A 460,877-nucleotide genomic window follows, 5' to 3' on the forward strand; every position below is an offset into this window, starting at 1 on the left:
AACTGCCTAGAGACAGGAAGGTTAAGTGCTATTTGGACAGAAATTCACACAAAAAGGTCTGAAGGTTTTATTAAATGCAAGGTCAATATAACTTAACAGTATGATATGGCTGCTAAAAAACAAAAACAGTGTAGTCTTAGAATGTATTAAAATAAGTAAAATGTCTAGATCTTTGGTGGTGTTGGCCCCTTGCACCTTTTGCCTGGTCAGACTAAATAGAGTTTGGGGTTTAATTTTGACTGGTTACACTTTAGAAGAGATATTAACAAATTGGAGTGCAAAGAAGGCATCTGGAAGGTATAATGATAACTTACTGAGTGCTTACTATGTACCAGGCACCATACTGAAAACATTTAGAGAGCTAGGAAGTAGGTACAACTTTATACCTATTTTACAGATGGGAAGATTGAGCCATGGGAAATTAGATAACTTGCTCAAGTTTACCCAGCTAGAAAGTGGGACTGAAACCCAGTAGTCCAAGCCCAGAGATAGCTGTCAACCACCCCACTCACTGCTTCTCTATTTTAAAGCAAAACATATGACTCCACCATACATGTGTGATTTGAGGAACTCTGAGCAGATCCTCTGCAGAGAAATATCTCACTGGTTAGCTGGCCTGTACAAACAGACCAGTTATGCACTTGACTTTTATAGTTCTTTTATATCTAAATCTAAATATCTAAATATTTTACAAATTGAAAGTCAGCTGAGAAAAGATTTTGATAAAAGGGAGAATTGCCCACAGGTGCTATACAGTAGAATTGATTCATTCAACTATTTATTGAGTGCTACAGTGTACTTGACAATGTGGTAGGCCCTGATAACAGAATGATGAAAAAGGCTATCATGGGAATTCCCTGGCGGTCCAGTGGTTAGGACTTGGTGCTTTCACTGCTGGGGCCTGGGTTCAATCCCTGGTCAGGGAACTAAGATCCTGCAAGCCATGGTGTGGCAAAAAAGAAAAAAAAAAAAAAACCAGAAAAAAAAAGAAAAGAAAAAGGCTATCGTTTCTTTACCCTGGCAGAATTTACCTCCAATGAAGGGCTGAATAACAGTATAAGTGATAGTAGCAAATATAGTTGGTGAATAAAAGAAGAGGGGGAACTATGGAATCATATGATAGGGAAATCTTCCCCAGTCTAGTGGGGTAGCAGGTGGGGGTGGGGGTGAATTTCCTCGGGAAGTGAAGGCCACGTTGAAACTTGAAGAGTCGGTTAACACTTTCCCCAGAGAAAGGGATGTAGATAGAAAGAGTTTACCAGGAAAGGGGAGCTGTTCATTTAATCCCAGTAAGAAATGATGATGGTTAAGTCATGGGCTGTGCGGTGAATAGAGAATGGATTTTCCAAAGAATGGTGTGCATACCATCAATCAATACTTATTACTTCAGGTGCTTCACAGATATATACATCCCTTTACTAATTGTGTGTTTTTTTAATATGTATTAGAAAAATATATAACTAGCATATCAAACCTGTGATTTCCCAGACAGGATTGTTTAATATGAAACTAGATGCTTGAGTTTTAAAAAGAAAGTCAATTTAAAATATTAAACAGATAATGATACTGGTGGCACTGTATTTAGAGAGCTCTTGGCGGGGAGCTAGGCTGCAGAATGGCTGGGTGCACCTCTTTGTCTAGGGTCAGTCCTGCCAGTAACAGCCATGTCCTGCCCGCCCCCTTTACCCACCCTCCTGAACTCTTTCTCTACACAGTGTTTGACCCAAGTCTTGTCCTTCTGTGTCTTGTTCTTGAAATTTCTCGCTCTGCTTATGTGTGAACAGCTTTCTCTCACCATCTCCTCAACACTGGTTTTTGCACCCCTCTAATTCAGACTGGTAATATGAGTTTCAGAGCTCTTAGCATTTTCCTTTTTATTTATTTATTTTTTTGCGGTACGCGGGCCTCTCACTGTTGTGGCCTCTCGTTGCGGAGCACAGGCTCTGGACGCACAGGCTCAGCGGCCATGGCCCACGGGCCCAGCCGCTCCGCGGCATGTGGGATCTTCCCGGACCGGGGCACGAACCCGTGTCCCCTGCATTGGCAGGCGGACTGTCAACCACTGCGCCACCAGGGAAGCCCAGCATTTTCCTTTTTAGTTTTTTAAAAAACACTTATTCTTTTATCTTAAAGCTTTAGAGTATCCCTTTTTTGAAACGCAGTAATTCCCATACTCTTCCCCCCTTCCCTCCCATTCTCGAGCCCACCTGTACCTCCCAGCCTTTTCAGCATCATAACGAGTTCTCATCCCAGGTCGTGTTATTGACACCTCAGCAGAATTAGAGCTCAGTTCCACTAGCGATAACCTACTTCGTTCATACTGAGCAGAGCTGAGCAGGATGACTGGGTCTGTGAATGAGGTTCAGCATTTGAACACCCTCCCTCCCCACTGCTGCTGGGACAAAGCATTTCTCCAAACACCATTACTCCATATTCCAACAAGGACTGTGTACAAGGGGCTGCTACACAAGCACAACACACAACAGAGAATACAGGGAGACAGGCAACACACACACACACACACACACACACACACACACACACACTCAAATGACCATAAAGATAACCTTCTGTTTGGAGCCAGGATCTGTCTCACACCTCTACGCTGAAGCCAGGGAAATGCATGACGCCTGGTTTAGGCTCAGGATATGGGAAAGGAGACAAATGTGTCATCGCTGTGGCCAGGAGCAAGCATGCCTGAGTCACGGAAACACGCTGTCCTTGCTCCTTTCTCCATGTGACCCACCGGCAGCTCTGGGAATAACCAGTGCTGGTCCCTAGCCACATGGTTTAAGGGACAGCCAGAGACTTAGTTCTGAGACATCACGATGACTATTTTGGAACAAAGAGAGAAGTGGGAAAGCAGAGTGCTAGTAGCAATAACACTGGAGACTGACAGTCCAGCTCTTAGCCACGTTCCCCATGGAGGAGGCCATGTTTCTGGGATGTCCCAGGGCCCACTTCAACCTTGACCCAATGCTTTTTTGCTAATATCAGAGGATTCAGTTGTTAGGACTTGCCAGGGTGATATGGAGGTTTCCAAGGGCAATAGAAATCATTGGGAAAGAGTCGGTGAGTAAATTCTTCTACAATCCCTTCTTAACATCTAAAAATACATCATATGAAATAATGTAACTGAACAAAGTTTAAAAAAGGAAGACCACGGAATGTGAAAATGATTCATGACAAATATAGTTCGTAGAAGTTTACATTCCTAAAAAATCTGGATCTAATAAAAATGTATATGGCTAATCATTAGCTTCTATCTGGCAATTGACCAGAGTAGGAAAGGATAAGAATAGAGTTATACACAGGAAAATAGATAGAAACCATCGATAGAAATTAAACTATCTAATTCTAAATTATTGATAGAAATTAGGTAAATATCAATCAAACAACTTAGAGATTCTATTATATGTTTATAGTATAGCAAAAGTGAAATAATAAAAGCCAGCATCAGATTCAAGTAAAGAATCCCAAAGGAAAAAATATTTGCACGGTGATGCATTCACTGTATTACTTATGATGCTCAAAATAATTTAGAAACAGCTCCTAAATCTCTCACAATAAAGATATGGTTGAATAAACGATGGCATGTCAATAAATGGAATATTATATAGTCATTAAAAATAGTAAGTGTGATGGTCATCAACATATGTATATTTGGAAAAAATGCAGGAAGACAAGGAGTATGTAGGCAACAATTCCAAGTGAATGTGCACCTTCTAATGAGGGTTAGAAGTGGTTTCAGAGAGGTGTACTTGGCTTATGGGGTTTCCTTTTCTACAAAGATAAGTGCATAACAGAAAGTGTATATAGACGTATATAAAAGAGGGGGTGGAGAGTAATTTCTTTTTTCTCCTTGATTCCCAGGGAGACCATAAGGATGAATTAAGTGGTTTGAACTTCTTGGATGAAAATATTAGATGCTTGAATTGGTGAATGGTTCGGGTACTTCCTTGGAGACATTGAAGAATATCCATGTGTCAACTGTTAGGATGTTTTAATTTAATTAACTTATGACGTTAGGAAATGCTTGTGATTCATTCTGTTGGTTTTTTTTTTAAGATTCTAGAATGCATCCCTCCTCACGTCTCCCCCACCCCCGCTGTCATATACACACATACACACATGTACACAGTACATTAAAATTAGACCTTATTATTTGGCATTAGTAAGAAAGGAAGAGATGGAATCTCCATAGTTACCGTGTGTGCCTCCACACCTATCATATTTAATTCATTGCCTTACTCCTCCCACTTGGCTCTCTCCTGCTACCCACTCACCAAACACACACACACACACACACACACACACACACACACACACCCTACAAATTGCACCAATACCACCCAGAACTGGTTCTATGGATCTGTTACCGACCAGGGTTCTTGGACTCCTTAATCAATAGAATTTGATAAGAGGCCAGATGAGAAATTCAGGCAAGGCTTTACTGGGACTTGTGCTGCAGCAGGAGGGAACGAAAACAAGTAACAGGTGCCCTTGCTCGCTCTCTGGGCGGGGATGGGGGGGATGGGGGGGGTGAGCTGATCCTTTAAATTGACTAAGGGCAGGGGCGGATCCATGGGTCGGGCCAGAGGAGTGGCTTAGGTGGTCTGCCCACCCCCTCGGCGGTGCTGTGTGCAGGGATCTTGCGCGGTACCCTGCTTTTGCTCCCGATACCTCAGAAGTGGCAGTTGGGTTTTTGGTCTTTGTGTATCTTGGTATCCATAATTTGCCCCAAGTGTGTATGTACACAGTTATTTTTAGTCCCTTATAGTTTCTTTGTATTCTGTTGCTTGAGATGTTTGTCCAGGTGCAAGCACTGCAGCAAAGGGTCCCAGGTTCCAGGTCCCAGCCTGTCTCAGATCTGCCATTAATGATATGGTACCATAAACTGAGAAATTCTAAATCTATTTCTTTCTCTTGTCCTTTCCCTAGCTTGGTGTTTCCCCAGTACCAGTGATGATGTAACAGGTCAGGCTTACATCAGAACCAGAAGAAATGGGCAGAGTTGCCAAATCATTTGGAAAACACTTTATATGAAAACAGTGAATCTTTTAATTATATAAGGAGATAATTATATCATTATCATATAATGATAAAGAAATATATTTAAACATTAAATTTTAACATTACATTTCTCAAAACATAATGTTTCATTATTTTGAGAGGTATGAAAAATGAGCTTCCTAAATGACATCTGATGCTTGTGAAACTGCAAAAGAATTACAGAATGGCGATCTGTCCCACTCCTCCGTGAGAGTGCTCAAGGTATGTTATTAAGTTAAGAAATCAGAATACAAAACTATGTAGATGATAAGAGATCAGCTATGTAACACACATACACACTCATGCATTCGGAAAAAATTTTAATAGTGGCTATCTGGGAAATGGTGGAATTGTGAGTAATTTAAATTTTCTTCTATATAATTTCCCAAAGTTTCCACTTTTCTATCATAAGTGTGTGCTAGCTTTAGCACAGAGAGAAAGTCAGAAGAGTTGTTAATAGAAAACAATATCCAAGAGTCTGGGAAGAAGCCCTGCCATGAGGTCAAGGGGTGGCCGGGTCAGGGGTCGGCAGCTATCAGAGCTCCACTTACCGAGCGGAGTTCAATGAGGATTGCGTCTTGTCAGGGACAGGCTCTCAAAAGAGGATGGCCAGAAAGGGCTGGAGAAATAAATCAGGACTGAGAGAGTGACATGGCACATGTGACAAAACCTTTAATGCTTAGGTCAGATGGCTCCGAGGAGCGTCAGTAAGGAAGCGTAACCGTGACTATGCATTTGGAGAAGGTTAAACAGGACCTCGGAGGACATCTGCTCCAATCTCCTCATTGTCAGAAAAGAGCCTCAGAAGAGCTAAACTCATTCCCTCAAAGCCACTCCATGGCTCTCTGCTTCCCAGGGTGGTGAGTTGAAGTGCTGTCGTTGTGATTGTTGCCGCTGTTCGCATGATGAAAGGACATCATGTAATCTTTGACCAGGAGTGGAAATCCTGACGGGCCTGCTTCCCTAACGTCGCTCCAGGTGACTGGGACAGATTCCCAATATTTCTGTAATTCTCATGGCTCCAACCTTCCTCCCCAAACCTACTGCTTGGGTCTTGGGTCAAGCTCTCATTAGTTTGTCTCCTTTTCCTGTTTCTCCTCCTTCTTTTCATTCTCATAGTGTTTAAGTCTCCAAATAAATGTGAAAGAATAGTGCAAGAACTCTCATGTATCCTTCTCCTAAACAGAAAATTGGTAACATTTTGGCACATCCCTCTCTTTCCTTTCTCTCTCTCTCACAACACGCACACACACTATACACAACAAATACCCTCAAAGGTCTTATTTTCTCCCTGAATCATCTCATTTACTTTCACTGGCTCAGAAAATATCAATAGGCATTCATGCCACCAGTTGATGTATATCCGATGCTGTATATCTTAATTATATCTCACTACCTGCTGGACAATTCTATCTGGATGTCCCACAGGTACTGTGCAGTCAAAACTAAACTCATCTTCCCCCAACTCCGATTCTTTACTGTAGCTGGTGGCACCATGATTCCGCTCTGTCACCAAGATACAAACTTGGAAGTCAAACTGACCTTCCACCTGACCACGCATCCCATCAACCCCCAACTTCTGCCAAGGTTCCCTCAGAAACAAGTCTTAACTCAGTTTCATGACTTTTTCTCCACTTGGCTTCATATCAGAATCACCTGAGGAGCTCTTAAAAATCCCCACACCCAGGCCCCACCACAGGCCATTTAAATCGAGACTCAGGCATCAATAGCTTGTTAAAGGTCCCCAGGTGATTCCAATGAGCAGCCAAGCTAGGAATCTCTGGTTTAGCCCTCCGTCTGCTCTCAAGCGTCAGCATTCAGTGTCCCTGGCTTTCCACTTCCACTCCAGCAATAATGAACTTCTTATAAACGCACCTCTCCTCCTCCGCCTGGCTGCTGCTTGTCTCCATCACACTCCCCACCATCCCACCCTCCAATCTGGCTTACTCCTACTTATCTTATGACTCTGGCATTTGCCTCCTCCAGGAAGTCCTCTCTAATTCACCAATCTACGGTTGAGTTAGGTATTCCTCCTCTGTACTCTCTTGGTACCCAGTAATATCTAACATCAGTGTGCTTAGCAAGCTGTTTTTGTTTGTTTGTTTGTTTGTCTTTTACATCTTTATTGGAGTATAATTGCTTTACAATGGTGTGTTAGTTTCTGCTTTATAACAAAGTGAATCAGTTATACATATACATATGTTCCCATATCTCTTCCCTCCTGCGTCTCCCTCCCTCCCACCCTCCCTATCCCACCCCTCCAGCGGGTCACAAAGCACCGAGCTGATCTCCCTGTGCTATGTGGCTGCTTCCCACTAGCTATCTACCTTACTTTGGTAGTGTATATATGTCCATGCCACTCTCTCACTTTGTCACAGCTTACCTTTCCCCCTCCGCATATCCTCAAGTCCATTCTCTAGTAGGTCTGTGTCTTTATTCCCGTCTTACCCCTAGGTTCTTCATGACATTTTTTTTCTTAGATTCCATATATATGTGTTAGCATAGGGTATTTGTCTTTCTCTTTCTGACTTACTTCACTCTGTATGACAGACTCTAGGTCTATCCACCTCATTGTCACAGCTTACCCTTCCCCCTCCCCGTATCCTCAAGTGATGGGTTGGATTTTGATCAGTATTTTTTCACTCCATACATGCCATATATATATATATTATATATGTAAAAGCATCCATGTATATCATATATGTACACATATGTATATTACATATTTTCTGGAACCATTTGAAAGTAGGTTGAAGACAGCAAAACACTTCACTCCTCAATTTTCCAGCATCACTTAAGAATAAGACATTCTCTGACATAGCTATGATATCATTATCACAACTAAAAAAACTAATATCTAGGGCTTCCCTGGTGGCGCAGTGGTTGAGAGTCCGCCTGCCGATGCAGGGGACACGGGTTCGTGCCCCGATCCGGGAAGATCCCACATGCCGCAGAGTGGCTGGGCCCATGAGCCATGGCCGCTGAGCCTGCGCATCCGGAGCCTGTGCTCCGCAACGGGAGAGGCCACAACAGTGAGAGGCCCGCGAACCGCAAAAAAAAACCCAAAAACTAATATTTAGTTCATACTCAAATTTCTCCAGTTGTCCCCCAAATATCTTTTATAGCTGTTTCAAATTTTTGGTCATTAATCTCATCAAGTGTTACATATACATGAGGCTGTTGAGTCTCTTTAATCTCTTTTGATTTAGACCAGTCCCCTCACATTTTATTTTTATTTATGTTTTTCATGACACTGAATTTTTGAAGAGTTCCAGCCGGTTTTCTTAGCTAATTTCCCACATTCTGGATTTGCATGATTGTTTCCTTATGATTAGATTCGGGTTAAACATCTTTTTTTTTTTGGCTGCACCACGCAGCTTGTGAAATCTTAGTTCCCCGACCAGGGATCAAACCTGGGCCCTCGGCAGTGAAAGTGCAGAGTCCTAACCACTGGACCACCAGGGAATTCCCTAAACATCTTTAAAAAGAATACTATATAGGAGGTGTTATGTGTTTCTTAATGCATCACATCAGAAGGCACATACCATCAGATTGTCCCACTGTGTTAAATTTGACCTCCAGGTTAAGGCGACGGCCACCAGGTCTTTCTACTGCAATGGTACAGTTTCCTCTTTGTAGTTAATAATCAGTGGAGAGATTCTCTGAGACCATATGAATATCTTAGCATCTGTTGATAATCAGAATCCTTGCCTGAACTGGGGTTGCAAAATGGTGCTTTTGTTAATTGTCCTTTTTTATTAGCTGGCATTCTCTGTCAAGCAGAAGTCTTCACTGCGTCTCATGTGCTCTCCCACGGCCGTCTTCTGACTACTTTTCCTGCCTCCAGTCTGGCTCGCTCTACTCCGTCTGCTGCCAGAAGCAGCATACTTAATTGCAAATCTGGACACATCCATGCCCTGTTTAAAATCCTTCAGGGATCAGCTCAAATCTGTGATCTGGCTCCTGCCTACCTCTTTGGGTTCACCTGCCTCTGCACTCCCTCATGTACTCCACTCACTTCTCCAACCATAGCACCCTACTTCACACCCCTGGACCTCTGCACCCCCTAGTCCCTCAGCCTGCGAGACCCTTCCCCACCCTCCAACCTCATCAGACCTCCCCGCCCCCCACTTGTTTTTCCGGCTCTGGCTCATGCCTCAGCCCCTCTGAGCCTAAAGTTGAACAGGTGCCATTGGCGGGGGTGCTCTCGTGACACTTGTGCACGCGTCTATCATCACATGTGTGGCCCCGCATTGAAAATGTTTGCTTGTTTGCTTGTCTTTCCCACCTGATTGAAGCTCTTTGTGGGAAGAGGTTTGCCTTTCATCTCTGGATGACAAGAATCTATCATGATGTCTGGTGTTAAGTAAGCACTCAGAAAATATTTTCCAATGAAGTAACTCATGTTGCCTCAGATTCTTAGAGAATGTGACCAGCTTCCAGAACAACTAGATTATATGCTCTTTTAAGGACAAAAAGCATGTCTTATAAATCTTTGTTTTGCTCACATCTTTCACCCTATTGCTTGTTAATTTGAATTAGCTTTCAAGCAGGTATGGCTGTATTACTTTTTATCTGCCCATTTTATGTTTTCCTTTGGAGAATTGCTCCTTCTCTATCTAACAGGAGGGCCAATTCCTTGCCTGGTCTTCCCACACATAGTGGGCTCATAATGTGAGCTAGACATTAGAGGACTTACTTCATCCTCCTGGCTGCAATGGTTGGTTCAAGTAAGGATGCTTGGCCCAAGCCAGGCCTATTAGAGTCATCCTGGGACTTCTGAAGGAGCTAGTGGGAAAGACAAGCAAGGAAAACCATATAGTAGCCATTGCTGTCAAGGTCCACCTTTGTCACAAGGTGAAGAGGCTACATGAGAATGAAGCCGCCACAAGGGCAAACAAGCCAACAATAGGGAGTTAGAACTAGTGACATTATTTAAACTCCTAAACCCAGTCACATCTGAAGAGTCATGTCTTATGTATTTTTTAATCCATATTGTTGCACATAGTGATTTTTCATTTTCATTGCTGTATAGTATTCCATTGGACAGTATTTCTATCGCTATTTTTACCCAACATACCTTTTTAAATTTATTTATTTTATTTATTTTTGGCTGTGTTGGGTCTTCATTGCTGTGTGCAGGCTTTCTCTAGCTGCGGCGAGCGGGGGCTACTCTTGGTTGCAGTGTGTGGGCTTCTCATTGCAGTGGCTTCTCTTGCTGCAGAGCATGGGCTCTAGGCACGTGGGCTTCAGTAGTTGTGGCACATGGGCTCAGTAGTTGTGGCTCGTGGGCTCTAGAGCACAGGCTCAGTAGTTGTGGTGCACAGGCTTAGTTGCTCCACAACACATGGGATCTTCCCGGACCAGGGATCAAACCCGTGTCCCCTGCATTGGCAGGTGGGTTCTTAAACACTGTGCCACCAGGGAAGCCCCATACCTTTTTTAAAATTCAAATTTGGCAATTTTCAACTCTGCCCTAGCTGTTACTTTTTTTAAATTTATTTTTATTAAAGTATATTTGATTTACAATCTTATGTTAGTTTCAGGTGTATAGCAGCAAAGTGATTCAGTTATATATAGATATATATATATATTTTTTCAGATTCTTTTCCCATATAGGTTATTACAAAATATTGAGTAAATAGTTCCTGTGCTATACAGTAGGTCCTTGTTGGTTATCTATTTTATATATAGTAGTGTGTGTATGTTAATTCCAAACTCCTAATTTATCCCTTTCCCTCCCTTTCCCCTTTGGTAACCATAAGTTTGTTTTCTATGTTTGTGGATCTGTTTCTCTTTTGTATATAAGTTCATTTGTATCATTTTTTTAGATTCCACATATAAGTGATATCATATGATATTTGTCTTTCTCTGTTTGGCTTACTTCACTTAGTATGCTAATCTCTAGATCCATCCATGTTGCTGCAAATGGCATTATTTCATTGTTTTTTATGGCTGAGTAATATTCCATTGTATAAATATACCACATCTTCTTTATCCATTCATCTGTCAATGGACGTTTAAGTGGCTTCCATGTCATGGCTATTGTTAATAGTGCTGCAATGAACATTGGGGTGCATGTATCTTTTCGAAGTATGGTTCTCTCCAGATATATTACCAGGAGTGGGATTGCTGGATCATATGACAGTGAAGAGTCATGTTCTAGACTTCCTGGCACATGAATAAACACTTCCCTTCCCTCTTGCTCTTTAAGTTGACAAAATCCTGACATATATGCAAGATCTGACGCCATGACATTCCATATTTGGTTAGCAGGTAAACTGAGATGGAGAATATGAATTTCACCCCCATTTAGTTCTTTATTGATGTTTGAGAAATTATGTAGAGATGAAACCTTAAGTAGCTTGGAAACGTGGACTTTCATTTTTCTGACCCATGCTACCAAATTCCCTCCCTAAGGAAGAGGCAGAAACCTGGCTCAGAACAATGAAGAGATATGGGGAAGAGCAGAATTTCTCTCTTCTAACCTGTTTCCATAGTTCCCCTGGTGCCCCAGGAGGTACATCTCTGTCAGGCAGGAAGCCACACCCTTCCAGACATTCTCAGCATTTGTGTCCCCCTTCATGCAACCAAAGCAGGGGTCCCAGTTCTGCCCTGAACTCTAAGTTGAAGAAGACACGCAAGGGTGCTAACCATAAGTTTCAAAAGTGCAGCTTGGTGAACTTAGGGAAAGGAAGGAAAAAAGACTAAGCTTCCTAGTTGCCTACAGGACTGGATACTGAGAGCACGTTTCCTTCCTCTGAGTCCCCTAATTTATGTAATTCAGGTACCTGGGGATTCCAGAGTGTTACCTCATAGCAACTATTATCAAGTACCAGGAGCACTGATCCCCAGAGGGTGTAGGAGGAGGGGTGAGAACTGAGGCATTGAGCAGAGAGAGGGAAGGTTAAAGGCCCAGGCACAGCTGGGGGTGGCCTTTCCCTCCTCCTGGCGCTTGGCGTGGGGCTTGGTGATATCACAGGCCTAATAATTAGTTTAATATCTGGGCTGTGGGTCACTTTCAGAGGTTTCTCCGGGCTGGCAGGTTGGAGTCTCCAGGCAGCCCAGCCCCTCCTGCATCCCCTGCACAGCCGCTGTCCGCTTCCAGCACCAGTTCTCCTGTTGCCACAACTCCGGGAGGAACTGGGCTGTGCAGAGCCGGCCCTGCAGTCTCCGCAGATGCCCACAGAGAGCCAGCGCTGCCTGCACACAGCTCTCCGCCGCCAGGGAAAACCATGGAAGGCTGGGCCTGCATCCCTGACTAATGATCACGCCTTCAAGATGGGATGCAGCCTGTGACTCAAAGGGTGGAGGGACAGCACATCGAAGAAAGAGTGGGAGGGAGGAGAGGGACACAGAGGAAAACACAGACAGAGGGCGGGGGGGGGGGGAGGAGAAAAAAGCAAAGGAACAAAGGCCTCTGAACTTTGAAGCTATAAAGGTGCTCTCCCCCCATGGCTTCTGCAGTTGTTGAAGTACAACATGATGACGTGAAATACCTTCACACAACGGCCTAGTAGTCCAGTTTGATGTCACTTTGGAGGGAAGAGGAAAGTAAAGTTATTAAAGGGTGTTACTGTATTTGTAACTACTGTAACTTGCAATACAATATAATGTATACTGCTTATGCAAATTCGGTGTTAGGTAGACTGTGAAATCTTAAGGACAAGAATCATGCTTCTTCTTCTTTTTTTTTTTTTTTTTGCGGTACGCGGGCCTCCCACTGTTGTGGCCTCTCCCGTTGCGGAGCACAGGCTCCAGACGTACAGGCTTAGCGGTCATGGCTCACGGGCCCAGCTGCTCTGCGGCATGTGGGATCTTCCCAGACCGGGGCACGAACCCGCATCCCCTGCATCGGTAGGCAGATTCTCAACCACTGTGCCACCAGGGAAGCCCCATGCTTCTTTTTAAGTTAGAAAAGTAATAATATACATCAAAACGGTTTTAGTTTGGTTCCATTCCAAGAATATACATCAAAACGGTTTTAGTTTGGTTCCATTCCAAGAATAGAAGTCTGGCCAGGAAGGATATTTAGAGACAAGTTAGGTTCAGTTTTTCCACAGGAAGTTGTTATGTCCTGGGTTATATCATTTGACGTATATCTGATTGCTTATAACAACAAGCTATAAGAGGGGATTTTCTTTGTATGTGCAGTATATATGGACATATTGATGTCTGTGTGTGTGTGTGTGTGTAGACTATAGTTCTACAGCTATATTTAAAAGTTCATTTAATATTCTAAGGCAGTTGTTTCAATCCTGTAAGACCTAACATTAGCTTTTTATTACAAATATCTGAAACATATCGAAATGAAATTCATAAACAACATAATCTACATAATCACCTAATTTCCTAAAATTGACGTATACCTGTGATTTTAAAAAGCAATAAAGAAAAGTAATGTATAATAAAACAAACTGTATTTTAATACATAAATACTCCGGCACAGCTAAACTAGAAGATATAGTAAAGCAGGCAGATGCTTGTGCCTACTTGTAATGAATAAGTTTGCATTTAAGAAAAGTAAGATGATATTCATCTGAATACTGTTGACCTTTCATCTTTGTATTTAATATTTAGAAAGAAAGATTAAACAAATATATTTCTACATATCCATAAAATTACCACAAATCAGACAGACACAAACACAGGCTGATGCAGGTGTGTTGACTCAAATATCACAAGCAACGTTGCCATCAATGATATGATTTTCTGAAACTTTGAGCAACTCTTGGTAAAGTTCCCAACGAAACAAAATGCAATCTTCTCTCAATCTAACTAGCAGTTGCATTTGTGGAAAACTCGGTATATGGTAAAACCACATAAATGTTTTGTGAGTGTTTATGTGTAAAATGGAGTTCACAGCTGTGCTTCGATAAGTATAGAAGGGTTTTTTTCCTGTGTGAATTTCTGGCAGGCATTGGAGAATTGTGTGGGAGACGGGACAGCCCTCCATGTGTGGACTGTCCACACACTGTGGGATGTCCAGCATCTCTGGCCATCCAAGCCACTGGGGCTCCTCAATCATCATGGCAACCAAAATGCACCCACAGGTTTCCAAACACCTCCCAGGGAGACTGTTCTTTTTCAAGGTTGTTTTGGCTGTTCAGGGTTCCTTGAGATTCCATATGAATTTTAGTATAGATTTTCCTACTCCTGTAAAGAATGTCATATGGATTGCATTGAATCTGTAGTTTGGGTAGTATTGACATCTTAACATTAAGTCTTCCAATCCATGAGCACAGATGTCCTTCCACTTATTTTCCCTGAGCGCTTTTTGAATTTTTAACTATTGGATCAGATTTTCTTTTCTTTGTATCTGGTTTTCTAAAATCTAGGACACTGGTCTATTCCCCCGATCCCCACCATTTCCCTCTATTTTCTCACCACGTCTATATTAGGAATCAGTTCTCTCTCAGTATTTCTTGATAAACTGTTGGCAAGGCAAGTCAAGCGTTAATCAGATGTCCTTTCAGCTGAGTAAAACTTCCAGCAGGGATGCTAATAAAGAGATTCCAGAATTAAATGAGATATTAATTTGCTGACATACACTCCAACTCTAAGACTCTAAGATGTCTTTTATTTTTCCCTTAGACCATGAGTCACAAACTTTTTGATAGTATTTAATAAACATTAGTAAATATTTTAGACTTTGCTGGTCATATAGACTCTGTTGCAACTATGTAACTCAGCCAATGTGGCATAAAAGCTGCCGTAGAGCTATGTAAAGAAGTATAAATATATGCTAAGTGAAGAAAAAGCCAGGCAAAAAAGCCTGTACAATGTATGATTTCATTTGAAATGTGCAGAATGGGCAAATCAAATAGAGGCAGAAAGTAGATTAGTGGTTTCTAGGCTCAGGGTGAGAGGGGAGAATGGGGAGTGATAATGAGTATGGGGTTTCTTTTGAGTGTAATGAAAATGTTTTAAAATTAGATAATGGTGCTGCTTGCACAACTCTGAATATAAAAACCACTGAATTATAAACTTTAAAGTGGTGAATCTTATATGAATTATATCTCAATAAAACTATTTAAAAAAAAAGCCGTAGACAATATGTAGACAAATGGGTGTGGCTGTGTTCCTAGGAAACTTCGTTTACAAAAACAGGCCGGATTTGGCCCTTGGGCTATAGTTTGCTGAACCCTGCGTTAGAATGTAAGATTCAGAGAGTCAGGGCTGTGCCTTGTTTATAATTAATGTCCAGGACCTAGGACAATTCCTGTCAAATAAGTATCTAATAAATGTTTGCTGACTGAATGAATTAAAGGCTCTGTTTGTCCAACGTGGAACTATGCCTTCAGCAAGAATCTTGGTAATATTCTCTCTGGCCGCTGAATAAAGCCATGTCCGGTTCCTTACTTCTGGACTTAGCTTTTCTAAGCCACACAACTGCTTCTATTTTCTATTTCAATCCTCTTCTAGTTTCTCATCCTCCAAGAATAATGACCCCCATTTGCTCATTTATTGCTCTACTGCCATGTAATAACCTCACCTCTCCTTCAGTTCACTGCCTGTTCCTCTTAGATTGCATCTCTCCTCTTTGCTATCTGCAATTTTTCATTCATTCATTCATTCATTCCACAATAAATATTTGTAAAGGATAAAATACTGTCTGTTACCTATACTCCCCACTGCTTCTAAGAAGGGTGGAGCCTGGTGTCACCCAGAGGTCAGCCTGAGCTCATGCTCCTCCATCTCTGCAGGTGTCACAGTCAAATCAAGAGTCCAGCAACAAAAAGTATTTAAAAGAAATCGCAATCTCTTTTTGCATCCTTCAAAGACTATTAATAAAGACCTATCCATAACTTATCAGATGTCATATAAATCTCCTTCTCCTTCATTCCTTTTGATCTTCACGTCTCTCTTTCCCCACTCTCCTTTTCTCTCTCCCTAATTAAACATTTGTGACTCTCCAAAAAGAGTGATACACATCAACTTAGACCATCCTTCCTTCTTTTATATTTACACTCCTATCCCCTGTTGGGGGAGTGCAGTTCTTAATGAAGGCCTCTAGAGCTGCTGTCAGATTCTTAATTATTCACAGTTTCTGCTTGAAATCCTTAGGCTTGAGGAATGGGGAATTTCTCTAGGAGAAGTTGCACTGTAATATGCAAGAGAAAATATATTCACTGGGTAAAAATTGCAAGACTGCAGGTTCCCACTAGCTGTTCCTCTTTGCCAAAACTCAAACAAATATGGGACCATCCTCCATCTACCCAAGTCCCAAACATGGGCAATAAATTAGGGTCTAAAAATGCCAAGGGATGGGTGACCAAGTATTCACAGTGATACAGCTTGTGACACATTGTACCACACTGCAAGCAAATCAGGCTGTGAAGTCTTCAATCTGAGCCCAGACGGCTTGCAGAGCACCTTGACTGGGGTTGGAGGACCACTGACCTCCATGCACTGAGACTCACTGGCCAGAGATCTGGCTCAAGGGGCAGAGGCCCAGCTATACCACTTCCTTTGCTGCTCCAGACCGTAACTCCTCCATCTGTTCTCATTTTCTAAGAGCCATCCTGGTTTCTTCTTCTCTTATCCAGCCATGAATAATTCACCAGTTATGAGAATTCAATAGGACCCTTGCGGTTGTGATATGTTTTTACTACGTAGTTTTAGTTCACAATCATTCTTACATCATCTTGATTCAAGTGCCCCTGATACTTCAGACCTTGTTCAGTTGACCCCTGTGAATAGTCCACTTTAGCATGAACACATCAGTAGACCTATTTCCTTCTCTTGCTGGTTATGAATTTGACATTTAAAAAAAAAAGTTGTCTTCCATGCATTCTTCTTTTTTTAAAAATTTATTTTGTTTATTTATTTCCCTGCACCGTGCGGCATGTGGGATCTTAGTTCCCCAACAAGGGATCAAACCCACGCCCCCAGCTTGGAAGCAGGGAGTTTTAACCACTGGACCGCCAGGGAAGTCCCCATGCATTCTTTCTTTTCTTTTTTTTTTTTTTTTGCGGTACGCGGGCCTCCCACTGTCGTGGCCTCTCCCGTTGCAGAGCACAGGCTCCGGACGCACAGGCTCAGCGGCCATGGCTCATGGGCCCAGCCGCTCCGTGGCATGCGGGGTCCTCCCGGACCGGGGCACGAACCCACGTCCCCTGCGTCGGCAGGCGGACTCTCAACCACTGTGCCACCAGGGAAGCCCCCCCCCATGCATTCTTTTATTTCATATTTCTCACTTAAAGTTTGCAGATTTGGATTTTATTTTTTTCCAACTTTTTATAATAAAAAGTTTCAAGTATACAAAAAAAGTTGAAAGAACTTTATAACGAGCACTTATATAGACTCTACCATTAACACTTTTCTTTTCTTATCACATACCTGTTCATCTATCCATCCATCAATCCACCTAGATTGTTCTGATGCACTTCAAATTAAATTGCCTACATCAGTACACATCCCCTTAAGTATTTCAGAATTCATATCATTAACTAAAGTTCAATATTTGTTCACAGGTTTTCTTTTCTTATGAGGTAAAATTTACATACAGTGAAAGGCACAGATCTTAACTGTACCTTTGCTCAGTTTTGACAAACACAGACATCTATGTATTAAAACTTCTTTCAAAATATTAACGTTACATCATCCCAGAAAATTCCCTCATGCCCCTTCCCTGTCAATGTCCATCCCTTCCCCACAGAGTCAATCACTATTCTAATTTTTTTCCACCATAAATTAGTTTTCTCCTTTTTAGTATGACATACAAATGAAATCATACAGTATTTACTTGTATGTATGGCTTCTTTCACAGGACAAAATATTTTGATTCATCCACCCTGTTGCATGTATGAGTAATTTGTGCCTTTTTATTGTTGAGTAGTATTCAGTTAACTGAATATATCATAATTTGTTCATCTATTCTCCTACTGATGGAACCTGGGCTGTTTCCAATTTTTGACTATTTTTAATGATGTTGCTAGGGACATTCTTGTACAAACTTTTTGTGGACACATAATCTCAGTTTCCTTGGACAATTTCCTGGGAGTAGAATTGCTGGGTCCCAGGGTATATGTGTATTTAGATTTATGAAAAACTGTAAGATTTTCCCAAACTCCCACCAACAACGTATGAGAATTCCAGTTGCTCCATGGTGAATTTGACATTTTAATCCCCCGAATTATCCATCCCTTCTGCTGTACTTTCTTTAGAGAGTAAAGAAGCTTCACACCAAAGTAACAGTGTTTTTCTTTTTTACAAATTTATTTATTTTTGGCTGCGCTGGGTCTGTGTTGCTGTGCGCGGGGCTTTCTCTAGTTGCGGCGAGCAGGGGCTACTCTTCCTTGAGGTGTGTGGGCTTCGCATTGTGGTGGCTTCTCTTGTTGCAGAGCATGGGCTCTAGGCGCGTGGGCTTCAGTAGTTGTGGCGCACAGGCTTAGTTGCTCCGTGGCATGTGAGATCATCCCGGACCAGGGCTCGAACCCGTGTCCCCTGCATTGGCAGGAGGATTCTTAACCACTGAGCCACCAGGGAAGTCCCCAACACTGTTTCTTTTTTGATCTCCATGAACACCTTCTCAGGAGGGGACTCTGGAAGTTGTCACTTGGTTGGTGGCATTTCTCTGCCTCCAAGGCTTTTCACTCCTTTTCAGTGAGTCGGCATGTGTTGACCATGACTCAAGTACTTTTCTCAGATCCTTGACCTTTGCCCTTTCTATAAATTTCTTGGATTTCTGGCAGCCATTCATCTGAAGCAGCATTTCCAAAGCCTGCTTGATAGCAAGTACCACAGCAGGTGTGGATCCCTGGATCTGGTCTCCACAGTGGAGCTTGGCAGAAGCTTTCAACTGTCACAGACCTCCTCTCCCCTTCCAGCAGAAAGCAGGTTAAAAATTAGTGCCTGGTTTGCAATTACACAGAGTGGGAAGGGGGTGTTTGGCTTCCTCAGTTTAGTGTGATTATTAATTTTGTTCTCTTTCTGGAACCAAACAGCCAGTGCTAAGCAATCCATTCTCTTCCTTTTGTAATTCTGATGCCAGGATCTTTTCAGAGGTATTTAATTTTGCAGCTGTATAGCTTGGCTCTGTGCTTCCTCTGCTTCACATTTAGTTGAAAATCTTTTTGGTTGGGTTAGAAGGTCTGCCCTGAAACACATTCATTTTCATCTTAATGAGGAGTGTGCTGTCCCTTGCTAGCATTCCTTTTGGCCTCATAAGATGCAGCAAAAAAATAAAATAAAATAAAAATCCACATTCTGTTCTTTGGCACTCTTTAATTTGCTGTTTGTTCCTAATATTGATGCTCCTTATTATTTTCTCTTAAACACTTACTTTTTGAATAGTTAATAGCTATGCATGGTACAAAATACAAAAGGTACAAAAAGTACTCAGTGAAAGGTATTCAGTGGAAAGTCCCCCACTCTTATCTCCCAACCCTCATCCCTCTCCTCAGGGACCCACAATTACCAGTCTCTCTGCATGTTCAAAACCACAAGAATGCACATTCTTTTTTTTTTTTTTTAACATCTTTATTGGAGTATAATTGCTTTACAATGGTGTGTTAGTTTCTGCTTTATAACAAAGTGAATCAGCTATACATATACATATGTCCCCATATCTCTTAAACCAAACAAATAAGAAACCCACTCACTGTGGGTGGTGACATTGGTCTGCACCTTGCTTTTTCCTTATCTTTCTCTTTTCCTATTTATCACTGATACAGAGCTGCCTCATTCTTTTCACTAGCTGCCTGTGGTTGTACCATAGTAGAACCCAAACCCTCCCCGATGGACAAATAGGTTGTTATTGATCTTCTAGTTTTTGTTTTCATGATCAAACCTGTAACCAGATGAAGAGAGGTGAAAACAGCTCTGGTGTACCAGCAACAGCGTCAGGGTTGCCAGTTCATCCTGTAAGGTTTTATCAGGCTGTACGACATTTCCCACACAAATCAGCTGGTGAGAGTTTAATGACGCTTGGCAGGCTTTCTGTCAGATCTTGGATACATGCTCAAGGAGACTGGCTACCTCCTGATGAGGTATTGCAGGCCGACATATGGCCAATTCTGAATACCCATTTCGAGCTTCCCTTCTCCCTTCCCTCCTCTCTTTTTCAATGCTATGTATGATAAAATAGAGAAGTAAATGACAGAAACAATAAAGAACATGAGCGTTTAGAAGAAAGAAATTTATATGGGCTGGATAAGAGCAAAAAAGAAGATTTTGGAGGTACTATTTGAGGATGGCTGGCCAGGGTTGGTAGAAAGGTGGAATTTGTGAATTAAAAGCAAGAAAAACAGAAAGAGCAAAGAGAGGGGAGGCAATAGCCTAAATTTAGAAGATGAGGAGAAGATCAAACAGACTGGAACAAACACTTCATGCTGAGGAGCAGGGGCCAATGAAATAGGACAGACAAGGTAGAGAATGATTACGGACGATCTGAATATGTAGATGATAAGTTTATATTTCATCTTTTAAAAAAATTTATTTATTTTTTTGGCTGCATTTGGGTCTTCATTGCTTCACGCAGGCTTTCTCTACTTGTGGCGAGCGGGGGCTACTCTTCATTGCGGTGCGTGGGCTTCTCATTGTGTTGGCTTCTCTTGTTGCAGAGCACAGGCTCTAGGTTTACGGGCTTCAGTAGCTGTGGTGCGTGGGCTCAGTAGTTGTGGTGCGTAGGTTCAGTAGTTGTGGCTCACAGGCTTTAAAGCTCAGTAGTTGTGGTGCATGGGCTTAGTTGCTCTGCGGCATATAGGATCTTCCCGGACCAGGGATTGAACCCCTGTCCCCTACATTGGCAGGCGGATTCTTAACCACTGTGCCACCAGGGAAGTCCCCCATATTTCATCTTAGAGGGTCTAATATAATTCTTGCCGTTTGATAGGGCAGGTCTCCCCAGCTTTGTTCAGCCACATAAAATTTAGAATCACCTTGTCAGGTTCCTTTTGGGATTGTATTTGTAATGGCATTGATTCTATAGATTAATCTAAGGAGAACTGACATGTTTAAACTTTAATTTTAAAAAAATACTCAGGAAATTTCCTTTTAACAAAATCCTACAAATAATTTTTCAACCCAAAGTCAAAGATACCAAGCATGGAAGGAAACAAGACATGAGCAAGGTTCAGCAGAAACAACAGGCGGTAGAAACAGACCAGCAAAGACTTCAGATACAGAACTCTTCGATACAGATTATAATTAAGCTTAGTATATTTAAATAAGTAAAAGAATAGCTTCCAATACCTGCAGGCAGAATTCTCAAAGTTGGTAGAAATTTGGTTTTACTCACTGCTCTGTGCCCAGGGCCTGGACCACTGACTGGCACATAGTTAAGTACTGAGTGAATATGTGTTGAGGGACTGACTGAATAGCTACCCCCTGGGCCTCCTGCCTGGCCTCTTGTCACATATTTAACTGCCTGTTGGTCTTTACTAGAATGTTCTTTTGTCACCCTCAATTTATATCCAACAAATCCAAAATTTTCAGCATGTTCAAAACAGAGCTCACCAATGCTTACACTGTTTACCCTTAGGCCTCCTTATTTCTATCAGTGACTCAGGCTCTAAAACTTGAGGTCACCCCTTCCTGCTCTTTCTCTGTTTCCCTCACACCTAGCAATAGCCGAGAGTCTTCTTCTGGCCTTCTTTCATCTCTCCCTTACTGTCCATTCCCATCAACGCTATAGTTTAGGTTTTTTTTTATTACACCTGGGTGACTACTGGGCTTCTGATTGCTCACCACAGCTACTTTTATTTTTTATACTATTCCTAAATTAATATTTCTTCTTTTTTCTTTTTTTTTTTTTTGCAGTACACGGGCCTCTCACTGTTGTGGCCTCTCTCGTTGCGGACCACAGGCTCCGGATGCGCAGGCTCAGCGGCCATGGCTCACGGGCCCAGCCGCTCTGGGGCATATGGGATCTTCCCAGACCAGGGCATGAACCTGTGTCCCCTGCATCGGCAGGCGGACTCTCAACCACTGCGCCACCAGGGAAGCCCCCTAAATTAATATTTCTAAAATGGTATTCTGTGCATGTTAATCCCTTCTCCAAAATGTCTATCAGCTGCACAGAACAAAAGTTACACGTGCACAGCTTTATCAGAGTCTCTATCTTGCTTTTAGTCATCCAATTCTTCAACAAATACTAATTGAATTTCCATTCTATACCAAGCTTTAGAGCTAGGAAATAAGTGAACTACAGAGACACAGTTCTTGCCTTCCGCAAACTTGCTGTCTAGTGGGGAAGAGAGCCACTTAAAACAACAATTACAGTTCAGCGTGACAAACGTTATCATAGAGGAAGTCCACAGGTAGTGTAGAAACCTATGGCAGAGGCAAACTTGGGGTGCGTGGGTAAAAAACAGGTGGTGGAGGAGGCTTCCCAGAGTAAAGGACTTTGTGTCATTTCTCATTATTCCCCTATTGCAACGTTCTGTTGCGTTAGGCATCATTCCTTCTATATCTTATCCTTCCTTCAAGATCTGTGTTAAATTTCTTCCCAGTTCTCACACCCATGATGTCATTTCCTTCTTGGCTCTGATAATAATACTAACGTGGTACAGAGGGTATGCTAGGTTGAATTTATGTATGTACACATACACATGTACATGCATACACACATTAGGTTCAATCATACAAAAATCACTGAATATTTAACCATTTTTAATCCACAAAAATGGCAATTCCATATGGTCCAAACATATGACTTGAAAACTTTGCCTAGGACCATCCCTGCATAAATCCATTATACAAATTTACAGTTTAGATCAAAGATAAAAACTTTTATGCAGCCCCACAAATGTTCTCTTATACAGATTCCCATAGGTGTAAATTCTCATTTACATAGTTTACATCTGATCACATGTACGCATATAAACACACGCAATGACAAACTCATGCATGAATGTCCTCACATATCATACACCTGAAACACACACACCAACTGACAGATGCACAGGATGCAAATCTACATACGCTCTCTCACGCACATTCACAGAAACAACACATTGGTATACACATAGATTTCCACACATGCACTTGCACGCACACATTTGTATCTAGATGTATCCATAATTAGTCTCAAACTTAGCAAAGCCAGACATATGTGCACCCTTAGGGGCAAATTTCACCCATCCACTTTTTCACCCATCCCGCGGCATGCGGGATCTTAGTTCCCCAACCAGGGATCTAACCTGTGCCCCCTGCAGTGGAAGTGCAGAGTCTTGACCACTAGACCAACAGGGAAGACCTGCCCAACCACTTTTAATCTATCTTTTTGTAGACCTGGAAAATCAGATAATAAGGTGATATGATGATGCTTAAAACAAGAATTTATAAGTTCTGAGCAAGGATCTGAAGAACTCTGCTCTAGGTAAAGTGCTTTTGCATTAGTGCACAGACTCTGGAACATTCACTCTCACTACTCGAAGGCCTTTTTAGGCTGTGCCCTCAGTAAGGTTCCACTTTAGAGCTGAGGTTACCACATAAAGCTTAAAGCTAGTGAGGTGTTATGTGCCCATCCAGAGAAGGCCTTTTCTATTTCAATTCCCTGTTAGCCCAACTTTCCTTCTGGGTTGAGTAGAACAGAAACTAGTCATGGGGAGGGTGAGCTGGACCTAGTTATGTGATGGATTCCCAGGAAGTTATGACAAGCAGTGGTCACAGTTGTCACAAGCAGACAGTGGCCTTAGCAGGGAACGGCTGTGGCTTGAGTGGGATCTGAAAATACAGGGGGGAGAAGACGCCTGCCGAGTGTCTGTTCCTTTGTCTCATGTGCTGCTTCCCCACCACACGGTCTCTGTCTGGTTTCCATAGACACCAAGATCCATCACAGGAACAGCACGAGAAACTCTGAGCAGAGAAAAACATCAGGCCATGGCTGCTTGCTTAGCTCTTAAGCCCTTGTGAAAATTAGGTAGGAATTGTTTTTGTGAACTTTTTGTACTGAGGTGTAACATACTACTGAAAAGTGCACAAATCATTAGTGTGCTGCTCAGTGAATTTTCACAACATGAACACAGTTTTGTAACCATACCCAGATCAAGATATAGAACGTGACCAGCACCCAGATACCCTCTTTACACCCCTTTTCACTCACTAAGCCCAAAGGTAACAGAATCCTGACTCTTAACACCACTGATTAATTTTATCTGTTTTTGAACTTTGTGTAATTGGAATCATCCAGTGCATACTCTTCTGTGTCTCGCTTCTTTAATTCAACATTATATTTAAGAAAGTCATAGCAATTGTGTAGTATTGTATAGCAAAATATAGTATTCCATCGTAAGAATATACCACAATTTATTTATCCATTCTTCCACTGCGGGACAAAAGCGTTGTTTCCAGTTTTTGACTAATAGTACTGCTATAAATATTCCTATGCAAAGAATATATACCCGATAAAAGATATATATCTAGAACATATAAAGAATTCTTACAAATCAATAAGAAAAAATAAACAACTCAATAAAACATTGTATGAGATAATTGAACAAGTACTTCATGTAAGAGGAAGTAAACAGGGCTTCCCTGGTGGCGCAGTGGTTGAGAGTCCGCCTGCCGATGCAGGGGACACGGGTTCGTGCCCCGGTCCGGGAAGATCCCACATGCCGCAGAGTGGCTGGGCCCGTGAGCCATGGCCACTGAGCCTGCGCGTCTGGAGCCTGTGCTCTGCAACGGGAGAGGCCACAACAGTGAGAGGCCCGTGTACCGCAAAAAAAAAAAAAAAGAGGAAGTAAACATATGAAACATATAAACATATGAAAAGGCACCGAACCTCATCAGTCATCAGGCACAGGCAAATTAAAACGACCATTAGATACCACTACAGGCCTATAAAAGGAGGCTAGAATGAAAAAGACTGACCAAGTTGAGGGCCAACGAGAATTTGGAACAACGGAAATGCTCATCTCCTGCTGATGGGAGTGTAAATCGATAAAGCCACTTTGGAAAACTGTTTGGTAGCACCTACCAAAGCTGAACACATACGTACCCTTTGACAAAGTGATTCAACCCCATAGAAATGTGAACATAAGTAATTTTGATGGACTTTAACTGCAAAATGTTAAAGTTGCATTAAGCTGCTAATAGGCATGACTAGTCGGTAGCAGACTGATCACTTCACACCTTCTCTCTGTCCTCCATCTTCATCAGCATAGTTCCTACATTTTAACGGTTCTCCACAACTTTTTCCAACATCCCTGGTATCTTTACCTGAACTGTTAAAGACAGCTGGGTAAAAAGCAGAATCGTGTGGCATAGCACTAGGGATTTCCTTCTTTCTTTCGTCCTATTTCTTGTCATTCCCTTCCCTTTTCCTTCTTCCCTTCCCTTTTTTCTTTCTTAAACTTGTTATCAGGCTATTGGATGCCATTCACTGCAACAGGCTATGCAAATGGAAACACTTGTTTGTGCCAAAATCTCTACTCCCTGGTAACCAGACCAGTATGGCTGGAGCACCTGGAGATCCGGGGAAGAGCATGCTAGGCAGAGGGAAACTAAGTACAAAGTCCATGAGCTTCAAATGAACTTGGCATTCAAAGAATGGGAGGACGATGGCATTGGAGCTCTTTCACTCTAGTAATTCACCTGGATGTCTTCCAAGGAATCTGCACTTTGCTTTGAGTTCAGATTCCTTGGGAGGGTAAATGGCAGTTTTCTAGCTGTATCTGTATCACTGATTATCACTTGCCACAAACTCCTTGTTGCCACATTCCGCTTCTTGTTGGCATCCCTGTTTCGTTGGTTTGGCACTTTCAGGACGGCTCAATCCCACGGCTGGCAAATTGGTGTCAGGTGTCATATGGGAGCTCAGCTGTGGCTGTAGAAGGGGGTCGGGGGCCTCAGTTCCTCTTTGTGTGGGCCTCTCCACGAACTGCTGGGACTTCTGCATAGTTAGAATTTCAAAAGTGAGCGTTCCAAGAGAACTAGAAGGAAATCACACTTTTTATTATCTAGCTTTGAAAGTGTCATAACATCACTTACACACAGTCATAAGGCCACCCAGATTCAAGTGAGAGAAGACATAGACCTGTCCCGGACAACACCTCTCAAGGAGAGGAATGGCGGTCCCATTATAAGAATATCATATGGGAACCTTGAAGACACTATGCTAAGTGAAATAAGTCAGTCACAAAAGGACAAATACTGTGTGATTCCACTCATATTAGGTGCTGAGAGTAGTCAAATTCATAGAGACAGAAGTAGAATAGTGGTTGCCAGGAGCTAGGGGGAGGGAAGAGGGGAAATCAATGTTTAATGGGTACAGAATTTCAGTTTGGGAAGATGAAAAGATCTGGAGATGGATGGCAGTAATGGCTGCACAACAATGTGAATGTACTGAACAGTACACTTAAAAATGATTAAAATGGTAAATTTTATAAAAATGGTAAATTTTATAAAGAAAAAAACCATATCAGATGGAAGATATTGTTTCACCCATTCAGTCCTTGGGATGATAATAGGATGAGTGTGTAGATGGCTATATGGCAGCATAATATTCACGTCCTTTGATAGGCTGTAGTGCTTGCTCAGAACTAAAATCCTGTACACTAATATGTAAGACAGAAAGGGCTAATCAGAGTCAGTATCTTCCAAGGTCCTTGTATTGCTCAGGAGAAACTCATCCTACGCCAGTTGCTTCTCCAAGCTTTTTACTCCCCTCCATCATCTGCCTGATTATTATTACTCTTCAGAATTCCCAGGTAGTTGTTCTGCATTTTTTTTTTCAGTTTATAGTTAGCAGTGGAAGACTTCATCTGCAGGGACTTTCACTGCCAAACTGGAAAGAGAGCTTCTCAAGAAACTGAATCTGTAGATAAAAACTATTCAGTGTGTATATTAGTTTTCTGTTGCAGTATAACAACAGCTTCAAACAACAGACATTTAATATCTCACAGTTCTGTAGGTCAGAAGTCCCGGCACAGGGTAGATGGTTCTCTGGATCAGAAATCTCACAAGGCTGCAATCAAGGTATCAGTTAGCTGTGTTCTCATCTGCAGCTCAGGAGTTCCTGCCAGTCTTATGCAGGCTTTTGGCAGAATTCATTTTCTTGAGGTTGTAGGATTGAGGTGTCCATTGTCTTGTTAGCTGTTGGCTGGGAGTTGCTCTCAGCTCTGAGAGTCCACCAAGGTCCTTGCTATGTGGCCCCTTCCATCTTCAAAGCCAGCAATGGAGAACCTCCCTCACGTTGAATCTCTCTCACACTCTGAATATCTCTTGCCAGAAAAAGTCCTGTCCCATTTAAGAACTTACCTTAGGAATCCTAGGTCTGGCCCAGGGAGGATAATCTCCCTATCTTAAAAACAATTGATTTGGGACCTTGATTATATCTGCAAAATCCCTTTATGGCAACATTCAGATTAGTGTTTAATTAATGAACTGGGAGAAGACATATGGACACTAGTAGCCATGAATCTTGGAGGCCATCCCGGAATTCTGCTTTTCATGGTGTGCCCTGGTATTGTGGGCATGTTTGTAATTAAGAGCTTTGCTGTCTAAAGATACATACAAAGATAAGTATTGCTATACATGTTTGCCTCAAAATACTCTGGGGAAGGAGGTGGGTATAGATGAAATAGGATTGGCCACATGTTGCTGTTGCTGAAGCTGGGAAATGAGTACATAGAGCACTGATTGCATTATTCTCTCTACTATTGCAAAGGCATACATTTGTCACAAATTATTCCAGAGAATAGAAAATGAAACAAAACTTCCAAATTTTTTTTATGAAGAAAGTATAACATTAATATTTAAACCAGGTAAAGTTCTCACAAAACTACTTAATTTATTGTTGTATTAACAAATATTACTTAATTCCGATATTACTTAAGAACACTGATACAAAAATTCTCAAAATTTTACCTTACAGAATTTGGCAATGTATAACAAAAGTAAACATGCATTTACCTTTGACCCAGTAATTCCACTTTTTAAGAAATTTACCCTGAAGACACACTGACAACAATATGAAAATACATAAATGCTCATAAATATATTTGATTGAAAAAACCATGGCATATCCACACAACGGAGTACTGTACTATGTAGCTGTAAAAAACAAATGAGTATGACTTTTGTGAGCTAATCTGGAGTGCTTTCCAGGATATATTGTTAAGTGAAAAAAGCAAAGTTCAAAGGAACACACACATACGCACACAGAGTTACCTTTTGTGCAATAAATAAGGAGAAATAAGAAAATATATATTTAACTGCTTATTTTCTATAAAAAGAAACACAAGAAGGAATAAACTAGAGTCTAATATGATTGGTTGCCCACAGGAGGTAGGTGAGAAGCAGTGAAGAGAATTGGGGTAAAGGGTGAAAGTGATACTTATGCAAGTATACCAATTTGTATCATTCTACTTTTGAAACTATGTTAATGTTTTACATACTCAAAAAACTTAATAAAGTCAAAAGTAATGAAGGGGAAAAAACTAAAATAAAGTACAAACATTAACAAATGAACTTAATTGTAATTTTTTTTTTTTTTGGCCATACTGCACAGCATGAGGGATCTTAGTTCCCCCACTAGGGATCAAACCTGTGCCCCCTGCAGTGGAAGCTGGGAGTCTTAACCACTGGACCACCAGGTAAGTCCCTTAATTGTATTTCAAATGAAAATCATAATGACACCAAAGAGGAGAACAAAGGATTAACCCAAGTAACTTTTGAACATAATACTTAGACTATATGAAAGTATATGACAAACTATATTTGTCAGTTTAAGACAAAAGTAGCAATAAGCAAATATTGAACTGTTTCTCAAAGTGTTTCTGGTTTTTGACATGGTATGGGTTAGCAATTCTGAAACTACTTCCTCTGCATTGTAGGATTGAGAAAATGAGTAAATATATTGAAGATGAGAGCCAGGTTTCCTATTGTTGAAGAAGGGAGTAATAAATATTGAAAGGGGGAAGACTAGAACAAATCCTGCTGTGCTAAAATGGATTGGGGATATCAGTATGAACTATAACTTAGTATATGGATTTATTACCCACATATTATGCATAGATGCATGTATGTATGTATATGTATTTTTTTTTTTTTGGTTCAGTCAACCGAAAGGGCCCAAAGCAAAGACACCCTAGTATCAATAAGCACGTGTAGCACCCAGATCTTGGTTTCTAAATACCATTCTCCACTAAAAGAACCTAGGGAACCAGAGCTCATTATTGTGCCAGAAAGCAAGGAAGTGCTAAAAAAATGGTGGCAACATATCAAAAAAATATAAGAGCCAACTTGAGCATTAAAATAAATAATAATAATAGCAGAATATTCATGAAGTAAAATAAGAATAAATGAGTCCATCCTGATAAACATTAATAAATGAATGAATGAGAAAGGAAAGCTCTCCCTTATGGTAGACTACCAACTAATAAATATAAGCCAAAAGGTGGAGTTAGAAAATTATCATTTTGCACCCATCATAGTAATATCTCTTCAGCCATGAATCATCACAAAAATCTGTGGGTGAAAGTTCAATGAAGAAAGGATAGTTATATAATCTCAAAGTATCCCCTTACAAATTACTTACTGCAAAGGAAAAAAGTCACTTTACTGTGAATTACCTAGTGAACACTACCTTACACCTTAACCAACTAACTAAAGTTTATATCATTAATAAGTGGAATATATTGACATTACCAATCTTCTGATATGATGTCCTTAAGAGGACACAATGTCGTTCCTGTGGTATTTCCACTAAACATAACTGAATCTAATCAGTAATGTTAGATTACATACAAATTGAGGGGTATCCTAAAAATAACTTCAGATAAAAAAGGACATAAGATGTTTATGACAACTAAATGATACTGGACTAGGCTCCAGACCAGGGGTAAAGAACATAGCTACAGAGAATACTATTAGAATAAATGGTGAAATTTGAATAAGGATTGTGAGTTAGATCAGATTCCCAAATGTTCTTGGTTCAAGGTGCCCTTAGTGTCTCGATAATTTTTTCATGGGGTTCCTCAGCCAAAAAAAAAAATCTAGTTCCAAACAACTTATTAAATATTTATGCCCTAAAAATTTAGTTGCCATTTGCAAAACTAATACAGATAAATTGAAAGAAAAATATTTTTATTTCATTCTTAAATAACCACAATTACTTACTAATGGGATTTATGCAGCTACTGTGCACTGCACAACTTCTCAAACCTTGGAATCAGATTGGCCACGACCACACTTATTTCCTGCTCTACATTGATTTTTGCGCTGTACTTTTTATCACAAACACCAGAAAACCCAGCTTCCCAAATATACGACATATCCAGGGAATATGGCGCCATCTATTGTTAAAATTGTACATAACCTCGAGTGAGTAGTTTTGCATAGTTTTTCTTGCCTTGAGAATTTAGAATTAAGATATCGCAGATATCCCCTATGAATTCACTGTGGTGCTGTGGGGCACCCAGTGCACAGTTTGAGAACCACAGGATTAGATAATAGTGTTGTATCAATGTTACATTCCTCATTTTGATAAATATACTGTTGCTATGTAAGAGAATGTCCTTGTTCTTAGGAAATGAACATTGGAGTATTTATGAATAAAAACAGATGTCTGCAAATTACTCTCAAATGACTTAGAAAAAAATGTGTGTATATTTGTATATACATAGATAGTGAGCACAACTGATATAGTAAATGAGCAAAATATTAACAATGAATCTGGATAAGTGGTATACAAGGTTTTATTTCCCCCTACTATTCTTGAAATTTTTGAAATTATTTCAAAATAAAGATTTCTAAAAGATGAAATACTATATTTCGAGGTGTATATACGTATGTAGTAAAACAACTTTTAAATGGGTGGAAATTAAAAGCACCAACTCAAATAGTTGTGATGCTTTGTAGAGGGGGAAGAGGGATGTACATTTGGGGAAGAATACACACAATATTGCTGATGTTTTATTTGTTAAGGTTAAGTGGTGGATACACAGATATTCATCACATTATTCTTAATATCTTTAAGTATGTCCAACATATTTCATAATTTATTTTAAATAATACATATGTAGAATCTTTCTTAATACATAAAATTAAAAAACACGAGCAAATGAAAGCACATGGCTGTTGTTTATTGGGGATTACCATGTATTTCATGTACATTATCTCCTGTAACCCTTTCCACCATTCCATGCCCATGTCATGCCAACTTAATGTATGATAGGGCTGACTCCAGAGCTCACATTCCTAACCCCCATACCATATCTTCCAGCTCCAAACACAGCTAATTCATGCTTCTCTTTCTTCTTTTTACCTTTGGCTGGGAGAGAAAGCTAACTAACTTTCTAGCTTTTTCAATTTCAAACTAACTTAACACACCTAGTAAACAATATGGCTGTACATATTCAAACCTTGAAAACATCAGTATGAAAAAACGGTAATAAATTTTAATTTTCAGCACATTTTACTGCTCTTATGCTCAATAGTATTATACCTACCCAGTCTTTAATAGTTGAAGATCTGACATTTTGCAATTACTCTTCTACAGTACCAGTTCTATTACCGGGTCAGAGCTGAACTATCAAAGAAACAGACGTTTATTGATTTATCAAATCATACTGAGAGATTAACATCTGGAAAATCAGTATAAATCCAATTCTTTTAAGCTTTAAACTATCAAAATGCTAACTAGGACTTATATTTCATATTTGTAAAGAATTTTAGAAGCTTCATTGAACTAAGTTATATTGTTGATTATGAAAACAATCCGAAATAAGCTATTTTCTTACAAAGCATTTACTGTTTTAAAATTAAATTAAAATGCTTGAAAATCTAATTTAAAATAACTGTTACAAAATTTGGAACCTCTAGTCACTATCTTCCTGCAATGTATTAATGATGCTTAAAGCTATGTGAGAACAGAAGCAATGTTGCCTTTGCCCTCGTAATTTACCGGGAAATTGGCAGCCATTCTTTTTCAGGGTACTAAATAATCATTTGTCAAGTTCTATTTATCTTCTGTAACTACAGATATTGACTCAAAAAACTACAGTTCCTCTCAGACTGATTTCTATTCTAGCAGATGCTTTTCTTCTCATCGCTTGCAATCAGAATAGAGTGGTTATCTTAGAATTCATTATTATTCTACTGTTATATTATCAGCTAAAGGAAAGGTGAGAACAGAAGATGGGGTTAAATTTACATGAGTAGCAGGGAAAGGAGGTAAACAGAGCACACAGCTACAACCACACACACCTTGATAGAACTAAAAGAGTGTAAGAAACGTCTAGTCTGAGCTTTCCGCCTGCAGATGAGAACTACGTAATATAAGATCAAGGACTAAACTAAAACCTGTCTTGACTCCAAATGGACCACCTTTTTTTTTTAATGATAGGTACAAGATTCAGATCTTGCCTTATGGCCCTCTTCCAGAACCAAAGCCCGACTTCCCCACTTCCCTGGTTCCAGTTCTCAGGAGAAAGTCCTCTCAGGAAGCCCGAAGGGAAACATCATATTGGAAGAGGGGTCAGTGGATCGGCCCATGGGTACTGAAGCATACACAAAAAGTACCCCAAAACGGACCGTGGTCTACTTCGAATATTTAGCGCCACTGGCCCTTGAACTAACCCATAATTCCAGCTACTTCCAGTCCGAGGATCTGCCCTGAATAGCCAATAAATTTCTACCACTCTGCTGCGAACCTAACAAATGTCTATGTCCTGTCGCCCCCTGAACACAAGGGAGTGCCCTCCCGGCACAGTAATCTCAGCAACCTGCCGAAGCCACCTTCCTGCCGAGGGACGCAGCCCGGACTAAATCCCGCGACCCCAGAGAACAGCCTCCGGAGCCTGGCGATGACGTCACGCTGCCCCTTTCTAGCATCGCGAGACTCTCTCCTCCCTCACCCTGTTCCCTAAACCACCAGCTGCCCGCGCCCGCTGCCAGACAGAGGCAGGGATGGCAAGCCGCGGAGCCGGGGTGGTGACGAGAGTAGCAGTTCCGCCATTGGTCGAGGAAGCCTGAGGGACGGGCCAGCGTGGGGAGCAAGGAGAGACCAAGGCGGTGGCCCCGAGAGAGCCAGAGCAATGGAGGCCAACATACCGAAGCGGAAGGAGTCTGGCAAATCCCTGCGTATCAAAGTCATCTCCATGGGCAACGCTGAAGTGGGAAAAGTGAGTACCGCGCTGGGAGGGGCGGGACCACAGCGCGGCGGAGCGACGTGGCGATTGGCTGGGAAGGCGGCCACTCAACAGCTTGGGACCCAGCCTCCTCCCCGCCCCTGAGCAGGCCTGGGTGTCCTGGGGGATGCGGCTCGGCGGGGAAAACTCTCCTATCCTTTTTGACCTTTGGGTTGCCCACTTCCAACACCTAAGAAGGTTTTCTAGTGGCTTCTAACCCTTGAATGTATCCCAAAGAGAGTAAGGAGGCCTGGGTCCTTATGTCAGATCGTTTTGCCTGGATACCATATTTGCGTTCTAGGTGACCCGTCCAGGACTCAGAGGTGGAGAAAAAAAGTTTAGTTACCCCCAGCAGAGCTGGGGAGCCGAAGGGAACTTACTGGGCCGTGTGTGAGGATGGGGATTTGTAAAATTTACTCCGCAGACGTGGAGACCAGAATCTACATTTCATTTGTAAGAGAGCATAACTGATGTTGAAGGTGTTTCACAGGGTACGTGCAATGGATGTCAAGTAACCTGCATTATTTTGTTTTGTTCGTTTGTTTTGTTTTTATTTCTGGTAGTGTCACCACATCCATTATCTCAAAGAAGTCTTAGTTCCACTGCCTTTTTCTGTGCTGCTTCTACTGGCTGTCAGCTCTAAGCTCTCCCATAGTATGGGGGGAGGGAGGGCGAGAGGTGAATGGAGGTCTTTCCCCACATGAATTCTAAGACTGCCTCTTCTTCACCCAAATTGTCTCTCCTTCAGGGTAAATGGAAGCTGTTGGTTAAGAACCTTCCGAGGTCATCAAATCAGTGACTGAGACAGGATTAGAACCTGGGTGCTCACATTCATTGCAGTGCTCTCTTTCCATCATTATTTGCTGTCAAAATCAACTCCCAGTAGGATCTACATGCCAAAAAAGCTGTTAATGGGAGTGTTTATGCCAGTGTCCTGCACATAGTTGATGCTCAGTAAATGTTTATTAGTGTCTTCTCTTTTCATTTAGTATTATGTTGTACTGTTTATGTATCTATGTGTATGTGGGTATTAAGATAGCTGAAAGTCTACAATTATTGAATGTCAATTATGTGCCAGGCATTGAAAAGAAAAGAATAAAACCTCTAGAAGGTTATGTACTAAGCTGGCTAAGTGAGTATGCTCACTTTTAAAATTTTACTATGCTTAATGGTGCAATGTTAGAAATGCCCAGTGTGTCACCACATTTATGTAATATGGTTCTAGATTTATTAGCCCATGCAATTAGACAAGGGAAAGAACATACAAAATGCTGGAAAGGAGAAAGCAAAATTATCAGTATTTGTTAATGATATGATTGTTTATCTGGAAACCCAAAGAGAATTAACTGAAACGCTATTAGAAAAGACAAAATTAATATACAAAACTTTACAGCTTTACTATATCAAACTATAATTGTTTGGACTATATAATTGAAAAACTTTTTTTTTTTTGCGGTATGTGGGTCTCACTGTTGTGGCCTCTCGTTGTGTAGCTGGTATGTGGCAGAGCTGGGATTTGAATCCAGGCATTCTAGCCCTAGAGTCTGTGCTTCTCTGTTTGTTTGTTTGTTTGTTTTTGCGGTACGCAGGCCTCTCACTGCTGTGGCCTCTCCCGTTGCGGAGCACAGGCTGCGGACGCGCAGGCCCAGCGGCCATGGCTCATGGGCCCAGCCACTCTGTGGCACGTGGGATCTTCCTGGACCGGGGCACGAACCCGTGTCCCCTGCATCGGCAGGCAGACTCCCAACCACTGCGCCACCAGGGAAGCCCTGAAAAACTATTTTAATTTACAATAACAACCAAAATAAAGGGCCTAGGTTTAAACTTATGAAGGGAGCACCTAGGACCTATATGAAAAACATTTCTACAAAGGGACACAAAATTACTTAGATAGATGGAAAGATATACTTTCTTCTTAATTAGGATCACTCAATATTTTAGAGATGCCAGTTCTTTAAAATAATCTACAAATGTGATTCAGTTCCAGTTAAAACAGCAATACTTTTTTTTCCTTCAGAACATAGTAAAAGGTACTAAAGTCCTTATGAAAAATTAAATGTGAGAATCAGCAAGAAAATTATGGAAAAGAAATGAGAGGAGACTAACACTACCAGATATTAAAACATATTTTAAAGTTACAGTCTTTTCCTATTGATACTGGAGAGGAAATATAGGGACATCAGTGGAACAGAATGGAGTCCAGAAATGAACCCAAACATATAAGGAAATTCAGTTTACAACAAATATAGTTAAACTGGGAAAGTAGGGACCATTTAATAAGCACTTTTACAACAACTTTCTACTATTTGGGGGTGGAGTGGATTCCTATTGAATGCCTTTCTCAAAGATAAATTTTTCACAGATAAAAGATTTAAATGTAATTTAAGAATTTTGCCTTAGTTATAAAAGTAATACATACTCATTTTAAAGAATTTGGAAAATATAGGAAGATATACAGATAAATAATTTCAAGTTAAAAATTAAGGCATGCCCTAGTAAATAATCCTTGCATCAAAGGGCAAATCAAAGCAAATGACAAAATAACTAGAAAGCAATGAAAGGAGAGAATGCATGCCAAAATCTTCAGGGCAAATTTAAAGCTGTAGTGAAGGGAAAATGCATTATCTTACTCATTTCTAAAAAAGGGAGATTAAAAACTAAAGGAACATAATAGTTGTACAACTTTGTGAATATGCCTAGAAAGGAACATAATAGTTGTACAACTTTGTGAATATGCCTAGAACCGCCGAATTGTACGCCTTAAAAGTATGAATATTATGGTATATTATGGTGTGGAATTTTAAAAAAGGAACTTAAGACAGAAGAAAAAGGACACAAAATTCACCAAGAGAAAGAGAGAATTCCCTGGAAAGATTAATGAAAAAGAAAAATGCCTAAAATTTTATTTAAGAAAAATAGAGAAAGCAAAAAATTACAAGATTAATACTGAAAAGGAGACATAATCACATACTGGCAGAAACTGAAAGAAAGACTAGAGACTACTACATTCAGTTCTGTGGGAGCACATTTCAAAATGTAGAGGAAATGGAGGATTTCTTAGCTAAATATAATTACCAAAATTGACTCAAAAAGTAGAAAACACAAATGACCAGTCACTTAAGGAGAAGTTGGAAAAGCAATTAAAAGACTTACTATCCAAAAAGGTATCAGGATCAGATGGCTTCATGAACACGCTTTATTTAAGCTCTAAATAACGCATAATTTCAGTTAAGTTATTCCAAGGCAAAGAAAAAGATGAACAGCACTCCAATTTATTTATGTAAAGTCATGATAACTTAAATAGCAAAACTTGATATAGTATCAAAAAAGAAAAGTATATACCATTTTCACATATACATACAGATGCATAATTCCTAAATATCCACAAATAGAATTCAGCAACATATCAAAACAATTTCACTATTAGCAAGTAGGGTTTATCCCACAGAGTGCAAACTTGGTTAAACATCAAGAAGTTAATCAACATAATTTGTTATATGAACTGATTACTAGAGAAAGTATTTTCTGTACTGTAAAAAAAAAATGATATAATCAACCTAATAAACACTTTAAGCAAAATCAGAATAAAATGAAGCTACTTAAATATGAAAAACAATATTTTTTATTATTATTATTAAAACTATAGTTATTGTTAACCAACAGCAAACATACCAAATGATAAGTCCATTTCCTTTAAAATTAGATGCAGAAAAGGATACATACTATTTTCTTTTATTATTCAGCATTGTTTTAGAGGTTCTGGAGATGCAATAAGAAAAAGGAGTTTCCCAAGGGCTTAACTCCCTCAATGGGGGAATTTCTCTGTGGTCTTTGTTTATATCCAATTCAGCTTTCTGCATTGGCATCAATTTACCCCAGAATCCCAGCCCAGTTCTCAGTGTCCTCTAGGATCTGATCCTGATGTTCTTACCATTGACTCTTCATATCAACCAACTCTGAAGACTGCCCTAATTCTAGATTTCCAGTTATAGTAAATATTTTCCTCTTAAGTCAGTTGAATTGGTTTCCCTTACTTGCAGTCAAAAGTACCCACATCGTACAGTATTATATATACTTCTCTGGAGTTTGCTTTTTCTCTCTCTCTCTTTTTTTTTAAATGACATCCAGGATTTATTTATTTATTTATTTATTTTATTTTTTGGCTGTGTTGGGTCTTCATTGCTGCGCACAGGCTGTCTCTAGTTGCAGCGAGCGGGGGCTACTCTTCGTTGCAGTGCGCGGGCTTCTCATTGTGGTGGCTTCTCTTATTGTGGAGTGCAGGCTCTAGGCACATGGGCTTCAGTAGTTGTGGCATGTGGGCTCAGTAGTTGTGGCTCACGGGCTCTAGAGCACAGGCTCAGTAGTTGTGGTGCACAGGCTTAGGTGCTCCGCGGCATGTGAGATCTTCCCAGACCAGGGATCAAACCTATGTCCCCTGCATTGGCAGGGGGATTCTCAACCACTGCACCACCAAGAAAGCCCTGCTTTTTCTCTCTTAACAGTAGATTGTGGTGATTCCTCCAATTATCTGACATAGCTCCAATCACTCTTTTTCATGGTTGCATAATAGTCCGTGACATGCGAGTATCCCCTCTACTGATGAGAATTCACTTGTTTCCCTTTTTCTCTACTACAAACAATCTTGCTATAATACACTTCTATAGGTATATATATCCTTAAATACCTGGACTAGATTCCCAGGGGTAGAACTGCTGAGTTGAATAGCACATTTTAAAATTTTAGTAGCAATTGCCAATTGCTCTTCAAAAAGGGTGTGTTTCTACCAGTGATATGCTGGTACATTTCCGCCTAACTCCCTGCCAACACAGTATTGTCATTCTTTTGATTGCTACTGATCTGGTTAGTGAGAAGTAATTTCATTGTTACTTTAATTTGCATTTCACTGACCACAGATGAAGCTGAGCATCTTTTCAAATGCTTATTGAACATTTGGATTTGCTTTTCTGTGGATTGCTCAATTTATAGTCCCTGCCTATTTTTCTGTTGGATAATGTGTCTTTCTTACCAGTTTTTCTGGTTGGGGGACGTTAGAGTTGTTAACTTTTTGCCAGTCATATGAGTTACAGATATTTGCCCCAGTATGTTGTCTTTTAATACTTTTATATTTTACCATACAATTGATTTTATTATTATTTGTATATACTCAATTATGCCTATCTTTTTAAAATTGAAATATAGTTGACGTATAATATTATGTTAGCTCCAGGTGTACTACATAGTGATTTGACATTTGCATACGTTATGAAATGATCACCACAAGTCTAGTAACCAGCTGTCCCCATACAAAGTTATTACAATATTATTGACTATATTCCTTATGCTGTATAACACATCCTAGTAGCTTACGTTTTGTAAGTGGAGGTTTGTACCTGATAATCCCATTCATCTATTTCACTTCCCCATCCCCCGTACCCTCTGGCAACCACCCATTTGTTCTCTGTATCTGAGTCTGTTTCTGTTTTGTTTCCTTTGTTTCTTAGATTCTACATATAAGTGAGATCATATGCTAGTTGTCTTTCTTTGACTTATTTCACTTAGCATAATTCCCTCTAGAATTCATTCATGTTTTCACAAGTGGTAAGATTTCATTTTTTTAAAATAGCTGAGTAATATTCCATTTTTATATGTCACATCTTCTTTATCCATTCGTCTACGGATGGACACTTAGGTTGCTTCCATATCTTGACTATTGTAAATAATGCTGCAGTGAACATTGGGGTGCATATATTTTTTCGAATTGGTGTTTTTGTTTTCTTCAGGTATATACCCACAAGTGAAATTGCTGGATCATATGGTAGTTCTATTTTATTTTTTTTAGGAACCACCGTACTGTTTTCCATGTGGCTGCACCAATTTACAATCCCACCAGCATTGCACGAGGGTTCCTTTTCTTTTCACATCTTCTCTAACACTTGTCATTTATTGTCTTTTTGATGATAGACATTCTGACAGGTATAAAAGGTGATATCTCATTGTGGTTTTGATTTGCATTTCCCTCATGATTAGTGGTACTGAGCATCTTTTTCATGTGCCTGTTGACCATCTGTATGTCTTCTTTGGAAAAATGTCTATTCAGATCCTTTGCCCATTTTTTAATTGGGCTATTTCGTTTTTTTGATGTTGAGTTGTCTGAGTTCTTTCTATATTTTGAATATTAACCCCTTATCAGATATATCGTTTGCAAGAATATTCTCTCAGTCAGTAGGCTACCTTTTCATTTTGTTGATAGTTTCCTTTGCTGTGCAAAAGCTTTTTAGTTTGATGTAGTCCCATTTGTTTATTTTTACTTTTGTCTCTCTTGCCTGAGGAGACAGATCCAAAAAAAATTTTGCTAAGACTGATGTCTAAGAGTGTACTACCTATGTTTTCTTCTAGGAGTTTTATGGTTTCAGGACTTAGATTTAAGTCTTTAATCCATTTGACTTTATTTTTGTATATGGTGTGAGAAAGTAGTCCAGTTGATTCTTTTACATATAGCTGTCCAGTCTTCCCAACACCATTTATTGAAGGGGGTGTCTTTTACCATTATATATTCTGCCCTCTTTGTCATTGATTAATTGACCATGTAAGTGTGGGTTTGTTTCTGGGCTCTCTATTCTGTTCCATTGATCTATGTGTCTGTTTTTGTGTCAATAACCTACTGTTTTGATTACTGTCATTTTGTAGTATAGCTTGAAATCAAGGGGTATGATACCTCCAGCTTTGTTCTTTTTTCAAGATTGCTTTGGCTATGCCTGTCTTTTTTTTTTTTTTTTCTTTATTGGAGTATGGTTGCTTCACAATGTTGTGTTAGCCTCCACTGCACAACAAAATGAATCAGCCATACACATACAGATTATGCCTGTCTTTTATGGTTTCTGGGTTTTCTTTCTTGGTTGAAAAGGTTTCCCTAAGGTTGTACATATATTGCACATTTTCTTCTGAAATTTTTATTGTTTTATTTTTAAATGCTTAAATCATAAATTTATCTGTAATTTATTTTTGTATATAGGGAAGTTCAGGGCCCAACTTAAATTTTTTCCTGATGGATATGCAATTGTGCCAGTAACATTTTACTAAATAGATTTTTTTTTCCCATTGACTTTAAATATCACCTTTGTCACTTTTTAAATTTTTATATATAATGGGATCTATTTCTGAGCTCTCTGTTCTGTTCTACTGACCTACTTGCCTATTCTTATGCCAGTATAATACTCTCTCAGTTTCAGACTATATTTTAATATTTGTCAATACAAATTCCCACCTCTTTCTACTGCCCTGCCCCTTTCCTGTTTTTCATACTTGGATTAGTTCTTCTCGGATAACTGTTCTTTCATATGAATTTTAGGGTAATTCTATTAGGCAAAAAAAGATTCAAACCTTAAGATTTTTTTTCAAAACTTAAGATTTTAATTGGTTAAGATTTTAATTGGAACTGCATTAAAAAAGTACCTAAAAATCTATTTAAGAAAATAGAGAAAGCAAAAAAGTCTCTCTATATTTATGTTATTTAACTTAGTTTATAAGATCCTAAGGTCCAGGAACCCTGTCTCTTTGGTTATAGGGAGTGGTTATTCATACCATTAATTAAATGTGTATCTCTTTAAATACTTAGGGCTAGTGTTTAAATAGTGTACTGGAATTAAAGGACTTCCAGATCCCTTAATCTCATGAATAATTTAGAAAAAGGCTGTATTTATTTTTCTAGGATATTGTGAGAGAAAACATTTGAGAAGTGCTTTCAACCTATAAAGTGTTTTTTAAAAGTATAGCCTCTTAGCAGTACTCACTCCAAAGAAGTTTTTCCTTCAGTTCACAATGAGCTTATTAAGTACTTTTTAAAGCAACTGTCCTATTTAATATAGATTGAGGTTCATCAGGAAAGTGTTTGAGCAGAATAAGCTTCATGACCAGCACTTCAAGTAAATTATGTTTCATGAGTGCTAAGGATTGCCATTAACGTACAAGTCATTTTAATTCAGTTTTTCATTGGCACTGAGCTAATTGCTCAGATATAAAGTTATAAGATATAAAGAAGTAAAATACTGGTGTTTGCCCTCAAGCAGTTTACTGTCTAGCTGAAGAAGTAAGATAAATATGCACATGTGAAAAGATAACAAGGCAGTGAATAACTGATAACTAATACATTATATATGTATATATACATTTATATTCATATACAGTATATGTACTATATACACATATAGTATATAAAAAGTGTTAGAGAAGTTCAGATGTAGGCAAGATCTCTTATAACCTGGAAGCTCAGAGTTTGCACTGGACCTTAAAGGATAAGTAAGATTTGGAAAGAAGGGAGAAAGCTCTTTCCAAGTAGAGAGAAAAGTAATGACAGAAGTCAGGCCTGGGAGTTTTGCAGAAATGGAGGGTTTATATTCGAAGGGTTTAGACAGAAAAGACAGATTAGGGCCAGATTATGGAGGATCTTGAATAACGGACAAAGGAATTTGGATGCTGAACTCTTGGCAGTGAGAAGCCACTGAAGATTTTTGAGTTAGGGAAGTGAAATAACATTAGTGGTATGCATTGCTGATTGAAGTTGGGAGGGAAAGGGGACATAAAGACCAATAAAGAATTTCCTGTAGTTGTAGTTGTACAGAAGTAGATGATGAAGACTTAAACCAGAATGGTACCAGTGGGAATTGGAGTGAGGAGAAAGATGGAAGAAACATTCAAAAGAAGATTTAGAAAGACTCAGAATCAAACGTGACTTTAATAATTTAATACCCTGTAATTGGGAAAATGGTGGTATTATGAACAGAACTAGGATGTGAACAGGATTCGCTGTTTTTATGTATAAGATTAGTTCATTTTGGGGCATTTTGAGTTTGTGGAACAGTGAGTGGGGCATCTAAGTAGAAATTAGTCTGGTAGATATTTGGAGATGTGGATCTGGTCTGGGGAGGGAGGTCAAGGTAGACACATATTTTGGTATTATTATTAAAAATATACGAGCAGAAGAGGTCTTTAGAAGAAAAGAGAAGGACTTCTCTGGTGGCTCAGTGATTAAGAATCCGCCTGCCAATGCAGGGGACATGGATTCAATCCCTGGTCCGGGAAGATCCCACATGCCGTGGAGCAGCTAAGCCCGTGCGCCACAACTGCTGAGCCTGCGCTCTAGAGCTGGGGAGCCACAACTACTGAGCCCATGTGCCACAACTACTGAAGCCCACGTGCCTAGAGCCCATGCTCCACAACAAGAGAAGCCACTGCAAGGAGAAAACCGCGCACCACAAGAAGAGTAGCCCCTACTCGCTGCGACTAGAGAAAGCCCACGCACAGCAACGAAGATCCAACGCAGCCCAAAATAGATAAATAAATAATAATAATTTATTAAAAAAAAAAAGAAAAAAGAACAAGGATTGAACACTAAACTGAAAGCATACCCATATTTGGTATTAAGGGAAGAATTTTAAAATAATTTTTCTTTAAAATCTTCACCTTTAGTATTTGTTTCAGTTATTTTATAGTTTTGGCTTTTGAAAAAGCTTTGTGTCTCGTGGTGAATGAAGAAACCATAATGAAGAAATGTGCTTATTTTGTATACGTTCCCAGAGTGTCTTTACTAAAAGCATGTATTTTTACCTTTTTAGAGCTGTATTATAAAGCGATACTGTGAGAAAAGATTTGTGTCTAAATACCTTGCAACAATTGGAATTGACTATGGAGTCACAAAGTGAGTACATATATTCTTTCCTTGGGCTTGCAAATTACATAGAAATTCAGAACCCTTCTAAACTGATCTGTCTTGAAATGGAGAGTCTGAAGATAAACTGGGACACATAAGAATGAGACCTTTACAGATAGTAGTAATCACATCATTTGTTCATCATGGAGTACCTTCTGTTTGCCAGGCTTCGTGTGGGGTGTAGGGTCTGGTGATGAGCAAGTCTGCACGAAGCCTGCCTGGCAGATGTAGCTTTTCAGGAAGCATGTTTCTATATAAGCAGGTCTCGTTAGCAGGTATATTTTTAGAGAATTTTGAAATATTCTCTCCCAGAAGCCTAAATATTATGTGGAAAATTTTCTATCAGAGAACTTCCTTTTATGATCTTTACATCCTATTAGAATCCAGCAAAAATGATCTGGGAAGAGTAAAATTAGGTATAAATGGGGATTTATTTGGAGATGAATCAAGGGTGGGTTGAGCTTGGGGAGATAGGGTCACATTAACAGGAAATTACACTGGGGGAAAGTAGAATTGGGGTAGACAGCACATCCACAAAGGTGGAATTTCAGGTGCTCGCTGTTCAGACCCCAACCTGCCCCTTCCCTTCTCTCTTATCTCATTCTTTTACACACTTTACTCTCCACCCATGCTGAATTTGTGCCATCATACTTTCCTATCTCAGTGCCATCATTCATTCTGTCCACCTGAAATGTCCTTTCCCCTCATCTCTCTGCCTGTCAATCTCCTCAAGGTATAAAGTGTGACTGTTCCCATATGGCTTTCTGAACAGCTCCTTTATCAGTCAGGACTCATTTTAGTTGAAAATGACAGAAATATTAAAATTCTCTGCTATTCATGGGTCTTAGCATAAATTGTCTTGTGTTATTGTTTGTATATGTTTAATGTCTCCTGCTAGATTTAAAGCTCCATTAAGAAGGGGCTATTAGTATAAATTATCTCCAGGGGCCTGGTACAGTGCTTATACATAGTCGATACTCAATAAATAATTATTGTTCGGTAAGATAGATACATCTGAAGAGGAAGTTTGCAACGTTAGAATATGAGGGCAACATTCAAGAAGGTAGACTAAAGTGGTAGGGTGTATCTATACTTCAGGGCACAGGATTTCATCAGTTATATGGTAGGATATCCTATTCAAGGCAGTTTTGTTTTGAATCCATGTTAAGTAGCTAATTTATTCATTTAAGAAATAAGAGTTCTCATGTTATGCCCTAGAACTGTGGTTTATTCAACAGACTACAGTCATCTCTCAATATCCAAGGGATGTTGGTTCCAGGATCCCCTGTGGATACCAAAATTTGCAGATGTTCAAGTCCCTTATATAAAATAGTGTAGTATTTGCATGTAACCTATGCACGTCCTCTCAATACTTTAAATCATCTCTATAATACCTAATACAATATATCAATAAATAGTTTTAAATACAGTGTTAATGCTATGTAAATATATAGTTGCTACCTTGTGGCAAATTCAAGTTTTGCTTTTTAGAACTTTCTGGAATTTTTTTCTGAATATTTTTGATCCAAGTTTCGTCGAATCCATGGATACAGAGCATTCTGTAAGGCTGACTGTATTGTTTCTGGTTGATTTTTTATTTTTATTTTTTGTCTTATGGTGAGGAGGAGAATATGATTGACAGAAACCCAACTCAAGCCAAAAAAAAAAAATCAATTCACATAATCCAATTATAAGGATGTAGCTGGGTCTCAGAGATCGCTGGAACCAGGGAGAGAATATAACCTGGTCCTTTCATGATGTGTCTCTCTCTACCTTTTGGCTCCTTCTCCACAGCTGCTGGTAGCTCTCAAGTTTACCAAAACTAATCACAAATTTAAAAAATACCAGGTAAGGTTTTGATTGTCCAGGTGGAGATAGGTGCCTTTCCCCAGCTCAGTTAGCTGTGGCCAGCAGAGTGGCATCAAAAAAGAAGATGGAAGAACCCATTTAAACCACAGTTGGGAGAAGGAGGGTACTCTTTTGGGCAGTCAGAACAATAGATTCGTATATGTATAGCTGATTTACTTTGTTATAAATCAGAAACTAACACACCATTGTAAAGCAATTATATTCCAATAAAAATGTTAAAAAACAAAACAAAACAAAAATAGATTCCCACTCCATCCTTCAGATTTCAGTATACTTGAGAATTAGTTGTAGAGTTTGTGAAAATGAATATTCCTAAGACCCACCCACTAAGATTCTGATTCATGGGATCTGAGGTGGGGCACAGGACTACATTTTAAACACCCTCCCCATATTTCCATATAATGATGCAGGTGGTCTTCAGGCCACAATTTAGGAAAGCAAGCACTGGCTTGAGGTAATGAATTACCATTTTTCTTAAGGTAATTTCCTCTGTCAGACTTCTGAATTAAATTGACCTCTTTTGAGTTGCAATTTGTGAACACATTTGTGTTACTTCCTGATTTTATAAGCTTCAGTTCCATCCCTTCTCAGCTGCTATCTGGCAAAACTTTCTAATATAAACTGTTACACGAGATCTAATGCAGATGCTCTCAAACTCTGTTGTTGTTTTGTTTTGCTGTTCTCACACTGTCTTTTGTAAGATGGATCCTGATTTCACAGATGTTAAAATGAAAACAAATTTGTATCTTAGAATTGATGAAATATGGCAGAGAATTCAGGAATGAAGAAATCATGATGATTAGTAGTTTGATTGAAATATACAAGTAATATAAAACAACTGTAGGAATTATGGTTTCAGAAAAGAAAGTGGAAAAAAAAGTGAAAAAAAAGTAATAGAGGATATTATAAACTTGGACAGGGAACAATAATCATAAATAAGCCAGGAGGTAGTATAGAAACAATGGGAGCAGGTGCTGCTGTCCTTGTAGTCCATGGGAGGAACTCTTATCAATGCTGTCTAAACTGAAACATGCTACTTAAAAAAACATAACTTTAATCTGTTAATTTATTGCTAATAATCTCCATTTTTAACCTTACAGGAATGTTTTTAGGAAATACTGTTTCTGTAGTAAAGAGCATTTATATTTAAAGCTCAATAATTCCTCCCAGTTTACATCAGTTTCTTTTTTTTTCTTTTGTTAAATTCAGTGAAATGTAAATTTTATGCTTTTAAATTAATATCCCAATTTTATAAAAATATTTATGTCTATGTTTATCAGTCTTATCTATGTACACAAAGAAGTCTACAGTAATGTTCATCTATATTAATGAAGGTTTTTCTTCTGGGTGGTAGGATTTGGGATAACTTTTAAACTTTCATCTTTCTACTTTTCTTTAGTGTTTGAATTATTTATGAAGTTTCATTCATTCATTTTCCAATAGTGATTTTAATTTTTTTTTGTATGCGAACATTCATAGAAGCTATATTTCTAGTAGCGCCAAGTTAGAAACAACTCAACTGTCCATCAACAGATTAATGGATAAACGAACTGTGGCATGTTCATATGATGGAATACTACTCAGCAACAAAAGGAGCAAACTATTCATATATGCAGCAACATAGATAAACCCTAAAATAATAATGCTGAGTAAAAGAAGGTAGACAAAAAAGTGAACACACGGTATGATTCCACATATATCCAATTCTAGAAAAAGTAAACTGACCTAATAGTGACTGATAGCAGATCAGTGGTTGGCTAAGTAGGGCAGGAAGGGCAGGAAGGAGGGGTTTCAAAGGGGCCCAAGGAAATGAGTGATATGTTCATTGTCTTGACTGTGGTGATGGCTTCACAGGCGTAGACATATGTCAAACTCATCAAATTATATACTTTAAACATGCGCAGCTTACTGTACATCAATTATATTAAAGTAAAGCTGTCCTAAAGAAGGAGGAGGAGGGAAGGTGGCAGCCCTTGGCCCCATGGTGGAGACCAGTCACTCCTCTGCTCTCCTGGTTGGGTGCAGATGTGAGTGTGGGGTTTATCTACAGAATCTTGTCTCCTCTGCCATCCAGGTATTCTTTACCTACACAGCTGTGTCTCCCCCAGTTGTTTCAGGTTTCTCAAAGGCAGGGCAGTGCCTTCTGTGTCCAGCCTCTCCTGGGGTTGACCATTCTAGTCTGGTCACATATTTGCAGAGATGGGCAGCCAAGATAGGGAGGTTCTGTAACATCTGGTGCGTGGGCTCTGCTGCTCCAGAGGGCAGAAATGGGGCCACACAGGAGCCACAGGGACCGCATGCCAGGTCAGCACCTTTGCTGGGCAGCTTGCCCTCGGTTTGCCCTAACACCACTGAGTGTGGGCTGGGAGACGACTCCACACCCTTCTTTCCAGATAAGAAAACGAGGCCCAGAGTCCTGGGGTGGGGACCGAGGTGAAAAAAGAATGGAAACGGCCTCCCAAAGGAGGCTGCCTGCAGTCACGCACAATCCTTCGAGGGTCCCGCGGCCTGCCCCGTTACTCTGTCAGCCATCCCCAACCAGCTGCCTTTGCTATAGAAACAGTAATAGTGATTTTTCTTTAAAAAAATAAAAGGACTGGAAGCAAGTATACTGTGATGTTAACAGTAGTTAATTCTAACATGAATGGTTGTTACTTCCCTTTTTGTTCTCTTCTGTATTTCCAAATTTCTGAAAACAAATTGACTATTGTTCTTGCTCAGATGAAGGGCATAGGAAAATTAAACAATCAACATTAATAATATACATCTTTATACTCTTTATTTTATACTATTTATTGTACTGCATGGTAACCAAGCATAACCATTAGTAATTACGATGTCTTACTAAGTGAAGTAAAACATTTTGTTTTCCTTCATCTTGCTCCTACTGTCCCTAATCCATTTTTTTTTTTAGCACCACAGTAGTAGCTACTATTTGTTTGTTACGGGGTGTGGACTGAAGTGTCGAGGTAAGGTGAGGCTAAATGAGGGTGTTTATTCCAAGTGAGTTCAGGGTTCTTAAAACAGGAGCCACCTGCCAGATTGTGGCTCCTGTTGTAAAGATTATCTGGAATCAAGAAGAGGCACTAAGAAAGTACCTCTTTTAAATTTCATACACATAACCTTTTGAAATTCATAAGCGACATAAATGATATTAACATGAATACAGAAGCCACGACCTTCTTTGGGATTGTTTGCATTTGAACATTTCAGGGTACAAGTCAGAGACAGAGAAATCAAAGTTAACATCTTCGATATGGCTGGACATCCCTTCTTCTACGAGGTAAGAAAGACTTTTTGAGAAAACCTATATCCAGTATTGTCAGTGGGTTGAAGGAAAGATCCCGAATTACCGAACAACCAGTATTCAAGTCATGTGTAAAAATAGGTAAATTTAGCTGGTGTTTGTGGCTTCCCTTCGGAGCTTTACCTTAATGGATATCTGTTGGTCTTCTGTGCTGTCCCCTTAAATAGTGGTAGGAAATTTTGTTGCTAATGTTTCAAACACTTAGATAAGATATTTTAACCTTCAAAGGACTGTTGCTTTTTACTTTGTGCCTTAGCCCAGAATGTGAAAAGATAATTACATAGGTACAGGAACTTAGGAATTCAGAAATGAACCCTTTGTAGCAGTGTTCTAGAGCGATTTTCCAGTGCACTCCTCAGTCATGTGTGCTCTCTCCCCAGAAGAAGCGAAAGCAGCCTCACTTGGTTTACTTTCATCTGCTTATCAGTCCTAAGTAGTCTCAAAATCAATCTCATGGCCTTTATCTTTTGTTTTTCCTTCCTTGGGTTTTTCATTTATTTCCTCCCTTCTGCTTGCTTTGGGTTTATTCTACTCTTCTTGTTCTAGGTTCTTGAGGTGGGAGCTTAGATTATGGATTTGAGACTTTCTTTTCTAATGTATGCATTTAGTATTATAAATTCCCCTCTCAGTACTACGTAGCTGTATCCCACAAATTTTGATATGTTGTATTTTCATTTTCATCTCATTCATTCAGCTTTTTTAAAAAATTTCCCTTGAGATTTTCTGTTTGGCCTGTGGATTATTTAGAAGTGTGTTGCTTAGTTTCCAAGTGTTAGAAATTTTCCTGTTATCTTTCTGTTATTGATTTCTAGTTTGATTTCATTGTGATCAGAGAACACACTATATGATTTCAGTTTTTTAAAATTTGTTGAGGTTTCTTTTTCATGGCCCAGGACGTGGTCTATCTTGGTATATGTTACATGGGTGCTTGAAAAGAATGTATATTCTGCTACTGTTGGATAAAGTGTTCTATAAATATTTATTAGAGCCTGTTGGTCAGTGGTGTTGTTGAGTTCTTTTCTATCCTTGCTGATTTTCTGTTTAGTTCTGTCAGTTGCTAAAAGAGGGGTTTTGAAGTTTCCAACATTAATTGTGGATTTGTCTGTTTCTCCTTTTAGTTCTATTGATTTTTGCTTCACATATTTTGCAGCTCTCTTGTTTGGTGCATATACATTTAGGATTGCTATGCCTTCATTATATAATTTTATTATTATATCCTGTCCCCCCTGTGTCTCTGGTAATTTTCTTTCTAATGTCTGTTTTATCTGATATTAATATAGACATTTCTGCTTTCCTTTGATTAATATTTGCATGATACATCTTTTTCTATCCTTGCACTTTCAGCCTGCTTATATCATTATATTTGAAGTGATAAGACAATACATAGTTCAATCATGTTTTTTAATGTATTATGCCAATTTCTGTCCTTAGATCACCTACTCTTATGTAGTTATTGATATGTGAGCGTTTAAGTTTATTATTTTTGTTTGTTTGTTTTCCATTTTTTTAAAAAATGAATTTATTTATTTATTTTTGGCTGCTTTGGGTCTTTGTTGCTGCCCGCGGGCTTTCTCTAGTTGTGATGAGCGGGGGCTACTCTTCGTTGCGGTGCATGGGCTTCTCATTGTGGTGGCTTCTCCTGTTGTGGAACACGGGCTCTAGACACGCGGGCTTCAGTTGTTGTGGCACGTGGGCTCAGTAGTTGTGGCTTGTGAGCTCTAGAGCGCAGGCTCAGTAGTTGTGGTGCACAGGCTTAGTTGCTCTGTGGCATGTGGGATCTTCCCGGACCAGGGCTCAAACCTGTCCCCTGCATTGGCAGGTGGATTCTTAACCACTGTGCCACCAGGGAAGCCCTTGTTTTCCATTTTTCATTTCTGTTTTCTTTTTCCTGCCTTCCTGTGGGTTACTTGAACATTTTTTGAATTCCATTTTGATTTGTCAAGTGTTTTTTAAATAAATTTATTTATTTTATTTTATTTTTGGCTGCATTGGGTCTTTGTTGCCGCGCGCAGGCTTTCTCTAGTTGTGGCGAGTGGGGGCTACTCTTCGTTGCGGTGTGTGGACTTCTCATTGCGGTGGCTTCTCTTGTTGTGGAGCACGGGCTCTAGGCACATGGGCTTCAGTAGTTGCGGCTCGTGGCTTAGCTGCTCCACGGCATGTGGGATCTTCCTGGACCAGGCATTGAACCCATGTTCCCTGCATTGGCAGGTGGATTCTTAACCACTGTGCTACCAGGGAAGCCCCTCTATAGTGTTTTTGAGTAAATCTTTCTGCATAGCTTTATTAGTGGATACTCTAGTTATTATATAAGTTATCACAGGCTACTGGTGGTGTTACTTTAACAGTTTGAGTGGAGTGTAGAAACTTTTCCTTCTTTTACGCCCCTTTATCCTCTCCCATTTATAATATAATTGTCTTAAATATTTTCTCTAAGTATATTAGAAGCACAACAGTGTTTAATTTTTGCTTAACTGTCAAACATAATTTAGAGAACTTAAGAGAGAAGGAAAGCATATTGAATTCACCTGTATTTTTACTTACTCCGTTCTTTCATCCTTTGTTATGTTCCAGGGTTCCTTCTTTTATCATTTCCTTTCTGTGTGGAGGACTCCTTTAGCCATTCTTTTAGTGTAGGTCTGCTGGCAACAGATTCTCTTAGTTTTCCTTGATTAAGAATGTTTTGATTTATCCTTTGGCCCTGGAGAATTTTTTTTTTGCAGGTTATGGGATTCTGGTTTGATATTGTTACCAAACCAAACTTGGGTCCACTCGCCTGTGCGCAGTAAATCCAATTCTACTGACAATAGGTTGTGGTGAAGGAAAGTACAGCAGTTATTGCAGGGTGCCAAGCAGGTAGTCCCGGACAGCTAATGCTGGAAAAAAAACACCCCGAACTCCCCGAAGGATTTCAGCAAAGCATTTTTAAAAGCAAGGGCGCCCCCCTCCAACCCCCCCGCACAGGGTATGTGATCAGCTTGTGCACAATTCTCTGATTGGTTGATGGTGGGATAACAGGGCAGAATAATAGGAATTAACATTATCAATCCTTCGGCACCAGTAGGTCTGGGGGCCTTTGTGCTCATGATCATCAAGTAATTAATTTCTTCCATTGGTGGTTTTAGCATCTGTAAAACAACTCAGGAAGTGTGCATCAGATACTATTATCTAGGTACTTCAGAGAGGAGGTACAGCAGAGGATATGGGGGAGGGGTCTGTCCTGAAAAGTCCCCATAGTGTCTTGCTCTGTTACAATTTTCTCGGCTACAATTTTTCTTTTTTTTCAACACTTGAAAAATAGTGTGCTTCTTTCCTCTGGCCTCATGGTTTCTGATGAAAAATCTGCTGTCATTTGAAATGGTTTTTTCCCCCATTTTTTTTTTTAACATTGTCAATACTTTTTTATATGAGATCAGGTCCATTTCATCTTAAACTTAGAAATTCCTGCCGTAAAATTGTTTCAACTCTGCATTTAAGAAAGAGCAGTTTTTTAAACATTGTATCTCATGGGAAAATAGTACATATCACAGAAAACTTCCTACTTTGCTGTTTTCTCTAATTTCTCTTGAGCACCATGCAAAGTTATTTCATGTTATATGAGAATCATTTCTCCTCTTATGATAATATTCCTCTTCTCTACTTAGATTTCCTTATCATTTGCGGTTTTGAGGCCCCCTCTTGTACTCACTGAGCCTCTTAATCCCCTGTAATTTCACCACTCTCAGGGAAGAAGTGGGGTTTCTGAGGAATGGGATATTTATTGGGAAGGTTAACTTATTTAGGTTCAGAGAGGTGTCATTTTTTTCTCTGACCGCTTTCATGATATTTTTCCTTTGTCTTTAATTTTTACAGGTTTAATTATGTCTTTTGGCATAATTTGAGTTTTTCCTGTTTGGGGTTTTCCTGTTTGGGGTTTTCCTGTTTGGGGTTTTCTCAGCTTGAATCTGTAGGTTTATGCCTCCTGCCAAATTTGGGAAGTTTTCATCCATTATTTCTCTAAGTACTTTTCAGCCCCACCATGTTTCTCCTCTCCTTCCAGGACTCTGATCTTATTATAGTCTCACAGGTCCCTGAGGCTCTGTTTTTTTTCTTTCTTTCTTTTTCTTTTCTTTCCTTATTTTAGTTTATTTTCTCTCCGTTGTTCAGATTAGGTCATTATTGTTTTGCCTTCCATTTCACTGATTCTTTCCACTGTCTCCTCCATTCTGCTCTTGAGCCCAACTATAATATTAGGCTTTTTATTTCATTCATTCTATTTTTCAGTAATTTATTTTTCTAAAATTTCCACTCAGCCTTTGCTTGAGTGGGTGGGAGTGGTGAAACAGAGCTTTTCTGAGGTGTCAGGCTGAAGTAGAGTGGTTATCATCTTTCCTGATCCTTCACTGAAGAGAGCAGGCTTTTGTTAGGCTTTTTATTAGTCTGTACCCATTGGCGTTTCCAGGTTGTACTTCTGCTCTAAGGTTTGGATACATGAGGCAAAAGAAAACCCAGGGAACTCACTGCTGTGGTATTCCTCAGGTCCTGAGGTACCTAGCTTGTCTGCCTTTTTCCTCCCACCTTCCAGAATCTTCTTTTTGTTTGTTTGCTTTGGGTGTTTTTGGTTTTTTCTTTGGTTTCTTTTGGCCGTGCCATGTGGCATGCGGGATCTTAGTTCCCCGAGCAGGGATTGAACCTGTGCTCCCTGCAGTGGAAGCGTGGAGTCTTAACCACTGGACCGCCAGGGAAGTCTCTGTATGTTTTATATATAGCATCCTGGATTTTTACTTGTACTTAGCGGAAGGCATAGGGAAAAGCACATGTACTCCATCTTCCCACAGGAAACGTAACTTTTAGTGGCTATATAATCTTCCATCTTATGAATATACCCAAATATTTAGGTTAAATGAATTCCTTTCAAATGTGAAGCCTTACAGTGGATTAAATCAATTTTACAAGTGTAGAATATTGTCAGTGAAAAAGGAATGGAGGCTCTAGGTGACCAAAGTTTGACGTAGATTCTAACTACCAGAAATGCTAACATAAATCTTAGATTACACCAAAGTCATGTAAGTGGAAAGTTAGAAGACGCCTGAGAATTATGTGGTCCAGACTTCTGTCATTGTAGGATTTCTTTCTGTAGCATCCCTGATTGATGGCCATCATTCATTCACCAGGTAACAGTATGCCAGTTTCTATGCTGCACACTGAAAATACACAGCCCCAGTTTTCATGACGCATAATTATGTCAGAGAAGACGCATAGTAAACAAAGGACAGAATGCTTGGGAGCATTTAATACCCACACCTAGCTTATCTGGAAGGTCAGGAAATCCTGTTGAAGGAAGCAACATTTAAACTGAGTCTTGATGGAGAAGTAAGAGTTATGTAGGTTGGTGGGAATCCAGGGACCGTATAATACACAGGACAGTTTTGAGTGGTGCAGACTGTTAAGTTTGGAGAATGAGTATGTCTAATGATAGGGTCTCACTACTTCACGAGTTAATCTTTTACAGAGTTAAAAACTCTACATTAACAACTTCTCTGTTATGAAGGCTGCCTTCCTTTGAATTTGCTACTGATTCTGGCCTTGTTTTTGAGGCAACATAGCCTGAGTCTGTGCTTCTACAAGAGAACCTTCCTAATATTTGTTAATCTGCACCTTTCCAGGTAAAACATTTTTTATTCCTGCCACAGCTAGACCAATCAGCATCCTGTGTGGATAACCTCTAGGTAGCTGATAGGGAGCTGAGAACTAAACACAACATTCCAGATATTGTCTAGTGAAAAAGACTGAGCGTTCTGTTACTTCTATCATTAGACACTAGACTCTTATTAATGCAGCCCCAAATTGCAATAGCTATTTTTTAGCAGCTCACAAAAATAGAAGTATAATTAATAGAAGCACCTTGAAATCACCACTTCTGAAGTACCTTTTCTCCAAAATAGCCTTGATCTCTCCTTTTTGGTCAAGTATTTGCTCTCTGTAGCTCAAACCCTCCTATTTGACGAGACCAAAGCCATCATCTTCTTTCTAAGCCCTGAACTGACCAAAGTACACCTGTGCCCAGCACACACCTAGTGAAGCATCCACAGTGATTCTCAAGGTCCCTGGCTTCCTCACATCCTTAGCGTCTGTCCTCCATTGAAGCTTCCATTGTCACCAGTCCGTTTGACAGTTTTACCCAAAGGGCCTGCTGAGAAAAGACAGTCTGCTTAGTGTGTCAGATAGCAATCTCGGAGGAAAGTGTCAGAGAGGGGACTCCCAAGAGAACGATGGCCTGTATTTTACCACGAGTCTTGCTTCCACTGGTGCACACAGCTGAATTCTGGGGTTTATTGGGATGAGTTAGTGCGTCTATTAAAACTTTCTGAGGCCTGAGTGATATTAAACTAACAGCTCTCTCTAACCTACAAGCTAGAAAGTTTGCCATCTCTGCTTTAAAATTAAATAATTCCAGGTCCCTTAGCATCCTATTTAATTAAACTTTGGATGCGGCAAGTCTGCCAGGACTACAGTAGAAAGCTGTTTGGGGAGGTAAGAATAATGGAACTCTAGGGACCACTGAGGCATCAACTTTGACCTTGCCATTTTACAGAAACTAAGGCTTGAGGTAATAAAGTCACTTACTCAAGATGACAGCTAGTTGCTGAACCCAGACTTGAACTTGAGTCCCTTGAAAGAGAAATCCATTGAGCTCATTTAATTCTCTTTTTACACACAAATCTCCCTCTGAACAGCGTGATCTGATTTTGGAATTCTTTTCCCTTTTGGCCTCTACTTTTGTTCTCTACTATAGCACATTCAGCCATTTGATTATACAAATACTTATACCTGCTAGGCCCAGGGGGTGACACAAAGATATGTTCCTTCATGTCGCTTACAGTCTAGTGGGGAAGACAGCTGGATATGCTACTAACTATGAAACTAGACAGGAAGTGACATGAGTGCTATTAGAAGTACAGAATGCTGTGGTATTCCAGGGGACGTAGAGATTGCATTCTGTTTTGCAGGTGGAGGGGATTAGATGGTGAGAAAGGGGGAAGAAGAAGCTACATGAAAGATACAGCATTATAGCTAGATCTTAGAAAATGAAAGATGAAGAGGTATCCATTTCCAGGTGGAGTTAGGAAGGCGTAGGACAGGTTTGGGGAATGAGAGATTATCCAGTTTGAAGTACAGGGAACAGGAGGGGGATCAAGCTGGGAAGTTGGTGGAGGACTGATCAGACACTGTTAATATCAATTAAAAGAGTTTGAACTTTGGAGGGTGGGCAGTAGGGAAACAATAAAGAATTTTTGAGCCGGGGCTTTAAAAATATACATATGCACAATATATAACGTTGCTAGGGAGATTGCTTAGAAGACTCTTGCAGTTGTGCAGTCAAGAGATAATGTTGGCAATGAAAATGGAAAGGAAGTGACAGTGCAAGAAGCATGGCAGAGGCGGCTTCTACAGAACTGTTTGAATCTGCTGGGCAAGGGAACAGAAGAGCAGCAGAGGCTAACACCAGGCTTTCAACCTGAGTGGTTCAGCAAGGGGTGTGCTGCTTTCATTAGACGTTCAAGAGAAGGAAAAGTTTAGGAAGGAATGAATTGGAGGGTTACCTGTTGTGCAGATGGAATCTGAGTTTCCAACAGGACATTCAGCTGGAAGTCTAGAGCTCATTGGAAATGTGGGTCTAGAAGCTGATGAAAGGACTCAGCTTGGAGGTTCTCACAGTCGAAACCGCGCAAGTGGTTGATTTTGCTGAGCTGGGAGGAAGGATAACAAAGAAAGGATGAGGGCCCAGGACAGGGTTTGGAATTGTGGCGGCAGACTGGAGTGGGAGCAATGGAGAGAAGAGGAGTCGGTGGAAGAGAGATCAGTTAAGAACCGGGAGAATGTGGTGTGTGGGAGCCCAGGCAGCAGGAGTTTCTAGACAGAAGGGAAAACTCTATTGTAACTCCTGCAGGAGGGCTAAGGGCCATGAGTACTGAGGGTAGAAGACACCTTCCTGGTCTTCATCACATTAAATTCGTTCTGATTTTGTTGGTTTTGATTTTAGGGGATAGCTTTCTATGTTTATATAAATTAAGAGGCACTTACATTCTTGGTCCAGGTGTCTCTCTATGCTCAGAAACCTATAGACACTTCATGCCAGATGTGTGAGAGATGTCTTCATTCTTACTACATATCCAGCGTGAGTCTGAGTACTTACTGGAATTTTCTGAAAAGAACATATAATACATGGCCTCTGTCAGGATTCTTACTGGAATTTTGGCCTGAAAACCCCAGTCTGTCAGTGTTGTTCCTTATCCGCCTAACCTGTCACGTTAGCGCCTCTACCACTTTATTGCGCCCTGTACTTCATGTTGCCTCTTCCCAGAATTGAAGATATGCCCCAGAGGTCAGTTGCCTTTTTTTTTTTAAAGGAACATTTATTTATTTATTTGTTTATTTATTTTTGGCTGCGTTGGGTCTTTGTTGCTGTGCGCGGGCTTTCTCTAGTTGCGGCGAGCGGGGGCTACTCTTCGTTGCAGTGCACGGGCTTCTCATTGTGGTGGCTTCTCTTGTTGTGGAGTACAGGCTCTGGGCACGCGCGCTTCAGTTGTGGCATGTGGGCTGTAGAAACACAGGCTCAGTAGTTGTGGCACACGGGCTTAGTTGCTCCACGGCATGTGGGATCTTCCCGGACCAGGGCTCGAACCCATGTCCCCTGCATTGGCAGGCGGACTCTCAACCACTGCACCACCAGGGAAGTCCTCAGTTGCCATTTTTAATAAGAACATCAAAGGAGGACAGAATGAATGCAAGGAAGGAAGGGAGAAGGTACTGATACACATTGTTTTCCAGGCACTATTTAGGTGCTCTGCCTTCATTATCTCATTTAATCCTCATAATAACCCTGTGAAGTAAGTAGTGTTATCCCCATTTTACAGATGAGGAAACTGAGATGCAGAGAGGTTATGTGACTTGCCCAAGATCACACAACTAGTAAGTAAGTGTGAACCCAGATCTGACTCCAGAGCCCATGCTCTTTTCCACTGCATCACACAGACACTCAGAGTTTGGAGTTCTAGAGTTGCTATAGAGACCCAAGAGTCATAGGGAGGTTCTGCCTAGCATCCTGGGGGAAGCCAGCTTTGGGATGTGATATATAAATGGCTGTACCTACTGCTGATACTTGTGTCATTTTTTGCCTTAAGTCCTTTTTAATTATTCATTCACCTTCCTAGTTCTCCTTAAGAAGAATGCTATATAATTTGCGTTCTTCTAAAGGCCTACTAACAACAATGAAAGATTGATCGCCTCTGGGGAGTGGAACTGGAGGTGAGGAGGGGTGGGGCAGGAGGCCGTCAGTTCCATCACAAGTCCTTCTATACTAAGAGACTTTTAAAATTATTATTATGTTACTTTGATTTTATAAAAAGCCCTCCAAAGGCCAGTAGTAACAATTAGAAAACACTATGAATACACAAAAGAACACACTTTGCTAAGTCAATGACTGTGAGATATACTTTTATAAAATCATAATACCTACATTTTGTGCACCTGTTCTTTTATGTAAAGGTTCGTAATGAGTTTTACAAGGACACACAGGGTGTGATACTGGTCTATGATGTTGGGCAGAAAGATTCCTTTGATGCCCTTGATGCATGGCTGGCAGAAATGAAGCAAGATCTTGGACCTCATGGAAACATGGAAAATATTGTATTTGCAGTGTGTGCCAACAAGGTAACTGCTTTGGAAATGGTGTGCTTAACTTTCTAGGTTCATTATGGGAAGAGTGTGGCTGAGTTTTGGGGAATAAATAAAAAGAAAAAAATTCTGCAATCTGTAATACAGGAATCAACAGCTTTTCAAAACAAAGGTCCCTAAAACAAAAACAGTTAAAAAATAAAGCCTGGCATATCAGGATTTTTATCCATTTTTTTTCACTGGTGCCATACTTGGGGAGGATAATGGTGACTGAGCAGGAGAGGTGGAGCCTAATAATAACACTCTGACCTGACTGGAGGAGGGGAAGCAATTAGGTGAAATGTGGACTGTGGAAAGGTGTGAAGGGCAGACCATGGCCCTCAGGCGTGGCAGATGTGATGAAGCCAGCTTTCACAGAGGTGAGCAGCAGCAGTGTTCTCAAAGGAGAATGCTGGTATCAGGCACTTGTGGTTTTGCCACAGAAAATCAGTCCACATTCAATATAAGTAATTTTTTAATCTTTTTTGTTCCTGATAATTTTATATGCTAGTGCTGGGGTTCACTTAAGAAGAGTTTTTGCCTCAGCAAAGGATTGACAGAGACCTACTGGGCCTATGCTAGTGGGACAAGGTTGGAATCTTCTCTCCCCCTGCCCCCAACTTTTAATTTCAGATCGACTGTGCTAAGCACCGCTGTGTTGATGAAAGTGAAGGACGTCTTTGGGCTGAAAGCAAAGGGTTCCTGTACTTCGAAACTTCGGCTCAAACTGGAGAAGGAATCAGTGAGATGTTCCAGGTAACCTGGCATTTTATTGTTTTAGAGTTTGTGTCAAGGCTGACCATACCAAATTTTAGTGTAAATTATGAGAAGCAAAATAGTAATAGGAATTTCTCATTAGAATAAGCTTTCTTTTCCGAAGCTAGTAAGAAAGAAAGAATGGGAGAGAGAGGGAGAGAATGAGTGTGTGTGTATGTGTGATATTTGTCTGCTGTCTGTTTTAGACCAGATCTGGCTGCTCATCAGAATTACCTGGGGAAATTCTTCAAAATACAAATTGCTGGGCTCCAGACCTACCGGAAGCTTAATGTTTTGATGGAGCTGAGGAACCTGTATTTTGAAAAATCTCTATAGGTGATCCTGATGATCATCAAGTTTAACAACACTTATTATATACTTACTTAAATGGGACAAAGATTTTCTTTAAAACCACCTTTGGTTACATTTGTATGCATAATCAAACGAAGGCATTACTTTGGCAAAATTGCCTTGCCATAGCTAATATAATCCTATATCGTAGCCCATGGGGGTACAGTTAGAGACCAGGAGACTATCATTGCAGAATCCAGCCAGTCATACGTAAAAGTTCGGTCTCACCGATCACGTAGGCAATAGAAGGATGGACTAACATGGCAACCTGAATAGATGGTCATTTTTTAGAATTTAATAATCTAGAATAATTTTAAGGGGGGGAGACTACCTAAACAACAAATTATAGTCAACTCCTTTTTTAAAAAAGATTTTTTTTCTTTTTAAAAAAAGGAATTAATTTTTGGCTGCTTTGGCCCGCTACGTGCGGGCTTTCTGTAGTTGTGGTGAGCGGGGACTACTCTTTGAAGTGCTTGGGCTTCTTATTGCGGTAGCTTCTCTTGTGGAGCACGGGCTCTAGGCATGCGGGCTTCAGTAGTTGTGGCTTGTGGGCTCTAGAGCGCAGACTCAGTAGTGGCACACGGGCTTAGTTGCTTCATGGCATGTGGGATCTTCCCAGACCAGGGCTCAAAGCCATGTCCCCTGCATTGGCAGGCAGATTCTTTTTTTTTTTAGGTAAGAAGTGGATTTTATTTATTTATTTATTTATTTATTTATTTTTGGACTGCGTTGGGCCTTCATTGCTGTGCGCAGGCTTTCTCTAGTTGTAGCAAGTGGGGGTTACTCTTCGTTGCGGTGCGCAGGCTTCTCATTGTGGTGGCTTCTCTTGTTGCAGAGCATGGGCTCTAGGTGTGCAGGCTTCAGTAGTTGCAGCACACAGGTTCAATAGTTGTGGCACGCGGGCCCTAGAGCACATGGGCTTCAGTAGTTGCTGCACATGGGCTCAGTAGTTGCGGCTCGTGGGCTCTAGGGCGTGCGGGCTTCAGTAGTTGTGGCTCACAGGCTTAGTTGCTCCACAGCATGTGGGATATTCCCGCACTAGGGATCGAACCCATGTCCCCTGCATTGGCAAGCATATTCTTAACCACTGTGCTACCAGGGAAGTCCTAAAGTAGATTTATTTAGAGAGAAGCACTCTCCACAGACAGAGTGTGGGCCATCTCAGAAGGTGAGAGTGGCCTTGGGAGAAACACACTTCACAGATAGAGTGTGGGCCATCTCAGAAGGTGAGAAAGGCTGGCAGGCAGATTCCTAACCACTATGCCACCAGGGAAGTTCAGTCAACTCTTAATTATAGATACATTCGAAAGTAAGTGGTGGCATGAATAATGCATTTTTTCTTATGAATATATCTGATATTTTGGGAATTTTTAGCATTTCAAATAATGTAGCTATACTATAAAGAGTTGTTCTTAATTATCAAGTGGGATTTTATTTAATCTTTTGTGCTGAATTTCCTTCTAACAAGATGTCACCCCTTCTACTAGAAGACAGGTTTTATCCTTGGCTGACAGGCTGAATTGGGCATCAGTAGCGTCTATTTCAAGACCAAATAAGGTTGATATTGGTTTGCCACTTCTCTATTCTTTTGAATACATAGACTATATAGGTACATAGTTTGTACCTATATGTATGCAATCATGATACTTAACCATTTAAATTAAATTAATCAATTAAACTTCTGGAGAAGTTTACATGCTTCACTCATATGAGACTCTTAATGTGTGGCTGGTATCATTCTCATTTCAGATATGAGGACATCAAAGAGTAGTAGTGATTTGTCCAAGAGGTGTAAATAACTGTTAGAGATTAACTTTCTTTCAGCACATTGAAGACACTGGTTCATTCTCTTCTGGCCTCTGTTGTGTCCCATGAGATGTTAGCACCTGTTCTTACTCTTATTCCTTTATATATAATGTGTCCTTTTTTTCCTCCAGCTACTTTCAAGAGTTTATCTTTGATTTTCAGCAGTTGTGCTATGTGCCTAGGTGTGGTTCTCTATATTTACCTTACTTGGGGTTTGTTGATTTTCTTGGATTGGTAAGCAGGTGTTTTTCATCAAATATGGGAAGTTTTTTTTTTTAAACTATTTTATTTCTTCCAAATTTTTTTGGCCCTATTTTCACTCTCTTTTCCTTCTGGGACTCCAATTACATATATATTAGACCATTTTGTTTTTTCCCATAGTCCTTGAGACTTTATTTTTCTTCCATTTTCCTCTGTTTTTCAGATTGCGTAGTCTCTATTGATCTGATTTCAATCTGCTGTTAAATCTACCAAGTGAAGTTTTCAATTCACTACTTTTCAGTTGTAGAATTTGCATTTGGTTCTTTTGTGTAGTTCCAGTTCTTTGCTGAGATTCTCTATTTACTCATTTTGAACATATTTTTCTTTATCTCTTTGAAATAGTGATAATAGCAGCTTTACAGTCTTTGTCCAATATCTGAGCCATCTTGGGTTCAGTTTCTATGGACTGCTTTTTTCTTGACTATGGATCACATTGTTGTTTCTTTGTATGAGTAGTGATTTTTGATTTAACACCAGACATTGTAGACAATACATTATAGAGACTCTAGATTTGTTTATTTGCCTCAGAAGAATGTTGGTTTTGTTTCAGCAGGCAGTTCAGTTATTGGCAGATTACATTGAACTTGTGTAGGCTTGACTTTTTGCTTTAATAGCAAGGATCTGAAGGAAACCCAAAGTGTTTCCCAAGCCCTTCTAATTTGGCAGGACTCAGCCTGCAAATTCTGTCCCCCTTGCAGATCTTGTCGTTCTTGGTTTTAGGTTTTGTTAGAATGAATCTAACTCCCAAGGCAAAGCCTTTCTGTGGTGTCTCAGCTAGATGCTAGGGGTATTAATGAGATGTTAAGGCAGTCTCTCTCCTCTGACAAGGCCAAATTCTGGTGTCCCCAGGATGGCTCTTCCCCTTAGTAGTCAGTTCCCACCACTAGCCAGTTCTGTTCTCAACCCCTTAGTAGCTATTATCTGATAAGCCTCAGGTGATCTCATCCTATGTATTAATAGCCTAGCCCTCAGCTACAAACTGGTAGGGAGCCCTCACATGGACTTCTGGGGCCCAGCTCTGCACAATCCCCTCCTATCCAAGGCCCTGCTCCACAGATTCTAGCCACTTCGCATCCTCAAGCTCTCACCTCTGCCTCCTTAGCTCAGTGGGACTTTGTGTCTGCTCAGACTCTGGCTTTCTGTGACAGGGTCAGGAAATGGACTCCAGGTAGAAGACCAAGGAGCAGCCTTGCACTTGCTGTTGTCCACTACCTGAAAAGAGTTACCTCATATATTTGTTCACTTTTATAGTAGTTTATGGCAGGAGGTTTGGTCCAGTACCCAGTACTCCAACGTGGCTGGCACTCAGACAAGGAATTTGAACAGACTTTTGACTTCAGTTCTAGCATTCTCTGTATCACCACAGCTAGCCTTCTATAACATTATGTGTTATGAGTAAATGCTTGTGCCCTCAGAAATCTGTGAGTGTTTATATTTTAGGTTAACTTACAGACTAGAAGAAAACCTTATTCATACGTAACACAAGCAAACATTTGTGAACTATGATCCCTTTTAGGTTGCTTTTATTTTTTTAGATTAATCTTGGGTAGAACTAATGGATAGTCTTTAAAAAAAAAGGGTAACAGAGTATAATAAACTATTCTGTAAGTACTTAGAAGTAGTGTATTCCTGCTGGTTCAATTTAATCAATACTTTCTTTGTTTCCTATATATTTAATAGACACTTTATGTCAGGAAGGAACTTGGTTTTATCTTACACTGTTAACACAGAGCAGTATTAAGATAGACTAAAACTAAGTTAACACTTCTCTTGTCTTGGTATCTAACGGCTTTTCCTTTGACACCCCTTTTCACATGTCAAGGCTTCTTGTTTAGGTTGCCAACTTGATTAGCTAATACTGGAGATAAGAAAGAGGAGTCAAAGAGAAGGATAAAAGTTTTAGATGATAATAGGCACTATAGAAATATCTGGAAAAAAAAGAGGAAGAGGTTAAAAAAGAAATGGAGGGATGAGGAGATAAGTCAATTTAAAAGCAGCCATAGTGTATTAAATTAGTCTTTTGAGTGAAGTTATTTAACAACAATAATAGTGCATAGAGCATGAAATATGAGCAGGATCAAAAATAGTTTTCACTTTGAAAAACATTATAAAAATAGGAAAAGAATATGAACAGTTTACAGAACAAGAAAAGACTGATAAGCAAATGAAAAGATACTCAATTTCGCTTATAATTAAAGAAATGAAATAAAAACTGTGAGATACACATCAGCTTGGCAAAAGTGAAGATGTATGATAATGCCCAATGTTGACAAGGGTGTGGGGAAATAGGCACTCCCATACACAGTGATGGGAGTATAAACTGGTATAGCCTTTTTGTATGAAAGTTGTCAAAATCAAAAAGTAAAATGCACGCACACTTATATTCAGTAGTTATTCTTTTAGGAATTTATCCAAAAGCAGTATTCCCACAAGTGTGCAGAGATATATACACATAAAAAAATATTCACTAAAGCACTGTTTGTGAAAAAACCTAGAAACAATTGACCTGTCCGAGAATAGGGAGTTGGTTAAATAAATTATGGTGAGTCACACAGTAGAATACTGAACTGTCATCTAAAAGGAGGAATTGGGGAGGGGAGGGTAAGCTGGGACGAGGTGAGAGAGTGGCGTGGACACATATACACTACCAAATGTAAAATAGACAGCTAGTGGGAGGCAGCCGCATAGCACAGGGAGATCAGCTCGGTGCTTGGTGACCACCTAGAGGGGTGGGACAGGGAGAGTGGGAGGGAGACGCAAGAGGGAGGGGATATGGGGATATATGTATACATATAGCTGATTCACTTTATTATACAGCAGAGACTAACACAACATTGTAAAGCAATTATACTCCAATAAAGATGTAAAAGAAAAAGCTAGACGAAAGAAGGAAGAAAGTGTCTATATGCAGCTAGAGAAAGGTTCCAAGATTTATTATTATGTGTAAAAAAAGTGCAAGGTGCTAAGCAGTGTGTTTAATCTGCTCTCTTTTATGTAAATGCTTAGGGTTTGGGTGTGTGTATGGACTGGGTACTGATAGAAAATTATTCTGGAAGGATACTGAAATAATATGTTAACAATGGTTACCTCAAGGAGAGGAACTTGAGGGGTAGGGAGACAGTTTTCATTTTACACTTTTTCCTACTATTTGAATTTTTCTAACAATATTCATGTACTAGTTTTTAATTTCAAGTGTGGTTATCTGAGAGTAGGATTATAAGCCATTGAAATTTTATTCCTTATCCTTACTGTGTGCTTAAATATACATATATATATACACATATATGTATGTATAGTATGAAAGAAAAAAATCTTCCAAAGTACGTTTGCTTTATTGTGAATTTTAAGTTACTGGAATATATTAAAATTCTTTAAGTTGATGGTTAGAAGGAATTCCTATTTTCTCAAAATCAGTTCTCCTCTGGGATGTGTTTTCTTTTTGCAGACCTTTTATGTATCCATAGTTGATTTATGTGAAAACGGCGGGAAACGTCCTATCACAAATAGCAGTGCTAGTTTCACCAAAGAACAAGCAGACAGCATTCGCAGAATTCGAAATAGTAAAGATAGTTGGGACATGTTGGGAGTCAAACCTGGGGCCTCAAGGTAAGCAGTGCTCTCAGATATTAGTGCTGCCTTCTGTTATAGAAAAAGACTCAATCATCGGAATTATAGTGTGATATCTTCTTGTAATTGGCTAGAAATATGAAGATGTGTGGAAATATCTTAGATTACTTAATAATGCTCCTTCACTGAATTAAGTGAATACCAAAGGGAGAAAACAGAGGGCACAACTGCTTAATGTGGGAACTATGTGGTTTGTATATTATATAAGTACCTTCTGAAATTATATGCTCTGCTTTTGTTGACTAAGAGCCTTGAAGCTAATGTAACCTCAAAAGAAAAAAAAAAGAGAATTCTTAAATCATAGAATTTTAGAGAAGGAAAGAGTGTTAGCAATCAACCTGTCCAAACATTTCATTTCATAGGTGGGAAAACTGGGACTCAGTGAGACTAAAAACAGAGTCAAGGACCTCAGGAGTTAGTGGTAGAATTGGTTCTTGACCCTGAGCACTGTGTGTCTGCCTGTCTCTGTTTCTTTCTGTCTCTGTCAAAAATCCTGCTAGTTCCTCGTCTGTGTGTGTTGATATTAAATTATTTTATTTTATCCAAAATAATTATTTGGGGGCTTCCCTGGTGGCGCAGTGGTTGAGAGTCCGCCTGCCGATGCAGGGGACACGGGTTCGTGCCCCGGTCCGGGAAGATCCCATATGCTGCGGAGCGGCTAGGCCCGTGAGCCATGGCCGCTGAGCCTGCACGTCCGGAGCCTGTGCTCCGCAACGGGAGAGGCCACAACAGTGAGAGGGCTGCGTAAAAAAACAAAAAACAAAATAATTATTTGGGAGAAAAGGAAATACAATCACTACTCTTTGTGAAAGAATAAATCATTATCCAGCATGATTATATAACTTTTCCCCCCAGTTTTATTGAAATATAAATGATATACAGTACTGTATGAGTTTAAGGTGTACAGCATAATGATTTGACTTACATATATTGTGAAATGATGACCACAGTAAGTTTAATTAACATCTGCCATCTCATATCGATACCAAAAAAAATGTTTTTTCCTTGTGATTAGAACTCTTGGAATCTACTCTCTTAACAACTTTCAATTGTTATATAACTTTTAATGCTATAATAATACTGTCACTATACGTATTATTAGAGTTCTCAGACGTTTTTATTTTGCACTATAGCTTTCCTCCCCTTTCTACTTTTTCACCTTGATTCCCACAAAAGAAAAAGTAGCTCTTGAGATCGCCTTGTCAGCGTCAACAGCATTAAGTATCTCCTCCATTTTGGTCTCATAGCATATCTTTGAGTCCAGAAGGAAAGAGGGGAGGGGAAAAGGGAGACAGTTATTGGTCTCCCTGGACTTGCCAGGCATTACTGAGGAGCTGTTAAACACCTGAAGGAATTCAGATGACCTCATAGCACAAAATTAATTGGTGGCTTTTAAATGTCTTTTTAGACTTCCATAGTCACATCCTAAATTCTTCCATTTCATCTCCAAGGGATATTGGCTCTATAACTAAGAAACTATTACTTACTAATTAACTTAGAACAATAATCATTAGGGAAAAAGAAACTTTTGGTTTCTTACTTATTCATTGTGGTTAACTGGAATCTCCCAAAATTTACAGGACCTCCATAATTTCCATATCCTTAACCAATATAACATGTTCTTTTCTTATCTTTGTTCCTCTGGGTCTATCAAACTAATTTGTATGGCATGAGCACGTTTGGGCAAAACCTAAAAACATTTATTTTATTTTATCTTTTAAATACACCTTTATTTTATTTTTTGGCCGTGCCGTGCGGCATGCGGGATCTTAGTTCCCCGACCAGGGATCGAACCCATGCCCCCTGCAATGGAAGCATGGAGTCTTAACCACTAGACTGCCAGGGGATTCCCTAAAAACATTTTTTTTAAGTTATAGAGAGTTTTAATGTTTGTTCAGTGCTATGTTTACTATTCTTGAATTTTAAGAAAAATCTTCAGTAGAATTAATATATTTTTTACACACCTGACTCAGTCTTGTTTCTCTAAAATTTTCCTTGAAAGTTTCTCCTGCTATCCAGAATTCTTGAAAGGTATCAGGCCTAACCACTAACCCCATATGGACATGTTTCCTCGGGCAGCAGAGTGGCTAGAGGGGCCCAATCCAAGACTCACTCATGGGAAAGAGAGAGGATGCTGTTACTGCCTCAAGGACAGAGAGTCTTTTAGGAAGAATGTGATTCTTATTAGCTAATATCGAAATTATCTATGTAGAAAAGCTACATGCAAGGTAAAACAAGAAAATTCAGGACTCCTCTAAGATCAGAAAGCAGAAAAAGCCTTAGAACGTATGCCTACGACATGGACAGCTGTTAACATAGCCCTGTGACCTCAGTCTCCCCAAGCTGACACGTAAGATATCACATATAATATGTAACATTCAAGTAGAAAAATATACAATGCAAAGTGAGTATACAAACAAACATGATCAGATATCACATCCAAGATATCAAAGACCATCTCCCTGACTTGAAGAGCCAGACTAGAAGTCTTGCTGATAAAGAATAAAGGAGATTTGGGGAAGCACCAAATCCAGGCTTATAAGTTAACAAGAACCTTGAATTACAAAAGGAATTCAAAAGGGAAGTGGGAAATAAAACCATCTGGTAGAGACAGAGCCAGACTCTGACCAGGGGAGTGGCTGGGCACTTGAAAGCCTCTCAGAGGCCTGACACCTGAGGATATGAAGAGCGGGGAGAACTGCAGGGCCCGGTGGTCTCCAGCCCCCACCCCAGCAGTCCCTGCTCCTTAGCGGTCTCTCCTGGGGCTTCCTGGTTTTTGGTGAAACACTGATCGTACTGCTCCTTTCCTCTCTAGATAACGTTACATTCTCCCTTGTTTCTTCTTTGGTCTCAGGGAGCTCACACTCTCAGGTACCCCTTTCCGGAGGCTCTTTCTTGGTCAGCGGTGCCACCATCCTCCCCGAGGCCATAGAGTCCCCATGACCCTGGAACTCATTTCAGCCCTTTTTCTCATGTCTTCTCCACCCCTATACCCAGCTCATCATCTGCTTCTGCCAGGACTTTGTTTCTGTTATCTCTTTTGCCTTCCCTTGTTGGCTTCCACAAACACCTTAATCTAAACACTTGTATTCATGCTTGGGTTATTGTAACAACCTCCTACCTGTCTCCTAACTTCCAAAAACAGCTTTCCCAGCACCGTTTTGTCATGAAACACCTACTGTTAAAAATCCAACTTTTTTGTTGTTTTGCCTTCGAGGCCCTTCACTTACTGACCCCTGCTCCCTGGCCAACTTTGTTTCTTGTTACTTCCCAGTGCAGTTTCCTCCTGGAACTGCATGCGGGCTCCGGCTCCCTTCCTGGCCTCTGCCGGTTCTCTCCCTGCTGCTCTGTATTCCCCACCACTGTGTCAATCCCTGAACCCAACCTTCTTCCAGAACCCTCCTCCAGGGGGCCTGCCCTGATGGCCCCTGTCCTCATTGCTTCCGTCGGCAAATGCCGAGTGCCTGTGAAGTGCCGAGTACTGTTTTCATCTGATCATGTTTGTTCGTATACTCACTTTGCATTGTATATTTTTCTACTTGAATGTTACATGTTATTTGTGCATTGTTTGTTTCCTAGTCCTTTAGTCCCGCCTTTGAGAAAGGGTAACATTTATTTGGGATATGCTTACTGTAAGAGATGTTATGATATCCAAACAGCTAAAATGCAGTGGGTGGAGGGTGGGGGCTGACCTCGATACTGACATAGAGCTTTGCTTTTCCTCGTAGAGATGAAGTCAATAAAGCATATCGGAAACTTGCTGTGCTGCTTCACCCTGACAAGTGTGTAGCACCTGGTAGTGAAGATGCCTTCAAAGCCGTTGTGAATGCCCGAACAGCCCTCCTGAAAAACATCAAATAGAAAGTAGAAAAAAAAAGACAAGTGTGGGCCTCGAGTCCAAACAGACTTTCCCTAGAGGTAAAGTAGCCAGCATGGGTTTTTCCTCCACAAAATCTTACAGCTCTTTTCACTCATGTGCTGTCATTTGTAAATCAGTAATTCGGGTGCCTGTTACCATGCCATAGACATTTTGCAGAGACGAAGTGAAGAGAACCAAGCGCCACTTACACACTACCATTCATTTCCTACTTCTGAATGATGTAAGAGTTTTTTCTCATGAGTTTGTTAGCTCTGTCAGTGTAGCATCCCTTAGGCAGTTTGCTCAGGAAAGTCCATGAGGTTTCTGGAAGGAGGATAGGAGGATCCTTTCACCTTTTCTTTTTAAAAACATTCATCAGAGAAGAAAACAAAAATGGAAGCAGACATAGCAGAATCCCTGAAAGTGTGGTGACCTCACAAGCAAGTTGCCCCTTTTACAGTGAGTTTCTTAGTAGTATTTTAAGCATCAATCTATAGTTAATGAACTCTTGGCAGCCCTTTGGAAGTGAAACGAGGTGATACAATTCTGAACTGAGCAGCCCTTTTGTGACGTTCACTCTGTTCCCCTTCTCCAGCCACCAGGGGGAGAGACCAGCCAGTCCTAAGAGAGCAAAGACAGTGACGGCGGCCGCAAGTTCTGGTACACTGGCTGCTGCTAGTCCTGCCCCTGAATCTGAGGCCTCTCCCTGGCGTGGAGGTGGGTGCTGGTAGCTCTAGGGAGCATCATCGCCTAGGAATCAGGAGTCAGACTCCAAGACAGTAGTGCCTGCAGGTCACAGTAGATTGAGCACACATGCCTAGAGGGCACGGCTGGCCTGGCTCGGGCATGTTTGATGCCCTAGGAGAGCCTCCATATGAGGCTTGTGCCTTCTTTGTTTCTACATTACGTTCTGCATCACAGCAGGTGGGAAAGGCAGGGGTGCCGGGCCTCCTCTTCACTTCCTCATCAGTGTTAGTTCCCTCTCTCTTCCCTCTTCTCTTCCTGTCCACATCTGCCGCCATTTCTCTTTTCTTGAATCCGTGCCTTCCGGCTCTTGACTCCTCCATCCTCCTGTGCAGCCTTCACCTGGGCCTGGCTGACCAGAGACAAGTATGGATCCTTCGGGTGGCGGACAGAGAGATCTTAAGGCCTGTGTGAGAAGAACCTCTGTTACTTTTGCTTGGGTTACAAATTTCTGATTAGTAATATTTTTAAGCTACAGATTATGAGAATTAATTTCACATAGAGAAATACATTCTCCTCCTGTAGTATCTTCCTCAGTATCCAAGGGATGGATGAAGGTCAAGTGTGAGGACCAGCCTTTCTTCCAGAGCTTACAGAGCCAGTGCCACTGCTTGGCTCGTCACACCATCACTCTCATGTTACTCAGATTTTTAGCTGTGACCAGGCTGCACTAATAGGGGCTTTAAAGTATATAAAACACTACTGTCTGTGAATTTTAAACAGCTATTCCTATTGGTCGCCAAGGAGCATTCACCTTACCCCGGAGAAGAAAAGCCGCTCCCGTTTAATTCAAGCCCACTGCAGCCTTCTGGGCTCTTCCCTGCTCCAGAGCAGCTTTGCTTCGTGTGGCTGCCCTTGCGCTGCACTGAGCTGGTCGTCAGGAAACCAGAGCATTGTTTTCTAGTATGAATTTTCATCTCGGTGATATTGAATGCTTTTTTTTTTCTATAAGTTGAGATACGAGTATGATTTCTTGTGGGGTTTAGCTCTGGGCCTGTAGAACTCCAGCCCAAAGTTCTTCGGGGCCTAAATCTTGCTTAAGGCCTTCATCATGCCTAAAGTAATTAAACATAGATCTGTTCTTACAGCAGGACTTAGGAGGGCCATGTTTATGAGGGACTGTGCATGGTGGTGTCAGCCCAAATTGACATGACAGGTCACTGAGTATGTGGCCCTGGGTAAAACCTGGTGCCAGTTTTCATCACTGTTATTAAACACTAGATTGGTCGCCTTATTCAACTACATGGTGCAGATGAGCAATTACAGCAGAGAGAGTTCTTTAGTGCTTCCATTCATATCCTTATATAATGAGTGACTTGTTGAAATTTAGCCTGATCTTGATTCGTAGGTCTTGAGACTCAGTTCCCAGCACCTTGATTATTAATGTTAAGGATGGCCATGTACTACTTCATTTATGTAAAAGAAAGTTAAGCTTCAGGGTCCTAGAATTTTTCTGATTTCCATAATCCTTGAGTAGAATATCAAGAAGTAATGAAGCCTGATCTGCAATGAAAAGTAACTTCATACAAAATTTTACAGACCTCTGTGCATTAATTTAAATTCTTGGTGCAAATATGTACTTTGTAGTTCAACCTTATTAAAATTCTTCAGCCAGTTAGGATTGCACAATAATACATCAGTGAGAGTAATAACTAGCAGAATAATTTCAATGGCTAGAAAAATTTTTATAGAAAGTCATGTTTTTCGAAAAAGAATAAAAAGTTCGAACAGCTATTATTCAAGAAAAGCCATTTCTTCTGCATCTGAGTCACCAAAAATGAACACTTATAAAACTTGTTAGAAATACCTGCAGGCTTTTGAAATTAATTGTCCAACCTACCTAAGAACTTTAAAATATACCCTCCTTTTGTTCCTCTGTTCCTCTTTCCTGCCTCCTTTTGAATTGATATTCTCAACTGTCAACATTTCTTTTACTTCAGCATTGTCATTTTATTTCTTCACATAAATGTGTGCCCAGTAAAGTCCAGACTTGGGGGTATTGTGGTGCTACCCAAGACAAATTGCTATAACTCTGTAGATTGCACTCTCATCTTTAAGGCTCACATTTACCTCAGGAAACTCACTCTAGTATAGTTTTTTTTTGCAATGAATTCTCAACTGTTAAATATTTCTTTATACAGATAAACTAGTACATAATTCACTGTTCGCTAAATGAGCCACAGATAAGGCAGCTAAATTTCTGAAAGAAAGCCAGAGTAAGTGGGCAGCCCCTGTAAGCTCTGAATCAGTAATGAGGTAGCTGTTCCTCATAGAACAATGACAGAATCTCGAGGGGGAGGGAGGTATTTCGGTCTCAAGTTCGAAAGGGTAGGGCCGTGCGCACATTGACTTTGACAGGAACAGTGCCTGTCCTATAAGCAATTTCAGTGGGCCCTGGGATGTCACTCCCTCTCCACCACACTCCATGTAGCTCACTCTGAGTCTGCCAGCGTTTTTGTAAAACTTTTGCAGAGGAATTTAGCCATGAAATACAGCTAACCACCTTCCATTGCAAGTTTTGCAAAGTGAAGAGGGGTTCATATTTCTCATGATTGGTACTTAGCACAATTGTAAGAGACAGTTAATACTGTTTATACGTTGGTTTTTCCATTAAGCATTTCCAGAGAAGACGAAAGCTTAAACTTGTGGTGTGGGTAAGTTAGATTATGTCTGACAAGCAGTGCAATAGGAAGCCGTGCAATAAAGGCCATGTTGGTGAAATGACTCGCTGGAAAGTTGTACAGTTTGGGTGAGCTTCCTGCATCAGTGGCCCGCAGGGTGGTCTGCCCTTGGGCCGGGAATGCACAGTCTCTAAAGAAACCCTTTGCTCTTACGAAGTAATTGACATACTTGCTTTCTGTTGAACTAACGGAAAATGTTAAATCTAACAGCTGTTTATGTCTTGTATAGAGAGTGTCATATGTATTTAAGTTGTGTATTTTTATAAAGTAAAGGCAAATGCCAAACACCGGTCTGTGGGCTGCACTTATTTGTTGAGATACTGGTCCTTAATGTAGAACATGCTAGTCTAGAAGCCAATCCAGTTCCTTACCAACTGAGATCATAGATAAGACAACTTGCTTTAGTTGACAGTGGGTAAAGTGGAGGAAATTTTATTCACTGGTCCCTCAGGCTAACCTTAATTAAATTGTGATGAAAGTGTTTTGATCTCTTAAAGAAAGATACTAATATTATGTGTGCCTTTTTAATTCAAATGAAACTATTGTTATCTCATTTTAATAATGCAGATCTTGGCTGAATAACTTAATAATTCAGCTAACTAGTCCCTGGACAACAAGAATCCTTAAGTAACAGACTATTGTGAACCCAAATTTGAAAGTGAAAGCCTTGTAGGGCCAACCCACAGAAGGCGGTCTATCTCTGAAAACTTCAAACAAGAGCTTTAATTTTCATTATGAATGACATTCGTTATCACCTGAGAATGCCCACCACTCTTTTGGGGAACTGCTCTACCCTCTCCATACTGCTAACGTGTTCTAAAGGGGAGCTGCCACATCCTCCTATGACCCGCCCTCCTCCCTGGTCACAGAGATTGGCCCAAGAGATGGGAATGTCACCCAAGCTGAACCAATTGGCATCCCTCCCTGGGATCTTTCTAATTGGATCTAGGAAAACAAACTTCTTCTCAGGAGAGGAAGATAAGAGGAGTCCTGCTGATGCTGGCAACCTTGATTCCAACCTCATAGAAAAAATTTGAGAGAATGAAACAGACATTCAGAAAGAGTCAGAGTCCTGATCGCTAAGACTTTCCTTCTAGTCCCCTGAGATCCCCTGAACTGGTTGTTCTTCAAGCCCATCAGCCACTCCAGAATCCTTCTAATAAATCTCCACTCCTCTCTTTTCTGCTTAAGTTTCCTGGAGTTTGTTTTCTGTTACTTGCAACTAAAAGAATATTAGAAAATAATAGACATTAAGGATCATGAGCAGGGATGAGAAAGCTATGGTCTGTAGACTGGTACAGTACTTGATAAGTATATTATGACATGTTATATATTAAAATATATCCAAGTACTTGGTGTTTTCAACTAAAGTCTTGGGCTATGTTTTTTTTTTTTTTAATTTATTTATTTTTGGCTGTGTTGGGTCTTCGTTGCTGCGCGTGGGCTTTCTCTAGTTGCGGTGAGCGGGGGCTACTCTTCGTTACGGTGCGCGGGCTTCTCATTGAGGTGGCTTCTCTCGTGGTGGAGCACGGGCTTCAGTAGTTGTGGCACATGGGCTCAGTAGTTGTGGCTCACGGGCTCTAGAGCACAGGCTCAGTAGTTGTGGCACACGGGCTTAGTTGCTCCGCAGCATGTGGGATCTTCCCAGACCAGGGATTGAACCCGTGTCCCCTGCGTTGGCAGGCGGATTCTCAACCACTGTGCCACCAGGGAGGCCCTTGGACTATGTTTTAAACCAATAATAACCAATTGTAAACTGAGAAGAAAAATTAGGTTTATTCATTTTGTTTCAGAATCAATTTAAGATGCACAATTTTATCTAGCTTTTTTGTTTCCATTTGACCCATTGTCTATCAGGGGCACTTCTAATATCTTAAATTTCTTTTTTTAAAAAAAATTAGTTAATTAATTAATTAATTTATTTTTGACTACGTTGGGTCTTCATTGCTGCACGTGGGCTTTCTCTAGTTGCGGCGAGCGGGGGCTACTCTTCATTGCAGTGGCTTCTTTTGTTGCGGAGCATGCGCTCTAGGCACGCGGGCTTCAGTAGTTGTGGCATGTGGGCTTGGTAGTTGAGGCATGAGGGCTCAGTAGTTGTGGCTCGCGGGCTGTAGAGTGCAGGCTTAGTAGTTGTGGTGCACGGGCTTAGCTGCTCCACGGCATGTGGGATCTTCCTGGACCAGGGCTCAAACCCGTGTCCCCTGCATTGGCAGGTGGATTCCTAACCCCTGCACCAGCAGGTAAGTCCCATAATATCTTAAATTTCTAATCAAACTTCGTTGTTAAAATATTCATTCACCATGCATTTATTGAGTACCTACTATGTGCCAGGCTCTGTTCTAGGCACTGGGGATGTAACAGAGCACAGAACCAACAAAAGTCCCTGCCCTGTGGAGCTTACATTCTTGTCATTGTTGTTTTTCATTTGTGAAGTTTTGAAGAAGTTTATTTTTTCCTGTAGGTTTATTTCTGAAGAGGCAGATTTGCATTTTTTGACTGCTCTTCAAGATACGCAGTTTTGCAATTAATACTCTGATTGCTACTACATACTAAAGATCATGTAGGTTGTTAAAATGCTATATTAATTTTTTTCTTGAGAACTTAACCATTATCATTATACAAAGTTGTTTTTCCTGTTGGCCTGGAGGAAATAGTACTAGACTTAAGGACTTTCTTTATATACGTTTTATATTAATAATTAAAATAGTAATATATCCTTCCACAGCAGTTCAAAAGGTTGTGTTCATTTGGAGGGGAAAGTATCTAGAATCTCAGTTGTTGTCTTAATTAAGTAAATAGTGTATACCTCTGATATCACCCGGTTAAAATTGCGATCAGTTGACTTTAGGAAAATTATTTCTCCGTGCATCCAGAACAGTTAGTTGTTAGTGATAATTATAAAATCAGCAGATGCAGTCCATGAGAGCATTTGTTCTAGGGAAGAGAAATTAAGAGTCTGCTATGACTGAGAGAAATTGAGGTGCCACATGCCTCAGATATCAGGATGTGAACATTCTGCTGGTTTCAGAACATGAGAGAAAACAAAAAGGTTAATAAAATAAATACTAAAGAGAGGAAAGACATCAAGTTGTTCAAAAGGAAAGGTAAAGAAAACAAAAGAAACTATCTCGGATCTGACTAGCAGGGAGAAAATAGAAAAGCCCCAAGTCAGTTGTTGTCAAGTGCTTTTTATCGACAGAACCCTATATTTCTAGTGAACTCCGATATGAGACTTTTATTTAAGAGCAACATTTTATTAGGATAAATTTATAAAAGTTCAAGCTTTTAACATCACGCCATATAAAAGCAACCTACCAGGCAGTTCTGTCTCCTAGGGGAGACGTCAGCATTTATATCAGAAGGTGGTAAATCCCCACACTATTCCCTCCTGCTCACAGATGCTGGTGAGGAGAGTGCCTTGCCCAAGAAAGTAATCAGGTTCAAGGAAAGTTAAGAGCTTCTGCCAGGCCCTCTGTACTGCTGGCAGTGATGGACAGGAACTCTGTTTAATGAAGCATCCTAGTGAAATTTTAGGTATAAGGGAAAGTACTATGGCTTTGCGTGGTGAGGCACGGAGCCGAGCTGCTCTTCATAAGAAATGAACAAGACTTCTAGGGGTTGGGGCTGCCTAAAAGAAAAGGAAGAAAGACTTGATGAGATGGGACAGGAAGCTGGGGTCCAAAAAAGGATTATTAGAAAGATATTAGATATTAAAAATTATTAGATAATTTTAGAAAGATAGCCAAAGAGAGTTCCCAGTGACAGAAACATTCAAAGGACTTTTAAGAACATGAATGTCTTTAATAACATCATCCCCATTTTACAGATGAGAAAACTGAGGGTCAGAGAGGTTAAGTGACCTGCTCAAGGCCAAATAAAAAGCTATTCAAACCCAAGCTTGCCCAACTTCAGAACCCAGTCTCTCAGTGTACACTGTCAGCCTAAAGTTCCAAATTTTTAAATACTTTGCTTCACACTCATAAATAGTGTTGTTCCTGCTTGTACCATGTTACTTACATGGATATAAGTAGGGTTGCTTTTGGGGGGGGTGGGGGTTAACTTTTTTTTTTTGGCTTTACAAAAGTGGGATCATATTATGTACACTTTTCTGCATCTTTCTCTTCTCATTCAACTGTACCTCATAAAAATCTTAAGTCAATTGGTTTAGATTTAATTCAGTCTCTTTAGTGGCTGAATAATAGTAATAGTAATGGTGTTGTTTTGCCATAACTTATTCAGACACGGGCTTTGTTTCCAGCTTTTTGTCACTACAAAAAATGCTGCAATATTATCTATGTGTGTTGTTTTTATGAACTAGCAGGGTTTTTTAATTAACTTTTTTAAATATTGAAAATATTAAAATTTTAATATTCAATTTATTAAATATTTAATAATAGCAATCATTTAATATTTAATAAATTATTAATTATTAAATTAATGGTTAATTTATTAAATTTAAAAATTAAAATATTGAATATCAAAAATTTAAATATTAAACATTAGTATTAAATATTTTAATTAAATATTAAATATTGAAAATATAGTTAATTTACAATGTTGTGTTAGTTTCAGGTATACAGCAAAGTGATTCAGTTATATATGTGTGTGTGTGTGTGTGTGTGTGTGTATATATATATATATGTTCTTTTTCAGATTCTTTTCCATTATAGGTTACTATAAGATACTGAACATAATTCCCTGTGAATAGGCCTGCATTTTTTTTTTGAGGGGGGAGATTGCCTACATTCAGACAGTTAGTGAGCAGTGGAGCTTGGATTTTTTTTTTTTTTTTTTTGTAACATCTTTATTGGAGTATAATTGCTTTACAATGGTGTGTTAGTTTCTGCTTTATAACAAAGTGAATTAGTTATACGTATACATATGTCCCCATATCTCTTCCCTCTTGCGTCTCCCTCCCTCCCACCCTCCGTATCCCACCCCTCTAGGTGGTCACAAAGCACCCAGCTGATCTCCCTGTGCTACGCGGCTGCTTCCCACTAGCTATCTATTTTACGTTTGGTAGTGTATATATGTCCATGCCACTCTCTCACTTTGTCGCAGCTCACCCTTCCCCCTCCCCATATCCTCAAGTCCATTCTCTAGTAGGTCTGTGTCTTTATTCCCGTCTTGCCCCTAGGTTCTTCAGAACTTTTTTTTTCATTCCACATACGTGTGTTAGCATAACAATATTTATTTTTCTCTTTCTGACTTACTTCACTGTGTATGACAGACTCTAGGTCCATCCACCTCACTACAAATAACTCAATTTCGTTTCCTTTTATGGCTGAGTAATATTCCATTGTAAATATGTGCCACATCTTCTTTATCCATTCATCTGTCAGTGGACACTTAGGTTGCTTCCATGTCCTGGCTATTGTAAATTGAGCTGCAGTGAACATTGTGGTACATGACTCTTTTTGAATTATTATATACTCTCAGGGTATATGCCCAGTAGTGGGATTGCTAGGTTGTACGGTAGTTCTGTTTTTAGTTTTTTAAGGAACCTCCATACAGTTCTCCATAGTGGCTGTATCAATTCACATTCCCACCAACAGTGCAAGAGGGTTCCCTTTTCTCCACACCCTCTCCAGCATTTATTGTTTGTAGATTTTTTGATGATAAGCCTGCATTTTTAAAAAGACCACAAAGGTACAATTTTCCTCATTCATGGCCCAAGTTCAAATCCTATATATGTGCTTAGGAATGAAAGAAACTTCTTTCTGAGGTGTGCCCAAGCCAAGAGGGAGTTAACGTGACAACTTAACAGTGAATTAAAATATGGAATATAATACATCTGGATATCTTTATTAAGAGGGTTTTTTAAGTGAAATTTTGCACTGACTCTTGCAGAACCCGATGATGCCTCCAGAACCACTTGAAAATTGTGTCTTAAGGGACATCCACCCTGAGAGTCTAAGATATAACTGGTGGGCAGGAACGGAAGGATCCCTTTACAGCATTTGTCAGCCTAAGGATTTTGTTTCTGGGTGATTTTCACATCCCTAACTTATTCTTTTGTCATAGTTAGAACTGAAGAAGCTAGTAGAGGGCTGTCTCCCTCCCTCCCTCCGCCCCAAAGCTCAGTGTGGCATTTTGTATTAGCATCGCCAGCACTGCAGGAAGAAAAGTTGCTTTATATTTACCAAACTGTAAAGAGTGATTGTCTGGGGAGTGGGTTTTAGGGGATGGGGTCAGGATGGTTTGACTTTCTGCCTTATGCTTGTCTGTATTATTTGAGTTTTCCCGGTGAATGTCAACTACTTTAATCATGTAAAATGTTATGTGAAACCAAAAACTAAATATAGCACCAGATTAAAAAAGAGAGGGAGACTCACTCTGAAGCTTGTGTGGGGACTCTATAGTAGGGGCGCTCTGGGCTATAATTAAATCTTACTTCTTTACATTAGTAGAAACTTGAGACTAAAATGGAAAAAAAACTTTTAGTCACTCAAAAGTTTTTTGAAAAGCTAACATAGCAATCAGCGCTCTCTGGCTGGAATTTCAGATTCACTTAATGTAGGTACATATCCGCAAACACACTCTCTCAGATAACATAGAAGCAGTAGAATTGAAATGAGAAGTCCTGAGACAGAGGCTTATCTATTAATTAATAGAGTAGCCTTGGGCCAGGGGCCCCTTCTGAGGTTTGGTTCCTCCATTATTAGATGAGGCTGTTGGTTAGATAACACCTATGGTCCTTTCTAAAGATCATTATTTTATGGAATTTTACAAAGGCAATAAATACTAGACCCCAGACCTCTCGCATATAATTCTAGTGCAACTCATACCCCCAAAAAAAGAAGAGAAAGAAAAAGAAAAATTAATTTAGAAAAAAGTTAGTGAATTAAGTTTTTCCTAAAGTTAGCAATAATAGGCATTGTTGAACCCTCTCATTTCTTTTAATAAAGAAAACCTTAAATTCTTACTACTTGAAATTGTGATATAGCATCTCATTTTACAAAGGCAAATGATGTCACAGGTCTGAAATTTTTAGTAATAAGTCAACAAGACTCAGATGTTCAAAGATCATCTTTATTCTTGTAAAATGGAAGCTATCTTGGCTCCCAAGCTCACATTTTTCACCAAGGACAGGAAAACTTAAAATTTGCCTCTTAAGGTAGGTTAGTCACTTCTGGTTTTAAACATGATCAGTTCAAGATTAAAACGCGGTAAATGCAAGGTCCCCACCTCCCCCTCATACTTCCACTACCCTCCTGTTCCTAGGGGAGATCCAGAGTTGGGGCGAGGGTACCTTACCTCTCATATTTTTGGTACTCTTGCCATCTTTCACCCCAGTGGCCTCACTGGCTCCAGTTGGTCTGCCATCTGCTGCTGTTGTCATGTCCCGCCATGGCTTCCAGACACAAGGTCCAAGCACTCATCCTCCTAGTTGTCCAGGCCCTCAGCCTCTTCTACTCCCTGGTCCTCTTAGCACCTCTACGCCCTGCCCACCTGGGCAGTCTGTAACACAGGCCACTTTCCCTCAGCCCAGCAGTAAGGCCCAAGGGCCCCTCTTTCAGCCATCGCCACTCTATGCCAAGCTTCCCTGGTAAATTGCAGCCTCCCAGATTGCACCTTGGAAGCCACCTTGAACTTCTTTATCATGCCCTAGGAGTTCCTGGTGTGCTGGTAAACTGGCCCTCCAGGAGGGGGGCGAGGAAGCCCTGATTTGTGGCTTTTGCCCAATTTTCATGGTATAAATACTCTTCATGGTTGATTCCAAGTTGGGAAGAGATGCACCAATAAGCTTTCATGAGCCGTGATACAGCGAACTCCAGCTTGGCTCTGGGTTTACCCCAGGAAAGCATGGGAGTGGGCAGGGCTTTTATGCATCCTCCAATATATACGCTCTCCTCACGCCCCTCAAGATCCTTTCCTTTTATCTCATCCCCTCAACCAGACGGTTAACCCTTTGGGGCAGGGCTTAGGTCTCAGCCTCATCTCTCATAGCACTTGTCGCAGTGACTTGCAGGAGACACTCATTAATTCTGTTGACTGATTACAATCTTTAACAATATCACCATTAAAGATTTTCTTTTATCCTGTTTCATTTTTATTTACTTTTTTTATATACAGCAGGTTCTTATTAGTTATCTATTTTATCCATATTAGTGTATCTATGTCAATCCCAATTTCCCAATTCATCCCACCACCATCCCCCACCCCCTGCTTTCCCCCCTTCGTGTCCATACGTTTATTCTCTACATCTGTGTGTCTATTTCTGCCTTGCAGACTGGTTCATCTGTACCATTTTTCTAGATTCCACATAAATGCGTTAATATACGATATTTGTTTTTCTCTTTCTGACTTACTTCACTCTGTATGATAGTCTCCAGATCCATCCATGTCTCTACAAATGACCCAATTTCATTCCTTTTTATGGCTGAGTAATATTCCATTGTATATATATATACCATAGCTTCTTTATCCATTCATCTGTTGGTGAATGGAAGTTAGGTTGCTTCTTGACCTGGCTATTGTAAATAGTACTGCAATGAACATTGGGGTGCAGGTGTCTTTTTGAATTACGGTTTTCTCTGGGTATATGCCCAGTAGTGGGATTGCTGAGTCATATGGTAATTCTATTTTTAGTTTTTTAAGGAATCTCCATACTGTTCTCCATAGTGACTGTATCAATTTACATTCCCACCAACAGTGAAAGAGGGTTCCCTTTTCTCCACACCCTCTCCAGCATTTGTTGTTTGTAGGTTTTCTGATGCCGTCCATTCTAACTGGTGTGAGGTGATACCTCATTGTAGTTTTGATTTACATTTCTCTAATAATTAGTGATGTTGAGCAGCTTTTCATGTGCCTCTTGGCCATCTGTATGTCTTCTTTGGAGAAGTGTCTGTTTAGGTCTTCTGCCAATTTTTTTTTTTTTTTGTGGTACGCGGGCCTCTCACTGTTGTGGCCTCTCCCGTTGTGGAGCACAGGCTCCAGACGCGCAGGCTCAGTGGCCATGGCTCACAGGCCCAGCCGCTCCGCGGCATGTGGGATCTTCCCGGACCGGGGCACGAACCTGTGTCCCCTGCATTGGCAGGCGGACTCTTAACCACTGTGCCACCAGGGAAGCCCCTGCCCATTTTTTGATTGGGTTGTTTGTTTTATTAATATTGAGCTGCATGAGCTGTTTGTATATTTTGGAGATTAATCCTTTGTCTGTTGATTCGTTTGCAAATATTTTCTCTCATTCTGAGGGTTGTCTTTTCGTCTTGTTTATAATTTGTTGTGCAAAAGCTTTTAAGTTTCATTAAGTCCCATTTGTTTATTTTTTTAATTTCCATTACTCTAAGAGGTGGGTTAAAAAAGATCTTGCTGTGATTTATGTCAAAGAGTGTTCTTCCTGTGTTTTCCTCTAAGAGTTTTATAGTGTCTGGTTTTATATTTAGGTCTTTAATCCATTTTGAGTTTATTTTTGTATATGGTGTTAGGGAATCTTCTAATTTCATTCTTTTACATGTAGCTGTCCAGTTTTCCCAGCAGCACTTATTGAAGAGACTGTCTTTTCTCCATTGTATACCCTTGCCTCCTTTGTCATAGATTAGTTGACCATAGGTACATGGGTTTATCTCTGGGCTTTCTATCCCGTTCCATTGATCTATATTTCTGGTTTTTTGCCAGTACCATACTGTCTTGATTACTGTAGCTTTGTAGTATAGTTTGAAGTCAGGGAGTCTGATTCCTCCAGCTCCATTTTTTCCCCTCAAGATTGCATTGTCTATTCAGGGTCTTTTTTGTCTCCATACAAATTTTAAGATTTTTTGTTCTATTTCTGTAAAAAATGCCATTGGTAATTTGATAGGGATTGCATTGAATCTGTAGATTGCTTTGGGCAGTATAGTCATTTTCACAATATTGGTTCTTCCAATCCAAGAACATTATATATCTCTCCATCTCTTTGTGTCATCTTTGATTTCTTTCATCAATGTCTTTTAGTTTACTGAGTACAGGTCTTTTACCTACTTGGGTAGGTTTATTCCTAGGTATTTTATTCTTTTTGTTGCAATGGTGAATGGGATTGTTTCCTTAATTTCTCTTTCTGATCTTTCGTTGTTAGGGTTTAGGAATGCAAGAGATTTCTGTGCATTAATTTGGTATCCTGCAACTTTACCAAATTCACTGATTAGCTCTAGTAGTTTTCTGGTGGCATCTTTAGGATTATCTGTGTATAGTATCATGTCATCTGCAAACAGTGACAGTTTTATTTCTTCCTTTCCAATTTGTATTCCTTTTATTTCTTTTTCTTCTCTGATTGCTGTATCACTGTTAAAGACTTTTAAAACCTCTCTCCATTAGAGGCATAAAGGTGACTCATTTCCTGTGATTTTCCCTATAGACCAGATGAAATTAATCCAATGCCCCAAAGCTTTTTACTCCTTTCCTAGAGTGCATACCCACCATATTGCCAGGGAATTTTAATACAGCAGGGCTTGGGGTTCTGTGAAATGTATTTAGTGGGATGGGTTTGGTTGAAATCAAATTCATTTATATCATGATGTAAATTACTAGGTAGGAGGACCTGATGTAACTCACTAGCAGCTTCCAGTCAGCATCATCAGTGGGTATTAAGTCTTTGATAGTATTTTAAATCCAAAGCATGCGATTCCTTGAAGCAAGGACGAATTGAGCACTTGATATTTGCAAAGCATAATGGGTGCTTCAGGAACTGAGGAAACGTGTAGGACAGTGGTTCTTAAAGTGGGATCTGGGACCAGCAGTGTGGGCATCACCTGGGAGCTTGTCAGAAATGCCGGTAATTCTCGAGCCCCATCCCAGACTTACGTACCAGATTCTTGGGGGCACAGAAGTCTGTATTGGGACAAGCCCACAGGAGGATTCTGATGCACTGTGATGTTTGAGAACCACTCATACAGGACAGGCTGCTCTAAAAGAACATAGAGTTTATTGTCCCCTGACATCCTTCCACTAAATCTTTCCTGCTTAAGTTGACCAGAGTGGTAGGAAAGAACACGTCACGTAGTGAGAACATTGTGGGTTCAAAGTCTGGGTCTGTCAATCAAAGCTCAGTGACCCTGGGCAACCATCTGACTTCTCCAGGCTTCTGTTGCCTTATCAATGAGTCTCTTAAAGGTCCCTCTGCTCCCATCTCTAGCATTTCTGCAAGTCTACAGGCTTCTCTCATTTCACTCATTTCCCTTACTTCTCCCAGCCCTTGGCTGTGCCTCTACTGCTGGGGCAGCCTTAGTATCTCCAGGACGACAGAGAGGGACTCTGTTTAAGTAACTCTGGGTTTTCAGGTAGATGTACAGCTCACACAGGCTCGGCGGCACTGGGCAGCTTCCACCCCCTACCATCTTCATGTGTCCATTTCACCCTGAAACTCTCACTGTCTCCACCACTGCCTTTCTGGGACAGATGTAACTCTGCAGTGTTCTTGCCTTGGAAGCCTCTGACTGAGTCCAACATTATAGGGGGCCCAGCCCCGTTCCCCTGTGCCTTTGAAAAGAGGAAAAATTTGGGAAGTAACACCCTTTCCCCCACCCTGCTCAGACACTGACTTTTCAAGCCTTCTGTCGCCTATAGGATAAAATCCAAGTTCCTGGCACTTCTCGAGCACTTACTATAGACCAAGTACTTCCTCAGCAACTTAAAAGCATTTTATTTGACTCTAAAATGATCCCTCAGGATAAATATTCTATCCCCATAGTATGGATAAGGAAATGTGCTCAAGGAGGTTAAGTAAACTGTTTAATATTACAACACTGTAGTGTTGCCTTATGGTCCCCAAAAGATATGTCCACCCAGAACCTCAGAATGTGACCTTATTTGGAATAGAGTCTTTGCAGATATAATTAGGGTAAGGATCTTGGGATGAGCTCATCCTAGGTGAGGATGGACCCTAAACCCAATGACAAGCCCTTAGAAAAGAAGGGGGAAAAAAATGAGACACCAGAGAAAAGGAGGCTATGTGAAGACAGAGGCAGAGATTGGAGTTATAAAGACCCAAGCCAAGGAATGCCAATAGTTGCTGGCAGCTACCAGAAGCTAGGAGAGGGGCAGAGAATGGATTCTCCCTCAGAGCCTCCAGCCTTGACAACACCTTCATTTGGACTTGTGGCCTTCAGAACTGTGAAAACATGTATTTCTGCTGTTTTAAACCACCCAGTTTAAAGAAATGTGTTGTGGCAGCCCCAGGAAACCAGAACAAACATTGATCTATTATAAGAGTGGAACCCGGGTTCAGACTGGGGCCTGATTTCAGTACCTCTGCTCTTTGCTGTAGCACCACACTGCCTTGGCCTGGCATAACCCAGCCTCCTCCCGTACTCTGTCTCGACGCTTCCATCTCCTTGCCGCCCCTGCCCTCCCTGCTCTAGGCTCAGTGAACTTCTTGGTGTTCTGTGAACACAGTCTGCTGTTCATAGCCTTGTGCTTTTGTACTTGCTGCCCCCCTCGACCAGACACGCTGTTATAGACTGAATGTTTGTGTCCCCTCCAAATGCATTAAAGCCTTAACCCCCAGTGTGATAGTATTTGGATTTGGGGGTATTTGGAGGTAATTAGGTTTACATGAAGTCATGAGGGTGGAGGCCCCATGATGGGATTAGTGTCCTTATAAGGAGAGGAAGAGACACCAGAGCTTCTTCTCCACCATGTGAAGTCACAGCAAGAAGGTGGCTGTCTGCAAGCCAGGAAGAGAGCCCTCACCAAGAAATGGATCTGCCAGTACCTTGATCTTGGACGTCTAGCCTCCAGAACTGTGAGAAATAAATGTCTGTTGTTTAAGCCCCCCAGGCTGTGGTATTTTGTCATAGCAGTCTGACTAAGGCACATGCCCTCGCTCCTCTCTCCTCTTTGCCTGGCAAACTCTTACTGAACTTTTATATCCAACTCAAATGCCTCTTCCTCTGAAATTTCTCTAGACTCACCTCTGCTGCCCAGGCACATTTCATAGATTTTCTCCTCAGCAGGACAGGGGGCTCTCCAATGTGTTACTTCTTGGCGGACAAAGACCTTATCTTTTCTACCTTTGTGTCCTTGGTGCCTAATAAAAGCATAGTAAATGTTTGATAAATTAATGAATTGCTAAACTGAAACCACATGTTTCCCAACTGATTATGAAAAAAGTCACAGAACACAACTGAATGTTGATTAAAAGGGGTCTAGTGGAGAGTAAGAAAATAGGAAAAGCGTGGATGCCCTTCGCGCCAAAATATGTTGCTCATTAACCAATCAAAGCTTGGCATAATTTCTTCGGTGAAATTTAAGTATTTCCCAGGTTTATAGAAGTTCCTTGGAAAAATGATAAGAGAGTTGGCTTTGCCGGGAATCAGGTCTGGCCCTTGAGGCCCACCAGAGTCAGTACTGGCCATTCCCCCCTTCTTCCATGTTGGCAGAGTCCTAATGTTGTCCAGGTGTCTATCCCTCCACTGTGTGGCTCAGGGTAAATAATGAGTGATTGAAGCCGTTTATGGTGGTACCAGTTCTATTGCTAGTGACTGGTTTGGCAGTGGGCACGTGATCCTGCTCTAGCCAAAAAGACATCATGGACATTCTTCTAGGGAGCTTCCAGGAAACACTTTCATACTCCCAAAAAGAGAAGCGTGGGAGGAAACTGTTTCTCTTCTTCTGTGGATTAATGTATCTGCATATGATGTTAGATTGTGGTGCCATCTTGCAAACATGGGAAGAGTTAGGCTGTGATGGCAAAACTGATACCCTAAGGATGGCAGGGCAGAAGACGGGAAGCGACATGCACCTTAAAGATGGTTTTGAGCCACCGAATAACTAACCTTAGACCTCTTCTATCCAAAGACTTGTTATAGAAGTGATACATTTTCTCTACTGTTAAGCCATTGTGAGTTAAGTTTGAGGTTACTTAGGACAGAAATCATCCCAACAATTATAATACAACCCAACTGCCCAAAAACATCTCTGACCACACCCCAGGAGAGATACCTGAGAACTCCACCATTTGCAATTTATTAAAAGTTCTGTGTGTTAAATTATAAGTTTTACCCTTGAGAGGGATTAAGTACTGAGCTTGTAACACCTTAGAATTTATCCATTTATTCCTAAGCATTCCTTCCTCCATCAAGCGCTTATTAAGTGCCTTTTCAACGCCAGGCACTCTGCTAGACTCTGGGATTAAAAAAAACAACAACAATGAACAATGAGTATCAATTTATAGCTAACAGTTAAACCCTCCTTTATATTATTCTCTCTAAAGCTATTTAAATGTAATTTTTGTTTGTTTAAAGGCATATTTGAACTTAGACTTGACTTAAAAAGAATTCCCACTTAGCTACATTAATGCAAAATTGTGAACAAGATGGAAAGTCTCCAGCTCCATCCAGATTAATGTAAATGACTTGTGGGGTGGCTTTTATTAAGAGAAGCACAGAAATACAGACCCCTAAAAATCTGCCCTGCCCTAAGCAAGTGATAAAGAGAGGGGTGCGGGCAAGGGACATGGGAGCTCACTGCCCGGAGATGTGAGCAAGTGTCTGACAGCACGAGAAAGAGCAGAGGGCTGCAAGCCAGCAGAAAGACTGACTCAACGCTAGCAGCTGCTAAAAATAGCAGAGCACAGTTATACGTTTTCCTGTCCAAACAGATCGCAAAGCTGGCAGCTAGTGCGGGGCTATTCATGAATGGAAGGGTTAGAGCCGTCTCGACCAGAGAGCCTTACACGGGGGGTTCTGGGTCCTCGCTCAGCTCTGACCAGAGCCATCACTTGCTTCCCACTTGGCAGGCCAGAGGCATCAAGGAGGGGAGGAAGGGTGAGAGAATTGCTTAAACCCACCCTGAATTCATTTCACTGAAATGAGTTTTAATAGAGTGAAAAAAGAAAATTTTAAAATAAAAGCTATAATTTTTTTTTTTAAAAAAAGGACCAAGTTCTTGTCTGGTTTTGAAAAAGCTTAGCACCTATCCCACTGAATATAACACTTTCAGAAAGGTGCCTGGCATCCCGCATGTGGCACAGCAAAATTGGAAGAGGGATGGCAAAGCGAGTAGCTAGTTTATTTCCGTCACCCCTTGAGCAGTAAACAGCATCTTTTTAAAGAATGCAAGAAGGAAAACAATGCCAGCATGAGTTATTTAATAGTTATAAAAATCACTATCTGCAGAAACACATGGATATGCTTAACCACAAACCTGCGCGTGTCTAATTTGAGTGTAAGTCAGCCCGACATCTTTTGCGTGGGGCCTGAGAACTTTGTGGAATGAATCCTAGAGAGTGTTACTTAAATCTGGACCACTGTCTTCTGGTAGTTATTATTTCGTGCCTTCTTGTCAGTTTTCCCTTGATGATCTTATCCTTTTCTGAATCACGTTTTATCCCAAATCAGCCCTCTGAAAGAACATAGCTGGTTAGGACATGTCATTTGTTCCAATGAAATGCCACTTCCTGGCCTGTCTCAGAGTATCAGGGGGGCATGTGTCCCCTACTTGGAGAAGAGGGTCCGACTGACTTTTTAAAATTCAACAAGGTTTATTGGGAGGCTGGCATTCCTGGTACGAAGGTGAATAAAGGCTTTGACCCTGGGTTCAAAGTCTAGTGATTGGGGTGACAGTCATGTAAAATTACAATAAATCGTAGCAAGTGTTAAGTATAGGTGTGGAAATGTGGATCCTGTCTTAGTTTCCTGTGGCTGTCAAAACAAATTACCACAGCCTGGATGGCATAAAACAACAGAAATTTATTCTCTCCCAGTTCTGGGGGCCGGAAGTCCAAAATCAAGGTGGTCGGTCGGCAGGGCCGCACTCCTTCCGGAGGCCGTAGGGGAGAATCCCTCCTCACCTCTTCCAGCCTCTGGAGGCTCCAGGTGTTCCTGGGCTTGTGGCCACATCCCTCCAACCTCTGCCTGCATCTTCACAGCACCTCCTCCTCTGTGCCTGTCTTCTCCTCTGTGTGTCTCTCCTAAGGGTGCTTGTCATTAGATTTAGGGCCGCCTGGGTAATCCAGGGTGGTCTCATCTCTTGATTACATTTGCAAAGACACTTTTTGCAAATAAGGTCACATTCATAGGTTCCAGGGAATTGGATGTGTACATATCTTCTGGGGAGGGGGGAAGGTGGGGGGAACCATCCAACCCACTACAGATCTCCAGGCCCAAATGACCAATGTTCCTTGAGGACAACTTCAAAGGAAAGCGCCCTCTGAGCGCCTTCCAAGTAGTATCATATTTGATCCCCTGGCACGTGCAGAGGTGGGCAGTCTTCTTATCCTCGGCAGGGACAGCCGGTGACAAGATTTTTAAAGAAGATGGGGACAAGATCAGATTTGGATTTGGACCAATCGATTGCCCTGGTTGGGGTGTAGAGAATGGGTGGGGGGAGGGGAGAGGAAGAGCAGGGTCAAGGATGCTTACCAAGTCCTGAGATGGGGTGCTGGGCAGGGAAACAGCTGCTGGGATGGTTTAGGTTTTAACATCTGCAAACAGGGCGTTGAGCCAGCCCTTCTCTAAGCCCCCAGCCTGCTGACCACCCTCCCCCCCACCCCAGGACTCAGCTTTTCTGGGTATTGGGACCAGAGGGAGGGAGAGGCACCCTGGAGATGGAGGCCTCCATCTCCTGCCGGCTTGGGCCTTGTCTAGCCACCTCTTGTTCAAAATCTTTTTCTGCTCCATCTAATCCCCAGCAGCTGGGAGAGGTTGTTAGCACATATTTCTATGGTGCCTCTTCTCGGAGGAGCCCGGGCGCAAGTGCTTTTGGAAACGTGACATTTCCTTAGAGGCCTCGGGATTACTCAGCATTCACACGTTGCTTCACACTTCATGGGCATGTGTCTTACTCGCCCCCAATTTAACCTGTCTGGGCCTCAACTTCCCCATCCAGGCTGGAGCAGAATGCTGTTTCGAGTCTCTTTCAGCTCTGACATCCAGGGAGCCACGATTCTGCAGGCTGCCCGTGGCCATATATTAGGCACCGAGTCTGAGATCACAGTGTCCTGCCTGGTGCAAGCTTCCTGAGGATTCCTGCTGGAGCCGCACTCGTGCGCCATCTGGAGCACCTGGATTCCAGCCCTCACTCGCCCCTTCCTAGATGTGGGCTCAGGAGCAAGTCAACTCTTGTTCCTCACCTGTAAAATGGGAACGTTAGTAGTACTTCTGTCATAGAGCTAAAGGAGAGCACACAGCCCCCACGCCTGAAGGCAGGACCCCACAGGAGGCAAGATCACCGCCCTTTGGGAAGCACGGATCAGTGAGTGAAGGGGGATGAATGGTTAGTGTTAAATTGAAGTTATTTCAACCGCAGGTTATGTAGTAGCTACTCTGTTTCAAATGCTGGGCTGGAGGGACCAGGAGAGCTGGTCTGGCTCCTGAGGAGATGCTCACACCCAGGATGGGACAGACCCAGAAACACCCCAGCCCAGGAAAGTGGATGTGGTGTTCACTGTTTGGGCTCCACTTCCCCCTGCCTGCCCACAGGCCAGAGGACAGGCCCGAGGAAGGGAGCAGGGCACCGGGGCTGTCAGATGGGGGAGGAGGGGGTGAGGCCAGAGCCCACCTGCTAGGGTGGGGCAGTGCAGCTCTGCCAGGAGCGTGCACACGTGCTCACGCTCACCCATCACACTCATCACACATGCTCGCTCACATGTAACTCTCACGGTCACACACTAACACAAAACACGTATGCATACACTCACAAATATTCACACACTTGTACACATCCACAGTGGTCCAAGGAGTGACCCAGAGGCAGGGGCAGAGCCAGGGAGACTGACGTGGAGGCAGAAGCACCAAGAGACACAGAGAAGGAAAGAGACAAAGAAGTGGCACTCAGGCCAGTGCTGTCAGAGAGGAAAACTGCAGTGGAGTCAAGAGAGGGACCCGGGTGTAACCACAGGGACAGCCCAAGGGCGATGGCGCCCAGCCATGCCTTGAGCAGGTCCCGCTGGAGCCGCAGTGCCAGAGCAGCTGGGCCGTCTGGCCAGGAGCTGGACGGTAACACCCAGTTGACTTGTTCTGTGGAGATTTGCCAACCATTCTGATGCCCATTAGCCCCTGTTCCTAGGGTCAGTCTGTGTCACCCCACCACAAGGACACTGAGAACTGGGGAGGTGGAATCGTTTGTCTGAGGTCCCCCTCAGCATCAAGGCCAGGGTCCGAGGCTGTGCTTGCTGATGACTGAGGGCTCCTGTCTCCCGGGTGAAGGCTCCAAACCTCTGAGCTGGCAGTTGATGAAGGTCTGGACGCTGTACGGGTCATCCTTGTGGCCCCTCCATCTACTCCTCAGCTGCTGCGGGTATACCCTGCAGGCACCTTGCCTCACTGCATGAGTGTCCTGTTTCCTGCCCAGGTGCCCGCCGCTCAGCCTCCCTGAGGCTTGTAGGCACCTGGAAGTACTCAAGAGGAAACCCACCAACCCGTGACCCTTAACCAATGTGGGAGGGAAGCAGCTGGATAAATACTCCCCACTTCCAGCCACCCAGCCAAACAGGCTAAGGTGCCTTCTGCGAGGCTCCTCAGAGGGTCCCAGAGGGATCAAGCCCCACTGCCCACGGCAGTGACCGCACCGGCACAGCCCCCTGTATTTACCGGCTTTCCTGACTTCTTTCCCCAGGAATCACTCTCGCAATTAAACCACCTGCATGCAGGCTTTGCTTTCCGGGAAGGCCCCAGTCAGGGCTCTCCCAGGGCCCAGCACCAGGGGAGCTGGTAACTGTCTCTCCTCCTGCTTCTTCTTCCCCAGGACACCAGGGTCCTGCTCTGATCTCATTTGCTGAATTCAGGAGCCACCACATTTCCCCAGGGGGCCAAACCACTCTTGTTTATCCAATAATAATTAATTCTCAGCAATCCATCTCTAGTCTCAAACCATACGAACAAAAGGTGCCTTCTGCAAAGAGGTATCCTGTCCGAGGGGATCCTGGGCTAGGGTTGGGGTGCCCTCCAAGCTTCTCCCCAAGCCCGTGATTCTGTCTTCACTTTAGGACACGTGCCACAGGCAAGTCACTCACAGAGCCATTCATGGCCTTCGGTTGTGTGGGTGTGTGCATGTGTGTGTTGGTATGTGTTTTAAAGATAGATTTACTGTACCTTTTGATTGCAAAAGCAATGCATGACAGCTTTCCAGGTGACAGTGCAAAATATATAGCTTAGAAACTGAAGGCACCTCCCTCCATTTTCACTTGAGTGTGGTTATTTTTAATTTCTCCTGGACCAGGACATGTTCAGCATCAATGAATAAGTCCTGTTGGTGCTCAGGGACACTTATAAAGTGCCACTTCTTCCTAAGGAAACCATCCATTCATTCAACGGCTGCTTTGAGTATCTAGGTGCCATGTCCTGGAGAAACAGCTGTGAGGGAGACGGATGAGACTTGTGGCCTCACTGCCTGTCTCTGACTAGTTGCGTTTTCCCCAATCACCTCTCTTGCTCTGGAATATCCACTCAGTTGCCCCTGGCTTCCAGGGAGGCCCAGAGAGGGGCTGCAGCTGCCCTGCTGAGCTTCCCACATCCATAGGGAAGCGCTGTGCGCATAACCCAGAATGCAGAGCAGGGACAGGAGTGTGCTGTGGGTACTGTCCTGCTGCTGAGCCTTTGCAGAGGCTCCAGCCAACCAGATGCTCCCCTGTGGTCCTGAAAGGCCCTGCTTCAGGTCACCTGTGCTCAACTGAGGGTCTGTCTTTGTGGACGTGGTGCCCCGGCAGAGCTGGCAAGCATCCTGAGGGCAGGGGTGGGGTGTTTTCTCTGGTCTTTCCTGATGCCTGGCCCGGCTGGGCATCCTGTGTGCTCCCAGCACAGGTCTGCTGAACAGGTGCCCATGGCCAAGAGAGGAGGACTGTGGAAGGGCAGGGAGTGGAGCAGTGAGTTCAGCAGTCAGGGCAGGAGGGGCAGGAGATCGGGGTTTTTACCAGGGGTATCTGTGTGGAACGCTCTTCCTTCACGGAATGTGTGGGGGGGAGAGGCTGGGGCATAGGTGGTGGCAGAAGGCCCAGCAGAAAACCCACAGGGCCCAGGAGCTGGGCGTGGCCTTGCCGAGTGGGGAGCCCCCCAGAACCCCAAGGGTTGGCATGTGTGCCAGGAAAAGGGGAGGGACTCACAGAAAACACAATGTGGGTGTCGCTTGTGCCCAAGCAGGCCCAAACAGTATTTATCAGCTTTTTTTCCCCTTTATTAACACATGTCCCTTTGTTAAACATAAAAATCATGCCTCCTTTAACACTGTAGAACAATTCAAAATAAATGTTTGGATTCCAAACAAACCGAAACAATGGGGAGAAATGCTGCTTTACTGAAATTACCGTCCTCCTAAATCTGATGTTGTATTCCTCACGTTTGGAAGCAAAGCCCCGACAAGTTTGGGCTGAGGCTGGCAGCTTTTCTGAATTAGTATGAGGGTTGGACAGAAACAGCTGTGATAGGATCAATTCACTGATGAGTCTATTCCCTGAGGTTTGTGAGTTGACACCTGAGGTTCTGGAAGGGGCCCTCAAGGATGATCTCAAGAGGTCCAGGAGGCATCTTCATCCAGGGCCTGGATGGCTGAGTTTCTCCCTTCTCTTACCTACATCTCCTCTCCCCAGGGAGCCCATCCTCTCATGCTGCTGGCTGTCCTCAGCAACTCTTTCCCCCACATTGTTACTTTTGCTCCAAAACAACCTATCTCCCTTCTCTCCCTTTATCTAAATTCCTAAAGCCCGTGGTTGAGCTTGGCAAGATATTCTGTCAAATCCAAGGAAAGTAATTTATACTAATGTGTAAGAGACTGAACGACTTAACCATTCAAAGGAGCATTTGAGTTTTTAACAGAGTTTGTAAATTCAAAAACGCCTCAAACAGGTGGAATGTGCACAAGAGATCTTTTTGAAGCAGGTTCTCTCCCAATTCCACGTGCCTCCTGGGCCACTCCTACCCGCTTCCTTCAAGAACCAGGCTCAGCTGCGGGCCCTTCTGCGGAAAGCTGCCAGGGTGGGCGGGGACACAGGCCAGGCGCACCGGCGGGGGGAGCCGTCCGCAAACCTCAGCCCCCGCCTCTCCGAGCCCGGAAGGAAGCTGCGGCAGAGGAGGGGGCGCCCGGGATGCCCCTAGCGCGCCTCACCTGCGGGAGGGCACGTCCCGGGCTTTTATCTTCTGAGACGGGCCTGCGGGGGGAAAGGCGCTGATTAACCCATCCTTCCTGCCACCGCCCACTCCGAGCTTCCACGCAGCCGTCGCCGCCAGCTCGCCGCCCGGTGTCGGAGCTTGGGGCCGCCAGGGGCCCTGCAACTCGCCCCCGCGCTCCTCCTCACGCTTCTCCTCCTTCCCCCCGCCGGGCCAGGTCTGGAGCCGGGCGCCTCACCCCCGCCCCCCCCCCCCCCCACTACGGACGCGCTCGTCGAGAGGGCGGCGACTGCGGGGAGAGAGGGGCGCCGCCCGCCTCCCGGGGCCTGGAGCGCGCGTGGCCCCGGAGACGCCAGCGCCGCGCGGGGACTCACTGTGCAGCGCGCAGCGCCCCGACTCGGCTAGCTCCGCTCGGCGCGCGGGCGGGCCAGAGGATGCTGGCGGGCTTCCCCGGCTTCGGCCCTCGCTCCCGCCGCGGAGGGCCACGGGTGCGCCCCTAGCCGCGCCGTCGCGACCACTGAGGGGCCAGAGGGAGGGGGCCGGCCGCGCATGCCGGCCCCGCGAGCCGCAGCCCTAGGGGCGGGCGCCCCCGAATTTTCCAGCCTCCGTCGCCGCCGCCTCCTCCTCCTTCCTCCTGCGGCCGGGCGCCTGTGGATGCTGAGGGGCAGTCCTGCGCCTCTCCCGGCCGGATTCCCGGCCTGACGGCGGGAGAGTCGCGCCCCGGCCGGGGACCGTGGCTCTGGCGGGGCGGCGCGGCTCCGTGGGAAGCAGCCCCCGGGCGCGCTGAGCCCTCCTGTCCCCTCCCGCTGCACGCGTGACTCGGCCTCGCAGCCCGCGAGGGGACCAGCCCGGACCACGCGGCTCCCGAGTTTCTGCACAGGTAAACGGAGGGGCAGGGCCAGCCTTCCGGAGGGCAAACAGTGCCCCGAGGTGGGGAGCCTGAGTGGCCGAGGGGCTGGATGGGAAAGGAAGTAAACAGAGGAAGATTCGGGAACCCCCAGGATGGCTCTGGGTTTTTTTCTAGCATGTTTTATCTAGACCTTCTAGGGCTTGGGCCTGGAGGAGATTTATGTGAAGAAGTCAGGGACTGAGAGAGACGAGATGACCAAGGGTGCGACGGATGGAGAGGTGGCCAGGCCCGTCCATAGGCAGAGACAGGAGACGGGAGTGTTTGGGCGGACAGGACTAAGTGTGTGTGGTCGGGTGGTGGAGTGAGCATGGGGAGGCGGGAGAACGGCCCTGGTTCTGGAGCCCCTTGGAGCAAGGATTCTTTGAGGACAGCTGGAGTGGGTTGTGGAGAAAGCACAGGTAGAAAGGAAGATGGGCTTCTACTCAGTGATGTCCTTTTAAGTTCCAGATGGTCAGTGCTGCCTGTGCCGGGGAAGCCAGCTCTGTGTTCCTGCCCGAGGGGGCCGGCCGTCAGCCTGCCCCAGGTCCCCAAGAGCCCTGGTAGGTGGCCCATTCCAGAGTCCTTCCTCTGTTCACCGTCCGCTTCTCCAGAGCCAGTGGAAGCAGACACCAGCCAGGATGCCGAGGACCCAGGGCTTCTCCGATCCTGAGTACTCGGCCGAGTACTCAGCCGAGTACTCCGTCAGCCTGCCCTCTGACCCTGACCGCAGGGTGGGCCGGACCCATGAGATCTCTGTCCGGAACTCGGGATCCTGCCTGTGCCTGCCTCGCTTCATGCGGCTGACCTTCGTGCCGGAGTCCTTGGAGAACCTGTACCAGACCTACTTCAAAAGGCAGCGCCACGAGACGCTGCTGGTGCTGGTGGTATTCGCGGCCCTCTTCGACTGCTACGTGGTGGTCATGTGCGCGGTGGTCTTCTCCAGTGACAAGCTGGCTCCCCTGGCTGTGGCCGGGGTCGGGCTGGTGTTGGACATCATCCTGTTTGTGCTCTGCAAAAAGGGGCTGCTGCCCAACCGGGTCACCCGGAAAGTGGTGCCCTACCTGCTGTGGCTGCTGATAACAGCCCAGGTCTTCTCCTACCTGGGCCTGAACTTCTCCCGCGCCCATGCAGCCAGCGACACGGTGGGCTGGCAGGCCTTCTTTGTCTTCTCCTTCTTCATCACGCTGCCCCTCAGCCTCAGCCCCATCGTCATCATCTCTGTGGTCTCCTGCGTCGTGCACACGCTCGTCTTGGGGGTCACCGTGGCCCAGCAGCAGCGGGACGGGCTGAAGGGGATGCAGTTGCTGAGGGAGGTGAGTCCCACCTTTTGTCCCACCCAGCGGCTTCTCTTCCCAGCAGCTCTCAGCTGAGGTGGTACCCGTTTTGGAGATGGGGGTGGCATTGTTTTCTTTGCCCTTGAGTCAGAATGTCGGGGGGCAGGGGTCGTGGTCTGGGGTTCTCATCTGCCTGTGCAGGAAGGACCAGCTCTCCCTCAACCCCTGGTTTTGCAATAGAGCTTGTCTGTGGTTGGCCTTAGGGGTTGGAGGATTTCCGAACATTGGCCACTCTGTCACCTGTGCCCAGCCCGCGTGGGTGGCAGGAAGGCCCGCCTGGGCCTGGTCTTGAGCGAGGCAGCCTTGTGTTTGTCGTTGAGCTCTGCTGGGAAGACCTCTTGTGGGGAAAGAGGGCACCCTTGGCTTCTGGTCTCTAGCTTGTCATCGACTGGTTTCGGCGAGAGACTGAGTGTGTGGGCTCAGTGCCCCTCTGTCAAATGGGGACAGAGTTGGCCTGCCTAAAGTGGTTGTTATTAAGATCAAAGGTTGTGGGTAACCTCAGATAAGGAGACGTGAAGGACTGTGTGTTTGTCGTAAATCCCACTTCTGCTGGGAGCTCAGGGTGCCCGAGCAGTCAGATGATGTAGGAAGTGGTGGTCTCCCCACAGAAGGCATGTCATGGGGATGCAAACGGGGCCAGGGTCGCCGGCCACAGTGAGGGGGTGTCTGCTGGTTCCGGAGGATGCCTTCCTGTGGAAGGGGCGAAATTTTGGCCTCAGCTTAACTAATAGATAGTCTTGTGGTCCCACTGGGTGCCAAGACCCTGAGTAGTTTCTGAGGGGCTGCAGAGATCGGGAGATGTGATTCCTGGCCTTCTGCACTTATTATCTGGTAACCTATCTGGGGGCGGGGACTCCACAGGGCTTAGAGTCAATGAGTTCCACAGCTGTGCGTCCTACCCACTACCTGCTTATTTTATATATGAGCCCAGAGATGGAGAGTGACCTCTCTAAGGCCGCACAGCTAGTTGTAGCAGTCAGCGGCTGGAATGTCCATTTCTAGATTCCCATTTCAGTGCTCTTGCTACTACGTCACACTGCTACCGCCATCTTGGCCAAAGCCATTAGTCTCCTGTGATTGGGGGCTGAGTGTCCAGGGGCGCAGCAGTGCCGTTGGTGGTTGATGCAAGAAACCTGTGGGGCCGTCCCATTGCCTCCCGCTTAGTTAGATTGAAACACAGGTTTTTCTTCTGTTTTAAATTTTTCCTAGTTCTTGGACCAATATTCTTCCTGTTTTCCCATTCTGGCTCACACAGTGTCCTCTCTCACAGAAGCTTTGTGTGTTGATGCTCCAGGGGCCCAGCCCTGGGCTGGTGCACACGGATTGGTACAGGCACACAGAAAGGTCCCTTTTTCTCCCAATGCCCTGTGCGTAAAGGGTGACAGCCTGCCATTCCCCTCATGACTTCCGGCTTGTTGAACCTAAGGTTGTGCTGCTGCCAGCTGAGGGCCCTGCTGGAAGCTGTCTGGGCAAGAATGGCGAGAGGCATTCCTGTCAGGAATCGGTGACAAGCACAGCTTGGGGGCAGATAGGTGGGCATGGCAGCCTCTGGGGCCTGGGATCAAACTCTGAACCCTTTCCTTTTACTGAACAGTCACTTCTAGCCCATTCCTCTCTGCCAGGGCCCCTGGACCACATGAGTTTCCCATGTGCTTTGCTGCCCATGAAGGGAGCAAATCAGAAATTTTCCCCACTGGAGCCCAAGAGGCTGAACCCTTGATTGCTGGTGTCCTTTGGGCGCTGCTAAGAAAAACTCCAAAAGATTAGGAAACAGAAAAAAAAGATAGAAAAATAAGTAAATCAAGAATAGCAATATTAGCATCCCAGGAGAGCATGACCTTGACATGGAGGCAGTGCCTTGGGTGCAGCTTTGGGACTAGATGGGGAGGGAGAGGTGACTCCCAAGGTCCATGTGGGAGCCCGAGATAGAATGCAGGAGGCCCCAGCTTTCAGTGGGCTGTGTTCCAGAAGTTTCTGAGTCACTTGTTTGGGACTAATGTGACTTTTTATATATATATATATTTTTTTATTTTTAACAATTTAAAAAATATTTATTTAGGCTGCACCAGGTCTTAGTTGCAGCATGCAGGATCTTTAGTTGCGGCATGCATGTGGGATCTAGTTCCCCCACCAGGGATCAAACTTAGGCCCCCTGCATTGGGAGCGTGGAGTCTTACCCACTGGACCATCAGGGAAGTCCCATCATGTGACTTTTTAAAAGGTGCCTGGGTTCCCAGGCCCACTCACCAAAGTCTTAAGTCACAGTGTCCCTGCATTTGGTCTCTCAGAATACGGTGGAACTCTGAGCCCCCTGTGGCCCCGTGTTGTCATGGAGAGAGCACCTAGACACAGACCCCCCGGCCATGGAATGAAGCTCGCTCACCTGCCTGCAGCTCCCCTGGTCCCCTGTTACCTCCCGGCATGGGGCACCATCAGGGATAGGAGTGGGCAGGGGCTGGAGGACAGGGATATGAGAACCGGCAACCAGACCCCATCTCCCCCCACAATCAGAGTAGCCCCAGCCCCCGGCACCTCCTTGCTTTGCTTTCTTCTGCCCATAGACTCCCTTTTTCTTTCTCTTCTCCCGTCACCTGTTGGTTCCAGCCAGGGACCCCCTTCTGGGCTGGTGGGGGGATGAACCCAGTTTCCCAGTTAGAAGCAAGACACTGGATTTCTGGGGGTTTGTGAGTGCTGCTGTCACCGGCAGCACCGAAGGCACCTTTCCAGTGCCCAAGTCTTCTTCCTCTGCACCCTTCGTCCCCTCAAACCCATGTTTGGCTCTGTGGGAGAAAGACAGAAGGACACAGGGGCCTCAGGGTAGCCTGAAGTGTCAGAGACAAGCCACACAGCCTGCGCTGCCTGGGTTCTTGGGAGGTAGGCAGGTCAGGGTTCCCACTGAACAGCAGGTGGAGTCCGGGGCTGTGGGATGGGGCGATGCTGGGGCTTCGTTTATCAGTGGATGGGTGGCTCTAACTGAGCAACAGGTATGGCCTCGCAGCCTTTGGGGTCTGGAACTGAAGGGCGTCAGATCATGTCGTCGGAGGCTGTGGTGGAGGAGAGCGCGGCGTGGGGTTGGAGGGAGGGAGGAGCAAGCTGCGGCCGGCAGGCCTTTCCCACATTCCTCCCCCTGCCTGGCTCCTGGCCCAGCTTGCCTTTTACTCACCCCGAGCCGCCCAAGGGGTGAGCTGATGAAGCAGGAGGGGGTGGAGGGCAGGACCAGGTAGCTGCTGATGGGGGAGGATGAAGGGGGAGATGGGAGTGGGGAGAAAATGCAGCCGAGGTAGGGAACATTCCTGCGGCCCGTGGCTGCTCCCAGGACCCTCACATGTGCCCACAGACACCTGTTAGCTTCTGACAGGGTCCTGAAAGGAGTGAGACTGTGGCAAGCTAGGAGCGAGGAACCCCTGAAACATATTTTATAGCTTTATTTCACGGCAGAAAGGCTATTTAGGGGCAAAACTCTCTCTTGGAGTTACTAGCCTGTTAAGACCTTTATTCACAAATGAGAACATGATAGAGCAGTGGATGTGGGATTCCTTTCACACCTACAAATCACAGAGCAAATCATTCGCCCAGTGAATGAATATTCGGCTCCGGGGGAAGCTGATGCTTCAGATGCCCTGTCTGTAGGCTGGAGCTAAAGTTCATACACATCGTCTCAATCACTCCTGGGTGTTACTGGCTCCATTTTACAGATGAGGAAACTGAGGCTCAGGAGGACAAGAGAAGACAGAGGGGCTGGGTAACTGGGGAGGGATCACTGGTGAGTGAGATGGTGGGTGTGAGGGCAGGGGGCTTCCCTGAAAGCCTCTTTTTCTCTGGAAGCTGGCATCTGGGCCTCCTTCCTGCATCTGTGGCTGCCCCCAGATGCCTTTGCTATAAGCAGTGTTGAAGAACAGTGCCAAGAGGTGGGAGGACCTAAAATATCATAGGAAGCGCCCCTCTGTTTCACCCTGGGAATTGGTTGCAAGGGCAGGGAGAAGCCTGTGACAGAATGTTCCTGTTGGGAACGTGGCCAGGAGTGTATGAGAAGTGAGTGGGGGAAGCAGGAACGGGAGCTAGGCGGGGAGGCAGCAGCCTGGGGCTCTGAGCAGCTGAGGCGTGTGTGCAGGACACAGGCTGGGAGGGGGCAAAGCCAACCCAGTTCTTGGTCCTTTGGCCCTGGGCTCTGCCCCTGTCCCACAGATGGCTCATCCTCTACAAAAAGCGTGCAGATGGGTATCATGTAGGAACCGGGATAATAAGGAAATGCACAGAAGGGGACCAGGAGGCCATCGAATCCAGCTGCACGTGGGGGAAGAATAGTCAATTATTGAACATGTGAACAACTTTGCAGAAAGTTCCCCCCTCAGTGCTTCCCCTGGTCACATTTCTCTGGGGCCTTTTCTGATCCTTTTCTGTGTGTAAACAGGGTGTTTCCAGTCTGGCATCATCGTGCAAATGCATTTTAGGTCCCACCTTTCACCCACGTGATTTCACTGACATTTTGCCATGCACATGGGAGTCCTCGTGTTTATTATTTTAAATCAACACTTTGTCATCAGCCGGGTTTTTCCGGAGAGGGCCGCGTCAGTGGGGCCAGGTCCAGGCACCAGTCTCCATGCCAAGGTCTGGTGAAATCTCCAAGAGGCAGAATTGCTAGGACTCCAGGTTATTCTGCAATTTCTTCATCAATGTGCAGTGAATCCCAGTAGGGTGCTTCAACCCTGAATAAACCTTCAGCCAACCCCCAGCTGTCCCCTCATGAACATATGTACTCGTGATGATCTGCTTTACCGCGGGTACAGTCCTGACCGACGCTCAGACGTGTGAGCTCAGAGGTAACCCCTAGGTGGAAACCCAGCGAACATGGGGATGGACAAGGTACTCAGTGTGCTGAACTCTTGCTGTATTTCAGTCAAGTATTTTCCAGCAAGAGGTAGACAGTATTTCCTTTTTACAGATGGGGAAACTGAAATGTGTGATGAGTGAAATGGTTTGTCCGGAGCCACATAGCTAGAAGGTAGAGGAGCAGGGTTCGAATCTAGGTCAGTGGGATTCCAGAGTTCCTTCTCTTCTGCAGTCATAAAAGATCTTCCCTAAGAGTCTGTTGAGATACAGTTCCAACAGGATTGGGTCTTTAGTTTCTCCACCCACAACCATGAGAAGGAACAACATGGGGGTTGAGGAGGTGTTTCTAGGGGCAGAAGTATTGCCACTGATCAAGGAGCAGAGCTGTCTGGGGGTTCCGTGTTGCAGCCGACATTCCTTATGCCCCTTTAGGAGGCATTGTTACATTACAGGACATTGTAGTCACCAATATCTGTAATCATGACGCCCACTTCAAGAGAATATTAAATTACAGTCAGTATAAAGTGAGGTCTAATACTGCATTCTAAAAACGTTTTTGTCAGAAATGGATAAGAACACATTTGGACAAATAAGGATTACATTTGGGCTCTCTAGGAACTTCACTATTGTGGGTTGGCCCGTTTCTCAGTGGCGTTACTGCACATGTATTCCTTCATTTACCCTGTTTCAGTTATCCGTGGTTATATAACATATAACCTCAAAATTTAAAGCAATAACAACTGTTCTTGGCTTAAAACAATAACAGTTTATCTCATGATTCTCTGGGTTGACCGTGCTGAGCTGGATGCTTCTCTGCCTCACGTGGCACTGGCCGAGGTCACTCACTTGGCTGCCTGGACTGTTTCATTCATTGCCGGCATTCAGCTGACAGCTTTGTTGGCAAGCTCTAAGAAGGCCTTACTCACATGTCTAAAGCCGTCGAGCTTCTCCAGTGACCCCTCCAAGTGGTTAGCTTGGGCTTCCTCACAGCATGGTGGAGCATGGTGGTGTCTGGGAGACAGTGGTAGCTCTCAGAGGTTTTAAAGGCTAGACCCATCACTATTGGTCAAAGCACATCACAGGGGTAACCCAGGTGCAAGATAAGGGGAAATTGATTCTACGCCTTGGCATGAGGGTGATATGTACATACAGGGAAGGAAGGAATGGAGGGCAGCCGTCTTCTGAGGCTGTTTACTAAACCAGGTGGCACGTGGTGGATGTTGGGGAGAAGAGATGAAGAGAGCCATGAGTCTGGCTGGGGTACCACAGGATGCCTCAGAAGTGAGAAATGTGGTCCACTGTATAGTTGGCTGTATAGTCAGCCCTCTGTATCTGTGAATGTGAAACCTGCAGATATGGAGGGCCAACTGTCTTCGTTGTACTATGCCATTTTATATATGCCATTGATATCCACGGAGGCCCCTAGAACCAGTCTTCTCCAGATACTGAGAGATGACTGTATATAACTTTTTGAAGGTATTGGTTCTCTATGAGAGCCAATCCATCATTTCTAAGATTTTTCAGAAAGTTAGAAACTGCATTGCACATGAAAAGATGATGGCTCGTGGTTCACCTGCATGGGCTTTGCCTTACCTTACCTTCAGAAGAAGAATTTTTTTCTTAACTTTTCCAACACGCATACCCTCTCTGTCCAGGGTACTGCACTAGGTTACGGGGAGGTACACCTGCCTCTAGTCACGACCCCAGCACCAGTGCCGGACCTTTCTGTCCACGTGTCAGCTAGATGGGCAGCCTGGCTCTGGCGTTTGTATTCCTTTCCCAGGAGGTGGGAATTTGCCAGTGTGCATCCTTCAGAAACATGTCAAATTTGTCTTCCTAGCAGGTTGTTGTTTGCCTCAAGGAGAGTAAGACCAATAGTACAGGCCCTCTGCAGCCCCTTGCAGTGCCTTGGTCCTGACTGTCACTCTATAAATGTTTGTTGAATAAATACCTTCCTGCTTTGCTTTTATCTTTACTTCCTTCCTCATCAACTCTGGTTGACAGTTTGATAAATTTTTGGTTAGATCCAGGCTAGGGAAATGTTCTGGTACTAACCTAAGTGATTAGAGAATGATGTTTTTAAAGCAAGACTTATATAACTCTTCAAGAGTGCTAATCAGTACTCCTTTGCCACTTCTTTTTTTTTTTTTTTTTTTTTTTTGCGGTACGCGGGCCTCTCACTGTTGTGGCCTCTCCTGTTGCGGAGCACAGGCTCCGGACGCGCAGGCTCAGCGGCCATGGCCCACGGGCCCAGCTGCTCTGTGGCATGTGGGATCTTCCTGGACTGGGGCACGAACCCGTGTCCCCTGCATTGGCAGGCGGACTCTGAACCACTGCGCCACCAGGGAAGCCTTGCAATCATCATTTTTAATGGCTGCATAATATGATGTTGGCTAAATGTACCATAATTAACTCAACTCTTCCTTTTCTGTAGGGCATTTGGTTACTCTTAATTTATTAATTTTATGTATTTATCATCTATATTTCATTTACTTATTATTATTTGTATGTAATACTAGCAGGCCCATGGCCTCTCTCCTGTCCCCTCCTGGTGATTTTATATCTAATGCTCCTTCCTTCCTCTGATCACGGTTTCAGCTGTTTCTCCCAGCAAAATTCCTCTTTGTGGTTCTGAAGAAATTTGCTTTGATTAGTAATGAAACCTTGTCTTCCCCTTTCCCGTTCCTCTCTTCAAGAGCACTTTCTTTGTTGTAAACAGAAAAGAAAATGACACGTTTCAGAAGAAATCCCACCTCACGCTTTACCCCCATTCAAAACCCCAGCGTAAGCAGACTGGATTGGAACCCTGGCGGGATTTCCGTGGTTGTGGGTTGTGTTCCGCGTCATTTTAGGGCTGGTCCCCATGAAATGTAACGTGGGGCCAGCTGAGTCAGAGCTGGCAGCGTCAGGCTGGGCAGCCACCTTTCCAGGCCAGAGTCGGCCCTAGGTGGGCTCCTCGGCTGCACCTGGAAGGCTGAGTTTTTCACCCAAGGGGACCAGGCCCTGGGGCATTGATCCCCCTGGGTCTCATTCTTAAGAGACTGACCCATAAGCCCAAGGCTTAGTCACCGACCTGCTGGTGGTAGGTGGCCCTTCCCACCCTCCCAGGAAGGGGAATACTCTGTTACTTGGCACAGATTTACTGCAAATTCCTAAGAAACCACATCACTAATTTCCTGGAGGGGGATCTGAGCAAAGGGCATTGCCTGGTGCTGGGGGGCGGTCATCTTCCCAGGCTGGGGCTGGGAGCTGCCCCCTGCCGCCCCCGGGCTCGTTTCCCAGCACTGGGCGACGCTGTCAGCTAGACACAGCTTCCCCCAGATTGCCAGAAGAGTGCCACAGTTTCTCACCTGTCAGCACTCTGTTTTCTAAACTCCTACACATGATTACAGTTTATCTTTCATCGTGCAGTATTGAGCACTCTGGAAGACACATTAATCCCCCTTCCCTAAATTGGGGTTGCAGTTGTGAATATTATATTGCCCATCTCTGGGGACAGATCTGGGACACTGCCTCTTTATTTCAGTAAAGGGCCCAATGTAGGTGGTTACTTTAGGGAACCACCATGTCCTGTCCCTTCAGTGTCCTGTCTCAGACCAACTGACCTCTACATTTTAAACTAACCCAGGGGCCTCAGAAGCCTGACCCGTGGGTGGGCTTTTCTGCTTCGGGAATCTGAGAGCCCTGGCTTCATAGTCATTGACTTGGTTTACTTCCTGGCTCCCCCCACTTACCAGCTGGGGGATCCTGTGTACATTATTCAGTCTAAGTCTAGTTTCTGCTCTGTGAAGTGGCCTAATAACACCTCCTTCGCTGGGTTAGTGTAGGGATGAAACACACACTAGCGATGAAAACATGTCCTTTTGGTTGGTGCAGGCCCGGATACACAGCTGGCGCTAGAAAAATGCTTGTTGCTTTGGCTGTCGCTGTCATTAGTATTAGTGGCTCTGATGGAGAGGAATGTTTAAAAAGCTGGGGCCAACCCCAAGGGAGGGAAGAGCAGCTCCATGCTCTGGATGTCTGCAGGGCACCTGGATTGGGTCATCAGACACTCATCACCCCATTATTTATTTATCAATTTTTTTGCTGGGCCACCATTTTTCTTGTTGTTGTCTTAGAAACGAGACGCATGCTTTTCAGTTGAAGTTCCCTGTGAGGACAAAGAATTCTGTACTTTTGATGCAGGGTTGTTGGTTTGCATCACAGCCGTGGCTTTTCACTTAATATCTTTTTCCTTTATTCCTTCTTTTTGGAGGAATCAGTTAAGATTAGTAGCAGGAGACGTAGAGAATGGACTTGAGGACACGGGGAGGGGGAAGGGTAAGCTGGGACGAGGTGAGAGAGTGGCATGGACATATATACACTACCAAATGTAAAACAGATAGCTAGTGGGAAGCAGCCGCATAGCACAGGGAGATCAGCTCGGTGCTTTGTGACCACGTAGAGGGGTGGGACGGGGAGAGTGGAAGGGAGACGCAAAAGGGAGGGGATATGGGGATATATGTATACATATAGCTGATTCACTTTATTGTACAGTAGAGACTAACACAATGTTGTAAAGCAATTATACTCCAATAAAGATGTTTAAAAAAAAATTTAGTGGCAGGTGGGGGAGACAGGGAAGGAAGTCTCTGGAATGATTTGGACTGGAGGAGTGTCAAACCTGCTCTTCCATTAGGTTGAATGCTTGAGCTGTGTGGAGCTTGTTCCCTTTATTGCGAATAAAGGGGACACAGGGCTGTGGGGTGTCCCCGTTGCTCCTGGGTGGCCTCATTTTGTTCGTTTTCACGCACACCTCATGACACTTATCACTGGATTTAGCGGTAGAAAAGATCGTGGAGCTCACAGTTCAATTTACAGGGGTAATAAAGTGCCCAGGATAGAGTGAAGATGCAGTGTGGTTGGTGTCAAGCCCAAGCCTTCTAGGTCCAAATGCAATGCAAGTCCTCTAATCTGATGAGATTGAGACAGGTGGTTGGTCAGTTAATGCAAAAAGTTAAATTATTGTGATAGTGGTCACACAGCTGTGTGTCAGAACACATAATGATACACCAAAGAGAGTGAATTTTACTGTATGTGGAAAAAAAGGGAGTAAAAACAAAGCTAGATGGTGGTAAGCACCGGTGGTCATTGGATGACCTTGACACATTGTGTGTGTAAGAGCCATGATGCCTTCGACACTGTGGGGCGAGGGGGGGTTTGGATGGGGCACAAAGAACATTCTGAGGTGAAGGAAGCATTCCCTGTGGTGATTGTGGATGTAGTCACACAGCTGTGTGAATTTGTCAACACTCGTCAAAATATACATTTTATTATCTACTATTATTATTATTAGGCCGTGCCACGTGGCTTGGGGGATCTCAGTTCCCCAACCAGGGATTGAAGCCCGGCCCCCTGCGGTGGAAGTGCAGAGTCCTAACCACTGGGCCGCCAGGGAATTCCCAAAATACACATTTTACACGGGTGCTCTTTATTGTATGCAAACTATAACTCAACAAAGTAGATTTTTAAAAGTCAGTAGAATCCAGCAATCACAAAAAATTGCACATAAATATATACATTTATATGCATTTAAAATAGCTTATTTCAGTTGAAAACATTTAGCTGCTTTTGTGGAAAGGAAAAATCTTTCCTTCGCATCTGGGTGCTCTTGTTGGTGTTCCTTGAGGCCTTTTGTAGCTAAGATGTGTCCTCTGTAATTTCTAGTTTCCTTAAAGTGGAGGGAGGATTAAAAGTCACTTGGAAATAATCTAGGTACAGAATCCTAGATTTTTATGACTTTTTTTGGGGGGGCTAAATTTTTGCAGTTTTGCCCACGTCTAATTCAGCAGCAGTTTCTATTAGCTACTTACATTTATTCAGGAACTTCCAAAATGTTCACTTTACTTTTCTTAGAAATAACAACTGTCTTTCATACTCATATTTTATCTGTTTAGGTTCTTCAGTAAGTTATGTAAATGTAATACCAAAAAACAACTGACATAAGCAGGTTTGGGACTAAACACAACTGACTTTTGGGAGACACTCCAGAAGTCGGAGCAGATGTGCAGGAAAGTTTTGGAGAGGATCCTGCCAGCTGTGCATGTAAGGTCAGCAGGTTTTACAGAGGGTGGATAAGCTTTGCTCCTGGCCCTCCTACTGGAGCCCCATCCTGCCCCCTCTTAGCATCTGGTCCTGGTTCTAGTTTATCCAGAGGAAGTGCACACGTCTGCCTCTTGTTCTCTACCCAGCAGCCCTCCTAATATTTGAGTTCAGCCATCTTGTTCTCTCTCTGTCTCCTCTTCAGCCTAACCCATTGAACTTTTTCAAGAAGTCCTCAGGTGACATTTCCGGACCTTACATCATGCTAGCACTTCTCTTTGGCTGCAAACTGAAACGTGGTGCTTGGGGTGCCTTCTCCCCCCCCTTTTTTTTTTTTTTTTTGCGGTACGCGGACCTCTTACTGCTGTGGCCTCTCCCGTTGCGGAGCACAGGCTCCGGACGTGCAGGCTCAGCGGCCTTGGCTCACGGGCCCAGCCGCTCTGTGGCATGTGGGATCCTCCCGGACTGGGGCACGAACCCGCGTCCACTGCATCGGCAGGCAGACTCTCAACCACTGCGCCACCAGGGAAGTCCACCTTCTTCCGTTTTACACGCATTTCCCCCTGCCTGCTCTAAGAACCCTGCCCATCTTGCCTTGTCGCAGGACACAAATGCTAGAGGTAAAATTCTACAGCTGTAATTTGAGGTTTGGTGGGGAGGGTGGTCTCCACTCCTGGAAAATTTAGGCATCAGGTCTTAATAAAAGAATTATAGTCCACGTGAAAATTGAAGTTAATAGAGAGGAGCCCACTGCTGCTTAGATGGCAGGACAGCTCTCCAGAGACTGACGGAATGTTCCCGGCCTGGCAGGGTGTGCTGTTTAAGGGATTGGGGCGACTGAGGAACTGTTTGTTCCCAGGGACCGTTCCACTGGAACTGCTGCTCGGGGCTGGAGGTATGTTTGCCTCCCTGGGCTGCCCTCTGACCACGGCCGTGTCCCTCTGCAGCCTGCACGCCCCCTATACCTCTCCCTTTCCCACTGCTTCTCTGTTCCTGTCGCCCTGCCGGAGCAATAAAGATCAGCACGATTACCAGGTTACCCAGAATCTGACCCGTCCTCTTCTTTGTCTGCCCTCTTCTTTTCCTACAGGGATACTGTGTTTGTTGTTGATTACTTAGGATGTATAATTGCATGTGTGTGCCTGTTGATGGACATCTATTGTCCTTCTGTCTACAAATTTATCTTTTCACTCAGCCAAACACGTATGGTCTGGACACATGTTTACACAAGTTCCTGGGGATACAGAGACAGTAACCTCGGGTCCTGCCTACAAGGGAGGCCCAGCTTGGTTTATTTACATTTTTTTAAAAAATAAATATTTATTTTTGGCTGCATTGGGTCTTCACTGCTGCGCACGGGCTTTCTCTAGTTGCGGTGAGCCAGGGCTACTCTTTGTTGCAGTGCACAGGCTTCTCATTGTGGTGGCTTCTCTTGTTGCGGAACACGGGCTCTAGGTGCGTGGGCTTCTGTAGTTGTGGCATGCAGGCTCAGTAGTTGTGGCTTGCTGGCTCTAGAACGCAGGCTCAGTAGTTGCAGTGCACGGGCTTATTTGCTCCGCGGCATGTGGGCATGTGGGATCTTCCTGGACCAGGGCTCGAACCCGTGTCCCTTGCATTGCCAGGATGATTCTTTTTTTTTTTTTTGAAGGCGGATTCTTAATTACTGTGCCACTAGGGAAGTCCTGGTTTATTTACTTTCTTTAAAAAAAAATAAAAAAGAATCATCTGGATATGGACCTGGCGCAGAGCAGTCCCTCCATAAATAGTTGTTGAATGTTGATGCATGAATTTTTAGTAAGCTGAATCGCATGAAATGGCCAATATCCAACCACTTTCAACGTGCAAACAATGGCAATTTCACTTCATATCGTTCTGTTTAATATAAAAGTAATAGATGTGCTCATTGTGGAAAGCCTGGGAAATACTAAGTAGTACGGGAAAATATTACCCATGATATTATCTTTCAAGGATACCTACTGTTAACATTGGGTCCCTTTTTACAGATCGATAGATGTGACGATTGATTTTTTTCTATATCATGTGTTGTGCTTATTGTAAGAAATAATTCAACCGAGGCAGAAGTACGAAGCATAAAAGTAGAAGCCCCCCTTTCCTCTGCCGCCCCCCCCCACCCTAGGCAGCTGTTGCCAAGTGTGTGGTGGGTATACTTCCAGAGAGCATTCTGTGAATTTGCATTGTTATGTGATATGTGTACATTTAGGATTGAGAGGTTGTGTATGTAAGTTTCGGCAGATCAGCGAAGCAAACCTGTCAGCGCTAACGTCCACACATTCCTCTCCGGTAGCTGGTGTCCCCCTCGAGGTGGTGACGTGTCCCCATGAACTGAAGCCCTTCCCTCCTTCAGCCAGGGGCCCCCACATGGGGTCCACTCTGGTGGCCCCTCGCGTGCACCTGCAGCCGCTCCTCTAGCTGAGAGGAAGCGTCGTCGTATCCACGTACCCACCGAGTGCTGACATCCTTTGTGTTTGTGACTTTGCCTGTTTTATCACCAACTCTTCAGTGAACAGGAGTGGAGCTCAAACTCTGCCCCTGTGGGCGCAGGTCTCAGGAAAACCATTTGATGTTGCTGAGCTTGGTTTCCTCCTCGGTAAGTGAGGAGAATAGGGGGTGGGAGCCCCGTGAGCACGAGCCAGCCGCCAGGCCGGGTGCTGGGCTCCAGCGGCTGGATCTGCCTCTTCCAGCTCTGAGATCTTGGTCACCTTGCTTAGTCCTCTCTGGGCCTTCGTTACTAAATCTCTCAACGAGCTAATAAGGCTCCTAGACTAGTGCTCACTTCATGATCTTGCCGTGCTGGTGATACGCACTCGCTCCTCCAGGGTTGTGGCCAAGGTTGTAATGAGAGGATGAGTGGAAGCACTTTGTAAACCACAGAGCCCCATTCAGATGCAGGTGTTACTATGATGATATGCTTATCTGTCACTGTGTAAAACCCCAGACTGTATCCCTGTTGGGAGGTGCCAAACTGCATTGTGCTTGAGTGGTATTTACAGATCTGGAGGGCTTGGGGTTTGCACCTAAGAGGATCTCGTTCCTGCTGCTTTCTGCCCCTGCTGCCCATACTGCTTATGCCAGGAGGGGTGGCCTCGGAGATATTACTGAGCGTTTCCAGAGGGGATGCTGAGGCCCAGAGGGGAAGTGACTTGCTTGAGGCCCCACAGACAGTCTCAGTGCCTCTGTCTGTAGCCTTGGTCTCCTGGCCCCTAGGCCAGTACTCTTCTGACCCCTCAAAGAGGGCACTCTGTGCTCCACTGTGCCCCACTGTGCGCTGGGGCAGGGACCCCGTGACAGGAGCAGGAAGCAGACAGGAGATGGAGAGTCTGTTCCTAAGTAGCCAGAGTGGCTCTGCTTCGGGAACTTATGTGGAGACGGGAGCGTCCAAGGCGGGTGGCTGGGAGGGGTAGGTGGGCATTGCAGGCAGGTGACATTGGGGTAATGGAGTGAAAGGAGTGAGTGAGGGGCCATTGGGGTGGTAGGAGGAAGTTGTTCAGGTAGGAGGCTGTTGAGCATGTGGTTGTGTGGGGAGAATGAGAGGTGGAGATGGAAGGAGCGCAGGTCACCTGGTGTGGGCGTGTTTGAAGGGATGGTGTGGCGTTCTGGGCCATTGAAAGACTTTCCAGTGTAAAACTGGGATGGCCTCAGGCTTCTTGTCTTCTGCTGGTGAGCTGCTCTTGGTTGCGTGGTCCATTTTGCTTTTGTTCTTCTAATTTTGGGAATTCTGTTTGCTTTCTTGGGGCCTCCCACACCTTACCAGGCCAGGGATCTCTCCCCAGAGACCTGGATCCAAGAGCTGAGTTGCTTCCTGGATCATGATTGCCTACTCCTGCCCCCCTGGTTTTATAAGGACGTCGGAAGCTGGAATGTTTTTTTTCCAGCTCTTGAGAGCTACATTGAGAGACTGGTCTGAGAGTGAAGATCCTTGGAGGATGTTTCCTCTGGCTCAGTATAATTGACTTAATCTGCTGTGTGTCTCATTTTTCCCTTTGGAAAAAGGAGAGATGCTGCCTGACTCACTCTTTCCTAAAATACTGTGTGCGCAACTTCTTCCTCAGCAAAGGCTCGCATAGGCGCATTTTGACAGAACATCGCTCTTACTCCCATCACAGGGTCCAATAGCTTTCTTTCTTTTGGGTCTGAGGGTGGGACTCATCCCAAAATCACTTGACAGGATGTCCGCAAGCTCTCAAGGAGCCACTGTGACAGACAAGACCTGTGAGAGTACAGAGAAAAGGCATCATTCTGTCTTGCTTGGGAAAGTTCTCACGGAGGAGGCAGTACTGAGGTGTGCCATGAAGGGGAAATTAGATTTTGAGCCCTGGATTGGTAAGGGGCAGAGACAGTTGCTGGTGGGCAGTGGTGTGAGGATGCATACACACACACACACACACGCACACACACACACACACACACACAGAACTTTTGACTGCAGAATTGGGTGTATGAGATAGTAAAAGAGAAGGCTGGAAGGCAGTTTGGGATCTCAAGTGGATGACCTAGAAAGCGATTTGAGATTGCTTTGACTGCATTCTGTAGGCAGTGCGAGCAGCAGAGTCCCAGAAGAAGAACAGAGAGAAGACAGAAAAAGCATTTTTCTAATAGTGAAAAAATTTCCAAATTTGATGAAAACTATAAACCCACAGTTCAAGAAGCTCAAAATAACTCAGATAAATATAAAGAGTAAAAATAAAGAGAATCCTACCAAGGCACATCATCATCAAGTTGCTTAATACTAGTAGTTAAGGAGAAACTCATAAAAACAACCGGAAAGAAAGAAAAAAAAGACACATTACATAGAGGAACAGAGATAAGAATGATTGTAGATGTCTAGCCAGAAATTATTCAGGGCAGAAGACAATAGAACTGAAAAATAGGTCAATCTATAATTCTATACCCAATGTCCTTCAAAAAATGAAAGTGAAGTGACGAATTAAAGTGGAGAGAATTCATCACCAGCTGACCTGCACCACAAAAAGTATTAATGAAAATTTTTCGAGCAGAAGAAAAATGATACTAAATAGACATTTGGACTGCACAGAAGAATGAATAGGCCTCTAAATAGTAAATCTGTGGGAAAATGAAAGTTATTTTTTCTCATTTTTAATCTCTTTTTAAAAGACTAAAGCAAAAATATAAATGATGTACTGTGGAGTTTATAACATAGAAGAATAATGTATGACAACAATAGAACAAAAGACAGGCAAGAAATGAAAATATACTCTTATACTATATGTAAAGTAGTAATATTTGAAGTAGACTATATTAAGTTGAAGATGCATATAGGCATAGCTCATTTTATTGTACTTTGCTTTATTGCGGTTCTCAGACATTGTGTGTTTTACAGACTGAAGGTTTGTGGCAACTCTACGTTAAGCAAGTCTGTTGGCACCATTTTCCTGGCAGCATTTGCTCACTTTATGTCTCTGTGTCACATTTTGGTAACTTTTGCAATATACCAGGGCCCCTGATTTAGAGGACTTGCTAAGGAATGATAATTAGGAACTTGTCTGGCTCCAGAGCTGTTGTTCATTGCATGGTGTCACTCTGCCTCCCGGGTAGGGGCTGGAGGAGGACTTGTTGACGAATGGTTCAAGGTTTACTGGTGTCCCCACACAGCAGGCAGAGCACTGTGGGCTCGGAAAGTACTTGATAAGTATGGTCTGGGCAGTTGGCTCTCGCAGCTGCTGGCATTGCCACAAGGGGCTTCCCAATAGGGATTGGGCAGAGGGACAGGAGCGGGACTGAGCCCTTCAGCTGGGAGCAGGGTCCTGGGATGGAGCTGCATCAGCAGCCTTGCAGCCCGGCCGGCACGCAGTGGACTCGGGGAGAGCTGACGGGCAATGGGGGAGGGCCGTGGCAGTGGGAAAACAGTTGAGAGCCATAGGGAGGGACAATGGGAGTTCATATCAGGATGAACTTTATAGGACAGCGCCAAGGGACACAGAATCGTATTTAAATAGTAAAATGCAGCAATCAGGTTACAGGACTGGTGGCGTTGGAATCTCCTGGGTGGGGAAGGAGCGCTTTTCAGAAGGCAGATTCCTGGCCCTCCACCAAATATACGAAAGCAGAATGTCTGAGGGTAGAACCTTAGAACAGGTTTGGGAGCCGTTGGTACTTACCGCCTTCCCAGGTGTTGAGAAGACGTATTGAAGGAGATGAAGAGAGCTGGAGAATTGGGAACAAAGTTTTGTGGTGATTCTGGGAATTTATCATACACCTAATCATAATAACCAACACTTATTAAGACTTGCTGTGTGCCCAGCACAGTACCGTGCCAGGTGCGTTACATCATCGTCTTCACAAATTCTCAAACCCACCCTGAGGTAGGAATCATGTTATTCTCATTTCATAGAGGAGGGAGCAAGCTTAGAGCAGTGGTTACATCTCCCAAGGCCACAGCCAGTGGTGGTAGAGTTGGAATTCAAGCCCAGTTTCTAACTGCTGTGTTTTACTGTCCCTGAGTGTTTACCTTACTGAGAGATGGCGTGTGTGTGTGTGTGTGTGTGTGTGTGTTAATTGGGAAGGGTAGGGACAGATGGTTCTCGGGGGCCCATAGAGGAAGTATGCCACAGGAAGTGTGGTGCCGGCCGTGAGCTGGGAGAGACTCGGATGCCCTTGTGGGCAGACCACTGGTGATGCTGATATGGGCCTCAGTCCTCCACTCAGGTGGGGAGAAGATCTGGTCTCTTACGTGTCAAAAGTGTAAGGCCGGGCTTCCCTGGTGGTGCAGTGGTTGAGAGTCCGCCTGCTGATGCAGGGGACATGGGTTCGTGCCCCGGTCCGGGAAGATCACACATGCCACGGGGCGGCTGGGCCCGTGAGCCATGGCCACTGAGCCTGTGCGTCCGGAGCCTGTGCTCCACAACGGGAGAGGCCACAACAGTGAGAGGCCCGCGCAACGCAAAAAAAAAAAAAAAAAAAGTGTAAGGCCGATTAGTGGGGAAATTAGGCAAAAACCAAAGGGAAATATTTTTAAAGTCGGGAACTTCTCCGGAAGCCAGGGGATGGTTTTAGAGCTCTTTTGGAAACCTGGGTTATGTGTGTTCCCAGGGTGAGAAAATCCCTGCCAGCTGGGTGGCCGGTCTCTGAGGGAAAGGACGGGGGTAGCACTCACGGGTGGACAAAGCATTTGAGGAAAGAGGAAGAAAACCAGGTCCAAAGAACTTAGACCAAGTGAGCTGTGTACATTGTTTGTAAGGGACCTCGAGGGCGATGGCGAGAGGCCCTCTATGCCAGCAGCGATTACTCTGTGTGGAACCATCGCGACTGACTGCAGCCACCTTGCCCCTGCCTTTCCCCAGGGAAGGCTCATTAGTGAGAGGAGATGGTTATTCTGTGGGGATAACCCGAACCAGCTCCAGTTTACGAGAGGGGGCCTCCTTTGCACGTGTTGGCACTGAACGATGAGTGACAGACGATTGGCTGGGCAGCTCTGGGCGGGGGCGTCTCCCTTCACTCCTGGTGGTTCCAAATCCCCGCCCTTCGCCGAGCAGAGCGGGAGGGGGTGGGGGCGAGGCCCTCGGGTACTGCGCCCGGATCTTGTTTGAAGGCTGTCCGAAGGTTTATCTTCGCAGCTGGCCCTTTGAGAAGTTTGGCAGGAGGCGAGGTGTGTCCCGTAGAAACAGGTGCCCAGGGGAGGTTCTCAGCGGCTCTGGGGCGGGGCTCCCCACCACGGGGTGTTTACTGAGGGCCTCTGAGTGCAAGGAGGGAGTTTCCGTGAAGAGGAGTCTCTGTTTCTAAGGGTCCCCGGGGGCTTCCCTGGTGGCGCAGTGGTTAAGAATCCGCCTGCCAACGCAGGGGACACGGGTTCGAGCCCTGGTCCGGGAAGATCCCACATGCCACGGAGCAACTAAGCCTGTGCGCCACAACTACTGAGCCTGCGCTCTAGAGCCCGCGAGCCACAGCTACTGAAGCCCGCCCGCCTGGAGCCCGTGATCCGCAACAAGAGAAGCCACCGCAATGAGAAGCCCGCGCACCACAACAAAGAGTAGCCCCCGCTCGCCGCAACTAGAAAAAGCCTGTGCACAGCAATGAAGACCCAACGCAGCCAAAATAAATAAATTAAAAAAAAAAAAAAAAAGATGTTAAGGGTCCCCAGGTCTGCTGACGGTCAGGGTGTTCCAAGCGAGTGGATGGAACAGTAGAAACTTCAGATGGTGCCCCTTGTCTTTCTTGCCTCTACAGAGAGATTAGCTGCAGAAAGATGAGGCAAAAAGAAGAAAAGAGAAATTGTCCTAAATCTCCCTCCCTTACACGGTAACCACTGTTGATGTTTTGTTGTTTCTGCTCCTGCCCTGTGTCATTTCTACTCTGAAAATGAGAGCAGAGTGTGGCTGTGTATTTAAACTTTTTTTTTTCTCTTAATGACTTACCTTGCACTTATTTCCTCGTTAAGAAACTAGAGGAGAAACACGAGGAGAGTGTGATAGCTCAGGGGCGGGGCCATCCGGGAAGGCTTTGCGGAGCAGGCAGGGTTTAGCTAGATCTTGAGGGAAGGGCTGAAGGTGATGGGGGATACAGTCGGGGGCCAGTTCAGGTGGGGTGCTTCTCACGTTGGAGGATGCAGGGGTGTGCTTGTCTACGACTATGGTGTCCTTGAGGCCTCAGGATAACTATGGCATCGGTGTTAATATCCTCTCTGCCCATCTTCCTCTGCCCTTCTCTCCTCACCTTTTTCCTTTCCTCCCTCTCTTCCTTCATCCTCTCCCTCCTTCCCCCACTATTCATTCCTTCACCCAGTAGTCACTGGGCACCTCCTATGTGCCAGGTGTTTGTCCAGTGCTGGCTACACAGTGGTGATTGGAACACATCTTGTCCCCACCCTAGCAGAGCGTGTAATATAACAGACACATGTGTTTTACTGAAAGGCAAACATTTTAAGACGTTTAAAAATAGTAATACAGGGACTTCCTTGGCAGTCCAGTGGTTAGGACTCCGAGCTTCCACTGACGGGTGTGCGGGTTTGATCCCTGGTCGGGGAGCTGAGATCCCATGTGCCACACGGTGTGACCAAAAAAAAAAAAAAAAATAGTAATTACAAGCATGGATTTTTATGGAATAGAATGCAAAAGCCACGTGCCCCAGCAAGGGGAGAGGTGAAGCTTCCTCTCCACGTACTTCAGTGGAAAAGTTTGAGGGCCCTCGGAGTGTGGGCTGCAACATATGCTGAGGTCAGGAGTGCCTGCTGGGTGATAACGCTGGGGACATCACCTTGGCTAAAGCAGATGGTTTACATCAGGGGACTGTGGGTGATATTTAGAAAAGGTCACAGCGGCCAGAGTATGTAGGACCTCGAATGCCAGAATGAGGATTTTGAACTTTACTTTTCGGAAAATTGTCAGCTCTTGAGGTGTTTTGAGCAGGTGGTGGAACTTGCAAAAAGCTAAGTTTGGAAGATTAACCTGATACCAGGGGGTGAGTTAACAGGACCAGAGAGGGGCCAGGGAAATGAGTCTGTGCCCAGGCTTGTGGGAGGTGAGGGTTTGGGCCAGGTGATGGCAAGAGGAGGTCGATGAGGAAGACCCAGAAAGACCAGATGGAATGAATGACCCACTGGAGGTGCAGAAAGGAGCACCAGTGACAGGGAGAACAGTCAGTCAACAAAGGGTTACTTCAGACATATGCAAGCCTGGGTGCTAATTATCTGAGGTGCACAGTCGGGTGAGTTCTGGTCCCCAACCCTTGGCAGGCAGAAATGGGACCTTCAGCTCGGGGATGGTTGGGGAGACTGTGACAGACTTGGGTGTTCCCACTGACCATGGGCTACACATATATAGTCACCTGGGAGGTTTTTAACGGTGCCGTGTCTGGGCCTCAGGTTTCACTGTTTTGGGATGCTGCCCGGGCATGGCCCCCAGGGGATTCTCAGGTGGTGCAGGGCTGGGAGCCCCTGAGGGAGGGGGAGGGGAGCCCACTCAGGTGGAGCTAATTCAAGACACTTGAGGCTGAAGAGATTTAGGAGTGGTGATAGTTTGCCAGGGCTTGAGGCTCAGATTGTGGAATTTGAAAGTTTTTGTTTGTCGTGTGACCAAGACAGTGCATGGAGAGGACCGGGCTGTGGAGTGTCTGATGCGAGTGTGTACTAACTCTACCAAGAGCAGGGAGATGGGGGGCAGTGGGAGACAGGGTTGGGACAGTCAGAAGGAAACTTGGAAAATGACTTAAGATCTGAATTGAAAACCAGGGAACTGAATTAACTGTAGGACACATGAAACAGGGTGAACAGATGGAAAACATCTCAGTGGATGTGGCTTTGAACGTATGGAAGAGATGCTGGTCAGATAGGGAAAGACGGTAAGGAAGTGCAGTAACTCTGGGTGAGGGTGCACCGAGGATCAGAAGATTGTTAGAAAAGGAAAGAAAAAACGGATGGAAGAAAAAGAGGCGATAGGCATAGGGAGATAACGTAAAGTGATCGCATATGTTTATAGTTTGGTTTAAAGAACCAGGAAGGTTGGAGGATCTTGGCTTTGTTTTGCTATTTACTACACCACCTAGAACAATGAATAAAAGAGAATCACCTGGGGGAGTGTGACATTTAGATTCCTGAGTCTTAATCATTTTTCCTTTGGATGCCAACACACCTGGATCAGAAACTAGACAAATAGCAACTAAGGAATAAGAACTGAAGGGTCAAGTCAGAACCAGTGACTAAGAAACCACATCCCAGATGTCTCCAGGCCGGCTCTGAGAGGCTACAGGGATGAGGGATGCTGAGTAATCCCTCAGAAGCACTCAGGGAGAGAAGAGAGGCAGTTGAATCCCCAAGGAGAAAGCTGTGACGCTGGTTTCTGCAGCTGAGAGCCTGCAAAAAGTTTTACTCTCAAGATATGAGTCATCTTGAATTGAGAGGTACGAAGTCCTCGGAATCCCGAGTTTGCTCTGTTCCATATTTGCAGGGGCTTCAGTGTGCTTGTGAAATTGGGGATCCCTTTCTCATTTTGCTAAGTTTGTGTGATGAGCATACTGCTGGGATTCTAGAACTCTTCTTCTGTCTCCAGATTACATGTTCCTCTGGGCTGGTACCTTTGTTCTCAAGTTCACTCAAAGACAATTCCGGAAAGTCAGGATCTCTGCACTAAATGCAAGTAGGATTACTTAGAGGTGAGAAGACGAGAGCAGGCAGTGTGGAACCCTTTCGTTGTTCTGGTAACTCGCATAAGCGTATAGTTTATTACTGCTCTCCTTTCCTTTATTTAACAGTGATCCTCAGTGAGAAATTGGTTTAAATTGCTTTTACCATCCAGCATCCATATAGTAATATGTATATAAAAGCTCCGTGTTGTCAATATTTGTGAAAACCCACAATTGAGTGTGTCCAGCCCGTTTTACTCCCTCGTGGGGCCTACTGTATAGCACAGGGAACTATATTCAATATCCTATGATAAACTATAATGGAAAAGAATATAAAAAAGAGTGTATATATGTATAACTGAATAACTTTGCTGTACAGTAGAAAATAACACCTTTGCCGACCTGTCCTCCTCTACCTCAGAATCAATCTATGCTTCCTCCCTTTCCTGTAGCTTCTTTTTTTTATACTGGTTGGTTGGTTGATTATTTGGCCGGGCCGGGTCTTAGCTGCCTGCCGCACGTGGGATCTTCATTGCAGCGTGCAGGATCTTTAGTTGTGGCGTGTGGGTTCTTAGTTGCAGCATGCGGGATCTAGTTCCCTGACCAGGGGTCAAACCTGGGCCCCCTGCATTGGGAGCACGAAGGCGTAACCGCTGGACCACCAGGGAAGTCCCTCCTGTAGCTTCTTTACCCCTAGTAGATTTGAGCTCTTGAGGTTCTTTTTTACTTTCCAGGACCCAACATGGGGTCCACCACTCAGCGAGAACTCAGGAGTTAAAAAAAAAAAATCTGAAGCCAAATGTGATTAAACATTTTAAAAATAGATTCCTTTAAGTGGAAGGGGAGTTATTTGCCCTGCAGAAAAAGACCGAGGTGACTAATAGGGTCACATGTGTAAGAAAAGACACAAAGGGCTGTGACCTGATGTTTTCTGTTTCTGCCAAGAAGCCACAAGAGGAAATGGGAGCTTTTGATTCGTTTTGTGGTTCTTAATCATCTGGGCTAACAGACCTTTTGGAGAATCTGGTGAAAGCAATGGACTTTGCTCCCCAGAAAAGGGTGAAACACTTTGCCCCTAATTTTAGGGGTCCACTGACTCCCCCTAACCTGGTCCACAGACTTCAAGCGAATAATTCCTTGGTCAGTATCAAATGCCAACTGTGAGATGTTCATTCCTGCAGCTGCCCCTCCAGGGAGACAGACCAGGTGGTCTTCTCTGGTCTTAGTCGTCTCTACCCCTGTGATTTGGGCCTGCCTTCCATCGTGGGTGCATTTATCGAGCTACTGTGTCCTTATGTCCAACAAGTATCAGTAGTGTTTTCCTCTTAGCCCATGAGGTCTGTGATTGATATAAAAATAAATCTTCTTGTGCCGTCTTTGTCCTCAGAGTTCCTTAATCCAAAAGCTTGAGAAAGTTTCAAGTGAAGACTCAGGAATCAAAAAGGAAGAAGGCATTGCCTGGGCCAGGGTTTCTCGACCTCAGATCTATTGACATTTGGGGCCGGACAACTCCTCATTGTGGGGACTGCCCTGTGCACTGTAGGGTGTTCAGCAGCATCCCTGGCCTCCACCCAGTAGATGCCAGGAGCATCCTCCCCCTCAGTCGTGACAATCAAAAATGTCCCCAGACACACTGCCAAATGTTCCTCAGGGGGCCCAGATCACCCCCACCCCAGTTAAGAACTGCTGCTCAGCCTTTCTGTAGCTGGATTTTAGCTCTCTCATTAAAGGGGACGCCTCCGTGGAGAATGGACTGTTCTTTCAGCTTCTTTCTACTATAGTCATTCGTGCAGCTGACTTTTGCTCTGTGCCAGTAGCTGTGCCAGGCCCTGCGGCTGCAAATGTAAAGGACACACCCTGACCTCAGGTGCTCCTTGCCTCCTTGTCGGGGCGATATATGCAGATGCATCAGGAGGTGGGTGAGTGTCTCATGGGAAAGAGGGCCTTTGCACCGGTATATTCTCCATCCAGAAGGCTCTTTCTCCTGATTTTTCCCGTGACTGGGACTTTTTTGTTATTCATATTCTAGTTTAAGTGACACTGCCTCAGGGAGACCAGTCCTAACCACCTAACCATAGTCAGCTGTTTTCACCTAATGCTTTGTAACAAACAACTCAGAGCTCAGTGGCTCACAACCACATATTTCTTGCTCACACGTGTGTGGGTTGGCTGGGGTGTGGCTGATCTAGGCTGGGCTCAGCTGGGTTTGGCTACAAGCTGCAGCTTGAGTTTAGTTCTGCTCCACGAGCCTCTCATTCTGCTGGACCTTTGAACTTCTGGTGCATGTTGTTCTCATGGTGACAGCAAAAGCACAAAGGGGAAAGCAAGTGTATCTCAAAAATCTGCTTATGTCACATGCACTGACATCCATTCGGCCAAAGCCAATCGCACAGTCCGAGTCAGCAGGAGGGAGGAGCACATCGCTCTCCCTGAGGCTATGGCAAAGCTGAACAGTACTTTACAGGGGAGTGAAGAAATGGGGCCAGCAGTCTCCCTCACTCCGTCTGAAGCAGCCGCCCAGTCACTTTATCATGTTTATTGTCTGCTGAATTTTGGTACTCTGATTGTTGAATCACTTATTTCTTATTTGTCTGTTGTTACCAGATCATCAGCTCCATGATAGCGACTTTTTCTGCCTCATTCACTGCTAAATACCAAGTACCAACCTGGCACAGGGTGGGCATCCAGGAAATCTGTGAATGAATAGATGGATGGACAGATGGTTGGTTGGATGCTTCCGTTTGGGGAATCAGGGAGGGGTGTTGGAGATAATCTTGAAATAGTAACAACAACTAACAGTTCCTGAGGGATGACTAAGGGCCAGGTGTGTGGTGTGTGCTTGTGCTTGACCTGGTTAGATCAAGGCATCCTTGCAATGTGTAACCCTCCATTGGCCAGGGCGGGGGTGTGTGGGCAGCAGGGGCAGGATGTTCTGCTTAGAGCTGTAGAGCCCTGAAATAGCACATCTTGTTAGAGGATTGGAGGGGTGCCCAGTGTGGCTGGAGTGAAGGGAGCCTGGTGGGCAGATACAAGACGTAAGAGTGACACTGGGGCCCAATGGTCAGGGCTTCCCTGTTCCACGTCTCTGGGGGAGCCATCGTGTCTGAGTCTGGAGTGGTGCCCCTAGGGGTGTGCAGTACACAACCAGGGAAGCTGTCTGGCCACCCAGCAGGTCATGAGGGACCTTGTGTCACATGTCGAGTTGGGTGGGTGCCTATCTGGAAGTCATCTTTGTTCTGGAAGAGGGTGCATATCTCTTAGCAGAGGCATGTCCCAGGTATTAAACAAGTAGGAAGCTTCTGGAAGTCCTTTTGAGGCACGTGGTGGAAACCTGACAGATGTCTGGCTTGGAAGGGCATGTCACAGTGCCCCAAGGCTTGAACCTTGCATTGTGTCAAGCAGGGTTGTATTTACTGGAGACCCCAGTCGCCTCTTGACAGAGAGATGCTGGAGCTTGCTCTGGGGCAGCACGGGAGCGTCACCCCACTGTCTACGGACCCCCCCGACCCACAGAGATGCTCCAGGTCTTCACTGGGTTCTGTGCTCCCTGGGGACCTCCAGCACCTAGGACTTCGCCCAGCCTCTGCCGACCCTCATCACAACCCAGCTAAGGAGACAGTAACATAGGGAAGGGGGCCCTGGACTCGTGTTTGGGTGGTGTGCTTGCTGGCCAAGAAGGCGGCGGCGGATCTGCCCCCAGGCCACACGTGCCTGGTCAGGCTGGCTTCTGACATTCAGTCCTCTGGGCTGGGACAGAGCTTTTTTAATGTCTTGAAATTTAAATTCTGTGTTTGTAGGGGGAAGAAAAGAGGAAGGAGATCTGGGTTCCAGTTTCAGCATTGCTGGGAGACTGTGGGCTCATAACCTAATTTCTCTGGGCTTCAAGTCTCTTCTACAAAATGAGAATAAGAAAACTTTGCTGTTGTGACAAACAAATAAGATAATGAATGTGAAGTCTCTTGTAAAACTTCATTAAAGTATTATTATTAGGTCCCAATTTTCTTTCTCCTTTCTGGAAGAAAAGTAAAAAAAAAGTCATTTAGAACATATTTTACGCCAAGCCCTCTGTTAGGTGGTGTTGCCTAGAATCTCTTTTAATCTTAGTGGAACAGCCGTCAGGGTTACGGTGAGGATGAGGAAGCCAAGTCTCAGAGAGGTTAAGTGACTTGCTCCAGGTCACACAGCCTGCTGGTGGTGTGGGAGGTCTCTGTGATGGCGTGGCCCAACCTCTTTGCCATGTGTTCACCCACTACTGGGCCCCTCCAAGTGTCTGCAGGGAGCATGGCTCCACAGGTGGGGACCCCACGGGCACTGTGTGGCTGCCACCACAGGCTCCGGCCAGTCTTCCTTAGGTTGGGGAGGCTGGTTGCCTTCAGAGGTGCCTTCTCCCCGCTCCTTCCTGCCCTGCAGCTCCTTGAAGAGTTTTTTTTGAAAACATCTAGGTTAGCTATAATGAACAGGGGCCTCCCCCCAGCAGCAGAGCATCACAAGGTCTCCGAGGGCAGCTGACATGGACACTGACACCCCAGAGCTGCTGTCTCTCCCTCGGTCTCTTCTCCCCTGTTTGGGAATGTTCTGGAATCTGCAGGCCGGAATGAGTTTATAGGGAGAGGTCAGCCTAGGCATTTGAGCCACCAGCCTGCCTCTGATGGGCTGACTTCCATTTTAAAGCCCCACTAAGAGCAGTCCCTGTCCCTGTGGGCTGTTAGAAACTGTGTGGGACATTGTGACTCATCAGATTCCAAGAGGAAGGATCTTGTAAAGGAATTTTCTCACGGTTGCATTTCTGAGCTGGGGTGTATTGTAAACACATTATCCAGCTGCCATGGGTTAGATGAAGCTGAATGTTTACCCACTTGGGAGAAGCATTCATTTATTCATTATTTTTAAAACCTTGTGTTTAAAAGAAAAAAAGAACAATTTGTTTGAAATAAGACTGCTGCCCAGTCTAAAGGAGCCCACTGGGACGCGAAGAGATAACCTCGACGGCACCCCAGAGCAGGGCTTCTCAGTCTTGGAGATGTGGCGGGCATCGCCCGTCTAGTGTGGACGGCCGTCGCTGGCCCTGGACCACTGGGAAGAGCCAGGAGTGAGGGTCTGCACATCGGGGCTCCTGCTCACTTTCAGAACTGGAAAGTGGAGCTGAAACTCTCCAAATACGTCGTTTGGATGACTAGAGAGGGCAGAAGCCTTCGGACCACGCTTGTTCACTGACCGTGGTATCAGAGCCCCGTTGTCATGTTTCCAAGACCCCATCTGTCTCTGGCGCATGTGTGAAGCCATCTAACCTCTTCCTGAATGAATGAGACCCCGCCACCCATCCCCACCCTTCTCTCACCGCTTTGTATGCTCTGCCTTATACTCTGGATATCTCCTGGACTGTCCCCCACCTGCTGTCCTGGGGGTCTGCTCCGTCCTGGGGGAGTGACCGAGCCCCATTCCTCTCTGCTCTTAGGGTGGGGTGCAGCAGATGGGGTATTAATTAGAAGGCGGGTCCCGGGGAGGTGGTGGGGGCCAGAGGTGGACTTTATGCTGGCTTCTTGTCTGCTGGCCAGAGGCTGAAGGGGTCAGGTGAGGGGTGAGTCTGTGACGTGGTTCCGTTACCTGGTCCGTCCAGCCCAGCAGCTCTGGGTTCCTGAGCACCGGGTGCTGGATGAGGCCTGGGCTGGGCTCTGGGGACACAGGGGTGAGGAGGACAGCAGGGCCTGCCTTAGCAGGTGCCCCGGGTGTTAGAGAGGGGGCAGACGTGTGTGAGGAGGATGGAGAAGTGGGGAAGGGAGATGGGAGGCTGAGCAGGAAGAGGGGCTGCCAGGTGGGTCGGCTGTGGCTGGAGCGTTGAGGGTTGCAGGGTATTCGCGCAGCAGTGGGTGCTGGGAAGGCAGTCCTGGAGGGAGAAGAGACGAGCTCTGACAAGGAAGCCCTCCGCCCCTCCCACCGGGGTGGGAGCACCAGAAGATTCATCCCAGGCCTGCAGAGGTCAAGGCTCAGCTGGGAGGAGCCCGTTTGTCATAGTCACGTGAGAGACACATTTCAGATTCTCTCTAGGGTTCAACCTTTCCTGGTGGCCAAAGGTTTTCCTGGGTCTGCAGCTCTTAAACTGTAGCGAGAGGCCGTACTAACGGATGTGTTAGAGAGGTGACAGCTGCCCCGCTTACCCATCCTCGTGGCCTGACCTGGACCTGCTCCGGCAGCGCTGGGCTCCCGGGCTCCGCGGTGGCGTCCTGGTCACCGTCGATTCCTCGGCGCTGGCGCTGTTCGGGGCTCACTGCCGAAGGAGCACAACTCATTTTTTCCAAGCGTGTTAGGAGGAGCACATCCCTTTTGCTAAGTGAGACACACTTACAGGCATAAATTAGGGATTTCTGAGCCTAGAGCTAATGACCACCCATGTGTATGGAAGTTGTGGAAGTCTGTAGATGTTTCAGATTAAAAATGCAAGCAGCTCACAGTAAGTGCTTTAGGGCTGGTTTTGGTGGAAATTTTAATTTCAGTTTTAGAAAATATCTAATAGCCTTTCTGGGGAAAGGTGGGGTTATAAATATGTAAGTTAGCTGAGGGGTGCTTGTAGGGTGGGGCTTTGCACCAGAGAATAATGAGATGAGTGCAGGAAGAAACCTTATCCTCTAGTTTTGAGCCCTTGCTTAGTCTCAATTCCTTCTCCTGTAAAATTGGAATAATGTCACCTGCCTTGTGAAGGTTAAACGAGATGAGGTGGGTGAAGTGTGTGACCGTGTCTAGAACGTAAGGTTGTGATGTGAGAGGATGTTACGGGCGAGGAAACAGGCCAGGATCAGGGGCTCCCGGCCCTGGCTGCACGCGGGGACTGCTGTCCACACCCTCCCCCGCCCCGCCGGTCACCTGTGCACCTCTGGGCCCCCATCACCCCAGGGGACCGTGTTGCAGTGCAGCTCCTGCTCCGTCCCCAACCCTCCTCCCCAGAGCGAACCCCTGCTTCCTCGGCTGGAGGTCTCCTTGCCTTAGTGGATTTGTGCCCTGGACTTGGAGGCTGAGCCTCTCGCCCCCGCCCCCCCCCCCGTGCCTGGCACCGGGGGGTTGCCGCACTCCTTCTGGGCCTCGTAGCCCTGGAGACAGGTCGGGTGGACCAGAGCAGCAGCGCCCTGAGGGCCCTTTCTTCAGCTGAGGCAAGTTTAGAGAATTGGGGGAGCTCCAGGAGACCCAAGGCCTGGGACTGTCGGGAGAATTGTCTGGAAACAGCTGTGCTCACTGGAAGGCGGGAGGGAGTTCCCTGGCCTGGATGGCACCTGCAGGACCCACCTGACTCTGCAGCGCATGGTCCAGATGTGGCCGTTTCCCTCCGCATCCCTGCAGCCGAGAGTGCAGGTCAGGAAGGGGATGAGGCCTCTGGGTCCGGGGATGCCCAGGGCCCGGGAGGCAGCGTGGTGTTCTGGCCGACTTGGAACTGACCTGCTCTCCTTCCCCTGGCCTCTCGGGACCAGGTTCATCTCCAATCCCAACCTTTGCCCTCAGAAGTGAGGTCTGATGAGGACCAGTGTCAGGACCGAGGGGTCTTCCAGATGAGTCAGTCCCTCCCTCGCTCATAGATGATGAAGTGAGCTCAGGGAGGTTATGTGACCTGGCAGCCACCCGGCTAGCGAGGGGCAGTACCGGAGTCCAGCGCTCCTCTTAAATTTACTTTCTAGATCATCTGTACCTACAAGTGAGTGCAAAAGTAGATTTTATTTTAAAATGTGCACTTCAATGAAAGGAATGCTGTCCTGCCTAGACATTCCCCAGGCGTGAACCCAACCTGAATCCTCTTTTTTTTAAGTTAATTAATTTATTTTTATTTATTTATTTTTGGCTGCGTTGGGTCTTCGTTGCTGCGCGTGGGCTTTCTCTAGTTGTGGTGAGTGGGGGCTACTCTTGGTTGCGGTGCACGGGCTTCTCATTGCGGTGGCTTCTCTTGTGGAGCATGGGCTCTAGGTGCGTGGGCTCAGTAGTTCTGGCTCGCGGGCTCTAGAGCCCAGGCTCAGTAGTTGTGGCGCACAGGCTTATTTGCTCCGTGGCATGTGGGATCTTCCCGGACCAGGGCTCAAACCCGTGTCCCTGCGTTGGCAGGTGGATTCTTAACCACTGTGCCACCAGGGGAGTCCCTGAGTCCTCTTATTTTTTGTATTATAATCTTTGGTTTGAAACTTTTCCACTAGAGTTGCTCTCTGACAGCCTGCCTGCAGGTTTGGTTTTCTTAGGTGGATGCCCTGTGGGGAACGACAGCAGCTCAGCACTGTACATTTTACAGAGCCCGCCTCATGCATCCTCGTGAGGTGGTCAGGAAGACCCCTGAGTGAGGAGCTCTGTCCCCAGCCGTGTGACAGCCCAGGCTGGTTGTGGCCAGGGCAGAGACAGGCCTGTGGCCCCAGGTCAGCCTGCCTTGTCTGGAGCCCCTGGTTCAGTTGCTGACACTGGCAGGTGTGGGGTCCAGACGTGTGGCTCCTCCCTCGCCCTCCAGGACCCCAAGCCCCGTCAGCCCGGAGACCCTTGGCCCGGTGGCTGCTGTGTCTGGGCCCCGCGTGGGCTTCGGTGGAGTGCCACTGCTTGGTGAGGATGCACGGGGTGCGGCCTGACCTTGACGAGCTTCCTGCACCATGAACTTGGAGTTGCGCAGGTTTCTAAGGACCCCACAGGAGGTGGAGGTTCCTGGACCTCAGGCTAGACTGGCTTTGAGACCCAGCAATCTGTGTGATTTGCTTTGACTCACTGAACGTGAATGATAAATTGGCAGCTTTTCCGATCATCAGATGTTTAGGAAGTGGCCTGAGAGCATACTCAGTATTACTGACCACTCCGAAGGGAATGGGTGGTCACGGTCCAGAAGAAGGTGCAGGAGCCGTCCTACAGGACTTTGAAATGCCCTGCTTGCCCCGCAGGCGGTGTAGGCGATCAGGCTGCCCAGGCCCAAGAACACAGCTGGTTGTTAGTTGCTAGAACCAGCCATCTAAGAAGCTCGTGAAATCTTCACCCAGTGATTGGATGACCCGCACCAAGACACACCTCACCTACTTTATTGAGTGCCTCCTGGGCTTAGACTGGTGCCCAAGTACAGACTCTTCAGGAAGCTTCTGCGGGGGGTGGTAGGTCCTCCTGGTTAGTTTCGACCAAAAGCCACAGTGAAACATAAAACCAGTCAGAGGGATACAGCATAACCAAGAGTACCCAGGAAATTAATGTTAGAATTAACTTGCCTTATTGTCTATTAAACTGTCCTGTTTCAACATCTAAAATTGACTTCCCTGCGTTTTTCACCTACCCCAGAATTTATTATGTTCCGCTGGGCCAATCTTTTCTTCCCCTAGGGTCAGAAACTAAGAACTTCTGTCTCCCTTCCTGCCTCTCAACTTCCAACTTCTGCTCCAGAAACCACACCCTTGGGAGGAGGGGTCTGTCCACCTCTGGCAGGGCCTCAGGGAATCAAGGCAGGGAGTGTGGGGCAGCCTCAGGGGAGTGGGAGGCACCAGACCTGGAAACGGGCCTTGTTGGAGAAGCTTCATGGCCAGTGGTCTTGGAGAAGTGGGAGGAATTAGAACCTGGTCCAGCCCCAGATGGGGCCCAGTCAGGTCAAGGATCGGAGCCGGCAGCAGACAGCGCCAGGAAGTCAGGTGGGGTTTGAATGTCAGGTCCATAGCTGAGGTTACCTCTGGTGGCCTGTGGAGCGGGCTGGGGACCAAGGACACCTAGGCCAGCCCGCAGGGTGCCAGGGGTGGGGGAGCAGGCTCTCGATGCCCAAAGAAGCCCTTGGTGCCAATGCACTGAGCTCACCGGACAGACGTCAGATCCCACCTGCCTCTTCCCCTTCCTGGAGCTTCAGTTCTTCATGAGACCTGGATGTTGGTACTGGCCACCCTCTCACCCGCTGGCAGGTGGCGTTGGCTCAGAGGATGCATGTGAATCCCAGAAGCCTGTAGCCTGCGGCACACGTGTTAGGTGGCATCGTGACAACTGAATCAGCCCAGGACCTCTTCTGGTCTCCTGTGACCTTCCATATGATCTGCAGCTGTTAGGATTCTACACCCCTGGCCAGTAGATCTGGGCTTGGTTCACTTTCCTCCCCAGCTAATCAGCACAGTACCTGAACGCGCCTGTGAAGTAAGGGTGCAGTGAGTGGCGGTTGAACAAGTGAGTGAGTGAATAGATGAGTAGCAGAAGGACTGCTCAGGCTGCACAGGCGGGCAGGATTGGCCAGCTTCCCTACCGTGAAAAGGTGGAAGGGAGAACAGCAGTCCCCTCACTCATCCATGGTGATGGGGCAGGGTCTACTTCAGGGATCTGAATACCCCCTCGAGGTCAGAAGCTTTGCTGGGGACCTCCCTGGACAGTGGGCAACTTGCAGTTGGATTTTGGTCACCACCTGCCCACCTCCTCCATCCTTCTCCTGAAGACATGCCTTGACCATTGTCCTTTCCTCTCTTCCTCCTCTGGATACAGATTCTGGCCAATGTCTTCCTCTACCTGTGCGCCATCGTTGTGGGCATCATGTCCTACTACATGGCGGACCGCAAGCACCGCAAGGCCTTCCTGGAGGCCCGCCAGTCGCTGGAGGTGAAGATGAACCTGGAGGAGCAGAGCCAGCAGCAGGTGAGGCTCTTTGGGGGTGGCCTTGGGGCAGTGCCGGCCTGGAGCCTGGGTTTGGGGCCTGTCGGAAGGGCGTGAACCCAGTTGCTGTGGGTACCCCAGGGCTCCATGTGAATTCTTTTTCTCTGGAGGCATCACTCTGTGTTATTGCTCTCCCCGCTCCCTCTGCCACACCCCCCTGGGCAGATCGCTCACCTGCTTTGTTCTCAGGGCTCCTCTCCCGGCGGTGGGGTAGGGGTGGGAGACCCATCCCCTGGCCTTGGGGGCCCTTGTGTGCGAAGTCTGTCAGCCCCTCACCCCTCCTCCCACAGGCTCAGGGAAATCTCCCCACTGCCTTCTCCCGCTAAGTCATTTGTGAAGACCTAAAACTGAGCCCAGCCCCTGGGGAGCCCGCTGTTTACATTTTTCCATCAAGAGAACTGCCTGCCTGCTGTCCCCTCTCTTTTGTTACTGGCTTTACTCCAGCCTGATCCACTGCAGAGACTCCCCGCTCTCCTGTGACTCAGTCTTTAAAATAGTTTTTGGTCTGGGTTCATCTCACATGCTTTTTGAAGGATTTCAGAAATTACATCCACCAGTTTCCTGTTATCCATAGGTTGACTTACCCTGAACAAACAAACTCAATAGGTTGAAAACATATGATTTCTCTGCTCTGGGAACCATGTCATTTGTGTTCAGGTGGTGCTCTTTGCTCTGGGTTCAGTGGGTTCACTGAAATTGCCGTTTTCATAGACCCTGCCACCCAGGTGGGTGGGGCCTTAGTTTCGGGGGGCCCCAGTGGTGGGCCTCATGTTCTCTAGACAGTGCTATTTGAAGGCACACACTGAGTCATTTAGCTGATGTGTCCTAGCTTTGTCTGTCCTGGGAGGTTCTTTCTCTCTCTGTTTACCAATGAGATCTAGAAGCTCCTGAGCTGGGCCTCGGACTCATCTTTCAGAAGACGGGCTTCAGAAGGGGAACCTTCCTACCTCCGTTGTGACAAAGGGCCCGTCATATTCGTCCCCTTCTCCTCGGCCCTGTGTCCTGTGGTTACTGAGGAGCTGCTGCGGCTGGAACATATTTAAAGAATCCTCAGTAAAGCTTTACTGGCTTTATTGAGTTCCTTCAAAGGCATTCTTTAATTTCTGCTTTTTATACTGTCTTGGTTCTTGTTTGCATTTGATCTCTCGTAATGTGGAGGCAGCCCTCTGGGTTCTCTACATTAAAAAAAATGCATGTGTCACCACTGAGCTAGACTGGGGAGTTCTTTTTTATATAGTCTGTGCAGTTTTCAGCATACCCATCTGTGTTCATCTTGTCTGTCTCGTAATGTATAATCCAGGACATCTTCAATTACGTTCAGCAGTGCTTGGTGGGGGCCTCCTGGTGTGGTGAGTCTCTCCCTGAATCTGTTAGTCTCTGGGTGGATGATTTAGACAAGTTATCCACCCCATAGAGCCTCACTTCCCTCATCTGTGAAGTGGGGGTATTGATACTCCAAAGTAGAGATGTTGATACTCATCTTGCTGAGGGTCAGATGGGAAACACAGAGGTGCTTTGTAACCAGTAAAGCTGGAAACAGTGATGGTCAGGCTGAGGTACAGAGGCCACAAGGCCCACTTTCTAATGCCCCTTTGGGCAGGATCAGTGCGGGGTGCTGGGGTCTGGCTGAGAGAACCACCCCTGTGTGCTTTTGTGACTGTGGACATGAGAGCTGCTTGCCATTTTAACTTTCTTTCCATGTCCTTGACAGGTTTGGGTAGCATGGTTATGCCAGACTTATTAATTGGAGAAATGTTCCCTCTTTCTAATCCCTGGAAAAGCTTAAGGATGATTTAGGTTATTCCTTTAATGTTTAGAAGAATTCACTAGTGGAGCCTTATTGGGTCTGGAGTTTTCTTTATGAGAAGGTTGTTTCATCTAAAGATAGAACGTTCTACAATTTCTTTTTGCATGAGTTTTGGAAAGTTATTGTTTTTTCAAGAACTTGTCCATTTCATCTAAGTTTTCATATTTTTGACATAATGTTCATTATATTTTCTTTTTTTATAATATTTTTATTTATTTATTTTTTTTTTTGCGGTACGCGGGCCTCTCACTGTTGTGGCCTCTCCTGTTGCGGAGCACAGGCTCTGGACGCGCAGGCTCAGCGGCCATGGCTCACAGGTGCAGCCGCTCCGCGGCATGTGGGATCTTCCCGGCCCAGGGCACGAACCTGTGTCCCCTGCATCGGCAGGCGGACTCTCAACCACTGCGCCACCAGGGAAGCCCTATATTTTCTTTTTATGTGTCATTGTGTATGGGATTTGAGTTCCTTTTTTCATTACTGATATTGGTAATTTGTGCCTTCTGTTTTTAAATGTTTTCTTAATTTGTCCTACTAAGGTTTATTAATGTTTTAGCCTTTTCAGTGAAACACCTTTTTGGTTCTTTTGCATTTCTATAATTCATTAATTTATGCTTCTAACTTTGTATTTCCTTTCTTTGGGATTAATTTAGTGTTCTTTTTTCCCTTCTCGAAATGGAACTGATATAGCTAATTTCCAGCATTTCTTTTCTAAAACGTGTACGTATGCTATAGATTTTCCTCATTATAGTACTTTGGCTTTATCCCACAAGTTTTGATGTGTCATATCCCTGTTGTCATTTAGTTCCGTTTTCTAAATTCTAAAATTTATAGTTTCTAAATCCATTGAGATGCCTTTGATCCATGAGCTATTTAGGAGTACATTAATTTCCAAATATCTGGGGAATGTTTAAAAGTTATCTTTTTATTATTGATTTTTAGTTTCATTTGACTGCGGTCAAAGAATATGCTCTGCACGATTTTAGCCCTTTGAAATTTGTTGAAACTTGATTTTTGACCTAGTATGTGATTGGTTTTGATGAGGTTAAGAATAATGTATATTGGGGCTTCCCTGGTGGCGCAGTGGTTGAGAGTCTGCCTGCCGATGCAGGGAACACGGGTTCGTGCCCCGGTCCGGGAAGATCCCACATGCCGCGGAGCGGCTGGGCCCGTGAGCCATGGCCGCTGAGCCTGTGCGTCCGGAGCCTGTGCTCCGCAATGAGAGAGGCCACAACGGTGAGAGGCCTGCGTACCGCAAAAAAAAAAAAAAAAGAATAATGTATATTCTACAAAATGTATCAAAATGTCTTTCAAAAATGAAATAAGGTCAATAAATGTCAATTAGGATTCATTTGCATCTACCCCAAAGTATTTTTTGCGTCTTTGGTCACAGTGCAAAGACCTCACAACACTTAATTCCCCTCCCCGATACTTTCTGGCCACTGTAATATATTTTATTTTATTATTTATTTATTTCAGGTTTTTAAAAAAATTGGGGTATAGATGATTTACAATATTTTGTTAGCTTCACATGTACAACATTGTGATTCGATTGTAATGTATTTTATGTAATTATGTAATTCGATTGTAATGTAATGTAATTCAACATATGTTTTAAGCCCCACAAAACAGTCTCATAAAGTTATAGTCTTCTGCAGTTAATATTCATTACCTACGTTTGCCCATATTTTACCCTCTCAGTTACACTCCATTTCTTCTTCATTGCTGTGCTTCCATCTTCTTGAGGAATTCCTTTTAATATTGCTTTTCAAGTCGGTCTGTTGGCACTAAATTCTCTCCATTTCTAATTGCTAGAAGTGTGGGGGTTTTTTTGTTTTTTTCTTCCTTTTTTTTTTTTTTTTTTTTTGCGGTACGTGGGCCTCTCACTGCTGTGGCCTCTCCCGTTGCGGAGCACAGGCTCCGGACGCACAGGCCCAGTGGCCATGGCTCACGGGCCCAGCTGCTCCGTGGCATGTGGGATCCTCCCGGACCGGGGCACGAACCCGTGTCCCCTGCATCGGCAGGCAGACTCTCAACCACTGCACCACCAGGGAAGCCCAAAGTGTGTTTATTTTTATTTCAATTTTGAAAGTCATTTTTTATCAGATATAGAATTTAAGGTTTCTGGATTTTTACTTTCTGCCCTTTGAAGGTGTCTTTCTATTATCCTCAGGCTTCCAGCTGTAGGACATAGTGTTGCTCCTTTTGTTATTTATTTTTTGAAGTATAGTTGCTGTATAATATTATGTAAGTTACAGATGTACAATATAGTGATTCACAATTTTTAAAGATTATACTCCATTTATAGTTATTATAAAATATTGGCTATATTTCCCATGTTGTACAATAATGCTGTTGCTCCTTTTAAACTAATGCATATTATTTTCCTCTGGTTGCTTTTACTGGTTTTTTTTTTGTCTTTGGTTTTAGTTTTGCCTAGGAGTTTTCTTTTGAAGTTACCCTGTTTTGTTCTCAAAGAGCTTCTTGCATTGATGGCTTGATGAAAATTTTTAGCCAGTATCTTTTTGTAACTTCTCTGTCATTCTGTCCTTTGCTTCTATGACTCTAGATATCTTTATTAGACATTTCTACCATGTTCCATAAATGTCTGGATCTTCCTTTTTTTCTTTCTGTGCTTCAGACTGAATATTTTTACTGACCTAACTTTCAGTTTACTAATCCTCTCTTCTGCTTTGTCAACTCAATGGTTGAACTCATCTCTTGAATCCTTAACTTCAGTATTGTACTTTTTTCAGTTCTAGAATTTCCATTTTATTTTAAAAAATTTTCCATTTGATTTTAAAAAATAGATTTGAATTCTCTGGTTAAGTTCCCCATTTTGTCATCTAGTTTTAGAACCATATTAAACATTTATTTTAAAGTCTTTGACAACCATGGTATCAGAATACTGATGGGTCTGCTTTTCTCTCTTGACTTTTGGTCCTGTCTTATGGCATCCTGGACTTTTAATTAACACTGGATATTGCATATGGAAAATAATAGCAACCCTGAATGATGATGTGTCTCTCCAGACAGGATTACTTTTCTTGCAGCAGATGGTTATAGTAGGGTTAGCTCAGATTGATCCCATGTGGGGGTGAGAAGATTTAAAGCTGGGTTCAGTGAGCTGGTCTGTTTCTGTTCTGTGCCTACTCTTAGGAAATACCCCTTCAGGGGTCTTGACTGAAAGGGTGTCCTCCTCTTGAGGTACCCCGAATTCCTCAGCATTAAGAGACTGCCAAAACTATCCTTTGATTTTTAGCCTCCTTTCTGTCACTTTCTGCTTGGATTTTCGGTCTCTTGCCCCATATGGCTTAGGGATTGGCAAATGCCTCAAGGGGAATAGTTGTAGAGAAAGTCTGGCTTACTTTTCTATGGTTCTCTTCTGTCCAGGATCTCACCCCTCTACTCTGCGTTGGAATCCTTGTTCACCAGTTATTGTTTCTCCAGCCCCTCAGAAACTCTAGCCATTGCTGTCTGTTCAGACTCTCAACCCTGGTCTCAAGGGAAAAAGTGGCAGAGTGTGTTGGGCTCACTTAAATGTGTCTCTCTTCCCTCAGAGAGCTTGTGTCCTGAAGTCCTAGCTGTGTTGGTTGTTTCCTATTGCCTTCAGATAGCTGTTCTTTTGTGTTTTATCCGGCTTTTATCCTTGGCTAAAGGGTTGGTCTGATATAAACTCCTCTATAAGAAGCAAGAGTTGGACATTACTTAAAATATTTTAAAGTTTATTTCAGAGTAGCCAGAAGTGTACATATTATAAAATTACAAAGATATGAAAAAAATTGTACCATGGAAAGTAAGTTTCCCTCTGTATATCATCCACTTTCCCATCCCTCAGACAACCACTGTCATCTCTGTTGTGTATCCTTTCAGAGCTATTCTATTTCCAAGTCGTTGTATATAGGCACCCCTTGCTTTATTGCACTTCACTTTATTGATTGTGCTGTGCAGATATTGAATTTTTTTTAACAAATTGAAAGTTTGTGGTGGCAGTTCCCTGCAGTCCAGTGGTTAGGACTCTGTGCTTTCACTGCCGAGGTCCCGGGTTCAATCGCTGGTTTGGGAACTAAGATCCCACCAGCCATGGTGTGGCCAAAAAAAAAAAAAAAAGAAAAGGAAAAGAAAGTTTGTGGCCACCCTGAATCAAGCAAGTCTATCAGCACCATTTTTTCCAACAGCATTTGCTCATTTCATGTGTCTGGGTCACATTTTGGTAATTCTCACAGTATTTCAAACTTTTTCATTATTATTATATTTGTTGTGGTGATCTGTGATCAGTGATCTTTGATATTACTATTGTAATTGTTTTGGGGGACCACGAACTGCGCCCCTATGATACGGCAAACTTAATAAATATGTGTGTTCTGACTGTTCCACTGACCGGCCATTCCATCTCTCTCCCTCTCCTCGGGTGCCCTATTTTCTGAGATACAACAATATTGAAATCAGGCCAATTAATAACCCTACAGTGACCTCTAAGTGTTCAAGTGAAAGGAAGAGTCACATATTTCTCACTTTAAATCAAAAGCTGGAAATGATTAGCTTTAGTGAGGAAGGCATGTCGAAAGCCAAGATAGGCCAGAAGCCAGGCCTCTTGCACCAGTTAGCCAAGTTGTAAACGCAAAGGAAAAGTTCTTTTTTCTTTCTTTTTTTTTTTTCTTTTTTTTTTGCGGTACGCGGGCCCCTCACTGTTGTGGCCTCTCCCGTTGCGGAGCACAGGCTCCGGACGCGCAGGCTCAGCGGCCATGGCTCACGGGCCCAGCCGCTCCGCGGCATGTGGGATCTTCCCGGACCAGGGCACGAACCCGTGACCCCTGCATCGGCAGGCAGACCCTCAACCACTGTGCCACCAGGGAAGCCCATGGAAATGTTCTTGAAGGAAATTAAAAGTGCTACTTAAGTAAACACAAGAATGATGAGAAAGCAAGAGAGTCTTATCGCTGATATGGAGAAAGTTTTAGTGGTCTGGATAGAAGAAGAAACCAGCCACAACATTCCCTTAAGCCAAAGCCTAATCCAGAGCAAGGCCCTAACTCTCTTCAGTTCTGTGAAGGCTGAGAGAGGTGAGGAAGCTGCAGAAGAAAAGACTGAAGCTAGCAGAGATTGGTTCCTGAGGTCTGAGTTCTAAGGAAGAAGCCGTCTCCGTAACATGAAAATGCAAGATGAAGCAGCAAGTGCTGGTGTAGAAGCTGCAGCAAGTTATCCAGAAGATCTAGCTAAGATCATTAATGAAGGTGGCTACACTAAACAGTGGGTTTTCAATGTAGATGAAACAGCCTTCTATTAGAAGAAGATGTCATCTAGGACTTTCATAGCTAGAGAGGAAAAGTCAATGCCTGGCTCCAAAGCTTCAAAGAATGAGCTGACTTTCTTATTGGGGGCTAATGCAGCTGGTGACTTGAAATCAAAACCAATGCTTATTTACCGTTCTGAAAATCCTAGGGCCCTTAAGAATTATGCTAAGACCTGTTGAGACCTAATGCTCAGAAAAAAAAGATTCCTTTCAAAATATTACTGCACAGTGACAATGCACCTGGTCACCCAAGAGCTCTGATGGAGGTGGACAAGGAGATTACTGTTGTTTTCATGCCTGCCAACATAACATTCATTCTGCAGCCCATGGATCAAGGAGTAATTTCAACTTGCAGGTCTCATTATTTAAGAAATACATTTTGTAAGGCTATAGCTGCCATAGGGAGTGATTCCTCTGATAGATCTGGGCAAAGTAAATTGAGAACCTTCCGGAAAGGATTCTTTATTCTAGATGCCATTAAGAACATTCGTGATTCATGTGAAGAGGTCGAACTATCAATATTAACAGGAGATTGGAAGAAGCTGATTCTAACCTTTGTGAATGACTGGGGGGTTCAAGACTTCAGTGGAGGAAGTAACTGCAGACGTGGTGGAAATAGCAAGAGAACTAGAATTAGAAGTGGAGGCTGGGGCTTCCCTGGTGGCACAGTGGTTAAGAATCCACCTGCCAATGCAGGGGACACAGTTTCGAGCCCTGGTCTGGGAAGATCCCACATGCCGCGGAGCAACTAAGCCCCTGCGCCACAACTACTGAGCCTGTGTTCTAGAGCCCGTGAGCCACAACTACTGAGCCCGTGTGCCACAACTACTGAAGCCCATGTGCCTAGAGCCCGTGCTCCACAACAAAAGAAGCCACCACAATGAGAAGACCACACACCGCAACAAGAGAAGCCACCGCAGTGAGAAGACCATGCACTGCAACAAAGAGCAGCCCCCGCTCGCTGCACTAGAGAAAGCCCGTGCACAGCAACGAAGACCCAATGAAGCCAAAAATAAATAAACAAAATAAATCAATTTATTTTTTAAAAAAAGAAGTGAAGGCTGAAGATGTGACTGAATTGCTGGTGAAACTAATGGATAAAGTGTTGCTTCTTACGAATGAGCAGAGAGGATGGTTTCTTGAGGTAGATTCTACTCCTGGTAAAGATGCTGTGAAGGTTGTTGAAATGACATCAAAGAATTTAGAATATTACCTAAATTCAGTGATAAGACAGGGGCAGGGTTTGAGAGGATTGACTCCAGTTCTGAAAGAAGTTTTACTGTTGGTAAGATGCCATCAAACAGCATTACATGCTACAGAGAAACCATTTGTGAAAGGAAGCGTCCGTTGACGCTGCAGACTTCGTTGCCGTCTAGTTCTAAGACGACATTGCCACAGCTACTGCCACCTTCAGCAGCTACCACTGATCAGTCAGCAGCATCAACATCAAGGCAAGACCCTCTGCCAGCAAAAAGATCACGGCTCGCTGAAGGATTAAGTGATTGTTAACGATTTTTAGCAATGAAGTCTTTTTTAAAATTAAGATACATGCATTGTTGTTTTTTTGATATGCTATTGCACACTTAATAGACTACAGAATAGTGCGAACGTAACTTTTATATGCACTGGGAAACCAAAAAAGTTCACGTATTCGCTTTATTGCAGTATTCGCTTTATCTCGATGTTAGGTTTATTGCAGTGTTCTGGAACTGAACCCGCAGTATCTCTGAGCTGTGCCTGTACAGACTTTTCACACACAAATGGTAGTATGTTCACTCCTCTGCACTCCATCTATTCACCTAATCCCTTAGAGAGGGTTCTAAGTCCATATTGCAATTGCCTCATGCTTTTTGTGACGGTACTGTATTCCACTGTATAGAGGTAACATCATTTATTTAAAAGGGCTCCTGTAGGTAGACATTTAGGTTATTTCCAATTTTTTGCTACTGCAAACATTGCTGTAATAGACATCTTTATAGGGACACCATATTATACGTGTACAAATATATCTGAAAACTCAAAACCTAGAAGTGGAATTGCTGGATCAAAGGGCATGTGCATTTTAAAAATTATATATATGTATATATATGTGTGTGTGTGTATACATACATGTGTGTGTATATATATATATGCATATTTACTGTGGTAAAATATACAGAAGATAAAATTTACCATTTTAATCATTTTGAAGTGTATGAGTTCAGTGACATTAAGTACATTCACAACATTGTGCTGCCATCACCACTGTTCGTTTTCAGAGCCTTTTCATCATCCCAAACAGAAACTCTTTACACATTAAATATTAACTCCTCGGCCTCCGCTCCCCCAGCCCCTGACAACCACTATTCTACTTTTCTTTATGAATTTGACTGTCCTAGGTACCTCCTATAAGTAGAATCCTACAACATCTGTCCTTTTGTGACTGGTTTATTTCACTTAGAATAATGTCTTCAAGGGTCATCCATGTTGTAGTGTGTATCAGAATTCATTCCTTTTTGAGGTTGAATAATACGCCATTGTATGTATGTACCATGTTTATCCATTCATTTGTTGATGGGCTCCACCTTTTAGCTCTTGTGACTGATGCTGCCATGCACTATTGGTGTACAAGTATCTGTTTGAGTCCCAGCTTTCCAAGTCTTTGGGGTATAAACCCAAGTGGAATTGCTGGGTCATATGGTGGCTCTGTATTTAACTTTTTGAGGAACCAGGCGTGTGCATTTTTCATGTTGATAAATATTACCAAATTGTCTCATAGAGGTTCAAACAATTTACACTCTTCCCAGGAATGAATGAGGGTGGACTTAGGCACTTAAGTTTTCCTTGTTTATCTAGAAAAGACTTCTTTGCTTTTGGAACCCTGCAGCTCCCCCCAGGGATGCCTATTTGAAAACCCCAGCTGCAGGGAACAGGCCCCAAGGCAGTGGTAACATCCTGTGGGCTGTTGCCTGCTGTTTCCTTATTTGGCTCAAGTCACAGCCAGGTAAACACAGGTTTGGAAGAGTTTCTTTTCTTTTTCAGTATATGTTGTATGACATTTGATCAAAATAGACAAGTATAAAGAAAAAATACCGATAGAGGCATATTCCTTCAAGTCTTTTTTCCTTCTTCTGTGTTTGGAAGAGTGTTACGCTGATTATAAAAGTAACGTCTTATTCTCAGATGGAGCAGTTCAGAACCAGATGCTCAAGTCTTATGCCCGTCGCGTATGGTTATTATGGAAGCTCAGTGTAAAGGGTCTTTAGCACAGTGCTAAAGAGTAGGCAGTGAACTGGCTACCATCATACTATTGTTGTTGGACACATTTTGAAGATACAGAGAAGTAGAATAAAATCTCCCATAATCCAGGGGTTACATTTAAAAATAATTTTTAAAAAAGTGTGTTAAATTGGGTTCTCGGCGAGAAAAGACTTTCAGGTTTGCTGGATTTTTTTTTTCCTTTTTGTTGAGGTGAACAACATATAACATAAAATTAACCATATTGTACAATTTAGTACATGGCAATGGCCCCAGCCCAGGGGACGCTGGTCAAGGAGGAGCCACGAGGCAGGATGGGAGCCAGCTGGGGCCGGTGCATCCTTGTCCATGGTTCCATTCGGGACAGAGCTTGCTCCCTCCCCAGGCGTCGGGGCTGACGTGGAGAGTGGTGTGGGCTCTGGGCTGATTTTACATCCCAGGAATGTCAGCTGATGTGTCTCGAGCTGAGTGCAGGCCACTGGAGAGGTTGCACACTCCCATTTCACTTTCCTCCTGCGAAAGCCCCTCGTGAGAATAAAAATGAGATAATAGATGTGAAAACGTTTTGGAAGGGGCTGCAGAAAGTCATAGTGGGAGAGGAAACAGAAGCTGGTTTGGCCACTTATGTACTCATATTTGTTTAAATGCCTTTTTTAAAAGTTCCCAATTTGCAGGGGAGACCTCCTTTCAGAATTTAGTTCTCAGGGTCCGTGTCTCACTCTTTCTTTTGCTGGTGAGTGTTTATCTTGTCTTCTAAACTGCTTTGGGAGGAGGCACTGTGTGTGGCCTCCAGCCGTCACTCTCCTCTCTGGCATCAGGAGCCCACCCCGATCCTCTGGTTCTGTCCTCCTTGTTGCTGTCACGTGGGAGGTTGGGCTCTCCTTTGCTAAGATGAGCAGCCTCCTGCTGACGGCGGGTGATGCCCGGGGGGTGGGCCGCCGGCCTCGTCCCTGGCAGGTGCTCAGCTTGTCTCCTCTGCCAGGAGGGATGGGACCTCATGGAGCTGAGGCTCTGTGAGTGTGGCCCTGGCAGGCGAGGGCTCTCGTTGCATTGCCCAGCGCATATCTGGTGCTTTAGGCCGTCCAGTGGCGTTGACCACAGGGTGGTCCGGTGGACTTCAGGCCTGTCTCCAGCTTCTCCTTGGCTCCACGGGCCTGTTAGGGTCGAGCAGGAGGCCCAGAGGAGGGAGCTGGAGTTGTTTTTCTTTATTCCCATGTGACCATAACACGAGGGTTTAGTTGGGGACCTTGGGGGCTGCTAAGCACCCCGACTGACAGCTGCAGGCACCGGGGAAATCCACCCAGTGCACACCCGTCGCCAGGTACAAACTCTAGACTTCTGAGCCTTTCCGAAGCACATACTCGGAATTGCTTCCCAGGGAGTGGGAGGTGGTGGAGGAGGGTGTGGGGGAGGATGGAGGGATGACGGGCACACGGCAGGCTTGCATTTCCTTCAGATCATGTTCAGTTAGGAAACCAACCTGGTCCTCACCTGGGGAGGAGAGCTGCCCTTGGCCCCCACCCTCCTGGGGGAGGAAACTGCAGCCGGCGTCGGGGGGAGAGCCCAAGGCTGCCTGTGCGGGGTTCTAGGCCAGAAAACCATCCACCGCCACCCGTACCCACCCAGGGCCAGGGGTCAGATCACCTTCTTCCATGGTGCCCTGGGGAACTCGGTGTGGGTGAGCGCTGGGGGCCCTCACCTCTGGGGGGACGCAGACAGAGCAGTCGCTTCTGCCTCTCCTGCTACTCCAACCCAAGGCCCAGAGCACCTTGGACTAGGGGTGGTGTTTCTTCTTTGTGCAGGAGTGTTTCCCTGGGTGGGTGACCTTCTGCCCTTGAGCAGGTCACCCCTTTATCGCGAGACTCAGACTTCTCTGGTAAGAGAAGCTTGGGACTGGGACTGCTGCCCTTTCAAAAGCTCAGTTTCTGGTCTTTCTGAAGGTCTCTGACCTCTGGCCAAGCCTGCCTCACTGTTCCCTTCAAGACCTTAGCTGTGAGGATAAGGTGTAGAGTGACCTCAGCCTCCGTTGGTGGGGAGAGGGGAGTCAGAGTGACAGAGAGAGGCAGAGAGATGAGGGGGCTGCCTCCTAGCCTGGGGCTGGGTTTCTAGTGTCAGCCCTCAAAGCGCCAGCTGTCGTCCTGGCAACAGTGGGGCTGGGGCTGGGGAGCTGCCTCCTGTGTCACCGCATGTTGTCGCAGCTGATGGAGGTGGGGCAAACCCATCGTTTACTTGACGGGAGCCATGGAGGAAACCCCCTGACAGCAGCCTCCAAAGATGCTTGCTGTCTTAACTGCTTCACAGAACCGCTCACGAGTATTTTTTAGTTTTAAGTTTAGCCGTGGAGGCCTCTTGGTTTGAGAAAAGCCAGAAGGTGAATTTCCCATGGTGAAGCAGGCATGAGTGCTTCTGTCGGTTCCAGCTCTGACCTCCTGGATTTCACAGAATGTTCTTCATTCTAACATTCCAGGATGTAGCAGAACAAGCCCATGTTAGGTGATGCACATGACGAGCCCACAGAGGACAGGCTGTTCTAAGGCCATGGAGGGCCCCTGCCGGTGGGGGGACATTTGCTGGGTCGGGGGACTGGGCGCTGGTGGCACTGCTAGTGCATGGCCCCGTGTCTGGGCTGTGGCCTCCGCGCTGGCTCCCTGCCGGGCTCTGGAGGGTCCTGGGCCCAGAGACGTCCTCCAACAGTGTTCTTCTCTCCACACAGTTGTAGAGTCTACGGTCGGGGTCCAGTCTGGTCCGGGTTGTGGTGCGTCCCCACCTTTATCTGGCTGTAAAGATGAAGTTTTGTTTAGTAATAGGAGTCGTTTTTTGTTTGTTTGTTTTGTTTTTAACAATTACTTCTGCCCAGTCTTGAGCTGAGTTTTTACTGAATTATCTCATTTAATCATCACGACAAAACCCAGAAGGGGAGTTGGCCCTCCCTCCCAGTGAGGGCCTCTATTTGGGAGATCTACTTGAGGAGAATTAGGTGAGTAGTCCCCAGACTACATCTGGCCTGTCAGTTTCTGTTCTGTTTGACCTGCCCAGAGCTTCAAAAATTTCTAATACTTAAAAATTTGGACATTCTATATAAAAACTTGTATTTCTGACTGCCTTGAGAAATGGAAATGTCTGACAACACAGGGTGCAGAGTGAAGCTTGCATTCACATCCGAGCCAGGCCACTTACTTGCACCATGACCTTGAGCCAATTACTTATGCCCTTTGAGCCCCCATTTCTTTGCCCGTGAAATGGGAACAGAATAGGATTGTCAGACTGTCTAAAAGAGAGGATTCATCCCACAAATATTTGAGGCACGCTTCTAAACACTGGGGATACAGTTGTGAACAGAACAGATTCTAGTGGGGGAGACAATCATTAAACAAATGCTATGTTAGGAAGTAGGACAGGCAGTAGAGAAAAACAAAGCAGGGGAAGGAACATAGAGCCTGCCAGAAGTGAAGGGAGGTTGCTGTTTAATATCGTGCGGCCAGAGAAGGCTTTCTGATAAGATGAGATTGGAGCAGAGACCTGAAGGCAGTGAGGGTGTGAGCCATGCAGTGATCAGAGAAATGAGCAGTAAGTGCAAAGACCCTGTGGTATGTTCATAGGATGTCAAGGTGGTCAGTGCAGATGGAGCAGAAGTGAGGGGATGAGAGGTAGGAGGTGAGGCAGAGAGGAGATGGGGGCCAGGTTCTACAGGGCCTCATTAGGACCTTGGCTTTTCCCTTGAGGGAAATGGGAGACATTGGAGGGTTGTAGGTTTTAAATGGATCAGTCTGGCTTATGGTGGAGAAGAGATAGCAGTGGAAGCAGGGAGACCAGTTAGAAGCATTGCAGTAATTTTGGTGAGAGAGGATAATGGCCCAGACCAGGATGGAGATGATGAGGACAGAGGATTCTGGGTATGTTTTGTTTGTTTGTTTGTTTGTTTGTTTCTGGGTATGTTTTGAAGGCAGAGCCAACAGGACTTACTGCTGGGTAGAACGAGAGATGAGAGAGTGGGAAGTCAATGATGGCTTTAAGGATTTTAGCCTGCAGGTGAGCTGCTGCTTCGGGTCCAAGACGGAAGCAGGTGATGTGTGCTTCCATGGCAGACATAGTAGCAATCTTTTCCACTGATCACAGACGTGACCTCAGCATCCTTCTCAACACAGTGCTCCAAGCAGCTGCTCTCTGTTCCTCCGAGTTGGACTTAATTGCTGCGGTAGTGTTCTAGAGCTGCATAGCCATTTGTGAGTATTTAAATTAAAATTAGTTAAAATTTTAAAATTAAAAGTCAGTTCCTCAGGACTTCCCTGGTGGTCCAGTGGTTAAGACTCTACGCTCCCAATGTAGGGGTCCCAGGTTTGATCCCTGGACAGGAACCTAGATCCTGCATGCCACAACTAAAGATCCTGCACGCTGCAGCTAAAGATCCTATGTGCCAAAACAAAGACCTGGTGCAGCTAAGTAAATAAATAAATAAATACTAAAAAAAAAGAAAAAAGTCAGTTCCTCCATTGCACTGGCCACATTTCATGTGCTCAGTAGCTCCATGTGGCTGGGTCGTGGCTACCGTATTGGAGAGCACAAATTACAGAGCATTTCCGTGACTGCAGAAAGTGCTGTTCTAGAGGGTGATGGCTTGCCTCTTGGGCCATGTCTCCTGGTTGACAGCTCATTAGCTCATCAGACCTCTAAGGAGTGCCCTCTTTGTGCCAGGCTCTCTTGGTGAGGGCTCCAGATGCCACACATGTGGGCTGTCTTTGGGCCCAAAGGGCAGTCTCCTGAGATAGTGGTCACGTTGGCCCACAGTGGCCCATCTCTGGGGACCGCGCAGGAGCCAGGCAGATGACCAGCAGCTGCACTGGCTCAGCATCCCCTCTCCCACTCTAGCAGGGTAAGAGTTCTGGGCTGACCCTGGGTCTGTGTGGTTTCCGGGCTGTTCTCCCGACACTGAGATTGAACGTGGTCCTGCTTCCGTCTTGGAGCCCGTCTACCTGGGAGACTCTGGGCTGCTGGCGTGGAGCCCGTTTTGCAATGGAGGTCTTGTTTAAAGATAGGCGGGTCTTTGAGTTACACGGCCTCTCCCTCCTCTGAACTCTCATGGCCTTTGGCAGAAGACAGCAAAGCACTCCTGTCCTGGGAGACCAGCCAGTCGGCAAGTGACTTGACTGCCCTGCTCATCCAGGCTCTTGGGAGTACTGTTTGCCTCTGAGCTTCACAGCATGTAGCTTGGGGACTTGCCTAGATGACCAGTGATTGTTCTTTGATGACTCTGAGTGACCAAGGTCATGACCATGTCTTTTAGGTGGGGCAGCATGTGTGGGCCCCTGCTCTACAGGGCGGCTGTCTGCTCACATAGAAGCGGCAGCACTGGGGCATCCAGATTTCACGTGATGCGGTCCTGCGTCCTCTCATCAGGGAGAGAGGAGTTGTTTGGGCCCTGACCTCCCTGGGCTAAAGGCCAGGTCCTACCCTGCGTTCCCTTCCTCCTGCTGCCTCCTCTGCTCAGGTGCTCACGCCAGGATGGGCACCTGGGGGGGGGTCCAGTGACCTTTTGGCTTCTAAGTGGCCTGGAAACTCCAAGAACGTGGACAGATCAGGACCAGAACAGACACGTTTGCAGACAGCTGTGGGTCTGCTCACAGCCTGTTGTGGTGACATGTATATCTGTGTATGTGTGTGTGTACCCCGTAGGACACACACATTCTTTAAATAGACAGGCGGACTTAACGGGCTTACTTTGTACAGACACTGGACACACACTCACAGACGCACATGCACACGTACCGGCCACCTGGGCACTGTAGGTCTCTCCACTTAAATCTGTCTTCCTCTCTCTGCCCCTTTCACAAGGATGTTGTAGAAACTTAGCTTCTCGTCAGCCAAGCTCGTTTATCCAGATCCCTGGCGGCCACCCTGCCGTAATTAACTCCTGAATGTGCCTCATCAGAGTATCAGCTGTAACAACTCGGGGCCCCTCGGAGTGGTGCTGGCCTCCTCCTCTGTCTCAGTCCTGTGGCAGCAGGAAGGCGAGGCCTGGCGTGCTTGATCCGTCCCTTCCCAGAGCCTGGCCGAGACCATGCTGACAGTGCCCCGGCCGGGCTCACAGCTCACCTGAGCAGCTCGGCATGTAACCGTTTTCATATGAGGAGACCGCAGCCCAGGAGGCCGAGCGTCCTGCCCCGGGGCACTGTGGTCTCTTCTCCCAGGGACCAGGATCCCTTGCCCCACCCAGTCTGCTCATCTGCCTGGGGCAGGCCTAGGTCCTTCTCCCCAGGATCTGGGTAGTTTTCTGCTCTACCCATGAAGCCTACTAGAAACTTCTTGTCTCTCTCTGGACCGTGTCTGATTCTTTTCCCAGAGGGCCAGGGCCTTGCCTTCCGTTGCCGTGTGTTTTTAGGATGAGCCTTGAGGGCTGGGGAGAGGCTGCATGAGGCCCTTCACCCCTCCTTCTTTCTCTGTGTGGAGCCGCGTCTCAGCCCCCGAGCCCCTGAGTCCCTGTCCTCTGCTGGTGGTTCCATCCGTGGTTGCCCCCTCCTGCCGCCTTCTCACGCGGTGTCTGGGGACGAGAGGTCGCCACCTCTGGGGCAGCACATTCTTTGTTTGCACTGTTTTGACTTTTAGAGAATTCTCCCTCCGCGGGAAGCAGCAGTCTGTTCCCCGCAGTCTTCCCTCCTGGGGCCTTCAGAGCAAACTCATCCCTTTTCCGCACAACAGCATTCCTCAGACTTTAATTCTCCATGGGGCGGCGGATCCCCCTCTTCTCTGGGCTGATTCCCACCCACCCTCAGGTGACCGGACTCCGGCTCCCTCACCACAGGGTCACTCGCTGACCAAGGCCCAGGAGATCTGTTTCTTTGTTGTGGGGAGGACCCAGAAGCTCCACCGCCTCCTCTTTCGGGACCTTAACTTCTATTAAGGGCCAAGGGGCTTGTGTAGGCATCATTTTATGCTGTGAATTCATTTAAAATCTAATAGCATCTCAAATGGCCAGACTTTTCCCCCAGGGTTGATACACTGTGTCCCGCCCCCGTCCTGTCATCTGGCAGTTGGTTTTGGGGACTCAAGTAGAGGTTATTACATTTACCCCTTTTGAAGTTGACCCTCTACATTTTAGCAGATTGCTCTGGGGTAAAGTCTATATTAACCAGTTGTCCTAGTGACATGCCATCCACACACTTTATAGATACGTGGTCTGTATCTTCTCAAGTGTTTCTCCTGGAAGAATGTCCACTTTGAACAAAGAAAGAGATCCTTAAGAGAGAACCCATTTTACACATGAGCAACCAAGGCCGAAGGGGCAAAGTGTATGCCCCAGGTCGCAGGGGCCTTAGCGGCCCGACCCCAGCTCAGTGATTTTTTTGCTCTGCCCCCCAAAGCTACTCCCCTTCCTTCTGACAAGATTTTTAAATCTTTACAATGCTTTGTCTCTTCAGCAAAGTCTGCTTTGGAGTTAGTCATTATTATCTCCACGTCTGTCTCTTCAGCCTCCAACTTCCATTCCTTCTTTCGGTCCAGACCATCAGATTTTAAAAGTAGCTTCAAGGTAAGGAAATGTCATTTTCCCACAGTCCAGTTTTCTGGCAAACTTCCACTGTGTCCCTTAAAGTCATGGTCCAAGAGTGAAACAAGCACACGCCAGAACTTCAGGGCACCACAAGCCTGAAAAGGCAGAGTCCTGAAAAAAGTGCCCTCCGTGCTCACGTCATTTTTATAAAGGAGAGATGACAGGAAGGGGCCTGGAGTTGATCATAAGAATTCACACGATAATGAATGCTGAGCGTTAGAATTCGAAATACTGGGAGTTTTAAAGAGGTGAGGGGGGTGACAGTTCCAATTCAGTTTTGAAAATATTACAAAACAACTAATTTAAAAAATAAAAAAGGGTTAAGGGAGAAGAAAAACTAAATGAAAAGATTATCCAAATTATTGAGCATCCTCCCCCTGCCCACTATATTAGTTCCTGATAAGCTTTGATCACATCCTCCTCTTTACTCCCAGTTCTCTGAGACTGTGGGTTTTGGCTTTCCTGGAGGAGCCTGGGTGAGTGTTGGACCTCTGCATCTTTGACCGTATGAGTCCAAGTTTCTGGAGGTGTGTTGCCATTTCCACCTTGACACGAATCACACTGCTGTCCTATCCTCTGGGTTTCAAGTGTTCTGCTTCTTTCTTTCCTTTTTTTTTTTTTAGTATCTTCCTTCTTTTTAATATTTTATTTTATTTTATTTTTTTTGGCTGTGTCAGGTCTTAGTTGAGGCATGCAGGGTCTTCATTGAGGCATGTGGGATCTTTTGTGGTGCATGGGCTTCTCTCTAGTTGTGGCATGTGGGTTTTCTCTCTCTAGTTGTGGTGCATGGGGTCCAGAGCGCGTGGGCTCTGTAGTTGCGGCACGCAGGCTCTCTCATTGAGGTGCGTGAGCTTAGTAGTTGTGGCACGTGGGCTTAGTCCCCCCGTAGCATGTGGGATCTTAGTTCCCTGACCAGGGATCGAACCCGCATCCCCTGCCTTGGAAGGAGGATTCTTTACCACTGGACCAGCAGGGAAGTCCCCATTCTGCTTCTTTCTAATCCACGTCCCGGTTGAGGTTTTTGCCTGCTGCTCGGACATGGCCTTGGAGGTGGGGGTCTCCAGCAGTGACCTTGGCAGCAGGATCTCTCTCTGGGTGTACCGATCAGCTCCTCTCCACTACAGGACCATGACTTTGCCTTTCCCCTTGCTTTCCTTTCCTTCAGATCCTTCTCAAATGCTCATAAAATGGTGCTTCCAAACTTCAGTGTGGTCACCAGTCACCTGAGGATCCTTGGGCCTTGCTGAGTGAGCCCCAGGTGATGCTGAGACTTCCCCTCTGCAGGCCAGACTTGGGGTCATGAGGCCTTGGTCCCGTGGGATGGGCTCCGCTGTACCACGGGACCTCCCAGCGCCTAGACGTCCAGGGACTCATCAGAAGTTTCTGCTCCTCCAGTAGCAGCGTCGAGTGATGCCGAGGTTCGCACGGGAACCACGCACCTCTGGGCCCTTTGCGGTCAGTCCAGTGGCAGCTCACTGGACCGTAGGGGAGACCTGGTGGCACCCCCGTCTAGGTGAGCCCCTCTGGAGCTGCCGCAGTTGGCTTCTCTTGCAGCTTTGGGGTGACCCAGCATCTCAGGGCCCTCACGGTTGGTCACGTCCAGAACCCACTGTCAGTCACTGAGGCAGAGCTCTCAGCATCGGCCCCCTTCTCCTCCTCCCCTCGGCCTGTGGGGAAAGGGGGGTGGGCTCAGGGCAGTCTCCTGGCCTGCCCAGCACTGAGCCCAGGCCTCCCCTGCGTCCGCCCCAGCAGCACCCTCCCCCTCCTTCTCTGCTGAGCATCAGGAAGAGTCCCAGCAGCGGCCCTGGCCTGGCCTGCTCTCCCCGGTGCCCCGCTGTGGTCTGGTGGGCCTGGGCCAGCGCGCTGAGGCACCCACAGAGGACCCGCCGCCCCACACAACAGCACAGGGACGGGGCTCAGCCCCAGGGGAGCCGTGTTGTCAGGTCTTTACTAGATAAGATTTGGGCACTTCTGTTTCTTCACATTCATAGCAGAACAACGTCCGGTGCAGGTGAGAGAGTTAGAGTGTGAAAAGTACGTCTTTTGGTGGAGAAAAACCCACCAGTTCCATCGGTCAGGGAGCCCTGGGTCCACGTTCCGGGTCTGCCACTATGGCCGAGGAACCGGGACAATCTACCTAACCCTCCACACCTCGATTTGGGCGCCCGCAAGGTGGAGGCAATATGACGTGTTCGTGAAAATACTGGGTAGGTGAGAACGTTTTAGGGAAGAAGAGGGACGGTCTTGATACTGGTCGTTAGTGTCCACGTGCCTGGCGACTTGCTGTGCTTCTGAGAACTGCAGAAAGAAGCCAGCCCAGGGCGCCGGTTCTATCGCGTGGCTCCCTAAGAGAGGGCCGCTGCCTCCTTCCCGTTTCACCGGGGGCTGTGGTCTCCTGCTTGCTTCGCACCTGACCGTCAGCCTCCTTTCTCAGGTTAGAGCCAAGCAGATGTGGGAGTCTGGAGGCAGCTCGGTGGCCTTGCAGGGACGGTCCATTTCTAAGAAAGCTGGTAGTTACAGACAAGCTGGGGTCAGGGTCACAGCTGGAGGCAACAGGAAGTTTTGTGTTTATTTCCAGTTTAAAACATACTTTAAAAAAGAAGCAGCAGCAGTATAACAACCATATAGCAATTTTGAAAAGCATGTAAAGTTTTCTGTTAATTCCGTCTCTCACATTGTTACCCTTTTCTCTCTTGCATTTATCCTTCTGCCATTATTTCGATGCATGTGCATCCGGCGTCACCTTCACAGAATACAATTTCATGTCTTGCTTTTCTCTCTCATCATTTTCTTGTAACAGTTTTCACCAATATCATTTTTAAGGTTGCATAATCTTCCATCCAGAGGATGTGTCACAGTCTAATTAGCCATTTTCTGGGCATTTGGGCTGCTTATAGTTTTTTCCACAAGTGTAAGTGATGCTGCATTAAAGTTCTTACACATAAATCTTCTTATTTCTTCTGGATTATTTCTGTTGGATAAATTCCCAGAAGAGCCATTAATGGGTCAGAGGCTTAGAACATTCTTATGACTCCCAAAACATATAGCAACTGCTATGTTAGCGAGAGCAGGCTCTGCCTGTCTGCTGGGGAGACCAAGACACATCCCCCAGCTCTGGGCCCCGAGGATGCCCTGGGTGGCTCCTGTCCTGTCCACCCCTGTGCCCTCTGTGGGACCCGCCAGGCAAGTGCACTTGGATCCCAGCCTCCTTCCTTCTTCAAGGACGTGGATGAGGGAGGTTGGGGTCTTCAGCCCAACTCTGAGGATGGATGTTAAGGATCCTCTGTGTGTGTGTGAGGATTTTTCTAGAAGATCCATCATTAACATCATACACTCTTGAAAGAGGCCAGGATCCGGGAATGAGTTGAGGATCTCTGAAATGTAAGGGCAAACAAGGTCAGCATCAGTAGAGACACTGGTATGAAGTGGGTGTAGGTAAGGAAGGGGATGAGCACACCTGGGCAGGGGCCGGGGGCTCTGCAGAGGTGGCAGGTGGGTGAGGAGGGGCCGTTCCAGAGAGAGGGACGCCAGAGCAGAGAAAAGCCAATAGTCCTGCCTGTCTACCCAGGAGGGGCCACCGAGGAAATCAGGGGGAGCTGGGGCCAGGAAGGCAGGTGGGTGTCACGGGGAGGAGGCCTCAGTGCCGCGGAGAAGCACGCGGGTGGGGAGCCATCCATGGGTGTGAAGTTCAGAAGTGGAAGGTGGCGGGGGAGGGGAGCAGAGCCTGGCTGTCACCAAGGTCCTGGGGTTGCGACGTGGGCCCGGCCCCTCCTTCGCTGCCCACTCGGCCACTTTCTTGCCCCTGCCCTCCACCTACTAGAATGTTCTTTCCTGTCCAGTCCTGTGGCAGCTGCCTGTTGCATTTTTTTCTCATCTGACAAATTGTTCTTTTTTCTGTGTACGCCTACTTCTTATTTAAGACTCGTCTTATCAGAGTGACTTAAGGTGGACTCTGCCTGCTAACCTTTTGAGGTTGACCATAGGGTTTCCGTACACCCCACAGGTCAATTGGTAGCCTTCCTTTACAACCACAGCTGCTTTCTTGTTATTTGAAAATTTGACATTTAAGGGTTATCTGCTTTCAGAACTCGTCTCTTCTCTCTTTTTTTAAAAAAACATTTATTTATTTGGCTGCGCCAGGTCTTAGTTACGACATGCAGGCTTTTTAGTTGCGGCTTGCCAGCTTCTTAGTTGCGGCACCCGGGCTCCTTAGTTGTGGCATGCATGCGGGATCTAGTTCCCTGACCAGGAATCAGTCGGGCCCCCTGCATTGGGAGTGCGGAGTCTTAACTACTGGACTATCAGGGAAGTCCCAGAACTCATCTCTTCTCCTGCAAAAAGTTACAGAATCACGTGATGTAAAAAGTGAAAATCCCCCACGTGGCACCCCCAGAGATAAGCTCATGGCCTCCGCGCTCTGTGGACCTCCAAGGCACCTGGGTTCTGGGTGTCAGGGCTGCCCTGCTTTGTGCTTCCGCTGCTGCCTTTATCCTGCCCTTGTTGACAGTACTGGAGCCCAGGCCGTGCTAGGATAGGGCAGTGCGGGTTGCCTCCGGGGAGGCCCATTTTGTTTCCAGGGAAATTGGGCCACGGGCACCTCACAGGGTTGGATTGCATTCTGATGTCCCCAAGGTTCCCAGGGAGCCGAATGGCTTTTCTGGGAGGACAGAGTTCTGTGGAAGAGCCTGAGGGGGGCGTGGGAGAGGCCTGCCTGTGGCGGGGGTGGCTGCTGAGACAGGCCCCGCCGCGCTGTGACTTTCCTGCTCCTCGGCGTCCCGTGGCCCCCCTCTGCTCTTCCCAGCCTGGCAGGCCCTGCCCACGCCCCTCACGTGTCTGCCTCTTCCCTGCGTTGGCACGTATCCCGCATGCACGTTGAGGGGAGAAAGGCTGAGATGCGCGTGGAAGGCAGGATCCCTCTTGGTGTCCCCTTATCATCCTGTCTGGACCAGACAGAGCTCACAGGGCCTGGCCGAGGGACCAAAACGTTTCCTGCTGACCCTGACGTCCCTCTGGAGCTCTTCATCGATAATCTATGGCCAGCTTGGAAGCCCCAGGGGACCTTTAGACCTTGTCTTTCTGAGACACCTTCTGTCTCAGTGCCTCAGTGACACTTCACATCAAGTGACACGAGAACAGCTAACGTACATGGAGCACTTGCCACGCGTGGACACCGTTTTAAGTGCTTTATGGTAACGAGTCGCTCAGCCCTCCTGTTTTACGGGCGAGGACACCAGGGCACGGGGAAGTTTAATGATGGCCTGGTATCGCGCGGCGAGTGTCAGGGCTCGGGTCTGAGCCAGGCGATCGGACCCTGTCCCTGCCAGCCTGGCACGGGCAGGGCCGCAAGTGGGGTGGGCTGGGACCCCTGGGATTCCTGCCCCAGCCCTCACTGCTGCCCCTCAGCCCCGTCTCCTTCTCCCGCTCAGGACCCCAGCAGCTCTCTCCACAGGCCACCCTCGAGAGCAGGCAGGGCCTCGTGTTTCTGGCTTTTCTTGAAAATCCTCCCGGAGGCTCGTCTTCTTCCCAAGCTGAGAGCTTTGCCAGGGCAGCGGCTTTGCCCCCTGCTCTGCTTGGGCTGCAGGGCCCCCAGAGGCTCGGTTGCTGCTTCCCGGGCTCGGGTGGAGCCAGGCAGGGCGCACTGGGGTCATTTTGGCTTCTCATTCCTGAGCTGTAATGGTGCCACCCGCGAGGTTCTTAACAGTGGAAGAGACATTGCTGTGGAAATGGGAGGGTAACAGGAATAACCACTGTCCGTGCTTCAGGCTAGAGCCAGCGTCAGGCATGCTGAGCAGAGGGGCCACCTTGTTACAGTGGTATTCACCGCAAGAAAGAGGATTGGTTCTCCCTGTGAGAACAGAGATAGGGCACAGGGACCTACCTCCCTGTGTGATGGCGAGCAGGTGGGGGCTCCTGGCCTGCAGACCTTCCTAGGAGGAGGAGGGAGGGGCCACGCCTACAGCTGAGCCGTCTTCTCCAGGGGAGCTGAGGCCCCAGTCCTCTGGCTCAGTGGGGACAGAGGCCCAGGGACGACGCCAGACTCTTGGGGGCCTCTTGGCCACGTCCACCAGAGGAGAGGAGTCGACCTCTACACCTCAGGCTCCTACCCCAGAGCAGGTGTGTCTGAAAGGCAGGTAGAGCTGGGTTTTCTGGCCTCAGGGCCCACTGAGTCCAGGCCCGTGGCGGAGGTGTGTCCCCGCTCCTGTACCGCTGGGCTGGCATCACTGCCGAGGCCTGGGACCTGCAGCCTGAGTTTCACTGTGGCCCCTGACCCCTGGTCAGACCCCAGGTGCTGAGGACACGGGTCTTAGTTTTCTGGCCACCCCTCCTGCCCCAGGTAGCTCCTGGCCCTAGGTCACTGGACACAGCACTCCCGGATCCGCGCGCCCCACCCGTCCCCTCCTCCCCTTTCAGCGGCTGACCCTGCAGCACGGGCCTGGTCACCCGGAACTGCTCCACCCCGGGGTCCAAGGCTGCGACCTCCAGCCACATCTCTTGTTCCCCCAGCCCCCTCTGCCTCCTTCTGCACCCACACTTCTCCCAGGCTGACCTCACTTCCCGCTGCCTCATCCCACGGGCCTCGGTTTAGTCGCCTCCCCGCCATTAGCGCGGTTCTCTTGCTCCCTTGCCGTTTCCATCCTGCAGACCTGCACCTGAGGTTCTCCCTCAGCCTCTCCCACCGTCCTCCAGCGGGCACCACCGTCACCTCCCTCCCCTCCCGGGGGCACAGGGCGGTTCCTTCCCGACAAGTTGCCGCTGCCTGCGTTTCCCCCTCCTCTGACCCACCCTCCAGCACCCCCGCCGTCACTTGTCTCCTCTCTCCTGTTCTGCTGCTGGGTCTGACCCACGGCTTCTGAGCCGCCAAGCATCTGCCTGCAGGGCGTCCCTGCACGGGGCCCTCCAAGGCACCTCCTGGACTCACTCGTCTTTGTAGCCTGGCGCCTGGCGTGGTACCTGGCACGTCGTAGGTCTCCAGTCACATTGAATCTGGATTCTCGAGTGATGGCCCTGTGCACCGTGGGGTGGGCCACACAGAAGCCCTGCCCTCAAGGGCACACGTAGGCACTGTCACCCTTCCTGTGGTATTGGGGGTGCCTTGGAGGCACAGAGCCAAGCCTGGGGTTCTTCACGGGTTTCTGAGCTCTGTCCGCGCTCTGAAGGTGCTCAGGTCACGGTGCTGAGTCTGCTCAGGGCAGGAGGCGGCCTGTCCTGGGCCTCCGGCTGCTTCCCAGTGAGGGGTGTGCACCGCAAGGTCTCTGCGGAGGGTCGCCTGGCTCCTGGCTGACACCTGTCACCAGGATAAGGGCGTTTCTTCTCAGAGTGTCCGCGCCTGCCCCTGCCCTCCCCACTCAGTGTCTCCTCCCCCACAGGAGAACCTTATGCTTTCCATCCTGCCCAAGCACGTGGCAGACGAGATGCTGAAGGACATGAAGAAGGACGAGAGCCAGAAGGACCAGCAGCAGTTCAACACCATGTACATGTACCGCCACGAGAATGTCAGGTGCGCCGGCTGCAGGCCTGGGCTCCGAGCGCCCAGGGGGGGTCGGCGGAGCACTGCGGGGTTCGAGAGTCTTCCCGGGCCCTGGAAACACGGCCACCCCACAGTGTGAGCCTCAGCCCCCGCAGGGGCCGCCTTGCTGCCAGGTGTTGGGGCCGAGACGGGTCCCGTGGTCCAGGCCCGTCATTGTACAGACGCCACCCGCGAGATAAGCTAAACGCCGGAGCCCTGAGTGCGCCCGGCACGTGCCAGGGTCTCACCACTTCGGGGCTCGAGCGGGGACCTGGCCGCCTGAGGGCTGGAGCGGGAGCTGGCGGTGGGCAGCGTGGAGCCCGGCACGCCGCCTGGGTCCTCACCACCGGGGCCTGCCTCCCCCTCCGCAGCATCCTCTTTGCCGACATCGTGGGCTTCACCCAGCTGTCTTCAGCCTGCAGCGCCCAGGAGCTCGTGAAGCTCCTCAACGAGCTCTTCGCCCGCTTCGACAAGCTGGCGGCTGTAAGTGCCCTGACCCTCGCCCAGCCCTCCGGGGAGGGGTGGGGGGCGCCTTCCCCTCCTCCTCCGGCTCCCAGGACTTCCGCCCACCCATCCGTCCTCTGCTTTCTTTGCCCCTCACCCCCCCTTGCCGAGGAGGGACTCAGGACCTGCCCTTTCAGAAATACCACCAGCTGCGGATTAAGATTCTGGGCGACTGTTACTACTGCATCTGTGGGCTGCCTGACTACCGGGAGGACCACGCCGTCTGCTCCATCCTCATGGGGCTCGCCATGGTGGAGGCCATCTCGTAAGTGGGGGGAGCGTGGGTCCCGGCTCCGGCACCAGCACGCCTGCCGCGCTGCTCTGTCTCGGTGGGCCCTGTGCGTCCCGAGGCCCCGAGCCGGGCTCGTCAGGGGATGAGGCGGGTGCGGCATGGTCAGTCCCAGGCTCTGGGAAGTCGGGCTAGGCTTACCTTCCTCACCGCTGAGGGAAACTGCAGCCTCCAAGGGATCCTTTCTAGCTTTAGTCCACGCTAGTTTTTTCTGCTGGAAGGTGCAGTCATCATGAAATTCTGCCACCTTCCATTTGCTTTCTTTTCCTCCCAAGTGTCCCCCCCCATCTCTTCTCTCCGTGTTTTCTCATCATGACCCCCCAGGACAGATAGGCTCAGAGATCTCCATGCCCATCTCTTGGATCAGGAAGCCCGAGTACAGCAGTAAAGTGACTGTTGAGGTCACGAGGTGTTTGGGCAGCAGAGATGGGACTGGAACCCTGGCTTCTGAGCTCCGGCCAAGGCTCCTGCCTGCACCACTGTGAGCCTCTAGGGTGGTGAACTCTGCCTCCCTGGCTCTTCCCCACTGCTGTCACTGCGCCTGTGGGCTTGGAGGTCCCTGGGGGGGGGGTGTTGCTCCCTGCTGTGGACTCAAGGCCTCTGGTGGGCCCTGGGTGGTATCAGCCCCCACAGGCCCCTTGCTGAGTCCAGGAGTTGGGCGTGTGCTTCCCCACCGTCTCCAAGGGGGTGGTTTTGCATTTTTACTGTCTTCCAGGGTAAAGCCCCTCTAGGATTGGCTGGAAAGAAGCAGATGCTGCCTTTCCCCTGGGGCCATAGTTCAGGATTTAGAGACTCTTACCTCTACTCCCATCACTGTTGGGCAAAGTGCTGAAATTCGTGTTTGTCTCCTCCTGGAGATCTCAAGCAAGGAGCTCTTCCCCTCTGCACACACAGCACGTAGTGCAGGGCCTGGCCCACAGTAGGCGCTCAGTGCAGGTCAGCTGCACAAATGAGTAAACGGATGGCTGGGAGAGGACAGCTAGAGGTCCCCCAGGGGCAGAGGGTCTCTGCTGTTTCCTGCCCCTCCATCCCCACCCCGAGTCACACTGGCCTGTGGTTGCTGAGTCTGGCCTTGGCCACTGCCTGCTGTAGCCCCAGCTGTGGGTGGCTCAGATGTGGGCAGAAAGCAGTGGGGGCAGCCTGTAGGCCCTGTAGCCTGGAGGGGAGGAAGGCTGTGCAGAATGCCTCCCACTGGGGGGCTGGGGAGGGGGCTGGCCACCTGGCTGTGGGCAGGCCTGACCCCTCCTCCTTTCTGTGTGTACCTGGCAGGTATGTACGGGAGAAGACGAAGACTGGGGTGGACATGCGAGTCGGGGTGCACACAGGCACCGTGCTGGGGGGTGTCCTGGGCCAGAAGCGCTGGCAGTACGACGTGTGGTCCACAGATGTCACCGTGGCCAACAAGATGGAGGCCGGTGGCATCCCCGGGTGAGCGCGTGTTCCTTCCCGGGGCCAGGGGAGGGGACCGTCCCATCCATCTCAGGGTTGTGGCCCAGACGAGGGATAGGGGGCCTCGAGGAAGCAGCCCTTCGCACCCAGGAGCAGTGTTCTTCTTCCAGCGCCTGCCTCCTGGGCCTTTCCTGCCCGGGGCTCTGCAGGAGTCTGTCCTCCTGCCCCATTTACCCTCTGCGGGGCCTCGGGGCTCTGAGGTCAGGGCTGGACTCCTTCCGTGCGCAGGTCACCCCGAAGGGCACTGTTACAGCGAGAGTCTCTTAACAGGCTCTAAGGCACCTGCACATCTTTCCTGAGTTCTTTACAGACTCGGCCAGTCAGGTGGGGCAGGCTCCACCCTCAGGGTGGACCAAGGATGCGGTGAAACCCTCCCTGCCTGGGTCAGGGGGCTTCTCTCGGAGGCAGTGACAGTTCTCTCCCTGGTGGTGACTCCCCAGAAACGGGCTATTACCCCCTGACAGCAGGTGTTGCAGCGGAGAATCACACCAGGTGGATGATAACCAGGCCTTCCGACCTTAGTGTTCAGAGCAGACTTCAAATCCCTCATCTCATTTGATACCCTCAGCAGCCTGAGGACAAACTGTCTCATGGATTGAAGCTGAGGCTCAGAGAAGGGGAGGTGCCGGGCTGCCTACACAGCCACTTAGCGCCAGGACTTGCCCGTCAACCGCTCCGCCTCTGTCCCCGGGGGTAGGGTGGGGGCTGCCACGGGGCCTGTGCTCAGGGCCCCTCTCGCCGGAACCCAGGCGTGTGCACATCTCCCAGAGCACCATGGACTGCCTGAAAGGCGAGTTCGACGTGGAGCCAGGCGATGGGGGCAGCCGCTGTGATTACCTGGATGAGAAGGGCATCGAAACCTACCTCATCATTGCGTCCAAGCCAGAGGTGAAGAGGACAGCTGCCCAAAATGGCCTCAGCGGCTCGGTGAGTCCTCCACCCACCCCCTGGGCCGGCGGGGAGGGAAAGGCAGGGATTGGAGGTGAGACTGTAGAAGAGTTGGCAGGACTGTGAGAGGTCCCGCTAGCTGCTGAGTGTTGGAGCAAAGGGTAGTACGAGGTGAGTGTTTCGTGCCCGGTGTGAAGTCTGAGCTACAGTGAATGCTCTAAAGAACTCAGGAAAGTAGGGAGCTGTCCTGCAGAGAATTAGGAAATGCCACGGCGGAAAGTGGAGCCCCATGAAATGAGACTTGACCTGGTCGCAAAATTATCGAGTCCTCATATTTTAAGAGTGCTAGGGGACTTCCCTGGTGGCGCAGTGGTTAAGAATCCGCCTGCCAGTGCAGGGGACATGGGTTCGAGCCCTGGTCCGGGAAGATCCCATACACCGCGGAGCAACTAAGCCTGCGAGCCACAACTACTGAGCCCGCGGGCCACAACTACTGAAGTCCGCGCACCTAGAGCCCGCGCTCTGCAACAAGAGAAGCCACCACAACAAGAAGCCCGCGTACCGCAACGAAGAGTAGCCCCCGCTCGCCACAACTAGAGAAAGCCTGTGTGGAGCAACGAAGACCCAACGCAGCCAAAAATAAATAAATAAATTTATTCTTTAAAAAAAGAGTGCTACATGCACAACTTCAGTATGTTCACTGGAACAAATGAACAGTGCATCTTCTAAGCTGTTCTACAAGATGGTGATCAACAACAATTTGAGAAATCAGCTACCTTTGTGAAGTGACAGAACATTTACCATTTCTGGCAAAAAACGTTTTTAGTACATTTAAAAATGCTGTTCCTTTAAAAAAATTACCCACAAATTTGGTTGTACCGGTGACCACCTTGAAGTCATAGGGCAGCAGTCAAACGTATCTTTGTGACAACCACACGCATTCCTGTTCGTTCTGATCTTGCATTTTCTCATTTTATTTAATCAACCCTTGCATGGTGCGTCATTTGACTCAGGAGTTGTTCTTGGCACCTGACACCCCCGGGAGGGTTACGGATGGGGCCCTGGCAGCAGTGTCTTTACGAAGCTGGTGTGCAGGAGTCATTATTCAGTTTTCCAATTAGAGAAAAGTGGAGTTCGTGGACGTGTAGCTTAAAATACTAGCACAGAGGCTCTGGGTGAGTAGGAGTGGGGCCGGGCTGTGGGCCGTTGAGCCCCGTGGCCTGGGTGCTGCCACACAGGACAGGAGCACAGGCGACAGCTTCCAATGAACGGGAGTTAGACTTCTTCGTAAATCCTCCATCAGACAAATGAGGGGGCCCATTTCTCATGGAAACGTGGGCGCTGTTCCCTTCAAAACTAATTTTCCTGACGTTTTGGGGCAATCCGGGTTTTTAGTGTGTTGTAAAGTTGACTTTTAACTGTTTCTTAGTGCCCCTACCTAAAAAACATAGATGTCGCAAAGTGGAAAAGCTGGGTTAAAGGTTCTGTACGTTGAAAGTTTAACCCATGTGCCTGCTACTTACCTCCTGCCACCCTGCCTGTGCCTGTGCTGACTCTTTCCTCACTTTTTTTCTTCGTTCAGTTGAAAGATGAACCCACAGTATCTTATTGTTTGAATCGCGTTTCTTTAGTTATTAGTAAGACTGGACACTTGTAACATGGTTGTCAGTCTGGTGATTTTCTTCTGTGAATTGCATATTCAAAAGCTTTGAAGGCTTTTTCCGCCTCTGGTTTGTAGACGCTTTTTGTTTGTTAGAGAGCTGAACCTTCTGTCCTACTGTGCTCATCAGCTGTGTATCAAGCATCCGCTTCGTGCCCAGCACTGTGACGCATCTGTCTCGGGGAGCTTAGAAGTTGAGCTGCTGTAGATTATACCAGTCGTCTTCCCTATAAGGCGCTGCAGCAACTGTCAGCCCCCAGTGTGAGTTAAGTGAACAACTTAACGCCATTATCATAAGCCCATGTGATTAGCTCAGTAATTAAGATGTCTCCAACTCAAGATGTGCTCTGAGAAGGCCATGTCAGCAAATCACCAAACCTGCTCAGCAGTCAGTCAGAAGTAGTCAAGGGCAGAGATAAACGCGTGAATGATGTGTGAGTGATAATGGGAAGCAGTAGGGAAAGTGGTGACGGCGGCTTCCCTGGGCCTCATAGGAGCAAATACGATTCCATCTGCAGAAGCCTCTCCCCGGGGTTTAGCTGAACAAAGTGAGAAGGAGGAGAGTGTGAGGGGAATTGTCACAGTGGATCCTTTCCAAAGTGTTAAAAAGACACCTCCCATCTATACTGACCTTGCTGTTAGTCTCATTCAGTTGTTTTTTGTTTGTTTGTTTTATTTTTTTGCGGTACGCGGGCCTCTCACTGTTGTGGCCTCTCCCGTTGTGGAACACAGGCTCCGGACGTGCAGGCTCAGCGGCCATGGCTCACGGGCCCAGCCGCTCCGCGGCATGTGGGATCTTCCCAGACTGGGGCACGAACCCGTGTGCCCTGCATCGGCAGGCGGACTCTCAACCACTGCACCACCAGGGAAGCCCTCATTCAGTTGTTTTAAATGCCATCTCCGACAACTCCCAAATTGAGATCTCAGCCCCAACCGGCATCCCTGCACTAAACTTGCAGCCACGTGTGCATCTCCATCTGTGTATATAACAGTCCAAAGCTGAGCTCCTGATCTCTCTACCCTAAAACCCGCTCTTCCTCAGTCTTCCCCGTCTCAATCAGTGGCAACTCTGTTCTTTTCACTGCTCAGCCCCAAACCTTTGGAGACATCCTGACCCCCCTCTACAATCCATGAGCCCCTCCCTGCAAGCTATAGCTCTCGCCCCACTCTCCTCACACCCTGGCAACCGCCGTCTCGTCCGAGCCATCTCATGCCTGGGTCAGCGCAGTGGTCTCCCAGTCTGTCGCCCTGCTCTGCCCCCCCCCACGTCTCCACACAGCAGCCAGAGTGATCCTGCTGGGGTGTTAGGTGAAATCATGTCACACACACATACCACCCCCCCCCACCCCGCACTGCCCGCTCCACACCCTCCTTCAGTCCCCATCTCAGAGGAAGAGCCAAAGTCCCCTGAGGTCAGGAACCCCATCCAGCAGGTCCTCACCGCCCCGCCCCTTTCACTCACTGGCCTTGGGCAGCGCCGCCCTCCTGGCTGCTGCTCAGACACTCCGGGCCTCCAGCCCTCTCCGGGCTTCCGCCTGCTGGAACCCGTCCTTGAGAGCCGCGTGATGTGCTCCGGGTCTTCATGGAAATGTCATCTTCATGGTGACACCTCCCCCACTCCCCTTACCGTCACTCCCCAGCAATCCCTGTGTCCCTTGCCTACACCTCTCCAGATCACTGCTCTCTGACCTTCTGTAATCATTTACTGCTTTACTTCGCTGATGTCCGGCCGTCCTCACTAGAAGGTGGGCTCTGAGGTTAGAACATTCTGTGTCCCCAGGAGTTACAACAGTTCCTGTCACACAGTAGGTACCCAGTAAATACTTGGTAAATGAATGAATGAGCTGCTTTCCTGTATAGAGCAGTATTTTTCCTTGACAGAGTAAATTAAATGATCATTGGGGAAATTGGTTTATGGAATTTATTCAGACTTTTGGAAGGCATTTGACAGGGCTCGACCCCAGAAAAGATCTCTGTGAATCACTGTGTCACTGAGTTACTGTTTTAAAAATAGGAGTTGGAACAATAGGGTCTTTCTCTGCTTAGAAAAGTTGTAATACTAGAAATGGATACTAGAAAATTACAGCGTTTTAAAATTGATGGTCTAGAGAAGGAACTGAATCGTGAGATTTCTAAGGTTACAAGGTCTCTGAACTCTGGTGGGAAGATTCCAGACTGAGAGTAGCCCAACCCCACGCTGGGTGGGCATCTGGCAGTGCCTGGGGGCTCCTGACGGCCACTCCCTTCTGCTGCAGGCTCTGCTGAACGGAGCGCCACCTTCCTCAAAGCCCGGCTCCCCTGCCCTCATTGAGACCAAGGAGCCCAACGGGAGCATCCACACCAGCGGCTCCACGTCCGAGGAGCCGGATGCCCAGGTACGTGCGGGGCGAGGCCCGGGATGGCCTGGCCCCTAGCCTGGCCTCTGTCTTCGGTGGCTGTGTAACCTTGGGCTGGTCACCGCCCCGCCCCCTGGCCTCACTGTCTCCTCGTCAGTTACATGGGGTGGAGGTGGCTGAGGTCAGAAGAGGTGCTCACTTCCGAGGCCTTGTCTGGCTCCCATGTCCCAGAATCCTAGAGATCTGAGGGCAGTGAGGACCCCCACGGAAATTTCTCTAGGATCCAGAGCTGTTTCAGAAGTGACACTAGAGGGCTGGGCTCACCTCTCTGGCTAGGTCCAAACCCCACAAGTCCTGTGCACAGATGAGGGGTTTCCCAAAGGAATGAACAGGATGCCCCCTGAGGATGGGGTGCACCTTGGGAGAGCGTCCAGGATCCATCCACTACTAAAGAGCTTCCTGAGTCTATCCACGGACAGAGGCCAGTGCTGAGACGGGTCTCGGCCTCGCGGAGGCTGCCGTGAGCTGGTCGGCCACACCGCGAGTCTCGCTGCAGGGGAGACAGAACTGCCCCGTGCCTGTAGATCACGTGCTGGAAGACAAGGGTAACCCGAGGGCTGAAGATGAACTGGGTTTTCCATGAGCACCACAGCACTCGGTAACTTCCCTATTGTGAGTTTCTTGATGGAAAGTGTTAATACAGACTCAGTGTAACTCACTAACAAGAAGGACGCAGAGGCTTAGCAGCCGGAGGTTTTCTTTCCTCACAATTAGCCAGTGTTGCGCTGCTCCCGACACGCTTCAGGGACAGAGGTTCCTGGTGCTGGAACGGAACGTCCACATCATGTTACAGAGAAGAAAATTGGGGCCGGGGGGACATGGATTACACGGGGTCAGACTCAACCAGCAGCACGCCTGAGCTTAAGCCCAGGGTATCTGGATTCCGGCTTCCAGACACACGCTTAGACCCGTGCAGACAGCGCTGACCAGCCCGTTCCCGGTTGTTATTTGGGCTGATGGCTGTGTAACCATAGTCTGGATTCGTGTGTTTGGAGCGGAGGCTTTTCCTTCGTGACCAGGAATAAAAATGGTAGCGGGTACCCCAGTCCTACCACCCCACTAGCAATAAGGATGTTATTTTCTCTCCGTAGCTTTCCCCCTCAGGTCTTCCTCCCCCAAATGAGCCGGATCTGAGCTCCTTTAAGAGCGCCCTTAAGCGTAGGGTGGGGGGTCTTCTACGTCCCCAAGGATGCCAAAGGGTATGGCTGTGTGACACCCCCATCCTCGTAGCAGGAGGTGCCAGGACCCCGCTGACCCAGCAGCAGCCTCAAACTCCAGGTCTCCCACTCGGGCGCCCGGTGGCTGCTCCCCACGCCGCCATTAGTGGGCGATCACTGCAGAGCTTCTGTTAGGGGCCCCAGGGCCTGGGACCTGGAGTCCCAGGGAAACCAGGAAGGACTGTGGCTTTTGGGTTCACACCCAAGCAGCACGGAGCCACGTGACAGCACAGGGAAGACTTTTCCCGAGAAATGATCTTGAGACTCAAGGGGCTGGTGCTCGTGTGATCCCTTTAGTTCCCCTTCCCCCCAACACCACCCTGTCTTTCGTCAACTTCTCCCCCCTCCATCCCGCCTGCCCCCCAACGCTGCCACACTGCCTTGCAGGCTGACAACCCCTCGTTCCCTAACCCTCGCCGGAGGCTGCGGCTTCAGGACCTGGCCGATCGCGTGGTGGACGCCTCTGAGGACGAGCACGAGCTCAACCAGCTGCTCAACGAGGCCCTGCTGGAGCGGGAGTCCGCCCAGGTGTAAGTGGCCCCTCAGGCAGCTGGCCCCTTGCCCTTGGCACATGCCTTGTCTGGCCCCAGCGTGGGGTCCAGGAAGTCAGTCATCGTAAATACGGCCCCTTCCTGGCGGGCAGAGACAGATGTGATGTTTGCATCTCATAGGGCTTGTTTGCACTGCAGAGTGAAGAAGAGAAACACCTTCTTCCTGTCCATGCGGTTCATGGACCGCGAGATGGAAACCCGCTACTCGGTGGAGAAGGAGAAGCAGAGTGGGGCCGCCTTCAGCTGTTCCTGTGTCGTCCTGCTCTGCACCGCCCTGGTTGAGATTCTCATCGACCCCTGGTGAGGGAGGGGCAGGGCAGGCCCCTGACAGCCAGGGGAGGGTGGAAGGTGACGAGCTTCCTAGGCCAGAGGCCTGCGGGGTGTGGGCCTCAGCTGGAGCCTGACGCAGGGGCGCAGGCTCTGTTCCTTGCCCCCCATCCCCCGGAGCAGCCCCCGGGAATGCTGGGACTGCACCCTGGACCCCCTTCCTTCTCTCTGCTCCTGGGTCCTAGAATAGCACTCGCATCAAAGTGGGGGGTCACACCAGGGTTGAGAAGGCTGAGGGAGGAAGGGTCCGGGGGGTTGGAGACCTTGGCTGGGTGGGTCTGAGTGGCTCTGGGACAAGGAGACAGGACGGGGACGCTCCTCAATCTTGGTCACCAAGGCTCATCGGCTCCCTTTCTTGGCTCGTGTTATAAAAGACAGATTTCAGGCTCTGGGTGCAGACTGGTCTCTCTCACAGCAGCAGGTCCTCTGGGGCAAGGCAGGGTGTTCTGGAATCCTTGCCCCGTCTGCTGAAGCCCAGCTGAAGGATGGCTGCCCCCTCCCTCCCTCCCTTCCTCCCCGTGGCCGATCAGCAGCTCCCTCCAGCTCAGGGATTCCCCACCAGAAAGGAGGGGGTGTGGAGCCCTCTTCTGATCACAGTTTGGGGAACCTAAAGAGCCTTGGACTTGTCACATGGTCCTAGGTTCTGGACTCGGCTCGCTCACTTATTTCTTCTATGACCTTGGGTGCATCACTAAGGGTTCCTGGAGTATCAGTTTACTCATCTGTAAAGTGAAAGATGACGATGATGATGGTCTGAAGATAATAAAACCTGCCCTCGCTAACTCAGAACTATTGTGAGGACCAAATTCATTCATTCACTTCACAAATATTTGCTGTCTGCTTTGTGCCTGGGGCTAAGGTCTAGGGATACAGCGGTGATCGCTGAAACCCTCAGCAGCCCTCGGCAGTGAGCGGCTCTGTTCTGTGCTCTCCCCTTTCATCATTGCGACACGGCAGAATGCTTGTTCCTAAGAATCCCTTCCCCGGTTTTACTGGGCTCTGCCCAGGGCATCTGTGAGTCTGTCCTTCTTTAAGAAATGTCCCAGAGAACAGTTACAGCTGGGGAGGGTCCCGTGTCCCCAGGCCCTGCACACAGCCGGCAGCAACTCCCTGGTATGACATGGAACTTCTCGGGTACAGGCTTGTGCCTTGCTTAGGGGGCCTGCCCTCTGTCTCCCTTCCTTTACTGTCCTGGCCCCTGACCCAGCCCACTACTCCCTCTGGCCCTCTCCTGGATTGTTTTCTCTCTCTCACAGGCTGATGACAAACTATGTGACCTTTGTGGTTGGCGAGGTCCTGCTCCTGACCCTGACCGTCTGCTCGCTGGCTGCCATCTTTCCTCGGGTAAGAAGCCCTTTTCCTTTTGGCTCAGAGCTGTCTGGAAGTGAGCATCGCTCCCCGTGAAAGTGCGTATTGATGGAGTTGTGTCCTGTCAGATCCTGACAAGTAGAGGACTTCCGTTGGGCTGGCTCAGGCACTCATCCATCCGTTCATTACACACGTCTTCATTATCGGCTCTGCACCCACTTTGGGCCAGGCCCCGGAGCGAGCCAGAGTCTACGTAAATGGGAACCTGTGTAGAAAAGCAGTGGAGGCCCAGCTAGAAGGTGGAATGGCTCCAGTTGTGAAAGACCCTGAAAGCCACACACAGGGATTGAGACTTTCTCCTATAAGCACTGGGTGTCAGGCAGAGTTTTTGATCAGAAAAAAAAGGGAAAAGCAGCATTTTAGGAACATTAATTTGGCAGGTGGCTTGTGAGTAACTTGGGGGATTTAGGTGCACTGACCCAGGGAAAGCAGGAGTACGTAGCCAGGCAAAGACGGCCGGCCCTGAAAATTCTCCCCCAACGTGGCTTTGCCGCCCAGCGACAGTGAGTGGACTGCTGCTGGTGGTGCGGCCCACAGGCTCAGGCCGGTCGCCGCGCAGCCCTGGGAGGGGCTCTGATATCTGGCAGCCGTGGTGTGTCACCTGCACATCCAGCAGGACGGGCAGACAGAGCCGGGATCCGCGCGCCTTCTCGGTTCTGCCGCGGCCAGGTTTTGGTTGACGCACACACGCGGCACTACTCTCCAGGTTCCTGGGAAGTATGGGAGCAAGCAGAGTGGTTAGCAGTCGTGCTTACGGGGGGAAGGCCGTCAGGACACAAGGGCCTGGAAATTCCATCCTTCTAGGCCTTTCCTAAGAAGATCGTGGCCTTCTCGACTTGGATCGACCGGACGCGCTGGGCCAGGAACACCTGGGCCATGCTGGCCATCTTCATTCTGGTCATGGCAAACGTCGTGGACATGGTGAGCCCCTGCTGTGCTGTTGAAGGGACGCCCACTCTCTGGATTAGCCTGCGTGAGCAGTTGCCAGCCCATTTCCCCACCCCCAGTAGACACAGCTTTGGAGTGGCACTTAGGTTCCTAAATGATCATCCTGGCCAAACGGCGGGGTCTTCTCCCCGGGATGCCTCTGAGGCTGCCTTGTCTTCCCCAGTTCCTCACTCTCCCCGGGTCCAGGAGCCCAGCGCCAGGCACCAGCTCCCGTCTGGGTGGTTTACATATGTTGTCTCATTTAATCTCTGTAACAATCCCGAGAGGTCGGTATCATCTGTAGTTTCATGTGAAAAAAATGATGCTCAGAGAGGTTAACTCACTTGTTTTAGGTCACACAGCCAGTAAGTAACAGAGTGGAGAATTGAAGCAGTTCTAAATCCCCGTCCTGTGTTTTCTCTCTCCATGTCTCACTGTTCAGGGGCCCCAATACTCCTAAGCTTTCTGTGTATCTTAAGTATTCCCTACAGTGTGGCTAGCATCAGGCATCCATCAGGACGAGGGAGGTAAACCGGCTCCACCAGAGGAGCGCTCCTGTTTGGCCTTCATCCATTTGAACAAGGCCACACCTTGCAGAGGTGGGTCACTGGGACGGCAGTTTCACTGAGCCCAGATGGCTAGCGGTAGACGAAATCCTCTGCTCTGTTGTCCTCAGTTCACATGGGTCCCGTGAGGGGGCAGCAGAGGCTTGGGGAGAAGGGATGGCAGTGGGAAGCCACCAGCCAGTTCACTGAGCACTGGGCACTTGGAGCTGTCACTGGTGCTCTCTGGTCAGGCCTCCCAGCTCCCTCCAGTGTTGGTAGTACTGTACTAGATACAGTCTCTTAGAGTCCTGCTTTTTGCAAATATAATGTTATATTATTTGCTTTATTTTTAACAATTGAAGCATGGGAGGAAAGTCAGCATGGAGACTTATTCTGGTAGCAGTGTACGTGAGAAGCCCTAGGGCCGATTGATCCGAAGTCCAGCAGGAATGGAGTTAGGAGCTCCAGAACCTGACACGCCCAGGGGTTGCTGGTGGCCACAGAGCAGGGAAGAAAAGGCCTGGGCCCCTTGCATGTCAGGACACCCCCCTGGAGCCTGGTGCCGAGGTCTGGGGGCCACTGTTTGACAGGGTCACGGACACTGGCAGGACATCTGGAAGTCCTGTGGAGGGGAGAAAAACTAGGGAGGTGTGAAACTTTGCACGTGCTAGACTCACATGCTGAGAGCCTCCCCAAAGCCAGACAAGCACCAGTGGGTGAACGTGAAGAAAAGTAGGTTCGATTCGGTTTATGGATGCACTTTCCATTGACCACGTCTGCCCAGCAGTGGGACCGGCGACCAGACTCCAGAAATGAAGGGCTTGAGTGGAGACTGGCTGCCGTCGCAGTGAAGCTCTGAGGGGCAGCCTGGCTGGCTCACGGCCCCTCCGGAAGCAACAGAGTGCTGTGGGCAAGTGCACGTTGGGTTTGAAACCTAACGAGCGGACTCCTGGTTCTGGCTTTGCTGCTTGCTAATTGCATCACTTGGGGCAAGGGCGGCCTCTCCGAATTTTCCCTCTGATGGTGGCAGCACTAAAATACTCACAGAATTTTCATGACCCTCAGAGGAGATGATGGTAAAGCTCTTAGCAGGAATTAACTGCCTTTTGTATTACTGTGCCCTGGTCAATTTTTCTTCTTTCTCGGTGTTTCTGAGGGAACCGTGGGAAGTGGCAGCTGCCACAGCCCCGCCTTCTCTGACCAGTTTCTGCTGTCCCCTTGCACCCCGTGCTCTCCCCTACGGTCCTGGCCTCCAGCTTAGCTGTCTCCAGTACTACATGGGACCCACCAACGGCACCTCAAGGGTGCAGATAGAGGACGGCTGCGTGGAGAACCCCAAGTATTACAACTACGTCGCTGTGCTGTCCCTGATCGCCACCATCATGCTGGTGCAGGTCAGCCACATGGTCAAGCTGACGCTCATGCTGCTCATCGCAGGAGCTGTGGCCGTCATCAACATCTACGCCTGGCGCCCCATCTTTGATGAATACGACCGCAGACGCTTCCAGGAACACGAGTAAGATGAAGCCTGTTTGGGGATCTGCATAGTCTCCTTCCTCCCACCCCCCAGGCCCCGTTTCAAGGTCATGGGTCTGCACTGAGCTGGCCGTCTGTCTCTAGGGCTCATCCACGGCTTGTATGGGAATCAGGGTTTGTGGTTTCTCACAGACGGGCCACTGGTTGGCTGTGATCCCAGGACACATCCTTCCCCTTCTTGAGGAGTTGAAGACCTGGGTCACCTCAGTGTTTGGCTGGGCACCAGTCTCTTGTACCCGATGGGGCCTGAGTGTGCTATTATCTGTCCCAACAGCTTTCCGATGGTGGCCTTAGAGAAGATGCAGGTACTTTCCAGCCCTGGGCTCAATGGCACTGACAGGTAAGGGTGACCACTTTCCCGTCCTGGTCTGTGTTTTTGGCCCCTTTCTTCTAGAGGTAGGGAATACAACAGGCCAAAGCCCCATGGTCTCATCCTTCCAGAGGCACGTGACGTGGGATAGTCAGGCCGGAGAAGTCAGTGTGTGTTTCTGTAGGGAGCCTGCAGCAGACTTTAGTGCTCATCTGGCCACGCTGGCCTCTCCTGGGTCAAAGAGAGCGAGGTGTGGCGAGCAGTGTGGTTTAGAGGCTGGGACAGAGAGCAGGCTGGGCTGAGGTGAAAGGAGAGCAGCCAGGTAGAGGACAGCTGCGTTTACCGGCTGGCAGGACAGACGGCAGAAACAGGAGCAGGAAGGAACACTGTTGCATTCAAACTAGAAGACCTGGATTCTGAACCCTGCCGCAGTGATTCTCTGTGGGGCCTCAGGCAGGCCACTTTTCCTGAGTCTCAGTTTTCATCTCTTGAAGAGGATATCAGACTAGAAGTTCTTCAAGGTCCCTTCTAGCTCTAAAGTTTTAGAATTGTATGATTCAGTGACCTGACTAGACTTTTAAGTAAGTTTAAAAAAAAAAAAAGATGACCTACAGAAGGTGGGTAGAAGACTTGAAGAGCATTTCGCAAAAGAAGAAATCTAACTGGGCAGTAATAAATGAAAGGCATTCAGGTAACCGAGGTCATGCAAATTAAGACCACTGTGAAAGACCATCACACCCCTATCAGTTTGGCGAAAATTAAGAAGTCTGATCACATCCTGTATAATAACGGTAATGCATACATTCCTGGTGGGAGTATAAACTGGTACAACCATTTTAGAAAACAATTTGGAGTTAATTAGTACAGTTGAAAGTAGACCTATGACCCAGCAATTCCACAGCTACGTGTACACCTCAGAGAAACGAATGCACGTATATATGTCCCAGGATACATGAACAAGGATGTCCACAGTTGCATTGTTTATAATAGCCACACACACCTACAAACATCCAAAACAAATGAGAACGACCCAAATGACATCAACAATGAACAGATACGTAAATCGTGGTAGAGTCATATAATAGAATACTGTACAGTAATGGAAATGATGTACAGCTCCACACAAAAATATGGGTGACAGTTATACAAAAGCATGGTGGCACTGTGCCCTCATCCCATCACCGAGATGTTAGTCAGTCTCTCCCGTCTCCAGATTCCTAGATGGTTGCAGCTACTTCTGTGATCAGTCAGGTGATGCAGTGTTTATTCAACATCTGGGGAGCATCCCCGAAGGCCTGATGTGGATTCCAAGTGCAGCCGGGAGGAGCCAGGAGTTGGTTGGCTGTTAAGACAAAAACCCAATGATTTCAGAAAGCTTTACTGCCCGGTGGGCATCCGGGCTTGACGCGAAGGTGCTTAAGCTGCTGAGAAAAGTTTCTGGGTGACAGGAAACAGCACAGCCAGATTAGAGGGAATAAGGCTCCCTTGTCAGCGGGCAGCGCGGTGCCCTTCAGCTGAACTGTCCTCGGTCCCACAGGCTGCCCCTGGTGCCATCCAAGTGCTCGATGACGGTGATGATCTTCGTCATGATGCTCAGCTTCTACTACTTCTCCCGCCACGTGAGTGCCTGCACACCCTCCTCTTCTGCGCAGGCCTGCTGGGGCCTCTGGAGAAGCAGCCCCAGGACCTAGGAAACCAAGCTCCTGGGGAATGCTGGTTCCCTTACCCCACATGGCATGTGACCCTGGTCAGGCCACCACCTCTGCCAGTTTCTGGTTTCTTCCTCAGTAGTACAGGAGCAACAGTTCTTACCTCTTCCTTCTGACCTCCTGCGGGAAACTGAAGGAAGCCTGGGGGAGGGGCACAAAAGCCTGGATAAAATCTCTATTCCCTAGGCCAGCGGCTCATGGATCTCCACTCACCCAGGCTCTGGGGGTCACTAACACACTGACTACGGAGCCGGAAAATAAAGGGAAAGAAGCTGATGAAGTTTTTGTTTGGTTAAAAGGAAAAAGAGGAAGAGAGGGAAGGAAGTACCCTCGTGAGGGACTCACTTCCCTGTTAGCTCAGATGCCACCCAGTGGCTTGTCGGGGAACTACAGCCACCCCCAGCCACTTCTTGACCGAATGGAGCCTGCTGGAAATGGGGACTCCTCCTCCCTGGGCTAGGAGATCCCACTGCTGCCACCACCCACAGGGCAGACCTGTAGCTAAAATTATGTCCCAGGACGCCCCACACGTCCAGAATACCTCTCACATCTTCCTGTAACCAAAGGGGCTGGGATCCTCACTGCACCTGTAGGGTGGCCTTTTTGATGAGGTGAATCTTTCTGGGTCTCATTTCCCTTGCCATTAGCCGTTTTCCTTTCAGTCTTCCCATGTTGGAAATAAGTTCACATTTTTCGTCTTCCTATCAAATGGCCAGCTTTCTCTTTCTTTCTTTCTTTTTTTTTTGGCTGTGCTGAACAGCTTGTGGGATCTTAGTTCCCCAGCCAGGGATTGAACCCGGGACACGGCAGTGAGAGCACCGAGTCCTAACCACTGGGCCAGGAGGGAATTCCCTCAGATGGCCAGCTTAGAGCTCACACCTTACCTATGTCTGTGTCCATAGGTGGAGAAGCTGGCACGGACACTGTTCTTATGGAAGATTGAGGTCCACGACCAGAAGGAACGTGTCTATGAAATGAGACGCTGGAACGAGGCCTTGGTCACTAACATGTTGCCTGAGCACGTGGCACGCCATTTCCTGGGGTCCAAGAAGAGAGACGAGGTGAGGGGTGGCCCTGTGCTGGAGCCACGAGCCTGTGTGTCATCTTCTGGCTTTCTGTCTTCTTATGACATGGCCTGGGGGCCCAGGTAGGGCTGGACCTACCCAGCACAATACCAGAAGCAAAAGAAGAATTTCACAGGCTTTTGGTAAAGGGCACTGCCATAGACATTGCTTCCATGGGCCACACACCTCTGGGAGGCCCATTTCAGAAGCCAAGGCCTTGGTGGAGCCCACCTTTCTGCCGACCGTGATCATCTCAGACTGGTTCTCATGCCTCACTTCCCAGCTCCACCCCACCCTCTTCTCAGAGCTGGAGCTGTTGCAGGGACTAGTGAAGCTCTTTTTTAGTTATTAATTGTTGTGATGAGCTACTTTCTAATAATTCAAAGTTGGGATAGTCTGGGAGACGTGTGTGTCCAAAAAGCTGAGTGCACATGTCATGGATATGGAAGACAGGTTCATTTCTATAGCACATTATTCACTTAGACTTTTTTGAGCACTTTGGCCCCGCCTCTTTTTAGGAGCTGTACAGTCAGTCTTATGACGAGATTGGAGTCATGTTTGCCTCCCTGCCCAACTTTGCTGACTTCTACACAGAGGAGAGCATCAATAACGGTGGCATTGAGTGTCTGCGCTTCCTCAATGAGATCATCTCAGATTTTGACTCTGTAAGTGACCATCCTGCGCCCCCCTCCTCCTGCCACAGAGCCAGCCCTTCCAGATTGCAGCCCAGGAAAGGCTGCAGAAGTCAGAGGGAAGTTAGAGTTACTCTGGCTGCGTTTCCCCATAAAAGCCCCTCCGCATAACAGAGCCATCTGGAGATGTTGGGTCCCAGGTGAGAGCCTGGGAGATCACCTGCAAGTCTGGCCAAAACAAGATCCCGAGGCCCCTCTGATTCCTCCTACCCTCAGATTCAGGTTCAGTAGACATTTATCAGGTAACTTGTATACCAGGGGAAATGCTTTTACATAGATGCTCCCGCCCTAGGAGACTGGCCTGCATCCCAGGGTTAAGGTGGTAGAAACTGAGGCTCAGAATATCGGGACATTGGCCCAGGATCATGTGGCAGGTGTCGGCTGGATGAAGCTGTTACAGGAAAACATCTTAGATGTCTCCTGGGCTTGTTGTAAACAGGCAAATCTGTCATTTAGTTGTGGCTCATTCATCTCCGTCGACTGCTGACAGTTCTGTCTTCCTTACTACTGGCCTCAGCTCCTGGACAATCCCAAGTTTCGGGTCATCACCAAGATCAAAACCATTGGCAGCACCTACATGGCAGCTTCAGGAGTCACCCCAGATGTCAACACCAATGGCTTTACCAGCTCCAACAAGGTAGCTAACCAGCTCAATGTCTAGAGGAGATGGGGCAAGAGAGAGGCAGCTCACACGTAGCACGTGGGAAACGATGTCATAATAAAAGTAGCTGCCATTAAGTACTGTTGTGCGAAGGGGTCACAGACACACACCCAACAACCAACGCGGTGCAAATATAAAACCAGGTTTACGAGTTTAATAAGCAGAGAGAGGAACACACATGGCCCCCCACTGCTGTTCCACAGCTTAGGCCGGGCGTGAGATGGTTTAGGTAACTGTGGCCATATCCTCTTTTTTTTTTTAAATTTATTTTACTGAAGTATAGTTTATTTACAATGTTAATTTGTACTGTACAGCAAAATGATTCAGTTATACACATATACATACATTCTTTTTCATATTCTTTTCCATTATGGTTTATTACAGGATATTGAATATAGTTCTCTGTGCTCTACAGTAGGACCTTGTTTAACCATTCTCTATATAATAGTTGGTATCTGCTAACCCCAAACTCCCAGTCCCTCCCTCCCCCACCCCCGACCTCCTTGGCAACCACAAGTCTGTTCTCTACATCCATGAGTCTGTTTCTGTTTCATAGATAAGTTCATTTGTATCATATAGATCCCACATGTAAGTGATACCATACGGTATTTGTCTTCCTGACTTACTTCACTTAGCATGGTAATCTCTAGGTCCAACATTCATGTTGCTGCAAATGGCATTATTTCATTCTTTTATAGCTGAGTAATATTCCATTGTATATATGTACCACATCTTCTTTATCCATTGATCTGCTGATGGACATTTAGGTTGTTTCCATGTCTTGGCTATTGTGAATAGCGCTACAGTGAACATTGGGGTACATGTATCTTTTCAAATTAAAATTTTCTCCAGATATATGCCTAGGAATAGGACTGGAGGATCATATAGCAACTCTATTTTTAGTTTTTTGAGGACCCTCCATAGTGGCTGCACCAATTTCCATTCCTACCAACAGTGTAGGAGGGTTCCCTTTTCTCCACACCCTCTCCAGCATTTGTTATTTGTAGACTTTTTAATGATGGCCATTCTGACTGGTGTGAGGTGGTACCTCATTGTAGTTTTGATTTGCATTTCTCTAATAATTAGCAATGTTGAGCATCTTTTCATGTGCCTGTGGCCATGCCCTCTTAATGCTCTATACTTTCATAAGAACCGGGGAGCAGGAACTATCTACACAGTTATGTAACAGTGAAGATGTCCGGGCTGGGGAAATGGTTTTGTTAGGAGAGGGAAGTCGTTAACGCTCACTGGCTGACAGATTATTCTCCTGTTGGCTCAGCCCTGTGAGGCCAGCTGTGCTTAGCGCCAGAGGGAGAGGAAATGAACTGTGGGGACCCTGGTCCCAAGGGCTGTTCTTAAAACATTACCCTAGTTTATTTCACAACTGTGCTGTACAGTGTAAGTCCTACTGCCATATCCACTTTATGGATGAGGTTAAAGAAACACATCTAGAATGGTCATCACCCTCAAGTGCTTACAATTACTTGAAGAAACAAATGAGGACAACGATACAAAATTCAAAGGCCAGGTTCAGACAGGGTGGTGACACGACCCTGCCAGACGCATGGCAGACAGCAGCTGGGCTGGGAAGGATTTGCCTTCCCCACCACCTCTGCCCATCCTTGCCCTGGACCCAGAGGGACCCAGGTGAGCTGTCACAGTGACAAGTCAGAGCTAAAGAGGTCCCTGGCTCCCCTGTGGGAGGAAGTGCAGAACAAGGCCTGTAACTAGCAGGTGAAGGGAAGGAAGGCGCCCGGCGGGCCCTGGCGCTCACGGTTGCTTTCTTGTGCAGGAGAGGTCAGACAAGGAGCGCTGGCAGCACCTGGCGGATCTGGCTGACTTCGCGCTCGCCATGAAAGACACGCTCACCAACATCAACAACCAGTCCTTCAATAACTTCATGTTGCGCATAGGTAAGGCCTCTTGGCTCGCTCACTCCTGCCGTGCTCCCCCTGGTGCAGGGGGCTCGGCAAATCGGGGAGGACGGGGCTTAGAAACACCTGAGGCGTTTGGGCTGGGGAGGTTCATACTCACCGAGCTGGAAGGGACCTTACGGGTCTTTAGGTTGATGATCGAACTGAAAGTGCGATGAAATGGTGAGCCATCCCTGTCCCACGCTGTTGACGATGATGGCCTTCGTTCTGAATCCGGCTGGGACTTGAGTTTGTCTACCTTTCCAGGGAATCTTCTGTGCCTGAGGGCCTTGTTCACCTCAGTCCAGCCTGTTAGGATTCATGTCACCTGCCACCCACTACTGGGAAGGGGGTCTCGATCCTGGGCAAGGTCACAGGAGACTTGAAGTACCAGGTGTGCCAAGAGAGAAACTGGCAACTTCTGTCCTAAATGAGTTAGTATATTGGGGTGGCTGACATTTACCGAGCACAGAGCGAGGAGGGTGAGAAGGACACGTGACTTCTGTCCTCCGGTAGCTTAGGCTTGACGAGGAGTATGTTACATAACTAGGAGCTTTGTGGTTGGAGCCAGGTGGCAAATTCCGTGAGAAGAGTTGGTGGCTTCTGAGATGGGGCTGTGCTGAATTCTGTGCCTCTACCTCAGGCATGAACAAAGGAGGGGTACTGGCTGGCGTCATCGGAGCCCGGAAACCACACTATGACATCTGGGGCAATACAGTCAACGTAGCCAGCAGGATGGAGTCCACAGGGGTCATGGGCAACATTCAGGTACGTCCAGCAACAGAGCCGACCGTGTGCTCAGATCCCAGGGAGTGGAATCGGAATAATGCATGTTTTGCAGGGCACTACTGCCTCCTTTCTGTTGGCCCAGAACGTTAAGTTGGCAATGCTGAGATCAAGGGCCACACTGGGACGACATGCTTCAGTAAAACGGAGAAAATACTTCAAACCCATTTACAAAATGCAGGTTTAAGTTCTGGATAAAAGAATGCCCTGCTCGGGCTTCCCTGGTGGCGCAGTGGTTGAGAGTCCGACTGCCGAGGCAGGGGACACGGGTTCGTGCCCCGGTCCGGGAAGATCCCACATGCCGCGGAGCGGCTGGGCCCTTGAGCCATGGCCGCTGAGTCTGCGCGTCCGGAGCCTGTGCTCCGCAACGGGAGAGGCCACAGCAGTGAGAGGCCCGCATACTGCAAAAAAAAAAGCATGTCCTGCCTCTTGGTTCCCAGTGACCCTTGGGCCTCCAACAGCTCCCCCCCAAAACCACCCTGATCTGTATCACTGGCTCTGGCAGGAAAGCTCCACAAGAAGGGCAAAGGGGACAGAAAAGCAGCCTTGCCAAGCAAGGCGACCTGTGGCTGACCTCCTAGGAGAGGGAGCACGAAGGTTACAGAGGGGTGGGCCAGGCAAACCCCACCCCCGCAACCGGTACACAGGCTGGAAGGGGCAGAAGAGCGCTGGGAGCCTGTGGATGGGGATCCTGCGTGGGTAGCACCGGGCCCCTCGGCCCAGGTTCACTCTCTAAGCCGACGCTCTCGGTTCTCCCTCTACAGGTGGTGGAAGAAACTCAAGTCATCCTTCGAGAGTACGGCTTCCGCTTTGTGAGGAGAGGGCCCATCTTTGTGAAAGGGAAGGGGGAGCTGCTAACCTTCTTCTTGAAGGGGCGAGAGAAGCCAGCCACGTTCCCTAATGGCTCCTCGGTTACACTGCCCCACCAGGTAGTAGACAACTCCTGAATGGCCTCGAGCCCCCAGAGAGTCCACACGGGAGGGAGAGGGTATTTTCTGGAATCGAAGGCAGGCCTTGGGAAAGGACAAGTGACCAAGTCCCAGCATTCCCAAGCTGTTGAGGTGCACACTCACGTAGACGTTAGGTTTAAAAATCTCAAGCCTTCATCTGTTTATGGATGTGTGAGCTCTGAGGGCGGCCATACTATTCCTTGGTGTGCCTGTAGTGCCTGTAGCTTCCCCAGAGAGTAGGGCTCTTGGGCATAGTATTGGAGTAATCCTTCCAGAGCCCTGGTCTCGACCAGCCCTCCTCCCCCAGAGAGGCCGTGGCCACTGTGAGCAGGAATGTACCAGAGGCAGAACAAGGCTGCTGCCTTTGGGCCCGGCTGGGAGCACAGGTGGGGCAGCTCTGTTTACGTACAGGGCTGGCAGCTGCTCTGTCCCCAGCTAGAACTTGGAAGCATTCACTCTGAAGACCTGCTTGCCTCTGTGGTCCGAGTTACGTGAAATGGGCCTCGTCCTGATAATCTTGAAAGGTTCTTCTGGAACCCCAGTCAGTCACCTTAGTCATGAGAGCAGAAAGTGCAATATTTCCTTTTACCTGGTGGGAGGGAGGGAGGGAAAGGGACTTTATTTCTGAAAGAAAAATATATAAACAGATCTTCTACATTTATATTTTTAACTTTCTGTTAAAAAACTTTCCGATATTGCCTTGCCTTTTGAGCTCTTGCTACAGTCGCGTTTGCTACTGCTTTAAAAGCGAATTTACAGGTATTGATAAAGAACAAGACTGTTTTATTAAAAGCTTTATTCAGCTTGAATATGATCATTGGGAAAATTCTGTTACCAGCCCTCACCTGAGAAGTGCTTTGCTGCCTCCCACACTGGTCCTCACCATGTGCCTGGAAGGCAAGAGCTTAAACTAGGACCTTGCTCTCTTCTTAAGCTGCTTCTTTCTAAATGGTGGTCCAAGCTGGCTTGACCATTCCCCTGTGCTCCTCCCAGAGTTAGCTGGGGCTGCCACACCTGCAGGTTGCTGCGTGGCCATCAGGTCTTGGCCTTGGGCAGTACGGGTGGTAATGACTCCTATTTGTGACTGGGGGAGTGGGGCGGGGCGGGAAACGGGACAGGAATTAAAATAGCGCGATGACAGGTTTTTACATCCGAGCACTAGCCCTGCGTATACTCCCAAGCCAAGGAACAAAAAGCACCAGCAGAGCAGAGGCCATGGTTACAAGAAGTGGCACCCTAACTGGACCAGGAGATGAGGAAGATACATGTACAGCCAGGGCCTGCAGCTTGCAGGAGAGGGAAGAGACAAAGGAGGGGGATCCGCTTCCCTCTGCAGTGATCAAATTATGAGACTTCTGATCATGGTTTTTTACCGCTGAGCTTATTAATACATTCTGTGCTCTACTAACATGTTCTAGGAAACGACATTAGATACATGGAACCCTCATTATTTTATCCATAGTACTTTCTCATGCCATATTCTTTGTAAAGCAGTGACCTAGAATATTCCATTCCAAACAAAAGATTAAACACACTTCCCTTCTTAACTATATGATTCATGTCATATCATGAACCTAGAGTGTTCTAAGAACTTTCTTTTTTCAAAAGTCACAGATAAGGAAAGTAAGGCAAAATTACTTGAAGGTATCATAAAAGCTAGAAATACTCTTCAATTGTATGGTACATACTCCCTTTACCCCCACAGACCACTCTGATTTTTCGCTAACATGTATGATCAAATCAGTATCGCAAGAGAAGAGATACTCTTGAGCATTGTAACAAGTGACCAGGCAATCATGGAGAACTGTCTGAAAATGCCAGGGTCTACAGACTCAAACTTGTCCCTAACCATGCTGGTGAGGTGGGTGTCTGTTCTCATTGCAAGGACGGTCCCCAGGCAAGGAGTCTGAGCCTTTACAACAGTTTTCAGTTCCCAGGACCTTGCTTGCAACTGTGGTCAGTACTAGTTTACTCACTTCTGATGTGTTCCCAATGAAAATAATATTCTAGGAGACCAGGCTCATATCCAGCTTGTCTCCTTTTCTTGCAAATGAAGTAAACACTTGATGTAGGGGCTTTGTAAAAAACAGATTTTCATGGGCTGCTCGCTGTTCTTCCTGTGTGGTGGATAATGCATCCGTCCCTAGAAAAAGATAGAACCTATCAATCTCATTTAGTGCAACTGTAGGAATCAGAACTTGGATCACTCACTAATATTCTGGACACGTCTAACTTTTTTTTTAATTTGGTCTGGAGCTGAGAGAGGCTTGCCCCTTACTGGTCCAATGAAATTTTGAGACCAGAAACTCTGCCCAGAGAAATCAAAAGCCTATGATGTGAAACCTGTGGCAGCTTCAAAATTTCTGCCTCGTAAAAACATTTTATCCTTTTTCTCATTATCGCCCATGTACTATGGTACACTTAACGAAAACAAAGTCATAGCAAATGTCTCAGCCATCCCTGAAAAATTCTCATTTAGAGAAGTCTCTGGAGAGCTAAGTATATGCTGACTTGTCATGTCTACTTGGTTTCACAGTGAAACGAGTCTTGGCTCTCTCCACCACAGTGACCGTATGACACAGCCTCATTAGCTGTCTAAGAGGGGTCTCCAATGAAAACAAATCATAAGCTGAAAGAACTCTAGCGGAGTTGGATGGAGCAAAGGAGAAAGGAAAACTAGGATAATTGTGTTTACTACTTACAAAGAGGAGAAGAAAATTTGGTAGAAACAAGGAAGATATTCTTGGTGTCTGTCTTCATATTTTTCTGTTCATAGTACATAAACAGAAGAAAGTGTCTCAAGAGGCCCAACTGATGTAGTCTATTTCGCCCTGTTTCAATCAATCTGAGTAACCCAGGCATATTATAATTTCTTCCTGGAGGTATCCTTCCTCTTACCTTGGTAAGTAACAGTGACATCAGTTGGAAGAGTTGTCGTGAGGTCCTTATATAGCAGTCTAGCACAAAATGGGAAGGACTGGCCTTCCGGCTCCGCTTTGTAAGTAAATGACAGCAAGTTGCACAGTGAGTTTCTCTGCAAAGGCCCAGCCAGAAAGGCTTCAAAGTCACTCTAATGGGGGTGAGGATCAAAAGAGACACAAAGTATATGACAATTACAACTCCAAAGGCAGTGATAGGTTATGCCGCTTCAAACATGTCTACCAAAAACAGGGCCTATTAATTAAATCTCAGAAATAAATGAAGGACAGAGAAAGGCCTGAAAAAAGGACAAATGACAGAGATTTATAAGATAATTAAGAACTGGTAGCAGCCTAGAGTCTATGTAAATGGCCAGGGGCTGGGGATACAGGGGAGATACTATTTCTGCCAAGAACTGCATTGACATATGTATGGCTGAGATGCTTCATGTCTACATTCACGTACCAATTTGTTTATCTGACAACCAGGCTACATATCAGTTTAAGTTTATCTGACAACCAGGAGCTTCAGAGTCATTCCAAATGCATAAAGAGGTATAAGAGTCACTTATTTTAAGAGTCACTTATTCCCTATTTGCATTCATTTCCTACCTTTTTTTTCCCTTTTTACCTCAACCCTAAGCTCAACTGCAACCCTAAATAGAAGGTAAGCCAGAGCTTAGGCAAAGATGGAGAGTATTCCTCTGTGGTATTTCAAGAAACCATTATTCTGCTGTGCACCTATACCCAAGGTTCAGCAAGACACCCGGCACATAGTAGGTACTCTATAAATTCCTGTTGAATTAAAAGTATAGCAACTGTACCCTACCACTTTGTGAGGCGAAGGAAGGGTCAAGTTCAAAAGCTTGAGAATCACCATTCATGAGTGAATAATCCCTTAACTGGTATCCATGCTTCAACATCATCCAGAGTTTCAACAGAAGAGAAGGTGGAAAATAGCTTGTATATTAATAAGAAACAAGCATTAGAAGGACAGTGGTCAAACTTCCGGCTCAGAGTTATGAAACATTTGAAAGTACAAAAAAAGAACATGTCCCTTTTTCTCCTTTTAAGCTCATCTGGGCTCACAAAATGCTTTATAAGATCGCAGATACCTGAAGTCGATCTGCCTGGTACTTCCTCCCAGAGTAAGCATTCAGGTACTCGCAGAGAGTGAACAGGAAGTGCTGAATATTAGTCTGTAAGTATTTTGCAGATATCTCCTCCAGAGGAATGAAGACTGGAATCGAATGGTGATGTATCTGAAGTGGTTTCCGCATGACAAGGTCCACAAAATAGGAATCCAGCAGATTCCCCTCAAAAGCAGTGCTGATGCAGACACAGACTCCTCGGCTGGTCAGTTTCCCACTGATCCCTGAGACAAATAAGACGATACCTTAAGAGATGTCAGGCAGAGGCAGTATCCTATTCACCTGTGCATCCCAGTCCCCTCAGCACTGCCTAGTTACATACATCATGGGCTCAAATGCTCGTTGAATGAATGACAACAGACTCTTTCTTCTCACTGACTCTAGCTCACTTTGAGTTGATAAAACCACAGAAGAATGGTGGGAAAGAAAGAGCATCCTAAATATTAAATTACTGAGGAAGAGATTTTGAACTTTTCAATTTACCTATGCTTCTTTTTTCCTGAGTGTCAAATAATTTATGGTAGTCCCCACGTCTTCCCACAATCCTCTTATGATACAGATAACAGGTAAATAAATCCTCATTTTAATGGTGAAACAGAGACTTGAGGGGTTCAAACTATTTGACCAGTGGCATAAAGCAAGCCAGCAGTAAAGGAAGTTGTAGCACACCATCTAGCACACGTCAAATTGCTAAAAATGAACAGTCTAAGCCAGCCACCAGTCAACCTGCTGCTGCACAAAGGGGCCAGTCCTGTAGGGCAAGTTGCCTGTGAAGAGCATGCCAGCTTTGTGTGTGTATGCTGAAGGGGGCAAAAGTCAACGTTCATGAAGTAAGTCCAGGACTTATAATACATCTTGCAAACTAACTCACTAGAGACAAGAGACCCAGACTGAAACAGGTCAGAAAAAAACTATACCTGTAAAACGATATGCCTGCAGAATGGCTTTCACGTTTTCCCATTTTCTCTTCAAACTTTCTTGTTCAGTAATCTCTAATGTTTGGTCGGGTTCTACATTGGTAGTAGATGCTTTAACCTGCGAGATATGTAGCAGATCAAACTGGGTACAAAGGGGCATAATAGAAATCCCATGCCCTCACCTACCTGGAAAAAATTTAAATGCACAATATTTTTTAATTATATAATCGATCAAGAAATGCTACAGTGGCCAGCCACCTGGTGCTATGAATTCACAGCAGAGGAAGAATCTTGTGGGTTACAGTGCTAGGAATCAGAAGTAGAAATTGTGCTGGCCTGGACAACAATGAACTTGGTTGGCATGGAGAGTACTGTGAGAGGAGAAAGAAAAGGATGTCAGGAAAGTCTAGGAAGCAAAAACAGCTGCGAAGAGGCAAGGCTGGGAAAGTTGGTTTGGGTCAGACTGTGCAGGTTTTCAAGTGCCAGGATGAGAAATACTGACTCTAAGCCACACGCTGCGAGATACGGCCCAGTAGGAGGTATTGGACTAACTCTCCCTCTGAGACAACTACACAAGCTGGATCAAATACCAAAGAGGAATACGCAATCATGCAAGTAAACAAACAGAAAATGGCCCGAAGGCACTGGAGAATCACCAAAATAGCCAGATTGAAGACTAAGGATAAATGCTCTGAAGTGAGCTGGGATTTCCTGAGGTTTTCCCCCTCAGCATTTGCTGATTTTAATCACAAGGCATACAGGCCAAATAGAAAGCTGCAGGCTAAATTTTGTAGCAGTCTCACCATGCCAGGGAAACAAAAACTGGAGATCAAGGTTACCAGAGCAGCCTTCCTGTGGGTCAAACTATAGAAGAGGGAACCCAACATTCTGCATACAACTTGCCCTCCAGGCACTTGCCAAATCCTAAACTGCCTATGTGTGGCTGGGTACTTAGAAACCAAAACAGAAAGAAGCTCCTGAAAGTTAAAAAGCTAAGCAGAGATTCTGGAGATCAGGGCCTGCCAAAGAAGGGGGATCTTGACAGATCTGTTCCCAACACACCCAAGCTTTCAAGTGAGGTCCCCCCGCCCCCCACCAAAGGACTACACCCTAGGAGTAAGGGCAAACCAGAAACAGACTACTTCAGCGATTAAAGTGATATGCCCATATGCTATCTGCCTGTCAGAAAAAAAATGAAATTCTTTCTGGAGGAAGAGGACATAGTTCAGAATCCCTATATTTTTTCATATGATACCCATCACTGAAAAAAAAAAAAAATGAAGCATATCAGGGAAGAGGAACAGACCTCTGAAAACCAGGAGAAAAAAGAAGACAACAGAAGCAGATCCAAAGGGATTCAGCTATTTGAGTTATTAGGCATAGTCATTAAAATAGATTAAAAGATGAAGAACTCACACCAAGGGGCTGGAATCTATTAAAGTCAGATGAAAATCCTAAATCCAAAAAATACAATAACCAAAATCAGGAATTCAACAGGTTTAAGAGCTGACTGGACACATAGAAAAAGTAGAAAATAGGTGTATTTTCTTATCTAGATTAAAGATATAAGACATAGGTCACAGTAAAAACAAAACAAAAACTCCATACTTGGGAGCCCCAGAAATACAGGAAAGAATGAGGCAGATGCATCATTTGAAAGATGCTGGCCAAATTTTCCAAATAAATGAGAAACAGCAAGTAATTAATTTAAGAAGTGCTACAAACACCAAGCTGGATGAAGAAAGAAAACCAATCCTAGCCACATTATGATATAAAACTGCTAAAACCCAAAGACAGAACCATGAAGCAGCCAAAGGGCAAAAGACACACTATATGCAAACAATAAGACTAACATCTGACAGAAACTATGGAACTAGAAGACAATGGAAAAATGTATTTAAAGTATAAAAGAAAATACATTTCAATCTATAATTCTATGCTGAGCAAAAATACCCCTTTAAACATGAAAAATATAGTGAAATACAGCATTTTCAGACAAACAAAAATAGAGAATTTATTTCCAGCAAATTTACACTGAAAGTAGTACCAAAAGGAACTACTTACACTGAAGGAAAATAATCCCAGATGAAAATCTGGAAATGCAGCAAGTAATAAAGAGCACTGAAAAAGGTAAATATGTATATATAACTCTAAAGGCATAGTGACTATACAAACAAAAGTGTTTCATACAGTTTTAAGTATATGTAGAATTAACATATGACAATAATAACATGAAAGGCTGCATGTGTGGGAGAGAAAAGATGTTAGAAGGTTCTGTAATTATCCAGAAAGTGGTACAAGTACTAATCTAAAGTATATTCTAGTAAGAAAAAAAAAGCATGTTTTGTGGAGGATAACCACAAAAAGAATGCTAAAAGCATGTATAATTAGAGAAGTGAAATAATAAAAAAAGATCAATCCAAAAGGTGGAAAGAAAGGACAAAAAAGAAACAAAGAACAAATAAGATCATAAATAATAACATGGTAGACTGAGATCCAGATATGTTAGTAATCATATTAAAAGTTCATGGACTAAATACTTTAATTAAAAGACAAAGATTGCCAGGCTGGATTAAAAATTTCTAACTATATGCTATTGATACTTACAAGAACAAGAGCTGTTGTAGTGATACTAATATTTGACAAAGTTGACTTTAAGAAGTTTAACTAAAAGAAAAGGCAACATTTCATAATGATAAAAGTTAAGTCAACCAGGAAGATATAACAATCCTAAATTTGTTTGGACCTACTATACAGCAAAATGGAATGAAAGGGAAAAAAATGTACAAATCCACAATTACAGCAGGAGATTTCAACACATTTATCCCAGTAACTGATAAAACAAGTTGACAAGTAAATTAGTGAGGATATAAAATATCTGAACATCATGATGAACATATTTGGTCTATTTGATAGAGAGAATACAGTACCCCAAAATGCAAAACCCACATTTAATGCACATGGAACATTTATCAAAACTGACCACATGTTGGGTCATGTTCTTTGATCACAATGGAATTAAGCTATAAATCAGTAACTAAAAAAATTACTAACAAATCCCCCAATTTTTGGAAATTAAGCAATATATTTCTAAAACAAACCTATGGGAAAAAGAAGATATTACAATGGAAATCAAAAATATTTTGAATTGAAATAATGAAAACATGATATACCAAAACTTGTGGGATACAGCTAAAGCCATGTGCTATCAACTGAATGTTTGTGTCCCTCAAACTTCAGAAACCTAACCTAAAGCCCAATGTGATGGTATTTGGAGGTGGGGCCCTTGGGAGGTGATTAGATCATGATGGGGGAGCCCTCATGAATGGGGTTAGTGCCCTTATAAAAGAGATGCCAAAGAGCTAGCATGCCTCTTCCGGCATGTGAGGTTACAGTAAGACCACAATCAAAGAGGTAGTTAAGTCCTCAGACACTGAATTTGCTGGTGCCATGATCCTGGACTTCCCAGCATCTAAAACTGTAAAAAATAAATATTTGTTGCTTATAAGTCATCCAGTTTATGGCACTTTTGTTATTGTGGCCCATATGGACTAAGATTCTATGCTTAGAGGGAAATTTATAACCTTAAACACATAGAGGAGAAAAAAAGACTTATAAAACAGTAAGTGTTCATCCCAAGAAGCTAGAAGATACGCCATGTACACTGACTGGAAGACACAATACTATAAAGATTTCAGTCCTCTCCAAATCAATATATAGATTCAGTGCAATTCCAATCAAAGCTACAGGAGGTTTCTTTTTGGAAATTGACAGCCGATTCCCAAATTTATGCGAAATTCGAGGGGCCAACAATAGCCAAGATAATTCTGAAGAAGACCTAAACTATAGGTATCAAAACTTTCAGTAATAAACCTCTGGTACTAGCACAAAGACAAATAGACCAATGGCACAGAACAGAACTCAGAAGCGGGCCCACAGTGGACCCAAAGACCCACTGCAATACAGTGGGAAAAGAGTGGTCTTCAAGAAGTAGTACTGGATGAACTGGATATCCATATGGAAAAAAAAAAAGAAGTATGACCTCTATTTCACACCATACACAAAAATCAATTTCAGAGGGACTGTAATTCTGAAAATAAAAAGTAAAATAAAGCTTTTAGAAAATAACACAGAATATCTTCATGTTCTTAAAGTTAGGCAAAGATTAAAAGGAAACAAGAACGGTAAGCATAAAGTTAGATTCCTCAATCAAACTTCATTAAAATGAAGACTTTCTTCTCATCACATTGTTAGAGAGTGAAAAGGCAAGCCAGTCTTTAAAAGAAGATCTGGGGCTTCCCTGGTGGCGCAGTGGTTGAGAGTCCGCCTGCTGATGCAGGGGACACGGGTTCGTGCCCCAGTCCGGGAAGATCCCACATGCCGTGGAGCGGCTGGGCCCGTGAGCCATGGCCGCTGAGCCTGCGCGTCCGGAGCCTGTGCTCCGCAACGGGAGAGGCCACAACAGTGAGAGGCCCGCGTACCGCAAAAAAAAAAAACAAAAAAAAACATAAAAGAAGATCTGGAATACAGATACACAAAAAATAACTCATATCCAAAATGTGTAAAGAATTCTACAATTTAATAAGAGATATACAGCCCAATAAAAATTCTGCAAAAGTCTTAAGAAGTTCACAAGAGAAGATTTTCAAGTGTCCAAACAGGTACTTAAAACCATCAGTTATATAGGCGAACGCGAATTAATCCACAATGATTTACTCCCACACTCTAGAATGAAAAATTTCTAAAACTGACAACACCAAGTATCAGTAAAGATGCAGAACAATGGAAACCTTATACACTGTTGCTGGGAATGTAAAATTGGTACAATAACTTTCAAATACTGTTCGACAGTATTTACTAAAGATAATCTGCATACCCTGTGACCCAGCAATTCAACAGAAAAGTATATATTTTTATATCAAAAGACAGGAACAACAATGTTCACAGCAGCATTATTCTTAATAGCCCCAAAGTGAAACAATCCAAATAACTCAAATGTCACCAATAAGTACAATAAGTAAAACAATTGTGGGATATTTCTTCAACGGAATAATTATATAGCAATATAAAAGAGTGACCACAGCATGCACCAATATGGATGAACCTCACAGAGATAACATTCAGCAAAAGCAGCCCGACATAACAGAGTTTATACTTTTTAAATTTATGTAAAGCTCCATAACAAGTAAAACCAATGTATAGTAACAGAAACCAGAATAGCAGTTACCTTGAGGGAAATGACTAGGAGGATTTAAGAGGGAGACTTCTGGGGTGCTGGTAGTAGTCTACACTTTGATCTGTGTGGTACTTACCAGGGTGTGTTCGTTCTGTAAAAGGATCTTCAGATTTGTGCACAACATATATACACATATGTGTGTATGTGTATACATATATATATATATGTATTTTTTTACTTTAATAAAAAAGGAAGGGGGGAGGGAGGAAGAGAATGGAGGAAAGGGGGAAAAGGAAGAGAGGGAGGGAAGACAAGAAAAAGAAGGCTGACCTTAACCCAGGAGGAATGAATAATTACTGACACTTTGAGCAAGGAAACTTGTAATTTAATGAAAAATGTAGTGTTTTACGAAGATTTTCTTGGCTGTGTGGAATTTATCAGAGAAGTATAAATACCAGAAGAAAACAAACTAGCAGACTGCTGCAATAATCCTGCCATCTAAATCACCTGGTAAATATTTAGGACCCATGTGGATAATACGTGCTCTACAGCAGAGGGTGGGGGAGGGGCACAAAGACAATCTAAAGAAGAATTTGACAGGTTTTACTAACTGAACCTGGGCTAGAGAGAAAGCTGAAAAGAGGGAAAAGTCAAAGTTTACTGTGAGGTTTCAGGTTGGGTTATAGAAAGATGGTGCTAATGACAAAAGTACCAATGACTCAAGTCTGGCTGAGATTAAGGTAACAGGCTCATGTCTATGAGGGCAGGTTTAAGAGATTATTATGAAGAATTCGCCTGGCCCATCAGTAATGCCTGCCAGCTGTTAGCTGATATTGACATTAGCCGACTCTACAGATTTGATCACTTGAGGGATCAAGGACTGAAATCCATCCAGTAAGACCACAGGTAAAACGTATTACACAAATTTGCTAATTCCCAGATCATGTTTGTTTTTTACACTCTAGGAAAGCCTGCCAACGTCGATCACCCTTCTACTCACACTAGCTTGATGTTGTTTCACTTCAGCCCTCAGCTTATCTCGCAGACGTCTCAGTTCATGAATCCTGGTTCCAAGAGCACTTTCCTCTGCCTGTGCGCTCTGTGGCTCTTCCATTTTTTTACGGGATCTGCTCACTTGAGTCTCTAGTCTTTCCAAGTGAGCTAAAACACCTGAGGGAAGTAAAAAGGGAATTTCACAAGAAGCTAAGGATTTCTAACCCCAGGAACGGGAAGCACTTCAGGGAAGAACAGAGGGTGACCCTTTTTCCAGAACTCTGTGGTCAGCTAAACTGGAGACGTTGCCAACAATTTATAAAACAGGAGGAGCTGACAACAGAAGTCAATGATCAGCAACCTCTTAGGCCGAACACTGACCTACAAGCAGTCCCTGACCAAGACACTGTTCAAAAAGGGCATCATCTGAAAATGGCTAATCTCAGTTATCTATGATAATAGTGACCCAGAGGAAAACAGGGTCACCAAATTCAGACTCTCTCAGAAATTGTTTTTTTAATGCAGAATTGTTTTTTTTGGTTTTACGCATGTTTTCCCAAAGTGCTAATGCATAACTGGATTTAGACATCCACAGAGGCTTGAATAAGTACTCTGAAAAGTATTAGGAGCATAGGACTATAAAGGCACACACTGAAAGGAACCGTCCACCAATATTACTGGGTATCAGACAGGAAAACAAGCTCACCAACAGATAGAAATTCAGAGGCAATCTCAGATCCTAAGAGACTAACTAAAGACCAATATAGTAAAGGTCACAGTTTCATAATGCTAATCAACTCTAGCAGTGAAGCATCTGTGAACATTTCCTACATATTAAGACACTTGTGGGGCTTCCTTGGTGGCACAGTGGTTAAGAACCCGCCTGCCAATGCAGGGGACACAGGTTCAAGCCCTGGTCCGGTAAGATCCCACATGCCGCGAAGCAACTAAGCCCGTGCGCCACAACTACTGAGCCCACGCGCCTAGAGCCCGTGCTCCACAACAAGCCACCGCAATGAGAAGCCCACGCACTGTAACTAGAGAAAGCCCACGTGCAGCAACGAAAACCCAACACAGCCAAAACTAAATAAAATAAATTTATTAAAAAAGAGACACTTGTGCTAGATCCTTTACTTGCAAAGCATGCAAAGAATTAAAGCATTTATTTAATATTTCCTATGCATTAGGCATGTGCTAAATGTTTCACTTGAAAAGCATTAAAAGAATTACTTATCTAATTTCCACAGCCACCACCACAATGCTATTATTCATCTCCATTTTCCAGATGAAAACACTGAGGCAGAGAAAAGTAAAATAACTTGCCCAAGGCCACAGTATTTATAATGGCAGAGCCAGGACTCCAACCCAGGTCTGACCAATACCAGTCACTGCCTCTTCCACGGGAGTAATGCATAAATGGCTCCCTCCAAATCCTGGGAAGAGTAAAGAAAGCTCATTGGCTAGAACTGTAGCTCTGAATATGAACGCTTAGCATACTAGGAATGCAACCTATTGGTCTAGAAAGGGATAAGAGCCTAGAATATGTGAAGTAATTTTTCCTGCTCCAATGATCTTAGCTGCCTGTCCCTTTAAGTCTTCAATGTTAGTTCCTTTCACCATCCTGCTCCCAAACAGGACAGGTCACACATCGGTTAGAGGAGGGAAGGGCTTTCAACCTGCGCGTTGTTTGGGCAGCAGGAGTAAGGGGGGGAAAGGCGACCCTTTGAATACCTCCTCTGGACTCGCCGTCTTGACTTAGAGTATTCGCCAGCTCCATCTCCTCCTCAGATTTCCAAGAGCCTTGCTAGAAAGCTGTCCAAGCACCAGTAATAGGGCTGTCCTTGGAGACAAAATAAAATGGCAAGAATCGATTCATATTCAGACAAACCTAGAGGGCAGGCACACGCAACGCTGGTACGCACCCGTGCGCCCCGGACACCCCAAGTGTCGTCGCTAGGACTCCCCTTCCCTGACCCGCCCGGTCCGCTCCCCGGGTCCGAGTCGGCGGTGTCCACGTCTACCTCCCCGCCCCTGCGCGCTCCTAAGGCGCCGCACCTCTGGTTCCTCCGGGCTTCCTTGCACACGGAAGGAGCTGTAAGAATGCCGCTCAGCCTTCCACCCTATCACGGTCCCGACCGCCACTGGGTCTTACTTTCCCTTACTTCCTCTCCTCTGGCTGTTCCCGCTTGCCTTCAAATCCAAGCCAACCGGTCCCAGCGTGCTTTGCACTCCCAACGTACAAAAACATGGCAGCACTCAGGGCCCCTCCCTCATCCCGGCATGCATCGGAGGATAGGCCTGGCCTTTAAGTTGTGCGGGAAGATGGCGGCCGCTGGCGCAGAGCCGCAGATCCTGGTACAGTACCTGGTGTTACGAAAGGATCTATCACAGGCGCCGTTTTCCTGGCCAGCGGGCGCATTGGTAGCACAGGCTTGTCACGCAGCCACCGCGGCCTTGCACATTCACCGGGACCACCCGCACACGGCCGCTTACCTCCGGGAGCTGGGGCGCATGCGCAAGGTGGTCCTCGAGGTGAGGCGCGGGCGGGGGGAGGGGCCCTGAGGATATCGAGACCGGAAGAGGGTGTGGTCTTGAGTCGGAGGGCCTAACTTCATGGAGTGGGTGTGGCATTAGTGGGGAGGGTGTTTGACTTACAAGTTTTGGTAAGGTTTCTGGGGCTTGAGCTATTGCCCAGGGAGCCTTACCTTGACTGGGCGGGGCCTGACGGTGTGACGAGTGGACATCGGGCCCGTTATAAATGCTTCCCGCACCCCTTCGGTCTTACCTGCGTCCCTCTTAAACAGATGCCTGTGAGGGCGGAGGCTGGTGGAGCGACACCCGCCTTTCTACCTGTGCACTGCGCCGGCCTTTTAATGGCTGCGCAGAAAAGTACTGTCCTTAACCCTCTTCGCAAAACCGATCCAGAAGGGTAAGGACGCGGGGTTCCTTATTGCAAGTGAAGTCAAACTGGAGCATTTACCTGGTTCTGACGCCAAATTATTTGAAAATAAATGTTAACCCTAGTATAATTTGAACCTAGCATCAGACGTAAGGTTCTTTTTACAGATAGCCAAACAGATCTTACCCTTACCTTCTGTCAATTCTGCCTCTAGAAATGTATCCTAAGAAAATAGCAAGATGCACCCAAAGAGCGTTGTACAAGGATAGGAGCATTTTATCATAGTAAAAAAAAGTGGAAATCACTAAATTTCCAGTACGATGAATTGTCTAAACTTATGCCCTTATAACAGATTATTACGAAACTAGCATAAATCATGTTTTTTGGAGCATATTTACCTGGCATGGAAGAGTGCTCATGATGCGATTCTAATTGAACTATATATTCTACATACAAAGTGATCCAGATTTTGAAAGTAAGAACTAAGAAAATATATCCAAATATTAAGTAGTGAGTGGGTAGTGGAATTTTGGTTATTTTGTAATGCTTCTCTATTTTTTTTTTTAGTTTCCTACATTAAGCACACATTTTATAATGAAAAAAATATTGCTTTCATTTTAAAGCAATTTTCTTCTCATAAAATTTATTTATTTTAATAAATAAACCTGGGGTGGAGGGGTTGGGTAATTCCTTCCTGGCCAGCTGGCAAAAGCAGATCATTTTTCAAGAGAAAAATTGCTGTTGGGTAATGAAACATTAAACTGTAACCTGTAGGAAAATGTCTTGAGAATCTATAAGTAGGCAGAAAAGAAACAGATAGCTTTTTCCTTTAGATTCCTTTTATAGCATTTTATAGGAAGGCTTCAAGAAATCATGTAGTTCAGACATCCCCCACTCCCTTGCTTTCAGGCAGATAAAATACCCCTTTTCTCAGATGAGATATCTGAAGCCCACAGAGAGTAAGTGACTCCTCTGAATTTAAAAGACATCTCATGATTCTGTTGTTAGCTATGACTCAAGAAAGGGCCGTAGGAGTCACCACTGATTAAATAAAGGTGGTGCTGTAGCCATAAAGACCAATAAAATATAAGACAGTGCCAAGATTAACTCCATTCACTGGGTGCTTTGTGTCAGGCACAGATCTGAGCCTGATTTCATTGAATCTCACTACTACTAGGAAGCATTATCATCCCCTTTTACAACAGGGACACAAAGGTTCAGCTAAGTCACATAACTTATCAAAGAGCACACAAATCAGTAAGTGGTAGAGCAAGGGTTTGGACTCACTCTAACTTGTACTGTGCTGCTCCTGGTGCTGAAGGAGGAGGGAGGGGAAGTCAATGCATTCTTCTTCAGCATGCCCAAAGGACTCAGCAGATTAAGAGTGGCAATCCCAGCATCCTCTAATTGGATTAAGACAAACCTCTAGTTATCTTAGTGGCTTCTGCCTTCATAGGCAAAAAAATATACCTTATGCAACATAACACACTAAGTATCTTTATTTTCTGAGTGATAGCTATGCTGTTTCCTGTAATGGGATTCAGCATGGGTGATAAAGATGATGAGAAACAGTTTCAGAAGGACACTAGAGAATAGTTTGCCCACGCTTGAGTTAAAAACTGGGAACTATCCTGGCAGAAAGAAAATCCTTCTAGGTTTGTGTGGACTAGGGTGGAAGTAGGAGGGAGGTGGAGGTGATGTGATTTTAGAAATCCTTCCAGTAGTCAGCTCTTAAAGTCAGAGCTGGCTGAGGGATTAGGGATGCTGTTTAGGCACCAGAACTAGAAAATGTGTAGAGCATAATTACTGACAATGCATTCCCACCCCCACTCCCACCCCTTCAGAGAGTGAATGGCAAATGGAGCAATGAAGCTGTTGTTTCTAGAGACATGCACTACAGTTCCTTCTTCGGTAGAGCTGTTCCTCCAGTTTCAGTTAAGAGGAGCCCCCCTCCATACTTTTTTTTTTTTCCTTTGCCTTTTGTCACTTACTAAATGGGCTTTTCAGTCTGTGTTCTGCTCCTTGTAGGCCCCAGATGAGACCACCTTAAAGTTGCTGGCAGAGACGCTGCAACAGAAGAACATTGACCACAAGCTGTGGGTGGAGCAGCCAGAGAACATCCCCACTTGCATTGCACTCCGTCCCTACCCCAAGGAAGAAGTGAACCAGTATTTGAAGAAGTTCCGATTGTTCAAATGACTGAAGTTATCAATTGCTTTGATATGTTTGAGTATCAGCTGGATCCAGAAACTGCATGCCGTCCATCCCTAAGCACCGTTGTACTCCTTTCAGTGGCAATTCCCTTCCCTTTAAATTATGACAGTTAGTTTCCTGAGGGTCAAAACATGTTCATATTAAAGTTGCCATTAATAAGTATTTTTAATTATTTATAAGTTCAGATGGGGAAAGTAGGTGAGTAGCATTATCATCTATGGGTCATTGCTCAAATAGAAGATTTGGTTAGACTCCTATATAGGGATCAAGGAAATACCCTTACTTTTTTGTTAGGAATAATAGAGTTCTTCCAGTTACCCAGGTTTAAAACTTTTCCTTTGAATTCCCTATTTCTTACTCACATCCAGGTATTGTAATCATTGAATCTTGGACACCATCAACTTTGAGATATACCATTATTTTACGTGTTGTTAAGAAAGAAGAAATGCTACCAATTAAGCTGAGACATGTAATTTCATTTCAAAGATGTTAAAATTTATTTGATTTAATAAAATATGTGAAGTGCTACATCTATTTTCTTATAGTTTCCAGTGCCACCACCCTGAATCAGGCTCTCATTTCGCTCACGAGTGTCCCACTGGTCTGCTCACCTAGCGTATCCTGGTTACAAGGCAGCAAGCGTTCTGCCACCAGGTTCATATATTGATAGGATCACTGAGCACCCTTTTCAGTATAGGCTCCAACTTGCCCAGGAATAAAGTCAAGATTCCTTAGCTTAGCCCTCAGGCCCTCCACGTTTATATTTCCTACCTTTTTAGGTGAATCTTCTATTCCCTGATCCAAACTTGATGTATCAATGAAGACTCCAGTTGCTGCCCTCTAGTCTCTGGCCTGGGAGTCGAATGTTAGTACTCTCCCCCTCCCTTTCCTGCCTCTGGACTGAAACTTTGTGGCTCAAGTGCTATCACTGTCACAAAGTCTTACGCAGCCAAAAATGATAGCTCCCTTCTCTGAACATCTATTATAACACTGTTGAGTGCTTAAAATATTTCTATAAACATTTGGAGATATCTACTGAAATTGTTTGGACATCTGTGAAGCAAAGTTTATAAAGGGTCATTTGTTCAACAGATATCTGTTGCATGTCTACTGTGGCAGGCTGTACTAAGAGCTGAGGATACAAAGGTGAATAAAAGTTTTTGCCCTCAGGTAATGAAGAATCTAGTGAGAAGACAGATATATAGATATTAATACAGAGAGAAATGTACAAGGTAAAATGGGTACACTTCCCCCCACCCTCTAGATACCAAGACTGCCAAGCTACTAGATAGGAAGATTTTCCTTTATAAGAGATGGTCACTTGAAACTAGGAGAGTTGATAGGGTCTCCCAGGGAGAATTGGTAGGGTGCTGAGGGCAGAACCAACCCCAGGAACCCAAGTGAACAGAGTCTCAAGGGGGAGAGAGCAATCAAGGGCAGCACAGAATTTCACTAAATAAGAAATGAAAACATTTAGCAATTGGGAATATGTTGATTAACTTGGTGAAAGCAGTTTAAATAGTATATGAGGTGGGAATCAGATTGGAACCTACCGACAAGAATGGGAGGGGAGGTAAGAGGTGGGGACTATTTTAAGAAGCTTGAATGGGAGGAGAGAGGACAGTGGGGGCTGGAAAGGTGAATGCTGGGTCCCAAAGGGGAATTTACTTAGACGCTTGAGCAAGTTAATAGGTGAGAAGGAGGAGAAGGAGAAGAGAGACTGAAGTTACTAAATGGAATAACTGATAAAAGAAGTTCAGGAAAAAATGAGAAGTGGTAGGGTCAAGGGCATAAGGAAGGACAGGCCTTGAATAGAGAGAGAGAGAGAAACCTTTTCTGAGACTAGAAGAAAAGAAGTGGGGAAAAGGTATGAATATACATGAGTTTATAGTATGAATATATGAATATATGAAGGTATGAATGAAGGTATGAAGGTATGAATATATGAAGGTATATGAAGGTATATATGAAGGTATATGAAGGTATATATGAAGGTATGAATATACATGAGTTTATAGTATAAGAAGAAATACCTGTTGACTTAATTTTCTTCTACGAAGCGGGAAGCACATAGCCTTTCATAACACTGAACAAACTTACTGAGCACTGTATTACATGGCATAACATAGTGGTTAAAGTTCAGACCCTGGTAGCAAACAGCCTGAGTCCAAATCCTGGCTCTCGCATATTTCAGCTGTGTGAACTTGGGCAAGTCACTTCGCTCGAGTTCCCTGAGCCCCAGGACCTTCATCTGTACAACAGGGATTTACAGGAGTGCTATGTGGATTAGATGTGTCAGTATGTACAAATCCCTTGGAACAATGCCGGGGCACTTGGTGCTACAACCTGAGCATAAAAATATAAGACATGGCCCTTAAGGAGCTTTCCTTAAGGGAAAGCCATGAGTCATGTAAGCCAGTCTAATTCCTTTTCTGCTAGGGAGTGATGCCATCCACTCCCTGCTACTTCCATTCAAGACAATTAGGAAAACGTTTCCAAATGACACTGTATTTTTTTTAACGTATTTTTTAAAATTCAAATTCTGCAGTAAGACAGTGAGAAAGCCAGAGAGAGATGAGTGTCTACACACCTGGGAAATAACGCTCTGGTAAATCCCAAAGCAGGGAGCACAAATAGCATAAATTTCTACCCAAGTGAGGAAAGGACAGGCACTCATGTGCTGACCCAAGTGAGAACAAGACAGTAGCAGGGAAGTGGCAGATTTTCTTATTAGAATCAGCTAAGCTCATTATCATCTGAACTAGATCAGCTGTTCTCAAAGCATAGTCCCTAGATCAGCATCACTTGGGTACTTATTAGAAATATAAATTCTCAGGCCCTACCCCAGACCTACTGAATCGGAAACTCTGGTGTTATCTAGAAGCAGCCTGGTCCCAGGAGGCAGGCAACCTAAAAAGTGTACGATAAATGTGTGTGATTTACAATCAACACATTAGGATAGTGTATGATGTGCTTACAGGAAGGAGTCAAGATGGAGAGGAAGAATCTGGCACTAAGTACACTGTATCTGGCCTTGTATACCAAATTTACAAAAAACGGATCCTCCAATGGAGCAAAGTCTGTGCTGCAAGACCTAGAATAGGTGACAAATCCTTGAAAAAGAGTCTCCTATGCTTTGCTAAGTTTCTTACATGTGAAAAAATCTTTTATTATGAACAAAGTGCTTCCATATGTGTTAATCAATCCTGACAGTTTTGTGATGCAGGCAGTCTTGTCTCAAGGTTACTGATTCAGAAAGGCTTTGACTTGCCCAAGATCAAAGTCAGTGGCAGGACTGGGATTGAGAATCAGGCCTTTTGTCAGTCAATTTTCTCTTAACCTCTCATAGCTGGTTACTCCTCTGATTTTCAGCCATCTAGATACTAGTTAGAGAGTGGTTTGAAAAGGGGTCACGAGGAGTTCAAGCGCTGGGAAGCTGTATCTTCCATTATATATTGGTTAATTGACATTCTGGATTATAAATCAGTCTCCTGTGACTATGAGCTGTGTGACTCAATACTCTAGGGACCAATTATAAGTGGATGAGCTGACAAAATTGAGCTTCTGAGCTTGTAAAGCCGAGGATCAGCACCTAGGTCGTTGCTTCTCATGGGGCTGGCAGAACGCACAGGGCTCCCCTAGGGGGCCATGTTAAAGTCTCATTTTATTGTTGTTTAATGAACGTATCTTCCCCACAGGTTCTGAGATGCCATCCTACGGGTGTGCACTGCTTCCTGGTTGAGAATAATGGCAGTGGTGAACCACTGTTACTGACGAGAAGGTGTCAGTGTGGAAAAATGGCTGAGAACCACGAACCACTGCCCTCGGCTACTATGACCTCACAAGTTTTAGCTGTCCTCTGAGGGCAAGTTAGCGCAGCCCCAGCTTCTCCTCTACTTTGAGATCTAGATATGGTAGGTCTTAAAAGCTGGCCTAAGTTTTAGCTTTGGGGGCTTTGCAAGGGCCAAAAAAGTGGCACCCAAGTTCTGAACCTAGGTTTTTTTATTTTTTATTTTTTTTGCGGTACGCGGGCCTCTCACTGTTGTGGCCTCTTCCGTTGCGGAGCACAGGCTCCGGACGCACAGGCTCAGCAGCCATGGCTCACGGGCCCAGCCGCTCCGCGGCATGTGGGATCTTCCCGGACCGGGGCACGAACCCGTGTCCCCTGCATCGGCAGGCGGACTCTCAACCATTGCACCACCAGGGAAGCCCTGAACCTAGGCTTTTGAGAAATAAGATAAAAAGCAGGTGACAAAGCAAAATATCACTTTTATTATCCATAGCTTAGATGATAGAGCTTTGTGTGATAGCCTGAATGGGCTTGCTAATTTCCTGTCCTGAGACTCACGAAAGTTGCTCCTTCCTACTGGTCACGTGGAGAAGAGAGAGAGAGAGAGAATATATCCCCCACATTCAATCTATCAAGCTTTGATTAGTTCCACCCAAACGAGAAACATGGACCAAAAGCAATCAGCCACCAACTAGGCTATTCATTCAAACTGCATGAAGAAGAACAAGGAGTGGAACAACTGACTCCATAGGATTATGTTTATTAAACTCACTCTGTAAAGGAAGAAGTGGGGATAAGGCATTCCACCTCCTCCTCAGCATTGGATGTAAGGAATTCTGAAGAAGTACTAATGATCCAAGAGGAAGACTGTTCTGGCAACAGGTACAAGATGTATTTGCTGGGAATGGGGAGGAAAGCTGGGACATCAGTAAGGAAGCTGTGTGAAATAATGGCACAAGACTGATGATGTGGTTACAAAATGAAAACTGAGCCGTAAGCAATATGGTGTTACTTCCTTATGGTATAAACAGAAAGAGCAAGGCAGAGGACAGTCCCAGAAGACTTGAGATTAAGGCTGAACTCTGCTACTTATGGCTATGCAATTTTGCTTCAGTTTCCTTATCTGTGAATAATTCCTAACAGGAATTAATCAATTCAAATTTAAGGATCAATTTAAACAATACCCTACAAAAGCACTATATATCTATCACCACCACAGACAATTTAGTCTCTTTCAATGCAATCATTATACTCAATGTTTTTTCTCATTTTATTGCATTATGGAGAGGTCAGTTCAGGTCCTTGCACTGGCTAGGACCTGTAGTAGAATACTAGCCGTGTTCATAGGTATCCCTGACTTGCTATTATTGACTGCAATGGGAATGCTTTTAAATCTTCACTGTTAGGTATGTTAATTTGTTGAAAGTTTCAGCAAATTCTTTGTATCAGATTAAGGACGCTCCCTTCTGCCACTGCTTTGCTAAATCTAAAAAATTCATATGTGTGTTTTTTTTTTTTCATTTACTGAGATGATCATATGGGTTTTCTCCATTGTTACTGTGGTGATTTGCAGTGTAAGACTTCAAATACTGAACCATCTTTGTTCCTGGAATAAACCTACTTTGGCATGATTATTTAATATGAGGGAGATGGCCTAGTTAAGAGACCTGGGTTCCAGTTACCTTTCAGTCTCTTAGCTTTAAAAGCCAATTTATATACTGATGACTTCCAAATTTGTATCTTTAGCCCCAACTACTCCCTAAATTTCAGCCGCCTCTGTATCCAATAGATTTGACATCTCCTCCTCTTGGATGTCTAACAGGAATCTCAAACTTATCATGACAGAAAATAAATTAAACCTGCCTCTTTTCCCCATCTCTGTTAATGGAAATTCCTTCCTTCCAGTTTGCTCAGGCCAAGAACCTTGGAGTTGTTTTTGATTCTTCTCTCACTCCACATCTGATATGTCAGCAAATACTGTTGTCTCTACTTTCAAAATACACCCAGAACCTCACCACTTCTCACAATTTCCACTGCTACAATTCTGGTCCGACTCATCTTCTCGCAGCTGTACTATTACAATAGGTTCCTACAGGTCTACCTGCTTCTGCATTTGCCTTCTCCACAACTATGTGCAACACAAAATCCTGAGTGATCCTTCCAAAACCCAAGTGAGATCAGGTCACTCCCCTGCTTAAAATCCTCCAATGGCTCGCCATCTCAGAGTAAAAGCCAAAGTTCTTACATTGGTCTATAGGGCCCTACACCATCCTGGCCCTCATTACCTCTTTGACCTCATCTCCTACAAGTCTCTGCATTCACTCTGCTCCAGCCTCAAGACTTTTGCACCTCCGCCTAGAAAGCTCTTTCTCCATATTTTCACTCAAATGTTCCCTTCTCTGAAGACCTGACTTTCCTGTTTTAAACTGCAACCACTCTCCTCCAGTAGTGTTCTCTATCCCTCCTTCCCTACTTAATTTTTCTTCATAGCACTAATCTTCTGGCACACCACATATTTTGTTCATTTGTCAGTCAAGCTTCATTAGAATGCAAGCTCCATGAGGGCAAGGATTTTCATTTTCTTCATGGATGTAGCCCCAGTGCCTGGGAAATACTAGGTATTAAATGAATAACTGTTGACTGAAAATATATATGTTGTTATTACTATTACATTAAAAATATTCATTCTTTAAAGTAGCTATTGTGCAATGTTTTAAAAGACAAACCCTTAAGTCTAAAGATTCCCAAGACTAACTACAACTTACTTTTTGACGTGGAAAGAGTGACTGAAGTCACCTCTTTATCTGGGGTTATAAAAATTACATATCAAAGGCTGATTTGAAAACCTAGAACTAGTCCCTTATACTAATCTTGCTACTTTCACATACACGTGAAAATGTTCTTAAAAAGCTTTAAAAAAGTTTTCAAGAGAAGATAGGATGAAATTTTAAAGCCGAGGCTTAGACGTGCACGAGTCTTTAAACAGAGCATTTTCTATGTAGAGCCTTTTTCCCAGTTGGTTTTTGTTGAACTTTAAAGTCTAGCTTACTAAGTAATTATCATTTAAAACACAATTGCTAACATCAGAAGAATGTTAAAAAGAAAAGCTAATTTAAAAAAATTAATACCTATTTTATAAAAGTTTGCAAGTTAAAAAGGACAATGAATAGGAAATATGCAGCCTAAAATTTAGTACAGGCAGGTGTATGATAAATTACTTTAGATTTGAAAACAAACAAGGCAGAACTGAGCAGGGCTGGCTCTTCAGGTATGAGGAAAATTCCAAGTAGGACATTTGTTCTGTTAGAGGAAGGTCTTCCTGCTCATTGACCTTTCCCATCTGTCTACGTACCAAGTTAAGTCACTCAGTTTCCAGAGGCACTGGTTTTAAAGGCCAATTAGAAATTTCACAAAAAGCCATCTTATTCTTGTTCAATTTCATCATGAATCACTTCTCAGTGGCATTATATTGTAGGTGAAAGATTAGTAGGACATTCTATATACTCACTCTGGGAAGGAAAACCAGAAGGGACTGTCTCTCCTGATCTGTCTTTTTCTATTTTCTCATTAAGTGTAGTCAGTCCAATCAGCTGATCTTCAGTGGGGAAGTAATTTCTGAGGAAAGTAAAGGGTTTAACAGCAGCATGTATCATCGATAAATATAAAGCTTGAGCATGTAAATAATGAAGTACTACTTTTGAGTAACTTATATGTGCATTAATTGTTTTTAGACACGGTCCTTAAAAAAATGGAAGTAATAAAGATAACTGCTAATGTTCTGTAAATTCTCCAAATATGTAGAGGCTCACATTTCATTAAAAAAAGAAACAGTCATCATGATAGAATCATGATCTTGTCTTGAACTCTTGGATACTTTGCAACCTTCCATTAGCTTAACAATCCAGACTCTAGGAAGACAACTCAGCACCTGATCTATCAGCTCGTTTCCCTTATTTAAAATACTGCTTCTGCATCTATTTCTTCAATCAGCAGTTGAGAACCTACTATGTGGAAGGCACTGAGAGGGGGAAGAAAGAGAGATGTGAACCTCTTCTTTAAGAAGCTTACAATCTGGTGGAGAGAAACACGTACATATAGCCAAGTGCCAAATGGAGGCCCCGACACTGCACAAGCCAGTACAGAAGAGGGGACTAATCTAAGTGTGGGGTCCAGGGAGGGCTTCTTGGAAAGGGCATCTAAACTGAAGCCATGAGCAGAAAATAGAGACACAGATGTAGAGAACAAACGTATAGACACCAAAGTGGGAAAGTGGCGGTGGGGGTGGTGGTGGTGGGATGAATTGGGAGACCGGGATTGACATGTAGACACTAATACGTATAAAATGGATAACTAATAAGAACCTGCTGTATAAAAAAATAAAATTCAAAAATTCAAAAAAATAAATTGAAGCCATGAAGGATGAGTAGTGAGGAGAAAGGAGGAGCATTACAGGTTGGGGGGAAGAGAATGAATGTGGCAGTGGAAGTGGGAACACAAACAGTGAATCCAAGAATAAAGACCAGATCAGTGTGGCAGGATCATTTGTTTAGAGAGGGTGTAGAGGGCCATGAAGCTTAAAAGGCTGGTAGATTTCAGGTCAACAATTGGCAAGAATTAGTCACCAACAGATTTTGCAGGTTGTGTTTAGAGAGACTTCTCTGATGACGGTGTGATGGATGAATGTAAAAGGCATGAAGGTAGTTACTATAATCACCCCCACCATAAAGAGTCTGGAATTCGATCTCTGATCAATAGGCTTAGAAAAGAGAAGACAGCTCCGAGGCATTACAAAAGACAACTTTTTGCAATTCGGTAATTTGAGTAGGAGGCAGTTGTTGAAAAGGACCACTAACGGAATGATGGTACAACTAATTCAGGTAAGGGACAAAGAAGCTGTTTGTGGGGAGATAAGTTGTTTGGTTTGGGGCTTAAGTTTGAGGTGCTGAGTGTGGGGTGGGAGCCATCCACGTGGTAATGTTCACCAGTTGGAAATTAGAGACTGGATCTTGAAGAGAGATCTTGGCTAGAAGAGTAGACTTTAGATGCATATAAATGTAAGCAGTACTGGGTTCAAGGGAAAAGATGAAATTGTTCAGCGAGAGTCAGGGACTTGCTTGAGAACTATTACCCTCACGCAAGTTTAAAATACAAAAAAAAAAAAAAAAAATCAGTACTTTAACACATTCAAAATTAGTGCCCAGGTTTTATTTTCAAAATGGAAACCCCTATAAGCTTTTAAGGAAATTGAATTCTAGAGAAAAACTCTTAACTCATCAGGATTCCTAGTCTCTATGTGTCACTGTCTAAGGGTGCTTTTATCTTTAATAGTTGAATTGGGCAGTGGAAACAACGGCAGGCTTCATCACAAAACCCAAGGATAGACTCTTGGGTCTGGCACTTACCAGCCACCTGACCATTCATCTGAGCTTCAGTTTCACCATCTGTAAGACGGCACTATGACCTATTCTAATTGCTTCATAGGATTTTGAAGATCAAATGACATACTGTATGTGAATGTGCTGTACAAACTAAGAAATTATTAGCACAAGAGTATTAGTCTAGCATATTGCCTGGAAAGTATTTAACTGATTGTAATAATCTCCATTATTAGGAAGGAGGCAGCTTCAGGCAAGTGTCTCTGTACTTCCCACACTTCCTATCACAGTGTCTGTACTGCAACAGCTCATCAAAAATGTCATAAGTACTGAAAACTTGGTCTAAAGTTTTTTGTTTTATTCTGTACCTTAGGACCTCTGGGCATTGGAGCGGGAGGAAAACCTGATGAAATAGAAATTATTCCTTTTAACATTTTAATTCTTCTTTTCTCAAGCCAATGTCTTGGGTTTGCTACAAATACCTCTAGACACTGCTTAGTTCTGCTGGTGGCACAAACTACCAAAGTTCTGAGATAAGCACAAATGATTAGACCAGAGCTAAACTCCAGCATAAAAGAAAGATTCGTTGTCTGCAAAAGGATCAAGAGTTAGAGAAAAGTGAATGCTTCCATGATCCGCTCCAAGAAACCAAATTTTTTACCTCACAAAAGGGGTCCTCTGCCAGTCGTTTTATACCTGCCCCACAAGGAACCCATATTTTCCAAAGTTCTTTTAAGCTAAGGGGATGACACTGCAGTTTCATGGAGCCCCTCCTTCATTTTCTGTTAAGATACGCAGGGACAGAATGCCTCTCCCAAAACTGTATCGGGACACCTGCTGACTTCATGCCAAAGCTCACCCTCTTTTAGGCTTCCAAAGGTCAGGCTCTCTGACTGCCTCCAGAGAAGGGGCCAGGTGCTCTCTTCTCAGCCTGTGAGTTCTCAGGCCTCTTTTCAAAGCCTGCTTTTAAAAGTTATTTCCTGTAAAAAAGCATTGCCTAAGGTCACACAATGAGATTAAAGTCTGCAGACTCCAAATGCATCCTAAATCATATAGTCCAGGATAGTTAATCCAGAATTTGGAATTAGAAGAGCTGGTTCCAGTCCCAATTCTACTGAAAGACAGTGTTTGTGTCCTGACCTTTCTCTTTACAACTCTCTCGAAGGACTGCAGGGGATTAAATGAGATAATGTACCTAAAAGCACCTTAGAAATGTTACAGTGCAAATTGATTTTCCCTGAATTTTTAAAATTATTCTCATCAGCTCCAACAGATTATGTAAAAGCTATAAAAGCCTGCACTTCTGGCTGGTTAGGGCTAGTTATGGAAGAGACCTTAGCTACTGGCTGGCACAATTTCCAAGTGAGGATCCCAAAGCCCGTTCATGTCCCTCCTGGAGCCAAAAGCTGATTTAAATTACTTTGCAGCCCACCAGGTAACATAATTCTAATAACATGTTTGAGAACTCAGAACACTGGTTAATAGTTTAGAAGAGCAGCTCTCTGGGGCTCCTTCTTGCCTCCGGGCCCTCCTTCACACATGCCAGTCCTCAGAATTCTCAGCCTGCTCTTCACTGAGCTACTTCCTCCCCATCCTGCAAACCTCACTTCAAATGCCATTTCTTCCTCAAGGAAACCTTTCACTCTCCAGACAAGGTCTCACTCACAAAGCAACTTCTAATTCTCCTTTATATCATTTAATCCAATTGTGATTCTAACTATGTAAGTACCCCCATGTAAATATAAGCTCTGGGAGGGCAGGGTTCACATCTGTCTGGATCCTTCCACATCCTTAGTGCCTTGGATAAAGACAATAAAATGTGTTGAGTGAGGCCAGAGCTTTGCGTTTCTTCAATCTTGTTAAGAGCTCTTGTGGCAATGAATATAAAGTATAAAAAGAAAACTAATTTAGTGCTGGCAGAAAAGGTTCTGTATGGAGGAATGCTTCCTTTGGCAGTTTTCTCCAATAAAAAAAATTTATGGGCCTAATTAAATCATCAAGATCTTCAGAGGTACAGGAATGGTCAAGGATCGAGCTTGCTCTGAATTATTCACTTTATTCAAGTGGAGCAGCTCTTCTGGGAAGAGCAGTTAATGTCAACAAGGAAATAAGCACAACTTCCTTTGTAAACAGACAACTGTCCTTTCTTTTTCTTTGATTCTTAGGGCCCAGGAGACAGTTTCTAAGTATGGAAACTACTCTAGGCAAAACCATAAAGAAGATGAAGTTCTATATCAACCTCACTTTTTCCTCACTTATTACTATTTGTTTTTCTAATGGCCTTCACACCCCTACCTTAGGATAAATTTAAATCAATGTTCAGCCTCACCTAAGTATCTTTTTTTACCTTATCCTGACTTTTGGAAAAAAGGTTCTGTTCTCCCAAAAGTATAATTTGAGACAACAGCTACCAAATCTGTGTGTAGTTATGCGTAGGAATGTGTGTGCGATAAACTCCCTCCCCTCCCTCTAGAATCACATTTGCTCACCCTCCTTACCCTGGACGGCCCTACTTGGCCAAGTGTTGGTGAACCTAGTTGCCTAAAAAAAAAAAAAACACACAAACAAGAAACAGGGCCTAATTTTCATAAAATGCATTGTCAAGAAAGAGCCTCCTCAAGTAAGATTCAACATCTGCATAATAATAATAAATGTTAGTGTGTAAAAACCAATGATTGTGGGAGAGATGTTATCCTGTGGCTAAGAAGTGCTGCCTGGACCAGATCTCCTAGGTCAAGAAACAGTAGGACCAGAGTGTTTAATCATCAGACAAGTGGCCAGAGTTAGCATTTCCTCACAGCCTACTATCTCAACTTCACTGGGACCTTCTCAAATTTCACTGGGCTGGTTCTTATTAGGGTGACTTCGAGGAGCTTTAGCTTCAGGGATCCTTTCTTTTATTATCCTTTAATTATAGTTAGTCATTTTGGGTTTTGACAATTCCTGCAGGATGTAGGTTTCATTTCTTCCCTGTAAAAGAAGAGGCAACCCATCTATTCAGTAGCTGGAAAAGTGAATTTCCTGTGGAATGACAGGAATTACATAGAAGCAAGCAATTTTATTTTCCTCAAATGTAGCAATAATTTTAATCTGTACATACATAAAACAAACAGTGCAATTATAAAACCTTGAAGGTGACATGCATACTTTAAGGTGCAGTTGGGATGGGGGAGGATATTAGCATCTCCAATTTTCCTTACCACTTTTTTTTTTTTTTAAGTTCCTTATGCAAAAGTACTGAGTCAGGAAACTTCATCTGGAATGCTGAAGTTAAAGGTGAACTTCCTGAAGTCTGCACGTCTAAATATCACAAACAAAACAGAAATGACCTCCTAGAACAGTTTGGGAGGGACTAGCATAATATGGCTGGGCTTTCAAGCTGGGAATGAATTAAATCAGGGATGCATTTTTCTGAAAAACTAAAAGAGAGAATGTTTGTAACTGAGTGTCCTGTTTCTGTTTCAATAGTTGCTACCCACTTGAGCCCTTCCATCAATCTTTTTATTCGGTACAGGTTCTGAATAGATGCTGTTCAATGGAGTTACTTGTAACTAGGGGTGGTGAGATGCAGAAAGGAGGACCTGGGAAAATGGCTTCTTCCTTGATGTCTGAGTCCGTGCTCCTCTTCCATTGTTAGTTCTTATGGCCTTTTCTCTGCCATGGAAGCAGAGGTAGCTGGTGCACAATGTCAGATGTTGTCATCGTTCACAGGCCCAGGGGTGCAGTAAAGGCGAGTGATGGGGGTCTACCTTTGCTTCTTCCAGAATACCTTTCTCAAGCTTTCCTGGCCTTTCAGTGGCACTTCTAGAACTAGAAAGTCAGTTCACTGGGTCCTTGACTCAGAGGCCAGGATGAGACAAGACGTGGCAGAGTGACAAGACACAAAGGGAAAATATGGTATCAATTAGCCTCAGAGCAGGAATAGAGAGATTTATATTTGCACTGATGAAAATTCAAATTCCCAAAGTCAATCTAAAAAAAAAAAAAAAAAGAAGAAGATTTTCTTTGAGTATTAATTTTTCTCTGTACAAGTAGCCTGTGCACTTCTGGTGATAATTCCTTGCACTGCTCTCAAGTTAGATGATCCCAGGGACACTCTAGGGCAGTATGCTCTAGCTCATCTGGAACAGCTCTTTCTGGCAGTGGCATTTTGATGTAAAACCCAAAGTAAATCCATACATGGCGTCACAGTTATTAAAATAATGAAATATTACTAGCCAAATGTAACTGCAATTCAATCAGTGTTATATTTCACACACAGAAATTTAGAAAAATCAAGAGTAGGATAATAAAACCATAAAATTAAACAGAAGGAAATCAATTTCTACAAGAAATCAAATATATTTACAGTGAGATTTAAAGGGAAAAATAAGCTACTGGATCATAAATTTAATTTTATTTTAAATAACTTTAGCTACCTCAGCTGTTAATACAATAAAAGCAGAAAGAACAGGCTGCCTTTTGTCCAGATTTAATCAGAAAATTGTATCTACAATAATTGACATAACTCGCTTCTTGTCCTTCACCCATCTCATCAAAAATTATTGCATTTTCCCCCAAACTGTATTTTTTGGATTCTTCTGTGAATATACTCATTTCGTCCTCATTCCTGGAGGCATCTTGGTTTAAATCCATCTTTAAAAAAAGGAGAAGGGGTACATATGTGGAGGCAAAATATTCTCTTGAAGCCAACAGATATAGAGTTGCTAGAAGAAGCTGATTGTACACACAAGCTGCCTGGTTGGGAAGGGGAGGGCTGCTGATTTAGAGACATTGTGACAGCCTTTGGTGGATGGGCACAGGCAAAGCCCCACTGGGCCCTTCTTCCTTGGCAGGGTCAGGACTGAGCCAGCGGAGGCGGAGCTTCATCTTCCCCTTGGAACTTGTCATTTTGGTTCTCCTCCAAAAGCCTTCATCCAGATAAGAAGCCAATGACTGATTACAAAAATAAGAATAATTAAATTTGGCTCAAGAGAGAGATTGTCCAACTGTTCTGCCTTGTTATTTTTTCAATATCCAAGGCCTTTACAAAGAAAGAAACAAAAACATCTCTCAATCTCCCAACGAAAGTGAACTTTTTTTCTTTTTTTTTTTTTTTTGCTCCAAATGCTACGACCTGAAGAATGGCTGCAGATTGAGATATCAAAAATCTCAGAAAAATATATAATATATTTGTATATCTCTGTATGTCTATTATTTAAATTTCACATTCCTTTAAAAGTGGTTATTCAGTCAGTAGCTGCTGAAGGAGGCTCTTCTGCTGGGCCTGGGGGGTCTGTGGTCCTGCCGTGGGTTTTTGAGTTCCCAGTGGACCAGGCTGGTTCAGGTAAGGGTCCCCGCCTACCAGATTCACTGTACACTGGACGTCAGCAAACACCTGAACCTGTTGCACCTGCTGGAACACAAATAAAAGATGTGTTTAGACAGAAGGGTCTGCCCCCCCGGCTTATGAGTGGGTACTACTTGAAGTGGAAACTCACTAGAGCATTCCTCTAGTCTGTAGTCACCACAGAGAAGAACTCTTCTGTCTTCTTGTCCTACAAAAAGAAAATCGCTGCACTCATTTTGCTCAGGGTTCTGGAAAGTTCACACTTTAAAAATAAAATCAAAATTGGAATGGTCAAGCCTCCTACAGGGTTGCCATCAATACTGAAAATGAGCATCATTGCTAATATTGCCAAGATTGGGAAAAGCCCAGTTTCAGTCTGGGTATCCAGTGGTGGGTTTAAAAAATAGGTATATTATTTGGAAAACTGGTTACAAAAGCATTCTATGGATGACTTTAATAGGATAAAAAAATCTTTATGATGTTAGAAAATTAAGGGCTTTAACCCAGTATTAGCAAAATAAAAACCACCACAGCTCAGTAAATAGGACATCAGTATCACTAAAATTAATGTCCAGAAGATTTGTGTAGTATCTAAATATACTATTACATAGCTCCTTTACATATTGCCTTTAGAATTACAGCAAAATATTAGAACAAATAAAAATTTTATATTTAACTTATTTTTCCTGATAGACAATCCATTTAAACACATGAGCTAAAAATAACAGTAAACTACTAGCTGAGAACAGTGTGAATTTTCCCTTTAACTACTTTCAGTAATAATACATGTATTCCTTTAAAAAGTCTAAGGTTACACAGTTTTAACATTTTCTATCAGGAAAACAAAGCCAGAAGTTAGTCTTCAACAATCAGCCTTATTAAAAAGTCATCTGTAGAACTGATTAGGCCAATATCACACTTGTGAATGTTCCAGACCAAGAATGGAGATGCTTTCTAAGGTATCCAAGTGCATCTATCTAAGTGTCTCAGCATTTGGCAAACTTGTGCCTCATGTTTAAATAGGTTCATGAAGTATTTTAGATTAGTGATAGATTTTTTTGTTCATCACTAAATTCATGTCAATTACACTCAGTGTTTCTGAAAACTTTTCTATCTTAATTGAACAAAAGTTGTTTTCCATCAACCTTAATTGGCCAATTGTCAAATGTTCCGACCATCCAATTTCTCCATCAGTCTAACCCCTGATGTTTTTTCCTCACGATGCACCTACACCTCCACTCTACTCTGTCGGATAAGGCAGATAGTTCTTGAGCTGAGCTTTTTTAGTGTCTGATGAATTAAACCTTTATTTAGATTCGTATTGTTTCTGTCCTCACCCTCTCTCTCATCCTCCTCTTTCCCCCAGTTTCCCAAATTTTGCTTCTTGTCCCCATTGGCTCCCATTTGTTTTCTTCTTCTTTTGGGCTCTTCCTCAGGTACATAACATACACCAGCTCTGAGTCTACTCCCCAGCTGCCTCTGTGCCCTCCACCCACCTTTGTTCTCTATAACTTCTCATTCCTACTCTTTTCCTTCTAGAGCTCCAACCCTGGCCTTCCTCTCTCTCTATGTCAACAATTCCCCTACCAGCCTTCTTCCGCCTTCTCTATTCTCTGTGTTCTTTTCCTGTTCTCTCCTCTTCCCCATCCCAGCTCTCCAAGTGCAGCTAGCCCTCTATCCTCCCCTACTCCTTCTCTCCTTGTTCTTTTCCGTCTCCTTTTCTGTACATCTGTTTCTATATTTCTATCCAACTCACTCTCCAGCTTTTGTCTGGCAAATACAAAAACATTAGAGCAAATAGAGATTTCATGATGGGCTACCACAGAAAGAAGATTCTGCCACTGAAACTTAACGTGAGCACAAACTATAGTGCATTTAGGCAATGACTGATTTTTAAAAAAATTAACATAAAATTTCATGTTTATATGTTTCAACATATGAAATACTGGGGCAGAGCATAAGGTGTTTGTGCCCCCAAACACTTAAAAAATTTTTGATAAAGGCATGATAAAACAAACTGGAGAGAAAATTCTGCTGCTTTAAAAAGAATGCTTTATTAAAAAGATACCAAACTCCAAAAAGTACACATCTCAGCCTTTTTGAATTATTACTTAAAAACATGGTGACTTAGACCAGACCTCAGAGGACTTCTGATATTGCTATACCTTCACAGACAGGCAAAGCAACACGAAAACAAAACTTATGCTTTGCCCAATGAGAAGAGTGATGTGAGAGCTGAGTCCCAACCTCTTAAGATTTTCCAACAGAGTTTTTACTTCAATTCACGTACTATCCCAGGACTCAGGAACTTTAAAACTTAGTTGTTTTGTCGTAAGTATATGTCTCTGTAAGTAGGAGACTTTTAAAAACTTCTAGTGAATAAAGACTTCATTTCCCTCAGCACAAAATCCTCTCTTCACCATCACAGGACTCAGATCCTATTTCCCGATGCTCCAACTATGCACATAGTTTCCTAACTGGCTTTCCTCTTTCTGAGCTGGCTGTCCAGTGCTCTTCCTTTTCCCTCTTCCCCCCTCAAGATGAAGCTTAAACTAGCACTCTTCTCACTGTTCCCCTTCAGGGATGATGCTTCCTTTGTAGGACTGAATCCAAATTCCTTAGAGTTTAGTATTCAAGGCCCCTGGAAATTTGATCCAATCTACTTTACCAATTTTAATTCCTGTGAATTCTTATTACAAACCCTTTATGCTCAGTGGATTTGGCTTCCCAGGACTATGCTGATATTACTGTTTCCCTGTCTCTGTGCCCTCTAACTTCCAATCTCCTGGACTTCCAAGCTCACCCCCTTCCTCAGCCTCCAAAAACCACAGTACCTTTCTCCTTCACTTGCCTCCTTCAAGGCCCAGTTCACTCCTATCTCCTACATAAATGCTCTCTGACAACCTCAGGAATTTCTCCTTTCTTTTAATGCTTATGGCTCTTGTTACTTGTAATAAATTTGAGTTTGCCTTCTTTGGTTATGTAATAATTTACGCGCATTTGTCTGTATGTTTTATCTTTCGACAGACCCTAAGTGGTATGGCAGAAAAAGCATGAACTTTGGTGTTAGAAAGACCTGGGTTTGAACCTCAGCTCTGCCACTTTCTAGTTTGTGAATTGTATATGTAGTTAAATCACCTCAGGTTCTGTTTCTTCATCTGTGAAAAAAAAGGAAAACTAACTCCTTCATAGGGTTACAGTGATGTTTACATGAGATAAAGCCGATAGTGCCTAACACAATGCCTGGCAAATCATAAGCATTCCACAAATGAAGCTTCCTTTCCTCACTTCTCCCCACAGTTCACCTAAAGAGCAAACATGTCTCACGTTTCTTTGTATCTCCACCTTTGCATAAGGCCTGTGTTTTTTAAAAAATATCTTAATTTATGCTGATATAGGAAAGTGGCCACCCTTGTTATTTGTATTGTTTTGAAACAAACTTCTAAAAGGAGGCAGAGTACACAGTACGCATTCTGTTTTGTCTGAATTTATTGAACTCTTTTGAGGTATTCTGATTACACATGAGTTTTAGCACTGTGTTTATTTACAAATAGCAATTAGTGGTCACCATTTGTGATCGCTTATCCTGTCTAAACATTGGATTAACCTTTCTGAAAGCTTATCTCATTTAACCTTCTCATAATTCTCTAAGCAGGTATCTCATCAGTTCTGTTGGTTATACGGCAGCTCAGGAAAGTTCCCTAACATGCCCAGGATGACACAGCTAAGAAGAGCAGAGCCAGGACTCACAACCAGGTCTGACTCTCAAGGTCAGGCTCTTAACCGCGATGCTACACAGAGATTCCTGTGTATCTAGAGAAAACTTGACAGCTCTGGGCTTAGAGTTTTCTTACTGACCTGGGTTCCATCTGCTTCTGTTTTGAGAAGGTCAGTGGATGAGAGCTGGTTGCAGTAGAGGCCTGTGTGTCTCAGTGCTGGATCATTTATCTATTAAAGATAAGTACAAGACCAAATTACAAACTAGTTGTTTACGTTGCAGACCAAATTCCTCAATGAAAAACAATCTCACTGACAGAAAAGTAATAGGAGGAGAGCAGAAATAACAAGCTTAGAAATTTACTGTGCTGTTAGAAGTCAGGACAGTGGTTCCCTTTGTAGAAGTAGACAGACATGCAAGGGAGTGTGGGGAGAACCTTTGGGGTGCGGCTGGTAATGTTCTGTTTCTCGATCTAGGTGATAGTTAAAAAGATGTGTTCAGTTTGCGAAAATTCATCTAGTCGTATACTTTTCTGTATATCCTTACAGATGATACTTCAATAAAAAGTTAATTCAACACTCGTGAAAGTTAATTAGCAAAAGACTTCCACTTCCAGTCAAGATTCAGTAACAGGGATTAGATTTATCCTCTGCCTGAATCAACTAAAAATTTGGACAAAATATATGAAATGAACACACTCAAGACCTTGGACAAAGGCAATGAAGGGGAAAGTTGCCCCTAAGGGTTGGGAAACAATTGAGGTGAGTCCTACCACTACCCCAGCCTACTGCCTAGAGAGAATTTCCAGGCTGCAGCATGAGGACAGGGAACCAGACAGCACCTGGCAGTCTCCCTGAATTGAGAGTATAGAGCTAGAATTCACAGGGCAGAATATCAGGAGAGAACAACACAGAGAGTAGCAGCTTAGTATTGATCAACTAGCTAATGGATGTTACAGAACTACCCAAAGCAAAGATTCACCTGAAAAGATTTACATGGAATAATTCCCAAAGATCACACAGAGCTGGGAACAGGTCCTGATCCCACCAGCCAGAGTGGAAAACATCATAATTCAGGTAGCGTACTAGAATGGTTTTGCTTTAGTAGTAGGGTAAAATTAGCCCTATACTAAATACTGCTCTGGTCCCACTAAACAAAAAAGCAAGACCTGAAAAAAATCAAACTGTTTATTTCCAAGTAATTTAAGCATTTCCCAAAACAAATCTCAATATTTATAGGAACATAAACAAGGTAAAATTCACATGTCTGGGATCCAATAAAAAATTACCAGGTATGCAAAGTAGCAGACTCTGACATAAATCGTACTAATGTTTTCTTAGGTCAGTCTCCCAAGGCAATAGAAATAAAAGCAAAAATAAACCAATGTGAACTAGTCAAACTTATAAGCTTTTGCACAGCAAAGGAAACCAAAAACAAAATGAAAAGACAACCTACGGACTGGGAGAAAATATTTGCAAAAGATGTGACTGACTAGGGATGAATTTCCAAAATATACAAATAGCTTATACAATTCAACAACAAAGAAACAAACAACCCAATCGAAAAATGGGCAGAAGACCTAAATAGACATTTCTCCAAAGAAGACATACAGATGGCCAACAGGCACATGAAAAGATGCTCATCATCGCTAATTATTAGAAAAATGCAAACCAAAACTATGACTTACAATGAGGTATCACTTCACACCGTTCAGAATGGCCATCATTAAAAAGTCTACAAACAATACATGCTGGAGAAGGTGTGGAGAAAAGGGAACCCTCTTACACTGCTGGTGGGAATGTAAATTGGTGCAGCCACTATGGAGACAGTATGGAGGTTCCTCGAAAAACTAAAATTAGCGTTGCCATAACCAGCAATCCCACTCTTGGGCATATACCCAGACAAAACTATAATTTGTAAAGATACATGCACCCCTATGTTCACAGCACCACTATTTACCATAGCCAAGACATGGAAACAACCTAAATGTCCATCAACAGATAAATGGATAAAGAAGATGTGGTATATATACACAATGGAATATTACTCAGCCATTAAAAAGAATGAAATAATGCCATTTGCAGCAACGTGGATGGACTTAGAGATTATCATACTAAGCGAAGTTAGTCAGAAAGAGAAAGACAAGTACCATATGATATCACTTATATGTGGAATCTAAAATATGACACAAATGAACATATCTGCGAAACAAAAACAGACTCACAGACATAGACAACAGACTTGTGGTTGCCATGGGGGTGAGGGGGTAGGGTCAGGAAGGATTGGGAGTTTGGGATTAGCAGATGCAAACTATTATACATAGGATGGATAAACAATAAGGTCCTACTGTACAGCACAGGGAACTATATTAAACATCCTGTGATAAACCATAATGGAAAAGAATATTAAAAAAGAATGTATATACAAGTATAACTGAATCACTTTGCTGAAAAGCAGAAATTAACACAACATTGGAATCAATGATGCTTCAATAAAATTTTTTAAAAATAAAATAAAAAAACAAAGGAACAGAAAAATATGATCCATAATTAAGTGAAAAATCAATTAATTGAAGCCAATCCTAAAATGATGCAGATGCTAGAAGTGACAAGCAAGAATATTAAGACAGCTATTATAATAACCATATTCCACATATTCAAAAAGAGGAAAGACTGAACATGTTAGAGATAGGGAAGATATAAAAAGGGTCCAAAGTGAATTTCTAGAGATGAAAATATACTAGATAAAACTATCAGATATTGCAAAAGAAAAGAACTGTGAATCTGAGGCTATAGCAATAAAAACTATCCAAAATGAAACACACAGAGAAAAAAATGACTGACCTCATACCCCCTTAAAAAACTCCAAACCCAGAAAATCAGTGAACTGTAGGATAACTCAAATGGCCTACGATATGTGTAATTAGAGTCTCTGAAGAAGAGGAGGGAGTTGGTGACAGAAAAAAATATCTGAAGAAATAATGGCCAATACTTTTCCAAATTTGATGCAAATTATACACCTGTGAATCAAGAGGCTGACTGAACCCCAGGCACAAGAACCATGAAGAAAATCACACTAAGGTATATCATAATCAAACTGCCTAAAACCAGTGATAAAGAGAGTAATCTTAGAAGCAGCCACAGACAGAAGATATCTCATCAGAAATACAGTGGAGCAATGTCTTTAAAGTACTGAAAGCTAAAACTACCAACGTAGAATTCAGGGAAAAGAACTTTCAAAGATGATGGTGAAACAAAAACTTTTTCAGACATACAAAAGCTGAAAGAATTCATCACTAGCAGACGTGCACTATAAAAAATGAAGACCTTCAGGAAGAAGGAGAATGATACTAGATGGAAATTTGGATCTACACCAAGGAATGAAGAACACTGGAAATAACTACGTGTGAAATATAAAAACTACTTATTTAAACTTTAAAAAATATTATTGACTGTTTAAAGTAAAAAAAGTAAAGTAAAAAAGTACTAACAACATATTGTGGGGTATTAGCATATGTAGATATGATATGTATGTACAACAATAGCACAGGAGGGGAGAAATAGAAATAAACCATTGTGAGATTTTTATATTTATATGAGGTGATATAATAGCATTTGAAGGTAGATGGCAACAAAGATGTATACTATAAACTCTAAAGCACCAGTAAAACAAGAGTTATTTATAGCTAATAAACCAACAAAGGAGATAAAATGAATTAAAATATTCAATTAAACCAAAAAAGGCAAGATGGGACAAAGAGAAAACAAATAAGATGAGAGATTTCAACCTTCAATAGCAATATCAATAATCACATTAAATGTAAATGGGCTAGCCACTCCAATTAAAAGGCAGAGATTGTCAAACTGAATAAAAAAGCAAGACCCAACTATATAAGAAATACATTTTAAAGGTAATATTCTTTTTACCTAATTCATTTTATTTTTTATTATTGTCTTAATATACTAGAGATAGTGAATAATTCTACTAATTGAAATACGACAAGATAACAACAAGGACAAGAAACAATCCTATTTAGTTCTTTTATTTTGCTAAAAGATATCACTAAGTCATTGAGTTTTTTTTAAAATGAAGTTCTATTTTTTTTTAATTAATTAAGTAATTTTATTTTTGGCTGCGTTGGGTTTTTGTTGCTGTGTGTGGGCTTTCTCTAGTTGTGGCGAGTGGGGGCTACTCTTTGTTGCGGTGCACAGGCTTCTCATTGCAGTGGCTTCTCTTGTTGTGGAGCACAGGCTCTAGGCACACGGGCTCCAGAACACAGGCTCAGTAGTTGTGGTGCACGGGCTTAGTTGCTCTGTGGTATGTGGGATCTTCCCAGACCAGGGCTTGAACCCATGTCCCTTGCATTGGCAGGTGGATTCTTAACCACTGTGCCACCAGGGAAGTCCCTAAGTTGTTGATTTTTTCCCTGCTAACTTCATTAGGCTAATACCTGGTGAATGGGGACTTTTTTTAAAATTCATATCAAAAAGGAATTCTATAGAAAAGGTAATCAGTGTTTACATGTTTTTTAAGACTTGCTATAAATTATGGCTATATGGTCATAGCTGAGTCACTATAGTCTACTTTGTGGTTGATGACAGAATAGTAACTACAGGGAGTACCCAAAGATTTTTTTAAATATCACTTTGAATTTAGTCATTCTTTCCTTAAAAATCTTTAGGAGGATCCAAGATAAACTAAACATTTAGATGGCCTGCAACACCCCGTAAAAAGCTTACCAATTAAATTCTGCTCTAAATATAATATAAACATCCCCTTAACATTCATTAGGCTTTTCAACATCTATTCCTGTCTAGGTCATGCTGTGCTAACCAGTATTGAATATTCTTTTCTATCTCTTCCTTTAGGCAAATTTCCCATGAAGACTTTCCTAATCAGACCCTTTTTCTTTTAAACCCTCTGTGGTTAACTGTATATACCCCTAATCTGACAGAAATATATGCACAGTCCTATGGGGTCCATCTCTTACACAGCTGTTCTGTCCTATTATTCAACTAATCCTTTGTTCAGGTTGTGCCTCCCCAACTTGTTAATATTATTGCCCACAGAGCTATCTTTGTATATAGTAAGTACTGAGTTTGTTGAACTGAAAGGGAGAAATGAAGAAAATGTGTTCAAAATATAAAGGGGTAAGTTCCAAGTCAATGTATTATATGTATCATTTTATAATAAATCTAAAACACTAAAATCTCGTGAGACTAAAATCTTACAAGGTCTGTCAAAATTTCCATTGTATATCTTAATAAATAGTAATTAGCAAAAGATAGTGGGAAAGAAAAAGAAGTGTGGTTATTTTTGACAGGTAACTGAACATTCCTGATTTCCTTGGAATAATGAATTGCAGTGTGGTGTGATATAGAGCACTATGTGTGTGTGTAGCAAGTGTGCCAGTTGTGCCACTTACCTGCTCAGGGCACACAGTATTCATGCCTGGCATCTGCAAAGAGCTCATCTGCATCTGGCCCATCATTGGGTTCATGTTCTGAACATTTGTGTTTCCACCTGCCATGGACACGGTGATGCTCATATTGTTGTACACTCCTGGCTGTGCAGGCGTGGGCTGGTTCTGGACAGCTTGACTGAACACACTGTTAACTCAAAAACAATCTCAATTACATCCACTGATCATGAACATGGGGATAATGTGTGTGGACTCTTTTTCTAAATTATCAGATGGAATTCCAAAGAAAATATTTTATATTCCTAAGTTATGTGTAAGATTTTATCTTATTATAATATATAAGAACTAAGTATCATTCAGATGCACTTTGAACTCTGCTCAAGGGGTTTAATAACTAAAAAGACCTCATTTTAAGTCATAATTATCTGGCTTAGTATCAGAGTTGTTAAACTTCAATTATTCAAATAACTAAGAAAGGAAGTTTTCCACAGAAGTAAATCTTCCAGATAACTGGTTTACCCACTTAAACATCAAAATCATTCTAATATTTATTACACTATTTTATCTTCTTAAACAGAGAATATCCTATTTAAGCAAAGTACCTGGCATATATATTAGTCTTCAATAAATGTTCATTGAATAAATTAACAAAGGAATGAATGATTCAAAGGTAGCATTCTTATATTGTGATTGCTTGTATATTCTCTTAGATTTAACACCTGGGGGAAGTGATGATATTTTGTTCCATTTATTCCTTGTCTCTACTAATAAATGACATACAGCAGCAGGCACTCAGTAAATATCTGATGAATGAATTAATTGTGGACATGGGTTATTACTCAGTGCTGTCAACTGATGAGGTTGCCTTTTGTTGATAGATTTTACTGTATGTATACCAATGTTTTTTGAAGTGTAGTCCAGAGACCATCTGCAAGAGAATTCCCTGGTATTCATTGAAAATTGAGACTCTCAGGCCTTACCCCAGCCCTAGTAAATCATATTTTCTGGGGGTGGGTATGGAAAGCTGCATTTCTAACTACTTACGCACATTAAAATTCGAGAGCCTTTATTCAGTGTCCTACCGCTTGCTGTCACTTCTCAAGGATTCAGCTTCTGGCCATTTTCAATATGCTATAAACTAAGAGGAAACCAAGAAGTATATACCAGATATTTTTATTTGGAAAATGTAATATTTTTGAAGACTTCAAAGGTTTTCTCAGGCCTGAAGATAGCTTCATGTCTTTTCTAGGAAGCAAAATGCAATGCCAGTTATGGTTTTCAGAGGGCTTGTTTTAGACTTCCTTCTTCACCACCAAGGTCTGGACTGTGGTTACACCAAGGATCTCAAATGTTAAACCAGTTTCTATTAGCAGATAGAATAGTATGGAATAAACTCCAAGTAAATACAATTTGAAACTTTATATCTGAACCCCCCAGATTCTAAGTGATACAGATATACACATCTAAAGGAAAATAATATGAACTATGTCTTTGGTAAGTTCCAAAAAAAACACCAAATGTTTTGTGATTATCTATCAATTTTTAAACAATAAGCTGCTGGTAAAATTCCACCTATTTTAATGTTTATTCTGAAGAATTTGATTTCAAAAATTATTTATCCCATCAATGGCTTATCTATTCCTTGCTTGCTCTTGGGAGGTAAGCAGGATGTACTAACGTTTACAGCTTCTGGTAAATTAAGGTAATCATACTGAAATTAACAGGCTGAGAAACAGCCTATTCATCATGTCTGAAGAAAAGTAGCAAATTTTCCCCAAGTAATTATAAAACACAAATGCTCAAAGAAAATTATATGCCTAGGAAATGGTCAATAATGCATCTGTGGACCATTAATGTCTGTACAGTGTGTATGCTTGTCAGACAGTGTCCCCACAGCTAAAGATGAGGGAAAAAACCATTAGTCTACTGCCCATTTTCTAATGAGAACATTTCTGCCTTAGACAGTGCTCATTTGCAACTGATACATAAATCACCACTGTGAAGGCGCAGGGCTATGTAAGTTAATGCATGCAGCAGCTTCAAGGACTGCAATGATGTCATACTTAGTGAAAAAAGTTTAGGATTTAATTTCTTTTCAAATTATATTTGGGACTGTATATTAGCCTAAGTTCTTTCAAACTACTCCTGCCAATAGCTCCATTTTAGTTTCTTCCCTCATGGGAAGAAGATCAAGCCCTTCTGCAGCATCTATCACTGTTCCAGGTCCTGGAATGGACTGTGGGGTTCACTGGCACCTTAGGCCCAATGCATGAAGGCCCCCTTCCTCACACTTTCCTGGACCCCTCCCTCACCTGCTTTCCTGATTTGCCTCATGGCAGTTATCACAGTTTCCTTATGCTAGCACCAGGTATTTGGTAGCCCTTAAATCATGGGGGGAAAAGGGAAAGATGACAACTTTGGCCTAAAGTAGGTTCCATAGATATTACAGGTATTAACAAGCAAGGAGGAGTTTCTGGTCAAATAAGTCTCAGAAACAAAGGGTTAAACCACAGAGGTTAGACCTCTGCCTTTAAAATGCTAATAAGCCCTGGGATTCTCCTTTGTGACTAGAGTTACACAGTAACACTGTCCAGTTCCTGGACAAATAAGTTTGTTTAACCCTTTATTTCTCTTGCTACCAAAGAGATAATGAAAAAGAATCACATTACACTGTCTCTGAGCTCTATTACATCATTCTGCTTAATGAGTCTTTGTTTCATGTTTTACTTCTCTCCGACCTACTCCTGTCATTAACTACACTCTAGGTAAGTTGACAACAGGGGCTGTTTTCCCCAGTTCCTTGTGGTATCTTGCACTGTGCAAAAGAGACAGTGAGTGATCACAAACTATATATTGCCTGTGTTGACTAATAAACTTTTATACATGAACCAAATAAGCAAGTGTGAATGTTTGAAGAGTTGGTGATAACTATTTTCTTTCTCAAATGATTCGGGAAAGTCAAAAGTTTATAGAAAGTGCAACAAAAACTCAAGTCCATATTTGAATCTGCATCCAAAAAATGAGTTAGGTAGGAATAGGGAATCTCTACACTCATTTGTTCAACAGATGTATATTAAGTGCTTACTTGTTCTAAAGGATGGACATATACAAGTAAACAAAAAGTCCTTGCTCTTCTGAGGCTTATATTCTAGTTGGAGGAGACAGACCGTAAATAGACTAACACACAGTATGTCAGATGTTAAGCATGATAAAGAGAAATAAAGAAGGGAAAGGAGGGACTAAGAGGTGGGAAATGCTGTTTAGAAATGATGGTCAGGGAAGTTTAATATGGTGACATTCAATATCTATGTCTAATAAAGTGACATTTTTTAAGAAGAGACTTGAAGTATGAGAGAGAAATCCATGTGGCTACTGAGAGAAGAACATTCCAGCAGAGGGATTTAAAAATGCAAAGGCCCTGAGTTTGCAATGTACTTGGCACATCTGAGGAACAGAGGAATAAACAGGAGCCAGTACGGCAGAATGAGTGATGAGAATAGCAGATGAGGTCAGAGAGGTATCCTGGAGCAAGATTATGTAGGGCATCAGAGGCCCTACATTGTATTTTGAATAAGTTGGAGTGTTCTGAGTAAAGGGCTGATATCTTGCCTCACGTTTTAAAAGCATCACTCTGGCTACCATGTGGAGACTAAACTGTAGTGGAGCAAGGGTGGAAGCAGGAAGACAGGAGGCCACTGCAGTGGTCTAGGAAAAGGATGATGCTGGCTTACGCTAAAGTGTACAAGTGGGACAGTAAGGAGTGAGAGCTGCTAAGAAGCTGATGTGATTTGCTGATGGATGTTTGATGTGGGATGTGAGAGAAAGAGAAAAGGTTGTCTTCTGAATAACTGGAAGAATAGAGTTGTTTATTGAGATGTGAAAAAAGTATGAGACGAGCAGGTTTGGGGAAGAATATCACTTTCGTTTTTGTCATGTTATGTTTGAGATGCCTATTAGACTTCTAAGTAGAGATGTCGATTCGGCTGTGGTATATACAGTATGGTGTTCAGGGGAGAAGTCTGGGCTAGAGACTTAAATTTAGGAGTCATAAGCATAGGGACAGGCATTTATATAGTAAGACTGAATGATATAACTAAGGGAGCAAGCAGATATGGGGAAGAGGTCCTAGAATGAGCTCTGAGGCCCTAAAATGGAGGTCAGGGAGATGAGGAAGATCCAGCAGAGGAGACTGAGGGTTAGGAAGAGAGTCACCTTTCTCAGGAGAGAAAGTTGTTCCAGAAACCAAACGAACACAGAGCTCCAAGAAAGAGTACATGCTCAAATATGTCAAGTGCTATCAATGCTCATTGCATTTGGCATTGTAAAGGACATTGAGGACCTTGATAAGAATACTTGTGGTGGAAAGGTAGGGATGAAAGCCTGACAGATTCAATACGAAATGGAAGGAGAGGAAGGGATTTAACTGTGAAGGGGAGCAGATCTGTCAGCATGACTGTGTTTTTTTTTTCCTCAGGGCACATTCAGATGCTTAGGTGTAGGTATGGAGCGAGAGTTTAGTTGGATTTCATTAGGGAGCATTTTGCTAGGCATAAGTGCAACAGAGGGAGAGGTGGGCAAGGGAGCTGAGAGTGCCTGTAAGGGAGTAATTATAAAGATAGACCATGGAATCTAAAGTGAGTATAGGAAGCTGGGATTAGAACACAGCAGAAGACTAAGTTCTTGCACATCACACAGACTGTTCCATTTCTACCTAGTTTACATCAGTCCTCACTGAGAGCTACACAGTTCTCTAACAGGAAGATTTCCTCTCTTACCTTTCAATGAACTTTAAGAGAATATGGTCTTAAGTTTTCAACTTTAACTACCTTACTTATTATGTTGTCAGATCAAACGGCTTCCTTGTCATTAGAATCAAGACACAACCAAATTAAAACCTTTATAAAACTCAAGTGATGTGTGAAAAGTTCAGCAGCCACGATTTGGGGGGAAAAATGACTTTAGTAAGATAATTTTCAGTAAAATGGGTAAAACAAGGCCACTGAAAATCCAGAGATTCAAAAAGCTAGGTAAGGTAGAATGACCTCAGAAGACTTAAAAACCTTTGCTGTTGCTATGAAATCCTTCAAACATACTGAGAAGAGTGAAACCGTGTGCCCACTATTCAGCTCCATTGAATTCTAACATTTTGCCATTCTTGCTTTAGATTTTTAAGATTTTTAAGTGTTTTTATAAAGAATGATTTTTTAAGAAGTACTCATCCCTAAATCTGTCCCAGCGAAGCTCTGTTACTCATAGGAGTCGATCATATTCCTCAGGTGTGCTGGGAGTGGGATGAAAAGGTTTACAGTACTTTTCTATACTGTAAACACACAAATTTGCCTTAAAATTGACTTGAAACTTAAAGGACTTAAAAATCGCTATTTGCTGATAACATAAAATTCAGTTCCTTGAATTTGCAAATGGATAGTAGCTAATAATCTTCTATTTGGATTGTGAAGGCATATTTGTTCTTATGTGCTGCAGAGTATCAGGGATGCTCATATATAAAAATGCCCCCTTACTTGTTGTTTCCCATTGCTCCTTGCTGCCAGGCCTTCATGTCTGGTGACTGGTAGCCAGAAGTGGGTGGAGTCTGCTGGAGCAGAGAGCTCTGAGGAGGAGGGATTGGCATCGGCACCATGGAGCTCCCAGGGCTTAGAGATGGAGAAAAGTTGGCCTCACCTTGGGGAACCATTCCTACAAATTGACACAAATTAATTTACGTGAATATACTATATATTTATTAACCCCATAAAAGAAAAAAAAACCCAGAAGGATCTGTCATAATATAGTTAGAAACAGCCTATTCAACAGAGTAGGAAAAATTTCAGTTCCTTAAAAACAAAACAGGAAATTTCAGTATAAACAGACAAATAAACATATAAAAGAGATTTGGAAGAACGTTTCCATTCACCAAGATATTGATTTGGGTACCATGATTATGTATGATTTTCTTTTCTGTTCTTTTCTGACTATATGAATTTTTTTTTTTTTTTTTTTTGTGGTACGCGGGCCTCTCACTGCTGTGGCCTCTCCCGTTGCGGAGCACAGGCTCTGGACGCGCAGGCTCAGCGGCCATGGCTCACGGGCCCAGCCGCTCCGCGGCATGTGGGATCTTCCTGGACCGGGGCACGGACCTGTGTCCCCTGCATTGGCAGGCGGACTCTCAACCACTGCGCCACCAGGGAAGCCCTGACTACATGAATTTTTAAGTGTAAAAAAAAAATATGAGCACACATGACAGATTGCTTGTGTAATAAAAATAAGTTGAAAAGGATACACGATGACAGATGTTCACTAAACTTGTGATAAACATTTCATGATGTATGAAGTAAGTCAAATCATTATGCTGTATACCTTAAACTCATACAGTGCTGTATGTCACTTATATCTCAGTAGAATGGGAAGAAAAAATAAGTCACGGGGACGTAATGTATAGCACAGTGACTATAGTTAATAATACCGTACTGCATATTTGAAAGTAGCTAGGAGAGTGGATCTTGAAAGTTCTCATCATGAGAAAAAAAAAATTGTAACTATGTACAGTAGTAGATGGTAATCGGACTTACTGTGGTGATCGTTTTATAATATATACAAAATATCAAATCATCATGTTATACACCTGAAACTAATATAATGTTATGTCAAGTATGCATCAATAAAAATAATTTTAAAAAGCTTAAAAAAATAAGTTGAAGAGGGAAAAAGGTAAGAAAAACCCACTCATGAAATGAAAGTATTGTCGGCTGCTCCTCCTCAGTTGTCTTTATGGGCACTGCTTCCCTTCCCTGCCTCTTTTTTTAAGCTTTACTGATACGTACTCTATATAGCATCAAATTCACCCACTGAACTGCACAAGTCAATGATTTTTAGTAAATTTATAGAGTTGTGCAACCAGCGCCACAATCCAGTTTAGACATTTTCATCATATCTCAAATTCCTTTGTGTTTGTTTGCAGTCAATTCCCACGCCCACCTCTAGCTTCAGGCAACCATTGATCTGCTTTCTGTCCCCACAGATTTGCCTTTTATTGGAAACTTCATATAAATGTAATCATGTGAGGTCTTTTGTGTCTGGTGCCTTTCTCTCAGCATAATGTTGAGTGAAACATTACGCTGAAGTAGCATTTATCAGTAGTTTGTTCCTTTCTATTCAGGATAGTGCTTATTAGTAACCATTGATATAACTGTGTTGAAAATCAACTGACCATAAAAGTAAGGGTTTATATCTGGACTTTTTATTCTGTTGCAGTGATATGTATGTCTATACTTGTACTAATACTATACTGTCTTGATTGTTGTAACTTTATGATAATTTTTGAAACTGGTAGTCAACCAACTTTATTCTTTTTTTTTAATATAAATTTATTCATTTATTTTTACTTTTGGCTGTGTTGGGTCTGCGTAACTGTGCTCAGGCTTTCTCTAGTTGTGGCGAGTGGGGATTACTCTTTGTTGCGGTGCATGGGCTTCTCCTGTTGCGGAGCACGGGCTCTAGGTGCACGGGCTTCAGTAGTTGTGGCTTGTGGGCTCTAGAGGGCAGACTCAGTAGTTGTGGTGCACAGGCTTAGCTGCTCCGTGGCATGTGGGATCTTCCCGGACCAGGGATCAAACCCGTGTCCCCTGCATTGGCAGGAGGATTCTTAACCACTGCGCCACCAGGGAAGTCCCCCAACTTTATTCTTAATTTGCAAAATTGTCTCGGCTACTCTAGGTCCTTTGCATTTCCATATAAATTGTAGGAGAAGCTTGTCAATTTCTCCCAAAAGCATGTTGATATTTAGATACGGATTGTGTAATTACAAGATCAATTTGGAGTAAATTACTACCTTTTCAGTATTCTCTCTGATTTCATTTTGTATAGTTTCCATTGTTATACCTTCAAGTTCACTAACTTTTTCTTTTATAATGTCTAATCTGCTGCTTATCCCATCCAGTGTATTTTTCATCTCAGACACTGTAGTTTTTATCTCCAGAAGTTTCATTTTGGTTTTATTTATATCTTTCATACTTTTAGTTAACACGTTCAAGCTTTCCTCTAGCTTCTTGAACATACAGAATAAATGTATAATTTTTAACTGTTTTAATTCTAACACCTGTGAAATTTCTGGGTTGATTTTTTTTTTTTTTTTTTTTTTTTGCGGTACGCGGCCCTCTCACTGTTGTGGCCTCTTCTGTTGCGGGGCACAGGCTCTGGACACGCAGGCTCAGTGGCCATGGCTCACGGGCCCAGCTGCTCCGCGGCATGTGGGATCTTCCCGGACCGGGGCACAAACCTGTGTCCCCTGCATTGGCAGGCAGACTCTCAACCACTGCGCCACCAGGGAAGCCCTCTGTGTTGATTTTGATGACTGATTTTTCTTCTTGTTATTGGTTTTATTTTCCTTTATCTTTGCATGTCTGGTAATTAAAAAAAATTCAGATTCCAGGGCTTGTGAATTTTACCTTGTTAGGTGCTAGATTTTGAAAATTCCTTTAAATTTAAATTTTTGACCTTTGTCTGGGTCATGGATAGGTTACATGGTAACAGTTTTAATTCTTTTGGGTCTTGTGCCTAAAGAGACAAGAGCAGGGTTTAGCCTGGTGCTTCTTTTGCCCTGCTACTTAGGCACAAACATTTCTGAGTATTCTACTTGACACCGTGAATTTTGAGGTTTTCTATTCTGGCTGGTGGGAAGAGGAACTGGCCCTGTGTAAACTCTGAAGATGTTCCCTCAGTTCTTTTCAGGTGGTTTTCCTTGGCCTCGGTTTGTGTACACACACACACACTGATCAGTTCTCAAATGAAGACCTGAGCAGGACCCTCTATACATCCCCATGGTTCTCTCTCTGTGTGGCTCTCTTCTCTTTGGTTCTGTGCCCTAAAACCTCTACCTGCCTTGGCTTTCCCAGACTCTTAAGTGCCATTGCCTCAACTATAGGAAACTACATGCTCCTGTTGGATTCCCCCTTCCTGCACCACAGTCTGGACAATTTCTACAACTATTGTTCAATTTTTTGTTTGTTTCAAATGGAAGAATAAATCTCGTCCCTGTTATTCCATCTTGACCAAAAGTGGAAGTCCATAAAAATTTAAAAGAGTAAAAATGGGCTTCTTTTTACGTTTTCTGTTACGCTAACACTTTGTATTTTTTATTTTTTTCCTGACAAAATACATTTCACAGTTAAATACTGTTGAGGTAAAGAAAGTTATAAATGTACAGAAAAAAAGAATATCATAATGTGATTACCCATAATTTAGTATAATTCCTTCAAATCTTCCTCTATGAAATATTGCATAACTTTGTGGCTTGCTTCTTTCTCTTATCATTATATCATAAGTATGTCTCTATGCCCTTAATGTCTCCTTGTAAACATAACTGTAGATTCCTGTATATTTTGTGTTCTGTTATTATTAATACAATGATTTTTCTCTTTTTTCTGTTTGGTTAAACTAGCCAGATATGTAGTTAAAGTATTCAGTTTTGTTTTTTATAGGCTACAGTTTTAAAAATATTTTAAATTTTCTGTGAAAGTTGAGCCAACTGTAGACTTTCTATATTTTTTTCTTTCACTAAACATTTAGCTACTTGTTTTCTTGGTAAAATTTATATAAATAAAGCTACAGTGACTTACCTGGTGGCGCAGCGGTTAAGAATCTGCCTGTCAATGCAGGGGACACAGGTTCGAGCCCTGGTCCAGGAAGATCCCGCATGCCGCGGAGCAACTAAGCCCGTGCGCCACAACTACTGAGCCTGTGCTCTAGGGCCCACAAGCCACAACTACTGAGCCTACTGAGCCTGGGTGCTGCAACTACTGAAGCCCACATGCTTAGAGCCTGTGCTCCGCAACAAGAGAAGCCACCACAATGAGAAGCCCGTGCACCACAACAAAGAGTAGCCCCCGCTCACTGCAACTAGAGAAAGCTGGCACACAGCAACTGAAGACCCAGCACAGCCAAAAATAAAATAAATAAATTTATATTAAAAAAAAAGCTACATATTTTTCTCCTTGCTGCTTCCTCCATATGTAATTTAATCTCTGGTAAATAATTTTGACTTAGAATATATGGAGAAGTTATTTTTTTCATTTATGACTCTAGAGGGTGGGTTCCCCCCCATCATCTTCATTTTTATATTGGCTGTCTTTGCATTAATTCTACATTTTAACTTTTAACTATTTTGGTTATGATCTTTAAAAAGTACTTATCTGTTCCTAATGCATTTTTAATCTTATTTATGATAAAATAATTTCTTTCAGGAAAAATATATATGTGAGGGGGGAATATACTTATCACATTCTGGCTATTATTCTGTGGGGTCAAAGTTAATAAATAAGACTTCAAGTACATCAGCATGCTTTTTTTTTAAAATAAATTTATTTTTGGCTGCGTTGGATCTTCATTGCCGCACGCGGGCTTTCTCTAGTTGCAGCGAGTGGGGGCTACTCTTTGTTGCGGTGCGCGGGCTTCTCATTGCGGTGGCTTTTCCTGTTGTGGAGCACAGGCTCTAGGTGCGTGGGCTTCAGTAGTTGTAGCATGCAGGCTCAGTAGTTGTGGCTCGTGGGCTCAGCAGTTGTGGCTTGTGGGCTCTACAGTGCAGGCTCAGTAGTTGTGGCACACGGGTTTAGTTGCTCCACAGCATGTGGGATCTTCCCGGACCAGGGATCGAACCCGTGTCCCCTGCATTGGCAGGTGGACTCCTATCCACTGTGCCACCAGGGAAGTCCCAGCATGCTTTCTGACATTTTTTTCTGGCCTCATTTCACATTCTAACTGCCCATGTTTTCCTTATCAGATGACCTAGTTTTAGTAGAAAGAACCAGTCTGTGAATAATGAATTTGGAGGGGTAGAGTTCTGGCCCCAGTTCTGCCACTGCACTGGACCTTGGATTCCTTGGACCAGACAGTCTTCTTCCTTCTAGTTTAAAAGTTCTACAGTTCTATATTTGATTATGTTAAGTCTCCCTGCTGGACCATAAATTTCACCACATAAATTTCACTGGCAGCAGCAACTAGAATTAGGATTCATTTTTCCATTAAAAGATTCACTGAGCATCTACTCTCCCCACCAGACCACTGTGCTGAGCACTTGAGAAACAAAGATTTAAAAGGTCACACTTGGCTCTCTCAAGGAACTTGCTGTTTAAAAAGAAAGGCAGGGCTTCCCTGGTGGTGCAGTGGTTGAGAGTCCGCCTGCTGATGCAGGGGACACGAGTTCGTGCCCCGGTCCGGGAAGATCCCACATGCCGCGGAGTGGCTGGGCCCATGAGCCATGGCCGCTGAGCCTGTGCGTCCGGAGCCTGTGCTCCGCAACGGGAGAGGCCACAACACTGAGAGGCCCGCGTACAGCAAAAAAAAAAAAAAAAAAAAAAAAAAAGAAAGGCAGCTGATGAACACGTGGCTCTAAGAGAGGGTGGGGCTTCCCTGGTGGTGCAGTGGTTAAGAATCCGCCTGCCAATGCAGGGGACACAGGTCCGATCCCTGGTCTGGAAAGATCCCACATGCTGCGGAGCAACTAAGCCGTGGGCCACAACTACTGAGCCTGCGCTCTAGAGCCCGCGAGCCACAACTACTGAAGCTTGCGTGCCTAGAGGCCATGCTCCGCAAGAGAAGCCACCGCAATGAGAAGCCCGCGCACCACAACGAAGAGTAGGCCCTGCTTGCTGCAACTAGAGAAAGCCCATGTGCAGCAACGAAGACCCAACACAGCCAATAAATAAATAAAAATTTAAAAAGAACTCATCATACTTTAAGAAAAAAAAAAGACAGAGTGGTGAGTACTTATGGTTGGGAGTGTCAGGGAGGGCTTCCCAGAGGAGATATCTCTGAGGGGAGGGAGGAACAGGAATGAGACAGATGAGGGAAGGACATTTTAGACAAAGGATACAGAAAACACAAAAGCAAGGTATATATTCTTTCTTGGAACTTGAGAGGTTTGTTAAACTGGCACATTGAGGCATGGAGGGAAGGGGAAATGGAGTTGATGAGCCTAGCTCTGGACAAGTTTGGGTGCTGGTAGAAAATTCAGGTATGTCTCTCACATGAGCTGAGAGATCTGGTTTAGATATAGAGAAGAAAGTCATAAGCATGAAGAAGTCATTGAAGCCACAGGAGTAGATGACATCACTCAGGAGAAGTGAGTAGAGTAGCATGTTTTCTGTAGTTCACAGAAGAGGGAGCTCTGGATTGGCTCCAAGGAATTCATGAAATAGGTACAAAAAATTTCTTTTTAAATTTCTCTCATATTTTGTTTGAATATTACCATAGTATAAAATAAATTTTAAATGTCTTATTCTGTTCTTGTGCACTCATCATCATGGCATGATAGTCTACAATAATTTTCTGTTTTCAGAAATAAAAGAAAGCATACGCTGTCATTATTATGACCTACATGTTCCTTCGTTTACTTTGGGTCTATTTTAAGTTGAAAGATGCCAAAACAAAGGACTAAAGCAAAGCTACTTTATTCATCCTTTGGTTTTACTATCATTAATTAACACAGGGATCAGCCAACTTTTTCTGCAAAGGGCCAGATAGTAAATATTTTCAGTTTTGCAGGCCATAACATTTCTGTAAGAACTACTTAACTCTACTGTGTGAAGCCAGCTATAGACTATATGTAAACTAATGAGCATGGATGAGTACCAATAAAACTTTATTTATAAAAACATGTGGTGCTTTTTGTTTCTTGGAGAAGGCTTGATTTGAAAAGGTTGGAATTTCTCCAGAACTTGAATTTGTACCAACACACAAGCTGATCTTGCAGCTTTCTACCAGGTTGCTGATCATGATAGTGCAAGTTTATAACTTAAAGCAATGGAAGAAATTTAAACTACTGAACCTTTAAATGTTCTTATGCTCTCCAGAAAAACAAACAATTTTCCCCCTGTGTTTTTGTTTTTTCATGGAAGACCTGAAAGCTCTGCCATTTCATTTCAAACTGCAACTGGATAAAACTACTACTCTCTCCACTGTGCCTAGCTTCTGGGGTTTGTTTGTAGTACAGATACTCTATAAAAAAAAATCTTATTTTGTGAAAAGCACTTTTTGTCAATCAAAAGTTGGACTGGGGGCTTCCCTAGTGGCGCAGTGGTTGAGAGTCTGCCTGACAATGCGGGGGACGCAGGTTCGTGCCCCGGTCTGGAAGGATCCTACATGCCGTGGAGCAGCTGGGCCCGTAAGCCATGGCCGCTGGGCCTGCGCGTCTGGAGGCTGTGCTCCGCAACGGGAGAGGCCACAGTGGTGAGAGGCCCACGTACCACACACAAAAAAAAAAGTTGGACTGGAAGAAAAATCCGGGTACCAGATAGAGCAATTACAATGGGTAGTAACATATCTGGTTGTACTGTCTGGAGAAGAAGGAAGCTCTACCCACTCATTATCTCGATCACTGTATTCTATCTATATGGCTTGCAAGAGATTAAAGACTAGACCCACAACCCTGAAGGAAATCTTGTTAACTTCATAGGAAATGGGGTTTTGGAGTACTGCCTTTCCAGGAGGCTTAGTCAAGAAACAGGAGCAGATAGAAGTCATCCTTTCTTGGCTTTCCAGAGATGAAGCGTTAAGCAGTATGACTGAAAATTGACAGAAGTACTGTTTGTTTTTTTTTAAATTAGTTAATAATTTTTAATTGAAGTATAGTTGATGTACAATACTATATAAGTTTCAGGTGTACGACACAGGATTCACAATTTTTAAAGGCTGTATTCCATTTATAATCATTATAAAATATTGGCTAAATTCCCTGTATTACACAAGATATCCTTGTAGCTTATTTATTTTATACATAGTAGTTTGTGCCTCTTAATCCCTTACCCCTAACTTGTCCCTCCCCACTGGTAATCATCAGTTTCTTCCCTCTTAGCAAAATATCTTCCAAGTCCATCCATGTTGTTACAAATGGCAAAATATCATCATTTATTTTATGGCTGAGTAGTATTCCATTGTATATATATATATACCACAGCTTCTTTACCCATTCATCTGTTAATGGACACTTCGGTTGCTTCCATATCTTGGCTATTGTAAATAATGCTGCGATGAACACTGGGGTGCATGTATCTTTTCAAATTAGTGTTTTCGTTTTTTTCAGCTATATACCCAGTAGTAGAACTGCTGGGTCACATGGTAGTTGTATTTTTAGTTTTTTGAGACGTACTGTTTTTATCTTATTTTTTTTTAATAAGAGAATTTATTGGGGGATTTACTAATGTTTGGCTTATTTGTGGTTATTTTTTTCCCCAATGAATGACATAAATCTTGTGATTTAAGGCTCTGCAATCAGTATCATAAATGCTACTAAGAATCAATTTGCTGTTTTGGCTAAGTTGCCGTTTTGGAAGAGCAATGGGGAAACAACTATGTAAGTCTTCTCATGTTGGAGGAAGTACTTCTGTAGGCTGGAATACACTGAAGGAACCTTGTCAAAATCTTTGCATACACAAATCACAAGGCACATGAAAATACAACTCTTTTGAAGGCCACTCCTGTTCAGACAATCTTATAATTAAAATATGGATTTATAATACTTTTCTTGCCCACACATACAGTGTAAGTGATCTAAACCAGCCAAAGATGACTTCATTGTCTTGAGGACAAAGAAACTGATGTGGTATAATTTTGATTAAAACGTCTTAGAGAATTCTGGTACTCTCTGACACATGTCTCCCTAGATACTTAATTTAATAGTCAAAGGATTTCAGCACTTGTTGCCACCAGAATGAAAAGTCTAAATTGATTTGGCTGTCAAAGTTGATAAGCATACTGCCGTGTAAAAAAATCTCTATATAACTTCAACATTTTATTCAGGTCAAACAGCAGCTTTCTCATTGAAATTCATTTTTAAGCAGGCTTAAAATTTACTTTTTCTTTCATTTATAAAATGAAGGGATTTATTTCAATTTTTCTCCCAGGAATTTGCCATTAATTTTGCATCAAAGTTTAAACCTGGTGGATTAATCAAATGTGTTTTATTGCCACTACCTATTAGAATCTCCAAGTGATAGAAGAAAAATTTTAAAAAGATATCATTACCTAGGACAAAGGGAGTAGGACAGAGACACTGCAAATGAAAGATTAAAAAAGAACAAAGCTTTTGAAAGCCAGAAAGCTGCCTGATATTTCAGAGGAATAGCTTACAACCTAAGCAGCTAAGGGTGGTGACACCAATGAGAAGTCTGAGATAATCTGTGAAGACTGATTATCCTTATGTAATCTATCAAAAAAACTTTCCAAGATAATTTTAAAAATTTGTATGCAAATTTTGAGTTAATGTACTTACACCCATTGTCTGACATGGACTCTCATAAGATTCTTATAGGGATCCATGAGAGAAAGTAAGAATATGCTTTGCGGACAAAATGTTAAAAATTTTCGTGTCAGGTCCTTATGGATCCTCTAATTTAATCATCTTAGCTTTATGTAAGAGACAAGCCTCAAACCACTCAACCATTTAGTGGCAAGAGCTGAACCTAGAGCCTGGATCTCCTGACTCCAACACCAACGTCTTTTCTGTCTTTTGGCCGTGCCCCGCGGCTTGCATGATCTCAGTTCCGCCCAGGCCAGGGCAGTGAAAGCCCGGAATCCTAACCACTAGGCCACCAGGGAACTCCCTCAGCATCTTTCTTCTTCAGCAAATTGCCTCAATGTCAGTGAACTGAAACACATGTGAAAAGAGAGACCTAAGCCTGTATGTGGTATAGTCGTCCCTTGGTATCCATAGGGAATTGGTTCCAGGACCCTCATGGACACCAAAATCCATGGATGCTCAAGTCCCTTATATAAAATGGAGAAACAGAACCTATGCACATCCTCCCATATACTAAATCATCTCTAGATTACTTGTAAAACCTAATACAATGTAAATGCTATGTAAATAGTTCCCAGAGTGCAGCCAATCCAAATTTGCTTTTAGGAACTTTCTGGAATTTTTTTTTTGGGGGGGGGTGGATATTTTCGATTTGGGGTTGTTGAATCCACAGGTATGGAACCTGTGGATGCTGAGGGCCAACTGTACTTATAAAAGCAACATAAAGGTGTAATCCTCATACCTGATCCTGGGTACTGGAAGACATTCTGCTGCATCTGAGGACTGATTCCAGTGCCAAACTGGCCTCCCATGTTTCCTGTCATGCCTCTGTTCACCATGCTGTTGCGGTTGGCCAAGGTTGCCTCAGGATTTGCTGCCAGTTGTGAAAATGGGCTGGTAGAAGCAGGTGGGGTTCCTGGATTTGTACCATAGTTTGGTGGGTAGGGGAATTGCTGCGGAGCACCCTGAGGAAGACGGGGGTTCCCCATTTGAACTGGCAGTCCAGATGAGGGAGGGAGGTTGTTCCCAAAGCTCTGTTGCCTCATAAGCATGGCTCTTTGCTGCTGTATTAGCTGCCTCTGTCGGTGCTGTTGACTATACAGCTCCCGCTGGCGCTGTGCCAACATTTGGGCATTCAGGGGTGGCTAAAAAAGAGAGAAAAAAATCCTCACTTACTAATATTATTATGATTACCACCTATCTTAGACAGCTTACAGGATTAAGACTAGTAGCTTGGAGCAACAGAATATGTAGCAATTATCAGTGTACAAGGGAAACTAAAACAGAAAAGGAAGAAAACCTCTTAAGTAATAGCTACAGGAGAGAAAATAAGTACATTTTACAGATTAAAGTCACACAGGACTGATAAAAGTCTAAGAAAGCATATATTGATTAGTATTATAATATAGGCCATGAAAACTATTAAGAGAAACATGAAAACCATAAAGAAGAGAAATAAAATGTGCCTGATGACTTCTATCTTATCTGGCATTAGGTTGTTAGGGGACATTTTCTTTTTCATTTCCAAAAAATTCACTGTGTTTCTAGTATGGTGAAACTTAGTTTTCCCTTTTCTCTTAGAGATCATTTATTCCACTTTACTTAAATGAAATGTGATAACAGGTGATTTTAATTTTCTGTATTTTCCAAATTATCTATAATGAATGTGCATTATCTTCACAATTAGAAAAATCTACAAATACCATTAAAAAAGGAAGAATCAGAAATCTGGGATCCAATGCCAAATCGTCACTTAAAAAGCAAATAATTAATTAGAAACAAAATAATAAGCAGAAATAAATGAACCCAGGTATCTTATATTATTGTTGCAGTGTAAGACTGCTCCAGGCATTAGAGTAAGTGTTTTAATAGTTATAATATTATGAATGATGAAAGAAGTGGTAAAATTAGGTTGAAGTCACTTTCTGGTCTAACTTGCAAAGCAACATGGCATGTCAATAAAGCCTTCATCAGAAAATGTCCGTTCAGGTTGAGGAGCTGATTAAAGCATACAGCTCCATAAAAATGAAAATTGCCAACCAGATGAAGTCTACTCTGGAAGAAACTGTGACATAATGACTTCCTGATAGAATCTGTCTTTATGTGAATTCCAACAGTGGGGTCTTGTTTCCTTATAACCTAATTACCCTTGCATGAGCTAACCACTGAGATTTTTAAGACAGAGAAACCCAAGTCTGGATCCATGAAGATGTCAACACCTGCTGCTAAACAGCAGTTTCTATCAATATTTATCCTTTTGGTTAGTATTTGCTCCCAATCCTTCTAGGTTCATTTTATGGAGAAGTGTTTTGTTCGAATCCTCTCTAAAATACCTCATCCCCCAAATTTTTGTGTAATTTGTTGGGAAACCATAAAAAAAGTGGTTGAGGGAAATCCCTGGTGGCCCAGTGGTTAGGACTTGGCGCTTTCACTGCCGTGGGCCCGGGTTCAATCCCTGGTCAGGGAACTAAGATCCCACAAGCTGCGTGGTGCAGCCAAAAAAAAAAAAAAGTGGTTGAAGCAAAAATATTAAAGTACATGCAGAAGTTAAATAGGGAGGAAGCACTAGATAACACTTAGAAGCCTACACCGTTCTTTTTATGTTTAGTTCCAATGGCTCTGGGTTCTTACACAAGGATCATTAAAACAAATAAAAACCAAAATGCTGACGCTCAGACTAAGTGGAGAACGCAAGGTAGTTAAGATAACTAAGCAATGTGTGACTGGGTTTTGATCAGGTTTCAGGTACCATACACACAGTTTCATATCCGAGGCTTCTTAATACTGGTACTAATCAGGACAGCAATAAGAGTTTTCTACTTAGTCACCTGATATCTAATAGCAATGACAATAATAACAACAAAATGAAACAAAGAACCCTCAGCTTTACATCAAATATCAGTAAGGGGTATCACAAGTTGATTATAAATTCATTCTAGAAGAAAGCTACAGTACAAACATCATTAAAAGATCAGTTCACAGACCATTTCAAAGACACTCAAGTCAACACTTTAAGAAATACAGTTTGGGTTATGGGTTAGAGAAGTACTAACAATGCCTGGTTTTCTCACGTTACCTGAGGTGTAATTTGCTGCTGCATGCCTGATCTCATACTGATGCCAACAGGAGCGTTTGCTGCAAACTGGTTCAAGATGGCTTGCCGATTTTGGTGGATCAACTAGAGAAAAATGGAAACAATGAGATATATTTCTACATATAAACATATAGCATGGCCCTTTTAGAGTAACACAAACTTTGTATTGATTATTAAGAGGTGCTAGTATTGCAGGTTTAGTAAGATTACTTCCCATGTTTATTTGCCAAAAGGTTGGCAATTCCTAACATTTATCAAATATTTTCTGCCTACCGAACTCTAAACAGGGCAGAGCATTTAAAAGTAGAATACAGGACTTCCCTGGTGGCACAGTGGTTAAGAATCTGCCTGCCAATGCAGGGGACACGGGTTCGAGCCCTGGACCGGGAAGATCCCATATGCCACGGAGCAACTAAACCCGTGCACCACAACTACTGAGGCTGTGCTCTAGAGCCTGCGAGCCACAACTACTGAGCCCGCGTGCCACAACTACTGAAGCCTGTGCACCTAGAGCCCGTGCTCCACAATAAGAGAAGCCACCGCACTGAGAAGCCCATGCAATGCAACGAAGAGTAGCTCTCACTCGCCATAACTAGAGAAAGCCCGCGCACAGCAGCAAAGACCCAACGCAGCCAAGAATAAAAGAATAAATTAATTTAAAAAACAGTAGAATACATACACACAACATACATATATATATACGTACATACATATGTATAAATGCATATATACCTACATGCATAAATATATTACATGTGTATGTATTCTACTTTTAAATGCTCTGCCATATTGTGTTCTGCAATGTTTATACATATATATATATACACATAAACATGTTTATCATGCTTTTTAAAACATGTTAATACTTAGTTATTTCAGATTCACCAAGATGGTGGAGGAGTAGGAGGACACGGAGTTCATCTCCTTCCACAAATGCATCAAGAATACATGGAACAATTCTCACAGAACACCAGATGAACACTAGTAGAAGACCTTGGACACCGGAAAGGACAGAAAAGATCCCTGCATAACTGGGCAGGATGAAAGAAAGAAGGGAAAAAGAAGAGGAGAGGAAGTGGGACAGGATCTGCGCCCCTGGCGGGGAGCTGAAGCAGAAAAGAGGTTCCTGCATCCAGGGAAGCCCCCTCACCAATGGGGAAATCAGTTGGGACAGAAGGCGAGCATCTGAGGCTGTTGGAGGAGGGTGAAATGGCCGGTCTGTGGCAGACAGGACAGACCTACACAGATGGTCTGCACCACAGCCCTCCACACCCCAGACTGGGACGTGTGTCTGCCGGTGCACATGGGCGCTGAGAGCTGGAACATGGGGACTGGAGAGCAAACCTGCAGGGAGGACTGCTGTTGGCTGTGAGAAGATAGCCTAAGGGGACAGGAGGGAGGAAATCCACAACGAGGAATGCTTGTGGAGGAAACCCAGACTGCCATGGAAGCAAGGCACCTCTGTTGCGTGACGCACAGGGGGTGGAGCTGCCACTGCAGCCTCTCTCTCCCCATGTGCTGGGCCCCTGCCGTTCCAGGTGCTAAAAAAAGCCCCCACCAGGGCTGACCTTCTTGCACCAGCCGCCAGGTGCTAGGAAAGCCTCCCACCGGGGCCAGATCTCTCGTGCCTGTAGCCACTGGCTTTGCCACACCCCTATCACTGCCAGGACCCCCATGACCCAGGCAGTCGTGCCACCTCTATGCCCTGTCCTCACCAGGGCAGACCCAAGTGCTCCACGGCAGCCTCGGGGGCAGACTCCTGTGGGTGGCCAAAATGCAGAGGTGAGGCTAAAACCACAGCTAAGCCCCAGAGGCAGATCGACTAAGGAAGAGGAACAAAAATCTTTCCGTGCAGCTACACAAACCACAGATTAAATCCCTGCCTTCAGCTTGGTAAACCCTGCATCAATGGAATATCTGAATGGACATGAGTGTTCCCACAACTGAAACTGGCCTAGCTCTAGCAGCTGTGGACTTTGGGGATAGTACACGTGGAAGCTGGGCCAGGTCAGGGTCTTAGCTGCCCCACAGTGTCCACAGAGGGACCAGAGACCTACCTAGAGGCTTTGGAGGGCTTCCCGGGGAGGTGAAGGTTGGCTGTGACTCACAGTGGGGGCAATGACACTGATAGCTGAGACCAGGAAAATATAATTATTACTATTTTCTTAATGTTTTGTTTTGTTGCTGTTTTTCTATTATTATTTGTTCTTATTTTTATTTAGCTTTAAAAAATTTTTTTATATTTTTAATTGTTTTATATTTCTATTTCTATGTTACTTTTTGTTGTTCTTTTTCTTTGTTTCTTTCCTTTGTTCTATTTTCTTTTTATCTTTTTTCCTTTGTTCTATTTGTTCTTATCTTTTTTAAATCATTTTTTAAAAATCATTTTTGTGTGTTTGTTTTGTTTTCTTTGCTTTTTCCTTCAGTTCCCATTCTGCTTTTCTTTTGTTTTCTATTTTTTGTTTTTGTTGATTTTGTTTTTAATTGTTTGATTTCATTTTGAGGTTCTTTTGTTTGGTTGTTCTCGTTTTTTCTTCTCTGTTTTTGTTTCTTATTTTTTATGTGTGTATGTTTTCTTTGTTTTTGTTTGGTTTTGCTTTTACCATTTGTTTGGGGTTTTGTTTGTTTGTTTTTAATTGTTTTTGTTGCTGTTTGCTTGCCCAGGAAATATTAATTGGCGAGAGCTCTCCTGGAGGTCTCCATCTCAACTCCAAGACCCAGCTCCACCAACTGCTTGCAGGCTTCAGTGCTGAACGCCCCAAGCCAAACAACAAGCAAGACGGGAACACAAACCCACCCATCAGCAGACGGGCTGCCTCAAGTTGTACTAAGCCCACAGACATCCCAAAACACACCACCTGACGTGGCCCTGCCCATCAGAGGGACAAGATCCAGCTCCACCACCAGAACACAGGCACGAGTCCCTCCCACCAGGAAGCCTACACAAGCAACTGGACCAACCTCACCCACTGGAGGCAGACACCAGAAGCAAAAGGAACTACAACCCTGCAGCCTGCGGAAAGGAGACCTCAAACAGAGTAAGCCAGACAAAATGAGAAGACAGAGAAATATGTTGCAGACAAAGGAGCAAGGTAAAAACCCACAAGACCAAATAAATAAAGAGGAAATAGGCAATAAACCTGAAAAAGAATCCAGAGTAATGATAGTAAAGATGATCCAAAATCTCAGAAATAGAATGGAGGAAATACGAGAAATGTTTAACAAGGACCTAGAAGGACTAAAGAACAAACAGTGATGAACAACACAATAACTGAAGTTAAAAATATACTAGAAGGAATCAACAGCAGAATAACTGATGAAGAAGAACTGATAAGTGAGCTGGAAGACAGAATGGTGGAAATAACTGCTGAGGAACAGAATAAAGAAAAAAGAATGAAGAATTGAGGACAGTCTCAGAGACCTCCGGCACAACATTAAATGCACCAATATTCAAACTATAGGGGTCCTAGAAGAAGAAGAAAAAGAGAAAGCGTGTGAGAAAATATTTGAAAAGATTATAGTCGAAAACTTTCCTAACATGGGAAAGGAAATAGTTAATTCCAGGAAGCACAGAGCCTCCCATACAGGATAAACCCAAGGAGAAACATGCTGAGACACATATTAACCAAATTAACAAAAAATTAGATACAAAGAAAAAATATTAAAAGCAGCAGGGAAAAGCAATAAATAACATACAAAGGAATCCCCATAAGGTTATCAGCTGATCTTTCAGCAGAAACTCTGCAGGCCAGAAGGGAGTGGCAGGATATATTTAAAGTGATAGGGAGAAACCTACAACCAAAATTACTCTACCCATTAAGGCTCTCATTCAGATTTGATGGAGAAATCAAAAGCTCTACAGACAAGCAAAAGCTAACAGAATTCAGCATCACCAGACCAGCTCTGCAACAAATGCTAAAGGAACTTCTCTAGGCAGGAAAGACAAGAGAAGAAAAAGACCTACAAAAACAAACCCAAGGGGCTTCCCTGGTGGCGCAGTGGTTGAGAGTCCACCTGCCAATGCAGGGGACAAGGGTTCGTGCCCCGGTCCAGGAAGATCCCACATGCTGTGGAGCGGCTGGGCCCGTAAGCCATGGCCGCTGAGCCTGCACATCCGGAGCCTGTGCTCCGCAACGGGAGAGGCCACAACAGTGAGAGGTCCACGTACCACAAAAACAAAAAAAACAAACCCAAAACAATTGAGAAAATGATAATAGGAACACACATATCGATAATTACCTTAAATGTAAATGGATTAATGCTCCAACCAAAAGACAGACTGGCTGAATGGATACAAAAACAGGACCTGTATATACGTTGTCTACAAGAGACCTACTTCAGACCTAGGGACACATACAGACGGAAAGTGAGGGGATGGAAAAATATTCCACGCAAATGGAAATCAAAAGAAAGCTAGAGTAGCAATACTCATGTCAGAAAAAATAGACTTTCAAATAAAGACTGTCACAAGAGAGAAGGAAGGACACCACATGACGATCAAGGGATCAAACCAAGAAGAAGATATAATAATTGTAAATATTTATGCACTCAACACAGGAGCACCTCAATACATAAGGCAAATGCTAACAGCCATAAAAGGGGAATTGAGCAGTAACACAGTAATAGTGGGGGACTTTAGCACTCACTCCAATGGATAGATCATCCAGACAGAAAATTAATAAGGAAACACAAGTCTTAAATAACACATGAGACCAGACAGACTTAATTGATATTTATAGGAAATTCCATCTGAAAGTAGCAGAATACACTTTGTTCTCAAGTGCACACAGGACATTCTCCAGGAGAGATCACATCTTGGGTCACAAATCAAGCCTTGGTAAATTTAAGAAAACTGAAATTGTATCAACCATCATTTCTGACCACAATGCTATGAGGTTAGAAATCAATTACAGGAAAAAGAACTGTAAAAATCACAAACACAGGGAGGCTAAACAGTGTGCTACTACGTAACCAAGAGATCACTGAAGAAATCAAAAAGGAAATCAAAAAATACCTAGAAACAAATGACAATGAAAACACGATGACCCAAAACCTATGGGTGGCAGCAAGAGCAGTTCTAAGAGGGAAGTTTATAGCAACACAATCCTACATCAAGAAACAGGAAAAATCTCATATAAACAACCTAATCTTACACCTAAAGCAACTACAAAAAGAACAAACAAAACCCAAAGTTACTAGAAGGAAAGAAATCATAAAGATCAGAGCAGAAATAAATGAAAGAGAAACAAAAAAAAAATAGCAAAAATCAATAAAACAAAGAGTTGGTTCTTTGAGAAGATAAACAAAATTGATAAAACTTTAGTAAGACCCATCAAAAAAAAAAGGGAGAGGACTCAAATCAATAAAATTAGAATTGAAAAAGGAGAAGCTTCAACTGACACCGCAGAAATACAAAGGATCCTAAGAGACTACTACAAGCAACTATATGCCAATAAAATGGACAACCTGGAAGAAATGGACAAATTCTTAGAAAGGTACAACCTTCCAAGACTGAACCAGGAAGAAATAGAAAATAGGAACAGACCAATCACAAGCACTGAAATTGAAACTGTGACTAAAAATCTTCAAACAGGGCTTCCCTGGTGGCACAGTGGTTGAGAGTCCACCTGCAGATGCAGGGGACATTGGTTCGTGTCCCGGTCCGGGAGGATCCCACATGCCGCGGAGCGGCTGGGCCCGTGAGCCATGGCTGCTGAGCCTGCGTGTCCAGAGCCTGTGCTCCGCAACGGGAGAGCACAGCAGTGAGAGGTCCTCTCACAGCAGTGAGAGGTCCGCATCACGCAAAAAAAAAAAAAAAAAAAAAAAAAAATCTTCAAACAAACAAAAGTTCAGGACCAGAAAGCTTCACAGGAGAATTCTATCAAATATTTAGAGAAGAGCTAACACCTATCCTTCTCAAACTTTTCCAAAAACTTGCAGAGGGCGGAACACTCCCAAATTCATTCTACAAGGCCACCATCACCCTGATATGAAAACCAGACAAGGATCTCACAAAAAAATGAAAATTACAGGCCAATATCACTGATGAATATAAATACAAAAATCCTTAAAATACTAGCAAACTGAACCCAGCAACACGTTGAAAGGATCATACACCATAATCAAGTGGGATTTATATCAGGGATGCAAAGACTCTTCAATATATGCAAATCAATAAATGTGATACACCATATTAACAAATTGAAGAACAAAAACCATATGATCATCTCAATTGATGCAGAAAAAGCTTTTGACAAAATTCAACACCCATTTATGATAAAAAACACTCTCCAGAAAGTGAGCATAGAGGGAAACTACCTCAACATAATAAAGGCCATATATGACAAATCCACAGCAAACATTATTCTCAATGGTGAAAAACTGAAAGCATTTCCTCTAAAATCAGGAACAAGACAAGGGTGCCCACTCTCACCATTATTATTCAACATAGTTTTGGAAGTCCTAGCCACAGCAATCAGAGAAGAAAAAGAAATAAAACGAATCCAAATTTGCCAAGAAGAGGTAAAACTGTCATTGTTTGCAGATGACATGATACTATACTAAGAAAATCCTAAAGATGCCACCAGAAAACTATTAGAGCTCATCAAGGAATTTAGTAAAGTCACAGGATACAAAGTTAATACACAGAAATCCCTTGCATTCCTGTACACTAACAATGAAAGATCAGAAAGAGAAATTAAGGAAACAATCTCATTCACCACTGCAACAAAAAGAATAAAATACCTAGGAATAAAGCTACCTAAGGAGGCAAAAGACCTGTATGCAGAAAACTATAAGATACTGATGAAAGAAATCAAAGACAACACTAACAGATGGAGAGACACACCATGTTCTTGGACTGGAAGAATTAATATTGTGAAAATGACTATACTACCCAAAGCAATCTACAGATTCAATGCAATCCTTTTCAAATTATCAGTGGCATTTTTCACAGAACTAGAGCAAAAAAATGTTACAATTTGTATGGAAACACAAAACACCTCGAACAGCAAGAGCAATGTTGAGAAAAAAAAAAATGAAGCTGGAGGAATCACCCTCCCTGACTTCAGACTATACTACAGGGCTACAGTAATCAAGACAGTATGGTACTGGCACAAAAACAGAAATATAGATCAATGGAACAGGATAGAAAGCCCAGAGATAAACCCACACACCTGTGGTCACCTAATCTATGAGAAAGGAGGCCAGAATATACAATGGAGAAAAGATAGGCTGTTCAATAAGTGGTGCTGGGAGGGCTTCCCTGGTGGCGCAGTGGTTAAGAATCTGCCTGCCAACGCAGGGGACACGGGTTCGAGCCCTGGTCCAGGAAGATGCCACATGCCACGGAGCACCTAAGCCCGTGCGCCACAACTACCGAGCCTGTGCTCTAGAGCCCACGAGCCACAACTACTGAAGCCCATGTGTCTAGAGGCTGTGCTCCGCAACGAGAAGCCACCACAGCGAGAAGCCCGTGCACCACAATGAAGAGTAGCCCCCGCTCGCTGCAACTAGAGAAAGCCCGCGCAGCAACGAAGACCCAATGCAGCCAAAAATAATAAATAAATAAACACATTTATTAAAAAAAAAATAAGTGGTGCTAGGAGAACTGGACAGCTACATGTAAAAGAATGAAATTACAACAGTCCCCAACACCATACACAAAAATAAACTCAAAATGGATTAAAGGCCTAAATGTAAGGCCAGACACTATAAGACTCTTAGAGGAAAACATAGGAAGAACACTCTTTGACATAAATTGCAGCAAGATCTTTTTTGACCCACGTCCTAGAGTAATGGAAATAAAAAGAAAAATAAACAAACAGGACCTAATTAAACTTAAAAGCTTTTGCACAGTAAAGGAAACCATAAACAAGACGATAAAACAACCCTCAGAATGGGAGAAAATATTTGCAAACAAAGCAACTGACAAAGGATTACTCTCCAAAATATATAAACAGCTCATGCAGCTCAGTATCAGGAAAACAAACAACCCAATCAAAAAATGGGCAGAAGACCTAAATAGACATTTCTCCAAAGAAGGCATACAGATGGCCAACAAACACATGAAAAGATGCTCAACATCACTAATTATTAGAGAAATGCAAATCAAAACTACCTTGAGATATCAACTCACACTGGTCAGAATGGCCATCATCTCAAAATCTACAAACAACAAATGCTGGAGAGGGTGTGGAGAAAAGGGAACCCTCTTGTGCTGTTGGTGGGAATGTAAACTGATACAGCCACTATGGAGAACAGTATGGAAGGTCCTTAAAAAACTAAAAATAGAACTACCACATGACCCAGCAATTCCACTACTGGGCATATACCTAGAGAAAACCATAATTCAAAAAGACACATGCACCCCAATGTTCACTGCAGCACTATTTACAACAGCCAGGACATGAAAGCAATCTAAATGTCCATTGACAGATGAATGGATAAAGAAGATGTGGTACATATATACAATGGAATATTACTCAGCCATAAAATGGAACGAAATTGGGTAATTTGTAGAGACGTGGATGGACCTAGAGACTGTCAGACAGAGTGAAGTAAGTCAGAAAGAGATAAACAAATATCGTATATTAACGCATAATATGTGGAATCTGAAAAAACTGGTATAGATGATCTTATTTACACAGCAGAAATAGAGACACAGACTAGAGAACACACGTATGGATACCAAGGGGGACGTGGGGGTGGGGGTGGGAGGAATTGGGAGATTGGGATTGACATATATACACTACTGATACTATGTATAAAACAGATAACTGAAGAGAACCTACTGTACAGTACAGGGAACTCTACTCAATGCTCTGTGGTGACCTAGATGGCAAGGAAATCCAGAAAAGAGGAGATATATGTATACGTATAGCTGATTCACTTTGCTGTACGGTAGAAACTAACACAACATTGTAAAGCAAGTACACCCCAATAAGAATTTTTTAAAAAAACTTGTTATTTCAGACACATGCAATAATGGAGAGAAAAGAAACATTGGCCCTAGATCTTAAACTGTTGTGAGTAAAAAAGTAAATATACAATAGGGAACATTCTATAAAGATCTGGAAGATGAATGGAAAAGCTGAGGTACTTCTGACTTGGAGGGTACCTGTCTGATGGGTACATATTTGGGGAAAATCCGACGTAATTTCATTAGCTGGAGAGAAGTATATAAGAAACAAATGGTCTGAGAAAATGGACTATTTATTTAACTAGAAGAAGTAATTACTTTAGACCAGCATTTCCCAAATTGGTGTTCTAAAGAACATTGTTCTGCAGGATATTAATAGATGTGCCAGGAAAATAGCATGCTGTGCTGTATTAAGCATTGGAAATAATGGGTTACACAAGGTGAAACAGATTTCTTTACTGTATTAATTCTATGAGCCTTTAATTGGCCAAAGCACAGTGCAGAGCTCCCAAGAAGGGGATAAACTATGCAATTTATTTATCATGAACCTTTCTTTCTTACATATAGCCATTAACATTTATTATTATCTCCTAGAACAATCTTCTATGGAACATTAGTTTGAAAGATAGTATCTATATCAGACTTAGGATTCCAGGTCATTGGCATGCCTTAACTTTATCAAATAACAAAACAAGCATCCTTAGAAGTGATATCTCCTGATAAACAACCTATTGCTTAAAGGATTTCTTACTCAATGATTTGATATGAATAAACTTCTCAGAGAGATAACAGTAATAATATCATACTGTTTTGTGTTTATACGGTACTTAATAATATATAAATTATTTATAAAATACACGGACATATCAATGTATTTTATTATATTCATATTTAATACATTTAATATATTTTAATATACTATTTGCAAACTAGAAAGCCTATGAAAATTTTATAAGAGAATCCAAAGAGCTGCAAACAGTTATCTCCAAAAAGCTCAATTCTCAACTCTAGTTTCATTCATTTTTTGACTCCCATTAGATTAGAAAACAAATTGATTTGGAGGGAAAAGCCCAATATAATATAAATATTAAAATTACAACTTTCAGGCACTGTGGAATAGGATAAAACATTCAGAATCACGTCAAAAATAAAGATAAGCAATATTATGGTTCTAAAAGGCTCTTAAGTATGAAAATCTACATACTTCTTAAACTCAACAGACCTTGCACATAAGTTTAAATGAACCATAAGTTTTACAAAGATTTATCAAAAAACTCAGTATATGCAAGATAGTATATAAAGTTTTCAGGCTACAAAAGTGAGCAAATTTCTATTTTCTGGGAACTCTCTGTTCAGTGGCGGAGGCCAATACAGAAGTGCAACGCACAAGCGCTATACTGCATATATAGAGATATGTAGAGCAGCACTGGGGGAGCAACTAACTTAGCCTAGGACCTGAAGGCAGGGACCAAGAGCATGAGTGAGCTCAATGGAACCTTGAAAGGTGAGAATGCCAGGTGGCAAAGAGGATGGCAGAGTTAACTCAAGGCAGAAAGAACAGCAAGTCTAAAAACAGAAGAGAAGGCAATGAGGATAGGTGAAAATACATTAATACTTAGCGATGAAGAGTAGTAAAATTGCCAGAAGTGTGGGAGTTGGGATTCCAAACTTACAGCTTTATATATTCTTTGAATTGTGAGATAACATGAAAATGAAATGGGTGGGGACAGAGGAAAAATGCTTGAGAAGTAGTACAAGTGAGAAAAGAACCTTAGAAAATAAATCAAAACCTTAGAAAATAAATAGGTTACTTTTAGAAGTAGAAGGAATTATTCTAAAAGTAGCAATCTACAAGGACTTTCTGTTAAAGAAAAATTATTCCTGCCCTTGGAAAAACTCAGTTTATCTTCCCCTCCCCTTGACTGTGTGTACAACCTAACTAATGCTGTGTGCAACAGTCTCACTCTAAGCTGCTTCTTCTTTCTGATTACTAAAATGCTACCCATTTTCCAGTAAGCAGGTCAAATTCTACTTCTTCCAAGGAAGTCTTCCTAAAAGGATCACCATACCCTTTATCTCCTCCAAAACCTTAACCTTTGGGGGTTAGGGAGTGGGAAGAGAGAAGCTGGTAATCCTTAGATTAGAGCTGGTTACACAAATTCAAAAGCCTTTAAAGGTCACATTGCCAGGCTTGTGTTACTAAAGGAGATGTGGTGCTTGAGGCCAGTGGAAGAGCACAAACCCAGCCTATATGTGTAAAATGCACACATGTGCACACATACACAATTCAGGCTTGCTGTCACTTTATCTGCCTGAATGGATTTTTTTCCAGTGCCTTAGCAAGAAGCCCTTCTACAGTAAACCCGAAAGATGATTATCTGGCCAAGAGGTTCTCAACCAGGGGTGACTTCTGCCCCATAAGAAAGAGTTGGCAATATATGACGACATTTTTAGTTACCACAGCTTGGGGAGGGGTTGCTACTAGTATCTGGTGGGTAGAGGCCAGGGATGTTGCTAAACATCCTTCAATGTACCAGTCCCCCAATGCTCATAGTGATGAGGTTGAGAACCCTGATTCAGCCACCACATACATTCTTGCCAAAACAAAGAGTTCTTTAAGGAAGCTTATTCTTTTATCAGGCAGTTTTCATTGCCAGAAACGTTTGCTTTCTGGGATTTAAAAAAAATACTCTTTCTGAGCCACAGTTGGTTTAATCTGCAGATGTGGAACCTGCAGATACAGAGGGCTGACTGTACACTATGTTTTGAATACCCCAAGCTGATTGTATGTTCTGAAAATTGCCCATATCTTTTATTCTTTGTATTCATCTCAGTAACTAGTATAGTCCCCCTAAATATATTTTGTGAAAAATTCAATACAGGGGAACTATTAAGTATTTCTTATTGTGCTATCTAATAATGAATGACAAGTTATAACAAGAAGTAGTTTATCTTAAATAATACTCAGAACGTATTATTGTTTCCTTTGTTTCTGTTTTCTTCTTTCTCTCCCCTTAATTCCTCTTTGTGTCCTTTATTCCACTCCAGCATTTAAAAATTATTCCTTAGTCTACCATTAAAAATATTTTTGGGCTTCCCTGGTGGCGCAGGGGTTGAGAGTCCGCCTGCCAATGCAGGGGACACAGGTTCGTGTCCCAGTCCGGGAAGATCCCACATGCCGCGGAGCAGCTGGGCCTGTGAGCCATGGCCGCTGAGCCTGCGCGTCCGGAGCCTGTGCTCCGCAACAGGAGAGGCCACAACAGTGAGAGGCCCGCGTAACGCAAAAAAAACCCAAAAAACAATTTTTCATCCTATGTCAACTCTCTCTTTCTCCCTTTCATCATCTTCCTCCTTTTAAGTGGAATGGAAGCACATTTTATATTATTTGTTATATTTACTGAATATAATTTTATAATAATAGCTAGTATTTACTAAGTGGGACTACATGCCAGGCACTGTGCTAAGAGCTTTACATCTATGCTCTACATCTATTATCTCATTTAATCTACACAACACCTATGAGGTAAAGGAATTATTTATTAGATTCCTTTTACAGATGAGGAATCAGAGGCTTTAAAAGGCTCAATAAATTGACTATCAACCCACCTCAGATAAGGTTAAAACTAGGACTTGAAACTAGAGCTAACTCTTACAGCCATCTTATTATGCTGCCTGTCTAATATAATTTAGCTCCTTCTTCCTCTTCCTTTGTCTATTAGTAAGGCTCCAGGGAATTTCTTTAAATGTTTTTTTAAAAATTCAAAGCAATATAGACATATGGTTAAAAAAATACAAAAGATTAATAACAAGAAGCAACAATCTACAGTCCCGGTCCTGCTTCCCAGAAACAATACTTTTAACAGTTTGGGTTTTGGGTTCTTGATGATTATCTCTATAACTGCTGCTTATACAATCTTAAATATTTATATCATTATACCTACTCATTATTTGTCATGAGAGAAAATACTTAACTCATCCACAACTCCCAGGACCCCCAAACTATCCCTTCCTCTGTTCTCCTAGTATTATGACATCATTAGGCTTTAATCACTCTAACTACAAACAACATAAACTTCATTTTGTGTTCAATTATAAACAATCTCTCTCTTTTTTAAACTTTTTATTTTATATTGGAGTATAGCCGATTAACAATGTTGTGAAAGTTTCAGGTGCACAGCAAAGCGACTCAGCCATACATATACATGTATCCATTCTCCCCCAAACTCCCCTCCCCTCCAGGCTGCCACATAACATTGAGCAGAGTTCCTGTGCTATACAGCAGTAGGTCCTTGTTGGTTATCCATTTTAAATATAGCAGTGTGTACATGTCAATCCCGAACTCCCTAACTATCCCTTCCCGCCGCCCTTCCCCCTGGTAACCGTAAGTTCATTCTCTAAGTCTGTGAGTCTGATAAACAGTATCTCTTGATGCTCTACTTTAGAAATTAATCAATGTTTCAATTTTATTAATTTAATAATTATATGATGTTCATCCTAAATATTTATTTCAAGAAACAAAAGTAAATTCCTTTCAAACTGTTGGTGTCAAAGTACTTTGTTATGAGCTAGAAGTCTGTAATTGAATGAATGTCCCTTATTCTTATCATAACAGACCAAGGATGACTTTGAGTCATAAAGGTTCTGGGCGCAGACTTGACACCTTTATTGTAGCAATTGGGCTGTCTTATTACAGAGAGAGAGAGTTAGCACATACCTTTAAAAAGGATCACCAGCTGAACAAGAGTACTCACCTGCTGTTGTCCTTGTAATCGCTGTTGAAGTTGAAGTCTAAGTTGGTTGGGTGCTGCTGGAGGTCTGTTTAGAGTCTGCCTGGTCTGCATGCCCATGCCAGGTGAAAAAGCACCTCGAGGAGGTGTTACTTGAACAGGCATAGTCCCCAGTGAAGGTTTCTGCCTGACCATGCCTTGGAAAGGGCCAGAGAGATTGGCAGTAGGCGAAGGAGAAGAATAAGGCTGGGAATAAAGGTTGGGTCTTTCTTCCATCATCAACGGTGGTGTTGCTTGTTGTGGTGGAAATCTCTCTGATAATACATCTAATCCACCTCCCTGTTGGAAAATAAGCCAGAACATTTTACAAATAAATTTCTGGCAATAAATGACATGCTTCTCTATATGATTTTGGATCTGAGAGCATGTTATCTCTAGAAAGTTTCATAATAATATATTCATGCTGAATTCATGAAGCTCTCCAGAAGTTTGCTACTTAAAGGAATCACTTATAAAAGTTACTTCTGAAATGGAGTAATAGATTAACGGAGATGTTTAAAATCTCAGTAAAGAGATGAAAATATAGTTAAAATAAGGGCCTTACATCAATGAAATAAAGCTAAACGGTTTAAAAAGAACCTCACTGCAAAGTCTAAGAATCAACAAATGTTACATTTAATGGGTTACCATGAGAAGTAGATTCCTAAAGGAGGGATTAATTTTTCTATCTCAAATACAGAATTCATGCTTTTATCTCATTTGAAAAAAAATTCATAGCTGACCTAACAGAATGCAATAGTTAAACTTTTTGACTATTACTCATTGTAAGAAATGTAATGTAAATTGTGACCTATTGTGTGTGTGTGTGTGTGTGTGTGTGTAACTGAAAACAGAGTTTCATGAAACATAACTTCCCCTTTTTCTGCATTCTGATACTCTGTATTCTACATTGTTCTACTCCATTAAAAAAATACTGATGGCGGCCTCTAGAGTGAATCACAGGAACCCTGAGGATGAACTGACCCTTTTATTCACTATTCCACATCGCGTTGCAGACCTATCAGAGGGAGCCATGTGATAATTGTGGCCACCAGCTGACCCCACAGCCACCTTCTGCCCCCCTTGGACCCACCCAAGAATTTCTGAGCCTTCTTTATGAGAGAAGGAGGAGCTTTAAGATGGCGGAGGAGTAAGACGCAGAGATCACCTTCCTCCCCACAAATACATCAGAAATACATCTACATGTGGAAATACTCCTACAGAACACCTACTGAACGCAGAAGACCTCAGACCTCCCAAAAGGCAAGAAACTCCCCACGTACCTGGGTAGTGCAAAAGAAAAAAGAAAAAACAGAGACAAAGAATAGGGACGGGACCTGCACCAGTGGGAGGGAGCTGTGAAGGAGGAAAGGTTTCCACACACTAGGAAGGCCCTTCGCGGGCGGAGACTGCGGGTGGCGGAGAGGGGGAGCTTCGGTGCTGCGGAGGAGAACACAGTAACAGGGGTGCGGAAGGCAAAGCGGAGAGATTCCCGCACAGAGGATTGGTGCCGACCAGCACTCACCAGCCCGAGAGGCTTGTCTGCTCACCCGCCGGGGTGGGCGGGGGCTGGGAGCTGAGGCTCGGGCTTCAGTCGGATCGCAGGGAGAGGACTGGGGTTGGCTGCGTGAACACAGCCTTAAGGGACTAATGCGCCACAGCTAGAAGGGAGGGAGTCCTGGAGAAAGGCTGGAGCTGCAGAAGAGACAAGAGACTTTTTCTTGCCTCTTTGTTTCCTGGTGCGTGAGGAGAGGGGATTAAAAGCGCCGCTTAATGGAGCTCCAGAGAGAGGTGCGAGCCGCGGCTATGAGTGTGGAGACCAGAAACGGGCAGGAGACGCTAAGGCTGCTGCTGTGGCCACCAAGAAGCCTGTGTGCGAGCACAGGTCACTCTCCACACCTCCCTTCCCGGGAGCTTGTGCAGCCCGCCACTGCCAGGGTCCTGTGATCCAGGGACAACTTCCCCAGGAGAACACACGGCGTACCTCAGGCTGGTGCAAAGTCACGCCAGCCTCTGCCATCGCAGGCTAGCCACGCAGTCCGTGCCCCTCCCTCCCCCCAGCCTGAGTGAGCCAGAGCCCCCGAATTAGCTGTTCCTTTAACCCCGTCCTGTCTGAGCGAAGAAGAGACACCCTCAGGCGACCTACACGCGGAGGCGGGTCCAAATCCAAAGCTGAACTCCGGGAGCTGGGCGAAAAAAGAAGAGAAAGGGAAATCTCTCCCAGCAGCCTCACGGGCAGCGGATTAAATCTCCACAATCAACTTGATGTACCCTGCATCTGTGGAATACCTGAATAGACAACGAATCATCCCAAAGTTGAGGCGGTGGACTTCGGGAGCAACGATATATATATATTTTTCCTTTATCTCTTTTTGTGAGTGTGTATGTGTATGCTTCTTTGTGTGATTTTGTCTGTATAGCTTTGCTTTTACCATTTGTCCTAGAGTTCTGTCTGTCCTTTTTTTTTAATTACTTAAAAATATTTTTTTCTTAATTATTTTTAATTTCAATAATTTTAATTTTATCTTCTTCTTTCTTTCTTTTCTCTCTTTCATTCCGAGCTGTGTGGAGGACAGGCTCTTGGTGCTCCAGCCAGGCGTCAGGGCTGTGCCACTGAGGTGGGAGAGCCAAGTTCAGGACACTGGTCCACAAGAGACCTCCCAGCTCCATATAATATCAAACGGTGAAAATCTCCCAGAGATCTCCCTCTCAACGCTAAGACCCAGCTCCACTCAACGACCAGCAAGTTACAGTGCTGGACATCCTATGCCAAACAACTAGCAACACAGGAACACAACCCCATCCATTAGCATCGAGGCTGCCTAAAATCATAATAAGGCCACAGACACCCCAAAACACACCACCAGACGTGGACCTGCCCACCAGAAAGACAAGATCCAGCCTCATCCACCAGAACACAGGCACTAGTCCCCTCCATCAGGAAGCCTACACAACCCACTGAACCAACCTTAGCCACTGGGGACAGACACCAAAAACAATGGAAACTACGAACCTGCAGGCTACGAAAAGGAGAACCCAAACACAGTAAGTTAAGCAAAATGAGAAGACAGAGAAACACAGCAGATGAAGGAGCAAGGCAAAAACCCACCAGACCTAACAAATGAAGAGGAAATAGGCAGTCTACCTGAAAAATAATTCAGAATAATGATAGTAAAGATGATCCAAAATCTTGGAAATAGAATGGAGAAAATACAAGAAACGTTTAACAAGGACCTAGAAGAACTAAAAAGCAAACAAACAGAGATGAAAACACAATAAATGAAATTAAAAATTCTCTAGAAGGGATCAATAGCAGAATAACTGAGGCAGAAGAACAGATAAGTGACTTGGAAGATAAAATGGTGGAAATAACTACTGCAGAGCAGAATAAGGAAAAAAGAATGAAAAGAATTGAGGACAGTCTCAGAGACCTCTGGGACAACATTAAACGCACCAACATTCAAATTATAGGGGTCCCAGAAGAAGAAGAGAAAAAGAAAGGGACTGAGAAAATATTTGAAGAGATTATAGGTGAAAAGTTCCCTAACATGAGAAAGGAAATAGTTAATCAAGTCCAGGAAGCACAGAGAGTCCCATACAGGATAAATCCAAGGAGAAACACGCCAAGACACATAATAATCAAACTATCAAAAATTAAATACAAAGAACAAATATTAAAAGCAGCAAGGGAAAAACAACATGTAACACATAAGGGAATCCCCAAAAGGTTAACAGCTGATATTTCAGCAGAAACTCTGCAAGCCAGAAGGGAGTGGCAGGACGTATTTAAAGTGATGAAAGAGAAAAACCTACAACCAAGATTACTCTACCCAGCAAGCATCTCATTCAGATTTGACGGAGAAATTAAAAGCTTTACAGACAAGCAAAAGCTAAGAGAATTCAGCACCACCAAACCAGCTTTACAACAAATGCTAAAGGAACTTCTCTAGGCAGGAAACAAAAGAGAAGGAAAAGACCTACAATAATAAACCCCAAACAATTAAGAAAATGGTAATAGGAACATACATATCAATAATTACCTTAAATATAAATGGATTAAATGCTCCAACCAAAAGACATAGACTGGTTGAATGGGTACAAAAGCAAGACCCGTATATATGCTGTATGCAAGAGACCCACTTCACATAAAGGCTGAAAGTGAGGGGATGGAAAAAGATATTCCATGCAAATGGAAATCAAAAGAAAGCTGGAGTAGCAATTCTCATATCAGACAAAATCGACTTTAAAACAAAGACTATTACAAGAGACAAAGAAGGACACTACATAATGATCAAGGGATCAATCCAAGAAGAAGATATAACAATTATAAACATTTATTCACCCAACATAGGAGTACCTCAATACATAAGGCAAATACTAACAGCCATAAAAGGGGAAATCGACAGTAACACAATCATAGTAGGGGACTTTACCACCTCACTTTCACCAATGAACAGATCATCCAAAATGAAAATAAATAAGGAAGCACAAGCTTTAAATGATACATTAAACAAGATGGACTTAATTAATATTTATAGGACATTCCATCCAAAAACAACAAAATACACATTCTTCTCAAGTACTCATGGAACATTCTCCAGGATAGATCATATCTTGGGTCACAAACCAACCCTTGGTAAATTTAAGAAAATTGAGATCGTATCAAGTATCTTTTCCGACCACAACGCTATGAGACTAGATATCAATTACAGGAAAAAACCTGTAAGAAATACAAACACAGGGAGGTTAAACAACACACGACTTAATAACCAAGAGATCACTGAAGAAATCAAAAAATACCTAGAAACAAATGACAATGAAAACACAATGACCCAAAACCTATGGGATGCAGCAAAAGCAGTTCTAAGAGGGAAGTTTATAGCTATACAAGGCTACCTTAAGAAACAAGAAACATCTCAAATAAACAACCTAACCTTACACCTCAAGCAATTAGAGACAAAAGAACAAAAAATCCCCAAAGTTAGCCGAAGGAAAGAAATCATAAAGATCAGATCAGAAATAAATGAAGGAAACGATGGCAAAGATCAATAAAACTAAAAGCTGGTTGTTTGAGAAGATAAACAAAATTGATAAATCATTAGCCAGACGTATCAAGAAAAAAAGGGAGAAGACTCAAATAAATAGAATTAGAAATGAAAAAGGAGAAGTAACAACTGACACTGCAGAAATACAAAGGATCATGAGAGATTACTACAAGCAGCTATATGCCAATAAAATGGACAACCTGGAAGGAATGGACAAATTCTTAGAAATGCACAACCTTCCGAGACTGAACCAGGAAGAAATAGAAAATATAAACAGACCAATTACAAGCACTGAAATTGAAACTGTAATAAAAATCTTCCAACAGGGGGCTTCCATGGTGGCGCAGTGGTTGGGGGTCCACCTGCTGATGCTGGGGACACGGGTTCGTGCCCTGGTCTGGGAGGATCCCGCATGCCGTGAAGCGGCTGGGCCCATAAGCCATGGCCGCTGAGCCTGCGCGTCCGGAGCCTGTGCTCTGAAGCGGTAGAGGCCACAGCGGTGAGAGGCCCGCGTAATTCAAAAAAAAAAAAAAAAAAAATTTTCCAACAAACAAAAGCCCAGGACAAGATGGCTGCACAGGCAAATTCTATCAAACATTTAGAGAAGAGCTAACACCTATCCTTTTCAAATTCTTCCAAAATACAGTAGAGGGAGGAATACTCCCAAACTCATTCTACGAGGCCACCATCACTCTGATACCAAAACCAGACAAAGATGTCACAAAGAAAGAAAACTACAGGCCAATATCACTGATGAACATAGATGCAAAAATCCTCAACAAAATACTAGCAAACAGAATCCAACAGCACATTAAAAGGATCATACATTATGATCAAGCAGGGTTTATCCCAGGAATGTAAGGATTCCTCAATATATGCAAATCAATCAACGTGATATACCATATTAACAAATTGAAGGAGAAAAACCACATGATCATCTCAATCGATGCAGAAAAAGCTTTCGACAAAATTCAACACCCATTTATGATAAAAACCCTGCAGAAAGTAGGCATAGAGGGAACTTTCCTCAACATAATAAAGGCCATATATGACAAACCCACAGCCAACATTGTCCTCAATGGTGAAAAACTGAAACCATATCCTCTAAAATCAGGAACAAGACAAGGTTGCCCACTCTCACCACTATTATTCAACATAGTTTTGGAAGTTTTAGCCACAGCAATCAGAGAAGAAAAAGAAATAAAAGAAATCCAAATTGGAAAAGAAGAAGTAAAGCTGTCACTGTTTGCAGATGACATGATACTATGCATAAAGAATCCTAAAGATGCTACCAGAAAACTACTAGAGCTAATCAATGAATTTGGTAAAGCAGCAGGATACAAAATTAATGCACAGAAATCTCTTGCATTCCTATACACTAATGATGAAAACTCTGAAAGTGAAATTAAGAAAACACTCCCACTTACCACTGCAACAAAAAGAATAAAATATCTAGGAATAAACCTACCTAAGGAGACAAAAGACCTGTATGCAGAAAATTATAAGACACTAATGAAAGAAATTAAAGATGATACAAATAGATGGAGAGATATACCGTGTTCTTGGATTGGAAGACTCAACATTGTGAAAATGACTCTACTACCCAAAGCAATCTACAGATTCAGTGCAATCCCTATCAAACTACCACTGGCATTTTTCACAGAACTAGAGCAAAAAATTTCACAATTTGTATGGCAACACAAAAGACCCTGAACAGCCAAAGCAATCCTGACAAAGAAAAACGGAGCTGGAGGAATTAGGCTCCCTGACTTCAGACTATACTACAAAGCTACAGTAATCAAGACAGTAGGGTACTGGCATAAAAACAGAAATATAAATGAATGGAACAGGACAGAAAGCCCAGAGATAAACCCATGCACATATGGTCACCTTATCTTTGATAAAGGAGGCAAGAATATACAGTGGAGAAAAGACAGCCTCTTCAATAAGTGGTGCTGGGAAAACTGGACAGCTCCATGTAAAAGAATGAAATTAGAACACTCCTTAATACCATACACAAAAATAAACTCAAAACGGATTAAAGACCTAAATGTAAGGCCAGACACCATCAAACTCTTAGAGGAAAACATAGGCAGAACACTCTTTGACATAAATCACAGCAAGATCCTTTTGACCCACCTCCTAGAGAAATGGAAATAAAAACAAAAATAAACAAATGGGACCTAATGAAACTTAAAAGCTCTTGCACAGCAAAGGAAACCATAAACAAGACGAAAAGACAACCCTCAGAATGGGAAAAAATATTTGCACATGAAGCAACTGACAAAGGATTAATCTCCAAAATTTATAAGCAGCTCATGCAGCTCAATAACAAAAAACCAAACAACCCAATCCAAAAATGGGCAGAAAACCTAAATAGACATTTCTCCAAAGAAGATATACAGATTGCCAACAAACACATGAAAGAATGCTCAACATCATTAATCATTAGAGAAATGCAAATCAAAACTACAATGAGATTATCTCACACCGGTCAGAATGGCCATCATCAAAAAATCTACAAACAATAAATGCTGGAGAGGGTGTGGAGAAAGAAGAGAACCCTCTTGCACTGTTGGTGGGAATGTAAACTGATACAGCCACTATGGAGAACAGTATGGAAGTTCCTTAAAAAACTAAAAATGGAACTACCATACGACCCAGCAATCCCACTACTGGGCATATACCCTGAGAAAACCAGAATTCAAAAAGAGTCATGTACCACAATGTTCATTGCAGCTCTATTTACAATAGCCAGGACATGGAAGCAACCTAAGTGTCCATCAACAGATGAATGGATAAAGAAGATGTGGCACATATATACAATGGAATATTACTCAGCCATAAAAGGGAATGAAACTGAGTTATTTGTAGTGAGGTGGATGGACCTAGAGAGTGAAGTAAGTCAGAAAGAGAAAAACAAATACCATATGCTAACACATATATATGGAATCTAAAAAAAAAAAGAAAGAAAATGGTCAGAAGACCCTATGGGCAAGACAGGAATAATGATGCAGACCTACTAGAGAATGGACTTGAGGATACGGGGAGGGAGTCGGGTAACGTGGGACAAAGTGAGAGAGTGGCATGGACATATATACACTACCAAACGTAAAATAGATAGCTAGTGGGAAGCAGCCGCATAGCACAGGGAGATCAGCTCAGTGCTTTGTGACCACCTAGAAGGGTGGGATAGGGAGGGTGGGAGGGAGGGAAATGCAAGAGGGAAGAAATATGGGGTCATTTGTATATGTATAACTGATTCACTTTGTTATAAAGCAGAAACTGACACACCATTGTAAAGCAATTATACTCTAATAAAGATGTTAAAAAATATATATACTGGTTATGATGCACTAAAGTGATCTTTTAACTACAAAGTCTCAAAAACGCTAACCCGGAAGTTGGAATGTCATGGAACATATAGGTTGAAGTGTAGCATGAATGGAGGACAAATTAAGTCCTAAAATAAGAAATGATGTTATAAAATATGGATTTTATTCTAGGGGGAGCTTGTAAGATTATGTTCCATAGTAAAAGGCTAAAACTCTCTAATTCTAATTATTATGATATTTTTGTTTAAAAAGCCCATTATTTAACTATTATATATTTTGATAACTTTCACAAGGGTAAATTATAAAACAGCTAAAACACAGTGAGGGTAATATGGAAAAGTCTTGCTTAAAAATAATTTTCTAGCTTTCAGGGCTCCATCATTTAAATAATGTCAACTTTAGTAAATACCTGAACAAGTTTGTCAATTCCCAGAGCTCTGTCTAGTTCAGCTAGCTCAGTTTCATCTTTGCCACTGAGGAAGGATACCAGCTGTTCAAGAAGAGCCTTCTCATCATTTCTTCCTTCGACTGTTGTTGGTGGACAGAGAAGCTCATCTAACTGTGAACTAATGCACTGGCTGCAGAATCAAAAGATAAGAAAGTTTAAGACTGATATAGCAAGTAAGTATTCAACCTTAGGAATGCAAATACACACACACACACACACACACACACACACACACACACACACATATGCAAATGTAGTTCTAGGAAATTCTCTGTTGAAATGCTTTTTTAACCAATTCTTATGCAATGAAAATTTCTATACTTAATGGGCAGAAATTTATGAATGTTTGGTATGTAGCTTGAATATATTTTTCATTATTTTGTCAATCAATGAATTTTGTTTCCATATTCTTCATGTTAGCTTACAGAAATAGCCTGAAAAATTAACCAAACATAGTTAAGAGAAAATAATTTTTAACAGAAGTAAAAAATAAAAATCAACCAAAAACTCAGAAAAAAATCATTTAGTCTATATCAAGATTTATACTATTTATTCTATGGGTGCCATTAATTATTGATAATTGAACCATAATCAAAACAGTACATATTATACTACTTAACTTTCAAGGATGATCAAATTATATTGATAACATGACATGATTATCATTTACAAAGGAAATCAAACTAGAAAAATGAAACATGCTCAGTGTTAAGCAATAAATTGTTGATTACATGTAGTCTAATCCAAACTGATACCAACTGATGCATAAAACTTAGAAATACATAGAAGATAATACTAGTACTAATACTACTTGTATAATAATATAATTATAAGGATTCTTCTTTTGGGAAGGTAAATGGGACTACAGTTCACAGTTAAGGCTCCACACTCAATATTACCTACTCATCCTTTGGTTGCTATATATGAGATACACTCTATGTGTTGGAATGGAGCTACCTGTGTGGATTAAGAAATTAAATTCCAATTAAGATGGGACACTGAGTAGAGGTGGAAAGTACCTTCCCTTCTTATCCACTCTTGCTCCAAATAAAGAGAAAAGCTGGACAAAATAAAGAGCAACATAGTTGTTGCGCTGAGGCCAATTCATCCACAGGTCCCAGGAATTTTATGGTAATCAATCAAAGAAAAGTAAGAGATGAAAAATAAAACAACAGCTGCATACTATATCAGCCTCCTGATAATTACAATGTACACTAGCCTTGCAGTCATGCAGTAAATAAATGTTTGATTCGGTGTCCTCCTCCATCCTTTTCTTTTCATTAAACCTTCACTTCTATTAATATCTCACAAAATACCAATACAGACTGGAATCTAGTTTGGGAAAAGTAGTTCTTTGCTGTAGAAGTTGGTATCTGATACTTCATAATATACAAAATGTATTACTCACTCCTCTGGCTTATTCTGATTTACAGCTGTCACTGTATTATTTGTCCATGGAACCTGATCACCACTTCCTGGTTGTCCAAACTGGTTATCAATTGCTTCCAATTCCAGCTCAGGTAATCCTGGTTAAAGAAGAAAAGGTAAGAAGTCAGGACATATTACAATGGAAGATAAGATGATAATATTTTTAAGAAGTAATATATTGTACGGTAGAGTGAGATTTCCCCTATAAAATACTACGTCAGTGATACAAAAGTCACTTATCCAGAAACTTAAATTATCTAGAATGTGACCACATAATAAGTAAATGAGAAAGTGAGAAAAGGTCTCTGAATCAAAGGAAGTCCGATGTTAAAAGTTTTTATATATTACCATAAGAGAATCACTTAGGACTTTGTCTGAAATTATTTATTTTAAAGACAATCATAACAATTTGGTTGACTGCTTATTCAGTCTACACCATATTAGAATATGCTATAAGTAGGGGCAGTGTTACTGTCATAAAGTGAGAGCCGCAAGTAAAAGATAAAATATGTTCTATAAAAGGCAGGAACAGAAACTAAAGGGCACTGCAGTCTGGGGACAAAACTCTACAGTTGTTAACTGAGAATATAGCTGTACAATAACAGTATAATTAATTGATGTCTATAATGATGAATGAAAAAAGGGGTTGAATTATGTCTTGTAATAGAAGAAAATAGTTTGTGCACTTTAGAACGTTTTTGTGTGGCCAATGGTTTTGAAAGGTTTATTTCTGTACTATTTATAGTAGGAAAGAACTGTAAATAACCTAAATACCAGAAATTTGCTGATTGATTAATGAATTATGGTATAGATATTTACAACATGCTGATAAATGAAAAATAAAAAAAGTATAATCTAAGACATTATGTTCAGGATGATTCTGTTTTTATAAGCTATTTCATATATATTAATAGAAAAAATGCTCGTAGGCTATATATCCTTGGTAGATTTTAGGTTGTGAGATTAAGGATTACTTTATTTTCTTTTAGTGTTTCTCATGGTTATTTGTAATCTCTAAAGAGAACAAAATTCATATGTTGAAGCCTTAACCTCTAGTACTTCAGAATATGACTGTATTTGGGGACAGGGCTTTGAGTGAAGTGACTAAGTTAAAATAGAGTCGTTAGGGTGGGCTCTAATTTAATATGACTGGTGTTCTTAAAAGAAGAGGTGGTTAGGACACAGACAACACAGACAGAGGGACAGCCATGAGGACATAGTAAGAAGGAAGCCATCTGCAAGCTAGTGAGAGAGGCCTCAGAAGACACCAAACCTGCTAACCCCCTAACCTTGGACTTCAAGCCTTCAGATTGTGAGAAAATAAATTTCTGGCAATAAAATACCACTGGTCTGTGGTATTTTATTATTATGGCAGCCCTAGCAAACTAAAAACAAAAACTAAGAAAGCCTTGGTGGCTTAAGAAAAAAACAGAATTAGGTAGAATTCTTCATTCTAATGAATGGAGAATAAGTAGATTTAAGGATGCTCCCCAAATTTATTTAATGCTGGATACTGATCATTATTAACCACACAAAACATGTTAGGCTCACTTTTATGTGAAATATACTCAATATTTAGTATGAATGAAACATAGGAGTCCATATAAAAGCACATTCACTTCTACATGCAAAGAATTATAGCCTGCAATTAAACTTTCTTCTTTATCATGACAAATGATAGAGAAATCAAATTCTAAAAGGATTCTGGGGAAAAAAAAGCAAAAAACAAAGCAAACAAAAAACACCAAACAACAACAATAAATGGTGATAGGAAAGTAATCCCTTAATTCCTCTCATTACTTCAGTCAGGAAGTTGGTCAAAGATTATCTAAAGCTGTCTCATTGCTCTGCTGCACACATTAATTTTTCAATCTTATTCCATTTTAGAAATCTAACCTAAACAAAATAATTATATTTAAGAGTCAAAGAAAACTTACATGGCTGTCTACCATCAATAGTATTACAGGATAGTTTATTTGACTCAGTAATAGGACACAGTATCTCATTTTAGTAGTCTTGATGGGAAAAAAGGTTAAGAAAACAAGTTGGATAAAATATTTTCAAAATAAAGATTCACGTGCTAAATTTGGTGAAAAGGGGGGGAAAATCCAAAGAAATCAATCACTGATTCAATTAAAAGTTTTGTTTGCATAGGCCGTATGCTTAAAAGAAGTTGGTTTTTATTCTAAAAGTCACTTCAACCTTTTAGGACTTCCTTTAGAAACTCACTTACATAAAAAAAACTCGAGGATTTGCTGCAATGTTTTACAAAATACACACTTTATCTCTCTTTGTCCAGGGAATAAACCTACTATTTTTGGTCTTGTTTGTGTCTCTATTGCAAACATGAGTAAGTATGTATATATGTTACACAAGACAGGCATAGTAATTTTTAAAGGGACGCATTACTGCATTTACTAGTCTCTGTTGGAGAGAGGCAGCTGAAGCAGGGGTAGGAAACAAGCTCTTAGCGATTCCTGATCAAGCTATTAATGGTTTTGCTTTTTTTTAATCATCTGAGCAAAGGGCTCAACATCATATTTTCTCCATTTTAAACATGGTTAAAAGAAAACTTTATATCCCTGTGAGCCACAGCGATTCCAGCTTAAAAGAGCTTATATTATTAAAAAATTTAAAAACTTCTGCACACAAAGTAGAAAGCATTGTCTAATCAAGAGAGTGGCTTTTGCACACTTTACTCCACTAAGAGTTGATTCAGCATCTAGTGATTGTGATGTTCACAGTTAATTTTCTTCAGCTGTTGGTAAAGAGATTTCTGGTTCAGTTTTGTGTTGCATTTGGCTGTTAACTACTCACAGCAGTTACAATGTTTTATTTGACTAATTTCTCTACTATACAAAAAGAACTATAAATCAATAAGATGAAAACTGAATAGCCCAATAGATATATGGTCAGAGAATATAAACAGGTCACATGAAATCACTGAAAATTGATCAACCTAATTCACAATAAAAAAAATACAGATTAAAACTACATTGAGATACTTAAAAAAACACATCAAATTGGCAAAGATGAGAAAATGCATAATTCATCTTATTAGAAAGGACGTGTGGAAAGAGGAACATTATCAGTTAGAGTGTAAACTGGCATAAGAAAGGCCATTTGGCAAAATCTGTCTACCCTTTGACCCAGCAATTCTGTTCAGAATTTATATTTCAGATATACTCTCAAATGTGGTCAACTATCTCTACATAAGATTATTCATTTTAGTTTTGTACTGGCAAAAGATGCCTACCGATAGCCACAACACACTAAACACAACCTCAGAAACAGGGAACTAAAAATGGAGTTTTGAAGTACTGAAAATGTTTTATGTGAAACAATTATTTTTAGTTATGAACACTATTAATGTACTACAGATTAATAAGATTTTAAAAATTATCATCTCAGAATATGTTCATAGAACATAAAAACAAGCACCTCAGTAGGTCATTCCTTACTTCAGTGATGTTGCCAATGTTCAAATATTTTTGAAGTTCTTCTAGAACTGTCTTAACCAGTATACAAGTCCTTCAAGAAAATACTTCTCCTTATAACTACATCTAATTTTGGTTCTGATGTTTTAAAAAGTATTATTCTTTTCAGATCAACAAATTTGGCTCCAAATAACTTCACAAAACTTCAAAAGTCAAATCCACCCTCAAGGGATAGAAATTTAAAGATGGTAAAAAGGACATAGTAGAGGTTCTGAAGGTACTGCCAAGAAAGCACATTCTGTATATGTTGATCAACATCCTCCTAAGGTGTCTCTTGATGTGCTCTTGTAGTACATTTCTAACAAAATTATTTAAATCACTTGGTCACACAGTACAGTTGTGTGTGTGCATATACACAATGTGTTTTGAAACCAGGCAGACTGAAATTTAAATCCTGGTTCTGCATATACTAACTGGATAACTTTGGGCAAGTTTTTGTTTGTGTGTTTTCTTTTCTTTCTCTGGAACTTATGACCTTAGTTTCCTCATATGTAAATAGATCTAAGGAAAATTTCTGGTTCAGTGTGAAATATATCATCTATATTTTATTTGATGTGTAAAATTATCACTGAAACAAAAGTAAAAGGGGAAAACAAATCTACAGCTGAAGGAGAGGCAAAAGAAGCAGCATGGCAGCTGACTAGAACAATGAAGAATTTCTGAAAGATAAAACAGATGGAAAGATAAAACTGATGGTGAAATTGACCTAAACTAAAAACCTTACATCAGGACAAAGAGGAGATTTTCCAAAAAGGGGGTTTTTCTCAGAAGAACACTAGAACAACTCCAGGTTCAGTGGTCATTCGAGCGTGTAAAGGAACAGGCCATGGGTGATTGCTGGGATAATTAAAGGACAACTGAACAGCTGCCACCAGGCACTGCTCTGAATGCAGCTGACTCTGGCGTCTGCCCATGGGATTAAAGTGGTGAGTACATGACTCAGTGTGGGAGTTCTGCCCAGGGAATCTCCCAAAGTGGGTGTGAGGGCTGCCACGAGGGATTTCCCCATCACCAACCCCCACTCCTTCACAACGACAACTAAGAATCAGGGCCTCTATAATCAGAACCTACATTCACTGCCAGAGCAAAAGGCCTCTCACTTTAGCTAAAGAAACACTCTAGCTACCAAGATGTTTCATTCTAGGTCTTTTTCAGTATATATGGACAGACAGCCCTGATTTACCAAACATTCAAGAAAAGTCAACAGCAGAAAAGAAAGATAGCAAATTTGACAAAGAGAGAAAGAAACTTTGAAGGAAAAAGGGTTGTTACAGAAAATAGATGAGCCCTAAAGTAATATGCTAAATTTATCATCACATAGATTTAAAAGTCTATCATATACATAAATGGTAATAGACTTCTATGAAAAAAATTTCTAAAAACGTGATCGCCACAATTATAAGAACTCAATAGATTGACTGAAGAGCAGAATGGATATAGTTGAAGATTCAGTTTTGATCCAGAAAATCTGGCCCAGACTCTCTCAGAATACAGTGCAAAGTATGACAGAAAAGATAAGTGACATGGCAGATAGATCCAGAAGTTCTAATAGGTATATCTCAGGTGGTGAAATACTATGATAATTAAACTGTCCTATGTGAGACCTTTGGGCACAAGGTCAAGACATGGAATCAGCTACTGAATAATGGACTCTGGCTCTAGTGAAAGGTAGTGGTGGGCAGTGTAGATGCTAGAGGGGGCAGAGAATCAGAGGCAGTTCTCTTCCCTTTATAAGCTATCATATTTTTGTCCTCATCTTTTTTTCTTTCTTTTTTCTTCTCTAGTCTTTTGTTATCTTTTTCTTTCTCCTGCCCAACTTGTTTCCTTAGCCTTATGCCTCTTGAAACCTTTTTTCTTGTCGGTATGGAAACTTTGTAAACACTGTCTGCAGCTATCACCCTCCCCTCATTTACCTCAATTTCTTCCCCTCTATGCTTCTGGCCTTCAGCAATACTACAGCACAGGGTTTAACAGATTCTGGCCTATTTACAAACTTTTATACATGGAGCTGTATTCAGGGGAGGAAATCTCAAGAAAGAAAAAAGAGCTATTTGCCTCAAGACAGATTATGAATGAAAAACACTCTACTTTCACAGACTTGTAGAGCTAGAAGACACCTTCTTTTTTTTTTAATTAATTAATTAATTTATTTATTTTTGGCTGCATTGGGTCTTGCTGCACACGACCTTCTCTAGTTGCAGCGAACAGGGACTACTCTTCCTAGAGGTGTGCAGGCTTCTCACCGTGGTGGCTCTCGTGTTGTGGAGCACAGGCTCTAGGTGCACAGGCTTCAGTAGTTGTGGCACACAGGCTCAGTAGTTGTGGCTCGTGGGCTCGAGAGCACAGGCTCAGTAGTTGTGGAGCATGAGCTTAGTAGCTCTGTGGCATGTGGGATCTTCCCAGACCAGGGCTTGACCTATGTCCCCTGCACTGGCAGGTGGATTCTTAACCACTGCACCACCAGGTAAGTCCCCCTTCTATTTTTATTAACTTTAATTTTCATCAAATTAACACATATACATAAATTTAAAAGTCAGGACCAAAAGGCCTATTAATGAATAAAAGCAGTTTCCTGTCTTGCCCCTTCTGATCCTTTAACTATTTCCCTTTCAACAGAGGCAACCATCCACAACTTGTGTAGCTGTTTTCTTTAGCATTTGCCTAATTATTTCTAAAATATCTCCATTTTAGACTTCTGACTCCCCATCATGATAGATGGGGTTTTAGTTCTCTCACATCACCTCTCTTATTACCTCCTGTGCCCTCAATTCCCTAACAGAGATCACAGTTCTTTATAAAATAAAAAGTTAATATTTAGATTCTTACGACTACACAAATATTACTCACTGCTAAGTCATGTCATGTACTATGTTCAAACATCCTTTCTTATATCATGATTTCTTTTCGCTGGAGTTAACAATTATTTTTTTTCATTTTCCTGCTTTTCTAGGAGAATTTTTTGGATGCTTCAACATTTTTGACATAAATCTATCATTAATATTTCCTATAAACTCAAAGAGATAAATTTAATTTCTCCCTTGGAGGCCACCTTTCCAGAGGACTCAGGCCCCCTGCTCCAATCAACACTGCTTGTTCTCTAATCTTGCTGATCATTCCTGGACTTCCCTTCAGTTCCTCTGTTTCCCCTGGACCCTGTTTTTCTTTTTTGGTTTTCTCCCTGTTCGCTGAAGTATATCTTCTAGGACCTGTCAAACAAATAAAAAAAGAGTATGCCAAGGAAGTATACAATGAGTGTATGGACTAAAAAATTTTTGAAAAGATATTTCATCCATGAATAACATGGGAAGAAAAAAAGGGACAAAAAGCAAGAAAGAATTTTTGGAAATTAGATATCCAAAATTTTTTAATTGCAAGAGAAATATCAGAAAATAAAGCTGAGAAAAGCTGTCAGAAAGAACAAAAAGACCAAAAGACGTATAGAAAGCAGGGAAGAAAAAGTTAAGATCGACCTTGTTTTGTTTGCTCTCTTTCAAGTTACAGACTTCCTTCAAAGTCCTGATTATCTTTGGCTGTGTCTATTCTAAACAGACACAGTGTTCTAAAACACTGACTGCTTAGGCTCAGTGTGAGGCTTGTGTCTGCTGGTAGCCTTCACTGTTGGATGCTTAGATGGTAGCATGACCTTTGCATTTTAGGGATTTCCCCATACATACCAATATCCAGACATCTTCTTTCTGGCCATTTGGTATCTCCTGAGATAACCCCTCCAGTCTCCCACATTGGAAGGGGAAGGACAAGGATGAAACCAATCAATATGCAGACTTTCACTTTATCTACTCGTAGCCTTACACCTCATTGCTTCCCAACTGTGCCGGATATCCCAGAGTCTGGAATCTCTATTTCAATTAGAAGACTTCTGAAGTTGTTTCATCTATTCTTATTTTGCAGATAAAGAGAATGATACTCAGAAAATTCATGTGCTTAAGGTATTACCATTAATAAACGGGAAATATGAGACTTGAACCTAGGCTCCTGCTCTCATCTAGTGTTCTGGTCAGCTGAAAAACTGCTTCCAAAAATGTCAGAGATGACTTGAGATTTTTCTTTCCAGATGTCTGGAATCTTGGTAAGCTTTTGGGAATTGTGTCATGCCAGCTAAAAGCTGTAGTCAGACTGAAATAAACAAGGCCCACATCTGGTCCCATTAGAAGACGGACAGGCAAATTTTGAAAGTGAGCTGGTTAGTTTCCTTTACTTTCAAGGTCACACAATGGAATTATCACCACTATTTTTTTCAACTTCAAAATTTGATGGGTGAAAACTATCTTCATGAATTGGAAGTATACTATTCAAAGTGTCTCTTAAGTAGGAGAATGCTACCATGGGCTAGAGGAGTCATGACCTATTTCAACATAAATGTCTCCTAAACAGTGGCCCATGAAAAAACTCATTCTGTGGGGTAACATGTATTACTTGAGAAAAGGAATTCCATAATTAAGAAAAGTTTGGAAAATGCTGGATTAAAGAAATCTTTAAATTTAACTTGTAAGGCTAAAAGGATGTATTGTACAACATGGGGAATATAGTCAATATTCTGTAATAATTGTAAATGGAGTGTAAACTTTAAAAATTGTATAAAATTTTGTTTTAAATTAAAAAACAATAAACTGGCACAAACATAAAGCAAAACAATTTTTAAAATACATAAACTAGTTCATCTAACACAGGACTTCCTAAAACCTTTAATATGCACTATGGAATTTTAATAGAGGAATGGTGTATATGTCACGTAGCATTTGCCCAGTGTATGTTAGCACAAAATCCTTTTTTTCATAGGACTAGTGTTCAAGGAATACACTTTGGGAAACATAATCTGATCCAATATTATATTTCTGAAAGTCCTACTGTGGAATGCTTTGGGTAAGAACACAAAATTGCTCTCCTTAACATCAACTGCTCACCTTAACATCAATTACAAAAAAGTAGAGGTTATACTGTAACTTAAAATAGACATGATGAGTGAAGTTCATATGTCTGAAAGTAACTGTGTATTACTAATAGTGGCATTAATGAAAAGATATTTCACTCTCCAACAAAAGGTCTGTGCAATAATGATGAGAGACAAAGCACTAATCCATATTATCATTAAACATTTAAAATGAAGTTCTGTCCCCAACACATACTATTCAGCCTGGAAGTGGGTCTGGCAGTGGTGGTCTGAAGTGCAGCTGGCAGGATCTCCGATTTGATGGCTACAGTGGTGACTGCACCATCCATCCTCTCTGTCTCACATAAGCCTGGCAACTGTGCTGCCTTCTCCAGCGTGGGTAGTAACTGATCAAACTGGTCAAGGTCAGCTGTAAACTAAGAATGGAAACCAAAGTTAGAGGAAATATATTCTACACTTTCACCTGAAACAATGTAGAAAACAAGTTGTTCCTTTAAACTATATGAATTGAGTGTGACTATGAGAGAATGAAGAAAGAAGAATTAGAAAGATTGGGGTCTCACTGAAATAACAGGACCTAACACTGGAACAAAATGTGGACGCTTATGATATTAATATACTACAGGATATAAGATAACATACACATAGTGCTTATCTACTATATCTCTGTATAAAATGTATGCACTGGAAAAAGACTGAACTGGAAAGAAATATCGAGAGTACTGTGTTACGACGATAGCACCATGGGTGATTATCTTCTGTCATATTTTTCAAAATTTTATAAAATGGCTTACTTTATGATGGTGCAAAACATACACTGTTTTTTAAAATAATTTTTAAAAGTTTGGGAAAGTTTTTAATAAATATTAGCTTGAAAGATCCCAGAAAGGTCACTTCCCACTTAAGTACTTACTAGAATAAGAAACATATCTTCTAGCATAGGTAGGGAGTTCCTACATCTGTCTGTGGCTATGCACAGGAGAAAACTGACCTTTATTTCACAGTATTATTCCACTATGGTTACCTTAAGATAATTCATCAACATAAAATGTCTACCTGTTTGGGTTTCATTATTTACTTCAACAAAAATTTCTTTCTAGATTGTGTAACAGAATTACATGTATTTTTTTTTTTAAAGTGTGGCTTCTTTCACTTAACATTACATTTCTGAAGTTTAGACACCTTGTCGCAAGTAGCAATAGATCACTTTGTTTTCGTTGCTGAATAGTATCTCATTGTATGAATATGCTACAATATATTTATCAATTCTACTGTAATGGATTTGGGAGTTTTTCTGGGTTTTGGCTAATACAAGTTAAACTACTATGACTATTTTTGAACATGTCTTTTGTGGCACATGCAAAAAGTACTAACAATAAAGGAAAAAACTGACAAATTGGACTATGCTAAAATGAAGAACTTCACTCCAACAAAAAGCACCATTAAGAGAAAGAAAAGGCAAGGCACAACATAGAGAAGATATCCGCAAATATATAAACAATAAAGGACTCACCCAAAATGCATAAAGAACTCTTACAGGTCAATAGGAAAAATATAACATATTGGGAAAATGGGCAAAACACCTGAACAGGCTATTTACAAAAGAAGAAATCTAAATGACCAATAAATGTTTACCAGGGAAAGGCAAATTAAAACTACGAAATATCACTACACAGACCCCAGAACAGCTAAAATTTAAAAGACTGACAACAGCAAGTATTAACAAGGATATGGAACAACTAAAAGGAATTCTCACACACTAGGAAAACTGGCATTATCTACTAAAGATGAACACACACATATTTTACGATCTTGCAATTCCACTCCCAGGTATAAACTCAGCAGAAATACATGTACATGTGCACTAAAACAGATGTGCCAAGATTGTACACAATGGTATTTTCTTATAAAGCTGTTACTTTTAAAGTTAATTTTAAAGCATGAGAGTTTTAACATAGTTATTATTTAAAGCTGTTTTTCAGCTGAGAAACACAGCACTAGTTTAGTTGTACCAAGAGACAGCCTTCTCAAAGAGCACACACGTAAAGAAATAACCCAAATAGTGTTATAGTAAAGAGAGACAATACAGAGCACTATGAGAGTGGAGAGGAAGGGAATGTTTAACTAAGGCTACTGGGGAAGGCTTTACAGAAATGATGTCTGAATTGTTTGTGAAGGATGAGTAGAAGTTCAGCAGACATAGAAAGGAGAGCAAGGCAGAAGATGCTTAGAAGAGACATGGCTTATCTCAGGAATGGCAAGGGCTTCCATGTGCCTAGAATGCAGTATGCCTGAGGGAAGAGAGAGACTTCTGTGAGATGAGGGCACAAAATAAAGCTGACTCAAGAAACTGTAGGACCTATACGTACTAAGTGTGAATCTTGTTTCACAATGAAGAGTCTTATTAATAAACTGCTTTGTGAATACATTTTCAGCTATTTCATGTATGTCTGTATTCTGTCTAAATAATGTGTAAGCTCCTAGCAGGGAGGAACCACATTTTCTGTTTTTCTTAAATTCCTTCAGAGTCCACAGCAATTACTCAATAAATGAAGCTGCCTATTACTTTTCACTCCACGCCCTACCCCAGCCTAAACACAGAGGTTCCTGATCCATAACAATTTATGCAAAGGTTTATTTGTATTTACTTCTGTTTCAGGGCATGTTATATACCCTACTACCCAGAATACTCTAAGTCCCTATTCTGATGGGGGTTGTGGACTGAGGGCAGTTAGAATCAGATGAGAAGGAAACAGACTTTTAAAAATGCTTCAAAGGAAATTAAATAGCAAAGCAAGCCAGACTAGGCAGCTTTGTCCACCTCCTCACATTTCTCTCTCATTTCATTTACATCAGAGGTTCCCAAATGTAGTTACATATCAGAGTTCTCTGGGGAGTGTCTTTAAAATACAGGTTTCTAGGTTCTATTCTGAAAGAGCTGGATTTAATAGGTGGGAAGATGGGAGGAGGGGGCAGGGAAGGTATTTTTTTAAACCTCCAAAGATGTGAACTCTAATTTTATAGAAAGAAAGAAACATCTACTTTCTTAGAATGCCACATTAATATTGTCGCCCTCCAAGGTTCCAAAGAGAACTTTTCAGGGCATCCCGTAATTTCTCAACCATTGAAACTAACCTTTTAACACATGCCCAAGGGATAGGCAAAACATAGCCTGAATCCAAATATGGTCTATGGATGGAATAAAATAAATGAAAAGAAAAAAACAACTAGGAATGTTCATTCTGTGAAGCAAGGAATTACCTACCTGGCTCTGTGACTCCAGTTTAATTTCCTCAGGAGCAGGTTTGGTCATTGGGGCTGGATTTGTGTTACAAGGATCCATCTGTTCTTTCTTTTCCACCTTCACCTTTACATCATCCAGGCTCAGGTTTGGAGTGGATCTTAAATCTTTCTCATCTTTATCTAAAAGGTAGCGTAGGAGCTGATGGTCTTTTGATTCTTTTTTCTTTGAAGCATCCAGTTCCAGCTTTATACTGGAGTTCCCTTGTACCTGTCCAGTCACTGCCACAGAAGTAGATGCACTGTCCTTTTTATCAGGCTCCACAGACAAAGTTGTGATATCCGAGGGGCTACCCTCCTGTAAGAGCCGGTGTAGGATTTTGTGCCGCTCTGTCAGTGAGCTATGAGAGGAAGGGCAAGAACCACTTGAAGAGCTAGCAGAGGCAGAGCTGGGAGTGCCTGTGCAGGACAGTACCTCTTTGCAACTTGTGTCTATATCAGCATGCCGTAACTGCTGCTCTGCAGTTGTTGTCAAAAGCTGCACTAGTTTGTGACTGGTTTGAGAGTATTTATTGTCTCCATCTGAGAGTCTGTCACTGTTATGCAGAAGCCCAGAATCCAGAGGTTTGCCATCATTAGAGCTGTTGTCAGACTGAATCATTTCATTTAAAATGGATGCGATCTCTTTATTATCTTTGGATTCAGCTTTTGCTGGCTGTATATTTAATCTGTTAGGTGAATTCTGTGAGCTCATCTGCCTGAGGACTGGAGAACTGGCAGAGAAGCCAACAGAGTTATTGGGTCCTTCATTCATACTCTGTAAAGGTGTTACTGGGATGTTTGAATAAGATCGGTTACTATTATTACAGGCAGTACTTGTCATGCTAACGGGGGAGCTTAATGTCGGAATATTAGGAGGAAATGAATTGTTTGGCATCCTGGGCCTTGTTGCCAATCCAGAACTAACTTGTCTCCTTGGAGACATGAACTGTGCAAGGGATATTCCTGTACCTTCCATAGGAGAATTATTGAGGTTTAAAGACGGATTAGTGCTCTGGGAACTGGCCTGTCCCTGGTTTAAGGCAACACTGGCTACAATCTGATTTCCAGGTGAGCATCCAAAACTCCCTTGGCTGTTGCTAGAATTACTATGACTGCTGCTATGAAGGTCTGAGCTCTGTTGGCGGTTTACTCTGGTGGATACCACGTTGTTGTTGGATGGTGGCAATGTAGCTGAACGGGCCGCGCCGTGAGCTGGAGAGATACTAGGATTGACGGAAGGGTTTACCCGGGGAATTGACATTCCAGGATTAGTGTCATCTTGAGGAGAAAGACCACTGTGTTCCCTAGAGGAGGAAAAGACATTCAAAGATCTTCACTGTTTTCCATTATAATATTTTTATGATGCATATTATAAAACAAGACCATTAATCTCACTAATGTAGCAAACTATCAAGTAAAAAGCTTCTGTATCACTTTAAACTAAGAAAAGCAGTGGACTGTTAGTACTACTGTGAAATATTAGCATCACTTAATAGGCAATAGTGCTTAAGACCCTGTAAATATGATAATGGTTTCAGTTAAATGGGAGAGAAACCTTTCTTGGCCTTGGAAAAAAATCCAATATATGCACTTTTAAACTTTTCAAAATTTCATATAAATAATTAACACTACATAAGACTTTTAGTTAAAAGAGAAACTTTCCACACCTCTCTGGTATTTATTTATGGTATTTATTTATGACTCCCTTGTTACAGCTTTTAAGTATTTCAACTCCAAAGAGGAAGACTGGGTAAGGAAAATACTGTGTCACTGATGTAAAAATTAAAAAGGGTGACATGCAGACATAGCAGATGTTCTGAAAGAGAAATCACAATATGAAAAAAAGAACTGTGCTAATTCCACTCACAAGCATAAATTAAACTAAAATTAGAAAATGCAGAATACTGAATTCAGATTTTCATCAAGTTCTTTACTCAAATCCATAATTACGACAACAGATTTGTGACTGGTATTACCATGTTCCCATAAGCAAATATATCAGATGAGAGAAAGATGAAGTGAGGGAAAATGTCTTTGCTTTTGTTTAATGCTAAATTTTAAATAGTTGTAAATGTGGGATTTTGAATAATTCATAGGATAAGAGAATGGTTTCATGAATTTACCATATATAATAGTGCAAAACATATTTTGAGAGGAGAACAAATTAGAGGCAATGACATTCAAAAAATCTCAAGTGGATAGTTTAATAATTTGTAGTTTGATAAGCTATCAACTTGAACTCAGGAGCCACTGAGTTTTGCCCTAATGAAAATAAAGCACTTTTAAAATTAAAAAATAACAATACTAATAAACTCAAATCTTTTATGACCATAAGTTCACATATGGAAAGTTGGAAATTCTTAGCCACGTTTTTGGTTTTTACCCCTTAAGCATATATTCAGCCACACCTTTCCTGTCTCCCTTTTTAAACAACAAAGCTATTGTTAGGCGACAGAACTATACAACTCAGTATGGATATATTAACTATATACTCATCATGCTAGTTTAATGCCTAATTTAAAATTTGTTTTCTCGCCATCAAGAATATAAAACTTTTTTCTCTAAGAAGAGATATGTGAACTGACTTATTTCATATGAAGCTCTCCAAATAAGTAGTACCTGTCGATGATATGAATTCCCATGATGAAAGGTTGCATGTCTGGACTTTGAGGGTAGCAAAGTTTACACTTGGTGTGGGCGCTAAGCATTGTCCCATCATTCAATATGAATCTATAGGATGGGCTGGAGGCAGTGCCACGAGTCATCACTGTTTCAAACAAAAGAGAAACCTAGTTAAAATTCTGACACTTATACTTTGGGCAAAGGAGAGTTACCAAGCCTTATTTCTACCTAGAACTTCATTTAAATGCCCTTCTAACTGCTGCCTGCTCAGACTCTAAATACAGTCAGATAAAGCAGATATCTGAGGGGGGAAAATGATTCTGGGTGAAATATACAATCTGATGACAAGTTTTAATTTAGTCCTACTTGAACGGGTGCCTCCTCACAGAAATTACAATTATGAAGAAACCACAAACCACACAAAAATCAACCTTAATCTTTCCCTATAATGGGGCAGCTCCTTAAATTTATTAAGTGTTCATTTAAAATACCAAGAAGTAATTTTCTCCCCTCTCATTCTCAGTATTATCTCTAACAAGCTCTCCCCCAACCTTTGGCTGGCTGATTTTTAGAAACAGCTTTATTGAGATGTCATTAATATACTATAAAATTCATCCTCTGAGTTTTGATTAGTTTGCAGAGCTCTTTAACTGAAATTCAAATTTAATTTTTCACTCAGGAATGTGAATTGATAAGGTCCCCACTTGTCAAATTACTATAGTCATATATATTATTTTTGATGTTTGAATTTAGTTTAGTAAGCAAATTAAGATACAGCCACTGATTACTAATATAAAATAAAAACTAGGTTAAAGCAGTCAAATCACTGTATAAACAACACGGTTTACTTTTGTCCTAAAGCTTTATTAACAACAGATAAAATTCTAACTCTACTGGTAAATATTTATGAAATATGTAACGGCTCTACCAGACTACTAAGTAAGAAAATGTCACTGATGTTTCAGTAATACAATAGAATTCTTTTTTGAGAAAGATTTAATAGGTAGACTCAGCTATACCAAGGTTAAGAATCATATCCACTGAAATACAAGGGTTACTACCACAAATGACTATTATAATGTAGCCTGTAATAAATGTTAGTCCTATTTTTCAAAGACATTTCAGAAAGGGCTTCAGTCACACTTTAAAGACATATGAGAAAGACAAAATGACCAACTGATAAATAATTTTTGAAGCTACATATTACTTTAAGTGAAGAGAAGGCAGGCTCTACTTTATTGCCATGGGTATACCATATAAACTGAAGAGGGCATAATCTGCTGTAAATCTATGCCATACATAAATCTCCCGAAGTACCAAAACCAGGATATAAAGTTAATTTCAAGGATTCCTTACCCACCTGGCAATTTCAGCCAAATCACTGGCACATTTACCAAATACAACACATGGAGAAATTTAGTATCTAGTGAAATAATAAATGATGAAAAAGTCTTTACTGAAAACCGATAATTTCTGTGTAAGGATATAAGTTAAATGTTTGCTCTGACAAAACCTTAAAAATATATTAACAATTCCCAACTGTTAATATCTTCTGATAATATATTTTAGAAAACACAACTACAACAAAAAAGTGGCACTTTAAGATAATTATTAACCTGGGATATTGAGAAAGCTACAGATATATAAATGGCCAGATAAGACACAGAAGATATTTCACGTTATTTTGCTGATGCCATTTTGTCTATTTTTTCATCACACTTTATTGCGCTTTAGGATCATTCTGCTAGAAAGCGTTCTCTGGCTCTTCACCACTGAGCTGATGGTCCAATATGGGAGTCATCAGCCACTTCCATAATGTGGCAAATTGATGGGGTAAATTAAATTTAAAATTAAAAGAAATTTAAAATTCAGTGCCTTAGTCTCACTAGCCACATTTCAAGTACTCAATAGCTGCATGTGGCTAGTGGCTACCATATTGGACAGTACAGCTCCATACAATCTGATTTCATTTTGCTTTCCAATCTTATTTTTCATTGTTTCATAAACATTTCTTCTATATCTCTTTGAACAGGAGGTAGAAAACCTTTTATACACTTATTTTTCTTCTTCAGGTAGAATAAACGTAAGGGCTAGTACTGTGTCCCATTCTTATTTTCCACTCTCCATTGAAATTGCACAATGCTTTTAAAGTGAGAAAGAACTAGAAACTCAGGCTAACATGGGAATATTAAGATACTGTGGATTATAGAACCATCAATAGTCCTTTAGTAATTATGCTTCCTTAACTTGGAGGACTACATCTAAACTAGTGAAAATTCCAAAATTGGGGAATCCCTTCTAACTTAATACAGGAAACTATTACACTTTAAGTTTTGAAGTTAGATTATTTATTTTCGATAATAAGGTGTGGAATAAGACTCAGCACAAGGAAGGCAGCACAGGTCAATGAAAAGCATAAAAGCCTAGGAATCAGATTTAGGTTTGAACTCTGACTTTGTCATTTACAAGTTTAGGACTTAATAATGCAAATTAACCTTTGCCCATTGTCACTAAAATGGAGCCAGCTTATTGTGAGATAACATCTAGCATGGAACCTGGTACATAGCAGGTACTGAATGAATATTTCCTGAATAAATACCAAAGAAAAAACAAACTACAAATAAGCAGCTTCCAAAGTACCTACGTCCTGAGTCATACTCACAGTCAGCCAATCCCAAGATACCATTTATACTAATAGCTTCAACCCTACACAACAATCTAATATTCTGAATTAAGACATGAGTATGGAAGCCATAATTCTTTACAGAACTGGTTGGTTAAACGTCTGTTCTACACACCAAATTTTCCCCATAAGAAAGATCTGTGCCTGAACAAAACTATTTGGAATTTCATTTGATCACAGGTCCTGACCTTGTTTTCTGATTTAATTTTACCAGGTTTTGTTTCCTGATTTAGTTTGCCCAGGTTTTGATCTCTGACTCCTGTGTCCATTTCTAAAATTTTTAGAACACTTAGTGAGGAGGGATGTTATTGATGTGGTATTACTGCCACCCCAGAAACTCTTCAAAGAACCTTTAAAATGGCAATCGTTTTTGCTTTTGTCCCCCCAGAGTAGGCCTCAACAAAGCCAGGAAACAGAGCAAAGGAAACTGTTTTCTCTGGTCACAGCAGCTATAGAAGTAGAGCTATTTGGGTTTTTGACTCCACCTAATTTGGTGCTGAGATAACCTCAACAAGCACGCCTTACTGATGTTAACCAACTGGGCAGGTTTAAAATGTATGGCAGGGTACTACAGATCAATGCTGTAAGAGATTTCTCTTTCTTTTTGATATTTCCCTAGATATATGCAGAAAAAATGCAATTTAAAAATTGTTACTAAGAAAAAAAAATTACCCCTAGATGCTCTAAGATTTTCAGTCACCAATGTGTAAACTCTATTCAGTATACCGAAATTTCTCAAAAAGGAAAATAAACTCATATTTTAAATATTTTTAATAAAGTTAGACAAAAAAAAGATTTTCAGTTAACTCTGTTATACAGAAATGGACATTCTGGTTAATCATTCATATGGGAACTTACGTTTTATAGCAATACTTCCAAACTTATTGATACTACAAACTCCTTCCAACTGTCTCATGATTTTTTTAATGAAAATAACTTTATTTTGTGATTATAAAGTTAACAGAGAAATGAACAAAGAGTAAGTAAAGATAAAGTTGTGTAATCCCATCACTCAGAGATAACCACTGTTAACATTTTGTTAGCCTTCTAATATTGGATAAATAGATATACAAGAATGAGATCTTACTATATATGCCATGCTTTCTTAGCCTACTTTTTTTTTTTTTTTGCGGTACGCGGGCCTCTCACTGCCGTGGCCCCACCCCCCCACCCCGCCGCGGAGCACAGGCTCTGGACGCGCAGGCCCAGCGGCCGTGGCCCACGGGCCCAGCCGCTCCGCGGCATGCGGGATCCTCCCGGACCGGGGCAGGAACCAGCGTCCCCTGCATTGGCAGGCAGACCCCCAACCACTGCGCCACCAGGGAAGCCCCTCTTAGCCTACTTTTTTTTTTTTTTTTTTTAGCCTACTTTTTAATGTAACAATGTATCATGGACATCTTTCAAAGAGAAGAAACGATCCAAATGACATTACATTATTGATAATAGGTAAATAAAACTTTCATAAAACTTTTCTAGGCTATCTAGCCCAACATTTCCCACGACTAGTACTCTCCTTAAGTGCTAATAGATGTGCTACAGGAAAAAGTATTCTGAGGAAAAATAAGTCTAGGTAACAAAGTCAAACATGAACCTTTATTGTAGAACTTCCCAGAAACTTAAATACCTTAAATATGTCTTATGAATCCCCGAAAGTGGAGACTGAAATATTTCCCATATTTAATTCAGCATGAAACATCATTTCCTAGTTATAGCTATTAATATCTTGTGGAACCTATGTTTATGTTTTCCAAACTTTTCTGTAATAAAACATCTTAGACTATAGACTCTGGTTCAGTAGTGTGGGTGGAGTCCAGAAATCTGGTTTAACAACTGCCCCAAATGAATCTTATCAGGGACCTTAGGGAAGCATTTAACCTAGACTATTCTCTAAAAGAATGATTCTGAATTGAACAGAACTTAGGAAGCTTTTCTAAACTATATACCTTTATGAACTTCCTCCCAGTTTAAAAAATTCCTCAGGTGGTCCTGATACCCATTTTCCCCCCAGTCTCAATGGAGAACAACTGCTTTAATCTAGTTCATCCTGAATGCTCCCACAATATTCTTTGGCTGAAATGTTTTCAAATTTGATTCTGGAAAATAAAATGGTCAACACCCTTTAAAAGCAGTCCGTGACCTGTCTGTCAAAAACAGCTGAAAAACTAAGCTAAGAACTTAAATCTTTTTTTTTTCACACAAATACTAACGTTTAATCTCGTTTTCAAAGTCGAAGAATGAAAACTTGCAATTAAACACTGAGCAAGCCACATATTTAGGTAATATTTCTTAAAAAGTAAGAACTTAAATTTTTAATGCATATGAGGATTTTATACCAGCTGCTGCCTTCAAAAGGTAAGTTAAAGGCAGGAAAAAAGACGGAGGACAAATTTTCTTGCCTAAATATCAATTACTGTAGAGGTTTTACATTTTAAAAGTTTTACACAAAATCGAGGATATAGTGGCATAATTTGTTTCATTCTTTTATACTGTCCCTAAGTGCAGAGGCAGGAAGGAAACTGCAAATGCTATTTACATCTCTCTCCATTCTTGATAGACCAGTGGTTCTCAAACTTGATGCTGAATATAACTTGACTGCTGAATATAACATATAAGAAAAAGATGTGCTCGATTCATGAACGCTGTTTACCAGGTTGTCCAGAATCTCCAAAACACTAGAATCAGTCATGTGAATTCTGGGCAATTTAATTCTGAGAAAAAAGTTATTTCTATTGAGGAATTTTTTTTTTTTCTAAGAAAAGTACAAGAAAAGAACATTAAGACGAGTAATGGAGAAGAGGTGTTGAATTATATTTCTTTACATTTCTCTCTAAATTGTTTTACTTCATATGTTAATGATACGTTAGTTACTTATTATACTTTAATCCATCTATTTTATAGAGAGTTCCAATGGTTTAGAAACACATACTTTAAACCACGGCTCAATCACATCTATGGGCAGCCTAGGCATTTGGACAATGAGACAATAATCTAGACCTGCTTTGCCTTGGCCAAAATGTATATAAATTATAGGCAAATAAAACTGAAAGTCTTTTAAGGAAAGCCTTGGAAGGTTCAACTTATAAAGTTAAGGCAAAAATCAAAGAGAAGAGTATCATATACTGCAGCATTTTAGGCAATGAGTGAAGACAGTGCTCTGAGTTTCCCACTTATGCAAAAGTCAAGTGCTATTGCTGGTAGAGGGAGTCACAAAGTTTGCAACCAGCGGATGGCATTAACTGCTTTCTGTAATGGTTTCCAAACCTGACTGCACTTCAGGATTGCCTGGGGAACTTCTTGGTCATATCCACTGAAATACCATCTTTGGGGATGGTAACAGTCTAGTAAGAGGCCAACTGAAGAACCATTAGTCTGTAGGAAGCTGTCCCAGAAGTAAACAGACCAGTGAGATTCATACAGATGGCTTCCTGAAAAAAAAAAAGTCAAGCTGCTTCCTTCACATACCATTAGGAAGCAGCTGACCTAAAATGGAATGAATGGAAAATCATCTGTAAACTTAAGAAACCTAACGGGAAAATGTTAAAATTAAGAAAGGTGATGGAATAATGAAAAATATTTTAAAAATTGTTTTTCAGGAATAGCCATACAAAGAGTCTCTTTCCAGACAAACTATTTACTTAGAGATTACAGAACAAATTACACTGGGAAAGATGTATTAGGCTACCATAATTACATGACAATATTTTAAAATATATCAAAACCCCTTATCTCTGAATCTTTACAAACTTTCTGGCCTTCACTCTCAGTTAATTTTCCCTATCTTTCCTATAATACTGTTAAGTTCCTTAAGGGCAGGGAATATACTTGTTTCATATTCCCATAGTACTTACTATGACACAGCAGTTATTCAATTATTAATTAATAATTTCATATGACATATTTTTAACTTGAAACTTCAACCTGAGTCAGGTACTGTAACAGTCATGAAGTAAACATGCATGATATAGATCTGTATTATCTAGAAGCCCTCTGACATGCCCGTTCTGCTGGGAGTGATCGTCAAAAGCCAGACAAAAATATCACTTCCTCTCTAAAGCCATCCCTGATTCTCCAAGTCAGAATTAATTTTTTTCTTCTTTTGTTATACCTCTTTTATAGCCCAGGCCACACTGATCTTTAAAACTGTCATATATCCTCCTAACAGATTTTGACCTCCTGGAGGGCAAAACCCTGCTTTGTCATCACTGAATCCCTGGCACCTTACATAGTGTTCTATGTATGTGAGGAACTTGATACGTGTCTGCTGAATGCATGAATGAATGAATGAGTGAGGGACCACCACATGATATCTTGTTTTTTAAAATGTGCATCCCGAAATTCAGGATCCACTCATGAATTACTTTGCTTACCCACTTCTTCCTTCCTAAAACTGATTATTGCAAAAACTGTAATTTGGAAAAAATACTTATCAAGCCATAAATTCTATATAAATTATTCAATATTAATAAAGAGCAAGGTTAATGAAAATAGCTGAGAGAGAAAAACCTTACCTTCTTGAAATAGTTGTCTGGCATAAGATGGCTCTCTGCCTTGAGGTTGGAAAAAAGCATAAATGCACTTCCTCACTAAATCTTCCCAGCCAGTTCTGCCAGCGGCTCTCAGGGAACTAGTATCAATAGAGATGATTTTACCTATACAAAGAATGAAAGTTTACATTTATGATAGCCTCCTGATACAAGTCATTCGTGTTTCAAAACTAACAACTGCATCTAAAAAATATTCTGCCACCTCTCAAATGTTTAATGGACAAAAGCACTATTAATTTTTATAACATATGGTAACGGAATATATCAGTGACATGATATTACAAAATTGTCTTTGCCTTGGAGTGCGTTATTATATCCTAAATTTCAATACCAATCAAGTAGTAAAGTCATATCATAAAGACCTGAAGCTGCAGAGACTAATGTAGGTCAAACTCCTCTGGCTTGCTCTTTGGATCCTGCTCTCTACATATACTAATGACTGGATCACTTATTGGGGATGGGAGGCAGAGATGAAATATATTATTTTGGTTTAAATTAATTTCCAATAATTAAGTGAAGAGAATATGAGAAAGTAAGGAAGGCTTTCCTTTCCTACCTCCTCTTGGGCTATAGACAATATTGCATTTAAGAATAAAGACTGAAGGCAAAAAAAGGACAATCAGAAAAAGATAAGTGAGAACATTAAGATCTGCTAGGCATTCTGCAAACAGAACATACGCTTTATAAAATTTAGTGGTGATTTGACATTGTTATCACATTTGAACAAGTTTCCTAAATGACTATGGAAGAATTCAGGCAAATTATTTCTTAATCAGGAGCCAATTAATCCAGTTTGTGATTATTCAGATGTTTTATTTTTAATGCAATCTTATATTCACACAAAGTAATATTGGTAAGATATATATATATATGTGTGTGTGTGTGTATATATATATAAATTAAGAATTAGATTAATAAGATGAAAACTTACAAAGCCCCATCCAACTTCAAAACTTGAACATTACCAATATCATCAATATTATTCAATTATGTGTGTACTCCTCACTTGTCACATCCCTCTGTCTTTATATTCTCCTGTCTATCTAGATTGTTCCCAGTTTTTTGTCATTACAATCAATACTGCTATGAATATCTTTCACATTTTCCATAGTGCATGTGTGTAACAGTTTCTCTAGAGTACATATGTAGGAATAGAACTGTTGAGTCACAGGTTATGTGAATGTTCAAATTTATAATATTGAACTGTTTTCCAGAAACTTATGTAAGAGTTACTGTTAATCCAACATCCATTCCATCACCTGGTACTGTTGGGCTTCTTTATTTTTTACAATTAGTAGCTGAAAAATGGTTATGGTCTAACTTCGTATTTCCCTGATTAATGAGGTTGAATATTTTTCATGTTTATTCACCACTCAAGTTTCCTCTTCTGTGAACACCTGGTTGTCTTTTCCTCATCTTCCCTTTTTTCACACAATCAACTCAAATCTATTGTACTGTTTGTGCCTCTTCATTTTAACTAATCCTTTCTTTATATATTTCTCTTGGTTTGTTCAGAAATAAAGTATTTATTAGACCTCTTTAACATAGGGTCTTGAATCTAATATAACCAAGTATGTCTGATCAGGTTGTCACCCAAGTCTTGGCATAAATGTAGAAAGAAAATAAATTAAAACTTAAATGAGGGAATTTTTGTTATTTTAGAACAGTTTGGGGAAAACCTGATGAACACTGTGATTGAAACTACAGATAATTTCGGATTTTCTAAGAGTTTTAATCATTCAATCTTTGTCTCATCATATAAGAGACTAAGAGTTCGTTATAGCAGAGAATCCACTGTTATATAATCTTCAAATGCAATAATACTCCTCATATGCAGTGACTAAAGCGAGGCAATGTATGGTTGTGTTTATGTGTTCAAGGTCAGTATTAACCCACATGACAGCAAGGACATCTGTAATTGTGGGACTGGAGGGAAGAAAGTGATTAAATTATCAGTAATGGTAACAAATGATCAGTAATGCAATGAGTATCTTAGGAGAGAATCATAAATAGGTTGATTTAGAATACTTCTCCTTGCTAGAGGAAAGTTTAACCAACCAACCAAACAAATAAACCACTGTTCAACATTTCCTGGTAGAAAACTTCTTTTTTTTAAGGGACATGAACCACTCCATGTAGAGTTGAAAGCACTACTAAAACTTAAGGAATTAAATATCTAATACTTATTATAGCTTGTTTATTATTTTTTATCTAAATCAACTCTATGATATGATGCTAATTTTACATTTTAAGAATACTTCAGGGAAGCAGCCGCATAGCAGCGGGAGAAGCAGCGGGAGATCAGCTCCGTGTTTTGTGACCACCTAGAGGGGTCGGGTAGGGAGGGTGGGAGGAAGGGAGATGCAAGAGGGAAGAGATATGGGGACATATATATAACTGATTCACTTCGTTATAAAGCAGAAACTAACACACCATTGTAAAGCAATTATACTCTAATAAAGATGTTAAAAATAAAAGAATACTTCATATTTTTCTGGCATCTTTCTATTTTCTTTATATTTTCTCTGGTATCTTCCGTGTAAGAAGTGTGTGCAGTACAGTGATGCCCTTTAAATAGTGCGTCGGTGGAAGGCAATGCAATATAAAGAGTTCTATATTAGGGCCTAAAGATGTCTGCCCTCAGCAATTAGCTGCCTGGTTTTAGAAAAGTCACCATTCCCTCATTTGTAAAATGGACAGGCTAGATTCTGTAATCTCTGAGGTTCCCTCTAGATTTATAATTACTTTATGATCCAGAGCTTAATTTTTTAATTTTTATAAATTTATTCTAAAATCAAGTATATCTAAGATTTTAATGCTGGGTCCTTGGTCAGAAACAAAACTACCAGTTATAACATTGTTCCTATGGAAAAATACAGTCTTCTTTAAAACAATCTAATTTAGGATTCAATTTATAGAAATGCAATATGAGGAAAAGCTGAAATATACTGTTCCTAAATTATCCTCATAATTTTTAGGCCTCCCTTGTCTCCCACATTTATTCTGTGGCCTAACCATCACCCTTTTTCAACAGGCTTTTATTCTGCTATCTCTCAAACCCTTGTTTGGTTTTACTGACACAAAAGACCAGCTATATTTTTTAATAGACCCTATTTTTCCTTCATGCAATAATATTTTGGATTTTCAGTAAGGGTTTATTAAATTTTTCCAGTGTTGTTCATCGGTGGCAAGTGGAAAGGAACGTGTACATGGTAGACTCAAAAAGTGAATGAATAAAGGTATGGGAATTGATCATTACTACCCTTAGATGCTGTAATTGTTGCTGTAAGGGTAGTAATTGATCATTACTGTAACAGATGCTGTAAGGGTAGTAAACTGATCATTACTACCCTTAGATATCAAGCTCCTAGACATTCTCTTTGTTATATTCTATTGGGTTGGCCAAAAAGTGCGTTCGGGTTTTTCTGTAAGATGTAACGGAAAACCTGAACAAACTTTTTAGCCAAACCAATATTTTCTGCCCTAATTTATCCCTAACCTACTCTTTAGTAAGAGCAGTTGGGAGTTCATCTTTAAGAACACAAGAATAAAGCACACAACACAGGAATATTAGACTTCTGGGACTAAAAAATTAATAAATATTGTAACAGGATCTTGTAAATAATGGTAAAGTGAAAAAGTACATTAAAACTAAACTTTCACAAAGAATAAAATTCAGTAGAAATGATTTTTTAAATTTTGGTCTGCTAAAAAATCTATCTGTAGTATCTATCTTTATTTTAAGACTAGAGTGGTAAGTAATACATATACAATTCTGATTGATGTAAAAGTATGAAAACCTAACATGACAAAGTGAAGATAAGATTAAACAATATAGGGGAATTCCCTGGTGGTCCAGAGGTTAAGGCTCTGCACTTCCACTGCAGGGGTGGGCACGGGTTTGATCCCTGGTCAGGGAACTAAGATCCTGTATGCCACATGGTGCAGCCAAAAATTTTTTAAAATTTAAGAAATTTTAAAAATTATCAAAAAAGATTAAACAGTATATGAGAAATACTTTATAAATTATAAAGAACAGTAACAACTTGTTTTTGCTGAAAATCAAATCTGAAGTAGGCCTTTAAAAAGAAGGGCTTATTTTCAGGTATGCTCACTATTACTCACTTTGTGGCTCTACTGCCCTTCTTCCAGTTCTAACATACTCCTCTGTCTTAGGGCTTTTTGCAGCTCTGTCTCCTCAGTCAGGAGCACCAATTCTGCACCATGCCCCATGCCCAACGCGCCCTTCCAACACCCACACTTTGCACAGCTGGCACAGCCTCGTCCTTTGGGGCCTAGGGGCGCGATATCAGCTCGACAGGCCTTCTGTTAACCAGCTAATTTTAAAATAGGACCTCCCTATTAGCTTCCCTTATACCATTTCACACCTTTTCCATCAAAAAAGTACAAATCTGTAATTATATCATTGCTTTTTGCTCAATCAGGTATACCCTGAGCAATCACACGTAGTGACAGGCACTTCTAGGAATTCAATCAGTATGTGCTGAATAAATTTAAAGACAGAGAATAAAGGAAAAAAGAAATAGCCAGATACATTTATGCACAATATTAAAACCACTTCTTTGTATCTGTTTATAAATAAATACATTAATATCTACATTGCCAAATTTCTTTCCATAGATTATGAAAAATAATTTATAATCAGAATATAAACATGTGCATAATTACAAAATAATGTTCTCCCCAGCACCCTCCCATAACAATGATGACAGTATCTAAAATGCACAGAATCAAGACCACATTGGAAATGTTTTCTGTACAGGACTAGTGAACAGAAGCTGAACAGCAGAGAACAGAGGGACACAGTTAGTTTTAAGGGCATAGTCACATCATTAATACTGAGAGAACATTCTGAACTTTGCAGCTAGTACCTGTAGTATCTTGCTTGGTCATAAAGGATTCTACACCCGTAATAGCTGGAGGCCGAGGTAATCTCCGTGCAATACAAATCAAACATGACTGGAAATCTGCCCAAAACAAGAAGGGGAAATTGAAGGAAAGAGGGTAGCAAGCGGTTCACATCTACCACCTGCCATTAATGGTTTTTATAAAAACAGTACATGTTATATGATCTGACACAATATTGGAGTCACTCTGATCTAATAGTATAATATTAGAAATAAAATTGCTCGCAACTAAAAACTGGCAGCTCCAGATAGAGATCTAGTTAGAATAAATTATCCCTTCCCATTGAATGTTCTTACATAAACTAGCGGAGACTGATGCATCTCAAGTACTTGGATGATAACAACTTGAAGAAGTAGTTTTGGCTACATTTAAGCAACATAGTGGTTTATAAAATACAGTTTTTTAGTCTGTTTCCTATATTCATTAATGGCTACAAAGATCATTCCTATAACCACTGTGCAGATAATAATTTATCATATGAAAAAAACATTTAACTGTTTCTGAAGAAGCATTATTTTGCCTTTGACAGAGGACTTCTATGTTTTTAGGATCTGTAATTTTTTTTGCAAGTCCCATTTCCAAATTTTTTTAAGAGGTTACATGCAATATCACACAACTAAATAAGAATTTCAGTCATATAAGACAGGCTTGCATGTGTATTTTGTAAGAAGTGCCCAGTTGATTGTGGCGCCCATTCCCTGGTGAGACCCACTACATACACGGCCTTTTTGCATCTGACTTCTCGGCTGCTACCTTCCCTAGTCCTTACTCCCATTTCCAATTTGTGGTGTTCTTAACTTAGCTCAGTTTAAGCTTGCATGGAAAAGTCATCCACTGTAACAAATTTAACTAATACCATGTTCATACCCTGTTCATATTAGAGCTTCAGCTGTGTTTTCATCTGTTCAGAAGCTTTCTCCTTATAAATTACCTTGTATGGCCTCAAAAATACTAACTCTATTCTCCAGTGTTCCATACACTCTAAGCTTGAAACTTTCTAAAAATCAGAGCTGTTCAACAGCCTGCTGCATTTGGTACATTTCCAACTGGCAGCAGTGAGTTACAGCTCTTATTTCTAGGCAGCAAGTTGGTTTGAATTTGACATTTTAGTGGGAATGTCAGCTTAAAACTGAGGATTTGGGGGCATTTTAAATGGGTAATTCTAGATGTTAGCAATTTTTTTTCTTAAGTATTAAGAAATACAGAGCAAATTGAATAGCCACTATGCTATATAATATAATAACCAAAAATACTATCTGAAGAAGGCAGTTTATAATCAATTTCCTCTCTGTTCCTAAAACCATGGAAAAAGCAGTCAAACACCTTAAAATCACCCTTTGTTTTTACCTTCTCCATCCTCTTGAATTGATTTTGGCTGTGACACAGTGAAACACTGCATTACTTCATACCGCTGGCAAGCTTCCTGGTTCTCGGTGCCTGGCTCATCTGGAGGGTGAATTAGCATCCTGCAGTTAAAGGTATGGCTATTTCGTCGTGTTGCCTCTTGTGGCCAAGGAACTCCATTCACTGTGAAAAAAAAATTGATTATATGCCTGTGAAAAAGGTGAAAAAGTACAAACTGTGAAGATACAAAAGACATACCTTTACTCATCTGCTTAATTAGCTACTCAGATTAAAAGACAGACTTCCTCAGATCCAACATTATCCTGAGGGAATAGGATACTTAATCTTCCTTAGCAAAGCTAAATGTTTACCAATTAGAAAAATGTAAAATTTGCAAGAAATTGTATAGGATTTCCTCCCTCAAAGATAAGGTCTTACAAATACCTTAATTCACTAACAGCTTTTATAAACAGATAAAGACAAAATTAAAAATTAATAGCTTTAAAAAGTTAATAGCTTATTGCTCTTTTGCTCAGAATTTTACAGCAGTTAATTAATGAGCTTTTCCACTTGTTTCCTGTTATACCCTGGCAATGAAAAAAATGACTGAAAATCACAGGTCTGTTGTTAGGCAAGGGTTTTAACCTGGTAGGCATGGATGCTTAAGGATGGCTTGTGTGTGTGTGCACCCTTTTGGTTGGAGGAGTCAAAGTTTTTCAAATGTGACTCAAAAAAAATATTTAGAATATACAGAGACCAGTCTTGGTTTCTTAAATCATTTTTTCTTGCTCTTTATTTTATTTGCACAGTCTGCATGCTACAATGCCTTGAATATGGTGGGTAATCATTACATAAAAATGACTGTTAAAACAGAAATGTTACCTGATTCAGTATAAGAAAAGTGAATTCAGTTATAGAGAAGATAACTATACATTTCAAGTGAGAATCACTGTGTGGCACGTCACCATTTCCCAGTTACAATGTTATATTCAAACCATGGTGGCAGTCAGAGGGGTTTTTCAGCTATTCTCTCCCCATTCCCAACAGATTTCTTACCATAGCCTCGCCGTTGAACCTCCTTCCTTTTTACTATCTCATCACTCTATAACTGTTAGAGGAAATCATGGAAACAAACCTATACTGGAGTAAGGAGTCTTGGTTCATCTTTGAACTAGCTGTGAGTTTTGGGTTAATGGCTTAATCTTTGCCTTGTCTTTAAAATAAAGGAATCCACTTGTATTATCTCTAAAGTCACTTACACTCTAAAATTCTATAACACATTAAGACCCCTTGGTAACTCAAGTATCAAACTAGCGATTTTAAGAGGAACAATTGTTTCAGGCTTCCAGTTACTATAAACACATACTACTCTTTTCAAAGAAGAAACAGGCTTCCACTTTATTGAGTGAACAACATAGAAAATTAAGAGCTATGGATAACATTTTATTTGCATGTTTCGTTTAGTTACATAGGATTTCTAGCCAAGACTCTCCGCCAACTTTTGGAGCACATACAGGCTAAAGACTAGGCACGTGGCTTAGTTCATAGAACACAAGCTGGAAATCAGGCCCCATCCATACTCTCAGCTAGGCTCCTATAGCAGTGAACAACCCATCCAACCATACTTAGAACTACTGAGTTGAAACCACTCACATCCAAAAATGTTAATTTTAATACGTATGTAATATGAAGGGTATTCCTTCCTCCCTCCTTACCCTCTTTCCTCTCTCCTTCCCTTCCTCCCTCCTTCTTTTTCTTTTCTTTGAGCAAGGTGGTAGGATACACTATATACATTTGTCTCTTCCTTGTACATAATTAAAATTGAAAACAAAGGGAATTCCAAGCAGAAGCTTTTTGTGGCAAGGCAACTAACTGCTCTGCCTCCTAACACTGTCACATAATTGTGGCATAATCTAGAGGAAGAGGATAAAAGGAATGCTCTCTATCAGCTATTTGATGACACTCCTCCTTCATATTTAATCTCAGGCTGAAATTAAATTTTAAAATATTTTTAGTATATTATATATATTAGTATAATACTATATATTATAAATACAATAATAATAATTATATATATTATGTGAAGGGAAGCTATAGAGAGTTCACATTCTTTGAAAAAACACATTCCTTTTACCTAACGATTTTGGTAGCAGATTCTTCACAAATTCCGCGTGATCACCCACATGCAGTATGCTGTAGACACTGGTATTCATTAATTCCTCCTGATTGTAACCCAAGTAGCTGGTCACATTTTCTGACACAAATACAATTCTCCCTTCACAGTTCACAACAAAGAAAAATCCATCCAAAGCCTGCAAAGCCAAAAAAACGATTAAGAGGTTATGGGGTTAAAAGAGAGAAGAAAAATACACATACACATTTCTCTACTGAAAAAGAGATTGGAAATACACGCCAACTTAAAAAACGGGGGACTGAATAGAAGATTTAACATTGCATGTTCTCTGTGGAGGGAACAGGATTTTTAAACAGACTGTACACTCATGTTTCAAGTAGGCATCAATGAATATGTCAAATGTCTTCCTTGGAAAGAAATTTTATGGCAGCAAATGTGAAGTAAATGACTGACCCATTCAGTCAGTCATAAACACCTCTAAACTGTAGGTTAAGACCTGGTGTCTACCCTCAAGGAACTTGCAGTGGGGAGAGAGACATAAGCATAATAAAAGACCAGTGAGAAATGCAGTATCAGAGCCATACACAGACTACTCTGTGAGCACAAAGAAGGATACTTATTTGGGGTCGAGGTGGGGGGCAAAGAAAGGCTCCTTACAGACCCTGATCTGAGTTATAAAAGGCATAGTGGAAGAGGGGAGGAGGAATGAGGCAAGAACATTCTAGGCAGAGGAGAGAACATGGCACATAATGGAACAAAAAAGCCATTTGGAGCTGCTGGAGCACAAGGCACAGGCAGGCAGTGAGTCTGGAGAGGTGGACAGGAGCCAAATCACAGAAGGCCTTCTATGCACTGCGATGGAGCCAGAGACCTCCAAAAGAAGATGTACATGCCCCAAGGGGACATAAGATCCACAGGGGTGCAGGGAAAAGAAGTCGGAATCTCTATTTATAGCATAATCTAAAACACAAGGAAGAAATTAAGCTTAATTAACACATCAACACCCTGGTGCCTCACTCAGTCTAGTCACATATCACAAACCACGGAATCTGAGAGAAGATCCAGAATGCAGAGGTTGACAGCAGTACCTTATTTATAATCTTTCTGTTTATCACAACATATTACAGTTTACTTGCTATAGAATGTATAAAAGCAATAAAATCAAGACCTTTAAAAAGTAGAACATTTATAGAATTTTGTAACAAGATGTAACCTCCCTTTGTATCATACAGGGGTTTGCTGGTTACTGGTGGCAAAAGACTTAAGCCATCCAGCAATGTTGATGGGCTACTCATTTTTGTTTTTGAAAAAGGTTAAGTGTCCCAAGTTTGCTGACCTTTTCTATGATGCTGGGTGCTAATGATAATATCCTACTAAGCAGGTATTTTCCAAATAATAAACACACCTAATTTTGTTCCTTCAGGGTAAAGATGAAATTTTAACAATGAATAAAAAATAAACTGCTTTCAAAAAGACACTTATGCTACAGAGACAGCACGTGAAAATGGATGTTTTGAAATGTTACCACAGTTATAATTTTGTTGCTGAAAATGATGTACACTTATAAAAATTATCTTCTCAGTGTAAAACATTTAGAAACAAAACCTTTTCCCTGTGCAAAATTCTTCCAATAAGAGTTTCAATGGGCTTTAAAAACCCGTGTTTTAAAAAAGGAAAATGCAACTCCTTTTGATTAATTTGGAGAATCACTATTTGAGATCAAAAAAGATGGAATTTAAGGAATTCCCTGGAGGTCCAGTGGTTAGGACTTGGCGCTTTCACTGCGGGGCAGGGGTTCAATCCCTGGTCAGGGAACTAAGATCCTGCAAGCTGCACAGCGTGGCCAAGAAAAAAAAAAAATTTGAAATTTGAAGAAAAACCTTTGCATAATTGGTAGATAGGATTTCAAAATGAGTATCGTGACTTAGTAAACTCATCCAATGATATATTTTTCCATTTGTATCTACCTCATTTTTGTGAGGTGTTTTTTACAGCTGATAATTTAAGCCAAATATTAAAATAAACTGAACTTGAAACTACATCTTCAAATCACTACGTCCCAAAGCATTCAACCAAGATTTTAAAAAATATGAAGTACAGCATTGTTCTCATTAAAAATACTGCTAACACTTTCTTTAACAAGAACAAAAAGAAATAAAACTATTTTTATTCCACCTGACTGCTGTTGACTATTTTTCATTTAGTTCATAATGCAAAGAGGAGAGGGATGTGATTAATAATCTAAAAACCTCAACACTAGATAAACCCTTTGCTAAACTATTTTGGATTTAGATGAGCACAGGAAAGCACCCTCATATCTAATTGTTTTCTTAAAGTCAGATTAGCTATAAATTTCATAACAGGTGATCTATCTATCTATCTATATGTATATATATTTGTCTGGCAGTTTATATTAAAATAGGGATAACTGAAATACAGACATATTTTTTAAAAAGAAGATCTAAAAATTCTTTAAAATGTTCTTAGCTATTAATTGAATCAGTGTAAATACAATTCAACTTTCTTTTTTCTTTTTGGTCTCTTAAAAGAGTTTAATAAAGAACAGTTTGGGTATAACAAAGTATCATAGTTCAGAGCAAGAAACAGGATTGATATCAAAACACAGGCAAGTAAAAAAACTTGGCCATTTCATGGTGAACCACTTCCAAGGGCCACACCATCCAGCTTCTAAAGCACTACCTTCTTCTATTTTCCATCTAGTTTTCAGTGTGTCCTTTTTAGCTCCTTGCTCTCTGCCTCCCTAGTGACACTGTCTATCTTCAAAGCCACAGTTTCCCTTGCTTTAATATAAATTTATTTACTTTATTTTATTTATTTTTGGCTGCCTTGGGTCTTCATTGCTGCGCGCAGGCTTTCTCTAGTTGCAGTGAGCGGGGGGCTACTCTTCGTTGTAGTGCACGGACATCTCATTGCAGTGGCTTCTCTTGTTGCGGAGCACGGGCTCTAGGCATGTGGATTTCAGTAGTTGTGACTCGCGGGCTCTAGAGTGCAGGCTCAGTAGTTGTGGTGCACAGGCTTAGTTGCTCCACGGCATGTGGGATCTTTCCAGACCAGGGCTCGAACCCGTGTCCCCTGCATTGGCAGGTGGATTCTTAACCACTGTGCCACCAGGAAAGCCCTCCCTTGCTTTTTTCACTCTCCATGTCTGTCTCTGACTATGTCTGGAAGTTATCCACTGTCTGCCGAGGGGCTGGGAGAGGTTGAGACCCACTCCTGGGATCATCTCTGCCCAATCTGAAGACTGTCCAGCAGTGGGCACAGGGCTGGTGGTGCAGACCTCGAGCACCAGCAAGGCCCAGGGATTCACCTGGACTACTCGGTGCAATTATTTTTAAGGCATTTGTGAAATCCAAAGGATTTAAACTTCCTTTGCAGTAGGCCTGGAGTCCCTGCAGTCTCCTGTTTCCAGACTTTCTGGGACTTCTCCAAGTTCTCCCATTGACTGCACCTGACCTCAGTGCCAAGCTGGGAAGTTATTCTAGTAGCTGGCCTCTGGAATATGCAGCTGGTCAGCCTTACAGGGAGTACAGAACTTTCACCAGGTCTCTGTTTGGTCTCGGTTACATGGACTCATCGTTTCCTCTGAGAAGTCTGGGGCATCATATTTCTTTTGAGCTTCTCCAGAAAAGGTTGGCTTGGAAAACAGGTTAACAGAGGCTGCCCCACAGTTGCAGAGAGGTCCTGCTGACCTTCTCCTGAGATACAGACAGCCTGTCCTGTGCTAGAAATGCGTATTTTTTTTAATTATAAATGAAATATAACTTAAACTTTTTTATGTATGAAAATTAAGTAGATAGTATAAGATCTGCCAAAATCCCACCCCCAAGAGATTGGTAACATTTCAAGGAATCCTTTGAGACTATTCCTATGAATATCTTTAAACATCTTTAATTTCTAAAAGTTTGTCTGATTAATATAACCTGCTAATACTTGTTCTTATCCTACAAGTTTCCCTCATATGTTGTGCATATAATTAACTTCCAAGTGTGCTCCTAGGAAGGAATCTTCCTGTTTCTCCAAGTCCTGACAGCTGGGCTGACATTGAGCTATACACAGGAGATGATAACAAATGCCACTCCATTCTGTACAGCATCATCAGTTGGAGGGGTTTTTCTCTCTGCCCAGGATATCAGTCTTTGAAGAGGACCACTTTGGGTCTCAATGCAGGGTTCACACTGGCCAGGGCTTCTCACAGGGCCCTCGCTTTAAATGACTACACAAGCTTCACTAAGTAACACCTAAGTGTCAGTCACTGGACAAAGTTCTGGGAATAAAGCACATATTCTCAACAATTTTATAGCCTCTGACGGGAAAAAAACAAGTACGTGTAGTCACATTATAGTACAATGGAGGAATTCATAAAGGTTAGGCACAGAGTGAAGCACCCAAACGGGCAAAGGGTTGACTGTTGTCGGGAAGGTTTCCTGGGAGGAGGCCACATGACACCTCAGCTGAGGCTTGAAGGACACAGCAGTAACTCGGGTGGGCAAGGGGTGGAAAGAACATTCAAAACAGAGGAAACAGCTCAGAGGTTTAAAAAAAGAAAGAAGAAATCACCTTGTACTTACTTGTCATATTTGTGTTATATTTAACAATAAAAAGTTTTTTTGAAAAAGCTTCAAGGAAAAGCCAAAAAAAAAAAAAAAAGAAAGAAAGAAAAAATGGCCATGGGGATCATCTTGAAGGCAATGTTTTTAAGCAGGAGACTGACATGATCTGCTTTAACAAAGACCCTTCTGGCAGTGGGTGTGGCATGTGGACTGGAAGCAAGCAGACAAACTGCGACGCCACTGTGATGCTCCAGTTCAAGCGCGAGCCCGGATCAAGGCAATGGCAGTGCAAGTGACAGAAGAGGCAGAAGAAACAGATGTGGTGATCTCTAACAGCTGTGGGAACAAGCGCTTGGGTGATCCTTCACTAATGACTTTAGGGTTCTGGTAGATGAGTGCCTTTCCCTAACAAAGGGAATTCGATGGGGAAAAAAAAATCTAGTTCTTAATTTTTTGACTTTTCTTCTTTTTTCAAACAGGAGATAAAGGGATCGATTATAAATTTAGTTTTAGAAATGTTATATTTGAAATGACTGAGGAACTTTCTGGTAGAGGTGTTCAAAAGGCAGCAGGATATGATGAAAGGGAAGCTGTGAAAAGAGATATGGGCCAAAGACAGACATTTTTGACTTACAGGTACATACAGTATCATTTAGTTTTTGTTTGTTTTAACTACAATCATCTTTTCCCCTTCCACAGAATATGTGATTTCCTTTGAGGAGTTACTTCTCCATTTAATAAAGTCTCGTGGGATTCTTAATCAGGCCATTGGGAAACTTCCTCCCTAAATGTGAGCCTTGAGAATTACAAAAAGAATGAACATGGCTGGAACACATTCATTCTGGCAGCCGGGCACTGTCCAGATGGGTCTTTTGAAGAGACCATTCGTACAGTTTCTGCTTTCTAGCCTCCATAAGATGCCTTGGTTTCACCTTATTTCTAAGCACAGTTCTGTGGTATCCAAATAGCATCCCAATAAATTCACATTTGCTTAACTTAGTCATAATTGGTATCTGTTGCTTCAAATCAGAAAACCCTAATTGGTATTTTACATACACACACACACACACACACACACACACACACACGAACACATCATATAGACAGAGACATAGATGTTGATAAAACTGTCCAGGAAATGTGCACAGAATAAAAAACAAAAGGAAAAGAGCCAAGGCCAGAACCTTGGGGGATGCTAACATTTAAAAGGCAGGTAAAGAAAGAGAAATCTGAGAAAAAGGCTAAAGAGCAGCCAGAGAGGCAAGGAGATAGTTTTATAAAAGAGGCTCATGAGGAGTTTTAAGGAAGACGGAAGTGGGTGGTCAACAGTGTCAAAGAGCCACAAAGCAATGTAAGGAATGGTATAATACAAGGTTAGGAGGCCTGAACGCACATGCAAGGTATAGGGAGACTTCTGTGACTAACGCAGAATTTTCTTGTGGAGCGATAGGAAATAAGCAGCGTTAAGAGTCAGATAATGCAGAGCTCTGAACAGGAGGGAGAGGAACTTAGACGGCAAAGAACACTGGAGAATGAGGAGCTTTAAAAAAAAAAAAAGCCTATAAATTCTAATACCACTCTCTCTTTTGTTTTTTGTTTTTGTCTTTTTTTGGCCACACCGTACGGCATGTGGGATCTTAGTTCCCTGACCAGGGATCAAACCTGCGCCCCGTGCACTGGAAGTGCAGTGTCTCAACCACTGGACTGCCAAGGAAGTCCCACCACTCTCTCTTTAAGCGTAGGAAATTACCTCCAATACCTTTATTCTTAACTCGTGCTACCTTTTTATGTTTAAGAAAAAGGAGGGGGGCAATATATTGAAAATTGTATGGTGAGAATTTCTCACAATATCATGGCTATTTGGTCACCTTCTAGATGTGCAGATCTTCTACCTGAGCAGGCCCCTCTAGACTGATGACAAACAGAACTTTCTGCAATGATGGAAATGTTCTTCTGTGTTGTCCGATACAGTAGCTACTAACCACATGTGGGTATGGAGCATTTTAAACGTGGCTGGTGAGAATTTTTCTCACCAGACATTCAGCAAAAATGTCTGAATTTTTCATTGTATTTAACTTTGAATAGCCATGTGTAACTATCTTACTGAACAGTGCAGCTCTAGACTGCAGCCTGGATAAGTCAATGAACAATCTCGTGGTGGCTTTTCTACCACTTCTTCTCTTAGCCGCCCTGGATTAGATTCCGTAAAGTTTAAGGCAATGAGGCAGGATTGGGAGATACAGAAGAAGGGTGAGGAAAGGTTGTCGATAAAGGTAACTTGGAAGTCTATAAATGTAATTCTATTTTACAGTCTCAGTTTCACATCTGTATAGCTCATAAATAAAAATATTATTAGCTCCTTGAAGTCAAGAACCTAAATACATTTCTATTCTGAGTTTTTGGAACTTCTAATTTGATGTGTTTTTTCATATTTGAAAATGCTTGCCTAATGACATGTAATTCATGTATAATGTTGTGTTACAGTTTTCCTTTGATTCATAGTGGTTTTCAGGGTAATAATTTCATCATCTAAAAAAAATGCTTTCTTCTTATAGCAGTTTTGAATGGATGTTTTCCTGTCGTTTTCTGTTCATTTTAAAGTGTTATAGATTTTTCTTACACAGAAATAACAAATGTCTATGTAAATTAAAGCAGTAGTAGTATTCTCTGGCTCCAGTTGTGCTGTTTTCAGTTTGTGGATAATCTATTTGCTCTCCTTATTGATCTCTGTGGTTTCTGAAGAACCTGTGGTAAAACTGGGATTTAAATGACTACCACTTCTCTACAGGAACTCCACAAATCTCAAGGACCTCTATACCTTATACTTTTTCAGTATCTCAAATGGCATTATATGCAGAAAATACATTTCATAAATATTTAATGAACTGACAGGAGATATAAAGTTCTTAGGCCAGTTTTAAACTTAGGGACACCGAAAACGCAGACAGAACCTCAACAGAAAAACTAGAAGATATGAAGAGACTAGTCTACTGATATCCTGCAGAGTAGAGGAGATAAGAAATAAGTGCTAGGATGGGTCAGGTCTCATCCTAGGATGGGTCAGGTCTCATCCTAGGATGGGAAGTAGTGGGATGCGGACAGGAACCAAGGCCGGGGAAGAGATGGGATAGCGGGAAATGAGCCTAAAGTACTTTTCTTTCTTTAACTTATTTTCCTCTAATGGCTTATATTAAAAAATTTAAAATATAGCAAAGTTGAAATAATTTTGTAGTGAACATCTGTATATCCACCACACAGATTCTACCATTAACATTTTTACTATACTTATTATAACACTATTTCCAAAAGGCAGTCATGTGTCATGCAATCTATTTAAGGGGTTGTGAAAAGAATAAAAACATCAGAGTCCATCACATGTGGTGGCTTTCCCCTCTCCCAGTTATATGTTATACACTCACCCAAAGAGTAGTTTCTATCCAGCTTCAATGGCCAATGTTTTTTTATATTTACAACACTATAAAATATGTGCTCATTCCCCTAATAAAAATCATTAAAACCAACAGCCTAAAGTAACAAAGCGCTTGTATAACTTGGAGGGGAAAAAGAAATTTAGGTTTTGAGGGGGAACTTGCTAACAGGAGAGTCAAAAATATTTAGCAGCCTGTTAAAAGTACAGGAATAGCGTTCGGAAAGAGGTTAAAGCAAGAAGTACATATTTGAGAGTCATCTCTAAAGAGATAAAAGATGAAGCAAATGATATTACTTGGGCTAAAAAAACCAAGCACTGAATTTTGAGAATGTTCTCACATTAGCGGTGTCGGTAGAGGGAATTATGGTTCATACAAAAACAGAAGAATAGTTAGGGTAATACGAAAAAATGTATAAAGGAGTTAGAAAATCAAGAGACCTATACAAGTTTGAGTGTTAGGAAGACTTCACCAGAAAGAAGGGCCTTGAGGTAGGACAGGAAAGGAGAATTTATTTAATTTTATAGATATTTATTTTTAAATATGTGTATGATTTAAATACACATATTTATATTTAAGTATATGCACATACATAATAAACATACATATATAAAAAAATAAAATTAGGCCTAGAGATGGAAAAGTCTAATTTGTGGGGAATGAGTGTGTATATATACACACATATATGTGTTTTTAAACATTCATGTATGAAAAAGGAGTACTTAAGGTGATGAGCCTGCTCGGAAACAAAATATCTGTTTTGAGAACAGAGGGAGGAAAGATTAGATAGGAAAAAAGGGGTGAAAATTACACAGTAATTACAAAGTAATTCAAGATTAAAAATTCTTCATTTTAAAAAGTTCTCTTATAATGTCTACATAAATAGTTTTAAAATTTTGGTCAGGAAAACACCTACTGTAATAAACTGAGGCATCCCTTACTCAAAAGTGAAATTCTACAGTAGAAATTAGCACTAGCTAGCTAAATAGTTCTAAAAGTTTTATTTTTCCCAACTAGTCCTAACTATAATAAAGAAGTAGCAAAGCCAGACAGTTCTCTTCAGTTTTCCATCCAACCATTAGAATGCCTTTATCAAAATTTCTTTTTCTTTTTTAACATCTTTATTGGAGTATAATTGCTTTACAATGGTGTGTTAGTTTCTGCTTTATAACAAAGTGAATCAGCTACCTATATACATATATCCCCATATCTCCCCCATCTTGCGTCTCCCTCCCATCCTCCCTATCTAGGTGGTCACAGAGCACCAAGCTGATCTCCCTGTGCTATGCAGCTGCTTCCCACTAGCTATCTATTTTACATTTGGTAGTGTACATATGTCCATGACACTCTCTCACTTTGTCACAGCTTATCCTTCCCCATCCCCGTTTCCTCAAGTCCATTCTCCATGTCTGAGTCTTTAGTCCTGTCCTGCCCCTAGGTTCTTCAGAAAAAAATTTTTTTTTTTAGATTCCATATATATGTGTTAGCATACGGTATTTGTTTTTCTCTTTCTGACTTACTTCACTCTGAATGACAGACGCTAGGTCCATCCACCTCACTACAAATAACTCAATTTCGTTTCGTTTTATGACTGAGTAATATTCCACTGTACATATGTGCCACATCTTCTTTATCCGTTCATCTGTCAATGGACACTTAGGTTGCTTCCATGTCCTGGCTATTGTAAATAGAGCTGCAATGAACAGTGTGGTACATGACTCTTTCTGAATTCTGGTTTTCTCAGGGTATATGCCCAGTACTGGGATTGCTGGGTTGTATGGTAATTCTATTTGTAGTTTTTTAAGGAAACTCCATACTGTTCTTCACAGTGGCTGTATCAATTTACATTCCCACCAACAGTGCAAGAGGGTTCCCTTTTCTCCACACCCTCTCCAGCATTTACTGTTTGTAGACTTTTTGATGATGGCCATTCTGACTGGTGTGAGGTGATACCTCATTGTAGTTTTGATTTGCATTTCTCTAATATTAGTGATGTTGAGCATCCCTTCATGTGTTTGTTGGCAATCTGTATATCTTCTTTTGAGAAATGTCTATTTAGGTCTTCTGCCCATTTTTGGATGGGGTTGTTTGTTTTTTTGATATTGAACTGCATGAGCTACTTGTAAATTTTGGAAATTAATCCTTTGTCAGTTGCTTCATTTGCAAATATTCTCTCCCATTCTGAGGGCTGTCTTTTCGTCTTGTTTATGTTTTCTTTTGCTGTGCAAAAGCTTTTAAGTTTCATTAGGTCCCATTTGTTTATTTTTGTTTTTATTTCCCTTTCTGTAGCAGGTGGGTCAAAAGAGATCTTGCTGCAATATATGTCAAAGAGTGTTCTGCCTATGTTTTCCTCTAAGAGTTTTATAGTGTCTGGCCTTACATTTAGGTCTTTAATCCATTTTGAGTTTATTTTTGTGTATGGTATTAGGGAGTGTTCTAATTTCATTCTTTTACATGGAGCTGTCCAGTTTTCCCAGCACCACTTATTGAAGAGGCTGTCTTTTCTCCACTGTATATTCTTGCCTCCTTTATCAAAGGTAAGGTGACCATATGTGCATGGGTTTATCTCTGGGCTTCCTATCCTGTTCCATTGATATATATTTCTGTTCTTGTGCCAGTACCCTACTGTCTTGATTACTGTAGCTTTGTAGTATAGTCTGAAGTCTGGGAGCCTGATTCCTCCAGCTCTGTTTTTCTTTCTCAAGATTGCTTTGGCTATTCGGGGTCTTTTATGCTTCCATACAAATCGTAAAATTTTTTGTTCTAGTTCTGTGAAAAATGTCATTGGTAGTTTGATAGGGATTGCACTGAATCTGTAGATTGCTTTGGGTAGTATAGTCATTTTCACAATGTTGAATCTCCCAATCCAAGAACATGGTATATCTCTCCATCTGTTTGTATTATCTAAAATTTCTTTCATCAGTATCTTATAGTTTTCTGCATACAGGTCTTTTGTCTCCTTAGGTAGGTTCATTCCTAGGTATTTTATTCATTTTGCTGCAGTGGTAAATGGGAGTGTTTCCTTAATTTCTCTTTCAGATTTTTCATGATTAGTTTATAGGAATGCAAGAGATTTCTTTGCATTAATTTTGTATCCTGCTACTTTACCAAATTTATCGATTAGCTCTAGTAGTTTTTTGGTAGCATCTTTATGAAAATTTCTCATGTTCATTATTCACATTTAATTTTGAAATAGTAACAATGGTCAATATAGTTTCTAAAATAAAATAATTATTAAAAGTTCCTTAACACTTTACTTTGTTTTATAATTTATTAATTGGATGTTAAAACCTAAAAGAAGATAAAGAAAAAAACCAAATTGGCTCGAAAAAAGATTCTGATCACTTTCTGAGTCAATGAGAACAGCTACCTCCAAAAGAAGAGGTCCCAAGGATTCCTTTTCGATCACTCCTTGACTACTCGACGAGATGTCTGACTTCTGTACTTCATCATCAGTTGTTGATTTCTCTGTAACAAAGCAGCAAAAAGTCACACATCCAAAAAGAGCTCATTTCCATAATGGCAAGTTTATTAAGACATGAATTTACCTAATTTCAGATTCAAAAAATATTTATTCATTATGTAGGCACTTTCACATTTAATCTTAATTATACTCATTTTGTGGATGATGAAATTGAGGTTCACAAAGGTTAAATAATGTGTCCCAAATGATATAACTAATAAATGGCAGCAGGAGGATTTGAATTCTGACCTACCAAATCCAGTGTTCCAACAAATGGAAAAAATGGTGTAAAAATATACAGCCTTTTAAAAAAAAGTCTACACCAAATATTTTAAAGAAATAAGTAAATTGTAAAAGAGTAATTATTTCCTCCATCTTTCTCCTTTCCTGATTTGATCAATTGCCACTTAAGAGAGAGTGAAGGTACGATTCTGTGAGCCTGCGTGAAATAGCTAACTTTTCACCTTCATGTCATGATGATCTGATTGATAAAACTGCAACTGTTAAATGATTTAGAATTCTTTTGTGTGGTGATGTTGAAAAGTCCATCCATCATCTTAAAGCAGCAGCATACTTATATAAAAGTTTCCAATCTGTCAGACTAATTAGCTCACCAAAAAGCAAATACAGTATTACTGAATATAGAGATTCATTTTTTTCACTTTAAAATATGAAATATTTCAAATATTCCAAAAAATACAGAAAGTGGCATAGCATACAGTCACACAGCCACCATTCATTTTTCACAGATGTTAACATTATTTGCTTCAGGTCTTTCCTTTTTAAATAAATAAAATGCTACAAATAGAGCTACAGCTCTACCACTATTCCTCCTCTGTCCGTTTTCAGAAGTAACCAGTGTTCTGAGGTCAGCATAAACATTTCTAAGCATGTTTTTATACTTCAACTACATATGCATGATTTTTACAAATATATTATTGTTTTGTGTTTTAATGTTTACATAAAAATATATAGACTTTTTCAACTTTTTCCACTCAACATTATGTTTGAGATTTAACTATACTGATACATATAAATTTCATACGCTCACTTGAACTGCTGTATAGTATATGAATAACCCACAGTTGATTTCCTAGTCCCCTATTGGTAGACCTTTTGACTTCTTACAATGCTGTAATAAACTATTTTCAGTATTTCCTCTTTTGCACATTTGTGACAGTTTCTTTAGGGTAAATATTAGAAGTGAAATTGCTGGATCACAGGGTCTGTGTATTTTCAACATTACTAAGTTTGACAAATTACTCTCTATGTACCACCAGTAACATACAAGGGTTATTGTTTTTCTGTATGCTGACACTTGATATCATCACAGCTTTTAATTTTTGCGAACCTAATGGGTGTAAAATGTTATCTCATATAGTGTTTATAATAATAGCTTTACTGAGCTACAATTCACACAGCATACCATTCATGGATTTAAAACATACAATTCAGTGGTTTTTAGTGTATTCACAGAGTTGTGCAGCCACCATCACAATAAATTTTAGAACAATTTCATCAACCCCAAAAGAAACCCCATACCCTTTAGCAGTCATTCCTCATTTTCCCAACACTCCCAAGCCCAAGGCAACCACCAATCTACTTTCTGTCTCTATAGATTTGCCTATTTTTGACATTTTATATAAATGGAATTATATAATATGTGGTCCTTTGTGACTGGCTTCTTTTGCTTAGTGTAATGTTTTGAAGATTCATCTATGTTGAAGCATTTATCAGTACTTCACTATTTTTTATTGCTAAATAATATTCCAGTGTATAGGTATACCTCATTTTATTTACCCATTGATCAGCTGATATACTGTTTGCTTCCACTTATTGGCTATTTATGAATAATGCTGTTATGAACATTTGTGTACAAGTTTTCATTTCTCTTGGGTATATACCTGCAAGTGGACTTGCTGGGCCACATGATAACTTTATCTTTAATATTCTGAGAAACTACTGGGCTGTTTTCCAAAGTGGATGCAGAATTTTACACTCTCACCAGCACTGTATGAGGGTTTCAGTTTCTCCCATCCTTACTAACACTTGTTACTGTCTGTCTTTTTGACTGTAGCCACCCTAGCAAGTGTAAAGTGGTCTCTCATTGTGGTTTTGATTTGTATTTTTCTGATGGCTAGTAATATTGAGTATGTTTTTCATGTGTTTATTGGTCATTTGTGTATTTTCCTTAGAGAAATGTCTACCCAGAGCCTTTGCCCATTAATTAACTGGGTTATTTATTTTTTAATTATTATGGTATAGGAGTTTCTCATTTAGTTCTAAGATGTACTTCCTTCATCATTTCATGTGTTTCTAACATTAAGACAGGTTTTGTTTCTTAAACAGTTCCAAAATACATAAACCATCAAGTCCAAGTACATTAAGTAACTATGCATGATAAGCACAACAAACAAAATTTTAGGCAAAACCCAAGGCAGGAGTGGCTATATGACTGGCCTAAGGCATGTGAACAGATGAGACATGCAAGGACAGAGTCTTGTCCTTAAAGGGACAGAAGCATGCCTTCCTGTTTTCTTCTTTCCCTTTCCTGTCATCAGGAACACGTACAGGTGAGCCATGTTTGACCACATGGGTAAGGGCAATACCCTAGGAATGGCACAGGAAAACAGATGGAAGGAATCTGAGCCTCTGACACATGCCTAGACTACCTTGTTAAAGCCACTGTATTTTGGGTCTCTTGCTACAGTAGCCTTGTCTGTATCCTAACTAATACATTCCGTATTTCTCAACAACATGCTTATTTGCTATATCCTGACTGTGCCCATGTTAGACATAATCTATTAACATGCCATCATAAAAGGTAAGAATTTAACTTACTTACATCAACCATCTAGACACACATACATATCCCCTCTTCCCATACTCCCAGTAGAGTTACAATAATTTTTAGAGCAGTCAGTATTTAGTATCTATGTTACTATGGCCATATAAATATAGTCCACAAATGAGTCAAGGTATGTGCTATAATTTACAATTCTCATATTTCATGTTTTAGTTTTTCTGTGAAGTTTGATTCATCTCTAAACTCTCCTCCAGACTAAAAAATTCCTCTCAATTTGGTCAGTCATCATATACTCTATGTGTTCCATTTTTTTCCCCATAGAAATATTCCTCCTAGAGTTCTCTATCCACCTGCTCCAGTTGGGACTGGCTACTTCTTTACTCTGCTGCTCAACTGTAACCCTGGGTCTCCTTCTACCTTTCTTTTGTTAAGATTCCATGGTTTCCCTGGGCTAAGATCCTATGCCTTTCTTTCTTGGTTTACTACCTTGGTCTTGATAGATATTTCTGGAAAAAAGTACACAGGAGATAACATTCTTGAGGCTTCAGATGTCTGAAAATGTCTTTATTTTGCACTCATATTTCATTTGGATGAACACAGAATTCTAGGTCCAGGATACTCATTTTCAGTGTTCCTATTTGGAAATCCGCACCCTCCTGAAAGTAATCTAGTATGTGTCTGTTTTTTCCTCTCTCTTGTTTTTTCTTTCTGGTGTCTAGAAATTGTGCATTGGTGTGAGGTTTTTTTCTTTCTTTTTTATTCATTGTGCTGTGCACTACATGTGTGCTTTCCATCTGGAAACCCATATCCCCTAATTCTGAGAACTTTTTGGTTTTTGTTTCTTTGCATTATTTCTTATAATTTTGGTCTGGTTTTTTTTTTTTTTTCTGGGACTAATGATGTGTTACACCTCCTGAACTAATCCTATACATTTCTATCTTTCTCTTGTTTTCCTTTGCTTGTCTTTTTTATTTTACTTTCTATGGGATTTCTTCAAATTATCTTTCAACGCTATATCTTTTTATTCAACAAATATTCATTGAAAGTCTACTATGTACCCAGGAACTGCTACAGGTATTAAGGATACAATGGTGAACAAAGAAAAATCCTTGCCCTCATGAAGCTCTAGTGGGGGTAGGCAGGCAATAAACAAATAAAATGTGTAATATGTTAGATGTAAAAAATACTGTGGGGAAAATAAATCAAGGAAGATGTAGAGAGGTGTGTGTGTGTGTGTGTGTGTGTGTGTGTGTGTGTATGTGTGTGTATTAGATAGGTTAGTGAGGGACAAGTTCATTGAGAAAAAATATTTGAACCAACACATAAAAGGGATGCAGGAGTGAGCCTTGTGTATATCCAGGGAAGAGAATTCCAGACAGAGAGAACAGCAAGTGCAAATACCTGAGGCATAGTGTTCCTGGAATGCTTGGGGCAGAGAGTATGAGAAGATAAGGTAATACGGTAAAGTTTTTTTCAGCTATCCTGATTTTAAGTTCCAATGTTTCGTTTTATAGCATCTTATTCTTGTTTCATAGATGAAATATCCTCCTTTTTGTCTCTGAGGGACTGTTTGATGGCTTTACATTTTCTTTTGCTCCCTGCATTGTCTCTGCTTCCTCTGAGTTCCCTTTATTCTGTTCCTTTGCTTGATTTATTCTCTTTTATAAAAAGACTTTCTTCAAATATCTGGATTTTTATTCATATTAAAGAGTGAGGTACTAAAATCCTGACTGGCAGATGTGTGAAGTGTGGGGACAGAGCAAGGAGCTGATTTTTTCACTTGGGGGATCAATTCCAACTGTCAGTGTCTGTGTGTCTTTCCCTTTGGACTGCTCAATTGCCCCAGAGGAATCCTCCCATTTTCAGCTGAGGGAGTATGAGCCAGGCTGTCAGAGTTTCCAGATTGAGTAAGGAAGGTACCATACAGCCTCTTGTTGGCTATCCCCTCTGCAGACCTACAATACCAGTTTTTCCTGTCTGCTAAATCAGTTGTCACTAGACTATCTACTCCTAAAATCTTAAAAGCCTATCACCTCAACCATTTAAAACATACTATTTGTTCATAGTCTTTTTACATTGCTGCTATTAATCTGAAGTTCTTTGGGGTCTATTCCTTCTGTTTGTTATTTGTGTTCTTACTCACTGTGGATTATTTCCTCCTATGTTATATAAGTTTATAGCACAAAATCTCCCTCAGAAGCACTTTTTCTTTGGGAACCTGACAGGGCGAGGTGTGGTTATGTTCCTTCAAAGTGCTTTGCCTTTGTTTCTGGTAGGCAACCCAGGAGTTGTGTGGTGTTGGGTCCCCAGTAAATATGAATAGTATAAATATGAACCATAAAAATAAATCAGGGTTTTCTCAGAGAAGGCTGTTTCCCCCACCCAGAGCCCAGGCAGAGACAAACTTATAACTCAGATGGAGGGACTTTCCTACCTCTAAGTTGCTGTCTTTCAACCCTATGCCAGAGCCTCAGGTCTGATACCACAACTTGTATCTCCTGACTTAATCCCCTATGATACTGGGTCTCATAACCTTTCAAGGCAACCAGTTCTCAAGATAACTTAATAAGCCACTTTGTTGTAAAAGAAGGGTCTCAGATTCACATTCTAAAATAAATAGCATCTAAACAAAAATGTTCCTTTAATAAGATTACAAAATTGAATGCAATTTCTTAATGAAAAAAAATAAAATCACATATTGTAAATGTCTTAATAACAAAGCACACAGTCACAGGGGTTTTTTTGTTCATTTTTTTACCTTGTTCCATTCTCTTCATTAGCTGTATCTGATCGACTGTCTTCTTCAATATCTTGCATTTGTCTGGTTTTACACTCAAGCTGTCAATGTCACTGATGTTGGCAGACAATAACTCGGCTAGCTCTTCTAAATATTTATTTTCTTGCTCCCTGCGCCTCTTTTCAGTGCTGTTACACAAAGGAAATCCAGTTACTGTACTTTCTACCACCATATTTCCTTCTCTGATCATGTATTTAATATTTATATATTTACAGAGATTCCTGTTTTTATCCAGAATATAAAACCAGATTTAGAAAACAATTTAAAATTGTATCTAAAAAACAAATATTACAAAATACCAAGGTGCAGAAAACAATTCTAGCTAAAAAGCATAAAGAGAATGACTGCCATCACAGACGTATTCCCTCAGTGACGTATATACATTGAATATTTCAAATGAATACTAGATATCAAAAAGAAGCAGACAGTACATATACTAGTTGCATTTGAAATTATTGGATGTTCCAAATAATAATTCCTTAAAATAGAAACTTTGAATTTTCAAATAAGTTTGTTGTAAATTAAGCAGGCATACTACACCAGAGTTCAAATAAATTATAATTAGAAATCTGATAAAGTCTTGATTCTTATAATGTACTTAAAATTATAACCCCACACCCATCAGATTGGCAAAACGTTGAAGTGTGGAGACAAGAAAAAAGGAACTCTCAATGCTTATCATTTAAAGAACAATGTGATAATTACCCAGTTAACATAAAAATGTACACAGATCCTAAAGAAACTCTTATGTATAAAACAGGAGGTGTGTACGAGGATGTTCATGTTCACTGTAGTGCTGGCTGCAAGAATGAAAATTTGTAACAAAATGGCTGTTTACCCATAGGGAATGTCTATCTGTAGGGAAACAGATTTCTCAAATACGGTATATTCGTGTAATACAATATTTATCAAAAGTTAACAGAACTGAACAAATCTAGTTATCTTTATGTCTAAAGATCCATGCTGAAAAGTATACTGTAGAAAAATACACATAGTATTATGTAATATATAAATTTAATAAACATTCTCTATTGTTCACAGATACTTATATATGCATAATCATTAAAAACAGATTGAAAGAATTAGAGACAAATCAATTTTGTCATTAATCATCTTACTACTTTTATTTAAACAAAACTGCAAATACGTGGTTTATATGTGGTGGGTATACATCGTTTCCTAGTCTCTATTCTTTTATAGGTTAAAAAATTTTCCCCAAATAAAAATTTAAAGTAAAATACAATAGTTTTATCTATTTATTCTTAAATTAAGAAGGACTGACATATATAGAAATAGACAAGAACATTAACTCTGACAACACAAACTGAATTGCATCTTGATATCAGCATTCCTCCTAGCTTCTGGACACTTACCTATGATTATGAGTACTTAGGTTATCATCGCTCAGTAACAGTTTTCTGAACTGATTAAGAGAAGTAGTCACTTTTCTTTCCCCAACCTGAAGCCCTGGCACTCTCCTGTAAAAATTCTTTCTTTGTCCCCCCATGAGAAAAAGCATGTAATCCAATGACAGAAGAGTCTTCTGCCGTTTTATGCGCTACATCAATGATTATCAGCTGGGGGCCATATTGCTTTCCCTGTCCCCAGGGATATTTGACAATGTCTGGAGCCATTTTTGGTTATCACAACTGGTAGGACATTTTGGTTATCATAACTGATATAAAGATGCTATTTGGCATCTAGTGTGTAGAAGCCAGGGATCCTACCAAACATCCTACAATATACAGGATAGCTTCCCACAGCACAGTATTATCTTGCCCACAATGTCAACAGTGTGGAGGCTGAGAAACCTTGCTCCAGATCCTTGAAGGTGAATGGAATAAAATCCCGACTCTTCTCTCAGGTAGGAAAGCTGCTGTTTTGATCTGATTGAGGTTCCTTCTCTATCTGGCATTTATTAGAGTCTCCTTAGCAATAATTCTCTTGCCTATTTGATGACCACATTCCTTATTAACACACAAATATTTAATTCCACAAATATTCATTCTTTAAAGTCCTGATATCAATAATTTTTTTCTTTGTTCCACTAATACCATAATATATTGAAATAGCAGTTAAAGATGTACAATGGATTCATTTATTCATTTGACAAATATTTTCTGTGTCCTTACTATATATAAGTTACACATTGTGCTAGGAACTAGGGATAAAATGGTGAGTAAGGACAAAGTTCTTACCAAACGGCAGCTTAGCCTGTAGTAGGGAAGCCAGGGAACTCATGAAATAAGCACACAAACTAATAAAAACCTGAAATTACAGATTATAGCTATAAAAATACATATGAAATAGATACAAATAGGGGAGATTTGACCTAATAGTTAATGGAAGGAAGAGAAGGCTCCTTTTAAGAAAGTAATGACTAGGGCTTCCCTGGTGGCACAGTGGTTAAGAATCCCCTGCCAATGCAGGGGACAAGGGCTCGAGCCCCGGTCCAGGAAGATCCCACATGCCACGGAGCAACTAAGCCCGTGAGCCACATCTACTGAGCCTGCGCTCTAGAGCCCGCGAGCCACAACTACTGAGCCCGCGTGCTACAACTACTGAAGCCTGTGCACCTAGAGCCCATGCTCTGCAACAAGGGAAGCCACCACAATGAGAAGCCTGCGCACCTCAACAAAGAGTAGCCCCCACTCACTACAACTAGACAGAGCCTGCATGCAGCAATAAAGACCCAATGCAGCCCAAAATAAATAAATTTAAAAAAAAAGAAAGTAATGACTAAACTGGTATTTGGAGAATGCATAGGTGTTGACTACAGGAAATCTAGAGGGAGCAAGCTGGATGAGGGAGCAGCATGTGTAAAGGCCCTGGGGAAGGAAGAGAACATGGTAAGTATGAGGGACTCAGAGAAGGCTGGTAAACTTGGAGTAGATGAAGCAAAAGCTCTGAAGTGACTTAAAATGATAAAGCAGCTCTGCCAGAAACAGACTAAGAAAAAGAGTGTTCCTACCTTGATGCCAGTGTGTCACATGGCGATCCTTTTCTCTTATGTGAGTCTGGGTTAGCAGGGTCAGATGAACTGTCCCCAAGGCCACTCATGTTGAAAAACTTCACACCTAAAAAGGAAGGAAAACAATAAGAAATCTACCCTAATGAACTTTCCAACTCTATGGGAATAGGAAGCTCCCTTGTGTTAGAATATATCTAAATACTGTGGTTTCTCAATGAATAATTACAGCCATCATAAAAGCATCCACATTTATATAAAAGCACAGGAATCATCAGCTATTTAGTGTTTCTACACTTTCTTTTCTATACCTGTAAAATAAAATTAGTCATCCTTCATAAAATCATAGAGATCAATTAGGATGAAAATATTGTTAGAATAATTAAATAGACAATGACATTTTTTAAAAGAGAAAAACCCACTTCATATGTAAATGTAAAAACTGTGTAACTGAGAGTCAGATAGATTCTTTTTTATATTTATTTATTTTAGATTATTTTGAAAAGGACTTAAAACAACTTTTACTCATAAGGTTTGGGATTTTATGTTGATAGGAAAAGAAATAATACATATATGATTAAAATTAAAGCGATGAACTAGATTTGGATTTTGTATTGTACTTACCAACTTTGAATTCCATACTCCTAACCTTTTGCTTATGCAGTGAGGCGACAAAGATCAAATGTTTAGTCTACGTTAGGATCTTGTTATAGATGCCAGAGAACACAAAGTCATTTCCCGTAGCATGCCAGCCAGGTCTCTCTCTTACATGTTGTGCCAGTCAGTGGCTGTGCTTAAAGATCCCTCCTGATCTATCCCTATCAACCACTATTCTCTGCAGAATCTCTAACGAAACTTGGAAGCTTATCTCTGGCCTTAGACTCATCACCATCACTTAGATTTTACTAATGTCAAACAACACACCTCTCATTCTCTTCCATTCCATCTACCCTTGTAAAAGGAGAGGAAATTCTTGTTAAATGGGAAAAACCTTTAACTTTTCCTTAAATTCTAAAATGATTGAATAAATACAGTGCTGCACGTTAGCAGCCATGCTTGTAAAGTTGAGATCCATAAGAATTTCTCACATGACTTTAATTAATATGTTGAAATAGATCCTTTTTCTCTAGTCCTAAAACTTCCTCTGTCTCCAGCTCTTTCTCAGTACCAAAGATTGTCATATCCCCTTTTCAATATAAAAATAATACCTAGAACTCTAATCATGACTTTATTATTCCATGTAACCAAAAAAGCACATTTCTAATTTCTCCATATTAGACGTGCAGGTCATGAAAATTTCCAACTCCTAGGATCGCAATTATTTTTTACTCTTCTCTTTTGCTCCTCATTTTGTATCAGAATCCACGTCCTGTCAATTCTTCATTAACAGGAGATCTTACAGTGTCCCCTCCTTCTTCATTCTCAGATACAGTTATGATCCTTATTTGGAAGCAAATACCTCATTCTAGATTCCTGCAAGATCCTTCTACCTTGTTTCTCAATTCCAGTCACTCTCACTTCTAATGTGTCCTATAAACAGCAGCAAAACCACTCCTGCTCAAATGGCATTTTCAAGATATCACTTCCCTGATAAGGAATCAGCTTGATTCCCCTACTGCAGCATGGTGGTTAAAAGCATGGGCATTAGGGTCAGAAAGGCCCTGCTTAATCATTACCTGCCTGTTCCTGGGCAAAGTGCTTAATCTCCTTAAATCTCCTATTTCTTCATCTGTAACATAAGGATAATAACTATACTTACCTACCTTTAGATTTGTTGTGAGGACTGAATGAACAGTCATGTAAAGAGTGCACTGTAGGTTCCTAGAGAATGTTGGTTATTGTTATTATCTCCCCTTTAGACTAAGAGCTCCATGAGGGGAGTAGTGTTCACTCAGTGGATAACTCATCCCGTACTTCCTCATTGATAAATACAATGGACACTTTTCATTCCTTCACTCATTAATGCTCAATAAGTGCTAACTTATTACTATTATTTTATTGGACTGCTTGAAGCAGCATCTGAACTGTTTCCTTCTGAAAATATTGTCATCCATTGACTTCTGTGATCCTATGCTTCCTTCATTTACTTAACAAATAAATCAAGCATCTATCATGTCTCAGGCACTGTGATAGGAGCTGAGCAAAATCACGGGCCGCAAAATAGAGGTCCCTGCCCTCACGGAGTGGGAGACATAAACAAATAAAACACAAAATTAATATGTAATTTTCTTATAGTGATAAAATCATAAAGGAAAAGAGTAGGGTTCATAGAGAAAAACAATAGAGGAGACCTAATTTTAATTGGGCGATCAACTGAGGCTTCTCTGAAGAAGTGACGTTTAAGCCACAGCCTGAGAGATTAGTAGAATTAGTGTGGTTTTCTACTTTCCTGATTCTCAGTACTTTTTGCCCAGTTCTTCGGGGCTAGATTTCCTCATGGTTCTAATGTCCTACGCCTCCTTTCCCCTCATACTATACATTATTCTGCAGTGATATCACTCACTCAACATGGTTTCAAAGAAAAAAAATCTCTAAACCAATTACCCTGAATCTCCATCTCTAGCCAGATCTCCTGGGTCTCAGACACATAACCCCGCTCCTTGCCAGATAACTCTATGCAGAGGTCACATAGGCACTTCAAATTCATCTTTCCAAATGAACTTAACATCTCCTCCTCATGCAATTTTTTTTCTCTCAGTTGGTACACTGGAGTCATTCTACCCTCTTCTCTCATACCCCACATGCAAGCAAACAGTAAGATGTGTCCATTTTTATTTCCTAAATATTTCCAAAATCCACCCCTTTCTTATAATCTCCTCTCACCTGTTGCTGAACTATTAAAAACATCATAGTTTTTATGGTGGTCTCCCTGAGCCACCAAAGTAGGCTATCAAAAACATGTTTGATCATGTCAATCTCTTGCTTAAAACCCTTCCCTAAATCCTCACTGCCCAAAGGATAACATTCAACATAATATACAAAGTTTGCATCAGTTCCCATCTATTGTGTGTCCATTATAGAATTTGGTGAATGAGTGATTAAATGTTTGTCCAATCAAGTTTAGTCCAACCTATATAAACAATATATAAACAGACTATATATATTATATACTACATACAGTCCCTATATACACATATAGATTATATATGTTAATTTTAGTTTCAACACTAAGGAAAGACTTTAAAAATAAAATCCTTGATACTATCCCATCTTCGCAGCAAAGGTAAACATGAGTCAGAAACTTTAAATTGATCTCAATGTGGGTAGCCCAAGTAAACTCAGCAAAAAGTATTTATTGAGCTCCTACTATATGCCAGCTTCTGTTCTAGGTAGTGGGAGTACAACTGTGCATGAAACATTAAAAAATCACTGTCCTCATAGAGTTTCATTCTATTGTGAGGGAGAGAGAAGCAAAATTAAAAAGTAAAGTATAGAGTATATTAGAAGGTGATAAGTATTATGGAGGAAAACAAGGCAAAAACAGAGGCTTAGTTTTGTGGAAGGAGAGGGGCAGCAATTTTAAGTAAAGTAGTTAGGAAGGGCCTCACTGACAAGGTGAGACATGAGCAAAGACTTGAAGGAGGTGAGGGAGAGAGAATGACATCTGGAAGAAGAGTGCTCCTGGCAGAGGAAGGGCCATACACTTTAGCTTTACTCTGAGTGAATTAGCCAATCACTGGAGGATTAAGAACAGAAGAATGACAAGGTCTGATTTTCATTCTAAGGCTTCCTCCATGAACGATAAGCACAATCTTTCTGATCTCAGTAATTTGGCATCTAAATAAGTTTCCAGCTGCCAAATGGACATTTCCATTTGGATATCCCACGTCACCTCAAATTCAACACGTATAAAACATGATGGGTTTTTAAGTTCCAGACTTCTATTACTGACACATAAATGAGATGAACTGCACTATGGATTAATGTCATCATAGAAAAACATTTATTAAACCTCTTGTCAGGGGGAGAGGAAGGCTCTATATGACAAGGAAAATAATTACAATTTAAGGTGGACAGCCTCAATGCAAAGGTCAATATGCCAGACTTGCCACCACAACAAAAAAGATGTTGAAAGACCCGACAATGGCTTTGTTAGCATCCATTCTCAAATACAGAACTAGAAAAATCAGCTAAGTGATATATTACTATAATGAGTAAGACTGCTACTTTCTTCTCCTATGGAGAGTCATAGAAACATAAACGAGATTAACCAGATACCACAGAAGTAAAGATGCCACTTAATTTTGTTTTTACTTAGAAATAAAATATAAATATATTTCAAAGTTTATTAAAACAAAAAATGAAATTATGTGATAAATTCATAATAATAAAGAAGCATCAATGCTAAATTTTTCAACAAAAGTAGAAATAAAAGAGAGAAGAAAATGATGAACAGGAAAGAAAATGAAAGATAAGACTTTAGAGTTCGCTAAAATCCAAAAGAAGTGTTAACTAACTCCTACTTAATGCTCAGCTTTACTTAGCTGCCAGTCTTCCCTGCCTCCTAAGACATTAGGTTATACCTATCTAAGAATTTACCCATCTGAATTCTATTGGCTCTCAAAATACTGCTGGGCATATATTTCTTATGATAATACGCTATAAAATTATAATTCTCTTATTTGTCTCCTCTTCTAGATTGTGAACTCAAAAACAGTTACTAGATCTCCTCATTGTATATCCAATATGTAACATAATGTCTAAAAGATACAGAAGCTAAAATAGGTGATAAATTAAGTGATTAAGTTATTTTACTAATATGACATTTAAATTTTTTAAATAATATTTAAGATTTTTTATAATTAAATATTTTCTGGAATCTTTCATAATGTTTTGGAATTCTTTTCTATAATTGAGAAATTGAGCTTTCTTGAAATCCTTGTTCTCCTGTTTTCAATGGAAAAAAAAAAAAAAACAACCACCTTCTTGGTCTAGAAATTTGAGAACATCTCTTCTAATTCTGAAAAGGTTAAGATCTATTTTGGAGAAACCTCCTACTATATTTCACAGTACGATAGAGACACAAAAATATGTTGCATTTACACAACTGTAAACATAAGCAATACAATCTCACAGTTTGGATAATTTTGAGCAACAAATAAATCTGGATTTCAAATGAGATTCCCCAGACTATGCTAAGTCAGACTACTGGCTGGAGACTGACATCTGCTAAATTTATCTGAAATTCTGGGGTTGAGGAGACATCAGACAACAATTCAACAGCAATTCAATATCTGGCTTACCAAAATAAGAGCCAATAGTAAGAAGCTATGAGAAAGTCACCAACAATTTGCTGATGATATGATTCTGGTATTACCTGCTTTCCATTTACAAAACACAATAAACAGATAGTGGAATGCAAAACCTATGATGAGTGAAAACTTTTACAGCTATTCTATTTGTGGAATGGCTTTATATTTGGCAGTAAGGGAACTTAAACAAGGTTCATTAAGAAAAGAAATGTTGGTTTCAGGAAGCCAATTTACATATCACCTTTAAAAAAAAGAGGTTAGGTTTCTAAGTAAAAGTATGCTGTTGATTTAAAAAGAGTTGCTAAGTTATACACAATCTCATGCACTCTCTAGAGAGCAGTTTTTGGAACTAGAAACCACATCTACCTCTGTTCAAATGGACCAGACTAAACCAAATAGGTTGGGCTGAAGAAATAGGTCAGTGCTTTATATTTCAGTTGAATTATAGATTTCTACATAAGAAATTTGTCACTCACCTCCCAGATTTAGCTGAGGACTGCATCATTTGAAAAATAAGTAACAATTAGTTAATAAACAACTCTAATAATATACTTGAAAATGCTAGCAAGCAATTAGCACAGAGAAGCACAGACGTGAGAGGGACACTCTGAGAGTTAAACCTCCCCAAGTTGATAATATCACACAGGAAAAATCGTGACAAATAAAGAGCTCCTGCACTGGGTAACTGCCATAAAGGATGTTTCTCAGACTGGAGTCCGACACCTAGCGTTCTCTAAAAAAAAGTTTTCAATTTTGTCTTTTCACTTCAGTGACAGTTGAATTCTTTCTCATGTGATAAGAAAGGATGGGGACTTTCGGATTTCTATTGCCCTTTTTATGGTTAAATAATTTCCCATTGTTTGGATATACCACATTTTGTTTATGTATTCATCAAATGATGGCCACTTAGGTTTCCCATTACTGGGGCTATTTAACAACAATGCTGCTATGAACATTTATGTGCAAATTTTTGTGTGAACCTGTTTTCAATTCTCTTGGGTACGAAACTACTAGGTCATATTGTAACTCTCTAAATTTTTGAGGAATTGCCAAACTGTCTTCCACAGTGGCTGTACCATCTTAAATTCTCACCATCAAATGTACAAGTGTTCCAATTTTTCCACATCCAAAAATTGGTATTTTCTGTTTTTTATTGGTAAGTCATAAGAGTTCTTTATATTCATGTCTAGATCCTTATCAGATATATGATTTGCAAATATTTTCTCCCATTCTGTGGATTATCTTTTCACTTTCTTTATAGTAACTTCTGATGAACAAGAGTTCTTAATTTTGATGAAATCCAACTTATCTACTATTTCTTCTTTGTTTAGTAAGTACAACATCTGGGCTTCTTAAGACAGTTTCTACTGACTGCTATCTTTCCTGTGTATGGGCCATACTTTTTTGGTTTCTTTGTATGCCTCCAATTTTTTTGTTAAAAAACATATTTTATTTTATTTATTTTATTTTTTAAAATATTTTATTTTATTATCTTTTATTTATTTTTGGCTGCGCTGGGTCTTCATTGCTGCGCGTGGGCTTTCTCTAGTTGCGGTGAGCGGGGACTGCTCTTCATTGTGGTGCATGGGCTCTTCACTGTGGTGGCTTATCTTGTTGCGGAGCACGGGCTCTAGGCGTGTGGGCCCCAGTAGTTGTGGCACACGGGCTCAGCAGTTGTGTCGCATGGGCTTAGTTGCTCCGCAGCATGTGAAATCTTCCCAGACCAGGGCTCGAACCCATGTCCCCTGCATTGGCAGGTGGATTCTTAACCACTGCACCACCAGGGAAGCCCAAAAAACAGATATTTTAAAGCTAATGACTGAACAAGGATTTCCTTAAACATCTGGAAACAAAAATTCTCTCTGAACCCACAAAGCAGGAACCAAAACTCAGATCGTGGTTATCCCTGGCCCAGAGAAGAGTCCCTGCCACATAAGCCTCTACAATAAACATGCCCATATCTTAACTGTTATGGCCAGGAATAAAAAGCAAAGGCAAAGAAACAGATTGAAAGCAATGAGTTCTTAAAAACAGACGTCATTTTATCTTATTTCATTGATTCTATAAAATATGAGATTTTTTAAAAATGCTTTTTGTAAAAGAAAATCCTGTGCAAACTCTTTTAAATTTATTACACTAATAATAAAGACATTATCAAGGACTTGGCAACTTAGCTTCTAAAAGTATATAATATTTGAAACAATGTATTTAATAAATTTATGTTTACTACTAAAAGTTTATTCTACAGATCAAGAGACAATGCTTCCTTTTTCTGCATTATTTTTTTCTAAATGGAAAGAATAATTTGGAAAAAGGGTTAAAAAGTATTCTTTCTTTTCTATTAGCAAATATATAGGAAGAAGAAGAAAACCAAGTAAGTTTTAAACCCCCAAGTTTAAATTCCTCATATTGACTTTATTTAAAATTTAATTTTTTAAGGTAAGAAATACACGTATATGCATTGGCCTTGTTAAAATACTCCTATTTAGGAAAAACAGTCAGCATATGAAACATGTTTATGGCAACTATTGTATTAAAACAGTTTGGCAAAAATATCCTCAACATTTCCTTATAAATCTACAAAGCTAGATGATTCCAGTTATTTTAAAATGACATTGGGTAATTGTAGATATACTGTACATGTCTTCCAAAAATCAGTTCTACATTGTTCTAACGTGAAAAATATGTTGGTATTAAAAAAAAGATTAAAATCAGTCTTCCTGACTATAGCTATCTTTAACTATAAACAACAAAATAAGTATTTGATATTTACTTGCATGTTCACAGAGAAGAGTCTAGCAAAAGAGTCTAGCAAAAAGGTAACAGCCTTAAAAAAAGAAAATGATGGTCATAGAGACAAAAATTAAGTGACAAAAATGTCAATCTCTGTCTTTTTCCACGAACTTCACCCTCTTTCACAGATTCAGATACTAATGAGCAGAGAAACAGCTAAAGCGGGGGCCAGACGAGACTGAAGATCAACATTAGACATAGATAATCCACAGATGATTATCCAAAACCAAATAACCACATTTACTATATAAAATTACTCCAATATCTAAAATAAAGAATTAAGCCCCTGATCAGAAGTGGTTCAATTTCTCTCGAACATTTCAGAAACTCACTTTAAAATACAGAGTTAAATGTACATATATAAACCAACAAAAGAAAAAAAAATCATATTGAAATTTGATTTCTAAAGTTATAAGGTGGCAGTAGTACCAAAATAATAGAGCTGCATGGGTCAGAATAATCTGCCAAAATAATGGAGTTGTGTTTTGAGGGCATTAGCAAATGATCGAGTCAAGTTAAACCTTCAGTTAATTTCAGGATCATCTCCCCAGCAGGAGGGGAAGGGACATAAATTAAATCACAATACAACTCTAGCTACAATCTTCATTGCTCACATTTATAGAAAGGAGATGCATTTTTAAAAGCCCAGCTTTAAACCTAAGTCATCTTACTTGATTCATTTATATTTGGTAAAAACTTTATTGATACCCATTGAAAAAATGAAAAAAAAAAAAAATTCCCAAGCATCTCAGGTGAATAGCTGGTTAAACAGCATCAGTATCTCCTCAATAAAATACTAATTTATCTAGCTATACCCCTTCCAGTGTAATACCCAACTAAAGACTAACTCTAAACAAGTGAAACTTAAATTTCACTTTCCAGTGTTCTCAATAAAATAATAACTATGAAAATCATGCTTATAAATTTTAAACTGGAGACTCAGACTTATAAAATTTCAGAAGAGGGACCCTAACAATTGTCATCTCATACAGTGCTTCTCAACTTTTTGACTATAGACTACTTAGCACATACAAAATGCCTGTCCTGCCTATTTCCACTTTTACAGTATAAAGTTAGTAGTAAAAAAGAATTTGAGAGGAACAAAACAATAAAAAGGTTCACAGAAAAACGTAGGCCCATTAATATGTATTCAATTAAAGGATATGACAATGTAATAATATATATTGTGTGTTTATGTATCTCACATATATGAACTCATTGATTCCTCACAACTGCCCTGTGAAGTGTGTATTATTATTATCTCCACTTTACAGAATCACTGACTGAGTTCAATGGTTTTATCTTACTAATAGAGAACCTATGGGCTGATGGTGACAACAATGATGATGACTAACACTTTTATAGGATTTACTATGTGCCATTCTAAGCATCTAACATAGTATTTACTTATAAACCTTACTAATTCATGTACTCATAAGATATGAGGTATGTAGTATTATAATCCATTTTAGAGATGAGGAAACCAAGGCACAGAGAGGTTACTTAATCTGCCCAACATCATAAGTAGCAGAGGTAGAAATCAAATTACCAATTCTTAGGTAATTTGGTTCCAGAATCTGGCTATGTTTTAACTTATATAACTAACCTATATAACCTAACCTTACATACTGATGAGTAGAAAAGTCAACAACAGATTCTAAATTTTGCTTTTACCTAATGCTTCTTCATTAGGAAAGTCTTCAGAAAAGTTGACATTAAGTTATACCACATCTAAAAATACTGGGTGGTTATTTACAAAGTTCTCAAACACATGAACAGAGAATCTTTCTAACTCTTCACCCAAACATCACATAGCAATAAATAAAATTAATCATATACCTAATCCTGACTTATCTTCTATGGTCATTACAAATAAAACCAATTATTTCTTATAAGATGTGATTCACCTTAAAATGTAAATGTACTATTCCTTCAAAATCTAAAGTTCTGCCTTTAATTTGTCCAAAAGTTTATAAATCTTGGATTCTAAGATTATATGTATACATATGCACACATACATAAAATTGTTTTAACAGACTTTCTCCTGAAAAAAATCTTCATGGGCTTCATTCTACCGGATAAGATTCTCAGTAACAAAACCATGAATCTCCAAAGTCCCATATCATAGTCTCTTTAGAAAGGAACATAGATGGAGACAGACAAGCTCAAAATGAGTGCCACTGTACAAAACAGCTGGCCTATACTTTTTCAAAATGTCAATATCATGGAAGACAAAGAAAAGGTGTAAACTATTCCAGGTTAAAGGAACCAAAGAGATGTGACAATTATGCAATGTATGATTCTGGATTAGACAACTGACTAAACTGTAATATAGACCATATATTAGATAATAATAATGAAAATGTTAAGTTTCCTGAATTTGATTATTATATTGTGGTTAAGTAGGAGACATTAGGAGTAAAAGATCATAAATGTCTACGACTTACTCTCAACTGTGATTCATCATCATCATAGTAGTGATGGAGGGAGAGGGGCAGGAGAAGCAGTAGTAAATACATACAGAGAGAGAGAAAGCAAATGTAACAAAATGTTTACAACTGGTGAAACTGGGCAATGGGCACATAGGTGTGCAATCTACAAATCTTGCAGCTATTTGGTATGTTTAAAGTTGGTTTGAATAAATGTTAAGGAGAAATATAAAAGATAAAAACTTTCATTGTGACATGAAGAAAACATGACTTTCTCACAGTCACTCACTGAACAATGAGTTAAAGAAAAAGACACCCAGCCCAGAGTTCAATCACTAGATTATTCTATTTTCTCTCCCTTTCTCTTTCATAAAGTCGAGGTATGAACATTTCTGTCTAAAAACTCTTAAAGAGAGGACTCTCCTACATGACTAAAATTTCTCTTAATTATAATATATCCTACTCTGCAAAACTTTTTTCTTAATAATCAGAATGCTTATTAACTTCTCTCTCCTTATTGAGAATCAACAGTCTGATTTCAAACAACAGAAAATTTCAGTTAATAAATACAATGTATCACCAGTTAATAAAAGCCATAAATCTGGAACATGTTCGTTCCGGAAACCAATGAGGTTTTAAAGAGAGAGGTAGTAGGATCAAATGAGTATCTTCTCAAATCATGCTGCACCACCAGTCCTTGCTTTAAAGTTCTCTGCCAATTCATAGTCTTGCCTCCGTCTCCCAAATTCATTATTTATTCCAAACACAGGCATTGGTTGTCAGCCAACCAAATTTAATTGCCTTTAACTTCTATGATTGCTAAACCCCACCCTCCAAATTGACAGCGATCACTCCAGGGTGATAACTGTCTCCTCCTTTAAAAGTGGGTGGGTGGGCTTCCCTGGTAGCTCAGTGGTTAAGAATCCGCCTGCCAATGCAGGGCACAGGGGTTCGAGCCCTGGTCCGGGAAGATCCCACATGCTGTGGAGCAACTAAGCCCGTGTGCCACAACTACTAAGCCTGCACTCTAGAGCCTGCAAGCCACAGCTACTGGGCCCACGTGCCACAGCTACTGAAGCCTGCATATATATTCTAAAGCCCGTGCTCTGCAACGAAGAGTAGCCCCCACTTGCTGCAAGTAGAGAAAGCCTGGGCGCAGCAACGAAGACCCAACACAGCTAAAAATAAATAAATACATAAATTTATTTTTTTTTAAAAGTGGGTGGGTGTGCAATGAGTCAGAGATGAGGGGGGTTTACTGGGATACTGATATTGTTCTACTTCTTAACCTGGATGGCATTTACACAAATACATTCAGTACATGATAACTCAAGAGTTATACCTTAGGGCTTCCCTGGTGGCACAGTGGTTAAGAATCTGCCTGCTAATACAGGGGACACGGGTTCGAGCCCTGGTCCGGGAAGATCCCACATGCCGTGGAGCAACTAAGCCCATGTGCCACAACTACTGAGCCTGCACTCTAGAGCATGCGAGCCACAACTATTGAGCCCTTGTGCCACAACTACTGAAGCCCACACACCTAGAGCCAGTGCTCCACAACAAGAGAAGCCACCGCGATGAGAAGCACGTGCACCATAACAAAGAGTAGTCCCCGCTCCCTGCAACTAGAGAAAGCCTGCACGCAGCAACGAAGACCCAACGCAGCCAAAAATAAAATTAAAAGAGTTATACCCTTAAAATTTATGATTTTTATTTATATATGTTATAATTCAATTAAAACTTCCTGCTGGAAGTCTTCCCCTTACTTGGTTTACCAGTTTCTGATTACTCTTCAACTTTCTAGTCTCGGCTTGGTACATGTTTATTTTTCTCACTATAGGTTGCTATGACCATTGTCATATTCATGGATACACTAGTTCTATTCCTTCAGTTAGCTCACAAACTCTTAGAAAACAACAATTTAAAACTGCTCAAATGTACAGAATGGACGCTAGATGTAAACAGATTTAATGACTGGATTATAATAGAAATGGAGATATGGGGATATATGTATATGTACAGTTGAATCACTCTGTTATAAAGCAGAAACTAACACACCATTGTAAAGCAATTATACTGCAATAAAGATGTTAAAAAAAAAATGTATAGACCAAATCTGGGGATGGTTCAGTATAGTTTTTCCCCTGCCATTTAAAAAAATTTTTATATTGGAATATAGTTGATTTACAATGTTGTGTTAGTTTTAGGTGTACAGCAATCAGTTATACATGTACATATATACATTCTTTTTTTTTTTTTTAGATTCTTTTCCCATATAGGCCATTACAGAGTATCGAGTAGAGTTCTCTGTGCAATACAGCAGGTTCTTATTAGTTATCTATTTTATATATAGTAGTGTGTGCTGCCATTTTTAATTCAGTAAGGACTTGAGGGTTTCATAGTAAGATACTGATCTGAACCAGTATTAATTTCAATGTGCATTACAGTGGTTTACAAAGTATCATCTATAACTTTTCTAACATTTTCATTTAGGAATGTCAGCACATATTTTAGAATAACCTTGAAGCTTCTCAGATCAAAGACATATTTCCATAAAAAATAAGAGTCAACAAGTAATCATTTTCACACCATACTTTTGCAGAAACAAAGCTCTTTAAAAACAGAGCTACAATTCCTACCTGGGAGACTTCTTTGTTCATAGTGAGTCCTCAGAACATATATGGTCAAATCTGGTGCTCCAGAGGGTAGCTTCCAATGGAATGGGGGAAAGGTATTTTCCAGAGATGGCTCGAGTCTCTTCACTCTTACCTCTTCTAAGGCCAATTATGCAAACAACTAAAACAAAGGAGAAGAAAAAAATAAAAGCAGAAGGGAGGTTAGACTGTCATTTTATTCTCTAAGAAATAATAAAGGTCAGAAATGCTCGGTTAAAAAAAAGAAAATACAACTTTTCAGGCCAAATGGAAAAACACTTCCAAAAGACAATGGATGAAGATCTGATTTTACAACTGAAGTCCTTCTGGTACCTGAATATATATTCTTATTTAAGACTGCTGCTTGAGTAATACATAATTGCATTCTGCCCTTAATCTCCTGACAGGTCCATTTATATGTCTTTTAAAATTTTTTTCTGGCTGCATTTGTATGTTTATCTTTCTTTTTAGCTATAAATTCTGATTTTTAATGTTTTCAGTTTGCACTTAATTCCTTCTTTCATTTCTGTAATACTTCTATGTATTAAAGTTACTATGATACTTAACTTTCAAAATTTTTATTGAAAAAGTTTACAAAAATTTTATATTCCTAATACCTAAAAATAAAATTCATTGAGCTCTGGTTCCAGTAAAGATGAACTATCTTGTATTGGACTAACTTGTCCACAGATAACGATGATTAACTCTGGACAAAATAAAAATTACTCAAAGACACTGAAAAGTGACTAAAAGCAGGCAGAAACATAGGGAATTTGATCACTGCAAGAAAGGAATCATACTGAATAAGATCTATACTTATAAGACTTTCCCTTAAGAGAACTCTTCCCAGTATACCCCTTAAGTACTACTGGGAGGCTAGACCTAAGGGAGAAAACCACTGTCTCACTGGCTTGAGGCATTAGAGAATGTAGTTCAGAGCTGACAGAATGCTAGATAATAGGAGGAGAAAATCATGGTAGGAAGGGCAGTACAGTAAGGGGGTGGGGGACCTTAATTCTGTATGCAGATTTTCCTCAAATCCTTGGTTGATCCAAATACCCCTATATAACCATACCACAAATGAGATTCCCTTTTGCTGTTTATAATCATACACTCCTCACTCCCTTTTTCTTAACTCCTAGCAACTACTTATCTGCCCTCTATTTTTATAATTTTGTCACTTTGAGAATATTACAAAGATTGAATCGAATAGTATGGAAACATTTTGTACCGGCTTTTTTCACTCAGTCTAATGCCCTTGAGATCCATCCAACATGTTGCATATACAAATAGTTTGTTGCTTTTTATTGCTCCATGGTTTGAAGGTACCATAGTTTCTTTTTCACCATTCCCTGTTGAAGTACGTTTGGGTTGTTTTCAATTTGGGGTTATTATGAATAAAGCTGCTATAAATATTTGTGTACAGGTTTCTGTGTGAATATAAGTTTTCACGTCTCTAGGATAAACACCCAGAAATGGGGACTTCCCTGGTGGTCCAGTGGTAAAGAACCCCCCTTCTTATTCAGGGAACACGGATTTGATCCTTAGTCAGGGAACTAAGATCCCACATGCTGCGGGGCAACTACAAGTTGCACCGCAACTACTGAGCCTGCGCGCTCTGGAGCCCGAGTGCCACAACTAGAAAGCCTGTGTGCCACAACTAAGACCCGATGCAACCAAATAAATAAGTAAATAAACAGACACCCATAAATGCAACTGGATTGTACAGTAAGTGTATATTTACCAGCCAGTAATTTAGTTGTCTACTAGAACAAAAATCAATACTCTTCAGAAAAAGATAATCCACAATATTATCTACAATACCCAGTATACAATAAAAAATTACTAAACATGCAAAGAAGCTAGAAATTGTAACTCAAGATCAGGAAAAAAAAGGGGGGGGTCAATAGAAACCATAAGATGATTAGTTGAAATTAACTGATAATGATGTTAAAGCAGTTATTATGAGTATGATCAGGATGTTATAATAATAAGTGAACAGATGAGAAATACTTGTAGCAAATGGATACTATAAAATAGAAGTAAATGAAAATTGAAGAACTAGTTCAACATGGAAATTTTAAAATTCACTGGACAAGCTTAATAGAAGATTTGAGATGGCACAAAAACAAGTCGGTGAACTTGAAGTCAAAACAGTACCCAATATGAAGACTGGACAATTGAAAAAAATTAAAATTAAAAGTTGACTTTTTGAAAAGATAAAAAAATTATTAATACTTGAGCAAGAATGATCAAGAAAAATGAAAGACAACACAAAGTACCAATGTCAGAAATGGACAGCTATCACTTCATGTCCTACAAATATAATGTTCTAAACCACATAATGCAAATCAATTCAGTAACTGCAATGAAGTGAAAAATTCCTTGAAAAATATAAATTATTAAAACCACAAAAATGAACACAATGTTATCTACTAAAGAAATTAATTTGTAATTAAAACAAAACAATACTCCAGGCCTAGATGGCTTCACTGGTGGGTTCTATGAAACATTTAAAGAAGTAATAATAATAATTGTGCACACTTTCCAGAAAATAAAAGGCAGATACACCCCAATTGTTTTACTAGGCCAGCAAAACCCTAATACCAAACTTGCCAAAGATATTACTAGAAAAGAAAATCAGTTTCATGAATGTAGACACAAAATAGCAAATTAAATCCAGCAATATATAAGGATGATATGCCATTAACAGAATAAAAAGCATATAAATATCTCAATAGGTACAGAAAAACATCTGACAAAATTCAGCACCCATTCATGATAAAATTCTCAGCAAGCTAAAAATTAAAGGTAACTCCTTCAATCTGATAAGGAGGATCCATGAAAAACCTACAGCTAGTATTCAGTACAACGGTGAAATATTGGGAGTTCTCCTAATATTGGGAACAAGGCAAGAATGTTCACTCTAACCACTTCTCTTCATTATTGTAATAGACGTACTGGAGGTCCTAATCAGTGCAATAAGTCAAGAAAAACAAATAGAAGGAAGCTTAGAAAGGAAGAACTAAAATTGTCTTTATTCAATTAAAAAATGTCGGTACATAAATCTAAGGAATCTGAAAAATGATTACTAGAATAAGTGATTTGACAAAGCTGTAAGACACAAGGTGAGTATACAAAAATCAATTGTGTTTCTATATAACCACAGTAAACAACTGGAAGTGCAAAACAATTTATAATAGCATCAAAAAACATAAAATACTTAGGAATTAATTTAACAAAATATAGGTAAGACCTATACACTTAAAATTATAAAACATTTCTGAAATTACAAAAGACTAAAAAAAAGAGTGACTGAATATTTTCATGGGTTCACTGAGACTCAATAGCATTAAGATGTAAATTCTCCCCCAAATTAATTCATATAATACTCAAAAATAAAATTAGTGGTTTACTTTTTACATATCTAGTGCATTTTACAATCAATGAATATAAATCTTTTTTATTTTATTTTATAATATATTTATAATGTGGGTTTTCTGATGCTTGTTTTAGGCTTTTCCTTTTTAAATAAAGACTACGTTTTCTCTACATCATGATTCCCCCCAATGCTGAATTCCGCATTAAAGTGGCATGTCTATCTAATGTTAGAAAATTGGATGATCCTATGACCTGGATCCAAAAGTGCTTACCTATTATAGTCCCTCTAAATTAAACAGAGTGCTTTTTGTATTTTCAAGATTTTCTTTCCCTTTTTCCTTGATTTAAACCCACAATTCAAAAACTCAAAAAAACTTGGACTAGTTCTTCATAATGACATAGTTTAAACTATTAAAGAAAGGAATTTATAGTTAGGTTAGCCCAACTTACATTATATTTAGTTGGGTTGTTCTCACTGTATAATATCTAGTTTATTTGCATTTGTAATCAACTTAAGTCCCCAAGACATTTCTTGGGTGATAAGATACCTCCTAATTAATACTTTGTGTTCTTTCATCTGTGAAGCACTGTATCTTTGAATTTGTTCCTAGGTAAATTTGCTTAAGAATTGGTAAGTAGTAACTGACTATGGCAAAGATGGCATTGTTCATTTAGTCAACCACAAACCCAGGTTCTGTCATTTTCTGACTTTCAAGGAAGAGCACTACTCAAAAATCATTTGTGTAGTTAAGGCTACAGGTATAATCTTTGTGAAATAATGCCACTCTCTTCTATAAAACCTAAGAGTTTTTACAGGTACTTTTTCAAAGTCAGGCAGTAACTGAAGCCAGATGGATCCTGCTAATGATTTAGGGGGTCCTGACGATTCAAGGCCAAACGGGAATACAGGAATGATGCTGAGGGGGAGGCTGAAAATAGTCACTCAGGGACTGCATGAAGACAGAAAAGCACAAGATAAATCCGTAGTCCAAAAAGATATGTAGACAATGAGAAGTGAAAAATATGGGGCTTCCCTGGTGGTGCAGTGGTTGAGAGTCTGCCTGCCAATACAGGGGACATGGGTTCGTGCCCCGGTCCGGGAAGATCCCACATGCTGCAGAGCGGCTGGGCCCGTGAGCCATGCCCGTGAGCCATGGCCGCTGAGCCTGCACGCCCGGAACCTCTGCTCCGCAGCGGGAGAGGCCACAACAGTGAGAGGCCCGTGTACCGCAAAAAAAAAAAATTTTTTTAATTAAAAAAAAATATGGAAATCAAGAGACAGGTGATACACAGAGAACCAAAGAAGACAGGAGGAATACGAAGAAATAGGGAGAAAAAGAGAGCAGTGCTGATGATCTGATGTTTGGCATTATGAGATCAGTAAGCTCACTATTCTTAAAATATATCTCCCAGTATTTATTATGTATTATCTGTGCTATCCAGAGCTCAGTATTTTAAGTCTTTTCTCACACCCCCTCACCTCCAGGAACCCAAAGCAGGAGACCTGATATGGATGGTACAAACTCCTAGGAGATCCTCATGCCTGGAGGCTTCCCATTACTTGTTCCAATTCTCTCCTCATGGGTAAGGCCTTTCTGTCTTCATTATCTGCTTCCAGTTCTGGCACAAATGCTGGCTAATGCAGCACCTCAATTCCTTTAATTTAATTTATTAAATTATTCAGTTTATTAACCTCTTATATTCAATCTGATTTAAGAACCAGACGAGGAAGCAAGGTGAAAGAAGAGTACCTATAGCACTTAACACATAGAAAGAGTAATAAAGGAAATCTATCAAACATTCCTCCTTTGTTATTTTGGAGTTAGGCAGAGGTACAGGGTCAGAATTTTAAAATATATAGAGAAACAGAACAAAGGAGTATCTATGGATCTACTACCAATAAGTGTAACAGTAAACATTTTTGATATATTTATTTTCTTTTTAAAGAAGTGAAGTATTACCAAAAATCAAAAGGCCCCACACTCACACAAAGCCCACTCTTTTCACTCTGACGCCTTTTGAAAGAGATAACCATCATCATGAATTTAGTATATATCCTCTGGTCAAAATTTTTTTATATCCATCCATAAACAATGTACACTGATGTTTTATGCTTTAAAATATACATGTTTAGGGGCTTCCCTGGTGGCGCAGTGGTTGGGAGTCCGCCTGCCGATGCAGGGGACACGGGTTCGTGCCCCGGTCCGGGAGGATCCCACGTGCCGCGGAGCGGCTGGGCCCGTGAGCCATGGCCGCTGAGCCCGTGCGTCCGGAGCCTGTGCTCCGCAACGGGAGAGGCCACGGCAGTGAGAGGCCCGCGTACCGCAAAAAAAAAAAAAAAATATATACATGTTTAAACTGTACATATTCTGCATTTTGCTGATTTCATGCATTATATTGTTTTGGAGCTCTATCCCTGCTGAGGTGTGTGTGTGTTTCATTCATATGTACATGTGAATATACCACATCTCAGCCCAGTCATTCATGTATTTAAGTTGTCTAAATTTTCATTATTATAAATAATGCCTCAATGAGTGTTCTTGTACATGGCTTCTCTTTCGTATTTTCATATGCACATGTGCAAGAATTTCTAATGGTAATATCCAGAAGTGGAATTTCTGAGTTGTAGTATTTGCATATCTTCTGCTCTACTCACCATTTGTCAAATTGATTGCCCAAATGATTGTTTCACATTCCCACTAGCAGTGTGTAAGAGAACCATTTGCACCCATATTCTTTCCAACACTTGATATTGTCAGACTTTATTTTTTAACCAGTCTAACAGATGAAAATGGGATCTCATTTCAATTTGCATTTCCCTGAATATTATAGAGACTGAGCATCACAGCTGGCTATTTGGATATCCTATTATTTCAACTGGTTTTAGTCTCTTTTCATCCATTATACTGGGTACTCAATAGGTACTTTGTCTCAGTTCTGGGAAATTTTCTTGGATTATACTATTTATTCTTTTCTTTCCCTTCATTTATTCTGTTCTCTCTTTGGAACTCCTAATAATAGGAAGTTGACCCTCCTGGACCCTTCTTTTTATTTTCTTTTATAATCTGTTTATCATTTCTTTGCCTCTTTGCTTTACTTTCTAAAAAATTTTCCTCAACTCATTACCCAAACCTCTATTGAGTTTTTTTTTCTGCTATATATTCTTAATTTATAAGAATTCTTCATTCTCCGAATGTTCTTTCTAAAATACCCTATTTCTGCTTTACAGATGTAGCATCCCAACTTTCTGCAGCTGTTTTATACACACACATATGATATGTATGTATGTGTATATATGGTATATGCATATATGTACATCTATATACAGCTGGATGTGTACATATATGTATGTGTGCATATACATAAAATTTTCTCGGCTGCATAGTCTATTTTCTCCAAGTTGTTTGTATTTTCTATTTCTTTATTTTCATTCCTGCTAGTCACAGTAGATGCTTTCCTTAGATGCCTGATGGTATTTATTTAGTTGTTTGGATATAAAAAGTTTACTGAAAGCTCTAATCATGTACATGGGGCTACTGACTGTGACGTTCACTATACGGCAATCTGGCCAGGCCCTCTGTTAGGGCACAAATACTGATATGAGAAACCTGGTTCCCATTATCTACCACTTATTTACTTATTAGTTCAATACCTGTATACATATAAAGTAGTTTCAGAATTGTTAACCTGTACCCCTGTAAGAAACAATTTTACCAACTAGAGTACAGTTCCTTTTTGACTTTAGGTTTTTCTTCTTGGGATGGTCAGATTCTTCACAGAAGATTCTCCCTGTTTCCTGCCTGGAGGATAAAGGACTCAGTTTGGGAAGCCAGTAATGGAGATGAGAGCAAGAGTTCTCAGCATTCAAAATGCCAATGCTCATCTAATCCCCCTCCCCCTTCAGTGTGCCTGGTGTTCACTAGTCCTCTGTTTTAAGCTAGAGAATAAACTTCAAGTCTCCCATCTGTCAAGATGGGAGCAGTGCAGTAGTACAGTGGCAAAGAATAGACGAGACCCAGGCATCTGTTTCTTAGCTTTTAAATAATCCTCCTTATTTTAATCCCCTTCCCTTCTTCGCCTCCACTTCCAGAAGTACACAATACTACCACTGCCTGGGCCCTTTGAAGAGTCACCAGTACAAATTCAACTGGTCCTTAGCTTTCTCCACTTAAAACATAGTTTTCTTAGGTTTAATAAGATTGTTCACTATTCTAGCTGTTTTCCAGCCTCGAAAATTTTGCTGTATTTTCTCCCATTTCCCTACATCTCTTGATTTATGACTAAAAACAACAACAACCCTTGTTGACCTTATTTTGGTTGTTGTTTAACTAAACTATGGTTTGGGGTGGGAACAATATTAAATGTGTGCTCAACCTATTAATTTCTTCGGAATCAAATACTATGATACTATTTTTAATATTTTATTTATTTTTAATCTTCCTGTTATTTTGTAATCTTTTTAAGGTTTTGTTTCAAGTATGTTATTAACGCCTTAATCTTTTTGAGAATTTTAAAATCCACCATCCTGACATCCTCAAGAACCAATTAGCAATTGAAATTACTCAATAATATCAAGAATTATCTGCCAGAAACAGAATTAACGATAGGCAGCAAGTCCTATGCAACAGTTAATCAGGAAAGTTCAGAAAAAGAGTCAGCTTTAGACCAATGGAACACTTCTCCATACACCTATTGGTAGCTGATATCACGGACTGTGACTTTGGGAAAGCAGGAAAAAACAATCCATCTTCCATTATCTCATAAGGTAACAGTTGCTGAGTGTCAAAAGAAGCTGTGGTCTAATGCTCTCTTTTCTGTAAGGAAATAAAAGAAACTCTCAAACCTCTAAGGGCAGTAGATTTTCTCTCCCACATACATTAACTGTAAAGTGTGATGAAAGGAACTTGTTACTAATAACAGTTAAAATTACAACGTTTATAGATTAATTACTTTAATAAAATTAGCGCAGATTGAAGGTTATCTTTATTATAAAGTTACTTTAACTTTCCTTCTTTATGATATACTTTTTGATGAGGAGAGAAAGGGATAACGTTAGCCAAAACGCCCAGTGTGCTGGGATTAATAGCTTAGTTTAGCTCTGCTGTCAAGTCATCCTATAGTAGATTGTCATAAATAAACCATTAACATTAGTGGCAATTATAAATTATTTTGGTTAAATGGACTTAAGATTCTATAGTAACATCTGTTTTCTTATGAATTCTACCCCAAATAAACTTTAAGAAAGAAAAAGGCACTTAAAAAATTGTATGAAGAAATAAGTCTTTTTTCCTTGGGAGACTGAAAGATTTTTGAAAGAATGAAGAAAAAAATGATGCTACTTACTTTCCTACTAGTGATGACACAAGAGTCAGACTCTCCAAATCAAAGACAAAAATGATCTAAATAAAATCTGAAATCAAGCCATCCCTACTAGTGTTAAAAAAATTAAAAATATGTATTTATTTGACTTCTCTATAGTATGTAGTTGCTTTTTCTTATTAACACTATCTATGAAGAGGTCTAGAAGAAAATGAAGACTTTAAAGACAGAACTTTTTTTTAATAGAATGACAATATTTACTTAATTTTCCTTGTTAATCTTTAATTTTTAGAAGGCTGACTTCATTGTTCTTAGGATTACAAAATGCTTTTATGAAAACCTTGCAATCTCTCTCCAGAAAAATACTTATCTCTGCACACAATTTTTGGGGTGTCTTAAAAATCTGGGTAAATTCATGGGTGTTGTTTGAAGATAAAATTGTATTATGTTGGAAAGATATGAAAAATGTTGCTCTATGGTAAGAGCAAGAGTTCCAAAGGGACACTAGCTGGGAAACAGATCTTGGTAAGTGGCAAGAATTCTACCGTGAAGCAGCACTAAAGAGAACCATGACCCCAAGGAAATTCTTCATGCACATATGCAACAAGAGATGTGAAGAAAACTGTTCATGTTAGCAATGTGTCTAAGAGCAAAAAACAGGAACAACCTAGATGCCCATCATTAATAGCAGGGATTAGTAAACTCTAGTGTATTGATACAGTAAAACCTCACACTTGTGAAATAAATGAACTGAGCTTTAGCTATCCTCATCTGCCTAAAGCCAACCACATTCCCTTTTTACAACCCAGGTAGTAATGCATTATAGTTTAAAGTATGGACTGCAGAGCCCAACTCCATTACCAACTTTCTGACCTTAACCTCTCCATGCATCAGTTTCCTCAACTACAAAATGCAGGATAATACTTGTACCTACTCAAGAGTTGTTAGGAGACTAAACGTTTAATATACTTAAGTTATTTAGGACAGTGTGGCACATGGTAAACACTGTGAAGTGTTTGATTAATAAATAGACCATAGCCAACCAAGTTTAATATCTGTTCAACTCAGCAGCTCCCTTTCTAATAAATGATGGCAGCTATCATATTTTCCCTTAGTTTTTGCCAGACTAAGGTATCATGCATTTCTTTAATTATTCGTTTCAGTAATACATATTCAGGGAACTGTATGTACCTTCATATGGCTTTTGTTTTTAACTCTCATTCTGCTTCTACGGAGATACTAATACTTACATTCTAAGTTTTAAAGATTAAAAAAATCATTTTTTTTAAAGTACAGTAAGAAGCCAATTCCTGAATACTCTGTTGTATCTCAATTTCTATTTCTTGCTCCCCTTTAAAAAAAAAAAAGGCAGATTATAACCTTAAAACCAAAACTGTGTGTTTAACTGCCTGCATATCAACTACTGAATCTAAAATATTAATGACTCGTACGTCTACTTTTACATTTACATTAAAGAGATAAACACTGAAAAGCCTAGACTAGTGGATTTTAATACTAATAATTCTGGATATAGTATAAACACATCTATTTTGGAGACAAGCTATTCTCAAAAGAATGCTCCTATTATTTTTAATGCTCTACTCTAAGCTCCATTCCTGCAAGCATCTGCCTATTTATTAAGGAGTTACAAACTAAACTCCGTTTTCCTTTTCCTTGACTCTTCCCTATCCCCCACACCAAAAAAAAAAAAAAAAAAAGGCACCTCACACCCACCCAACTGCTGCTACCAGAAACTCAGATGTCACCCTTGAAATCTTTTCCACTCTCACAACCTATAATATGTTAATCACCAAGCCCCATCTAGTCTATTTCAAAAATAAATCATCAATCCACAGACATACAAATCCGCTACCCTATTCCTGCTTACACTCCTTCCATGAAGTTTTATCTCACATATAACAAAATCCAAAACTCATGACATAGCCACCTCTCCTCACAGCACACTGCACTTTAGCCACACTGATCCATCCTCAGTTCCTCTCTATTCCCCAATCTTTTTTCCCCACTCCAAGGCCTTCACTACTATTCTCTGCTGTGGATAATCCCTCCTACCTTCTTCACCTGCTCAGTTCCTATTCATTGTTCAAGCTTTAACTAAAATTCTACTGCTCTTAGCCCATAATCAAAATCAGCCCTCCATGACACTTTCATAGCACTTTCTACTTTTTCTTCTTAGCATTTTTCACTGTTTTTATTTACATATTCGTTTGTGTGATTGTGTTTACCACCAGTCTCCCTCACTATACTGTAAGATGCCAGGTGTATATTTTTTAACGGGCACACAGTAGGTATACACAGTAGGTATACAAATATTAACCTTTTAAAAGGTTAATTTGTGGAATTAATGAACCTGTTCTAATTCAAGAATGGTAGTGCAGTTAAAAACTTAGAATGAGGATCATTAAACTGGTCAAAGGACATTACAAGTCTTTCTAAACAAATCCAAGAGGAGTATCAGAGGCTCGGGGAGAGGTATACTAGATTATTAATATAAGGGATAAGGCAAAGGTTTGGAGGTGAGAACACAGGGAGGAAAGAATGCTGAAAGTAGTAAAACTACTAGATTAGTCTCTACTAATCGGGGAACGCCTATTTCTGTGGCTGCATTCTGCAATATAATTTACCTCTCTGTTTTTGCCACAAGGCAAGAGAAAACACCAGCGTGTTGGAGAGAGTCCACACTCAAAGAGCTAAAAATGAAACTTAACACCTCAACTACAAGAGTTTAGTTCTTTCCTAAAGAGCAACTCTACTAAATTGGAAGGCAATTGTCGACGACTATCAAAACTAAGCTACTGTAGTGTTTTTTGGTTTTTTTTTTTTTTGGTGCACCATGCGGCTTGCAGGATCTTTCCCCGTCCAGGGATCAAACCCAGCCCCTGGCAGTGAAAGCCCAGAATCCTAACCACTGGACCGCCAGGGAATTTCCAAAACTAAGCTATTTTAAATGTCTAAAACATTATAGCAAGGTGCTCAGATCAGATTTTAATTCCCAATACGTGATTTATATGTGTTAGAAAATAGCATTTTACTAAGGCCTAAAACAAAGCAAAGGTTTGATCATTTTTAGTAACAGTTAAAATTGGTACATACGTTACCAGATGAATGTTTGCATTACACAGTGTTCTATGTGCACTATCTACCCCTCCACACTGTCAACTGACAAAGATGGTTTTACTACCTCTTGGTACCTCTCAAGGGTAGCCAAGGATAGATACTCACTAAAGTTAATTGATAAAACTATTTCTATCTAGATTATTTCTCTTTCTTTTTTATGATCTTTCTAAATTACATATTATCTTTTAAAATAGAGACGTGACCAGGATATGTGCTTAGAGGTTTTAATAAATTCCATTTTTTGGAATACAAAGTTATAATCATGTAATGAGGTAATTAGAACTTTCCATTAGTAACATGACATATCTTGGGGTGGGGGAGTGGATAATAACCAAAGGCCTAGCCTTATGACTTAAAAAAACTGGTAATAAACATTCGCAAGGTATTCTTAAAACCAAATAGTAAAACATTTCTTTTTATTTCTTTTACTCAGTACACATCATTTCTTTTGTAACAGACAAGAGTCATTCCATCCTCAAATATTTAAGAGCCCAATACGTGGTAAGCACTGTACCAGCTGCTGGGGTACAGCACTGAACAACAGCGATGAAGTTCCTACTCTTCAAAGCTCACATTCAAATGGGAGGAAAAGATCAGTAAATAAAACTGGATAACTTGAGGGAGAGAGTTACTAGGGGAGCTACTTTAGACTGAGTGAGTAAGGAGAGTTTATATGTGAGGGTAACATCCGAGCTGAGGCCACAAATAAGAAAAACTTAATCCCAAAATTATTTCAGAAATGAATGATTTCGTAGTATGTGTATAATAAAAACGGAGCAGAAAGAACCTCTTATCCTCTTTCTCTAATCTTGAGCTTCTCATTATTACCTATATGATGTCTATATTTGTATATCCAGGCAACACCCCAAATTAATGGGCCAAAAAGAAATTGCTCATCACTATCCCTCAAAGTCACTACTAAGTACACTGCTATCATTCGCAACCATACTAGTATTTTGCCAGTTACTTAGTTTCTTAGGACTGTTTAACCCACCTCTCCTTCTTGCATTTCTTATATTCAATCCATTAATAACATCATTATACTCCATACTGTTAGCAATCCAAGTCTGAGGCAATTTACCAGCATATCTAACCTCTACTCCTGGTCTGCCTACACAGCGCATCCTGCTAAACAATTCTCCACAGCTCCATGTTCACAATGTCACACCCCTAGTCACCACTCAACAGGGCTTTTCCACAGTTTCCATAAAGAATTTGCACTCTTGTTACCTAGCATTCAAGGTCTCCTATTATCTATCATAGCCTCTAATGACAGAGCTTGAAGATAAAAGAGGCAAAAAAATGACTGAATTAAATGGAGAAAAACAAACACACATTAGAGTTGGAGAGTTTAACACCCCCTCTCATCAACTGATAGAAGCAGACCCCTCTGAAAAAAAAAAATCAATAAAGACTTAAAAATTTGAACAGTACTATCAACCACCTGGACCTAACTGACATTTTTACAACACTATGCCCCAAAACTGCAGAATACATATTCTTTTCAAGTGCATGTTTAAGCCATGAAGTCTATGGTATTCTGTTATGGCAGCCCAAGCAGGGCCCCAAGAGTCCACAGACCATATTTTGTGAATTTTTGCTCTGGACGTATACTTCTTATCTCTTTCTTTGCTCTTAAGGAAGGCGGCAAAGATCCTTTCAAAGAAAAAGATCCAGAGCCTAGAAAAGGAAAATAAGATGATATCTAGGAACACTGAGGAACAGAAATTCCCCGATAAAAATGGAAAAAGTAAGAAAGTTTAACTGATAATCCATATAAGCTGGGCTCTCCCACCAACCTACACCTACATCTCCCAAATTCTATGTTACTTAGACTCCACTATGAAGTTTAAGCTACACCCTTACTATATCACTGTTCTGAATTGTCATCTCTAACTCCTTTTAACCCTCCCTACCCTTATCTCTTGTCTGACCTTCTAGAATATGGCTAGGGATATTTACAGTGAACCTTCTGCCAGTTCTAAGAGCAATATTCTCTTTGAGTTTTCAGGTGCATTCCAAGAAACTATATTGCCTGCCATCAACTTCTCAATATCCTTCCAATGTCTGGCAAATGCAGACATACCTACAGCTCAGTGTTTTAGCCTTCTTTTCTTAGGTGCCCATGTAAACATGCACAAACATATATACACACATTCATGCACACACTAACACTCGCATGCACGTATACATTTCACTCTTTCCTTGGAGAAGTACCAATGCTCCTCTACATTAAATTTAGTCTAAAAATATATTGAGTATCTTATATATGACATCTCAATAAATTCAATCTACTAGGAAAGACATGAACATAAAGCTAGTTATAAATTTAAGCTGGAAGCTATAAAGAAAAAGTGATAATTTTTTTAAGTGATAATTTTTAACCATGAAACTGTGAAAAATTCCTAACAGTGAAAACAATCTCATAATCCCACAAATGACCAAGTTAACATCCCGCCAAAGAAGGGCAAAGAACAAAAATAAACAATGCATATAAGATGATCTTCAACTGGACAATAAAAATGAAAAGAATATCCAACCTAATTAATTGTTTGAATTAAAATTAAGGCAAAGTAATTTCTCATCTATCAGATAGGTAAAAGATTAAAAAGACTGACAAAATACAGCACTGCTGAGGGTCTACGGAAATACGCAATATCCCACACCATTGTCAGGAATGTAAATTGGTACCAGCTTTCTAGAGTTGCCAAAATAATCAAATTGCACATAGAAAGCAATCAATCTTCTAAGAACTTGTCCTCATCATATAATCAAAAGTGCATTAAGTGCAGGACAACAGTTCTCAGCTGGGACCTACAGTATCTTCCAGGGAACATTTAGCAATGTTTGGAGATATTTTTGGTTGTCACAATTTGGGGTGGGAAGTGCTACTAGAATCTAGTGGGTAGAGGCCAGAGATGCTGCTGAACCTTCTAAAATGCACAGGACAGCGCCCACAACAAAAATTATCTGACCAGGGCTTCCCTGGTGGCGCAGTGGTTGAGAGTCTGCCTACCGATGCAGGGGACACGGCCTCGTGCCCTGGTCCGGGAGGATCCCACATGCCGCAGAGCAACTAAGCCCGTGAGCCATGGCCGCTGAGCCTGCGCGTTGCAACGGGAGAGGCCACAACAGTGAGAGGCCCGCGTACCGCAAAAAAAAAAATTATCTGACCCAAAATGACAATAGTGCTAAGACTGAAAAACCCTGGCATAGAAGCATCAAGAACTTTAACATTGCATTTACCTTTGCTCCGTCCTCCCCAGAAGGGAAGAAAATTAATTGTTATTTATGTCAAATTCTAGTATAATGACTGTCTATGTACCTGGCAGGTGGGGGACAATGTGCACTAAAAGGTCGAACTGCTCTATGGTTCTCCCTCTTCCACATTCGACATCCATTTTGCCAGACTGATTCAGCCTGACTTCCTTGGAGTGGCTGAGCATTTGCCTCTCACGCAGTTAATGAGTCAGAACACATGGGGAATAGAGTTGTCACTAGTACTACCATGCACCTATCGTGCCATGAACAGAACTTGAGCCAGCTAACAGAGTAAGGTCATACATTAGGTTTGGGGAAATGAGATAAACGTATGTACTAATTCCTAACACAGCCTCCTAGGACACAGGAATATAGAAACCAGTAACAAACTGGACCTATGGAGAATGCAAATTCATGAGCTCTGCTTAGAAAGCTGCCGGAACACACACACATACACACACAAAATGAAATTTGAATCTATAGACAGTACCTGTGTTCAGTTAAACACTGAGGTGCTGTGGTTAAAGTGTTCAAAGGGAAAAGAAAAAAACAGAGATCTTTTTCTCTTTGTTCTTAAATTTAATTTATTTTTTGGCTCCGTTGGGTCTTCATTGCTGCACGCGGGCTTTCTCTAGTTGCGGCGAGCGGGGACTGCTCTTCGTGGCGGTGTGCGGGCTTCTCATTGCAGTGGCTTCTCTTGTTGCGGAGCATGGGCCCTGCAGCGTGCAGGTTTCAGAAGTTGCGGCACGTGGGCTCAGTAGTTGCAACGCAAGGGCTCTAGGGCGTGTGGGCTTCAGTAGTTGTGGTTCGCGGCTCTAGAGCTCAGGCTCAGTAGTTGTGGTGCACAGGCTTAGTTGCTCCACGGCATGTGGGATCTTCCCGGACCAGGGCTCGAACCCATGTCCCCTGCATTGGCAGGCGGATTCTTAACCACTGCGCCACCAGGGAAGTCCCCAAAGAGATCTTAAATCCACCAGATGTATATTAAGGGGACAAAGGAAACCTTAGGGAAGATGAGGACTGAAGTACCATTACCGCAATTTTCTAAATATTTGAAGAAGACAGGAGTGTTTCAAGCATCAAAGTCCAGGAAAGCGGTCAGGTGGATAAGTAAATTCTCTCTGCCTCCAAGATTATGGGAATCACAGTAACAGCTCTTTCCACATCATGATAAAAGTGGAGTGGGTGAAAGAGATAGAGGCTGTGATACTGCAAAGAAGGGGTAAGAAAAAATTCTAGTTTCGTTATTAACTAGATCAAAGATAGTATCAGGTACTATCATAGAATCCACAGTAGTAGTATGATAGAATCCATAACAGTACTGCTTTTCAAATATCTTGTTATCATCTCTTACCATTAACCCAGAGAGGTATTTTCCCTAATTAGCCTGAATTTCATCACATACATGTAACTCATATTGATGCCTGGAAAGGTCTTGCATATACTAAATTTTATAAATCAAACTTCATTCTTTATATGTAAAACTGAAATATTTCATTCAATGGAATCCTAGTATGAATCATTCTTTCTTTATTTTTTTTTTTGCAGTACGTGGTCTCTCACTGTTGTGGCCTCTCCCGTTGCGGAGCACAGGCTCCGGACACGCAGGCTCAGCGACCATGGCTCACGGGCCCAGCCGCTCCGTGGCATGTGGGATCCTCCTGGACCGGGACACGAACCTGTGTCCCCTGCATCAGCAGGCAGACTCTCAACCACTGCGCCACCAGGGAAGCCCTGAATCATTCTTTTAAAAATTAATCCCATCTTAACATATTTTTGTATAAAATCAAATTTTTATACATGAGACAAATGAATATATATAATACTTTAAAACACACAAAAATATGAATTAAATTTGTCCATATTATTTTTCTTATTCTCAGATAGACTCACAATATTGAATAGTTAATAATAACTTGATCACAACATTTGCTGCACATGCTAAACAAACCAAATAACAAAGTTTGGCAACAGTCATGAAAATGGAAATCCCAATTTAATGCCAGTTTATTATTGCAAGATGAACTGCATCTCCTCAAAGATATGCTTTTCTGAGTCTTGGTTTAGGCTAACTTTGATCTTGCTGGGAAGGAATTTAAAGAATTTTATAGAAGGATAAGAATTTTACCTGGAAAAACTATAAAGAATTTGTAGAGCAGGCATGAAGGAAAAGCACTGAGGAGTCTGAAGAGGCTGAGGTGGCAAGTTGTTTGGGGGAAAGAAGGTCAAGAAGAGGTAGAGATGCAGTAGCTTAATGAGAAACAGGAAAGTGTGAGAATGAACAAAGATATTTAAAGGCAATTGACAGGAAGTAAGTCTTCCTGGATGATATAGAATGTAAGCTACTCCCTTCATCCCAACAAAATCTTTAGGAATAGTATGCTTTCATTCATCACTAAAAAAATAATGTTGGTATTCTATTTTTATGTTTTTTACTTGTTTTCTAGTTTGCAAGAACTCTTGAAGTACGCTCCAAGGACAGAGAATGGCAGTCTATGGAAGAACCATTTGTCCTCCCTCAACAATTACATTATGAAAATATACAGGCTGTTAAAGTGAATGACAGAGTATTCTATCTCTTATTGAAAAACAACATATTTCTTCACGTCAACTAACCAGTTAGCAAATTGGTTAACATAAGGTCATAATGAAGCCAAGGATTATGGGTCTGGATCCCTATGCTCTATTAACTTTTCTGTTCTGATTTCAAAGGCTATAAGCCTATCTTTGGTAAACTGCCTTGCAAATGAGAGAAGCTGGATGGTCCGTTAATGGCAGACAAGAGAATATGAATACATGAAGGAAAGTCATCACTACTACTACTGGAAAAATTTAAAGTAAATATCCCACTGATTTTGAATCTAGGGTCATATTAGGTTGTGGAAAAGGTCAAAGAACCTTCAACAGTTTGGAAAATTATTCTATTTCAGTCTCATGTAAAGTTTCAAGAAAGTTCACCATGTAATTTTAAGTCTGAAACAAACCCAAGTGAATACTTTCCAAGAATAAATTAAGGACTATATTCATAAATGAATTACTACTTATGATGCAATTATCTCATTTTAATGATGCTTAAATTAATTAAACAATTTAACAGAGGAAAAGAATCTATGAAAACTCCTGTTAATTGCTGACCATAGTAGAAGAGTTTTAAAAAAATTTTTTTTGTTTAAATTCCTCTCATGTTTAGATCTAACAAAAGCAATAACATTAACATAAGGAGTAAGTAACATCAAATTCCTAATCATAATTGAAAAGACAGTACAAAATGTCTACTCTTTCCTATTTAACCATCTGGAACATGTTAGAGACTCCCTGAAAGCAAGAAAAATCTGCAAGTATAATTACACTCAGGGACTATTAGCATGACATGCTTCAATAAATACTCCTAATAGGATCGGCTAATATAATAATTGGCACTAAAACTGGTGGATTTTCATTATTTGGCTATTTGTTCTTACTGACTAAATACTCAAGGAAACCAATACACTGTCCTTTGAATAGAAAACAAACAAACAAAAACCCCACCCAGCAAGGGCAAAATATGACAGGTTGCAGAGGTAGAACAGAAGGGACAAGCAAAGAGCAAAGATTTGCAAACACCTGAGTTCAATTCATATTTTCCCTCCCACTTTCTCCCTTCCTCCAACCCCAATCTGGCATGACTATCTGCTCTCTGGTCAAAGGTGACTTGGTTAGGGTTAAGAGAAAACGTTATATTACATCCTGAGTTGGCTAAATACAGAGTCAGCTGTAACAAGGGAAAACATTCAAAATTTACTCTACTCCTGATGGTTTTGGAGATTTAACATTTAGCTACCTAAACTGGAAAGGTTAAGCAAGGGAAGAACCTGACCAGTTAAGATTTTTAGGAAGATAGCTCTGGCAGCTGAGCAATGGAATCAAGGGGGTTGCTATGATAGTCTAATTCTGATACAATGAGCAGTTGAACTCATGCAGCAACAGCTGGGTTGAATGAGACACTGGACTAAATCAACAAGAGTTGGAGGTGAAAAATAGAGTCCAAATTGTCTCCATGTGTGAATTATGAAAGTAATTCATGTTTACTGTACAAATCTAGAAAATACAAGTAGATGAAAAGAATAAAATAAAAATCACCAAAAACTGTTCCATCTAGAATTAATTCAAACCTTTGTATACATATTCTTCTACAAATATAGACACACAGTTCTTTTTATAGTTTTAATGATTATGGTATCAGTGTACATATGAAGAGCATCTTTTTCCACTAAATTTATATATATAACTTCTCATGCTATTAAATATTTTTCTACATTGCCTGTAAAATATTCCTCTGTGTGTATGTGTGTGTGTGTGTGTGTGTCAGTTTTTAAGCAGGGCAGTGGTGCAGGACTTTAGATTAGTGCCAATTTTTTTGCTATTAAAAACAATGCTATGATGAGGCATTTTTCTGGCTAAAACTTTATTTACATTCAGGATTACATTCTCTAAAGAAGTTCTACAAACACCAAGTGACCTATCATGGGAGTTTGGATGTATATTAAAGCCACTCAGCCAAGACTGAGTTTACAGGAGATGAGATGTCTGAGGGAGAAGCTAATGAATTCAGTTATTCAGTTAATGTACACATTAATTATGAATATGACATCCAAGCAGATCTTATCCAGCTGACCTCCAAAGTAGTGGGATATAAAGGTTTTTCGAATCATGGACATGTTGATGATAATGTAATAGATGAGATGATCAAGGAAAAGTGTGAAGAGAGGAGAACGGATTACTATGGAAACACTCCCATATTTAAGGAGGGGGGCAGTTAAAGCTGGAAGATCAAGTAACAACAACAAAAAAAAAGAGAGACAGAGAGAGAAAAAAATGAATAAAGGTAAGAGGAAAACCAGAAGTTGAGAGTAGAGAGACCATAATGTCCAGTTTCGAGAATTATTTTGAACCTGACAAAACAATCACAATCCCTTTAAAACACAACAAACTCTTAGAAAAGTACCCAAAGGTAGTTAAGAGTCCTTGCTAAAATAAACCCAGTGAGGCACAAATACTTCCCCACAAAGACACCAAGAATTCAACATATCCCAACACCACCACAATCACTGAACCTACATGATTTTTATGCTCAAGGTATCTACCACCCTCCCCCAACTTCATGCCATAAAGGTCCAAACAGTGCAGATTTCTACATAGGTTTGTGGGACAGAATTATAAAGGATTTTTGTTTGTTTGTTTTTTGGTAGGGTTTTTTTCGGGGGGTGGCGGTAGCAGGGAGGGGGGCGCCTAAAACTGTTTTTCTCTCTTCAAGTTTTTGGCCAGTCCTAGTATCTAAGATTTATTATCACAGCAAACATGTTCATAGTTTCAACCTCATTTTATAAACTTTCCTAAGTATCTTTTTCAGAATTTACTTTCACAAACATGATTTCATTTTTTACCTTTTTCTTTCTACCCTCTGCTTACCCCTCAGGGACTAACAGCTTTAACCCCAACAACTGGTTTCCAATGTTTCCAAATACCCACATCAATTGTTCCACTTGACCCAGCTCAAGTCAGGGACGGCTCTTGCAAAAACCACAGTCCTCATATGGATGTACAAGATGAGCTGTAGGAGATCAAAGTCTATTCTTACATCAAGTCACATTCTTCAGGCTGCCAGAATGTGCTTGCCTTGGAGGTGTTTTTAAAGACCAAGCTCATTCATTATTCCTTTAATTTTTGATATCATTTTATCCATTACAATAGCCTATTTCAACACCCTCTTCTTTCTTCTAGACCCATATTCCTTCCCTTCCAAGGAATTCTTTATTCATTCTCATTTTCTTACCCCAGTTTTGCCATAGGAGTGATCTTTCCCTTCCATATTTTTAGTAGGTTGTTTTATTGGGAAGGGGCACTAGAAAAAGATGGAAAGAAATCTTATCTCCTATATATACAATTTTGTTGATCAATATCAAACCACCAGAGCAGTGTACTACACCAAATTAAAATTGAACTGTCAATGAGCCATTCAAACAAATAATTTTTCATCACATGTGAGTAAGGATGATGAGAGAAAGGGAAATGTATAAACAGCACATAGTGGTAGCAGTATTCACCCCAACTCACAAATCATCATTTCCATCCTCTGAAGTTCACTGTTTCTTTGTGCCTTTCCCTCTCTCATCCCCGTAAGTATAACCTAATGTGACAATAATGTTGAATAACAAGTATGTAGGCCATGTGAATACAAGACCTCAGAAAGTGCTATTTGATAGAAATTTCATTATTATATATAAATAGAGCCCTTCTTATTTTACTTTTTAAAAACTGTTTTAGTAACACCTAAACCTAAAAGTAGGCTCTTAATATTTCAACACTGACCTGACAAAAGCATACTTTCCTGGTATCCCTGAAATCTTCACTAATGTTGAGGACACCTATTTCATTAATGAATGGGACACCTTTGTAGCAATGACAAATTTCTACCAGCCGTCTCTTTGCCCTCTATCTAGACTTACTAGTCTAATCCTTCACATCATTATCCGCCTCCCTTTGGGAAGCCATTCTTCATCCGCTATGGTTTGACTGAGTAACCCACCTATATGCTCCCACAGAACCCTATGCTTCCCCCATAACAGCATCTAGCAAAGTATTTGCCTGTGTATCTGTCTGGATCCGCCCCCACCCCAAGTGGACTATAAGCTCCTTGAGAGCAGGAAGGCTATGTCTTACTCACGGCTTCCAGAGCCTAGGGCAGTGCTTGGCATCAAGTATACTCTCAATACAGACAGTCAGCATTGCCCTCACCAGCACCATCAACTGCTCCCAGACTAAAGCTTACTACAATATTCTGTATGGGAGTCAACATAATTTTCTTAGGGGATACCTTGAATCTGATACTGACCATACACTGTATGTCAAGCAATATGTTACTTAATTTTATTTCTTCAAAATCTCTATGAAGTAAAAATAATTATTCTCCTTTACCAATGAGAAAATAAGAGCTCAGAAAAGATAAATTACTTTCTTATAGCTACACAGCAAGCAGATGAGGAAAGACCCATGCCTGTCTATCTCACTACCAGTTGAAGCTATTTCTACTATACTATCCTCCTTCCCCAGTACCTATGCTGAATCAACATGAATATGTAATGATTCAAATATATTTTTCCTGCTATATTCTGTAATGTTAGATGCCCTCTGGGAATCAATAAAATGTTTGTGAAGTAGCTGGAAGACTATAAAGATGATGGGTTAAGCTTACATGCTCTGGAATTAGACTGACTATCTGAATTCAAATATCAATTGTGCTACATTCTCTGTGCTTCAATTTACTCATTTATAATATGAGGATAGTAGTAGTAGCTATAGTGTTGCTGTGAGGAATAAATGACAACATGTGTGAAAGATTTAGAATGGAGCCTAGCACATAATAGTAATACTTATAGGGCTTCCCTGGTGACACAGTGGTTAAGAATCCTCCTGCCAATGCAGGGGACACGGGCTCGAGCCCTGGTCCGGGAAGATCCCACATGCTACAGAGCAACTAAGCCCATGCGCCACGACTACTGAGCCTGCACTCTAGAGCCCCTGAGCCACAACTACTGAGCCTGCGTGCCACAGCTGCTGAAGCCCGTGAGCCTAGAGTCTGTGCTCCGCAACAAGAGAAGCCACAATGAGAAGCCTGCACACCTCAACGAAGAGTAGCCCCCGCTAGCCACAACTAGAGAAAGCCTGCGCACAACACCGAAGACCCAACGCAGCCAAAAAACAAACAAATTAATTAATTAATTAATAATAATACTTATAGCTAGGATTATTGCATTCTACTATGTATGTTAACTTATCTTCAATAAACATTAGCTATCAATATTTAATTATTTAAGTTTACACAACTAAATTGTCAACTTTTTCTATGTCAGTGATTCTCAAACCTTGCAGTGCATCAGAATCATCTAAGAAGCTTTTAAAAATACCCACAGGCCCTGTATCCTGGAGTTTCTGGTCTGTGGGTCTGGGTTGGGCTCTAGAAACCATGCTTTTGAAAATTCTCTAAGAGGATTTCCTTTCCCTGAAATAAACTAAAAACTACAGATCTTAAAACATTTTTGGTACATAGCATTTAAAATTATTCAATAAAATATAAAAATTATCCTTTTCAATGTTGGATATACCATAAAGAATGCAATAGGAAATCACTAATGTCGAGAATAAAAACAAATCAAGAGAACAAACAGAAAAGCAAGCAGTGAAGCTGCCAGATACTCCAGGGGGCATATGTGGATCCTGGTAACCTAGGAATGCATGGAACCAAGGAAAAAGGCTCAGGCCTCCTGAAGTTAGATCAGAGACCAACAGACAAAGTCAGGGCCCAAGATAAATAATAACCCAGGAAAAGAATGAATTCAAACACCTTAAAAACACCTTAAAGGCAAACATCAAGGAAAATTTACCTCAACTTTAGCAAATACATGAGAATTTGATGCCTGAATTCATCTATACTATGTGGACATTCTTTAAAACCAAGAGTGCGAATTTTAAGTTAAAATCCAGGTTCACAGACCCCCATCTCCAAGCACACAGTAGAAGGAAATAAAAATCCTCTCTAGAGGAATGTACCCTGAACTCAACCTGAAAAGAATTTCCATAATTACACAGGGTTCCAATACAAAATGAGTTCATAATTCAGAAACAAAATCACAAAACACACAAGTAAACAAGGCACTATAAAAAAAGTCAGCAAAAATAAACAACAAAATTGGTTGCAGAAATATCCTGCAAAATTTCAGGTATTAGAAATATCAAATATAGAACATTAAATATGCTTAATACATAAGCGAAAGAAAAGAGTGAATTGTAAACATCAGTAAGATTCAAGAGAATATAAAAAATGAACAGGTAAATCTGAAAGAGAGACAAATAGAACTGCTAGAACTGAAAAACATTATAAGTAAAATCACAATGTTAAATAACAACTAAAACATACTGAATGGAGTCAGTAAACTGTAAGACAGAAATGACAAAATCATCTACAAAGTCACGGAGAAATGAAAAATACAAAAGAGAGGTTAAGAGACATGGAAGAAAGAATGGAACGATCACTATCAGACTACATTCTCTGATCACAATGCAAAGAAATAAAAGTCAAAAAGAAACATAAAGCTGCCATACACTTGAAAATTTAAAATTATGTCTTAAATAACTCACAACTCAAGAAATAACAAAAAATTTTAAACTAAGAATGCAACAATAAAGAAATACTACATTTCAAAACTATAAAATGTTGTGAAAGCTATACTCAGAGAATGTATTCTCATAAATGCTTTTATTAGGAAAGAAGAATGACTGAAAATTAATGAGCTAAATGTCTAACTAAAAAAATAACCACCCCATCTAAAGAAAAAAGGTGAAAAGGAAGAAATATTAAAGCATAAATTAATGAAATGGAAAAAAACACAATAAAGAGAATGATAAAACCATAAGTTAGTTCTTTAAAATGAGTAATAAAATTCTCCTCTTGAGATCAAGAAAGAAAAAGATACATGTTAATTATTAAAAATGAAAAGGAGGGACTTCCCTGGCGGTCCAGTGGTTAGGACTCCGCGCTTCCACTTCTACTCACATTCTACAGACTGGAAATCATTTAAGAGTACATTCCTAATGCAGGGGAGGTGGAAAATACAACCTAACTCTGCCCAGGAAGAAGAGGAAATTTTTAGTGTACATCTAGCCACCCTGTGTCACAAGCCAAACTGAAAAATAATTTAGCATTTAAACTGAATGTGCAGGCTTCCCTGGTGGTGCAGTGGTTGGGAGTCTGCCTGCTGATGCAGGGGACACAAGTTCGTGCCCCGGTCCGGGAGGATCCCACATGCCGCGAAGCGGCTGGGCCCCGTGAGCCATGGCCGCTGAGCCTGCGCGTCCGGAGCCTGCACTCCGCAACGGGAGAGGCCGCAACGGGAGAGGCCGCAACAAAATGTTAATGTTAATAGTTAATGTTAATAGTTAAATCTTAGATAGTGAAAAATGGTAAATGAAACAAAATCTTTTTTTTTTTTTGCTTTGGTCTTGTATTTAAATAAGGCGATCTCCTTAATTCCCAGTAGTCTGAGAATTTATAATGTTTCATAACTCTATCAGATTAGCATACTAATGACTATTATATAAAAGTTGCTGTCTATATTATTGTATGATTTTTTTTCCTTTGGGTTAATTAGAAAAACATCTTCCAACATTAATTAAACTGGTGATATTACTAAATGAACACAATCTCATATTTTACCACAAGTATTCTTTATCAACTAGTAAAACCTATATCCCTATAGTAGGCACACAATAAACATCTGTTAAATGAATTAACGAAAGGTTCACAGGCCTGAAATTTCTGTAGTCTGAAGTCTCATGACCTTGCTCCTAAATTCTACTTCAATATGGACATTGCCAAAGGTAGTTTTTTAATGAAGACTTAGAGATTTTCCTTTGATGCTTTAGGGGCCCTCCATACAGATTTCCTCTAAGAAACTATATAACTAGTATCACACTAGTATTTCATGAAATAATTGGAACAAATTAGGAGAGATCTCTATCACACCCATAAAAGCTTTGTATTCAAATACTTTGCTGCCCAGCTGAAAGCTCAACAATCTCTGTGCAGAAGCCGTAAGGCTAAAAAGGCCCTAAGAAATCAAGATGCCACAAGAGCCCCAGAGGGACCCCTGTTAATTTGACAAGGATTAAACTATTGATACAATATTCTTGTGTAAGTCATTTAACTTCTAGGAGCTTCAGTTTCCTCACCTGTGAAAAATGGAGGTTGGTCACTCAAGATTCTTTAGAAAGCAAAGCAGATTTACCTTCATTATCCCTTCAGAAGGCAAGAAGCTTCAGAAGCCTTATAAAAAGGGTTTTGAACCTTGTTTGGGTGATGGACAGCTTTGAGACTTCAATAAAAGCTAGACATTTCACCTCAAAAGAATTTTCACGTGTACAAAATTTTGTATATAGTGCCAGGAAAGTTTAATGACCCTCTGAAGTGGTCCATGGAACTCAGAAATTTCTGTAAGTTTAAACAGAATTCAATAAATTGGGGACATGTTAATGAGTTTGAAAACAAAGCAGTACTTTGTACCTAAATCTTTTGATTTTTTTAAAACAAATTAAATTTTTTTTTTTTTTTTTTTTGCGGTACGCGGGCCTCTCACCGTTGTGGCCTCTCCCGTTGCAGAGCACAGGCTCCAGATGCACAGGCTCAGCGGCCATGGCTCACGGGCCCAGCCGCTCGACGGCATGTGGGATCCTCCCGGACCGGGGCACGAACCCATGTCCCCTGCACCGGCAGGCGGCCTCCCAACCACTGTGCCACCAGGGAAGCCCAAAACAAATTAAATTATTTTAAATTTCAAATAATAGTAAAGAGGAATTGATTACTTTTATGACTACCAAAGAGAAACATGGTTTTGAAGAACTGAAAACTACTAGCTTAGATAATTAAACTATGCTGGTAAATCAGAGTTCCAGATAAGTGATACCCGAAACCATTATGATTGTATGTCAATCTCAATTCTAATGAACCAACTGTAATAAAAATATTTACTTAGAATTCCTCATTTAAACAAACGTGTTCCTTTTGATATTCTTTTTTTGGACAATCCATTTGGATATAGGCCTTCAATAAAAATATAAGCTAAATACAAAATATTTACTTGCTAAAATGGCTTAAATTTCTGAAAGATTAAATAGCAATCATGTATTTTAAGAGTTGAACACAGTCTCATCGCATCTTAATTTATAATTAAGATGAGTTAAGACTATTAAGCTACAACATAAATTTGCTCATTATTTTATATTGCTAAGAAAAAAAATGTTAAGTTTTCCAATGTAAAAGGAAAGAAAGTAGAGGGGCCTGACTTATCACAGAGGGAAAGAAGAAACAACTATACAATTCTGTAGAGATTAATTAAATACATGCAACTAATACTGGTGTTAAGGTTTTACAAATCATCTACAGAATAAGCCAAACGGATACTAATATCTGCTCTCACAATAGAGGTTCCAATGTGTAGATTTTTTTGTACAGGCTGCCGTTAGGATTCCTCTTGTCTAAAATGGGTCCCTGGGGAACTAGCAAGAAGAGATTCTATGATTATTTCCTGATGCAATAAAGGGAGAGGCCTTTGCAGTACTAAATTTAAGGAAAATAATGACTCTGCTCCAATTGTGATGGCAATATCCCTAATCAGGAATATAAAAGTAAAATGTCCACAATTTCTCGTGTATTCCTTTTTTGTATTTTTAATTAAACAATATTTAATTTTAATTTAATTTTCTTAAGGAAGTCTTTCTCATTAGCTCATGAAGTCATAAATTGGATCTTTTTATTATAAATTACAGTTTGTACAATTCACACAAGAAAAACATTTACACACATTTATATACCCCACTTAAAGCAACACGGATTCTGGATTCTCCAGTGTTTCACTTACAGATTACTCGAGGATTGTGAATATACCACTGTGTTTACTTGAATAACTGCACATTTACCAGGAAATGAAGCAAATATCTGGAATTTAGTCTACAGTCATCCTTATGCGCTTAATTTATCTTCTAGATTCTCACCTCTGTTTATCAAAGAATGGTACACTTACTAAAAATCACAAAGATAATCAGTAGCAGAGTTAAATTAGAATCTAGATTTAATGCTTCTCTCCTCTTCAGTTGTTTCTTTAGATTTCTAAGAAGTCCTACTCAGAGCTGCAGACATACTGGGCGAGACCTTACAGGGTAGACTTCATAAGTAAATGCCTCTATGCCTGACAGCAGGATTCGCCACTAACCTGCTTTTGTGACATCAGGTATAGGACAACTTCTTAGGATCTCAGTTTTTGCTATTAGTAAAATAAGGATATTGGAGCAGATGATTTCCAAGGTCATTTCCAATTAAAATACGTAAGTCTACATTTATGGAAGTCTATGAATGAGTAACAGAATTAGAGTTAAGTCCATTTGAGACTACAGTCACAGTTATGTATGTAGGATTAGAAAATGGCAAAGAAATGTGGAAAAAATACAAAGTTTACATTTAAAGTTTCCTTTCACAATTTAGGTTTGGACTTATGACTGAAAAAGGCCCAGAAAGCCTACCACTTTTATCCAACTCCCCAGCACCCTCCTTTCATGATGCCACTATTCTAATATCCACAAGGAGTACAACCTAAGACTATGCTTTACTCCAAATATAACCATTCCCATACCTGGTCCAAGATGAATTGATCCAGTCCATCTATATCAGGGATTGGCAAACTTTTCTGTAAAGAGCCAGACAGTAAATATTTCAGGTTTTACAGGCTATCCAGTCTCCGTAGCAACTACTCAATTCTGCCTTCAAAGTGCAAAAGCAGTCACAGACTATACATAAATGAATGAGCATGGTGGCTATGGTCTAATAAAACTTTATTTACAAAAAACCAGACTGTGGGCAGGATTTGGCCCATAGGCTGTAGTTTGCCAATCCCAGTATAGATCACACCAAGAAACAAGATGGTATAAACCAGGTATTTTAAAATTTTCAGAGTACTTTCACAGCCTAGAATAAAAGAGAACGTGATACAGTAGAATGTACCAATGCAGGTATTCAATACATACTAGATGCTTAATAAATATACTTTTCCTTTCTCTTCTCAACAGTGCCATCCCAAACTTACTTCTAGAAATCATTCATTCTGGCCCTCTGACAAGAGATGGCCCTTGATTCTTCTTGGTCCTGGCAAATATGTTCCTGGTACACTGTGTCAAGATTTTAGTGCTCCTTCATTCCTCCCTGCCTCCCCCGCTCCAAGCCACATTAATCCAAAGGTGCAACTTCCAACCTTATCCATCTGGGTCCCAAATGTCAGTATTACTCGCTGTTGGCCCCGGGAAGGTGTAAAGAAATAGAGAAGAGAAAGAAGAGGATAGAGAGAGGGTAGATTCAGGTGGAGGACAGGTGAGCAGTAGCATTACCTCCCTTTCCTGACTCTAAAAAGGAGCCAGGTGCTAACCTACTGTTAATTTAAATGAAAATATTGTCTACTCTAGTGGGAATAAAGAACATTCCACTTTATGCTAAGTGCTTCCTAATGAAAGAACCCAGTTCCAACAGGAGGAAAAAAAAAACGACAGTAAGCTTTTTTTCTTATGCTTTTATCTAGATCACTCTACCTCCAGCTGTGATGTTTTTAAAGCTCCAAGGAGCTTCTACTAGTAACTATGGTTACTGCTTCAAAACAGTACAGAAAAAGTAGGAGGGAATAGCAATTTGAGGAGAAAAACAATTTTCTTGATTTTCATCAAATGAAACTAGGTAAAGTAACAAGAGATAGATAGGCTGATGGCTGGGCAAGGGCCTCAAGACTGTTATCGAGGTGCTTGATCTCTCAGCCCCACAGGTCTAGTACCTCAATGGATCATTTTATCTTATCCAAGAGTGGTCACCAAAAGCTAATTTAGTCATTTGCAATGAACAGTATCTTATAAACTTAACTAATATTCTTGCCAGGAAGTCTGTCAATTTGCTTTCCAGCAGAGCAGTTTACTTGGGAAAAACAAATTAAAAGCACAAGGTTCCGTAGAAGTATATGATTCTGATCCTAAGAAGGTACCTATGGTTTTAACATAAAGCTGCCCACCTAATTCTTCTCAACCTTTGTTAGTCATAAAGGTTTTCATCAAATGTTCGTCTTTTCAAACTCCTTAGCAACCTTCTCAAGTTAATTAAATAATTCATACTTACACAGGGCCTATCATGTTTCCGGCACTGTATAAGACATTGGATACAGCACAATAAGGAAAAGAGACACAACTCATGCCTGTATGGAGCTTACAATCTAATGGAGAACAGACATTAAATACACAATTGCAAATTGTGTTAACATGCTATGAGGGAAAAAAACCTAAATGGTATTTACTGGGATATCAAGCAAAATATTCCAAATAGGAATAATGGGAGCCACCTTTACTGAGCCTTCATTAAATGCCTGGCAGGGTACATTCTTAAGTTAATATGCTTTGTCTCATACATGTCCCAGAACAATGTATAAGAAAGGTAGAATTATTCCTGATTTGCAGAGGAGGAAACTGATGCATGGGAGGCTGGTCACTTACCTATATCTACTTGATTCCAGAACCTGTTCTTTTTCTTACCCACAATCACACATCTTGCCTCCCACATATCCTAACACCACTATTAATTATTAAATTTTACCTGAGTTCTAAATTCTTGTTCTATCTCTACAATTAACTGACTTCATGCTTAAATCATGTCATTTCACCTCTTGGTCATTTCCCAAAATGGAACAGAATTACATGTTACTAAGGTCTTCCTGGCTTTTAAACTCTACAGTTTTATTATTTTTTTAATATAAATTTACTTTATCTATCTATCTATCTATCTATCTATCTATTTATTTATGGCTGTGTTGGGTCTTCGTTGCTGCGCACCGGCTTTCTTTAGTTGCGGCGAGCAGGGGCTGCTCTTCATTGCCGTGCGCGGACTTCTCATAGCAGTGGCTTCTGTTGTTGCAGAGCACGGGCCCCAGGTGTGGGGGCTTCAGTAGTTGTAGCACACGAGCTCTAGAGCGCAGGCTCAGTAGTTGTGGTGCATGGGCTTAGTTGCTCCATGGCATGTGGGATCTTCCCAGACCAGGGCTCAAACCCATGTCCCCTGCATTGGCAGGTGGATTCTTAACCATTGCACTACCAGGGAAGTCCCTAAACTCTACAGTTTTATGATTACTTAAATTTTTTTCCATTCCAGCATTTATACCTATCATATTTTACAGATCGTATGGTATAATTTAGGCAATTATCTAAATTTGAACAATTCATTAATTAATCGTTCCACAATAATCACTGGTCAACTTTGTGCCAGGTATTCTTCTAGGTGTTAGAAATATAATAGTAAGCAAAATAGTTTAAAATCCCTGCCATGGTGGCACTTATAATTTAGTGGGAGGAGATACATGATAAATAAAACAAATAAGTTAATAATATAGTATGTTAGAATATGGTAAGTACTATGGAGAAAAATAAATCAGGGAAGAAGTATAGAAATTGCTTATTCCCCCATGCCTATTATGAGCAGGAATCTGTTAGGAACTAAGGCAAAAAAGACAAGCAATACCTGAGCGCCTGGCCTTGACCTGATCCACCTGCGTAAACACAAATATGAGGAATTCTAGAAAAGACAAAGTACAATGGGAACACACAGGAAAAAGCCACAAAGCAGAAGGAACTGAGCTGCAAACTGGATTTTGCTCTCTTACACACACACACACACACACACACACAAACACACACACACACAATCAAAAAGGAAAAAAATCATGTAAAAATGAATAGGGGCCCTATATTTTAAAGCCATGTTTCGAAATTTTACAAAACCTTATTGATAACTGTTTTTTTCCCCCAACATCTTTATTGGAGTATAATTGCTCTACAATGGTGTGTTAGCTTCTGCTGTATAACAAAGTGAATCGGCCATACGTATACACATATCCCCATATCCCCTCTCTCTTGCATCTCCCTCCCACCATCCCTATCCCACCTCTCTAGGAGGTCTCAAAGTACCGAGCTGATCTCCCTGTGCTATGCGGCTGCTTCCCACTAGCTATTTTACATTTGGTAGTGTATATGTGTCCACGCTACTCTCTCACCTCGTCCCAGCCCACCCCTCCCCTACCCGTGTCCTCAAGTCCATTCTCCATGTCTGCATCTTTATTCCTGTCCTGCCACGAGGTTCTTCAGAACTTTTTTTTTTTTTTTAGATTCCATATATATGTGTTAGCATATGGTATTTGTTTTCCTCCTTCTGACTTACTTCACTCTGTATGACAAACTCTAGGTCCATCCACCTCACTACAAATAACTCAATTTCGTTTCTTTTATGGCTGAGTAATATTCCATTGTATCTATGTGCCACATCTTTTTTATCCATTCATCTGTCGATGGACACTTAAGTTGCTTCATGTCCTGTCTATTGTAAATAGTGCTGCAATGAACATTGTGGTACATTACTGGTTTGGAATTCTGGCTTTCTCAGGGTATATGCCCAGCACTGGGATTGCTGGGTCGTATGGTAGTTCTATTTTTAGTTTTTTAAGGAACCTCCATACCGTTCTCCATAGTGGCTGTATCAATTTATGATAAATGTTTTTTAAAGATATGGAAAATAGAGACACAGACTATTTTCCTATTTGGGAAATTATTAAGATACAAAGTGTACAACAAATGCTAAAGGAAGTTCTCTAGGCAGGAAACATAAGAGAAGGAGAAGACCTACAAAAACAAACCCCAAACAATTAAGAAAATGGTAATAGGAACATACATATTGATAATTACCTTAAATGTAAATGGATTAAATGCTCCAACCAAAAGACACAGACTGGCTGAATGGATACAACAACAAGACCCATTATATATGCTGTCAACAACAGACCCGCTTCAGACCTAGGGACACATACTGACTGAAAGTGAGGGGATGGAATAAGATATTCCATTTCCATGCAAGTGGAAATCAAAAGAAAGCTGGAGTAGCAATTCTCATATGAGACAAAATAAACTTTAAAATAAAGACTATTACAAGAGACAAAGAAGGACACTACATAAAGATCAAGGGATTAATCCAAGAAGATATAACAATTGTAAATATATATGCACCCAACACTGGAGCACCTCAATACATAAAGCAAATGCTAACAGCCATAAAAGGGGAAATCAACAGTAACACAATAATAGTAGGGAACTTTAACACCCCACTTTCAGCAATGGACAGATCATCCAAAATGAAAATAAATGAGGACACAGAGCTTTAAATGATACATTAAACAAGATGGACTTAACTGATATTTACAGGACATTCCATCCAAAAACAACAGAATACACTTTCTTCTCAACTGCTCATGAAACAATCTCAAGGATAGATCGTATCTTGGGTCACAAATCGAGCCTTGGTAAATTTAAGAACACTGAAATCATATCAACTATCTTTTCCAACCACAATGCGATGAGACTAGATATCAATTACAGGAAAAAAAATCTGTAAAAAATACAAACACATGGAGGCTAAACAATGTTACTAAACAACCAAGAGATCACTGAAGAAATCAAAGAGGAATCAAAAAATACCTAGAAACAAATGACAATGAAAACACGATGACCCAAAACCTATGAGATGGAGCAAAAGCAGTTCTAAGAGGGAAGTTTATAGCAATACAATCCTACCTCAAGAAACAAGAAACATCTCAAATAAACAACCTAACCTTACACCTAAGACAATTAGAGAAAGAAGAACAAAAAACCCCCAAAGTTAGCAGAAGGAAAGAAATCATAAAGATCAGATCAGAAATAAATGAAAAAGAAATGAGGGAAACGATAATAAAGGTCAATAAAACTAAAACCTGGTTCTTTGAGAAGATAAACAAAATTAATAAACCATTAGCCAGACTCATCAAGTAAAAAAGGGAGAAGACTCAAATCAATAGAATTAGAAATGAAAAAGGAGAAGTAACAACTGACACTGCAGAAATACAAAGGATCATGAGAGATTACTACAAGCAGCTATATGCCAATAAAATGAACAACAAGGAAGAAATGGACCAATTCTTAGAAAAGCACAACCTTCCAAGACTGAACCAGGAAGAAATAGAAGATATAAACAGACCAATCACAAGCACCGAAATTGAAACTGTGATTAAAAATCTTCCAACAAACAAAAGCCCAGGACCAGATGGCTTCACAGGCGAAATCTATCAAACATTTAGAGAAGAGCTAATACCTAACCTTCTCAAACTCTTCCAAAACATAGAAGAGGGAGGAACACTCCCCAACTCATTCTATGAGGCCACCATCACCCTGATACCAAAACCAGACAAAGATGTCACAAAAAAAAGAAAACTACAGTCAAAATCATTGATGAACACAGATGCAAAAATCCTCAACAAAAATACCAGCAAACAGAATCCAACAGCACATTAAAAGGATCATACACCATGATCAAGTGGGGTTTATCCCAGGAATGCAAGGATTCTTCAATACACGCAAATCAATCAATGTTATAAACATATTAACAAATTGAAGGAGAAAAGCCATATGATCATCTCAATAGATGCAGAAAAAGCTTTTGACAAAATTCAACATCCATTTATGATAAAAACCCTCCAGAAACTAGGCATAGAGGGTACTTACCTCAACGTAATAAAGGCCATATATGACAAAACCACAGCCAACATCGTTCTCAATGGTGAAAAACTGAAAGCATTTCCTCTAAGATCAGGAACATGACAATGCTGCCCACTATTATTCAACATAGTTTTGGAAGTTTTAGCCACAGCAATCAGAGACAAAAAAAGAAAAAAAAGGAATCCAAATTGGAAAAGAAGAAGTAAAACTGTTGCTGTTTGCAGATGACATGATACTATACATAGAGAATCCTAAAGATGCTACCAGAAAACTACTAGAGCGTATCAATGAATTTGATAAAGTAGCAGGATACAAAATTAATGCACAGAAATCTCTTCATTCCTATACACTAAAAACGAAAGATCAGAAAGAGAAATTAAGGAAACACTCCCATTTACCACTGCAACAAAAAGAATAAAATACCTAGGAATAAACATGCCTAAGGAGACAAAAGATCTGTATGCAGAAAACTATAAGACACTGATGAAAGAAATTTTAGATGATACAAACAGATGCAGAGATATACCATGTTCTCGGATTGGAAGAATCAATATTGTGAAAATGACTATACTACCCAAAGCAAACAACAGATTCAATGCAATCCCTATCAAATTTCCAATGGCATTTTTCACAGAACTAGAACAAAACATTTCACAATTTGTACTGAAACACAAAAGACCCCGAATAGCCAAAGCCATCTTGAAAATGAAAAACTATACTACAAAGCTACAGTAATCAAGACAGTATGGTACTAGCACAAAAACAGAAATATAGATCAATGGAAGAGGATAGAAAGCCCAGAGATAAACCCATGCACATATGGTCACCTTATCTTCGATAAAGGAGGCAAGAATATACAATGAAGAAAAGACAGCCTCTTCAGTAAGTGGTGCTGGGAAAACTGGACAGCTCCATGTAAAAGAATGAAATTAGAACACTCCACAACACCACACACAAAAATAAACTCAAAATGGATTAAAGACCTAAATGTAAGGCCAGAAACTATAAAACTCTTAGAGGAAAACATAGGCAGAACACTCTATGACATAAATCACAGCAAGGTCCTTTTTGGCCCATCTCCTAGAGAAAGGGAAATAAAAACAAAAATAAACAAATGGGACCTAATGAACTTAAAAGCTCTTGCACAGCAAAGGAAACCATAAACAAGACGAAAAGACAACCCTCAGAATGGGAGAAAATATTTGCAAATGAAGCAACTGACAAAGGACTAATTTCCAAAATATACAAGCAGCTCATGCAGTTCAATATCAGAAAAAACTCAACCCAATCCAAAAATGGGCAGAAGGCCTAAATAGACATTTCTCCAAAGAAGATATACAGATGGCCAACAAACACATGAAAGGATGTTCAACATCACTAATCATTAGAGAAATGCAAATCAAAACCACAATGAAATTATCATCTCACACCAATCAGAACGGCCATCATCAAAAAGTCTACAAACAATAAATGCTGGAGAGGGTGTGGAGAAATGGGAACCCTCTTGCACTGTTGGTGGGAATGTAAATTGATACAGCCACTAGGGAGAACAGTATGGAGGTTCCTTAGAAAACTAAAAATAGAACTACCATACAACCCAGCAATCCCACTACTGGGCATATACCCTGAGAAAACCATAATTCAAAGAGTCATGTACCACAGTGTTCATTGCTGCTCTATTTACAATAGCCAGGACATGGAAGCAACCTAAGTGTCCATCGACAGATGAATGGATAAAGAAGATGTGGCACATATATACAATGGAATATTACTCAGCCATAAAAGAAACAAAATTGAGTTTGTTTGAGTGAGTGAGGTTGATGTACCTAGCGTCTGTCATACAAAGTAAGTCAGAAAGAGAAAAACAAATACCATATGCTAACACATATATATGGAATCTAAAAAAAAAAAAAACAAAAAATGGTTATGAAGAACCTAGGGGCAGGACCAGAATACAGATGCAGATGTAGAGAATGGACTTGAGGACACGGGAAGAGGGAAGGGTAAGCTGGGACGACGTGAGAGAGTGGCATGGACTAATATATACTACCAAATGTAAAACAGATAGTTAGTGGGAAGCAGCCGCATAGCACAGGAAGATCAGCTTGGTGCTTTGTGACCACCTAGAGGGGTGGGATAGGGAGGGTGGCAGGGAGACGCAAGAGGGAGGCAATATGGGGATATATGTATATGTATAGCTGATTCACTTTGTTATAAAGCAGAAACTAACACACTATTGTAAAGCAATTATACTCCAATAAAGATGTTTAAAAAAAAATACCATATGCTAACACATATATATGGAATCTAAAAAAAAAAAAAAAATGGTTCTGAAGAACCTAGGGGCAGGACAGGAATAAAGACGCAAACACAGAGAGTGGACTTGAGGACACAGGGAGGGGCAGGTGTAGGCTGGGACGAGGTGAGAGAGTGGCATGGACATATATACACTACCAAATGCAGAATGGATGGCTGGTGGGAAGCAGCCACATAGCACAGGGAGATCAGCTCGGTGCTTTGTGTCCCCCTAGAGGGGTGGGATTGGGAGGGTGGGAAGGAGACACAAGAAGGAGGGAATATGGGGATATGTGTATACGTATGGCTGATTCACTTTGTTATACAGCAGAAGCTAATGTATCATTGTAGAGAAATTACACTCCAATAAAGATGTTGGAAAAAAAAAAAGATAAAAAGTGATCTGAAAGTTATAGGCTTATTACAAGTCAAATAAAAACCAAAGTGTGTTTTAGAAACATAATCATATAAGAAAAGAGTAAAAGAGTAAATAAAAAGTAAAAAAAATAAGAGTAAATCTGTAAGAAAAAACAAGGAAATTTTGAAAAAGAAGAGTAATGAGGGTAGATATATCCTAATGATTATGAAAGCAGTTGTTGATATGCTTTTCCCATTTGCATTTCCTTCTACTTACTTCCCTACTATTCTATGAGTAGCATCCATTTCCTTGGAGAAGTTTAAATATAAAAGAGAAATATTTAATGCTCACCTTCTGAATTAAAGAAAAGATTTTGCAGCAAGATTAAGTCTTAACAGTCTGGTTTTCCCAAAGAAGGAAAATTTTTTTAACACTAATATTTTCTGACCAAGCCTGAAAGACTCAGAGTACAGTTTCTTCCACTTTGTAGAGCAGATATCCCTTCTGCTCATGACAGCTAGAACATAATGCCTACTACCTAGGGTAGAAGGAGGATAAAACCTAGAGACTGTAAATTAAAGCCTCAAATTCCTGATTCTGGCCAAAGGACTGTGGGATAAAGAAGTAGAACAGAGACAGGAGAAGCAAGTGATCAGCCCAGTACTCCCATTACCCTCTCCAGCTGGAGGTTGCAAAAGGAAAGGAATGTTTGAAGGAGTGGGGAAATCTGGGAGTTAGAATGGATTTTGCTCTGCTTCCTGTTGAGAAAGTGCGAAGTCACTGCCTTCCAGTAACATCCTGCACGGCCCCAACTGCCCTGCCCCCCAACCAAACTTTTACCTCCCCTCATGCACATCTAGCACAAGCTGGAGAGAGCCACATCAAAGCATAGGCACAGAAGCACAATCAGATTGAGGAAGGTGTGAGATCGGCTCTGGGGTCTCCCTTTTCTCCCCTGTGCCATGGAAGGCTCTGGGAAATTCCTGGGTGCTGTAAAGTAGTTCAGGAAAGGTAACTTAAGATGCTGGATGTTGAGTTTGCCAGAAGAGGTCATTGTCATAGGGGCAAAGTAGCTCCATAGCAGAGGCCTGGAAAAGAGACCACCTGGCTAGCGAGTCAATGGGAATCCCTAGCCAGACATCAGGTTACCTGTGACACCTGGGAAGATGGCAATACATCCTGGGAACCAAGAAAACAGATCTCAAGTAACATCAGTTGTAAACTTCAGCTTCAGATATCTGAAGAATACCCAAGGACAAAAGCACCACAGTAGTCACAATTCCAGGGAATAGCCTGACCAGTTACTTTAAAGGAGAGACCAGTGAGAAACAGAGAAGATAGCACATGGATTGAGGGTTCTGGTATCCTTCCATGATTACAAGGTCACACAAGCACCCATAAGTCTGGATTCCATTGTGGGAAGGCATGAGAGAAGAGATGATACTTGAATGACTAGTATCCAAACAGAGACTGAAATATCCAAAGAGATCAATTTAAATTACCACATAAGACTTAGTTTACCAGCTTGGAGTAAGACTGGTACTCTTCCTCCAGTTACCCAGTTCCCAGAGTTCATCAAAAGGAAGAGATGACTTATAGAAAAATAAAGAAGCTATATTTTCTTTGCACACCTAAGTGAGTATGAGTAAGCTGTGATCCTGCTACAGATTTTATGATGTTTATTTTATGTGAGTATTCAAAAGAAAAACTTCTTGGCGTAATAGAAATCAACATCGCTTTAAGAGTAACAATGGACTTCCAGTTCAAGATGGCAGACTGAGCGTCTATCTCTTCTCCTTCTTAAACACCTCATGCCAGGCCACAGAACAAATGAGTGAAAAATCACCGAAGATGACCAGTACAACTCTGATGATAAAGAGTAAATGCTGGCCACAGCACTTACTGTGGGTTTAAAGTCTCTGTCAGAGGGCTTATAGTGTGAACTTTGAGTTGAAGATAATAGCAGGTTAAGGACAATCTCGATAGACTGTGATCGAGGGAAGATAACTCAGAACTAATCAGAACTCTCCCTGCAGATAAATTCCTTCCCTATAGCAGAAGTTGAAGGAGGGACAGGGACAAGCTTGTTAGCCTGGTCTTTGCAAATGCAAAGAAAAGGGGTGGGGTGGGGAGGAATCCACATCCCATTTACCACAGCAAGTAGGAAACCAACTGGCAGAGTCCTGTGGTCAGCAATGATATTCAGTGGAAGACAATGCTTTGTAAAGGAGAACACTGACCTGTACCAAATTACACCAGTTACCAAGATGTTACCAGCATCAGAATCATTTAAACTGTTTAAGTGCATACTGAATCATACTGGTGCACCCCAGACATACTGAATCAGATTTTTTTGTGAGTGAAGCTAGGAATCTGCATTTAAACTGGGTCCCCAAGGAATTGTTACATGTATTCAAGTTGGGCAACCACTGATTTAGACATTCATTTAAAAATTCTATAAAGAAGAAAAGCCAAGAATCACCAGCTACTTAATGAAAACTAAGAGAGGCACTAAGGTGAAAAAGCACAGGCACCATGACCCACAGAAGAGAGAGTAAAGCAAAAAAAAAGAAATAAGATGTTTAGCTTATATTTGTATCTTCAGAGAGATTCAAGAGGTCAATATAGGGGCTTCCCTGGTGGCACAGTGGTTAAGAATCCACCTGCCAATGCAGGAGACATGGGTTCGAGCCCTGGTCCGGGAAGATCCCACATGCCGCAGAGCAACTATGCCCATGCGCCACAACTACCGAGCCTGCGCTCTAGAGCCTGCAAGCCAGAACTACTGAGCCCGTGTGCCACAACTACTGAAGCCCGCGTGTCTAGAGCCTGTGCTCCGCAACAAGAGAAGCCACCGCAATGAGAAGCCCACACACCGCAATGAAGAGTAGCCCCCAATCACTGCAACTAGAGAAAGCCCACGTGCAGCAATGAAGACCCAACGCAGCCAAAAATAAATAAATTTATTTTTTAAAAAAAGAGGCCAATATATCCATAAAATAAAAAAACTCTGTTCATAAAATATAGCAACCAACAAAAAAGAATTTTTAGAAAATAAAAATAATTTTCAAAATGAAATAACGTGACTTTCAGTGACAGCCAAGATGGTAAGCCCATTACATCTCTCCCACTAGTTGGCCATCTGCATAACTAGTAAAAACTTTGGAGAGAATCCTAAAAGCAACTACCTGAGAACTCTGAAAAATAAACAATGGCAGGCACATTGGGGAGGGAAGTCAAAACTTGAAGAATAAGCAATAGGGCAGTGAGTTTACTCTATTTTGAAAACCCTTTCTTTGTTTACCACTTTAACATGAGGGTGGGTAGAGTCCCAGAATTACGCAGCAGAGGCACATAGCAAAAACTCCAAGAGAAAGCCCCTCTTTCTCACTGGAGTAAAAGGGTCATCTGCAAGCTGGAAAGTGTATAAGTTTGGGGGTGAGGTTTCCAGTTCCTTTTCTTTTCTTTCTCTTCTGACCCACTCTGAAGACAGTCCAAGTTATAAAGCTATACTACTGAGGCAGGAAACCTAAAAGCCTAAGAGAAAACTGGCCCCAACCTCCTAAGGAACTAGAAAAAGGAGCCATCGTTGTATGAAGAGTATTGGAGTGGGGGAACTCCTCACTTCTCCTTTTTTTCCCCCTAACCTTTCAACCCAGGAGGGCCTCAGTGGGGTATAACTGTGCAACAGTGAGGTGCGGGGGGAGGGGGTAGCACCAAGACTCTGAGAGAAAGCAACTTCAGCTTTCTAATGAGAAGGCCAGGAAAAGACCCCTGGGAGCCAGAGAACATAAGCAAAGTCCCCAAGAGTACAGAGACAGAGAGAATTCCACAAGGTGCATAAGTATAGATAATAAAGAGGTATCATTTTTTCCCCCAAATGAATCTTTAACCCAATGCAATTCTAATCAAAATCCTTCATATCCTTATTGTTTTAACTTGATGAATATATTCTAAAGTAAGTCTGTAAGAATTACTACCAAAAAAAAGAGCAAGACAAACATTTTTGAAAGTCTAGTGAGAGAAAATTTCAAAGTTACATTAAATAATATAACATTAAAAGAGTATGGGGGGCTTCCCTGGTGGCGCAGTGATCGACAGTCCGCCTGCCGATGCAGGGGACACGGGTTCGTGCCCCGGTCTGGGAAGATCCCACATGCCGCGGAGCGGCTGGGCCTGTGAGCCATGGCCGCTGGGCCTGCGCGTCCGGAGCCTGTGCTCTGCAACGGGAGAGGCCACAGCAGTGAGAGGCCCGCGTACCGCAAAAAAAAAAAAAAAGAGTATGACAGGGCTTCCCTGGTGGCACGGTGGTTAAGAATCCACCTGCCAATGCAGGGGACACGGGTCTGAGACCTCATCCGGGAAGATCCCACAGGCCGCGGAGCAACTAAGCCCGTGCGCCACAACTACTGAGGCTGTGCTCTAGAGCCCACGTGCCACAACTACTGAAGACCGTGTGCCTAGAGCCCATGCTCAGCAACAAGAGAAGCCACTGCAATGAGAAGCCCGTGCACCGCAACAAAGAGTAGCCCCCGCTCGCCGCAACTAGAGAAAGCCCACACACAGCAACGAAGACCCAACGCAGCCAAAAATAAATAAAATAAATTATGTAAAAAAAAAGAGTATAAATATATAGCATAAACATAAACATAAAAAAAAGCATAAACATAAAAAGAGATCAAAAGAACATTATATAGACAGACAAATACACGTATATATGGGAATCTTATATATGATAAAGGTAGACTTCAAACAGTGGGCAAGAAAAGAAACATTCAATAAATGCTATCAGAAAGAATTAACTAATTTACGAGAAAAAAGTTAGATTTCTACATAACATAATTATAAAAATTCTGAAAGATTAAACAAAAAATATTTATGCAGATGGCCAACAGGTGTATGAAAAGAAGCTCAATATTGCTAATTATTATAGAACTGCAAATTAAAACTACAATGAGGTATCACCTCACACCAGTCAGAATGGCCACCATTAAACATTAAAAAGTCTACAAATAACAAATGTTGGAGAGGGTGTGGAGAAAAGGGAACCCTCCTACACTATTGGTGGGAATGCAAACTGGTGCAGCAACTATAGAGAACAGTATGGGGGTTCCTTAAAAAACTAAAAATAGAGTTACCATATGATCCTGCAATCCCACTCCTGGACAAAACTCTAATTCAAAAAGATACATGCACCCCAATGTTCACTGCAGCACTGTTTACAATGGCCAAGACCTGAAAGAAACCTAAATGCCCATCAATGGAGGAATGGATAAAGAAGATGTGGTACATATATACAATGGAATACTAAAAGAAGATGTGGTACATATACACAATGGAATACTACTCAGCCATAAAAAAAGAACAAAATAATGCCATTTGCAGCAACATGGATGAACCCAGAGATCATACTAAGTGAAGTAAGTCAGACAGAGAAAGACAAATACCATATGATATCACTTATATGTGGAATCTAAAAAAATGATATAAATGAACTTATTTACAAAACAGAAACAGACTCAGACATACAAAACAAACGGTTACTAGAGGGTATAGCAGGTTGGGGGGGAGGGTAAACTAGAAGTTTGGGATTAACAGATATATACTACTATATAGAAAATAGATAAGGACCTACTGTATAGCACAGGGAACTATACTCAATGTCTTGTAATAACTTATAGTGGAAAAGAATCTGGAAAAGTGTATATATATATATACACATCTGAATATAACTGAATATATATATATAACTGAATCACTTTGCTGTACACCTGAAGCTAACACAACACTGTAAATTAACTATACTTCAATTTAAAAAATGGTTAAAAAAATTTTTAAATGATAGAAGACCAACAGCCAATAAACATATGACAAAAAGAAGTCAAATAATTGCAACTTAAATGACATTCCTTTTCTTTTCTTTTAGATTCCCATTATGTTTTTAAAATTTAAAAAAGTCTAAGTATATGTGTGTGTCTGCATTCACTTAAGTGTGTCAAATCTTTGGATTTTTCTACACTGAAAAAAGAAAAGAGAAAAAATTAGAAGAAATCTGAATACATACTTATCTTCTAAACTTCTATACATAAGAAAGAAAACATATAAAATTAAAAGGCAAGGGCTTCCCTGGTGGCGCAGTGGTTGAGAGTCCACCTGCCGATGCCGGGGACACGGGTTCGTGCCCCGGTCCGGGAAGATCCCACATGCCACGGAGTGGTTGGGCCCGTGAGCCATTGCCGCTGAGCCTGCCCGTCCGGAGCCTGTGCTCCGCAACGGGAGAGGCCACAACGGTGAGAGGCCCGCATACCGCAAAAAAAAAAAAAAAATTAAAAGGCAAATAAAAAGGGTAAAAGTATTTGTTTTGACACTAAGTATCAAGAACCTTAGAAAATGTTGATGCCCCCCTGAGAAACTGTCACAATTTAGGAAAGTCTTCAATTCTAGACTCATGTTTGACAGCTACATGACCAGATAAATCACACACCACTTTGAGCAGCAGTTTCTTCATTGTTAAATATGAATACAAGCCACTAATTCTCAGGGTCGTTGTGATATTTAAAAGAGCAACAAAGCACGTAAAAAAGTCTCAAAAGCTATAGAGGAGATGGTTGACCCAAGGCCTGTGAACTCTGGGGGACTTCAGAAGGTCCTCGAACTCTCTGAACGTCTGTGAATGTTTGTGAAAAGTAACTACAGCTTTAAGTAAACCCTCCAAGGGGCTCCTGATCCAAAAGAAAACTGAAAAGCACTACAAGCAAACAGCAAAATCAAAGTGAAGATATTCTCCCCGCTTGATGCGTCCAGCTTCATGTCTGGCACATACAGGCCGAAATCAGGAACTCACTATAAAAATCCAAGTAGTATTTAAGAGGATATTAAACTTACCCCATTTATTTCAAAACCCCTCAGAACAGTACTTAATGATTTCTTAGCATATTAATTCAACCTCTGACGTAGTTGTAAAGAGAGCCTGAAATCAGGAAAACAGTATTACAGTCAGTCATAGCTATTTGGATCAATCACATGAAATTAATGCAATCCGCTCTAGAAAATGAGAGTAGGGGTGGGGGTGAGGGTGGTGGCAGTAAATAAATTTAATATATTTAAAGTAGTATTCTAAATTCATTAAGATATTCATAATTAATACATAAGCTACCTTGGGACATTCTCTTGAAGCAAACAAAAACTAGAGGTTTTATGTATATATTTTTAATAAAATGGGATATAGAAAATTATTGCTCTTTCTCCAAAATAATTAAGACTAAAAGATTAATTCTAAAACTTCTACTTCTAGATGGCGAGCCATACTTTCATTTAAAAAAAAATTTAAAGCCCTATAAGTGAGGCACACTGATAAAATTCTACCCAGTCAAGCATATGGCAAGCAGACTAAAAGGTAATATTAATTAAAATGAAAACTAAATAATTAAGAATTTAAAGTACTTGAGGACTTCCACTTCCGGGAAGGTGGAATAGCTATATTTTTCCCTATTCTTCTCACTAAGTAAAACTAAAAGTCCTGGACAACATATATAACAAACATAAGAAGACTCTAGGGCTTCCCTGGTGGCGCAGTGGTTGAGAGTCCGCCTGCCGATGCGGGGGACGCAGGTTCGTGCCCCAGTCCGGGAGGATCCCACATGGCGCGGAGCGGCTGGGCCCGTGAGCCATGGCCGCTGAGCCTGCACGTCCGGAGCCTGTGCTCCGCAACGGGAGAGGCCACAACAGTGAGAAGCCCACGTACCGGGAAAAAAAAAAAAAAGAAGACTCTAAAGGTGGAGAAATGAAAGCAGATCAGGTAGAAATCACCAGATCTAAGGAAAACAACATGGTGGTGAGTTCTATGGGTTTTCTTCTGTGCCCTATATATTCTAGACTTGGAGTTGAAGAAGCTGGCAACCTAGAAATACCAATAGGCCCAGACCCTCCAAAAAACCAAACAAACAAAACAAATTCCTGTTCTCCCAGCCAAAAGATCAGGAAAGAAACAATCTAGACAAAAAGCTGTTATACCCAGACAAACACTATAAAACAAAACAAAACAGAACTGTGGCGCCAGCATCACCAGCAAAGGTCAAGTGGAGAGCCTGGACTTCCACCTCTGCCAAACTGTGACAAGGCACCCCATACTCCGCACCACAGGGGTGTCAGAGAAGGCCATTTGGGAGTTGGTCCCTACCAGGTGACAATGAGACCTCCTTCCGCTTGGTGTCAGTGAAGACCACATGGAAAGCTTAGATGTCCACCTGGCAGTAAGAAGGTGTACTTCCCCCTTCCTGGTGTAGGCTGGTGTCAGAAGAGGCCTAGTGGAGTCAGGCCTTTCACCACTGCCCAACAGTAAAAAGGCCCTCCCCTCCCCCTCAGTACAGGTGTACACTGAGGCACACCTGCCTTCCCAGCCAAGGAAAAGTCAGTGGAGGCCAGAACTCCCATCCCTGACAAGCAGTAATGAGGAATCTCCCACCAACTTGAGAGTCAACAGAGGCAGAGTGAGGAACTTGGACTTCTATCCCCTCTGGGCAGTAATGTGACAGAGCACTCCCCTCTTTCCCATGTTGGAGCAGTGCCAGAAGAAGCCAACTACATCAGAATGTGTAAATAAGATCCTGAGTCGCAGAACATAATATCCAAAATGTCCAGGTATCAAATAAAAATCACTCATCATAACAAGAACTCTCATAACACTCATCATAACAAGAAATATGTCAAACTGAATGAAAAAAGACAATCCACAGAAGCCAATACCAAGATGAGGAAGATGGTAAGATTATCTGATGAAGACTTTTTTTTTTTAGTGTTAAGTAATATTTACTGAACATATATTATGTGCTTAGCTAATGCTATAAACATATTATACATATTAACTCTACCCTTACCATAATTCTGTGAAGCAGTTACTGTCACTAATTACTGTTATTAATCCATTTTACACATGTGAAAAGTGAGGTACATAGAGATTAAATTACAGATAAAAACCCCAGAGGTTGCCCGGATTCATAAAGTTATTGAGAGGTAGATCCTGGCTTAGAACCCTGATGGCACCCCTCCTGACATAATGTTTGAAGTGGCCATTATAAAAATGTCTCAAAGAGCAGTTATGCACATGCTTGAAACAAATAAACAAAAAGATAGGGAGTCTCAACAAAGAAAAAATACACCAAAAAGAAAAGACTTCAGAACTGAAAAAATATAAAAACTGAAACAAAAGACTCAACAGATGAGAACTACAGTAGAATGGAGAGGAAAGAGGGAAGAATCACTGAACTGGAAGACAGAACAACAGAAACTACCCAATCTGAACAACAGAGAGAAAAAACTGAAAACAAATAAACAAAGCCTTGGGGTCCTGTGGGACTACAACAAAAGACTTACCTTCCAGGACTTCCCCGGTGCAGTGGTTAAGAATCCGCCTCCCAAGGCAGGGGACGCAGGTTCAAGCCCTGGTCTGGGAAGATCCCACATGCTGTGGAGCAACTAAGCCCATGCACCACAACTACTGAGCCTGCGCTCTAGAGCCCACGCGCCTAAAGCCTGTGCTCCACAAGAGAAGCCACCGCAATGAGAAGCCTGTGCACCGCAACGAAGAACAGCCCTTGCTCACCACAACTACAGAAAGCCCGCATGCAGCAATGAAGACCCAACGCAGCCAAAAATTAATTTATTTTTTTAAAAATAATAATTTTTTTAAAATCTTAAAAAAAAATTTATCTTCCATGTCATCTGAGTCCCAAAAAGAGAGAAGAAAGAGAGTAAGACTGAAAAAGTCCTCTAAGAAACAAAAACTTGTAACTTCTCAAGCTTGGCAAAACACACAAACTTACAGACTCCAGAAGCTAAGTGAATCCTACACAGCATAAGCCCAAAGCAATCCGTATCAAGACAGTTCACAGTTAAACTTCTGAAAACTGAAGACAAAGAAAATGTAATGAAAACGGCAAGAGAGAAATGATGCTTTAACTATAGGGGAAAAACAAATCAAATGATAGATTTCTTGTCTGAAACAAAAGAGGGGTGAAGGAAGTGGCACTGAAGTCCACATCTGATCATGTGTTTCTATATCTGTTTTTCTCTTGTTCATGACTCTTGGCATGCCTGGAATCTGGAGATTGAATGTCAGGTATTGCATAACAAAAACTGTAGAGGCTGTGACTGATATTATCTTTTTCAATAGAAGATTTTCTTTAGTTTCTGGTAGGCAACAGGAGCTAATCCAATAAGAGATTAAGCTAATTTGAAGCCAATTTTCAATCATATTAAGACTTATCAACATGCACCCCAATGTTCATAGCAGCATTATTTACAATAGCCAAGATATGGAAGCAACCTCAGTGTCTATTAAGAGATAAATGAATAAAGAAGATGTGGTATATGTGTACACACACACACACACACACACACACACACACACACTCACACAATGGAATACTACTCAGCCATAAAAAAGAATGAAATTTTGCCATTTGCAGCAACATGGATGAACTTAGAGGGTATTATGTTAAGTGAAATGAGTCAGACACAGGAAGACAAATACTGTATGATAACACTTATATATGGAATCTAAAAAATAAAACAAACTCGTGAATATAACAAAAAAGAAGGAGACTCACACATATAGAGAACAGATTAGTGGTTACCAGTGGGGAGAGGGAAAGGGGAGGGGCAACACAGGGGTATGGAATTAAGAGGCACAACTATTATGTATAAAATAAGCTACAATGATATATTGTACAACACACGGAATATAGCCAATATTTTATAATAACTATAAAACTTTAAAAATTATGAATCACTATATTGTACACCTGTGACGTAACATTATACATCAACTATACTTCAATTAAAAAAAAAAAAAAAAGACCTGGTCTCCTTCTCTGGTTCACCCTTACTGTTAGGATATAGTTATTTAGAGATCTCAACTGAAAGCCTCAGATATGTATCAGAACTCCTCTCTTTAGTACCATGAGACTGCTGAAAATTCTGCTTAGCTTCTCAACCTCTTAGTAGTCACCTTCAGCTCAACTTTTCTGCCTATTGGCTTGTGCAGTTTACTAATCTGCAACAAATTCTGGTGGAAACATGGTTCAGGCTTTTGGTTCAATTCTCTATGCTAACATTCTCTTCACCATCTTGGTCATTCAAGCTCTAGATGCCTTGGTAACCCTGAACTCCAACAGTCTCTCCACCCCTGTAAGATGACCAAAAGGTCTCCTCAGTTTCTGTTTCTTAGCAACCACTGTATGTTCAACTCTCCTGCCTCTTCGTGGTATCATCTACAAAGAGAAAACTCCCCGAGGGATTATTTATGTGCCTTTTCCCATTGATAAAATTCAAAATTCAAAAATAAAAACTCTTGGCAAGGTAAGAACAGAAAATGAACTTCCCTACTTTGTTAAAACCTATCAGAAACCAATGGTAAACATTATACCTATGAATAAAGTAACAGATGCATTCTCATGTATGTTAAGAACAAGTTAATAATGTGCGAAATCACATGTACTATTCAACACAGTACTGGAAGGCTTACTCAATGCAATAAATTAAGGAAAAAAATATATTAATGCTAGAAAGGAAAAGACTCCCCAAAAGTCATTATTTACATATAACGTGAATATCTATCCTTATAAAACTCAAAGGGAATATAAAACTCATAAAGACAGATCTCTGTCCTTGTAGAAATTACATTCTAGATTTGGGGAGAAGGTAAGAAAGATAGGTAATAACAACAAACATACTAAATAGGTAAATTATCAAATCTGCTAGAAGGTGACAAATGCTGTGAAAATGTAAAGTAAAATAAAGGAGGGAAAGGGGAAATCAGAACTGGGAACAGACGGACTACAATTTTTTTTTAAAAATCAGAATCACTCCGTCCCAGAAGAAACAAAAATAAAAATTACCTAGGAATAAAGAATTCTGTGGAATATGAGTAAGGTCTTCTAGTAGAAAACTAAGTTTCCAAAAGAACAAAACTTTCGAGTTTGAATGTAGAAACAGTCAATATACCTAATAAAAATAATTTTCCTCAAATTAATATATAAATCCAGATAATATCCTAGCAGAATTTTTCATGCCTCTTACGAAGTATATTAATAACGTAGAGAAAAGACATGTATATGCATATACATATATATTTAAATAACAAAGAGAATTATGAAAACAACAAACCAGTTTTATTTATCCTACCAGATATCAAAAGTAAAAAAAAAGGAAGAAAAAGAAAAAAAAAGTCAGAGGATAAAATACCTAAACATGAAAACTTAATCTCAAGTTATTGTTATTTAATGGGTATAAAGTTGCAGTTTGCAAGATGAAAAAGTTCTGGAGATCAGCTGCACAAGGTGAATGTACTTAATACTACTCAATTGTACACTTAAAAATGGTTAAGATGGCAATTTTTATGTTACGTGTTCTTTATAATTAAAAAAATGTAAGTGAATACTTTTATGCCTCTAGGCAAAGAAACCTTTCTCACATAAACTAAAAAGTACACATAAGTCATAAAGGAAAAGACTGACCTGACTGGTATAATTTCTGTATACCAAAGGACAATATAAGCAAAATGAAAGACTAGTAAAAACCTAAGAGAAAATATCTGGCATCATAAAAACAGGAAAAAAGAAAAAAAGGATGAGTAATCAAAAGACCTAAAGAAATTCTACAAATCAATAAGAAAAATGTTCAACAACCAACAGGATAAGAAACAAAGCATACTGTGAATAGGCAATTCCCGTTAGAAAAAATACAAATAACCCTAAAAAATAAAAAATAGGAAAATAAAACCTTACTAGTAATTAGTGAATTAAATATTAAAGACTAAGAAGACATTTTCCAAAAAATTTGAAAGCTAGACGGTAACAGTTCACAAGTGTATGAAATGATACTCTCAAAAACCTAATGATAAAGGTATAGACTGAAACAACAGTTCTGGAAGACAATCTGGCAAAATCTTCCAAATCAAAACTGCATGTATCGGGACTTCCCTGGCTGTCTAGTGGTTGGGACCTCGCCTTCCAGTGTAAGGGGTGCAGGTTTGATCCCTGGTTTGGGGGGCTAAGATCCTACATGCCTCGGGGCCAAAAATCCAAAACATAAAACAGAAGCAATATTGTAACAAATTCAATAAAGACTTTAAAAATGGTCCACATCAAAAAAAAATCTTAAAAAAAAATTGCATGTATCATCACCCTATATATGTGCCTCCTTATAGAAAATGACAACACTTTCTATAAAACAGTCTTAACAAAAAGAAATCAAACCTGAATCACATCAAGCCTCCATACTTAACTAAAAATTTACAGAAAATGCAGAGAACAAAAAACAAGTTAAACAATGCCATGGGATGCAATAAGCAAGAGCTAGAGTATGGAAAAAATGTGCAGGGCAAACCACCCAGTCTCTTCAATCAATACTGCAAAATTTAAAAAAGAGAGACAGGGAGGGAAGGATGGGAGGAAGGAGGGAGGGAGGAAGAAAGGAAGCTGGAGACAGAGAAAGAAAGGGGAATCAGGGAGATGGAGTGAAAGAGAGAGAGAAGGGATGGGAGAAAGAGAGGGAGGGAGAAAAAGAGGAAAAATAGTTTGAAAGACTTTTTTTTAAAGGTGTATCAACCAATCAAACTGTAAACTTCATCTGGATCCTAATTCAAACAAGTAAAAAAATATGGAAGAAAATGTTTCTGACATTAAAACAGTTTAAAATTTGAACACTGACTGAATATTTAATGATACTAAAGAATTATTGTTGGGCTTCCCTGGTGGCGCAGTGGTTAAGAATCCGCCTGCCAATGCAGGGGACACGGGTTCAAGCCCTGGTCTGGGAAGATCCCACATGCTGCTGAGCAACTAAGCCTGTGCGCCACAACTACTGAGCCTGCGCTCTAGAGCCCCTGCTCCACAACAAGCGATGCCACCACAATGAGAAGCCTGCACACCACATCGAAGAGTAGCCCCCACTCTCTACAACTAGAGAAAGCCCACGTGCAGCAAAGAAGATCCAACACAGCCAGTAAGTAAATAATTAAATAAATAAAAATTTTAAAAAAAGAATTATTGTTAATTTTCAAGTGTGATAATAGTGTTTTTCTCCAAAAAAAAAAGACCTTATATTTTCCAGAAACACATGAAATATTTGCAGATCAAATGACACGATGTCTCAATTTGTTTCAAAAATGTGAGAAGGGATAAAGTGAGAGTACAGATAAAACAAGATTGATCATGGGATGATAACTGTTGAAGGTGAGTAGAAGTTCACTCTTCTATTTTGTCTACTTGAAAATTTCCCTATAAAACATTTAAAGTGCATATACCATACGGTTCAGCAATTCCACTTCTTTTTATCTTAAAGGAACTATCATGCAGGTGCATGAGAAAGTACATACAGGACACTCCTGACTCCACTGTTTGTAGTTTTAAAAAATTATAAACAATCTGCAGTAAAAACCCTGAGGGCCCAAATAAAACTGGTACAGCTATCGTACAAAACACAATGCAGAAACTGAAAATAACAACAACAAAACACAGATCTAAACATGCTGGAGAGTGAAAAAATCATACTGCCAAAATATATAAATATACCCCTTACAAAAAATAATCCATACAATACTATATATTTCCTACAAATATGTGTGTATATATGTATACTTACATATATAAATCAGTGTATATATGTAAGTACATAAATATAAATGGACTGAAAATATCTGAAAAGATAGACACCAAATAGACACCACGGAGAGAAGAGGAAAGAACCAGGACTGTAGAAATGCTCAAGATGGACTTTAGTTTCACCAATCTTTTTAGCATTTCAAAAAGGAGAATTACTTCTGTGGGTAAAACTTATGTTTAAAAAAAGAACATTAATTCACACTTTTGCTGTCTCTTTGCGAATCAATGAATCTTTTTTGACTTTTGTACAGAACCAGAACCAAGATATACCTCCTAGAAAATTAACTATAAAACATACCCTTCTCTAAATCAAGAACTTATAGACAAGAATGTAATCAATCTGGGAAAAAAATATTAGGTTCAACCACACAAAACTGCCAACATTCTAACATTTTTGCCTTCAAAAAATGGCAATTTCATGAGTTTGACATAATAGATTTTCGTATAGCAACACTAGCATTGCAGGAAATTCATTATATTTATATATACTCTACTCCCGAAAATTTGTATGAAAACTAAAATGTGTGAAAAGATAAAAGGGGGATACTATTAAGTTTTTCAAAAACATGTATGTCCCTAATTTCACCTAACCTGTTGTCAACATTATAATTACGTTTCCACATTTTCTTAAAAATCTGTTCTCTTACTTCACACACAATATTGGATTAATGTTCTTTAATCCAATAAGCGCTGACTGAAACCAAAGATTTGTAATTTTCATCTTGGTCTTAACTAATATTCAATTTATAAGCATACTTATCATTCTCAGCTGAATTTCTTTAATCTTCTACTCATTTTTACAAAATAAGAGCAAATATAATAATATACCAAGAACTGCATAAGTAATTTTTTTTAAGATGGTAACACTTTTGAATCCAAAATATTGGATAGACACAACTAGGCAAAATCATGTTAGTTGGTAACTGAGTCTCATTTATTCACATGAAAAGCAGAGTATAATGTACAAAAATATAGGTTGTATTAAAAAAAGTCAAAAGGAGTGCTTGTAATTATAATTATTCTTATCATCACAAGATCCTAATACCAAAAATAGACTTCAGGAATTGGGTTTTACCAAAATTTGTGGGAAAGATGCAAGAAATGTCTTATTTTCTATTCTTCCTCTTAGATCTTCAATCTATCTCCCATCAATGCATTCTCCACACTGAAGATCAAAGAGACTTCATAAACCTCTCTTTTAAAATGTCTTGATCAGGTCATTCCCCTGCTTAAAGTCCATTAAGTCCTACAAGGACTAAATGATGTGGTTACTCTCCATTCTTCAGTCGTACCATTTTTGCTATTTTTGCCATTGTTCTCTGTGTTCCAGGTATGTACTCTTTTTTCTTTTTACTTTAGCTTCACTTTTTAAAAATTACATTTTGTAAACTATCATACAATAAAAGAAATTTTTTTGCATGTACAGTTCTATGAGTTTTAGCAATACATATAGAGTCATGTAACCACCACCACAACCACAATACAGAAAGTTCCATTACCCCAACAGAAACTTCATCCAGTTGTCACAAGAATCAGTAATTTATTCCTGGGCTTCCCTGGTGGCGCAGTGGTTAAGAACCCACCTGCCACTGCAGGGGACATGGGTTCGAGCCCTGGTCCAGAAGATCCCGCATGCCGCGGAGCAACTAAGCCCGTGCGCCACAACTACTGAGCCTGCGCTCTAGAGCCCGTGAGCCACAACTACTGAGCCTGCATGCCACAACTACTGAAGCCTGCATGCCTAGAGCCCGTGCTCCGCAACAACAGAAGCCACCACAATGAGAAACCCGCGCATTGCAACGAAGAGGAGCCCCCCCTCACCGCAACTAGAGAAAACCTGCGTGTAGCAACTAAGACCCAATGCAGCCAAAAATAAATAAAATAAATAAATTAAAAATAATAATAATAATTTATTCCTTTTTGTTGCTGAATAGTAATCTACTGTACGGATGTACCATCATTTATCTATTTACCCGTCAGAAAAACATCAGGTTGTTTCTAGTTCGGGGTGATTATGAATAGAACTGCTATGAACATTTGTGTAGAGATTTTTATGTGAAATTAAGTTTTTGTCCTCTAGAGTAAGTACCCAGAGGGTGGTTGCTGGGTTATATGGTACTGTATGTTTAACTCCATAAAAAAGTACCAAACTGTTTTCCAAAGTGTAAAAAAAAAATCATTAAGGTTAACACCACCACGCCACCAGTGATAATAACGTTGATACTGTACTCCGCGATATAATGTAAAGAAAGGGGTCCTTCACCTCTTGTAGTATTCTTCCCAAAACACTATAGCCCAAGTGTAATCATCGGAAAAACATCAGACAAACCCAACTGAGGGATATTCTACAAAATACCAGACCGTACTATTCAAAAGTGTCAGCGCTATCAAAAAGAAGGAAAGACTAACAAATTTCACCCTGTACTACCTTTGCAACTTTTCTGCAAATTCCAAATTTTCTTTTTTTAAAAGAAATGATTTTGATTTTAAAAGAAAATGATTTTTAAAAGAAATGATGATTTTGAACATCTTTTCACGTATTTATTTATCAACCTTATATCCTCTTTGACGGAATGTCTATGTCTTTTGCCCATTTTTAAACTTAGCTATTTGTTTCTTTACTCTTGAGTTTTGAGAGTTCTTTATATATTCTTAACATAAGTCCTTTATTGGATACGTGATAGTCAAACATTTACTCCCACTTTGTAGCTTGTATTTTTATTTTCTTAACAGTGTCTTCCACAGAGCAAAAAGCTTTTAATTTCTATGAAGTCCAATTTATCAATTTTTTTCCTTTAGTGGATCATGCTTTTGGTGTCATATCTAAGTATTCTTTGCCTAACCTCAAGTCACAAATATTCTCCCTTATGCCTTCTTCCAAGAACTTTACAGTTTCACAGTTTACATTTAGATCTATGATGCATTTTGAATTAATTGTTATATAAAGTGTGAAGTATAAATCAAGATTCTTTTTTGCATATGAATGCAAAGCCAACACCATTTACTAAAAAGGTCACTGTTTCTCTCCTGAATTGCTTTTGCAACTTTGTCAAAAATCAACTGGCCAAAACTCTGTCCAGCCCCTTGGATCCATTTTCATTGCTTCCACCGTGAGGTCGCTCATCAGACCCCAGCAGCCAAAATGGTGAAGCAGATTAAGAGAAAGTATGCTTTTCAGGAGGCCTTGAACAATGCAGGAGAGAAACTCCTAGTAGTCGACTTCTCAGCCACATGGTGTGGGACTTGCGAAATGATCAAGCCTTTCTTTCATTCTCTCTCTGAAAAGTATTCCAACGTGGTGTTCCTCAAAGTAGATGTGGATGACTGTCAGGATGTTGCTTCAGAGTGTGAAGTCAAATGCATGGCAACCTTCCAGTTTTTTAAAAAGGAACAGAAAGTGGGTGAATTTTCTGGCACCAGTAAGGAAAACCTTGAAGCCACCATTAATGAATTAACCTCATCATGTTTTCTGAAGACATGACCAGTAAACAGCCATTGGCTGTTTAAAACTTGTAATTTTTTATTTACAAAAAGGAAAGGTCAAGTATAAACACTATATACCTAACTGCCATCTGATAAGTGACAATAAAATATTAACTCTACCCTTTTAAAAAAAAACATCAACTGACGATATTTCTGTGGATCCTATTTCTGGACTGTCTACTCTGTTCCAATGATCTATGCATCTATCCCTTTGCCGATACCACACCATTTTTATTTCTGTACTGACATTCTTTTAGTACCTCCAATATGCTCCTTCGTTACTTCAAGAACTTCAGATATGCTGGTTCTGTCTTCCTGCACATTCTTCCGCTCTCACCTAGTAACTCCTAACTCATCTTTCAGAATTTTAGCTTAAATGTCACTTTCTCAGGAAAAACTCTGCATCATGAAAGTCAGAGAGGTTTCAGGAGAAAGCAGAAAAAAATCAAGATGCATCAGTCCAATAGGGCAGCAGTCCCCAACCTTTTTGGCACCAGGTGCTGGTTTCGTGGAAGACAATTTTTCCACGGATGGTGGGGGGGATGGTTCAGGCAGTAATGCGAGTGACGGGGAGCAGCAGACGAAGCTTCCCTCACTAACCCACCCTGCCACTCACCTCCTGCTGTGCGGCCTCGTTTCTAACAGGCTGTGGACTGATACCAGTCCACAGCCCGGAGGTTGGGGACCCCTGAAATAGGGCATCCAGTTACCAACTCAGCAAGAGTCAGAGACTACCAATGACTTTAAGAAGTTATTAGGATTTCCTAAGCTTTGTCACACCTCTGTGTTTATTTCTGTCATGACCAGCACCCCTTCTCTACCTCTTACTCCTACCTTTCCCGTAAAGCTTAGCTATAAAATCCTAAAAGCAAAAAAGGGAAAGTGTACTTATCATGCTGGCAAGTAAGGGGGAGCTGCCAATACGTCACTCCACTTCTGCCCTGGATAAGTGTTGGAGATAGAAAAGAGTCTCTAAGGAACAGAAGAAAGTGGATGAATTACCTAGGACCTAGACAAGGAGAAAACTAATCTAGGTTTAACAACAAAAAGGTACATCCCCCAACAAAAAAGCTAAGACAGTAATGTGGAAGACGCTGATCTTTGTATTAAGTAATTACAATTTAGAGAACTAGTTAGGAAAGGAAGGTTAAGACTTCTTTTAAAGAACCTCTTCCCTTAAAATGCCAAGTAGTTGACAGTAATGATTTCAAAATACTATAATCAGAAAAAAGAAAAGCAAAGTTAACTAGTATTTTCTGAGCATTGTTATATGCCAGGGACTGAGAAGGATATTTTATGTATGTGTTCTCATGTAGTGTTTATAAAAAATCTGTGAAGTAGATATTATTATTTCTACTTTATAGAGAAAGAAATTGAGTTTATACAGCTAGATTAGTTCTATTTCCTCTTTGTTCTTATTCTCGTAACTTGTTTTTATAACTATATGCATGAAAAAATAAAGCAATATACAAAAAGATCTCAACTTAAATGAGAAAAGACAATTAACAGACACCAGTACTGAGATGACAAACATGTCTGAATTATCTAACGAGGATTTTAAAGCAGCTATCAGTAAAATGAACCAAAATGCAATTACAAACACTACTGAAACAAATGGGAAAACAGAAAGTCACAGCAAAGAAACAGAAGACATAGAGAAGAATCAATGGAAATTTTAGAACTGAAAAATACAATAGCCAAAATTAAATTCAACGGATGGTCTGAACAGCAGAATGTCGATAACAGAAGGAAGAGTCGATCTTAAAGAAAGTGAACTTAAAGATCGATCAATAGAAATCATCCAGTCTGAAAAAGAGAAAAAGAAATAGATTGAAAAAAATAACGGAGCCTCAGGGACCTGTGGAACAATTACATAAGATCTAACATTCACATCATCAAAATCCCAGAAGAAGAGGAGAGAAAATGTGGGCTGAAAACTTATTTGAAGAAATAATGGATGACAGTTTTTCAAATTTGGTGAAAATCATAAACTAACAAATTCAAGAAGCTGAGCAAACTGCAAACAGGTTAAACCCAAAGAAATCCAAACATACACACATTATAATAAAGTTTCTCAAACTAAACACAAAGAAAAAAATCCTGTAAGCAGCCAGAGAAAAACAATGCATTACCTACAGGGGAATTTCTCATCAGAAAACCATGGAGGCCAGCTGTACCAATTCCAAAACAATGCATGAGTACTTCATTCCCTACTTTATTACAGTTATTCAATAAGTACAAAAAGGTACTAATGGAGGCCAGCTGTACCAATTCCAAAACAATGCATGAGTACTTCATTCCCTAATTTATTACAGTTATTCAATAAGTACAAAAAGGTTATTCACTATTGTTTCAGTTAATTACCCAGGAGGTTGAACTCTTTTCCTTACGTTTGTTTACTCTATGTAAACTCTATTTTGACCTAATGGACACGACTTTATCAATGTACTTACTGGAATCTTAGTGTTGTAAATATTTTTAAAATATTCATAGTTATTTTAGATAGGATTTAAGGTCAAATTTGTAAATATTTTCCATTTTGTTATTTTTCTTTTTAATTTTGTGCTGGTTTTTTCATATAGATGTACTTAATTTTTTAGTCAATTTTTGAGTCTTCTTATTTTGGGTTACTATTTGCATAGTTTCACTAGTTTTCCAGTTTTTAAAAAGTTAACCATACATTTGCATACAGACAGGTTCAACACTAATTTTTCTAACTGCTACCTGATCACCTCAAAAATTAATGAAATAATTCTATCACTTGATAGACTTTATGCTTGCTATTGTATACTGAATTCCTAAATCATATTTTCTCAATTCTAAAAATGCTTTTCTTAAAATAATATTTTTAGGTTTCTGAAACTAGGAGAAGTATCAGAATTAATGTCCAAAAAAGGTACCAGTAGTTAAGCAAAAGAGTAAGTTGTGATGTATGTAACTGCTTGCCCATGTGTAAACCTATGGGAAATACCTTCCCATAGAAGGTATCTGTTTATCCAAATATCACCACAGCTGAATTTACTGCACAGATAAACTCACAAGCCTTTGAATTTTAAGTTAAATCTGAAAGCCTAACTGTCGCTTGAAAATGTTTTCAGAAAGCACTGAAATAAAAAGCTATTGTGATGCAAAAATTGTCTGTTGCGAGACAAGCAAGAGCAATTAAAGGCAGTAGAAATTACCCAGTCCCTCAAAATAGATCACAGAATTAGCAGAGCTGGGAGACACTGGTGTGACCAATTTACATTTTACAAAGTACTATTACCCAAGGGCTGGATATCTGTCAAAAGTTTCCAGCTGACTCAAAAAAGAAGTTATTTAATTCACAGTTTATAGAAAAACTGAAACCATGAATTTAGCCAACAAAGAAAAGCAGTTAAATTCCAAACATTTCCCATATGACTCAAAACTATACTGACAATCATAATGTATAGAAAAGCAGCAACAGGTGAGGAAAATCAGTATGTCAGTATGAAAAAGGATTAGATACACTCTTGCATTACGATTCCAAAGAAGATGGTATAGAAACTGTATGGATAAATGTATGCTTCTGTCAATTAATTTCTAAGAAGGATGTGAAAAATAAATTTAATGTTTCTTCTTTCTTTAAAGTATATTCAATCAATAGTATATATCACAATTAATAGTCTTAGAATTGAGAAAATGCACTGTGTGTATATATGTGTGAATATATTTGTCTATGTCTATTCAGTCACTTATTTGCTCATTCATTTCTGGGTAAAGGAAAGCAAGAACAGAGAAGCAGGAACAAAACTAAAGATAATAATGAATAAAGATCAAACCCTTCCAAGATCCTAAAGGTTACTGTGATGCAGAAAAACACATGATGAAGTAAATACAACCCAGTGAAAAATGACAACCAGATAGATAACTTACTAGCAAATAACATAGCCAAAAAAACCCTGATAAAATTAAAGGTAATAGCAAATTGAAATAGCTGAGAAAAAGTAAGTAAAAATAGGTCTTAATTCAGTTGAAAATAAGAGTATTAAGAACTTATTAAAACTATGTAGTACCTAACCAAGATTCAGAATACCATAATTCTTGATCAACCACCCTACCACTGCAGTAGGTTCCAGAGAATGAAAGTGAGAAGGGATGTACCAAAATTGCCTGTTTATTATTATCAAAGGGTTTGGACCATAGGCAACTAGGGACTCCTCTGCCTCAGTTACAGTTAAGCCTAACACCTGAAACACTGAGAACAAGCCAAATGATTTCCTGGCTTCTTTTATTTAGGTCCACATCTTAACCCACAGAAAAGAAGGGAAAGATAATCGAGTACTTCTACAAACAGCCATGATGGAGTAACAGGGATCTGATTAATCCTTCTGGTTATACAACCAAACTGGATAAAATAAACAACAGCTTTCAGCTATTGGACAACAGTCAAAGCAGGAGTGGGATCCCTGAGAAAAGGGGAAAAAAATTAGGTGAGACCTCCAACTGCCTCACTTTACACCCCTGAAGCAGTTTCCAGGATGCAGGGTAGAGAGGGAGGACTTCAACAGAGCCTGGCAGTCTCAGAGAGTTGAGACAGACTGACAATGTTCAGGGAAGCCAAAGCAGCCAGAATCTGGTTAAAGCGTACCAGAGAGAAGGGACCTGCAGACACAGAGCTCTGGAAATCTGTAGAGGTCTCCCCTCAAGTCTTTGACAGGTCATCTGCGAGAGGAAACTACCTAACGTTGGGGAAAGGACCAATGAAAAACAAATAGGTCAAAGAAGTCCCAAAACTCATACAAGGGTAGAGATAATTTGTATTCCCACCAAGTAGAGTGAAAAGACCTCATAATGATAGGGATAGAATAGGATAGTTATACAGGTAGTTGTAGAAGTCCCACTAAGGGACTATAGATAGAGAGGGAAACCTAGGAAACTTTGGGAGACCACTGTTAAGTTAATGATCGTTCAAGAAAGCTATTGGAACGTCGTGGAATGAAGCAGCCTTGCTTAACTATAAAGCCATAAATAAAAGCACAAGATATGCCCCAGGCCATTAGGTGGAAGAAAAATGTCACCACCCTTCTACTGACTTGAATAAGTGCTATGATAATCCTAGTTTGACCTCATAGGGTGAGACACTCTCCTGAATGATACGAAGAAGGAACTAGTGATGTAAGCCCCATGTCTACTCGAAGAAGGCAGTCTTTTCCCCTCCCCCTTTCCTTTGACTATAAAATTGTAGCCCACTTAATCCTCAGGGCAGAGCTCCCTTGCCTGCCTGCTTGCATCTCTTACAAGCGTCCTATATTAATAAATCTACTTCTTGCCTATCACTTTGCCTCTCGCGGAATTCCTTCAGCGCTAAGACATAAGGAACGTGAGTCTCAGTAAGTCCAGATACCAGGTGAGTGACTCTAATTAAAAGACCGTGGGTTGGAGTCCCAAACAGAGTTTTGGCCTGGTTTAAGTCCTGGCCGCATGCATTCAAATCCCTGCTGCATGTGTTCAAGTCCCAGTCTGAGTTACACGGTTTTAATAATACATGAAACATTAAGTAAAGTCCTCAAAGAGTAGCAACTCTAAATTAGCTCAAGGAAATAAGGATACCCAGGACCCACCCTACCAAAGCTTCCTCAAAACAAAGTGAATCGCAAAAAAACATCAAAGTGATTTCAAAAAGTTTAACTGCATGCCAAATTTAGACCAACATTACTTAAAGGAATACAACAAAATCCAACACCCGGCAACATAAAATTCACAATGACATCCAATGAAAATTTACAAGGCATATAAACTAAAAGGAAAATATGACCTACAACCAAGAGACTAACAGATCAATAAAAACAGACACAGAACTAACAGATAGACGGAACTAAGCGGACAAAGTTATTAAAAGAACGACTATATATATGCTCAACATGCTCAAGAAGGCAGAGAAAGACATGGCGATGTTTAGGTGAGAAGGGCAAGATTTTTTTCAAGCCCAAATGAAATTTCTAGAAATAAAAAACACAAGATCTGAAATGAAAAATACACTGGATGGGATTAATAGCAGATTGGACAATTAATCTGAAAACACACAATAGAAAATATCCAAAATGAAGCACAAAAAGAAAAAACAGAAAGGGAGAAAGGGAGGAAGGAAGGAACGAGGGAGGGAGGGAGAAAGGAAAAGAAGGGGAACACCAATAATTTGTAGCAATACATCAAACTAATATACATGTAATTGGGGTCTAAAAGCTAGAGGGAAGAAGGTGATAGGAAAAAATATGTAGAGAAATAATAGGCAAATGTTTTTCAAGCCATAAACCCACAGAACAAAGAGGCTCAACAGAATACAGGAAAGATAAACAAAGAAAACCACACTTAGAAATATCATAATCAAACTGTTGAAAACCACTGATTAAGAAAAAATGTTAAAAGTTGACAGAGGTAAGGAAAAAGACTCATTATGTACAGAAAAAGACTTCTCATTGGAAACTATGCAAATGAGAAGTCAGTGTAGTGACACTGCTAAGTACTGGAAGAAAAAAAGTCAACTTAAAATTCTGTATCCAGGGTTTCCCTGGTGGCGCAGTGGACAGGAATCCACCTGCCAATGCAGGGGACACGGGTTCAAGCCCTGTTCCAGGAAGATCCCACATGCCACAGAGCAACTAAGCCCGTGCTCCACAACTGCTGAGCCTGCGCTCTAGAGCCCGAGAGCCACAACTACTGCAGCCCGCACCGCTGGAGCCCCTGCTCCGCAACAAGAGAAGCCACCGCAATGAGAAACCCATGCACCACAATGAAGAGTGGCCCCCGCTCACTGCAACTAGAGAAAGCCCATGTGCAGCAACAAAGACCCAACTCAGCATAAATAAATAAATAAATAAATAATTCTATATCCAGTTAAAATATACTTCCAAATGACTATGGAAATGTTTTTAGACAAAGGCTGAGAAAAATCCATTATAAGGCATGCAACTTTTTTTTTTTTTTTTTTTTTTTTTTTTTGCGGTACGCGGGCCTCTCACTGCTGTGGCCTCTCCCGTTGCGGAGCACAGGCTCCGGACACGCAGGCTCAGCGGCCATGGCTCACGGGCCCAGCCCCTCCAAGGCATGTGATATCCTCCCGGACCGGGGCACGAACCCGCGTTCCCTGCATCGGCAGACGGACTCTCAGCCACTGCGCCACCAGGGAAGCCCCTGCACACCTTTTTAAAGAAATGTTCTTTAGGCAGAAGGAAAAGAATATCAGATCAAAATTTGGATCTACATGAATATCAGATCAAAATGTGCATCTACACAAAGGAATGAGGAGTACTAGTAACACTAGTAAATATATTAATAGATATAAAAGACATCTTTGGGGCTTCCCAGGTGGCGCAGTGGTTGAGAGTCCACCTGCCGATGCAGGGCACGCGGGTTCGTGCCCCGGTGCGGGAAGATCCCACATGCCGCGGAGCGGCTGGGCCCGTGAGCCATGGCCGCTGAGCCTGCGCGTCCGGAGCCTGTGCTCTGCAACGGGAGAGGCCACAACAGCAAGAAGCCCGTGTACCGCAAAAAAAAAAAAAAAAGACATCTTTGTCTAAGGTTTTAACTTCTGGATTTGCTTTTTTTTTTTCCTCAATTGTCTTAATTTCAAAAAAAATCTGTGCTTACAGTAGAAACTAAAAAACTAATCCCCTGAAAGAATCTCACTCCCATGAAGTAACCATTGTGAAGATATTCATAACATTAATTGGGCATATTTCCATCTTTTTATAATCTCCAGAACTATTTCTCACCATAGGAATTATATATTCCTTGAAAGCTAGAAAAGACTCACTGGCAAAACAATCTGGCCCCAGAACCAATTTTTTGAGAAAATTACTCGAACTTTTCTTCCATAGTTTTCTGGGTTGCCCAGATTTTCTTCTTCTTAAAGTAGTTTGGGCATTTAATTCATTTCAGAGAGATTTCAAATAAATTGGCTTATGGTTACTAAATAGAACTCTCTTATAATTCTAAAAATCTCTTTTCTGCTTTTATGTCCTGTTTATTCTTCCTTACTTTGGTTTTCTATCTTTTCCTTGATAAAATCAGTCAGATATTTACTTTGTTTTTTAACCTTAAGAAGTAGCTCTTAGATTTTTTTTAATTCTACAGTTTGTTTTTCAGTTCATCTGTTTCTGCTTTTATCTTATTTATATCCTCCCTTTCTCCCAGGCACTAATTTTGTTGGTTTTATTTGTTGTTTTACTAAAATCTGAGGTTGAGTACATTTCTTTTTCAAAAATCAATTTTCTAAGGTCAATATCAGTCTTTGCCTAAGTCTGTATTTAGTTTGCTATATAATCAGTTATTGTATACTTGATCTCCTGGTTGATTCAATATGATTTAAGAACATTTTCTGTTTGATTTTTCCAAGTGGTTGGAGTAGCACATTTTAAACTTCTGTTATAGTGAGAGATTGGACATGTCTAGTTTTAGCTTTTCTGGAGTTTACTGACGTTTTCCTCCTGGCTTAACCTAATTTTTTTTTTTTTAATGTTGCACAGTCAACTGGAAAAGTATACTTAATCCGAAATTTAAATGGAAGCTTTATAAGTAACTAAATAAACCACGTTACAAGCAATACAGGTCTTACACTATACTTCAGGCTTTCAATTTTTACTAGCAGGAAACGCATCCATATATGAAGAGTAAGGTCAGACGTTCTCAATCTTACACCTAACCTAATTTTAGTTTACACTGCTAGACCTGTCATAGGCAGAGTGTTTTTTAATAATATAAGGAATTTCTAATTCTAAGCAATGTCCAAAAATTCTCGAAAATATTAATAGCTATTTAAATTCATTTCCATGTTCATTTTTAATTGAAATAGGTGGTTAAAGTGATAAAAATACTTGAAAGTCACTCCATATCAAACACCATTTCAAAACCAATAAGGCATCCCTCCTTAAAACAGTAAAATGTGATTTGACTAGCATGATAGAGCTATGACTTTTCTTGTATGAGACACTACACTCCAACTAATAATTAGTGACTACAATAACTTTTCAGGAGCCCTATCATATCATAAAATTATACTGAACTAGCAAAATCCCTAAATCCCTGGTTTTCCCAAATCCACGCTTTTGCAGCTTGTTTAAACTAGAATTCGCTTTCCTTTTCAATTCTGATTAAAAATCAGTTTCTGAACTCAAGCTTTTGGTTTCACTCCAAGATGAAGAGATGGAAGAATCCTGGCTCTCCTGTGAGTTAATTTCAAAGTACACCTTATTAAGATTCATTTTCCTCCTACAAAAAAAATTTTTTTTGGTGTTTTATTTTGCTATGCAGAGTTTTTTATTTGCATACGTATATATGTAATAACAGTTTACACTTCACAGGGTTACTGGGATAGTATCTGAAAATATATATTTAAGTATCTATCACATTGCCTGCTGCATAGTAAACACTAAATATTAGCTATTATTATTATTATTATTACATTTTTGTTTTCTCCTATCAGCTTTCTTTTCTCTTAAATTCACTGATCCCATACTCTGTAACTGACCACTTTAGCTATGCCTCCTCATTTAAGATCATCTTCAGAACAATAAATGGTTCAAGGCCTTTACCAACTAACTGATGACAGATGTTAAACTGAGCACCTCTCAACTGTGCTTAATCTTGCATATCACCTTTTGGTTTCCATAGCATCCAGGTGTAGTTTGGAGAGTATTTCATCTTTCCACTCAAAGCTTTCAGGATCGGATAGAAGAGTGAGTTTCCACCACACACATTTATTTTATTCTTCAAAAAATATGTTTTATTTCTTACCAATAAACTAGTCCATAAAAGCAAAACAGTCAAGTAACTGGTTATTCAATTTCAATAGTTGTGCCATTCAATAATTATACTGAATAATTATATTCTGTCATTTAGAAAATGGAAGAAATTCTTGTGCCTCTACAACCTTCAGTTTCCAAATAGTTTCATATAATTTCCAAAAATACCATTAAAGATACGTTAAAAGGTTGTTTCAGATTATTGCTATACAAAATAACAAGCACATGGGATGGAGGGAGCAAGGCAGTGAAGGACAGAAAAATAGCACAGCTTTCAACTAGCTACACCGAGTTTTCAGATGGTCACCTTCCACAAACTTCAGGAAAAGGTTATCTGTAATTATGAACAATCTCTTTCTCTTGAGGGTGAAACCAAAAATTGTCCTCCTTACTGAGGCGTATATGCCTCCTTTCATGAAGCTTAGCTATCTTACAACATCATAATGTATTTTGCTGCTGGCCAAAGAGAAATGTAAATATCCCATGGAGTTGGGACAAGTTACATTTTCCCCTAAATTGTTCCTACCTCACTCCCTAGTAGAGAAGTATTATTTTGGCATCCAACTCTCTCGGTAATCTTTCTCAAACTGAGAGACTATTATAAGCAAGTGCCTTACAGAGAACACAAAGATACTCATTAAACCACCACAGCACATTATCATCAGTTTTTCCCCCACGTCCCAGGCCTCGGGCTTCTTAAAGTAACTGCGCCATATTCGCCTCTCCCCATTTAAAAAATTAATGAAAGAAATAAGAACAATTTTTAAAACAAAACTGTGAAGTAGCTTTCTCTTAAACCAAAAGGCATATTTACTAGATATATGTTATGTGCTGGACAGTGTGCTAAGTGCTTCCCCTGATTTTATCTCAGGAACCCATGTAAAGTCAAATGAGAAGTAATTGTATGACAGGTGTGGGGGTGTCGGGGGAAGAAGATCAAAGAGTCACAGAGAAATTCAGCAAATAGGACCAATGGAATCAACAAGTAACTCAAAGTCAAACGGACCAGGAATAGGCTGCTTGCAGATCGGGAGATAAATCTAATTTTGAAAAAAAAAACTAGAAGCTGTTACTATACACTTTATTCTACTTTTTTTAATTGAAGTATAATTGATTTACAATGTTGTGTTAGTTTCAGGGGTACAGCAAAGTGATTCAGATATATATATATATATATAATATGTATTCTGAATATAAAATACATATATTTTATATACAATAGTGTGTATCTGTTAATCCCAAACTCCTAATTTATCCCCCACCCCACTTTTCCCCTTTGGTAACCGTAAGATTGTTTTCTATGTCTGTGAGTCTATTTCTGTTTTGTAAATAAGTTCATTTGTATCGTTTTTTTTTTAGATTCCACATATAAGTGATATCATATTCGTCTTTGTCTGACTTACTTCACTTAGTGTGATAATCTCTAGATGCATCCCTGTTGCTGCAAATGGCATTATTTCATTCTTTTTTTATGGCTGAGTGGTAGTCCAATGTATATATGTACCACACCTTCTTTATCCATTCCTCTCTAGATAGAAATGTAGGTTGCTTCCATGTCTTGGCAACTTTAAATAGCGATACACTTTATTCTTTGGCTTCTAGCTTCATACTAAGTCAATTCTTAGTTTCTTGGTGAGTACCTTGTATTTATAAAGGAGTAAATTTGACTGGACTCTGGATTCACTAAATATTAAGACAACTTCCAAAATCAAAATTACAAATGAAAACTGGTATTTAAAAGTTTAAATTCTAGCCAGTACACTAAAACAAACAAAAGAAATAAAGGGTACAAGGATTAGAGTGAAGGGGTTAAAAATAAAGCTTATAAGGAGATATAAAAACCACAGAAGCGGGCTTCCCTGGTGGCTCAGTGGTTGAGAGTCCGCCTGCCGATGCAGGGGACACGGGTTCGTGCCCTGGTCCGGGAAGACCCCATATGCCGCAGAGCGGCTGGGCCCGTGAGCCATGGCCGCTGGGCCTGCGTGTCCGGAGCCTGTGCTCCACAACGGGAGAGGCCACAGCAGTGAGAGGCCCGCTTACCGCAAAAACAAACAAACAAACAGAGAAGCACAGACTCTAGGGCTAGAATGCCTGGATTCAAATCCCAGCTCTGCCACATACCAGCTACACAACGTTGGGCAAGTTAATGTCTATTTCACTGGAGCTCTTCCTTACAAGGACCTAATGGGTTAATACGCATAGGTGCTTAAAATAGAGCCTGGTAAACAGTAAGCACTATATAGTAAAACTGTCATTTGTGTACAATATGGTTTTGTATATATATATCCCAAAAGACTCAAGAAATTATTAGAAATAAAAATTCGGCAGGTTGCTAAATACACATAGTTCAATTGTATTCTTATAAGCCAAGAAAGAGAAAATGTAAATTTCTGGACCTTTTTCTTATGGAAATTTTCAAAAAAGCTTAGAGAATAATATCAAGAATTACACCACCACCACCCCACCCTCCAACACCACAAGTGCCTAGCTTAAACAAAGATCAACTCATGGCCAAGCTTGATTCATCCCCAGCCACAGCCTTCCCTCTATTCCTGATAATAAAGCAGATCCCAGACAAATCCTTGCATCCATCAACATTTCACTATGTATCTCTAAAAGATGACTCTTCTTCAATATAACTACATGCTGTTATCTATCACACCTAAAAATTAACAATAATTTCTTAATATAAAATATCCAGTGTTCAAATTTCCCTGATTATTTTATAAATATTTATTTATTAAAATCTGGACCCAAATAAAGTCCAAACATTGCTATTAATTTCAGTTTTCTTCCTTCTTTTCTCTTGTTTTGTTCCTCACAATTTATTTGTTTAAAAAAAAACCAAGTTGTGTGTCCCAAAGACTTCCCCATAGTCTAGATTCTGCTGACTGCATCTCCATGGTATCATTTCCCTTGTTTCCCTGTCTTCTATGTTTCCTGTAAATTGGTAATTGGAGCTACAGGCTTGATCAGATTTAGATTCAAATTCAATTTTTTTGGCAACGATACTTCACAGAAAGGATCGTGAACTTTCATTAAGAGAAACCTAATGTCCGACTGTCCCCCCTCCTGTGATGTTAGCAGCCACTGATGATCTTTGCTTACGTCCTGGAATTCATTATGAAATGGTAATGTTCTATTTATCACCCCTTAACTGTAAATAGAATACTACTAACTAGAATACACCTGAGAAAAGAAACTTCCTCTCCTCAACTACTGGTCACATTCAGGTATAGTTGGTTTCTTAGCATACTCCAAAGAAAATGAATGAGTTCTTTAAAGTATCATCATGAACTCATCAGTTTAAACATATTGGATGTGATTGATTATATATTGTAGTTATACTTACTAATGCTCAAATTGTCTCATCTTTGGCCAGACAGAGCCCATTCAATTAAGCACCTTCGTTGTTTTGCCACCCCCTATGATAGCTTCCTTGCAAGGTGTTCAAGGCCCCAGCTCTGGAACCAGCTTTAACCATAAGCTGCTTTCCATTTCAACTAGCTCCTTTCTTATTCTTTATTTCTACTAAACTAAAAATGCCTAATTCTTAATTATAAATCAACTGTGTTATATTGAATACATTCTGGATATTATGATTGAACATGGACCCAGAAATTATAGAAATATTTCCTTCTCAAGTCTACTTTCAGCATTCCATTCAATGTCCAAAAAAGAGCATATCCCACTCAAAACTGGATGTTAAATGCTTCAATTTGAGAGACTGGAGCAACAAGATTCCTAATATATTCTCTGCCGGCATTTTGGCTCTGGAAAGTATTTCTTCATGTTCTATTTCAAAATTTAGATGTGGTTTTTAAACATGTACAATAAAAATTCACTGGTTGTTTTTTCTTTGATAACCCAATAAAATCATCAAGTGTGGGGAAATGGTCAAACTCTTAGATAAGAATTATTTTGCATCATAATTCAGACTTTTATAAAATTCTTATACCTCATCCTTAACATTGAAACTCATGATACTGTGAATATGAAGTTATAAGTTCTGACTATTTGAAAAAGTAGATGTAAGTTTATGCCTCCTTGAAATCATAGAAATGGCATTATCAGTGGTAAAGAAACATTCTTCTTATTTTACTAAAAAGCAAATTAACAAACATGTAAAGCCCTGTCACCCTACACAGCTAGCATACATCGCTGTGGAAAAGCAGGATCCTATATTTGCTGACCATTTCTTCCCAAAATCCTAAAAAGACACGGTGTTAGTGGCCAAAAATTGCTTACATCCACAATTTTTACTGGTTTTTTTCAACATTAAATCACAACCAGAAATCACATTACTAAATGCCAAACTTTTTCCTCTGGAAAAAAGCAGGATATAAATTTATATCTTGGTGCAATTTCTTTTATTCACAGACCAAGTGCACCCTCTCCTACAGCTAAAGTTGTTGGGTTTTGATCAGAGGAGCCAATGAAACTTTTCCAGACAACAATGGCTTTAAAAAACTAACCAACCACCACCACCAACAACAACAACAATAAAACAAAATATCAACAAAAAAACTCTTCTGTTAGTGTGGATTTCTCAGTGATTAAACAGTAACACATCTCTATGAAGTGCTGGTATGTCCTCAGCACATCAGTGCTTTCATCCAACTGAAAAACAAAAAATTCTGCTAGCATGCACATGACAGTAATTGCTTTTCCAGATGGTATGCCTTTGATAAGGGATTTTTGCCAAAAGCTCATTTTACTTTCTCTCCAAGCATAATATTTGTCGTTAAGTTTGAAACTGGTTTGACAAGCTTCTCAGTAGTAGTGTGAGTTGACCTGTTTTTTGCTAGAAGAAGGATAACTGTGAATGATACTTCAGTAGTGTGGTCTTCTCTATCTTTAGCAATAATGTGCATTAATCTAACACTGAAAAGCATCATTTTATATAATTTTATACACTTTTTTCATTTTTCATCAAAAGTCTAAAAAGTAACTATTAAAGAAAAGGAAACTAAGACAAATATTAATTCAATTCCTCAGGGTAGCATGAAAGTAGAAGAGCCAAAGCTTGTGCTCTTTCCATCACACCATAGAGAAAATCATGGTGGCAAGGGAATACCTATTGCCTCAATTATACCTTGTTGAAATGTTTTCAAATGTTTTTGTGAGTCCAAACAAAATATTTTTAAAAGGTACTGTTTTAACTTAATGTAAACTATAATCCAAGACATCACCTTACAAATGTTCTAGGGCCGTAACTCGTACTAATTTTGTTTTGTTTTAATCCCCCTTCCCAAAAAAACAAAATCCCACTATCTCAAAATCTTAAAATCTTCTCAAAAAAATTTTAAGAAAATATTGTCAAAAAAAAAAAAAGAGGGCTTCCCTGGTGGCGCAGTGGTTGAGAGTCCGCCTGCCGATGCAGGGGACGCGGGTTCGTGCCCCGGTCCGGGAAGATCCCACGTGCCGCGAAGCGGCTGGGCCCGTGAGCCATGGCCGCCGAGGCTGCGTGTCTGGAGCCTGTGCTCCACAACGGGAGAGGCCACAACAGTGAGAGGCCCGCGTACAGCAAAAAAAAAAAAAGAAGGAAAGAAAATATTGTCAAAATGTATTATATAAAACTTCTGAGCACAAGTTTGTGAAATTTTTACTTCATTTTTGAAACGGAAAATGACAAATATTAGTTTGCAAATGCGCGGGGCAATATAAGAAATTGATGAATAGAAATCCCTAATTTAAGGATTTAAGCAACCTAATTTGGTTATATGGCACTTTCACAAGTAGAACCATAGATGGGTGACAACCACAACCAATTAGTCACCAAATTCAATTGATCAGAATTTCCTACTCTCTTTTTGTTGACATCTGAATACAGAACTTAACTATATTACTTAGAAAGGAATACTAAACTATGATTTTTATGTGCTCATTTCATAATTGCTTTTTTTTCTTTTTAATTATTTTATTTTTGGCTTCATTGGGTCTTCATTGCTGCGCATGAGCTTTCTCTAGTTGCGGCAAGCGGGGGCTACTCTTTGTGGTGCGTGGGCTTCTCATTGCAGTGGCTCCTCTTGTTGCGGAGCACGGGCTCTAGGTGCGCGGACTTCAGTAGTTGTGGTGCAAGGGCTTAGCTGCTCTGCGGCATGTGGGATCTTCCTGCACCAGGGCTCAAACCCGTGTCCCCTGCATTGGCAGACAGATTCTTAACCACTGTGCTACCAGGGAAGTCCTCAAAATTGCTTTTAAATGGTTTTCAGATGAGAGTATTTAGCCTCCCTAGACCCAGAGTAAACATTCTGAGTGAAAGATGTCTTCAACTTCATTCATAATGAAGTTATAGAATAATTTATATCCTTCCACATATTTAGACTTATTCTTCGCAAAGCCTGAACATTCAACTAATGTTGTTAAATGAAAGTAAGAAGGAAAGATAGCTTTAAAAAATAAGGGAGGGGCTTCCCTAGTGGTCTAGTGGCTAAGAATCCGTCTTACACTGCAGGGGATGCCAGGGAACTAAGATCCCACATGCCATGGGGCAACTAAGCCTGCATGCCACAACTAGAGAGCCCGTGTGCCGCAACTACAGAGCCCACGAGCTCTGGAGCCCACGCACCACAACTAAGAGCCTGCACGCTGCAACAAAAGATCCCGTGTGCCGCAACTAAGACCTGACACAGCCAAAAAATAAAGTACATCCAAATTTTTTAAAAAGGAAAATGATTCTGGTAATAAGTCAAATTATATATTTAATATCATTACCATTTGATTCAAACTGACACCAAAAAATTTTTGAAAAGTACAGTATACCTGCTAGCTGCCAGAGAAGTCTTAAAACTTCTCATCAAAACAACCTCTTTTTCATCTGCTATTTGACTCGAGGTAACTTTTCTTTGGCAAAAACTGCTCAATTATACCACCGCCTTCTAGAAAGTAATCCATTTATTTTAACTGAAGCAGTCTTAGGTTTTTCAATATGGATTCTTATATTTTAGAATTTACTGTTTTACATATTCTTCTTCCGAAACAGAATAAAATGAAATTTAAAATCCAAGTAATAAGTGATACATTTTTCTCAGATTTTCATCTTCTCTATAATCTAGCAAAATTAATTTACAAACCTCTATAATGTATACAGAGAACCAACCAACTCTGACTGTCCCTAAAAATAATTATCTTTCCATACTTTCTGCCTATTTGGAAAAATACAATTAACACGAAATTATTTTGTTTTTAAATAAACAACAAACTAACTGTACCCTCTTTGAAATTTATATGTATTTTAGAAAAATAGAGACCACTATGTTTTCTGTTGATACTATGTTTCCTTTGATTGTTTTCAATTGTCTTATGTAGTCTTTAAAGTGGACAGCCACCCAATGATTTGGAAGTATCATTTGACTCTTTAATTACACGTCTGGTTTTTCTGATCTAAGTGAAACTAACCCGTCAGATCCCCAAGGTCCTATAGAAACAGTCTACAGGGAGTATAAGTGACATTTCTTGGTGAATAGAAAACTCTTAACAGTAAGTTTAGGAAAACAGGAAAGAGAGGTTTCCAGATCAAACTAAAGGACAATCACTAAGATCTCTTGTATCATGTAAGCACAGTTGGTTAGAGTGCTGAATTCAATTGCTCATCTCAGAGGGTCATGACATAAATAAAATAATTATTAAATTGACATTTATTTATTCCAGTTCTTCTATACTGTTAATCTGCACTCAGTGTATTTCTTTATTTTTAATGAACATTTTGATATATTTTCTTACATTTGTGTTTCTTCTTTTTTTTTAATAAATTTATTTACTTTATTTAGTTTTGGCTGCTTTGGTTCTTGCTGTGCACAGCTTTCTCTAGTTGTGGCGCGCGGGCTTCTCATTGCAGTGGCTTCTCTTGTTGCGGAGCATGGGCTCTAGGCACGTGGGCTTCAGTAGCTGTGGCACGCGGGCTCATAGCTGTGGCTGGCGGGCTCTAAAATGCAGGCTCAGTAGTTGTGGCTCACGGGCTTAGTTGCTCTGCGGCATGTGGGATCTTCCTGGACCAGGGCTCGAACCCATGTCCCCTGCACTGGCAGGTGGATTCTTAACCACTGTGCCACCAGGGAAGTCCATTCTATTTCTTATAATTGACATGCTTTCCTAATTATAAGGATGACCTCCCTTTAAAATCTGAATCTCTTCTCAGATTTGGAGGAACGTGTGTGTCAGGGGGGGTGGCCTCTTCCCCAAAAGCTAACCATTCTAACATAAAAACTTTTAAACTTATGAAATCTATATAGATAGAAATCAGCATTATAAAATGACTGCCAAGGAGTCAAATTAAAGTAAAACTGTACCTCGAATACCTTAGAATAAGTAGAAGTTCTAAATGTCGGTGTCTTCATTTGGAAGCAAAAATTCTTACTGCCTGATCTTGCCTGATGGTCCTTGATTTTTATCATCAGAGTCGGTTCCAGTTACATCTCATTAGATCTAAAGTAGGAGAAAAGAGACATTTGTTCTACTGAAAACATTAGATTTTAGATACTGTGACACATCATTGTTTCCCTATAAGCATACAAAGATTCTTATAACAGGTGCTTTCGTTGTTCAAGAAATTCTAATTCCCATTCTTGTCCCTACCACAGATTTTAAAAACTGAAATTAAAGAATAAAGGTTAAGTAAGTAAACAAATATAAAGTTGATAAGCAGTAATTAGTTACTAGCTTTAAAAAGGTTCTGATCCCCAAAGGAGGTATGCAGTAAATTGAGCTTTGCATTGGTAATTCAAGGAGGCAAGAGACCTAAGCTACTGACTCACTCATCAGAGTTGCTGAAGTCACCCCAGCAGCAGTGGCCTCAGTACCCAGTTTCAGGTAAAATGGAACAGCAGGAGGAAACAGGATTTCCAGCAGAAGATACCTCTATGATAAAGAAGCACCCAATATGATGGCTATCATTCATTCCTGGGTCCTTGGCAGTAGGACGTGACAAATTGTGGACTTTCCTAAATTAATGGTAGTACTGTATCTTCCCATTCTACCTCAAAGCTAACTCCAAACAGTGGGACTGTGCAGACATCAGAGAATGCTTAAGAAATGTGAGCCCCACTGGCTTTCGTTATTTAAAGCCTAACTGCTTTAGGTTATACCACCCAGAGTTAAGTTTTCCACTAATATTCCCTTTAGATTACAAAGACACAGTGGATCAGGCTCCAGAGACGATCATTACACCACAGGTCAATTCAGGAATCTTGCTAGTTACTTCTACCTGTGGCTCCCATCCCTGTCACCCTTGGGCTTTATTCAAAACATAAACCATTGTGACTACCTTTTCTCTTGTCTTCATGCCCACAGTGTTCTCTTTGCTGTCTCAGTCACTGCATGTGTTCCCCAACTGCCGCCCTTCCTTCCAACCTTTTCCACAGGGACCTCTGGAAACCCCTTTTACATAGTAAAACAAAAGACCTCTACATCCTCAACCTTATCACTGAACACTACTTTCAACCACTGGGCTAAATCTGGCTCTTGAAAAGAACCCTCTAGAGTGAAGACTAAGGCCATAGGAATCAACCTTGTCCACAGTAACATTTCCAGACCCTACCTCACAAGCAGTCCCACCCTTTCCCTCATGGTCATGCCATCTGGCTGTCCTACCCTCTTCTTGACTTTGTCGTTCAATATTCCACTCTATCTTTTCTAACCGGGGTCCAGTCTCAATCCCTTAGATGCACTCTACCTACACTCATCTTTCCAGTTCTGTGTTATCACCAATCTCAAAATCTTGGTCGTCACCCAAGCTATCAGTCCACCAAGTACGTTATTTTCTTTCTTCCACTTCTCCACTCTCAAATTCCTAATCCTGGGTCAATTCAATCACCTGCTAGAGAAAAAACACACAACCACGTGGACTGATCCTGCTATAATATTAAGGTCTTCAAATTTAGTTAGACACTGAACGCTATCTATGTCATTAATCAGATCCTTCTCCCGTAACGCACACTGCCTTTGTTCCCAAGTGTGCAACTCTCCCTCTTCCAGCCCCACCTGGGGTAGAATGGGAAAGGAGTTTTATGTTTTCCTTAACCACTTATATTGTAAAAATACTATGTCTTTCATCTACTTTTAACATTTTCTCAGTCTATCGCTGGCTTTCAATACAAAAGTTTTTCTTTTCACGTGGCCAGATTTATCCATCAGTGCATTTTTCACTTCTTTTATTATTTCTTTGCTTAGGAATTTCTTGGTAACAGATAAATACTCTGATTTTCACTTTTCTGTGGGCTAAATTATTTGAATACTTCATTCCAAATGATGTATGGAAAGAGATTTAACTCTGAACTGACCTGTATTCCAAATTGCCAGTTTTCCTAACAACATTAAGTAATTAAGTAAACCACACCTTGATTTATAAATTTCTTCTTATACATTTCATTTGTCTACAACAAGGTTGATTTCTGGGCTATAACCTATTTACGTAATGTAATTATTGTTTCTTTATATGTTTTAATTTGTAATAAGAATATTCTTTGGTATTCTCATCTCCTGTTCTTCCTGACAATAGTTAGATACATTTTATCAGTTTCCAAGGATATGCCCAGTAGTTTCATGAGTAAGAAATTGTTCCCCAGTCCACTCTCAGCACTCTGTGTTTCTGTTATAGTTGCTGCCGAAACACAATGCTCCTTTCTGCTTTGAGGGATCACCCACATTGGGTCTAGACCCCAAACCTTTCTAATCATGCTAGAAAACCAGCCTTTCTATATATTTATTCATCTAGAGCCAGATTCATAAAACCTTGATCTTTGCAATTCTCCATGCTTTGTATTTACCTTTTCATCTGTAAAATCTGATTTATGTAAAATAAAGGTATCTCACACACAATTTTTATTTCATAGGCCAACATATTTTATCAGCTCTAAAGTATTTTTCAAATCTTCCTGTTATCTTTTAAGATTCACATAATGTTTACTAACTTTAACTTTTCTTAATATATACTACATTCACATGAATCAAAAATCAAAATGATGTAAAAAGGAACATAACATGTTTGAGAAGTCTCATTTGTATATCATCCACTTGCAGCTCACATTGTCCTTGCTTACTACAGGTCACCACTTTTATTAGTTTCTTGTATGTATATCCTTCTAGTAATTCTTTATGCAAATACACTTAACTGCAAATATAATCTTATTCTTCCTGCCTTCTTACACAAAATATTCAGTTTTGCACCTTATTTTTTTTCACTCATTATATCCTGCAGATTTACCATGTTAGGATATGTTTTATCACTGTTTTTTAAAACTCCATGATATTTCATTGTGTGAATATATACTAGCTTGTGTAACCAAGCCCACAGTTCTAAGAAATTAGATTCTACAAATTTAAGTCTTATTTCTGAAAATAATTTAGTTCAAGAGCAATAACTGTACACAGGAAACTATGTGGTATGATTTCACAAATTTTATTATATTAATAAATGTAAGTTCTCTTGTATATTTCTTTATCTCAAGTTTACTTTATGATCCTACCTAAAATCTATCAACCATAACAGCCATAAACTTTGAAGGTAGAAGGACAGTTCTCAGGTTGAGAGGTCTCGAATTCTGAAAGCTGCTCAACCTTAATGAAGGTTTCAACGGGTCTGCAAAAATGAAACACAGCTGTACAAGAAGCAAAGCAGTTGTACAATTCAAGAAATGTTCTATTCTACTTAGTGGGATCAGGAAAAGCTTCATGGAGGAAGTAGTCCCTTGGGTTCAATCCTAAATGACAAAGTGCTCAAGAGGCAAATGAAGGCAAGAGAAAACATTCAAGAGGGATCCGAATAAGCAGCAGTTTGAAATAGCAAACCCTGTCAAGAACTCTAAGTAGTTCCACTTCCACCTAGAATGCAGAAAGCCACAAAAGAATGTTTTCCCACCCTAGTGAGAAAAAGCCAGATTTATAAAATCAAAACTTCTCTTGAATCTAATAAAGAATTGAAGTCAGAAGGCAACCAAGTAATTTAAATACCAAAGAGGGACAAATTCCTCCAGGGAGAGGCTGTACACACAAACTGTTTTACCTTTGGCAGGTCATCAGAAGAAGTGGCCTCCATACACGTATGTAAGAAAAAAAAATCAGTTAAGATTTTAACAAATTCTTTAAGACCAAGTATGAACTACTATGTCAGTTAGGAATGGTTGAGAACCCCAGACACAAGGAGAGTTTACACTCAGTTGAAAGTTCTTCTACATGCCTCAACCAGATTCTCACAAGAAAGGTTAGAGGTAGGACAGGAAACCAGAGAAAGCCCTTCATCACTGAAGCAAGTGTGTACAAGGTGATGAGTACAGGCCTGAAGCTCTGCCTGCTTCCCCAACCCATCCCCAACACAGAGCAAAAGCCTAGAGCCACTGGGGGAAGGACAGAAAACCCTCTCACCCCAGGGTCCAGGCAAAAGTCCACTGCTTCAGAGGAGAACAGAAGCAAAATGCCTCTCCCAGATGGGGAGAAAACACTCCTAAGCTCCCAGACACAGGCAAAGAAAGACACATTGATGCTATGAGAAAGTAGAGGCAAAAAAACCCCCTCTGCCACTGTAGGGGAGGGGGAGAGGAAAAAGTCTTGGGCAAAGGATCCTGCACCAATACCAACAGAGATGTACTACTACAAGGGAGGGAAAGGATATTTCTGCCCAAGACCAACCACAAATGTATGAGTGTTTGACCACCACAGGGAAGAGAAAGCAGGAAAGCTAAGAAAGTCCTACCACTGATACCCAGGAATGTAGGGCCTGACCAGGATTGAGTCTGCACCAGAACAAAACAGAACTTTGCCCTGTCCCACAAGCATAGCACTGGGTAACAAGCAACAATAATCTATCACTGGGAGAAAAACAGTAACATGAAATCCCTCTGCAAACAGATGTGCAAAGACTGTTGAAAGATGAGGGTGATACAGGATCACAGAAGAATCCTGTAGTACCACATGCCACACTCTAAACACAAGGCAACAGCAGCCAAATGGAGAAATGTGAAGCCTGTGGTACACTGAAGGTAATGATGGCCACAAAATCCAAACCCACCTCACTTCAAGATTAGATCGACTCAACCTCTGACAAACACAGCCTGAGAGAAGAGGATCACTTCAGTCTCTCCTATTCTTCTGTACATGATGATGAGCATTAAATCACAAACTATGAAGCATCCACAAAAGCAAGAAGAAATAACCCTTTGTCAAGAGATAAAGTAATCAACAGAATCAGGACTGATTCATTAACTGAAATTATCAAACATTCTAAAATAACTGTTAGATGATCTAGTAGACAAGATGGATAACATGCATAAAAAGATGGAAATTTTCAGCAGTGACATGGAAACTTTAAACAAGTAAGATAGAAAAGCCAGAAACAACAAAAGAAATTTTGTTTACATTAGAGAAGAAAAATTTCTTTGGCAGCCTCAACAGCAGCCTGGACACAGATTAGGAAAGACTCAGTGGACTTAAAGACAGGACAATAGAAATAATACAAAATGAAACCACAGTTTTAAAAAAATGAAGGAAAAATACAGTTCAGGGCATCCAAGAGCTGTGGAACTATATCAAAATGTATAACAACCATTTAATTGGAGCCCCAGGAGAAGAAAACAAAAATAATAAGATACAAGAAATACATAAAAAGATAATGGCCAAGAATTTTCCCAAATGAATCTAAGACAACAAACTAGAGAGCAAAAAATCCCAGAGAACCCCAATCATGATAAATACCAAAACACGCACACACAAACAAACATACACGGGTATATCATACTCAAACTGTAGAAAAACAAAGATAAAAATCTCTAAGACAGAGAAAAAAGAAAGACTAGATACAAATAACAAAGATTAAAATTTCCTTACCTTCAGAAAATTATACAAGCCAAAGACAATATTGAATATAATACCTTTCAGGTACTGAAAGAAAAAAGAGCTGAACATAGAATTCTATAACCAGCAAAAATAGTTTTGAAAACTGAAGGAAGAAAGAAGGAATTTTTTGACAAATAAAATGAGAGAATTCACTGCCTGCAGACACCAAAAATGTTAAAAGAAGTTCTTTAGGCAGCAGTGAAAATTCCCAGGTGAAAATTTGGATCTACAAAAAAGAAATGAAGAGCATTAGAAAGAGAAGGTAAAAATAAAAGACTATTTTTTCATATTTTATTGATTTTAGAAGGTTAAACACGAACTAAAGCAAAAAATGATAATGTGTTAATAACATACATAGAAATAAAATTTATGACAACATAGTATAAAGATGGAAGATAGTTGTTGAACTATGCTGTATATAAGGTATTACATGACACATGAAGTAGTATAATATTATTTAAAGAAAAAATGTGATTTTAAAAAATGTGAAAAAAACTATTATAAGTTAAAGATATATCTTTTAAACCATAGAGTAGGGGCTTCCCTGGTGGCGCAGTGGTTAAGAATCCGCCTGCCAATGCAGGAGACACAGGTTTGAGCTCTGGTCCGGGAAGATCCCACATGCCGCGGAACAACTAAGCCCGTGTGCCACAACTACTGAGCCTGCACTCTAGAGCCTGCGAGCCATGACTACTGAGCCCGTGTGACACAACTACTGAAGCCCGCGTGCCTAGAGTCCATGCTCCCAACAAGAGAAGCCACCACAATGAGAAACCTGCACACCACAATGAAGAGTAGCCCCCGCTCACCACAACCAGAGAGAGATAAGCCCGTGTGCGGAAAAGAAGACCCAACGCAGCCAAAAAACAAAAATAAAATAAATAAAATAAACCGTAGAGTAGGGGTTCTCAACCAGGAGCAATTTTGCCCCCTCAGGGACATGTAGCAAAGTCTAGAAACTTTTTTGGTCGTCACGGCTGGGGGTGGGGAAAGGGTGCTACTGTCATCTAGTAGATAGAGACCAGGGATGCTAAAAATCCTGCAATGGACACAGGTATCCCCTCCATGACCCAACAACAAAGAATTATCCAACCAAAAATACAAACAGTGCCAAGGTTAAGAAACCATGACCTAGAGCAACCGCAAAAATATGTGTGTATGTATAAATATACAGAATAAGCCAAGAGTTAGATAAAATGAAATTATGAAAAATGATTAATTCAATAGAAGGCAGAAAAAATAAACAAAAAAGATTCAAAAATAGAAAACAACTAGCAAGATAGTAGGTTTAAATCCAAACTTTCAATGATTATATTAAATAGAAATTATCTAAACACCCAATTAAAAGGTAGAGATTATCAGATCAAATTTTACAAACAAAATCCAATCGTATGCTAGCCACAAGACACTTACTTTATATACAAAGACACAGGTTAAAAGTAAAAGGAGGGAAAGGCAAGACAGCATGGCTGTATTAATATCTGAAAGAGCAGACCTCAGAATAAGGAATATCACCAGTGATAAAGAGGGATACTACTTAACGATAAAGGATCAATTCATGACAAAACTGTAAGGAGATTAGACAAATCCACAATTACAGTTGTAGACATTAATACTCCTCTGTTATTAATCAACAGAACAAGAAAACAGAAAATCACTAAGCTATAGAAAACCTGAAAATACTATCAACTGACTTGACCTAATTGGATATTTATAGACCATTTTACACAACAAGAACAGAAAATGCATTATTTTCAAGGGTACATGGAACACTCACCAAGAAAGACCATATTCTGGGCCATAAAACAAAGCTCAAAATATTTAAAAGAATTTAAGTTAAATAATGCATTTTCTCTGACCAAAAGAGAATTAAGTTAGAATCAATAACTGAAAGATAGATTAAGAATTATCAAAGGTTGGAAATTAAACAACACAATTCTAAATAACCCAAAGATTAAAAAGAGAAATTAAAAAACACTTTTAATTGAATTAAAAGTAAAGTGGAACATATCAAAATTTGTGGGATACCACTAAAGCAGTTTTTAGAAAAACTTACAGCATAAAACATAAACTGTTTATATTAGAAAACAAAAGTCTTGCATCAATAATCTAAGCCTCCACCTTAAGTACAAAAAGAAGAGCAAATTAAACACAAAGGAATTAGAAGGAAGAAACGAAACTAAAAAAAGCAATAGAGAAAATTTATGAAACTGAAATGTAGTTCTTTGAGAATTTCAATAGCGCTGAATAAACTTCTGGCCAGAGAGAGAGAGAGAGAGAGAGAGAGAGGGAGAGAAGTCACAAATTAACTATACCAAGAATGAAAAGAGGACAGCACTAGAAATTTTACAGATGTTAAAAGGATAATACGAGAATATTATGAGCTACTTTATGGCAATAAATTCTACAACTTTGATAAAATGTACCAAGTCCTTGGAAGTTTGAATACAAACTACCAAGTTCACTCAAGAAATTAAATAACAATAGCTCTTAATATATTAAGAAAATTTAATTCATCATTTAAAATCTTCCCATGAAGAAAGTTCCATGACAAATGGCTTCCTTGGTAAATTCTACCAACATCTAAGGAAGAAATCATAACAATAATATATAAATTTTCCAGAAATAAATGTAGAGAAAACACTTCACAATTCATCTTATGAGGACAGCATAACTCTGATATAAAAGTCAGACAAAAAAAAAACTGTAAGGAAAATAAATTACAGACCAATATCCTTTCATGAACATAGACACAAAATATCTTAACCAAATATTAGAAAAATGAATCTAGCAATATACAAAAAGGAATATATATCATGACCAAATAGCATTTATCCCAGGAATGCAATATTAGTTCATTATGAAAAAAGAAATCCATCAATATAATTCAACATATCAATAGACTAAAATATAAGCGATCATCTTCACAGATGCAAAAAAAATTCTGGAAAAACCCACAACCATTCACGATTCAAAACTCAGAAAACTAGGAACAGAAGGGAACGTCCTCAGCCTAAGACATGAATATACAACAAATCTAAAGCTAATATCATACATAATCATGAAAGACTAAATGCTTTCCCTCTAAAATCAGGAACAAGGCAAGAACATCTGCTCTCACCGCTCCTATTCAACAATGCACTGTACTGTCAGTACAATAATGCAAGAAAATGAAATAAAAGCCTAGAGATGAAAAAAAAAGGAAACAAAACTGTCTTTTGTCCACAAGTGACAGGACTGTCTATATAGAAAATCCCAAAGAGTCTACTACTGAAACTAAATTTGCTTTGAATTTGGCAAAATTGAAGGATACAAAGTCAACATACAAAATTTAATTGTATTTCTATATGGCAGCAATTAATAATTAGAAATAAATTAACAAAACAGTAGCAATTACATTAGCATCAAAAAAGAAAGATACAGGATAAATATAGCAAAATAAATGGAAAATTCTGTGCTCAAAAATACAAAACACCAAGTGAGAAATCAAAGACCTCAATAAATGGAAGTATACTGTTTTCAAAGATCAGATTAATCAATGTTAATATATCAATTCTCCTCAAATTAGTGTATAGATTTAACATAAATCACAATTAAAATCCCACCAGACGGGACTTCCCTGGTGGCCCAGTGGATAAGAATCCGCCTGCCAATGCAGGGGACACAGGTTCGAGCCCTGGTCCGGGAAGACCCCACATGCTGCGGAACAACTAAGCCCGTGCACCACAACTACTGAGCCTGTGCTCTAGAGCCAGCGAGCCACAGCTACTGAAGCCCCTGCACCTAGAGCCCGTGCTCCGTAACAAGAGAAACCACCGCAATGAGAAGCCTGTGCACCACAAAAAAGCCACAACTAGAGAAAGCCCATGCAGCAACAAAGATACAACGCAGCCAAAAATAAATAAATAAAAAGAAAAAAATCCTACGAGGATTTTTTAAATAAAAACTGGTTAGTTGATTCTAAAATTTATATGGAAATGCACAGAACCTAGGATGCTAAAAATAATTCTAAAAAAAAGAACGCTGGAAATTTGATACTACCTGATTTCAATACTTTCCTTTTTTTTTTTTTAATGAAGATCTTTTTATTCTTGACCTGCAATTTTTTTTCTGTTTTTGGCTGTGCCATGCTTTATGCGAGATCTTTGTTCCCCAACTAGGCATTGAATCCAGGCCCCCTGCAGTGGGAGCACAGAGTCTTAACCACTGGACTGCTACGGAAGTCCCTCAATACTTTCTATAGAGCTATAGTCATCAAGACATTATAATTCTGATATAAGGATAAACATACAGATCAATGGAACAGAAGAGACAGTCCAGAAATATATCTGTTATGGTCAATTGATTTGATTTTCAACAAAAGTACCATGGTAATTCAATGGAAAAAACTGTCTTTATAACAACTAGGGCTATAACAAATGACAATCCATACAGGGAAAAAAAAAGAACCTCAACGCACATCTCACATCTTATATAAAAATTAATAGACCTAGAGACTTCCCTGGTGGGCCAGTGGGTAAGACTTCGAGCTCCCAGTGCAGTAGGCCCGGTTTGATCCCTGGTCGGGAAACTAGATCCCACATGCATGCCGCAACTAAGAGTCCGCATGCCACAACTAAAGATCCTGCATGCTGCAACTAAAAGATCCCACATGCCACAGCTAAGACCCGGCGCAGCCAAGATAAACAAATAAATAAATATTTTTTTAAAAATTAATAGACTTAAATATTTTAAAATACAAAACTATAAAATTTCTAAAGGAAAACACAGGAGAAAATTTTGGGGATGCTAGGTTAGCCCAGAGGTTGGCAAACTTTTTCTGTAAATGGTCAGACAGTAAATATTTTAGGCTTTATGGGCTATATCATCTCTGCTGCAAAGACTTAACTCTGTCCTGTAACATGAAAGCAGCTATAGAGAACATGGAAACAAACAGGCATAGCTATGTTCCAATAAAACTTTATTTTACAAAAACAAGCAGTGGGCTGAATCAGCTGTAGTTTGCCAACACCTGAGTTAGGCAGTTTTTAGATATGACACAAAAAGCATGGACCATAAAAGAAAAAATTGAGATATTGCACTTAGAATTTCAAACTTCTGTTCTTCCACAGACAGTGTTATGAAAATGTAAAGACAAGCCACAAACTTGGAGAAAATATCTGCAAGACAAATATCTGATAACTTGTTTCCGGAATATAAAAGAAATCTTCAGGACAATAATAAGAAAATAAACAGTCCACTAAAAACAATGGGCAAAGTATTTGGACAATGCAAAAATGACAACTCTAACAAGCAGCCTGCTGATATGGTACATGTGTTTAATCTTTCCTACTGGCCTTTAGGCTCCTGTCTGAATGGAACACCCAACATTCTGCCTTACACAAGAAGATAACCAACAAATAAAATAAAACTGTCAGAGCATTTTTTAAGCTAAGTTTTAGAGTAGTTAATACATGTACCTGGTATAAAAAGTAAATTGTACTAACAGGCTATGGTGAATAGAAAGTCCCCCCTAGTCATCCAGCTCCCTTCCCTTGATTCCTGTGTATTCATTCGTATTCTATACATTAAAAAGCATTTATATGTTTGGTTTTTGTTTTTTGTTTTTTTGCGGTACGCGGGCCTCTCACTGTTGTGGCCTCTCCCGTTGCGGAGCACAGGCTCCGGACGCGCAGGCTCAGCGGCCATGGCTCACGGGCCCAGCCGCTCCGTGGCAGGTGGAATCCTCCCAGACCGGGGCACGAACCCGTGTCCCCTGCATCGGCAGGCGGACTCTCAACCACTGCGCCACCAGGGAAGCCCCTATATGTATTTTTAATGAAAGTGATGGCATACTATACAGCTTCTCATCATGATTTTTTTTAACTTAATGTGTTTTAGAACTTACTTCGTATCATTCCTTATAGAATTCCCTCCTGCTCTTTTTTTTTTTTTAACAATTTCATGATATTCTATCATATGAATGCATCATGATTTGTTAAACCAGTTCCTCATTGACAGACTCATATGTTGTTTCCAGTATTTTTCCATTACTGACAATGCTCTAAAGAATATCTGTGTACTCATGAAGTGGAATTACTTTCTGAGTCAAACAGTATCTGAATTTTAAATTATGGTACCCTTCGCTAGAACTGTGCTCCACAAAGTTTATCAGGGCTTAAAAAATATATATGAACATGTGTCAGTAAGCCTTCCAGATCAGAGAAACTAAGATTTTCAGCTCTAAGTAATCCAAGATACTTGTTAAGCCAAGATAAATTTAGAGTGAGTGACAATGACAAGAGTGAGACTTAGCATGGTCCCTCATTACCCCCAATTTTTTCTACTAAATTAAGGTAATAATTTTTATTTAATATGTATAATCTAATTTCCAAGAGGACTTGAATTGGTTACAAGTTAAGACGCAAGGTAAAGAGGATTAATCACAATAAAACTTTGTAAATAAAATAAAAAATTAAGATACTGTGGTAGGGGCTTCCCTGGTGGCGCAGTGGTTGAGAGTCCGCCTGCCGATGCAGGGAACATGGGTTCGTGCCCCGGTCCGGGAAGATCCCACATGCTGCGGAGCTGCTGGGCCCCGTGAGCCATGGCCGCTGGGCCTGTGCGTCCGGAGCCTGTGCTCCGCAATGGGAGAGGCCACAGCAGTGAGAAGCTTGCATACCACACACACACAAAAAAAAGATACTGTGGTAGGTAGTTGGTATGGCCACATAAAAGCCTCCAAAGATGGCTGCCATCAAGTCCTTCCCTCTCTCTGTACACGTCACTCCACCCATGAGAATATGATGTTTGTACCCCAGTTCCTTGAGTCTTGGCTGGCCTTGTGACTTGCTTTGACCAACAGTGACCAAAAGTGACATTCTGAAGTTCCACAGACCAGGAGGACTGACAGTTTCCCCTTTCTCCCTCTTGGAAGCGAGACCATGTAAGAAATCTGAATACCCTGAAATTATCATGCTGGTGAGAGGCCACCTGGAGGCACGCCAAAGTGCCAGACATGTGAGTGAAGCCTCCTTCCAGCCCAGCTACCAGCTGAGTGAATGCACCCAGCTGATGCCACACAGAGCAGAAGAATCCCCTAGCCAAGCCCTGACCAAATTCCTGACCCACAGAACTGTAAAAATAATAAATCAATGCTGTTTTAAGCCACTAAGTTTGGGAGTGATTTGTTAAATGACAATAGGCAACTGAAACAGACACTATCAAATTCATAATATCAGCAAATTATAAACAATGAGTGTCAAATTTGGGTCCATGTTTCCAGAGTTGTAAGTTTTCATCTCTGGTAAGAAGAAAACATGTAAATTTTGTATCTGAACTGTATGTACTTGAAAAAAGAACAATGAACCTAGTGGACTATAGTTTCAAACATAATTTTAGAAAATGCACATCATTCAAATGATGTTGCTTATAGATCTATTTATAGACAGACGGCATATCATTAAAGCAGAATCAGTACAGGCATTTTCATGTTGGGGGAGACTGAGGTGACATGATCTTGATACTTTTGTTCTCTGAAGACCTAATACAAGAAATTAGATGAATACATAATTAAAATATTCATTAAACTATCTTCTCATATCTGATACTTTAAGTGAGCTTTTGATAGACACTAAATAGCTGTCAGTTTGTGATTAAATCTTCTAATAAGAACATACAGAATACTCTCTAAGATAGGTTAAGGTTAGAGTCATACACATTAATAGCCCAAAAATCTACCTTTCCCCTAGAACAGCTCCCACTGAGATCACAAATATTCTTTAATACTATAACCCATGAAAATGCCTTAGTCTATAACTTATTTAACCTTAAACAGCATCTGCATAAATAACCATTCCCTTTCAGTCACTAAGAACAGCACACACTCAAAGCCTAGGGAGTTAAGTTCCACCTCCTTGAGGGAGAGAAGTGTCTGCATAAATTACCTGGAGCTCTTCTGTATGGGATAAATAAGCGAGGGACACTTACTTATTCAATCATTTAGGGTTATAATCCAATACTGTGTTATTTATTTTGTTATTCAAACTAATCCAGCTTTGATCATTTGATGGCTCTTTCAGGTTGCCTCCTGTATCCTTTTGCCAAGCCCCATCCTTTTGGCTTTTGAGTATTTTCTTACCTTCTAGCTCCACAAAATGTTCCAGGTTCATCTTGCATATTCCCTGTGCCAGTCCTAGAATCAATTATTTTCCAAGAAGCTTACTTTTTTAAATTGGAAAATGGTATCAAATCAAGATCTTGGTGTTAGGTGTGCATAATGCTACTGGGGTGTCATTGCTTCTAGGCCCTTCTAGTAGAGCTAGGAAATATATGTCTGTACACTTGGCCATATATACATACATATCTATAATTGTTTCTGTATCCATATCTATATTAACCTAAACGTGAATTCATCCTGATTTCTCTAACTCTAATCTAGTACCATGTGATTTGTTCTAGCCTTCCCCTTGCCATGGGTGTCTGTAACCTCACTCACCAAAAGTGAGAAACCTGGCTCCCACAATGCACCGTCCATTTACTTATTTAATACCAGTATACATGTACCATGGTTTCAAATTTGTTAGCCACACTCTCCTGAATTTTTTTAATCATTATGTAAGTTTTAGGTGTATCTCCTGAATTTTGTCCTACTTTTTTAGCCATTCCTTCTAAAAGTCTTATTAGAAGAATCCTCATTTTAGATGTGTGTGTTCTAAGATCTTTCACCTAAATCTCTTCTCTGTACCTTCTACCAGGGTGATCTTTCATATCCATGATTTTAGTTACCTTCCAAATGCTGATACTTTCCAAATCAGTATCTCCAGCCCAGATGTCTCTCCTAAACTTCAAACCCATTTATCTAACTATCTACCGGATCTCAACTTAGGTGTCCCATAGGCACCTCCAACTGAACTCATCACCCCTCCTTAGTCTTCTCCTCCACGGTTCCTCTAATAAATGGCACCATCATCAACTACCTATTGCACAAGCCAGAGATTTAGGGATCATGTCTGTCTTCTTCCTTCTACATGTTCCTAATATCCAACCACCAAAGCCTACCATGAAAGCCTAAATCTTTCTCAAGTCCTTCTACTTCTCTCCATCCCATGACCCTACCATAGCCAGCCCAACATCACCTCTAACCTAGAAATATTTATTGTTAGAACAAATGAATAAATAAGACAACTCTCTAACTGATCTTACTACCTTCAATTTTACTGGCTCTAATTCGGTATTTTCCACACCATAAACTGAGTGATCTATCTAAAAAACAAACCAGATCATATCACTTTTTCATGATTAAAATCTTTTAATAGTTCCCCACTTCTCTCAAAATAAAGCCCAACTGCTTCGATATTATTTTCAAGATTTTGTGTGATACTGTCCCTAGTTACCTCTCTGGTGTCATCTGTTCCTTTCACTCACTTTGTATTCTCTGCAATCAACTAATCTGAAATCTTCTCAATTTCTTTCTCCTGTCTTATCTCAGATGTTCCTTCTTCAGAAAGCCACCTCTGCCTCTCCCCCAAATCTGGGTTAAGTGCTCCTGCTCTATTCTGACATTCTATCATGTAGTCTATCCACTGGAGCATCCACTGCACTGCATTGTAACTACCCAGTTATTTCTTGTATTGGTTGCCAGGCTGTAGGCTCCATCAGGGCAAAAAAATCACATTACCTTGTTTTTCACTGCACCCTCAGCCTAGGTCTCTGCCTAATACATAGTAGGAACACAGTAAATGCTTAAAATAAATACTTTTGAATTTCTATTTTTGTTATTTCTGTACCTTAGATGTAATGACTATATTACAGGTAATCAAAATGAAGTATCTTCTGTATGTACAAAGTTTAATATCAATCTGTTAAATCAAGTTTACTAATTATCTTATTCTACAGAGTATCTCCTTGGACATTTTTTTTTTTTCAGAAAAAGTACAAAGCTAGTGTAATTTCTGAAACCATGTCTGTCTTGAAATCTCTCTTTTGCCTTTTTATGTAAATGACAGTGTGGTAAGGTATAAAACTGAGGATAAATCCTTTTCCCTCACAACACTGTAGATACTGTAGTAGCTACCAAACTCTAAAACAGGAATCAATACTATTTGGTGATTAAATTTTCACTAGTCCTCAGTACAATCAAAAAAGATGACAGTGTTGTTGGTGGGAATGTAAAGTGGTGCAGCCACTAGGGAAAACAGTACGGAGGTTCCTCAAAACACTAAAAATAGAGTTGCCATATGATCCAACAATCCCACTCCTGGGCATATATCCGGACAACACTATAATTAGAAAAGATACATGCACCCCCTATGTTCATAGAAGCACTATCTACAAGCCAAGACGTGGAAACAACCTAAATGTCCATCGACAGATGAATGGATAAGTCAGATGTGGTATATACATAAAATGGAATACTACTCAGCCACAAAAAACAATGAAGTAATGCCATTATGGACAGACCTAGAGATTATCATACTAAGTGAAGTAAGTCAGACAAATACCATATGATATCACTTATATGTGAAATCTAAAATATGACACAAATGAACTTATATATGAAACAGAAACAGACTCACAGATATAGAGAACAAACTTGTGGTTGCCAAGAGGGAGGGGTTTTGGGGAGAAAAGAACTGGGAGTTCGAGATTAGCAGATGCAAACTATTATATATAGAATGGATAAACGACAAGGCCCTACTGTATAGCACAGGGAACTATATTCAATATCCTATAATAAACCATAATGGAAAAGAAAAAAAAAAGATGACAGTGTTGTTCAAAACAAAAACTACTCAATTGTTTATTTTATATTTTATACCCTTGTTTAGCTAAAAAAAAAACCAAAGTTTGATAATTTGTTAATCACTCAGATTTTCTATTAGCATTTTATTAGTCTATAAATTCCATAAAATGTCTGGAATCCTCTCATCTAGTATTTTTCATGAAATAGAAGACTAGATTCCAACCTGATTATCTTCCCTTTGAAAATAATTTGATTTTCCTCCCCAAAAGCTTGGAGAATTTTCTCCTATTCTTGAACATCAGAAATGTGACTAGTATAATCACTCATCTTGTTTGCTATTTGGTGAGTTCTATAAAAAGTACAAGTCTTCAGTTTAGCAACATTTTCAGTATTTTCTTTGAGAATTTCTTGATCACATATACATCATCTCTGTTCTTTCCTACTAGAACACCCAATTTATGTATACCAGATCTCCCGGATCTATCTACCATGCCTATTATCTCCAGCTCTATCTTTCCGTAATTCTGGTACATCATTTGAAGGAGTCTTCTAATTCACTAATGTGATTTTCCGGAGTATTCAATCTACTTTTCACTATTATGAATTATTTTAGTTCAATATTAATGATTTTGTTTTCCATAAACTTTTTCCTGTTCTCAGAATTCCCTTTGTTCACAACAATCAAATCTCAGTCTAAGAATTTGAATTTTTTACATCTCATGCAGTGCCATAACTATTTCTCAGAGAGCCATCTGCTATGAAAATTCAAATTATGTCCAGAATCAGAAACTGAGAAAGGCTCTCTCAAGAATTCTTTAGATCAGTGTTAAAACCTTTTTCCAAAAATGTCCCCCTATGTCAACCCTGGAAACCCAAAACCAGCTGAGTCCATAACCTCTTCTCCACCTGCTAAGAGTAGCCTCAGTAATAGCTTTAATCTAGTCAGTGGGTTGGCCCTCTGTGTCAGCTGAGATAAGGTTCAGTTGCTCATGAACAAATACATGTGGTTTATAGAAAAGAGAGGTTTATTTTTCTCTCACATAAGAGATCTGGAGGTAGGTCAGGATAGATTGGCAGCTGCAGCATCACCAAGGAGCCCCACTCATTCTATCTTTTCACTCTGCTGGCCTTACCCCATGGCATCTATGCTCAAAGTCATCCATAGTCAAAAGATGATCGCTGCAACTCCAGAAATCTAATCTCTGTCCTAGGCAGAAGGAGGAAGGGACAAGAGCTCCTTCTGAGGCTTCCCAGATGAGTCTATCTCCTTTAAAGAGCTTTCCTAGAAGTGCTACCCAAGTTTTCTGTTTACAGCTATTGAGAGATAATGTTTTATAGTTGGACTTAGTGATCTTCCCACAATAGTGTAGATATGTTACTAAGAATGAAAGGGAGAATAGATACTGGTTTGACAAACAGCACTCTGGACTCCACCATTTTCCTCCCTCTCCTGAACAAGTTCTTGGATTGCCAATTGTTCCTCTTAATCATGACATTCAGAATTAAAGTCAAACAACAGTTGTTACATGTATTTTCACTAGGGTAGAATAATTAATTCTTCCTGTAGTCAGAATATAATGCTTCAATTAATGCATTTGAAGGCTTCCCAAATTTTCCCATCAGTCATATCAAACTTCTATCTAAAATGCACAGTTTTTTTTTACATCTTTATTGGAGTATAATTGATTTACAATGGTGTGTTAGTTTCTGCTTTCTAACAAAGTGAATCAGTTATACATATACATATGTTCCCATATCTCTTCCCTCTTGCATCTCCCTCCCTCCCACCCTCCCTATCCCACCCCTCTAGGTGGTCACAAAGCACCGAGCTGATCTCCCTGTGCTATGCGGTTGCTTCCTACTAGCTATCTATTTTACATTTGGTAGTGTATATATGTCCATGTCACTCTCTCACTTTGTCACAGCTTACCCTTCCCCCTCCCCATATCCTCAAGCCCATGCTCTAATAGGTCTGTGTCTTTATTCCCGTCTTACCCCTAGGTTCTTCATGACATTTTTTTTCCCCTTAGATTCCATATGTATGTGTTAGCATATGGTATTTGTCTTTCTCTTTCTGACTTACTTCACTCTGTATGACAGACTCTAGGTCCATCCACCTCACTACAAATAACTCAATTTCGTTTCTTTTTATGGCTGAGTAATATTCCATTGTATATATGTGCCACATCTTCTTTATCCATTCATCCAATGATGGATACATAGGTTGCTTCCACCTCCTGGCTATTGTAAATAGAGCTGCAATGAACATTTTGGTACATGACTCTTTTTGAATTATGGTTTTCTCACGGTATATGCCCAGTAGTGGGATTGCTGGGTCATATGGTAGTTCTATTTGTAGTTTTTTAAGGAACCTCCATACTGTTCTCCATAGTGGCTGTACCAATTCACATTCCCACCAGCAGTGCAAGAGTGTTCCCTTTTCTCCACACCGTCTCCAGCATTTATTGTTTCTAGATTTTTGATGATGGCCATTCTGACTGGTGTGAGGTGATACCTCATTGTAGTTTTGATTTACATTTCTCTAATGACTAATGACGCTGAGCATTCTTCATGTGTTTGTTGGCAATCTGTATATCTTCTTTGGAGAAATGTCTATTTAGGTCTTCTGCCCATAAAATGCACACTTTTTTTAAAACTACACCAAAATGGGATGTCTCCATCTGGTATTTGTGCAACTGACTTTCAAAGAACTCTTAACTGAGCATCTTCAGTGTGACACTGTGGTCAACCTAAAGACACAAAAAGACACTGAAAGACTTTTTGTATCAAGTAGCTAAGGAGACAGAGCATATATATAGATGAACAAGGATGTAAGACATCATAAGAATCCTTCCAGACAAAGGAAAGAGAAAATAAGTACTATAGAAATGTAGAGTTGGGAGAAAAGTTTAAGAGTGAAATGGAATGAGGTGAAAGGTTAGAAGAGAATGAAAGAAAACACCTGACAATGTTTATAAGAAAGGGGTAAGAAACTACTAAAGAAGGGAGGCTAGAGAAGAAAACAGGACTCTCCATTAAAGCAGAACAACCTCCTCTCCAATCCTGCATCCCACCTCCATATTCCAGTTCTCACAGATCTTACTCCTCTACAAACCTATGTCTGCAAAATCTATGTCCATGGCCTCTTCCACCTTACCTTCCATTTATTCCTTAACCCACTACAGTCTGGTTTTAGCCCCACCACTCCACTGAAGCGCCTCCTGTTTGGGTCAAATCTCAATTGCCAAATCACTACTTAGCCCTTATTAACCCTTTGGTAGTCTGCCATTGTTGACCACTCCCTTACTTCTCTGGTTTCCGTGACATTACTTTTGGTGCACCTCTTACTCTTCCAGCCAGTCTTCCCTCCCTTCCTGTGCTGTCGCTACTTCTACATACCTCTTAAATGGCAGTGGTCATTGTGTCTCAAACTCTGTGTATTCTTCCTGAGCAATCTTACCCAGGAGCATGAGATCTACTACCATTATCACCTATACATGACTTCCAAATCTTGCTCAAGCCCAAAACATTTAAGTTCCAAATCCATATATCCGTTAGTCTAACAGACAACACTTCTCCACCTGATTGTCTTACAAGCACCTCAATTTCAACAGGTCCAAGGGAGAGAGTAGAATCCTCCATCACCAACCCCCAAAACTGCTTTTACTCTTGAATTTGCTACCACAGTTTCCAGCAATATTACCTCTTCACTCAACCAAACAAGAAACCTAGAAATATTCTAGATTCCTGCTTCTCTTTCATTCCCACACCCAGTAGTTGCCTTATTAATTCTATATTTTAAACATCTCTTGTTATTTGTTTCCTCAGCTCTATCCTTACTGCTGCTATCTTAGTTCAAGATCTCATTATAGGGCTTCCCTGGTGGCACAGTGGTTAAGAATCCACCTGCCAATGCAGGGGACACGGGTTCAAGCCCTGGTCTGGGAAGATCCCACATGCCTGGAAGCAACTAAGCCCATGCACCACAACTAATGAGCCTGTGCTCTAGAGCCCGCGAGCCACAACTACTGAAGCCCACGCGCCGAGAGCCCATGCTCTGCAACGAGAAGCCACCGCAATAAGAAGCCCATGCACCACAACAAAGAGTAGCCCACGCTCACTGCAACTAGAGAAAGTCCACACGCAGCCAAAAATAAATAAATTAAAAAAAAATCTCATTATATCACTGGATCACCAGAAAGAGCCAGTTCTCTCTGCTACCAATCATGCACTGTTCTTTTTTTTTTTTTTTTTTTTTTTTTACTTCTTTATTTATTTATTTTTGGCTGTGTTGGGTCTTCGTTGCTGCATGCAGGCTTTCTCTAGTTACTCTTTGTTGCGGTCCCGGGCTTCTCATTGCAGTGGCTTCTCTTGTTGTGGAGTACAGGCTCTGGGTGCACAGGCTTCAGCAGTTGTCGCTTGCAGGCTCTAGAGCGCAGGCTCAGTAGTTGTGGTGCATGGGCTTAGTTGCTCCGTGGCATGTGGGATCTTCTTCCCCAACCAGGGCTCGAACCCATGTCCCCTGCCCTGGCAGGAGGATTCTTAACCACTGCACCACCAGGGAAGCCCCATGCACTGTTCTAATCCATCCTCCACCGGCACCAAAAAGATTATTACATTTCAACAACCATATTTTTCATTCCCCAGATATCTAATTGACTCTTCCTAATAAATGCCTACCCTTGTTTTATAACCACTTGTTAAGAATATAATAAATTCCCTATGTCTCTAAAATTATTGGCTACACTAATTTTAGAACTCCGTTCTAGTCACTTTTTACTTGACATTAAGCTCTTCTGTTTGTTGATTCTGTATCATGGTGTCAACTTTCCTGAAACATTTGGAGATTCTTTTTATTTGTGATTCTCTTACATTCTGCTGGCTTCTGTTGGTATACCTCATTCAGAAAGCAATACTCATTTCATACTGCTTTCAACAGGAGTAGAGGAGGAGCAGAACATGCCACCAGGTGTGGGGCCTCAGTGCCTGGTCTTCTAAGTGTGAGTATAACCAATTACCCTGGGTGCTTCCTCATCTCACAGACCCAGGTTGCTACATGCAGTTCTCACATGGAAACAGACCTTTCGCTTGGTCCAAATTGGTGTTAGAATGTACAGAGGTTGGAGCTGCTTGACTGCTCATGCACAGTAATGCTAGCGAATCACCCTACTGATTATTCTGGGACCCGTTCTGCTTCCAGTTTCCCCTATCTCTGGATATGAGCATTACCCATAGGACCTCCTATCTATTTTCAAAAATTCTTCACACTTTCTGATTTACAGAGAATTCTCCTTCTTATTTCTATAGGTGGCTACATATATATCTTTCTATTATTTCTATTGATTTGGTGAAAGAAAGCAGAAAGGTAGTCAGTATTCGGTCTGATTTCTTGAAATTGGCCAGAATAAGTTTCGTTTTGTTTTTAATGCAAATCACATCATGAATCTGTCCCTTTCCCAGCTTAAAAAGCTTTGTTGGCTCCAGACTTCCTACAGATAGACTCTAAATGCCTTAGTATCACATTCAAAGTCCTCCATGAAATGACTGATGACTCCCTATATCTCCCCATTTCCCTATCCAATACCCCTTGTGGTCCAGCTATACCTAACTATTTATGATTGGTCATACAAAACACGCTTTTACAGAACTTCATACCTTTGCATTCATCATTCCTTTTGTCTCTAATGCTCCCTCCCCCATCTTCTTTTTAGTCTTCTAGGCATCCTTTAAAACGCATCTTCAAAAGAGATGCACATCAAGGTATTAATAGTGATTGTTTTCCTGATTTTTGCTTATCTATATTCCTAATATTTTTACATTAAGAATCTACTACTTTTACAATGACACAAATAAATGGAAAGATATCCTGTGTTCATGTACTGGAAGAATTACTATTGTTAAAATGCCCGTACTACCCAACACAATCTACAGATTCAGTTCAATCCCTATTAAGACACCCAGGGCATTTTTCATAGACATAGAACAGATAATTCTATAATTTGTATGGAGCCACAAAAGACCACTAATAGCCAATAAAATCTTGAGAAAGAAGAACAAAGCTGGAAGTATCATGCTTCCTGATTTCAATCTACACTACAAAGCGAGAGTAATCAAAACAGTATGGTGGTGACACAAAAACAGACAAATAGATCAATGGAACACAATAGAGAACACAGAAATAGACCCATGCTTATATAGTCAATTAATCTACAACAAAGGAGAAAAGAATATACAATGGAGAAAAGACAGTCTCTTCAATAAATGGTGTTAGGAAAACTTGAAGTAATGATACAAAATGAAACTTATTTACAAAATAGAAACAGACTTACAGACACAGAAAACAAACTTATGGTTACCAAAGGGGAAATGAGGAGGGAGGGATAAATCAGGAACTTGGGATTAACATATACACACTACTGTATATAAGATAGATAACCAACAAGGACCTACTGCACAGCACAGGGAACTCTACTCAGCATTCTGTAATAACCTAGATGAGAAAAGAATCTGAAGAAGAATGAACATGTGTATATGTATAACTGAATCACTTCGCTGTACACTTGAAACTAATACAACATTGTAAATCAACTCTACTCCAATAAAATTTAAAAAGAAAGAATAAATACTTTATTGAGGAGAAAAAAAGTGTTTTTTTCTTTTTCTAATTCTGAAACTCTGGCCAGGGGTCCCCTTCTCTGTAAACCCTTATTTGACTAGCCAAAAAAAGATTCCCTTCCTCTTTGTGCCATCACTCTGCCATATTACATCCCTTTTTTATTATACTGTATTGAATGTTCTTCTTCCCCTACTAGATTGTGACCTTCTTAAGGACAGCATCTATATCTTCTAGATCTTTCTCTTGCCAGAATCTAAAAGAATCTAAAAGAAACCCTTAACATGCCTAATAAATGTTTGATGGATAAATGAATGAACAACAACAAAACTGGAGGAATTAGGAAAGGGCAGTTTCATGATCAAATGAATGGGTCTTGGAAAGTCATTTAACTTTTCCTCCAAGAAAAAGAAAGGAGAAAAGGGTACAAAGACATTTAGAGGTAGTGAGGAAGGTATAATAATTATGCAATCATTTTCAATCAGAAAAGGTTTTAAGAAAGCATCACATCCAAGCCCTCATGTTACAGATTAAAGAATTGCTTCTGAAAGAGGTAAAGTGATCTGCTCAAGCTCATAACTTCTAACAGAACATGGATTAGAACCCAAGTCTTCTAATTCCCACTACAAGGACTTTCCTGGTGGCACAGCGGTTAAGAATCCACCTTCCCATTCTGGGGACATGGGATCAATCCCTGGTCTGGGAAGATCCCACATGCCATGGAGCAACTAAGCCTGTGCACCACAACTACTGAGCCTGCGATCTAGAGCCCGCGAGCCACAACTACTGAGCCCACGTGCCACAACTACTGAAGCCCGTACACCTAGAGCCCATGCTCCGCAACAAGAGAAGCCACTGCAATGAGAAGTCTGCGCATCACAATGAAGAGTAGCCCCCGACTGCCGCAACTAGAGAAAGCCCGCGCGCATCAACAAAGACCCAATGCAGCCAAAAATAAATAAATAAATTTATAATTCCCATTACAAAGCTCATTCAATTTTACTGGCTTATCCTATTACTGTTCACATCATGTAAGGCTTTGATTAGGGTAATACCATCTTAACAGGTCAATACTGCTTGAAAATGAAAGTTCTCCCAACATGCACTATCACGTAAATTTTAGTCTATTAACATTCGGCTAGGGTTTGCCTTTGAATAAGACTTCTCTTACAGGCAGCTACTAGTGCTCAAGCTAGGGAAGGAAAGGTGGAAAGGATTCATTCAGGCCGTAGATTTTCTTTTTTAATTGAAGTATAGCTGATTTACAGTGTTGTGTTAGTTTCTGGTGTGCAGCAAAATGATTCAGATATATTGATTTTATTAGGTGACCAAGTAACAAACACAGATACAAGACTTGCTCTTTTTGTGGCTACATTCTATAATTTTATTAGACACCATAACAAACAAAAAACATAAAAAGTCATCTCAACATTGAAAGCAAGGTAAATTTCCCAAACCTGCATATTTCTGGGCTTACAAGGAAGGAAAGGGGATTTTTGTCAGTAGTTTGTTTTGTTTTGTTTTGTTTTTGATAGTGGGTTGCTCCTTCACCCCTATTTTAGAAACAAAAAGTTACCAAAGATAGTTTTCAACTGAGCAGTCCATCACGGCCACTCTCAGTAGTCTTGCACTATAACACTCAGGAAGCTGTAAGATCATTTTTTATTATGAGGCTTGAACACTGCTGAGATGAGGGTATAAAGAAATTTGATATATAAGAAATGCCTACAGGACTTTGGCTGCATAGCAATCAACCCCTTTTAAAAGATATCCTCTATTTAAAATATTCATAAATATATTTTCTTTTCCTTACTTTTCTACCTCAAGACATTTCTCAGTCCCTCCTTTCCTTACCAGCGCTGAAGAGATTTGCAAAGGTCCTATATATCCAAGTCTAAACACATGTGGACTCTGGACTTTGCTATTTTAAAGGAAGTACTGAACAAAGTAAAAGCAAAGTACAAAGTAACTTATCTTGAGACAGAGTAACTGGAATGCCACTGCATGTTGTTATGTTTAATCTGCATATAGATGATAAACTAGTGGGAAGTAGTTATGTGAAAACAAAAGCTAGCTTAAGAATAATGGGCCTCAGGGCTTCCCTGGTGGCGCAGTGGTTAAGAATCCACCTGCCAGTGCCGGGGACACGGGTTCAAGCCCTGGTCCAGGAAGATCCCACATGCCACGGAGCAACTAAGCCCGTGAGCAACAACTACTGAGCCTGTGCTCTAGACCCCGCAAGCCACAACTACTGAGCCCATGCACCACAACTACTGAAGCCCGCGTGCCTACAGCCAGTGCTCCGGAACAAGAGAAGCCACCACAATGAGAAGCCCGCGCACCGCAACGAAGAGTAGTCTCTGCTCGCCACAACTAAAAGAAAGCCCACGAGCAGCAACGAACACCCAACGCAGCCAAAAATAAATAAATAAATTAATTAATTAAAACAAATAAATAATGGGCCTCAGTAGGAAAAAAGAATCAACAAGCCATCAGAGAGACAAAATGGACAAAAGCCAAAAATCTGAAACACAGACCAAGGGCCATATTATTGCAAAAGTAAAGTATAAGAAACAGGTTTTCTGCTCATCAGATGAGTCTTTATTTCCCAAAATAAATATCCTGATCAACTAGAAATTCCACTGTGTTAGTCACAATAAAGATTCTCACTACAATTTCATACCATAAATAAATGGCAAGGTGAATGTAATTGTTAAAACAATGATCCTTCTCTAGCTCTTAATGGTGAGCACATTGATTTTTTGTATAAATCAAAGCCATATTAAATATCTTTTGTCCAAAACTTCTTCAGATAATTCTGCTGACCACTAGAAGACTTAGAAATGTGGCACCAAAGATATAAGCTATTGTTAATTCTAAAACTGGAAATCTTTGGTTGCAACTCTAATGAACTTTGTAATCTTTAGTGCGAACTATTAAATAAAATTCTATTTCTGAGTAGTAATTTCTTAGTTCATGTTAAATTACACTGAGAACTAAAAAAAATAAAAATGATAAATTTAAAACCAATTTTTAAAAATCTGTAATATGCTAAAACAAAGAATGTACATATTTTACCACTAGCTAAAATATCTAAGAGTTTGTTATATCATTATGCTAAATATGGCTGGGTTTTTTTCCAAAAAAAATAGCACAGTTTTCACAGCTTAACCATCAAAAAAATTAGGTGGGTAAATTAGGAAATTAGTACTACAGAGAATATATATCTGACATTGATCTCTCAAATATCTTTGTAGAGAAAAAAAATCATAGAAAGTAAGTGGTTAAATGTACTTCCAGGCAGAAAAGAAGCTGACTATAAAACTGCCGCCCCAGAAAGTGCTGATCAAGCACTCAGTATCCACCAATGAACAGGGCTGTGGTGGCCTGCCTCAGCGCTCAGCCTCCAGCTGCCCTGTTAAACTTTTTTTTCAATGACTTGCTCCAATAATTCAAAAACTTGTTCATCATATCTGCTGATAACACAAAACTGAATAGGCTATGGAATGCAATAAATGAAAATTAAAAGTGGTAAATGATCTAAAGGGTAGAACACTAGGTTGAAAACAAACTAGATAAATTTTAGACTGATAAGCACACGAGTGCTTGCTGTATAGTATTCTTTATCAGTTACATATCTTTTAATATATTCTTTTGCATCTATTAAATATTTATTTAAAACATTTTTTTAAATTAAGAGTAAGTAAATCACTAGAATGAAGCATATTAAAGTGCTTTCCCTAGATTATTTCATGTAGTCCTCATAACAATCCTACTGAGGTATTAATATTGTCACTATATATTTTTCTGGAATTTATTTTTTTAACACAGCAGGTTCTTATAAGTTATCTATTTTATACATATTAGTGTATATATGTAAATCCCAATCTCCCAATTCATCCCACCACCCGCCCCCACTTCCCCCCTTGGTGCCCATATGTTTGTTCGCTACATCTGTGTCATTATTTCTGCCTTGCAAATTGGTTCATCTGTACCATTTTTCTAGATTCCACATATATGCATTAATATACAACATTTGTTTTTCTATTTCTGACTTACTTCACTCTGTATGACAGTCTCTGATCCATCCACGTTTCTACAAAGGATCAAATTTCGTTCCTTTTTATGGCTGACTAATATTCCATTGTATATATGTACCACATCTTCTGTACCCATTCGTCTGTTGATGTGCTTCCATGACCTGGCTATTGTAAACAGTGCTGCAATGAACACTGTTGTCATAACTCTTTTTGAATTATGCTTTTCTCTGGGTATATACCCAGTAGTGGGATTGCTGGGTCATATGGTAATTCTATTTTTAGTTTTTTAAGGAACCTCCATACTGTTCTCCATAGTGGCTGTATCAACTTACATTCCCACCGACAGTGCAAGAAGGTTCCCTTTTCTCCACACCCTCTCCAGCATTTGTTGTTTGTAGATTTTCTGATGACGCCCATTCTAACTGGTGTGAGGTGATACCTCATTGTAGTTTTGATTTGCATTTCTCTAATAATTAGTGATGTTGAGCAGCTTTTCAGGTGCCTCTTGGCCATCTGTATGTCTTCTGTGGAGAACTGTCTATTTAGGTCTTCTGCCCATTTCTGGATTGGGTTGTTTTTTTAATATTGAGCTACATGAGCTGTTTATATATTTTGGATATTAATCCTTTGTCCGTTGATTCATTTGCAAATATCTTCTCCCATTCTGAGAGCTGTCTTTTCGTCTTGTTTATAGTTTCCTTTGCTGTGCAAAAGCTTTTAAGTTTCATTAGGTCCCACTTGTTTTTGTTTTTATTTGCCTTTCTCTAGGAGGTGGTTCAAAAAAGATCTTGCTGCGATTCATGTCAAAGAGTGTTCTTCCTATGTTTTTCTCTAAGAGATATATAGTGTCCAGTCTTACATTTGGGTCTTTAATTCATTTTGAGTTTATTTTTGTGTATGGTATTAGAGAGTTTTCTAATTTCATTCTTTTACATGTAGCTGTCCAGTTTTCCCAGCACCACTTACTAAAGAGACTGTCTTTTCTCCATTCTATATCTTTGCCTCCTTTGTCATAGATTAGTTGACCACAGGTGTGTGGGTTTATCTCTGGGCTTTCTATCCTCTTCCATTGATCCATATTTCTGTTTTTGTGCCAGTATCATATTGTCTTGATGACTGTAGCTTTGTAGTATAGTCTGAAGTCAGGGAGTCTAATTCCTCCAGCTAGGTTTTTTTCCCCACAAGATTGCTTTGGCTATTGGGGTCTTTTGTGTCTCCATACAAATTTTAACATTTTTTTTTCTAGTTCTGTAAAAAACGCCATTGGTAAATTGATAGGGATTGCATTGAATCTGTAGACTGCTTTGGATAGTATAGTCATTTTCACAATATTGATTCTACCAATCCAAGAACATGGTATATCTCTCCATCTCTTCGTGTCATCTTTGATTTCTTTCATCGGTGTCTTACAGTTTTCTGAGTACAGGTCTTTTACCTCCTTAGGTAGGTTTATTCCTAGGTATTTTATTCTTTTTGTTGCAATGGTGAATGGGATTGTTTTCCTTAATTGCTCTTTCTGATCTTTTGTTGTTAGTGTATAGGAATGCAAGAGATTCCTGTGCATTAATTTTGTATCCTGCAATTTTACCAAGTTCATTGATTAGCTCTAGTAATTTTCTGGTGGCATCTTTAGGATTCTCTATGTATAGTATCATGTCATCTGCAAATAGTGACAGTTTTACTTCTTCTTTTCCAGTTTGGATTCATTTCTTTTTCTTCTCTGATTGCTGTGGCTAGGATTTCCAAAACTATGTTGAATAACAGTGGTGAGAGTGGACATCCTTGTCTTGTTCCTGATCTTAGAGGAAATGCTTTCAGTTTTTCACCATTGAGAACGATGTTTGCTGTGGGTTTGTCATATATGGCCTTTATTAGGTTGAGGTAGGTTCCCTCTATGCCCACTTTCTGCAGAGTTTTTATCATAAATGGGTATTGACTTCTGTCAAAAGCTTTTCCCGCATCTATTGAGATGATCATATGGTTTTTATTCTTCAACTTGTTAATATGGTGCATAACACTGATTGATTTGCATATATTGAAGAATCCTTGCATCCCTGGGATAAATCTCAATTGATCATGGTGTATGATCCTTTTAATGTGTTGTTGGATTCTATCTGCTCGTATTTTGTTGAGGAGTTTTGCGTTTATATTCATCAGAGATATTGGTCTGTAATTTTCTTTTTTGTATTATCTTTGTCTTGTTTTGGTATCAGGGTGATGGTGGCCTCGTGGAATAAGTTTGGGAGTGTTCCTTCCTCAGCAATTTTTTGGTAGAGTTTGAGAAGGATGGGTGTTAGCTCTCCTCTAAATGTTTGATAGAATTCACCTGCAAAGCCACCTGGTCCTGGACTTTTGTTTCTTGGAAGATTTTTAATCACAGTTTCAACTTCATTACTTGTGATTGGTCTGTTCATATTTACCATTTCTTCCTGGTTCAGTCTTGGAAGGTTATACCTTCCTAAGAATTTGTCCATTTCTTCCAGGTTGTCCATTTTATTGACATAGAGTTGCTTGTAGTGGTCTCTTATGGTGCTTTGTATTTCTGTGGTGTCTGCTGTAACTTCTCTTTTTCATTTCTAATTTTTTTTTTTCTTTTTTGCAGTACACGGGCCTCTCACTGTTGTGGCCTCTCCCGTTGTGGAGCACAGGCTCCGGACGCGCAGGTGCAGTGACCATGGCTCACGAGACCAGCCACTCCGCGGCACGTGGGATCTTCCCGGACCAGGGCACGAACCCGTGTCCCTTGCATCAGCAGGTGGACTCTCAACCACTGCACCACCAGGGAAGCCCTTCATTTCTAATTTTATTGATTTGAGTCCTCTTCCTCTTTTTCTTGATGAGTCTGGCTAAAGGTTTATCAATTTTGTTTATCTTCTCAAAGAACCAGCATTTTAGTTTTATTGATCTTTGCTATTGTTTTCTTTGTTTCTATTTCATTTATTCTGTTCTGATCTTTAGGATTTCTTTCCTTCTATTAACTTTGGGTTTTGTTTGTTCTTCTTTCTCTAGTTCCTTTAGGTGTAGGGTTAGATTGTTTATTTGATATGTTTCTTGTTTCTTGAGGTAGGATTGTATTGCTATAAACTTCCCTCTTAGAACTGCTTTTGCTGCATCCCATAGGTTTTGGATCATCATGTTTTCATTGTCATTTGTCTCTAGGCACTTTTTGATTTCCTCTTTGATTTCTTCAGCGATCTCTTGGTTATCTAGTAACGTATTGTTCAGCCTCCATGTGTTTGTATTTTTTACGTTTTTTTCCCCGTAATTTATTTCTAATCTCATAGCACTGTGGTTAGAATAGATGCTTGATATAATTTCAGTTTTCTTAAATTTACTGAGGCTTGATTTGTGACCCAAGATGTGATCTATCCTGGAGAATGTTCCACGTGCACTTGAGAAGAAAGTGTAATCTGCTGTTTTTGGATGGAATGTCCTATAAGTAAAATCATTAAATCTATCTGGTCTATTGTGTCATTTAAAGCTTGTGTTTCCTTATTAACTTCCTGTCTGGATGATCTGTCCATTGGTGTAAGTGAGGTATTAAAGTCCCCCACTATTATTGTGTTACTGTCAATTTCCTCTTTTATAGCTGTTAGCAGTTGCCTTATGTACTGAGGTGCTCCTATGTTGGGTGCATATATAATTGTCATATCTTCTTCTTGGACTGATCCCTTGATCATTATGTAGTGTCCTTCCTTGTCTCTTGTAACGTTCTTTATTTTAAAGTCTATTTTATCTGATATGAGTATTGCTACTCCAGCTTCCTTTTGATTTCCATTTGCATGGAATATCTTTTTCCATCCCCTCACTTTCAGTCTGTATGTGTCCCTAGGTCTGAAGTGGGGCTCTTGTAGACAGCATATATATTGGTCTTGTTTTTGTATCCATTCAGCAAGCCTGTGTCTTTTGGTTGGAGTATTTAATCCATTCACATTTAAGGTAATTATCGATATGTATGTTCCTATGACCATTTTCTTAATTGTTTTGGGTTTGTTATATTGTAGGTGGTTTTCTTCTCCTGTGTTTCCCACTTAGAGAAGTTCCTTTAGCATTTGTCGTAGAGCTGGTTTGGTGGTGCTGAATTCTCTTAGCTTTTGCTTGTCTGTAAAGCTTTTGATTTCTCCATCGAATTTGAATGAGATCCTTGCTGGGTAATCTTAGTTGTAGGTTCTTCCCTTTCATCACTTTAAATATATCATGGCACTCCCTTCTGGCTTGTAGAGTTTCTGCTGAGAAATCAGCTGTTAACCTTATGCGAGTTCCCTCGTATGTTATTTGTCGTTTTTCCCTTGTTGCTTTTAATATTTTTTCTTTGTCTTTAATTTTTGTCAATTTGATTACTATGCGTCTTGGCGTGTTTCTCCTTGGGTTTAGCCTGCCTGGGACTCTCTGCGCTTCCTGGACTCGGGTGGCTATTTCCTTTCCCATGTTTGGGAAGTTTTCGACTATAATCTCTTCAAATATTTTCTCAGGACGTTTCTCTCTCTCTTCTCCTTCTGGGACCCCTATAATGTGAATGTTTGTGCATTTAGTCTTGTCCCAGAGGTCTCTTAGGCTGTCTTCATTTCTTTTCATCCCTTTTTCTTTATTTTGTTCTGCAGCAGTGAATTCCACTATTTTGTCTTCCAGGTCACTTATCCGTTCTTCTGCCTCAGTTATGCTGCTATTGATTCCTTCTAATGTATTTTTCATTTCAGTTATTGTATGTTCATCTCTGTTTGTTTGTCCTTTAACTTTTCTAGGTGTTTGTTCTTTAATTCTTCTAGGTCATTGTTAAACATTTCTTGCATCTTCTTGATCTTTGCCTCCATTTTTTTTCTGAGGTCCTGGATCATCTTCACTATCATCATTCTGAATTCTTTTTCTAGAAGGTTGCCTACCTCCACTTCATTTAATTGTTTTTCTGGAGTTTTATATTGTTCCTTCATCTGGTACAAATTCCTCTGCCTTTTCATTTTGTCTATATTTCTGTGAATGCGGTTTTCCTTCCACAGGCTACAGAACTGTAGTTCTTCTTGCTTCTGCTGTCTGCCCTCTGGTGGGTTAGACTATCTAAGAGGCTTCTGCAAGCTTCCTGATGGGAGGGACTGCTGGTGGGTAGAGCTGGGTGTTGCCCTGGTGCGCAGAACTCAGTAAAACTTTAATCCACTTGTCTGCTGATGGGTGGGGCTGAGTTCCCTCCCTGTTGGTTATTTGGCCTGAGGCAACCCATCACTGGAGCCTGCAGGCTCTTTGGTGGGGCTAATGGCAGACTCCAGGAGGGCTCATGCCAAGGAGTATTTCCCAGAACTTCTGCTGCCAGTGTCCTTGTCCCTGCAGTGAGCCACAGCCGGCCCCCGCCTCTGCAGGAGACCCTCCACTAACAGGTATGTCTGGTTCAGTCTCCTAAGGGGTCACTGCTCCTTCCCCCTGGGTCCTGATGCGCACACTACTTTGTGTGTGCCCTTCAAGAGTGGAGTCTCTGTTTCCCCCAGTCCTGTCGAAGTCCTGCAATCAAATCCCGCTAGCCTTCAAAAGTCTGATTCTCTGGGAATTCCTCCTCCCGTTGCCAGACCCCCAGGTTGGGAAGCCTGACATGGGGATCAGAACCTTCACTCCAGTGGGTGGACTTCCGTGGTATAATTGTTTTCCAGTTTGTGAGTCACCCACCCAGTGGTTATGCCATATGATTTTATTGTGATTGCGCCCCTACTACCATCTCATTGTGGCTTCTCCTTTGCTTTGGATGTGGGGTATCTTTTTTGGTGAGTTCCAGTGCCTTCCTGTCAATGACTGTTCAGCAGTTAGTTGTGATCTTACTATATATTTTTTTAAAAAGTCAAATTAATCCAAGGACACTTTACTAATAAATGGCAAAAACCAAATCTTTTTGCCCCTAGAGTTCATGGCTTGATTTGCTATACCAATCTCTCCTCTATTCCTCAGTTAAAATGAAGACAGGAAGACCTGGCATAGTAATCAATTATAAAAATAAATAGATAAATAAATAAACAAACAAATCTACAGGGTTACATGACCAAAGTAGTTAATGGGAACAAAAAGTGGGATATACAGTCATTAAAAAAAGAAAACTAGGGCTTCCCTGGTGGCGCAGTGGTTGAGAGTCTGCCTGCCAATGCAGGGGACACGGGTTCGTGGCCCGGTCTGGGAAGATCCCACATGCCGCAGAGCGGCTGGGCCTGTGAGCCATGGCCGCTGGGCCTGCGCGTCCGGAGCCTGTGCTCCGCAACGGGAGAGGCCACAGCAGTGAGAGGCCCGTGTACCACAAAAAAAAAAAAAAACAACAAAAAACAAAAAAAAGAAAACTAATTAGAAACTTGAACTATCTTAATCACACCGCTAAAATAGACCCATTCTAATCTGAGCTGATCAGAACCACACTTAAACCATTGTATGGGGTTTTAAATACTATGATTTAAAGGATTTTACTTTAGAGAACACCTAGGATTTCCAAGAGTCTGAAAATAATGGTATACAAGAAACCATTAGGCTGTCAAAACTATTCTGGAAAAGAGAAGCACCTGGGAAGACAGAGAGCTATCATCAAATAGAGACATCAAAGAAGTCATCAAATATCTGAACCGTTGATGTACCAAAATGGACAGCAATTTGTTGTATCCAACTTCAAAGAGTAGAGCTGTGACCAATAAGTAGATATTATATAGAAGTAAACCTCAGGATCATTATTACTAAAGATAATCAAGCAGAAGAGAGATAGACTTAAGCCAAAGATCCCTTACAAACCTCAGATTCTGTTTCCCTAATCTTTATCCTTCATATGAGGTCTTTGTTCTCTACAACAAATTTTAGCCTTGATTTTAACTGCATGTTAGTCACTTAACATTTTATATGCATATTCCCATAAAATAAATGTCACGAATTATGGTCCAACTGACAGGCTTGTCCCCAAAAGCTTATTTTACAAAGCTGTACTACAACATTAATCAGAGTCCCATTTTGTTTGCTTTCATCTTTCTCATACCAGTCTCCCAAATGTGGAAAATGAGACTACACTGAAGAATCAACCTGAGTTCTGAGTAGGTGAGCAGATCATCAGATAAGATAGACTTAAAGAAAAAAAAGTCCTTTTTCCCCTAAAAGGGTCACTCCCTAAACTGCCAACCTTAGTAATTTTTTTAATGAAACAATTTGTCTTCTGTAAATTCCACCTTTCTGCACAGCATTCTCCACACATCCCCCCATACCATAGTATCCTACTATAGCCCTACTCTGGCTGCTCCAATTTACCATAGCACTCTAATGTACAAAATTACATTTCTCCCTTCTATTTTTTTTGCGGTACGCGGGCCTCTCACTGCTGTGGCCTCTCCCGTTGCGGAGCACAGGCTCGCGGGATCCTCCCAGACCGGGGCACGAACCCGCGTCCCCTGCACTGTCAGGCGGACTCCCAACCACTGCGCCACCAGGGAAGCCCACATTTCTCCCTTCTAATCACACCTAGGGGTGGAGAGGTAATCTGACTATAACAATTTATAAAAATCATTATAAACTCTTAACCTAACCAAAAGTATCTAAAAAGCAGGTATTTGTCTATCCAAATTAATGCTTAATAGACAGAATTTCAGGCAAAATAATAGTGAAATTAAAAAATCATCAGACAATATGGGTGAAGATATTTTCCATCATTAGCCTTGTCTGAAATCAATTCCCATAAGTGGATTCTGTTTCATAACTTTTCTCCTTCCTCTAGTTCTGAGCCTTCAAATTCTTTAAAAGCCTATGGTTTCTAAGAATTATAGCCCTGGTTTACAGGGAGAAGGGAGGCTATGTGATAATAAGTAGGACTGAGGAAAATAGTGTCAATTGGTACTTGTATAGATGATCAAATGGTAATTGGAGAAAAACCTTAAACAAATAAATGAAATATTAAGAAACAGGAAGTGAGGAAAATTCTAAGACTGAGGAAGATGAGTCTATATACTTTTCTCAGGCTTACATGACATCTGTTCTCTCATTATGACCCATCAAATATCAACAAATATGGTAGAAAGACAAAAACAATCTATTTAATAGCTTTTTAAAAAATAGGTATAAATGATGATTCAGGAAAAAAAAAAAGCTAGTCAGATGCAGTAAAAACAACTGGGAGAAGGATATTGAGGGGAAGACAGAAGGACACAGTCAATGAAGATATATTTTGGAATAGATGAATAATCCAAACGCAGATAATCTACCTACAGATACTCATGACTTAACCATACATATAACTGAAAGTAAAATATATTATTCTGAATTAACACATGTAAAATGTTTACATCAGTACCTAGTATATGATAAGCTCTCAAAAAGTGTTCACTTCTACAACTATTAGTCTATAACACCCACTGTTTGTAGTTTAAAGGAATTCTAAATACTCAATCCTACCCTCTTCTAAGAGTATGAGTACTACATATTTTAAGATAAATACAAGGTAAATGCATTACCCCTTTCAGATCTTTAAAAGCAAGAATCTTACTCCAATGATGTGTTAGATTATAAATTACTAGAGAATATTATTATACTCCTAATGATTAAGGTTTTACTTCACCCTTTTCATCCTTGACAATATTTAGCCCTCTTCCAATCTATTTTAATATCTGGCCAAAACCATACCTCCATGTACATTTTGATTACTGCGTCTTATTCAGGTGTCCTTCCTCCTTCCATTTCTGCACCATCCCCAAATCAGAACCCAACTTATAGCTCCCACAGAGTTGTGTACTACATCTGGTATACTCTTTTGGTACCTTCAAAATGCCTCTAATGTGTGCCCTTATCAGATACCATTATAATAATTGTTGATATACGTACTGCCACTATAGTCTAAGAATTCCCTGAGGACAAGGTCCATATTTTCTTCATCTTTATAAGGCTGGCACACAAAGCCTAACACTAAAGGCTGCTAAATGTTTGCTGAATGAATGAATCCATCCTTCAGAAATAATCTAAATGACAATAAATAGTTTAATAAATTATAGCACAACTAGATGATCAAATTATATAGTTACTGTGTCGTAATTTAAAAACGAAGTCATTATTAAAACTCAATGATAAATGTTAGAAAGACTGTATATCACAGTGATTAGGAACATGAGATTTGAAGTCAGTCCCAGCTTTTGTTCATTCATTCAACAAATACTTAATGAGAGGCTACTTTAAGCCAGGCACCATTCTATCCTGCCCTCACAGAATTTACATTCCAGTGGGGAGAGGCAAACAATAATCACAATGAAATAAGTAAATGATATAGTATGTTAGGTGATACATACGGTGGGGGGGAGAGCAGAGAAGGGGATTGTGAGTGAAGAGGAGGGGAAGGGGAAAATTGTGATACTAAATAGGATACAGGTAGACCCCCCCTTTATTGGGAACAAGATTTGCACAAGACTTGAAGGAGTTGAGAGGGATATCCAAGAAACTGCCAGAGTGTTTTCCAAAGTAGCTGCATCATTCTACATTCTCACCAGTACTGTGTGAAAGTTCTGATTTCTTCCACATTCTCATCAACACTTGTTATTATGTTTTTAATTCTAACCATCACAGTGGGTGTGAAGTGGTATCTCATTGTGGTTTGGATTTACATTTCTCTGATGACTGTCTTTTCATGCTCTTAATAATTCTTAATTTTGATGAACCCAATTTATCAGTTTTTTCTTTTACAAGATCATGCCTTTTGAATGTGTTGAATCTAAGAAACTTTCACCTAACCCACAGTTACAAAGGTTTTATACTATGCTTTTTCTAGAGGTGTTAAAGTTTTAGGTTTTACATTTAGTTCTACGATCCATTGGGAGTTAATTTTTTTTTAATGTGATACAAAGTATGGATCAAAGTCCAATTTTTTGCATGTGGATATCCAATTGTGCCAGCCCCACTGGTTTAAAAGACTGTCCTTTTGCCACTGAATTGCTTTGGTACTTTTGTTAAAAATCAACTTAACACATATGTATGGATCTATTCCTGGACTGTCACAGAAAGTATGGCATAAAAAGTACAAATTCAAATCCCTACAAGAGCCAAAGTAACAAAAGCGTGTAAATGGGGCAAGTTTAAGCCAATAGGAAGAAGTGTGGCCTATATGTTACTGAACAGAATACATGCTACCCTTAAACATTCAAATTCAAAAGATATTAAAACACTGTGTAGTCCCAACAAAATGGTGTGAATATGTAGTTGGGGGGAGGGGTGCATACAGAAAACACTGGTATATAAAGATATATTTTAAAATGAAAAAAGCTGGACAGAAAGAGGAGAGTATATTGGGAAAAAAGGTTAGAGAGGCAGTTTTATAGAAATAGGTACAACAAAGAGAGTAACAGAGAAAAGGAGAAAAATGACACTAACAGGTGGGAGAAGAGAGAAAAAGGTCAGACACCAGACTGAGAATTAGAGGGAGTTAGGCCAAGTTTTTTTTTTTTTTTTTTACATCTATCTCTACTATTATAATTATTACTATCATTTCACAAGGGTAGCCATTAGTTTGGCTCAGTTAACAACAGTGACATAATTATTTGTATTCACAGCTTAATGAACTTTTGTCTTTCCTCCCCTTCAATTAAAAAAAAGAGGCAAAACCTATTCATAATCATAAAGAGTAAAAAATATATTTCATAGGTCAGGATCCATGTCACTTGTGCCTTTATAACATGCAGAGCAAGCCTCCGCCTATTCACCACCAAGCAGCTGGCACACAGGAGGTCACACTCAAACAGCTCAGAGAGTAACTGATTACCTGTTGGCTGAGCTGCTATGGCTATTCCTCAATGACAGAATAATTTCTTTCTAGAAGGAGATTCACTGAAGGTTTCTGTGTGCTATTTGTTTTTGTGTGTTTTTTTGTTTTTAACTCCTGATCCAATGACTTAAAGAATAGTTATTAGCTTTGGAAAAAACACCCCAAAATTCTGAATAAAATTATAAATCCAGACCATAACTTTCAAAAGTTCACCAAAATATTAATAGCTTTTGTCTAGGGACAGGACTATATATGGTTAGTTGCTTATTTTACTTGCTCTGTGCTTTTTTTTCTCCCTTCTGCTTTTTAATACTTCCCCTATTTTCCATAATAATCCATTTTCCTGTCTTAACATAAGGGGACAAAAACAAGCAATCAAGGAACCAAGACAGCCTTCCTCCAAGTAATATAACATGAATCACCTCTAATCTCTCAAAATACCAGAGGAGTAATAAATTTTAAAAAGGGTGCCAATATAAATGTCCCCCAAATAAATTATTCCTAAATGCACCTTCAATAATTTAGAATCTTCACACGAAACATGTTTTTAATACTAAATTTTAAAAAATAAAAGATAAGCTCTTTCTCAATGCTAAATTAGATCTGACAGCTATAATTTATTCTGATCCCCAGAGTTCAAGCAAGGGTCAAGATGTGATAAGCACTCTTACTTCTGGCTTGCACACTTGACTCAATCCAGTGAACTTATACCATCTCTGCCTTTAAACTGTGGATAGTTAATATAACTACTCTGCAGATTCATATGAGACTCATTTTACTATACTTAATCATAGTTACTTTGTATTAAATGACTATAGATGTCTTTCAATGTCAAAATCTGAAGCCACTGGGCTTCCCTGGTGGCGCAGTGGTTGAGAGTCCGCCTGCCGATGCAGGGGACACGGCTTCGTGCCCCGGTCCGGGAAGATCCCACATGCCATGAGCCATGGCCCCTGAGCCTGCGCGTCCGGAGCCTGTGCTCCGCAACGGGAGAGGCCACAACAGTGAGAAGCCCACATACCGCAAAAAAAAAAAAAAAAAAAAAAAACTTAAGCCATTAAAATTTAAATATTTATATCTACATTTTATTATCTAGTATCCTATAGTAATTTTATTAATCTGTTAATATTATTCATTTTAAGTCACAACTGTCAGAGATTAGAATCTTGCTTACCTTACTTGCTCCCACATGCAGATTAATCAAATAAAATACAGGTAATGAAGACTATTACCAATGCTTATGTGACTGTGTTATTGCTAAAAAATTAAAATCTGCTATTTTTTTTTTAGACTTTTTCTTTTTTATATTTATTTATTTATTTATGGCTGCGTCGGGTCTTAGTTGTCGTGCACGGGCTTCCTGGTTGTGGCACGTGGGCTCCAGAGCACACGGGATCAGTAGTTGGCGTCACCCGGGCTTAGCTGCCACTTGGTGTGGCATGTGGGATCTTAGTCCCCCGACTAGGGATCCGAACCCACGTCCCATGCATTGGAAGCCAGATTTTCAACCACTGGACCACCAGGGAACTGGTCAAATTACAGGTGGCCTTAAAAGAATAAGTTAGTCACAGATCCTGAGCCACACAGTTCATTTGACAGTATGTATAAATGTTTCCTTGCACATACCAAGTGTTTCTAGAGTTGTCCAGAGAAATTGCTGAACCCAGTAACTGCTCACCATCTAGAACCATCTAGATGGTTCACCATCTAGAACCATTTTAGATAATGCTGAAACTTGGTAGAGGAAATGTGGGGAAAGTAAAATTTTCACACTCTTAACAGTAATGTCTAATTGTTAATTAGACATTAATAGTAATGTCTAAATTTAGACATTATTACTTTATTTAGTAATGTCAAATTACTCTTCAAAGTTGAAGAGCCATATACTAATCAACCAGTGATTCCAATCCTATTCAAGCACGCACACGCACACACACACGCACACGCACGCACACACACACGCACACACACACACACACACACCCCTACATGCTCTCTGTAGAAACTCACACACGTTCACAAGAAGCACGTTCAAGAAAGTTCACTGTTGCATTGTCTAATGATAAAAAAAAAAATTGAAAACTACTTAATAATCAACCAAAGGAGAAAGGGTAAATATGCTATAGTGTAGCCATGCAACAGAAAGATGTTGAGGGAAAAAACATACTGTAAGAGTGTTTAGCAGCACAGTGTGTATCAAAAGTTGAAAAACATGCAAAACAATTACATTATTTATGGAAACAAATATATTCAAGATAGTGTTTACCTCTGGGGAACGAAGGCGGGGAGGGAAAGAAAAGGGTACATAAAGGGTTCAACTCCACAGTGTTTTACTTCTATTAAAAAAAAATCTGAAGCAAATACAGGAAAATGTTAAGATCCAATTAAGTTATAAGCTGGAAGTATAGTACACAGAATGATTTTTCTACTATTCTTTATATTTGAAATATTTCTTATCAATTCAGGATATAAAGAGAACCGGGTGGACTTTATTTAACAAACAGTTAATACCAGGCCAAGAGTAAGTAAAGCCAGCAAAGAAGCACCTGTAACAGAAGACTGTTTTCACAAGACCTATTTCCATCTGGGAGTGTGAGAGCCTTATGCACAAATCTAATTATATCCCCAATAACACTACAAAATGGAGGCATTATTCCCATTTGGCAGATTTTAAAAATTCAGGTCAAAGAAATTGGGCGACTTGGCTAAGGTCACAGAGCCAATAAGTCACAGAGAAAAGCCCACATAATCTGTACCCGTAAAGCAACTTTTATAACAACTCTGGTGTATCAAAGGAATGGGACGTGCAGCTTAGTAACTCTTGTTAAAAGGGGAACACTTTTTATTTATAAAATTATTTTTGATTAAGTAAGATTTCTTAATGTAACTACTGCACTATAGTACAACACACTTGTGAACTAACCAACTCCAAAAGTGTCCAAAAGGAAACTGAAAGCCCTTCTGTCACAGACGTTGAGGGTTCTGCTCTGATAAGAGGTTGGACTATATGATCAATAAACTTCTTCCTAATTCTTACATTCTATGATAAGTGCAAAGGATAATATGGCTTTGGTTTAAAAAAAACACAAAAACCCTCCATTTAAGACCAACAAAATCATAGCACAGGGAACTCTACCTAATGCACTGTGGTAACCTAAATGGGAGGGAAGTCCAAAAGGGAGGGGATATCTGTATGTGTATGGCTGATATCATTCTGTTGTGTAGTGGAGACAAACACAAAATTGTAAAGCAACCATACTCCAATGAAAATTAGTAAAAAAAAAAAAAAAAAAAAGACCAACAAAATACTCATTAGCAGGGAGTCAAAGGTGAAACTAATGAACTGGCAGAAAATCATATACTAATTAAAACATTACCAAAGTGATGTGAACCAGAAGGTCTTGCTGATGTGTATATACAGAAGATAATGAGCTTTATCTCTACTGCAAAAAAAAAAGTGGGACCTACATTATACCATATAGAAAAATTAACTCAAAATGGATCAAAGACCTAAATGTAAGTGCTAAAACTATAAAACTCTTAGGGGAAAAGAGGCATAAATTTTCATGACCTTGGATTAGGCAAGGATTTCTTAGCTATGACACCAAAGCACAAAAAAGAAAAACAAGATAAATTGGAGTTCATCAATATTAAAAACTTTTGTGTCTCAAAGGACACCATCAAGAAAGTGAAACTACAATCCACATGATGGGAGAATATATTTGCAAATCATTTATCTGATATGGGACTTGTATCCAGAAAATATAGTAGTTCCCCTCATCTCAAGGGGATATGTTCCAAGACCCCAGTGATGCCTGAAACCGCAGACAGTACCAAACCTTATATATACTATGTTTTTTCCTATACATACATTCCTATGATAGAGTTTAATTTATAAATTAGGCACAGTAAGAGATTAACAATAATAACTAATAATAAAATAACAACAATTTTAACAACATACTAGAATAAAAGTTATGTGAATGTGGTCTCTCTCAAAATATCTTATTGTACAAATGTAATGCCTTTTCTACCTTAACTAAGCTTTTATCATGTACTGTGGCTGTAACTTTTGCAGTTTGAGGTGTGACCCCAAAACTAGCAAGAATTTCTTTTGCCTTCTTCACAATTTCACAGAAGATTTGTTCTTACTGTAGATCTTCACAACCTCGGCATAAGATTTTGTTTTCTTTCCTTATTAGGTGAAGAACTTCCAGGTTTTTGCTTAAAGGAAGCACTTTACAGCTTTTCTTTTGCATGTCCAAATTGCCAGCATCACTACTCTTGCACTTTGGGGCCATTATTAAGTAAAATAAGGGTTAAACACAGGGACTACGATACCAGTCAATCTGATAACCGAGACGGCTACTAAGTGACTAACGGGCAGGATATTCTGGACAAAGGGATGATTCACGTCCTGGACAGAGTGGGACAGCACGAGATTTCATCACACTACTCTGAACAGTGTGCAATTTAAAACTTATAAGTTGTTTATTTCTGGAATTTTCCATTTAATATTTTCAGACCACAGTTAACCAAAGGTAAATGAAACCACTGAAAGCAAAACCATGATAAAGGGGACTACTATGTGAAGAAATCTTAAAATTCAATAATAAAAAGACAACTAACCAAATTTTAAAGTGGGCAAAAGATGTGAGTAGACATTTCTCTAAGAAAGACGTACAAATGGCCAATAAGCACACAAAAAGATGCTCAACATCTTAGTCTTTAGGGAGATGCAAATCAAAATTACGAGATGTCACTTCACACTTTCTACGATGTAAGTGTGAATCAAAAAGCCATATAACAAGTATTTGCAAGGATGTGGAGAAATAAGAACCCTCATACACTGCTGATAGGAATGTAAATGATGCAGCCACTTTGGAAACCAGTTTTGTAGTTCCTAAAGGTTAAACATAGAGTTACTATATGACCCAGCAATTCCATTCCTTGGTATATAACCAAAGGAAAGGAAAACATATGTCCATCCAAAAACCTGTACATAAAAGTTAATAAAATCATTATTCATATTAGTCAAAAAATGGAAATAACTCAAATATTCATCAACATCTGAATAAACAAAATGTGCTACATCCACAGAACAGAACATTTGGCCATAAAAAAGAACGAAGTACTAAGGGACTTCCCTGGTGGCACAGTGGTTAAGAATCCGCCTGCCAATGCAGGGGACACAGGCTCTATGCCTGGTCCGGGAAGATCCCACATGCCGCAGAGCAACTAAGCCCGTGTGCCACAACTACAGAGCCTGCGCTCTAGAGCCCGCGAGTCACAACTACTGAGCCCGCATGCCACAACTACTGAAGCCTGTGCACCTAGAGCCCGTGCTCCGCAACATGAGAAGCCACCACGATGAGAAGCCTGCACACTGCATCAAAGAGTAGCCCCCGCTCGCCGCAACTAGAGAAAGCCCGCCCACACAACGAAGACCCAACACAGCCAAAAGTAAGTAAATTAAATAAATAAATTTATAAAAAATAATAAAGAAAAGATAAACACGTTTAAAAAACAAGAATGAAGTATTGATACATGCTACAGTATGAATGAACCTTAAAAACATTATGCAAAGTGAAGGAAGCCATACACCAAAGGTCACATAGTATATGATTCGATGGTATTTTTTGGGGGGTGGTGGGGAGTGAAATAGTCTGGTACTAGCGATGATAATTACGTAATTTTGCAAATATACAAGCCACTGAATTGTATACTTTAAACGGGTGACTTTATGGTATGTGAATTACATGTCAAAAACAATAATAAATAATAATAAATGAGAAACCTTTATTGGAAATATCACAATGAAATCCTAGATATTTTGCCATAATAAATATAGTATGGCAACATGATTTCCAAAGTAACAGAAGAAATGGAAGAAGCACAGAACCAAGAAAATGAGTCCAGGTCAAGGCCTGGGGATTTCTGGTAAACACATTACCAACATTTAGCAAAAACAAAGCATATATGCTTACACTCTGCATGCCTGGCCCAGGCAGACGTCAGTCATCAATCACAACACCCTCTGCCACGGAACTGGGCATGGCCATAGATCTCTTCTCAACACAGTTCTCCATGTACTCATGACCAATATCATAATTGATAACAAATTACTGAAGGTTAGACCTAAAGGTACTAACTTCACACCTATTTCTTTCTTGGTCTGTTACACATACGATAATTACTGTTCTGCACTTCACTGGTTTTATTAATTATAAAATACTTTAGACATACAAAAAAGGTATTTTGGGGGAAATAATTTTAACATACATAACATACCCACTATCCAGCTAAAGAAATATGACATCACAAATTCAGTTAACGCCCCCCCCACTTTCAATAAATATATTATCCTTTTAGAAAAAGAACTGTGACTATACTCTTGTTCTCTCAGTTAAAAATATCTGTACAAAGCCTATACACATGTCCCTTGGAGTAAAACCAAGACATCACTATTCACCCAGAGACTCTTAAGTGATCTCTGACATGTGACATTTACCACACATAAAACCTCTATCACTGTCAATTTTAACAAGAGAAGGAAACTCTCCCACATGTCAACAGCCATAGTAATGGAAACAGAAGTTAGAAAATGACCAGAGGGTTCTTTCCGTCCAAACTTCTCACTGTCACTTAGCCAAAGGCAAAGACCTCCATTATCCACCTTTCTTTGTGTACTGTCCATCCAGCACACTTCTCATTTTAACATCTATAATATTTTTCAAGACACTTTCACACACAATATCTCATTAACCCTACAAGATAGATAAGGCAGCTATATTTATACCCCAATTTACAGATATGGAAGAACAAAGCAATTAAGAGCACAAGCTTGGAGTCACTCAGGGCTTGAATCCCCGCTTCATTACTTCTCAGCAAAGTGAACTGCAAAATAAGATACCTGGCTTACAGGGTAGTTATGAGGATCAGATTACACAACATATATAAAGCACTTAGCACAGAACCTGGTGTAAAATAAGCAATAAATGAATGGTAGCTGCCGCTACTGTTATTGTTGTTAATTATGCAAGATCAAACAGCTCCTAAACAAGGAAGCCAAGACTGGTCTCCGAGTCTACACAACACTGCATCATTCTCGAATGATCACCAAGAGTCCTATCTGTACAGAGTAGATGCCAGCATTTCCAGGCAATGCTTCCCCATTCTCATCTAGACACCATGGTGATCATTTTAGGATTTTAAGAATAGAACGCTAATAGCAATACTCACAGCTGATAACATCACAAAAAGACAACTAGACATTATGTGTGTCTCATAATACCACCTATAAAGTCATCTTTCCCCCTCCCCAAATTAAACCTTAATCAAGCTTCTATATCAAATTACCAATTTATAGGATATACAAAGAGGGTAGAGAAACATGTTAAACTAAACAGAAATCCAGACTATAAGAAATTCTATAGGACAAGCTGAAACTGTGCACCTGAGATTGGGACTTGAACCCACGTGCCAGGACTCAAAGCCAGCTTAAACCCAGATTGGGACTTGAACCCACGCGGCCAGGACTTGAACCCGGCCAAAACCCGCAGTCTTCCAACTGAGGTCACACACCTGGTTTCAGGACTTAATGAAGCTCAGTTTCTTATCACAGAAAGAATTCAGTGAGAGACAAAGTGATAGGTAAGAAATGGATTTATTTATAGAGAAACATACTCCACAGACAGAGTATGGGCCATTTCAGAAGGTGAGAAAGGCCTTGGGAGAAACACACTCCACAGGCAGAGAATGGGCCATCTCAGAAGGTGAGAAAGGCACCAGGGTATGGGGTTGTCAGTTTTTATAGGCATGGGTCATTTCATAGGCTAAAGAGTGGGAGGAGAATTCCAGCTATTTTAGGAAGGGGTGGGGATTTCCAGGAATTGGGCCACTTTTTGATCCTTATGATCGATTCTTCAACAGACAAATTAAAAAAAAAAAGCGGGGGGGGGGGCGAGGGCGAGGGGAGAAGAAATCTACAAGTTAAAAAAATACTTAAAAGACTTTTCAATCAATCCTGATGTCAAAACAACTTCTTTTTAATTCTCTCCCCAACAAGGCAATAGCATCAGCCCCATTACACATCTCTGCTTAAGGGAGAGAATATGCTAGTGACATAACCAGAATATATGGGAATATTTTAGGCTTTGGGACATTTCCTTTTTTCCCTTGTACATCAATAAACTGGCATTCTGGTTTTTAAAAGAAAGACAGTAACACATACAGCCTTTACTCTTCCTATGTTACACCTATGACAAAAGTCTTATTCTGAAGCGTACTTTTAAAGACTACAGGTTTACAAGTTCTTAACGTGATCCTCCCCCCTCAATCCCACCCCCCAAATCTACAAGAGAAGGCTGAAGCAAAGGTCAAGGGAAAAAACAAACAAGAAAAGTCAGGAGGAACACTTTTGTAATTGAAGCTTAAAAGAAAACCCACACCATCAACAGGATTAGCTGTCAACAGGAACTTTCCCAGAAGTAACCCATCCTATGATGCGATTTGAGATATCTTAATGAAAATTATAGCACCTCCCTATCATCAAGAAGCAGCCAGCTTAAGGTAAATTAAATGAAAATTCATCTGACGTTTCAACATGGGCACATGCTATAATGAAGATTACTTGTTTATTTCCATATTATTCTAAAAAAGATTTGAGACAGCTCACAGAATGCATTAGAATTAAAAAGAAAGAAGTCGGTGCTCTGTGATGACCTAGATGGGTGGGACGGAGAGGGGGTGGGAGGGAGGTCCAAGAGGGAGGGGATATATGTATACACGTAGCTGATTCACTTCCTTGTACAGCAGAAACTAACGCAACATTGTAAACCAATTATACTCCAATAAAAAAAACTCCGTTAAAAAATAATAATACATCAAAAATAAATAAAATCTACTTAGTTTTATTTAAAACAAACAAACAAAAAAGAAATGACAAGAATGGGGCAAAGAGAAAACGAAGGAGGAAAATAAAGTCAGAGGTAAGTTTATCACACAAACTATGTGCCACAAGGTCCTATACAGTTGCAAGGAAAGGGCTGCACAGCTGACTGAGCTACCTTGCAAAGAGAGAAATACCGCAGGTTATAAGAGTCACGATGACTATGTAATACAAGCAAACCGGCTGGTCAAAGGAAGTGCAGCTTTCCTGGTACCCAGACCTGGGAAAAAAAACTTACTACACATTTTTACATGGGTTCTAATAATGATAATAATGATTAAAAATGATGATTTTTTTTACATTCTTTTTACATGGGTTCCAATACTGATGATGATGATGATAAAAATGATAGCAGCTTGAACTATACATTTAAAAATGGTTCAGATGGTAAATTTTATATTATGTGCATCTTACCACAATAAAAAAAAGCGGGGGGAGGGGAACAACAGCTGCTCATTTTCACTGCATGTGTCCTGGGCCAGGCACGTTCTAAGCATTTTATATGTTTAAAGTCACAAAATTCTCACAACAACCTTGTAGAGGTAGGTACAATTATTATCCCCATTTTATAGATGAGAAAACTGAAGCACCAAGAGGTTAAATAACACACAACTAGGAAGTAGCAGTGCCAGGATTCAAGCCCAGGAACTCTAACTCCAGAACCCTAACCATTATATCACTCCTCTTCCATAATGTTGCCTCCCTTTTGGGCAAAAGCATTTGCCATCAGCTAAGAGCAGTATTTGTCCATCAACTCTTAGCTCATTTTGTGTTGTCTTTGTACTCCAGATCACCAGCTAATAGTCATAGTAGTAGCAGTAGTTACAACATCAACAAGGGCACTGAGATAAAGGAGATAATATCCTCACAAGAATTCTACAATAAGAGGTGTACTAAATCTTATAAAACTGTCTGTTTTAAATGCCCTCAATCAAGGTTTATTGCATTACACCAAATAACAATTCTGTAAAAGTAACTCTACCCCGGTCTAAAACAATGCAATCAATATATGTAGCTCTGGTATTCTGGCTTGATTCAATCAAAAACTGATTGTTTCTAAAGCAATGGATTGACTGTGTACTATTTAAGCAATTCTCAAAGAGTCCTGTTTCTGACTACGAGGTTTCTGATAAGAATTGGGCTGCAAAGTAAGTGAATACATACTTGCTGGAGTAAAGCTATTCTGTACTGCCAATTACAGGTAAACTATACACTTTCATAGTCAATCAAGTACAGAGTTAGGTTAATATGCTCTTAGGAAAATTAAGGAACCTAACCACTAAAGGTATCTAAGTATGCAGCCAACGCACCTCTCCACGGGGGTTAGCCAAGAAAATAGTTTCTTATAGGGCCAAAATTTTCCTCTCAAAGTGGTTCTGATCCAGCACCAATGGACAAATGGTTATTGAGTCCCAAAATTCTATGTAATCACAATGATTTGGACCTGGAAAATTCTCCAAATGAGAGTTTCTCAACTTTTAGCTCAGCCATAAAATCACCTCAATTAAGTACGCATAGACTATCCAATTGAGACATGTACCCCTTCGCTAAACAAAGTTATATAGGCAGCTATACAAAGTTATCAGGCATAAATCAATTAAATATTCAGGGATATCTGTAAATAAATAAATAAGATGTGAGTTTTGGATTAGTAGATATCTCACATCTTTCTTTTTGAAATATCTAGGTAACAGGGTCAGCTGTTTACCAAGACCATCCCTAATTAGTATAAAAACTACATCATAAGTATAGTATGGCTAGGAAGCAATCAAAAAAGACAAGAGGCCCAAAAGGAAAATGAAAAAAGTATGAACAAGAGAGCCTTAGGGGAAAAAATCCAATATACAATAAATATCTGATAAGATGATCAACTTTATCAATAGTCAGGGAACTTCAAATTACAACAATGCTTTATACCAGTCTCACCCATCAGATAGACCCAAAATAGAAATGACTGATAATATCCAAAGCTGATAAAGTTAGGGGAAAGCAGCAACTATCATACACTCTTGGTGAAAGCATAAAGTGATATAGCCTTTGTAATAACATTTTGAAAGGACATCAATTTTTTAAATAGGCATAACCATTAATTCCATAGGTGTGTTCTCAGACACCTGCAAAAACAAGTGCAAACTGGGACATTTACCAAAACATAGATTGCAACAGCAAAAAACTAGTTTTTAAATGTCTATTAAGAGAGAGATGGTTAAAAAAACTATAGAATATACATCTAATGTAATGCTATGCAGCATTTTATGCAAAGATAAAACAGCTCCTTCATGTTTTCATGTTCTGACATAGAAAGATTCCCATGATATTAAGTTTTTTAAAGCCTATAACAATTCAAAAAGTATGATCCCGTGGGTAGTGGGGAGGGAAGGAGAGGGATAGCTGCCAACAGAGGTCTGAAATGGTCAGGACTCTTTCAGTTCTGAGAGAAACCCAATTCAAACTCACACCAGCAAGTCAGGCAACTGAGTAACTCATTTAACTGGGAAATATAAACTGGATCTACTTTAAGGTTCAAGTGGATCCAGAGGCTCCAATGACTCCCCATGCTCACACATGCGAGCATGTGAGAATGTGTATGACTGTGCATTTTTAAGTGTGCCTGTGTGTAAGAGAGAGTTGGTCAGCTCTGCTTCAGTCTGTATGTTGGCCTCATTCTTTCCCATGGCACATAGTCTTCCTTCATTTGGCCAGGCACACTCTATGTCAGCTTAGCAACTCCAAAGGAATGAGCCTGTCCCTCATCCAATATCTGTTTTTCAATCTCAAGGAAGGGGTCTGAACCTGCTTTAGTCATATGGCCATCCTGCAGCAGTCACTGTGTCCAGAGGAATGGAACATTATGACAGACCAAGCCTAGGTCACATGCTCACCCCCTGGCCAAGGGGTAGGATACTGCAACCTGAAAAGGAGGTAAAGGAAATACTAGACAGCCTAAATCTATACAGCCTAAATTACCAGCTATCATATGATTCACTACAGAGACTTTCACCTTTTAACTCTACGTACTCCCATTTCTTGGAATTTATTATTTGAATATAGTCATGTATTATATATGATTTATTTTTTAATTTAAAAAGGAAATAATTATTAGAATGCCGTCAGAAAGAAAGCCTAAGGTCTAAAAAGTTCAGTTTAGGGCTTCCCTGGTGGCGCAGTGGTTGAGAGTCCGCCTGCTGATGCAGGGGACACGGGTTCGTGCCCCGGTCCGGGAAGATCCCACATGCCGCGGAGCAGCTGGGCCCGTGAGCCATGGCCGCTGAGCCTGCGCGTCCGGAGCCTGTGCTCCGCAACGGGAGAGGCCACAACAGTGAGAGGCCCCCGCACCGCAAACAACAACAACAAAAAAATAGTTCAGTTTAGAATTAAATTGAGGGGAAAATAAGCCTCATGTATAAATAACAATGGGGGCTTCCTAGTCCTCCACACTTGGCCAACATTTTAACCACTACCCAACGGTCCTTATCAAACCAAGTATTAAAAAACAAACAAAAAAATGGAGGAAACAGATTTTAATTAATTAGCAATATGTTGATAAGAGGGAGGGAAAAGACCTCTAGGGACTGTAAAGAGAAATTTTATGAAATCCTCAGAGAGCAAATGGCCTTCAATAGTATCTGAAAGCCCTTTATGCCCCCTCTCACTTCTCTCACCTTATAATCAATCTTAAGAGTACATGTACAAATATTCTGGATCCGTTTTACTGAAGCCAAAGAATCTCTTTCTACCTGTTTCAAATACCTACTCTAAAGATGGTAGCAAACCATCTAAACTAAAACAATTTATAATACCTACACCTAAAGTAGAGACAGTAAAAATGTCTCCTTTAATTACCCCAAGAGCTACCAGTCAACACTACAAGTTCTTTTCACAAATAAATTTAATAATAAAATCCATATTTATACTGACACACAGAAACAGTTCTTTACTTCAATGATTCCAAGTAGGGCCTACCAATTCTAGTATTCATCTCTCTGAATAAAGCCAATTCTGCTATAGTGAGGCAAAGACATTTACTGCTCATTGAATATTCATTTCTTGCCCACATGCCTGGCTCCGTAAGTAGTGCCCTGTGACTTCTTTTGGCCAACGGGCTATAAGAGGAAGTGACATGGGTCACTTCAGGGCCAAAGGCCTAGTAACCAAGGAGGCTCCATGTTCAGATAATGCACCAAACATATGTACTTTATTATTCAACTACAGAACCCTTTTTTTCATATTCCATGAGATGATGCTATAAGCATCATTTCAAATCCTAGAAATCTAACTGAAATTCCATTTCCTCCAGGAAGCCTACCCAGAGCATGCTCCTGGCATCATCAGTAACACACTTATATGTATACTGCAGGTAAAGAACTATGAAAAGCACTGTGGTACTGGCACACAACTAGTATAATAAATGGCCTCTACTTTCTATAATGTACAATGTGGTTGCTGAGAAAGAACACATGTCAAAACAGAAACAAATATAAATGATAATAAATAAATTTCAAGTGAGTGCTAAAAATAGTAAGTGCTAGAGGAGTTTCCACATATCTCAGCAACTAAGTAAGCTAGTTAGTTCTATACTCCCTTATGATATCTTTTATATTATTTTTTAATTCATGTATGATTGAAAGCAAATGAGACTCCTTATAAGGATCATTATCTCCCTGAAGGGCAGAAACCCTAAGGTATAACTACTTCACGGTGCCCCATACTAACCATTCAAACAACAATTATTCAATAAATCTTTATTTTCTATTGAGAAGAATGTGTTGAAAAATTAAACAGAAATGTAGTATTCCTCAAGACATAAGGAATTTGTGTCTCCGGCATGGCTAAGGAGAGAGCCGAACGAACACAAGCTTTTCTGTTATCCATGGCAAGTGGAGCGCTACACTGGAAAACAAAGAGTCACCAGGTTACCCCAGACTTTTGAACATAGCCCTTAACAGCCAACTTCTTATGCTGTAGGACTACATGCTCTCCAAGCAATATCTGGTTTCCAATTCAATTTCCCAAATACCCTGAAGCCAGTAAAGAGGATCCCTAGATATTATGTATGAGTATTCCAGGCACACATTAAAAAAAGGCCTATTTCTCTAAGTACATTAATAAGTAGTATCATGATTTAATCAATATGACTTGCCAAACATTTTAATATCTACATGCATAAGACATTGCAGAGGACAGAATATAAACATGATCCCCTTTGCCATTCTCATACCCTAACTTGGGAGATAGGACACATGAAAACAAAAAAATTCCATGGAGTATAAAGGCAGTATAAAGTGTCAAATTAATAATAAGGAAAATAAATATTAAAAGAGTTCAAAGAAGGAAGGGATTATTTTCTAATTTTATAGTCTGAACACTTAACAAGCAAGGTGGAATATGAGCTGAGCTTTAAAGGATAAATAGAATTTCAAGAGGTATAGACTAGGATAAGGGAGAACATTACAAGGAAAGGAATTATAAAGGAGTGCAAACAGAGAAGCCCAAGGGATGTGTTAGGGACAGTAACTGACAATTTTACTTTGAACAGTTTATTGGGGGAGACTAGTGGGAAATGAGACCAGAAAAGCAAGTTGGTGCCAGACACTGGAAAGCTTTAAATGCCAGGCTAAGGAACTTTATCTTGACAATGATGAGGAGCCATTGAAGGGTTTAAACAAAGTAACACAGTGAAAAGCAAAATTAGGATCATTCCAAAACAAAATTTAGGACACACTGAAGAAGGAACTCACTGGGGACAGTGAGACCTCCCTGGGATACTATGGCAAATATCAGGCCTAAATTATCAATAGAATGATGACAGGAGAAAAGGAATAGATCTAAAGAGCTGACAGAACTTGGAAAGTGTTTTCAGCATATGTCAAATCAGACCTTAAGGACTCTAAAAAGCTGAGATTCAGATGCTACAAAGAGGTTAAAGCCACAGGAACTGTGAATTCCAGCCTACCCAGCAGGGTCTCCCAATACTTGAATTGATGCTGGGCTCTTCTATACATATATTCATTTCCATCTCCACACTCATACAAAAGATCCACTCTTTTTCACTGGGATTTGGGGGAACAGAGGTGGGAAATTATATATAAAAGCAGCCAAGTGACGAAGGCCAGGTAATTGTGCAACAAACAGATAGGAGCTCAAACATCTGTAAAGGCCAAAGGAATTGCGATCACATCTATTGCAAAATGTAAAAACAGACTGCAAATCCAGTCATACTGTGGGCCTGAGTAATGATCAGATATATCCATTAAACTTGGCAAGAGAATAAGACTGCATGAATGGAGTTATTGAGGTCCCAGTCCTTAAAAAAAGAGGTTCTTAACCTCTGGGGAGGTCATGGACCCTTTTGGGACCCTATGAATTTCTCTCCAGAGAAATGCACAGACTCATAGAATTTTGCATATACATAATTTCAGAATGTTCACAGACACCCCCCACAAAGCCTATCTAGAGACTCTTAGTCCATGAACTCCAAGGGTTCTTACTTAAAAACCCGTCCTAAGCTTGGTGATTAAGAACTGATTATCTGTTGTAACAAGCATGTTGACTGGAAATGATGTGACTTAATAGGGCACGTACAATTATTAGTGTGTTCTATGTAATATTAATTGTATATGTTACACAATGGGCATCTATGTGGTAAAGAATGGTATGTACGGTGAACCAATTATCTATTATGCAACATTAATAGTTTAATGGACGTGCTTATGTGCATGGGGTAAATAATGTATGATTATACACAGTATGCATTACGTACGATAAAGCACGTATGTGTGAGTACATTATGACTGGGTAGATCACCGAATGCACAAAATACATAGCAACAGGATAATTTAGAATATATTCTTTTTTTTTTTTCTTTTGCGATACGCGGGCCTCTCACTGTTGTGGCCTCTCCCGTTGCGGAGCACAGGCTCCGGACGCGCAGGCTCAGCGGCCATGGCCCACGGGCCTAGCCACTCCGCGGCGTGTGGGATCTTCCTGGACCGGGGCACGAACCCGTGTCCCCTGCATCAGCAGGCGGACTCTCAACCACTGCGCCACCAGGGAAGCCCTAGAATATATTCTTAATACTAGCATAGCACATGATAATGTTTCACTGTTCGTGTGTAATTTTTCAAGGAGCAGTTTAAGTAGAATTTCAGCTTTGGGTGCTGGTGCTGGAGCTTCTTTTGAGTCTTAGGGAGAAGTGTTATTCTCCTTTTCTGATTTATAAGACCAGAGTAATAAATATATTACAGAGAAAAAAAAAATCCTTCTTACAAAACAGTGATAACTATTTCTATCATATACCCCACAGTTAAAAAGGTTTTGAATAAGAAGCCATATATGTACATTTATTTATAATTTATATACATTGCCCACTAGACCAATAAATTATGTGCCTTATAAAGAATACACAAAAATGGATATGTAAAAGAATGACATTTATTATAATAAAATAAACAATTTTTAAACATTTAATTTACCTATTGATGACACGGCTTTATGCTCTCCCTGATAAATATTGTTTCTAATACTACCACCATTTTTGGTGAGAGTAATGTGATGAACACTATTATTTTTAAATTTTGCTTTCATATTTTGTAATACAGCAACTTAAAATGCTAGCTCTAAATTCAGTTCATTTTTATAATAAGTAACTCTTTTATTTGGTTTTAATGGTCATCATAGCCAAAAAACATACTTCACAAAGATGAGTATAACCAAAGGGAAGAACTGCATCACTTGCTGTACTGAATAAAACATGAATTTCAATTTTCAATCCTCTTCACCATTTATGTAAAAGTTTTTGCTAAAATTCAGGTAGTGCATTTCCATATTTCCTGATGACAATCAGTTGTTCTTACTAACTCATCAGATAGTATTGCCTTTTTTATATTTTCAGTAGATGGGCCCAAAACCACTAAAATGCGTCTCTTACAAGGTCTTCATACAGGTTAGAAAATTTGGTTTTCAAGATCAAGTGTACATATAAAAACATTCTTAAAGTTTTAACATCATTTTCAGCAATTAAATCCAATAATGATGGAAATAGTCCCAAATATACATTTTCAATAACCTCTCTCCAAAACACTGAATTTTATTTTGTTTTGAAAGGTAGTTACTTTTTGAGTCACTGTTAAGAATTTACCATCATCCCAAAGGGACAGATTTAGTGGGTTTATTTTCATAAATATCTGCTAGGTAGTATACTACTCACAGACACTTGTCAGAGAAAAATGTCAACAAATTTTGGACATTTGTATTTTTGTGAAAGAAAAATTAATAAGTCATCTTTAAATTAGACAATTCTTAAGTCCTTTACCTCAAGATGACCAGTTAACCTGTATGAAATATTTTATAAAAAATCTGCTTGGTGACTCCCTACTGTAATACAATATATGTTTAGTCTACTATTTAAAATAATAAATCTAAAACTGCAATTACCCAGGCTCCTATAAACTATAAAACATCACAGCAGACTGAAAGTAAAGAAACTAACACACCTCTAATATTTCTCTGATAATTTTATGTAAACCCTACTGTAGAGACCACTGCTCTAAATGTGCCTGGGCTCCCAAGGGTCAAAGCTCTCCATGAGTCCCTTCCAACCAATTTCCCTGGCATGCTATGGAAGTTCAAAGGAGTTATCTTTAAAGGTACTCTAATTATATTGTACCCATCTCTGAATTACTACCAGTTGGCAAAAGACACAACTGCAGTACATTCTATGACATCAGCTGTCTTCAACACTGTTCCCTCAGTGTAATGTTGGTTAGCAATTCAGTCAAATAATAGACAGGGCTGGAACAAGGTCCAAGACTCTTCATGACATATCCTGCCTTAAATCCTTTTTGGAACATGGCAGGGTATAAATAAATCGGTAAAATAAATCATGAAATATATTGAGAGCCAGGGGCTTTCACCTTGTATGACCAATCTAACTTATACAGTGACACATATTTACATAAGGAGATGACATTTTTACACTTGAAAAACAAGTCCACTGCATCATCTTAAGAATTCCAAATGGTAACACACTGTTTAAAGAAATAGCTACTGCTTTAAAAAAATTTTTTTTTAATTTTTAAAAGCATAAGACAGTGAAAAAGATTTTGTACTAACTTCTATCAAGAAAAAAAAAGTATGTTCTCAAATATACATAAAAATGCGTAAGTTCCCAGTGTGGTAAGCCTTACATATGGAATCATTTCAAAAACTATGAAAATATAAGATTTGGGGTGTAAAACCCGCCAGAAAAAGATCCACATAGATTTGGAAAACTGGCACTTCTCATTTTCATCCAGATCTACAAACTTCACCATTCCTGACCACCTCCCTCCATTAAAATCATTCAATGTCTTACAACTGCACCTAGAACATCTGGTTCCCTCTCCCACTTCAGCTGGTGCCACCCTCCCGCTTGCACTTTCCCCCTTTATGATTCCCGAAATAACCCCAAGCGTCTCTGTCCTTTCATCTTTGCTATTTAATCTTCCTGAATATACTGCTCTCCTCCCCCTCACTCACACAGAAATCATCCCCTGCCTTCAATGTTCCTGTTCACCACGAAGTCCACCATGAAACCTGCCCCTATCCCTTTCAAATGAAAATAATTGCTCACTCTCCTGATTCCTCAAAGTACTATTTCAGTACCTCTCCCACAGCACTCATCACATTTAATTAGTAATATAGGTATCTGTGTGTCGTCTTATCACCTCTCTTGGGTCATCATCTCCTTACGGACAGGATCTATATCTTATCATTTAACTTCCCTATCTTTTAACAACACAGCACCTTGAACAAAGTAGGTACTCATATAACTATGTCTTGAATGAATGATTGAGTGGCTACTTAGAAATTCAATTACAGACTTCCTGTACCATCTGGAATGGGGAAGGAGGGAGGACTTAGACTTTGTAGAACAAATATCTTTTCCCTGGTTTCCTCCAAACAAACTCGGCAAAGTAAAGCCAGTATTACACATACAGGTACTTTCAAAAGGCAAGGACATTTCATCCTTCAACTATCTGGTCAAATATGGCATGATATCTGTGTATATGCAATCATACTCTCACAATAGAATATCTTCTACTGTTAAACAACCGAATCTATGCCTGATAATAAAAGCATGTAAATGTTTTAACCATATAAGCAAACTAAAAATGTAAGATGTAATATATTAAAGCTATAAGAATAAGACCAACCATTCAAAATACAAGTGGAAACACAGAGAATGACCAAGCAATTTATTCCAAATGAAAAAAATACCCTAAGCTTTAGCTATTTAAATACTAACAAAACATAAGAGGCAGAATTTTATTGCTAAGAATCCAAACCAACCATTCAAAGATAAGCTTACCTAGACAGAAGCACCAAAAAATCAACATTACTAAGGTACAAAGGTGAGATCAGAAACAGCACAAAAATCTTAAAGTGATACTTTCATTAAGTAACTGGTACATCGGCTCCTGGATCATCAGAAAGCAATGGGGATGGCAGCAGTCTCTACTGCACATGTAGACAACAGAAAGGAGTCCAGAAAGTAACAGAGGGTTACAGTGTGGCCAAGTGTGGGGAGCACCTTGGAGAGAAGCCAATTTAGAGGTATGCTCGTGATTTCAGGTCAGAAGACCTGGACTCAAATGTCATCCCTAATACCTACAAGCTGTGCAATCTTATACCAGCCACTTAACTTCCCTGAGCTGCCTTTCCTTGCTTATAAAATGTAACATATAGAGCAAGCACAGTACCTGAGTACACTGTGTCTCGGAGACAGTCCTCCATAAATATTTGCTGACTCTGAATGAGGGCCATACAAAAAAAGCCAACATTTCTCTCCAGGCACTTTTGTACTTTTTGAGACAGCAGCCTTAATTAATTCCTGATTAATACCTTATTACAATATTTGACAATTTTTGGCCGAAAAACAAAAATATGCCTTTCCTACTAGCTTACACATTACTCAAAATCTTACTAAAATTATTAAAATTTAAAATCTCTTTGTAATAACTTTCAAATACAAGAAGTAACTCTCATAAAGAAGACTGGGAGCCAAATACCTGGGTTCTTGCCCAAGTAAAGACACTAACTATGTGACCCATGAAAATTACTATATTTGTCTGGCCTTAGTCTTCTCATCTATAATATTAACAAGGTTGTTCCAAATCACCATTAAGGGCCCTTTGCTCTAAATGTTGTGGTTCATGCCATCTCAAGGATTTTCTAATCTAATTAGGAAAGCCAATTCAACATACACTAAAAAGAGAAACTCTTCCAAAAAAAAAAAAAAGAAGAAGAAGAAGAAGGAAAGGAAGAAAAATTTATTATACAGAACAAACTGATCCTTAAAAAGCTAAAAACAGGGGCTTCCCTGGTGGCGCAGTGGTTGAGAGTCCGCCTGCCGATGCAGGGGACGCGGGTTTGTGCCCCGGTCCAGGAAGATCCCACATGCCGCGGAGCGGCTGGGCCCGTGAGCCATGGCCGCTGAGCCTGCGCGTCCGGAGCCTGTGCTCCGCAACGGGAGAGGCACAACAGTGAGAGGCCCGCGTACCGCAAAAACAAACAAACAACAAAAAAGCTAAAAACAGAACTACCATATGACCCAGCAATCCCACTCCTGGGCATATACCCAGAGAAAACCATAATTCAAAAAGATACATGTACCCCAATGTTCACTGCAGCACTATATACAATAGCCAGGACATGGAAGCAACCTAAATGTCCATCAACAGAGGAATGAATAAAGATGTGATACATATATACAATGGAATATTACTCAGCCATAAAAAGGAACGAAATTGTGTCATTTGCAGAGACGTGGATGGACCAAGAGACTGTCAGAGAGTGCAGTCAGAAAGAGAAAAACAAATATCATATATTAATGCATATATGTGGAATCTAGAAAAATGGTATAGATGACCTTATTTGCCAAGCAGAAATAGAGACACAGACGTAAAGAATAAATGTTGGATACCAAGGAGGAAGGGGTGGGGTGGTGAACTAGGAGACTGGGATTGACATATATACACTACTATGTATAAAATAGATAACTAATGAGAACCTACTGTATAGCACAGGGAACTCTATTCAGTGTTCTGTGGTGACCTGAATGGGAAGGAAATCCAAAAAAGAGGGGATATATGTATACATATGGCTGATTGACTTTGTTGTACACAAGAAACTGACACAGCAGTGTAAAGCAACTATACTCCAATAAAATTTTTTTTAATTTAAATGAAAAAAAAAGAACAAACTGGGTAATCGATGCTAAAGAAGTGTGATACAAATCAAGCTTTCTAGAGAACATACCAGCTTTGACTGTTCTTGAAGGTCATGCGATAAAGGAAAAAGGAATACAATTTAAATAAAGAAACGAAACATGTAAAATCAAAGAAGCAAGATATCTACAAGTGATTATAATACTTTCTTCACTTGTATAGCACTTTACAGTTTACAAAGCATTTCTGCATACGCCATCTGCAGCAAATTTTCTGGAATGAGAAATACAAGAACAGTTTAAATGATTTACATTTGATAAATTTGTCCAGAGAGTCTCCACTAAAAACAATAACATCAAAAAATATTTCAGCAAAGAATTTTTTCAACATTTATATGTAGGATGAATTAGAGAGGCAAATGCATGCAGGCAAACAGCTATAAACCTACAAATCATAGAATTTCAGCACAAGAAGAAATGTGAATTCAGACCAATATGCTCATCTAATGATAAAGAAACTCAGGCCCACAGAGTTCATGTGATGCTAGTTACTCCATGTGCAAAATGACAGGAGGACCAGACTGTAGAGGCAGAAATAAAGGGGGAGATGCAAGAAACTGCAAAGAAAAGAATCAGATAATCTGATGATGGATTAGGCAGTGATGTGTTTAGGTTATGGAAATGTAGAAAACATTATTAAAGTCTTAACTACCTGCCAATCATTATGCTAGACATATCTTGTTATTTAACACAATAAGTTAATTTAAAGGTCACAACAATATGAGTTTAAGTACATTATTCCAATTTTAAGCACGAAAACCTGAGGTTTACTGTGGCTAAATAACTAGCCCAAGGTTACATCCACTAAGTAAAAGAGCCAGGGCACCATTCCCGTGTCTGAAGTCAAACATCCATTCTCAAAAGCAGCTTAAAAACTGCCTCAAAATTACAAGGCAAAAATGAAGTAGCACTCTGGAAGCATTGGATAAACCAGTGTTATTAGACTTCTGGCCCTGTTAATAGGTGTATTTCACTTCTGTGCTTGCACCTATTGTTATGGATCTCATCTGTCTGTTCCCAGTGATCAGGTCCAGGACTTCTCAGTAAAGCCCAACTTCCCACCCTCCACACTGAAACATACCCGTGGGGAGAGATTAGATCAAAATATATCTAAGATGAGGGTGACTAGACTGATTAATGTGAAGTCTTCTACAACTCCTCCAGTGACTATAGCTTCTGTTTTGGCATAAGCTATTTATCTTCAAAATATGATAACTATACTAAGCTTTTCTAAAAGTCTGTCATTTCAAGGAGCCTCAAAAATACTGTGTTGCAGATGGGGGAATGGGGGAGGAAGCATGGATTCAACAACCAATTCTACTTGCATTTCTAGAACCAGACTTAAATGTTGGTGTCAGTGTTTTGTAATAATTCTTCTTATTCAACCATGTATCTTGAAGAAATATAAAATAATAACTTATGTTAATCCAAATACTGTGCACCCACAAAACATCATCTGGAATTCAACTAAAGGAAAAAACCTGCATCTCCTCCTTAAACTAAGCAACCAAGAATGGTACACAGTTGCCATTAGGCCATTTTATGACCTCTGACCCCATATGTTGAGAGAGAGGCGCAAAGTCTAAGTAAAACACAAAGAAGAGAGAAAGAAAGGCTTGAAATGACTAGACCTCACCTCCAATGGTAAGAAAAAAGGTTAGAGACCATAAGGTCCATCCTTAGTGACCAATAACCAAAAGCTAAGCTACTGGTTAACCTGGGAGAGAAGCAATGAAGAAGTCCTTTCCTACAGTCTAGTCTGTCCAACTCATAGGAAAGTTGTACAAGGTGGGGAGAAATTTGTATGGTTCTGCAGCCCAAAACTGGATATAGTGCTCTGTCATTCAACTCCTGAAACACATGCACTTCACCCAATCCCACACTCTTTTGCACCTGATATTTGGAAGTAATGTAAAATGGAGCCCACCACATGTTCCTGGACCTATGCTAGGAAAGCAGCTGATGGCCCTCTGAGAATTCCTGTGATTATCACAGGCAGAAAGTAAAAATCACTGCCAAGACAATAATGAGAATCCTGGGGATCTCCTCGCCCCATGACTTAAGAAGATTCTACTCGGTAGTGTGTGTGTGTGTTGACCTCCCATACTTGCCCTAAAATGAAAGCTATTTTAGGCCATATGGTTTAAGACCAACCAACCCCAAAAATATGCAACATATTCAAACAATGTGGAGCCCTTGGGGGATAGGGCAATAAAGACAAACTTAACTAAGGAACAAAGGTAGTATGTAAGAGAAGTTATGTGAAATCGATGAGGACAGAGATGTCCTTTAAAAAGAATTATAAACCATACTCTGATATACAGTCCAATAGAGAAAAGATTTTCAAAGAATGTCCAATATCCTTTCTTCCCCACTCCACCTTTCAGCACCTCTATACCACCCTCATCACCTACTCAACATTTAGTCCTGGTGAAGACCAATCACTGGATTAGCAGGATCAACAGTACATGCAGAGAACATTCCATCCTGGGAACAACATTTTAAATTATTTAGGCTTGTTTAGCACCCTTCTGTATAGAGTAAAAGCATGAAATTTTGCCAGTGCTTTCACAATATACACCAGTCAGCACCATAGCAACCCAATCCTCTGCCCACCAAAAGATTAACACATACAAAGAAAACAGGAAATTCAACAAAAATTAAAGTTTGACCCTGGACTCCCTCAACAGTTAAATTGTCTTAAAGAGTGGCAGTATCTTTATACCACACCCACTTCATGCTACCCTTACAGCTTCCTGGCATAAGCAAGTTCTTGGTATTATACAAACTGCTGCTTCTGTTTCCAGCCCAGATTTCTAGAAATGAAACCCTGGAATTGAAGGAGAAAGAAAAACAAATGTTGGCAGAAAGAGGCAGGAAAATGCATTGTCTATATAATCCCAGTTTAAGTGGAACAATCACCATTAGTTCCATCAAGCACTTTTTTTCAATAAAACCACTTACCAAAAATGCAGATCTAAAATACTCCCTTGGCTTAAACCACACAAAAAGTAATTTAAAAGACACAATCCTACAGATTTTCTCAGAAGGAAATGAGAAAAAGATCAACTATAAACTATGTAAAATTCAAATTCTGCACCTTAAAATTCAAACTTCATTGTGAGTTAAATAGATGAAATAAATAACCACTGCAAAATGTTTACAAAAATCAAACCAAATGCCTGTTCTTATAAGCAGCATCCCTGCATTTTCTCTCCAAACCATATATTCCCTATTCAGGCCCCCCTTTTGATCCATTGTTCCCAAAGGATAAAATCTGAATAAGAAATAGAGGGAAACCATTTCCAACGCTAGTTCACAAAACCAAATTAGACCCTTCCACAGAGTACACGAGATAAAAAAGAAACACTTGCAGTTGCATCTGTTTATGACATAGCTCAAGGAATGCCCATTTATTAAGCTGAATCAAACCTCACTGCTACTTTTAACCCAAAACTATTTATAGTTCAAGAGCCAAAAGACCCAAGCAAACACTCTTTTTATATTATTCTCAACATGAAATCTGACCCCCTTCCTACTACATCACAGCTTCTGTGAAACAAGCTGAGAGGCCCCTTTGGCCAACTTTTTTTTTTTTTTTTTTTTTTTTTGAGACTAACCTTCAACCAATTCCAAAACTGAAGACAAACCTCAAACAAATTTAACCCCTGAACTCCATCCCTTCAGCTGTACAGTATAATCTAAGCTTCACCGCAGCAATGTTTTACACAGACACTTGAAGATTTCTTAATCACTGAAGTGAAAGCCTCAGCCCTCACAAATCGTCGCCACAGAGATTACTCTTGGCATCAACAGAAGGTGCTGGGACTGCAATTCACTCCAGAACCCTTCATTCACCACCATCATGCTCAGCATTAAAAAGTCACCGTCTCAAAAGAAAAAGAATGTCACCTTCTCCACAAGGACACCTGCCTCTTCAACACCTACTGTGAACGAAGAGAGCCCAGCCTGAAAGGCTAAAAGATCCTCCAGCTTAAAGTTTTCCTCCCCACCAAACTGCAGCCACAGCGGCACGGACTCTCCTTGTCACACATACAGGCTTTATTGTCAAACCCTCCGTCTCCCTCTAACATCGTCAAGCGAGGCAGTGTCTAGTCTATGGGAGTGACTGCTTTAAAAACAAAAAACAAAAAACAACACAGCTGGGTAGTAAGAGCAGGGACCCTGGTGTCCGGTTTCTCCATTTCTCTTCCAAGCGACTAGGGAATGGCTCGAGTTCTGTCGCTGACCATTAACCCATCCCACTTCTCAGTCTTCCAGCCAACATGTTTGCTCCCCTTTCTAAATCCTTTCAGCAGAATCCGACGAAGGGGACCAAACCCTAAACATAACAGGAAAATCTCACTTATCCATCCCGTTTCTGCCTCCGAAATGCCTCGTCTGGAGAAGGGTAAAGCAAGTGCGCGGGGGTAAACAGAAGCGCCGTCGGAGGCTGCGCTTACAAGAAGACTCGCCACGGTCATCCCCATTTCGCAGTCCCGGCAAGCGAGACTCAGAGAGGTTACCGGGCTTGCCAAGGTCACCGCGCTCGCCGGGGCCGAGGGGCGCCCGCGCCGACTTCCGGCTCCCCCTCTCGGCGGCGGGGAGCGCCCGCGGGCTCGGGGCGCCTCTCCCCACGCCGGGCCGGCGGCCGCGAGCCTCGCGCACCCTCCGCGGATGCTCGCCCCGTCCGCTCTTAACTAGGGCAACTAGGAAACGGGGCAGGGAAGTCGCTGCTGCAGCAGTTTCCATCCGCGGCGCAGCCCCCAGCTGGTGCCCGTGACAGCTGCGACCTCCGCCCCCTCCAGCCGCGCGAGGCCGAGGGAGAAGTCGGGGAAAGTGGGAGGGGGAACGGAGCGGAGAGAAAGGAGAGCGGCGGGCGGAGGGGCACCAGCTGCTCCCGCCCCCTAGGGCCTCGGCGGCCGCGCGGCTCGTGACAGCTGCACCCACCGGGAGGCTCGGCGCCCGCCGCCTGCCACTCACCTGCCGCCGCCGCCTCTGGGCCGCGCTGACGGGCGCCGCGCTCGCCCGCGACCGTGGCGGCGCCGCCGCGGCCTCCGCCGCTGCTCGGGCTGGGAGCCCGCCGCCGCCGCGGCTCTCCGGCCCCCTCCTCCGGAGCAGGAGTCCCCCCGCAGGGGGATGCAGAACGGACCGGGCGCAGGCTGCACTCGAGGGAGCAGCAGGGAACAGGGCAGTCGAGGCGCTCGAGGCCGCGGTTCAGCCGTCTGAGGGGAAGGCTCAGAGAATCGCCTCAGATTCCCGCTCGCCTGGCCTGAAAAACAGGCATTTCAGCCGCTCTCCGCGGCCGCCATGTTCTCCTCCTCCTCCTCCTCGGCTACCGCCGCCGCCGCCGCCGCCGCCGCCGCCGCCACCGCCCCCCGCTCGCGGCCCCGCCCCCTCCGCGCCCCGCCCCGCCCCGCCCCGCCGGCTCCCGGCCGCCCCGCCCACTTCCCGCCGTCCTGCCCTCTGCGCTGCCCCTGCGCCCTCCGGCCGGCCGGGTCGCCGCGATCCGGTGCCCGCGAACTCCGACGGCGCTCCGGGGGCAGCCAGTTCCCCGCCCGCCGGGCAGCGAAACGAGGAGTCGCTCCGCGCCCTCTGCCGGCCGCAGGCCCGAGGGAGGGCTGCCGCGGTCCCGCCCCGGCCCCCGTCCTAACGAAGTGTGGGAAAGGAGGCCCTAACTCTTCCCCTCCCCTCGGGGCGTTCCTATGACTGCTGCCGGGAAGCCGCCTCGAACCCCTGGGTGCTTTTAGCTAGGCCGCCCGGCCTGCAGCCTCCCGCTGGCTTGATCTGTCCGGGAAGGTGTGGAGCGGCGAGGGGCGCAGTAGACCCGGCTGGAGTGGGTTCTGGCCTGTCCCTCCGCTAATTTCTTGTATTACTTTGAGCGAGACACATCCGCAGCCCTTTTTTTATTCTGTAAAATTGGGAGTTGGTTGCCTAGATGATTTCACAGGCTATTAGATAAGGGAAAAGAAAGATCATCTGCCCCCTTCGTTTTACAGATGAAAAGATCTGACTGACGCGTCTGGCTCTGCAGTTCCATGAATTACCCAAAATGTTTGTCATTGACAGAGCTTTCCCCTCAAGGGGGCCCACACCTTTCTTCTTTTCTACTCGGTTTTTAAATTTTATAATGGCAGTGCTACTTCCAAAAGTGGAGTGTTCCTTGTCATTAGAGGAATCAAACAGCGGTTGAACAGGCTTTCCGAGCCTTATCTGGAAAGCATCCCTCATTCCAAAGGCTGGCAATATAATACCTATCTCTCTCCCCGGGTTGTCCGAAGGATGAATGGGTCGCTGGCTGCGGAGGTGCTTTGTAAAGCAGACAGCTGTCCTTTCCTGCATTCTTATTCCCAGGTAGCTGTCTGCACCTACCTCAATCCTGTCCTACTGTTGTTGTCTCTCAGTGTTTTCTACTCGAGAGCAACCTGTAGAAATCTTTAAACCCTTCACAGTCCTCCTAACTGAAACCTGACCTTGCCTTGAAAACACCAACCTCCCTGGCACCTCTCTGATTCAGTGAGCAACTTCTTCCAGAGGCATGTACTCCATCCTGCCATCATTCACTGCCATACCCTAGATCAGGGGTCCCCAAACCCCGGGCTGTGGACCGGTACCGGTCGAGGCCTGTTAGGAACTGGGCCGCACAGCAGGAGGTGAGCAGCGGGCAAGCGAGCGAAGCTTCATCTGCCGCTCCCCATCGCCCACATTACCCCCTGAACCATCCCCCGCACCGTCTGTGGAAAAATTGTCTTCCACGAAACTGGTCCCTGGTGCCAAAAAGGTTCGGGACTGCTCATCATCCTATTCTGGACTGCTCATAAACCAACCTTTAGTCCACACCCCACATTCATCATATATTCGTTTATTCAGGGACTTCCCCGGTGGCGCAGTGGTTAGGAATCTGCCTGCCAATGCAGGGGACGTGGGTTCGTGCCCTGGTCCAGGAAGATCCCACATGCTGTGGAGCAACCAAGCCTGTGCACCACAACTACTGAGCCTCTGCTCTAGGGCCCGCGAGCCACAGCTACTGAAGCCCGCACGCCTAGAGCCCGTGCTCTGCAACAAGAGAAGCCACCACAATGAGAAGACTGCGCACCACAACAAAGAGTAGCCCCAGCTCACCACAACTAGAGAAAGCCTGTGCAGAACAATGAGGACTCAATGCAGCCAAAAATAAAAACAAACAAACAAACAAACCTCTTTACATATTCATTAATTTGATTCTTATTACTGGAGCCCTAGGTGCATTTCATTAGCTCTTGCCCTCAACTAGTTTAGCAGGACATCTAGCCACTTACAGAGTCCCCATCCCCAATAATCACTGAAAATACCCAGAGCTATGTATCTCTCAATCGCCAGGTTAATCCCCTTCTGTAGAACATACCTCCCAGTCTAGTCCAGTCCAGACTGTATGAAGAGGCCTACAAACATAACCATGTGTGCAGGTAACGCTGTCTCCTGTCGGAGCTACACGCTGGTCACTGCTGATTGCCAGGTCCAGTAGATACTTCAAACCCCCACCCCATTAGATGGCCTTCCTACAGCGCTTCATACTGTGAAGTCCTCCTTTTTGAAACTCTCCTCCCCTCCCCTGTCTTCTACATCATTCTCTTCTCTCTTTGCCTGTTTTCTGAACTTCCCTTCCCTAGCACTTTTCTTTGCTGTTCCTTTTCCACAGAACCATGTAACATTGGTATCCTCAAGGTTTAATTTTTTTTCCCACCTCTCTTCTCACTTAGATTGACTTGGTTTTGTTTCCACGGCTTCAACTGTTAATAACACCTGCATCTCCCTCTCCCAGCCCCCACCCCTACCCCACTCTGCAGCCCAGTGTCTTAATTAACTTTTAAACATCCTCAGGACAGGCAGTGCTGAGATTTTGTTGGATGATGAGTGGAACTTAAGGTATTATTTATCTTGCCATCCATGGACACTAAAGAAAGGACTTTTCTAGGGTGAGACTCCTTCATAAGTAAGGTCCTTTGACTTTCTTCTCTTTCCTCTACGTTTATAATCACTTATAAACAGTTATAACCCACTTTTTTCTTCTTTTTTTATTGTGTTAAAATACAGATAAAATTTACCACCTTAACCATTATTAAATATGCAGTTCAGTGGATTAAATACATTCATACTGTTGGGCAGCCATCAGCACCATCCATCCCCATAACTCTTCTCATCTTGTAAAACTGAAAATCTTTACCTATTGAACACTAACTCCCCATTCTTCCCCTCCCTGGCAAGCACCATTCTATTTTGTCTCTATGATTTTGATTACTCTTAAGTACCTCAAATAAGTGAATCACACAGTATTTGTCTTTTTGTGACTGGCGTATTTCACTTAGCATAATGTCCTCAAAGTTCATCCATGTTGTAGCATATTGCAGAATTTCCTTTTTTAAAGCTGAATAACATTCCATCATATGTATGTACCACATTTCGCTTATCCACTCATCTGTCAATGGACACTTGGGTTGCTTCTACATTTTAGCTATTGTGAATAGTGCTGCTATGAACATATGTGTACAGAGATCTCTTTGAGACCCTGCTTTCAATTCTTTGGGGTATATACCCAGAAGTGGAATTGCTGGGTCATATGGTAATTCTATGTTTAACTTTTTGAGGAACCTCCATGCTATTTCCCACAGCAACTATACCATGTTACATTCCCACAACAATGCACAAGGGCTCCAATTTCACCACATCCTTGCCAACTCTAGTTGTTTTCTGTTTTTTTATAGTAGCCATCCTAATGGGTATAAGGTGGTATTCCCTGGTAGC

At 41.1% G+C, this 460,877-nt stretch overlaps 4 protein-coding genes, 1 long non-coding RNA gene, 1 other non-coding gene and 1 pseudogene across 26 annotated transcripts; 3 read left to right on the forward strand and 4 right to left on the reverse strand.

The window, feature by feature from the left end:
- Positions 1-8,444: 8,444 nt before the first annotated feature.
- TRNAE-UUC (transfer RNA glutamic acid (anticodon UUC)) lies at positions 8,445-8,517 on the reverse strand. Its single transcript has one exon. It is a non-coding gene; the product is annotated as a tRNA-Glu (tRNA).
- A 16,210-nt stretch (positions 8,518-24,727) lies between these two features.
- LOC137205398 (uncharacterized) lies at positions 24,728-33,119 on the reverse strand. The gene is made up of 3 exons (XR_010934119.1): positions 33,055-33,119; positions 31,452-31,531; positions 24,728-25,931 (listed from the first exon to the last, which is right to left on the reverse strand). It is a non-coding gene; the product is annotated as an uncharacterized lncRNA (long non-coding RNA).
- On the forward strand, positions 32,836-72,076 carry DNAJC27 (DnaJ heat shock protein family (Hsp40) member C27). Of its 3 annotated transcripts, none has more exons than XM_067703543.1 (7): positions 32,837-33,125; positions 42,743-42,825; positions 47,920-47,989; positions 57,539-57,703; positions 58,340-58,462; positions 64,326-64,486; positions 68,236-72,076. In XM_067703543.1, the coding sequence occupies exons 1-7, from the start codon at positions 33,039-33,041 to the stop codon at positions 68,366-68,368; spliced, it is 822 nt and encodes a 273-aa protein (XP_067559644.1). In that variant the 5' UTR covers positions 32,837-33,038; the 3' UTR covers positions 68,369-72,076. The 3 variants fall into 3 exon arrangements, with proteins under 3 accessions (XP_067559646.1, XP_067559644.1, XP_067559645.1); XM_067703544.1 differs by lacking the exon at positions 32,837-33,125 and adding an exon at positions 33,251-33,622; XM_067703545.1 differs by lacking the exon at positions 64,326-64,486 and having other exon boundaries at positions 32,836-33,125; positions 68,236-68,369.
- A 20,632-nt stretch (positions 72,077-92,708) lies between these two features.
- Positions 92,709-191,566, forward strand: ADCY3 (adenylate cyclase 3). 6 transcript variants are annotated; one of them, XM_067703546.1, is made up of 23 exons: positions 92,709-93,688; positions 94,160-95,010; positions 127,477-127,626; positions 152,889-153,019; positions 153,400-153,511; positions 153,670-153,797; positions 155,091-155,249; positions 156,020-156,197; positions 160,074-160,193; positions 161,819-161,961; positions 162,103-162,282; positions 163,566-163,653; positions 164,482-164,598; positions 166,406-166,665; positions 166,960-167,025; positions 168,533-168,614; positions 169,607-169,765; positions 170,287-170,433; positions 170,978-171,097; positions 172,914-173,034; positions 173,678-173,802; positions 174,585-174,749; positions 190,853-191,566. In XM_067703546.1, exons 2-23 carry the CDS (start codon positions 94,336-94,338, stop codon positions 191,021-191,023), a joined length of 3,597 nt encoding a protein of 1,198 aa, XP_067559647.1. In that variant the 5' UTR covers positions 92,709-93,688; positions 94,160-94,335; the 3' UTR covers positions 191,024-191,566. The 6 variants fall into 6 exon arrangements, with proteins under 6 accessions (XP_067559647.1, XP_067559649.1, XP_067559648.1 ...); XM_067703548.1 differs by having other exon boundaries at positions 162,121-162,282; XM_067703547.1 differs by having other exon boundaries at positions 94,166-95,010.
- Positions 171,244-188,429, reverse strand: CENPO (centromere protein O). 7 transcript variants are annotated; one of them, XM_067703552.1, is made up of 8 exons: positions 188,290-188,429; positions 187,657-187,765; positions 185,933-186,102; positions 179,757-179,874; positions 178,804-179,063; positions 177,669-177,840; positions 176,747-176,913; positions 171,244-175,359 (listed from the first exon to the last, which is right to left on the reverse strand). In XM_067703552.1, the coding sequence occupies exons 2-7, from the start codon at positions 187,700-187,702 to the stop codon at positions 176,777-176,779; spliced, it is 903 nt and encodes a 300-aa protein (XP_067559653.1). In that variant the 5' UTR covers positions 187,703-187,765; positions 188,290-188,429; the 3' UTR covers positions 171,244-175,359; positions 176,747-176,776. The 7 variants fall into 7 exon arrangements, with proteins under 7 accessions (XP_067559653.1, XP_067559654.1, XP_067559655.1 ...); XM_067703553.1 differs by having other exon boundaries at positions 188,088-188,296; XM_067703554.1 differs by lacking the exon at positions 188,290-188,429 and adding an exon at positions 188,078-188,215.
- Positions 191,567-203,241: 11,675 nt separating the features above from the next.
- Positions 203,242-457,445, reverse strand: NCOA1 (nuclear receptor coactivator 1). 8 transcript variants are annotated; one of them, XM_067703563.1, is made up of 23 exons: positions 457,080-457,445; positions 393,244-393,370; positions 363,919-364,003; positions 320,088-320,244; positions 306,978-307,083; positions 303,968-304,134; positions 298,311-298,408; positions 286,942-287,119; positions 284,811-284,990; positions 283,427-283,522; positions 278,499-278,639; positions 271,305-271,452; positions 268,669-269,989; positions 265,639-265,819; positions 256,978-257,095; positions 255,531-255,699; positions 246,727-247,041; positions 233,038-233,139; positions 230,704-231,106; positions 220,195-220,369; positions 214,676-214,859; positions 209,391-209,480; positions 203,242-205,598 (listed from the first exon to the last, which is right to left on the reverse strand). In XM_067703563.1, exons 5-23 carry the CDS (start codon positions 307,064-307,066, stop codon positions 205,428-205,430), a joined length of 4,326 nt encoding a protein of 1,441 aa, XP_067559664.1. In that variant the 5' UTR covers positions 307,067-307,083; positions 320,088-320,244; positions 363,919-364,003; positions 393,244-393,370; positions 457,080-457,445; the 3' UTR covers positions 203,242-205,427. The 8 variants fall into 8 exon arrangements, with proteins under 8 accessions (XP_067559664.1, XP_067559666.1, XP_067559661.1 ...); XM_067703568.1 differs by lacking the exon at positions 363,919-364,003 and adding an exon at positions 205,684-205,740 and having other exon boundaries at positions 205,456-205,595; XM_067703566.1 differs by lacking the exon at positions 363,919-364,003 and adding an exon at positions 205,684-205,740 and having other exon boundaries at positions 205,458-205,598.
- On the forward strand, positions 374,807-375,177 carry LOC137205706 (thioredoxin pseudogene; annotated as a pseudogene).
- Positions 457,446-460,877: the final 3,432 nt, after the last annotated feature.

The sequence above is a fragment of the Pseudorca crassidens genome, chromosome 14 (genome assembly GCF_039906515.1).
Source record: "Pseudorca crassidens isolate mPseCra1 chromosome 14, mPseCra1.hap1, whole genome shotgun sequence".
NCBI lineage: Eukaryota > Metazoa > Chordata > Mammalia > Artiodactyla > Delphinidae > Pseudorca > Pseudorca crassidens.

Bases quoted from the DNA above. Each gene is read 5' to 3' on its own strand.
- NCOA1 (XM_067703564.1), bottom strand. From the start codon at position 307,066: ATGAGTGGCCTTGGGGACAGTTCATCTGACCCTGCTAACCCAGACTCA. The intron at 271,453-278,498 runs GTAAGGTTTTTC...TGTTTGAAACAG, and splicing joins CAGACAACTATTTCAAGAAG to TGATGACTCGTGGCACTGCC. The intron at 233,140-246,726 runs GTGAGTACTCTT...ATTTTTCTCTAG, and splicing joins GATTACAAGGACAACAGCAG to TTGATCCACCAAAATCGGCA.
- ADCY3 (XM_067703546.1), top strand. From the start codon at position 94,336: ATGCCGAGGACCCAGGGCTTCTCCGATCCTGAGTACTCGGCCGAGTAC. The intron at 153,798-155,090 runs GTAAGTGGGGGG...TGTACCTGGCAG, and splicing joins GCCATGGTGGAGGCCATCTC to GTATGTACGGGAGAAGACGA. The intron at 164,599-166,405 runs GTGAGCCCCTGC...CCTGGCCTCCAG, and splicing joins TGGCAAACGTCGTGGACATG to CTTAGCTGTCTCCAGTACTA.
- CENPO (XM_067703552.1), bottom strand. From the start codon at position 187,702: ATGGAGCTGGCGAATACTCTAAGTCAAGACGGCGAGTCCAGAGGAG. The intron at 179,875-185,932 runs GTGAGTAGAAGG...CATATCTCGCAG, and splicing joins TGAAACAACATCAAGCTAGT to GTTAAAGCATCTACTACCAA. The intron at 177,841-178,803 runs GTATCTGCGATC...CACCCCCATTAG, and splicing joins ACCAGGCAGATCGACTTCAG to AGTGACTTTGAAGCCTTTCT.
- DNAJC27 (XM_067703543.1), top strand. From the start codon at position 33,039: ATGGAGGCCAACATACCGAAGCGGAAGGAGTCTGGCAAATCCCTGCGT. The intron at 57,704-58,339 runs GTAACTGCTTTG...TTTTAATTTCAG, and splicing joins TTGCAGTGTGTGCCAACAAG to ATCGACTGTGCTAAGCACCG. The intron at 64,487-68,235 runs GTAAGCAGTGCT...TTTTCCTCGTAG, and splicing joins GTCAAACCTGGGGCCTCAAG to AGATGAAGTCAATAAAGCAT.